The sequence below is a fragment of the Mauremys reevesii genome, linkage group 6 (genome assembly GCF_016161935.1).
Source record: "Mauremys reevesii isolate NIE-2019 linkage group 6, ASM1616193v1, whole genome shotgun sequence".
NCBI classification, from domain to species: domain Eukaryota; kingdom Metazoa; phylum Chordata; order Testudines; family Geoemydidae; genus Mauremys; species Mauremys reevesii.
This window is the reverse complement of record NC_052628.1, coordinates 90087873-90643916: the sequence shown is the minus strand read 5'-3', so window position 1 is coordinate 90643916 and position 556044 is coordinate 90087873. Positions and strand designations below refer to the sequence as shown.

Sequence of the window (556044 nt, the reverse complement as noted above, 5' to 3'; positions counted from 1 at the left end):
TCCGACACAGGTGACAGACATTCCAATACCTTGCAACAATCTAGGTGAGCCTGAGGTACCACTGTACCTGATCTAGGACGGAAGGGAGCCTGCTGGTTATATCCTATAACAAAAACCTGTAGTTTTATAATTCACATATGCGAGGGGGGAAACATTTACTTTTCTTTTGTGTGACAATTGGAACAAGAGTAATCTCCCACCATTAAAAGGAGGATGGGTGTGACAAAAGAGCAGAGCTAAGATTAAGCTTCATGGCATACTTCCAGGCTATATTTAGTCAAATTACAACTTTCGAATGAGATTCCCTATTTTAAAAACGTTGATATTTACAACCTTAAATCCATCATAATAAAGGTTTTTTTTGGTTTGTGATTATACATATTTTGTCACTGGAAATGAAGGAACATTTCCTTTAAGTTGTAAAATTGAAAGCTCACAGTGTTCTTTAATCTTCCTAAACCTCATTAACTTGCTGCTATGATATCTCATGAGTTTTGCATGAGTTGCGAAGGGTCAGTTTACACTGGTAGGAATACATTTCGCTTTTATACCTTACACAAGTAGGAGTGCAGGATGCTCGACTTGTTTGTGGATAGGCATCCTCTGCAGATAGTACTCATTCCTGTTGAGATACTGCAAGGGCTGTAGAATACAGACTTCATCGATTTCAGGCGAGACCAGTGACTTTATTAGGTCATCCATTTATGTGCAACTGAGAGCCATTCATGTGAGGGATCCAAGGAATTTTTGTTATCTGCAGAGTGGGCTACTGATAAGATTGTTCTATAGCAAATGGGATTAAGTATAAAGAGGTTATCCATGAAGCTGTCTGCTGACTCTTCTGGAGAAAGACAGTACTTCCTAAGAAACCAATCAATCTGACAACCAGCGTTTCTGGTAAGGGTATTTATATCTCATGGACTGAAGGACAGATTGAAATGATCTCATTTCACATAGTTATCCTACTTCAATAAGGTTTTTGTTATTCTGAAGCCAAGAGCCATCTACTAGAGCCATTGCATTCAAGCCTCCTTACAGTGTCCAGCATTTATAACCGTCAGTGCTGCTCTGAAACTCATCAGGTGAGTTGTCGCCATGCTTTGGAACTTCTGTAGCTTTCTCTAATCTTCTTTTCATTAATTTTCTGATGGAAGAACTTGGATCTTGCACCTTTTACATCCTTTGCAGGCACCTTTGTGTTGTTACTGTTATAGCTCCATGCCATCCAAATCCCATTTCCACTAGCAACAATCCCATATAAAAAAATATTTTATTCAAAAGCAAAAATTGTAAAACTGGATTGAGGTTGAGAGAATATATCAGTAATTTAGGGCAAAATACATTCCCTACCTGCTGTCGTTATCCCGGACAGAAGTGTTATAAACCCAGAAATTCAGAGCTAAAGTTAAACTTAAAAGAAACCTAAACATGTAAGGTATAGAAATGCACAGTTAGGCACCCAAAGACCCTGGACTCCATTGTAGTGACACAATTGCAATAACTGTATGATTAGTGTTCATAGTCCCAGAGTACGTTATGTTGATTTTTAAAGACCCTTTCGAATTTTTCTTGTTCCACATAAAATCTCTTATTTCAGAGAAACTCAGAAAGAACTGCCCTCTTTCAAAATGGCCATGATTTCTTATTTGTTCTCAATTGAACTGAAGCCACGGACTGTCCTTAGGGAAGATGGCAATGCCCTAGGCCAGAGGTTCTCAAACTGTGGTCCGCGGATCACCAGTGGTCCAAGAGCTCCATTCAGGTGGTCTGCGGATAGTTCCCTCTAAGGTGCATGCCTGGGCGGCTGCACACAAGAAAGTGAAGGGCCACCCACCTAATTAGTGGAGGCGTGGCTCCGCTATTTAAGTGCCCGGACCCTGGAGAAGACGCACATGTAAGGTGAGATGGTGGCCTTGGGGAGAAGAGGGGGTACGTTGGAAGGGGCAATGGGGTGAGAAGAGGAGGTGGGGGGAATTTTGGGATGTGCAGAGCTGCGGTGGCCAGAGAAAGAGGCGTCTTTCCCCAGCTGCTGGAGAAAGACAGCCCTCCTTCCCAGTCTCAGCTCTGTGGCTGCTGTGGCGGTGGGGGAAAGAGGGAGAACCGCCCCCCAGCCGCCACCTTCCCAGCCCCAGCTTGGGCTGCCCCAGAGGGGGAGAGAAGGAGAGACACCCCTCCTTCCCAGCCCCAGCTGGGAGTTGTGTGCTTTTATTTGTAGAACAAAAAAATTTTAATTATTGGGTTTTTTATATATAGCGCTTTTATCCAAAGCGCTTTACAATAGTTAGCTAACGGTACAAACAACATTTGGAAAGATCATTAAGCGGTCCGCTGAGAACCTCAGCAATTTTCAAGTGGTCCGCGAAAAAAAAAGTTTTAGAACCACTGCCATGGCTGATATGAGATAAAAGGGCCCATTTTAACTCATTAACAGCTATACTTGTAAATTCTTAGAAAATTCACTCAATGCACGGACCGTAAGTGCTGTATACCTGGGGAAGATGCATTGTTATGTATGAAAGATATAAACTGTTTCAATGGTGCTCTAAGTGTAAAACTCAATTCAACCTTAACTCTTGTGCCTCCAGAATATACTTTACTCTGCAAATGGAAAAAAATCAGTTCCTCTGTCTTTTGTGGACACCCCTGTCTCAATCAGCTGTGTTGATAACCTAATACAACTCCTTTTCTGGGAACCACCCATATCTCCTGAATTCCTCGTTTGGAATAGTGAAACCCAATGGCTATAAAAATGCTGCTTCTTAGACTCTGCCAAACTATGCATGAACGATTTGTACTAATATTTCTGTTCTGTCTCTGCAATAACCTTTATGCTGCACTCATATCTGAGCACCTTGTTGCAGATGAGGAAATTGCAGTAGAGAGAGGTGAAGCAAGTTCCCCAAGGTCACACACAGGGTTAGTAGTAGAACTGGGAACTCTCTGACACCCAGTCCTATGCACTACCTCCTGCAGCACACCGCCTCCCTTGCTGAGCTGCAACACAGATATGTGAAAGATCTTTTGTCATAACAAGAATATTTTGGGTGGGTTTTTTCTATTTACTGTATATACTCGTTCATAAGCTGAATATTGTTGGTAAAAAAGTGACGCATCAAAGAGCGAGGGTTGGCTTATAAATGGGTCTATGCCAAAATCTGATGATTTTAAACTCTATGGAATCATTGAATTGAATATCTAATACATTGTTGTTTTGTTTACCTGGAGCGTCTGCAAGCATGGAGCCCCTCAGTTCCTTGTGGCCGCTGTTCCCAGCCAATGGGAGCTGTGGGAAGTGCCACTTCCTGCAGCTCCCATTGGCTGGGAATGGCAAACTGCAGCCACTGGGAGCTGAGGGGCTCCGTGCCTGTGAATGCTCCAGGTAAAGAAAACATCCAGGCCTGCTAGTGGCTTACCCTAATGGGCCAGGAGCCAAGGTTTGCCAACCACTGAAATACAGGGTCGGCTTATGAAAAGGTCATACAGTTTTTGCTATTTTTACCTAACCATCTTGTGGGGGTCAGCTTATAAACGAACGGGCTAATAAACAAGTATATACTTCTTCAGCACAAAAACTCTCAGATGTTCTCCTCCTGTCTTACCTGCGCTGGGATGTTTTAAAGCTATTAAACATGTTTTATTACCCTGGTCTCTCTGAATTTAACTTCAGTTCTCTCTCTTTCTAGTGCTAATCACATTAGTCATTACCACGTACAGCTGAATTGTGCTAGGATGCTGTTATGCACATAGGGAATGAGCCATATGTCATCTGGCTATTGTAGCACCAAGGACTCTCCAAAGTGCTATGGCAAGGTTGGTCTTGTGCAGCAGAGGCTGTAATAGATGGCCTAGCCTGCAGCTTTCACCTTTTGGCCACTAGCTGCTGCATTGCTGAACTGGCTGTTCAGGTAGCAGCAACCCAAGCTAGGGAGTGGCAGGGCGTAAAATATAAATGGAAGTTGTACTGACATTTTGCATTATCCTCACAGGACAGGGGCTGTCTCTTTGTGTCTTGTACCGGGGCTAAGTAGATTGTCAGCGTTCACTCAGTAAAGTGAAGTAGTCTGTTATGCTTAGTCAGAGGCAACCCTGAAGATTTAAGAGCCCTGCCCCCCCCCCCCCCGAACTCCTGAGGGGCATCTGGCATGACATAAGGGCCTGCTCTTACTGGACTCAATAGGACAAACTCTGACTTCAGTGGGGCGGGAGCAGACCCTAACTGAAGCCCAAATGGGGTCCATCAAAACAGCAGGATTACCCCAACATGCTGGTACAATTCCCATCGGTGATGCATCTTGCAGTCACGATGCTGCAGGAGTGTGTGGGCTAAAGAGAACAATTCTTTGTGGTCTGTTTTTAATATTTGTGTAGCTACAGTTAGCTCCTTAGTGGCTGTTCACTCCGTTAGTCCTTTTTTCCTTACTGCCTAGGGTAACTGGGGGAAACTTTCTTACTGTATTCAACACCCTTTGTTTCCCTTGGTTCCAATGCTTTTCTGTAGTGTACAGTTGCATTAGGCTACAGTTCTTTCTGACCATGACATGCATGCCTGGTGCACAGAAGGTTGCAGGGCTGCTACTAGCGGGTCAGAGTTCTCCATCATACAAGAGCTGTGTTCTCTTTAAGATACCTTAACGCACAGCCAGGTACGGCTGTTACTACCTTGGGTGAGGTATGTTACACATGGCGCCGGAGGTGTGTGCGGTTTTTCCCCAGTTCCCATCTTCTTTCTCATCCCAATACTCCCTGCTCCCTCCGTAGCTGTACCCTCCTTGGCCTTTCTCCACATTCACTCTCTTTCCTTCTCTGCTCTGTTGCTCCCCATCCCTTTTATTGCTGCTCTTTTCCTTCTCTCTCCATGTATTCCCTCCACTTCAGTCCTTGGGGGAAGGGCATTTTTTTACTCCCTCTTCACATCTAAGGAACTGAGGCAAATGCCTTTGCCTCCCCAGCTAAGGGGAGAAGCCAAGGAGAAAATGGCCTCCTTTGCATTTATTCTCACTGTGTGTGGAGTGCAGGGGTGGGCCTGTGCTGACTGGGCTTTCTGCTCCTCCCTATGGGAGTGGGAAAATCTGGGGAGAGGGGGCAATCTAGATCTCTCTGACCCACCCCCCTCAGGTGGAAGGAGGAGGAGGGGAGGCCATATCAACTTGAATAGCTGAAATGTTTCTCTGTGTAAATATAGCATCCAGTTACACCTTCACCCAAACAAATGCCCATTGTTCCAACTGCAACTTTATTTTATTGGGAGTCAGGGAAGGGGGGGATAGTAGTTTTGTTCTTTTTTTTTTTTTCCCCCATTTTGATTTAACAAAAATGTTGAGAATAGCTCCGGTTCTGAAAAGGGAATTTATTTGACCACTTTAATAAATGCCCCCTTGTGGTCACAGAGAGGCCCATTTGTAGCTTCAACCAGACTGTAAGAAAAATGTGTGTATGAGATTAGCTGCTTTCTTAAACTCAAAAGAGCTATTAACTGTGGTTACAGAGGCCTGGTCTGAGAGAGTTTAAAGCAGGGCAGCGTTAGCAGATTCAGATCAGACTCATAAAATGACGTTTAGCATGTGCAAGTATAACCTTCTCCTGGAAAAAGTTAAAAAAACGAAACAACTGATCTCTTCCTGAAGTTTTTCTCTATGCCAACAGCTGCACTGTCTGTTTCCTCTTCTAAGCCCATATGCAGTAGTAAAGTTAGCATAAAAAATATCTAAGATGATAAACATTTCTCTCTTTTTACTTAGTATTTAGTCTGGCGTCTAACAATGGGTCAGAATTGTATGATTGCAGTTAGCTGTTGGACAGTGTGGAGCTCTTGAAATCCATGAGTATTTTAGAATTTCTGCAGAGGTAGTTAAATGAGTAACAGTCACATCCGACACCTGAAAAAGAGAACCAAGCAGCTGATCCAGCCTTATCTCAAGTGTCCCTTGACTCTTTATTCTCTCTAGCTGTAGCTCACCTCTTTTTCACCTTCTCTTAACATGCTACATCATCTGGCCGGTCCTCAATAAACCTATTCTTATAGTTTCATGACCTTCCATTTTAGGATTTATCTTTAAATGTTGGACAGAACAATGTGCTAGAGTGAGTTTGGAAAAGTGAGTCTCTTCTCCCTGATAGTTCTTAAATTGTATACACTGTTTTAGTAGGATTTCTGCTATCTGGTGGCTTTACTATGTACTGATTGTTCTGGGGAAGTGCAGTCTTTAGTTTTACCTTTTTTTTAAAAAAAATCTGTCTTTTCCAACCAAAATGGAGAAAAGGGGGATCTAGTGGAGAAATAGAAATTAAAGCCTAATCAATGTGGCTCTTGATTAAAAGCAGGCAAGGAGGTGTCTGGCTAAACAGAATTAGGAAATGAACTTTACTAAACTGCTGGCAAATGTAGTTGAAAAATTATGGCGATTTGGGATGTAGTCAAAGGATTTGAGGAAAAGACGTGGTACTGATTATTTAGGGGGAAAGTTCTGGCAATTCCTTACCATTAACTTCAGTGAACTTTGGCATAGCCTAGCTAAACTATTGTGATTGGCATCTTTCAGTGTTCTGCACATGGGATTGTGAAACAGGAACTTCTGGTATCCAATTCGAGCTCATATACTGACTCCCTCTCTAGATTTGGGTAAGACACTTAACTTCTGTGCTTATTTCCCCATTTGGAAAATGCGGATAATTCAGAACACCCCAGGACAAGGTTAGGTGAGTCACTTTTAGCTAATATTTGCAAAGGAAGTTGAAGGTAAATAGCATAGTGTAAGTGCTAAGAATGTTCACGGTTGGGTAGATGGAATACCTGCTGGCTTAGGTCTGCGTGAGACTCCATGTAAACAAATCTAGGAAAAAGGAAAGGATTGCAGGCTCCAATTTCTGTATTCATTCTAATGCCTTATGGGATGGAGGTGACACAGCATACCATAGATGCTGCTAGAGGGGAACATTAAACCAAAATCAACTTTGCGATGGAGTATCGAGTCTTCTGTTTGAAGTCTATAACTGAGAGACGATGAATTACCTTTTTTATGTCTGTACAGCACCTAGTGCAAAGGGGCCCCACCATTTAATGGAAATAACAATAAAGTAGGTTGCATATTATAGTATTACCAACCTCAAATGTTTAAATATCATGAGATTGGCCAAATTCTGCTCTCTGGGCAAAGTATGGCGCAGTGAGGTTCTGCAGTATTCAGGGGGACAGGTTCTTCCTCTCAGCTTGCAATGCACAATGGTCAAAACCACCTTGGACCTTCCATTCTATTTCCTCCCATCACTCCTATGCAGAGGGGGTTGGGTGATAGATTTGTAGATACTCCCTGGCTCCATTTCTGCGCTTCAGACAACTACTCCTACCCTCTCATTCAGCCAACTCTGCAGTGTTAAGGACTTCCCATTCTATCCCCCCGTCCCTAAAGGGATAAGAGAGCAGAACTGACCCTGGGCTGTGTATCAAGGAAGTCACAAAAAAGAAGCTATAAACCATGAGAGGTTAATTGCCACCACAACATTGTATTTTCTTTTGACTGAATAAAGCAGGCCACACTTCTGTCAAACTGCATTTGTGGTATTACCTCAATTCCTTTCTTGCTACCAATCCTTGTCACCCTGCAGTACTGAACCTAACAGAGCCTATTAAAAAATACTCCATTCAAAATGGGCCAAAGGTCTTACTCCTGGAAGGCACGCTTATGGTAATCAGAAATTGCCCTTGAAGCCCAGGTGCTCCAGTACATGCACATCTCTATAAAACACAGTGAGTGGTGCTAATCATTTACAAGTGAACAGCTTGGGGCAAAGTTAAGTGATTAATGACCTAACAATTATGACTTTGACACTAGACAATTGCTTTCAAGGTGTTCATAATTGATTGGTGCTACAGCTGTTGGAGGTATGGTGGGGATAATTTGTCCCATTGATGACTATATCTTCCCACAGCAAAATCGAGGGCACAGTTTTACTGCTTGATAATTATTATTAAAAAGGTAGGTGCTGATTCTGCTCTGAGTTTCAGATGGATGCAGGGACCTGCCTGAGTGCATCAGCTGCTTTCCCCAAGCAGAAGGTTCTAGCTAGAGATCAACATTAGCATGAACAAGCTGTGTAAAAAAAACACTGATTCCAGATATACAAATTAAACAGTTTATTTATTAACTATTTCTCTTCCTTCAAGCAAGGATCAACTCTTTCATCTTCTAATCAAGCTTAATTAGCACTTACAGTGTAAAGCTTTTAGTTTTTCCCAAGGAAAGTGATTTAATAGTTACCCTAAGTAAGGCTTTATCATTTCAATAACAGCAGAAATATTTAATCATCCGACTTAAAGGACAACATGTATCTTGCTGCAATACAGGAAGCTGTAGGCTGCTATAAATAGCCTTGATGCTACAAACAATAAGCCTTATCCAAAGCCTATTAAAGCCAATGGAAAGATTCCCAGTGGCTGTAGAGGGCTTTGGATCACGATCTGTATCCTTCCAAAATAGAGAAATGGGGCTAAATTCTGTTCTTAGTTGCCAACATAAATTCAATAGAATTTGCCAAACTATTAGTAGTCAGCAATTTTACAAATTTAGTGCCCTTTTCCACTCATGAATTATTTGCAAACAACAGACTGACTCATGAATTTGTACATTATTCAAAATGACAAATATTTGATGCCAGTGTATTTCAGCTCATGGATTGCTCATGAACTGTTCACTGTGCTTTGAGTATTTGCTGTTGCTGATTCACTATTTGTGCTCTGTGACTGAGGTCACCAAAAGCCCAGGATAGTGTTTCAATTCCCTGACTAAATGACTGAAACCCAAAGACTTTTCAAGATGGCAGCACAAAACACTTTCACCAAGGCTACTTGTGAAAGTACATACTGTTCTGCAGTGTTTGCACAGCTCTAGTATGGAGTAAAGCCATAGGGCGCATCACTGCGGGTATAAATTGGCATAGCTCAGCTGAACTCAACTGAGGAGCTGTTCCATTGACTTCAATGGTTTCATTTCAGATTTATACAGACATGAGAGAAGAATTTGGACCATACTCCCCAATAAGACAAAAATGAATGAATTTATGCATAACCATGCCTACCTCAAAAGTCAAAGTATAGTCATTCAACTTTAGCCACTCTATAACATGTGGTTTAGTAACAAGAATTAATCAATTCCAAGAACTGAAAAACTACAACAGTGCACCAAAACAATGATCCAGGAATATACTAATTGCACCTGGATATCCTTGTTTTAAAGCCAGCTGGGAACAAAGAGAAAAGTTTTCTAGAATTAACTTTCTCAAAGAGTCTCCAGTGGGGAGTTCCAAAAGCGTGAAAAAATGTATTTGTGATATTCCCATCAACCTGCTTGTCAGAGATGATTTTCCAGCCCTGTTCATAGAATCATAGAATCTCAGGGTTGGAAGGGACCTCAGGAGGTCATCTAGTCCAACCCCCTGCTCAAAGCAGGACCAAACCCAACTAAATATGTTGGTTTGTCTCACCCAGGAACTCAGATAAGCAACAAGACCAAGTCAGAGCACAGTTTCCCGTACAACTCCAATGAGACTATGGGGCCGTTCGTGCTCTAGTCTCTGGGTTCTCCTCTCTGCTACCTTGTTTTCTGATGTAGTGAAAGTACTCAGATCACCACAGCTCTCCAGGTGCAGCATCCCTGGGTGTCTTCTAAATGGGAGTGTATGTGTCCTTGATGTAGATGGCTGAGCTGGAGTCATAACCTTCAAAGAAATGGAAAAGAGTTAAAATTCATTTCTTTTGGTTTCTCAGTTGTTGCTTTTAAAAATATATTCTACTGAAGTCACCCCTGGCCCAACTTCCTGGGGGTAGGAAGCTGTAAGCTGTAGCTTTCTCTAATATTTCTCAGATAACCACATGTACTTTTCAAGTACATAAAAGGTTGTTACAAGGAGGATGGAGAAAAATTGTTCTTCTTAATCTCTGAGGATATGACAAGAAGCAATGGGCTTAAATTGCAGCAAGGGCGGTTTAGGTTGGACATTAGGAAAAATTTCCTAACTGTCAGAGTGGTTAAGCACTTGCCTAGGGAGGTTGTGGAATCTCCATCATTGGGGATTTTTAAGAGCAGGTTGGACAAACACCTTTCAGGGAGGGTCTAGATAATACCTGGTCCTGCCTTGAGTGCAGGAGACTGGACTAGATGACCTCTCGAGGTCCCTTCCCATTCTGATTTTATGCCAGACTTGCTGACAGTTCATTAATGTATATCATGATGTGGCAGGGACTACATTGAAAAGCGTACATAGGCCCCATCACTGATGGGGCTTGGGCCATGGGGATGGGAACATCTTCCGCCCCACTTCCCACAGCATGTGTGCAGGATTAGTGCATTTTCACTCCTGGTCTTCCCCCCCCCCCCCCCCCAAAAAATTTCAAAACATAGGTGTCCTGATATTAACTCACCCATAGTGCAAGATAATGTTCAGTAATGGTCCAAGAGTGATTATTTGCCACTTTTCTTTATTTCTAGCCTTCCCTTCTTACAAAAGCTATCACTTCTACCACCAGCTAGCTTTCAGACCAGCTCTGAGAAGGAGATCTCGTCTGAAAGACCCATTCTTACGTAAAGATTAAAGCTGCAAGAAACCTTTGTAAAGAAAACTTCCTAGTTTCACAATTTTGGCTACTTCTGCCGAGTTTCTCAAACCTTTCCTTGAATTTGAGCCAAGTTATGGCTCTGGGTGAAACCATCAGCCACGTATCAGCATCAAAGTGAAGCTAAGGAAATTTCTAAAACACAAAGTGAAATGCTTAGGGCAAGAACCCAGGAAAACCAAAGAGCTGCATAAACCCCATGTGAACTATAACCATTGACTTGCCCACCATTTTAATAAAGAATCACTTGTGCTGTAGATCCATCAACCTTAACACTCTGTGTCTCCACGGTACCCAAGGCATTTCATGAGAAAGTCTCTGGTCTGTATGTGGATTGTATCAAATTATACTAAAAATTTCTGGGTGCTCATCCTGTTACTATAAAGATGTGTTCCGCACTGTCTGCTTTTCCTCTAGGTTACTTTGTATTTAGTTCAAGATTCCCTGAATAAATAACAGAGAGAGGTCACTTCTGGTAGGGTTTTATATCATGTATTTCTTGAGTAATTCTCTACCTGATTGCTAGAAGTTACAATACACAGCTGCTCCCCTGAGAATAAAGGATAGAGGGAAAGAAAGATAGTCTTGAGGCAGAAGCCAGGGAGTCAGGAGATTGTTTTATGCCTTTCTTGGCCCTAGATATTTTGTTATGACTCCATGTGCCTTGTCAGCATGTCTTTTGAAACTGAAGCGTGCTGATTGTTGATGTTGGACTAGTACAGATTTATGTGCACAATTTCAGGGGGGAGGGGAGGAGGAGGGGGGTGATTTGATAGCTACCCCATTAGTTTTCTCACAGGCTCTGTTTCACAGACCTGCAGCAGCCCTCTTCTCTCACTGACTGGGAGGAGTTAGCCTTCTATGCTGTCGATCAGTGAGGCTGCAGTATATGCTCAGCAGCAGTCTTTGCCATTTCTGACAGCCCTGGAACTCAGAAAGGAGTGCCACATATACCTGGCCTTGGAAGGGCTGTGACTGGTAGGGAGGAACCAGGCCAAACCACCTTGGGGTGCTCACCAGAGGGGCAGACTACTACCCTATATTATCTAAAACTGGGACAGCAGGGCCGTGACTGCTTTGGAAAGTAAGGGGGTTTGCTTACAAGTCTCCCTCTCTAGGTGTCTGTTTTGGTTCTGTGATAAAGGCTGAGTAATAGAGGCCACACCCTCCTTAAAACTCTGCTTTTCTGTGATGCTTATAAAAAAAACTTGACAGTGGTAAAGCTGTTGTGCAGAAAGCACTGCTTACCATACTGCCCAATATTGGCTCATTGTTCCTTGTACTCCCGCCTCTGTCAGTATCCACCTGTTGTCTCTTGCCTTACACTTAGATTAGAAGCTCTTTGGGGCAGGGACTGTCTTTTTGTTCTGCGTTTGTACGGCACTTAGCACAGTGGGGTCCTGGACCATGACTCGGACTCCTAGGGGCTATGGTAATACAGATAAATACAAATCATTTTGGAAAGCTGCTGACAGTTCCAGCCCTGTTTGAGGACTTGGGGAAATAAGGATGAGTCTGGGCCTCTTTTTATAATGCAGACGTATTTTTGCATAATGTGATTTGCAGCCGAGTTGTAAAATACAAATAAAGTCAATGTGAATTAGCCCACTGGCTTTAAAAATGGCACTGGAGTTCCAGGAAGGTGTAGCAGAAAGCTCGCACTAGAAACAACTAGATTATAGAGAAACCAAGAGGCTTAACTATTTTACAGTAACTTGTAAAACGTGAAGGTAACAGATATTTTAGTTATGTTCTTAGATGGTGGCAGTAATTAACATTTTTATGTCTTCACTACATTCAATTAGCTCTGGACACATAGCACACTGGATTTTATTTTATTTTTTTGCAATGCGGTAATAAATTATAATTGCAATTTACTCTGTTTTATAATCTTCTACAACCTTTTTTCTATGTGAAGTATATTATTTCTCATGTCTCTTTGTAGTCCATGTTTCTGCCACAAGGGATTTTGCCCTGTTTTTGGGGGTGGGGAGGAGGCTAATATTCATCTGCCTCTTAATTTTATGTATGCATGGTGTTCACACTATTTTGAGAAATGTTTTCTTGTTCCACTTCCCCTCCCCTGAATCTTGGTTAGCTCTGTGTTTTGCAAATGTACTTTAGATACATCACTGCTTGGCGTCTCATTCTTTCCCAGAACCAACGTGACATACCAGCAAACCCTGCTAGAGGCCAAACTCTGACTCTTGCTGCTATCCAGAGAATGCAGCTGTAAACTGTACCAGTGTTTTGTGTGCTAGAGAAGCCAATTAACAAAGTGAGGAAATATTTAGGTCTCCAGTTCATCCCAACTACAATAATAAGCTACCTGCTCCAGGAAGCTGGCGCTGGTGATGGCTTCCTCCATGTGTTCTTCGTCTGACTTTAGAACAGATTTGATATTTTCCACCAGTTCGTGTATGTCAGGGGTCATACTGCAGGAGGACTGCTCTAGGAACCTTGCCACGAGCAGCTTAGTGTCTATATATGACTTGTAGTCTACCAAAGACCGGGGTCTTGCTCTCAAAGCTCTTGCTCTCAAACCTTTTCGCAAAATGACAGTGGCCAGTTTTGGTTTTAATTCAGTCTGAGTTGCAGCTTCACAGCTTAGTACCGGACCTGAAGGCAAAAACAAAATAATCAAAGCCCATTTACTTTACCTGGGCAGTTGAAAAAACAATGTCAAAATGAGATGTCAGCACTGACAGTAATTCAGCACTGATACATTGCACAATGTGACATCATGGTAACTACAGAAATTTAATTATTGCCATGCTAGCACCAGTGGTAACATGCATCAATTCCCCCCTCCACCCCAGATACATATTTGTGCTTTGTGTCAAATTTACTCCAGGTAGAGAATGCACATTAGAGTGAGAGAAAAATGCATAGGGAAGAAAAAGAAATATCTTGGGGCCTGCAACCAGGTGACAGGGATCAGGGCCACATTGTAGCTGCTCCAAGCCCATACTCCAGCCTGTGGGTCGTGTCCTTCTGTCATCTTCTTAGGGCTGCAGACCCCTCTTTTCTCTCCTAGTTATTGCTCTGGCAGCTATAGTTCCCAGCATGCCCTGAGAGGAGAGGGTGGCGCGCAGGAAACTCTATGCAACCTGGGACTGATCATCAGGCTGTTTCTCCCTCTGGATCCTTGGGCTCTGGAGAGTGGAGGCAGACAGGTGGCTGGCAAGGGGGGGCTCTGCAGCTGGGCTCTGGGGGGGAACAGGGTGTGGGTATCTGGGCTGGGGGGCCCCCATGGTTGGACTCTGGGAAGGAGCGGGGTTTGGGTGTATTTGCTGGGGAGGCCCTGCAGGCGGGCTCTGGGGGAAGGAGGTGTGGGGGTCTGGCCTCAGAGGTGGTCTCTGGGGGTGGGGGGAAGGGAGCAGAGAAATAGGAACTGGGTTGTCACAGGGGTTTCTTTAACTCTCTACTCCTGGGAGAAATTTTGTGTGTGTCTGTATTGTTACAGACATACTTGCTGACAGGTATTTTGAAATAAATTAATTGAAACTGGGTGATTATGTATTGTTATTTTGACAAATAAAATTTGCAGAATTTTTGAGAATTTTAAAATATTCTGAGCAGAATTTTTAATTTTGGGGGGCAGAATGCCCCCAAGAGTAGCATGTTAATGGGCTGTGCCTGTCAACATGAAACAAGCTCTGACTGTTTTTAAAGAAAGAGGGCTTCTATAAGCCTTATAACATTAATTCTACTCTGTACGACATAGGAATCATGGGACAAGGCTTGTTTGCACAGTGAGTAGATGCATAGCAAGCCAAGGTGTGAATCTACAGTGCACTAGTTTGCCACACAGTAACTCACCAGGGTGGACCCTGCTACAGCGGCGTGAAAGTTGTAGTATACTAAGCCGCAGTCTGGCACTTACACTGTGCTGTAGCAGGGGCCACATGGTGGGTTACTGCACAGCAAGCTGGTGCATTTGCCGTGCAGTAATTTACCAGGTAGACACATCCACAGATTAACTAAGCTGTTGCAGTCTCTACGCCAAAGGTCCTTCATGGGATCTAAGTACTGTTCAGGGCCTGTATGATCTCTTCTAAACTACAGTGATTTTCACAATTTGTGAATAGTAGTTCCCCTTTCTAACATAAGTACCACTGATTTTTCCCCCACTCCCACTGTATTCTGATACCACTAAGACATTGCAGCTGTTCATTTTGACAAATGTATGGAAAAGAAAGCAACCTGAGGCCAGGCATAAGCAGACAGACAACTAATGCCAATACATTCATAGCTCCTTTGTTTATTTTAGGTACTCCTGCAAGCTACATTGTACCTTTCATGTTCTAATGCATTCTGTGGTTTCTTCTGTGGGTAATAATAATCATTGATCAGGAAGATTGCTTATGACCCATCCAGATTTTTTGTTAAAAAACAACCATACATCCTGTTGTTTTTTTAATTTACTGAAGATTCCATTCCCACTGACTTGGGGAGAACTTAACAGGGAAAAAAAAATCTATTCCAAGGCATGTTGTGTAAATAAACATTGTTACTACTGTGTTTTGATGATGAGAAAAGCACCCCCGGGTTAATAAAGCAGCTCTGTAATGTGAGCATTATGCCAGGGATAACAATAATTCCAGGAGGAACTCCGGTACCTCTCATCAAGGGAGCTTAAACTAAATGGAAGTGACTTCCCTAGTTAGTGCGGCAGCTGACCTCCATCTCTGCAGCAGCTGAGTACTTCACTTTCAGGTGGTTCAAGGCCACACTGTATAGAAACAATTACAAACTGGGTTCCTGATGGCGTGGTTTTAAGTGCCTAAAAGCGGCTTTTATGTGCAGCACAGAGCATCCCCTGCTTCCACCATATCTAATCTGCTATTAATAGATGACTGTTTCATGCCATTTAACCATTGCTTCAGGAGCACTGTGAAAGAAGGGGAGGAGGAAAAAGGATGGAATGGAAAAAATGCATGCAGGAGAAAAACATGAACCTGGGGGGAAAAGATGATCAGATGAGAATATGCTGAATGCTATATAGACTGGTAAGTACAACACAGTGACAGGTTCCTTAAATGCTAAAGACAGACAGAAATTGCAGTTATTTTATTATCCTAAGCAAGCATCAGTTATTAAAACCCACACATAATTTATTTGTGAGAATTTAATATGCATCAGCAGCTCCTGGTAGAATTCCAGCAACCCAGACTGAAAGTTGGGAGGCTGTAGTTAGTGGGGATTTTTAGACCTGCAAAGGGGAATGAGCTGTAGCAGCACATCCCAGAGCACCCAATCCTGCAGCAGATGTTCATGGAAACAGTAGTGTCTCCTTAGGTTTGGGCAGGGCTGGATTCACACCTTACGCGCCCCTAGGCACAGCATCTTCAGCACGTGCCTACTGCGCCTAAGTGGAAATCTGGACCTGGGCTTGAGACCAGTGAGAATGTAGATGCTGTTAATGAAAGGGTACTGAGGTTATAAGGTGGGGAAGAGTGAGTGGGCAGGAGTGAGTGGCTCAAAAATTGCTGACATCTCTGTGAAACAAAGTGCGTAAGATAGAACATGCTCATTAGCTGCAATTATCACTTAAGTGAAAAATAAATACACTGAAAGGGGAAAAACACCCAGTATTTTTCCCTTTTTTACTAGTAGCTACAAATACCAAAAAAAACAGATGTAGAAGCTAAAAGTGCTAATACACGTCTTTGGAAGGGTGTGTACATGTTTGCTCTTAACTCATATACTTGTTTTCTTGTGGGCTCCCCAAAGCCTCTCTATGATACATTCAACATCTGGCAGATTGCTATATCAAATTCAAGGCATTGGCATAGTCTGACAAATACAGCCTTAAGAAAATGAGTGCAATGCATGATAGTGTTGATATAGCAAATTAATCACCTCTAGGTGGCAAGCCGTGTAGCACAGGGTCGCTTTTTGATCTCTTCCTCAGAGGGTTGAAGACTTGCTTGCATGCAGGCTTTTGTTCTGCAGGCACTGAGCTTGGATTTGAAGTTGAAAGGCTCTCTCTACTGGAAGAGTCAGGAATATCCCCACCTACTGCATAACAGGTAAAGATGAAGGAAAAGAAACCAGAATAAACCAGTTATGAAATATCCTCCAGCAAATAACAGATTAAACTTGCACTTAAGGGACACATTAATGATTGCCATTGATCTCAATGGAAGTTGCAAGGCTTGAAGAAAGCACAGGCTTTGGATTTTTCAACTCTAAAAATATTCCTCATAGGCCTTGTCAAAAAATGACCCACTTCTTAGAAGCAGTGTCAAACTCACCAATGGGCACAGTTGAACTGCTGCCAAATTGTTTAGCTGACAGTTAAGACCAGAACAAACTGGTCAGCACCCCTGGAAGATACCAAGATTCAAACCTTCTTAGAGAAAGAAAAAAAATACTTAGCTGAAGTCCTGCATTTCAGTGGCTATATCTGAGTATGATGGCATTTGACGTATTGTGGGAAACCAGAGAACCCAATACTTGTGTTTACAGATCTGTATTAACAAGGCAGCCATTTGCACACCAGTTTGCTATGTTTTAAAATCCAGTTGCATATTCTCCTTAGTTAAGATACAGAGAGCCCAGGAAAATATTTCTGTTCATTCATTTTCTTTCCTTCTAATCAAACATCAGGTCCCCTGCTCCATGGACTCATATGCCACTATAATACAGACCATATGATTGTGACAGCAAGTGGTGCAATATATTATGTTGCAGAGAATTTGAAAGGGGATGCAGATGGATATTTTTCCTGGATGCTCATTTTGTAACCATCTCTGACAGCAATTGGTACCTTGCAAGGAAACAAAATATTCTTGTCTGTGTTGGGGAAGAGAGTAAATCTCTTTTTCAGAACGTGAGAAACGGTGGTTCATCACTTTGTCTGGATAATAGAAAAGCCACAGTGATTGAAATCACTGAAAAAGCAGGGGGGTGTTTTTATTTGTTGACTGTAGTGTCTGGTCCAGTACGTGATTGCAGCCTAGGAAATCCAGATATCAGCAGGAAGCAATGAGGTGAAGCATAAAGGCAGTTATCAACCTGGAAAGCTGGAGTGGGGACAGCTCAAAAGCGAGAGACAACACAGTAACAAACTAGAGCAGACAAGGAATCAGGAAATGGGTAGAATAGAATCAAAGAGCCAAGCCCCTCCCTGGTGTAACTGAGCTGAAGCCAGTGGAGTTACACTAACCTTTGAGTATTACAGTACACTAATGATCCTACAATTTGCAAGAGTGTTACTGCGGTGAAATGTGTTTTAAATAAAGGCAGCGCTTAATTTGGTCTGGTGACTCTCTGATGTCTAGTTATCTGTAATCTTAGTTTCAACCTTCTAAATCCCCAAGGTAAAAAGATTACAGTAGCTAGAAGTTGGGATGACAGCAGAAGTATACTTGCTTCTAGGATTACATGGTGATGAAGGGTAACTGCCACATGTCATCAGCTGTCAATAAAGGGCTTGAGCCTGCTCTCGCAGCTATCAGTTGGAAAACTCCCATTTACGTCAGGAGGAGAAATCTCAGGCCCCATGGGCCAAATACACACTAGCTGGCCTATGGATCTCCGCTGCACCATCTGGCAGTGCTTCACTGCTGCCTCCCTCAGAGGCTCTGCTGGGGGTGGGTAACTATTTCCACCAGGGACTCCATAGCTGAAAGGGGAAGGGACAAATCAGTCTCGCTGGTGACGGCTGCCAAAGGAATGAACTGAATCAGCACATGTCCCAGCTGCCTTAACCATGCCCTCTTCCCTGCCAGTAACACCCACTTTTCTGACTGTGCTGAGTTTATATTGGAAGCAGCTACAGTATGGCAGGCATAAATGCAGCATTATGTCTATTTGTTCTCCTCCGACAACTGAGAGCTCATACAAAATCATTCCACTCAGATTCTTTCATGAAACTAGCAAACCTCATTAGATTACATCTTCCTCTGTCTGCACAACAATAAAGAGAAGGAAGGTTACCCTAAAGCACAGGCCCCCACCCATGGAATTGACACCTTTCTTTATCAAGACAGGCAGGCACAGAGCCTCGGTGGTATTTAGGCAGAGTTATGGAAGTTACGTGCCTAAATACCGTTGATCTGGGCCTCAGTTTCCTGTAGTATCAGAACTTACAGACATTCTGAGGTTTAAATGGCCAAGACACACTAATAATCACAGAACCATGCAGATTAGAACATGTGCATGTGACTACAGATGTACTGGGTCTTACAAAGTGGATTTGAAATATTAGCAAGAAGTTGATTACAGCTTCTTTTCCGGAGACACTGCAGGCAACACACAGAATGATCTTTCATGTAATGTATGCCAATTGCCTATACTTAAGGGTACGATTTTGTCATGAGTATTTTTAGTAAAAGTCATGGCTGGGTCACGGGCAATAAACAAACAAAAAAAAATCTTGGAAACTGTGACCTTTCCCTGACTTTTACTAAAAACATCCCTGACAAAATGGGGAGGGAGGAGGGTCCAGCATCCTGTCCCCGCCCCCCTGCAGCAGCTGGGAGCGGCAGGGACCCTGTTGCCCAGTGGCTGGGAGGGGTCCCCCACTGCCTGCGGTGACAGAGGAGCTGGAGGGGGGGCCCCCTGCCCTGGCCACTGAGCAGCTCCAGGGTCACTCTGCTGCAGCTGCTGGTAGCTGGGAACTGCAGGGAGTTTGGGGGGCACTGCCAGCGGCAGTAGCAGCTGGGGAGATGCGGGGGGGACCCCTACAGCCGCTGAAAAGCTCTGGGGTTCCCTCTGTTGCTGCCACAGGCTGGGAGCCATGGGGAGGGGCTGGCTGCTCGCGGACGCTAAGCAGCTGTAGGGGGGGCCCCCTGCCAGTGGTGGCGGCACCTGGGGAGCTGGGGGAGGCCACTGCGGCTACTGAGCAGTTCTGGGGTCCCTCTGCTGCTGCTGGCTGGGAGCTGCGGGGGCGGGGGAGGGGGGTCCTGGCTGCCTGCGGCGGCTGAGCCACTGCAGGGGGGACCCCTGCCAGCAGCAGCAGCTGGGTAGCTCAGGGGTCGACAGTGGAGACGGCAGCCAATCAGTTGTGGGGGGGTCCTGCCACCTGCAACTGCAGGAGAGTCCCCCGCTGCTCACGGATGCTGGGCTGCTGTGGGGTCCCCCACTGCCGGCAGCAGGTGGTCAGCTGTGGGGCCCCCCAGTGTCACTAAGTCGCTGGAAGTCACGGATTCCATGACGTCCATGACCTCCATGACATAATCTTGGCCTTACCTATACTATAGTCTTCTTGTGCTCTGTTCTCAGAGCTTGGTTGCTCATTATGCAATGAAGTTCCAAGATCCTCACTCAGTTCATACTCAGGCAACATGCCATTGGAAAGCAATAGGAGTTTGCCTATGTAAATACCTCAGGATTTAGCCTCATGCGTCCACTACCAGTCTTTTGTATTTCTCTCTGTTTGTCTCACTGCTACACAGCATGTCTTAGAAGAACAGAACAGCTTGTTTTCAGAGGTTCCAGACTGACTGGTACGTTTATGTCTAGATAATACTTAGTCCTGCCTTGAGTGCAGGGGACTGGACTAGAAGACCTCTCGAGGTCCCTTCCAGTCCTCTGATTCCCACTGCTGATTGGATGTCAGCAAGGGGTGTAGATGAACTGGTACTGAATGTGGTTTAACTGCAAGTTAGACCAAGACAAACCACAGCCAGAGTTGATTTAGTAAAACGAGGTTAAAACCTACTTAGAACAACCCTCAACCCTGGTTTTCTAAAACATTGTTAAATAGAGCTTGTCCTGGCCTATACTGTTGGTCCAGCCATGTTCAACTGCACCCCTTGCTCATGCTCATTGTCAGCAATGGGCAATTTTTCCAGTGCAGACCAAGCCAAAGAGGAAGTCCCAGTTTAGAGACATTGCACTGTAATGAGCCACAATGGGCTATACATACCACAGCAGTATCCGGACACCACCCATGCCATGGCACAGACAGGGGAACACTGAGGCTAGATATTTATAAAAAAGGAAAATGCTTTTCCACCACATTGCTCTCTAATTCAATTGCTAATCCTGGCTCACTCTCTAGTGTGTGGATAACAGCTAACTTGCCTGCATTTTAAAGAACATTACTTTTTTATGTGCCATTCTGTATCTGTAGGCTTGTAAATCTGTGCCTATCCTCAAAGCAATAAGCACATAGCAAGATACTGCTGCAGCTCTGTTCAGTTACTTTTGGTGTGAAACTCTGGGCTAGATAGAACCTTTTTAAGCAATCCAAACTATCAGTCTAAGTTACCTTGAGAGACTTGTGTATCGTTTGGTTCTGGTGGCCCAACGACAGCTTCTGCCACATCTGGAATTTGGAATGCACCTCCCTGGCATACACAATTAGCAATAGTAAAAACTGTTAATCTCTTTCCTTTGAAAAGTTCTCTTTGCACTTTACAAACATTTACCATGTAGAGACAGCAGCATCTACCACAGTGAAACCACAACAGCTTAACAGTGCACAGCAATGCTTTATAAAAATAATCACATACTGTACGTATGTATTCCTCTGCAACAACCAGACTGATACATTTCTACAAATGACATCCATTGTCCAGTTCAGACAATATTATTATACAGTTGTTTTAGGACTAGATTATACCTTGCAGAGCTTCCTTGAAACATTTTCATGTGAGAAGAATTTAGGGCAGCAGTGAGGCTGTGGGTGAGGACTCCCAGCCCCACGGATCTCCAGGGAAAAGACTACCCATTCCCACTGAGGAGCTGTCCCACCATGCTACCCTTTAGGCCCCTTCCCTCTGGGTACACTGCCTTGCTTGTACATACAATTCCTTAGTGAGAAGGTTGCTGGTGTGGAACCTGAGTTACTACTGTTTCAAGCAGTGGCAACCATTGGTATCCCTAATTAGTGAGCGGGAATGTTGTGGAGAGCAGCTCCTCCCCATTCCACCCCCCAGAAACCCCATGGTGCTACAATGCTGTGGAAGGGCCTTCAAAGGCTCTGGGGGAAGTGGGATCACGCAGCAGAGCTCGAACTCCCACCTCCACGTCTGCCCCTCTCCAGCCATGATTTCACCATTTCTGCTGTACTCTGCATGTACGAGCAGAGGATCGTTCTGTTCTGTTTGCCGATCACTATTTGCACGAGTAGTGGTACAGGTGTCAGGAACAATCACATTCAATTACTAGTGCTTAACACTCCAAGATCAGTTTAATTCACTCCTCCACAAGGCAAATCCTTTCCTTAGCCTGGTGCTTGCATTACAGAAGACTGCCACGAATGACTGCAGAGTTATATTGACCTAAAAAGGAGCTACAGGAAGATGTGGACTTTGTTTCATTATAAGATGAGGAGGGCTGTGAGCAGCATACCCTGCTTTACATGAAAACAGCTGCTGTCACTAGCAAATATGCTAACAGCAATGAGGAGAAATATGTGAAAGGCTAATGGATTTATGTTTAGGAATGATCCATTTGAAAGTTGTATCCAGTTTTACTTGCTCTTAAAAAATGCCCCCCACAAATGCTTAAGAATCCAAATGAGGGAAATGTCTGCTGGATTTCCCACTATCTGCAAAAGTGAGTCTGGTAGACTTTAAAGGTAATAATTAGAGATATACCAATCTCCTAGAACTAGAAGGGACCTTGAAAGGTCATTGAGTCCAGCCCCCTGCCTTCCCTAGCAGGACCAATTTTTGCCCCAGATCCTTAAATGGCCCCCTCAAAGATTGAACTCACAACTCCGGGTTTAGCAGGCCAATGCTCAAACCACTGAGCTATCCCTTCCCCCATATGTGGTGATACAAAATTATGTAACCCAAAGGTACTATCCTGCTGTTCTCAGCTAGAAAACTACTAGATGTACAAATTCAGTTCTTCTAGCTCTCAGTTCAATCTTATTTCTGTCGTAAAGAAAGGTTGCTAGAATCCCATGGACTGTACCTGCTCACAACTGATCTGTCTCACCACAGCTTCATATGGAGGAGGGGGATCCAAAGGACAGAACACTTCAACTCCTTTCATTCTAGCTCCATAAATATGTGGTAATGGAATAACATCCGATCCAAGCATCCTAGGGAAAATAATTTTGTATTATTCTCCTCCTTCATGCAGCTTTCTACCTGCAAAAAGATATGATTAGCTAGAGAATTTCATTGGTTCTGCTGTGCAGGCTCACAGTAAAAGTTAATGAACTCAGAGACCAGCAAGAGATTTTTCCAGAATGCCATGGGAAACTAATGTCTGGGACTCACCCCTCCAGAATCTTCACAAGGACTTTGAAACAGCCAAAGAAGAGACTGCCCCCAAGAGAATCCCTCTCAGTTTAATACTGAATCCATTTCATGCAGATATGAGAGTTTTGGGTCCAAACATTCAAAAATAATCCTCTCGGGTTGAGCATCCAAAAATGGGGGCAGCCAAACTTAGATATCTGTGATCTGAATTTAATTCTAACTGAAGTCAATGGGAGTTCAGCAACTCTTAAAGGCGCTCATGATGACAAGCCTTAGATGTTTAAATACAGGCACACAAAAACTGGCACCAAGCTTAGGGTCTACTTTTGAAAAGTTAGGCCCTGAAACTAGTCAGTAAGTAAACACAGATATGATTGATGAATCCTATTAGCTCATTGTTGTCTTTGATGCACGGAGATCCCAGTAACCCAAAAGTACAATAGAAATCTCGATCAGCCCTTCCCTCCTACATTTCCCTTAGAGATAGCTAAGCCAAAATAAGAGAGTGGAGCTCTGTTGTCTATGTCTGCTGAGTTTGTTGTTGTAAATGTTACTTTTTATTGCATGTTGTTATCCTGACATATTTAACATCTGAATAAACAAACACTAGTGACTGACATCTCAAGGGCTGGTTTCCTCACAAAGCACTGACTTTGAGAGTCACTGGGTTTTGAAATCTCCACTAAAACCCATATTTTCACTGACCTCCAACTGCTGTTCACATTTTCTATTTCTAGATTGTGGGACCATAATTTTATATCACATGCAATAGCTCACCCAAAAAAAAAAAAAAAAAAAAGGAATTCAACAAGCATCCCCTATATGGTGCATGTACAATAGAGTTTGTGCCTAAAACAAAACCAGAGTCTCCAGATCCAGTCCAAACTTTGTGGCTTGAGCTGTTCTAGCTGACTATGGCAGAGAAATATGCTGTATATGTGACACATCTCGCCCTACATTTTGGGAGCCTGGTTGGCGGGGGGGGGCGGCAGTGGGTTGTGTGGGACAGGTAGGGGATGAGAAATGTCTGTGAAAGTGTTATTGAGGAACTCCAGATGAACTGGAGCAGGAATGGCAATGCCTAAAAATAATTGCAGAGGGGAAAAGAGGAACATAGTCAGCTGCTTGCAACATGGGAGGAAAAAGAAACTTAGGCATCAGTTGGTGAAGGTTCATGGTCAAGGAGATGAGAAGGAGGGAAAGAAAAGCAAGGTGGCTCCTTTGCCAAACCTTTATAAAACTAAAAAAGTTTGGGATCAGTTCACTTTGGGGAAAAGCATGAAGTTCAAGCTGGTTCTCATTTTAACCAAACTACTGCAGCCATCCCTAAAAATAATGAGTTGTCATTATGTTGAACAATGGAAGGGAACATTAAGAGGCTAATTTTACATGATCTCTGGGCAATTCTCAGGTATTCTATATGTACAATGAATCTGGGTATGTTTGTTTTAATATCACCCGTGATAATGGAACGTGTGTCCCCTGTACATTTATTTCGTGTAAGGAAAGGCCTTACTGAACCTTTCAGTTTTATTCTTAAACTAATCTAATCTTATCTAGTGAAGGTGTTCCTATTGTGTTTGTTAATATAGCGTCTTGGATTCAACATTATGTAAAATTTTACTTGGGGGACATAGGATTAAAAAAGCATTAAAAAAAGAGTTCCTCTGTTTAAGCAGTTCCCATGAATGCTGGGGGGCAGGTTCTGTGTGTTTGTTTTTTAGTTTGTTCATGATTTATTTATTTATTTTATGGTGGTGAGAGGAATTCAAATAGTAGTGACTCATGGAATTTGTTTCAGTTTAAGTGAGGAACTAGGATCACTATTCATCTTTCTATTCTAGGCAATATTTCCCTGTCCATCAAGAGAGATTCCTTCTATTCTCCTTTACCAGCTTTTGCATGACAGTACAAATGCCTGTCGTCACAGGACTTGCCCCAAGATTTTAGTGAGGTGGAGAAGCCATCAGACTATCTCAGTGAGGGCATCAAAGGTGGAAGACATTTACAGGTTAAGATGTTCATTTTCAGTAAAATCTTACGCTAAAAATCACAAGGCAGGGGTTGGGGTAGCTTTCTGAGTAGGGCCTACATGAGGGTAGAAAAATAATAGTGTACTGGGCCCAGCACTTTTTTGGTATGGGAACCCCATGCTCATTAGGGCTGGTACACTGCTCCCAGACTATGACATAGTTCTCTACTGGTTGTGGCTTTAGAGCAAAAAGGTTTGGAACCTTTGTCATCTCCTTCCTCTAAAACAGTGGCTCTCAGTCAGGGGTACGTGTATTCAGAGGTCTTCCAGGAGGTACTCAACTCATCTAGATCAGTGCTTCTCAACCTGGGGGTTGCAGTCCCCAGTGAGGAATCACGGGCTAGGTTTATGGGGGTTGCAAGTGCAGTGCTGACAATAGCAGGTGACACGCAGAGCAATTGCTCAGGGCCCCATGCCACAGGAGGCCATGCAAAGCTAAATTACATGCGGGCAAAGGCATTTAATTTGAACAGGAAGTGTCCTCAGTCTTTGCTGTTGGAGCTGTTCCACTTTATTTAACGACAATTTGGGGCAGCACAAATGTCAGGATAACACCTAAGTCCCTTAGTGCTAAGACAGAGGGGAGTTGAGACAGGGTCAACTTGTTCCATATTACAGGCAAACATCACTGTGACTGTAAGGGGGCTGAGAATGAGCATGACTCAGGCAAACAAGACTGAGACCAAAGAGGGTCTGTTCAGTTCAGTTACCACAGACACATTGGTAAGTCCTTGAGCATGGCCATGCTTTGTGAATGCCACAAGCACTGAGATCAGGGTGGGGAATGCAGAATAGTCACCATTCATGCATGCCAGAGCCTGACACCCAAAACCAGGGTGGGGAATTGAGACCAAGCAGTCTCAATTCATGCCCTAGACACAGAGCCCTGAGACTGAGGGTTGGGGTGTCCAAATAGGTGTGTGAGGGGCATTCTGGAGCTCCCCTTTCCCCTGTGCTGCTGCGGGGAGGGGGCAGAGTGAGAAGAGCTCTAAACAAGCTCTAGCAAATAATGACAGAGTGACTGGGTGCTGCCAGACCATTCTGTGCTTCCATTCACTTTTCTGTGTGCCTTCTCCACATCTTCAAATGCTTTACTGAATGTTTGAGCTTTCTCCAAGATGAGTCTCATCTCATCTTCTGGGAGAACATCATTGTTCATGCAGTGGCCAAGTACCATTCATTTCAAGCAATTCTTTGCCTCATTTATAAGTTTGTGGATTCTACTGCCATGGTTATATGCCTTCCTCTTAGAGCATGGCTGATGACTAAAGCACCATAGATCAGTGGGTCTCAACCAGGGAGTACCAGGGCCGCCCGGGGGGGGGAGGGGGGGCAAGTGGGGCAATTTGCCCCGGGCCCCACAGGGGCCCCCATGAGAGTTTTTCGGGGCCCCTGGAGCAGGGTCCTTCACTCACTCCAGGGGCCCTGGAAAACTCTCGCGGGGCCCAGGCCCCCGGAGCTTCTTCCGCTCCGGGTCTTCGACGGCAATTCGGCGGCAGGGGGTCCTTCCGCTCCGGGACCCGTCACTGAAGTGCCCCAAAGACCCGCGGAGGGGGGGTCCTTCCACCCCAGAGTGCCCCGAAGACCCCCCCGCCGCCAAAGACCCCAGGCCCCCTGAATCCTCTGGGCGGCCCTGGGGAGTACTCGGCTTATCTAGATCAGTGTTGCTTAATCTGGGGATTGCAGCTCTCAGGAGGGGTCATGGGATGGGTTTAGGAGGGAGTCACAAGTGCAGGGCTGTCATTAGGGAGTGGCAAGCAGGACAACTGCCTGGGGCCCCACAGCACAGGAGGCCACGCGAAGCTAAGTGACGTGCTTTAGCCCCAGGTGGCAGGGCTTAGGCTTCAGACAAGGCTCACAAGTGAAAAACAGGCTCAAGTATCACACTGAAATGTAAGTACAATATTTATATTCCCATCAATGTATTTTATAATTATATAATACAAATTAGAAAGTCAGCAATTTTTCAGTAATAATGTGCTGTGTCACTTTTGTATTTTTATGTCTGATTTTGTAAGCAAGTAGTTTTTAAGTGAGGTAAAACTTGGGGTGTGCAAGACAAATCAGACTCCTAAAAGGAATACAGTAATCTGGAAAGGTTGAGAACCACTGCTCTAAAAAGCCAGGGACTGTTATCTCTTTAACTCATGCTGGCTGGAGGTTCAAGAGCTGCAAAACTAAATTTGAGGATGGCGTTGTCATACTCTCAGTTCAACCATGTCACTGGGACATTGACTTCCCAGAATGTCTTTAGATTTGATGATCAGGGGCGGCTCCAGGCACGAGCACGCCAAGCGCATGCCTGGGGCGGTAAGCCACGGGGGGCGCTCTGCCGGTCACGGTGAGGGCGGCAGGCAGGTTGCCTTCGGTGGCATGCCTGCGGATGGTCTGCTGGTCCCACGGCTTTGGCGGGCCTCCTGCAGGCGTGCCGCTGAATCCGCGGGACCAGGGACCTCTCGCAGGCAAACAGCCGAAGGCAGCCTGCCTGCCGTGCTTGGGGTGGCAAAATACCTAGAGCCGCCCCTGTTGATGATGGTGGCAAGTCCAGTGACCATAAAAACAACATCAGTCATCAGGATGTGGACTGAGGTTTGAAAATGCATGATGGGTTTTTAATATCATGAGGGGGTTTTGTTTTTTTTAAATAACTTGATCTTCATTGTGAGGAATCCCTCCAACCCCCAAATAAAATTTAAAGCCAAACAGCAATGGAGTTAATGGCCTCATGAGCAAGAACTCCCTCCAGCCCCTAAGTGCGCACCCAGAAAAATATCATCTGGGTGTTTCCTTTCTACCATATTCTTCCTGTGAAAGGTTCCATCTAATCTAGAACAATTACTGCTATTATGCTAATCTTGAAAAATTACTTAATTACTATGTCTGCTTCCTTGTAAAACAACAAGATTACAGGTAGGAGTAAAATATACTGCATCTGTAAAGCTAGTTTGTTGTCTGTGTCTGGCACTAAATAAGAAATTTAAAAGGTTTCAGGGAGAGCACGTCACATGGATGTACAAACAAAAATCCACTGGCTTCAAAAACAATGGATTTGGCTCTGCATTTTGAAGGGTGGAGGAGGATGTGTGCTCATTCCAAATGTGTTCTTGGCATGCATTTTGGTCTCTGCAATGCTTCCTTTATACTAGAGGTATCTCTGTTTTGGAAGTTCCCCAAATGTGCTTCACTGATGGCATTTCCATCGCCTGGAGGTAGCTCCTGATCTGTTCACTTCTGAACAAGGCTGATCTGATTTTGGAAGCTGAACCACTGTAGTTCCGGGATAGAAAAGCAGGTCACTGAGCCTGCTTGGCATTCAATACACAAACAGGGGGAGGGACAGGGTAATGGAGGAGAAAAGGTCAGGTCAAATCTAAATCACACATTGCTGGACACAGTGGATCTGATCTAGGGTGAGTCATGTTTCCCAGTCTCCCAAGACAGGAAATTAAATCTGTCTGTTGCTTTCTACTTCTGAGCTCATTACACCATAAAAAATGCAGCAGAACTTAACACAGCCCTCGTAACACCACAGACCCTTTTCATCAGCAAGTCATGAAATTATATTTCCATTTTCTGCTAGCCTGAAGCCCATCTCTAGAACAGATTAATAGCAATAAGAATATTTTATTTACCTAATGAAAGTCTTTACTGTAGAATGACAAAAAAATAAAACCTCACAATTCTGAGACTAAAGGATCTGAAGCTCTGCCTGGAAGTGTTCAACTGAATACAGGTGCCAGAAACTGCTATTTTAGGGCCTGCCCTAATTTCCGCTCAGAATATAATTAACCTAGTTTGCTTTTGCCTAAGACACAAAAGTTATTATACACACACTTGTGAAAAGTACACGGGATCATCCCATAGGATCTTTAATAGCTACAAAGGTCACAGCCTTGGTTATATCTAACATCTCCAGCAGTTCTCTACCCTTTAGTGCCATACTGTGACCTACCTTAAACTGGTGTAATTTGGTGAGGAATTTCTTCCATACTCTAAATCTGTGACTATTACAAATATTCACGGGTGGGTTTTTTTGAAACATCTGTGATATCTATTACAGTAACTCCTCACTTAAAGTTGTCCTGGTTAATATTTTGTTGTTATGTTGCTGATCAATTAGGGAACATGCTCATTTAAAGTTGTGCAATACTCCCTTCTAACATCATTTGGCAGCTGCCTGCTTTGTCCACTGCTTGCAGGAAGAGCAGCCCATTGCCACTAGCTGGTGGGGGCTTGGATCCAGGATGGACCAGCAGCCCCCCTATCAGCTCCCCGCTCCCCTAAGTTCCCTGTGCTGCAGTCACCCAGCAGGCTATCAAATGCGGAGCAGGTCAGCTGTCCCTCCCCCACTGCCATGTGTTGGTCCTGCCCTCTGCCTTGGAGCTGCTCCCAGAGACTCCTGCTTGCTGTGCAGGAGGGGAAAGGGGGGGCTAATGTAAGGGTGTCCCTCTCCCCCCTGCTCCTGCACCCCACTTACCCCGTCTCCATATAGAGCAGGGAGGGGATACGGACGGAGAGAGACAGAGAGAGCGTGGGGCAGCAGCTGCTGTCTCAACTTTCTGATCCACTTAAAAAGACAATGCACTTAAGAGTGGGTCAGCTTACTTAAAAGGGCAGTGTGCATCTCTCTCTCCCTCTCTCTCCCACACACACAAGGTGTGTGTCTGTCTCTGTCTCTGTCTGCTATGCTGTCTCCCCTCCCTCATGTTTGTTCAGCCTTGTGTGAGAGGCTACATTATCAACAATGTGTTAACCCTTGAGGGCTCAGCCGAGTGCTAGTTCATCATTTAGCAGCAAGGCATTCCCTGGGAAATATCCCTCCCTCTTCCACCCTCTAACTTCAACCAAGTTATCTCAACCAAGCTTCACAATCATCATAGCTGTGAACAGTATTAAATTGTTTGTTTAAAACGTATACTGTGTTTATATCTATATAATATATAGCTTTTTGTCTGGTGAAAACAATTTCCCTGGAACCTAATCCCCAATATTTACATTAATTCTTATGGGGAAATTGGATTCGCTTAACATTGTTTCGCTTAAAGTTGCATTTTTCAGGAACATAACTACGTTAAGTGAGGAGTTACTGTATTTGTATTACAGTAATGGCTACAGGCCTCAAATAACATTGTGCCCCAGGTGCTGTATGTACAGAGAGACAGCTCTTGCCCTGAAGAGCTTACTATCTAAGATGACAAAGGGTGGGAGAATGGAAGTAGTATTGTCCCCATTTTACAGAAAGGGAACTGAGGCATGGTGAGATTATGACCCTAATCCTACAACAAGAAGCATAAACTGGCTTCTGGGGTGGAAACCTACAAACAAAACTGAAACTTGCTGGATTTACTATATGATTTTTAACACACTTTTTTAAAAAAGGCAACTTATATTATTATGGGTCTGAAGCTAACTTACTAAAGAACACCTTCCTATTTTCTCTTTCCAACCTTTACGCATTGGAAAACTCCCTGGTAAAAGCCACACAGCTATTACTTTATCCTCCTTAAGACTCACTTCTGCTGTAATGCCTTCTAAACCCTGCCTAATGAACATGGGTAGGCAGTGATGAGATATGACTGTTCCTCTCCCCTTTCCTTCCTTCTCCGACTCCCTGGTACTAACTCCTCCATGTCTGCCATTTTCCCTCACCCTACCGCTACTCCCCTCAAAAAAATTAAACCAATAAAATATGTATCTAACAGAAGGTTGTGCCTGTTCCACATCATGTTCTTTTGACTGTATGTTAGATCTCTGTCCCCTTTGTCTGGTTGGGTCTTTTATATTATAAACCCTTCAGGGCAGAGATTGTATCTTTATCTAAGTTTGACAGCCCTGGAAACTGAAATCCTCTCTTTGTGCTTGGGAAAGGTGCTTTGCAGGCAATAAAATGCAAAGCTCTCCACTGACCTGAAATGACTAATCTCTAGCTCTATGGCCTACAGTAGGCCTCAGGACATGCTGTCCTCACAGATCCTCAGGATTGTCCATTTGGTGCCCGGCACATCTTGGGAAAGGGACAACACTGGTACCTTTGCAACTTTCTGATCCTCACGCTGCCAGGCTCTGGTCCAGTCAATTTAGGGTAAGTCTTCATAGCTCTTATTCAGGATTTGCCCCTAATCCCGTCCTGTCCACACAAAAAACCCTTTCTCCCAAGTTTGGTGGTGCTTTATTCTGGGCTAGCTGGCTCATCTGAAGCTATAGGCTAAAGCCCAAATGCTGCTTTCGCTGGGGCTGGTAACCTGCCCACCGTGCAGTGAGGATGCAGGCTAAACCACTCTTGCGCTGACAGCCCTCCTAAGCCGTCACACAATTCCATCCATGGGCCCAGAAGGACAGACAAGTTCTCCCACAATTCATTAGTGAGCATGGAGTGATTCATCTTACTGCAGCACTGAAAGCTATGAGCTATCACCCCAGAAGTCCTAGAGACAAACAAGTGAATGCAGGACCAGTGTGGGCCCAGTAATGTAAGTAGGGCTTTGCAGTGCAGCTCACACCCAGGCTAGGCTAACCCAGGTACTCAGGCCTGGGTGCCGATCATGCTAGTTAATTCTGCAGTGAAGCAATCTTAGGGCTACTTTAGGATATACCAGCTGCAGTGGCCCCCCAAAGGGGACAGTTCTGGCAGCCAGAGATCTCCAGAACACAACGGCACTTTTCCCTAGTCACATTCTCTGCATGAGATGGAGCTGTGAAGGTGGAGATCAATGCTGACTAGCTGAGCTGTCTTTAAGGCTACTCTGTGCGTCAGGAGTGGTGCAAAGCAGTTGGGTCTAGCCCTCAGTCTGGCCTGGCTCAATTAAGAGTCCTTACATCATCACAGATGTTCTCGATAATGCCAAGTTACAGTATTTCTCTTACTTTGAGACAAGCTCCTGCAGGCGCTTAGGTGAAAACTGCACATTTATAGCCTCAGGCCAAGTTGGAATTACAATAGCTATATTGCCCTACATCATCCATCCTTTCAAAAGCATGGCAGTACTGTACAGTGAGTTACAGCAAGAAATGTCTTTGAGAGGATGCGTTTAAGCACTGTTCCATAAGATAGTGTTTCCCAACCAAGGGTCTGCAGCCCTCCCAGCCAGTTTGAGGGGGCTGCAGGACCCCATGGCTTAGCCCAGTGCCCCAGCGTCCTTGTGGGGCTGAAACCATGAGCGGACCCATGGGAAGCCCCGAGCCTCAGCGCTCCCCCTGGCCCTAGAGTCCTGAGCACGGCACCCCCAATGGGGCTGAAGCCAGAGCCACGGGGCTGAAACCCCAAGCACCGGCACTCCCCGTGGGGCTGAAGCTAGGAGAGGCGCCATAGGGCCAAAGCCCAGCACTCCGAGCCCCAGTGTGTCTAAAGCCCCAAACCCCGGTGCCCCCATGGGGCTGAAACTGGGAGCAGAGCCGCGGGAAGCCCCGCGCCTCAGCCATTCCCCGTGGGGCTAAAGCCCCGAGCCCTGGTGCCCCAGCAGAACTGAAGCCAGGAGAGGAGGCACGGTGCTGAAGCCCAGTGCCCCAAGCCCTGTTGCTCGTGTGGGGCTGAAACACGGAGTGGAGCTGTGGGGCTGAAGCCGAGAGCCCCTAACCCCAGTGCTCTCCATGGGACTGAAGCCAGAGCCATGGGGCTGAAGCCGGGAGCCATGGCGCTCCCTGCAGGGCTAAAGTTGGGAGTGGAGCCATGGGGCTGAAGCCCGGAGCCCAGAGCTGCCCCTCCCCCACAGCCTGCAGTCTGGCACCCCGAGCCGCCCACTCTGTGGCTGAAGCCCGAAGGCTCCCATACACCCGGTGGCTTAAGCCAGGAGCCCTGAGCCCCCCTCGCCCTCTGCTGGGCCCTGGAGTTTTTATAGCATGTTTGGGTAGGGGGGCTCAGAAAGAAAAAGACTGAGAACCCCTGCCGTAAAAGACACGTAGAAAAGACAATGGTTTCGTGCTTTTTACCTGCGGTTCATTCTGGGTGTGCAAGAGTAGAATGTAGCAAAATATGATGGAGGTGGCACAGGTGGTACAAAGTCCTCAGGATCAGAAATGCGGCCTTGTTCCTCAACTTCCTCTACAGACACCTGAGATTCATCCTAAACAAACACAATCTCTGTTAACCAACAAACTTCTCTATGTTGGTGTAATGTACAAATAAACAGGACTAAATTATACAGAAGCTCTGGCTACTGGTTCTGCAGCTCTATGATCATTACTGCTGTATTTTATTAGATAGTGCCTTGCACTCACTTACTATGCAGGATCTTCTTGTTGCAAATATCTGCAAGTAACGCAGGGCAGCTGCTACCAAGCATACTGTGGTTGTCAGAGCGTTGAGGGCACACAGAGCAAAGAGAACTTTCTGAAGAGCAAAAAGATTATGAAAGTTATACATCAAACACCAGCAAAAGTCGAGGGAGGAGGAGGAAGAGAACAGTAATAATCTTTACAATCTATACTTTGACTCACTTCCAGATGATCTGTGGGATCTGGCTAATTTCTAAGGGTTTATTAGATTCATGGAATATCAAGGTTGGAAGGGACCTCAGGAGGTCATCTAGTCCAACCCCCTGCTCAAAGCAGGACCAATCCCCAACTAAATCATCACAGCCAAGGCTTTGTCAAGCTTGACCTTAAAAACCTCTACGGAAGGAGATTCCACCACCTCCCTAGGTAACTCATTCCAGTGCTTCACCACCCTCCTAGTGAAATTTTTTTCCCTAATATCCAACCTAAACCTCCCCCACTGCAACTTGAGACCATTACGCCTTGTTCTGTCATCTGCTACCACTGAAAACAGTCTAGATCCATCCTCTTTGGAACCCCCTTTCAGGTAGTTGAAAGCAGCCCTAGGATCCACTAGGGGGCACAGAATGAAGGAGAGGGGGAAATCAGAGAAGTTTCAGGTTGCTGAAAAGAGGGTCAAATCTTCTCCAAGCAGGAGTTCTGGCCCACCTCACCAACTTGCTGTGGGAACCCTTCCCTCGTTCCTTGGGCCAGGAACTCACATGCTTTCCTAACTAGGCCAAGAATCAGGAGAGAGGAGGAGGTGCTTGTCAGCAGCATAGTCTGCAGATCAAGAACAAACTACACTGGAGCCGGAAGCAGTTTCTGGGCAAGGAAATGGGCTGGAAGTCAATGGGAATTGCTGTATGGCAAAGGGCAACACATTTTAATACTGTATTTTCTCCCTGTAATGTAAAGATTCTTGAAGCATTAGTTCTTTGGTGCTGCTTTCACAGTACCTTGAGTAGAAGGTGAACAGCGCTACATGACTGGACTGGGTATAGCTTCAATGCATTCTCTTTCTCTGTGCATTTGGCTGGGTGAAATTCTTCACAGCAGAAACAAATCTTGCTTTCACCCAGATCCACCTTTAACAGTAAAAAAAATAATGTGAATTATGATTTAATTTACAGAGCAATTTCACACAACACATCTTGATGTCAAATACACAGCTGGATATGCTCTACAATATATCTGACTGACCTAATCATATGCATACAAAATCAAATCTGCATAGTTCAGTATGCCAGTGATTTATCTGTTCCATTACCATCACATTAGACATATTTGTTTCTCTCTTATCTAAACCAATCTTTGAATTTATCAATGAAGTCTTTTGAATTTACTTTATATTTAATCACAGTCTTATTCTTCACAATGACATCAATATCTAAATGATCTCCTTTGATTCTACGCTAGCAGGTTTACTTTTGGAGCAGCTAGCCTTTTTTTAACTAACACATAATCCATATTTTGTATCTGTAGTATATGCTCCCATTGGGCAGTCAATAGCACAATACTACACCAATAATAAATGTTTCTGACACCCGGAACAATATTTCTTTCCTTGACAACCCGGTAAGACTATATCTATGCTCCATAATTGTGTTTGGAACTTTCAGGTTCATTTTGTCATCTCAATTTCCAAGTAGAAAGGCAGGTCTCTTCAGTGCTTTTAATTAACTGCCTAACTCGCCCCAGTCACAACTTTGGAGGTATTTCCCCATGTGTACCAGATCATATGTCCAGGACTTTTCTGAGCTGCAGCCTATGGTTTCTTGAAGAGATGAGCACTGAGATTCTCAATAAAGCATTTAAAATGTCTTGTCTGAATTATTATTCTCCTCCGCAACATATCTCTCAGTGGGTTGGGGATTGTGCAGACTTTGACCACCAAACTGCTTGTAAGCACCAGAATCTGATGCCATTACTCCAACTCATATGTTCTGGAAGCTGCACTGGCTTCCTGTGAAGCAAAGGATTATATGTTAACAATAAAATCTAGGGGGTGGGGAATCAAAGTTTTTATAAGCCCCAACATATCAACACCTATCAAATCTGTGGGATCTCCACTATCCCATACACTTCGGTTTAGTTTAGATCATTTTGCTGTTTCTTTACATTAATGAGAGCTCTTTTGCCTTCTCCCGCTCTTTCTACAGAATGCTTTCCCCCCCCCACACTTTTATAGTCATTGTTCTGAGTATCTGGTAAAACAAGTCAATTATTAATATGTAGTTTATTTGGTCGCACCTTTTCATATTTTATTTTCATGAGTTCTACTAAGTGTAATGGACTGAAAAAAGAACGCTGTCTTGTACGTCACCTTAATTAAATATGATTTTCCTAATTTATAAGAATTAGGCCTGATTGCTCTTTCATGCTTCTCAGACTGCTTATCCTCTCCAGATAATAAAACAAACCCTTTATCGCAATCATGCTGTTATCCACTATAAGAAATCAGTATACCAGCCTGTCAGGATTCTGTTCACCAACATTTCGGAGGCAGAGGTATCTCTGGGATTCCGTCCCACGTTCTTTTCTAAATGTGACTGACCAGCTCCATGTTGAATCAACTTGTACTTCAGGCTGTGAAAGGCAGGACATGGCTCCTACTGTGTCCAAGAAAGCCACTTCTGGGCCAGCCACAGAGGTTTGCTAAAGAGCAAGGGGCATCCTGTTGCCTAAGGACTGAGCACAGTGCCTCCTCAGCACGACCAGCCCATGGACCAACAGCCTGAACTTGGATCATATGCATGCATGGCAGCTCCTGATGTGGCCAATGCAATGACTGTTTCAATAACACACTTTTAAATAATATTTCCCCATGTCCTATAGTTATTAAGATTTGTGTCCGACACTTTTCAATAGCCAATTTTATTTATTTTAAACTAGTTTTAAAGAGCTCTACCCAGTGATATTGTGACACTGGTAAACCAAGTGCCAGCTCTGGCCGAGGCCATAGGTGCTGGCTAAGAACTGACAAACTCACAGCTGGAAACCAAACCAGCTCACCTGTATGTTAGTTTTGGTCAAAATAGGTATGTTTTATAAGAATGTATTTAGTGTTTAGACTCTGTGAAATGCTTGTAAGTTGCTGCATGCATTAATCTCGCTTGTAATGGCTTTATTCCATGCTATAAGAAAATATGTCACACGCTTAAAGTTAAGCACATGCTTAAGTGTTTTGCTGAATCAAAGCCTAAATTAATATGTAATATTTTTATTTTTGCTATTCTGTGGTTGCACTTCACAACATCTTGATTTGCTGCATAGATTAATCTATCAGCACACTTAGGAAGCCAGCAATGCCAGCTGCAGTACTTGACATGTAGTCAAGAAGAACACAGAGTTACCAAGTCTGCTCACCAGGTCACATCTTGGTACACTGGACACAAACTGAGCACCTTGACATCCTAGGATAAATCCAGCCAGGTTCAAGAGAACACAGACGACAGACAGCAAAACAAACAGGTTAACCTGAAACAGAAAAACATAGTTAACAGCAATGGAAAAAAGATAATGAACTATAGTGAACTAATAAGTGAATTAATTCTGGCTATATTGAAGTCAAGGGCAAAACTCCCATTGACTTCAGTGGGGCTAGGATTTCATCCCTTCATCCCTGGTATCTCATCCAGGGCCGGTGCAACCATTTAGGCAACTTAGAATCTCATCCAGGGCCGGTGCAACCATTTAGGCGACCTAGGGCGCTGGCATTTGGCGGGGGGGCGGCATTTTCTTCAGCAGCGACCGCATCTTCGGCCACCCAGGTTGCCACCAGCATTTAGGTGGAGGGAGCTGGGGCAGGGGGGTGCGAGGAGGGCCGCCTGCAGCAAGTAAGGGGGGGGGGCGGCACGCAGGGGAACTCCCCGCCCCAGCTCACCCCTGCCCCGCCTCCTCCCCAGCACGCTGTGGTCGCTTCACTTCTCCCGCCTCCCAGGCTTGCGGCGCCTAAGCTGCCGCAAGGGGGGCACTTCAGGGCGGAGGGGGGGGAGCTGCCCCGGGGGCTCAGGGTGGAGGAAGCTGCTGCGGGGAGTGGGGCGCCTCAGGGCGGGGGCGCGGGGTGGGGGAGGGCACAAGGTGGACGTTTCGCCTAGGGCGCGAAACATCCTTGCACCGGCCCTGATCGCATCAAAAAGGACTGAGCTTGTCAATTATTTTGGACATGAACTTTCTGCAAAACTTGTTGTCTACCCCTTTTTCCTCAGAGTCTGTACAGCAGCAGACTATATGCCCTGCAGGTCAAGTACAGAGACCTATAGGTACAGTATTATTCTCTTATTAGCACTGCAAGAAATAGTTGGTACCTTTGGTGTACAGTACAGTTTAAAAGAGCTGAAGAAGCTTTTGAACCAGCTTTTAAAAGGTTATTTTTCTACTGGTGGGAGAGAGAGATTTTCAGTTGAGTCCTGCAAATTGTCTAAAAGCCCTAAAAGGCCAGCATCCTGACTAGTTGAAAGATGTTCCTGCAGGTGCAAAGAGTGATTTGTAGAGTTCCCGACTTCCATTTTAGATTAGCCTCTCAACACAACTGGATCATTAGGAAATTTGAGGCGGAAACATCTTGCAGCACCATTTATTCAACACGGGCAATTTTCAAAACTGTTTTGCAGGGCAAATACTTCAAAGTATCTGACGTAATGCAACTAGGAAACAGACATATTAAAAGAATTTCAGTTCTAATATTTTATTTCCTTTCTACTACCAAAAATAAAATCTCTCCAGTCACGTAACAGACAATGCTTCTGATCTGCAAAACCATCATAAGAACATAAGAAAAAATCATCTATTTGTTTTCCACCCCAATACTGAATTGATTTAAACATTTCTTGTAACTAACTAGTGACCGACCTGGCTCCAGAGAAACCCAGAGAGAGAGGCAGAACAGCCTCCTGCAGTGGGCGGGTGGCGCCGGCGGAGCCCGCCCGGCCCGCAAGGGGGGGCCCGGGGCAAAGGGGCGGGACAGGCCCCCTCAAGCCCCCTCAACCGCCCCCAGCGGAGCAGCGCTCCTGCTCCTGCTGCTCGGGCCACCCGCGGCCGGCCGGCAGAGCCCAGTACCCCGGACAGGTACGCCAGAGCCCGGACGGACCACCCCTCAGCCAGGTACGGACTCGAGCGGACTACCCCCTCCACAGACTGCCGTGGCCGCGAGCTGGCGCAGCCCCCCTGCCCGAGCCCGGAGCTGTGACCGCCCCCCGAAGGACGAGTCCAGAGAGCCGGGCAGCAGCCGGCAGCGAGCTTTCGAGGAGCCGATATGGGACCCCTGCGAGCCAGAGCAGGAGCAGGAGGAGAGGGAGGGAGGGGGAATGCCGGGGGTAGCAGAACCCCCCTGGCTGAGGGCACTGACGGTGCATGATGTGTGTGTGTTGTGCCAGGATCCCCACTGACTGGCCAGGGCGCCACGCGCCGTTAGGGGGCTGGGCTGGGAGACAGAGGGTGTGGGCCTGTGTCCCCCCCCACCCCCCACACGGGGGTGGCAGCCCCCTCCTACCAGCGTTCATGCACTGGCTCCTTGAACTGCTGCCTGCTCCAGCTCAGTTCCCCCGAGCCTGCCCTGAGCCTTTTGCTTTTTGTTTGCTGCCCTGCCCTGCCTGGCCCTGGCCCTCTGAACTGATGCCGCTGCTTGGCTCCTGCTCCTGAGCCTGGCCCTTGAACTATATTTATTGCCCCCCCTTGGGGGGCTGGCTTCTGTGTGGCTCAGCCTGAGACAAAGACCTGAGCCCCTGGGACTATTATTTGTTGCCCCACCCTGACCTAAGGCTGGGGATTACCTGAGAACTACTTTTGTTTTGCCCCGCCCCTGATTAAGGGCCTGGGCTTCCTAAGACCCTATTACTGTATGCTCAGCCCTGCTGTGCTGAGCTGAGCTGCTGCTGCTGAACTGCTGCCTGCTGCTGCTGACTGCCCCGCGGCTGGCTGAGGCTTGGTTGTGTCTGTGTTGCTGTGTGGAGCTGCAGCTGAGCTGCTGCTGCTGCTGCCCTGCCTGCCTGCCTGTTGCTGGGGGCTTGAACTGGCTGTTGTGTGTTTTGTGTGTGAGCTGTGCTGAGCTGAGCTGTGTGCTGACTGTTGCTGCCTGCCTGAGCTGAGGACTGAGGGCTTGTGGCTACTTTGTGTGACAGTGTGTTACCAGAGCCCCCTGCTGCTGAGCTGCTGCTGCCCTGCCTGCCCTGGGCTGGGGCTTGCTGGGGCGGCTGCTGCTGCCTGCTCTGCCTGTAGTGGGATCTGAGATCCCTGGCCTCTGCTGTGCTGCTGTGCTGCCCTGGGGCCTGGGGGCTTACTGGGACTAACTGCTCAGCTCTGCTGCTGGACCGGAGCCTACCTAGGACCTAGTGTGTGTGTGCTGTCCTCTGGGCTGCTGGGCTGGGACTGAACTGTGAACTGTGTCTCTTCTCTTCTGCTGCTTGAGGGGCAGAACCCCAAAAACCCTTCAGAACCCGGAGACTGATAGGGCCGTGTAGTGAGGCGGCCTGGCTCCCGACGGCCCCTGAGACGGCACGGCCCCTACCGCGGACTATTACACTAACTCATTGCTAAGGGCTGCGTTGAATCAATGCCCACTTCCTATACATTCATCTAGGTTACCTGAATTACCTCAACTCAAAACTGAATCAGAGAATATAAAAGAACACATAGACATCTTATACAAAATATACTTTTAAACTCCAATTGCTGCAGGAACACTGGAAACCTAGCCAATTTAATAAATGAGTTAAAAAGTAGTTCCATGTAATATACCTGCCCTTGAGACCTCCTGCCAGTTTTTATAGTATTATATTTGAATTTTCCTATTTTCACTCCACTGTTGCCATGTGAAACATACACACAGACACCAAGCAAAACTGACTCACTACACTGAGAAAACAAAGTGACTCTACAAAAAAAGCCTTGTTCAAAAAAAGAATTTAGGTACCTAATGCCATTTTAGGTGCCTAAATCCAATATTTAGACCCTCAAAATCCCTGCTCTGCTGCCACCTAACCCTGTAAGCTCCTAAAGTCCCTAAGCTCTTAAGTTTCCAGGAATAAAGTCCCTTAAGCACCTAAAAATCTACCCTGGGACATAAGCACAGCCACCTCAGTTCAGGTACCTCGCTCACACCTAAGCCCCTATGGGATCCTCAAACTAGGCATTGCCTCACCTACCTTACCTGCAAGGCCTGATACAGTAGACATGCTCAGAGGCTGCCTAACAAATCAGGCCCCAAACAAAACAGCCAGAGGAGGTGGTGGTGCTGCTGCTGCCACTCCACTTATAACCTTTAACCCAGTGGCTAGAGGATTTACCCAGGATGTGGGAGATGTATTTGGTTTCCCCCTCTGCCTGATGTGGAATAGGGATTTAAACACAGGTCTCCCACTTCTCAGGTGAATGCCCTAACCACAGGGATATAGGGTGTTCCGGGGCAGGTCTGTCTGGGTCTTGCACATCGTGGGTCAGAACCCTGACCATTGGGCTAAAAGTTACAAGGGGGTGGGCACCACCCCCATTGTTTTTAGCAAGAAAGCATTTAGGCACCTTACTCCAGGAGAGGCTTCCTGGCTGTGAATCTCAAGCAGAGAGAGGTTTCAGAGTAGCAGCCGTGTTAGACTGTATCCACAAAAAGAACAGGAGTACTTGTGGCACCTTAGAGACTAACAAATTTATTTCAGCATAAGCTTTCGTGGGCTACAGCTCACTTCGGATGCATAGAATGGAACACACAGAAAGAAGATATTTATACGTACAGAGAACATGAAAAGGTGGAAGTAGCCATGCCAACTGTAAGAGGCCAATCAATTGAGATGAGCTATCATCAGCAAGAGAAAAAAAACACACAACCTTTGAAGTGATAATCGAGATGACCCATAGAAGGTGTGAGGAGAACTTAACATGGGGAAATAGATTCAATTAGTGTAATGACCCAACCATTCCCAGTCTCTGTTTAAACCTAAGTTAATTGTATCTAATTTGCATGCTATTTCGAGTTCAGCAGTCTCTCTTTGGAGTCTGTTTTTGAAGTTTTTTTGTTGCAAAATTGCCACCTTCAAGTCTGTCACTGAGTGGTTAGAGAGGTTGAAGTGTTCTCCCAGTGGTTTTTGAATGTTATGATTCCTGATGTCAGATTTTTGTCCATTTATTCTTTTGCGTAGAGACTGTCTGGTTTGGCCAATGTACATGGCAGAGGGGCATTGCTGGCACATGATGGCATATATCATGTTGGTAGATGTGCAGGTGAATGAGCCCCTGATGGCGTGGCTGATGTGGTTAGGTCCTATCATGGTGTCACTTGAATAGATATGTGGACAGAGCTGGCATCGGACTTTGTTGCAAGGATAGGTTCCTGGGTTATTGTTTATGTTGTATGGTGTGCAGATGCTGGTGAGTATTTTCTTCAGGTAGGAGATAGTTGTCTCACTCCAGCCTGGATTTAGGTACCTCAGGAGCTTTGAGATGTGGGGCTTAAGGAACACTCCTCTCTTCAGCATTTCCTATTGGCTAGCTTAGGCAAACCCACGCCTAGCTCATCGGCTTCTTTGAATCCCATTCTTAGGCAGCTAACTCTCCCCATGCATTCTCTAGGCAGCCTGGGCACCTCACTCAGGACTGCAGATTCCACTAGGCAGCAGGGCACCTAAAAGATAAGCATTACAACACTGCGTCTAAGTCACCTTTGTGCATCTAACCCAGCATGCTGTCAAATATATATACACACACAAAGAAGGGGGGGGGAGATGCCAAATAAAACTATCCCTTAAAATGGGGTTAGCTATAGCAAGTTAAAAAAAAGTAGAAGTCTTTTTTTTTTAAGCTGTGTCACTTAAGACCCTTTTTGTGAAATGTGTCCATCTAAAGTGAGGTCATTCAGATTCTATTGCCTTTATTAAAATAAAAAGAAACAAATGACATATGCTTCAAGGAAAAGTCTAAAAAAATCAAGAATTAAGGTTTCTTAAATAAATACTAATAGTTAGCGCTTAAGTAGCACTTTTCAGTCATAAATCTCAAGACACGTTACAAAGGGAGGCAAGTATCATTATGCCCTTTTAATAGATGGGGAAACTGAGGCACTGAGAGGTGATGTTACTTGCCCATGGTGACAAACCATGAAAGACCTCAGAACGAGGTCAAAAGGAGAAAAGAGAAGGTGAAATAGTATTCATTTTCCCCTTCAAGCTCAGACACAGAAGATATTCCACCCCACAAACAAAAACAATCCCAGTGATCTACAGGCCTCAGATGAACGCCATGCCAATTTCCTAGAGCAACTAATGGACCGGCTGTTCAGCATGGTACTGGAATCTGCCAGGATTCATTGTCTTCAGTGACCTTAACTTCGACACAGACAATGCCAAGGATACATTAGTACTCAATTGCTTATTCGGCATGGAATCCAACTGAGCCATCATATCTTAGTCAGTAAAAGCTTAACCCTTTCCTCATAGTTTCAAATGCAGGTTTCCAGTTTCAAAAGGAGTAATGAAATTCAGAAGTTAAAAATAATAATTAAGGATCAGTCAAAGAGAAAAATCTTACTCTCTCACATGTACAAAAAAAGTATACCAGCATGTACTTTGGAAAGTCTTCTCAATAAATCCTAGTTTACATGGAGACAGCTCTCATCTAGGTTTGGTACATGTATATAATCTTCTTATGTCTACAGAACCTAGCTACTATATCCAATCTGCGACAGTGAGATGTTCTGTTTACAATGGCTGGAAGTTCAACTTCACTAACAGTCACCTGCATGTAGAAATAAGAGTTTATCAAAGCTGGTCCTGAGAGGAAGCAAATCCATTCACTTCCTCCTGCTCCCTGCACAGCTTGGTGTATTTTACCCACTGTAATGCTCCATCCCTTTTGCAAGCATTAAAACACCACAACAAAAAGTGTGCACTCCAAAAACCAGTGTCCAAGATTTATTTATTTTTTTGGAGATGAATGAGCATCTCTTGGTTAGAAGGAGCATCAGGAAGCAGTTTAATCTTGAAGATAGTGAAGTTTGATTGATAAGTTCCAGAAAGACATTTGAAATACCCTCACTTCTTAGTATTTCTTGGCTTAGTACAGGACCATAACTTGACTTGGGTTAAAGGTGGGTTGGAGCAAATTTTTGAAAGTGCCAAGACACTTAGCTAATTGATTACGACTTTCAAGCAAATTATTCTATGACTGTTTACTGCTAAATTTAACTTGGACTATGCAGCTACCCAAGGAAAAAAGAAGCCCTTTATATGGGCTAATTGGACCCTGGATCTCAGTACACAAGGGTAAGTAGGGCTATGCGTCAAAACAAGCACCACTTTCTCAGCAGTCAGAGAAGGCAAATTTATTTGAATAAAGGAGAGTTAACATATGGAAGACACTAGCGAAGATAAACAAGCTATTTTAAAAGTCAAAATACATGGGACCAAGTTTGAACTGCAGTGATAAAAATAGAAACAGGCCAAATTCTGGCATCAGCTGCATGCCCAGTTTGGCCTACTGCCCTTAATCCTTTTAGTACTAGATATGCATGGATTGTACAAAGCTGTGAAAAGTGTTGTGGTACTTTTGTATGCATTAGACTATATGAAAATAAAATGCATTATATGAAGGCCTTGGTTGAATGATTTTTCTAGCAAAAAAGAACTTATATACACAGGATGGATCTACATGCTCTCAGTCAATGAGGCCGGTCCTGCTCTCACTGAAGTCAACGAGAGTTTGGCCACTGACTTCAACAAGAGCAGGAACAGGCCAAGTGACAGAAATATCTTACAAGATAAGGCCATAACCTGGCAATTCACCATGCACAGGTAGCCTGCTGTACCGGCATAGAGCCGCACTGACTTTCACACACACAACATATTGCTGGATCAGGGCCTAAACAAGCACTTTGATAGTAAATGAAATAAAAATGCTTCTTCCATAATCATTAAGTATTATACCAGTGTAAACAATAAACATCCTTCCAAGGAAAACAAGTCAATGTATTCATTTTCTTTCAGATACACAGCTGCAATAGCAAGCACTAATTTTATAATCTTGCTAATTTTCCCATTAGCCATGGGAACTATGAGCGATTATACAGAGATTTGTGATAAAGCTCAAGACAAAAAATACTAATTTAGAAGTATAAAATAATTTCTTTTAAAAGCAATATTATGCCATATTTTAGATGCAGTAGCTAGACTCCTAAAATCCTTTGGTAAAGAGTATTTTTTTTTAATGTGGAATAATTTGAGTAAATAAAAATGAGTTCAAACTACATGTAAAATACTTGAGTGTCATACATCTAAATTATATTTATTATTGCATATAGGAATCAGTCCTGCAGCTTTTATATGAACCTAACTCCCTTTGATATCAATAGGCGTTCTGGATGGCAGAGGAGGAAGGAGTCAGATTTATACTTAACTAATTTAGTAATATTTGCAGTTATTTACTTTCTAAATCTAGATGAGCACAGAGCACAAAAACACTTCACCCTGTCCCCCAATACTACAAATATTTACACATATGCTTAAGTCTGAGCTCCTACTCATGTGCTTAAAAGTTAAGGGCTTGTATAGGCATTTGCAGGATTGGGGCCTATGTCCATAGCTTCCATTTTCACTGCTTCTCCCTCCAGTTAGTAAAGTGCCTACATAGCTAAGGGTAAGAAAGGTGGCATCTATATCAAATAAACAGAATTGTTTATTTAGTTCCACTCTGTTCCTCTGGTTCAAATCTCTTCAAGGCAATGAAGATGCACAGATGTCACAAAGAGCATTTTTTGCCCTGCAAAATCTTTATTATTAAAGCTAGTCAGGAAATAATGTTTGTTCCTGTGAAATATTTCAAACACATTTCAGCAAAGCTTTTCTTCAAAAATTTTCAGGTTTTCATAAAAAAACCCAAACCCCAAAGTGTTTCAGTTCTGTTTTTTTTCAAACACAAACTTGAAAAAATGTAATCAAAAGCAAAAGCGTCTTGCGGAGATTTCTATTTTGATGAAAAAAACAAACCATTTTTAATTGAAAATGTTTTGAACAAAAAAATTCAAACTGCTCCAAATTATTAGTTACACTGCAAAAGTTGGAAAGAACTCAGGTTGACTTTCAGAACTTAGACTGAGTTTGCAGGGTAAATAGTTAGAAAAACGTCTTTTTTTACTTGTATGCTGACTAGAGTTAGCCAAAACTTGAGATTTCCAGTTTGAAATGTTGTTGCATTCCAAATTGGACTGAGACCAAATGTTTCTAAAACTGTAATTCCCCCCCAAAAGTGCTCCAAAAACACTGAGATGCTGTTTCCAAAATGAAATATGTTAACTGGGACAGACAGCTGTTGATAGAAACTGACATTGACAAGAAAATGTCAAATTCAGTCAGAAGCTGCCAAGGTCTGCAGCTCTGACATATATACGATCTCAGGGCTTCCAGACTCCCAGGCCAGCTGGCTCCCAAGGCTACCCAACTCCCAACTCTCTGGAATCCAAGGTTCCCAGCCCCACGACAGTCCACATGGCAGGGCTGTTCCAGAGTCGTGAACCAGGACAGTCCCCAGGGAGGGAGTGCCCTACAGCCCCAGACCGTGGGAACCCTAGGCCTCCAGCAGCCCCTGCCCCAGTAGGTGAGTGAATAGGGAATCAAGGACCTCTAAAGCTGAGCACATTTGAAATGGAAATCACTGACTGGCACTGCATACAGAAGCACGCAATGCCATTTTTTACAGTCACTTCTTAGAAGAACCATAATGTGTTTGGTGGAGTTGCCTGGAGCAGTTACAGCCACCCATTTTGCATCTATACTGTTAATTTCTTCTCCCTGGGCATAGGACTTTTTATTTATTTTTACTGAATCTCACTCCATTGCCTTCAGCTTTAATCTTTCCAGGTCACTTAGCAGTTTGGTTCTGTCCTCTCATGTGTCTGCAATTCCGCCAATTGCAGCATCGTCCATTTATTTGAAGACAGGCTTGTTTTTATCTTGAGAGAAAATTCAAACAATAAGAGTTACAAAGCAGCCACTGAGTATGCAGAGATGTGTGTGATTTTAGCAGTTTATTGTAGTTGCTCGACAAGCCAAGGAAAAGTCTTAGAAAGCATCCTGGACAGGACTGCAACTAACACTATGCATCACAGCTTGAAAATGGATAGATGCTTTCACCAATAGGACACAGACAGCTACAGGGATCATTTGAAAATGCTGCATGAAGCCCCAGTGGCCTATGAGCCATAGATGAAAAACCACTGGCTAAACACAAGCAGGAAAGAGAGAGAGAGAGAGAGAGCGCACACCTAAGGACTGAGGATCTTGTTGCTGCGACCAACATGACGCGTTAGAGATAGGTGTTGACCACACTGCTTGTCTGTTACCAACCAGCTGAGCCACTGATGTGATTTTAGAAAGGAACACTTCAGTTAAAGGTCAAATGTAAGAGTTTATGGCAGGAAGGAGCTCATGACAGGAAGGAATAGTTTCCATAAAGAGGTGAGTGATGCCTAACTCATTACTGTGGAAGCCAACATCTCCAGCCAACTTTGGGGGAAATAACACCCCCCCCCTCAAAAAAAAATCAGGAAAACTACTCATCAAATGCTAAAAACTGAATTGCAAAGATGTTTGGTGACTGAGCCTAAGAACTGAAAGACTCGAAGCTAAAATCACAGTATGTTTCAGACTGCCAAAGCATCCATACTGATACACCACTTAAGGCCTTGCCTACTCTACAAATAGGCCCATCTCCAGGAATGCAGTTACAACATAGGTGTAGTGTGTATAGGAGCTACCTTTTTATTTATTTTTTTACTACATTCCCCATCTGTGCTAAAGCCTGGGTTGCATCGTGATCTCCATGATTCAGGATCACAAGCAGCTCCCATCTAAACAGAGGAATGTGGGAGGGGGTCAGGACAACTGGGCTGCAGATTTGTAACTGAGTGTAAATCAATTCACTCAGCACTAGGCATTCCCTCATGGCCAGGCCTGACATAGCAGCTCTCTCCCTGGTCAGCAGCCCCTGCCAATGGTCACTCCAGCACGGTGGCAGTTTCTCTGTCAGTAACTCAGCCCTCCAGCCAGGTTACCATCTTAAGTCTACCCATTCTGGGGTCACCATTGTCCAAACTTAAAAGTCTAAAAATGTCTTTAACAGAAACAAAATCCTTCCACCCAATCTGAGCAATTCCTCAGCCTGTCTTTGGCTTAGCCTTTAGTTCCCTTGATGGGCTCAATATCCTTTGCAGTGGGCTTGTGCACCCCCTTCTTTGGAGCTGGTAGGGAAACATAGTACCACTGTCTATGTTGGATTCTAGCCCAGGGCTGCTCCTTTACCTGTGCTGCAGTTTTAACTAGGCTACTTCCTACCCAGCCTCTTAAGATCTCTTCCAAGTATCCCAGTCACTTCTCTGGTTAGTCAGGATCTCTTCCCAGGCCTGCCTTCCTGCTCCAAGTTTCCTACCTGGCTCTCACTCCAGCTCTTTATCATCACTTAAGCCTGGCTCTCCTTCCCATTATTGTATTCACCTTCTGCTCTTTGTGGCAAGTTGCCTGATTTCCCTCAGGTGAGGCTCATTCTGTGATCAAGTTGGCTTAGCACCAGGTTTTCCAGCTCCTAGGACAAGCCACCCTGTCACACTGGGTCCCCCTCACAGTTCTGTTTATAGTATAGATGGGGCCTAAGAAACCTGTGTCAAATTTATCCTCATTTGGTCACATACAAATAAAATACTGAGGCAGTGACATTTACCTAAACGTGTTTATAGAAAGGGGAGTTAAGAAAAATATGTGCTCCTTTATAAAATTACCTAAATATTGCTAGGTGATAACTAGCTTCAGAAGCAGAATAATACAAACAGTCATTAGGAAATAAAGATTTATTTTATTAATATGAAAAGAATAAGCCCAAATAGCTCTTTGGACAATTTTTAATTACTATATTTGAGAGCGTCTAATCTACATCAAATTAAACAATTTCATCACCTTTAACATTTGGTTTGGAAGCATCAAGACAACTGCAGCACTTGTTTTTCAAGAACCAAAGAGAATTTTAAAAGCACTTAAAATGGTGTAGTATTATCTGAAGAAACAGCAGCTCAAAGCGTAGTTATGCATAAAAAGAAAGATGATAATAAGCTTTTAGCTTATGAGCATGAGAGAGGGTTTTAATGTTCTCACAACTATAGAAGAAAGAATAATGATCGTCATTAACCCAACAACAACTAATGTTATAACTATTCCACACTGTCCCAAATCTCTTCACATAGATGGTGCAAATGCTAACATAAACTGTGATGCAATACAACCACTAGCAATTCAAAGCATATACCTGAGACTGTCCTGATTTCTCAGATTTCTGGAATGGCACTAGTGTCCAATTCAAAAAATAGCTATATTCTACAGAAGTCTTAAAAACGAACAATGTATGAAATCAATCCATCTGCACTAAAGAACCCATGTGGTATGAATGTTGACGCTTTTTGAACCATTAACTTTCTGTCCTGGATCTTGGGGAGGGTGGGGGAATCACACCTCAATAAAACATACACATACAAAAATGAAAAATACTGAAAAGCCATACTTGTTATGAATGTAAATAAAAGGGTAACTGTGCTGATTCAGTGCTCAGGTACAACAAGAAATGATCCATGTAAGCTACAGAAAGGAGGATATGAAAGAAGGATTAGACAGTAGAAGAGGAGATAATAAGGAGTTGTAGTAGACAGCAATTGCTGTAATCATTTTTTTCAGATACAGAAACACCAAGCTCCTTACAGGGTTGAAATTCTTAAAGACAGATGGCATTTATATTTATTTTTGAAGAAATTTAGTGCTTGTATAAACTGCCAGATTGAGAGCCCTGGATACTGAACTTCTCTATTTATTCACAGAACTGGTAAGACATAGACAGCAGCAGAGCAAGTTATACGCTGTCCCACCAATGTGAGAAAGTAACTCGCTCTACATACCTATTTAGTCCTTGGCCTGTCTTCCTAGACAACCAATGGAGCTGGATTGAGACCACCCCACTTTACCCAGCCCGCCAAAAAAGTATCATGTCGCACTTTTGGTTACTCTTGTCCTGGAACAGAGCTGAAACAGCAATCTAGTGATCAGGGGCGGCTCTACCTTTTTGGCCGCCCCAAGCAGTCATGCGCGGGAGGCGCCCCGGAGCCACGGGAGCAGCGGACCTCCCGCGGGCATGACTGCAGAGGTTCTGCCGGTCGCGCGGCTCGGCTGGACCTCCCGCAGCTGCGGACGGTTTGCAGGTCCGGCGGCTCCGCTTGAGCTGCCGCAGTCATGCCTGCGGGAGGTCCAGCCGAGCCGCGGGACCAGCGAACCGTCCGCAGTCATGCCTGCGGGAGGTCCACTGGAGCCGCCGGACGAGCGCCCCCTCCGCAGTCTTGCCTGCGGCAGGTCCGGTCCTCTCGGGGCTCCGGTGGACCTCCCGCAGGCATGACTGTGGCAGGTCCACCGACCCAATCTGCCGCCCCCCCGGGAAAGGGCCGCCCCACGCGCGTGCTTGCCGCGTTGGGGTCTGGAGCCGGCCCTGCTAGTGATGAAAGGCTTCATATTCTATTTCCAGTCCCCTGAGATGTCAAGACCCATAGACACAAAGAGCTCTTGAGTTAGTTTATATCTAGATACAGCTTACCACCCTGTACATTTATTTACTTCTGTCTAAAGAGTGTGATATCTTAATTTCTTAAATATCTGTGGCAGAACAAAGTCAAATTATAGAAGACAGTCGTATTTAGGGTGACCTCTCCACTGTAGTAGTAGGTTTCAGAGTAGCAGCCGTGTTAGTCTGTATCCGCAAAAAGAACAGGAGTACTTGTGGCACCTTAGAGACTAACAAATTTATTTGAGCATAAGCTTTTGTGGGCTACAGCCCACTTCATCAGATGCATGCAGTGGAAAATACAGTAGGAAGATATATATATACACAGAGAACATGAAACAATGGGTGTTACCATATACACTCTAATGAGAGTGATCAGTTAAAGTGAGCTATTACCAGCAGGAGAGAAAAAAACTTTTTGTAGCGGTAATCAAAATGGTCCATTTGCAGCAGTTAACAAGAAGTTGTGAGGAATGGGGGCAGGGGCGGCTCTAGGAATTTCGCCGCCCCAAGCACGGCGGCACGCTGTGGGGGGCGCTCTGGCGGTTGCCGGTCCCGCGGCTCCGGTGGACCTCCTGCAGATGTGCCTGCGGAGGGTCCGCTGGTCCCGCGGCTCCGGTAGAGCATCCGCAGACACGCCTGTGGGAGGTCCACCGGAGCCGCGGGACCAGCGGACCCTCCGCAGGCACACCTGCGGGAGGTCCACTGGAGCCGCCTGCCGCCCTCCCGGCGACAGGCAGAGCGCCCCCCGCGGCATGCCGCCCCAAGCACACGCTTGGCGCACTGGGGTCTGGAGCCGGCCCTGAATGGGGGGGGGGGGGATTGTCACGGAGTGTGGGGGAGCCCGGCCCTGCACCCCTTTTCCTGGGACTCCCAGTGACTCTCAGCCAGCCAGTAAAACAGAAGGTTTATTGGACAACTGGAACACAGGATACAGCAGAGCTCGTGTTCAGAGCCAGGACGCCTCAATCTGGCCCTCCTGGGGGTTCAGGGTGTCTGGATTCCAGCATAGGTTCTCCTGCAAACCCACCACCCAGGTCCCAAACCGAAAACTGAACCAACCCCCTCCACTCAGCTCCTTTCCTTTGTCTAGCTTCCTGGGCAGAGGTGTCGACCTCCCCTCCCCCCTGCCTAGCTCATGTTACAGGCTGAATACCTGTCTCTTACCTATCTCGACAGCAGGGATAAACATGGGGAAATAGTTTTACTTTGTGTAATGACCCGTCCACTCCCAGTCTTTATTCAAACCTAATTTAACGGTGTCCATTTTGCAAATTAATTCCAATTCAGCAGTCTCTCATTGGAGTCGGTCTTTGAAGATTTTTTGTTGTAATACTGTGACTTTTAGATCTGTAATCGAGTGACCAGGGAGATTGAAGTGTTCTCCGACTGGTTTTTTAATTTTATAATTCTTGACGTCTGATTTGTATCCATTATTCTTTTACGTAGAGACTGTCCGGTTTGGCCAATGTACATGGCAGAGGGACATTGCTGGCACATGATGGCATATATCACATTGGTAGATGTGCAGGTGAATGAGCCTCTGATAGTGTGGCTGATGTGATTAGGTCCTATGATGGTGTCCCCTGAATAGATATGTGGACAGAGTTGGTAACGGGCTTTGTTGCAAGGATAGGTTCCTGGGTAAGTGTTTTTGTTGTGTGATCTGTGGTTGCTGGTAAGTATTTGCTTCAGGTTGGGGAGCTGTCTGTAAACAAGGACTGGCCTGTCTCCCAAGATCTGTGAGAGTGATGGATTGTCCTTCAGGATAGGTTGTAGATCCTTGATGATGCACTGGAGAGGTTTTATTCGGGGGCTGAAGGTGACGGCTAGTGGCGTTCTGTTACTTTCTTTGTTGAGTCTGTCCTGTAGTAGGTGACTTCTGGGTACTCTTCTGGCTCTGTCAATCTGTTTCTTCACTTCAGCAGATGGGTATTGTAGTTGTAAGAATGCTTGATAGAGATCTTGTAGGTGTTTGTCTCTGAGGGGTTGGAGCAAATGCGATTGTATCATAGAGCTTGGCTGTAGACAATGGATCATGTGGTATGGTCTGGATGAAAGCTGGAGGCATGTAGGTAAGTATAGCGGTCAGTAGGTTTCCGGTATAGGGTGGTGTTTATGTGACCATCGCTTATTAGCACTGTAGTGTCCAGGAAGTGGATCTCTTGTGTGGACTGGTCCAGGCTGAGGTTGATGGTGGGGTGGAAATTGTTGAAATCATGGTGGAATTCCTCAAGAGCTTCTTTTCCATGGGTCCAGAGGGTGAAGATATCATCAATGTAGCGCAAGTAGAGCAGGGGCATTAGGGGACGAGAGTTGAGGAAGCGTTGTTCTAAGTCAGCCATAAAAATGTTGGCATACTGTGCAGTCATGCGGGTACCCATAGCAGTGCCGCTGATTTGAAGGTACATGTTGTCCCCAAATGTGAAATAGTTATGGGTGAGAACAAAGTCACAAAGTTCTGACACCAAGTTTGCCATGACATTATAGGGGATACTGTTCCTGATGGCTTGTAGCACCGGTATATTGCAGCTGCGTGATCAGTCCTGAAACCACTCCCTTTATGGAAACTTCAATAGCATTATCTCCAAATGACAAATTATATACTCTGCTGGAGTGTTGACAAAGCAGAATGGAAAAAATGTAGGGCCAGGAAACAACACGAGATACAAAGATTTGAATGGTTATTCTAAACCTATAATTTCTTATTAGGAAATACCTACATGAATGTGAAAAGCTCTGTGAAAATTGCAATGGTATTGCTTCCTCTCAGTATAGTCTTGCAACTCCTATTACTGCTAACAAGAGCTGTGTGCCTAGAGAGAAGAATATACCCCTTTGTGTAAGTTGATAGTGCATTCAATAATTACAGCATTTTTTAAAGGGGAAGGAAATTAACCTTTTTACAAGTATCTCTGTTATATCAAGAGCATCTTGGGACATTTCCCTTTCAACACATTTTAGCAGATACATACCAAAAGTACCACTGGTCTCTTCCACGTAGTTAATCCTATGATTCCGGACAAGATCACCTGAAAGAACAAGAAAACAATTATGCAGGACTGAAGAGCCATGTTGGCAGAGCCCCATTACAGCCCTCATCACCCAACATTAATACATTGAAAGAAGCTGTTAACTTTAGAGTTCTAGAAGGAACTCCTTGTTTAAGAGAGTATGTCTGACTCCCCTCTCACATAGGAGTAACTCCACTGACTTCAGGAGAAATATACCAGTGTAACCCTGCCATAAATGGGTGGAGAATCAGAACCAATGTTGATAAGACACTTCACTTATATAATGTCTTACCTAATAACATAATTAGGTTTCTTCTCATTGTCCTTCTTTTTACTTTTTAGTCCACATACACAACTTTCCAGAAATGTACACAACATTTTTTCCTAATTTTTCAGTAAACTCAACCGCCTCAGCTGATTACAAAACAACATTTCTACTAACTTAGACCCCTATCCAGAAAACCTCTTACACACATGTATAATTTTAAATATGTGGGTAATCCCATTAATTTCAAAGTTATGGTCACATTCAATCATTTCGCTGGAGGGGAGCCAAAAGACAAAGAAATGTTTGTATTATGTTGCCTTATTTTACCACTTAATTCAGTATTTCAATCAAGAGAACAACTCTGAAGGAACTATGGCTAAAATTTATAGACACATACATACACAGCTTGTGCCATTCAGTCAGATCAGGAATAAATCCTGCTGTAGAATTGAAAGGACAACACATTTTAATGACATATTACTGGGGGCGTGGGCATGTGTGTGTGGGGGAAAGCTAGGCAAGACAGAACAGAACAGATTTTCAGCTGTGCCCTGTAGACAACAGAAACTCACTGCGATTTACAGTTAATGGCCCATATCTTCAAAGTAATTTAGGCTCCTAACTCCTATTTAAATCAATGGAAGCTAGAAGCCTAAATTCCTTTGAGGATCTGGGCCAATGTGACTAGGTTAATGAACATAGGACTTCAAGATTATATCCTGCACCAGAAAAGGGTAGGCTAGAGCAAATGGATCTGCACCCTTTAGCACTTTTAAATAAGTAAATACCTTTTATAACTTCAGTGACTTCTGGACTGGTGATGAATCTGGCCTAGTACATGTGCATACATGATTTGGCCAAAACACCCATTGACATTACCATTCCTCTTTCAAAACTACATACATAACTTTGCAGTTTCGTAACAAAATAGTTTGTGAATTATCTAAGTGCAAAATAATCATGTGATGTTATAATTAAAGTGCATCACTGATGTCTGTCACAGTTCAGGGCAACTGAACCATCCGTGGTCCAGCAAGATTAAATTTAGATTTAGTTGGGGATTGGTCCTGCTTTGAGCAGGGGGCTGGACTAGATGACCTCCTGAGGTCCCTTCCAACCCTGATATTATATGATTCTATAAGAGCATCTACTGTTAGGGTCCTGGTTCCCCAGCCATCATCTCTCTCAGGCGGAGACACACATCTCACTCCCTTCTGACTGGAATATTTCAAGGCTGCACGGTTCCCCACCTACACTGTGAATTTCCCAGCAAACCAGACTGCCTAAATATGCCTGCTTTACTTTTCTCTTTAGATGCTACGAACAGCATAATTGCCCACGGTTACTAGGCATCACACGGCTTTTCCTAAGCAAGCACATTTATTCTCAAGGTGAAAGCATAGTAGAGAAAGTCCTTTCTCTAGAGAATCCAGTTTGAATCCCTATATGCAAACCTTTCCAGGTGGTTGTACCTCTCGGGAGATGTTACAACCTGAGTGAATTTGCTGCCACTATTTTTAGTTCCTGGAGGGTTCTGGTCCACTTTCCCCATGAAAATAAATACAATGATTTTGGTAAATTTCATAGTTGAATGTAATGTTATTTTGGAGCTATAGGAACAGGAGGGAAAAGGCATTTTTCCACTGAGCAACGGATTGCATATTTATTCTGCACTCGAGCAATTAAAAAACTAATTTGTTACATAAGTGCAAGCTTGGTTTGTATGCAGTCCTAAATGGGACACTGTTTTAGCCATATCTGAAGCAATCTGGTTTTGAACTATATTAATAAAGTTACAGGTATTTAAAAGGAGGTATAGTGAGCATGGACAGTGCATTTGTTTCCTTACTTCAAGGTCTAAGGCTGTGAATACCTGCAGTGGTAAACACATACATCTATTTGGGAAGGTTAGAGTTGAAGGGATCTTCATCAGGTTTCCACAGTAAATGTGTGTCTCTGTTCCTTTACACATAAGACTTATAATATGGGCTTTCATGCCCTAGTACAAATTGCTATGAAAAATCACTTGCACAGAAAAAGTGAAGTTTAAATAGAAATCAGCAGCAGTAATAACTTGCCTTACTGTCCATAATAAAATCCTAATTCCCTCCCCCTTACAGTTTTTCTAGGAATAGCACTATTTATTTATCCAGTCTTATCAGAGTAGCAGTATTAAAATGCAGGAAAATGCTGCATGCAATATGTGCATATACTATTACAGGTGGGAAGTGTTGTTTCTTATTGTATACAAGGTTTGATAGACTGATTAAGATTTTATAAGGAAAAACATTTAAAATAATCAGCTATAAAATGTCAATTTGGCCTCCTCTTTATATTTGTTTATTCTTCTGTAATAATCTCTTTGTTAAGGTTTGTGCTGCTATTGAAGTAAGACCTATAGACAGTCTAAAATATTATTTATATTACTATTTATTATTTCTGCAAGACAAAATAGTGTTCTAGCTTCTTTACTGAACAGATAAAAATATATAGCTTCTGATAACTGAATTGTAAATTGGCAATGAAGGGTTTAATTTGTTATACAAGTAATTTTATACTTAACATATATATAGCATCTTTTACCTGAAGATTTCAATCTGCTTTAAAACATTAATTAACACTCTTGATGACACACCTCTAAGGTAAGGAATTATTAATCTTCCTATTTTACAGACAGGGAAACTGACATACAGCGAGGTTAAGTAGCTTGCTGAACGTCACACTGCAAATCAGAAGCAGAACTAGAATAGAACCCAAGCATCCTGACTACCATTCCCCTTAGGGTGAGCAGATGTCCCGATTTTATAGGGACAGTCCTGATTTTTGGGCCTTTTTCTTATAGAGGCTCTTATTACCCCCCACCTCCATCCCAATTTTTCACATTTGCTGTCTGGTAACCCTAATTCCCCTGCTCTAATCACCTAGGCCCCAATCTTTCAAGGAGCTCTGCGTAGGAAGATCCCTGCACCCATTTGGAACGTCAATGGCATTGCAAGGGTCTGGCTGTGTAAAACTCCTTGTAGGATTAGGACCTGAGATCACACTTTGCAAGTCTTATTAAATTCAGTAAATCTTCTACAATAAAAGAGAGGAGCTAATCCCTTAAATGCAAAATTTATGCTGAAAAGCCTTACTCCCTATGAATGTTAGCAGCAACAGACAATTAATTATTATTATGTATGCAGTGCCTGAAATGTCTGAGGCACTTTACAAACAACTAGAAGACACCGTCTCTGCCATAGAGAGCTACATAGATACATTAGACAGATATACAGAGTCATAGATTCCAAAGCCGGAAGGGGCCATTGTGATCATCTAGTCTGACCTCCCGTATAACACAGGCCATAGAATTTCCCCAAAAATATATTAGCTAATAGATTAGCTAGCTAGAGAATAGATTGCGTAGATGGTTCTGACATGTAATAGCTAAGAGATTAGCTAGACTGATCAAATGTGGTAGCTAATAGATGGCTAGATGGATCTGATACATAACAGATTAGACATGTGACAGCTAATAGATTGGCTAGATAGAGCATAGATTAAAGCGATCAGATATGTGATAGCTGACAGAGTGGCTAGATAGAGACCAGATTAGACTGAACAGCCGTGTGATAGCTAATCGATTGGCTAGGTGGCACAGGTAGCTCTGGACAGAGCAGGCATCAGACACTATATGAGATGACAGGCTAGTCGGCCTAAGGACGATCCAGGCTTCGCTGTCCCGTCCCATGGCTGTGTCAGCAGCAGCTGTTGCTGCCCGGCCGCCCCCAGCTCCCGGGGCCACTTACCGAGGAGCCCGCCCAGAAGGGACAGGAGTTCTTCACCTGCGGGGAGCCGCTGAGGGACAGCGCCCCAAAGCTCAGCGCCACCATGCAGCAGCCCAGGATGAGCTGCAGCAGCCCCAGGGACAGCAGCGGTCTGGCCGGCAGCAGCCCCTGGGCCCCGGCGGCGGTGGCGGCGGCCCGGCGGGCGGACAGAGGGGAGAGCGCCGCCGGGGGAGGCCGATAGTGCTGGAAGCGCCGGAGAGGCGGCAGCGGCGGGGCCGGAGAGGCGGCGGGGCCGGGAGCCGCTGCCTGAAGCGCGGCGGAGAGCCCGGCCATGGGGCAGCAGGAGCCCGGCAGCACCACAGGCAGCGACATGGGGGGCGGCGGCCGCGCCGCTCCGAGGGCAGGAGCCGAGTGTGGGCGCTCCGCCGGCACCGCAGGCTGCCGCCCTGCTGCTGCCAAGCCCGTCCCCACAGCGCGCTGCTGCTGCTGCCGCCGCCGCCGCCAGTGCCCAGGCTCCTCCGGCCAATCCCTTCACCGCCCCGGGCTGCCCCCAACCCCCCCTTACTACCCCCCCCGTCCCCAGGCTTAACCGCCCCGGGCTGCCCCCAAACCTCCCTTAATACCCCCCCCCCCCGTCTCCAGGCTGGCCCCCAACCCCCCGTCCCCAGGCTTAACCGCCCCGGGTGGCCCCAAACGCCCCTTAATACCCCTGACCCTTAACCACCCCAGGCTGGCCCCCAAACTGCCCCTTAATACCCCTACCCCCAAACGTCCCTTAGCTGCCCTGGGCTAGCCCCCAAACACCCACTTAATACCCTCCACCCTTAACCGCCCCAGGCTGGCTCTCAAACACCCCTCAATACTCCCTCTGCTCCTTAACCACCCCATGCTAGCCCCCAAACATCCCCTTAACCCCGCGCCACCACCCCCTTAACCCCCCTGGGCTAGCCCCCAAACATCCCCTTAACCCCTCTCCACCACTGCCGTAACTCCCCGGGCTAGCCCCCCCACGCCACCTTAACCCTCCCACGCGCCTCCCTTAACCCTCCCAGGCTAGTCCCCAAATACCACCTTAACCCTCCACCACCCCCTTAACCCTCCCAGGCTAGCCCCCAAACGCCCCCTCCGCCACCCCCTTAACCACACTGAGCTAGTCCCCCAAAAAACCCTTATCCCCCACACCATCCCCTTATCTGCCCTGGACTAGCCCCCAAATGCCCCGTTAATCTCCCACCACTCCCTTAACTACCCAGGGCTAGTCCCCCATGCCACTCCCTGAGCCACCCTCAAACACCTCCTTAATCCCCATGCTAACCCCCCTTAATCCTTCTGTGGTACACATTTTGTGCCACCCACCTTAAACTTTCCATGCTAGCCCCCCCAAAAAACCCTCAAACCCCTTAGGCTAGTCCCCTGTGCCAGGCCACCTCCTTAATCTCCCTTAAATCCCTGTCCCAGCCCCTCCACCAAATGCCTATGCCAACCCACTCCTCAGGCTTAACCACTCTCTTGCTAGTGTCAAATCTCTCCCTAGCCCCCACCCCCCAACCTATTCGCTGCTGCCAGTGCTTAACCTGTCCCTGTCCACTCTGCCATGCCAAACACTCTCTACCAAAGAAAGCATTCCGCTGCCACTGCCAAACCCCGCCTGACCACCAAACTCCTCTTTAATGGTGTACCAAACCACGTTCAGCTGCTGGTGCCAAATCCTTCCTTACCCTCTTCTCCAATCACTCCGCTGCCATTGCAGCCAACTCCATCTCTAGCCTGCCCCTTACCTTCTACTACAGGTTGAACCTCTCTAGTCCACCTTCAGGACCTGATGGATGCCAAACCACGGGAGGTCAAAGCAGAGTGCGAGCGGGTCTTCATAGGTGCAGGTCTCCATAGGCGCAGCATCTCCAGGCTTTGCGCCCAGCATGGTCCCTCGCCCAGGGGCCCCACTGCCACCCAGGATCCTGGCCACTGGCCCCCCACCCGGGGGCTCCAATGCTAGCCCCATGTCCTAGCTGGTGGCCACAGGTCCTCTCTTTCCCTTCCAGAGACTGAACACCATGTATCAGCTGTTCGCGGCACTCCAGAAGCACTGGGAGGGAGGGAGGAGGAGTTGGTAAGTGTGGGGCTGCTGGCGCACAAGAGGCATGGGGGGGAGGAAGGCAGGTGGGGGAAGCTTGGCACTGGAGGATGCTCTGCACCCACTAATTTTTCCCCATGGGGTCTTCAGCCCCAGAGCATCCATGGAGTAGGTACCTATGCCTGACCACAGATGTTGCCGAACCAGGGAGTGCCGGATTAGAGAGATTCAACCTGTACTGTCTGCTTCCTCTCAAACTAACCCATTTACTGCTACTGCTTGCAACCCCTTCCCTAACCAGTCCCCCTCCCACTAAACCACTCTGCTTCTGTGCAGTGAGACTGATCACTAGTTAGCATTAGCCTTTCCCTTTTATTGTCCACAATTATTTCTTCTCCTCTATTTTTTTCCTCCTTGTTTCTCTGTGTTGAACCCCCCAGGTCCTTGCTCTTTTTTCCCCTATGGTCAGTGTTGTTACACAGTGAGCTTGAAGTTTTAAAATAACTCCCCTTGGGAGGAGGGATGGGGGAAGCAAGTGGATTGCATTTCACATTGTTGGCTTTCTTCCCAGGAGGAGGAGGTTTGGCAGAGGGTGTGTGTGTACACACACACACAAAATGTAATTCTGCCTGATCACGGCAGGGAAATTTATCTTTCAGGTGAAGTACCTTCAGTATCTCATTTGTGTGTCGGAGCTTCAGTGTGCCATTGCACAGGCTATGTTTGTTCTTCTGTTCAACTTGTTGAAATGTTGGATGAGAGTAGGCTTAGGGCCTGTGTGCTGTTGTTCCAGTTGAGTCACAACAGTTTGAACATGTTGAGCATGTCTGAACGTGACTTAGAAAAATAGATAATCTCAGTCATGAAAAATATAGCTGTTAGCTAGATAGGAAAACATACACTATAAAAGTGTCATTGGTTCTTTTGGCAGCACTTACCCCTTTGTAGAAGAAGATTGTAGGTTCAACACTCAACTAGGACTTTGGTGCAGACCTGATGCTGACACTGCAATGTAGTAGCAAAGAGGGGAGGAGCTGCAGCATTAGAGGCAGTGCCCTTTGGATGAGAGCCTTTTCTGCTTCTTTCTGTAGGTTGTCCAGCTGGAAATTAAAGATCTCCTAGCACTTCTTGAAAAGAGTACATTATAACCTTACTGCAGTGGGGTCTAGATACGTTAATCTTAGTGCCCACATAATTCATGGCGTAATCACACATAAAACCATACCAAAGATAACAGGATCATAGTGGCATAATTACAACAGGCTATATAATCAAAATATAGGTTAAAACAGAAAATTACTTTTTGGTCTAACCCAAAGTTTACTTCTCCATACACACAGAAAACATCAACCACTGCAGCTCATCCAAACCCAAACACACCAATTCCACCTCAGTTTCTAGGCCCAAAGCTATTACACACCCATCTCTCTGAGAATCCTCTGAGCAGCCTTTCTTTCTGTCTCACCACCAACTTTGGGAGGGGAAGTTGGCTGCCTAAGTTTATCTTTACAGCCACATTCTCCTTTTTAGTTCAACAATATGGCACCTTGTGGAAGAGCAGATGAACAGATAACTAACACAATCAAAGTGATTTTGGTTGGGGTTACATTTGCAATCCAAACTCTTCAGCATTATGCTGTCTAATCTCTCTAGATATACCACAAAAACAAAAAGGAGTCCGGTGGCACCTTAAAGACAACCAGATTTATTTGGGCATAAGCTTTCGTGGGTAAAAAACCCACTTCTTCAGATGCACCTGAAGAAGAAGTGGGTTTTTTGTTTTTGTGGATACAGATTAACACAGCTATCCCCTGAAACTAGATAACCACAGTCATCCTTGTGACATCTAAGTGCCTTTACAAATATACAAAAAGTAAACAAGACCTTTGATTCATCATTTTCTTGTCTTGAGTAAGATTTTTTAAAAATGGGTGCCTAATATTACTCTCCTTAGTCCATATTTACACACCTAAATAAGTGGCCTAGTTTTCAAAAGTGTTGAGCAAAATTAACAATTGGAAACCACTGGGTATTCAGCACTTTTGAAAGTCAAGCATCTTATTTAGATTCCTAAATACAGAATTAAGAGACTACATTTAGGCGCCCATTTTTAAAATCCTGGCCCTTAAATCAGGCAGTTCAACCCTACCGCTGTCGCTTCTGTTACATCCTAGTGCTTGAATTGTCTCTTAGGCAAGACAGACCTTGTCTGCAAGCTTCAGGGTTTAAGCCAACCTCTAACTAGTAGAACGGATTATCCCACATCTACCTATTGTGAGGTTTCTTGCACCTTCCTCTGAAGCCTCTAGTGCAGGTCACTTGAAGACATGTTACTGGACTAGACGGACCATGAGTCTGATCTAGCACAGCAGTTTCTTTGTTCTTGTTATCAGTGATAGATGTTAAATTCTGGTAACACTTTCTAATGACTAGCAGCAGGCACTAGAAGAGCTAAGGTTAGAAGAGCCGTGCTAATCTTGCTGCTTTTATTTCTAATGGGACAGGCTGTCATGCTGTTCTGTGGTTATTTTTCAGGATACTTAAGAGATTTAAAATTACTGCCTACCTGTCTGGGGGTTTGTTTTTATGGTACATTAAATATTTCATATTTTACTGCTGTAATGCACTGACTGAGATCCAGGTTATTTTACTGTTGAGGCAGTGTGGTGATGAGGTACAAGCAGAGGAGTGGGAATCAGCAGATTCAAAGTTCCAATTCCAGCTCTGTTACTGACTTCTTGTATGAACAGCTTCACCTTTCTTTGTTTCCCCATCTGTAGAATGATAACAATCACTTACTGCTCTTACAGGGTGTCAGGTGGATTGATTAGTTAAGAAGCTAGATCCTCAGTAGAACCTCATGGAGCTGTGCTGATTCACACTCATTGGGGATCTAACCCAGTGTTTGTACAATACTTTGAAAGTGTTATCTACTGTGTAAGTGCTAACATCAACAGAAAACATCACCTAGTAACAAATCCTTAATTACCAAGTAGATCTGAGCAACAATTTAAAAACCAAGTGCAGAATATATGTGTGTGTGTGAGAGTACTTATAGGTGTGGAGGGGAAAAGGAGGGGGGGATTTACATTGGTGGACAATCTAAAGAAAATGGAAAGTAAAATAACTAAAAGATTGTACCCAGGGTGAAAAATACATTGTTGCCCATTAAAGAATTGCTGCTAGTGAACAGATGAAATTTTTTAAGTTTGCAAAAGCAGCACCATTTCTTTCATCTCTGTTTTTATTCCGCGTCGCTTAGGTTCACACTGAACTTTTCTGCTGTAACATTCATTGATCAACTGCTGCATTGTTGGAGGCTGTCTCACAATAGACACATGCTGACTCATGACAGAAGTGTGTTTATTTAATATCTTATTCATTCTGCTTCTTTCCTCCTCTTCAGGTGTCAATTTTGGAAGGACTGAACACTGACTCTAATTGAAGGAGCTAGAGAAACTCATTGCTACTAATTCACTGCAATCATAATTATCACCCTAACAGATGCGGGCAGGCTGGAAGCTGCACCAGCCCTCCCATACAGTAGAACTCTGGATTAGCTTCTCTGCTGTCAATGGTGAGTCAGTGGCAGGATCACTGGTTGATTTTTTCCCCACTAATCTTTACTGGATATATTGAAATTTTGAGTCATAAATATTCAGTATTCTCCACAATTTATTAATAAAATTAAACACAAAACCTATGGAAGAGAAAATCGTAAGAATTGTGGAAGACCCTGAAAGTTTCCTTTCCGGATGGAATCACCTATATCTTCCTCACATCGTCTTTGGTAGGAATTGCTTCCCCATCCTCACAAAGTTATGTAACATGTTTGTGGTCAAACAATTTGATAAAATTGTTTTTTCTGTCTACACGGGTTATAACACCCCCCCCAACCATGTTTAAACCCTGATGTCAATGAATAAGTCATGCTAGAACACACTTGCCATAACTTATTTTGTAGGGTAGGCAGGGTCTTAAAATCAACACCCTTCTAAACAGCTTTTTAAAAATAGTTTATGAGGAAGTCACATTCCCTGCTGCTGCCCCATCCATGCTCTCCACATACAGTTGTAGGCCTCTGTGCTGCCCAAGTCATTATGGTATGACAATACTGACCCAGCCACCAGTCTTTTTTCCTCTCTTGAAATGTTGTTGCCATCATCAACTATCAGCTCTTGCTTTTGACCCACAAGCCTGGGCCAAATTCTGTTCTCTGATCAGTGTAAATCTGGAGACACTCCCGTGAAGTCAACTGAGTTACTCCAGATTTTCATCGATACAAGAGAAAGGAGAAAATGTCTCAAGGACTCTCACTAAAGTTTGAATAGCTTAATCTCTTTCCCCTCCTCACTCCTGGGTTGTTTTATTTTTTGTTTGTTTTGTTTTTTAAAAGGAGAGACTGAATGGTTGCACAGGAATAGAGCAGGGAACAAAAGTTGTTGGCAGCATTGCAAAAATATTGTGTTTCTACTTGGCATTTTATCAAGGGACAGAGCAGGAAAACCAGGTATAGAGCAAAGAGTAACAAAGCAAAAAACCAGCAATTATATCCTGATGCAAACCTTGTAAGTGATAGGGACTCTGTTCCCAAGGTCGAAAGAGTGGTTCTGCTTGGCCATTGTGTTTTTATCTCCATTTCTAAATATATCCAGCACCTAGGAGCCCTGGAGAGGTCAGGTGACTATTTAACTGGGATTCATTTCAAGAGGTAGCGTAACTGCAGTTGAAACTGGGTTCATCTGAAAGTAGGTAGGCAACATAAACTTGTAAATGTTGCAACAAAGCCAATTAACAGCAGCATGTAAAGATCATAATGTACTGGATTTAAAATGGCTTTACCTGCCCACTCTGCGACCAGTGTTTGATACCACAGTGATGAAAACTGGATGGATGGATGGCAGTAGTTCTTGCTTCTGTGTTAGACATATCTAAAGTTTTTAAACTAGGAATTCAAAGTGCCTATGCTGTGAGGTGGGATAGGGAAGAAGTAACAGGAAACACATAGCTACTGCCCTTCTGGCCTAGCTGGGCTGGATGCTACTCCAGATGGAGGGCAGAGGACCAGTAATTCTGGGTAAAGGCACCCTGATTTCTGAAACATGCCAACACTAGATTTTGTAACAAAAACAGAAAATTTGGTGACAATAGAAAATGCCAAAAGGGCAGTGGGGAGGTTAATAATTAAACTACTGATACAGTCAAAACCTCTGGCTTTTGAACGTTTTAACATTTATTTTATGTGGCCACAACCATTTGGTGGAGATAAGAGAGAGTTGCAATTTAGGTGGTCAGGTGGGGTTTGGCAGATAGGAGAGGGTGTCAGTCCATTGGCTGAGTTTTCGAGTCCTTACACTCAACTTGATGGTGTTTCTCTGTTTGGATGTAATGTAATAATGTTTGTACATCACAGCAAATCAATTAAAAAAATTAAGGGAATATTTTAGGCATCAGTGGCCAGAACACTACTGATTTGGGGGGAAATTGGGGAAAAATGAAAGGTGGCAATAGAGGACACACAGAACCCATGGCATGTACTTAGCAGAGCTACCAGTTTCAATGACATTTGTAACTGTTATTTGGTGACAGTTGTTAACACCTTTCAGCATAATATCACTCATTTTAGAAGGGAACAGGGAGGGTGGCACACAAAGAGCTTGGAGTATGTGAAAGAATGCAAGGAGCCCTTGGTGTGTGCAATGAACTTGACCTAGAGAAGGTACAAAGTTTATGATTCTTCACCCTCTCCTCCCGGCAGTTTTGGGGTAATTATTGGCAACTCGGTATCTTTGGTCTCATGAGTAAGGGTAGGTCTATACTTACCTGCTGGGTCGACGCGTAGCGTTCGACTTCTCGGAGTTCGAACTATCGCGTCTAATCTAGACATGATAGTTCGAACTCCGAACGCGCTCCCGTCAACTCCGGAACTCCACCACCACGAACGGCGGTGGCGGAGTCAACGGGGGAGCCACGGACTTTGATCCCGCGGCGTCTGGACAGGTAAGAAGTTCGAACTAAGGTAGTTCGACTTCAGCTACGCTATTCACGTAGCTGAAGTTGCGTACCTTAGTTCGACCCCCCACCCTAGTGTAGACCAGGCCTTAGACAGGAGCTTTAGTCAGCCTGAAATGAAGATCTTTCTGTCTTATTCCCCCTTTATGGCTTTTGAAGTCTTCTCTATCCCGGCCTTCTGTTACTCAGGATAGTGGTAGTGATGTGCTAACAGGCTTGTTTGTAGTTTTGGGGAGAGGTTGCAGGGTGATCATACTCCCAGCACTACCTGCGTCTCGGAGGAGTGAATAGAATAGCAGAATGCCAGCCACCACACCGCCTCTAGTCCCACCACCCCAGTAGGGCTTTCAAGGTCTAGGAGAGCAGTATTCTGCAGGGTCCCCAACTAGCAAATTCCAGTCCAAACCCTCTCTAAGCACCCCCACTGTTTTCAGTCTCTTTATTGTATGAAAATCATTCTGTCCCTTTAATCATTTTTGTCACCCATTTCTAGTTCAGTTTTATTTTTGCTACGTATTTTTGGAAATGGGACCAGAACTGAAGACAGTATTCTAGATACAGACAGACATAATGGCATAATATTTTCAGGATTACTTTGTCTCATTTTTATACATCATAATAGTGGGTAGTGGGAGGAGTTTGTGCAAAGCTTTGATCGGGCTGCACTAAATTGTGCATCATTAGTACTTTACATTTAAAAACTCCTACACTAAATGAGGAAATAATTGCTACAGTTTCTTATCATGGAAGCAAATTATCTATTACCCCAAACACTAAACCCTAGAAATGTCAGTGTGTTGTCTCCCTACTTGGAATATAAGCAAGAGTTGTTCTTCGAGTGACTGTTCACGTCCATTACATATTAGGTGTGCGCGTGCCATGTGCACAGGCCGGCAGGGGAGCCCCACCAGAGTAGTGCCTCATGCTGCCGACCCGACCCCCCCCTTCGGTTCCTTCTTACCGTCCCTGGTCGTTGGAACAGCTCTCTATCTCTCGCTTGCATGTACCTTAGCATAGTTAGCAGCAGTTAACAGTCATCAGTGGTTGGTAGTTATCAGTAGCTAGCACTTCATAATAATAGATAGTTAAGCTTTCTTTGTTTAGGTGTTGGAAGTTGTCTCCAGCACCAGCCTATGCCAGTTAGTGACCCCCATGACTGGTGTTTCCGTTGCCTGGGGAAATCACATCAGACAGAACACTGCAAGATCTGTAAGGCTTTTAAGCCAAGGACTAAGAAAGAGAGACTTTCACCTCAAGCAGCAACTCATGGAGGCTGCACTGCAAGCTTCTGCCTCGGGCCATCCAGCCTCGGTGCCAGTGTCCTCGGTGCGGAGTGCCCCGGCATGTTTGCGATCTGGCTCCGGTGGGGCACTGCAAACATGCTGCTCCGAGGCAACAAGAAACCCCCCAGCACCGTTCGACCTCACCAGTATGGTTGAAGGGCCAGCCTACAAACCGAGGGTGCTCCCCGCATAAGAAGCCGGCACCACCCAAGCAAATGAGCGCTCAAAAGGGAAGCACTGCCCCAGGACATGCTCCGGCGCCGAAGAGACCCGGGTTAAGCGCCTTGAGTGCAGAGCTCTTAGAACAGCCCTCCACACCAGACACCTTTGAGGCGGCAAAGGACCTCATTCAGTTGTCGGTGACAAGCCCCCTCCCTGCCAAAGAGAAGCCTCTAGCACCGTCTCCTAGAGTGCCATCAAGAGGCAAGCCGGCAATGGTGCGCCAATCGAGGTCACCATCCTGGCACCGCTCCCAGCCTCGGTCCCGGTCAAGCTCGGCCTCTGCGGATTCCCAGTTGCCCCGACCCAGCGGGACTGGAGGGCACTGGATCCCAGCCACCATATGGCACCGGCCCTGCCAGGGCACCGCTCCCCGGCGCCATCACCAGGCTGGCTCCTAGGTGACACAAGATCAAAGTCCTCGGTCCAGAGCAGAAGCCAACGATCCTGGTCCCGGGAGTATTGGTACCGGTCGGCAAGGAGCCGTTCTCCAGCCCCCGGCAGCACCGTTCTACGGCACCGCCTTGGCCTTCCAGGTCGGTGTCCTCGGAATCTGAGATAGACTCAGGCTGCTCCAGCTATTCCCACAGGGCACGAGCGAGCAGGGATCCCCAAGACCTGTGGCATCCCCAATGGGGCCCGCCAGGGCAGTGGCACTTTTGGACACCATGGGCCTGTCACCAACAGCAGGGGCCCTCCTCCAGAGCCTCAAGATCCAGCTATTCGGTGTGTTGGTCCCAGTCCCCGCACAGGCACCCCTCTGCGCCCAAGGAGGCCACGGTATCCAGGCCATCAGACGCTTCTCCGGAACACAGGAGAGCAGAAGCGGCACCGAGCCCGGTGCCGTCCCGGAGGCAATCAGTCTGGTAGGACCCGGATAAGCCCCCAGCATTCGAGGAGGGACAAGAAGGGCTGGAAGACGAGATGCAGAAGGCCCTCTCCTCTTCGTCATCCCCAGATGAAGCTGTGGCAGGCACCGCGGTGTCAGAGCCTCCGCCTAGCCAAGGCCTCCGCCTAGCCAAGGCCAGGGCCAGGGCAAGCTGCAACCTGGCAACAAGCAAGGGTTTTGAAGGTGCGCTTGAGGACAGCGTACCAAGCCAATTACCGGATCTTTCCCTATGTTTCCTGAACCGCTTGTCCCGCTTCTACCATGCGTGGTCCCATATAGCATCAGACTGTTGGGTCTTATGCACGGTACAAGTGGGATACACGCTTCACTTCTCCGCCTTCCCCGTCCCTCTTCAGGGACCCCTTTCACGAGCAACTCCTTATACAGGAGGTACTGACACTCCTCGAGGCGGGGGCAGTGGAAGAGGTCCCTTGGGATCTGAGGGGGAAAGGGTTTACTCCCCTTATTTTCTTATTCCCAAAGCAAAGGGGGGTCTTTGACCCATTTTAGACCTGCGCGGACTCAACAAATTCTTAGTCAAGGTCCGCTTCCGCATAGTCTCCCTAGGCACTATTATTCCGTCCCTGGATCCAGGGGATTGGTACACTGCCCTCGATATGAAAAAATGCGTACTTTCATGTCACTATTCATCCTGCTCACTGGCGGTTCCTGCGGTTCATCATAAGCCATCATTATTACTAGTTTACAGTCCTACCATTCAGCCTGGCGGCAGCCCCCCACATGTTCACAAAATGCATGTCTGTAGTGGCAGCCTTTCTACAAAAAAGAATTTGCAAAGGGATCCCCTTCACCGCACCATAACCCACGCTGATGCTGGTAACAGACGTGTCAGGCCTAGGCTGGGGAGCACACTTGGGGGACCTATGGACGCAAGGCTTGTGGTTTAAGGACGAAATGTTGCTCCACATCAATGTGAAGGAGTTCAGGGCAGTTTGCCTAGCCTGCCGAACCTTGCACGCTGCTTTAGAAGGTCACAGCATGATAGTTCTGACAGACAACACTACCGCCATGTTCTACATAAACAAGCAGAGTGGAGCCCAATCCTCTCCCCTCTGCTGAGAGGCCCTTCTCCTATGGGACTTTTGTATAGCCCGCTCAGTACACCTCATAGCGTCATACCTCCCGGGGGAGCGGAACGAGCTGGCGGACCGCATCAGGAGGTCATACCGCATGCATGAATGTCTGATGAGACCGGATGTCTTGCAATCAATCTTCCAGAAGTGGGGATTTCCCCAAAATGTACCTCTTTGCCACCAAGGACAACAGTCAATGCCCGCAGTTTTGCTCTTTCCAGAACCACAGTCCGGGCTCGGTTGCAGATACCTTTGTGATCCCTTGGAGCGGGAGCCTGAAGTATGCCTTCCCACCGCTCCCGCTCATCCACAGAGTTCTCCTCAAAGTTCGCAGAGACAAGACAATAATGATTCTCATCACCCCAGCTTGGCCCTGCCAACATTGGTTTACGACTTTGCTGGAGCTGTCAGTAGCCCACCCAATTGCCCTGCCCCTACACCAAGATCTCATCACGCAGGACTGCGGGCGCCTGCTCCACCCGAACCTGCAGTCTCTGCATCTCATGGCGTGGAAACTCTGTGGTTGAATGCGATGGAGAGCCAGTGTTCTCTTCAGGTGCGACAAATTCTTCTCGGCAGTAGGAAACCTTCCACTAGGGCCACATACCTCGCTAAGTGGAAGAGGTTCTCCTGCTGGTGTGAACCAAAGCATATACAGCCGCTTCATTCCTCCGTTCCAGTTATCCTGGAATACCTGCTGCACCTTAAACATTAGGGTCTTGCCCCCTCCTCAATTAGAGTGCATCTGGCTGCGATTTCGGTGTTTTCTGTGTGTTTCCCAACCCCATGGTAGCCCGGTTTTTCAAGGGGCTGGAGAGGGTGTTTCCCTACTCACGCCCTCCGGTCCCTCCCTGGAACCTTAACCGGGTCCTGACCAAGCTCATGGGACCCCCTTTTGAGCCCCTAGCCTCTTGCTCTTTCACTCACCTGTCTCAGAAGGTGGCGTTTTTGGTGGCCATTACGTCCGCAAGGAGGGTGTCTGAGTTGAGGGCCTTCACCTTGGAGCCCCCTTATACAGTTTTAGGCCACACCCTAAATTCCTCCCTAAAGCAGTCTTGCAATTTCATATGGGACAGGACATTTGTTTGCCAGTGTTCTTTCCCAAACCACACATGGACCCGAGTCACCATAGCCTACATACTCTGGATGTCCGTAGGGCCGTGGCGTTCCATCTGGAGTGAACTAGACCTTTCCGCAGGTCGACACAGTTGTTTGTCACCATTGCAGAGAGAATGAAAGGACTCCCTGTCTCGGCGCAGTGGATATCATAATGGATTGTGGATTGCATCTGCACTTGCTATCAGTTCACCAAAGTGCCAGCCCCGGCGATCACGGCTCAAGTGTCCTCAGCAGCTTTCCTGGCACAGGTTCCACTCCAGGAGATCTGTAAAGCAGCCACCTGGTCGTCGGTGCACACATTCACAGCCCACTACACAGTCCATCAACAGGCCAGAGAGGACGTGGCGGTCGGCAGGGCTGTGCTTCAGTCAATTGTTCCATGACTCCTACCCTCCTTCTATGGTAAGCTTGTGAGTCACCTAATGTGTAATGGACATGAACAATCACTTGAAGAAGAAAAACGGTTACCTACCTTTTCATAACTGTTGTTCTTCGAGATGTGTTGTTCACGTCCATTATACTTCCCACCCTCCTTCCCCTCTGTCGGAGTCTCTGGCAAGAAGGAACTGAAGGGGGGTCGGGTCGGCAAGGGTGTATATGCACCAGCATGAGGTGCCACTCTGGCGGGGCTCCCTTGCTGGCCCGACGGGAGCCACTAAGGGAAAAAGTTTCCGACATCCATGCATGTGGCTCGTGCACACCTAATGTGAAATGGACGTGAACACCACATCTCGAAGAACAAGTTACGAAAAGGTAGGTAAATGTTTTATTCAGTTGCAGGTGGGATAGATGTTGCACTGTTTAATCTCTGTTCTAACATTTATCAAATAATTACCTCCAGAGAACAAGCATTATACTGCTGTGTTCTTCAGATGACCAGAATACATTATTACCAAAAGAGAAATGACTTTGTTTAGGATTGAGGCTATATCTAGACAATGATGAATATGACTGTGCATTTTTTGCAGTGGAAAATAGAAGAGATGGTAGTGGTTTCTTTACAGTGGAAACCTCACTATGCCCATATTCCAGCATAATGTGTTGATGGGTAATGAAGGAAGACGTTTATATGCTGCTTTGCTTTGTTGTGAGACTATTGTGTGAGTGTTAACTAAGCAAAAAATGTGTACAATTGGAATGACTATATGAGTCAGAAGGTTAAGTTGCCTTGCTGACACAGAGTTGATCATCAAACTTTATGGTGTCAAGTATCAGAGGGGTAGCCGTGTTAGTCTGGTTCTGTAAAAGCAGCAAAGAATCCTGTGGCACCTTATAGACTAACAGACGTTTTGCAGCATGAGCTTTCGTGGGTGAATACTTTATGGTGTCATTAGCTATTTATCTATACAGCATTACAAATGAGTTTGTCACATTGAAGAACAATAAAGATAGGGCCCTAGCTTGACATACTTGTGTAATTTAGAAAACACCCCCACCAACCCATTACCACACTCAATTTATTATCGGATGATGGGGCAGTTGCATTACTTACAGCTGCCATAATCAGCAAGGTATGTATATTCCAAATGAGCTTCAGCACATCTGGTAGGCTAAATTCACACAGGTCTGTACCAGTTTCTGCTTGGCAGAAGTGCCCTGATGGGCAGAAGGCCTTTCTGAGAAAGGAGTTATAGGGGTATAAGGATCTATAACTTCCTCCTTTATTACAAAGACCACATTAGCGTTGCTTCCAAAACAAACAGTATGGGTGGGGAGGCAAGAGTGGCTAGGATGTGCTGATTTAGCACACCCCCTCAGCAACCTCCACTAACAGGACTTCAAGGAAGGGCCCATGCAAACTTACACTCTCTCATTGGCAAGTCTTATGGTCTGGTTTCAATAATTTCTTCAGTTAGTGAAGATAGCCCTAGCAAAACACCTGCTTAAATGTTTTGCTGAATTGGAGCAATAATGCTAATGCAAAAGGATTAATACATTTATTGGCAAAGGAAATGTATGACTTGCAACCTCTAAGGTTTTACCTTTAAAACTCTTATTTAGTCCATTAATTTCAATTCTACACTCATTTGAGCAAGCAATGAGCAATTTTGAATAAATATAAAAAGAAAACAAGGATGACCCAATGGTTAGAGTTCTAGCCTGGATTAAACTTCCAGCTTCACCACAGATTTCCTGTGACCTTGGGTGGGTTCCTTAGCATATATCTGCACGTCAAAGAAAAATCCACAGTACCGAGTCTCAGAGCCCAGGTGAATTGACTGGGGCTTGCGGGGCTTGGGCTGCAGGGCTAAAAATAGCAGTGCAGGCATTCCCACCCATGCTCCAAGACCCTCCCCCTTTACTTTACCAGTTTTCAGAGGCTGGGTTCCAAACCATGCAGGAATGTCTACATTGCTATTTTTATCCCCACAGCCTGAGTCCAAGCCAATTGACCTGGGATCTGAGACTTAGTGCCATGGATTTTTCTTTGCAGCATACACATACTTTGAGTCTTTCAGTGCATCAGTTCCCCATCTGTAAAATGGGGATAACAGTATTTCCCTATCACAGAGAATGTTGAGAGGATAAGTATATTAAAGATTGGGAGGTACTCAGATACTACAGTAATGGGGCTATGCAAGTGCCATAGATAGATGGTATAAGCATACTATCCTTTGGATCTTTAGATATAGTATAGTACTTTAGAAGCTTATTTTACTAATATAGTCTCTCAAAAAGGGTAGGCTTCTCTTTTAAACTATTCTTCAGGATACATCTTGCATCTTTCTAGGTCTTGTGGAGTAAGATGTATAAGTATGCCCCCTCCCCCCAATTCCCTACTTAAAGGTATATACAGTTTCTCGATTATCAAATGAAGAAAATATTAGTTATTATAACATCTTTAGTTCTAGGTTTCTAGCCAATGTAGTTGCTGAAATAACACCAACTAATTGAAGAAGGTTTACAGTGAGAAGTGAAATATTTGCAGTTAAAAAAATAAGCAATTTACAAAGCATAAAGGAAAAAATACACAAGTTTGTGCTAATTATTAACGATAAGAACAAGAAGTTTTCACCTCTAAATAAAGGCATTAGTTGACAGTAAACACTAATACATTTTACAAATATTTCCTCATTTTTAATACTCTGCTTAAAAATATTTCTTCTATAAAAACTCTAAGAGTTAAGAAGTAATCATTGTTTAATCTCAACTTTTTCCTAGACTTTTAAAGTCACACTGAAGTTGGGGAAAACATCTGTTTTCCAGAGAAATTAGGGGAGGATTTGTTGAGAAGACCAATATTATAGCCAAATGTAAGTCCTAGAACAAACTAAGAGTTTGTTCAATTTAAACCAGTATATCTTCTTCTTTTAAAAAGAACTGAGTTAGGTCAATCTGCCATGATACTTGTTATGTTTTCTTGAGACAAAAGAGTTACATGCTGATATAATCTCTCTCTCTTGAGCAGATTTATTTCACCATGACCAGATTCTGGCACCATTACTATGCAATTAAAGAAAGCATAACATTTTACATAAAGCATCATGCTCATAATAAGTAAACTATTAAATATATACCTTCATAATACCACATTAGAACATACACATATTAAACATTTCTAAAGCAAGAACAACTTTGGGTCTGTATACAAAAATTAAGATATAAAACTTAATTAACAGGATCTAACATTGCTTCGTTACCATTCCTGACGTAAATCAAATATACCTCTACCCCGATATAATGCTGCCCTCAGGAGCCAAAAAATTTTACGTGTTATAGGTGAAACCAAGTTATATCGAACTTGCTTTGATCCACCGGAGTGCACAGCCCCACCCCCCTCAGAGCACTGCTTTACCATGTTATATCTGAATTCATGTTATATCAGGTTGCATTATATCGGGGTAGCGGTGTACAAGCATGGAACAGTTTCAGAGAGACCCTGCCCGGATTTGAGGCTTTTCTAAAAGCAGATGACATTTTTCCCCTTTTTTAAAAAATTGAAAACAAAATGACAACTGACATAATATATAGGAAATAAGCAGCATCTAGGGATTTGAAAATCAAGACATCTGCTGTGTGAGTTTGGATAAATCATCTGACTTGTGCCTGGGAGATCTTGTGAGCTCAGGGGCATGCCCTGGTGAGAAAAGAATTAATTTTCATACTAGGTATGATTATTAAGGATGATCATTTTAAGTGATTGTAAGTCCTTTGAAGATGAAAAATGCTGCATCACTGCTGTGACAGTGTTGGATACAATCCAGACCAGTGAGGCATTGTGTTACCACTTTCCCTGCAAGCCTGGGTGCCTAGCAATACTTTGCTGCTGTAGCTCACAGCCAGTCAACAAGCATACAAGTCACACAGTACCTGTGTACTAGACAGCCCTGGTTCAGCAGTTCTGACCCCAGCTGCCTGTCTACACCCCCACTCATGCTTCTACTAGCCTTGGTTATAACCAGCAAGGTGACCCCAACATACTCCCAGTCTTGAATTTCCCTGAAACTGTGCTCTGTAATGTCCTGCCTCGTCCTGGGCAGTTCGGAGAAGTGATATGGCCTGTTTGTTCCTCAAGACACAAAAGCACATCACAGCTTATTGACTTAACTGGGGTAAATACACCCTTTCATTTAAGGGAATAAAGAAAAGGGAATAAAGTTAGAAATGGTTACACGCAAATAAAAGTGAAAACATGCATATAAAACTTAATTTAGTAAGGTACAGGCATTGTTTAAAATGGTTTCTCACTTGCCTTCAGTTGTCAGAGACTTTGACCTGTCCTTTGTTGAAGGACCCATCTTTCTCAGCTTACAAGAGCGGTTCCCTTGTGTTTGTCTAGTGATGGGTGCCAAAGATGGCTTCTGTCTTTGCTTATATTTTGCAAATTTCATTGACTTTGTTTCAAGAGGCAGGATGACCTCATGCTGGTCTTCCCATCCCCTTGTATTTAAATAGGGCTTCCATTGTTTTGATTGCACCATGCTTAATTTCCAGAGCAGACGGATCAATAGCTAGCTTCCCTCCTCTCTGGAAGGAAAGCTATTCCTCCCTGTGTGGCCACAGACTTTAAAACACAATATAATTAAGTATCCATGTTACCTCATATAATGTTTATATATACATTTCACAATTATACCAATCACCAGTGGGTCATTAGCTTTCAGAAAAGACCTGATTCTGTGCACTCTTATAATACAGTAATATTGTATACGATCAGTTGATTCATTGCTTATCACTTGAGGTTCAGAGGAGTAGACCAGCAAATCTTTGAAATGGATTCTTCTAAGGGTACCCCTCAAAGTAAAGTTTATTCAAGCTGTCAGGAAGGTGGCATGGAGTCTGGTGGTGAAGGAAGCTCCATGCGCTCTCTCCTTGTGTTTGCTGAAATGCAAACTTTTCAGTTTCCTGCCATCTCCTCTCCTTGCTGTCTTGATGGTCCTGTTTATTGCTAATATGTAAATTGAGGTAAACACACATTCCTTTGTGTAGGACAGACCTGTTTAACAATTACCCAAACATACCCGCTTTACACACACTTTAGTCATAATTCCAGCATATATTCATAACTCTTAATACCCACCACATACATACATCATGGAAGAAAATTAATTATTAGTGAGTTATTAGTTTTCCAATGATACCTAACCAGGCATATTTTGCACAAAGAGTATTACAACAGCATGCAGGGTGCGAATACAGGATTGCTTAGTGTCACAACCATCTAGTATAGCTAGGAGAAAAACAGGCTCTTGTCAAGGGTAACCCTTCAAGGCCACACAACTCCCATTGATTTCAAAATCCTATAAACAGTTATTTTTGAGTAGTGCTTGACTTCAGTGAGATTTGGGAATGCTCTGGATCAGATCCTTAATATTTATTATAGATGTATCAAGATTTATCTATACCATTTATCATCTTAGCATCTGACACTACAAAGACAACCAGGCACAGCGCTTACTAAAGCGGATCATCCCACTGATTTCAATGGGTTACTCACAGCAGTAAGTGCTAGGCCCAGTAGTAAGGGTTTGCAGATTGGGCCTTGAATACCATATCCATTCTGATTATTACAGAATAGCACTTCCAGTTAGTGTGTCTGTGAGTTGGACTGAGTTTTATTTATTTTTTTAAATAATTATGTGATTCCATTCTGCCAAACAAATAAATATAATTAAATAAGGCTCACTAGTATTATGCAAGTATCAGAGGGGTAGCCATGTTAGTCTGGATCTGTAAAAGCAGCAAAAAGTCCTGTGGCACCTTATAGACTAACAGATGTATTGGAGCATGAGTTTTCGTGGGTGAATACCCACTTCTTCAGATGCATGTTGACAAAGTGGGTATTCACCCACGAAAGCTCATGCTCCAATACGTCTGCTAGTCTATAAGGTGCCACAGGACTTTTTGCTGCTTTTAGTATTATGCAGCTGTTCTGGTGCATCTAGTTTTAGTTTTTCCACTATTAATCTGATAAATCATTTCACAGTCTCAGATGCTTACTTTTATCTTCATTGGCACAACCAATGTTTTTCAGGCTAATTAATTCACTTTCCATACTTGGATTGATATATGTCATCCAAAAAAAAAAAGGGGGAGGGAGGGAAAAGAAGTGGGACACCTTTGGTCTGTCTGCAGAAAGTGTGGTTAATTATTAAAACATAACCCAACTTTTATTTTTTCGAGATGTTTTAATACTTTTGAGACAGCAGAGGCCTCCAAAGTCCATTGTTATACTGAGCAAAATATACAGTAATCCAAATAGTCTCAGAGACAATCTTCTCCTTAGTAAATTAGCAGATTTTGAATACATTCTTCCCACTCCTTCCTCCCCTTCCCAAAAGACCTTTGCTGTGCAAGGCCCTGCATCTAGTAATAGACTGAACCACTTCTGTTACATTCAGGGCCTTCTTCAGCCTTTACTTGGTCTGCAGGATTCAACTTTATGATTACAGCCCTATTCAGTTCATAAAACTTGTAACTGACTACAATGGGAATTTCACCTGAGAAAAGAGTGCTTAACTTGTCCCTTAACCCTGCTGTTTTTAGCAAATGGAGCAAACAACATCCAATTATATCTGTACTATGTGGGCTAAATTTGGAACACTGGTGTCCAAGTTTGACTTGCAAAATATTTATGTGCAAACAGATAATCCTGTGCACAAAACATACAAGTGTACTGTCTGTCATAACATGCAGTGGTGTCATAGGTGCACATGTAAGGCCTGGTGAGGAAGTCTGAAGTCTCCAGTTTCCAGCCACTTTATACTCTTATTTAATTCTTTCTGCTACCACTGCTCCTGAATGAAGCCGTGAGCCAAGTGTGCTTCTCTACCCAAACAGGATATTGATTATCTCTTGGAGGAAATGATCAACAAAGACATCCCTTGAAATGGCTTAGCCTTAAATCCTGAGCCATTAATCATTTTATGGAAGTCTGCAATGTCACTAGATCTGCATACAATGATGCAACTGAAAGCCTGGAAAAATACATACATTTATGTATGATTTTAATGCAAATTTAAAGGGCCAAACTGGACATCCCACTAACCAAATCCATCAATTAACCCCAGATAAATTTATAACTCTTCCTGCCATTCTGTCATTTCTCCCCTTTCATCTCTTTGAGTCAGTGTTTCCTTTCTCATCAATTCTTTCCTTCCCTGGTGTGTTAGGGCTTGCGTACGCTACCGGCCGGATTGATGGGCAGCGATCAACCCAGTGGGGGTTGATAAATTGACCGCAGATCACTCTAGCATCGACTCTGGTACTCCACCTCAATGAGAAGCACAAGGGGAATCAATGAGAGCGTCTCCTGTTGACACACCGCGGTAAGTAGATCTAAGTACGTCGACTTCAACTAGGTGAATAAGGTAGCTAAAGTTGCATAACTTAGATCGATTCCCCCCCCCCCCCGCCCATAATGTAGACTAGCCCTTAGTTTCCCTAAATCTCCCCCTAAATCTCCCCCTAAATCTCTAAATCTGTTGGCCAAACAGAAGGTGGGAACATACCTGCTGGCCAAAAAATGTGGATGCAGCAGAGAAAACCAGGGAATCAAAAGGGCGATTGCAAAGTTTGAGCGCCCAGATAGGTTTTATAAGGAAACCTGGGACATCCTTGCTTACTGGGACCCCATGGCTTCTGCTCATGAAGCTGGGTGCTGAGGCAGGACACAGACTTGCTTGGCTGCCTATTCGAAGCAGCCATAATCCAATGGAGTGCTCCTCTGAGCACAGTTGCCTCATTATAAAAACTGTGTTAAATTGTTAAATGTTCCCCTCCTCCCCTTTTTAAATAATGGATGTTTATCAGGCATGTGAAACTACCTCTAAAGGGTAATTTCTGAGTAACTCAGAAATAAATTAAAATTTGTGGTTTAGAATTAAAGCACCATCTTCAAACTGAACTATAGTGCAATTATATACATTCCATGTTAATAGTAAGAGAATTACTACTTAACCTACCTGCATACTGCCAAGGATATCTCAGTTTGTGATAAGGATTATCTGGCTGGAGTAGTGTCCTGCAGACAATACGGGAACTCTCTTCTTGACTATGCTAAAGGAAAATTGACACCGTTTTTTCCCCACCTCACAAAAATATCAAGGCATAGTTAAGATGATGCCCTCAATCATTCTGTTGTTGCAAGACGTACAAAAAAGTCTAGTTATACATTCAGGGCAACTATCTGAGCCATAACAATAGCAATTCTTGTTTGAAGAAAGGAATACCTGTTTCCATGTATTCTGCCTATTTCTGCTTCAGACTCCTCTTAATGCATTCTCTGTTAATTATTCCCACAAAGTTAGCACATAGTCTTTACCTATTCAGGCCAAAATGTGTTGATTATTAGAAGTTTCAGGTAAACAATTAAAAAAATTAAAATCTGTTAAAAGCCTTTGTACAGATCAGGTGGAATCAGAAAATATTTAATAATTTTTACTAATCTAGCAATCCAATAGCCTAACTGGAGAGGGAAGTGAAAAAAAAAAGTGTAAAATGGAATGTGGAGGAAAAATTTCTAACCCTTTTTTTTTTTGGGAAGGCATTGCAGCATTTTTCAAGGTCATCATTTGACACTTCTCTCCCCCTTAATTTCGCTAACCTTCTTAGAGTCTACAGCAGCTGCTGAGATAAGCAGGACCCTGAAAACAATAATAGAGATAAGTGGTGCATAGTTTGCAACAGCTAGGATTTTCCAGTTTAAATGTTGGCTAGAGGAAAAGAAAAGCAAATTAAATAGCAATTATGTATTAACAAAAGATGATCCAATATACTCAGGCTCACAATAATATCGATCATAATTCTTGCAGAAGCTCTCCATCTATATAGTAGTTGAGCCCCATTGTGCCAACAAACAGTTGAGCTCTTACATTAATATTCTCTCACTGAACCCCACACCTGGAACTAAACAGCTTTTAACTGAAAAGAGTCAGATTCTGACCTCAGTTACACCCACTCCACCTCCGTTGAAACTAGTGGACCAAATTCAATGCTGCTTAACCCTACTGAATAACTCTGCTCCTGAACTGAAATGGTTATTAAAAAAATTAAGTCTCTATCCCTCATTACAGAAAAAAACGTTCAGAACATGAACCAACCAGAAACTGATAGATCAAAGTAGAAACTGAATCTGCACAGTGTCTGAAACAATGCTCCGAGAGGTCTGAACTGCTCTATTTGTCTCAATGGATTGTTAATACTAAAGTCTGATGACAATTTAAAGTCAATAGTAAATGTTTTACTGCTGATCATTTTAGCCAAAACATTAAGCTCATCTGATTACCATTGTTTCTGGATGTAATGGCAGATCTTGAGGTGGGGTGTGCAGTGGGGCAACCAATTGCTGGGGTGGAGAATAACTAATTCAAATCCCATTGTCATCCATACCTCAAGTTTTCTGCCATTTCTGTCCCTTCCATAAGAACAGCCACATTGAGGCAGACCCGTGGTGCATCTAGCCCAGTATCCTGTCTTCTGACAGTGGCCAATGCCAGGTGCTTCAGAGGGAATCAACAGAGCAGGCAACTGAGTGATCCATTCCTGTGATCTACTCCCAGTAGGCTAGGGACAACATCCTTGGCCATCCTGGCTAATAGCCACCGATGGACCCATCCTCCATGAACTTATCTAGTTCTTTTTTGAACTCTGTTATAGTTTTGGCCTTCACAACATTCCCTGGCAAAGGGTTCCACAGGTTGACTGCATGTTGTGTGAAGTAGTACTTCCTTTTGTTTGTTTTAAATCTGCTGCCTATTAATTTCATTGGGTGACCCCTAGTTCTCCTGTTATGAGGAGTAAACAACACTTCCTTATTTACTTTTTCCATACCAGTCATGAATGTATAGACATCTATCAATTCCCCCTCATCCTCAGTCATCTCTTTTCCAAGCTGAAAAGAAAGGAGGGAGGGGAAATGGAAATGTATTTCCTGCTTGGTACCTAACCCTCAAGTGTCTCCTTAGTACCAAAACACCAAATTACCTCATCTTTCTGGGCACCAAAAGACTTAATGGACCCTTACTCAGCTATGAAGGCCTTCTGTGCTCCTCAGTCAACTTCTACAACTCAGTTACTGGTCATCCATACAAGATTTCACAGCACACTGAATCTGAGGCAATCAAAAGTAAATTGAATCCAATATTCAAGTAAATAAATGGTAGGGTCATACAAGGCCTGGAGCTACACACTGAATGATTAGGATAAAAATAAATATTGAATGACTACTCATTCAGTGAGCACTATACACCATGTGCACTGACTAAGGCAGGAGTCCTGTGGAAAAAATAGTATGTAATCATGTAATTAATGCATACATACAAGGGGAAGGTGAATTAAGGTTGCATAGGCAACCGCAAATGACATATCCTAACTTCTGAGTGCTTGACTTTGAAGCCTTAACATTCTTTTAATGTAATTTTTTTTTGTAATATACAATAAATAATACAAAGAATACTGTACTAACTGGGCTGGACTGGTACTGTGTGGGGAGGTACATGGTGCCACATATTTTTGGGGTCTCCCAGAGACTGTATAAAACAAAGGGCCAAGGCCTTTTGACTTCAGACTCAGAATGACTACACTAATATTTATGGGATTCCTCTGCCTATAAAAAGAGGACTAAACTACATTAGAACACATAAGGGACTATAACAAATGAACGGATAGTTATGCAAGGTGCTCAGATACAATGAATGTTATAAAAGCCTAGACCAGTTCAAATCTTTAAATGGAAGAATTAATTATGTAGAAGAGTTTACTAACTCACCATTGGCGATGGTTTTTTTTTTGGGGGTCAAGTTTTGAGCTACACAGTAAACCCTCCCCCCCCCAGCCCACCTAAAATTGTTTTAGTCTATTCCCTTAGTAAAGCAGTGAAATTCTACTGTGTGAAATGTCATGCCTAACAAAACACTATGGTAGTTATATTTTGGTGCGTTTTAAATTAGACCATTTTCTATGGGTAACTGAAAATTTTATAAAAGAAGAAACTTCTCTTTTTATCCCTCTAAGCATTTTTTTCCCCTCAGTGGAGCGGAGAGAGAAATAAAATGCCCTAAGGTTCAAATGCTACATGTTTAAAGTCTCACTGTAGCACAATCTTTTTTCCAGATTCAGCATGTTGAAGATTAGGAGCTTCAGAACACTAAGGCCTGGTCTACACTAGGGGTTGGGGTCCATGTAAGATATGCAACTTCAGCTACAGGCATAGCGTAGCTGAAGTCGAAGTATCTTATTTTGACTTACCTCTCGTCCTCACGGCATGGGATCGATGGCCGCGGCTCCCCCTGTCGACTCCGCTACCGTCACATGCTCTGGTGGAGTTCCAGAGTCGACAGGAGCGCGTTCGGGGATCGATATATCGCATCTAGATGAGACGCGATATCTTGATCCCCGATAAATCGATCGCTACCCGCTGATCCGGCAGGTAGTGTAGACATACCCTAAGCAAAACCAATAGGGGCTAAATCTGCTTTCAATGACATCAACAGCAAACCTCCTGATTTCAATAGTGCAAGACTAGGCCCTAAAACAAACAAGCACCCTAAATGCAATAGTTAATAAAAAAAAGTACAAGGCGTTACCAAAATATTTATTTCTTGAAATAAAAAAAGATAGGTGTGAGATGTCTGTCTAGAATATATCCATTTATTATTTTGTGGTCCATATCAATTTAAAGACATAATTAATTGAATTTCTACATCATTTTCTCAATTTCAACCCTTCCTGGCCTCATACCAGCTACTCTACAAAGGTACACACCTTTCCCCTGTACAGTCAATATTTATGAAAAGCAGTATACTGCTCTATTAGCTTAGAAAAATAACATGCCGGGGAAATTATAGCCATGAAATGGATACAAAAGTTAGGCAACAGAGTAAAACACCCTTTAGTAAATTATGGCTTTGCACAAGTATCAGATATCAATATGAACAATTTAAGACACTTCTTGTTAAAGGCACTTATAGTTCTTTTTTTAATTTAGTTCTCTTGCATTAAAAAGTGTTATGTCTGATCACATTTTCATAACAGCGGAACAGTCTAAAAAGGCAGTTTTAAGTGAGAGAAAAAAGTTTAATTTTTTTTAAACAAACGTTAAACTATGAAAATACCAAGAATTAATACAAGCTTTCAAATGGGTATTGGTCCTTATAAAACAGGCAACAACATTCAGGCAAAAAAGTGATTTCTTTTCTTAGATACTCAAAACAAATAGTCTCAAAAAGTAAGTCCTCCAGTTCCAGTGTGTGGATATGTCCAAGTTCACATAGACCACCCTATGACCCCCAACAAAAATATAACTTTATAACTAAACCAGAACTTCATGTTGGCTGTTGAAGGAAAAGAGTCTCAAAAGAGCATTATAGATGCATGTGCTAGTGAGTCTATAATTCTGTGTCCCTATATCTGGATGGCTGTCCATAATATCCGCGCTTGGAGTTGTCTGATAGCTGCCGACGGTAGTCTTCCTCCTCTGCGTCACTGCCATAACTTCCTCGATTTTCTAGGTAAGGCCTGGCAGGGGGTTTCTGAGGCTCTGGAGGTCTGGAACTAGCACAGCAAAAAACAAGAGTAAAGATGTCAGCAATTTCTGGTCTGAAAAGTGGAGGAACACAAACCTGTAATCAACTGCAAACTGTTCACTAAGATATGAAGACATGCCAATTATATGCTAGCAAGGCTAACCATGACCCTGTCCTTCAGCACTCTGCACACCACTACTCCCTTCTCCCCTCCCCCACCGCTCTCTCTGTTACTCCACTCCGTTACTTTCCATACTGACTACTTGGTGTCCTTCCTCTCTTGCCTTCATGCTGGTTCATATCTTCGAACAGCCTCCTGCTCCCAATATGCCAAGCACCCTCCTACTCCTTGCCTGAAGACTTCCTATATTGATCTCCCCACCAAAGAGGTCTCCACTCCTCCACAGACCTCACAAACATTTCTAAGAGTTAGATGGTAAGCCCTTTTATACAGGGGACTAGTGTTAAGTGGTCTGAAAAAAGTTGTATAGGTTATAAAGCTAATTATTTATATAGAATATAAACAGCGCTGCACAGCACATGTAATAATTCTCTACATAGGAAAGGAGGGGGATTTCACTGATTTTCAGCAGCTATCATTCTAGACTCCATACTGAGCACTGGCAAGAGGAAGCATTTTCCCCCACATTCTTTTAAGATCCTGAATGACTTAGAATAAAGCAACGATGCTGTTTAATAGTGTTGATTTAGCCAATTTAATTACACTTCCTACAAACACTCATTCTAAATTATCAGTTGCTTGTTTCTTTTATCTTCATATTTGGCTAAACTAAATATTTTATTCCTCCCTAAAAACACCACTACAGATGCCATAAGCATACAATTCCTATAGCTTTGCAATAATAAATTCATCAGGGAAATGCTGCAGTGACTGTTTTGGGGCCTTCCCAATTTGATTATACTTTAATCCACCAAAGGAGCTGACTGTAAAAAAAGAAAAAAAAAAAGAAAAGAAAAACCTCAACTCATTAGGGCTTCCCTATCCCCAAAAGAGTTACAAATGAGAAGGGTGAGAGAACTAGAACATTTCCAAATGAAAATCAAAACAGATCCTTCAAATTGTTTGTTGCAAGGTTTTGCTTAGGCGACTGTCCAAATCATACTAGTGAATAAGCATAGTAGAGTGGGTAAGGCACCAAGAGTGGATATCTGGGAACTAATCCATAACTCACCGGACTCAATGGAAACACTCCCATTAACATCAATGAACTTTGGATCAGGCCCATGGTTCTTCTCCTGACTCTGTAGTGACTCACTGTCTCCCGTTGGGCAAGTAACTTAACACCATTTTCCTCACCCATAAAATGCATACAATAATGGACTGTGTAAAATCAGACTTTACCACTCTTACTGATGTTGAGTACTACCTTATACCCCTGTAAGCCGTGAAACTTGTCAAATCACTTTCAAATACTGATTAGTATAACACAACAACAATCCAATCTCTGACACATAAGGGACAGCCTTGAAGGGTTGACGTACAAGTGATCTTGTGTGTACATCTAATTATGAGACATAAAATGAACTGGCACCGTGAATCTCTTAGTAATATATGCTATCTGTGAAATTCTCTCTAAGGAATTCAAGTGCAGTAGTATGGACCAGTCTGAAAAAGAGATATAAAGGAAAGATTCTGAAAGAAAGGCATTGCAGAAGTGACTACTGTCAAGGCAGGTCAGCCCTAGAGCTTCTCATCTTTGACACCGTGTAAATTTCAGGAATCATTGGTAGTGTCAGGGCTTGATGGCACTACTTGCATGAGTAAGAGCTGCATAATTAAGTTGCTCTTGCTGGTGTAGTAAATATAAACCAGAGGAATATTTTCAAGTGGATCTGTCTTACCTCATGGGCTGGGGCCAGTTCTGGTCTGGCTTCTGTGTTTTGATTGGGACAGCATAGATATCAGGGTGTTTCTGGGCTATTTCCAACTTTAAAAAGAGCAGAAGAAAAAAAAATGCCTTTCAGTTTATACAGTCAGGAGATCAGAGACTGAGCAATGTAGCTCAGTTTATCTGTAAAGGAATTAAAATACAAATGGATGACTGGTCTTATTTCCTGCTCCCACACTGAGATAGTTTTTAATTTAAAGTAAAACACTGTACTGCCAAAATAACAGAAATAAAAAAAGAAAAAAGCCATTAACCTATAGTAGCTACTATAGGAAACCTCTTCATAGAACATATTTTATATCCCTTATCTCCCCACCTACTCCTCCCCAACATGTAACTATATATTTTATATAGGAATAATGTGATATCGAGGGCAATTTTGATTCCTAATGTGTATGCTGACTGCTGGTTGGTATAATGGTAGGTTGGAAGGAGAGGGAGAAATGTGCTACTGTTTTTGTTTTTAATGATTTTTTTAAATTCAATATTGAGGGTGCTTATAGCACAGAATGTGTTTGTGTATTATATCTAAACAAATATACAGGACAGACTGAAAAAGTAGGTTACTACCTACCCTGGCATTCTGTGCCTCTTGTAGCTCCTGTATTCTTTGCAACCTTGCCTTGTGATCCATCTTCTCAAATATTTTAACTTTCCCCAGTACAGATTTTGGAGCACTCTCTTGTCTATCTACATCTTCCTCCTCCTCTGCGGCTGGAACTGCTGGCTGAGATGTCTTCAGTATAGGACGCCCAAAGGCAGGTTTCACAGAAACAGGAGGTGCTGCTGCCTTGGATAATACGGCTGAAGTCTCATTGCTGACAGTGCTAGAGCTATTTGGTTTGGATTCATAGTTCTTGGGAAAGTCATATACATCCTCTTTGTTTTGTAGTTTACCCTACAGTATTAAGAACACACTGAAGTTTACACATAGCAGCAACTTCAGCATCTTTTGATGAATCTTTTCATTTGAAATTGGTTATATTGCTTGTGCATTTTTGTATTGCCCATCTTTGCTCATAAGGGATCAGAGCACTGAGTATTTAAGTATATAGGAGCTTGGTCACTGACTTGAATAGGAACAGAATTAGTCACAAAGTCTTACATTGTATGCAGTGTTATAATGAGCAGTAAAATCTGACCAGTCTAATTTAACTCTTTAAAGATTTCTGGAAGGAAAAGAGAAAGAACAGGAAGAATCAGAGCAAGAGGTTTTTCTGGATTATATGGAGGAGAATAGTCTTCCGAGCTGAAACTATTACACAGGACACACGCCTATTCTCCCTGCAATCATCATTTCACTTACATATACTGCTACCCAGCCCAAACTCTATTGCCAAGGCATATTTGAAAGGATGGTTGTTTAACTGTCTAGTAAGTGTATTTTGCGCAACACAGACCAATGTTGGTGTCCACCTCCATGAAGAAAGTCAGAGGGTTGAACACAGGATTTCATTAATAGCTGCAACACCTTTCTTGAAGGGACACTGGAGCACAGTTTGGCACTACTACTTAAAAGGTAAAAATAAAAAAGCCAAGAGGATTTCCTGCCATTCTGCTGCATTAAAATCAAGAAGGAGTGTGTCTGAACTCCTCCCCAGCTGAGACATTCAGGAAGATCTTTGTTTTGGGCTTGGAAAGGGAGCAAGAATGCTGGAATTCTCCTGGGGAAGAGATCAGGAGAGAAATGGGCAGTTTTCCAGCTAGTCACCAAACCCTCTAATGAAACACATGGTACCACTTCTAAATCTCAAGAATTCCCTTCCCAACCAGCTGCCAAGCTCTTTTGACAGCTCACAATCCTCTTCTTTGTCAATTCCCTTTCCTTCCTCTTCCCAAATTGCATTTTAGCTTCCAACAGCAGGTTACCCTAATAGAAGAAACATAGCCCACGATGTACAGCACCAGGTGGGTTCTTTAGAAAGATGAACTCTATCTTCAAATTGATTTCCACAAATTACCTTAGGTGGCTCGGGCTTGAATGCTGGAGGTGGGCTGGGATCTCTAAGTATCTCTCTGCTACCAGCCCTTCTCATTTGAGCTTTTGGTTCTGGGCTGGGTTTTCTTATACTCTACGAAAATATAAGAAGTTAATCACAAGAATATTCAAGTAATTCTTGACTTGTTTTAACCCTAGCCTTGTGGGCCAATTACCAGTAGTCACATGACTGGCAATGACATGACTATCATCACTGTAAAAGTTAACATCTGCACTCCAGGTGACACTATCAATGAAACTAGAGAGTTAGGCAAGCATCTTAACTTTTATGCTAGAATTAATATGACTATCATTCTGTACTGGAGCTAGCATAATGCTGCAGCTGGAATTATACTTTTCTCAGGCACCAATTACAAGGAACATTTTCTATTACCATTTTACAACACACATGACTTTCAGGAAGTCACTGTCTTGCCAACAGTCCAAATATCTTACCTCCTCATGCTGCACAGGCTCAGAAGATCGGCTAATAGAGGAAACACTTGGTTCATCTGACGGCTCATCAAGCTCATTGTCCGTGTATGCACCTCCTTCTCCATCTGTGTCTTCCAAGTCACTGATCAAGCGGCTGTCACAGCTCAGGTAGTCAGCACCCATAGCTGTTAGGTATGACATGCGATCTTCCATGTCGTCATCCATTCCTTCCATCTATAAAAGTGGAAGGATTAGATTTGACTTCACCCCCCATTTTAGTTTGCAGTAACATTTATGGTACACAATACCTAAAAAACAGAAGCACATGAAACTGCAAGAATTCTGGGTCTCCCAGGAACATGAAAATAGCTCCAATAAAAAATTAATATGTATGCCCTAGCAGCAGCTATATGCCTTGGTTTTAATAACAGGAGCAACATGATAAAGTTATAAAAAAAAGAAACTTGTCCTGTACTATTTTTCACTCAGTTACCCACTGCAAAGATTTCAGATTAGTATAACTTTTCAATATATACACGTGTTCAGTATTTAGGGTGATGAGTTTGCCATCTGACCACTTTAAAGGGGAATTATTCCCAGAACAGAACAACAATTTAGCATGTACAGTATGAGCTGTTTGACCACATACCTTTCCTTCCGATACCCATACTGCTTCAACTTGCTGTTGCTGAATTGTATCTTTGAGGCTGCCGTACCAGCTATCATTGGCTGAATTCAAGTTGATGGTAGCTGTAGACATTTAAAAAAAATATATGCATTATTGTTTTCATATATTTCTTCTATTAATTCTAAAACCTCAGTGCACCTACTTTATCCAATATTTTCCATGTGACAAGGTTTTGAGTAATGCAAGAAAATGATATGGTCATTTTTACTAGATCACTTTCTAAAGGACAATGTTTGCACTTTTGTTGGCTTATGGGGGGAAAAAAGGCTGACTAAATGCCAGCCCTTTCATTATTCACTTTTTTCCAGAAAGAGTTTTATTACAGTAGTAAAGTTCAATATGAACATTTCTTTATAATGAAATACATCAAGACAGTGAACTCCTGTCTAGGAAGGGTTTTCACATGACCACAGGTTACTGTACAAGATGATCTCTTACTCTGAACAGTATTAATTTAGTTTCTCAAACATACATATTATTTCTCCTACATCCACCACTCTTTTGGAAGAGGAATTAGATACAGATTCTTGCTTACCTGTAAAAAGATAGGAGCAAGTCTTCTTCAGCTTATTTGCTTGATCGTAAAGCTTCCGGGAACTCTTGTTAGATGTAGGACTTAGCCTTTGTCTCATAGTTTTCACACCCTGTTTACTGTCTGGGTTGAAGAAGACTACAATTGGGAACCACTGGGTATAGTTCAACAGATCCACCGCTTTAGGAGTCACATCCAACAAAGCATGTTTATTCTGTTAACAAGAAGAGGATATGAAGATAATGGAAAATCTCCTGCTGGGGAGATGGTGCAGATGGTCTGACATTATTAGAATTACTAAAGCTGTAGAGCCTACGGATTTGAATGCACAACCAGAGTGTTGTCTGGTAAAGAGCCTTTATTAGCAGCAAGGCCCAAGTCAGTGCTGTAGCTGGAAAATAAAAGAGCTGGGAAAACAAAAAGTGGTCAGTTATGGTCCTCCCAACCAGGGCCATAACTGGCCCAAATCTCCCCCAAATCCCACCACATGCTGGGACAACAACAGGCACCTCCCCCTCTCCTTTCACCTACATTTTTTGGACATTCAAATAGAACAGTATATGAATATAGTATTTAATATTGGGCAATTAAATGTAGCAGAGAAAGGTATAACACGATCCAATGGCTGAAAGTTAAAGTTACATTCAGACTGCATAGAAGATATACATTTTTAACAATGAGAGTAATTAACCATTGGAACAATTTACCACGGGTCATGGTGGATTCTCCATCACTGACCATTTTAAAATCAAAATTAGAAACATCCAAAAGATCTGATATTTTGTGGAAGTTCTATGGCCTGCATAAGACAGGAGGTCAGTCTAGATAATCACAGTGGTCCCTTCAGTCCTTGGAATCTATGACTCAGATACAAATATACTAACTCTGACACTGTGTGCACCTTTCGCACTCTGTTTCCCATTTCTTTATTCCCTTTACTCGTTTTCATTATCTTCCTTTTATTTGCATAGAGATTTTCTTTTCTTTCCCCACCCTCCCTATCTCTTTATTGTGCCCCCGCCCGCTCATCTTCCCTCACCAGAATTATTTTTCCAGTCTTTGGGCTGATATTCATGTTGAGTGAGTAGCCAGGACACAGCTCACATTTTCTCCTGATTATAGCCTCCTACCTATACTGCCAAAACTTAAAGCAAATATCCTCCGTAGGCCTCATCCCATGCAAACTACACTCTGGGAAAGGCTTCTGGGGTGAAATCCTGGCCCACCTAAGTCAATGGGAGTTTTGCCATAGAGTTCGATGGGGTCATGTTTTCACCTCGGCACATATTTCTTTTGCCTACAGGGGTTCTCTCCCCCTCAGGCTTCCTGGTTGCCATCCCTGGACTCTTGAGCTCCAGTGGTAATCTTTAAAAAGTCAGCATTTGCTGACATTTCACACAGTTACTATCGCTATTTCCTATTTCAAATACATAGGTAGTAAGTGTTAAATATTGACTTTGTAATGGCCACGACTGCAGTTGGAGCTTAGGATGCAGGTAAAAGGTGGCCCTGGCAGTTGTAGGGTATGTCTCCACCACAAACAAAGATATAAGTGCATTGCATACCCACCTTTATCTTTAATTCAATTGGCATGGCTAACAGTTGCGAACACGTGGCGGCACAGACTTTATCCTGGACTATCAACTCATGTACATAACCAGAGTCCTCAGCAGGTTTGTACTGGGGCCATCACATCTTCACTACTCTTGTTACCTATTCTAGCTAGGTTAAAGCTAGCGTGAAAATGCCTACCTGTTCTACAATTACACTTCACTTGCAGTGAAGTGTACCTATAGATACAGTAGAGCCAGGAGGACATTTTGGAACATTCCAGCTCTGTTCAAGCACTGGATCCTGGTGTGGTTTAAACTTAGGCAAGTCCACAAATAACTTTTTAAAAAATCTGAACATTTTAATTGGATTAATATGGGGCCAAATTCATGGCTAACATAAGTGGGCTCATTTCTAATGTTGTCTCTGACGCACACATTCATAGGAAATTAATGAAATGAGAAAAAAACAAAAATCAAGTAAGACTGGAGATCCAGTTTCCCCACAGTTCCAGCTTCATTTCAAATGCACATTAACACATTTTCTTGCATATTAATATGTAAGAATTCTTTCTCCAAGTTTTTAGGAACAAAATAAACAAACAATCTGCTTTTGATAGCAAACGTTTTTCAAACAGAAATAGTTTACCTGCTCAATAATTTGCCTCACAGTGTTCAAACGCACCACACCAGTCGATTTCTCTGAACCTGCATCTTTGGGTTCTGTCTCTGCAATGACAACAGATGGTTTTTTTCAGTTGTGAAATGAGTGTTCAAATTACCCTTCCCCCAAAATTCAATGCTGAAGAGCCAAACTGCTGAAGAAAAAGTAATGAATGACTTACTGGCAGTTTGATACAGATCAGGCAAGTCATTTGACAGCTTTTCCATCGCTAGATCGGCAATGGGGCCAAATATCACCACAGGTCTCTTAAAACCAGCTGAAGAAAAAAATATTTAGACAGAAGGTCTTTACATATAAAATCACCATGGCAATACATATTGAAACAAACATGCAGAAAAGGCTCAATTTAATCTTTAAGACTAATATCCTGGAAGTATCTAAGCTCCGTATTATATATTTTATACACACACCCCTTCAATCTTTTGGTTCCCAGTGATTCATGCAGGACCCTTCCTAATGTGAAGGGACTTCATGTATGACTTGCCCATTGGGAAAAGTGAGAGTCATTCACACACACGCTCCCCCTCCAATTATAAAAAGTTGGAAGGGAGAAGAATGAAAAAAAAAGAAAAGCGTAGATAGTCCTTCACATTATTTAGAATCAAGAACAGCTGAGAGGATTCTGCCATTTCAGCATGTATAGTACAATTTCACTAGTCTGCCCTGCAGACTGCCCTCGAAGCCACACTAAATGCCATGAGACATGCTTTTGTAGGATCAGAGCACTTTACAGTGGCAAAGAGCTGAGAGAGTGTTATTATTCTGAGGCCAATGCAAATAACATAATGGTCCTCGTAAGCCAGTGGGAGAGGGCCATATTGTGCTCAGTGACCCCTGAAAGTGTTTTTACTACTTTTTGTTCCTGTTAGCACAGTAGAACCAACACAGCACAGGAGAATGGAAACTATTCTGACTCATGCAACATCAGGAGAATTATTACAGGGACAAAAATTCTTCCCTCCGTTACATCCAGGCAACTCTATTAATAAAGGCAATGGGATTACACCAGTGTAACTGAGGGTTGAATTTGCCCTAAAGAATCATTATTATTATTTATTATTATTGAATGAGCCAGAAAGAACACAGCTAAACTTTCATATCCCAGGTTATGTTTGCAAGGCTGGTAACACTTGGGCAATAACAGCAAGCTGTGAAAAGGTGCTCAGTTATGTAAAGTTTCACTCACCCTCTCGCAGCAGAACTCGCTCGTAGGCTGGGAACTTTGTGCTAACAGATGCAATCGCTGTCAGATCTTCACGACTCTTTTTCAGATTCTTTTTCATTCCAGATCGTTGGCCACGCATTCTCCAGAAATCTGCCCTGTCACTCGAGCCATCTCTTTGGGCATTCTGAACACTGGCCATCTGCTCGGCTCTGAAAGGAACAGCATGGAATCCATTTGAAAAATGCAATCAAAGGGAAAACATGCCACACTAAAGGAAGAACCTCAGCAAGATCCAGGATATGACTTTGTAACTACAGTGGACAACTTGGCAGGTAGGGAAGCAGCAAGGTTTATTGTGCATGAATCAATCCTCTGGCTGCTAAGGCAAATGACAAACGTAATATATGCCAAATAGCTGCTCAAGGAATAGGTGGTGTATGTGGAGATGGAAAGAGAGGAAGCAACCCATCATGAAATGATGGGCAAATTGCCTAATGACCACCTCCTGTTCTCCATCATCTCTTCCTCAGATATCTTAAATTGAATCCAAAAGGTAAAGCCCCCTTGGTCAGATCAGTATAACAAGGAATAGACTAAGGTGCACCACACAGGAAAGGAAAACCAAGCAGGACAGCATACTGTATATATACACACTGAAGTATACTGTAAAGTCACTTTAGAAGCAACTTTAGGAACTTTTGTAGAGGAGAATTGAAGATTTTTTTCTTAAAATAAAACTGTGACTATATTGAAAGTTATTTCACTTAGATACGACTTTGCTGCACTCTGAAATTCTTCATTAAAAGCACACCAGATAACCAATCACTTGTTAAAATATGTCTGAATTAACTGGGGTTTGGTAAAAACAAATTTAGCAAAAAAAATTCCCACAACAGTACAGTCAACCTTAGTACTACAAAGAATACAATTAAAATTGTCAAGTCACGAAAACACACTTTCCCTAAGAACATGCAGCATACAGAAAAGTATTAGAGGCTTTTTCCACAGCACTTATCGCTGTAATACCGGAGTGCCTCACATATTCTATTTAATTTATCTTACCCTCTCCTCTCTCATTTGAGGTAGGAAAGTATTATTCCCATATTTCAGATGGAGAACTAAGGCATGGAAAAAGTACACAGCTAGTCCAAGATCTCACAGGAAGTCTACAGCAGAGCTAGGATTAGAACCCAAATCTCACAAGTCTGAGTGCAGTATCTTCGCTACAAGGCCATCTTTGCTCAGCTGTTACCGACTAATTCCATAGTTTTAAAAGTTGATTTTACAATCACTATTGTTATGAAGGGATGGATGGTGTCCATGTTCTTTTCCCCTCCTTCTTCTCCCAAATGTGTTATACAAATGGTGAATAGGGTGGGAATAAAAAGTAGATGGTGGTGGGGAATCTCTTATTTTAAACATTGGGTGGGCAGGCGGGAAATCAATGTACCTGCTTTTATTTGGAATGATGCCCTTTTCCAGTTCATTTCCAATTCTCACAGCCAGCCAGTTACCCAGTTTGCCATCGTACAGTGTATCAACTACTCGGAAGATCTCCCCTCTGGTGAATGCTAAACTCTGTGGAGATTCCTTCTCACATTCAAAGTGACTCCTTATGAAAAACGAATCCCCTCTGCCACAGGCCATGATGTCTCTATACACTGAAAGACAAGACATGACATCATTTAGTTTAACTTTGCTAAAATAGATGTCCTATACCTTGCTGTGACAGTCTTCTGTGGGTGGTGTTTTACTCACCTGCACTTCAAGCCTACAACCTTAAATACTGTAAGTTAGTGAAGGAGAGATTAAGCTGTTATTCTAGTCTAAAAACTTCGAAATTTCTCCTCTTCACCCCCAGGGTGGGAAAGAAAAGGTGAACTGGCAGGTTCCCTATGCCTGCCCACCCTTTTATTCCCTAAAATCTCCCCCACCTCCCACCCTTCATTCCATCTGATTCGCTCTGGAAGTTGTCAACATCATTGCTTTAGTCAGCCAATGGAAGTGAGAGGTGCGCTGCAGAGCAACACAAAACTGTTTTCCCTCCCTCAGGGTTTGCATCCATAGCATTCCCAACCACTGCCAGCACAGATAACTGGATATTTGAACTGATTCCTCATGCAGCCCTGTCAGCTTTCCCAGCTCTCTCCCTATATTTCCAATTTTAAAATAATTTGCATATTACTAAGTGTTCTAGCATACACATGCGCACGCACAGAGTTATATCTAAAACCAAGCAAGCAAACATTTGTATTTGCTTATTGCCTCATGGAGAAAAGCCCTGCATTGCTGACATCTGACAACAATCCCCCTACAGATACCATGGCTGAAGGGGAAGGCAGCAAGAAGTAGCATCTTGGCTGCTGAAGGTAGAAGCTACTGGGCATAGGGGACAAGAACTAAATGGCGGAGGTTCAGAGCTAGCAAGAGGTGCTTATTACAGGCTGGGTGAATGAGTAGAGGAGCAGGGCTCATCTTTGACCAGCTGAGTGGTGAAGTGGCCAACCCACCTCTCCCCCTCCACATGACCAGGATGGGAGTCAGCTGGACACAAAAGCAATAATTTTCTACAATACTTAAAATGAGGGCAATTAAAAAGTGTTTTGAAATGTGAGAAATGAGAAAGAGCATTTGTGAAATCCCCAGCAAAACACAGCTGAGTTGAAAGGCCTACTGTTCTTTTCAATGCCTGTCATACTGAATCATAACAAACATTGTCACACCTTTGGTGCCAGGTGCTTACCTTCATATTTGCTCTGAGCCAAAATGGTCACAGTTTCACCTTTGGGAATTTCTAACAGGTAGAGAACAGCATCCTCCCGCACAATGCCTCTAAAATCCTGCGTGTTTACCTGATGCAAAAGAAATGTTTTAGGAAAAAATTAGTCTAATAAAGCCCTAAAAGAGGAAAGGAAAAGGCTGTTTTCTTATGGTTAAAAAAATATATATATCATTGATACAGAGGTTCATTGGTTTATGCCAATGGACATAGTTATGCAGAAGATGGATTACCTATAACTACGAATGACATCCTGAAAGTGCCCTGCTGTTAAGGGAACTCTGTGAAGGGCTACAAAATGCCTGAATATGGGCATAGAGGCCAGGGTACATAAGAAAAGGTCCATTTCCAGGTAAGGATATATCTGTTTCCACATATTATGCTGTTCTGTAGTTAAAACCCCACATATTCCAAGTATAACTGTTGTGCTAAGTAATCAAGGAACTTCAAGTAATCTGATGCACTGGTGTGCTCCAGATGGTTACAATTCATCACAGGATTGTACCCTAGTTTCAATATCATCCAGACGCATTCTGGTCACCTAGAGTTGTGAGTACATTCCTGTGGTTGCATACATCCTACCCCCTTTTCCATGTGTGTCTCAGCTGTTTATTTGGACACAGAAGTGATGTCCACTCCCTTGGACCAACTATGAGGTGCTAGGGGAAGAGCGGTACTGGAGTGCAGTGACTCCCAGTGCAAGGTCTTTGGGCCAGTCAGGGTCTATTTGCAGGAGGAAAGCTGAGAGAGAAAAAATGAGACAGTGAAGGAGAATCAACACTTCAGAAAAGGAGTTACTATTTCAAAACCTGTTCAGGCCAGCAACCAATTAGAGAAATGAAAACATGAGAAGCAGGAGACTATGGGACTGAGACAGACCCCACTGAAATCAAGTTAGAATCTTTATTGACTTCAGAGTGCTTTCGGATCAGGCCCAATGGATTTAGACGGGAGAGAAAACTCAGGAGGAGGACATGATAGACAAAAAAAAGGAGAGCCACAGTCTTAGAGATTTTTGGGGTAGAAAAACAACAACAAGAGGGAAGCCTATGGAGTTTTGGTAAAATAACAACATCTATCACCTTTTATTCACTGAACTGTGAGCAAAGGAAGGGAGAAAATCATCAGGTCATAGAGGGACAACAGCTAAATGATGTGTGGGAGAGAGGGGAAGATACTCTGGTCTCATGCTCTGTGGTCTGTTTTCTCAGCTGGAGATGGGAAGAGTCACTAGTGAGTGTATCTACTTCCATCTTTGGGCATTTGCGTTGTGTAACATTTCTACCAAGTGCTTCTCCTATTGAATCTTAATAAATTTCAACAGCAGAAGTCAAAATTTAAGAATTCAGATAAAAAAAATCATGGTCTAGAAACAGTGACCTTGTCCCTAGCAATAAAGTAATATGGATGTATGGGTTTTTTCATATTGATAAAAGTAAAGAAAGCAAATCCTTTCACATGGTATCAAGAAACAAGCAGTTTTAGTTGCAGGGCTGAACATTTACACTGATACCTTAAGAATCTGATCTCCTTCCTGTAGCCCCTCCTGGTCAGCTGAGGTGCCTTCTTGAATTCCAGCGACAAATATCCCTACATCATTCCCACCTGCCAGCCGTAGACCCACACTGTCTCCTTTCTTGAATTTTACCATCTTCGTATTAGGACTAGAGTATTCAAATGAAGAAAGAAAAAAAGGCAGGCCAAATATTATACATATGACACCCATCATTTGTAGGAAGTAAACTTAGACATGCTTGCTGTCAATCTCCCTATGGTATTTATATGGCCCCATCACTGTACTATGTGAGCATCTCTCAGTCTTTCATGTATGTCTCCTCACAATACCCCTGTGAGGTAGGGTCATGCTATTATCCCTGTTGCACAGATGGGGAATTGAGGTACAGAGAGGCTAAGTGACTTGCTCAAGGCCACAGAGAAAGTCTGTGACATAACTGGGAATTGAATCCAGGTCTCCCCAGTCCTTAGCTAGGACCCTAACCACTGGCCCATCTGCCTCACATAGAAAGCTGTTTTTAAAATATACCAGTTTAAATGAATTATGAGCAATCACACACAGATTTTTTTCTCCTCTCTACATTATGCAGAATGCAGTGTAATACTCCACCAGGTAATCAATAGGAGAGTCAGATAACATGGAAGTCTTCAGACTTTCTTTTGTTGGCAGAGTGTCAAGAATGCCCAATTGGTCAGTTGAATCAATCCTCTCGTGTTCCAAGGAGACAGCAAGTACTGGAGTAAGTTCAGCTTTTTCTCTGCCAGAAATGCTGTATGCCTGGATGACCTTCACATACTTGGAGGACACTGCCTTTCTGTTATCATTCACTCAACATACCAGTTAGAGCCTGTACCATAAATTCTCTTCAATTGAACCATAACTAAACACTGCTATATAAAATACATTTGTACCCATTATCCATACCTACAATACACAGGACTTGACCCTGAGACAGCCTTTCAGAAGTTTATCAGTTCTCAGATCTTTAAACCCAACTCTCTACTGGAACTATGGAATAAACAGATCTTCAATTCCCCTTCTTTAGGGATCACCCCTTCCATCCAAATCTCCAACTCTCTCCCCAACACCAGTCCATTTCCCCATTTAATAATTTATATTAAAAAAGTTTCCAGGTTGTATTCCTATAAAGCACCTTAGTGATTTCAAATATCAGACTCTAGACAGTCAAAGCTCTACAGGTCAACATTATCACATTTAACTTGAGGGTAGATTAAAAAAAAATAGGTCCTAGGTCCACAGACATTTTGTTCCTGCTTTTCGGTGTGCAGATTCCACAGCTGCATACCGTACACAAACTAGGGATTGAGAAGATACACATTTAGCTGCAAAAATCTCCAGCTTGTATATACACAACTGTGGAATGGGTGTGCACAAAACCAGGCAGGCACACACACACACACACACACACACAACCCCCACTCCCAGACCTTAGGCCTTACTTTATGATAATCCAGCCTCTAAAGTTTTATCTTTTTCAAAGTTATCAATGCCCTTTTTATAATTACATTTCTCTCTGCATATTAGATTAAAATAGAGGAGGTCGTCCATGGACCATGCATAAAGATACACAGCTACAATTGCAATTGCAATTGTGTTTTGTATTTAACTAGCAATCTGCATTTACAATCAGTCTATGAAATCGGGGACTGAACATACAAGTGTAGGGGCATGCATTCTTGTGCATATACATTAGGCCTCCTTTTTTAAAACTAAGTTCATCCTAAATGTTGTCATGTATTTAATACAGAACCCAGGTTATCTTTTCTTGACATAGGACTGTTTAGGGGAAAACCACTACGAATGCATGAAGAAAGCAGCCAAAGAAAACAAAAGCAATATGGATAGATGGTGAGAAAAAACAGGTGTTGAAAGAAGCATACCCGTATATTGCTTCATCTTCAGGACTAGGTCGAAGAAAGGTTCTTGGGGCTACTTTTGGTTGAGATACTGTGTGTAAAAACCACAAAGTTATCTAACTGGACAAACCAGACAGAAAAGAAAGAAAGTTTTTCAGTTACAGGCAGCAGTTACAACAATATCATGTATTCCAGCAAAGAGTGCAGATCTGCAGCCTAAAGCACACGGCACTCTGACTGCAGTGTCCAAAAGTAAAAAGTAACTAAAGAAAATGTCAAGGCAGTAAATTAACTTATGGTTTCAGGCTCATCTCCCAATTATGTAATCCTTGTCAAATGATTTTTTTCCCCCTCCAATTTTCTTTTTGTCAGGAATCTGTTATTCAATCTCTTGCTCCAATTGTCCTCTTTTAAAGGTCTCCCCACAGGCCAGTCAGCCTATTCCAGCCAAGAAGGCTGGATGTGAATTCCCTCTGAGCCAATTTGTGCCAACTGTCAATCAGCTGGGGAAGATATGGATAAGAGATGCCTTCAGACCTTACCTTCCTGGGAGATAACAGAACCAGGATTTTGTCAGTACAATTGCATAGATTCACTTCTGAGGATAAGAGCACTCAACCTACATTTAACCTTTGTGCTTTATCCTGTCCTCTCTTTTCAATGGAATGAAGACTTGGTTATTTAGTTCTTTATTATAGATAAGAACAATTGCAGGCTACTCTGCACAGGAACTGCCATACCAGATCAGACCTGTGGTCCATCTAGTCTAGCATCCCATCTCTGACAGTGGCTAGTACCAGGTGAGGAAGGTGCAAGAAACCCTGTAGTAGACAATTATGGAATAATCTAGAAAGCCATAGGAAAAGTTTCTTCCTAACTCCCTCCAATTTGCGTTTGGCTTAATTCCTGAAGCATGACAGTTTATACCCTTTGGAATTCCCTTCCCCCACCCCCACTTCCCTTCCTGCTAGCTAATGGGTTTTGTTTGGAGGGAAAAAACATCTCAAATGAGACATTTGTAGCTCTGACCTGGCGGGTCATCTTTGTACTTTGGTTCTTTGTTTGTGTCGGTGACGATGACAGCAGCAGCTATATCACTAGTTGATTTAAAAGGCGTGGGCATCGCTCCCATCCTGGACAACCTGTTGGGTGGATCCTCTTTTGTACTTAACAAAAAGAACAGCAAATTGAGAACATTAAAACAAAATTTGGTACACATTAAAAATATCTTCTTTAATAAGAAAAAGAAGAGTAATACTTCCTACTTTGGCTTTTCCTTTAGTTTTTCATTGGAGGAATGAGAGTCGAAATCAGAGTGATGTAATTTTTGGTCATCTTGAGGGGAGCTTGATCGGTTTGACTCAATTTCAGAAATATCTATTGAGAAAATAGTATCTTAAACAGACTTACTGTATTGGTCTTCAATTTCATTGCACATTTATCCGCATCTACTTACTTGCAATAATCTCAAGATACAAAATATGAAATATTTATAAACTATCCCCTCTGGAAAAAAGATTTGTGTGCGCCTGGGGCTAGAAAGAGAAGTGACCTGCACCTCTCAGAGCTTTTGTCTCTCACAAAATATTTCAGGAAGGTTTTGTAACATCCAGAAAGAAATTCCAAGGAGCATCAAAAGCAAGTGTTAACTTTTCCCAACTATTATTAACATCCTACAGGTTTGAGCTCTCGCTAGAAAAACACACCACATAGAGGCCTATCTTTATTGTTATAGAAATAAGAGAATTATAAAATGAAGACGAGATAGTGGTTGCGAAGAACTGAAACCGAATCTTGCATAGTAAAAGATTAAATAAAAAGAAAATGGCTTGTCTGTCATTGCCCTCCACAATTTCTTCTTTGTAAGTCCAGAGGGTTCACTGTTAAACAACATGAAACTGAGCTGTTAAATGTTCTTCAGAGAGAAAAACAATTTTCCCTGTAGCTCACAAATTCAAGCCACAACCCATTCTCAGCAGGAAAAGCTCCAACAAGCTGCACTGAATATTCTCACACCAGAAACACACTTCCTGAATCAATTAACAGCATCATGTTTCCAGTGAGGCACCAGCACCCTTCCCAAAGCAAGAATGTTGGAAGGAGTGGAAGTGTCCTTAGAATGAAATAAAACTGAGCTCATCCCACCATTGTCATGAATTGGGCCTTGCATTAAAATGACTTTCCTTCTAGCCATGGTGAGTTGGGCTTTGCTTTGTTTAGTCAACATTACTCATGAATCAGCTAGAAAGGTCACTGAATGACACAAGGCCTGCTGAGTGACTGAAGGTTCTTCCTACACCAAAGGAAAAGGGTTTGCTGCTTCTTTGTCTTTCTACAAAATAGTTGCAATATAGGTACCAATCAAATATGGTACTTGCATTACCACTATCCTATGAGAAACACTTTATATAAACAGCTTCACTTTCTGTTTATACAGAGAGTAGAACTGACATTACCTTTTGGCCCTAAGACACCTCACCTTCTATTTCTGAGTCACTATCATGCATCGAAGGGATGTTGAGCAGTGTCTGCTTTTTGTCTCTGAGGACTACCAACTGGAGTTTTCCTCGTGATTTCTCAATCAATTTTCGGGCATCAGCTAGTGACATATTCTCTGTCACTGTACCATTAATCTGTACATATAAGGCAGAAGTACTATTATAAGCAAACAGTTAAGAACACAAATGGCAATAAGAAGTCATATCAAAGCTCAAATCTGCACATCCCCTTTCCAGTGAGCAGATGTTCTAATTAGGTTTTCAAATTAAAAAAAAACAAACAAAAACACCTCAGCACAGAAAGAAGCATTGTAATGCATGCTGAAGCTGCATATATGTCTTTGTTCACAACACACCTTGAGTATTATGTCACCTTCATACAGATTACCATCTTTAGTTGCCAGGCCAGTATTGGTCATTTCTTTTATGAAAATCTGACTTCCGAGTCGGAGACCATACTCTAGAAAAGGAAGGGAAAAAAATCCACAGCCTGTAGTTTGGCAGAATGAGTAAGTGTTTACATCTAATAACTACACAGTGTACACATCAACCACAATCACATGCAACACAGCACATTATAGTAAAAGGGAATCAGGCCCCTTAAGAAGCAGAGGTAACATGGTGAGACAAGGATGGGACATCAGTCCTACAATGCCAACAGTCTCACATTTCACTTTTTTAATGACAGGTTTTTGTACCTAATGGGTCAGATTCTCTCCTGTGCCATATTCTGCTAGCGCAGGAGTCTGGGGAGGGCAGTGGGGGTATCTAGGGTGGCATTTATGGTTCCCCGACTCTCAAATGGCAGTGGCTCGTCATGGCACCAACTTAGGATAACTTAGCATAGCCCCTAAGAGACTACAGTATTTGAGGAGTGGAGCCATGGTCCCTCCCCTCCCCAGATAAACCCCCTATGTTGGGGGATAGGGAGGGAGTTGGCTCTCTGGCTTTATGCCAGGACAGTCCCATTGCCAGTGGAGTTCTCAGCAGGACAGCTGTGGCTAGATTCCAGCGCAGCTCCCACAGCATAGAGAGGCCCAAACCACTGTCTTCTATTTTAAAAAGTAAAATATCTGTTTTGAAAGAAGCCTGTTCTAGAATTGTCAAATTAAGCTATTTTCCCATTTTCAACACCATCACATACAAAACAGGCTGCTACAGCTCTGAATGGTCATTGTGTTTTTCTACCACCTGGTAGCTACATACAAACTTCTTAAGCAAAGTCGTTAAATAGATTTTCTCTACTATCTCTGTGTGCATTATCTTTACATATGGGAGCATAATTTTTTTTTTGGTAAACTCATAATGAAAGTGATCCTGTAATGTGCAAAATTCCTCCCCCCTCCACCAATGCTATTAAGATAGATGCAGTGGTGTGTTCCAGATTTAGAAGAACAGGTTTGCTCCTATGGAGAGACGATTTACAATATGCCAAGTGCCCCCATGCAGTGGATTTCTATAAATCCCAGGAAGACAGGATTTATAAAGTGAAATCCTGACATAACCCAGTCTAAAGTGTAGTTTTGTTCCACAGCATATGTATTTTTGTGACACTATTAAAATCACCCCCCCACACACCCACCCAGGCACCCTCCAACGTTTTGCTAAAAGTTTACTTTTTAATTACTCTAATGATGAATGAACTAGTTCTAGTTTGAACCAGAACCTGAGGTGCACCTATCAACCCATTTCACCCAAACTATTCTTTTGGAAACCTCGCCTACCTTCCACTAAAGCAAATAACCTAAACTAAACCAAACACTAAAAGACAGGATGCAGCACGTTCTCTTTAATCTATAAGTGCCAGGTATAAATTTAACTTTGGTGTAAATTTAACCATGTTCAAAGTCGTGGATTCCATCAGAACTGGAAGGGTAGTGAGCTCATAGGAGAAAAGAACGAGAGTGCACAGTGACCCAGAGAGACTAGAGCAGTGGATGGTACAGGCAAGGAGGAAGTCCCATGTCCAAGGACAAAGAGTAGATGGCACCCATACACAATGGTAAGGCAGTGGAGGAGGAATGTAGGTAAACAGTTGTATGTAGACTATTAAAGCCACCCACCCAATAGCCAACAGAAAGAACACCATTTTCCCCTTAAATCTATCCCTTCACCAGAAGCATTTCCCACCTCCCCCCCACAGCTACCTTCATTCGGTTTGATTTTTGTTAGGAGAACACTGATAGGTCTATCCTGGTACTGTTGTCCTGGGTAGTCATGTTGGCGTCGTGGTTCAAGCGAGGGGCTGTGGGAATTCAGTCTGTCTCGACTATGACTCCTTGCTTCCTTGTCGTATCTAGGGTCAGGCTGATGTCTGTAACTGTAATCCCTGGGTGGGCTGTAGTCACCAGCGCCACGTTCATAGCCATCATCCCTGTCGATGCTCCTGCCCCTGCTCCGGTCTCTTCTGCGTTCTCGGTCCAAGCTTCTCTCCCTGTCGATGCTCCTGCCTCTGCTCCGGTCTCTTCTGCGTTCTCGGTCCAAGCTTCTCTCCCTGTCGATGCTCCTGCCACGACTTCCATCCCGGCTGTAGCTGCGTTCCCTGCTGTGGTCTCTGCTGTAGTTGCGCCCTCTATCTTGATCTCTTCGGTAGCTCCTATCAGGGCTGTTTCCCCAGCTTTGGCTGCGACCTCCATGGCCACTATGCCAGCTCCGATCACTATAGCCACTTCGAGCACTCCTGCCATCAAACTCTGCTGGGTCATCCAGTACATCGAAAGCTCTATCATCATGGTCAAGAGACGGGCTTCTCCTTAGAGCGGTGAGCTGCACTTTCCGTGGTCTTTTCACTACCTGTTTGTATTAAACACAAAACAAAGAAGAGAACCAGCACTTCTCTCAACATCCATTTTAAATCATATTCCAAATACTGAAAATCTCAAATGCTACGTCATAAAAGCAAGAGCCTCTAAGCAGCTTATTGTTCAAGAAGCTTTGTTTTCAAAACACTGAAGTGATATGGTTAAAATTCTATGTTGGTTGTTAGAAACATCCCCTTAGTTTCATCCATCTAAACAGAGCAAGAATGTTTTGGTTTTTTAAATTGCTTTAACGGCATAAGTTGATAAACAAAGTAATTTTTTTAAAAAGCTTCTAAAACCTGTGCTGTGCCCAAGCAAACAATATTCTCTAGTTAAGGGAGGTAAGAAACACGTGCTAAGCCTATTTAGATGTAAGCTCTTTGGAAAGGGACTGTACATTGTGTGTCTTGTACAGGGCACAGCATGTTGTCTCCATCTAAATAAATAAATAAATAAATAAATAAATAAATAAAAAGGCAACAACAGAGACATTAACTGTGGTTGGTCATATGGTTAAGACACTGCACTAAGATTCAGGAGATCTGAACTCATTTTCCTGCTCTGCCACAGACAGGCTCCTTGTGTTACACTGGACACGTCACCTAATCCCTTCCCGCTTACTTCAGTTCTCCATTTGTAAAACAGGGATAATACTCTCCTCTCCCCACACACAGTTTGGCTTTTTTATTTAAATTGCAAGCTCTTTAAGGCATGGAAGGTTTTACTGTGTGTGTATGAACTAGTGTATACACCTAGCACAGCAGGTACTGATCTTGGTTGGGGTTATAGGTACAACTATAATGGAAAGAATTAGTAATTGTTAACTTACAATGGCAGCCACTTTCCCACTTTTTCTTAACTGCTGCACTGCAAAAGAATGGGGAACGTTTTCCATTGGGGTCCCATTAACCATGACCACCCGGTCATTTTCTCTACAAAAGAAGTAAATGATGGATTAGAAGGGACATCCTCTAATTTTCAAATTGAATTCCACTTTTGTTCTAAACGTTCTGTGCATTCACTAATAAAAAACAGAACACAAGCTATTCTTAAACATTCATATTAGTTTATATAAACTGGGAGAGCTTAAATAAGGCCACATGCTGAAGGCTTCTTCCAGTTTTAACAATTCATTGATTGTTGGTGGTTTTTGGTTTAAATGTCTCTATGTGTGATTGATTGATGTGCTGACTCCAGGATCAACAATAACTTACAAGACAAGGTGGGTGAGGTGATATCTTTTATTGGACCAACTTCTGTTGGTGAGAGAGACAAGCTTTTGAGCTACACAGAGCTCTTCTTCAGGTCTAGGATGGGTACTCAGACTGTCACAGCTAAATATAAGGTGGAACAGATTGTTTAGCATAAGCATATATTCCAAGGGACCATTCAAGGTCAAATGGCCCATTAACACCCCTCCAGTTAAAGGGGAGAAAGGTGTGTGTGTGTGTGTGTGTGTGTGTGTGTGTGTGTGTGTGTGTGTGTGTGTGTGTGTGTGTGTGTGTGTGTGTGTGTGTAAAATAAGCCATAAATCCAGTGCGTCTATTCAGTCCATGAATACATGGCTACAAGACTGTAAACAATAACTTACAAAATCTGTTAAGGGTCAATGGGTGCATTCTTTTAAACCATGACACACATTTTAAGAATTTTACCTCCAGCAGAGGTTTCCACAGCCACGTTAGAACTACAGCCTTTATTCCACCTGATGCTATGGCTTGAATTGTTATAGCCACAACATTCCACAAATGTTGTCAAGAACTGTTTGCTTACAGTTCTTGGCAAGGTTATTGTACAGTTCTCCTGCCCACTCTGAAAGAAGATTTTTCTGTTGTAAATCAACCGTGCTAGCCAAAAAAAAAAAAAAAAAAAAAATCACACTCTGGACATTAACCACTAGCTAATCTAGGTGAATATGAGCAACTAGCTAAATTTTACAGGGAAAAAAGATTAATCTCTAGGGGGATGTGAACAACCTTTTTTCTGTAAAATTTCTCACTACCACAACTCCACAAGTAGGTCGCCCTAGCATAGATAATGCCATTGGCATTTTAACTTCTGTGTTGTCTGACCCTGGTCACAGCAGTTCTAGATGATACAGTCACTAAAACAGATGGAGTCACTGTTGGCTGGTCTACATTAGCATCCTCACATTCCTACGGCTGGTGGAGCTACACAAGCAGCATAAATAATGGAAAGTTCCAGGAAAACAGATCTAGTGCAGACAATGCCTAAATGAAGACATCATGCAAACATATTAAATGTGGAGGCAAATTGCTTAAGATATTATTGTGTTAAGGGCCACCATTATAATGTTGAAAGCTGTCAACAAGAACACTGTGTATGTGAAGAAGGCTGCCATGAGAAGTAATGTCCTGTTAAAGTTTTTTTTTTCTTAAAAAACACACAAAGACATGCTTATGTATAGAACAATACACTATACCACCATTAAAGTAGATTAACTTGTTTAGGAGATAAAGAAAAAAAGAGGTATGATTTCATTTAAAATATGGACCGTTGACACACAAGTCTACAGAAAGAAACAGCCTGGATCAAGTCGCTGGGGCAGGCTCTCAAATCAAACCTGCACCTTTATCTGCAAAACATTCCAGTCATGGAGGATATAAGGAAGCACACTTACTGAAGTAATCCATCTGCTGGGCCACCTGGGAGGACATCTGAGATAACTATGGACGTTTCGCCATTTTCAAAATGAGGGTTGTCTCTGCCACCGGAAACTGCAATCCCAAACCCTCTTTTTGAATCCTAAAAAATCCCAAACCCACACATACATAAAACAGAACTGAACACGATTACATTTCAACATGGAGACAGAGATTATGATTAAGCCAACAGACTGTCATCCCAGCAACACTCACTTTAGATAGAAAAATGCGGTTCAGATGAAGCGTTGCACAAACTAGAATGAAAAAACAACCCACAAAGTAACCAATTCGAAGTTTCCATTGTGAAAGTCAAAAACCAAGCAGGCATGTCATCCTGTGACCAATAAAAATTATAAGAGGACTCACTGTTTCCTGTGTGATCTCTTGTTTTTCCCCCACCAATGCTAACAATTCACACTTAATTAACTGCGGAGTAGAAAGCTGCAGTTGATTAGAATGCTCGAGACCCTGGAGCAGTTTTTCTAACAATTAACAACTGAACATGCAACGCTAGCTAAATTCTAATTACTACTTCATGAAAGGGACTATGCAAAATTGTTGCTAATAAAATAAAGCTACAAATGTGTACTAAGTGTCTGGTGTCACCATCCACCACCCCCAAGCAGTGCATTAATAGATCATGAGGTATCTATGCCAAACCTGCCTCTGAAGAAAGGGTAGGCTGTCATAACATGAGGCTTTTGGAATGCTTGAATGTGAACCAGAAAAGCATATACTGGGGCAATGAAAGGGGAAGCAAGACTTGTATCTAAACCAGACCACCAGTAAATCCTGAATGCAGAGAAGTACAACAAAGTGTGCAGTGTATATATATACACACACATGCGTGCGCACACACACACACTACACTCAGAGTGTGTGTGTGTACACATACTGATTATTTAGTACAGCTGGAAAGCCAGTAGCATCTGCTATACTTAAAGGAACAATTTAAGTCACATTTCTGTCTGGTTTGTTTAAAGAAAAAATACCTAAAGTTACTTGTTACATCAAAGTTCACTATATAACTGAAACATTAAAGAAAACATTTTTTTCCTCTCTCCATTTTTTCAGTTTAATGTATGTATTTCACAGCCCTTTCTGTGCTAGCCATACTCCCACTGACAGCAGTGGCAAAACTCAGTTATCTCAGTAGGAGCAGGTGAAGGCCAATAAATAGTTTTATGAAGTTGATTGGACTCACTGAGCCTTGGTTGACACTGGCCAGGTTCAGGAGGCCTCCAGCTAAAAACAGCACAGAATTAAGACTTGATCCACTGACAGAGCTAATGGCGCTTGTTATTTCAACAAGCTCTAGATCATTTGGGCAGCAGCCTTAGATGGTATAAAATGACACAACTTGGCCCAATGGGAACAATGTTAACTAAACCATGTTGTGTGTTACAGTATTTTCTATTCCTGTTTTTCCAGTTAAATGTGTACTTTGGTGTGGATATAACAAAGTGTAAATGTACCATGTACCATCAAAGGCACATTGGCTGCACTGCCCATCCCAGTAAACATTACTGTCCAATCCTCAACTATTGCATTTCTTGACTGAATTTAACCATTGTATTTAAGAGTGGGTTTTTGAAGTGGTTTTGCATTTGTAATAATTAGCACAAAATTATTAGACTCTTGCTTTATTCAGGGTACAAGAGGGATGATGCTCTGTGAATGAATTAGGGGTTGTGTTGTGAAGGAGGCTGTTGTCTGTAGGACCTCTGCCTCATTTGAGCAGAGCAGGCACTAAATTGTAGGGTAAGTAAGCTGCAACCTTTAGCTGATCCCTGGCCATCCAAATGGCCTGTGGGGGCCAGAGTCAGGCAGGACAGAGAGAGAACATCATCGGAACTGCTCTATTCTGCTCCGGGGCCTGGAATGTCCAGGCAATGCAGAAGTGTGTGGAACTATCCTTGCAATCCCCAAAATGTACAGAAATAAAATTTGTTTTCAAAAGATAGAAATATCTGACATTGCCTTTAACAGAGGAAAAATGAGAGTTGTACATGTTGTATTAGTCCCACATGTAATAGCAGCATATGCATTTGATAATTATGATTAAGACTAAGGGCAGGTCTACACTAAGGGCGGCGGTCGAACTAGGGTACGCAAGTTCAGCTACGTGAATAGCGTAGCTGAATTCGAAGTACCCTAGTTCGAACTACTCACCCGTCCAGACGCTGCGGAATCGAAGTCCACGGCTCCAAGGTCGACTCCGCCACCGCCGTTTGCAGTGGAGGAGTACCGGAGTCGACCGCGGCGCTTCCGGAGTTCGAACTATCGCGTCCAGATTAGACGCGATAGTTCGAACTCTGAGAAGTCGAACTCACCGCGTCGACCCGGCTGGTAAGTGTAGACTAGCCCTAAGATTTAGTTATTGGTATTTTTAGTAAAGGTCATGGACAGGTCACAGGCAATAAACACAAATTCACAGTCATGACCTGTCTGTGACTTTTACTATAAATACCCATGACTAAATCTGTGCTCCTAGGCCCCACTGCTCCAGAGGTGAGGGCTGACTGCCTCTGGAGGCCTGCTGCTCTGAGGCCCCTGGGGACTGCTCTCCTGGTGGCCTTTGGGGTCGCCGCCCCAGCCACCCCTGGGGCCACTGCTGTTTGGGAAATCCCCAGGGCCTCCCCTGGGACTGATGCTCGGGCGATCCCCAGGGCTGCTGCTCCGGCTGCCCCAAGGACTGCTGGTGCTTGAGTGCTTCCCAGGGTCAGCTGCATCGGCCACTGCAGCTGCAGAAGTCATGGAGGTCACGGAAAGTCATGGAATCCGTGACTTCCACAACCTCCGTGACAGAATCGCAGCCTTAATCATGATTACAATATTTTTTACATCAGATTCTACTCTTCAGTATAATGGAATAAATTTCCATTGATTTCTCAATGTATTTGCAATGCAGCTCCACATCTGAGATTATGAAGTACTCCTGGTAACCGTATCTGCTAACAGAGTTATCTTGTTTTTGTATTATGTTAGTCAATTACATATTTATCTATATTGCATTTAGACCATCACTGCTCAAAACTGAACAGTAATAAAGATGGAATTTTAATGGAGTCTTTTAACCAAGTTTCAGCTCCAAATAGGTTAATAAAAATTGTAGTAGCACATGCTTAAAATAAAAGCAGCAATAGAGAATTTGAAAACTAAAAATATAAACACAAGCTCTCACCTTTTGTAAGGTCACAGTGTACTGTTCCCATATCAGCTCTTCCATGCCTGCGGCCTGTTACACAAAAACCAAAAAGCAATTAACCAACAAGCAACATAAACAAATAACTACCCCAAAATAAAATCTGGAAGATCCCATTTCAGAAACTGTTGAAACAACTATTTTAAGTATTCGATGGAGTCGGCTACAGAACACATTTGTTTTTATGTCAAATGACAATGAGACTAACCAAAAAAAATTGGAGAGGGAATGTATATTAGAATTTAGCAGGTTTATATATTTATATATATTAGAATTTAGCAGGTTTTTATATATATTATAGATTCATAAATTGTAGGGCTAGAAGGGACCTTGAGAGGTCATTGAGTCCAGTCCCCTGCCCTCACGGCAGGACCAAATACTGTCTAGACCATCCCGGATAGACATTTATCTAACCTACTCTTAAATATCTCCAGAGATGGAGATTCCACAACCTCCCTAGGTAGTTTATTCCAGTGTTTAACCACCTTGACAGTTAGGAACTTTTTCCTAATGTCCAACCTAAACCTCCCTTGCTGCAGTTTAAGCCCATTGCTTCTTGTTCTATCCTTAGAGGCAAAGATGAATAAGTTTTCTCCCTCCTCCTTATGACACCCTTTTAGATACCTGAAAACTGCTATCATGTCCCCTCTCAGTCTTCTCTTTTCCACACTAAACAAACCCAGTTCTTTTAGCCTTCCTTCATAGGTTATGTTCTCTAGACCTTTAATCATTCTTGTTGCGCTTCTCTGGACCCTCTCCAATTTCTCCACATCTTTCTTGAAATGCGGTGCCCAGAACTGGACACAATATTCCAGCTGAGGCCTAACCAGCGCACAGTAGGGCGGAAGAATGACTTCTCATGTTTTGCTCACAACACACCTGTTAATGCTTCCCAGAATCATGTTTGCTTTTTTTTGCAACAGCATCACACTGTTGACTCATAATTAGCTTGTGGTCCACTATAACCCTTAGATCCCTTTCTGCCATACTCCTTCCTAGACAGTCTCTTCCCATTCTGTATGTGTGAAATTGATTGTTCCTCCTTAAGTGGAGCACTTTGCATTTGTCTTTACTAAACTTCATCCTGTTTACCTCAGACCATTTCTCCAATTCGTCCAGATCATTTTGAATTATGACCCTATCCTCCAAAGCAGTTGCAATCCCTCCCAGTTTGGCATCACCTGCAAACTTAATAAGCGTACTTTCTATGCCAATATCTAAGTCATTGATGAAGATATTGAACAGAGCTGGTCTCAAAACAGACCCCTGCAGAACCCCACTTGTTATACCTTTCCAGCAGGATTGGGAACCATTAATAACTACTCTCTGAGTGCGGTTATCCAGCCAGTTATGCACCCACCTTATATTGTATTTGCCTAGTTTATTGATAAGAATATCATGGGAGACCGTATCAAATGCCTTACTAAAGTCTAGGTATACCACATCCACCGCTTCTCCCTTATCCACAAGACTCGTTATCCTATCAAAGAAAGCTATCAGATTGGTTTGACATGATTTGTTCTTTACAAATACATGCTGGCTATTCCCTATCACCACCTTCCACGTGTTTGCAGATGATTTCCTTAATTACTTGCTCCATTATCTTCCCTGGCACAGAAGTGAAACTAACTGGTCTGTAGTTTCCTGGGTTTTTATTTCCCTTTTTTATAGATGGGCACCATATTTGCCCTTTTCCAGTCATCTGGAATCTCTCCTGTCTCCCATGTGCACCCACATATGTATGTACATACACTCTGGTAACACCTTGTTCAGTGAATATTCCCTGGGCCAATACAAAATAAATCATAACATATTGCCATTAACTGTCTGGATTCTGAAAATGGACAAAATATTGCAAATTCAAGACCAAGGGCAATTCAGAATACATTCCTAATCAATGACAGGAAATCTGACCTTTGAATTCTACATCATAGTTAATAAGATTCCAGTGTTAAAAAGGAGTATTTACAAGTGGAAACCCCCTCCCCGAGACGCTAATTTAGCAGCAATACATTTTAGGAAGGAAAAAAAAGCATCTAAACCTAAGAAAATAAGAAAAACTCAGCACTGATGTTAGGGAGCCAGGGTAACAGATTTGGCTGGATTACATCTCCCACAATGCACCACGGTCTCCCTTCTTGCTGAGACGCTGTGGTTCATCACAGGAATCACATGGCTGCTGCGCAAAGAGGAGATGTAATCTCTGGCCCATAGAGAAAAATGAGAGCATGAGGTACCCGAACTACCAATCCCATGGGGCACCAAAGTTGCATTTCTGAATGGAAATTTTCTGTTTATGAACAAAAAAGATGTTCACTTCAGTTTTTCAACTGAAAGTAGACACGTTTCATGGAAAGCAAAAATTCCGTTACACAAAAACCCAGTTTTCCATAGAAAAATAGTTTAAATAGAACTTTGACCAGCTTTAACAACTAATCGAGAAAGGGGTAGAAATGAAGGAAGGAAGTACGTAAGTGTAGTGTTTTTAGAAGTACAGTTAACTACAATAAGTCCACCTCTATTAGACTATCCCCATCTTAACTAACTATTTTGAAGTGTACCCAATGTTTCCAGTACAGTTGTTTTATTGCAGCAGCAGACCATTAAGCACACAGTTGTTTCTGTTCTCTTGGATGGTCAAAGACCCCATGAAGTGTCACAGGAAAAGAATCCACACAGCCAATTCTGGGTACATCTGAAGGGTACTAGGTGGTCATGTTTTGCTATGAGGTCACTGGATGAAAAAAAGCTTATAGTCCCTGCTCCAAGCATTATTTAAGGAACACCCAAAATATTCTCCACACGTATCAGTTTATAACACAGAAATACATCTTAACATACACCAATACAAGCATATTTATATTAATAATGCACCAATACTGTCTCTCTAAAAATGGATAGATAATCTAAGTTTTCTAATTCAGAAGTTAGCAGATCCTACAAATCAAGATCTAGAGCTACAACTAGCAAAAATACACTATAAAAGTCAAAGCAGAGGTTTTATAGAGAGGAGCTAGTGTTAAAACCTATAGAACTATTTTTAAACATCTGTCTTCTCATCTAGCCTAGTGACAGAGAGACAGTGACAGAGACAGACAGAGAAAGAGTTACGGAGTTAAAATCATTACTATTAAAGCATTCTTGCCCTGGGTTGAGTAGATTAACCTACTTTCTGAAACACATGGTCAGTGAAATCATCATCTGTCAAATAATGGTGCTTCCAGCTATTCCCGTGTCACCAGCAGGCCAGTATCACTAGACAGTTAAATTGCTGCTGCTAGTTGCTACTTTGTTGTCTCTCTCTACCTTATTCCAACATGTGGGAGAATCCTGTACAGAAAAAATACCCTTGGGAACTGATACATCTTCTGCTCTGCTTTTCTAGTTGGTTTGTTTTTTAAATTATATGCAGTACTGGCTTGGGGGCAGGGGATCTCAGCTGTCATTTCCATCTAGCAGTTTCCCTTGAAAAGAGCCTTAAAAATGTGAGCAGATATCAAGTGATCTCTAAATTTGGAAGGACAAGCAGCTGGGCTCAATTTCTGCAGCAACAGGCTGTGGGCTAGCAGTGGTAAAATTTGAAAGGACTCCTCCCACCAAAGAGCCAAAACATTTTTAGTGTAAAATGAGTCAGTCAGTTAAATTTGGTGTATATTTCAAATAGTCTTACTGCCCCGTCCCTTAAGATTCTGAGGCCGGCCCTGGGCATATGAAGGTGTCCGGTGATGGAGAGGAAAGGAATAGACTGGCCAAGGTCAGAGGAAGCAAGCTGACCTAGGGAGAAGGCTCCATGTTTCAGAACACAAGCCATGCGTTACAACACAAGGACGCTGAACGTACCCTGAGCCGAGCCCAAAGAATATTCCAGAGTGATGAGGAAACGGAGGCAGGGAAATGCATGTAGGGTTTATGACTATTATTATTATTTTTTACAGATCTGTACATGTCTCGTGATTAAATAAAGAGCAATTCTGTGGTAGATTTCTGGGCAAAGTGTCTGTTGTGTTATATGCTATACCCACCATGTGGCCCCTTGAAGATGTAAACTTTGGGAAGAGTTCTGGGAGAAGGTGTGTAAAGATACAGCAGTATTCGGAGGGGCTAGCACTGGTTCCGGGGTCTGGGCTGGAGACCACATGGTCATAGCTGTCAGGACAGGGTGCTAGACAGGATCTACACCTTGAGACTGTGCCTGGACTTTGTTCAGACTCTGGAGGCTGAACACCCAGCAGCAAGGTCTCTTCACAGCTATCTGGTAGACTGCCAGCAGTGGAGCCTGAGCAGATCAGTGTCAATGGACGAGGACAGTCATGCTTAGAAATGTGTTAGCTGGTCGTGAAAACAAATCAGGGAAAGAAAAATCTATTACCAAGACAGGAGAACTAGTTCTGGACATACTGATAAAATTACACAAGCTATATAATGCACAGTATTGAATGGTCACCTTGGTCGTCTATCAGACCCTGAAAACATCTGCATTGCCCTAAATCTCCAACTAATAATCTCTTGAACATTATAAAATGTACTGCTGCTTGCCAGTGCTGAGATGCTAACCAATACTGACAGATTAATGGAAAGAAGGAGAATGAGAGGGATGGAAAGACTACGAATGTTATAAATCACCAGCTGAGGAGCTCTGACTGTATCAGAACTAGGATTTAACCCTCTATCACAGGAACAAAATTCCTGCTTTGTTATAAATCATTATCCTAAGGCAGAAGATGGGTCTCTACTCTAAATGCACCAAGAGAAAAGCACCTTTTATCCTTGAGACTTTTTCATGTCATTGGCTAGCTGGAAAGAAATGCAAAGGGAGACTATGGTATTTGTTTCTTTTAAAAAGTCTCACAGGAACACAATGGTTACTGCATTACCCACACACAGTGAAAGAACTGCTGACAAGAGGCACAAGCAAAAGAAATGAATCCTATTTATCTATCAAATTACTAAAGTTTTCCTTCAACTAGAACTGTAGTGTTTTCTATATAAATGAAACTTACTGTAATTAGCCAGTATGAGTTCAGTAGTGACTTCAGCCAATACAATACTTCTAATTAAAATATCACTATCAGGATTTGTTTAAATATTCCTGGTGCTCAGATACCAAGGTGACAGATGCCTTATTAATAGCTAGAATAGATGGATCAGTAGCCCCTTGATTACAAAACTATTCAGGGGTGGAAATTTTGAATGACAGTTTGCTAGAATAAAAATTACACTGTGTACAGAACATACAACCCTCGTGGATAATTATCACAAATTTATACAATTTCTTATTACTGAGTTACCAAACACACACTTAAACAAACAAACAAAACCCAATACCTGGTGTGAAAGTGTAGGGAGGGCTTATAACAAGATATAATGTAAAAACAACTCACGTGCCCTTTTAAAATCCTCAACTTTTTCACTGCACGTGCCCACATTCTCTGTAGAGCTTGAGCTGTCTTCATTGTTGCAGGGTATATAATCTGTTAGGGGACTCTGTGCATCCCAGTCTTTTCATCAGTTTCCACCACTCAACAATGTTATGTAATTCTAATACAATAGTGGCCTACATACTCAACAAATCCTGCTGTCATTTCACACAGTAACACATCAAACCACAAAGAAGAAAAATCTAATACCTAAACAAACTCCACTTATGAGACACAAAAACCAATCTTAATTAAAGACAATTTTTAATGTCTCAACACAGATTAATATGCAGGAGGTTTTTTAGTTCTAAATAGTTAATACTTATATTTTTCCTATAAGTATACCTGAAACTTTAAGACAAGATGTGGATTTGTGGTTATTTAAAAAGTCAGACTATGCTAGTAATATTTTATATTAATAACCTGTGACTAGAATAAATCTTAAAGCTGAACCCTAGGCCCCAATCCTTCAAATTCTTATGGACCTGACTAACTTTATACAAATGAGTAATATGAGTAATCCCACTAAACTCAAGTGATTACTCATGTATGTACAATTATTCATATGCATAAATACTTGCAGGATTAGGACCTTATTTAGCTCCAGCAAACAAGAAGTGAGTAAAATATTGAAGAGGATCATCATGCCAATCTCTCAGTGACTGCAAATACTGTTTAGTTTTTTCCTGAATACTAAATCAATAAAAACAGGACAAAAAGTTAGCCATACACCCTAATGAGATCACTTTACTGTAAAAATAAACTATCAGTCCATTATCAGTGAACGCTGTAAACTTTGTAGGTATAAATCTGCAAATCTTTCCTCCTAGGCTTTATATGAGAAAGCTTCAGAGAGAGTTAACTTAAACGTCAAACACAGAGAAACAGGCATTTGTGGCAAGTTTAGCACATTCTCTCTCTCACACACACACACGCAAGCTTGTAGATTTCATCTTTCAGTGTTGGAACACATCTGTAAACTGTTGAAGATTCATGCAACATTGGAAAACATCAGGCCATTTTTCCACAGGACAGGTTTAATGCAGAGCCCTGCTTTGCAAGCTTGCCTGTGTAATCTCCTATATTTCTCTGCACTCACCAGGAGGTCTAGAATGGAAACAACATTGAGCTTCCAAGACAACTGCCAACAAGGCATTCTACTACATCAAGGACCGTTCCTTCAGCACCAACAAGGAGAAAGTTGTTTTGTAGGAACCTGGGACTAACAAGCTGGGCTTTACATTCCAAAGGAGTGTGGGGTTACTCAAAAATAACTTCATACTTTAAACAAAAGTTAGTTCACAAAATAGTTTTGAAATTTCATAGTTTTTCCTCCACCAAAACAACTAGTGGCATAGCAAATATAAAGCTGGCCTGATTTTTAAGAAATGCTGTTCACCCATAATGTGCAGCAAAATGGGGGCTCCACCCTGCAGGTGCTGTGCTCTCTGGCCTGACTTGGCAAACCTCTTAATATTAAGCATGCAAGGAGTCCCATTGCAACCATGTGCTTTGCTAGATCAGGGACAGAGTATTCAGTAGCTGGTAGTATTGAGACCGAAGAGTTGTACATGCTCAACAAGTCGGGGGGGGGGGGGGGGGGGAGGGAAAACCAGGCCAAAAGCAAGTAAAATACACATATTCCACCGCACCCCCAGATATTATATTTTAAAAAATCACCAACAAAAATGGTCAGTTGCAAGAAATCCAAAGAGAGGGCACAGGTCTGGGATGGGTAAAAAGACCGACGTCACTAATACAGAATGATCAGAGACCCAAATTCAGAGCATGGATAGACCCACCAAAGTAGAAGAATGGGTTAAATAAAAGTAAAGTGGGAAGTACAAATGATCTGGCAGGGCTTGTGGGAACAGAATTTAAAACAAATAAATAAATAAACCACCCATAAAAACTTTTACCTGTAAATATTGTTTCTGTATCTCTGATGTCGTCTTGTTGCTTATTTTATTTAAACAATAGTCAGCAGGAACAATTACATGGAAGCAGAGATTTTGGCACTCACTGGTAGCCCTGTCTTGGCTCTCCTCTTTGCCCCAGATTGAGTGTCCATAGCATTCCAAACACAAAGTAAATACTAAATAGGAAAAATGTAACAAAAAATGAAATAGGTTGACAGCGCCTAGCCGTGAGAAGTTAAAAACTTGCAGGAGGACCCAGGATCCATCCAACAATAGTAGAACCAGACCTACAAGCCACACCTGCTTGGACCAGGGGGAGCAATTACAGTACAGGGGTCCTTGTTTGCTTGGGTCTTGCCAAACCTTTTGTACAGAAGAGCAACTGAGGGAATGAGAGAGGAAAGACTGATTCTGCCAGAGCAAAAAAGCTTCAATACAAAATGCCTGACTTTTCATGCTTCTGCTGCAAAACAGAGGGATGCTCTTCCCACATATATCAGGAAATAGGCACCCAAAGTCATATGTTGAGTAGGACAGAACAGATTTTTGGACTTGTTCGCCTCCAGAATGAGATATTTTAATATATTCACAATTGGAACTCCCCAAGCCACTGGTAAGAAGGCGCCCTGAAGCAAACAACTTTCCAAGTGATTTATCAACAGCTCCCCACCACCTGTTCTCAGGTGGGCTGTGAAGACAGTCTTCATCTTGCCAGAGAGACCTGGGACCAAGGCAAAGGTGAAAGAAGGAGTCCATTACTGCAGGCGAGAATTCCCCAGGCAAAATTGCCACAGTTAGGTAGTGGATGGCAAGTGGAGATAAGAATCTTGGTGATCCACACTTTATGTAGATTCTAGTTTGGAGCTCGTTTTGGAGACAAACTGATTTACCCATTTCAGGATGTGAAGGTTGCTCCCTGATTCCTTGTGGACTTCTAAATAAACAAATTAGATGCTTGTGAACCTCTTCTCTGAGTGAAATGGAATGAGGATGTGAATGTTTTGCAGGTGATGCACAGTGAGCAGGACTATGTTGCTTTTCACCAGGACTTGGGGCAGCGAGGAGAGGAAAATATAAAGGAGAGGTGGAAGTTCTTGACCTCAGAAAATAAAGGAGAGGAGCCTGCTGTTGGAAAGAAACTGTCTCCATTGATTCAGACAAACCAAAAGCTTCCTCCTTGTTGCCACCCTCTGTTGAGGGGAAAGAGAGTCAGAATTCTTGGTGAGGCTGGTATTTGTTGGTCCTACCTCTTCCCCTGTAGCCAGAGAAGTGGACGGACTGGTTTACCGGATACCTGTATCTATACCTGCCAGGTCTATATGAGGAGAGAGGATACCTGACACCCCTGTTAGGCCTGTTGGAGGCATGGGAGGAGTTAGAGGCCTGAGGTTTTTCTTGATCTCCTGGCGTAACTGTACTCTTTGAAAGATCCTTTAAGGCCTGGTCTAAGGTTTCCCCGAAGAGATGACTCCCATCATAAGGAAGGCCAACAAGTTTGAGTTTGGCTGAAAGTTCCCCACCTGTTAAGGGACGGAGCCAGAGGGCTCTCCTAGCCACTGTGAGAGTTGCTATGTTATGGGCAGCCAGGTGGAGGGAATCCTGGGCTGCATCATGAAGATAGCGGGATGCCAGATCACAAAGGGTGCACACCTTGCGAGATGACCTAGAAACAGGCCTCTTAGAGTGGGGCAATAATTTCCTTAGCCATTCCACCAGTGACCTGGCTGCATACAGGGAGTAAATGGAGACTGAAAGCTGGATGGTAGCAAATTCATAGGCACTCTTAAGAGCCTCATCTACCTTATGTTCTAAAGGGTCCATGAGAACAGTTTCTCCCTCATCAGGACGTGAAGATTTGGTGAAGAGAGATGCTATTGTAGAATCAACTCTTGGTGCAGAGGCCCACAGGTTACTTTTCCCAGCTGGAAGTTTGTAAAGCTTAGCCAGATGAGTAGGTAATATAAACTGAGCATCTGGAGCCTGCCAGATGTTTTTAATTAAGGCACTGATGGATGGGTGAAGGGGAATGGTATCATCTGGCTTCTCCTCCACAAGATGGGGCAATTTCCTTGAGCCACTTCGTGAGGTATAATGTTTTAGCCTGAGTTGCTTCATAAAATATTTGCACAGATAGGGTAGATCCTCAATCAGGAATCTTCGAGATGAGTCTGTTTCACCAGGTGTTTCTTCAGGCTCGGAGGACACCACTTCCCCTTCCTCAGTGAAGTCAGAGGAGACTTGGGTAACCTTGGTAGAGGATCTCCCCTTTACTTCTATCAGGGATTTGCTGGATGAATGTGGTTCATATGGCCCTTCCTCAGGCTCAGAGGACATCACTTCCCCTTCCTCAAAGGAGTCACTTATGAAAGGAATCAGGGACATTGCTTGCACTGAATTCCCTTTGGCTGATAATCTTTTATACTCTCTGAAATCCATCTTCGCTTCCTTTGGAGCTCTAGGAGCTGAAGTAAAAGGAACTGCTTTTGTGCAGGATGGAGTTGTGAAAGCTCTGTGTAAAGTCACTGGTCTGCTAATCTTGACAGGGAGTGCTTGGGAAGCAGAAGGAGCCCTTGCCTTCACAAATGCCTTAGTGATAAGACAGGCACGGTCTGGCAAAAAAGTGGGAGGCAAGGTCACATCTTCCACAGATAATCTTGGAGCAGAGGGAGGAATAGGAGCAGAATTTCCTACCTCCCATGCAGACTTCTGTGCTGCTGAAATAACTCCTTCAAAAGAGCAGCTGACCGGCATTGAGAAGCAGAGTCCCGGATTGCTGAATGGTTCAGAGTTTCCTGGACAACAGAGACAAACTGGACCCATAAAAGTAGCTTGCGAAGGATGATCACAATGGGAACACTTCTTGCCTTTCTTCTCTTGCAGGTCCATTCTGGTTAACATCACAGATGTTGAGAAGAAGCAGCACAAGTAGCAGCATGCAACTGCTTCCCATTGAAGCAGAGAAAACTGGGAAGACGACAAGGCAGGACTGCAAGAAATGACGGCACAGTGCTATATGCAACATGATTGGTGCTGCTACCTGCCACTCAAGCAAAGCAAGAAACTACCTCTCTCTCCAGATGGATGTATTACAAGGGTACACAAGCTTGCAGTGTAAAGTCAATGTCATATCACCCCAAATCAAATAATACATATTAGTTATTATACAAGTATTAATAGACACCCACTATATGGCACTCATTTAGCAACTGAATGCCAGTCCTTGAGAAACAAGACATGCTTTTCACATGGAAAGTAATTTGGTGCACAGAGTTTTGTTCACGTGCACAATCTTTCTAAAGACTTGGCCCTTGGAAAAGCACTTTATAAAGAAAAGTATTATAAATCCCATTTTACCAATGGAGACACTGAGGCATAGGGAGGTAGAGTGATTTAGCCATGATGGACTTGTCTTCACAGGGAGACAAACAAGGTGTGTCCTTAACTCTTTGAAATAGCTTGCTCAAGTTAACTAACACAAGGTAAAAACCTTAGTGCCTCCAAGGTAATCTATAGTTTTCACAACAAGTTAGCAGGTCAAGGTAAATCCTAGGCTCCACCATAGTCTAACTCAACTTGCTAACATGGGTGAAGACTAAAAACTGCGTTGACTTCACTAGGATTTTACCTTGTGTTAGTTAACTTGACATAAAGAGCTAAGGACACACATTTTTGCTTAGTGAAGAGACACCCAATTTCATTGGCAGACCTAGGAACAGAACACAGGCCTCTTTATTCCCAATCCAGTGCTCTAGCCACTGGATCATGCTGCCTCCCAGCTTTCTTCTCTCCCTGCTAGCAGCAAATGTCATCCTGTTTTGCAAAGAAAGGCTGTATCTACAACAGGAAAATTAGGAAGAAACATGAACTCAGGATGGAAGCTGGAGTTAGAGCCACAAAATTTGCTGCTGTTTCTACCCCTTGCTGCAGAATTGTACCACAGAATCCAGGGACTGTGAGGCAGAATTTAGGACCAGACTGCTACAGAATACATAGGGCACAGGCTGTAGTGGACATGGGCATGGGCATCACGCTACTGAGAGCGGAGTTAGATGATACTGAAGTAAAAACATCCAAGTCTTGTTTCCACTACAGCTCCACTGTTGCAAACACTGGTGGAGAATTAAGAAGCCCAACTTTCCTAGGGTGGACAAGGATCAAAGGGTAAAGCATTTCCTATTGAATTATAATCAAGTTTAGGCCTTTAGTGCACTAAGGAGATTTTGCAAAAGTTTTCTAGAGTTGCTAAAACTATTTTATGATTTAGAAAAAAACAAAAAACAAACAAACAATCTAATCCTGTTCATATTAACGAACTCTGCTCTGATCTTTTACACACTGGCAAAGCCAGCTACCTGACTATACTTGCACATCCAGAGTCGTTAACACAACAACATGGGGGGGGAAGCGGGTGCCCAGCATGCAGCATCCCCCCAGCAGCAGCTGGGGCTCCCCTGTTAAGCAGGCCCATCAAACCCTCACTCTGACCAGCCCTACCCCCCTACACCTGGACCTCTCCGACGAGCCCCCAACACCCCGACTCCCATCCCACTGAACTCCAACCAGCTGCACCTGGACCCCGACCGCATCAAGCCCCACTCCCCCAGCACCTGGACCCTCCCACTACACTCCCCAAACCCAGACTCTCCCCTGAGCCCCAACCACCTTCACCTGGATCCCCTGGAGAGTCCCACTGACCCTGCACATGGAACCCCCCAATGAGCCTCGGTGCATCCAGATCTCCCACTGAGCCACCTGCACCCAGACTGCTCCACACAGAAACCTCTCACCCCATACCTGGATCCCCTCACACTGAGCCCCTCCACACTTGGATCATGCTGGGCTGAGCCTGCCCACCCTCACCTAATGCACCTGGCACAGAGGGGCAGGGCCCCGGGGTGTTTCTGGGGCAGGCCCAGCCCTTGCACCGTGTCAGGGTCTGGTGCAGCCTCATTGCCGAGTCTCTGTACCAGGGGAGGTGGAGGCTTCAGAGTGATTTTCCACCTCAGTGCAGCCAGTGCCCTGTGCTCCCCACTGCCATGCTGGAGCCACATTTATTGACAAATAAAATGTGCAGAATTTTAAAATAATGTGCGCATCATTTTTTAGTGCAGAATTCCCTCAGGAATATCCCTGGCATAGTTTTTTTTTTTTTTTGCTGCCACTCAAGACACCTTAAATAAAACACATTAGTGACCAGGCATATAATTATCTGGGGAGAGATAAAATTAGGGCAATTTGGAAAAATATAAGTAAATAAAAGATATTATGGAAATGTTGCTGATCTTGGCTTGACTTGTGTAAAAAATAAAAAAATAAAAAAACTTCCAATAAGAAGATACTCCCGTTCAAAACATTTCAGTCTTACCCACTTTCTTCTAAAAATGTGAAGGCCGAGAGACTCTAAAAGAGTGATATGGAGCAGTCAGCTTGAGACATCAATAGAGTTCTCATTTTCAAAGCCTGGGGGCTGAAAAGCAGATCCATGTAAAAATGTCTCAAGTTTGGTACCCAAAAATCACTAAGAGCCATTGAAAAACTCAGAAAAAATTATTTGCGGTGTTCTTGTTCCACCGTTTCTTATATTACTTAACAGTTACCCTCTCTACCCATCCCCTTTTACCTTTCCATTCTCCACCCACCCACCCCGCCTGGATTAACCTTCCAAAGATGTTTACTTAAACTTTTCCATCTCTGGGGATGTGTATTACTGAGGGGGGAAATAAAATTAAGTCTATAATATTAGATGGAAGAGAAAAATCATTTCCTTCCCTCGTTCTTCACACTATATGTCAAAATTAAGTGAAGAATTTAACAACAGGAGTTGAAATTTTCTCTCACATGGAAACCTAAATGCATTGACAGAAGTGTACTCAGACTCTAAGGTGCCACAAGTAGTCCTGTTCTTTTTTCAGAGACCCAAGGAACTATAGAGTTAAACACTAAAATCCAAAAATAGAATAAGAAACCCCAAATCCCTCCAACAGTCCATTAGCTATCTAGACAACACTTCTGTATACTGTGGGCCTGATCTTCAGCAGGTATAAATCAGCGCAGCTTCTTGTCCCGATCCAAGGCATGTACATTATACACTCCATATTCCACTAGATGGTGCAATGATGCAGCTACACAAGTCAGGACACTGACTCTCTCATATGCAGAGTTATGTTGGAAACTATAAGTGTGTGTATGCGTGTGTGTGTGGGGGGGTAAGTGTGTGTATGCGTGTGTGTGTGTGGGGGTAAAACGTTGAAGGTAACGACAAAGCAGATTTGGCGTAGAATAACGCACACTTTGGTCGGATTTTTCTGCATATTATTTTTGGCCAGAAAACCTCAATATGGTGCTAGTGCAATGATAACTTTCCTTAATTATCTCTGCAAGAGAGTGGACTCGAAATGTAGCTGAGTGAATAGCGTATTATAAAATTATTCAAGCTATAGTCCAGAAAAGAGGCCAATCTATGAACTTTTCTTCTTATTTCTCTACCTAATATTCCTCCAGATTGATAAAAGAGCACTCAGAATGGATAGTAAAATATTAGAGAGTGACTACATTTAATCTGAATAGATCAAATAAATAGAAAGTCATCTTTTTTGGACTAATCTGCAGATTTTGCCACATATTTTTGGGCCAAAAATACAGTGGCTATAATTTAATGGTGAGGTTTTCACAAGCTTCTAAGGATTTAGGAGCACTAGTTCCACTGGTAGACAAATGGGACTTGTGCCTCTAAATCGTTTTGGTACTTTTGAAAATCCCACTCTATATTTTTGAAGTGCCTTTCATCCAGCAAGTGCTCAAGTCCCATATTTATCTCTCCTCTGTCATACTATGTATGGCTGGAGACCAGACGCTAAACCATACATATGTAAGTCGTACAGATTACACCTACACTGCAAAAAAGACCCATGGCAGGGAGTCTCAGATCCTGGGGACTAAAAATAGCAGCGTAGATGTTCAGGCTTGGGCTGGAGCACGGGCTCCAAGACAGGGATACCCACTTTCTAATCACACAAAACCAAACACCCTTGCCCCACCCGTTCTCCAAGGCCCTGCCCCCATCCACTCCATCCCTCATTCTCCCCAACCCTTACTCACTTTCACCAGGCTGGGACAGGGATAGGGGTGGGGGTGGTTGAGCACTCCTGCTGGAGATGTGAGCTCCAGGGTGGGGTGAGACATGAGGGGTTCAGGGTACAGGATGGGGCTCCAGGCTGAGGCAAGGGTGCGGGAAGGGGTGAGGGCTCTGGGATGGGGCCAGGGATGAGTGGTTTGGAGTGTACAAGGGGGCTCCCGTCTGAAGAGTTCGGAGTATGGGAAGGGGCTCAGGGCTGGGTCAGAGGGTTCAGGCTCTGGGGCTTACCTCAGCTCCCAGTTGGTGGAGCAGTAGGGCTAAGGCAGCTGCCCCCGCAGCTCCCATTGGCTGCAGTTCCCAGCCAATGGGAGCTGCAGAGCTGGCACTTGGAGCGGGGCAGCACGCAGAGCCTCTGTGGCCAACCCTGTGCCTAGGAGCCGGACATGCCTGTCGCTTCCGGGAGCCGTGCAGAGCCAGGGCAGGCAGGGAGCCTGCTTTAGCCCCCACTTCACTGCCGACTGGACTTTGAATGGCCCAGTCAGCTGTGTTGACCAGATCCACCAGGGTCCCTTTTCACCCGGGCGTTCTGGTCGAAAACTGGATGCCTGACAACCCTACTCCAAGACTCAACCTCCCCTTACTGGGTTCAGAGCCCAGGCTCTAGCCCAAGCCCAAATATCTACACTGTTATTTTTAGCCTCATAGCACCAGGCTGAGTCAGTTGACCTGTGCTCTGAGGGTATGTCTGCACAGGGATAAAAAACCTGAGGCTGGCCTGGGTCAGCTGACTCAGGGAGTGGGGCCTCAGGCTGCAGCCTGAGCTCTGGGATTCTGGATTACATTTAAATTCAATACTCAAATTCAATACTTTAAACAAAGAAAAAACACAAAAACCTTACCCCACAGCGAAACCATGACCTGAAAGGGTTCCTACTTCTAACTGTAAGCTTGTAAAGCAACTTTTACTTTTTGAAAGAGACCTTGTTCCTTCCAGCACTTACATACAAGGAATAACATTACCTATGGGATTCAAGTACCTACAGGGTATGGGCTTTGGTCTTCATTCTTACCATGAAAATGTGAGTTTGTACCTGGGGGTGTGAGCAGAAAAAAGTAGCAATGAAAACAGAACTCTGGGCATTTAAAATCTGAGCCTATACCTGGGCAGTACTACTTCAAGTTAAGAAATTCACATACAATCTTGTACCCAATTTGGAGGAGAAGAGGAAAAAAAAGACTGAGTCAGATTTTTATTTCTAAAAGAATTGGAAAATGGACATTACTTCAGAAACAGCGGAATTCTACTGTGTGCATATGTGCATCACATACCAGCACAACAAATACCCCATGTCAATATAAATAAAAAACTATTTTACACTGGAAAAATGGATCAGGTTGTATCCAAATATATCTGTGGTGGACACAGATCACACCTACCAGAAAACTTTAAAAAGCCATGACAAAAATGTGGCTTAGTTTGTTGCAGTGGCAGGTCAACCCTCAGTATCCCATGCATTGTATTTCTTTGAGACTCTAACCAAGAACCATTACAGAATCATGCTGTAATTGTTCCTCTATTTCCCCCAACAGGAAATAACCAATCTAGATGTGGAACAACTTCAACTGAAAAAAGCAGCAGCCATTTCAGCCAATAAAAAATTATATCCTGTTTTAAAAAATAGAGCCAAAATATTTTACATTAGTTATCTTTTATAGAGGCTCATTTCTTCCTCTTGAGAAATAAGCCTCTGAGAACTAAAACATTCCCTTTTCAAAATTTTGTTCCTTTGTGTATGGTGGCTTATCATCAGAGAGAAAGGGAGGAACTGATTGTCATAAGTGTCCTGAGAGGTACAGGCTCACTCCTGTGAAGGAAGTAGTATTTTTACAATCTTGGCCATGTTTATTTATGTCCCCATCATGCTGTTGCAGTTGTACAGAAAATAAAGAGCCTGCTTCTTGAGATTTGGGCATGCCAGGTAATACAATATTCAAATGGCTAAAGATCTGACAAAATTAATAGCTTGGCTTCCTTTCTCCCTCTCCCCACCCCCCATGAATATAGTGATGTGTTGGCAAAACTTCAAGATATCTGGAAAGATTTCCTGGAAATTAAATACACTATAATGTGTGTTGGAAAATAAATTCAACCTCTTAAGTAAAAAAGGGGAAAGATCTAAGATTTTTTTTTCTTTGTTTCCTCTTTCTTGATATTCATCCTTATATTTATCTCATCTCGCACCATTATATTATACAGAATAGTATAATATAAATCTCATTTTAAAATGTACTGCAACAAGGTTGCATGATTGAAAGGACACCATAAAACTGAAGTCTAGTTAAATTAAAACGAATGTTAAAAGCAGTTTCAGTTACTGCCTGTGTCTCCCGGTCAATTCTTGTGGTTTCACAAGTATGTTTTCTAATTTTTAAATATTGTTTTACTCTCCCTGTTGCTGCATAAGAGACCCACACATAAAAAATGGGAAAACAATTTAAGGCCCCAGTCCTGCAAACACTTTCACACAAGCTTAACTTCAAGCAGGAGTGTAGTCCCATTTAAGTCGGGATGTAAAGTTAAGTACCCGGTACGTGTTTGCAGGACTAGGGCCTAATTGATCAGGGAAAACAGCAAAACCGACTGCACAGAGTACTGACAAGTGCACAAAGTACACGAACTAAGATAGAAATAAGGACTTTTCCACCTCTCAACTATTTTATTCATAGACATCGTATATGTTACTTGTTACAAGGGCAGGTAAACATGTTCAAACAGGAGCATGGTTTTTAAACAGATGCTATCCTTGAATATAAATGAAAACAAACATGCCTCAGTTAATATAATAGCTCATGGGTGTACATGACCCTCAACAGTAGTTTAGAGTCGTCTCGCTCAATTGGTATGATATCGACTCCAAAAGTAGATTTTCTTGCACAATACGAGTACCATTATATTATGCCTTAAATAATAAACAAAATAATCAACGTTCCCTCTCCCCAAGCAAATCAATATCCAATACTTTAAGCACTAAAACTATAGCCAGCACTAGCACAGATCAGCTACTGGCCAGAAGTTGCATCTATGCAGTTCCTATGACCCTGCATTGCATAAAATATTATCCAATAAATAAAACCACTAGCTCTAAAACAGGGGTAGGCAACCTATGGCACACATGCCAAAAGCAGAGCGTGAGCTGATTTTCAGTGGCACTCACATTGCCTGGGTCCTGGCCACTGATCCGGGGGGCTCTGCATCTTAATTTAATTTTAAATGAAGCTTCTTAAACATTTTTAAAACCTTATTTACTTTACATACAACAATAGTTTAGTTATATATTATAAACTTATAGAAAGAGAGCTTCTAAAAAGGTTAAAATGTATGACTGGCACGCGACACCTTAAGTTAGAGTGAATAAATGAAGACTCTGCACAGCACTTCTGAAATGTTGCCGACTCCTGCTCTAAAAGAACAAGTTGGGTATTGGTGGAGTACTGTAAGTAACTTACTTTTTTTTTTAAGCACAATTCATTGCTAGGATAAAAACCAGGCAGGTCAGCATTTATACCTAATCATCCAGTCATAACGGAAGACAATTCAAAACAATTGTCAGTTTTTCAGCTTGGTCCCAGCCAAATTAGATTTTCTTTTCCCATTAATATTTCTCCTATCCTTTGTTCTAGCTTTATTAACAGAAGAATGATAGGCCATACTCTTCCAGGCATTACTGTTGCTATAAAAAAAAGTGTTCCCCTGTAGCAATAAGAAACAGATTATAAGCAGTCAGTTTAGCTCTCGTTTCTTGGAGGATAAAAGCCTACAGAACAATCTCAAATTCTATATGGTTTGGAGTGTCTTTATTTGAGAGAGTGTTCAAAGACCAACACCCCCCACCCCAATACTACATACTCACCCCAGAACTTAGGGTCACAACATGGTTCTCTCCAAAATATACATACCACATGTGAGGCAGTACCCCAATCACATAGCAGATAAAGACAAAATTTTAGTCAACTTTGTCAACCTTGAAGGTTCTCTCTTTTGCTCAAATAATTCAGAACTTTGGAAGAAAATAATTCTGGCATTTTTGACTGACACTATCAAATTAATTTGTTAATGTCTTTATATGTACTTCGACATGGCCAATTAAAATAATTATGAACAATGGAAGTACACTAAGTCACCTTGCAGAGAGGTGAATTAGAGCAATAGCCACAAAAAACTTCTGCCATTTGAGAATTCAGACACTGACCTCTTTGTCTATTGTATCAACCACTGTAAACTGTTTGTGCTGCAATTGTTACATCTTGGCAACAGCAGGCGCAGTCTAAGCAAAGGAAGAAGATAAAATTGTGAATGTGTCAGTGTGCGAGTTTGATATATTAGCAAACTCTTTACCAAACTGCTAGTTTCCATTGGTCAGCACATTCTGCAAGTATAATCAGCTCTGCCACTCTTTAAACTGCTTCCTGAATTTTCATCTCTTCCTTGGCCTCATCTCACATGGATTTTGTGGTCTGTCGCCTATCAAGTCAGTAGTTCAGACCTCCCTCACCCTCCAAAAATAAAATAAAATAAAATCTCTCAGTTAGCTCTACTTTTCCTCTAAAGGTGTCTCAGGGGCTTGCTCTACACATGCTTCACTGGGATTGCATACGGGGAGTCAGCAATGAACCTGACTCAGGGTACGTCTACTCTACCAGCCAGATCAGTGGGTACTGATCAATTTATCAGGGATTGATTTGATCGTGTCTACACTACATGCGATAAAAATCGATCCCTAATCGCTCGGCCGTTGATTCCGGAACTCCACCGTGGTGAGAGGCGGAAGCGGAGTTGACGGGGGAGTGGCAGCATTCGGCTCGCCACCATCCTCACGGCCAGGTAAATTGACCTAAGATACGCTGACTTCAGCTACGCTATTCGCGTAACTGAAGTTGCATAACTTAGGTCAACACCCCCCCCCAATGTAGACCTAGCCTTAATCATTCATCAATTTAAACATCCACCTGGCTTCTGATGAACCAGTCCATGTTTACAAATTGAGAATTCCCAAAGTGGTGAAAGTTGAGCCTTGTTTTACACACATCCACCAGCTAACTAGGTTTAGATTACACTGATTTAAAAGCTAGATTGGGACCAAGCCCACCCCATACTTGATCATATTATCCCTCATCAAGGCTATAGGTGTGGGGGCTTGGGAAAACAGGGTCTGCATGCCAGGTACTCGCACTCCTCCCAAGCAGGTGAGCAGAGAAAGGATGAAGGGTGTGGAGCTTTGATTTTGCCCAACCTCCTATTCAACATGCCAGCTACCATGAAGCAGGGGGATTAAGTGAACCACACCCTATAAAGAGCTGCAGTATGTTAACTTTCTCCCCCATGAGCAAAAGGGAGCAGAAAAGGAACCACGACTAAATTTCCTCCCCAGGGTCCCTCCTGGAGCAGTGAACCTGCATTTCTATCCTACATTGAGTCTTTAGGCTAGGTAAGAACTAAATCTTCTGAGACAGCATCATAGGAGCATCCCGTTTACTAATTTAAAATTATGTTGATCCTTAAAACTTACACACATTAAATGTTAGGATTCTTAAAAAAAAAATTACTTCAAGGGTTGCCTCCATTTGGCTGATCTTACAACAATATTCCGTGAGAGGCTGTGAGGGCAACTCACCTACATGCTCACTCTGCCAACAGCCTCCTTAGTGCTTTTGGATCAGAGAGAGCGAGATAAGAGTAATGTAACAAAATGGAAAATTCTTGGATTTTCCACCCCTCTTCTCAAGGGACTAGAGAGAAGGGCAAGGGAGGGTAAAGTTCCCTACCAATGGCAAGAATTTTATCCTGCCCATCTCTGAACTGGAATGTTACATTATTTTCTGTTTGTTCATCTTCTCTGGGCTGTCTTTTCAATCAATGTTAGCTAAGCCTTACTTACACTGGGTAGAAGCTATTCACATCAGTAGTATGGGACTACTGGCATGAATAACTACTGCTCACCAGGAATTAGGGTTCCAAAATCACGCCCTGAGAAATGCAAATTAGTGGCATATTAAAATGACATGACTATGGGAAAAGTGGAAATCACAGTGCCTTTCATTTTACAAACCAAAAAAGTACAGCATTTATACACAATTTTGAAGAATGCAATCCTCTGGCCTCAACCCCACCCCTGGAACGATCAGTGAGGAGAATCTCTGATGCAACAGTCCTTGATAAGAAAGGCTGATTATAAAAATAAAAATATATCCTGTTTGAGCTAATGCGCACACAAAAATCTGATAACTCAGTAAGTGGCTCAACAGAAGTATAGCCAAACAAATCAAACATTGGGCCAAGAACATACATAATTACATGCTAAGTAATATTTTTGGAACATTAGAAGTGTTTGAAAACAGAAGTTTAGAATAAAAATGTCTTCTCAACTATGAAGGTAGCATCACTATAACAACATTACGATAAACGGAACAATAAACATAGTTCACATGCGTGTGTTAAGCTAGAAATAGAGCTTATAGAAATGTAAGGTTTCAGTTGTATCTGAATGCAAGACCGTACTTGTTACATACACTATTGATTTGCTTAGCAATCATCATGGTAATAAGGTAAATAATTATTTTTAAACAAACTGATATTGCAAAACATCTAAAAGCGTCCCTATTTTTACCTCTAGAATAACTCAACTAGATTATGGCATGTGAAATTGAGGTTATCCATAAAACCATTTAATTGTGGAACCAAAATATTTCACGTCTCCTGAGATAGGTCCATCTCAAATAAATATTCTGAATTACGCAGAAGAACCCTGGCCATTAGATGCAACGAATAATTTCACAATAGCAGACAGATTTTGCAGTGTCAGCTTTGGAACAGAGAACAAGGTGTAATTTGAGCCAACTGCTGAGCCTGGAAGCAAGCAGCACAGTTTAAAAAAAAAAAAGCCAACAATTTACTTCTCACAGATCTCTTTGTGAAGCCTGGTATGACAGCATAACTGGATGACCCATGTTCCCCTGACAAGCACATGAGACTCAAAATTTCTCAAGCTTCATAAATTACATTTTACCAGATAAAAGCCTTTGAAATGCCTTGTCAACACAGACTGGAGAAGAGAGAGTAAAGGGAAGACTAACATCATAACTCAGTGGTTTGAGCATTGGCCTACTAAACCCAGGGTTGTGAGCTCAATCCCTGAGGGGGCCACTTAGGGATCTGGGGCAAAAATCAGTACTTGGTCCTGCTAGTGAAGGCAGGGGGCTGGACTTGATGACCTTTCAGGGTCCCTTCTAGCTCTATGAGATGGGTATAGCTCCAAATATTACATATCATATATTTTTAAATAATGTACATATGCAGTATAACTGAATAATATACACGCATCTCGCAGCTATATCAAGAAACCATTACGTTAAGACTATCTTGCCATTAATCTCTTTTGTTGCTGTTGACTGTATATCAACGGGACCTCTTGCAAGGCACATACATATATTGTGGATGGCTGCTGAGGAAGCAAATATTGATAGTGGTATGTTTTTGGAAGATGAAGAAATTGGCTCATTTTTGTGCTGCCTGGTTATTTGGTATTACCTCTCTATTTTATTTTTAAAGTCTTTACAGAACAATGTAATCAATGCTGGTAGGAAAAACACAGAACTCTGAGTTTATGTCTAGCGGGTGAAAAGTATTTTCAAAATACTGTTTTAAAATGAATGTATTTGTATTGTAAGTCCACCTATTAATTCTGTCAGGGATTTAGGATTTTGAACAACTTTTTCAAAGACATAGTTCAGTTAATCTGAAAGCAAATTTTAAAAAAATACTACAATATCATTTACATAATACCCCAATGAAGTTGCCTTACCACTGATGTACAAAGACCTTAATATGTTTGAAAAGTGCTCTGGTGCCTCCATTGTTTTCTCTTTTCTCATGACTCATTGTTAGAAATACCTAGAACTGTGGCCACCTTTTCTCTTTTATAAATAAAGATCTTCAAAGGACAAGATATACGCATGAAACTATGAGAAGAAAATTTCAGATACATTCTTTTTAGATAATTTTAAAGAACACAAAATGGAAAGATGATGCCTAAGATGCCTTTTTTTCAAGAGAAAAGTTATTCTGCCCATTAATAACCAGCATATGAGGAATATAATTAACAATGAGTTTTTAAAATATCATAAGTTAATATGCTCATGATAGGTGTCAGATTGATTGCACTGGAGACTTAAGTTTTATTCTCTGTCCACAGAATGGGACAACAGAAACACATGCCTACGAACAAATTTTAAAAGAATCACCTTAATGGGCAAGACGGTAGCTCAATCCTTCCATTCTTTCTGCCAATTATGATGATAGTTTGGGGACATGGGAACCTGCAGTTGGACTGAGACCAACCACCATTACTTAGTGTCTGCCATAAGTCATTACGGTGCTGTGCTGGATTGGAACGATGAGAAGCTTTGTATCCTTGAGCCATCTAGTCCCTTCCTGCTATATATAAAACAAAGAGAGTGCAGTGTATTCAAAGAGTGACTGGCTTTTTAATCATAACTATTTTCCTCTGATGTTGACTCCACATCAGATACTGAAGGCAAAGAAAGTTTGTGGCACAGTGCAAATAAAGATAAAGGGTGAAATCCTGGTGCCACTGAAGTCAATGGAAGTTTTGCCACAGAATTCAAAAGCTCCAGAATTCTACTCACAGCAATGAAAGCAGTACTAAAATTTGTATCCATTTTATTAAACTCTTTTAATCTTTCTCTCCCATCAAACCCTAATTTGCAGTAAATCTCACAATTACACTTAAAATCACTAGTCTAGCTTCGTACATGTTGAGCTCTGAAAATATGAGGACAACAGAAGTGGATGTGGTCCTCCCTGAACTCTGGTCAGTTACAGCTAATCAGTGTTGACGAATTTCACTAGAAGTTAAATATGCGTCAGCAATATACATGTAGTCTTGCTACAAATATAGGCACAGTTTCCTCCTTGTGCTGAAATCCTCTTTTGTGTTGAGTGTGGGATGGGCATAAGGGAGCAAGTTTCACATCCTTGATTCTCATGATGCATTTGCTCAAGCCACAGCCCATCCATGTAAATTAGAACAGTTTTGGGGCTGCTCTGACTTACCCCAGTTGGCGATGATCTCTAAGGGACCATGCCAGTTATGAAAGATGTAGCACAGATGTGGTCTGCCCCTCCCCTAACTTGTGTTCTACACCACAGCTTGGGGGAAGTTGGTGTAGTCATTGGGTATTTGGGGTGTATGCCAGCTGAGAACTCTTCTGCAATCTGCTCTAGAGAAATTCTCGGTTGGCCAGTTAGGGCCACATTCTGCCATCTAAACAGTTTGAAGTGGCTGGAAAAGAGAGAAACTGTTCCATGATTCCCTAAATTAATGCAGAACCCCACAGGCCCCCATAACACCTTGAACATGTGGTATTATTAGGTAAAATAATTCATGTAGCAAAATGGTTTCCTTACATGGAAAAAAAAATCTGAATTCTCACAGGCTGAATCATAATTGTGCTTTCAGAACTGCTCTACAGCAGTTAATCAAAGTTTTCCATCACAGAACTTTTTTCTGAGATTTAAGGGTGGGCTATTGAGCTGAATCTCATCATAGAATGTCTTATTCCAGGAATAACTTCATTTTTGACATTGAATATATGCACAATTGTTTTATTTATTTTAAATGAGAAAGCAATCATTGTGCACAATGCCAATCTCTAGATTTCAGATCCCAGGGCTGCCAGAACAGACACTATGGCTGTGCAAGGTCAAGCTTCAACACTCACCTTGATCTGTGTAGCTCAAATTGAGCCTAGACGGACCACTCCTAGGGATAAGATAATCAGTCGGTTTTCACAAGGGTTTATAGGTCTATATTCAGTCTAGCAGCACAAGTAACTCTAGTTATTTCTATTACAGTGGCCCTCAGAGACTCCACATCGAGATTGTGCTAGGTGCTGTACAGACATATTGTGAAAGATCATCTCTTCTCCCAAAACTACAAACTTGATTTAGAAAGATGAAACAGGTGGGTGCAGCAGACAACAAAGTGAGTAGGATGGGGAGAATAGGATAACAGTAATGGGAGCATAGCATTACACAGATTACTTATGTATATAATTTGAATATTTCAAGGGTGGTTTTTATTTTATTTTTTTAAAACAGGAAAGAAAACTGAATTATAGTTTATGTGACACCTGATGTGTGTCCACATTACTATACTGACATATTATATACTTATTAAAAAAAATCCTACCACAAAAAACATACAGAAAATGGTCTGAGACTACCAACTGATTCCACAAATCACTAAACAAGTTACTTTTTATTTACTGTGGCCATTGGTCATAGTTTAACTGGGAAACTAGAGATAAGAAACTGTATTTCACTAATAATCACCCGAGCCCCCAAGTCCCACAGTCCATATATACTAAAAACAAAAAAGAAAGTTAATTGTATGACACTTAAGTCAGTTATTTTAGTTTGAGAGAGTGCAAAAAAGCAAATACTTTTGCATGAAATGTGCAAATTATTTTCTTTAAAAAAAATAAATTTAATGGCTTACATGTATAGTAGTTCTCTGCTCCCAGTAAGAACTATTTTTGTCCAGAGCACAAATAATGTGTTTAAAAATATAGAATGCATAAAGTCAAGCAATTGAAATTGAGTCTCAGACCAAAAAAACCCAAACCATAACATATTTTAGAGCATTCCAGGAAGGATGTTAATTACAACAGAGCTCATTAGGGTTTGATTTAAACTGAAAATCCAGGAGTTTCATAATCCTTCAATCCATGCTGAGGCTAAAGAGTTAGAAAATAGATCTACGATTGCTGGAGCAGAACAAATCAGCCTAACTCAGGCCCACAATAACTGCAAACTTTTTTTCTCATATCCACAATTCCTCTCTGTTTGTATAGTTTAAAGCACCATGCAAACCTATAGTGCTATGAAATTAACAAAGCAAATGCATCCTAAAGGGAGTTTCACCACCAGTGGGGGAGGAAAACAGGGCCAGGGCAGCATTTATGTCAACAAACGCAGGATATTGTTGCTACAAAAATTACCATTGTCAACAGTCAAGTAACTTCATAGGCAGCTTTTTATTCTTTGAAAGAAGTATTGCTATAGATGTAACTGTGCCTGCCAACTGAGAAAGTTCCAGCTACAGCAGGGCTGAGCAGATCAGCATCTCTGCTGTAGTCCCCTGAACTCCTTCCAGCTTCACAGAACCCCCTTAAAAGAGAGGGGGGGAGAGAGAAATTATGCCAAAACAGAGCACACTTACCCCGAGCCATGCTGAGAGCTCCCGCCCAGGGTACAGCAAGTGATCTCCTCCTCTGGCCAGCATCTCTGAGGTATCGCACTTGGGAGGGGAGATGCAGACACACCCCACCCCCACCCCGCCTCCCTTTTGGAGTGGCTCGTCTCTTAGCTGCACTTTGCTACTCTAAACAAACTCAGGCTCTTTGGGCCATAATTTCCCCGAGATCCCCCCCGGTGCTCTTAATCCCAGAGCCACGATGCAACTGTAACTAACCCTTCCACAGCCAAGTGCGACCACTCTGGGGCAACTCACTACCATTTTCCGTGCAGGGGTGTCGCTTAACCACATACAGCTCCTGGTTTACAGCAGCAGCTTTACCCTCCGGGGAAGTGGACAAAAGGAGCCCCCCTGAGCTGAATGGAAATCAGGCAGGAAGGGAAGTAGGGATGGGAGAGGATATTTGTTACAGACCTGTTCCCTCCCCCCTGCAGGTCCAATTGGTTTGCTCCTGGTGGAACCCTGTGCAGCTCCCATTGTAACATTTCTTCTTCCCCCTTGGAAGTTGAGAGCGAGCCGCCTGCGGGGAATTAATTGTTCGCTTTACGCCTCACACGATGGGAGGGGGGAATCGAATTAGCCATTCAATGCACCAGCTCCAGAAATGCTGCCCCCTTTCAGATCAGGTGACCCCATTTCTAAGGAAGTTTGCAAAGTAATTAGACTGCTGCGCACAGAGACACGCTGTCCGTCAAGCCCTGGCCCCTGTCACACTGAAGCAAGAAGAATAGCTGAGTCAGAGACAGAGAAGCTACTCATGAAATCCCATGCCAATAATAGGACTTAGTACTATTAGAGCCACCCCAAAAGATGACCTGAGAGCATTTCACAAACATTAACCAATTAAGCCTTACAACGATGCTGGGAGGTAAGAAAGTATTTTCATTCCCACTGGGTAGGGAAGTATTGTCATGCCTACTTCACAGAGGTGGAAACAGGTACAGAGAGGTAAAAGGACTTGCCAAAGGTCAAAAGGGAAGATTGTGGCCCTGTTTTTAGCAGAACATTTACACTCACCATATTAAAAGCCTAATCTAAATTTGATTGGTTATTTATGGGTGTTTCTTTTTAAATGACTAAGTCACTCAAAGTTTTGGCACATCTCTAGTCTATAAAAACATTTCCCCATCTCTGCCTCCCTGAAAAATTCATTGTTTCCAGGACTTCCTTCCCATTGCCGAAAGCTCACTTTGAGTAGCCATAATAGCATCCACTGACTATAATTAAATTTATTCCTCTCCCCTTCCACATCAGGGTATTCTGGCAAGTTCTGTTTTCCTGATTTGGATCATTATACCTCCCTATCTGGTAAAACTTCATTTTTGAGCAACCCATTCATATTCCCAGTGGCTAGCATCTGTGATATTTTTTATTAAGAGGGGAAAAAGCTAATTAATCTTTTACTAGAAAAGGATATGTTTTCAAGATCTAAACAGCCCCTGTGAACAATCTATTTACAGCACTAACTGTGCTTTTTGTCCTCTCCCCAGGACCTGAGGGGAACAGCGGTCTCTCTCTCCTCCCCTGAGGCCTCCATGTTGCTGAGCTCAACTAGCCCTGATCCCCTCTTTGGCACATCCTTCCTGTCTCTTTATCAGCCTTGGTCTGATGGGGTAATTGGCTCCTTCTCCCATTCAGCTGGCCAGCCAATTGTCTGATTACCCCCATCGGCTTTCTCAAGGGGAACTAATTAACATCTGAGTGATTAAAGTGCAGGCTCACCAGTTCACCCCCTGCACTATGTCACAGGACAAATAAGGAGTTTAAAGAATCCCCAGGACTAGATTGGTCCATTAGTAGATGGGAATGGTAGAATTCTCAATAATAATGCAGGAAAAAACCCCAAATATTTATTGAACACTTCTCTGTTCTGCATTGGGTGGGGGAACAGATAATATAGTCTCATCACATGCTGATGATACCACTCTTAATTCCACTACTATCTCTATAGGATGTTAAACAAAAGCTACTAATGTTAGACATTTTAAAATCAGCAGATAACTTGCATCCAAGATTTTAAAAGAGCTGGCTGAGGATCTCAATGTGGATTTTCAGTAAGTCTTGAAGTACTTTTTTTTTTTTTTTTTTTAAAGGGCAAATGGGATGACCTAGGTAATGATAGGCCTGTCAACCTGACATTAATCCTGGGCAAGATTATGGAGAGGCTGACACAGGACTCAATTAATTAAGAATTAAAAGAGGGTAATGTAATTAATGCAAATCAACCTAGGTTTATGGAAAATAAATCCTGTCAAAGTAACTTTTTTTTTTGTTTTTTTTTTTTTTGAGATTACAATTTTGGTCGATAAAGGTAATAGTGTTGACATAATATACTTAGAAGTCTTTAAGCCATTTGACTTGGTATCACATGATCTTGTGACTAAAAAACTCAGACAACATAAAATTAACATGGCACACATGAAATGGATTAAAAACTAGGTAGCTGATAAGTTTCAAATTGTAATGGTAAATGAGGAACCATTATTGAGCAGGTGTATTTCCAGTGCGGTCCCACAAGGATCTGTTCTTGGTCCCTTATACTATTTAACATTTTTAATCAATGTTCTGAAAGGGAACATAAAATTGTCACTGATAAAGTTTGCAGATGACACAAAAACTGGGAGAGTGGTAAATAATGAATAGGACAAGTCACAGATACAGAGCAATCTAGATCACTTGGTAAACTGGACACAAGCAAGCATGGGTTTTAATACAGCTAACTGTAAATGTATACATCTAGGAACAAAGAATGTAGGCCATACTTACAGGATGGGCGGGACTCTATCTTAGAAAGCACTGACTCTGAAAAAGGCTTGGAGGTTGTGATGGATAATCATCTGAATACAAGCTCTTAGTGTGATGTTATGGCCAAAAGAGCTAATGCAATCCTTAGATGCACAAACAAGGGAATCTGGAGTAGGAGTAGAAAGATTATTTTACCTCTATTATAGAGCTGGCGCTAGGCATAAGCAGACTAAACTGATTAGAGCACTGAGAAATTCAAGGGGGCCACCTATTAATTATTACTATGTGGGGTTGGGGCAAAATATTCCTGCTTTGGGTCCCCAGTTGGCTAGCACCGGCACTGCCTCTGTATTTGCCACTGGTGCAGCCATTGCTGGAATAATGTGTCCAGTTCTGGTGCCCACAGTTCTAGAAGGATGTTGATAAATTGGAGAGGGTTCAGAGAAGAGTGAGAAGAATGATTAAAAGGATTAGAAAACCTACCTTATAGCGATAAACTCAAAGAGCTCCATCTATTTAGCTTAACAAAAAGAAGGTTAAGGGATGACTTGATTACAGTTTATAAATATCTATGTGGGGAACAAATATTTAATAATGGGCTCTTCAATGGAGCAGATAAAGATATAACATGATAAAATGGCTGGAAGTTGAAACTAGACAAATTTAGACTGGAAACAAGGCAAACTTTTAACAGTGAAGGTAAATTAGCCACTGAACCTATTTACCAAGGATTGTGGTAGATTCTCCATCACCAACAATTTTTAACTCAAGATTGTATTTCTTCTAAAAGGTTAGCGTTAGAAATAATTATGGGGAAGCTCTATGGCCTATGTTACACAGGAAGTCACAGGTTTCTCAACCCATGTGTTGGGACCCAAAATTGGGTTGCCAGAATATTTCAAAGGGTCATGTGGCAGCAGGGCCGTAACCAGGGCAGGGTGAGCTGGCCAGCCACTCTCTGGCCACCCAGCTCTGAAGGCAGCACTGCCACCAGCAGCAGCGCAGATGTAAGGGTGGCAGTACCATACCATGCCTAGTTATAGCACTGCATGGCAGCTCCCGTCCCATGTGGTTGTCTGGGCTCGCCTCTCTGCTCCAGGGACTGCAACTTCTGGGGTCCCAGTACCACTCAGGTTTGGCCCAGCCATCATGATGAAAGCTGTCTGAGTAGGATCCTGAGCCCAAAAAGATTGAGAACCATTGGCCTAGATGATCACAATGGTCCCTTATGGCCTTCAAATCTATGAGAAGGATGTAGATCCATCAGTGTTTATAGAACACAAAGCTAAAGCTGGTATGGTATGCAGTGAAAGAGCATATTTTCTCAATAGTATATTCAGAAACTTGCTGAAACTAGAAAGGAATGTACAGAAGCTTTGAAAAGGGGGAGTCTGATAGAAATCACACTGCTTGATTCAGAAAAAGGGACTGTAATTTTCTCTCTCCAGCTCTATCATTCAACCACCAGAGCAATACAACTCCAGGAGGATGGGGCAAGAGTTGGTTGCAAAGAACTATAGCTTAAAAAAAAGTTGCTTCCCCCCCCAGGCCTACCCCAGACAGAGAGGCCTGCCTGTTCATATAAGTTGCAAAGATAAGAGAAGACAACAGCTGAGTAATACAGGGAGCGTACAGATGTAATAACACTTTAGAAAAGTGCAAACAGCGGATTACTTTGTTTGATATATGCACATGCTTACAGAGAAAACAATGGAGGATTTCCTGTACACCAGGGGTTCTCAACCTTTTTCTTTCTGAATGTCCCTCCTCCCCCCGCAACATACTGTAAAAACGCCACGGCCCTGCAAGGGGCAGGGGCGGCTCCAGGCTTCAGCTGCGGGTGGTGGTGGTGGAAGGGCTCTGAGTTTCAGCTGCAGGTGGGAGCTTCTGTCCCACAGGGCTGAGGGGGGTCTCAAGGACTTGGGACTTCTGCCCCGTAGGGTGGAGGGTGGCTTGGGGCTTTAGCCCCATGGGGCAGCTTCTGCTGGAGCTCTGGGGTTCTGCCCCATGGGGAGCTGGGACTCAGGCCTTCTGTCCGGGGGTGGGGGGGAGGGATGTGCGGGGGCTCAGGGCTTTAGCCCCATAGGGTGGGGCTCAGGACTCCAAGCTTCAGCTGCCGGGTACTGGGGCTCAGTGTGGCCCTGCTTGGTAGACGCCCTGAAAAGTCTCACAGACCCCCCTATAAGCCGTGGACCCCAGCTGAGAACTGCTACTGTACACCAAGCCTTGTAACCCAATTCTTCTCTAGTTCAGTCTCCAGACCCTTCTTTCTAAACGACTGTTCACAGAGAACACTGCTATGCAGCAGCACCCTGAAAAGGCAAGATTTGTAATGAGGACTTAAATTCAGAACACACACTTATCTTCAGCTCGTTCCACTGCAGAATAAAGCAGAATTGCAGCCAAATGTTTTCTAGAAGCAATGTCCAATCTTTTCATCCTGAGGGCCAAACTTATTTCAGGAAGCCCATCATCCCAATCTCTCATTTTCTGTACTGTAAAAAAGAAGAGAAATCATCTGCACGTCCCCTGCCAGGAATTTATGTGGTGGGGGTGAGGGTGCTAAGGGGAGGGTAAAGAATCCCCAACAGGCATAGAGCATGGGGCTTGTTAAGGGCAGGGATGCAGCATGCTCCAGCTATCCCTAGCCAGCAGGTGGTCCCTTGGGGACCATAGCAGCTGGCACAAGTTAAGAGAAGACCCCATGCTGCTCTCAGCTTCTCTTCCTTTTTTCCCCCCACTCTTGGACTACCCTGGGTGGAGGGTAGCGGATGGGAGGGGAGCCATCCCTTGCTAGGCCCTCTCCTAAGCTCAGGCACAGCTAGTCAAGCTCCTATCTTGCTCTCCCTAGAGCTCCCTTAGCCTGGCAGGTAAGCAGACAATGGAGTAGCCACAGCTACCATTCTCTTCCCTCTTCTGCAGTGCCAGGGATTTGCTGACCCAGAATGTCAGGGAAGGGACAGCAACCCTCAGATCACTCCTGGCTCACACCAAAGTTACTCTGGAGGCAGCAGGGAAAGCAGGGGAGCATTGCTTGCTCCACATCTTCTCCCCCTAGTGATAAATCAAAGCTGAAGCAAAGCCACAGGATCTGAGGGCACGTCTCAGGGAGCACATTTTTAATGCACAGGAAGAAAATGTGTATATTACTCACAGTTGCCCTTGAAGGCCCCAATTTAGTGCCTGGAGGACCATAAGTGACTCTCTGGCCACAATGGGATCCATTCTGTATCATAACTATCACACCTACCCACCCCTAAACCAAAACATAAGGCACTGTCAGCTGCACAAGTAGGGCTTCTCCTGCTCACTTCCTAACACCACGGTTAATTCTCCCTCTCACAGGTCTCAGTGCCCTGGGGACCTGCGAGAGAATATTCTGAGGCAGAGCAGCATGCCCAGCTGGAATGTTACCTAACTCTCCGAAAATCATTAAGTGGGAACACTTGCCTGTCACACCTTACATGGAATACTGCAGTGGGAACGGTTATGCAAGAGCAGAACTACCATTTCAAAACAATAGTAAAGCATTCTCGTTGTCTGTTCTAGAGGGGACAGAAGTGATATCTGTGATCCACAACTTACACAATCCAGTCATTATTTTACATGCCAAACAAGACAAAGAGGCCACCTCTGCAACTCCATATGCACAGGGGCATTGCAAGGAGTGATATTTTAACATCAATCCCATTCCTGGGAGAATTAATCATCACCAAACTATATGACAAGTGCGCAAACAACTCTTTCCATAACCACACCTCCCATTGTGCTCGCTAGTTTAAATACACAAAGCAGACATTGAATTTGACCATGGGCAAACAATCTACATTCTATGCAGCAGCAATTTAGAGAGATGACTTGCTGGAGCACATGAGCATGAGAAACCCATTATTACTTCTGCAAATTATCAAATATTACTGTGAATGAAGGAATTGTGCAACCATCAGCTTCAGCAAAAACACTCCAGACAGTAGTAGGGAGGGATAGCTCAGTGGTTTGAGCATCAGCCTGCTAATCCCAGGCTTGTGAGTTCAATCTTTGAGGGGGGCCATTTGGGGATTTAGTTGGGGATTGGTCCTGCTTTGAGCAGGGGTTTGGACTAGATGACTTCCTGAGGTCCCTAATAATCTATGATTTTAACATTAGTTTTAATTTGTATCTTATAGTCATCAGCATGCACACACAAATATCCCCCATTGACCGGCGACTGGTTATACTAATCAAAACCAAGTGGTTATTTGTTGTGTTATGAATTATACTGTATTTTATTATTTCTCAACTGCCCCTTTCCCCTGGATTTTCTGACAAACATATTTATGTATTTTTACATGCAATATTTATTGTCAATGTCATGACTACTAGGCAGTGATATATAATGATAAAATCAGGGGACTAGGAACACACTTCAGTGAGAGATGCCAGTGTGACATACCAGGGTACAATCTAGACTAATGAGTAGCTGTGTGACCCTTACTCTCTAACCTGAGGTGCCCTTTAAATGCCTTGCTGCTCACAAACAGCCTTCAGCATGTAAGTCGCTCCCAGCTATGTTTCTGTGTGTGCGCTGCACCCAGACAGCTACACTTTAGCTCTTACCAGCCTTAAAAAAATCACCACAGGGTGACCCCAAAACACTTCTAGTCTCGGATTTTCCCCAGAAACATACATGTCCTATACTGCCCAACCCTCTCCTGGACAGTACAAATACATGGAGTCCATTATTCCTTTAAGGGAATAATATGCACACAACTTGTTACCCCAAATGAGGTTACCCAGACACTTCAGTTTGAACACACTGGATTAGATAAAACAACAAAACACGTTTATTAACTACAAAGAGATTTTAAGGGAGTCCAATTACTTCTCCCTGTTTGTCTCTTTAGGTGCAGTGAATGTGATGGGCAGAGAGTGAGAAGGATGCCTAGGGGTGTTTGTCCCTCCTCTTTATAGTTTCAGTCCCTCTCCTAAAAACATTTCCAGCTGAGAACCAGGAGCCAAAGAGTCTATGTGGAAGGATATTCCCTGCTTGTTTTTTCACCTGCTTCAACTTCCTTTGTATTCCCTTCCTGCTTGATGACTCTGTTTACTGCTTAAATGCAAATTAACCAGAGCACACATTCCTTAGTTAAAAATCTTAGCCCAGAAAATCTGGGTTCTATTCCCAGCTTTTCCACAGATCCTATACAATCTTGGGCATGTCAATTGTGTCTCTCAGTTTCCCCTATCCATAAAATGGTGTTAACACATACCACAGTAAAATTATTTAAGATCCTTTGATGAAAGGTGCTATCAATTCTTTTTTAATTCCACCATGCTGTTAAGCTCCCCTCCCCCACATCATAGCTTTTACAGGTTGATGGCAAACAGCATTCCAAATTACACATAAAACAGTTTGTCTAGCCTTAATGATTGAAAGTGACGGATTTATTAATATCTTGGGGGGTGGAGGACATACAGTAGAATGAGCCCTCAGCACTGCTTAGGGAATTAGCTAGTGCAGGAACGCCAAACAGGTACAACATACAAACTACAAGACATAGCATACTGAAGCTGCACTCAGCTTTAACGCTGAGATAGCAGCCACTGTGGAACTACATAGGACACTTGTGGCTACCCCTAGTTTGGCTTCTATGACTACAAAAGAACCACCACCAAACAGCTATACATTTGCAACTCTGCTGGGAAAAGCAGGTTATTCTCTTTCAGTGTAGAGATGCAACACAAATGGAACTGAAAATTTTAAAGTAGTTTAGATTAATATAAGCTTAGAGTGAGAAAGTGTGCTAAACTTTAATATGAATTGTTATGACTGGAACTTGATTACAGTTCACAAAGTGAAAAATTATTTCAGCCACTGTGACATACTAGATTAAAAACCCACTGCAGAGAAATCACTACATTAAGAACAGCATTAAACTTTAAAGAGTAAGATACCAAACCGATCAATTTATTTATAGTGCTAATTTAGAAATCTTTGGCCACTTTGTTTGCATAAGATTTTTAGCAGTGGACCCAGAATTTTCTTATGCTAAAATACAATGCAAAAACATCTTGTTTTGTGTGCTCATGAAGAACTGTATCTCTGCAAAAATAGAGATGAAATGCACAGAGAAGTACAGTGCCAAGCAACTGTTTACTCTGAATAGATTTTCACCTATTGTATAATGTTGAAAAACATGCAACAGCATCCTGAACTATAGCAAATGGGAGAGGCAGTACAGTCTACCATACAAAAGGCAGACCGTGGGCCAAACCCCGACCGCCAGATGCTTTTGAACAGACTCCGAAATCTTTTTATTTACTTATTATCATTATTATTATTTTTTAGTTATTTTCTCTGGAGTCTGGACCTTGACAAAAAAAAATAATAATTGACTACCCCTGGTCTACTGGATAGAGCACTGAACTGGTACTGAGACTTGGAATCTATTCCTGACTCTGCCACTGGCCTTCTAAATGGCCATTCTGTGCCTCAGTTTCCCCATCTTAAAATGGGATTAATGATACTGACCTCTTTTGTAGAATGCTTTGATATCTAGTGATTAAGCTAAGAGCCCGGTATTATTATTATTATATTATTATTAATATTAATATTAAATGCACTGTACTACTAAAAATTCTGAAGAAAAAGAGGAGCAATTTTAAATCCACAATTAATATATGCGCTTCTCTCTGCAGAACCTCATTAAAAAGAGGACCTATTCAGCACTCATTTCACAGGCAAAACTCCCCTGGACTATTTTAGAATATATGACATGAAAACGTTCTGTTTAAAAACGATTTTGTTTCCATTGTGCATCTCCTGTACTCTTCATTTCTCTTCCACAGTTCTTGATTATTAATCACATCTGTGTGACATTAGGATCTTTGTCTCTTAATAGTTCAAGTGAGAGAAATGGCAATGGGGAGTTGATGAAGTCAAGTTCCACTAATATAAAAAATCTTTTCCACAATAATCAATGCTTAAGTCACAAACAGAACAAGCAGACACCATGGGGAAAGAAAGATCCTGCTTTCATGGAGATTACCATATTTATCAAGGGCAAGTGAGAGAAATACAGAAAGTATATGACATACAATAAAAAAAAAAAGCGTTGCTTGTAAAAAAACATCAGTTAAGGAAAAAAACAAGTTCCAACAGGCTTTAGCAGCTCTTTAACCAAGTCCTTCCCTGACAGCATAAATCCATCTTCACAACTCTCTCTCTCTCCCCCCCCCTTATCTGCTGTGTCTCATCACATCATCCCTGCTGATTCAGCACATCCCTGTTGCTATCCTCTCCAAAGCGCAGTGTGAAAATTATAGTTGCACCTAACCCTGCAGAACCCCCAAAACAGCGTGGTGAGGAAATATTACCTGTCCTCCTCTTGGAGATAATATCCCCCCCACCGCATAAAACTGTCTTCTCTGCAGTAGTGGGGGTGTTGTTTCAGCCTGTTCATCCCCAGACTGCTGACTTTGTCTACATCCTCACTAGGGAATTAAACATAAACCACCCTTCCCTTACAATCACCAGTTCATCTGAACTGCTGGGAGCCCAAACGTACATCAGGCTTTGGTAGCTGGATGCATTTTCATGAGTGTGCCAGCAGAAAAAATGGGTCTGGTCACTGAAGCCTTTTCTACAATGGACTCCAACCAGTTCAGCTGAACTGATGGCAGCAGTAGGGGATTTTCGATAGGCTAAACTCCATAATGTAGACAGAACTTTACAGCAGAAAGCAGTCTGCTTTTTTGCCTGCCTGGGTGGGTGCAGGTTAAAACAGAACAGGGTCTTGTTCCTGATGTGCAGAGCACAATGCCTTTCCTTCCCACAGGTGTTTTCAGGATTATGCTCTCAACACATCGCTGGAAAGTGCAAGGATGACATTCCTGCCCATTACCTCTCCACTGTCAGCGTGCTTCTTTCTTTGATGCCATAAGCCATTTTAACAAAACTTAGGTTCTAAATTCATATGGCTAAATGCCCAAGAGATCAGAGGTTTTTGTTCCTAACTCCACCCTCTTTGGCAAAAAACAGAGAGCAGGAGGAGGCAGAGATAGCTCAACACAACTGGATCAAAGTCCTTTACTTGTTCAGGTAAAACTCAAGATTTGAAGGCAGCACAAGTTTCCAGGTTCTCAATAGCCACGTCCATACTGGGCACACTGACAAAACAGAAGTCCCACCAGTTCTAATAGCAGTTCAGCTGAACCATTCTTAGAACTGGTGGAAATCCTTATGTCAGTTTCCCCAGTGTAGGCAAAGCAAATATGTTTTTTGTAAGAAAAGTCCTGCTAGAAAGGGATCTCAAACCCCATTTTCCTATTTGTAGTGCTCAGGCAGAGACTCTCATTTAGCACTATCTATTCTTGCTTCTAGATTATTAAACTAGATTAATCAAAGCTGCTAGTGTGTCAGATAAACAGGCTGGAAGAACTTGTTGGATAGTGTATCACAAGTAACAGACACCCATCACCACAGAACCTGAGCAACATCTTAGGAGTCTCAAGGCCAAAATTAATTTGTATCATGCTCATGTAGTAGGGTATGATGATCCTTATGCTCCTTTAAAGTTACCTTCTGTTTATTCCACATGAAACCAAGCTGAGCATATATTTGATGTTCTCATCAAAAGCACCTGAGACAGGGTTTCAAATGCAATATTTTCTAAGATGCCTAAAAGATACATTTACCTTAATGATGTACTGTGAGAAAATATATGCAGCACAACACTGTGGTCTCTCTGGGTATTCTATGCTATCCATGACTCAGTAACTGAGTAATTCACAATCATTTTGCCCTGTGTGCTTAGTTTAAAGTAATTGATTTTCTCCACACACACCCATACCAAATATTTATGTTGGTGGAAGACATTAACACAAATGAAACTAAACAAGTACTTATCTAATGTTTTGCTGCCAAAATATCATCTAACCGATGAACTAATCCAACCCAGTGCATCGTTATTTACTTGTCACCAACATACTTGATGTTTTGCAGACAAGGTCTCTACTTCAAAGAGCCTGTGTTATGCACTACCAAAGTTTACAATATGCACATATATATTGCTCCTAAGTTATAAGGGAATTCCAACAGAATTACATCCAATCACTGCATGACCACCTGAAGAGTACAGCCTGATAAATCAATTTAAAACCACAGCTGAAGGAAATAATGATAATTTGTCAGCCATCATAAAGCATTAGCTATAACATTTTACAGATTTCAGGCTGATGACTTTTTCCTAACTGACCTTATGAATCTGTTAACTAGTACCTGGTGAGGAATGCTGCTTTTCGACACACTCTGTCTATTCCTGGTCAAGTGTTTTGGGCTTGAGGTATAGCTGTGCACCCAGTCCCACTCGCAAGGGGATGGCAGGGTAGTATTCTGTTTCCTGAAAAATAAGATTGCATTTAAGTCAAGCATAATCACAATGAATGTGTCAAGCTGTCCTGCACTGGCTCAAGGCACGAGCACCAACAGCAGGGCAGACTGTTAAGAAGCCCAAACGGTTGTGAGCCCTATACTTAGATTTCACCAACCAATTATCAAGTGTAAACTCCTCAGGCATTATAACAGCCTTAACATGGAGTCACAGACAGTCCCCTGGGGTACACCGACCCATCTTGCCACTCAGATGAGCCTACGTTTGTGATAGATGGTCCCTTACACCAAGTATCACAGCAATATTCTGGTTACTTCAGTCCCAAATTACTACACCTCTACCTCGACATAACACTGTCCTTGGGAGCCAAGAAATCTTACCGCGTTATAGGTGAAACCACATTATAGCGAACTTGCTTTGATCCACTGGAGTGTGCAGCCCCACCCCCCTGGAGCACTGCTTTACCGTGTTATATCCGAATTCATGTTATATCGGGGTAGAGGTGTAGTAATTTACCCCATGCCAACTGCACTTTAGATCTCACACCAAAGACAACACTTGTAGCCAATCCTGTAATAAACTATCTAAAGATTTATTATATACGAAAAGGAAATGACAGTTATTTACACGGTTAAAGCAGGTAAACAGATAACTACAGTTTCTTAAGATTCAAAAAGTCATAGAAATTTCAATAATAAGCAAGTGCTATAGGTCCCTTAGGGCTAACACTGTCTAAGCATTGGAGAGCTTTTGCTTACGCCCCCAGGGTCCAAACCACATAAAGATATGGTTCCTTATTAGGAGTTTTTATTCCCTTTCCCCCTTCTGCTCTGAGCTGCAGACTCAGCGGATGGGAGCAGGGCTGCCCAGAGGATTCAAGGGGCCTGGGGCAAAGCGAGGGAGCTGCGGCGCTTGTACTCATCCGGCAGCGGTACGGGTCTTCGGCGGATTTTGGTGGCGGGGGGACCTTCAGTCGCTCCACATCTTGGGCAGCACTGAAGGGCCCCTCGCCGCCGAAATGCTGCCGAAGACCTGGATCGCCACTGGGCCAGGGCTCATGGGGACCCTGTGGGGCCCGGGGCAAATTGCCCCACTTGCCCCCTCCCCCCCGGCGGCCCTGGATAGGAGGAAATCTCTTGAATCATTCATCTTAATGGAGGGGTTGGGGGAAAAGAGTAACCAACAAAGTCTTTAGTCCTCTAACATTCCACACTAGTCCATCTAGTATCGGGGGGCCTTCCTTGATGGGCAGGACATAAAACCTTCTGTTGGAGACCAGCGTTTCACACTAGTCTGGCGATTTACACAGGTACAGAGGCTTACAATAGAAACGCTCAAATGTTACCTTACAATATGAATACCGATATTATAAGTGAGATTAGTGCAGGCAGCAACTCACAAGCATTCCATAACGTCTAAACCCTAAGCACACCCCTATCATTCTAATGCCTATTTTAACAATATTAACATATAGGTGAGCCAGACTGGTTCCAGCTATGCATTTGTCAGTGTTCAGTGGAGACAAAGGGACCTTGGAATGAGCTGGCACCTGGCCTGTCAGCATCACAGAAGGGTGATTATGAAGCCTGGAATAGAGACATCCATAAGAAAATGGAATTAAAGCAATTTCTTCTAAGTTAACTTGGCTGCTTGAACTGTCCCTGGCAGTAAAGCGGAAATGTTGCCTGCCTAAGGGGATCTTCAGCATTACTATTATTTGCTATGGTAGTGTCTAATCAAGTTCGCAGCCCCGTTGTGCTAAGTGCTGTATGAACACGAGAGACAGTCTCTGGTCTAAACAGCTTACAATCTAAGCAAGCAAGATAGACAGACTGGTAAAAAGGAAGCATTATCATCCCCATCCTGAGGCAGCATGTATTGATGATGTGACTTGCCAAGGTCACATAGGAAGCCTGTAGCGGAACTGAAAACGCAACCCAGGTTCTCCAAGTCCTGTCCTTTCCCTTGACAATAAGGCCAGCCTTCCTTTCCAAAACATCTTATGCAAGTGATATGCTCAATCTCAGCCGAAAGATATGGTCCTACAGTCATTTGGTGGAGGTGGACCCACCTGTACATGGACTCATCCTTTATCTCTCTTTCTGCTTGATTATCCACAGCCACTGCTGGTTAACAAGATAGCAGCAAGAAACAGATGGTGAAATAATCAACAGAAGAAATTCTTCAATTATTTATTACCTAAAGAATTTCTAAACCATATTTTATTTATCTTTTTAGTTTTTCACCCCACTCTGTTTGAGCAGAGCTATGTCAAGATAGCAGATTTTTAAAAAAGTTAAATAGTCTATGACAGGGGTAGGCAACCTTTCAGAAGTGGTGTGCCAAGTTCACTGTAATTTAAGGTTTCACGTGCCGGTAATACATTTTAACATTTTTAGAAGGTCTCTCTCTATAAATCTATATTATATAAATAAACTATTGTTGTATTTAAAGTAAATAAGGTTTTTTAAATATTTAAGAAGCTTCATTTAAACAGAATTAAAATGCAGATCTTATCAGTTTAGTGTGATCTTTGCCCTCGCTTTTCCTTGCTGAGTTTTCCAATGTGGGCTACAGCAGGGGGCGACTGAAGAGCGCTGGGTCGAGGCCAGGAGCAGAGCCCTGGGCTGGCTGCCGGTACCCCAGGCTGGCAGTGGGCTGAGCGGGGCCGGCGGCCGGAACCCCAGATCAGCAGCGGGATGAGCCGCTCAGCCCACCGCTGGCTCCACTCAGTCCGCTGCTGGTCTGGGGTTCCAGCAGAGGTGAAAGTAACTTAAATTTCTTACAGGTACTGTCATATTGCAACCCCCTCGGGGGGAGGAGCTCAGGGGCTGGGGATGTGTGGCTGTGGGGTGGGAGCACTCAGGGCAGGGGGTGGGGATGTGGATGATGCAGGAGTCAGGGCTGGGAGCCTGGGGGGTGCGGGAATCAGGGTTGAGTGGCATGAGGGGCTCAAGGCAGGGGGTTGAAGTGTGTGTGTAGGGGAAATCCTGGAGGGGCAGGGGCTTGGGGCTGCCCTTAGACAGTCCCAGTTGCAGCCGGGTTACCTGGATGATGGATGGGTCCCTGCCCCACCCTGTTCCTGTTCCTGCCAAGGGAACTGTGGGCCAGCTGTGTGGGGGCACTGCATCAGCAGGCAAATGGGGAGCAGCGGCAGAAGACCCCCTGGCCTGCCGCTCCCTTCCGCTTCCCCCCGAGGGGCCGCAGCTGTGCACGCCGCAGGGATGGCACTTGCCTGTAGCGCCCTGGTATCCAGCCACAGTGGCGAGAGAGGGGAAGCAGCACAGGCTGGGACGCGGACACCTCCAGCGCACCTCCCGCCGGCCCCTTTCACTTGCCTGCCTGCTGTTTAGTCTGGTGCACGGGGCTGCCAGCGCCAGCCTGCTGGAGAGTTCTGGCAGCCAGCAGGACTTCAGCTGGGAGCACGCCACGCACCGTGCCTCCAGTCACAGCGGAGCACTCCAGCATCGGCCAGCTCCGAGCATGCACACTCCACCTTACTTTCACTTCTAGGGGCCGGCAGCCGGAACCCCAAAGCAGCGGCAGGCTGAGCGGGGCCGGCAGGCTGAGTGGGGCCGGCAGGCTGAGCGGGGCCGGCTCCAGACCCCAGTGCGCCAAGCGCGCGCTTGGGGCGGCATCCCGCGGGAGGGCTGCAGGCGGCTCCGGTGGAGCATCCGCAGGCATGCCTGCAGGAGGACCACCGGAGCCGCGGGACCAGCAGACCCTCCGCAGGCACGTCTGCGGGAGGTCCACCGTCGCCGCGGGATCGGCGACCGCCAGAGCGCCTCCTGGGGCGGCGCAAATCCTAGAGCCGCCCCTGGTGGCTGGGACCCCAGAGCGGCAGCGGGCTGAGCAGCTCAGCCCGCTGCTGGCCTGGAGCTCCATCCACCAGCTCCTGCCAGCTGGGGTTCCAACTGCTGGCCCCGCTCAGCTGGCTGCCGGCCCAGGGTTCCATCCATCCAGGCCAGCAGCGGGCTGAGCGGGGCCAGCAGCCAGGACCTCGGCGTGCCATTAAAAATCAGCTGGCGTGCCACCATTGGCATGCGTGCCGTAGGTTGCCAACCCCTGGTTTACGACAACAACAATCTATTTGGACTTGTTTCTACTTCTTAAAACAAGCACTTTCAAAACCCAAATTCAAGATGTAAAAACTGATTGATGGTGTGTGGTTTTTCCCCTGCTGTCTCTTCCAGCTCAAGAACATTCCCAGGGCGTGGGATAAGATTGTTTTAGTCATGGCATGATTTTGCAGCTGCAGGACAAAAGGACACTGCGGCATGTCTTTTGAGCAGTGAAAGACACATTATGAACATTAGTGTCAATTTTATTGTTACAGGCTGCACACATAATATTGATTTTCCAGGAAGCAGCAGGAAAGTTATATATTGGGCTAAAAATTAAAACACCATCACAGCCATAATTTTGGCTCCTTATAGAGAGATCAACAGTTATAAATACTCAGCTGCCATGTAAATCTCATCATTGGTCTACAAAGACAAAGATAAATGGTAAAGAAAATAAATTCGATGGTGCCTTTGATCTTTAAATAAAAATAATTCCGTGATCAAAATAGCATGGGTTATTCTCCTTTAAAATTAAGCTTTATTCTTCCATTTTGTTTATTCTCAGTAACTCTCCATCTACCATGTGGTAGTGCTGCACTTGAGAGTACATCCCACTGTTGATTTTTACTATAGAAGTCATTAAGAGAAATATCGGGTGGGAAAAATTAGAAAACTCAACTAGATAAATGTTCACCAGAGCTGGTGCATGGAGAGATAACCTTGCATTGAACCTTAGCCCCTGGAAAATGATGTACAAAAGGGGAACTGAAAACAATGCGTTTGATTTTAAATTGTGGTTTGAGTTAGTTACCCATGTACCTCAGTCATATCATTAGAAGTTTACTGATCAACCAGTTAATATTTCAAGAGTTTATACACAGGTATTAACCTGTAACTGGAGCAAACTTTTATCAATGTTGATAAATACAAAGTAATGCACATTGGAAAACATAATCCCAACTATACATATAAAATGATGGGGTCTAAATTAGTTGTTACCACTCAAGAAAGAGACCTTGAAGTCATTGTGGATAGTTCTCCTAAAACAGCCACTCAATGTGCAGCAGCAGTCAAAAAAGCAAACAGAACGTTGGGAATCATTAAGAAAGGGATAGATAATAATACATACTGCCTCTATATAAATCCATGGTACGCCCACATCTTGAATACTGAGTGCTGATGTGGTCGCCCCATCTCAAAAAAGATATATTGGAATTGGGAAAGGTTCAGAAAAGGGCAACAAAAATTATTAGGGGTATGGAATGGCTTCCGTATGAGGAGAGATTAATAAGACTGGGACTTCTCAGCCTGGAAAAGAGATGACTAAGGGGGAATAAATCATGACCGGTGTGAAGAAAGTAAATAAGGAAGTGTTATTTACTCCTCTCATAACACAAGAACTAGGGGTCACCAAATTAAATTAATAGGCAGCAGGTTTAAAACAAACAAAAAGGAAGTATTTTTTCACACAATGCACAGTCAACCCGTGGAACTCCTTGCCAAAGGATGTTATGAAGGCCAAGACTATAACAGGGATCAAAAAAAAAAACTAGATAAATTCATGGAGGATAGGCCCATCAATGGCTATTAGCCAGCATGGGCAGGGATGGTGTCCCTAGACTCTGTTTGCCAGAAGCTGGGAACGGGCGACAGGGGATGGATCACTTGATGGTTACTTGTTCTGTTCATTCCCTCTTGGGCACCTGGCATTGGCCACTGTTGGAAGACAGGATACTGGGCTAGATGGACCTTTGGTTTGTCCCAATATGGCCATTCAGATGTTCTTAAGCACAAGACTTATGCCACTGGAAACAGAACAACCCACCTGCCTCTAGCACAAGTTATTTTTGACCTTTTACTCTAAGGTACATTATAACCTCATTAAGATCTTCTTTGCTTTTTATTAAAAAGACCAATGACAGTGTTGTAAACTCACTTCTGTTATCTGAACATGCACTTTAAATTCTAAACTCCTTAAAATATAATACATGCATCATCCTCAACATCTCAGCAGAAGAGCCAAGATGTATGATCAATGCTGTTGGAAAGAAAAGCAAATAAGTAGATTGATGAGGCATTGTCATCTGTAGTTTGATACTAGCTGAAGTTTAATAATAGAGACAAATTTCAAAGATGCAAAAATTATCAGTTGTACAAGTGTTTTTTTAAATTAGCCTACTTTTCTATTAACGAACATTTGTGTAAAACCAAGTTTGTTCCACTGGGCAACACACACATTCAAAGGACAGAGAAATGCAGAAAGAATTTGCCATTGCTTTCCAACACAGCTCCACAAGGTATTCAGAGAAACCACACAATCTGTTTATCAGCAAGTAAGGAGTGGCTGCAAAACTCAAACAGATTAGCATATAGGTGCAGCCATGAAACAGAGGAAAAGTTATAGTTTGTACAATACTAATAATGGGGTGGAACTGTTCCTAAATAGAGTGAAATTTGCATTTGGGAACTCTTCCAATAAGTAACTTGTATCTAAGTGTCCATTTTAAGGCCTTGTCCACAGTTAACTGTTTCATAAGAATTTCCCATTGTTGCAATACCACCACTGCAGCTCCAACGTGGGGACCTCTAGTATAGATGAGGTGCTGAAATCAGTGTAGACACAGCCAAAAGAGACTGTCTTGTCAATTCTGATTTCAGGTTTAGGTTTTGTATCAGCAAACTTCAAAAATATCTAAGACCCACAGGAATGTTTCCATAAGTTGGTCTTTAACAGAAGCTTTTTCTTTTCTTCTTCTTCTTTTTTAAATGTATAAATTAAGTTAACATTCCCCTACAGTGTGTCCAATAAAAAAATTGCAGCACCCGGGTGTAGGAGAACATGAAAATAACTGACTAGAAACAGACTACAAAACTAAACTGAAACTATCTGGTTCATTTACATCCTTGAAATGGAGTAAAATGCAAAAAGCAAACAAATACCAAGAACAGGGAGACCTTAGATTTTTAAAAGCTTTCAGCTTAACCCTCTAACAAGTGTTATTTGCAATACACATCTCTTTTAAAATGTAGTATTTAATTGGTCAGTGCCAAATCGATGTATCCAGGGTTTTCAGTCGAAGATCTCAAGACTTTACATAGGCAACCATTTTTAATCATATTTTTTCATAGCAACTTAAAGGATTTTACTTTACTGTTCATTTAACAAAAATAAGTTAAATGCTGGAAATTGATTTACCTTAAATGTAAGAGACCTTTGATATTCAGTAGACAAAGCAATACTGAATGAAGTTCCCTAAAGAAATTAATGCTTTTCTTTTCCATCTTCAGGAGCTGTGAGATTTCCAACACAGATCTTAAGAAATGTGTTTTAAATATTTCAGGAGAAAAGTAATTAAGGAATAATCAGGCTGCAAAATATTGATTTAATTTGCTATTGTAGAGAGTATGCTCCATCTTATCTATTTAGTTCTTAAATCAGAAGTTTGCACAGAGTATTAAGTGTTACTACTGAGGACACTTCCAAATTACCTGAAAATGGCCATACCAGTCAAGGAAGGCATACACATTTCCCTAGGGAAACAACATTCTGCATCTTTTACTTCAAAACACTATGTATTTTTAAAAGAGATTATTTTTGTATGAATGATTCCTCCTCACTGCAGATAACACAACTTTCTAGGTCTGTGTGCAGCTTTAAGGTAAATGTTTGTCTTTCGCAATTCCTCATTGACCAACTATTCATCACTTACCCTGGATGTTGCCAAAGGTTTGCATGTCTGCCCTCAGGAAGCAGTTCTCTCTTATTAAGGGGGGTAATGCCAATTGCAGCTTCTAGAATGGTTATATATTTCTTGTACCTCATTCTGCCACCAAGCTAAGTTACAATCAGTGTTCAGATGCAACATCTGAAGTCATCTCTCCTCAGAGATCCAAGCTTCTGCCTTTCTAAACGTGCTGCGCATTATAAACTGGAGTAATAAAAATAACTTTTTTGTGGGGGGGGGGAGGGGAGAAGAGACTAAAATAAACTCCTGCCAGATTCCCCTGAAACGTCACTGTTACATAATTCAAACGATCTTTGAATAAAGCACTAATGAAAACGATTCAGAGACAATCATGGTTCTAAGCCTTGCCTGATAACGTACACTCTCCAATTTACTAATCCTGAGCTAAATCTCTGAGGTTTATAATCTTCCAAGTACTAATAGAGTATTGGTGATTTCTCTCTCAGATCAACTCAAGGGCTAGTAAAGATGTATTCACAAAAGTTGATAGCGTTTCAGATACTTCAGAATATAAGCACCTACCCTTTCTCTCTCTCTCTCTCTCACACACACACAAACCCCACAATATATGAGCTTATGTATGGTCTATTCAGCACAAAGTTGGAAGGCAAAGGAAATATGTTCCCTTAAGTGGTGGTTACTTGTACAGAATTAAGCAAGCTAGAGACTCCACTATAATGCCATCTTTTATACCCTACACAGTATAAATGCCACCTCACACAACTATGGAAACCATTTTCCATTTGTTGAAATTATTCCAACCAAGGTAAATTACTGCAGATACCAATACCTTCAGGTATGTTATAAGGGTGGAGAGAGCGGAGGGGGCATGATGGCGCTGTTTCATGTTAGACCGGGGTAGTGCCAAAGCCTGGAGGTAAAATTATCCAGGGGAAATCAAAGAATCATGTTTGACTCCAAAAAGACTTAAGGCTCTAACATTCTGTCTAATCTGTGTGGAGACACACACACACACACAAACACGCACACAGCGTTTGAGTGTAAGTGTATGCATGAGAGTGATTAGATCTTTATTTAAAAAAGGGGATAGGAGGAGGGGAAGTGTTTGCCCTGAAGTCCTGGGCCAAAATCTTCCTTCCTCTCACTGTTATGCAGTGTGCCGTGCCTAATAGTACCCTCTGTCCTTAAGATGCTTCCATTTCAATGGTGTTGGATTTATATGGTCTGCACGGCACTTTGGGATATTTCAGGACGGCGAGCATCTCTTACATTTATACATCATATTATTTATTGTACGGCCACTCCTACCTTCAATCTTAAATAATAAATCCTTGAATAGTCACTGCAGATCTTTACTACTTATTATAGTAATTTCCAGCATTATTGGCATGTCTACAGAGCAGGGTTATGTGCACTACAAGAGTGTGCTTTAGAAATCACACCAACTGGTCCATGAAGACCCTGCGGGTGTGTATTAGAAGTTCCTTAGTGTGCATTTATGTAGTGCATTGTGTTAACATGCACTTGGGATCTTCTAGTGCACACTAGCAGCAACTACATGGACCCATTAGTGCACTTAGAAATCACACCTCCATAATGTGCATTACACCCCCATGAAGACTAGTCATGCTAAGTTGATTTTATCAGGTAGCCTTATTCATAGCACCACAAGATACACAAATAAACTGAATACTGACTACAAGTTTTAAGGTAGCACACAGTCTCAAGTGCATTATTAGATAGCAATTCATTGGATCAGTCTCACACAAACAAGACAAAATTCAACATCCATGGGTTTAGTAAGAGGCTACTAAAAGGTAATGGGGAGGTGGAAGCAATATAATTTTTTTCTTAACTAGCTATATAAATGCATAACCACACTATAATTGCATCTGAATATATTCACATGTGGAGAATATGAAGTGTGAAAATTTGTAATATTTTAGACAAGTTTCTTGTAACATTAAAATAGCAACATGGAAATGAAATTGACACTGCAACAATGTTTTTTCTATATAAAGACCCTCTGCTGCTATGTTTGGTTTTAAAAATCAAAATCTTCAAAAAATTTAAGGCTCTAGATAGGTATATTTGTCTAGAATCAAACAGATTCTGTGACAATTGAATTACATGCCCAACAGACAAAAAAAAGCACTTAACTACAACTTTAAACATCTGTATACAAAATATTAATAAGATCAGGAAAGTGAACTATTCCTAGAGTCTGTGAGAACAGCTAATGCCATGCTGTTTGCATGCATCCTGGACTTCTAATAGCTTTGGCAGCTCTAGTGCCTTTGGCAGGATTGAGCTAAGACAGAATCAGAAAGTGAAATTGACTAGAAATTGACTAGTCTATTTTCACTGCCCCACCTAATGACTGAAATACAAGTAGTAAACAGCATAAATGTTGAAAAGTAAACAAAACTGTAGAACTTCTCTCTGTTTGTATAGTCTACAGTAATATTAAAATGTACTCAAGTGAGGAAACTGATTTTCAAGTAGTATATAGGGTGAAATCCTGGCCCCATTTGAAGTCCATGGGAGTTTTGACATTGGGACTTGGACTTCATTTATGGACTTTTAATTGGAAAGTGTCCTTTTACTTAAGGAATGCTCTGGATAACAAGTTTCATTACAAACAGTTCCCAGGAAGCAATCTTCAAAAACCAAAGTCCTAAGCAAAGTGTAAAAAAATTTTGAAGTCTAAACTCCATCTCGGTCCAGAAGAGTTAGCCTTCAGCCTCCTGATTTACTATCAGCTCATCTTAGTCTGTATTGTGGATATTTTATGCCATTCCACTGGCACAAAATGGCCCTATGCTGGATATATTTGGCCATCATGTTTTTTTTCCCACCTACAAGGGGAAATTCTGGTGGTAAAGGAGTGCTATGGAGATTTGGTCCCATCCCTTCTAGCTGCCAAGATAGGCATATGGCCATGAGCACCACTTCTAAGGGGCTGTGATCCAGCCAGGGTGGAGACATTCGCAGCTGGCACAAGTTAGAATGAAAGCCAAAGGACAGGACTGGTGTACAGCCAGGATCAAGGCAGTATGGTCACAAGCTACTCCAACTGCTTCTTACTCATAGTTAAGTATCTGGTCCTATGAGTACGCAACACTCATTTCAAATAAAGAAGACAGACTCAGATGTTACTAAATATTCTTCAGCTATAGGCAAAAATGGCAAAGGACATAGGCATCTAAAACAATTATTACATTCCTTATTTGCTCTGCAGAAACAACCCCTTCTGTAAAATAGTTTGAGATACAGCCATAGATAGGGATAAACCATATTCAACACCTGTTACAGAAAATGTGCTAGATCCCTCACACTACGAGTCAAACACACTTATAATAAATGGTGATGAGCAATTTGACCCTGTCTTCACTAACCATAGTCACAGCTTAACCATTTTAGTACCAGTTGAACTGCATGGCAGGGAGATAACTAACTGATAATATTAGCCACAGGTTATTTTCCCCAGTGCAGAAAGTGTCTTGGATACAAGACAAGATTCACTTCCTCACATACCCAAAATTAACAGCTTTTACTCTGAGCATGTATGGATTATAGAACCTAATCATGGAAGTGACAAAGAAACAAGCCACCTGGCCCACCTGCACCCTTGTTTCAGTATTAGACAAATAACGATTAAAAAAGAATGTTAAGGAATCTTTTTAAAACTCTGTTTTTTAATAGTTACAAGTCAACATGGGTGCTCTCCTGTAACAATATGCACAGTGCTGATCATATTTAGCTAGACCTGTTGAAATAATGTGGGGGGAAAAGGGCATATCAAAAATCAGGGAAGGCACTGAAACAGAAGATGAGGGCCAGAAACTTCTTTGAATTATTTCATTTATTGGAAATGCTTTTGACCTCTTCTTAGAGAATGTCCCTAGCCTGAACAGCCCATATGGTCCCAGAGATTCTCAGAATCAGCTTATACAAAGTTGCACTAAGGAGGCTAGACACACCATGGCACAGCAAGTCAAATCTGCTGGCTATTAAGCAGAGCTAGCTGATGAAGCAGATGCTAGAAGGAAGAGAGAGAAAACAGCCACTCTTTGTGTACAGCATCACTGCTAATGGCTACATGGAAGGGAGGTTTCTTGGCTGATTTCTCCAATCAGACCTCAAGGAGTAGCAAGTACCTTTCTTTTCAACATGACTACAGGAAACAGGCAGAGCAAATGTAAGCTATGTAGCATAAGCATGTGGAACCTTTGTTAGAGGAATGCACACATTACTGGAGTTCAGACTTAGTTTTTAAGACAACGTGGTCTAAATACTTTTTGGAATTAGTTTGTTTAGTGTGGTGGGTGAAGAATATAGATGAGTAACTCTCATTAAGAGAAGTATGAGCAGGAATGTGTGAATTAGTATGGGAAAAAATCCAAACCAGCCCTGAAAAGTCTGCACTCCTCTGTAGCTGAATGAAACCTATACTGTGTTAAAAATCTGGTTAAAAAAATACTGGTTTGTCCATTTTTCTGCATAGCTCCAATTAAGAAGTATGAGGACATATGACTCAAGACCAAACTGCGCCTTCTTGCCACAGTTAACCTAAATCTAAGCATCTTACGATTTATCATGCTTCCTAAAAGAAAAATATGCAGCTATAATGTGCACAGTTGTGAAGGAACCTTACAAGATCTCAGCTCACACTAAAGGTGCTCATCAACATGACAGCCAGAATTGTGTCAGGAGCTCCCCAGACCTCCTGCCCCATTATAATACAGTTCTATTTTAGAATGTTTTAAGAACAAGCCATGTTCAGATTTGAACTGAACCCTCCAAAGCTATCTGGAAAGGTTTGGAGTAACCACAAGATTTGGATTCTTAGATAAAATTTATCTGAACCACCCACTCTGATGCCTTTCCAAAAACAAAGTGTCAAATACATTTATTTTAAGTAAATAGGGAAAGATGTGTGGAATAGCTGTCACTGATATGTAAAGATGTTGGGTGAGGGCTGCAGAGGCCAAAGGTCAAGACTCATCCTCCATTTTGGTAAGCCAGGTCCTGGGCTGCAGTCAACACTAAGCTCTGGTTGCTGTTGTGTTAGCTAGGTACGGTTTAAATAAAAATAATGTACATGCAAGATACAAGCTCTCCAGGCCTTAATAAGAAGACAGCACACAATCCAAGGCCCCAGCATATTGATACTGTTACAGACTTATCTACATTCCAAAGCAGAACACCATTATAATAGGTAGAGCCCTGAGTGGAAACAAAATTTGTATCCACAAACACGGCCCGGAGATGTAAATATCTGCAGATTTGCACGGCTCTAATAATCAGGTCACCTGACATGAATGAAGTTGTATGGTAGATTTGACCTTAAAAGGGTAGTAAGAAGCTCTAAAGACATCAGGGTTAACAAGTAAGGATATTGTAGAGTTGGCTGGACTCAAGGGATCTGTCCTGGAGCTGTTCTTTTTGAGGAAGAGGCTAGGTTAGTTGAGGGAGAGGGAGTGGCCTGGGGCTGGACAGTTCTGTTTTGGGAAGGGCAGTTCAGATATTTTTTGGATAAAACTCTGAACCTGATGGATTCTCAAACACTTTTTAATATTTGTCCATCACTAGTTGTGAGTCTAAGGACTTGTCAACATTAAGAAAACATGCACAGATGTCCCTACATTGATATAATTACACCAATGCAAACCTAATGTTATTGTGGTGCTGCCATGCGAAACAGCAGTTATATTGGAATAGATTAATTTAGTAGTTACATGGATGCTAATTCTGTTAATATAGACAAGGCCTAATTCACCACATCCCATGTTAAAACATGCCCTTGTATGCCTGTTGTTGTGTGCATTTGTTTTATTGGCGGCTTGGTTGGACTGTCTTGGAAGAGCCATCAAAGGCTCATTGAAGTCCAGTGCATGTTGGGATTAAGATTCACAGACTTTATGCAGTTATCTGATATGAAAAATAGCCATGTCAGAATGACTAAATTTACTTTGTCTCAACTAAACTTGATACTTTCATATCTGTTTAAAACAACATGAATGTGTCAGGAAAAAATATATATTCCAAGCCCAATACACTGTAGCTCTTTCTCCATAATTGTGCTTTTTCTTTTTTAATTGGAATGACTGATAATACTCACAGATGGTGCTTAGAATCGAAATGCTGAGTTCTGCTGCTGAAGTGATCAAAAAGAGACTTACAAATACTGTATTAGAGATCATCTCTCTTCTATTCAGTCCAGAACAAAACACAAGACAACTCCACACAAATGGGAAAATTTCACATTTGTAACAGAATATTCTGTTTTATATGAATGGTTCAAAAGTGACTCCCTCACTCCCAAAGAATAATCTCTTCCTATATTTGGATAGAAATATTTCTGTCATGCGCTTTTAGCTGTCTGGCTGTTAATGAAAGCTGCTGGTGCCAAACATTTTGCCAATTTTGTATTTAAAATAGAACTAAATGAAGATTTGGATATTATTCAATTTCTCATAATTCAGGATGGCTATTGTCCAATTTTTTTTTCTGATGCTGTTGACACGTACTCTTTAAAACAAACAAACAAACCAAAAAACAGTCCAACTCTGTGAACAGTGTCAGCAGCTACATGATATTTTAATATCAAAGAAATCTCTCCTGCTTCTCCTTATGAGACACTGAACTAGGGAAGGGGGAGATTAAGCAAAGATATGGGAGACTCAATTACTGTGATGGTTTATTTTAAACTTAAAGCCTTTGTGAAGGAGTGCTGTAGAGACTGCATTTTGTGCACAATATTATGGTCAGTTTTCACCCATGCTAGGCTCTCAAGATATATTACCCACACAGCCCTCTAATTTTGTACCTATGCTAAGCACAAATTCTAGATTTAACAGTTTTTGGATTAGCAGGGCTATCCGGGGTGTCAAACAGACAGAATATGGCCCACTGTGTTGTATATACTATACAGTGACATCATGTTATAACAGGCAGTTTGGCAACCCCCACTTAGATCATTATATCGAAATCACTCAGGCAGTGAGTTTTCTAAAATCAGATACATTCACAGAAGAAAAACTTCCTTACAAGGATGTGACTAGTTTTAGACAGGTGGGTCAGGTTTATAATTAGCTCTGACCAGCAACCAGGCTGTAGCATTCTTTATCACACAAATACCAAAAAGTATGAAATTCCTTCCCATTTTTGAAAATAACTACTTCCCTTCTCATCCTTATGACTGCAGGCCCCATTCGAGCAAATTTGTTAAACTTAAACAAAACAGTAAAGGCTATTAAATCATCCCCACCTCTGCAACAGTGCATTTTGGCTTTGTCTCTTGTCACCCCAATATTGCAAGCTGCTGCAGATTGGGGCTTCGGAGTGTAAACTCTTCAGAAAAGGAACTAAAGTGCATTGATGAAAATCACTAAATAAGAGCTAGGCATGGTTATTATTTTTCTGTCACGGCCAACACTAAATAACCATAAGCACCAATTAGCAACACATCAACACCAATTAGAAATGGCTTTTGAATAGTTATTTTCAATCCATAGCCAAATGGCAATATAAGTGACCTGAAGAGGAGCTCTGTGTAACCTGGTCTACACTACAGAGTTAGGGCACTGTAGGGCAGCTTATGTCAACCTATCCGTGTAAGTGTCTACACTAAAATGTAGCTCCCACCAACATAACTCACCCACTACATGGAGTAAGGCTTGATCTATGCTACAGAGCCCATCTGCACCCTTGGGCTAGGGCTCTACTCCCACCCTCCAATCCCTCACCAGGAGGCACCCGTGGAGCTCCCAGTCCTGGCAGCAGGGCTAACAGCGGGAGCCCCCACCAGCACCGCTTTGGGGCTGATAGCAGGGTTGAGTTTCACAGCAGGGAGCCTTGGCTGTCAGCCCCATAGCTGGGGGGCTCCATCTGTAAGCCCCACACTGGGCTGACAGCTTGGGCTGTCTGGCCCCTAGCTGTGAGCCAGCACCCACCTGACAGCTGGGGGGGCAGGTTTGAGCCCCCTGCCTACAGCTCAGGGCTGCCGGGCTCCAGCTTCAGTGTCCTACAATGCCCCACTTCAGTTGGTGGAAGTGCTGCTGGTAAGGATAAGCGCCCCACTGACAAAGAGCTAGTGTGAACACGAACCACTACTTTACTGTGGTAGCTGCACATTGAATTAACTTAAGTTGACTTAATTTTTTAGTCTAGACAAGCCCTTAAATACTCCACCTCCATGAGAGGCATTACGCTTAAGTCAACGCAGTGTCAGTGTAGACACTGTGTTGCTTATATCAACTTGCTGCCTTTCAGAAAACATCCCACAATGTCTCACACTGGCAACTAAATTGGTGCAAGGACTCCTGGGGAAGATGCACACCACCAATGCAAGGAGCATAGTGTGGATGTGTAAAAAACTATTCAGTTACTGCCATGGCGTAGTCAACATAATTTAAGTTGACTTAATTTTGTAGTCAAGTATCAGAGGGGTAGCCGTGTTAGTCTGGTTCTGTAGAAGCAGCAAAGAATCCTGTGGCACCTTATAGACTAACAGACGTTTTGCAGCATGAGCTTTCGTGGGTGAATACCCACTTCTTCGGATGCAAGCAGTGGAAATTTCCACTGCTTGCATCCGAAGAAGTGGGTATTCACCCACGAAAGCTCATTCTGCAAAACGTCTGTTAGTCTATAAGGTGCCACAGGATTCTTTGCTGCTTAATTTTGTAGTGTGGACTTGCCCTGAGCTTGTCTCTCTCACCAACAGAAATTGGTTCAATAAAAGATATTACCTCACCCACCTTGTCTCTCAAACCATAAGTGATGGTCATTAAAATGAAATCCCACTGTACAAGGCATTGCACCAATACATTCTAATTAATCTCAATGGGCTCCTTGTACCCATGCTCAGTCACATCCAGAGTTTAATCAAAGTAGATGTGCGGTGGCTTCTATGGGGGCCCAACTTTGGGGTTTAGAAGTTTAAAATACTACCTCAGCCCCTGTCACAATCTCATTTTTTAAATCTTGTCTGAAACTTCATCTAATACTATTATTAGCAATATTGGTACTGTGTAATATTATGTTTGTGTTTAAGATTAGCAAATATTTTAAACCTAGTAAGAAATATAAAGGGGAAATGAGAACTTAATAGGTCTGACTGAAGAAACAGAAAAGTTGTAAAAGTATTTCGGAACCCCTGAATTGCCACACCTTGTTTTAAGATACTTTGACACCCGGAAATGTCCCTGATCCAGAAGTTTGAAGTATGGCTAGAATTCAGTGAGGATGTGCCAACATAAAGATATTGGGAATTCTTTGTATTGCAAAGACATTCTAAATCCCTATTATTTTGCTGTGTGCTTCTCTCCCACCCTCCGAGAAAGAAAACTAACAAAGCCTATCTGATTCCTCAGTGACAGCTCTTCCCACCTAGTATCATAGTCTCCCTGGAAGTACTTAATGTGAGAACAGAAACATATAGGCCCATAATCCTGTTAAAGAAAAGATCATCTGTAAATCAGATTCTCGCTATTCACACTCCCTAGAGGAGTGGTTGGTAGTATGAGCCAGGAAGAAGAGCCTCTCCCTCCTGACGCCAGGGGCGGGCAGCCTGCCGAGGCTTGCCTCCAATTTCACATGAGGCTAAACAGAGTACAATGTGCAGCCAGCCACACACACCCAATCCAGGCTTCTCTCAACCAAAAGGCACACAGGCACGTACACAATAGGGCAGGAAAGCAGAGACGGGAGTGAGCTACAACTTCCCGATCCACATCCGAGATATGCCGGGCTCCGGAGCAGACCTTCCCCACTGGCTGGGGAACGGGAGTTTTGTTCAGCGGCAGGAGCCGGGTGGTCAGTTTCAAGCCTCCCCAAAGTCAGGGGGCTGCTTTGCGCACCTCTGCGCAAGGAACTAGTTCAAAACAGGGGTCTTGACAGAACAAAACAGAAACAAACGGGAACAATCCCTTCCCGGTCCTGCTCCCAGCGGCACCTACGCTGGAAGAGTCCCGGCTAAAGGACAAGCGAAGTGCCTAGCGTACACGCGGGCAGGTGGGAATTACACCCTTGGGCCCCAGGTCCCCCGTTGTTTCTCCTAAGGGCTAAGATCAGGCGGGTGGGTTGGAACCAGAAGCTCCGCAGAGAAGCCGCTTCAAAGGGGGGCCCGAAGGCTCGGCCCCGGCCCCGCTCCCGCTCCCCAGGTGAGTGACATACCTGGCGCTGGCGCCGAGCCGGGGAAACGCGTCCGGAGCCTGATGGAGCGGGGCGCTCGGCGGCCCCCTGCCCGCGCTCGCTCCGGGGACCGGGGTGCGGCTGCGGTGTGTCTCGGAATCAGGCTGTTTCCTGTTGGCGGCAGAGGGAAAGGCGCGAGGGGGGCGGTGTTTAATCCCAGGCCGCGGCGCTAGCAGGCTCCCGCAGGGCAGGTGAGCGCGCCGCTCGGGCTCCGGGATGGGAACGGGAACGGGCCCAGCCCCGTGCAGCGAGCCCCGGGAAGCCCAGCAGGCACCTGCCGCTCGAGTCTCGCCACGCGCGCCCGGCCCAGCCCTCGCTGGCTGCCCAGCAAGCGGGAAGGAAGGTGGAGCCGGGAGCACGGAAGCGCTGCCTGCCCGAGGTCTGTGCCCGGGTCCTGCGCACGCCACCGCGCTGGGCGTTACCGCTCCGCCTGCGTTGGGTTAGCCCAGCTCCTGTCCTGGCCTTCCCCCGCCTGGGCAAATCGCCCCCGAAGTGCAGGGAGCCTGCCTGGAAACTCTCACAAACTTTCCAGCCCGAGCTCGGCTTTCAGCTGATCTTACACCAAACCACAGAGCCGCAGCCGGAGCTGATCTGCTCACTTACCCCAGACTCGGTGCCTTCTCTTCCAGACATTTACTGGCAGCTTCACCCTCTGGCCACCCCCGCGCCTGGCTCTGGCTGGAGAGAGGGGAACAGGAAATACCGGTTCAAAGCCCTGGTACAATAGGTGCGATGAGGAAAGCAACTCCACTCGGAGCTTAGTCACTGTATGGTATCTAATGAGCCACTAATCCAGTCATTGCTTTGACCTGAAACTCACCCTCTTGCTGACAGTTTTGCCTCATAAATTAGGGGAAACGTTTGTGAGGAGTCCCCCCTCCCCTAAAATCTACGTTAAATTCCAAATCATAAATATATTAATTTCAAAAGAAAATATCAGAAAAACAGCCCTGTTTTCCCTGATCTGTGACTATTTGGCTTTACAGCGTAAAAGTTTGATAACTTTTTCGTTAGGAAATGTTTGAGATGCAGTGTGATCCATAGAATGGGGAGGAGAGCCTGGGATTCAGGAGAGGTGAGTTCTAATCCAGTCTCTGCTACTGTCCTACTGTTTCAGAGTAGCAGCCGTGTTAGTCTGTATCTGCAAAAAGAACAGGAGTACTTGTGGCACCTTAGAGACTAACACATTTATTTCAGCATGAGCTTTCCTGAGCTACAGCTCACTTCTTAGGATGCATAGAATGGAACACACAGACAGGAGCTATTTATACATACAGAGAACATGAAAAGGTGGAAGTATGCATACCAACAGGAAGAGTCTAATCAATTGAGATGAGCTATCATCAGCAGGAGAAAAAAAACTTTTGAAGTGATAATTAAGATGACCCATAGAAGGTGTGAGGAGAACTTAACATAGGGAAATAGATTCAATTAGTGTAATGACCCAACCATTCCCAGTCTCTGTTTAAGCCTGAGTTAATTGTATCTAATTTGCATATTAATTCGAGTTCAGCAGTCTCTCTTTGGAGTCTGTTTTTGAAGTTTTTTTGTTGCAAAATTGGCACCTTTAAGTCTGTCACTGAGTGGTTAGAGAGGTTGAAGTGTTCTCCCAGTGGTTTTTGAATGTTATGATTCCTGATGTCAGATTTGTGTCCATTTATTCTTTTGCGTAGAGACTGTCTGGTTTGGCCAATGTACATTGCAGAGCGGCATTGCTGGCACATGATGGCATATATCACGTTGGTAGATGTGCAGGTGAATGAGCCCCTGATGGCATGGCTGATGTGATTAGGTCCTATGATGGTGTCACTTGAATAGATATGTGGACGGAGCTGGCATCGGGCTTTGTTGCAAGGATAGGTTCCTGGGTTAGTGTTTATGTTGTATGGTGTGCGGTTGCTGGTGAGTATTTGCTTCAGGTTGGGAAGCTGTCTATAAGCGAGGACTGGCCTGTCTCCCAAGATCTGTGAGAATGAGGGATCATCTTTAAGGATAGGTTGTAAATCTTTGATGATGTGCTGGAGAGGTTTTAGTTGGGGGCTGAAGGTTACAGCTAGTGGCGTTCTGTTATTTTCTTTGTTGGGCCTGTCCTGTAGTAGGTGGCTTCTGGGTACTCTTCTGGCTCTGTCAATCTGTTTTTTCACTTCAGCAGGTGGGTATTGTAGTTTTAAGAATGCTTGATAGAGATCTTGTAGATGTTTATCTGTGTCTGAGGGATTGGAGCAAATACGGTTGTATCTTAGAGCTTGGCTGTAGACAATGGATCGTGTGGTGTGTCCTGGATGGAAGCTGGAGGCATGTGTGACCTTTGGCAAGTCACATCACCTCTATGTGCCTGTTTCCCCTCCCACCCTTTGTCTATGTAGATTGCAATCTCCTTGCGTTGGGGACTGATCTCAATTGCAGCCTCTACAAATCATACTACTCTTAAAAAGCACTGCTGATTTAACAGCCGTTCACTCTGTTTAGTCACAGAAAAAGTACATTACATAAGAATGGCCATACTGGGTCAGACCAATTGTCCATCTAGCCCAGTAATCCTTTCTTCCAACAGTGGCCAATGCCAGGTGCTTCAGAAGGAATTAACAGATCAGGCACCCATGGAGTGATACATCCCGTCATCCACTCCTAGTTTCTGACAATGGGGTTGCATCCCTGCCCATCCTGGCTAATCGCCATTGATGGGCCTATCCTCCAGGAATTTATCTAGTTCTTTTTTGATCCCTATTATAGTTTTGGCCTTCACAACATCCTCTGGCAAAGAGTTTCACAGGTTGACTGTGTTGTGCGAAGAAGTACTTCCTTTTGTTTGTCTTAAACCTGCTGTCTATTAATTTCATTGGGTGACCCCTGGTCCTTGTTATGTGAAGGAGTAAATAGCACTTCCTTAGTCACTTTCTCCATGCCATTCATGATTTCAAAGATATCTATCATATCTCCTCTTATCATCTCTTTTCCATGCTGAAATGTCCCCGTCTTTTTAATCTCTCCTGATATGGAAGCCGTACCATACCCCTAATCGTGTTATCCTTCTCTGTACCTTTTCCAATTCTAATGTATCTTTTTGAGATGGGGTGACCAGAACTGCACACAATATTCAAGGTGTGGGCATACCATGGATTATATATGGATTTATATATTTTTCCTAATGGTTCCTAACATTTTGTTAGCTTATTTGGCTGCGGCTGCACAGTGAGCAGATGTTTTCAGAGAACAATCCACAATGACTGCAAGATCTCTTTCTTGAGTGGTAACAGCTAATTTAGACCCCATCATTTTGTATTTATAGTTGGGATTATGTTTTCCAGTGCATTACTTTGCATTTATCAACATTGAATTTAATCTGCCATTTTATTGCCCAGTCACCCAGTTTTGTGAAATCTATGTCACCCAGTTTTGTGAGGTCTATGACAGATTAAAACTGATGGAGTGTCTCTAGCCCACATCCCAGTACCAATACCTGATGCCATTCTATCCCTTGTATGTGCATATTTTTAAAGCTCTTGCTATGTGCTCTTATGAATTTGGGATCAGAAGTTATTAAAAACCTCTTAATTTAGAACAGTTTTACTGTTGTTTTTAAAAAGGGCTTTGTTCCTTTGCTTTTCTTTCAGGGTATATAATATTGGCCTCAGATGTTTGTATTTTATTCCCTGCCTTTATTACAGAAGAATTATAAAGGACTTTACTCTGTTTTGCTGGTGGACATGAGCAATCTTTGGGTGGTGACATCATAGCTCTAGGCTGAAACTTCTGGTATCAGTCTTAGGTGAAGCAGCTCAAGTTGCAGGCTAAAAAGCATAATTGAACCCTCCAGCTCTTCCAGACATGATCCTGAAACCTAAACTTCCCAAATCAGCCTATGCCTCAAGCTGTAATTCCAGATATTTCAGCTTTCCGGGTCTTTGCTTAAGTTCTCCAGCTGAAAAGGAAGAGTCAAGACGTGATAGTCCTAATGTGAAGAATGAATTTTTTAAAAATAAGTAGTAATATTTACACATCATAAAGGACCAATAAACATCACCATTTGTTGGCTAGTTTGCTTCACCATTCCCATCTAAGCAAACTTCTCCCAAATCAAAGAGTTTAATCCCCACCAACAGTTTTATAAGAATGTATTGTAGCTGTTGGACTTTACCCTGTACAGGGCTTAATGAACACTTCTAATAATTTGCAGTACAGTTGCTAGTCAGGTCGCTTTGCAGCAGTTGCCAAAAGTTAGAAATTCTCAGAATTCCCAAGAGCATGGGTTCACAGAACTGCTTTTTGATTAAATGTGGTGCAATATGCCATGCAGTGAACAGAAAGAATAAGAAACAGTGTTTTTAATGAAACCACTTGACTTGGAAACTAAGCACAGCAGACAGAAGGAGCCTGCTTCTATTAAGATAACATATCACTGCATTAAAAAATTGTAAAGGTCTTGCTTCTAAGTATAGTCAATCATTAACCCAAATTTAAGTGACATTAATGGACTAACATCCCCCCTCCAAACAAACAAGAGTTAATATAGGTATTGACACTCAGGCTTCAACGCTCTGAGATCGATCCACCAGTGATCGATGTAGTGGGTCTAGTGAAGACCTGCCAAATTGACAGCAGATTGCTCTCCAGTCGACCCCTATACTCTACAAGAGGAGTAAGGTAAATTGATGGGAGAGTTTCTCCTGTCAACCCCCAGCAGTGTAGATCCTGCAGTAACTCGACCCAAGGTATGTCAATTCCAGCTACCTTATTCATGTAGCTGGAGTTGACTTACTGCAGTAGTGTAGACATAGCCTCAGGGTTAATTAACTCATTGTTTTCCTTCAGCTACTTTAGGACTCTAAGATGAGGTTGGATAACCAACTGCAACGCTCAGGCAAAATGGGACCAGATAGGGAGAGTGGAGTCTCTGATTGTCCTTGCTTTCCTGAGTTTGTCCAACCCTTCGCATTACTTGCTTCACATGGTTTTTGGTATCTGATTCTTTTATCCTTAATAAAAGTTAACTCTATATATAATTTTCTGTCTGCAAAGTGGGGACAATATTTCTCTCTCATAGGAATGTTATTAGGATTAGTTAATGGTTTTTAAGTGCTTTGAAGATGAAGAATGCTACAAAGTGTTTTATATAGAATAAGACAAACAGAACAGAAAATATTAATTGGTAACGGGAGCAGAGTCAAGATCAGTGAACTAACATCTACAAAATCATTAATTGTACCATTTTGATTTCTTAGTGTTACACAATTACCCAAACAGATCAAATAATTCAGCAACTTGGAGAGGTTAGCTATCTTGCTGAGGAGCTTGTTTTAAACATTTTCTTTCTCTAGATATTATGCCCATCAATCTTCCAGACAAAGCCCTGGAAAGGAGTGCAAATAACATCTTTCTTTTTTGTGCCCAGCTCAATGTATATTATTTTTCCATCATCTCTGGTATCTATCATCTTCTGTAGGGGATGGGGACCCTTCCAATTTCCGCTCGTGAGTACTTTATCTTGTAACTGCCAGTAATTCAACATTATGTAACATATGCATAGTCTGGGACATGACAACATAGATATGAACAATTTTTCCTTGTTTTAAAAAATCTCAATAGCAGTGTGCAAATCATTTCTATTCTTTATGGACCATCCACATGATAGATCCATTTGTGCGCAGCAAATTTAGAACTTCTTGTCCTCACTTGCAAAGCTCATATCATGCAACTCGCACCTGTCACCGACCTATTTTTTCATGTCCCCTTTTGCCTTGCCCACCTCCAACTGCCTTTGACTTCTTTTTCGCACAGCCTTCTCTGCTCTTCCTATGCTGACCCTTATACTTTGAATAGTCTTCCAAAAAATTGTTTTGTTAAACATCTACATCATTCCCAAGAACTCACTTCTGCAACACCCTACAAACTTGAGTGGTTTATGCTCAAACACTAAAAACTGAGCCATTAACCCAAACACATGCCTAACCCAAACTAACAATCCAATTTTATCTCTCTATCCCATTTCATTACGCTCCCTGCCCTATTTCTGCTTATAAAAGTGAGACCAAATTTTTCAGCTGAAATTTTTTGTAAACATATTCAGGTTTACCAAAACAATTTGTGACTTCATGTCAAATGTGCTGTATGGTTTTGGAAAAAAACAAACCCACAAACATACACACAGGAAAAAAATTCTGAAGTAAAGCTGTTTAATTTCACCATTTTCTGAATGAAATGTTTAGATTTAAAACAACTTTTCATTTTGATTTTTATTTCAATATTTTTTAAAAGGTTAAAAAAAACCTTTGAAACTAAATGTTTTGTTCACCTAAAAAATCCCAAACGCCTCCATAATCCTCCTCCCAACTTTTTTGTTTAACCAAAACCTTGACATTTTTGTTGTGGGTCAACACAAACTGGTCTTTATAATTTTTTTGTTTCAGCCAGAAAATGAAAAAAAATCAGTTATTCACACAGCTTTACTGTGTATATCCTCACTTGTCAGTTTTATACATTATTTAGACTATAAACCCCTCCGGGGTGAGATTTTTTTCATTCTGTGAAACTAGTGGACCTAAAGAAATGATGAACTAATAAATTGGGGCTTTTCTTAACCTTTTATTTTCAGCCTTTTTGAATTCAGAACATTTGTCTGAGAGCATGATGCCACAACCGAAGCAAAGTGAGCAAGAGATAAGAGGAGCTTTAGCACCTGTCCTCATGGTAATGGTACCCATCAACTGTGTAAACACATTGCGGCCTTAGTGAAGAGGGACAGATCAGAGGGTGCAGCAATCTTCTACTTCTTGTTTGGTCTTTCCCAATTATTAGTTGGGCCTGGGAAGCTCTCAGATTAGCACTTGCACAGTTGCTCATACTAACATCCATTAGTAAGATTTTCTACAACTGTAGTCCCATCCCCTGTCCCTCCCTCCAGTCCATATTCACTGTTCTAGTTTTATCTCTGCTCTTCGTAGTGGTGTGTTTTGGTCTCACCAACTCATACTGGTAGCCCTCACTGTATTTCCTTGATTTCTGAAGTAATTTATCAGAGAAGGTTTCAGGTGACTGACTCCCTTTTTCCTTTGGCTGAAACATACACAGCACAGAATCTAATCCAGAACTGGCTCCAATGAGATGTTATTTCATATTTTAATTAATAGTGGCCAAGCGTTGGTATCAAGAATTCAATTTTAATCCTAAATAATAGACAATACCACCTAAGAATACTGTATATTTATTAGATATATTTCAATAACACATCACATCAGTAACAGTATTAGCCAACCAGGCAGCCATGTCATTCTAAACACAAGGAAGTTGTCTGGGGAACTCAGAACCCAAGAAAACGTTGCATTTCAAAATCAGTACCAGGCCTCTTTTAATGTAATGCTAAAAGCTTACATAAATGTGGCTCAGTCTTTCAAACCTGACAGCAAATTTGGGCTCCCTTTTTATGTACAATTTTTTAAAAGAAATAATGGTAATGTTACAGTAAGGCAAATTTTATAGCGGCACACATTTGCATGTCACTTATTAAATTATTTTTTACAAGTTATTTGGTGTAATACGTAGAGTGAATCACCTATTTTTGTCCTCATTTCTTTTTATTTCTCAGCTGGTCAGAAGACTCCAGCTTCTCAGTCCTAAGAATGTAGCAATAACACAACAAGGTTTGCATCAGTGTGAGCCTTGCATTGTCACTTCGCCTTTGGCCTTGTGCCTCACTTCAGCTACATGAGAAGTGCAGCATGAGCTATGCCAATGCAAGAATTGGCATGGGTTATTGCTGTTGGAACAGAACATCCTCGCTTTGCTTAATAATATTAAAGAGTTATATATTTATGCAATGTATGCTTACTCTATGAAGACACTCATAGCAAAAGGAAATGTAGAGAAAGGGATTTATAACCTTTTCTCTACAACTGTGAATGTATCGTTAGACATTTAAACTAAATCAAACACTTTTTCCAGCTCCATATAATTATTTGGACCCCTGCTGATAGCAGGGCTGGTAGCTGGAAGCTTAGCTTAAAAGGATAAGTGTGAAGGAGCAAAGGCAGAAATATGAATTTCAGATTAAATCCTGTGATATTTTAAGAAGAAAATTCCTATTACACTTGTTATAGAAAAGATATTTTTTTCCCCTTGCCTCATTTTCTTTTAAACACAATAGGCTCTTACGTAGAATATTATCTTACTCCCCCCAGTTCATCTAATTGATTTCAGTGGAACCTGGGTATGGGTTCCACAATATGGCCCAAGGTATGTAGCAGAGTTTTCTTTGGTCATGAGATCCCATCTGTGCACTACTGATGAATCACCAACCAACCAGTCAGAACATAGTTGGGGCAACCAGTGTCCAATACCATATTCTTAGCTATGAATTTTGGAGGCAGACACACAAAAAAATCCATATAACAAACACAAATCCACACACGAACACACAAACCCAAACACGCAGAGCTAAGAAAAATATATTAGGTTCACATTATTGTTACACAACATAGTGAAGTTGAAACAAAAAATGAAGACAAAGGTAGAACAAGGTGTTAACCTTAGGAACTATACACCAAAGAGGGGCAACAGGACAAAGTCTTTTGATTTCTTTGAGGTAGACAATGATCAAGTATCACCTTTTCCAGAGTATACTAAGGGAGATAAGTCTATTTTAGTTTTCAATGCCGCTGAGAGTTCCACTGCTAGTAGTTCATGAAGGGACACTCCATCATGAGAATACACCCAGTTTCTTCCAGTCCAGTCGTAACGTTTGGGCCCACTAGAAAACAGAACATGTATACTGTGTGAGCATAGGTCAAACATTTCTGAAATTTCAGCCATCTCCAAACAAACACCAGGAGGACGTGAATTACTAAGTTAAAGAAAGCAGCCAGAAGTAAAACAATATTTAGCAAGAAAGAGGTGTGTGGCTCATGGTCTCAGCATGGACTAGAAGCCAATCATCACCAAATTCTAATTCCAGCTCTAACACTGGTTCCAACATGTGGCCTTGAAGAAATCATTAAGGCCTAAATCCAGCGAAGCACTTAAGCATGTGTGTAAATTAAAACACGCGAGTAGTCCTATGGACTTCAATGGGAGTACTTTTGCTTATACACTTCACTGGATCAAGGTCCTTCTCTCCTTCACTTGTTTTACCTTCTCCACAATCTGTAACAGTGGTAATAATACCTAACTCCTAAGAGTGTTATAAGAGTTGTTTTTAAAGTGCTGTATTAATATAAAGTATTAATTCTAACACAATAATGTAATCTGCAAATGTCCAAAATGAGAGTAAGGAGACCTGGATTCTATCTTCCAGACTCAGCAACCAAGCTTAGGCAGGCTCATCCGCCTTTGCCTCAGTTATGCACCTGGAAAATGGGAAGAATGATTGCAAGGATCTTTAATAAGTATTTATTATTAATGAAGGCAGTTTTGACTTGTCAACACAGAAATCTATGTCTGCCATGGAGGGCATTTGGTGAAGTAGTAAGAAGGGAAGGAGACGATAGAATAAAAATGTCTGCAGAGAATGAAATACAAGGAAGTCTTGAAACCTCTTATCTCTGAAATCATATTTTAGGTCAAATTGCCTTGGGATTAGAGGTGATTCCAGGACAAACTCTGCTAGAAGACAGGCTGTCCTGTACACACATGCCAAACTGCAGTGTCTAAAAACTAACAAAAAAAAATCTGACACCTCAATATTTAAATTATTCACAGTATCACAATGAATAAGCTTCAGGGCATGAACTAAAAATATTAAGAACACACAAAGGTAAGTCAAAATGATTGGGATCTTATAGGGACATCTCTTCTGCTGCATGTGAGCTGATGGCTGTTTTGAGTCAGGATTATGTGCTCCAATTATTTCATTATGTGTTTCTCACTGGTGTGGCCTTTGCAAAAAGCAGCAACTTTTTACTGTTACACTGTAACGTGCAATTCTGGAAGTGGAGACAGCCTATAAAAAGTTAGAATGGGATATGGTTAAGGGCAACTGGACTAAAACAAAATATTTTGATGAATGATGTGAACTGTTTTGAAATGTTACCTAGTAAATATCAAATCATTGTGCTATTATTTAACAAATATAAAATAATAAACATGTATAGTGCTTTACACCTTCAAAATGCTGCACATTTACTACCTTTTAATTATAAGGATCTTTTGAATTCTAACAAAATGCTAAGAGTCTATACAGTAAGTGTATTTCTCACACAAGAATATGAATACATTTTATAAAGCAGTAAAAGATCACGACAACCAAAATAATTAGGCCTTCTTTGTTAAAGACATTTTGCAATGTTTAAAAGCTTTAATTAATGGAGCTGCACAAAAGAGACACTTTGTGCAGGTGGCACACCTTCTTTTGAATGTGCCAATTGTATATTGCCATATAAATGCAGGCTTAGTTCACCTGCATGTGTGTAACAAAGCACAACAGCCTGGAGCTAGAGAAATTCTATAGTGGTTTCCTTTTCTTCCCTCTCTGTCTGTGTTGTTGGCAAAGTGGTCATTAACACTCAACAATTTTACATTTATTGGTAGCAAACACCACAATATTCAAAACTGTTTATCATTAGCAGCATTGCTTGATTCTCCCACTCCATAGCACATCACATCCAGGACACAGATGTTATGAGCATTAGTTACAGTATATGCAGTACACGTTTGCATATAAAAGTTACAAGATCTCTTAGCAGGAGTTGGAAAACTAAGTAAACATGTACCGTTTTCTTGCAGGAAACACACAAATGTTTGCCATACACAGATGAACATAAAGCCAAACCTTTACAAGGGAAAGATTTCTTAGACAAATAAACATATGAAAAATTCTCTCAGGGTCAGGAGCTTTTAGCAGAGGCTATTTTTATTTATTTATTTTTTTGGGTGTTCCTTTCTTCATCCCTTGAACATACTGAAGATGAAAACTACTACTTATATTTTCCACAAATCTGTTATTCAGGAACATGTACTACTTCATTCAGCTAGCATTGGCTCATAAAAGTTAAATAGATCCAACTACAATATAAACTCTCTGACTTCTTAATCTCCAGATACGGATGTAATAGAACCTGAACTTGTGTTTTATTCTTGAGGTTAAAAAAAAAACCTTATGCATAACTTGGATTCTGAGACACTGTCTGCAAGTGTCTAGACATAAATAAAAAGGATTGTTTGATTCTTGCCTATTGCCTCACCAAGATAAAACCCTTTGAAATACAGTATCTTGTTTATTTAAACAAACAAGATTCTGGGAGGAGAGAGGGGTTAACAATAGGCTACAATGGCTTACCTAATATAATGTACACCATTGGTCTTCCAGGGGGTACATCAACTCATCTAGATATTTGCCTAATTTTATAATAGGCTACATAAAAAGAACTAGCGAAGTCAGTACAAACTAAAATTTCATACGGACAATTACTTGTTTATACTGCTCTATATACTATATACTGAAATGTAAGTATAATATTTATGTTTCAATTGATGTATTTTATAATGTATGTGGAAAAAAAAGAAAGTACGCAATTTTTCAACAATAGTTTGCGGTGACACCTTTGTATTTTTATGTCTGATTTTGTAAGCATGTAGTTTTTATGTGAGGTGAACCTTAGGGGGTACGCAAGGCAAATCAGACTCCCCCAAGGGATACAGTAAGTCTGGAAAGGTTGGGAGTCACTGCTATACACCGAAAACAGTTACAACAGGTTGGAAGGCAAATCACTAAGGAGTATTTTAATTACTTAGGTGGACTATTTAAAATAAGATGATTCTCTAAAAATTTCACTTTCAAAAATGTTAATCCTATTGCACAATAGCTTGATCCATTCTTGATTTTATAGTTAGTATGTTCTATTTGAATGACCTCTAAGAAAGCTACCTGCATATGTACAGTGAATCTTTATGCTTTGTCTTTCCTTTTTAGCTAAACCATTCATCAGTAATGCCAGAGAGATGAAAGACTCCCTCAGTCTGCTGCTGGGAGAGTGACAGATTTCATTGTAAACTTTTGGTGAGGCCATTCATGGCATTCTTTCAACATATTCTGTACATCTCACTCCCAATCAGAACCAACTGCAAAACCTGAAATGGATCAAACTGCTGTAGAAGACAAGGGAGAGGACACAGCAATCAAGAGCTCCACATTAAGAACTGCCCAAGATCAATAAAAACATCTCTCGGTTAAACTGTAGAAAACATGCTGTCATAAACAGATAGTTAAGGGTTAATGTCTCTTTTACCTGTAAAGGGTTAAGAAGCTCAGTAAACCTGGCTGACACCTGACCAGAGGACCAATAAGGGGACAAGATACTTTCAAATCTTGGTGGAGGGAAGTCTTTTGTTTGTGCTCTTTGTTTGGGGGTTGTTCGCTCTTGGGACTGAGAGGGATCAGACATCAATCCACGCTCTCCAAATCTTTCTGAATCAGTCTCTTATGTCTCAAACTTGTAAGTAAAAGCCAGGCAAGGCGTGTTAGTCTTATTTTTGTTTTCTCAACTTGTAAATGTTCCTCTTTGCTGAGAGGATTTTACCTCTGTTTGCTGTAACTTTGAACCTAAGGCTAGAGGGGGTTCCTCTGGGCTATATGAATCTGATTACCCTGTAAAGTATTTTCCATCCTGATTTTACAGAGATAATTTTTTACCTTTCTTTCTTTAATTAAAAGCTTTCTTTTTAAGAACCTGATTGATTTTTTCCTTGTGTTAAGATCCAAGGGGATTGGATCTGGACTCACCAGGAACTGGTGGGGGAAGGGGGATGGTTAAATTCTCCTTGTGTTAAGATCCAAGGGGTTGGATCAGTGTTCACCAGGAACTTAGTGAAAAAGCCTCTCAAGGCTGCCCAGGGAGGGGAAGGTTTTGGGGGGACAGAAAGTGATCCAGACACTGAAATTTCTGGATGGTGGCAGTGTTACCAGATCTAAGCTAGTAATTAAGCTTAGAAGTGTCCATGCAGGTCCCCACATCTGTACCCTAAAGTTCAGAGTGGGGGAGGAACCTTGACACATGCACACGAACAAAACAAGAAACTCGTACACAGGCTTACAGGGTCCATAAAGAACAGTGTTAGACCATAACTCAAGCTCATTTCTCTTCCAGACAGTTCTTTTGTCACAGCTGTTTAGTCTTCTATGAATAGGCTACAGTCGCGTTTATAGTGCTTGTGAAAACTGGACATCTAAAAAATGGAACACATTTTATTACATTATATATTTTACTGCACTAGTTTGTAGGTCAGCCTGTCCATTTCTGTTGGTCACCACCTGAAGTATAAACAGCAACTAGTTGTTATACCTCTAGGGAAAATCCTATTGGGTGTATGTGTTGAGAAAATGCATAAAATATATGATCAGGGCATTAAATAGTCCCCACGAGGTTAGCAGGCAGGCTTTTAATTTACCTCTGAATTTTCAGACATTTCCTAGCATGCAGATAATTACTTACCTAGTAGGAGAGGACAGCCAAATCTGCTTGTTCGGTGTCTGCCTGTTGATTACATAGGTTCCCATGTCTCCACCTAGTTTAGCTGTTAAAACTCCATTCTAAAGCATAAAGGGGGGAGGAGGGGAGAGGGAGGAATATTGATGTACTGTTACTTAATAAGAATTATGATTTTTCTTCTATAATAAGGCACTGTAGATATGAAGATCAAAACAGCAACTTGTGAGATATCTGCATAAGCATCATCAGTGGAAATTCAAATCCTCCACAATCCGCTATGCCATTCTGCCTCGCTGATGACCAGTGGGACCACCGTTAGATATGAAAACTTGTCAGTCTCCATGGTGACATATATATCATTTGTGTCTGATCTAGACTCTAAGCTCTCTTGATCCGGACTTGTGTGTTGGTAATGCACCATCCACATTGTTAGGACTCAAATAAATAATACTCCTGTGAGCTTTGACCTCTCTTCTGAGACTGCCAGCATGTGCACTAATTAGTGCTCAATTGTGAAGTGGGGATTCTGTCCACTAGAAACTGGATTGAGACCATCAATTAATTTCAGAGAACATTCAACAGCTAGCAGAAAGCAACTATTTTTGTTCACTAACAACCTAAAACCAATTAAAACAGGTGGCCAGAGGCAAGAGACTCCATGTCACATTACTGAATCTCCAAGCTATCCAGGTTTACTGTACTTTTCTGTAACTGTATATGGTCTCCAAATGAGTGGGACAAGTATATTCCCACATAATTTGTGATGAAGTGCCCAGATCCTGGATTATACCTCAGGAATGTTCCACTTCTAACTATATGAGGTTTGTTTTGATTCACTTATGTCAATTATAGAACATTTTCCAAGAAACTGTTTCTTTCCTTTGTACTTCCTTCCATCCATATCTGAATTACAGATTTACATTGGCCTGACATTTTCAGAAGGTAATTTTGGAGGGCAACTATAACTCTTTTGGAGAGTCCTAACTTTAAGGATATAAGACAGATACCACTTGGACTGAGTAAACATGAGAGTGACCTCAATTACACTTAATAGCAGTATCGTAGATTATGTACTGTGGGGCTACTTCAGGTATCAGGATAGCCGCACATTTCTTTTTCCTGACAGCCTCCCCAAATGCACTGAAGCCCACACTGTCTCACAGCACCTTTTGCGATCCCGCAATACCTTTTTCTGATCCAGAAGACAATTGCTAGATCTATTTTAATTTTCTGTAAGTAACAATTTGTTTTGAAATTTCAACAGCATTTTACCTTGTGACCGAGTAGCTACTGAAAGTTCAACATCATTTCATAGCCAAAGCAGCACTTCCTCTGCAACATCAGCCAACCCTTTTGATTACTGTACTGACATCTCACAAGTGATGTGTTAATCTAAAGCCCAGCCCTGCTACTGTCCAAGTTCAGTAAAGAAATAAAGGTTGTTTGATTATTCTATATGGTATAGGGGGAAAAGAAGTGCAAATGAATAAAATACACCTCTGATGGTGCTAATTAATACTGAGTCATTCGATTTCCCTGCCAGTTATTTTATTTTAACGAGCTACTGCTTTAGCCTAATGTGTCATGAGGATTAAAACTAACCTCTTCCCAGTCTCATTGTGAGCTCACTCCTTACTATTTCCCGGTGTTCTAAGAACAGAATGAAATGAAACAGGTAAAACAAGACTACTTTGGAGAGCTCTGAATGCTACAAATTACAGTATTCCAGTTAAATCATTTGCACAAATGTGTTAGTATATTCTATTAGCTAATGTTCAGAGCTATACACAAGTGTTCAGCATTATCCCATAATGCATGCTGTATGTTAAAGTATACTAGTACCAAATAGGGTTCAACTGATCTAATAAGAACACTACAGCAACACTTACATTATTATGGGGCTTCTGTTTTTTTGGGGTTTATTCATTTCATTTTTTCGGTTTTATTTTTTAGCATTTTTTTAATTTTATTGAGATGTCCAAAAATTGGGGGCTTTGAGGGCTCTCTTTCTATATACTGTAAATTAATAACATATACAATGACGTTACTCATTACAGTAGTATATATGGTAATCAGTAATCTCTTTGTAATGGTCCCCCCAGTGAACTTTAATGTAGTACTATTGCAAACAGCACTATGTTATAATGCAGTAGGAAGCCTTCTGTGCGCACCAGCAGGGGCTACATGGACCAATTAATGCACAACACATTAGTGTGCCTTAGAAATCACACTCCTGCAGTCTGCTTTACTGCTCTCTGGAGACAAGCTCTGAGATACAAGTAATCATTTCTGGTGTTTTTTCCAATGTTTAATGGATAAACACCTTTTTTTTGGGGGGGGGGGGGTAATCAGGGGTTAAAAGCTAAAAATCAGAAGCCTTAATGATGTATCAGACATAACAGAGATGATCTTTGCTTTCACATTGTAAATTAAAGAACGATTATCTTCAAACCCTGGTATTCACACATTCATTCTGTACTATTCATGAAACTTTGGAAAATACATTTTAAAACCTTTTTTAAAAGGTTAATTTAATATAAAACACTTGAAAATTAATTTTTCATTTTTGTGCACAGCTAGTATGAAACTACTGCATGCTGTTATGGACATTAATAATTTCTGCTAACAGGATTACTCTCCAGGGAGACTTTTTCCAGCATACCACATATTAACTGAATGGAGAAATTTAAAAGGTCGAATATTACAACTCTGCCAGTTCTTTTCCAAGTGTGCCACCCTGTGGCTTGTCATGTTACTAGTATTTTCATAATTTGAAGCCAGTCATAATGTATATATTAAAACTGATGTAAATAAAAATCCTCCAAACCTTTCAGTAAGTACATGCCAAAAACACTACATTGAAAAGTTACTGGAGAGAAAGGCCATTCAAGTCAGGAAGCATATCAAAAATATTTACTCTAAAGAAAAAACACAAACCCAAACTTTTTGGTGTTATTTTTTCTATTTAGTTTTCAAAATATTCTTTATATTGAATAGATATTGAAAGGCTAATAATCACAGCTTTTCAATATCTATTCAAAACACTAGGAGCTGAATAATACATTGCTATTATTTATTGGAAAAGTTACAGGTAAAATATTAATTGAATATTTGATCAGATCAATTACTTATCAGTTTTGCCAATGCAAAAAGAGGCTAAGGTGTTATTTTCCCATTGTGTATGTACTTCTGTGAGATAAAGAGTGAATGTAGTGCTCAGAAAAGCTGACATTTGGACAGATCTGAAGACTAAAGGCCTCTATACACTGAACACAAGCTCCAGCTGCCCATTTATATGCACCTAAATCCTGATCTGGTGGAGCCAATAGTTGGGAATCTCCACATGGGGATATAAACAGGAAGCAGCTATTATTTCAGTCCAAAGACCAGAATAGTGCAGAAGCTATGTTGTAGCCAGTGGCCTGGGTTAGATTTTATTCTCCTCAAATCAAGCAGTGCACAACAGCATACAATTTGATTGATTCCACGAACTGTAAATAAACTGATAGGTATTTGAAAATAATTTTAGCTACAGTTGTCACTTTTGAATTATCTTGGTGAAAGTGACATGTGTAACACCAGTATCAGAGACCAGTATAAAAGAGACCGGAAACCAATTTCCAGTCTCATGTAATAACGGTTTAACTCTCATAAAAAGAAATTCATCATTTAAATACTATTACAATTCTTTAAATCTTAAAAGTGTATTATATATTTTTTCATCAAAAAAGCTGCCACTCCCTCAGTGAGTAAAATCAAATTTTAAAACTTGATTTTCAGATATATTTAACTTATTTATTCAGTGTGAACGGTTTCTTAAATCTTAAACTTTTGCACTAAAGATTAGTTGAATGATGATATTTCCCCCAAGGAAAAACCCTAGAATCATTACAGCAAGAACAGAAACTGTAAAATATACCCCAAAGGAGACATCGTAATCTTCAGGTGTAAAAGGCTTGTCTGCTAGATCCTCAAAGAAGTCTGCTAATGAGTCCAGTGTTTCTTCAGCAAGTTTTTCGTAAGTAGGCTCATCTAAAGAACTGTAGTGGCACGTAAACAAATCTGAGATTACTAGGAGAAAATACATATTACTTTAGCATGAAACTCTTTCCTACAACAAATACAAAACACGAACAGTATTATCTTGGGAACATGTTAACCATGAGATAATCACATGCGATTGGAGGAGGTGATTTCTCACAAATTGCCGTATGCCACAAACCACCTTATAAATTGAGGTAGAATTTTAAAACCTGAGATTACAGATAGCTAATTGGACTAAGTATGTTTCTTTCCCCAGTTACTTCTGTGCCCAGAACGTTACTGAAGGTAGATCTCTAGATTTTAAAATACAACATTGTTGCATAAGTACTCTGTACATGCAAGTACTGCTTAATCTTTAAGGTAAATCTAAATTTATATTTATAAACATACAGTATGTTGTTTATAGACACATATTACTCAGGAAATAGCAACTGTATGTATAAACAAAGTTGTAAAGATGTCAACATTTAGACACATCCTGTCTACATACAAGTGACTTCCTCTTGTGGATGTCCCCATTCATTCCAATAAAATAATAATTGTGCACTTCTACTGCAGTTTTCTTCCAAGAATCTCAAAGTTTGTTACAAATATTAGGTAAACCTCTCAACACCTCTACTTTACCAACAGAGAAATGGAGGCAGCTGCAGACCTGGAAACCTGGGTCTCTTCACAGAAAAAAAAATTAATTTTGAATCCATCTCAGTGGTGCAATTTAACCTTGTTTGCGCATCTGGGTATTGTGTATGTATATTTATAAGAATACATAATTCAGTGAAATGTTTTCAGTATCAAACAAATGTGGCAACACAAAATAACTAGTTACCATAAAATACTGCAAAGTTACTGAATACTTTGAATTTCTATAGCATCTTTCATTCAAGAATGCATCAGGCCACTTATCTGAGGTACAGTGGGGAATCATTTATTCTGCCTTACAGATGGGAAAACTATGGCATGAGAGGTTAAGTGATTTCCCAAGTTAACACAGGAAATCTGTGGCAAACCTAGAAATAGAATTGAGAAGTGATCATTCCAAGTCCTTTCCTTACCCACAAGACTAGCCTTTTCCCTTACTCATATCAACAATCACACTATATTAATTTTGAGGGCTGCCTCATCTACAGATGGTTTCTCTGGAATCTGTAAGCACTGTCAGAATTCTCATATAAATAATTCAGAATAAAACTTACCTTTTGTCATTCAAAGTTCCTGCATTTCTTAAATTAATAAACTGAACACTTCTGTTTTTAACCTTTAGAACATGGTCTAATTGTTGCAGATGAGAATCCTAAAAATAAATTAAATTAAATGTTAACAAAAGTAATGGTACAAAATGTCAATTTTTGTCATATTTAAGAAACAGAATCCCAAAGCCACTTTTTTCCCCCTAGTTAAAGGTTCATTTGTTATCTTACAGGACCAACAAAGAAGCAAAAACTATCACAGAAATTCCAGTCCATGTATCTATCGGTATTCTTGAGGCACAAATGCATGTTTAGGACACTCTTGCCTTTTACTATGATTTAGTAGGAAAAATGATGTTGTGTTTAAGGCATTAGACTAGAAAACAGATCTGAGTTCTATTCCTTTGTTTGTCACAGACTTCCTAAACAACCTTAGACTCGTCACTTAGGCGAACACTTTCAAAAGTGTCCACTAATTTGGTGCGCCTGAGTTGATGCACCTGGAGTCAGATTACGGCCAGTGCTGAGCACCCATAACCCTAGTTGAAATCAATGAGAGCCATGGGTGTTCATCACTCTTGAAAATTAAGTCCTAAATGTCTAAAGGTGAGTACCCCGAATTAACTGTCACTTTTGAAAATGTTGGTCTTAATCACGGTTTCCACACCTGTAAAATGGGGTGTTGCAGGTATATATTAATAGTTTCTAAAGTACTCAGATACTACAATAAAAAGCCTATAAATAAGCTATGTAAAAGAAAGCTAGAAACTCGCCTAAAGTGGCAGCACACTAACAGAAATATTCTAATTCCCCAAACTAATCTTCACAATTTCACATGTTGGGGATTAATCACCATGCTGCTTGTCTTCAGACAAGCTGAGACCACCACCAAGTATGTTGAATACTGAGCATCCACTCCCTATTGTCTCTACAAAGATGCGCTTATCAGACCTTGTCTAAACTGGGGAAAATTTAGCAAAAAATTCAAACCAGTTAAAACTTTTTGGACCCACAGCACAGACAAGGTTCTAAGGGCTAGAATAGTTGTTAATTGGAGCTTTCTGAAAGCTGTTAATTAGTTTGAAAATTGGTTTAAATTGCTGGGGAAATGTCCTCCCTACAGATAAAGTATTCAGTTTTGGAGGTGATATCTGTGGACTTCACTCTGCTAGAAAATAGCCTGAACACTAAATTCATCTCACACAGAACACTGTAATTACTGTAGTTTTCGGAGTGTCACTGAAGGAGTAATTTGTGAACTGAGGACTGCTGGGTGTGGCTGATCATTTCTTGTCTCAGACCAACACGAGGACATAACAACACTGGAATGTATTTCATAAAGCTCCTCAACTATAGCAGGTCATAGAATAAGACAAAGAGTTTAAAAGCCTCCCTCCCACGATGCAATGGACGGGGGGAAGGGGGCTCAGCAGCATTTCAACCTCCTGCTAACACTTTTTTCTGCTGCGTCTACATGCTGTTACCTCCGACCCTGACTCCCGAGCACTCATGCAGCAGGCAGGGAGCCAGCTTCAAGACAATGACAAAGCATTTCAGGCCGCATAGTCTGACACTCCCCCACCTCTCAACAGTCCCCTATGCAGCGCTTTGCATTCACGGGAGCTAGGAGCGCCACAGCTCCAGCTCCGTCCTGCGGTGCTGCATGATCACAACCCTGCTGGGAGGACGGGGAGAGGGGCTCGGCGACAATGGGAACGAGCGGATTTGAAACAGCTCATGGAGACTCGCCCGGCAAATCCTTCAGCGGTGCCAGAGGCGAGTCTCCGGGGGCGGGGGCGAGGAGCGGCTCCCTGCCCCCAACCCGCACGCCGGGGCCGGGCAGGGCACCGCTCCGTGGGCGCCGCGCGGCTCGCTACTCACAGGCCGGCGGCAGGAGGCGGCGGGTCCCCCGAGCGGCCCCCGGAGCCCCGCGGCCTCGCGCAGGCCCCGGACCGCAGCGCGCGCCGGCCCCGGCCTCCACATGGTGCCGCCGCCGGAGGAGGAGTCGGCCCAGCCCGCCCCCAGCGGCCGCTTCTGCGCGCCTCAGCCCAACTCCCCGGGACTGGCCCGGCGCCGCAGCTACCGCCCTCCAGCGGCGCGGGGGCCTGTCCGCTGCCGCCCGACCCCCGCGGCCCCTTGTTGTAGGGCCACCGCCCGGAGCCCGTGGGGTTATTCCGAGAGCCCCACCCACTCAGTGCCATGGGCCAGCAGCGGCTGCAGCGCCGCTGGGGCTGTGTGTGTCCCCTCACCCCTTCGCCTGCCCTTCGTCACTCCCCCCAGCCGGGCAGCTCTCAGCCTCTCACATTGCCAGTCCAAGCCCCTGGCTTTACTAGTTGTGGCTCTGACTAGTCAGTGCTAGCAGCAGCCTCCCCTCCTGCCAGCTTTGAAGCCAGGTAGGTCTCCCTGAATTAGAAAAGTCTGGTTATGGGGACAGAGGGCAGCATGGGACTCAAGGCTGGTTGTACCGCCCCGTGCACACTCACTCCAAGAGAGCAAAACCTGGGCTAACTACTTAGACATGCTACATTTCCATCTAAACCCAGAAGAGTGGAGATTGAATTTAATATACTCAATTTCATTCCTTTCTGACAGAGTATATGCATATTTTTAGAAGTATGAAATAATGAGAGAGACAGTCCAGGAAAGCTTTAATGCTAGAGAAACTATACATGATTACAATAAGTAGAACTAAAAACAGAAGAATTGGCAATGGCTGGACCACCTATCTGTATTCTCAGAGCTGATCCTGCAGCTCGTGGTTTTTCCCTTGCCCTGCTTCCAGCGCTCATCAAACTACTGGGCACCTCATTACAAGGACCAAAAGTCTCCAAAGGTTTCCATCACTTCTGTCCCCTTCCAACAGCCATAACCACACTCAGCCACACTTCCAGCTTTCATGGACATGGTAAAGGGAGCACCCCAACCTGGACCATACCATGTCTCTGAAGGACACCAGAATCTGGTAGATTGTACTTTTGAAAATCCCAAACACAAAGTGACTTAGGAGCACAACTCCCAGTGACTTTCAAAAACCTTGCCCTATGTAAACATTTCTGGTGAAATGTTCTTAAGAACAAATGCTTCCATCCAGTTGAAGACAAACTGTGGTTGACCCAACTGTGTAAATGAGATGAACTTTCACAAATGTTATCACACAAGACTATACACATTCCTGAAGGAAAAAAAAATCTGAATGTCATTTTTTCCAGATCCTATTGAGTTCAGTCACAATATCAGAACACAGCAAGTAAGATTAAAACCACTGAAGTTCCTCTGTGGAGCAAAAAAAATCTATTGCTGTTACATCAGACTTCAACATGAACACTGCTGCTCACCAGAAATCTGTTTTCCCATCCCAAGAGCAGCTTTTTCACTAATGGTCCAGTAGATGGAGAGCTTGCACTTCCCTCTACTGCAGGGGTCGGCAACCTTTCGGAACTGGTGTGCCAAGTCTTCATTTATTCACTCTCTAATTTAAGGTTTTGTGTGCCAGTAATACATTTTAACATTTTTTTAGAAGGTCTCTTTCTCTAAGTCTATAATATATAACTAAACTATTGTTGTATGTAAAGTAAATAAGGTTTTGAAAATGTTTAAGAAGCTTCATTTAAAATTAAATTAAAATGCAGAGCCCCCGAACCGGTGGCCAGGACCCAGGCAATGTGAGTGCCACTGAAAATCAGCTCATGTGCCATAGGTTGCCTACCCCTGCTCTACTGGATGCGGCAGGGTGTGTATACTAGAATACATATCCTGCTACGGGATTTTAATTGGGTAGGTAGGGGGAAAAAGTGTGCAGTTTGTAAATACTGTTTAAATCAAGGCCTCATCTACACAGGAAAATGAACCGGTATAGCTACTGAGTCTCCCCCTGTAGACACTATTCCAAAATAAAAGTGACATTATTCCAGCATAATTACTGCTCTCACAAAATGGAATAATTATTCCAGGAAAAAAAAAAAGACTCATTCTGGAATAATATCCAGGAAGGGAGTTATTCTGCAATAGATATTCTGGGCAATTTCCCTGTATAAAAAAGACCTTACACTGATCTAGTAAAGGGAAGATGATGTCCCATCTACTAAAATAGAAAGTGTAATGGAAATAAGTATCCCCTCTACAAAAAGACCTTCCCCGTTAAAACAGAGAAATGTGTAATTTCCATTTCTTCCAAAGAGGGACTTTTAAAAAATGTAATACAGTCCCAGCTAACATCTGAATTCTGTGAGGTTGCAGCAGTAAATTGTTATTATTTTGATTTCTGTGTACTGCACCTTTAGATTTCTAGGAGTCTGCTGTCTAGAGACGGCAGCTGCAATTTTATGAAGCAGAATAATTTTGCATGTTACAGAGAAGACATACACAGTGCTTTTTCATAAAGACTTTACTTTTGTTCTTTTGTTGTTTACCTTAACCTGATGTAACAGTTTTCTCAGAAAAATACAATTTACTCATTAGATCTAGAGAAACATAAGCTCCATCTAGATATACAAACACACAGTAAATTTTCAAATGAGACCATAAAAAGCAATGTTTGCTGGAGCCATCAAAGATCTCATCACACTTTTCATAACCATAGCAAATCACCTCACCCTGTTAGCAGCCAGAGTTCCCTACACTGACTGATTACCAACCTCTCATCCTAGAGGTGCTTGCATTTCTGTGCTATTGTGTTTCTGTTGCCTTTTGATTCCAAAGCGTAAATATGACACTCATTTTGGTTCAAGATGGCCCAACCCTCCTTCTTTATATTCTTGTCTCTCCTCTCTTTGCTAAGGGTAATGAGGGACACAGTATAAAGGATTAGCGACATTTAGATGTAGTTTTCATTCTCTGTTTCATCCTCTAACGCTGGTTTTTTTTGTGGTAGTTTCTGTCTGCCCACCCAGGGGCGGATTAGGGTTTTGTGGGGCCTCTGGGCTAGAGCAAGTGGGGGCCTCTCCCCACCCCTTCAGCTTGCAGTTCACCCTCTTCCCTCCCCTCCCCCCACTCCTGCCATGGAAATGGGCTTGCCCTGCTCCACCCGCCCATTGGTCACTGTGCCCACCTTAGGCTTGGTCTACACGATTTACTTCAGTATAACTATGTTACTCAAGGTTTGAAAAATCCACTGCCTTCAGCGACGTAGTTATACTGACCTTAATCCCTCTTGTAGACAGTGCTATGTTGGTGGGAGAGCTTCTCCTGCTGAGATAGCTACAGCCTCTCGGGAAGGTGGATTTATTAAGCCGACGGGAGAGCTGCACTGACGTACATTTGTAGTGTAGCGCTTCCCTGATATCTTCAGTAAATTCCAATCCGTGACTGAGAAATGTTGGTTTCTCTCTGCTTGAGATGGATCAATGAATTCCTGTAGATGAAGTGTCCTTTCCTCATTGTTAGCACTTGCACTAGTCAAGCAGAATGTGTAAATAATGAGCTTGTCAACAACGTTAAAGTTAATGAACTGGCACTTTACAAGACACAGCTGAAGTTAAATGCATCAGATTAGTAGTAATGGAGAATGATTTCAGCAGTCCTGAGTTGATGGTTTCTGCAGCTTCTGGAAGGGTGGTTTTCTTACTCCCTAGTGCTAGACAGACCTCACAATGATTTAAGTAGTTAGAAATTTCTAAACATTTTCAAATTGCTTTCATGTTACCCTTGAATGTAAATTGAACAGTGACTGTACTACAGCTGTTAGTATTAACACCTCTTTGGTTTTGCCTTTAACAAACAAATCCAGTAATAACCCCTACAAAATGGCTGTGTTTCATAAAAGTAAGGCCCAGATTTGTAAAGGTATGTAGGCCTTTCTGTATGCAGTGTTGCACTGCTTAAGGGATTTTGTAACCTACATATTTTCAAAAGGGATCTAGGCACTGAGGAGTCTAAATCACTTCAGATTTAGACTCCTTAGTGCCTAGATCCCTTTTGAAATATTTAGGTTTCTAAATCAGTTATGTATTATACCGAGTGCAATGCCTAAATACCTTTAAAAATCTGTGCTTAAATATGATTTAAAAAATAGCAATTAAAATCATTTTCTTCTTTTTAAACTATTTTTTCAGGAGATTAAACCTGAGTTTTGTTCATCAGTGGACTTACATGGTACGAGTTGCCATAGTTTTGACATTTCACTAGCAGAGTCATAGAAAGATCTATATTAAGGTTTGTTTGTTTGTACTAACCAGGTTAAAAATTTGGCCTATCCATATAATGTTACATAGTTTTCTTCATTTGGATTAACTCCCATACCATACATATAGCACATCAGGCACAATATGTTTCTTTTAAATTGTATGGACCGAAGCATTGTGATATATTTGTACCTGTTTGAACTGCTGTCAAATACTTTAAAGTCTGCTTATATGGCTTTTTCCTTCTGGTACTCAGCTGAAAAGAGATGGTTTGGATAAAAAAACACTAATATATGCATGCCTTCACCCAAAATTTATAATGAATCTTTTGTAAGGTTTAAACAAGTTTTAAAATGAGAAGGGAGGTGAGGAGAATGGTTTCAGTTGTTCCCTTCCTCTGCACTTTCTGGTTCTAACTCGCTATGAAAGTATCTATATGCTGAAAGGTTTCAGAGGGGCAGCCGTGTTAGTCTGTATCAGCAAAAACAACTAGGAGTACTTGTGGCACCTTAGGGACTAACACATCTATTTGGGCATAAGCTTTCGTGGGCTAAAACCCACTTCATCAGATGCATGGAGTGGAAAATATAGTAGGAAGATATATATACCCACTACATGAAAAGATGGGAGTTGCCTTACCAAGTGGGGGGTCAGTTCTAAGAAGACAATTCAATTAAAGTGGGCATCATAGGACACCATCATAGGACCTAACCACATCAGCCGCACCATCAGGGGCTTATTTACCTGCACATCTACCAATGTGATAAATGCCATCATGTTCCAGCAATGTCGCTCTGCCATGTACATTGGCTAAACCGGACAGTCTCTATGCAAAAGAATAAATGGACACAAATCAGACGTCAAGAATTATAACATTCAAAAACCAGTTGGAGAACATGTCAACCTCCCTGGTCACTCAAACAACAGACTTAAAAGGGGCAATTCTTCCACAAAAAAAAATTAAAAAACAGACTCCAACAAGAAACTGCAGAACTGGAATTAATTTGCAAACTGGATACAATCAAATTAGGCCTGAATAAAGACTGGGCGTGGATGGGTCACCACAAACACTAATTTCCCCATGCTAATTTCCATTAGTGTTACTCACACTTTCTTGTCAACTGTTTGAAATGGCCACCCTGATTCCCACTATAAAAGTGATTTTTCCTCCTGTTGATAATAGCCCACTTTAATTGAATTGTTTCATTAGAACTGACCCTCCACTTGGTAAGGCAACCCCCATCTTTTCATGTACTCTGTATATATATCTTCCTACTATATTTTCCACTCCATGCATCTGATGAAGTGGGTTTTAGCCCACAAAAGCTTATGCCCAAATAAATTTGTTGGTCTCTAAGGTGCCACAAGTACTCCTCATTGTAAATGCTGAAAGGCTGTTATTGAATTCCCAGACCAATCTTGCTAGAAAGCTTAAATCTCATGAGGTCTGACCATAAAGTAGAGTAGAGGCAATTAGAGGTGAGGATTATCAAATTAAGAAATCTAAGAATTGCCAGACTGGATCAGGCCTGTAGTCTGATTAGTGCAGTATTCTGTCTCTGACAGTGCCCAGCATCAGAGGATTCAGAGAAAGGTACAAGAAATCTCATATTAGGCAGATGTGGGATAATCTACTCTCCCATTAAAAGTTTGTCTATGCAGGGAAATTACTGGAATAGATATTCTGGAACAGCAACAGCAGAATAGTTTATTAATTTCCCCAGGTACACTAGCCCTACTCTCTTTCTATTCCTTGATGGAGATTAAACTCTGAAACATGAGGTTTAACCTCTCTTCCAAAAATTGGTTAGTGTTTATAACAACTCTGGGTATTCATAGATTATAAAACTACAGGATCATGTAAACCATTTGATCATCTAGTTTGACCTCCTGTGTAACAAAGCCTGAATTAAATCCTGTTTGAACTACAGCATCTCTTTTAGAAAAAACATCCAATTTTTATTTAAAAATTCCCAGTGATGGAGAATCCACCACAAGCCTCGGTAAATTGTTCCAACAGTTAATTACCCTCACTGTTGTTAATTTGCACCTTAGTTCCAGTCTGAATTTGTCTAGTTTCAACTTCTAGTTGTTGGATCCTGTTATACTTTTGCCTACTAGATTGATAGGAGAGGACTGTTCAAATTTTGTTTCTGTAATGGGGTTCACACTGTGCCCCTGAGTATTCAGCCCCTGGGCCTCCCTCTTCAATGACTCAGGGACACTTCAGTCTAATGCAACACCCATGATCTTTATTCTCAAAAGGTTTCCCACCACCAGTTCCCAACTATATACAGGCTTCACAGCTACTTTGCCTACAACTGGGCTGGCCAGCAACAGACTACAAGGAGCCTGCTCCCACTTCCTTCTGTGCCTGACCTTTCTCTTTCCCTCCCCTGTCTCTGGCTTCCTCCCTGCCTTTATAGCGCTGGGCTAATAAGACTGGCAGGTGCAGCCAGGCAGGCACTGGGCTATTTGCCCAGCCCCAATCCATTCCCCTTGATTAGGGCTGGAGTGGCAAGAGATGATTAAGGGTTTCTCAACCAGCACCCTGCCACAGTTTTTCATGTAGGTACTTAAGGACTGAGCAAGTTATTCTTGTTATCCAGATGTGTCTCATTCCTTTGTAAATCTTGTGAAGCTTTTGGCCTCAGTAACATCCCACAATAATGAATTCCACATTAACGCTTGAGAAGCTTGTTACAGTCCTGGGTGATTCTTCGTGCCCCCCCTCCACCTTCCCCACTGCACAGGTCACAGGCAATAAACAAAAATTCACGGCGCATGATCTGTCCATGAGTTGTACTATATACCCCTAACTAAAACTTGGGCAGGGGGCTGTGGATGCTCTGGGGGGCAATCTGAGGGGGTGGCCCAGGACCCTCCACGTGCCTGGAGTGCGGGGGGGCTAAGAACAACCCCCAGCCCATGTCCCTACCCCCAAGGCTCCCCACACACCCAGGGCAGGTGGGGGTTCTGCAACTTCATACCGACTCCCCACAGCTGCCTGCGCAGCTCTTCCCGACCTGATTCCGACTGGGGTGGGGAGTCGCAGCCTGGCCATGGTAAGAGCTGCGTGGGCAGTTGTGAGGTGCCATGGAGTTGCAGACCCTGCATCTGCCCCAGGGTGGGGAAAGGAGGGGCAGGACCCCTGGCAGAATGGGTGAGCTAGCCAGGGGCTAGCCTACGCAAGCCTGTTGGTCACCCACCGCCCATGGACAAACTGGAGAAGAGCCCAGGGGCTGTTGGGCCCTGCCCCCTACCATCACAAGTAATCCCATTATACAGTGCACTCAGATTTGTCCAACTCTCTTTTGCAACTGATTAAGTTGTTTGTCCCCACAGATGCTGTTCCAGAACCTCACCACTTTGATGGTTAGAAACATTCTTCTAATTTCCAACCTGAATTTGTTCATGGCCAGTTTATATTCATTTGTTCTTAAATAGCTCTTCATCCTCCCTGGGATTTACCCCGCTACTATCTACAGAGAGCAATCATGTCTCCTCTTGGCCTTCTTTTTGCTAGACTAAACTAGCCAAGCTCCTCCTGTCATTTCTCATCAAATAGACACTATAGTCTCCTGATCATCCTAGTATCTCTTCTCCACACCTGTTCCAGTTTAAATTAATTTTTCTTAAACACCCTTAGATCTTTGTCCATCCCGTGCTTTGCTGCACATTGGGCTACCCACATTTGCCATCCTTGCCTGTCAACTGCCCTTCTCTCCAAATCTTCCCATTTAAAGTTGAGGTGCTTGATGTCATTCAGAACTGTTTGTTTCCATGTTAATTGTGGTCTTCCTCTCTTTCTTCTTGCGTTTTCTGGCTTCTATTCAAGGGCAGTATTTGGTAAGTGTTCTTTTTCCATTCCCAGCACATATCCCAGCCACTGAGGTCTTCTTTTCTAGATTATTTGTGAGAGGGTGCCTTATCCAGTCATTTTTCTGACTTCATTTGTCTTCCTGTCTCTATATATTATTCCCAATATTCTTCTCAGACATTTGTGATGAAATGCATCCAGCTTTTGCATCTCTTTCTTGGTAAGTTGCCATGTCTCACTGCTATATGTTGTGATGGCGATAACAATTGCTTTGTACACACATTCAGTTTTGTCTTGAGGGAGATGTTTTTGAGTTGCCAGATGTTTTTGAGTCTTCCAAATGCAGCTTTTGCCTTCCCGATCCTTATTTCCTCGGAACAAGTACCACCTTAGCCCATGGTACTTTCAAGATACATAAAATTGTCCACCTTCTCCAGTTTCCATTTTGATTTTTGTCTCTATAATCCCCATTAACATAACTTTGTATTTCTTTGCATTGTATCTCAAACCTATCTTCTCCATTACTGCTTGGTTTGTGCTTTTTTGTAGTCTGTGGGCTTCTTCATTGATAAGAGTGATGTTGTCAGCAAAATCTAGATCAAATAGCCTTGAATTGTTCCATTTTAGGCCATTTGTATCACTGTCTCATTGTTTTAATCCATAGTCGATTACTAGCATAAACAAAAAGGGAGACAGGACACACCCTTTCCTTACAGCTGTCTTGATACTGCATGGCTTACTCAATCCATTTTCCATTTTAATGCAGCATTTTGAGTTGGTATAGAATGTTTATTAAACATAGGTGACCGGAATTGTACACCGTATGCCAAATGAGGTCTTATCAGTGCTTTGTACAACAGCATTTATGCTTCTCTATCTCTATTGGAAATGCCTCACCTAATATATCCTAGGATCGCATATGCCTTTTTCACAGGTGGCTCAGTCATCCTGTGCTCAGCTCACATGCCCAGTATCTCTCTCCTCCTCTATCATTTCCAACTGATGAGCCTCCAATTTGCAGTAAAAAATTTTTTACTATTAGATCCTAAGTTCATGGTGTTGTACTTTGTACTATTGAATTTCATCCCATTTGTCACTCGTTTTCAGGGTCATCCAGATCTTCCTGTGTAATACTCCAATCTTCCTCTGTATTGACAATTTCTTCCAACTTTGTATCAGCAGCAGATTTCATTAGTACACTCCTACTTTTTGTGCCAAGGTAACTAAAAAATATTAAACAAGTTTTTTCCCAAGATTGATCCTTGAAGAACTCCACTAAGTAACCTCCTTCCAGTCCAATAATTCACCTTTCAGCATAACTGAGTGCCTTCTCCTTTAGCCTGTTCCTTATCCATCTTACAATGCTTGTACTGATCTGCCTCTTCCCTAATTTCACTAAATAATTTCCTCTGTGGTACTGTGACAAATGCTTTGCTGAAGTCCAAGAACATTAGATCTACTGCACTTCCCTTACCTGAAAAAAATCAGTTATTTTCTCAAAGAAAGAAATCAGGTTAGTCTGGCGTGATCAGCCTACCTTTTTAAAACGTGTGTTGCATTACATTCCCTTTACCATTTATCTCTGTGAATTATTTTCTCCTTCACAATTTGTTCTAAAAGAGAAGATATTCACCCTGTGCAGTAACTGAGGTTCTTCAATTATCTTTGTTCACACTAAGGGCAAAATCATTAACTAACAAAGTTAAACAAATTGTTTTTTCCCCATATAGAAAACAAATTTCATCAGCGAAATTGTCTAAATTTATCACAAGAAAGGGAGAAGAAGAGTCTTATTTAGCTACCCTCTCTGCAATTCTTTGAAATTATACTGTGGTGAGTATGTTTGGGAATGAAATTGATGTTCTATACTTCAGACCAGATTTTCAGAAGTATCCACCTGCAGTGTTACAAACTACAGCTGCTTTGTGCATGCAAATATAAGAGTTACATTCTATCAATTAGTGTGTGCAAGTATAGTTCATATGCACAAAACTAAGTTTTGAATGTGCTGTCACTCACTGAAGCCTGAGTGCACAAAATTCCAAAGTAATCGTAGAGACTGGGTTGTGTTCTAATGAAGGATAAACTAATTTATTGAGTGGATAAGTGACTAAAAGCAAGAATGAGTGAATGAATGAAGAGGCAACCAATTGTATATGCCAGTTGTCTGTATTGAGACAGTCTTGTTTAGCTAGTATCTGAAAGCTAAAATAATGTTTTGGGTGTGTGTGTGTGTGTGTGTGTGTGTGAATTTATAATTTAAGATTTTTGGAATGAGTTTCCCTCATTAAACATTGCAATTATTGTTACTTAGATTTCTCATCATTTCTTTTACCCCCTTCAGAACAAAGAACCAAGTCAGTCTTTTCATTTATAATTTATAATACCATTTGCCTTTTATATGCTGAACACAAAGTGTTCACAAAAATAGCTTCAGATCAGCAAATTAAGTATGAAAATTAAGACTACTTACCAAAAGCCAGCCAAATAATGTCTGGCTCTAATATCACATGCATCTTTAGCTAATTAATTCCAAATAGATTAGTACAGCTAAAAAGGCATAATCCTGTAGTCAGAGTTCAGGAAATTTAGCCAGTCATTATTGCACATGCTTATTAATTCTTCAGCAGAGAGATTTTTTTTTCTCTTGAGGTTGTGCACAGTATCTTTGAATTTGTCCTGATTAAGCTAAGGGTAAAATTCAACACCCCAACGCAGTGGCATTAAATTCTTAGGGTGATATTTGCTTTAGCACAGAGAATAGCATAAGGCCTATTCACTACTTAAGTCTTCAAAATAGAGCTTAAGTGATGCACAGGTTGCATGTTGGCTCTCTGCATAGGAATGAATTTTACCCTCCATGTCTAATGCTCTGTACCACTGAACCCTTCTGCGTCTTAATCTCCCCACCTGAAAAATGAGAGCAACAATACCCATCTCTTAAAAGCATGTTGAGCCCATGGGGGATGTTCCTATATAGAGTTCAAAGCTTTAATATTTTTTAAATCATGCAAGTCCCACAAGGGACTTAAATCATGTAAGGTAATTATAGAAAGTTGAAAAAAAATCTGTAAAAACCATACTACACTTCATTTCTCTAAACCCTCTGCATGCAGATTTCCATGGTTTTCTACAAGAGTTTCACATGAAAAGGAGTTGTGTGCAGGGTCAGGCCTTTTATTTATAATCTGGAAAAAGCTGATAGAATATTGAAAGCAAATGTGCACATCATCGTGAAATGACTCAACAAATGGCTTATGTGCTGAATAGACAGAGTGCTGCTGATTTGCTCTTTATCACTGTCTGCTGTTCACTGGCTTGAGGCACGTAATGGTAAAAGATATCCTGTGGTATAGTGAAGCCAACACCACCTAAATAATATATCAAAGTAGGAGTTTGGTGGTTTTCTCAGTACTGAAATTTTAGAAGAGGTGCAGAAGTATCCAGTTTTTCAGTCAAGGGAGTATGCCACAAAATCTTGTTAAATGCAAATGATACCTTGATTTACTTTTCTCCCCCAGAATTCCACAGGATTACAGAACAGTATCAGTTACAAGGTCACATATAACAAGCCTAAATTATTCCCCATACATTCCCTAGTAGACGTCAACTATCTGCCTTTTCTTCTGGGAGGTTCATATTTAAATTAAAGAATTTAAATATCTGCGTATACACATTTCTGTGTCCTACTTCTTCACATTTTGTTCCCTATAGGGTGTTCTATCTGCCCAGACCTGAAGAAATAAGCTAAGATGACCCTCTTCTAGACCAGAAAACCTAATATTTGGTGACCAGGTCTTCTTGCACATATTTTATTTTTTTCTGGCAGGTGTCCCCTTTTCAACTCTTATTGATGTGCATAAAATGATCCTTCAAGCTTACTTAAAAGCCATCTGTGCAAACTAAATAGCATCCAGTTACTTATGGGTGAGACATGCAGATTCCTTCCAAACCTATTTTGTAGTAAGATTTTCTCATATGGTTTCAGGCTTTAGAGTGCATTAGAACTTCTCTGGGTCAGGCTTGAACCATTGGCCATCAGGAGTGCTCCACTGGATTTCCTTTCACAAAGTCCATTGGCTACACTGATTGGAAAATCATATCAACAGGAACACAATAATGTACACTTCAGAATGAGAGCCTTAGAAAGAAAAGAATCTTTCCACTAATACTTGTAATCAAACCTGGATTTTCTTTTGTCTGCATTGGATGGCTGTTTCTATTCAAGGGGGAAAGCAGGCATGCTGGGGTGACCGTATATAAAACACACTGAACATGATATGTAATCTTTTTATGTGGAGCAAATTCTCACTGAAGATTACAGCATTTTCATTTATAAAGCCTTTTAAGCGGCTACACAGAAGAAAGCATGTTATTTGAGAATTACACAATATAAAAATGCATCCTTGCATAGACAGGTCACTTTTCAATACATTTCTTTTTTCTGGGGTCTTGCTAAGGATAAGTGATTTGGGCATTCTGTAGTCCTAGAGGTAACTGGAAAACTGACACGAATCTACCAAGAAAAATTAAACATCTATCTGTTTTGAAAAAAGTCTCTCTGATGCCAAAAAACTAGGAATTTTGTTTTGTTATGAAAAAACATTTCAGTGAAATTTATTCTATATTTATTATAGATTATGCAGTAAGCAGGAGGCAGTTATCCCACATATACACATTATATGCAGCAGTTTTGGTCACAGGGCATAGATCTCTCTGTTGCTTAAGATCCAGGGTGCCACTGGGAACTGTTGTCTTCCTGAGAGTGGATAAAGCACAGAGCTAGGAATTAGGAGATGAGGTTCTAGTCCTGGCCCTACCACTGATTTTCTATGTACTTGAACAAATTGTATGACCTGGGTTTGTCCATCCCATCTGTAAAATGGGGATAATACTCACCTACTTCACAAAGGTACAGAGGTTTAATTTGTTAATGTTGGGAAACATCCTCACATGGCAGGTTCTACAGAAGTCCCAGCTCCAGTGTCCTATGCTTTATCCATTCTGCAAGGAATGTGATTTTTGGGAGAGATATAATAATCACCAATAGTTTCCATACACCTTAAAGAGGCATTTGTGAAGTCCCTAAATATGCTCCCACACCAAGGTCTGTATTCTTAGAATGATACTTAGCAGACCTTACCCTGCTATGACTAATCTCTGCTCCTATGTGGAACCAGAATGCTTCTACCTTTTTTTGCCTGGCAATTGTTGCACATGGTGAGAGATCTGCAACATTTATCAAACTATACATGTTGCATCTGTTCCTTTGCCTTTCTCCTTCTAGTAAAATGTTTTCCACCCTCTTTTCTATGTGAGGCGATACGGGACAGATTACCTGTTATATACTGTTTGGCACAGTGTATAAATAATGATTCTCTTAGAAAGGGTCAGAAGGACAAGAACAGGCGGTGTATAGACCAGAAATAGCTTGAGATGATGCACCATAGGTTTTGAGAACAAAATATTTTATTTCTGTCAATAAAACTATAGTTTACAGTAGTATTTACTAAATAAATTATATAATTTCTCTTTTACAAGCAATAAACTAAATCACACATTTCAAAGACAATGTATGTACACAACATAAGGCCTTATTATAAATAGCTTTTTTTCTCATTTCACTAACAAACAGTGAAAATATCTTTAGAGGCTATTGTCCATAAAGTAAGTGCAGACATTTACATTAATCCTTGTTTGAAATCAATTTGGACTTCCAACAATATGGACCTAAGTAATTATGATTCCAGGGGAGAAAAAAGTGGAATTAATTTTATTTACCACTGTATTGATGATGGATCTTTAAATAGGTAAAGCAGATTACATATTTTGCTTGTACACAATCACTGAATACATGCAAATGAAATCATGAGAGTCAATAGGAAAATATCACTTTCAAGTCCAAAAAAGGTAATTGGCACTAGTATAGAAAGCATCTTAAATACAGTTTATGCAGTTCTTCACAGTTTAGCAAGCAACAGCACATGATAGCAAAGTGTGGAATGTTTCATGTCACATCTGTCGAGTCTAGCTATCATTTCCACGATTCAAGGTTCCCATGACATTTCTCAGAGATAAGTTCCATTGATTATTACTCTTTGTCTATTAGGCTCAGCAAATTCTTCTCTTTAAATCAGGAGTGCAGAAAGTGCTCTTTATCAACCATGGTCACTTCTTATCCACTTTTACTTTGATTTTCTTTTATTCCCTATTACTGGAAATAGAAAATAATTTAAGAGGTCAGGAGGTTTTGTTTCTTTATTCTGCACTTTATAAAATAGTAATTGGATAAAATCTCTCTCTGTGACCAAAAGCACCCCTGTAGTCACACCCTACACATTATTGTAATAATCTTTGTGCAAAATATGCCTTGCAAGGTATCATTCATAAACTAGTAACACACTGATCATGAATATTCTTGTGTAATGTATATACAAAATGTATACGAAGAATTATGAATAGTAAATGAAATAACAACCGTGTTTACCAGTCTATCTGGGGAAGGAGTAAACTTGTTTCTCAGAGACAAAGGACAAGCTGACACCTCTAGCCAGGTGTCAAAGTTGGTTGGTAATCACCTGTCAAGAGGGCATTCTCTGGCAACAAAGGGGGACAGAAACAAATCTATATGCATCGGCACAGTTGCAGGGAACATGTGGTAAGGATTTACCTTGAGCCAAGTCTAGCTTGTTAAATTTTAGCTACTAGGAAGTATTTTATCTTGATTTTTCTTGTAACCATTTCTGACTTTGATACCTTTATATTTGTACTCACTTAAAACAACCTATTTCTGTAATTAAATACACTTGTTTTAATTTTAATCTAAACTAATCCGGTGTTGTGTTTAAACTGAACTGTTTGGTAACACCACTTAAAGTAGCAAACTGTTGAAAATTGACCCTTTACAAGACAACAGACCTTTAATATCCAGACTGTCCAGGACAGGGGCTGGAAAGTGCAACACACATTTTTTGGGAAAATTTGGGACAGAGTGTGTCGGCCCTGCAAGTAGTAACCAAGTCTGTTGGAAGCTAGAGTTTGACTGGTGTGTTGCTGACAGGCTGTTGGGATCAGAGTGGCTGGACCAGGGCTGCAGCTATATACAGACACTACACAATGTTAGGCTGTTTGTGAGTGGCCCTGGTTGGGAGCTACAACAACAAAGCATTGTGAGGCACTCAAGGTTGCCGATTGCAGCCTGGAATGAGAGAGACACCCTCCATCTCCACGCTTCAGTAACTTGCAGTATAGTTCTGCAGTGATCCTCTTTTTTTTTTTTTAAATTCACATGCATAGTATTATCTTCTCCCCTGTAAAATAGTATCCCTCTTACATTTATGCCTGTGAATATTGATATACTTAATACATAAAACCAATATTTGCTCTTGCAAGATGTTGGGCAACCTGGATATCACTGAAGTCAGTGAAAGTGAAGGGCATCAGCCAATCACACGAGGCATTTATAACCTTGTAGGATTGATCAGGTCCTTAGAATGCACCGGGGGCAAAATCCTGGTCTCACTGAAGTCAGCTACAAAACTTCCATTAACTTCAAAAGGACCAAGATTTGGCCCTTAGAAAATAACTAAATATACATTCCTCCAGGTGTAGGTTTTCTTATGGAGCTGTAAAGCCTCATGAATAATTAACGCATATGTAAATAATAAAGCTACAAAAGTCACTCATAATATGACCAATGAACATGACATTTAAAATTATATAACAGTTACTCTATTCTATAATATTACTGGAGAAACTCATTTCTATAGCACAAATTTTATTTTTAATATTTCTGTAGGATCAGGTGTGTCTATATTGGGCACTTAAATCAAGGTCAATTGGATCCCCAACAAACTTCTAGAAAAAACCAGGGAAGACCATAATTGACATCACTAGAATTTCTAAAGTGAAAAAAACCCAAACCAATCCAGACTCCACTTTAAGAACTTCTTTGTCCATCCAAATAAAGCACAGAGGGCACAAAAGCCCCATTTTTATTAAACTCTTTTCTAGGTCACTGTTAACTTTAGTTCCAGATAAAGGTATTTAATTAACCTTCAAACAACTCAAGAAAAGAATCTAACCTTGGCAGTGGAGGAAAATGAAAGCTCCTCAGGCATTCTGAATGGCTTCTTATTTAGGAAAAGGCAACCAACAGATAGAAATCATACATTTATTTTAATTAGCATTTTTGGTATCTGGCATCAGGCATATGATCCACGTTACACTACTGCAAACTTTCAGAACTGTGATTCAGTTGTACACTGGAAAATGGTGCAAGCAGAATTTTGTAATCAGTTGCTTACTGAATAGACAAGCATATATATCCTCATCCTCAGTGTTTGGACATGACGTCCTGGCCATGGCAGGCTATGCTGCTATATGTGGGACGTGGGTTCAGTATGCAAAGTAATTTACTATGTAAAGTGAAACTGCTGAATAGGTGACTAGAATGAATTTGAGTGGATGGATGAAGCGGAACTGATGACTGAATAGAAGGAATATATTTTGATGACTGAGTGAAGTGAACCTGACAAATGGATTTTTTTTTAAATCATCAATTTTGCAAGAAGACAGAACTACATAAATCACTTTGTTAGCATGTTTTCATGAGACCAGGATACATGAAGCACAGTTTTCCCATTGATAACTGAGCTAGTGTGTGGCTGAGGGGCAGGGTCTGAGTGGCTATTGTTACATCTTTGGAAAGGGTACAGTACGCATTCTCTCACCACACCAGTTGAACTCGGGCTCCGCCCTCACTTCTCTTAGCCCTCAGAGACCAATAGCACTGCTGGCACTTGCTTTAAGCGGTTCCTGTACTGTACTCTCTGCAACTGTGACTAGCTTCTCCTTGCTCGTTCTCACATCCCCGACCTGAACAGGCTAGTCACAACTGAGCCCTAAACATTTAGGAAAGAAGCTGCACACAGTTTACAATGTGGAAGGAGGAGGATTGACAGGACTGTAGCTGGACATGACTACAGACTGACAGAATTAGTGCTGTGTCACAAAAATGATGCTCATGGTAGTGAGAAGAAAGGCAATTGGGCTGTAGGGAATTGCTGTCTGGAATGCCCCACTCTGGGACCAACCCTATGCACCTCATTTCAGGCAAAACTCCCATCTTCAATGTTCAGGAACTGTTTCTCTTTGAGCAATACCTACGGTGCAGTTGTTGGAGTGACACTGAGGGCAACCAGAGAAGCACCGTTTCCTGCCCATATTGATAATGAATGAATATGGTCATGGCGATCAGAGCTGAGATCTTTGATGGGAAACGCATAACAAGACAAAAGTGACCGACAGCTACAATGGGCGAAACACTGAATCAAATAATGAGTTTGTACTAGCCAGGGTTTGTTATGTAATGGATTTAGAACGTGCTCCATCATTTGAGCATATTTTTGTGCTATTAATTTTTTGTGCTATTAATTTTTTGCATGCATTCATTCCTCAGTAAATTGATTTCCTCATGCAGCACATTAAAAAGCCTCAGGGCACTAATAATTTATGGTTTATTGAAATTTACACAGGCTTTCTAGCACTTGAATCACTTTGCTAATGTATTAATTGTAACCTGAAGTACATTCACATTTAGTAAAGCACATTTTTCTTGTATCTGACTTTGATACAAAGAGAGATGGATGTGGTTATATTCTTTCTTAACTTAAAATATGTCCCGTGGTCCAAACTCTGCTCTCAGATGCCCGGGTATAACTTCAGTGAAAGTCAATGGCAGCCATGCACTCATATTCAAAGGACAAAATTAGGACCTGTGTATTTCAAAATGAACATTTTCCTTTTTAAAAAGTGGCAGTAATAAATGGATAAAATACTTTTAATCATATTAGGGTATGTTTACACTTACCGGGACGGTCGACGCGGCGAGTTCGACTGCTCGGAGTTCGAACTATCGCGTCTGATCTAGACGCGATAGTTCGAACCCCGGAAGCGCTAGTTCGAACTCCGGTACTCCACCGCGGCAGGAGGAGTTGCTGGAGTCGACCTTGGAGCCGCGGAGTTCGCTTCCGCGGCGTCTGGACGGTAAGTAAGTCGAACTAGGGTAGTTCGAATTCAGCTACGTTATTCACGTAGCTGAATTCGCGTACCCTAGTTCGACCCCCGAGCTTAGTGTAGACCAGGGCTTAGACTACAAATGTGTACTCCATTTTAGATGCCATTGCAACAATAGATGGCAGTATTGTGGGGTTTTGGGGTCATCCCCCCTCAAAGGAAGATAATTTTGAGGTCCTCCATTTTTGGGTTCAGAGCCTTCGACACCTTGGGCCTGATCTTCAGGAGGTACTAAGCATCCACAGCATCAGTTGATTTGTCAGGACTGGGTCCACTCCATACTACCCAACCTCCCCAATACACACCTTAGGATTCAAAGTCATTTGTTGAGATTTAAAGGAGGGCTCCAGATGCTTTTGTGTTCAGTTCAAAAAAGCTTCTGCACAACACTGACAATGTCACTTAATAAACAGGGGAGCTTTGGACAATATTGTCCATAGACATATACACTATCCCTGGAATGACTGGATGTGGAGAAAACTACTAGAGGGGAGGCTGTTCTAGATTTGATTTTGACAAATAGGGAAGAACTGGTTGAGAATTTGAAAGTGGAAGGCAACTTGGTTGGAAGTGATCATGAAATGGTAGAGTTCACTATTCTAAGGAACGGTAGAAGGGAGAACAGCACATTAGAGACAATGGATTTCAAGAAGGCAGAATTTAGCAAACTCAGGGAGTTGGTAGGTAAAATCCCATGGGAAGCAAGTCTAAGGGGAAAAACAATTGAAGACAGTTGGCAGTTTTTCAAAGAGAGACTTTTTAAGGGCACAAGAGCAAACTATCCCACTGCGTAGGAAAGATAGGAAGTATGCCAAGAGACCACCCTGGCTTAATTATCTAAAATTAAAAAAAGAGTCCTATAAAAAGTAGAAACTTGGTCAAACTACAAAGGATGAATATAAACAAATAACACAAGTATGTAGGGACAAAATTAGAAAAGCCAAGGCACGAAACAAGATCACACTAGGTAGGGACATAAAAGGAAACAAGAAAACATTCTACAAATACATTGGAAGCAAGAGGAAGACCAAGGACAGAGCAGGCCTTGGTTACTCATTGAAGGCGGAAGACAATAACAGAAAATGTGGAAATGGCAGAGGTGCTTAATGACTTCTTTGTTTCGGTTTTCACGTGAATCGGACATCTAAAATAGTGAATGCCAGGTAGGATCAGAGTCTAAAATAGAGAAAAAACAAGTCAAAAATTACTTCGACAAGTTAGATGTCTTCAAATCACTAAGGCCTGATGAAATGCATCCTAGAATACTCAAGGAGCTGACTGAGGAGATATCTGAGCCTTTAGCGATTATCTTTGAAAAGTCATGGAAGATGGGAGACATTCCAGAAGACTGGAAAAGGGAAAATATAGTGCCCGTCTATAAAAGGGAAATAAGGACAACCCGGGGAATTACAGACCCATCAGCTTAACTTCTGTACCCGGAAAGATAATTGAGCAAATAATTAAGCAATCAGTTTGCAAACACCTAGAAGATAATAACGTGATAAGCAACACTAAGCATGGATTTGCCAAGAACAAATTGTGTCAAACCAGCCCATAGCTTTCTTTGACAGGATAACAAGCCTTGTGGATGGGGGGGGGGGGAAGTGGCAGATGTGGTATATCTTGACTTTAATAAGGATTTTGATACTGTCTCGCATGACCTTCTCATAAACAAACTAGGGAAATACAACCTAGATGGACTACTAAGAAGGTGGGTGCATAACTGGTTGGAAAATTGTTCCCAGAGAGTAGTTATCAGTGGTTCACAGTCATGCTGGAAGGGCATGGGGATCAGTTCTGGGTCCACAGGGATCAGTTCTGGGTCCGGTTCTGTTCAATATCTTCATCAGTGATTAGATAGTGGCAGAGAGAGTACACTTATAAAGTTTGCAGACAATACCAAGCTGGGAGGGGTTGCAAGTGCTTTGGAAGATAGGATTAAAATTCAAAATAATCTGGACAAACTGAAGAAATGGTCTGAAATAAATAGGATGAAATTCAATAAGGACAAATGCAAAATACTCCACTTAGGAAGGAACAATCAGTTGTACACATACAAACTGGAAAATGATTGCCTAGGAAAGAGTACAGCGGAAAGGGATCTGGGGGTCAGTGGACCACAAGCTAAATATGAGTCAAACAATGTAACGCTGTCGCAAAAAAAAAGCAAACATCATTCTGGGATGTATTAGCAGGAGTATTGTAAGCAAGACATGAGAAGTAATTCTTCCGCTCTACTCTGCGCTGATTAGGCTCAACTAGACTATTGTGTCCAGTTCTGGGCGCCGCATTTCAGGAAGGCTGTGGCACTCTTGCAAAAAAGTGATTCTGGGATGCATTAACAGGTCTGTTGTGACCAAGACACGAGAAGTCATTCTTCCGCTCTACTCTGTGCTGGTTAGGCCTCAACTGGAGTAGTGTGTCCAGTTCTGGGCACCGCATTTCAAGAAAGATGTGGAGAAATTGGAGAGGGTCCAGAGAAGAGCAACAAGAATGATTAAAGGTCTTGAGAACATGACCTACGAAGGAAGGCTGAAAGAATTGGGTTTGTTTAGTTTGGAAAAGAGAACACTGAGAGGGAACATGATAGCAGTTTTCAGGTATCAAAAAGGTGTCATCAGGAGGAGGGAGAAAACTTGTTCACCTTAGCCTCTAATGATAGAACAAGAAGCAATGGGCTTAAACTGCAGCAAGGGAGATTTAGGTTGGACATTAGGAAAAAGTTCCTAACTGTCAGGGTAGTTAAACACTGGAATAAATTGCCTAGGGAGGTTGTGGAATCTCCATCTCTGGAGATATTTAAGAGTAGGTTAGATAAATGTCTATCCGGGATGGTCTAGACAGTATTTGGTCCTGCCATGAGGGCAGAGGACTGGACTCGATGACCTCTCGAGGTCCCTTCCAGTCCTAGAGTCTATGAATCTATGTAATTGGAGAAAGTCCAGAGAAGAGCAACAAAAATGATTAAAGGTCTAGAAAACATCACCTGAGGGAAGCTTGAAAAAAATTGGGTTTGTTTAGTCTGGAGAAGAGAGAACTGAGAGGGGACATGATAAGAGTTTTCAAGTACATAAAAGGTTGTTACAAGAAGGAGGGAGAAAAATTGTTCTTAACCTGTGAGGATAGGACAAGCAGCAATAGGCTTAAATTGCAGCAAGGGCAGTTAAGTTTGGACATTAGGAAAAACTTCTTAACTGTCAGGATGGTTAAACACTAAAATAAATTGTACAAACACTTGTCAGGAATGGTCTAGATAATACTTAGTCCTGCCTTCAGTGTAGGGTCTGGTCTAGATGACCTCTCAAAGTCTGTTCCAGTTCCATGATTCTATGTGCACATAGTATCTGACTCCATACATCATTTAAGGCATAATGCTACACAGTGTATATTCAAATTTTAATCAAGTTTTGAGTATACAATACAAGCATTGAAAATAAAGGATTAGTTAGAAAAACAAACAAGCCAGAGGTTTTATTACAAAGCTCATGTGCTAAAGGATTTACCCTTATTTTCAAAATATACAATAAAGCACAGTATTTATAAAATCAAGTAAATTCCACAACATTTATATGACACTGTTGTATTGCTGGAAGAAATTATTATACTACTCAGAATGGGTTCTGTGCGAAGATAAAAGATAATGGAGACTGTTATTTGGACTATGCAGAATGTTTGGCAAATAGAAACTCCCAGCATCACTGGCCCCATCAGATGAGGAAAGAAGGAACAAGGATATTTTAAGGAGGGATTAAACTATTTTGTTGTGCTTGTTCTCTATATTTTTAGTTATATAAGAATGTTTTGATTATCTCTTATTTTGTTGCTTTGTTCATGGTTAATCAAATATATGTTTATACTTAACATTTAGCAAGAAATTTACCTTCGTTATATTATTTTATTTACTAATTAACTGCATCTTCCATAAGAAAAAAGCACACTGATATTTTAAATATGTATAAATTAGCTATTAAAAATTCATGGATTTCATACAAATGCCTCTATTTTTCTGGAGTCTTTAATTAAAAAAAAGTATTTATTTATTTAAAACTAATTAATTGAAAACATTCTTTAGCCATCTGACATCAACCCACCATTCTTACACTACTTGAATATTTGGCAACCACTGAGATTGCCTTGAACTTATTCTGCATGAAGCATGCTTAGTCATGTATTATTAATAAATTCTAAGTTTGATTAATTTCGTATCTGGACTAAAAAGGTTCAACAGGAAAATAAAATAACCAGCAGTATTTTACAGTCAAGTCTTACAAAAGTATTTTAATGTGAAGTAGGACACCAATTAAAGTGATCATATGTCCCAATTTTTCATGTAATGTCCTAGAGTCTCAGGATCTTCTTTTATGACACCTGAAATGTATGTTTTCCCCCCACTTCAAACAACATATTTGGCTTTTTTATAGTCACAGCATATTTGTTCATAAAATATTGTTATACAATGTGGAATTTGTTCTATTTACCAGGAACATTTCAGTGGAACGAGGGTTCAGAGTAATGACTAGTGTTTGGAGTGAAAAGAAAAACTGAATGTCAAAGTTGTTCTTTTGCTCAGAGAAATAATGTTAAATGACACTTGTTCAATGTTTCATGATAATTAACTCATAATGATAAGCTAGTGGAAAAAATCCTCTACTCCAAGTCAGAAGCTGGCAGTAACAACATCAACACTTTTTTTTTAAAATGTCCTTTTCTGTGTCTCTTTCACAACTTGAAAATGTGTCATCACAATTTTCCTGGTTTTCAGTTTTGAAAACATGGTCACCTTAACATTTTGTCATTAATGTGCTTTCAAGGTTGTCTTCTTCCTCCTCCCTCCCCATATGTTCAGAACAGCAGCTGCAAGAGAGCATTGTTGCTATTTCTACCCAGATTTAAGAGTTTAAGAAGCAACAGCCTCTAATGCTGAGTGACTAACCAGGACTTTGGTCGGCAATGGACTTCCAGGAAAAGTGACTGCAGGAGTATGGCACTACACTTCCTTAGCAATCCCCAATATTGGTAGTTTGTCACAGGCATTCGCAGTGCAACATGTAATATATATTAGACATAGCAGACCCAATTCTGATCTCACACTAGCATGGACATGAACCGAGTAACTCCACACCAGTTTAAAATTAGATGAGAATCAGGTCCAGTAGCTATGAACGAATTTCTGGTGGCTGATGCTCATATACAAAGGCCAGAAAACAAATGGCCAAAAAAACCAATATAAAATGGAAGTTCTCTGTCCTGATTTTGGCTTCCCCACAAAATCCATGAAATACTCTGGAGGCTTTTCACAATAGAAGCCATATAGGGGGTTTCCATGTGGGTGTGGTCTATACATTTGTCTGTGTAAACCCCTTTACCTTTCTATGGCATGTAAGCAGCACCCCAAACCTGCAGATTGGATTACTCCTATTCTGGACTGAAATCTCCTTTGCAGGGCTTGGCAACTGCTTGGAGATACAGATGGCAAAAACAGTCAAGACGACATTTGCGGGATTATGTGCACCTGTTTCTATGATGAAATAGTGCAGTTCCAGAAGCTGTCCATTAATACAACACCCAATAAACAAGAGCTCTTGTCTGGAACAAACTCTTTAATTTCTACCAACCCCCGCCAAGTTTACCCAACCATCTAAATTCTGTGTTATACATGATATTGTTCAGAGCTAGATACTCTGCCCTCTCTGTAGGTGGCAAGTCCATTTTATTTTACAGTTTTCCTCATTTATAGGATAAAGACATGACTGATCTTATTTTATTGAAGTCCTAATATTCCTTAAGAAGCTTAGCACTTCAAAGCAAGAGGAGTAAGGCAATGGAGTTATTGAAATGAAGTTAGATATTATAATGTGTAATACTTTAACAGACAAGGTTTTAGAAACTTGTCTTGCAACAAAACCATTGATAAGGATTATTAACCAGCCTGCTAACAAGATAACCTTCAAATGACATTTAAACCGGTTTTCCATTAATGATTGACTTGTGTCAATTTTTCTATGACGATGTTCAACAGATGGTTAAATCCATCTGAAAGTAGTCATCTTTGATTTGTCTAGTTTTCCTAGGAAATGCATGATTAGAATGACCAGCTTTGGTGCTTTGTTCATGAAAACCATTTAATCATGATCCTAAACACAGAAAATGGAAGTGCACTCCGATCTATCAGCTGTGAATTAAGCTGAAAACATATCACTGTTACTTCAGTTCTGAGCCTTATTTTAATCACAGATTTACCATAGCTTCAAACTATATATGATGATCTAATGAGGTCTTCAGAAGTAAAAGGCTTGTGCACACAGACTGCGTCACTGACCCTTCCTTCCTCCAGCATACAACGTCACAAGACACCTGCTGGTCTGGGACATCCATTTGATTCTTTTGAAGTAGTTGGCAGATGCAGAATTAGGCTGTCTACACTATAGCCTATGTCAGCATAATTTATGTCGCTCCGGGGGATGAATAAACCACCCCCCCGAGCGACACAGGTACACCAACTTGTGTGCCCAGCGCCGTTGGCGGGAGAGAAACTTCTGCCACTTGCGGAGGTGGTTATTTTATGCTGGCATAGTGTGTCTTCACCATAGACATGACCTCAGACCCTTATCAGTTGGGTGACATAACCTTGTCTCCATAACTCTTTTATAGTAGAACAAAAGCTTGACGACCATCAGGGCATAGTTTCTTCCTACTTGTCCAGGCTTTTGCCTGAGGGGCAGAGTGCTGTGTACACAATCTTCTCTAAGGAGTAGGATTTTATTTACATTGCTATTCACACTGATCAATACATTTAGTGTTTTAATCAGTTTTGTATATTCACCCAGAGGCAAAGTGATAAGAAGTGTTACCTTCACCTTGAATGGTCACTTACAACACTAACTCTTTATGCAAAACAATCTATTCCACCGTGTATTTAGCTGTGACACTGAGTACCTTTCGCAACCTGAAGAAGAGTTCTGTGTAAGCTCGAAAGCTTGTCTTTCACCAACAGAAGTTGTTCCAATACAATATGTTACCTCACCCACTCTGTCTCTCAAATCTAAAAATACATGCCTCAGAGAGTCATAATGAGAAAGTTTAGCACTTCAATTAAATCCACACTAAGTTATTCCCACCACTGGATTTCCCAGCACATTCTGTCTTTTGTGCATCTTTCTTTTAGACTGTAATCTTTATTTTGGGGTTTATTGTATTTACGTGTCCATTAGCATTTGTGCTAAGGAAATAATTAAAAATAAGCATATTATAGTTTTCTAAGCAAAATAAAATGTTTAATCTAGGCTGGATTTTTAGGGAGGGAATGAAGGGAAGAGGAGATCCCTGTAACTACTGTTTATACCTCTATTTCCCCTGATTTCCAACCTTAGCGAGTGCTCCATTGGTGGTGAATATTAATGTCAACAACAAACCAGCAACAAGGCTGATTTATACAAATAGTAGAGTCGAGTGTAATGGGTTGCTTGATGGACACAAAATTGTCAGTTAAACCAGTTCTATATATACGTGAGCACTGGCTGTTTGCAACTGGTACTGAAGTGGGGAGCAATGACTGTTACATGGGTTGGATTATTAAATTAATTTGGATTATTAAAGGTGTTCAACACATTCAGTTTTGCATCGCTTGAAAACTACTCAGGAGATAGAACATGTGTGTGATAGCACATGTAAAGTGCAAGGACAGCATGGGGATCTGAAACACAAACCACTGTAACAGGCCTACTGGATCCCGTGGGACAAGAAAGCCAGGAACCATGAGACATCAGGAAATACAGAATCCTAGGATAATCCTTTTCTAAGTGCTAAATGATTGTCACCTTTGGGGATTTTTCATTCTAATCACAGACATATTTTCCTTTTTTCTCCACTGTAATTCATGCCAAAGTTTCACATAAAAAACTCTTGCCTTCATCCTATTAATCTTTTGCCTGCTCCATTTTTGAGGAAATTTCTATTTTCCATTTTAAAAACACAAAACCCCTAGAAAAATAGTCCCAACACAGTATCGTCACATGAAATTGAATGTATTTGGGTGGCAGGGGGAGAGACAGCAAGTATTGATTTTATTACAAAATGCTGTCATCATGCTGGGATTTCCAAACGGACCTGAAAGAGAGATCTGTCCAAATCCCCATTAAAATCTAATTGGATTTCGGTGTCTTTGGGCCTTGAAAATCCTAAACATAGTGATCAGAGTTATTTAAAAGCAGGACTGCACAGACATACATGTAGATAATCCAAACCGTAGGCTTATAAAGGAGTTTCTCACTTCAAATAATGAAATTTGCTATACAGCAACACACAGACTACTCACTGGGAACCACAGCAAAAGAGGAAAGCTGTAACTTCAACATACTTCTGCAGCCAGAGCTGTGTCATTAAGAGTGAAAAAGGAACCACTGTTTATTTTAAGTCCAGCTGTGCAAAACCACTTGTTTTCATCTTCACAAGTATTTGCATGCAGAAATGATAGTTTTCAGTCTCAGAAAACTAAGCTGCAACACTAGGAAAAGTTCAACGTGAGAAGTAAAAAGAGAAGTGCTTTTCCACAAGATTGTAAAAAAATTATTGTTGCTAGGGTATGTTGAGAAATGTTTTGGCATATTTCTTGAAGAATACAACAGTGACTAATCACTTAGTGAACATTTGAATTCTTTAAGATCCTGATTCAGCAGGGTACTTAAGCATGTGCTTAAGTTTAAATACTTGGAATATTTCAGTGGGACTACTGTGATCTTAAATAAATAAAACTAGAAGAAATCATAAATTAAGAAATGAAAGCAATACAGTCTGACAACTTACTAAATAGACATCCAAAACTGAAGCATTATCATTATCCATTTCCAGTGTGCTCTGTTCTGAAGTCAAGTAGATGGCACTGTCTTCTAGGGTGAACGTTGAACTCGAAGGTAACCCTTTACTGGAAATACAGGGGGGATATAATGAACACAAAAGCAAATTACATAGGGGAAAAAAACGTCCTATATACTTCAGCTCTTATGTTTTTGTATTATTTTACAACTCGTTTCCCCCCCTCCCCACTTCTTCGGAGCTATACTTTTTAAGCCGACAAATGCAAATATGGCCAATTCCTTGTTAGCAAAAAGTGCTCACATACAACTAATGTGCCTTCTTCACACATTTCTATAGGTTGGGTTGCATTAAATAAAGTGCTATCAGGAAGAAATGATGCTCTTTCTGAACACCGTAGGCCAAATCCTGCTCAAAGTTACATCAGGATAAATCTGGAGTAACTTCACTGTTGTCAGAAGAGATATTCCAGTTTTCACCTGATGTAACTGGGAGAAGAATTTCCTGCTGTGCCCTTAATTTTTAAATTAAACCCAATGACGAGTGTAATAGCACCCCCACATAACATAAAAGGCTAAACTGTCCAAACAATACTCATTATATCCCCTACTTCAATTTAGTACAAAAGAAAAGAAAAAACTGACATTTTAGCCTCCCACCAATGTGATCAGGTTATACTATGATCAATATATTGTCAAGTTTTTCCTGTTTCACTCATCCTGAATTACAAACAAACAGAGTCCTTACTTTGACTATGTAGCCTATTATTTATTATGCTGAAGTACCATTGCTTTCTTCATTTGGGTTAAGTTAACTGTTATGTGTGAGGGAACACCCATAACAAGATTGCACCCGCACACAATTCAGAGTAACTTAAGTTCAGAAATCGAGGACTGACCATATTGTATTCTGATGTGCAAATATGGGATGCATTTTCAAAAGTATGTCCCCATGCAAAAAAAAAAAAAAAAGACATGAAAACGTGCTAGTGTGTGCAATTAATGCAGTTGTGCATAAGTAAGGCTAATTCTTTATCTGCTGGGTGTAATTAGCTGATTTTAATGAATAATTGTAGGGAGGAAGTGTGAAACTGCAAGTAGATTTTTGCACTTTTTTTGCACGAAGAGCTTGGGTCTTCATTTTTTAAAATTGTCCTTAAGGCTAGGATTTTCAAAAGGAGTCTAAGAGAGTGACATGCCCATCCCTCGCTGAAAGTCAATGGCACTATGGTGCCAAAATGCCAGCCTAGATTTTTGTCCCAGACTTTCAAAGATGGTCATCCTTGCTTCATCCACAAGCATCCCAGGCAACCAGCTACAGTGCTGCCACTCCGGGACCTAGGAAAGGAGGATTCATTTCTTCCTCCCCTGAAGAACTTCCCAGTTTACAGTTTGACTACTTGGGTTGTGCTCTGGGGACAGGTCTTGCTCCTATGTGTATGCCTAAGAAAATGCACATCACATACTACAAGAGTATTAGTCATTGCACTAGTCAGTATTAACGTCTCCTTTTCAGAATCAGTAAAATTAACACTCAAAATATAAAACAAATACAAACAAAATACAAAACAGAACGGATAAAAATGCCCAATACACCTGATGCCATACTAGTATTAGATGCATTCTATTACATTAAGATAGTATTGTTACTTTTGTTATCTAGTGTATTGGGTGTCTTTTCAATAATAAGGCCTTACTCTCTTTCCTTCTGGGCTTATCCAATTCCCACTAATTTCAGGGGAAGTTGGATAAGACCCTCTATTTATATGCCATCTAGTAACATTTCAGTCACACTACTTCCATTTAACTAAAGACAACAAACAAGAAATGAAGGCAGTCTGCCAGGGTAGCACTGGGAGTGCTTCTTGAATGTTGACTATGTTTTATCATCTCACACAAATAAAGCACTGGCTTGAAAGATGTTGTCCCTGGCAAAAAAATGAGAATTAAAGAGAAACAAGAGTTGCTTTAGCTTTTAAAATTCAATAAACTCATGGGGCCTAATTCAAACCTCAGAATGTACAAAGGCGCGCACACACATGGCCATGAAAGGAGGGGAATCACACAGAAGGTGTGGGGTAGCTGTTATTTATGTAAGGATGGGGGCAGGTGTGACTGCAGAGACCAAAGGTCACCTTCCCCTTTGGCAGATAGTGCTCCAGGCAGCTGGGTGTAGAGCAGACTGGCAGGCTGCAGTTCACAGCAGGTTCTCAGTGCTGTTTTGTAATGTTTAAATAGAAATAATTTAAATGATTAAACACAAGCTCTTCATGCCCTAATAAGACTGCGCCACTACACACAGTAGCTTTTCTATCCTGCCCCAAAAAGCTGCAGAGCTCACATTCTGCAAGTCCTCTATGTCGGGAGCTGGAGAGTCAGGGTGTGAGTTGGGTCGGGACATTTTAGCTGTTTCCCCTGGTTAAATCGGCAAAAGATGGTTCTGTGACTACTTGGAACAAAATCTACTTCTACTCAAGTTAGTTTATTGTTTCATTCAAAGCTCCAGAAAGAACCTGGTACTATACTTTCTTTTCTAGAACACACTGCTCTCCTTTCCTTACCAATACATTATTTTCTGCTACAGCCGATGTTGCTATAGCCTCCTGTGGCTAGAGAGTGTTAACACCAGTGCCATGATGCTAAGTGCTATGATTTTCATTCTGGCACTTAGTGAAATTTAACCAGTCGTTTTAGTTACTGTACAGATAGAATCCATTTTAGTAGTTAGCAGCAGTAATGATTTCATCTTTAAAAAAATGTAGAGGCGCTGTTTTCACCTTACAAGGTGCCCATCACCTACACATAGCAAGGAAGGACAATAGTTTCCATGTTATAGTCCCACCATGCAACAGGAGGTGGGTATAAGGCAGCAGTTGAGGGGAAAAGAAAAACAGAGGGTGGAAGGAGAAGACAAAGAGAAGCTACTCTTAATGGTCACAATCCAGTCACCCAGCCATGAACTTTCTATGAGTAGGTCCCTACCAAATTCACAGCCATGAAACAAACACCACGGACCATGAAATTTGCTCTTTTGTGTGCGTTTACCTATACTATACAGATTTCATGGGAGAGACCAGCATTTCTCAAACTGCGGGACCTGACCCAAAAGGGATTTGCAGGGGGTTCCAAGGTTATTTTAGGGGGTTGCAGTATTGCCACCCTTACTTCTGCGCTGCCTTCAGAGCTGGGTGGACGGAGAGCGGCAGCTGTTGGCCAGGCGCCCAGCTCTGAAGGAGGTGCCCTACCAGAAGCAGCACAGAAGTAAGGGTGGCAACACCATACCATTCCACCCTTACTTCTGTGCTGCTGCTGGCAGCAGCTCTGCCTTCAGAGCTGGACAGCCGGCCTGCAGCCACCGCTCTTCAGCTGCCCAGCACCGCTGCCATCATCAGCAGCGCAGAAGTAAGGGTAGCAGTACCGCAACCCCCTCCCCCTTCAATAACCTTGCAACCCCCCCTGCAACTCCTTTTGGGGTCAGGACCCTTACAGTTACAACACTGTGAAATTTCAGATTTAAATTGCTGAAATCATGAAATTTACAAATTTTTAAAATCCAATGACCATGAAATTGACCAAAATGGACCGTGAATTTGGTAGGGCCCTAACTATGAGGCAACAGTAGAGAGAGAGTAGGGGAGAGAAAGAAAGACATGTGTATAAGGGAAAAGATATATGGAAGAGGGCAGAGTAGAGGTCCCAATGATAAGATAAATCATCTGTTTGGGAGTTAAGACCCCAAGGGAAAGAAGGCACCACAGGAGAAAAAGGAAGAGGAATGAGGCAACAGGAATTCCATGAGCCAGCACATTTCTTCCTGTAATTGAACTCCCCAAATGTATCTATGTGGACAGCAAGCTGCCTCTTGCTTCTGTGACTATCATTTCAAATGGTCAAAGGTCATCCCTTTAGCAGCCATTCATAAAAAGGTGACAGCCTCCAGCACAGAGCTGTTTTTTAGATGGGCCTTCCCCCGGCGGTCATAAGATTTCAGTTGATCGGGTCCCATGCTACAGGGGAACCTCACTGTTGTGTGGAGGGATAGCAACAAGGAAATCACCACCCTTCCTTTTTCCTTTTCTTTCTTTCTACAGAAGGTGGGGTAGAAAGTAAAAGCTCGACTACAAATCCTTGAAAAAGGCATGCTCAGAGCTACCTGGTGAACCAGACAATGCACAACCCAAGATAAAGGCTGTCTCAAATACAGTGAAAAAGCTGCAGTGTGTCAATGAGCTGGCCATGTTACAAGAACTAGAGAAACTGGATTCTGTGTGTGATAAAATGGAGTGCAATGGACTTCAATGGTAGGGACAATAGTAACCAACACCAGAAAAGTTGTTGTCAGAAGTCTTTGCAGCACTGATAAAATGTCACCTTTGTCCCTGGATAGGGATGGTCAGGTGCACTCACATTTCACAGGCAGCTCTTCATTTTGCAGTGAATAGAAAAAGGTTATGATGATGCCAAAAAGAGTAACACAGGAACCTGCAGTATCCTTGTAGCAGAACAGAGCTTCTTTTTAATCTACCTTGAAGTTCAGTAACTGGAAAATTATAGAAAATGTAACATACTATACGAAAATTTTAGCTTCTACAGATTAAAAAAATCAGTACTTTGCAAACTTGGAACAGCAGGTAGAAGCTCCCCTTTATTTATATACCTGAGATGTTTGTGTCTTATTTTTAGGTGAAGCATCTGGTTTGGAAATATTGCTGGAAAGGGCATGTGAACAAGGACTGTCAGTACTGGGAAGCTAATCTGTAAAGTGAGTAAAGGAGAAAGTGGAAATTCTGAGTCACCGGCACATTAGTTTGCATTTGGAACCCATGCTGGTGCCAGAATGCAGGCTGCAGCCTTTGCCAAGAGCTAAGTTCTGCCACACATTAAGCTGCAGTTTAATGTTTATTGATAATACTGTAATGTCACTTCAGTAATACACTGTCTGCAGCAAACTAACACAGAACCTCCAAATGGAAATACAAAAGAACATACTGCCTGCACCAATAAGGCTCCTCAGTTGGAAATCAATCTGACGACAGAAACCAGTCATTTAGGTTTACTAAAACTGTTTTCTTCATTGTGTTATGACAATTTCTAGAACAGTAGGAGAGACCATGCAATAGGCTGAAGCTATGTTTAAAGCTAGGCCTACTCTGGTTGTCTTTTCCCTTTAGAGGTATATGATGAGAATCAAACAGGCCTTCCCTTATTGTTTGCTGAGCAACTGGATCCAACTTTGAGAGGTACTGTAATCTGCCATTGTGTTATAGCATGGAGAACAGCTAAACGCCCTCCCTCCTCCTCAGCACAATCTGGTAAGTGAACAGACTCCATTTTTATCTCCTTCTCAGCTAGAACAGATATTGCTTGAGAAAGTAAAACCTTTACCTACTTAGATGAATTGTGAAAACCCTGCCTTGGACATGAGATGCAACAAGTACGTTGATTTTTGTCGTGGTTAAGGATTACTCACATAAATCAGGGTTGTGGGATTGGGCACAAAATGACTGATAGAATACTCAAAACTAAGCTAAACCTATGGTAGGTAAGTAACAGCACAACTCTTACATGCTTACATACTGCTCCTAGCTTTCTAACAAGTGAAGGTAACAATGTCAGACTAGGTCAAAAAACTGATTGCACAAAAATCTGGCAAACCTATTTGAGGGGGAGGGTGGAAATCAACAGATTGGAAATCTGGTAGGAAACCCTCAAACCTTCCAAAATTTGAACACAGACATTTTTATTCTTCAACAAAATCTCCTGTTTTATTTACTTATTTTTATTGAATTGTACTCATCATTTAAAAGGTCCCAAAATTGAAAATTCTGGAAAACGCTAGCCACAGAAAAGATATGGCATTGAAATTCAAGCTTCCCTATGCTGCTGTCAATAAGCTTTGACTCTGGTTTACCTCTAAGGCCTGGTCCACACTAGGACTTTAATTCGAATTTAGCAGCGTTAATTCGAATTAACCGTGCACCCGTCCACACCAGGAAGCCATTTAATTCGACCTAGAGGGCTCTTTAGTTCGAATTTGGTACTCCACCCCGACGAGGGGAGTAGCGCTAAATTCGACATGGCTATGTCGAATTAGGCTAGGTGTGGCTGCAAATCGAACTTACTAGCTCCGGGAGCTATCCCACAGTGCACCATTCTGTTGACGCTCTGGACAGCAGTCCGAGCTCAGATGTTCTGATCAGCCATACAGGAAAAGCACCAGGAAAATTTGAATTCCTTTTCCAGTCTGGCCAGTTTGAATCTCATTTCCTGTGTGGACGTCGTGGAGAGCTCAGCAGCACTGGCAGTGATGCAGAGCTCTCCAGCAGAGGAGTCCATGCAATCTCAGAGTAGAAAGAGGGCCCCAGCATGGACTGACCGGGAAGTCTTGGATCTGATCGCTGTGTGGGGCGATGAGTCTGTGCTTTCGGAGCTGCGCTCCAAAAAATGGAATGCAAAGACCTACGAGAAGGTCTCCAAAGCCATGGCACTCAGAGGATACAGCCGGGATGCAACGCAGTGCCGCGTGAAAATCCAGGACCTGAGACAAGGCTACCAAAAAATCAAAGCGGCAAACGGACGCTCCGGAGCCCAGCCCCAGACATGCTGCTTCTACGAGGCACTGCATTCCATTCTCGGTGGGTCTGCCACCACTGCCCCACCAGTGACCGTGGACTCTGAGGATGGGATAGTGTCGACGGGCAGTTTCTCGCCGATGTTCGCCGATGGGGAAGATGAGGAAGGGTTTGTGGAGGACGAGGCAGGCGACAGCGCTTACAATACCGCTTTCCCCGACAGCCAGGATCTCTTCATCACCCTCACAGAGATCCCCTACCAACCCTCCCCGGCCGTTAACCCGGACTCTGAATCAGGGGAAGGATCAGTCGGTAAGTGCTATAAACATGTAAACATTTATTTTTTAACAAAACAGGAATAAAAACTATATAAAAAGGTCTATGCATATAGGGATCGAACAGTAATCCTCCTGGGACAGTTCTACGAAGCTCTCTGACAGGTACTCGAAAAGCCTCCGGAGGAGGTTCCTGGGGAGAGGTGCCTTGTTGGGTGCTCCATGGAAGCACACTCTTCCGCGCCAGGCCATCAGGAGGTATAATGGGCACATCGCCTCGACCAGCATGGCAGCATAAGGCCCTGGTCTGTGCAGGGATTCACGCAGCATTCGCTCTCTGTTTCTCCTGGAGACCCGCCTCAGGGTGATCTTGCTCGGTGACTGCTGCATCTAATTAGGGGAATTACTTTAATGTTACTATTGTGAATGCTTGACTTTTCCTTTGCATAACAATGACCGTCGTTTAACAGCCACATGGTGGAGGCTGCAGGGGGAAAGCATACAGGGATCTTTCCCGGGGACAGCCGCGAGGGGCTGGAACAGGGTCAGACTTTATGCTTTCCAGATTGCCTGCAGCAGGAGGGCCCTGCTATCCATTAACTGTTAAGCAGCCTAAAGTTTACGGCTTACCAGGCCTGGCTGCTACACGGATTCTGCTGTCCTGCCCCGCTTGTCCGATCTCCAGTGCAAGACCCCAGGCAATGAAAGCGAATGCCGAAAATTCGAACTTGTCCTGAGAGCACATGAGATTAGGTGCCCTGTATGGTCTTGTTCACAGAAACTGAGTAGACTGTGTTCAGTGTTCGCAAACATGTATCTTTGGAAGGAAATCACTTCCTTTTTCCCATCACACAGCTGCGGCTCTTTCCCGAACTGCCCCGGCATCCCCCTCACAGAGGCTGGCGCAGATTAGGCGGCAAAAGAAAAAGACTCGGGACGAGATGTTCGCTGAACTGATGGCCTGCTCCAGAGCCGAGGCGGCCTAGCAGAGCCAGTGGAGGGAGACCCTCTCTCAGCAGCAGCGCTCACACAGCGAACGGGAGGACAGGTGGCGGAAGGAAGACCAGCAGGCGACTCAAACGCTGCTTGGACTAATGAGGGAGCAAACGGACACGCTCCGGCGCCTTGTGGATGTTCTGCAGGACCGCAGGCAGGAGCACAGAGCCCCCCTGAACTGTATCTGCAACCGCCCTCCCCCGCCACAAAGTCCTGTCCCCCCCCCCACCCAAAATCACGAGAAGGAGGGGCGCTAGGGGCCATGAAAACTGTCACTCCACCCCAGCAGAGCGCTCATGTACCAAAGAGCTCTCATTCCCTAAAGTATGAGAATTGCTTCCCTTCCTGGCTCACCCGATCCCAAATCCCAGTTTCATCCCCGAACTGTGTAGTTGAGTATTAAAAACAGTTTGCTGTTCATTACTGTTTCCGTCATGTTTCTTTGCAGAAGACTTTGTGTGAAGGGGGGGGAGGGGTTTCTTAATTGCATAGGACAGCCACCATTAACAGGGTACAGACATGGGGGCAGGATCAACAGCAGGTCACACACAGAGTGCAGTCACTAGGCACCCGGGTCACTCTGCGAGGTGTCTGCTTCCCCAGGTCAGTCTGGGAGGTGTATGTTGCCCCAGGGTCCGAGCGCCTGGCATCCACAAATGGCAAGGCAGGCTGCCCTTACCATGCCCTTCCACCCTAGCCATGAACCTCTCCGATGCCCTGAGCCCCAGCCAGAGCCATCATCCCCCCACACCTACTCACCCTTCCCACACACCCCTCACCCCTTCCTGCAAACCCACCCCTTCCTGCACACCCTCCGCTAACCGTCCTCCCCCCAGAGACCGCTGTAGGAGCAGGAGCCTGTCAGTCCTCGAGTGTAGAAGCGGTCTGTACATCACTGCACACCGTACCCACCACAGTCTGCGTCCCTGTTGTAACCATTGAACGAGAATTCGTTAGTAAAGAAAACTTTGTTAATTAAAAATGTTCCAATAACTATTTTTAAACGTCTGTTGGAAGGGGGGAAACCTGGTGAACGGGGTATGTAACCGCTGAAAAAAGACAATAGTAACTGAAACAGGGGCAGGTTCAGCTTCTCTGTAAAGAGACTGGACAGTCATAGGTTACCCTGCTCTCTGAGGAACCTAGCTTTCAAAGCCTCCCGGATGCACAGCGCTTCCCGCTGGGCTCTTCTAATCGCACGGGTGTCTGGCTGAGCGTAATCAGCAGCCAGGCGATTTGCCTCAACCTCCCATTCCGCCATAAAGGTCTCCCCCTTGCTCTCACAGAGATTGTGGAGCACACAGCAAGCTGCAATAACAATGGGGATATTGGTTTCGCTGAGATCCGAGCGAGTAAGCTCCTCCATCTCCCCTTGAGACGTCCGAAAGCACACTCCACCACCATTCTGCACTTGCTCAGCCGGTAGTTGAAGAGCTCCTTGTCACTGTCCAGGGCGCCTGTATAGGGCTTCATGAGCCAGGGCATTAGCGGGTAGGCTGGGTCCCCGAGGATCACTGTAGGCATCTCCACATCCCCAACACTTACTTTGTGGTCCGGGAAGAAACTACCTTCCTGCAGGCGTCTAAACAGACCAGAGTTCCTGAACACACGCGCGTCATGAACCTTGCCCGGCCACCCGACGTAGATGTTGGTAAAACGTCCCCTATGGTCCACCAGTGCTTGCAGCACCATTGAAAAGTAGCCCTTTCGGTTAATATACTGGCTGGCCTGGTGGGCCGGTCCCAGGATAGGGATGTGAGTTCCATCTATAGCCCCACCGCAGTTTGGGAATCCCATCGCGGCGAAGCCATCTATGACGACCTGGACGTTTCCCAGGGTCACCACCTTTGAGAGCAGTAGGTCAACGATTGCGTGGGCTACTTGCATCACAGCAACCCCCATGGTAGATTTGCCCACGCCAAAGTGGTTCGCTACTGACCGGTAGCTGTCTGGCGTTGCAAGTTTCCAGAGGGCTATGGCCACTCACTTCTGCACAGTCAGGGCTGCTCGCATCCGGGTGTCCTGGCGCTTCAGGGCAGGGGCCAGCAAGTCACACAGTTCAAGGAAAGTGCCCTTACACATCCTGAAGTTTTGCAGCCACTGTGATTCATCCCAGACCTGCAGCACTATGCGGTCCCACCAGTCCGTGCTTGTTTCCCGGGCCAGAATCGCCGTCCCATAGCATGAACGTGACCCATTGCCACCATAATCTCCACGGCGCGGCGTACCGTGCTTTGAGAGAGGTCTGTGCCACTCTCACACTTCACGTCCTCACCGCGCTGCCGGAGCCTCCTCGCCCGATTTCTCAGCAGCTGACTGTGGAAGAGGTGGACGATAAGGTGCGAGGAGTTGACAACGGCCATAAGTGCAGCGATGATCGCAGCAGGCTCCATGCTCGCAGTGCTGTGGCGCCCGCGCTGTCACTGACCAGAAAAGTGCGCGAACAGAGTTCCCGCCGGCGCTTTCAAGGAGAGAGGGCGGGAGTGACGGTTGAATGATGACAGTTACCCAAAACCACCCTCGACACATTTTTCCCCCAGAAGGCACTGGGGGCTCTACCCAGCATTCCAATGGGCAGCGGGGACTGCGGGAACTGTGGGATAGCTGCCCAGAATGCACCGCTTCCAATGTCGACGCTTGCCCCATTAGTGTGGACTCACAAAGTCAAATTAGTGTCCTTAGTGTGGATACACAAATTCGAATTCATCAGGTCGAATCCACAAATTCGACCTAAGTTAAATCGAACTACTCCTGTAGTGTAGACATACCCTAAGATTAATGGGATCATTTAGTCTCCACACCAATTCGATACATGCCTCCGCAGAACTGCAGCAAGTGTGCCAATTAGCGGGACGGGCATAAATAGATTTTTTTGGGGGTGATATGGACATATCTTGTAGGAACTGAATTGAAACCATCAACTTCTTTCATATAGGCCAAATTAATGTCACAGTTTCATCAGTATAAGGGTGACTGGGTGGCTTTGGTGCATTGTAGTGTTACTATCATCTAATACAGATGAACATTATACATGAGATGGACACCAAAATACTCATTACTTGAGTATCTCACAATATTTACCCCTATGCATCAGCACCTAGAATAGCTGCACACGGACAACTTTCCCATAAACATGAGGGTTCTCATGATAGAATATTGAGCTTCCCTGAGGCAGCCTACAGCACATCAACCCTGGATATAAAGTTTTCAAATGCAGGGCTTAAAGAAGGAGGGCAGAAAACAGCCTTGTTTCACAATGGCTAAGTAAAGTAGCAGCTACATGGGCAGTAAAACAGATGTCCTAACAAATGAGCTTTTAAAAGCTGTGGAAAATGCATCCAAATACATGTACATATTTGCACAGAGTCAACTCACTCTTTACGGACCTATTAGGTGTGACTGAATAATAAGTCTAATACTGGGGTGGGCAACCTGAGCCTGAGAAGGAGCCAGAATTTACCAATGTACATTGCCAAAGAGCTACAGTAATATGTCAGCAGCCCCCCGTCAGCTCTGCCCCGGCTCCCAGCACCTCCCGCCCACTGGCAGTCCCACCAATCAGCGCCTTCCCCTCCTTCCCCACACCTCCCGATCAGCTGTTTTGTGGCATGCAGGAGGCTTGGAGGGGGAGAAGCGAGGGCATGGCAGGCTCGGGGGCAAGGCTGGCTTTATAAACTGCGGCGCCCCATTTGAATACCCGGTGGCAGTCCGGGGCTTTGGTGGTACTTCAGCGGCGGCGGGTTTGCTCCGGGTCTTCGGTGGCACCGAAGGACCCCCCACCGCCGAAATGCTGAAGACCCGGACTCCCCTCCGTGGGTGCCGGGTGAGTAAAAATATTTTAAAAAATTAAAAAGGCGCCTAAGGTGCGGGGCCCTCTTAGGCACGGGGCCCAATTCCTGGGAATCAGGGGAATTGGCCTAAAGCCGGCCCTGCTCGTGGGAGGGAAGGCGTGGAGTGGGGGCAGGGCCTGTTGCAGAGCCAGGGGTGGAGCAGTGAGCACCCCCCAGCACACTGGAAAGTTGGCACTTGCCCCAGAGTCGGTGCCTATACAAGGAGACGCATATTAACTTCTGAAGGTCCGCATGTGGCTCCGGAGCCACAGGTTGGCCACCCCTGGTCTAATATACGTCAGCAGTGGCATCATTGCTGAAGCCCAACACTGCTTTTCAGTCTATAAAAAAGGATCAAATTGTATTATAAAGAAACTATCAATGATATTTTATTTACACTCCAATCACTATTAAGTACCAAAGATACAGCTACAGAAAAACAATAAGCAGGACTAACTTTTTTAATGCTGGCTTTGCAGTGAAGTAGATTGACAGGAAGGTTCTTTTGTGCTCCCAGATCTAAGATAATTGCAAACCATAACTTATGAATCAGTAAACATCACGGAAGCAGGAGATCAATTCCATGAAGATGACTGAGTCAATACTTTGATGCAACTTCCATTGTAAATCATAACATCAGCTGGCATACATTTTCAGCACAATAGGGCTGGCACAAGAGACCAGCATTTAAAAACCCACTCAGTGTCTTATTCCCAGCTACAGAAGTGGGCAGCATGTATAGCCTCTGGGAGGCTGGATCTTGATTCAGTTACACATCTGACCAAAAAAACCTCCAGCTCGGTGGTAATGACTGGTCCAGCTGGAGAGAATGTAATCCTTTCTACGGAAGCCAATCAGAGTGAGTTCTTAAGTCACTTGCTCATTGAGTTTAGATGGAGGAACCAGTCTATCACATGACAGAAGCCCTCTTCTTCACTAGTTTATACTCTGCTTTAAGAGGCCATTAGATATGGACTAGCCTTTTAAACCTCAACATTATTGTCTGTCTCTTGCCCCTGGCTTTGTCTTACCCACTGGTCACATCTTTCATTGCGTTAAAAGACCTTCCAAAGCTACTGAACTATAATTTTTACATAAAAACTTTTGTTGGTAGTTTTTGCAGCCTTGGTGGCTTATTACTTGTTACTGAGGATCTCTAATTAAAATAGATGACTTATGACAAAGCATAAACTGTCAGTTTTTGCCACAGATGTTGGATCCTTATTTGATATCTTTAGCTGTTGTTGATTCATCTATTTGCCTTCTAGTATCTACATGGGCAGATAGTATATCAAATATTTCTTTTAAATTTCTTTTAAAAATTCTTCTTACTCAATTAGGGATTTTTTTTTGGGGGCTGTTCATTCACTGAGAGGTTTAACAGTTCAAAGTATGCAGAAGTTATAACAAAACCTAAATATTTGCCTCTAGTTTCTAACATCACCATCAAAGATAATATTTTAATTTGTCAACACAAAGAATAGTTTCATAAGATGAAATATAGAATCACAGAAATGTAGGACTGGAACAGACTACAAGAGGTCATCTAGTCCACATCCCACCTACCCGAGGCAGGATCAAGGATACCTAGACTACTCTGACAGGTGTTTGTATAACCTGTTCTTAAAAACCTCCAGTGACAGGGATTCCACAACCTCCCTTGGTAACCTAGTCCAGCACTTAACTATTGTTATATTTAGAAAGTTTTTCCTGATTTCTAAACTAACTCTCCTTTGATGCAGATTAAGCTGGTTACTTCTTGTCCTACTTTCTGTGGACATGGAGAACAATTGATCATCATCCTTTTTGTAACAGCCCTTCACGTATTTGAAGACTTGTCAGGTTCAACCTCAATCTTCTTTTCTCAAGAATAAACATGACCTCATAGGCCAGGTTTTCAAAACTTTTTATCATTTTTGTTGCTCTCCTCTGGGCTTTCTCCAATTTGTCCATATCCTTTTAAAAAGTGTGGTGCCCAAATCAGCACACAATACTCCAGGGGAGGCCTCACCAGTGCTAAGTAAAGTGGAACAATTACCTCTCATGTTTTACATACGATACTCCTGTTAATACACCCCAGAATGATATTAGCCTTCTTTGCAAGTACATTGCATTGTTAATTCATATTCAATTTGCGATCCACTATAACCCCCAGATAGTTTCTGCAGTACTACTGCATAGCCAGTTATTCTCCATTTTGTACATGTGCATTTGATTTTTCCTCCTTAAGTGTAGTACTTTGCTGCAATATCGTAATATCAATTTCTGGCTCCACAACACCTGCCCAGGCTATGCTAAGAGGAACAGTTCAGACTAGCTTTTTCATGTAAATTTCCTTGGTTAGAGTACATTCAGAATTCTTCACATTCTCTAGGCCTCTCAAAATTGAAAATGATTAATCTTATTTTAAAAACATGAAATCCCTAATCAAGTTGAGATTAGAGGATATTAATAAGCAATTAGACATGGCAGTTATTTCCATTACAAATGTGTCTCCTTGGTTCCCCCTTGTTAAAAAGAGGCCTGTGTATGCAAGTTATTTAGACAGTTTGTCCAATAACAAGTTAAGGAGCTCTCAGTTTTCAATTTATGCAGCCAGATTACTTATGTCTACACTTAAAAAAACCACACACAAAAAAACCCTGTAGCAGCAAATTTCAGAGCCCAGATCAACTGACTTGGGTTCATGGGGCTTATGTTCTGAGGCTTAAAATAGGAGGGTAGACCTTCCCACTCGGGGTGGAACCCAGGCTCTGAAAACTGGCGAGGGGGGTGGGTCTCAGAGCCTGGGCTTCAGCCCGAGCAGCAACACCTACACTGCTATTTTTAGCCCCATACCCCAACCCCTGCTAAAGCCCTGAATCAGTTCATCGGGGCCCTGAGACTTGCCAACCATGGTTCCATCTCCCCTTCCCCCAGTGGAGACATACCCTTAGAAGGCTGATGTATTGACATCAAGAAACATAACCACCTCTGTCCATGCGGCTCTGAGCAGGTAGAAGACTTACCCAATTATTTATTTTGTTGTAATCTGTATTGTCACTTGAGGTCAAAATGACTTTCCATGTTTGTGTCCTTTTTCTATGACCTCTCAGAAAACAGAGTATTTATTAGGAAATGACATATTTGATCAAAGCGATTGCCCTATTTGCATGGTCAGCCAATAAAATAAGGAAAAGGCAAGTGGCATGGTGCATATATATGGCTTAATGGTCTTTCGACATTTGTATTTATATTAATATTCTAAAATTTTGGATTTAGTTTTAAGTTTTACAGTAATATTTTGTTTTTGGTGCACTGTCTCTGGCTAAGTCACTGATAATAAATTTGACCTGCTTGTAGTACTTTGCACTTGCCTATATTGAGTTTCATCTGGTTGATTTCAAACCAATTCTTCAATTTGTCAAGGTTGTGTTGAATTCTAATTCTGTCCTCCAAAGTGCTAGCAACCCCTTCCAGTTTGGTGTCACCCACACATTTTATGAACACTCTCCAATTCATTAATGAAAACACTGAACAGTATTGGATCCAGGACAACCCCCCGCAGAACCCCCCTAGGTTGGTCTTCCAAGTTTGACAGCAAACTATTGATAACTATTTTTTTGAGTACAGGCAAGTCGCATCTTAGGCGCATTTAACATGTGCGAATTCAGCTTTGCGCGGTCGGCAAAAAACTGGAAAAAAAAGAAAAACGATATAAAAACTGCATCTGTAGTGCGGGCGATTCCACCCGCCATTCAACTCAATGAGTGTTTCACTATACGCGGTTTTCGCTTTACGTGCTAACCGCAGAACGGAACCCCCGCGTAAGATGAGACTTGCCTGTAGCTCAGTAGAGCAGTACCATAAACTCACAAGCCAACTAATGCAAGATTTATTGCAAAGATGCATACATTATTAAACATCCTCTAATGTCTCACTGGGTAAAAAAGAGTAAGTTTAAATGGTACAGAACACTCTAAGTGAAGAAAAAAATGGATTTCTTTTCTGAAAGCCCAAATCAATCCTTTGGTATCAGCAGTAAACAGTAATTTCAACTCTTGTATCTGAATTCATGAGTGAGTCAATATTCCTTCTGCTGCCAAAGTACCTCATGAAACAACCTAGACTTCAAGAAAGAAAATTTCAAATTAAATTCTTCCTAGATTGTAAACTCTTCAGGGAAGTGACCATCTTTTGCTATGCATATGTGTAGTGCCTAATTCAAGGAGATATTTGGGCTACTGTAATAAATGTAATACAAATCGAACGGAGGGATTATTAGTTAAGATTACTTGGAAGGCATATTTAAAAAAAGTCTTATCTACTTAGTATTCAGAGACAAACATAACCTTTCAGATAACTGGTCTAGGACCAGTACATTACTGAGACAGATTTCTGTCCATGTTCCCTGCCCCCGGCCCTAAAGTTTAGCCACTAATATTACATTAAAACTATGCTAAGGTTAATGATTATATCATTGGACAGAAGGAATTCTATGCTTTCCAATGGCATAAATAATATTATTGTAGTGCATGTGACTCAGAAAATATTGGACTTTAAAACTATGTCAAAAATTTACATTGGCCTTTTGGTCTAGCAGTACTTTTGTGATACTGATCCAACTCTGTATACATCAAATCCTGGCTTACAACAGTATAATTTTCAATCCTGCTATCACATTTTCCTCTTTTGTATATTAGTTTAGTACAAGGTTTCCTACTACTGAACCCTGTCACCAATCCCTAGTTTCAGTAAAATATTTATCCTCAAGAGGAACAGGTAATTGATATATTCTGGTGACATCATTTGTTTCATACTATAGGCATAAAAAAACCTTTATACATGGGTGCATCAAAATTGAGAAATGTGTTAATTACTGCAGCTGGAAACCTTTTCTAAAAAACAAAGAAAGACAGCGCAGCCTTTCAAATGTGCAAAGCTTTGCAGACAAGATGAAATACTGCCTCAACCAACTTTCCAACCATTCAAACAAATTACTGCCTACTCTTTCAAATCTTCAATTGGTAATTGAACTGAAACCAGCATGTGTATCAGGACTGCTCCAAAAAAACCTATATACAGTAAATGCACAAAAATCTCTTAATGCAACACTTAAAAATCATCAAAAGCCTTGACATGCAAAAGTTCAGGTTTCCATAGTGATGGCTACATAACTGCACACCATATAGGTTAAGGTACACATTCTATTATGCAGTAACAGATTAAGCCATGTATTTAACCAGAAAAATGCTACTACTAAACATACGCGTGAGCAACAGATTTTACATTGCATTAGAATTTTTTGCATTTAATTTTCCCAAGAGTTTCTTAAATTGAATGTTTCCTATGATTAATACTAGCAATTAAATGGTCCCAATTAAGTTGAGCAGGTCACACAGAAGTGAATGGGGTTAAAGTGGAATGAGGTCCCATCTCTGCTGTTGGTCTCATTTTGCTCAATACAAGGCAATGTATTCCCCCTCCCTCTCCCCCCCCCTTTTTTTTTTAAAAACGTGTAGTTAGAAATTTCTTACAATGGAAAGCTATTTTAACTCTCTCCTAGCTTGGAGGAGGGGAGAGGGAGGGAACAAAACAGTTGAGTAGATTTTGCATCTGCCCTCAAATATATTCATTTTCAAAAGAAGTCCAGGCATAAGATGTTTCAGACCAAAACGTGAATGTTTCAGCAAGTTTTAACAGTATAAAAACATGGAGGAGGATACAATATAAAGTGTTTTGCAACCTGAATTATAGTAATTATCATCAGTGATATCTATGTTCTATAGAAACACAATATTAGTGTTTCTCTCTGGTTACCTTACTTTCTTCAAGCTATAGTATAAAAAGTAGAGAGAACATAACAGTCAAAGAAACCATACATAGATGAAATCTTATCTGATAGAAGTGGAGTAAGTTTTACTGTTTAACCTAACACCCATACAGAACTCACAAGGCCAGATTATGCAACTGAATGAATTCATTACATGTGACACAAGTCACAGAAGGAGATGTTGCTTTTTTATTTAGAAAGTGGCTTTTTGATGAAAGGTATGTGTTTCATTATAAAGTTCTTATGAGATGTATTGATTAGTTACTTTTAAATTAAACCTCACAAACAAGTCCTGAAGATATTTCCTTTGTGTTCTCGTTTTAAAAAGATCCTTTGCCTCTGGATCTTGCAATTTTTGTGTAATTTTATGAACTGCTTAGTACACAGGCATGACAGAAGGACAGGCTGAAAGCAAAGACAGTAGGCAGAAGGGGAAGAGAGAACCACTGGGAAACAGAGGAAAAGAGTAATAGAGAAAGGTAGGACAGAACAAAAGAGAGTTGGAACAAAGGAGCAGACAGAAACAATAGGGAGAAGAAAAGAAGCAAGCTAAGAGAGAGCAAACAAGAGAGAAACGAAGAAAGATGGAGAAACCCATCCTACAGACACGCCAGCTTGCCTCCTTCAGAAGGAAGGGTTAGCCTAGGAAAGTACAGCAAGAAATAGGAATTTTCTATGAACAGAAAAACTAGAGACAAAGCATGCAACATTCCTTCCAGTATTAACATACTTCCATATTACACGAAGTTCTCAGCACATTCTGGTTATAGAAATCCAGTCCTTCTTTACCCCTTTACAATAATAAAATATCCTGCTATATTTTATTTCTGTGCCCCCAAGCTACCATTTAAAATATTTCAGTAGGTGGCACTGGACTTCCATAAAGATCATGACCTGACTGAGCTCTATGCAGGTTTAAAAGCAGAGAACGAGTTCAGGTCCTTTTACACAATCATGGCAACGGATACTGCACTTGACCATTTTGGATATAATTATTATGTGTTTTTAAATTTTTGCTGTGTGAAGAAGTTTTAGCACTCTGCTTTAGCAAACAGACAAACAAATATTGCAGTCTCTTCTGTTACACAAACAATGCACAGGATTACATACTAGCATATACATTTTCTAAGGTAAGGTTGAACTCTCTCAAATAACAGGACTCAAACTGAGCACACATGTATGTTATTGACTGTAGTCATAAGAACGGCCATACTAGGTCAGACCAAAGGTCCATCAAGCCAAGTATCCTGTCCTCAGACAGTGACCAATGGCAGGTGCCCCAAAGGGAATGAACACTCAGGTTATCATCAAGTGATCCATGCCCTGTCACCCAATCCCAGCTTCTGGTAAACAGAGGCTAGGGACACTATTTCTGCCCATCCTGGCTAATATCTTCCATGAATCTATCTAGCTCCCTTTTGTACACCGTTATAGTACTGGTCTTCACAACACCCTCTGGCAAGGAGTTCCAGAGGTTGACAGTGCGTTGCGTGAAAAAAATACTTTCTTGTGTTTGTTTTAAACTTGCTACCTATTAGTTTAATTTGGTGGCCCCTTGTTCTTGTATTATAAGAAGGCGTAAATAACACTTCCTTATTTACTTTCTCTATACCACTCATGATTTTATAGACCTCTACCATATCCCCCCTTAGTTGCCTCTTTTCCAAGCTGAAAAGTCCCAGTCTTATTAATCTCTCCTCATACAGAAGCCATTCTATACCCCTAATCATTTTTGTTGCCTTTTTTCTGAACCTTTTCCAATTCCAATATATCTTTTTTGAGATGTGGCAACCACATCTGCACACAGTATTCAAGGTTTGGGCATACCATGGATTTATATAGAGGCAATATGATATTTTCTGTCTTATTATCTATCTCTTTCTTGATGATCCCCAACATTCTGTTTGCTTTTTTGACTGCCGCTGCACATTGAGTGGATGATTTCAGAGAACTATCCACAATGACTCCAAGATCTCTTTCTTGAGTGGTAACAGCTAATTTAGCTGTTACCACTCAAATATACCCCATCATTGGAAAACATAATCCTAACTATACATATACAATGTGCATTACTTTGCATTTATCAACATTAAATTTCATCTGCCATTTTGTTGCCCAGTCAAGCATTAAAACAACCACAGCATCAAAAGAAGACGTATTTGAGAAGGAGAAGAAAGTCTTTGAAGACTTCATAATGGGAGAAATTTTATTTCCTTATAAAATTAATATTTGGCACTGCTTATCTGGCAAAACCACTTAACTGAGACCCCTCTTTTGCCCCTACCCCTACCCCAAAACCATGACAACTGTCAATTCACAAATAGAAGAAAGCCAAAGGTCATTGACTAAAGTATTTATTATACATTATTTGCCCTGCATTAGTCATAATTTTTTCCCTCTTGTTTCTGTTTTGTTGGTGAGGCCCTGCTATAACGCAGGGAGTCCAGTCTACATACAAGCAGTTTCCTCATTCTGTACTTTATGCCAAGTTGCTTCCTAAAATACAGATAAGGAACATGACAGATTGGAATGATATTAAATAATTTAGCAAAGTAATAGTCTGTTACATATTTAAGGGCTGAAAATGGGTCATGTTTGTAAACAAATCTTTCAGTTTTATGTCAAAGCCTGCTTTGGGCTTCCTTTTTATCAAAGAAAGCTCATGGAGTAATGGCTTTGCAATCAAAGTTTCTCAAATTTAAAACAAATCTAATCACCAAAAATATCGAAGTACACCTAAAGTATCAATTTCATTTAATCTTTTTCCCCACAAGGATTGAGGATTTCCCAATGTACCATAAAATGTAGGCAAAATGTAAAACACATGCTTTAGGAGAAAAGAGAAAAGGAGAGCTGCAATGGAGAGGAGGGATTGGCATATTTGCATTATCTGTCAGTAGGAAGTGCCTCGAATCATCCAAAAGGGCATAGTATAGAATTGCCACCTTTGAGGTGCAAAAAACCAGGACATCCAGTGTGATCCAGAGCCCATAAAACTAGACAGCTGTTAGTGTGTTCTGAGCATCCTTACAGTTTTCCAGGGGCAGCTCCCCTAAGAAATGGATGATCCTGGGAAAACTTGGACACGTAGCAACCCCGTGCATTAGCCATTATCGAGCATGATCATTAGGTTTCTTTAAACCTAACAGAAACCATCATGGGCAAGAGGTTGTCTGTCTGTCCTACATACTCTGCTTGGGGGCTGAGCCAGAGCTTAGGGGGGGAATATAATAGTAATTAAAAGCCCTAGGGGACTTTGGCTGAAGAAAATCATGTAAGGCTGGGAGGTGTGCTGGGTATTAGGCCTGGGTCATCAGCACCTGTGGCATTGTGGCTACGGAGCAAGATCTTCCATTTTGAAGCACAAGCTGAGGAGAGGCAGTCATCTAGTAACAGTGGAGGAAGAACTGCTAGCTCGAAGGATCCACTGACTAGACTTCTATACTGCTGACAAGCCAGAAGTATTTGATTCTGGAGAGACTCTTGCAGTCCTATTCCAATTCTATAGGATCCTGGTGGTATGCACTACATTATAGGCTACACTAAAGACTGAGACAATAATTGCTGAAGATGAACCAGGGGGAAAAAAAACGAACAAGTTCATAGGAGTGCACTAAAATACAGCATAGGAGTTATTAAAAATGTAGGATTTTAGCATAGCAGCGAAAAGTTTGTGAATGTCTATATAGGAAGAACATGATGATAGATTCATTATCTAATAGCCTTTATTTAAAAGTTATTTCAGAGTATTTAAAGTATTTTCTTTATTTTCATTAAATATAAATGGTTGTTTACTAAGCAAATCGTGTGGTACCACTGGATTGAAAACAAAGGCACTATTTGCTTCCATAAGAGAAGGTTGATCTTGTTAGGGTGAGTTAAATAATCCTCAGCCATGCCACAGACTTCCTGGGCAAAACCAGGAGGGCTGAAGTTTCTAAACCCCACTAGCCATTGATTTCCCTGCATGGCTGAATTCCCATAATGCGTATGCAAAAGGAGAATGAATTAAAGAAGCCTGTGCCCAAAGTCACAAGGAGGAAAGGAGCTGAAGGCCTTCAGGCCTCTCTCAAGTCAAAAGATACTCAAAGGTGGAGTAGTATATATGGTCGGGATCCTGGGACCAGCACATGGCTGGTGTTTCTCTCACAACAACACAAGCCTCAGTGCTTTTGCTTTCATAACAAACTTCCAAAACTACGCATTTCACTACAAAAGGTTTGGACAAGCATAGTCCAGAAATGACTCAGTCCTACCAGTCTCCACATACATGCAGAAGCGGGCAGACAAGTATACTTCTAGAAGTGAAAAATGTTACCTTGGCCAGAAAAAAATACACACTTGGTAATGTATTTTTACATCATGTGCAAAGATGATACCAAGGCAAACATAAGCATATAGTTACAATGCTTAGTTGTGCATTTCTGCACAATCTGTAGCTGTGTGCATGTACTCAAAATTAGGGCTGTCAAGCGATTAAAAAAATTAATCGTGAACAATCACACTGTTAAACAATAATAAAATACAATTTAAATAGTTTTAGATGTTTTCTACATTTTCAAATAGATTGATTTCAATTACAACAGTGAGCACTGTGCACTTTGTATTTTTTTATTACATATATTTGCACTGTAAAAAATAAAAACAGTATTTTTCAATTCACCTAATACAAGTACAGTAGTGCAATCTCTATCATAAAAGTTGAACTTACAAATGTAGGCTCTAAAGTTTTACATTGTTTTATTTTTGAATGCACTTATTTTTTGTACATAATTCCACAAGTTCACTCAGTCCTACTTGTTCAGCCAATCACTCAGACAAACAAGTTTGTTTAAATTTGCAGGAGATAATGCTGCCCGCTTCTTGTTTACAGTGTCACCTGAAAGTTTAAACAGGTGTTCTCATGGCACTGTTGTAGCTGGCGTTGCAAGATATTTACATGGCAGATGTACTAAAGATTCATATGTCCCTTCATGCTTCAACCACTGTTCCAGAAGACATGCGTGCATGCTGACGACGGGTGCTGCTCGATAACAATCCAAAGCAGTGTGGACTGATGCATGTTCATTTTCATCATCTGAGTCAGATGCTACCAGCAGAAGGTTGATTTCCTTTTTTTGGTGGTTTGGGTTCTGTAGTTTCCACATCCAAGTGTTGCTCTTTTAAGATTTCTGAAAGCACACTCCGAACCTCGTCCCTCTCAAAATTTTGGAAGGGATGTCAGATTCTAAAACTTTGGGTCGAGTGCTGTAGCTATCTTTAGAAATCTCACATTGGTACCTTCTTTGTGTTTTGTCAAATCTGCAGTGAAAGTGTTCTTAAAATGAGTAACGTGCTGGGTCATCATCAGAGACTGCTATAACATGAAATATATGGCAGAATGTGGGTAAAACAGAGTAGGAGATATAATTCTCCCCCAAGGAGTTCAGTCACAAATTTAATTAATGCATTTTTTTTTAAAATAAGCATTATCGGCATGGAAGCATGTCCTCTGGAATGATGATCAAAGTATAAAGGGACATATGACTGTTTAGCATATCTGGCACATAAATATCTTGCAATGCCAGCTACAAAAGAGTGCCATGCGAACACCTGTTCTCACTTTCAGGTGACATTGTAAAGAAGAAGTGGGCGGAATATCGCCTGCAAATTTAAACAAACTTGTTTGTCTGAGCGATGGGCTGAATAAGTAGTAGGACTGAGTGGACTTGTAGGCTCTAAAGTTTCACATTTTTTTACACATAACTGCACTCAAAAACAAAATCTACATTTGTAAGTTGCACTTTCATGATAAAGAGATTGCACTGCAGTACTTGTATGAGGTGAATTGAAAAATATTTATTTTGTTTGCCATTTTTACAGTGCAAATATTTGTAATAAAAATAATATAAAGTGAGCATTGTCAACTTTGTATTCTGTGTTGTAATTAAAATCAATACATTTTAAAATGTAGAAAAACATCCAAAATATTTAATACACTATTAAACAATAGAATACCAATTTAAATGCAAGTAAAACTGCGATTAATCACGATTAATTTTTTTGAGTTAATCGTGTGAGTTAACTGCAATTAATTGACAGCCTTAACTCAAATCCCTTAATTATTCATTACTGTATTTAACATCTCCCCAACCTTATTGCAGGCTGTTCCAAGTTGTGGGGAGGGCAGACTAATGGAGACTACACTTTTGTGGGGAATTTTCAGCTGCAAGAGATACTAAAAGTGCAGGTAGTGGCTTTGGCTGTTAAAGATAAACTCAGAACACAAGCAATCTTCCATATGGCCTTTTGAGCATTTACAAAATACATTGCAGGGAAATTACTTAAGTGTTGTGTCCAAAAATGGTCTTGGAATGAAAACATTTAAGTCTCATTCTCTTTGTAAGTTTTAGCAAAGTTTTGAAATAACGAACAAATCCAATTGGTTCTCTGAGTAGGTGAGCATGGTAATGTTTTGTCTGCACACATCAACCTAAAGCTAACTGCTAGTGAAGGTCTCGTAGATGCAAACCTATTTATTCTTTATTCATGTTCAAGAAAAAGCTAGCAACTGAAAATTCCAAAATATTTCAACCAAAATAGTTGAACAAAAATTTTGCTTTGGTCAAATGGAATGTTTTGTTCAACCTGGGCTAGATTCACAAAACAGCAAAAGGAAGAGGAGGAGGCAGCTCCCTTATAGCGTTCAGCCCAGCGGTTATGGCGCTCACCTGGAATGTGACACACCCCAGTTCCATTTCCCCCTCTGCCTGATGCGTAGAAGGGATTTGAACATGGGTCCCTCACCTCTCAGGGGAATGCTGTAACTACTGGCCATTGGGGTAGTCGGGGATGGGTGTCTCTCATTCTCTCCTGTTGAAGCTTTTAAAATCTGTATAAATAATTAGCCACTGGGGCAGGAGGGCTGGAACCTGGGTCTGCCACCTCCCATGTGACCAAAAGCATCCCTGTATTCACACCCTAGATATTATTGTAATGGTCTTTGTGCAAAATATACCTTGTGAGGTATCATTTAAAAAATTACCACCACAATGGTCATCAATATCCTTCTGTAACATATGAACAAAACGCAAATGAACCGTTATGAATAAAGTGAAATTATGACTACACTGTGTTTACCAGACAAGTCTGGGGGTGGGAGTAAACCCACATCTGAAAGACAAACAACAAGCTGACATCTCTAGCCAGGTGTTATCAAAGTTGATTGGCAATCACCGGTCAAGTGGCCATTCTTTGGCAGCAAAGGGGAGCAGGAACCAATCAATCTGCATTTTAGCAGACAACAATGCGGAACCTCTTTCATTCACCATGAGTCTCCAGATCTCCTTCTTCACAGCTGGAATGAACTTTATCTAGAGATAATCTCCAGGAAAATGCATTTCAAAGGGTGACTGGACTATAAAAATGAGGGGCAAACACACTGCAGTCTCTCTCTCTATTACCCAAGACAAAGGAATTAGCCCTTTGACTTTGAGGGAAGAGTCTGACCTGAGAATTTGGTCAGTCCTGTTGCTGGAACCATGTGTTAAGGATTTTACCTTTAATCAAATATAGCTTGTTAAGTTTTTGCTACTGGGAAGCGTTTCATCTTTATTGTTCTGATAACTATTTCTGATTTTAATATCTTATACTTGTACTCATTTAAAACCTCCCTCTTTATACTTAAATAAATTTGTTTTATTTTTAATCTAAACTAATCCGCTGTTGTGTTTAAACTGAACTGCTTGGTACCTCCAGTTAAAATAGTCAACTGTTGAATATTGACCCATTACAGGAGTAATGGACCGTTAATACCCAGACTGTCCAGCGCAGAACACATGTTTTTGGGAAAATCTGTTTTTGGGAGTTTGTTGGGGTCACCCTGCAGGTAGTAAACAAAGCTGCTGGAAGCCAGCGTGTGACTGGTGTGTTGCTGACAGGTTGCTGGGGTCAGAGTTGGTGGACCAGGGCTGCAGCTATACACACACACACACACACTCAGGGTGTGACCTGCATGCTGTTAGACTGTTTGTGAGTGGCCCTGGTTGGGAGCTGCACAGAGGTGAAAGTAAGCAGGTACGGGCAGGTACGGAGGACCGGTAAGAAAAGGTGCAGTAACTACCAGCAAGAAAATGGAGCATTCTCTCCCTCTCTGACTCCGCCTCCTGGCTCCAGCAATATTGAGGGTCCGAGCCCAGCTCCACAAATGTTCGGGGCCGGGTCTCCCCCCTGGCCCCACCTGCTGCCCCCCCCACGCCTCCCCTGAGTGTGCCCCGACCCCCCTTTGCTGCCCCCATGCACCTCTCTGGGTCCCGGAGCAGAGTGTTGGTCTCTCCCTGTCCCCTGCAGCTCCATGCTGCCTGCCTGCATTAACTGTTGCCACAGGGTCCTAGTGCCCCCCTCTACTACCGCCAGGGCAGTCTGCCCTTCCCCCTTGGAGCCTTTCATTTTCCAGTGGGACTCTCCACCGGTACAGCTGCCCCCCGTTCCCACAGTCACTGCTCTTGCCCCACGCTGGGCAAGGGGCAGCCCCAGTGAGGCTACGGTGAGGGGCAGCAGCAGGGAAGGAGGCACACATGTGATAGGAGCCCCCCCACCCGGCATGGCACCCACCACAGGGGAGGCGAGGGGGATTCCTGGACCTGAGAGGGGCCCTAGGAGCACGTGCAGTGTTTGGGGGGGGTGGAGGGGGAGAAGGAGGTCCCTACCCCAAAGCTCACTGCTGCCAGCAGGGAGAGGGCTGGGGGGAGTCTCTCTCTCTGGCTCCAGTCCCAGGGCAGCCTGCCTGCACCCCAAACTCATCCCCAGCCTTGCCCCACCCCACAGCCCACACCCCCAGCCAGAGCCCTCATCCCCCACACCCCAACCCTCTGTCCTAGCCCTGAACCTCTCCAACACCCCAAACCCCTCATCTCCAGCCCCAACCAGAGCCCTCATTCCCCTGCACCCTAACCCTCTGCCTCAACCCTGAGTCCCCTCCCACACCCAAAACCCCTCATCCCCAGCCACATCCCAAATCCACCCCCAGCCTCATCCCACAGCCCTCACCCCTGCACCTCCTCCCTCCATACCCCCTCTTATCCCCAAACTCCCTCCCAGTACCTGCACCCCCTCCCTCCAGACTTCCTCCCATCCCCAAACTCCCTCCCAGAGCCTGCACCCTAGTCCCCTACCCCAGCCCAGGACCTGCACCCCAGACCTCCTTCCTCACCCAAACTCCCTCCCAGAGTCTTGGGCAGGTGGGGGATGAAGTTTGGGGGGGGGCAGGGGCAGGTTCTGGGCACCATCAAAATTTCTACAAACCTACCACCCTGCCGGCAAGAGCTGGTGCACCATACCAGGGTGGACTGGCTTCCTGAGGCAGCAATTTAAAGGGCTGGAGCCCAGGGCCCTTTAAATTGCTGCCAGAGCCCTGGGGTAGCGGCTGCGGGGCTCGGGTGGCGATTTAAAGGGCCCAGGGCTCCTGCCGCCACTACCACCCCAGGCCTTTTAAATCACTGCTGGAGCCCCACTGCCACTACCCCAGCGTTCCGGGAACAATTTAAAGGGCCCCCGGAGCCTGCCGGAGCCCTGGGGTAGTGGCAGCAGGCCTCTGGTGGCTATTGAAAGGGTTCGAGGCTCCGGCTGCCTCTACCACCCCAGGCTCTTTAAATAGCCACCGGAGCCCTGCCGCCGCTGCCCCAGGACTCCGGAGACTATTTAAAGGTCCCCGGAAGGCAGCGGCAGCCGGAGCCCCGGGTCCTGCTGCTAGCACCCTGGGGCTCCGTCGGCAATTTAAAGGGCCAGGGCTCTGCTGCGGTAGCAGCAGCTAGAGCCCCGGGCCCTTTAAATCGCCCCATTTAAATTGCTCCCGAACCCCAGGGCTCCCAGCCACCTCTGCAGCTGGGAGCTCAGGGGGTGATTTAAAGGCTTTGGGGCTTCCAGCTGCTGCTACCACAGCCCTAGCCCCAGGCCCTTTAAATCCTGATTTAAAGGGCCTGGGGATTTAAAGGCTCCGCATCTTCCGGTGGAGGCCTCGCCCCTCCTCAGGATTCTGGAGTACCGGCAAGTCCTTTAAGTTACTTTCACCCCTGGAGCTACAACAACAAAGCATTGAGAGGCACCCAAGATTGCAGGGCAGCCGCAACTTCTCACTGGTCTGGATTGCCTGGGTCTTCCACCTCCCATGCCAACGGCCTGACCACTAGTCGACAGAGCCATTCTAATTCTCTTACTGGCCCAATGAATAATTATTTATACAAGTGAAACAAGAGATTGAGAGAGGCCTGCCCAGGATATCCCATAGCCCAGGGCTAGGGCACTCTCCTGACAGTGGGTGACCCAAGTTCAAGTCCCTCCTCCACATCAGGCAGAGAGGAGAACTGAATGAGGGTCCTCCCACATCCTTATGGGTGCCCTAACCTCTGGGCTAAAGGTTGAAGGGGAGATGGAGGCAGCACATGTTCCCCACCCTCATTTTGTGAAAGGTGCTGAAGTCGTCTCTGCCCCTGCCCCAATATTGTTCCAAACCATGTGGCAAATTCACATCTAATTCACTAATAGTTTTGGGTCAACCAAAACTGCATTTTTTTGGCAAATAAACTATTTGCCAGACAGACAATTTCTCCCCTACTCTACATAGGACTATGCTGCCCCCCTTCCCACAGTCACTGCTCTTGCCCCACGCTGGGCAAGGGGCAGCCCCAGTGAGGCTACAGTGAGGGGAAGCGGCAGGGAAGGAGGCGCACATGTGATAGGAGCCGCCCCCCCCCCCCCGGCATGGCACCCACCACAGGGGAGGAGAGGGGGAATCCTGGACCCGAGAGGGGCCCTAGGAGCACGTTCATTGATGGCAGGGGCGGCTCTAGACCCCAGCGCGCCAAGCAGGCGCTTGGGGCGGCCGTTTCCCGGGGGGGCGGCATTTGGCTCCGGTTGAGCTCCCGCCGGCATGCCAGCGGCAGGTCCACGGGCCGGGCGAGCGGACCTGCCGCAGGCATGACTGCGGCGGGTCCCGTCTTCCGCGGCTCGGTTGAGCTCCCGCAGGCATGACTGCGGCAGGTCCGCTTGTTCCGGGCTCCGGTGGACCTGCCGCAGGCATGCCGGCGGGAGCTCAACCGGAGCCGCGGGAAGAGGGGACCCGCCGTGGGACCGGGGAAGGGCGGCGCAGCGCTCCGCGCTGCTTGGGGCAGCCTACTTTCTAGAGCCGCCCCTGATTGATGGGGGGGGGGAGGAGGACTATACAGTTATAAGACTGCACAAAAAACCTTGTACGAATGTACATATGGACAATTGATGCACTCAATTCTGAATGCCTTATGCAATATTTACTCCTGCAGAGCATTTATTTATGGTAGTAAATATAATTTATGTGGTAAGTTAATGTATGGGATTGATGAAGCAAAAATGTGGTAAAAAGTGATTAAAATGCTTCCCTCCCCCATTACAGATTTACAAAAGAAACTTGCAAACATTTCATATATGTGAGGAAGGAAAGAAAGCAGAGCACCAAATACTAGCAAAATGAAGAGCTAATTCCTTTTCATTCTACGTAAGCATGTATGACATTCAGAGAATCACAAACAAGCCTATGCTGACCACAATAATGTAACAAGGAAATTATATGAAAAACAGATATTACTTTCAAAACTTATTTGTAAAGAGTCATTGTATATTATAAGAAATATTCATAAAAAGGTGCCTTAGTTCTCTTCCTGTAACGTTTAAATACGGAATACCACATCCCATGAATAAAGGCTTTAAAATAATGATTAAATGTGACATAGCAAATGTGTCCTCAGCTGAAAATTGGAATTGCTCTCCCACTAGTTTTCTACACCCTTTCTACCTATTTTTAGGCACAAGCAATTTCTGAGCATGCAAATAATTTATGCACACAAATTTGTGTTTCCTGAGAATGTACTGCAAATGCAAATTGTTTGCTTAACTTTATATACTAAATTAGGTCTGCAAGACCAGTCTGTGTTGATATGACTCACTGAAAAAAAAATTATATATATAAATGCAACCTCCATGCAAATTAGCAGACACAAATCTGACCAAACAGCCTAGAACAGTTGAATTACCAAAGAATGTATCAGCTTCTTAATTTCCTACAGCAACCATTTCTACTAAACACAATAAAAACTTAAAAACCTAAAATTAAATGGTGTTAAATTAAAAAAAAATCTATTTTTTTCTGCTCTCAGCCACATAAAATATTAATATGTGGAATGTTAATTGAAAACATTTTCACTATTAACAACCTTAAAAATGTTCTCAACATTTTTGTTTGTATCATCTTACTATTAAGTTTGTGAATATGTTCATTTGGCATATGTGTACAAAAGCTTAAAGAGACTGTTGGGTTCGTTTAGGATTCAATATTAAAATAATCATTACAAAATCCAAGAATAGATATGTTTACAGTGAATATTTAGATATAAATAGAAATGAAAATAGTTTTTAGTTTGGAATGTTACATTCACTTGTAATATCACAACCCTAACATTGTAATAGTTGTGCTAGTGCATTGGACCCAGAAAGCAAAATAGATTAGCACCTCACTGAAGTAACAAAAGTGAAGCTATTTATTTTCACTGCCAAGCCGAGTGAAATACAAGTAGTCAAGAAAGAGCATGAATGGATAAATATGTATTAAATCTGAATAGATTTTTAAAATCTAACAACCTAAAAGGTATTATTAGTAGAAAAAGGCAGGCACTCTTAAAATATATATTTTAACCTAATAAAACATCATACTGTTATAAACACTAACCTCTTTATATGCAGAGCATAGATATATTATGTTTACATTTGATAAGATTTATTATGGTCATTTGTCATATACCAATGTGAATCTTTTCATGATGATGACGACTTCAAATCTTCATCATGAAAATTTCATGATGGTATATGGCAAAGATGAGTTAAAAACAAAAACAAAAAAAAACCCCCCAAATCTCCACCATAGCTAGTTCGAAGCCCAGTTGAAACAGGAGGAGGGTTGGTGTCAGGCTGGTGGCTGACCATGAAAACTCACCATAAACTGACACTACGAGTCCTCAGATGAATTAAGAGAATGAGGGGGTATTCTAGAAATGATGCACAGTGCCCCGAGTGCTGAGGATAGAGAAGCCAATGCAAGGAGAAGTGGTGGGATGTCATAGGAAGACACGTTAGCATGTGATGTGACAGAGACTGTGGCACTGAACAGAGCACCTTTTAGGGAGAGGACTTAGAGCAACCCCCCCTTTTGATGGGGTTAACACAAGGAAGAAGATGGAAACTTCAAATGAAAGGCCAAATTCTCTCCACTATATCATAAAAACACAAAGGCTAAAGACAGAAGTTTTCTGCTCCATTTCTCACTCCTGTACAAACTCCCCCAGAGGTGCTGCTCCATGTGTTTTCTACAAGCAGGGGAAGGAACTGAGACGTTTTCCAGCTCAGGTCTTTGGGTCTATGTGTCTGTGTGCACAAACCCAGTAATCCAGCAAAATAGACGTGCTATTCCAACATGCAGATACCTGCATGTATCACAGTAATGAACTCAGCAGAGGACCACTGCAGTTAAAATATGGGCACACATTAATACTGCTTTGTCACATGTATGCCTGTCTGGAGGACATTTTTACAAGGAGGCAGAATTTGGCCCAAACTGGTCCCATCAAAAAATAGACTAATGATCCTAGCATGTTTCCATCATAAATCATGCAAATAGATTATTTTCCAAGCAAGAACGTGTAAAATCTCCCCCAGGGTTAAGATATTTTTTCTACATATGATATCTGTGACATATTTTCAGTAACTTAAATTAAACAAACCATTACCTGCTGGAATAAAGCAGAGTTCCATCATGTTGATATTGTTCATCTACATACAAAGAAGAAGAAGAAATAGTGGTTGCTAAGGAAGCTGCTTCAAATAGAGATGGAGTGCTTGGCACTAAATCTGGACGGTGCCGTGAGCCTAATACTGCATAGGAGAAAATACATATGGTTTTACTGTATATTCATTTTTAAAACTCATTTCTAATACAACTACCAGGGAAGTTATTGTTACTCCTGGGGAAATTCTGCACCCAAATAATTTAAAATTATGTGCACGATATTTTATTTGTCAAAATAACAATCACAACAGTTTCAATTATTTTGGTAATTTATTTCAAAATACCTGTCAGCAAGTATGTCTAACAGTACTGACAACAAAAAAGATTCAGGAAATGTTTTTTGATAAATAGTTTCCTTACTAGGCATATTAATACACAACTTTAAGTAATAATTCATTTAAACTCCAATACAGAAATATATTTCCTGCACCCCTCAGAAGCAGTGCAAAGGCTTGGGGGAGTCAGGGGTAATGGAGGAGCTGAGGGAGAGCGAAGTAATTGCTGGGAAGGAGCCTGGGAGTAAACCTGGAAGGTTGTTGGGTGCGGGAAGTATGGAGCAGATTTTTTTGGTGGGGTGCTGGGGGAGGGATTGTTAGTGAGTTGAGAGCCTCCCCCATGCAGACCCTGGCTGACCCCCAGCCTCTCCCATTCAGTCAGACACATCTGCCCCTGACCCCATGTGTCCCTGCACCCCCACTCCCATTCAGTCCTGGCTCAGTGCTCTCCCTCCACTAGCTCCTGTGCCCACACCCCAGTCTGTCCCCCCCCCCCACTAGCCCTTCTGAACCCCAGTCTATGTACCCCTTTCTGTCCATCCCCCCCGCCCCCCCATATCCCATGCCTCCTCAACTGGCCCTGCAGGCAAGGCACTATGAGGAAAGCAGTCACTGCCCCTCCTTCGCCCCCTCCCCAGCTGGCTGCCCTCTCTTCTGGTGCCTCAACAGCCCTTGGTGGGCAAAAGGTGTATTTGCAGCATCTCCTCAGCAGAATCTATTTTCTGCAAGGGGGTGAGGTCTGCAGGGGACATGAATTCTGCATGTGCACAGCAGCATAGAATTCCCCCAGGCATATTATGTTATATTCTATCAGTATCTAAACAAACACACATGCACACACTAACAATACTAATTTTCCAGAAGCAATCTAACTCATTTAACTGACGACAGTAATAGTTAATGAGGTCTAGTTAGTGATGCAGGCACACTTCCACACCCCTGTAAGCCGCTTTAAAGCCAAAGAACATGCCTACGCAGCTAGCCAAGACATTTAGCATAATCTAGGTTCTCTATTTTGAACAACTGTGGCACAGATACCCAGGTTAACTATTCCAAAATATTACCTTCTTCATCAAGGCTGGAAAAGCTTTGTCCTTCAGTAAGCATGTCATGCTTTTCATCCTTCCATTCTTGGCTAACAGCAGATACAATTTCTTGTGATGTTGCCTTTAGGGCTGCAATGGAACTGCATCGTCTCTTGGAAGGAGAGGACTTTAGAGCTGCATTAAGAAAAGAGTGCAACGAACAAAGCTGGTGAATTATAATGTTTTACTCATCTTTCACAGAGTGCATATAGTTTTACTAACTACAAACCGCTTTCTAAATGCAGATCAAGAATAAATCTAGATAAGAACATTTTAACATATACCAGTTTTATTCTACAGAGTCCACATTAGACATTGTCTCTCAAAGTCTCAATTGAGTTTTTATGGTCTTAGGGCAAAAAAGGCTACAAATGGGATCTGCCTGTTAATTGTTTTGACATTTCCTACACTGCAAGTCATAACTTGAGTATCTGCCTGTAAAAGTCAGAGGAAAAAGAACAGAATGCAGGATAACGAAAAGAAGGAAGAAGAGTAAGTAAAGTTTCTGTGTTTCTGTGTTCTGCGATTGAGTAAGCAAAAAATAATCAAGGCTTTGGGCATTATCTGAGGATTAGGGACAACCTAAGATTGTTTATAGTCTGTGGACATTACTGCTATACTGTGAAAATATTTATCCTGCCTTATGATTGCCACTGTAGTTATGCACATCAATATATGTTTTGGATAAAACAAACGTTTCCAAAATATTACTGACTGACATGTTCACTAATGATGTTATGTAGCTGATCCATGAACATTCCTGATAGTTTATAATGCCGAGCAGGACTTGCCTTGAATACACTGGCATACTAGACAAACACAGGATCAGATCCTCTCCACTATTACTCTCCCAAATTTGGTCCTTTGTCAATGCAATTTCCTCTCCTAAAAGGAGGTCAACCATTTCTGTTTGTGTGTTTAGTTCCCAAATGCATTAGAGCTCCTACATGCTGCCTGCAGCAACTCGCACAGAAAGAGTTCTGGAACAAGATAGATACCAGAAGAACCAACTGCATACAGCTAAAAAGCTGTGACCCTCTTGGAATGAGGAATCAGATACACAGAAACTCAGCACCAAAGACCCAGAGCTACTCCAGAACCCCTAGAGAGGATGTCATAGGCAATGGCTATGCTAACGCTGAACTGGCCTATGCCTAACACAGTCCCTGATGGTCACTAGTTTTTGTCTGTTTAAAAGGCCAGGTAAACTCTTGTTCTGTGCATTAAACACTGGCGTGTGACACTGTAAAAGCATATTGACAGATTTGTGGTTAAGGCGCTGGAGTAAGACTGCTTTCCTACTATGCAAACAAGATTTTCTTCCTACCGTGATCTCCCTGCATTGCAAAATGAACTATGGGATTCAAACCTCCATGGACCCACAATGGTGAGCAACAGAATTCAGCCCGTCCCATCTCAAGATGGGCAACACATTTCCTTCCAAGGACCCTGACTGAAAAGGCCCCCTAATCTCCCATCCATTTTCCAAGCCATCCTCCCAAAATGAGCTACTGACATTGCTAGAGCTCCAAAGCACTATGTTCATACAAATTAATAATAATCACTGAAGTCTTCTAGGAGTCCTACAAGCTTACTTCTTCACACAGGATGCCACAAGACCAAGTGCCAGAAAGAAGCTTCCTACAGATGGTGAGGTTGCTGCCTTTACAGTGCTTACAGCCTCCGCTACCCTGAAAAGCTCAAAGTCGAAACTTTGCTCCTCATCCATAGGGAACTTTGCACTGCCATTAGGATTGCTGGGATGGCCAGCTGACAGCATCCCCAATGCACAATTATTTTAGAAAAGCTACCTGTCCTAATGGAAGCATACTAATAGCTTCTCAGGATTAGCTGGAAGCGAAAGGATAGCAGAGTAATATCATCAGAGACCGTTACCATAGAACACAGCAGAACCTCTGATGAACAAGGGATCCAGCAGAGGGACCAGAGGATTGAAAGTTTTTAGAGACATTCTCAGAGGAAGCTAGCAGCCTTACATAATTTGGCTAAATAGGACATTCTGAATTCTTTATTTTGCAAAAAAATGAAAATGTCCTTAAAACCTTTAATCCATATACAAGTAGATACACAGTCTTGTGTCAAGAACAAACCATGAAAAGAACCATCAGATACACCACACGTTAGAACTTTAGATCTGATTAGTTCTGAAAAGAAAGAAGATGGAAAAATATGATAACTAAGAAGAATGAGCCCAAAAAGGGATAGAAGGCAAATACTCAGAGTCTTTCAACTTAGTCACCAACAATATATGGTCTTCCTGGAAATAAGACAGGAACAGACTGAGAACAGACCAAGGTCTGAGAATAGCCCAACTAGTAACCAACAAAAATGAATATTCCAAGCATAGTCACACTGTAGTCATAGGGAAAGGAAACAATACTGTTCCATGACAATGCCTTATCAGAATGGGCTAAAAGATTTACCATTAATTTGATCACTGTCACCCTTAACCATTACTACCCAGAGATTCTCTTTCCTATTACCTCTCTGAATTTCAGGTTACACTACCTCAGATATATTAACTTACATTTCCCACATGCTGAATAACATTTTATTATTCTCATTGTCTAGATCCCTTTGTCAGGAGAAGGGCTTTTAATTGTGCATTTTCCCAGCACCTTGCAAAACAGAGCCCTGATTTGGGCTGTTAGGTACTCCCATTAATGTATGATAAAGGTCACTGAATTTCATGAGTTCAATCAGATCATCATCCACATTTGGATCTTTCCAAGCATAATTTTTGAATTCTGGTCTGCTGGAGAGTAATACTATTGTCCTTAGATCAAATGTAGATGAATAAAGGCCAGTACAATGTCAAAAATATTGACTTCCAGTGCTTGAATTTTTAATAAAAATAAAACCTGAATTGAACTTTTGATGGAAAGAGCCAGTAAGAACATGGCTTGCTGGAATCAGATTTTACCAGATAATCTCTTCATCTCATAATGAGCTAGTGACTGACCAATTTTCATCTGTAATTGTATACAACCAAAATGGCTTTAATATTATGTAAGCCTAAATCTTCCTGAGGATACAATTACAAGTGAAAAGCGTATTTAACTCAAAGAATTTTAAAAGGTATCTGACATTTTCAGCTCTATCATACCTAAGGTTAATGTGAAAAACTTCAAGGGCCAAATCTTCAAAAGTGACCTTTAATTTTGCTCTGTTTTTTTTTCCAATACTCAAAAGATAATGAATTAAAATTGCATTCAAAAGTAGAGGCACGGTGTGGCCCCTTTGACAACATGGCCCATGCTGGCTCCTTGAACCTCTCAGACCACACTATGAGTAAAGATTTAGACAAGAATACCGCTAGAAGAAAGGAAGACTGATGCTAATTCCATTTGCTGTCCAACCTGCCCCCTTATGAAGCATAGGCCCCAGGTAAATAATAGTATATGATCATGTAATTAAAGATTATAATATAAATGTATATGCACAAGAATGCAGAGATAAGACTGCACCCACAACCTTAACTTAAGCATTTTCTGACTTTTGAGGGCTTCAATTTGCTGCCTTAGCATTCTTTTAAACATATTATGCCATGAAAACAAACTACTACTCTGCATTTCTGCAGCTCATTCTAATTACTACAAAGAACTTTATAAACAAGAATCAACAAAACAGCCCAAGACCCCTGTGTGCTGAGGAAGTACTTTCCCCCCCAGTGTAAGGAGGTGTTAAAAGGCTAAGTGACTTGCTTGTGGTCATACAGCAAGTCTGTGACTGAGTAAAGTATAGCACTTCTGATTCTTATTCCTATGCTTCAACCATATAACTACTTCTTCCCTTTTATGTATTACTAATGGTTACTTACGTTATAGTAGCAACCACCTGCCCTGATCAAAATTGGGCCCTATTGTGCTAGGCATTGTGTAAGCAGAAGGTAGACATGATCCCATCCCCAACCAGCAAGACCAGTCTTCTTCATGTATACTTTGTCACTCTTCTATAAAGATGCTTTTCAACTTTCTTATTAGCATGGGTTAGACTTGGATATTAGTAAATATCATTAGAGTTGCATGACAGCAAAGAGAAAAATCAACTATTTATTTATAAAATCTAACTGAGGGGCCTGGTTGCTTTCTTTTGCATATAGCACATTCTTGATGTGAATAATTTTAAAGAAAAATTCAAATACTATTTTGTAGCTCTGCTCCAAAATTTAGATGCTGATCACATGTACACACACGAGTATCAAAAAACATAAGAGAAATGTTTTCATGAAATTACATTTTGAAAATATTTCATTTTTTTTTTTTTTAACAAAAGCCCTTCAGTACTTAAAAACAAAAACATGAAAAGAACCAGCTTAATTTCACAGTCTAAGCTAAATGAAGCAAACAAGCAGTACATGTAGAGCTTAAGGATTTAATAGAATCTATATTAATTTAACCAATTTTGAATACATGGAGGTCAGACAGCAAAATTTTTCTGGAACAATCATGTTCCAAATTTTGATGAACCAGCAACCCAGACTGGGTACACATAATCCAAGGGCCAGACTGTCCCTCCCAAGCAGTGCTTAATTTGTAATGAAAGAGGTGAGGACTCGAGCAATTTTTTTTACTTTCATAAGTGACATAGCAAGCCTAGAGGTGCTGGGGCTATGAACGGCCAAGCCCAGAGGTGCCAGGTCTCAGCCCTGGTACAAATTAACCACTGCCTCCAGGGTTAAAAGCTGTGGGAGGGCACTTTTTGCTTGTAAATCTCCATAAGGAATTCCTCCAAGATTCTCCTGCATCATCCTGTTCACTCAACCCTTTCCCCCTATGTGGAAAGCCCTTTGTAGGGCCCGGGTGGTGGTGTCCGAGAGGCGTCCTCCATGTGGGGATCTAATTAGGGAGAATCTAGGTCTAAGATCTTAGTAGCAACATATGCCTTAGGAACTTAATTATAACATATGCCTTTTTAGCTTGTGTAACAGGGAGATCTGTCCTTTTTAAGGAGTAGTGGGGATTGGAGCCATCCAATCTGTTTCATGACATTGCCTCTTTAAGGAATAGGTGTTTAAGGGAGCAGCAGACAAGCTTGCAGACAAGCTTGGAGAACCAGAGCCAGATGGTAATCAGGGAGCTACCTCCTGAACAGGATAAAAACCCAGCCAGTAGCTGACTACAGGGGATAGAAGAGGTTCTGTGTAGCGGGGCTGGAACCCAAACACCAGTAGGCCTGGGAAATCTGCTTGAGTCGGTACCCAGCCCCATGCAGGAGGGCTAAGGAATCCCTTAAACAGGGGTTCAGATTTAAGACTCCAGGGACGAGGGTTGGATGAGGCCTGTGGAAAAGACTGTCCAGAGAAGCCATGGTTTGCAGTGTGACTGACTGAGCTCCCTGCCTCACAGGTAACTGGAGGGGAAAACTTGGAACCTGAAGCCCTGGAAGAAGGATGAAATTGGAAACCTCAAGAGGGAAGGGTTTGGACCTGATGGGCCAATGGAGACTGCACTTCATAAAGACTCAATAAACTGAACCCCAGGAAGGAGATGGTTACATTGAATACTCTGGGCTGTGAACAGTTACTGGGAGAACTAGGAGGGAACTGAGGGTGAGGAGCGTACGGGGTCAGGCAGTGCCACAAGGGGGCATGCTCTGGGATTGGACCCTGTCACAGCTTGACAGTTTCATTTTGAGCAATGGTAAGGAAGAAATTGAGTACAGCAGACTTGGAAACAAATCACTTTCTTCCTCTGGGACATTTGCAAATTCTTTTGTTTCTCTTGATAAGTGTGCCCAGACTATGATAAAAGACCTGCTGTACTCTGTTTGGCAGGGCTGTGGGACTATGGCAATATTAATTTGTTCTTCTCTTTATGCAGCACGATTTGGAATCAAGAAACAAAATATCTGATAGTTATTTCTCAAAACCTTTGCTGAAATCCAGCTTCCCACACCCAAATGGAAGGTAATTGCTGGAATGTTATTTGTTCTACTCTAACTTTCTAGGTCTTCCTAGTTTCACTTCTTGTCTGGTTAGAGAGGAATGGGCTCTCACATCTTGTACTTTTGAATGTTATAGATACTCCTGCTATTTTAAATCAGAGAAACCAGTGCCATTTCAGTGGGTAGGGATGAGGGTGATAAATGTGGTTAATAAACTTCCAGCAACATTTTAAATTTAATTCAGCAGAGAGTTTCATTGCTGCCTGCAGTACTGGTGGCCCTCTCTGATTACACAGATCTTTGTATCCTTAGTGAACTATTTTTGTAATTTTTTGGTGGTGCTTTCTCATTTCTTCCCAACTATCTTCTAGTGACATGCCCATTAATCTTGAAATGAGTTAGATGATTAAAGAAAGGCAAAATGAAGGAAAAAAAGAGTTGAAATGGGATTTTAATCAAAGAGGAGAGAATTTAATAATTTAGACACCTCCATCTTTCCAGATTCTCAAACCCCATTTTTGTTCTGCTAAAGCACAATAGAAAAGGAATCAGAGAAGGTCCATCCTTACCAAACTTGTCAGAGTTAGGGCCCAATCCTTCAATCTTCATTTATGTGACCAAGACACATTCAAGTCAATGAGACTACTCACATGAGCCAGGGCTGCAGGATAGGGTGTTACCTATTAGCTCTAAATGCCCTTGACCATCATTTAAAAATAAATCAAAAATGTCCTAATTCCAGAGATACTGGGAAAGCTCCTAGTGGCTTCAATGATTGGAAGGTTTGGGCTCTTAGTGTTTGTAAAGTGCTGAGAGATCCCTAAATAAAAGGTGCTATTCTACAGGAGTGTAACACACTATAAAAGAACAGAGTATGAAGTTGTCCAGAGGGCTTACAATGACAAACCCTTACCTTGAACTTTTTTGAAAACCCTCGAACTCATGAACTTTAAAAACCTGTCTGCATAAAAACTTGGTCTGTGGACTGAAACAGTGTCCTAAAAAGACAGAAAAGGCCTTAAAGTTACACTCTTCATATACAATTCAAAATGAAATGCACAAGAGAAAAACCTGGAATGTTTTGGGTAAGTTATATCATGCTCCGTTTGGGAATTCGTGCAAGGAGATCTAGGATTTTGCCTCCTCAGAGGTTACTGTATAATTACTACACTCCTCTGCCACCCACTTTATTTCACTGTAGTCTTGATAAAAACACCAGTCTAATTATTTTAAGCATTCAAGATAATTTAGAAATACCCCTTTATAATTTATTCGATTCATATTTTACAAAGTCTTGCTCATTTACAAATGTATCATTTCCCTTTTCGGGTAAAAATCTCAACAACTGAAGGCTCAATATTCAAACATGGGTGCCCTAAAACGACCAAATTCCTTATCTGAATGCTTTAATCAAGCACTGATGGGCACTTAAAATGGCAGTGCGTCTAAGCACCCATTTAAGCACTGAATACTGTGGGGCCAAATTCTGCCCTGCATTACATCCTTTGCAACTGGACTGATGTTGATTCAGGGCACAATTTGAATAGTTAATTAACTTTGAATTAGCATTTGGGATGGATTACTCCATCCCCGTTTTAGTTGTATTGTGAGCATAGTTTTGTGTAACCTGGTACAGTGTAGTTATAAGGATGATCTGGTCACCTTTGCATATGTCTCTGTTTTTCTTTTTATCTTTTATTTAAAAAAAATTAAACAATCAGTAAAATAAGATGGACATATACGTCAGAAATCACATAACTAAAATCACTAAGGAAAACGTACAGAAAAAAAAATCACATCTAATTGCCTCGATACCACAGTGATGGGTGGATTATAAACGTAATAGCTCGCTGTCTTAAACAAGAATCAGAACTCTATTATGAAAAATGCTGATAATTTAAAAAGCAACTTACCCCATCATAAACAAGTGCTTTCCAGGAATGTTCTAGCTTCTTCATTAACCTAAGCAATTAAATCAAAAAAACTTTGTGGAATTCCCTCATCTTGCAATCTCAGAATACTCTATTAAGATAATGGCTTTAAATATAGCAAAATATTTTCATTCTAAACTGCTACTTACCTGTAAGACTGTAGGATATCAATAATACCCATAAATAGAAGCAGCTTCTCTCCTTTATGGCTTTTAGCTGGAATGCCTCCCATTCTAATGGCAACAAAATAATTTTATTAGATATTGTATTTTACAGACTTTTTTAATATCACTATTTAGAAGGTGAACTGCATTTACTACAAAAAAAGAAAAGCAACATTAAGGCTAGTTGTTGAATGCAAGCTGCCCAGGGGCTTCTTGCCACCTCACCGGGAGCAGGGGGCGGGGGTGAGGTGAAGGGGGGAAGCAGCCCAGGGCCTCTTGTCCCTGGGAAACAGGGTCCAGGTGCCCTTGCATCTCACCTCCTCTCCCAAGCCATTAAAATCATGAGACAGCCAACATTCCCAGCCGGGAGTGGGGTCCAGCTGCCCCAGCTCTGGGGGCAGCTGGGCTCTAGGTGCCTGGCTTTCTTGTCAATTTCATGGCAGACAAGAGCCAACAGCCAGTGTAAGGAATGCAGTGTCTACACAAAAACTGCATTGTCCTAACCATAGGTGCCAACTCCGTGCTTAATGTGTGCTTAGCACCCACTGGCAGCCAGCTCACACCTGCAGTGCCTGCCTCCCACCCACCAACAGCCCTGCTGATCAACTCCTCCCACCCGCTGCAATCTGCTGTACTGCGGCATGCAGGAGGCCCTGGGGGGGTGGGGGGATGGAGGAGCAGGAATGGGGCATGCTCAGGGGAGTGGGAGGAACTGGGCAGGAAGAGGCAAGGTTGGGTGAAGATTTGGGGGAAGGGGTGGAGTGAGAGCTGGCCTGGGACCGAGCAGCGGTTCCCATGGAAAGGAAGAAGCCAGCGCCAATAGCCCTAACTACACAGACATAAGCCCTATGCCTCTCGTTGAGGTGGTTTTATTATGTCAGTATAGCAGACAAGTTACATGAACGGGTTGAGCATTTCAGTGTGTACACCTCCACTGTTTTGTGGACAAAGCTGTGTAGTGTAGACAAGGCCTTAGAAGCCTACATTCTATTGACTTTCAATGGGGCTTAGGTTTCTAAGTCTCCTGGGCACTTAAAATTTTACCCAACATCCCTACTCGTGTAAATAATGGCAGAGGATTTTTGATGATCCAAAGTGGTCAGAACCTTAGCTTTAAGACTCATTGAAAGCAGGCCACTTCCAATAACAAAGTCCCCACCATCATGCTTGAGCATTGGTTCAGTATAACTCAGGTCATCTTGTATGCAAATTAGAGTGTAATATTGTACACACTGGGCACAACTCAGCTCTGTCTCAACTTATATTCTAGTGCTTCAAACATTTAAAGCTATATATAAATAATAATAATGCCCAGCCCTTATATAGCACTTTTTGTCAGCAGATCTCAATGTGCTTTACAAAAGGAGGTCAGTATTATTATCCCCACTTTCATATGGGGAAACTAAGGCACTGGAAGGTTAAAGTGACTTCTCCTAGGTCACCCAGCAGCCCAGTGGCAAAGCTGGGAACAGAACAGCATTATCCTCCCATTAATATGTTGTAAGTTTAAACCCAGGCTTCATTAGCTTTAATGGTATTTATCTGCATAACTCCCTGGTTAACAGACAGTAAACCCTTTTCAATGTGAAATTAAGTCTCTATTATATTAAGGATTGATTATACAGAATAAGAATGCTGACTAACTCTCTTATTAGCACTGAACATGCATCAAAGATAGAATAATTTGAGGAGCCCTTGATTCTTGGAACAACAATAGTTGAATTTACAGAAAGGGATGATACATATCATCTGTCACAACCTTAAAATTCTCTGTATGTCACAGCCTGTTGTCAGACATTAAGGGGATAGAAGTATTGTCTTTTGGATGTGATATAACCATGGTGATCAGCACCTCTGCTTTATTAAAAATTCCATGGCACTATTTGTAAGTGTAGGATTCTTAACATCAGTGTCCTGGCTGAATTCCAGCCTGGATAATTACAATCTGCCTATCTAAAATTCCTCTGCAGTTTCAGTTAGATATGAAGAGGAGAGTAATATGTTCTAAACTGTAGTGTAGCATTTCTGTAAGCTGTTAAAATATCTGTCTTGTTCCACCTCAGCGGTGGCTGCATTTCAACAGTTGGTGAAACAATTCTTGTGTATTAAGTGAGTACATTTCTTTGGGATGACAGGCCCTACACAAATATCAATATAATCAATAATAGCTTTTGCTCACAGCGCATGACACTGTTTACAGTTAAACAGAGATTATGTGTGGAGGTCTTGTAATGACTTTCATTATATATAAAAGCAGCAAAGAATCCTGTGGCACCTTATAGACTAACAGACGTTTTGCAGCATGAGCTTTCGTGGGTGAATACCCACTTCTTCGTTGCATCCGAAGAAGTGGGTATTCACCCACAAAAGCTCATGCTGCAAAACGTCTGTTAATCTATAAGGTGCCACAGGATTCTTTGCTGCTTTTACAGAACCAGACTAACACGGCTACCCCTCTGATATTATATATAAGTGAGTTCACTATGTGCCGATAAATTGTTCTGAATTATAACTGCAATTGCCATCATGTATTTAAAGATGACGAATAAACTAATCAAAATTTTAATTTTCTGGTCTCCAGTGAACCTTGGTATGCAAGTTTTGAACACTTTTTAGCAAGTATTTAGCTTAATCCTTCAAATCACTCCTATGTAATGCCTTCAAGGATGGGAAGCTACCCAGAGTTAGATTTAATACAACGTAGAACAGTTTGCAGAAATAAAATTTAGAAATTCCCAGTCAATTTTTAACAAGAGATTTTGGGGACTTACGTATTTGTAGCTTCTGTGATGACAGATTCCCCAGACTTTCCAGGACCCTGTATGGATTCCATGGCTGTAGAATAGAGAACTTTCTGTCCCCCATGACGTTTGGCATCAGATGCATTCTGGGAACTTTCCCCATCCTTCTCTTTTGTGATACTGTCCAATACATGGATCCCCAGCAGCAGACTATAATCCATGATTTTAAAGCTTTCCAGCACCTATTAATGAAGAAGGACTGCATGTACTGTAACACACACAAATGACTACACAATTTAATTTCTGCTGTGTAATTCAACCACTTGAGAAAATCCAAATAAAAGGAAAAAAAACCCCATATAGGTATGTCAATATAATGGGTTTGACTAGGACAGTTTGCAAAAAGATTAACAAAAGTAATATTTTTGTACTAGCCTCCCACCTTCTGTCTGAGATTCCCAAATCAACTTACAAATGTTAATAAGCTAACCATCCTAGCATCCTCATTAAAAATGGGAAGCCTAAAGTACATAGAAATGTAAGGCCTAATGTAAGACTATTTTCAGTTGGAGAGTTTGCCTCACAAGCAACTCCATTTCATTTATAGTGAGAAAGTTAATTAGTTGTCTTTTACTCTGAAGCACTATATACATTATTTTTATCCTATCTGATGTACTTATGGATGATCTGCTGTATATATACAAACCCAATGCTGAAAAAAATCCTTGAAGGGCAGATTTTCAAAAAGGAAAATGGGCAGTCAAGATGCCCCACTACCATGAAAAGTCAATTGGATTTGGCACCTAACTCCCATTTGTGCCTTTGACAGGCTCTCTGCAACAGGCCAAAACTGGCCAATATAAACTTTATACTTGATTTTTAACCAGTCTCCTCCTCTGGTCCTACCAATCACTTTGGTTCCCGGACCTTGACAGTTTCCACTTCCCCATTCTTGCAAGTATGTATAAGATTCTAATCTCAGTTACACCAGTATGAATCCAGACGGACTCCATTAAAAGGAAAAACCTCTCTCTCTCTCTCTCTCTCTGAGTCAATTAACTGTGCATAAGATCTCCTTCAGTCCCCCTTTTCACATTTTAATACTATATCAGAATCACCAGCAGACAGGTATGAAAGCCCTGTTTGGCACAGGGATAGCAACCTATTTAACTACCTGTAATCTCAAAAAGAAATATGGAGCAACATGTGTCCTTTTCTTCATGCAGCTCAAGAATGATTTAACACAGCTTTTAATACAAAGATGTCTTACTGTTAACGTTGTAATTTTTGGCACTGAACTGCAAAATTTTATGTCATTTTACCAGGAACAAGAACAATTTGATTTTACAGAGACAACAAATGAAGCACAGTAGCTCCAGGTGTGCCAATTCAGCCAGGCTTATCAGAGCCTGACTTAACTCAGTGTTTTGTGTAAAATACCGTTCATTTATGAAACCCTGTGCACATATCTGCATTTTCAAAATGAGATCAGAAAAGATTTCAACATAGCTGGGAGTTATGTAACAGGGAAGGGGAGCTCCACCGCCTATGAATACATTTTATCTTACCAACCATTGACTGTAGACATGGATGTGGGGAAGCTGTTTTATTAATATGCACATTTCTGAAGTGCCCAACACTGTAATAACTAGAAGGCATACACACATACACACGATATTAGCATCCGTTCTATCCCCATTTTGAAACTCTCTTGCATCTCATGTTACTTTCCTGAATTAAATCACTTTTCTTGGCTGTCTTCAATGAGAAACATCAAGGCCTCCTTCTACCACTGTTGTTAATGGGGGAAGGCTTGCACAAAAAGTCTTACATTGTACCCTAACTGCAGAAACGTCAGGTCTCACTCTGATCTCTGGGGGTAACGCATGTAAAATGACTGAGCAAGTGGTGTGAATATAAAAGGTAACTGAGCAAAGTCAAACACATACATCTTGCAGAATTCTTCTATAAAGGAGGAACAAGTTGGCTTCAAAGTGCAAGAAAAGTGCGTCCACACACTCAAATGCATGAGATGAAGCTATCAGCACCCCAGCATATCCTCTGATCCTGCCAATATAGTCTTTTTGGGCAACAATAAAATAAAGAATCTAGAATATCACATGACAAGATCAGAAAAATCTATTTCATTACACAGAATGTGGGACTGATGGGTCACTAAACACTTCTTTTATGGCACTGGGAATCTTGAACTGCAAAAACAGCATAGTTAAGGAATACAAGATCCTGTATTGTATGAATACATTAGAATACTAGAGTCAGAGGAACTCACACAAGTACAGTTTTCTTTGCCCCTGCCATAGTAAATAAAAGTTCATTTTAAAAACATTTATTGAAGATTTTCATAGGTTGCCTATTTTTATAAAAATAGATGGTACAAGACAACTTGTATGTGTTCCATTTAAAATGGAAAGAAAGCTGAAGCCTAGCATATTGCAAAAAAATAAATAAAAGGTAAATTAACATTTGCCCTCCTGAAAATACTACTCTGGTATTACAGCCAGTATCAGTGTCTACGTAAATTCTGATTTCATCAGCTAAACATGCTTGCGAAGATGGTGCCATTTTCATTTGTGCACTTCACTTTAAATAAAAAAATAAATCAGCTCACATTCTTTTGCTTTAATGAAATCTGTTCTTGCCCCATTCTCTACTCCCTTGGGATTAGATAGTTCATGGTTCCGCTGAATTAAAATCAAGGGTAACACCAAGTTAATATCTGATAGTCTCTTGAAAGACTATGGTGTATATCCAGCTTGCCATTGCAGAGGGATATATTGTGCAATACAGAAGAACTTTTCTAACTCTGACTGAAGCGATCCACCCCCATCTCCTTTTGCCCCTGCTCCTTGAGCTAAACATTGACTAAGTTTCATTGCTGTCTGCGTTTTTGTTCCAGGATCACTAAAACTAACCATGTACTACTTCCTAGCTGCTCTAAATCTCTTGGAAACTGAAGTGAGCAAAGTGACATTTTTTCTTAGACAGACCCTCAGCTCATATTTCATTTTTACATGCAGCAACCTATCTGAACCCTACTGTAGCCGTTTGAATCCTATTCTTGCTCTCTAGACATTTAACTGCATACACCAGCTGAACAGATCCCAAATAAACTGAAATAATAATACTCAAATCTTTTCAGGGTACATTAAAATAGTGACTGCCATATAAATTATCTAGGCTCCAACATATCTGCATGCCTGTTGGTATATGAAACGTGTACATTATGACAACCTCTGTACCTATATATTTGCTAATCAAAGCAGGTAGCTAAGCCCTGATGCAAACTGATCTTAACCATGGTTCCATTTCCTTGTCAAAATGACAATGTTAATATGAAAAGACCATTAAACTAACCAGAATGGGCAGGAAATTAAAAACTTCAGGGCCAATAAGTCATTGTCACCAAATCCTGCAGTCCTTACCTCAGGCAGAACTCCAATTAACTTCAATGTGATTTCTGCCTGAATATGAATTGAGTAAGGACTCCTAGATTTGGCCCACTGTTAAGACTTGAAGGGGAAGGAAAAAAAACAATAAATTAAACTCTGCTTCATTTAGAAAACAACATTTTTCATGCATTAATGTTAATGCAAATTAATAACTTTGGTTACACTCATAAAACTTACATGATCCAGTAAATCCTGATATTTCTATACCTCCAATATCCCAAGAAGTGACAAAGGGCCCACTTCTACAACCTTTACTCATGTTGAATTAGGTCCTAATGTAACGAGAGAGAAACCTCTCAAAGCAGAGATCATGATACTACATCTACAAAAACAGTAAAGCATTGACAAAAGCCTCATGCTTGGTCACGAGGGATCTAGAGATGCAAATGATATCCCCTCTTCCCTAAGAGCACGTTCCCTCTAGGGTTATAAATAGAGAGAGAAAATCTGTCATTTTCAGTTTCAGTCTTCCTGGATTGAAGGGGTCAAATGCATAGCACCAACATAACGAAGCTTGCATTTTGCAAGAACTTCTGGATTTACTGACATTTAGACACACAAGGTTTGCCAAATATTGTGGCAAATTAGTACGAGTTTGGAGAGCGTTAGTGAACAGAAATTACAACATTCATCTAGTCTGCTCATTAGTAAGCTGTCACATTCTCAGGGCACAATCCCAACTAATGAGTAGGTATGTCATCCCCTTCCCTCTAACCTGGGATGCTCTTTACAAGGCTTTGCTGCTGTAACCTCCAGTCTGGAGTGCTCACAAACAGCCTCCAACATGCAAGAGTGAGTGAGTGAGTGAGAGAGAGAGAGAGAGAGTGTGTTTCAGCCAGCCAGCCACCTGGGCCCTTACCAACCTTGGTTATATTGCAGGGTGTCCCCAATACATCCCCAGTCCTAGATTTCCCTCAGAAGTGTATGTCCTATACTGCTCAGCCCTCTCCTGGACAGTTACAAGCCTATATAAAGTCTGTCATTTCATTAATAAAAATGATAACCACACATCTTATTACCCCAAATGGCGTTTCCCAGACATTATAATTTAAACACATTGGATCAGAGAAGACAAAACAAGTTTATTAACTATATAGAGATAGATTTTAAGTGAGTACAAATAATGAGGCATAAAAGTCAGAAACAGGTACCAAAAAAAGTTAAAATGCTACAGATGCCTAACAAACAATATCAGTTTCAAGCAAAGTTTTTCTCATCACATGCTCTCAGCAGTCTTACTGACCAAACTTCGTAGGCCAGGACCCCTACCCCAATTCAGTGGCTGCTTCCTTTGTTCCTTCTGGTGCAGCAAATTGATGGAGAGAGAGAGGGTGTCTGATGCTTTTTATAGCCCTGTCCCTCCTTTGGGGAGCATTTCTAGCTGGGAGCAAGGCAACAGGCAGTCTGTACGGAAGGGAACTCCATGCTATTTCTTTGCCAAGATGCAGATATACTTGCCCTGTCCCTTTTCCCCGTCAAAAATGGCCATTGAGAAGATAATGGTCTATCAACCTTGTTTACACTTGGCTGAGGCGTCAGCTTGCCCTTTGTCTCTGAAGAACTGGTTTGGCACACCCCAGACTTATCTAGAAAACATGCTTTTAGTCATGACTTCAGTATGTGTTTATAACTTCACATAGAATGCTGCTACGTGCATTTTGCCATGATATCACTAATCAGCAAATTATGAGTGTTCAGATGATACCTCACAAGGCATATTTTGTACAAAGATGATTACAATAGTGCGTAGGGTGTGTACATAGGGTGCACAGACCTCTGTCACCTAAGCTTCCCCTTGTGGGGGTTAATACATAAAGGGCTGGCTTCCAGCATAATAGTATCATCTGGTAACGATGCTAATGGTTATGGGTCTGGCTAGAGATGTTGTGAGAACTTCTAGGTCATGGGCCCCAATTGCCCCGTCTATTCTTAACTTGTACTGTACAAAGATTTAACAGGATTGTCAAAAATAGTGTCCAAGCTGGATTTATTATGTGCTAAGAGGCAATATATTGTCAAAAAATATGCCATAAGGAAATTATGAAAAATTCTTCTCCTCCCTCTCACACACACACACACACACACACACACACACACACACACACACACACACATTGCCATTTGAATGATTAGGTTCTCCCTCTGCTGAGCCTTTGAGTTTAGTCAGGGGCCCTGTGAATAACCCTAGCGAGAGCCAACCACTTAAGCTACCACTGTTGCACTAAGCCCATGATAAACCAACTAGCTCTGCCTCTGAACATCACTGTGTTCCTGATGCAGCATGTGCTGTATAGAGACTAATGATGGGGTCTGCATGTATAATATGTGGTTACGGGCTATCACAGCACATTCAAAACTATTACAGTGTAGTAAGACATACTCATAATAGAGCTGCTAAACAAGTTGTTCACAAAAACTAATACCATGACCACATGGAATACAGAATCAACCTTTTCAGATTTTGCTAACAGATCATTTCTTTTCTAGATGTATTTTCTTGACCTTGAATTTAGCAATACCACCAGAGTCCATCTGGTGGTACATCTAGAGACTTGAACTGCTGATTTCAATAGACTTTGGATAGTGACAATAATATAATTGCTAATACTACTGATGAAAAAAATACTTGATCATTACACTAGGAGAAATGGAGGGTTATTTTAGATTTCAGCTGATGTGAATGAGATCAGAATCTGGCCCACAAACAATAGCTGACTACCATGGAAATACACGTTAGGCAAAGGAGAAAGATACAAAGAACTATGGGCTTTACATAAGCCCACAAAATAAAGCAAAATTTGGCTCTACAGACCTCTATCCCTGGTACTCCATAACACTGCAATGGGTACTCAGATGCCGTATGAGCTGTAGCATTTGGGCACAACAGATTGAATTAAGGCTGGAAGAAAATAATGCCTAGATCTTAAGTTCTTCTGAGAAAGGAGTTTTTTGTCCTTAACTCTGAATTTCCTTATTTTAGTAGGTTTAAGTCAGGCCATTAATGTAGCTCTTTTAAAATTTAATTTCCTCAGTCAAGTTCACAATGTTCTTTGCTAATGCAATAAAAGAAAAATACAGACTGTGACAAGCAATACAACTCTTACTGGTAAAAAACAGTATGAAATATCTGCCCTGTTCTTAAAAATTCATGATCACAACTAGATTAACTATTGTTGCTTCTGTAATAGCTATTTTAAATTTCTGGTATCGGTGGGTTAACTACTCTAATACTATGAATTATGAAATTTATGAACAGAGACTACACAACTGTTTGAAGTGTTTAAAGACCGCGCTTTATTTATATATAATTTTGTAAGTATAGAGAATGTTGCCTAACAAACTTGTCTCTTCTTTGTTTTGTCTTCCTAATTCAGTGGCTCCAGAGACAGAATGAGTTCTTAATACTAAATGTTGCAAGTGTACTCAGAAAAGGAAGAAAAATGAATTCAATTATATCTTAAATTCTTTGGGACAAATTTAGCCTTAGAATAGGTGGGCACAACTTCCATTGAGGTGGACAGGACAGATACCTAGTTACTCAAAATCTAAATTTGGCCCTTTAGTTTTGTTTGCATTCCAATTAAAAATAGCAGACAGACACTTAGGCTGGTCAGATAGTATATATCAAGATGAATTTCCAACTAGAAACAAACAGGAGAATGACACAAATTTCCCACTCCCTCCCACTATTTTCTGTCCAGCTCTATTCAGCATTGAAATATTGATTTTCCTTCTTCAGGATGCTTTAAAACCAGTAACTCAATCCTCAACACTCCTGTGAGGCATCTAAGTATTATCCTAATTTTAAATTGGAAAAAATGAGGCAGAAAGGTTAATTAACTTGCCATGATATAAAAGAGAGTAAGAGCAGTCTTCAGAACTCAGACATTTTTAGCTCCCTTACTTATAGTCACATCATCTCTCTTACTCAGCAAAATGGGGGTTGAGGCTATTTGACTCAGAATTTCCCCCAACAGCGCTACATAAAATGTCCCCCTTCTCTCTTTTTTCTGGAAAAGCTAGCACTTGTGAGAAAATAATAAAAAAAACTGTAATGCATCTTCTAGTATGTGTCCCTTTTTAGGTCATTAGCATTTTGATTGTCAAGTTTTCCTCATTTGTACAACAGCTCCTGTTGAAACAGTACATCTAATTACTTAGCATTAGATAATGGCTGTCTTGTTTCCACACTGCCCAACAGACTATTCATGCATAATGACATAATTCTCCCAAATGTGTAAAGATACATGCCATGGCTAAAACTAAACTACTGCATAACCAACAGATACACCACATCAGGGTAAACACCTGCAAATACAAGCCATCTAAAACTTTGATTTCAGCACTGCAGGTAAGTGTGCTTGCCTTGTTTTTCCTTGAGGCCAAAATTTCATCAGAAAGTTCCACAATAAGACCTTTTTGTCTAAACCAAAAGTCACCAGTTGGTCATCCTCAAAAACGCCTTCACATGTCTCTTTTCTACAATGCATGTAAAGCTGATCATCAGAATTTTTCAGGGGATATTTAAAATGCTTAGTACAAAACATTTGTTTCTATACAAGGTGGGGTACACACAAATTCTGGATAAACTGGGTTCAGACAACAAGGTTTTTTTGTAATCCCACAACCATTTAGTAAATCTTTCAGTTACATGATTACAAGTTTTTATACACAAGCATGTTGACAATTACTGGAATCTTTTGCTCACTTTTGACTCAAGTAGGATGAGAAAAACCCCAAAACATAAAATGAGGACATTGTGTGGTTTTACAATCCCCTGTAGGGAATTTTGGTCTATAAACTCACACACTAAATAGATGCTGCTCATCTGGATAAGTTTTGTGCTCTGTGAGTTATAATGTGAACAACAGTAGGAGATACAAGGAGACAGCTTAGAGGGCTAAAGCAGTAGTTCTCAAACTGTGGGTTGCGACCCAATTTTAATGGCGTCGCCGGGGCTGGCATTAAACTTGCTGTGGCCCAGGGCCAAACCCAGAGCCCCACAGCCTGGGGCCAAAGCCCAAGGGCTTCAGCCCTGAGTGGCAGGGCACACGTTACAGGCCCCCACACCTGGGACTACAGCCCTGGGGCTTTGGCTTCCCTGTCTGGGATGGTGGGGCTCAGGCAGGGCTGGGGCTTTAAGCATTGGCTTCGTCCCCCTCTTATGGGATCGTGTAGTAATTTTTGTTGTCAGGGGTTGGGGGGGGGAAGGAAAGAAGGTGTTACTGTGCAATGAAGTTTGAGAACCCCAGTTTAGAGCATGGTGGATGGAAAGGGGCTGGCTGGGGAACAAGACTACGGCTGTGGTGGGTGTGGGAAGTGAGGATGGTTAAGGAATATTGTGGTCAGGTAAAAACTAGTCAGCAGAGGTTTAGGTGGGTGGCAAGTGGATGTCAGGTGTCAAGGAAAGGGCAATAGGAAAGATGGCTGGAAGGGTGCAGGTCCATCCTCTCAACAGACTACCAAAACCCATTGTCCATGCACACCCATTTCCTGCCAGCCTTCTTCCACTGGACAGGTGCTGTTTTTCTGATCTGGTCTTGCTTGATTCAGCAGTGAGTGGAAAAAGTTACCAGGTTCACTGTTTCACTCATCTTCAATCAGAAAATTCCAAAGCTGCTTACAGATGACTCTGTCACGCACACAAAGCATGCTCTTGTATGCCACAGGATGTAAAGATTTCCAGGAAAATCAAGGTCTTGTCATTGACTCTATTCCCTTAGAATACAAGTTTCTCTGTTTCTGTTATCCACCAAAGCATGTTAAACTGGATTAGAAACAACAATCTGGAAGGGCCAAAAGGTCTGCACTACTTCGTAATAAACATTGAGATCACCAAGATATTATTAGATTACATATCAGCTTTCTTTGATGAATTGCTTCACCTGCCTTGCACTCTGTGGGACTGAAAGGAGACAGAGAGGATGGTGTTGTAGTTAAGACACTGGACTGGGACTCCCAAGATAGGATTTAATTCCCAGCTCTACCATATTCTGACCATGTGACCTTTAGCAAGTCATCTACTCTATCTGTGGCTCAGACATCCACTGTAAAATGGAGATGATAATCCTTCCTTTCTCCCATCCTTTGTCTGCGTTGTATATTTGGATTATAAACTCTTTGGGGCAGAGGGTATTCCAGGCGTACATCTTTTACAGTGTATCAGTATAGTGCAGGGGTCGGCAACCTTTCAGAAGTGCTGTGCCGAGTCTTCATTTATTCACTCTAATTTAAAGTTCCACGTGCCAGTAATACATTAACATTTTTAGGTCTCTTTCTCTAAGTCTATAATATATAACTAAACTATTGTTGTATGTAAAGTAAAAAATGTTTTAAAAATGTTTAAGAAACTTCATTTAAAATTAAATTAAAATGCAGAGCCCCTCAGACTGGTGGCCAGGACCTGGGCAGTGTGAGTGCCACTGAAAATCAGCTCGCATGCCTCCTTTGGCACCCATGCCATAGATTGCCTACCCCTGGTATAGTGCCTAGTCAATGATATTCTGAACTCAGTTGGAGCATCTTGGCACTACTAACAATGAAATTTTGCCTAACTTTACTTGGCTTCTGTGTCATCTGAGAACTAGTTCAGGGAAAAACAAACCACTACCACTACTGATTTCTCAAAGGGATCTACTGCTTTAAATTTAATTATTGCTAATATACATACATGGCCAGAATCAGGCCAGAATCATTCCTCAGATATGCACCTACACTCCCCCGACCCACCCAATTTAATCAATCGTTTAAATATTTGTCATTTCATTAAAATGAATCTGATTTTCAGTTCAAATCCATCTTCACCTTTAGCACAAAACTTCAACTTCTCCATCTTTAGCACAAAATTCTCTAAAGACTGCACAATTCAGCTCTCTCCAATGTCTTTGTTATATCATTTCAATGTCTTTCATATCTTAGTGTGTAACATACACAACAAAGCTTCCGCATATTTGGACAGGTCACATTTAAAACAGTTTCTATTAATATTTATGAAAATGTAATTATGTCTATTGGAAATTGAGAATCTGCACTATGCTTTAATAATTTATTACTTGAAGAAAAGAACAACATTGTAATTAATAGCATGATGATTAAGAATAAAACCAAGAAATTTAGGTCACACAGTTATCAAACTAACTGAGCCATTTTCTATTTAACAATAAGAAATAAAGCAATGTTGATTTACTGACCATCATGAAGTAAAGCAGGTTTCAAAGGAAAACCACAAGAGAAATACTAAAATATAGGAAAATACTAATGGCCAATAAGAACAAATTGATTCAGTCTGGTAGAATGCTTTATACTGGTACTGTATACTTGTCTTTTTTAAGCTTGACTATTACACATTGGAAATGCGTATTTTCATTATAGTCTTTATCTATATAATTAACACTGACATTTTTAAAATAAGTTTAGTACACAAAACTGAAAGCTATTCTATAATCTGAAGAAAACAGTTTTTACACTGAACCAGTATCTATTATTCTCCTTCTCAGAGTCCAGCAGTTTGTATAATATATTAAATGGCAAAAAGCTATGTTAAAGGAATACTGAGACTGTAATTTTAAACAAGATCATACAAAGGCAAGAAACACAAAAGTTAAAGATATTTGTCAACTTGAAATCTAGTCATTGAAATAAAAAATTGTTAGAAGCAGTTTGTTGCCCCCAAATCCTCCTTGCTAGTTTTTGTGACTTTACAATCACATTTTTCCCCGCCTTCTAAGAAAACGTTCTTCTCTCCCGCTGTTGCTGTATAAAAACACCCACACAAACCAACAAGAGAAAAACAGAGTATGGATCTATTCCTGAAACCTGATGTGTTGGTGGCCCCCTTGGGTTCAGGGTCTAAAAGACTGCACAGAAGTCCTGTGAAACACACAAACAAAATTAACTGAAAATAAGATGGAGAAATCCGCCCCCCCAACACACACACACTTAATTGAAAGAAATTACAGTAAAATTAGTGTTACTTGTTAAAATCGTAGGTAAAAAAAATTTAAAATAGAACATTTGTCCTGATAAGTTCATGATATCTCTAGAGTACCAATAACAATGTTGCCCCTGGGTATTTTATGGTTTATCTTGTCACAAATTTCCATTTGAAAAAAAAAATTTAAGTGAAAAATGGCCTTTTAATAAAAATTCTTAGTTTTTCCCAAACGCAATTCCCCTTCCCCGCAAAACTAGGGTGAAAAAAAATCACTCCCCTCCCACCGTTTTTCCCTCCTTTCTTTCCTATCCTCTTTCCCCTTTTCAGTGGCAAAGTGGGAAAAGGGGGAGAAAAAGGGGGAAGGAAGAGGAAAAAAACTTTAGGATTTTGATGAAAAATGGACACACAAGAAAACTTTTCAAAATCTGTGAGAAACATATTTACGGTTTTTCTACTAGCTGTACTAAAAATATAAATATGTTTAACTAGAGAAACAACAACAGGAAATGCTACATATACACAATGCAGACAATTTAACATAGCCATTGAAACAATAATAGGACGTCTAGTTTAACATTACACTTCTACCTGAAATGTGTTTATCTACTGTCTCACACAACAGCTAAGACTAAAAGAGCTGAAAGATAGGATAATAAAAACCATAGGTATAGTTCTTGAAATTATATTTTTAACTTATTTTTTAAAAATGGACTAGATTTCAAGTGGGTGTTTAACTTTCGTATTTCCTAATTTATTGTTGAACCTTAAATGTGCATTAAAGTTGATGGAATAGTGTTTGCCATAAGATATATAGACTGTACATTAGGATACCACAAAGGAAGCACATTAGTCTCTGCTAAATTCCTAGCGGATGCCTAAGGCACATGCTTCAGAGTACTTAACTATTATATATATTTTTAAACGAACCTTTCCCCCAAATTACATAAGGGAGAATATCCTCCTTGTGGGTGGGCCCATGAGGCCATGTAGAGCCCCACTACAGCCAAATGGACTCCATGTGGACAGAAGGGTCCAGCCACACCCAGATAGTTGCAGGATTTGGGCCTTAATCTTTAAAATCTTTGTCTGGTCTATTTAGCAGCAGGGCCGAGATCATCATCTGAAATCTGGCACACCTCGTTATTTTTTACTTGCCAAAGTTTTAACTCTGGGGTTTCTGTGCGGTTTCAGAATTTCTGTCAAGTATAATATTTGTTTTAGGACATTGGCTGATCTCTCCTGAAACACAACTTTCAACATTCCCCCCCCGCCCTGTTTGTTTGGGAATAAGCTCATGAATTGTGCCTGGAATGGAATCAGTGTCTACACAATTTGAGAGAGTGCCCTGCTGGGTACGTACATTGCTTCAGGGTTTACACTGCTGAGGACTCTCAGCTCTCTCTTTTCTTCCTGAATGTTTACACTCTAATGAAAAAGAAGTGGTTCAGGAAACATTTATAAATGTGGGCAATTGACATTAGTTTAGTAATGACTTGAAAAAAAAACATTACCCAGTACAATAACTGGCAGAAGGACAAAAGAAAATGCCTAGTATCAGAGGGGTAGCCGTGTTAGTCTGGTTCTGTAGAAGAATGGATGTCCGAAGAAGTGGGTATTCACCCACGAAAGTTCATGCTGCAAAACGTCTGTTAGTCTATAAGGTGCCACAGGATTCTTTGCTGCTTCAAAAGAAAATGCCTGCATACATCCATGTTCTGTTGTGGGGAGCTGTTTCAGTATTGCCAACTCTTGCAATTTTATTGGGAATCTCATGATATTTGGTATTTAGCTCATGGGATACTGGGATTACATGAGAATCTCAACTTTCATTTAAAAATAAAATCAAAAGTTTCTAGACTTCATGATTGCAAACAAAGTTTGAAAACGTGACCCAGGTGAACTCCAAAAGGTTCAAAAGCCAGATAGCAAATACAGTAAAAGCTGTTTTATCCGACACTTCAACCGGAAAGCTCTATAAACCAACATTTATGATCTTCACTGAAATGCCCGTTTATAGTCTGGTTGGCGTGGGGCAGGAATGGGGTTGGGGGGTGGGGGAAGGGGGGGTGCCAGATCCATAGACTGCTCACCTTGGCCGGCTCCCTGCAAGCGGCCACCTGTCCCGGCTGCTCCTAGGCAGGAGGTGCAGCAGGCAGCTGTGTGTGCTGCCCCGGCCTCAAGCACTTGCAATGCAGCTCCCCTTGGCTATGAACCCCAGCCAAGGGGAGCTGCCGGGGTGATGCCTGCAGGTGGAGGCAGTGCGCAGAACCTCCTGCCACTCCTCCACCTAGGAGCAGCCGGGACAGGTGGCCGCTTGCAGGGAGCCGGCCAAGGTGAGCAGCCCATGAATCTGGCACCCCATCCCCGTGCCCCAACCTGCTGCTCTGAGCCTTTTCCCGCACCCAAACTCTCCCCTAGAACCCACGCTCCACACCCCAACACCCTTCCTCTTAGTTAACTGGCATTTTTCCTCACTTACTGGCACCCGCTATTCCCCCCCACATGCCAGATAAAAGAGCTTTTACTGTAAAAAGAATATAGAAATTATTATTTCATAAAACCCTCATGGTTATTAAGCTGATCTCATGATTTCTGAACACTTGTGGTTGGCAATACTATCATTTCCTAAAAATCACGGCTATAAAGTGCAGAGTTTTTCCTTCCTCAAAATAAAGCTGTCTCAGTTCCCATTCAAGAACAAACATATGAGTAGTTGAGTAAATGGTTACTAGACAGCAGTATGCATCCTACCAGGTAACAACAGGGTACTTCAGGGTCTTGTGATTAGTATTTTAGTCCCCCTCACCAACTCAGTTAGGTCTGTCATCAGGATCCCATTGAATCATAGAATATCAGGATTGGAAGGGACCTCAGAAGATCATCTAGTCCAACCCCCTGCTCAAAGCAGGATCAATCCCCAGGCAGATTTTTGCCCCAGATCTCTAAATGGCCCCCTCAAGGATTGAACTCACAACCCTGGGTTTAGTAGGCCAATGCTCAAACCACTGAGCTATCTCCCCCTGCCCCTTTGAAGTTAATGGGAATTTTGATGAAATCCTGGATTAGAGACTTTTCTTTTCTTTTACCTGCAAATTTCAGATTCTAATCTGAATTCAACCCAGATTCAAATTTAAAGTAACGATCACCTGAAATAGCTGAGTTTCACTTCACTCCATGCAAACACAAAGTGATCCATTAATTGTAGAAAAACAGATGCAGATAGCTACTCTTCCTCCCCCTTCTCTCCCACCCCTCTCCCAGTGACATACATCAGGCAAGAATTTGGTTCTAGATACAACTTAATATTAATACATCTTAACAAAAGCTTAAAGTCTGATGTTGCATCATTTGCTACTGTAAATCTTGCATTGTATATTCCCTCACCTTTGTATATAATATGCTGTACACATTATTTAATGGAAAAACAGGTATTGTAATAAGCAATTGCAATAAACGAGAGCAGTGTTTTCTGAAGCAAGGGGTGTGTCTACCTGAGGAGGAGCATCGCAAAAACAAACAATAAAAACCAGAAAATCCTAGCTGGGGTGAGATGGTGAAAGTGGGAGCAGACACACCTCTCAGTAGTTTTCTAGAGTCTCAGATTTGGTTTTTAAAAATGTAACTCCTTACCTCCTATGATTGCAAAAGCAAACCTTGAAAATGTGAGTCACGTGCAACTGACACATGAATGTCTGCCTGAGTTTGCAGAGAGCCTGAAACAATCATTCTGACATGTGAGTAGCCACAACTCTTCAATGAGTCCTAACCCAGATGTCAATGATAATACATGAAAATGCAAACAATGTTAACTATTTCACTGTTAATCAAACCATGCAGAAAGGGAGATGAAGTATCATTCTGAAAGTTTATGTAATCTATTCTAAATGATTGTTCTAACACCACATGGGCAGGACTGACGTGGTAGCAGTTGGCTTTAGGGTGACCAGATGTCCTGATTTTATAGGGACAGTCCCAATATTTGGGGCTTTTTGTTTGTTTTTTTAAATATGGGCTCCTATTACCTCCCACTCCCTGTCCCAATTTTTCACATTTGCTATCTGGTCACCCTAGTTGGTTTAATTTTTCTGAAGGGCAGGTTCATCTTTAAAAAGTTTGAGAACCACTGAACTAGTGTAAGAGAGCATCACAATCTGCATTTTGGTCCTCCTTTTTGTCAACCTTCATGGGTAGGAATAAATGTTATTTTTGGTATGGGGTAGAGGGGTAAAAATCAACAGACGTGGACTGATAAGATGTACATACAAAATATAAAATCTATAATCTTAGGGCTTATCTTCACCACCATGCTAAATCAGCACCACTGTATTGATGTAGTGGCCTCGGGTGAAGGCGCATTATGTCGATGGGAGAGTGCTCTCCTGCCGACAAAGCGGTGTCTACGCTGCGCTAAGTTGATGCAAGTTACGCAGCTCAGGGCCTGTGTTCCCTCTAATTTTTCCCACCCATGTGTGGAATGAATTTTGTTATGGGCACCAACATGGAGGTGATGTGTGACATCACCTCCACATCACCTGACACATCACCTCCATACTGGTGCACATAAAATTCATGTGGCGGGGGTGGGGCCAAGAGATTCGGAGCATGGGAGGGGGCTCAGGGCTGGGGCAGAGAGTTAGGGTATGGGGAGATGAGGGCTCCAGCTGGGGGTGTGGGCTCTAGGGCTGGGGATGAGGGTTGGGGTGTGCAGGCTCTGGGGTGGGGCTGAGGGGTTGGGGTACAGGCTGCCCTGTGGGGGTGGGAAGAGAGAATGAATTCCACCCAGCTCTCTCCCCGCTCCCTCCCGCAGCAGCACCTGGGCTGAGGGAGAGGGAAGTTCCTTTCCTCGCCATGGCAGCTCCAGGGTTAGGTTGGGGCTCTGGGAGGGGCATCTCCCCCTGCCATGGCAGATCTGTGCCGGGGCACGTCCCCCGGCCACAGCAGGTCGGTGCTGGGACTGGTTTGGGGCCAGGGAGGGGCGTGGCTCCCCCGGCCACAGCAGATCCATCCATGCCTGGATTGGGGCCAGGGAGGGATGCGTCTCCCCCCACCGCGGCAGGTCCATGACTGGGCTAGGTCAGGGCCGGGGGAGAGGACTCTCCCCTGCCGCAGCCAGAGTGCCTGCGCAGCGCTTAATAGGCTGCTATGCGGCTGCGCAGCTTAAAGGGAACTTAGCTCACCCCATAGCAACATAACTTACATTGACTTAAGTGGTGGTGTAGACAACCCCTTCGTATTCAAAGACCTGCTTCGCCACCCTTCGTGACAACAATAAATCCTAACTCTGCCTTTAAAAACCTCAGGCTATTTTTTTTTTTTTACAGTTAAATTAAGGTGATGCTGTGAAAACCGATGTTTAGTCCTTACCTCAACATAGACTACATGCTGAGACTGCATCATGATTTGAACTACAGTTCCAACAAGAAACCCCTTCACATATTATAATCAAATTACCGATTCTTGTTTTTAAATCTAATTTTCAGTCTATTTCTGTCTCTTTTAAACAATCTGTTTACCATTTTCTGTACACCAGATTTTTCTTCTCAAAGCTTTGATTGTGTAATTAACCTTTCTGACAATTGGGGGCAGAAAAGAGCATCTGGATTTCCAGATGCGACCCGCTGGTGCACTCTGCATTATCGCTAATGGCAGAAACTCGGGACATGCTCACCGAGGAACGCTAAAGGAACAGTGCCCTTTGTTAGAAAAGTGTCTGACAGTGAGCATGCAGCTGACTGTTAGATCACCCTGTTTTACTTACAAAGCACAAGTCATTTCGGACACTCATTTATTAAACAAAAGGTAGCATTCATGTTCAACAACAAGACTTGACGTACAGCAGCACAGGTGGCAGCAAACAACACAGTGCTGTGAGGGATGCCCTTTCTAGGCCACGAGCTCATTCCACCCATGCTGCTGTTTTCTCATCGAACTGTTAGGACTCCTATAGAATCCAGTTTTCTTCTTCAGTGGACCTCTCAGAACCCTGGGAATCTCTCCCATTTTCTCCTTTGTGCTCACTCCCCCTTTCACAGCAACTACCCTTATGGCAGGAGATCCCTCCACTGTCACCAATGCCATCCTCCCAGTTGGACAGAGGGGCTTCCTAAGAGCAAGGCCAGACATTATTACCCTCCTCTTGAAAAGAACTGCAGTATGTTCTCCTCCCTACCCTTCCAGCCTTGGACCAGAAGAGACCTCCTGACTCATCAAGTCCAGTCCTTGCTCAAACAGGCACTCTGTCATATAATGCTTATGGGATTATGCCCTAGAACTAAACCAGAATCTGCTGCAACTGGGGTTTTATTCACTTTGTCAACTTCTGTTAGCTAATGCACAGATTCATTTAACAAAGCAACATACAGCACGGACAAGCCTGCAGATACTTTTGCACATTTGAGAACAGTACAACAATTATACTTGCTATACCTCAGAGAACAATTAAAAAAATCCTGAAGTACAAAATCTGAGTTCTAATCCTCTTTTTTTTATGGTCTTCTAATAGGAATTCATCACAGAAAGCAGTTTACTGTTACATAGCAACCCATGTCAAATCTCAGCAGCTGGAGATAGAACACTTATGCCATTTTAAAAAAATAACTGGAGTTAGAATCTGTCTATAATTAAATTGCATCAGAAAGCGTCACTGGTTTGAATGATTTACAGAACCAGATTCTGTTCTCAGTGTTCTCTGGTATAAATCTGGATTAAACAAGTCTGAATGTCACTTTAAATATCAATAAGTTTTACTTACTCGGCAATCCCTCTGTAGTGTTTTCATCAGTGCGCTGTACGTTTCTGAGTCAAAATACAGTCCTTCATGCATCTCTTGCAAGAAATCCAAGTCTTTAAATGTGGGGTTGGACTTCTCTCTTTCTTTTCTTGATGCTCTCCGTTTATAGGTAGAGCCTTTCAAGTCATATGTGAAATGCATTTTCATTGCCCGAGGCAAAACATTGTTCATCACAACGATTCTGATATTAATGCCCCCCGACTGAACACAGTATAGTCCATAAAATTTTGGTAAGAGAGTCCTTGGATTCTGGTTCAAATTCTTAAAAAAAAAAAAGTTAGAATAGATTTTTATAAACATCCACATTTTAGAAGGATTTTCACACTTAAGCATATTAACATTGAAAAGGGGGTGTGTGTTACTTTATATTCTAAACAATTCATTTGACCAGTCAGTCATTCTCTCCATACCACTGGCCCCAAACTTGAAAAAGCTAGCACAACCCAGGAGAAAAGAGACCATGTTTAAATGAAATTGAGGGATCTGTGTGACAGAAGTGTCAGGGCCAAAAATCAAAGAAAGGCCCAGGACATGTCTCCCTACACCTGTGCACTGAGGAGGCGAGAGCAGTGGTGTAGAGGGAAGAGACATGGCCTGCTGATTCCATTTTATGTCACTTTTGGCCACGTAGTTCACTCTGTACATTTTAAGCTTCCGACATGACCACATTTCCTCTCTGTACTGCCTTGAAGAGAACCACAGAGTCTTTCATCACTGCACACCATAGGGTTTCTTTGTCCTCTTGCATGGGATCTATTTAAATTAAGTCAATAGCATAGCAGAAACTCAGCATTTTTGCTGTATTTGGCCTTAATGTGCCCTCATGAGAAGGCTCTTGATTGAGTCTAGAGATAGTCTGAAGACTTAGCAGAACAACCCTCTCACCCAAAGATTTTTTTAAGGAGTTTGGATCCCATTTTATTCAAGTCATCTCTGGTTTCGGTTTTGTGAAACAAAAGCCCAACCCAGTGAGGTTTTGCAAAACCGGAGTTACTGTCAATTTTGGCCATGTTTATTATAGCCCAGATTACTTTTTTGCATTCTGAAGTAGACAACAATGATCCTTTTATGACATCACAGTCTGCCAAAATGGAAACTGTATTGTATCCCAAATTCAACAGCAGGCCAAGCATCTAGCAGGAGAGAATAAGAGCTGGGAAGGCAAGAACCGTATTTTAGACACTCATATCTTCAATCACTATCAACATGAGAAACAGGTGAAGAAATAATTTTTATTTTAAGTCTGTTATGGTTAAAAGTTCCCCTGTACAACTAAAGAAAGAAAGTTCCTCCTTAAGAAGCCTCGATACAGGAATTGCAAGAATTAAACCTTTTTATTTTGGTAAATGCTTGTGTGTATAATGTTAACTTTGTGATTGGTTAGTTCACAAAAACAAAGCAGAAAAACCTTTATAATGTGTATTTGTATGATGGCCAACTCAGACATAAATCAAACAGATTATAATGATTAACAACGAAGACTACCAGCTATGATATATTTTCTGAATCTTTGAATGAGTGAAGTCTCTTTACACAAACATTCAAACTCAGTTACTTTATATTAGCTTAATACCACCATCATCAGATAATTACTGTACATTTCAAATAAATGGGGTGGAAAGTGTCCAAGAGTGATTTTTAAATTTTTATTTTTTTTTAAAGAAAGGGGATTGGGAGGATGGGGACACATCTGTTCACTACAGGCCCAATCCTGCAAGGTGCTGACCATCACCTGAGCGGTGTTGGAGGCTTGCCTCTTCATGGGAGCTCAGTAGCTATCAGGAAAAATGCAGCCTCTTGCAGAATTTAGTCCTATTTGTTTCTGATGGTCAGTTTATTCACTTTGCTGACAACTGGCCCATATTAAAGAGACCGTCAACTTAGCTGAAGCCCAAAAATATATCTGGTTAAAATAAATATTTTTTAAAGAAGTTATATGAATAGAAATCTTTTTCAACAAAATGTTGTTGTGCTAATATAGGAAAACCCAACATTAAAGCAGTTTAGAAACTGAAGGGAAATTGACCAGTCTAGTTTCTTTGGCCCCCTTGAATGAAATGCAAAGGGCAAACAAACATAAATGAAGAAAAATAAATTAGGCTTTTAAAAGTTCTTTCCATTTTAATACTAAATTAACCATCTTGATATTGTCCCTTTAGCATTTAGGGTAACAGTGACCTCCACTTTTAGGTTAAATTACTTTTTGCTGGAGAGTGTATGCCCACAATGAAGTTGTTTTTAAAGTGTAAGATTTATAAAAATATTAAGATAAACATTAAATAAAAATCAACAAAAATACTGGAAGACAATCAATGAAATTATTCATAAATAAAAGGACATGTGAAACATGAAGGATATGGAAAAAAATGTATGGAAGTAGAAAAATTAATGATCTGCAGTTACTCACCATGTAGTAACCTGGTAACAGCTTCTGAAGAAACTCAGCCTCTTTGTGTTGAACTGTTTTGATGATGAACTCATCATCACTGGTTACAAAAAATAAAGACCCGCTGGCACCAGGGTTGGATAATTCTATTAAAGGCTCACTGCAGATTGAATACTGAAACAAAGACAAAACGGAATTTGCAGCCAATACAGGTGGTTTTCAATATAAAAATCTTTAAAAAGAATGGCTGGTACAAAGGGGAGGGTGGGGGGACAACAGTAAGGAGATGGTTAAAGTTCCTCGATTCTCAAGCTGCCTCAGCCCCTGCATAAGTCAGAACAGATAGGTGATCATACAACAGTTGAGAACTGGAAGAGCATGGATATCTTCCATGACCCCCAAATTATGGTGAGGAGATAGCCCTCTGCCTCAAGAATACATACTGCAATTTGCCTTTACATTAGATAAAATGTAGAGGATAGAATACTTTTAGCTGATGGGAATCAGATGTCCTATACAGAAAAATAGAAAATCTCTATATTTATAAATATTTTACTGCATCAATGTTAATTCACATTTCATGCCCCCCACTCAACCCTTTTAGTATCCGTCTCCTCTCTAAACCCAGTAATCGAGGGATTTTCATTTGTAATAAACTGAAGGTGGGATTAATATGCTAATAAAAAAAATCTTGGTTAAGAATCTCTTTTCCTCTATTTAAAAAAGCAGGTATATAGTTAAGATCAATAACTTCATACACACTGAAATTGTAGCACAGTAACATTAATAAGGGACTGTCCCTCAAACAAATAAACTACACTTAAAACAAGATGTATTTTAAACTATTTACGTACCAGGGGAATCATTCTTAAAATAGCAGCATGTTTACTGGTCTTTTTACAACTGCAAGAGTGGCTGTTCCTTAACTAGTTGCCCTTTCCACCAGGACTATCAAGAAAAGTGCCTGAAAAGGGCTGAGTTTCATTACAAGAAATCATTTTTTATTAACCAAATCCTGGTATTATTGAATTCAAAAGGAGCTCTGCCACTATTTCAGTGGGATGAGGATTTGGTCCTATAGACATCAATAGATGATGCTGTGGACCAGAGATGTTCAAGAACAAGGGGGTTGAGGTAGGAAGAGGAATGGAACAACAACAACAACAACAACAACTATGATTAGGGGAAAATATAGTTTAAAAAATAAATGCTTGCTCTGAGTTCAAGTGTTTTACCATGTAGTACATATTTTTAAAAAGATAACGCATCAAATTTTCACTTTCATTTTAGTAAATGTTACACTATACACCTTTGAATCAAGAGGGTCTTTACATTATGTTACTATCCACATTTCTAGCCCACCCTGCCAACATATGCAGCCTCAATAGTGAAAAATATTATTGCTATGAGGTTTTGAAGCCAATTATTTGGAAAATTAAAATATAATAAATTACATTATTACATGACATGCATCCAACGAAGTGGGTATTCACCACGAAAGCTCATGCTCCAATACGTCTGTTAGTCTATAAGGTGCCACAGGACACTTTGCTGCTTTTAATAAATTACATTATTACAATAAAATAGGGATGGCCTATAAGGAAAATCACAAATCCAGGATTACATGTTATGAGACAAGGATCTGATTTTATCCTTGGATTTGTTTTTTGCAAAATAAAAGCCTAACTCTCAAAGTTTTGCTCAACCAAACCCTGAGCCTTTTGCTCAAGACTGAGAAGAGAAAAATAGTTTGCGATCAACACACTGACATGCTGAATACCCATGTTTTGTATACTTTCCAGTCACCATTTATTTGTACAAGCTGTTCAAATTTATTTTTTCCCTTCATCCTGCTTCCTGCAGCGCTTCCATACTGTATCATTTGGAAGAAGGCAAAGCTACAACAGCTGTGCCCCGCCAATGCAAATTAACAGTGTAAACCTACTTAGTGTTGCTGAGATACTTTTCCTTCCATTTCTCTCCTCCCCCTCTCTCTTTAACAGGAACCAGTATAAAAGAGCAATCCCACTATTTTCAGTGCTTTATTGCAGCCTGAAAGGAAACTGATTAAGACAACAGAATTTTGAATTATATCTTGTTTAGTAGACAGGGGGTTGAGGTAAGAGGTTGTGAATGGGGAGACTGATTTTATTGTCAACTGATTTTAATTAATAAATCCAACTCCTTCAGAAGCAAATAAAGTAGTAGCAGCGCTAAAACCACTGTAGCCCTTTCTAGAAATACAGAAAATGGTTCAGGTACTTTCTTTCGGCCTAACACTGTGCATGTTATAACTAGAGAGAAGATGGTCAAATCTGGATTGGTTTTAAACAAATTCAAGGCTGAGTATATAACAGCAGCAAAAACTCAAGAAATATTCTCATGAGATTTCTGCCTTTTTTTTTGTCAAGGATTTCAGTCATATCCAAACTGGAAAAAACTGGTTCCAGCCAGTTGTTTCTGACCTCATTATTACAATCCAATCTCCCCTGGAATTCAGGGTTCCACTTGTGATCTCTCTCATTATAATATGTGGCCCAAGAGACTCTTTAATTGAATCCACAGAGAGATGAATAAATCAAAAGGCTATAAAAATGACGTACTGTCTACAGCAGTGATTTGCCCCCATTATAAGTATCAGTGGCTAGCCAGAGGGGAAGCTGAACTGGTGCAAACCTATAAGCCACAAATTCCACCGGTGTAGTTTACTCCTGCTTCAAACTGGGTTCAGTTGCACTGGTACAAATTGGTTGTGACAGCTTTCCCATCTGCACTGGGGTAGCTTCCCTGGTGGCCAGCCACTGATGGCTGAAATCCACAGTGTAGACAAGGCCTAAGACTATAGTGCCTCCAGATCCATCTTTTAAAAAGGACAGGGCAAGGCAGATTTGCCCTTAGACTTTAAGGTCAGAAGGGACAATCATGATCATTGAAGCTGACCTCCTGCACATTGCAGGTCACAGAACCTCACCCACCCAACTCCTGAAATAGACCCTTAATCTCTAGCTGAGTTTCTGAAGTCCTCAAATCATGGTTTAAAGAATGAAAGTTGCAGAGAATTCACCATTCACACCAGTTTAAACCTGCAAGTGACCCATGCTGCAGGGGAAGGTGAAAACACCCCCAAGGTTTCTGCCAATCTGACCCATTGGAAAATTCCTTCCCAATCCCAAATATGGCAATCAGTTTAAGTATTGTATAAACAAGCCTTTGTGAAACCTAAAGCCCAACAAATATTTCCATGTAACTAGTACAAATATCCCAATGGAAAGTTTTACTTTAATTTGAAGTTGGGATCAGTATAAGGCATCCAAGCACTAGCATAATGCTCCTGTATTTGGGTTGCCAACTTTGCAGGACAATATTTTTATTTTAAAAAACTAACTAGGCTAGTTTCACAGTCCAAGATGCGAGAAATATATTAAACTGGATAGAGATGGTCTAGAAATATTCTGATTCTTTTATTAAACCAATTTTGTTGTGTGTGTTTCACTTAAGATAATTGACAAATAGCTTATTAAATTTCTTTCAACTGTAAAGAATCTCAGTTGTTAACACAAGTAAAAATATTTGTAAAAAAATGCAGGTTTTTTAAATTCTACATTGAACCTTTAAGCACAAGGAATGCAAAAAGCTGCTGGGCCTCCATATTGGGGGATACATAGCTCTGAAGTGAACTGGCAACGTGAAAAATGACCTGATCTTGCCCTCTTAACAAATGAGGAAGACACCTTACACAGACCCCTCACAACCTTGCCAGCAGCAGATCTGTAGGGGGAGGAAGATCTTGGACCATCCTTTTTTTTTTTTTTTTTTTTTTGGGACAGTGTTGGTCCCCACGAGGAAGGTCAGACCTGTCTACCTAACAGCAAGGTTGTTATATTTTCACATTCGAGCACGTGCATGAGACACATAGTATGAGTAGGGCCCTACCAAATTCCCAGCCATGAAAAACATGTCACGGACTGTGAAATCTGGTCTCCTGTGAAATCTGGTCTTGTGTGCTTTTACCTTAGATTATACAGATTTCACACTGGGAGTCCAGCGTTTCTCAAACTGGGGGTCCTGACCCAAAAGGAGTTTCAGGGGAGGTTCGCAAGGTTATTTTAGGGGGGGCTGTGGTATTGCCACCCTTATTTCTGCGCTGCTGCCTTCAGAGCTGGGCAGCCAGAGAATGTCAGCTGCTGACTGAGGGCCCAGCTCTGTAGGCAGCAATGCAGAAGTAAGGGTAGCAATACCATGCCACCCCTACTTCTGCAGCGGCTCTGCTTTCAGAGCTGGGCTCCCAGCCAGCAGCCACTGCTCTCCAGCTGTTCAGCTCTGAAGGCAGAGCCACCACCAGCAGTGCAGAAGCGTTGCCATACCACAACCCCCGCTATGATATCCTTGCAACCACCCCACAACTCCTTTTTGGGTCAGGATCCCTACAATTACAACACCATGAAATTTCAGATTTAAATAGCTGAAATCATGACATTTACTATTTTAAAAATCCTATGACTGTGAAATTGACCAAAATGGACCATGAATTTGGTAGGGTCCTAAGTATGATTATTAAAGGCTTCTCTACACTAGAAATGATACAGTGGCACAGTTTCAGCTGCATGGCTGTAGCATTTCAATGTAGATCCTATCTATGCTGAAGGGTGTGGTGGTTCTGTCACTACAGGTATCCTCCTCTCTGAGAGGCAGTAACTAGGTCAATGGAAGACTACTGAGTTACTAAGCTGGGCTGACTTAACTTTTTTATTGTAGACCAGGCCTAAGACTGAAAATCAAAAGGAACAGAACAGAAAGTAGCCTTTACAAGGGTATCAGTGTCTTTTTCAGGTCATCTCTTTTTCCATGTCAAGGTTAGAACAGATGTATGTAAACACTATTTTCTTGTGAAGTACATAAATAAGGCAGTTAGCATATGAGAGCACTCAATTAGAATTCAATTAGCAAAATTCACATGAGGTTTTAAATCTAATTATAATATTCGTGTAGAGATAATTACCTGAACTAGCAGCAATACTCTAGGTATTAAACTATCAATTAACATGGCAGGTTTTATAGCAATCACTTAAAAGCTGGAGAATTAAAAAAAGTTTTGCCAAAAGCTAAATTTATACACCAGTTACAAATTCTAAAAACTTCTACTCCTCTTTAGAGCATTGTTAGCCAGCCCCCTCCTCTGCTATAAACTAGAATAGTGTTCACATCACTTTTATTATTAATTATTATTATTATTATTATTATTAAAGTTCAGGGGAAAATTATAAAATTCTTACCAAGTAATCATCAGGCTTGATACCAAAAAGTTCTCTGAAGTAACGGAAAGCTAGAGGAGCATAGGTCTTAAATCTGAAGTCGGGGTAATGATGAGCAGGGGTCAAATTGCTGCCTTCACTACATTGAAAAGACAAATAAAGAAAACAGCAAATATTACAATACATTTTTTAAAACCACTTCTTTTTGCAGCTAGTTTTCCTTCAATACTTCCCACCATGATCACTGGCATCCTGAGACAAAAGTCACTCGAAAGAGTTTGAAATAATGTAGAATCAAATGTTAATGTAAAAGTGATGCCAGGAAAACAGCAGTCTTGTGTCCTCTCCTCACCCTGAGGGACGTAACCATCATCATCATCATCATCATCAGTCACACCATCAGTGGGTTAAGGTATTATTTATACCAGCATCTCAGCCTTCTATGTCCCCTCAGGCTTTGGCTACACTTACATGTCAAAGCGCTGCCGCGGCAGCGCTTTGAAGCGCTAAATGTAGTCAAAGCGCCAGCGCTGGGAGAAAGCTCTCCCAGCGCTGTCCGTACTCCACCTCCCTGTGGGAAATAACGGACAGCGCTGGGAGCCGCGCTCCCAGCGCTGAGGCTTTGACCACACTGGCGCTTTGCAGCGCCGCAATTTGCAGCGCTGGAGAGGGTGTGTTTTCACACCCTGCTGCAGCGCTGCAAATTTGTAAGTGTAGCCCAGCCCTCAGTGTTACTCTCTCTTGCAAACTAGATCATGGCACTACCGTAGGCTCCCTCAACCCTAAAACTTTGTAGTCTGCAACCAGTTACTTACATAGCTGGCTCTACACCTGGTTTTGGGTCTGCAGGACACATGGTAAAAAACCTCCATTAATTACTGTGCTCAGGTAAAAGTGTTTTTCCCCTACCACAGGTGCAGGCTGGCACAACTGTGGGCTGAACTGGTTAAAGGAAAACAATTTATTTCAGTGTGAACAGAGTACCCTAATCATGACCATGTTACTGGATTGGCTATTCCACAACCCCCGCCTCCCTCCTCCGCTCCCCCAGACACACAAAACAAAGAAAACCCCACCTTTCTTGGGCAGGACATCCCAGAGTGCATTGCCTCATGTACTATGATTCAACTCTGGATGCATATCCTGTGGGAATTCTATCCCATGCTAAGTGACTATGGAATAACTGCCCAGATACATTGATACAAGACGTGTTTCAGCAGCATAGTAGGATGTGTACCCAGACAGTTATGGTGGATAGCTGCTGTGTTAACACAAACTGAACGGTGTAACTTGTAACCAGATACAAAATAGCAGATAAAAGTTGTAATGCAGACAGGGTCTAGGACATAATGCCCTAATTTGATCATTTCAGCCATGCATTGTGTATCCAAAAGTTCATTTACCTCTGCATAAATTTGTTTACAGTAGAAATATCTAACATAAAAGTATAAATAACTAGTAATAAATGTAAATATTTGAACATCCTGGTTTTTTATACTCTAAATTGTTTTACTACCAGAATTGAAACAGATGACCTGAAATATATTCTGAATATATGCACTGAAATTATATTATAATAGTAACATATTGTGATGGAAGAAGTTCATTCAGCTCATCTACATCTATCTTTTATTATCAGGCAAAAATAGAAAAAACTGAGGTTAACTCAATTGTGTGAACTGGAAAAAAAAGTTATTGAGCCTCCACAAAACTGACCCCCAAAACTCTCGAGCGGGAGATCAAAGATAAGGGGATAAAAGGGATAAAAGAACCGATGAAACTACAGGCTAAAAGTACTGTATCAAAGAAAAAACTCTGACTGGCTAGCTAGTCCCTCCCCTGGTTGCTAGCTGCTAATAAAAGCAGCTTTTTCAAAATGAACTATTTTGCAGATTTTATAGGATGTGCAGCACAAACTGTCTTAGATACAAAATCAGTTCCATTCATCTGTTTGTTGCTCCTAAAATGTCATGGCAAAGGGAAAACAGTTATGACTGCCTAACACCACCAATTATATGTCCCTATTTTCCATTGGTTTTAACTTGGCCAAACTTCAACTGTTTGGACTGAACCCGTCCAAGTTCGGTGTATGCCTCAGGCTAATCTTTTGGGGGAAATGTTTAATCAAAAAATGGTTCCCAATTATAAGATTAGGGAAAAACTAAACTGTTTTGTCCATGTTAAACTCTTACCACAATTTCATAAGGAAGCTCCAGTGCCTCCATGCTTTAATTTGAAATATGGGAGGGAATTGTCCTGATATTGGGATGTGCCTTTTGCTGTTCTTATGTAAGAACTCCCAAACTTGGCCAAGTATAAGCCTCTGAAAAAGTCACACATTGTCAGCAAAGACATATCAGAATCTAGCAGCTACATTTTCCAAAGATTCCATCTGCACTGAGCACGGTCCAGCCCTGGTGCTGTCAAAAAAAAAAAAAGCTCAGGATAACTTGCATTAACTGGTAAAATATCTATATCTATCTATACATATATATCATGACCAAGTGTCATATCATAATAAAGTTGTGTGAACTAGAGTTACTCCGCAACATGTCTTTAACACCAAGACACCTGCAAGTCATAACATCACATTGGATCCAAGAGGACCAGTGGCACGGAGCATGCAGCATTTCCCCAAGATTCCAAGGTAGAGTAGAAAATCCTTTAAAGTTGGGTTACAAAAGGGAAAAGAATGATTAGGCTGCATAAAATATCTGTCAGCTTGGCTGTTACTGCCAGTATTGCTACAGTAACTGCATTGGCCCTAGTAGTGGGAAGAGAGGCTATGGATTTGCATAGCGGTGTTTATGAGGACAGGAGAGACTATTTGCATGAGTTCCCAGAGTAGCTTCACACTACCCAAATGCAGAGCAGCCATAGGTTCCCTCGTCATATGCTGGGTGGGCCAACTGCCCTCAGGATCAACTGGCTCAGCCAATTTGTGTTCTGTAAAATGAGCACTCATGCTCACTGCCCTTTAAACTACATCCAGAATCTGGTCCTAAAAATGAATTACTGTACTGTAACCCTCCGTGATACATCACAGTTGGCTCCTAAAAGCAACATGCTGTAAACTTCCTTCTGGATAGCCCAATATGAACAACAAGAGCTTTGCCCGTCACATCCTGTCCCAAAAATAAGTGTGGAGAGGAGTGGAGGCTGGGAAGGTATCTTCTCATCCTTGCACATGTGCTATAATGGTTAGTGAAAGAAAACATTTTAAGCGGTTTAAAGGCACAGTGCAAAGACAAGGTAACTTACTGAAACTGACTGAGTCAAACATGCAATACACACAAGCTTGGGCCAAATTCTGCTTAGATACATCAATGTAAATATTAAGTAATTGCACTGAAATCAGTGGAGTTATTCCTGCTTTACAGCAGTATAACCCAGCCGAACTTGGTCCATTAAGTTGAGTTCTAAACTAACCAACTTTTCTCTCTTGGTGTTTTTACCACATGAATCTCTTACTGTTGGTATCCTGAAATAATACTATGTTTTGCTATGGTTACTAAACTATCAAACAGATGGTGCAGTTTACTTGAGGGGTGGAGAACTACACAGAGGTTATTTCCTTTCTGTTATTGATTAATCATAAAACAATTGTTGGCTATCTTTCCACATTTTTCTTTTACACAATACTGTAACTGTCATATGATTTTGCTTGCTGGAATGCAAGAAGAAGTGTTGTTTCATTGCACTTCAAGTAGTCTGGATCTACAGCATCACACTCCCCATCAGTACCCGGCCTGGGCCAGGGAAACTAATGATCCAACCAGCAGACCAAATTTGGTGATGAATCCTGGTCACGTGGTGCCTCAGGCACATTGCACATATGCTAAAAACACCACCACTGTAACAATGCTCCCACTACTATGATAATGTGGCATCAGGAGTGAACAGAACTCTATGAAATAAGTGACATGTTACTTCATTGCCTGTATCACTCCCATCAGGCCTGGGTGCAGACAAGGGACCAGTCAAAGGGGAGATGAAATGACCAGGACACCCCGTAAAGACAAAGTGCTGCTGCAAGTGGACACGTACATTATATAGCAACATGGGAGTTAAATTAATATTCTTGATGCGGCTACAGCTAAATCACATTGGAAACCTGAAGCTAGTGCAAAATGTGGCTGCTTGCTTGTTAAGCCTATTTTCTCATCATGATCACATACACCTCTTACATAGCTCAAATTTGCCAATGATGCCCTAATCACAGAGAGGGAATAATTCAAATTATCATCAAACTCACCTTAGCCTAAGGTTTCTCCCTAGATTAGCTGTTCCTAGGGTTTTGCCTCCTTTGCCTCAGTCACTACTCCCTTTGCCTTGAGAAAGAGAAACTCCTACTACTTTGATATCCTAGTTGACTAACAATCTGCTGGTGACACTCAGGAATAATCTGCATTGTACTTTCCAATGGGACTCAACAGTGGAGCTCCCTACGTTACTATGAAGGGTCCTGCTCTTGCAATTCATATTAACTAGTACCTTTTTATTCCTACTCAACATCATTTTAGACAGGCAGATAAATATGCAATTTACAAAGAGACAAGACTCAGATTTTCCATCTCCTTATACACCCTAATGCACAGAAATTGTAGATTCAACAATTTGTCTTAAAAGACAAATGGATTGCTACTCCTGAATCTAATGGAGGAAGATCATCATCAATAAATACCCTTTCTATAAAGATCCTTTGTTTCAGTCAAGGTGACTAGCTATATCAAATTCTCTCTTGCTTACTGACTAGTAAAACCAGACAGCAAGTCAAATTACTTGATGCATCTGGCTATACCTTTAATTGATATCTTTCTGTGTGTTGTCTTTGGATGACTGGACAAGAAGATGCTAGTAATTTTTTTTTTTGAGAACACAATAAACTCTGTTAATACAAGCAAGCCAATTTGCTCCTCATACCCCCGTTCCGTTTTTAAAAACAAAAGAAATTTGTCTTATCGCTACCATTAACACAAGAACCACACAGGCATTTGGAAATTGCATTTGTAAGCATGTATGCAGGAGTGTTTTCATTTCAGGTAACTAACCTGTTATGGCTTTCACTTTTTTTTTTATAAATGTCAAACAAACCAAACTGAGGGGGGAAAAAAGGGGAGGGAATGGAATAGATTCTTCCACTTCTGTGCTATTAATTCAAAAACAAGTGCTTATAGTAGTTTTTGTGAAGGCAACTTTCACTTGATATTTAAAAGAATAACTTGGGCTCTGAAGTCTTTACAGATAGCCATGCAGACTCCTACTGGGTACATGCACCGTCTTTGTAATGGCAACATCCTCATCCAAGCAGGGCTATTATTTTGGTTTTTGAAACAGTGAAGGGTTTGGTTACATGACAATATAGAAGTGTTAATTTACTTCTTGTAATCTGAAAAATTCTTGGTGAAGTATTAAACATATTTATCTGGTTAGCATCTACATATTTTCCCCAGAATATATCACACAGAAAAAGCATATACAAAACTCATCAATTATAGACACTCACAAACCACGAGCATGGAACATGAATAATTCCCACTGGCACAACTACAGCATGTGGGGTAAAGACTGGATTTCATCCAGGCAATATGTTACGAAGTTTGAGATTTTCTTTAAGAAAATCATACACTATCAGGATTGGAAGGGACCTCAGGAGGTCATCTAGTCCAACCCCCTGCTCAAAGCAGGACCAATCCCCACACAAATTTTTGCCCCAGATCCCTAAGTGGCCCCCTCAAGGATTTAGCAGGCCAATGCTCAAACCTCCTTGCTCTAGATTAGTTTAGCCCCAAGTTGTCTTCCACATAAACAATGGCTTTACATTATCAGACCAGATCAATTTTTTAAAAAATATGGCTGTCATAGAACCATAGAAATGTAGGGTTGGAAAGGACCTCAGGTAGTTATCAAGTCTGGCCCCCCCTGCGATGAGACAGGACCAAGTCAACCTAGACTATCCTTGACAGGTGTTTGTCTAACCTGTTCTTAAAAAATTTCCAATGATTATTCCAAAGCTTAATTACCCCTTAGGTTAGATTTTAGAAAAAACTTCCAAATTATAATCTCCCTTGCTGCAGATTAAGCCCATTACTTCTTGTCCTACTCTCATCTGACATGGAAAACAATTGATCTTCTTTATAACAGGTCTTAACATATTTGAAGACTTATCAGGTCTCCTCTCAGTCATCTTTTCTCAAGATTAAACACTGCCTATTAACAAATACATACCTTGTTTTAGTGATGTCATTTCTAATGTTTCTGAGGACTGTATTTTATGTTAGAGACAATTTGTGGTCTTATGTTCAGATTACATCTTAGCCCACATGCAAACTGTCCACATGAACACTTAGTTTGCAGCAAGCTGGAGTGTAAATCTACCTAGACTTGCCTGCTGCACATTGTGTGTCCATGTGGACCCTGCTACCATGCACTAGAAGCTCCCTAATGCACTTGAAACAGGAGATCAAAGTGCACTAGTGCAGTGCTTCTCAAAGTTGGGCTGCCACTTTTTCAGGGAAAGCTCCTGGTGCTCCGGGCTGGTTTGTTTACCTGCCGTGTCTGCAGGTTCGGCCGATCGTGGCTCCCACTGGCCGCTGTTCGCTGTCCCACACCAATGGGGGCTGTGGGAAGGACAGCCAGCACATCTCTCGGCCTGCGCCACTTCCCGCAGCTCCCATTGGCCTGGGACGGCAAACTGCAGCCAGTGGGAGCCACGATCGGCCGAACCTGCGGATGCAGCAGGTAAAAAAAGGGCCCAGACCACCAGGGGCTTTCCCTGAACAAGCGGCAGCTCGACTTTTGAGAAGCACTGCATTAGGGAACTTTTAGTGTGTGGTAGCAGGGTCCTCGTGGACACTTAATGTGCAGCAGGCTAGCGTGGGGTAGATTTACACCCCAGCTTGCTGCAAACAAAGTGTTCGTGTAGACAAGCTTTAAGTAGGTGGCTTGAAATGCCCGGCACCCGCAGCTCCCAGTGACTACAATGGGAGCTGTTGAGGACTCAGCATTTCTGAGAATCAGGCAGGTACCTAAAAGTGGATTTAGGAACTCTTATTTTTGAAAATCTTGGTCTATATGTTCTTTATACTTTGTCACATGTGACAGTTTGGAAAAATATATAAGCCATTATGTAACAAGTTTTTTTTTTTTTTTTAAATTGTCGATATCAATGTCGGAAATCCAGATCACAGCTAACAGGAGTATGTTATTTCAAATATTATCCCTTAAATAAGGCCATAGCAATATCTGAAACTGCTCTCCGCACAATAACTATGGTGTCCAGTCTGTGTACAAATGCTTAACGTTGGCACCAGTTATGGAGTTAGAGGTTGGTTGAAAGTTTCTACCTATGTTGCCCCCATCACCACAGGACCTGACTAGCTCACATATTAGTCCTCACATGTTGAGTTGAGGCACAAAGATATTAAGTGACTTGCCCAAGGTCACACAGGCAGTCTGGGGCAGTCTCAGAAATTTAACCCAGATCCTGAATTTCAGTCTAATATCTCAAACACAGGACCATCTGTTCTCACTAATCAGTGTGCACATGGTAATCCCTCTCACCATCCTTACACCACCATATCTGGAATTATGGATCTGGAAACATGGATGTTTCTGAATGAACTGAATGTCGGAGACAGTTGGCAGACTTGACTGTGTGCAAGGATTTGCTTCAGTTGTGGCTATGGCACAGGAAAAAGGTAGAGTCTAGTCTACTACATTAGTTTTCAAAGTATTTTGAACGCCAAACTTCCAGTTGAAATAGTTCATATTCATTTCTTTTTTTTTATTATTATTAAAATATCCTCTCATAAAACCACTGAACTTCTCTTACATTAATAACTTACTATGATCCCATTTGTTTCAGGATAATTCTCTTTTCAAAATAATCCTTATAGTTAGTACATCTAGTAAATGAAGATATGCTCTTAATTTTTTGTTTGAAAAGTCTTACATTAGATGGGATTGTCCTTACCTGGGTAGAAATACACTTTCCACTACATAGAAGTCTTGCATAAGTACATCTCTGTCTGGCTTAGAGGTGAGGTTACCTACTGTGTATCCTATTCCCAGCTGAATAGTTCCTTTAATAGCAGAAGATGCGGTCTGCAAAAGAAAAGCAGCATTAGAATGTCAGTTTACTATATCTGGATTCCTGCTCTTTATCATGAGCACTCTTTGAACAAAACATTTTATTTTAATTAAATCTTTCTTTGGGGTTGGTACCTAGTCAGCTTTATTTTTTCAGGTTGGAAAGCAGATGAGATTCACCTCTAACTGGAGTTAACTGCTACTCGGAAAAAAAAAGATGTAAAGAGATATTGTGATGTAGCTGAGGCCTCAGATCTAAACACATCTTATAAAATGTGCATAAACTGCGATTTTCAAAAGTGTCTCAGGGATTTGGACATGGGAACTGTCCTAATTCCTATAGGAACTGGGCATCCAAATCCCTTCAAGAGTTTTGAAATACCACCTATAATCTTACAGGAAATACCCTCCCAAATTCTGAGGGCCAAACTCTTATGCAGAGCTACTACTGACACTGATATCTGAGCTTCAAAATATAGATTCTAGCTTAACTATAATTATTTTTTTATATATTGGTGAGATTAACAGCATCAGCAAAAGTGTCAACAGTTTAACACTGGTGATCAAGAGCAGTATTCAGTTCCAATTCTGTAGTACAGACTATCATAACTGCTAGCAAAAGAATATCAGAATCAACACCATTTTGATAGTTTTAACTATCCAGGTAAGAAAGCCTTACACTTAACACTTCGTAAGATGCTTAGCCTTTCTATAATGGTAATCACCACCAGAAGCCCCAATCAGGACTGGGCCCTTTAGTGCTAGGTACAGTACATACACACAACACACAGGGCTCAACTTTGCCCTCCTTACATTGAATAACCTGCAGGTTTTGCCATTTACTTACATGGGAGCAGGTAATGGCCTTTACACAGTAATGGCAGTCCTGATTGTGGAGTAAGGGTGGTAGAATTGGGGTCAGAGTGAGAGTTCCTGCCCTGCATAGCTTCTCAAAAACAGGACAAAAGATGGGGACAGGAACACAAGGTTACATAGACCCCAGCTATGTGCATGACTTTCAGGTTTCATTTTTTTTTTTTAAACAAACAAGAAGATAATGACAGTGAAAGACAGCTGAGCAAAATGTCAAATTCTCACTGCAGATGAAAGCATCTGAACCAGCACAATTTAATTGAACTAACTGGGAATTACAGTAGGAAGGGCTCCAGTATCAGATACTAGATGAGTGTTTCTCAAACTGGAGCCGCCCCTTGTGTAGCCGCTGCAGGCCAATGCGGGCTGCTAGAAGCGCATGGGCCGAGGGATGTACTGGCCACCACTTCCAGTGGCTCCCATTGGCCTGGAGCAGCGAACCGCAGCCAGTGGGAGCTGCGATCGGCCGGACCTGCGGACGGGGCAGGTAGACAAACTGGCCCGGCCCGCCAGGGGCTTTCCCTACCAAGCAGCAGCCCCAGATTGAGAAACATTGTACTAGATCTTTAGTTCTCAGGAGTGCATGTGCTATGGTGAATGTTTATTTTTAAATGTGAAATGATGTAGAGATGTGTACTTATTTTAAATAATTAACACTACACACCAGGCAGACCTTGCACTTGCATAACAATTCATAACAGGTCATTTGGTGGAACAAAACAACAGAGTCCTTCTTAAAGTGCTACTTCTACTATAAAAAGTTTTAGCTTGTGGGTTGTTAAGAAGATTCCCATTTCTCTTTCCCTGAAATGCCTTGATTCATGAATGATTAATGCCCTGCATAAGCACTAATTATGTCGCTTCATTTAAGATGGTATTCATGCAGACAGATTCTTGGTACAAAACTGGACATCCATTTAGTACACAGCTGGAAAGAGGGATGGAGACTGAAAATATGGCAAATAATGAGGAACTGCAACTTATTGACAGAGGATTACAGACAAGTCAGGTGGAAAAGCAACAGGGAACCTAAGAGGACATTAACCTTGCCATCACAGTTGGGCAGGAACATGAGCTGTTCCTGAAGGTTTCTCCAAGTGGGCACAAGTTACCATGTATAGCCTTGTAGTGCAGAAGTTCTTAAGCTTTTTTCATACCGTGGACTACATCTTAAAGAAAGATTATTTTCTAGATCACCTCCACTTCCATTCATGATTGCCATCGGGAGCAGAGTTGGTCAGTACAATCAATCCCCATCCCCAGAACAATCACAGCAATTGTTGACATACAGAAGTAATGCCGGGAAAGTATTTATTGGGTTTTTGGTTTATTTTAATACAATTTATAGCAGCAGGAAGCAAAGAGGAGAGCCAGCACCATGTTCCCAGCCAGCATTCCCTGGGCCACTGGTGGCTCACAGACAGTAGAGCCACTGGCATACTCTTTAGTCCAAATTCCTAAAGCAGGGTGGCCCAAGCATGCCCTTAATGGAGAGTCAATACAGTATTTAGAGTTGCATCAGATGACAAAATAACGTGTATTTAAAAAAAAATGTTGGAGTCTTTCAGTACAGGAAAACATTTGTTCCAGTTTAAAATATTTTATTTTGTTCCAGGGTGGATAAAAATCAATGATAAAAAAATTATTTAAATTGGATTTTTTTGATAAAATGATTTTTGAGGAAAAACCTATCTAAAGATAGTTTTAATTAAGATACATTATAGCTCAAAGATATTTCATCATGGCATAGGGATTATAAATTCTAATTCTATAATACAAGATAATATATTCATGTAAAGTTTAAGAAAAGTTTTGTAAATGAGTTCCAATAGTTCATGGATTAGGGACCCAATTTTATGGGCTTCTGTATAGATTATGTAGGTTAAATCTTTCTATAAACCCAATGGGACTCAGTGTTCAGTCTAGAAGATACCATCAAAGATGCTTAGTTTTGCAGTTCTCAACTGTAAATTTATGTCTCCAGAGATAATATGCTTGGTATCAGCAAAAACGTAAATAAATAAATAAATAAATAAAGGTGAGCAATAACAGACCTCAACCCTATTGTCCCTTTGCAAATTTGTGTACACAGAGTCAATCCCTTAGCTCTCTCTAAAAGTGCAAAGTTTCAAAACATTCAATGAATAGAAGATTGTTGGGAGTGGAATAGATCTGACAAGGAGAAGAAGTCTGGAGATAAATGTGAGAAGGGAGGGACGGCAGTAGAAACAAAAGTGAAACTGTTTGAGCAGCATATTCCAGAAATGTTGAGGTCTTTCTGAGCATAGCTTTCATTGATTTGAGATCTACCATACCATTCTCTCACTAGAAGGGAAAACCTATAATGGCAGCAGGCCATAAGAGACCCAGTTTGGGAATATTTTAATGAAGTTCCTCTATGTGTGGGTAAGACAGGCATGCATGGACAATGCAAACAGTGCAACAAAGCAATGCAGGGCCTGGTTGCCAGAATGAAACAACATCATGAGAAGTGTCCTTCTCAGGAGGAAGCAGTGCTGAAGATGATGAAAGGAACATGTCTGAACATGCAGGATCTTCAGGTTGGTAAACTTTTTTATTACATACTTCTTTCTTACGGACTGCCTGTCTTCCTTCTGGACTAGTCTTGAATTCTCATGTTTGAGCAAAACATATAGTTGTTACTCTATGGTACTATCATTTTAGATGCAGTTGTGATAAAAAATAAATAGCTGAAATAGGCATATCTTCCTCTTACAATTTCACCTTTAAAGTAGTACTGAATGTCAGTGAATGCAATGAGTAATACTAAATGAGCAATATGGTAATAATATTTAAGTAACTGCATTGCCTTATTTTGTTTAGGAGAATCCACCCTCAACATAAAGGATTCTGAAGACTATCCACCTCAAGATCACCATCAATTTTCTATAGTTTCAGAGTTATCTGCCAATCATAGTGTTTCAGTCATATCATGTATGTTACATACAGTATATCACCTGTAGCAAAAAGAAAAAAAATCTCCATAATCCAGAAACAACTGTAGATAAATTTGTGATAAGAACCAGCAGAATACAAAAAGAGGTAATTGACGAAAAAAATATCCGGTTTGTTTATGCAACAAACTCTCCTTTCCATACGATTGAGAACCCACACTTTATTAACATGATTCAGTCATTAAGACCAGGACACAGTCCATCCAACCAAGCAGATGTCACAGGCAAATTTCTGGATAAAGCGTACGAACGAGAAATTGAGCAGCGAGCAAAAGGTTTAGAGGGTAAAATTGTTAACCTGAGTCTTGATGGATGGAGCAATATCCACAATGATCCTGTTGTATGTGCTTGTGACACAAGAGAAGGGAATGTCTTCCTTACAGAAACAATAGATGGCACTGTCACAGCCAAAGTTCTCAACATTGGGCTTAAGAGAAATGTTGAACACATCTGATTACCCTGAAGCCTATTTCAGTAGCCTTGAACAAAATGCAGGGAAATAGCTGTTTTATTGCTGATGCTGTTTAAATTTGGAAGGAACTAAGTGGGATCTTAAAGAGAAATATGCAATGACAGAATTAAATTACAAGCATTAAAAAAACAAACGGGACAAGCACCATCTCCAGCTCATTTTCTTGCAAATATTCTCAATACTTGGTATCAGGGTCCAACCTTAACTGCTGAAGAAGAGGAGTTGGCTATGACATGTACATCCAGCAATCATCCCTTCATAATGCCAAATATAATAAACTTCAGAGCTAAGGGTGAACCATTCAAGAAATATATGTTTGCTGATTATGTTTTAAAGAAAGTCACACCAGTGAACTGGTGGAAGTCACTTAAGCACTTGGATTCAGAGACTGTTGAAGTGGTAATCTCACTTTTAACAGCAGTAGCTTCTTCTGCCAGTGTAGAAAGAATACTTTCTTCCTTTGGACTAATTCATTCCAAACTGAGAAATCGTTTGGGACCTGAAAAAGCAGGAAAGCTGGTTTTTCTTTTCCAGATTATGAACAAACAGGAAAATGAAGGTGAAGATGACTGAGTTAGCTGCAGAAGCCAATATTTTAAGTTTCTCATGTTGACCTGGCTGACATGGTCGATTAAATTTTTTTTTAAATATTTAATTTAACTATTTTAGTTAAACAATTTTAACAAAAATAAACCTGATTTTAAAAAACCTGAATGTTTGTTTAAATTCAAAAATTCATATGCTTGTTTTGTTAAAATATTATGTTTGCTGTTGAAGAAAAAAATCCAGAATACATAATATTGTTGTTTTAGTTAAATAAAACAATTTAAATGCCTGTCTGGTGATGTTCTCCTCCTAATACAGGATGGGCAAGAAAATCCTCCAAATATTAATGAGTAACCTGTTGAACTGGAGATATTTATGAAGTCATTGGGAGGTGAACTATCTGCTTTGAATACCTTTGGTAAATGAAATAACCAAACAATTATTAATTTTCTGATATAGCTGCAAAACTAATCTGAAAAGTTTTCGAAATAAGTCGCTTTAAAAATGTATAGTGTGTGCCTTCTAAAAATGAAACCTACATCTATTTCTGAGTTGTGAAGAATATGTATTAAGGTTATAACAACCAACAAGAATGCACTTTTATGTAGAAATCCATGATTAAATCGAGTATTCCTGACTAGTGATTTAAATCAAATCCACCCTGTTTTGTTCTTAAGAGTGCATCGGGGTGGGGGAAGCACAAGGGAAGATGACAAACTTAGGCCACGCCTACACTACGGACCTTACAGCAGCACAGCTGCAGTGGTACAAGGTCTCCTGTGTAGCTGGTCTATGCCAGTGGAAGAGTTCTCTCCGGCTAGCATAATTAAGACACCACCAATGAGCAGCAATAGCTGTGTGTTTTTTCCCCACACCCCGGACCGACAAAAGTTTTGTCAACAAAAGTGCTAGTGTAGAAAAAGCCTTAGCTCCCCTATCTTACTACTGCAACAGTATATTTATTGGACATTAAAATTCCTTACAGTCTGTGGGAAAATTCCACTCCTCACTTGCATTTTCTCTACACTCATGGTTCCCTTTTATAGTATTCCAGGGCAGTAATACAGTACAAGATCAAGTTTCAAACCATGTCTGGTATATTTTTAAATGCCCTTTCAACACTCCAGTGCAGTAGAGTTAGCAATAAAGTTCAGGGACCTTCAGTATGAAGAGTTCTCTCCTTTTAGAGACTGAAACTGATTTTTCTTCATTTTAGCCTCATGTGAAGGTTCATAAGATATCCCTTAGCCCCTCCATCAAGCATAACTGCACAATGATTCAAGATCACATAACTGGGAATCAGAATATTTTAGAGTACTAGTAACAGCAGTATGAGAACAATCAGCAGGATCAACACGGATATGTATGTTTCATTAACCTTATGCTATGAAACCAATTGGCTTCTTGTCTCATGTTCGAAACTAAGACATACGTTTTGTGTCTGCTATTGAAAATGGTTGTAGAGCCCACCATAATACTCAACTCATTTTCCTCTGCACATATCTGAATCACATTTACATGACCTGTTGGCCACTCCTACTGAGACTCATGCATGCTAATATTTCTGAACATTGTGTTGCTACATACTGTCCAACCCATACTTCTGCCCAGTTGCATAATTAAAATGTTGTTAAATAGCACCATCTGGGCCAAAATCTGCTCTCAGCTATGCATATACAACTCCTGTGACTTTAGTTGGATTGCATATCATGCCACTGCACAAAAAGCAGATTTTTGGCCCCCAATGTTTAATGCTTGATCAACCACTCATCTGGCCTTTTAGAAACAAAGTGATCTGATCAACAGAAATTTAAAATATTTTTTTTTTTTGGCAAGGAAAAAGACTGCTCTGAACCTCGCGGAAGGCAATGTACTTTAGAAAAAAATAATATAATATGATATATATTTGTGTCTCCATGTTTACAAGTAAAAATATATTACAGATAGAACTTCTACGGAGATTTGTAGCTTTTCTAGATGAAATATAAAATGTACAAATGTACTTAAAATATAGGTGCTTTTTCTACATTCAATTTAATTGAAGATAGTTACCACATACAAGGCCTTTCCAGAGCCGGCGCAACCCATAAGGCGACCTAGGCAGTTGCCCAGGGCGCTAACATTTGCGGGGCAGTGACCGCGGCAGCCGGATCTTCGGCCGCCCCGGTCGTCGGCAGTATTTCGGGGGCCTTCCTCAGCCTCTGTCGGGGGTGGTATTTTGGGGGTGGGACTTTCTGCCGCCTAGGGTGACAAAAAAGCTGGCGGCGCTCCTGGGCCTTTCTATACTTATATAGAGTGGCACAGTTAAAAAGAGTTCTCATCTTTTTTTACTGGTAGTTAAGATATTACTAGATCTGGTAGTATCGTACTGGTAAAAAGGTGTGAGAATCTTTTTTTAAATGGCACCTACTGTATTGTACAGGAGGAAAACCACAATGCCAACAGCCACTCCTCTTTCAGGCTCTAGTACAGTCTCTGCAAATGAGAAGACCAACTCTGGAATTTTTGAAGTTGTTTCAGTTTGAGGCTTTTGCAAAGAAAATAAATAAATGGGACAGATGTTCCCCTTCCCTGCTGCAGTACGAAGAGGAGAAAGGGATCAGAAAAAAGCCTAGAAGCCAGCAGAAGGAGCAGAACAGAAGTGGCATGCCTCTTTCCCCAGTATTCAGAGGCAGAGCAGGTGTTTGTGTAAAGCCAGGAAACATTCTCATAGCATGTTTTTGTTTTTTTGTTTTTTTTAAACTGGGGGAAGGGGAAGATAGCATCCAACTATTCAGAAAACTGACTCCCTCACTAGGGCCCTGAGTAAACATTTCCTTAAGTGCTTGCTGAAATTAAGCACATGCACAATTCCCAATGACTTCAATGGGACTTAAAACACATACTCAACTTCACACACATGCTTAAAAATGCTTTGTTGATCAGGGCCTAAGATTTTAACTGTATGTGAAAGAGGTATAAACATGCAGCAGTAGTGAGGATGCAAATGCCAGCAGAGCTCAGGAGCCAGCATGCTATCAGGATAAAAGGGAGACCTTTAGCCCAGCTGGAGGGAATTCTGCTTCACTGTTTGGTTGGAGATTTATGTGGTTGGATCCCCATTCTACATTGGCACTGGAGATCCTGACAACTTCATCTATGAAACCTCCACCCTCACACAGTTAAGGTGCTATGAAAATGTTGTGGTGCTCTACATGCAAGTTTTCCCCTACTACTGGTTATTTTGTGAAAGGTGCTGATCTGGGCCTAAATAATTGGAGAAAAGAATCTTATCACCTCCCCACTCTCCAAAAGGTTTATTCTAAGATGCAAGTTGATTTTAAATATTTGTCTTATTAACGTATTTTGAGAGAGAGAGACAGAATGGGACCAGTTCAGTGTGGGGACAAAGTTGCATTCTATGGAGGCCTGCAGCATTCCACGGTCACGCTGAGGGGATTCCAGGAGGAATTGTGTCTTTTGAGGTAAAAATTCCTCCCAGAGAGAGAATCCAGAGTTTATGTGGCTCCACAGTGCCCCCACTATGGCACCAGACTTCTGCACTGAGCATAGGACTGTGCCCAACTAAGCCCTTTAGAAGATCAATGTGTTCAGTTTGTAGATTAGCAAATTGTGAAAATAGTAATATTAGAGGATGCTACTGTGAAGTCATTTTTCTCAAGTTTTAAGTTTTATCATTGCAAACTGTGATCCAGCCAGATATCTTTGACTGGAATCAACAAGTTATGAAGTTTAAGGTCACCCTTCCCTGGCGTCCCCACGCACAAATTTGAAACCTAACTCCCCTTCCTTCACCTCCCACCACTAGCACCCTCCTGTAAATAAGCAGGGCTTCCATTTTTCAGGGTTTACTATAATTTCATTTTGGAGGCGTTATTTTTAGCAATATGAGTTTTATGTAGATGTCCAAAAAAAACAACCCACCAATGTTTTTCTCTTTGTATATAATGTATATTATAATCTGTTCCTAAAGTCCTCTACTGTACTTGAACATAATAGTGTTTCACTATGTTAAAGCGCTCTAAGGAACCTTTGTGCACACCAAAAGGACCAATTCATGCACAACACATTAATGTACTTTAGAAATCACACCCCTATAATCCTCATAATTGCTCCATGTAGACAAGCCTTTTATACATGTATCCATTACACTTGTTTTTCCAGGGTTTTGTGGATAAACACACACACACGCACAGTATGTATAGGGGTTGGTTGGTTTGTTTACTGGCTAACATTTGAAATCAGAAGCCCTCAAATAACTTGGTTTTCATCCTAGGATGTACTTGTATCCCTCTTTTTTTTGGGTACATATATTGATTTTAAATTTAAAAAAAAAAGTATGCAGTTTTCTTTATAAATGCCTACATTGAAAGTGTGTGTAGGAGAAACCTGTTACTTGGATGCTAAAAAGAGCAACAAGCCCTGACAAAAGGCTATAGAATAAAGCCACAATATCATACAGGTACTCAGTCAGCTTTGTACCTATAGTTACTTTCTCCCTAGTGAAAATATTCTCAGACTTGATATATTGCTAGGTGTATTACGACCTCAACACATAGTAAATAGACTTCTGTCTACCCCACCATGAGCTGAAATCCTGTAACTAGCTGACATGCAAGCAGTTTCTGAATAATACAATAAACAAGACCTTAAATCCTTTCAAATGGGGTATTAAGTCACCACATGATCCTGTGAATGTAATAACTAAGATTTTAATGATATTATGCTGGCTACAGACACAGAGTTTTCTATTTTAAGCTGGATCCGTGGAACTCACCACTATATATTTATGCTGCCTAACATTTTATATAGAGGAAATTATTAAATGGCTTCATTTCAACAAGTTTTGTTAGTGACCTTGTGAGCTGGCTGCAAGGTTACAGAAAAGACGGCCTTCATAAAAAAAGAAAAAATTATGGTTGACATAAATTTAGATTCTATAGTTATCGGAGAAGGCATTGCTTGTTGCTAAATTATTTCCATAAGAATTTGAAGGCTGTTACCTGCTGCCATGTAAGTTAATGGCAAAAACTCCCATTGATATAATGGTGAAAGATTGGCCCTGAGCACAAGACACTATAGAATAAAATATTTCAGATAACTATGAAGATAAATCATTTAAAATAGTAATAGACCCAGATCTGGACTGCAGGCACATCAAAAGGCCACATGCTCCCCTTACTATGTGAAGGGGACATTGACATAGCAGATGTTCTGCACAAAGACTGAAGGGGGAACTGAAGGAGAAGAGATGAGTAGGGCATTGGGAATAGACTCAATTTCATTTTATTTAGATTGCCTATAGACAATCTGTTTTATTTAACAGAGTTATACATGTTAATAGGATATCACCATAAGCAAATAAGTGATAAATAGGATAGAAGCATCATAGAAGATGCTGAATTCAATCTTTTTTCCCCTCCTTTTTTAAAAAGTAAAGAGTTCAATAGCTGAAATAAGCCCCAAGATCCGAACTAATCTCTTAGCGAGTTGCTCCCCTCCTTCTACACTCTGCCAGTGCTGTAAATGATCACAATTGAACGAAATTCCCTCTCTTCCCTGGTCCACTATGGGTATGTCTACACTGCAAAGAAAAACCCGCAGCACCAAGCTTCAGAGCCCAGGTCAACTGACTGGGATTCTTCTATCTTGGGCTGCAGGGCTAAAAATAGCAGTGTAGACATTCAGGCTCAGGCTGTAGTCCAAGCACGGAGACCCTCCCCGGGTTTCAAAGGTCAGCTCCAGCCCAAGCCAGAACATCTATACTGTTATTTTTAAGCCTCGCAGCCCAAGTCCTGCAAGCCTGAATCAATTGATCTGGGCTCTGTGACTGTGCCACAGGATTTTCTTTGCAGTGTACACTATTCTTTCTTCATTTAATTTGTATCCACAGGTCATTTTCTGCAATGACCCAAATAAGCAAGTCATGGTACCAATTATATATATATTAAATAAAGATTGGGGACCATAATTGAACCACATGCCTGAACAGAGTAACTGCACAACCACATTGATATAATTATCACCCTTATTCACCCAATCCCCTTCCTTTTGTGTCGCTCAGTTTTAGATATGACAAAATGAGTGAGATTATAAACTCTCTGGGTAAAGGACATGTCTTCTGGTTCACCTGTGTAGCACCTAGCATGCTAGTGTGTGATACAAAATAACTATTCTCTCTGTGCCTCTGTTTCTCATTATATATATATATATATATATATATATATACACACACATATACACACACACACACACACGAGAATACTTGCTTTTTTCCAACCCTTGTCCGCTTTGTCTATTTAGACAATGAACTCTTCAGGATAGGGACTTACTATGTCGATACACAGCACCTAACACAGTGGAGCCAAGATCTTGTTTAGGACCTTTAAGTGCTGTAATACTATTATTATTAAATACTAATAACCACCTTGCTCTTTATTAGTGCAGTAAGGAATGGTAGGGATAGTTAAGAGCCCAAAGCTGGGCCTTTCCACCACTCACTGTTTCTTGCCCAAGGGCAAGAATATTTATAGGAAAACTTTCAGTGACTTGTTCTGTCCTGCAGCATGACTCCGGTAAGGAGACTTCCAGTGGCCCACTCCCTTCTACCACTGCTGTTGCCCCACTCCCCTATGTTGCTGCTTGTGGGGATTTAGTCAAATGGGCTGATTCTGTATCCCATAACACCCCTATCCTGTATGCCACAAGCAACCCATCCTTCTCTCCTGCTCCCTGCCTGCTTGGTGTTAGTAGCCTGCTTCCCCTGGCTGTTGTATTGCTGTTTTGTTTACATTTGCTACTCTTATCTCCACAATTCAAGTCCCAGAGTTCCAGCAGGTTTATAATAATTCTTAACACTATTCAACTATATTCAGTACATCTTCCTTTAGAAACCCTGGTGCAGTGGTCCCCAACCTTTTTTCGTCTGGAGGGTGCCGCACGACAAGCCACCGAGGACCATGGCTGGCGGATGAGCATCCACTGATATGCCACCAAGAAGCGGCAATGTCAATAAGTGTCGCTGCCGAGAAGCAATGTCATCCAGGGGTGTTGCCGCCGAAATGCCGCCGAAAATCAGCAGCATTTCGGCAGCGATGCCTCTGGATGACGCTGCCTCTCGGTGGCATTTTGGCATATGCTCATCCACTGGACAGTACGCGGGCGCACATAGATGCCCCGGCGGACGCCATGGTGCCCGTGGGCACTGCATTGGGGACCACTGCCCTAGTGTCTATTAAATTACACTCCCCACTGCAGTTTCTGTTAAATTACTTCCCTCTCTGGGGCTCGCATGACATAGGTACAACTCCTAAATGACAGAAGTCCCTAAATGAAGGATGATTTTCATGAAGGTACTTGGTATATAATTTTTAATTGTCAGTGTAATTAATTTAAATTATATCACCACTGCACAATGATAAATCTGAAAAAGGGACTAAAGGTAAAAGAGTCATTTTGCAGGCAGGACTCCCACTAATTTTAATGAAATACTAGAAATTTCCTTTTTAAAAAAAAAACCTCAAAATGATTCGAGTCAGCTCTGAGTCACGTTCATGCTCTAGGAATTTTTGACTACAAGGAAGCATTTGTTCTTCAGTCATACTTACTTACAAGTAACAACAATCTACACACAGGACCTTTTCCAATCCCATGCAAACACCTTTCCCATTCTCATGAAATAAAAACAGCCTTGAAACTTAAGTCAAACCACCTAAGGTCACAGCATGTCGCATAGCGATATTTCCTCTTCTCGTCACCTTTTAAAAGATGTTAGAGCAGTGATAATTTTATTTTTATTATTGTGTTAGGTAGTTGTTGTGTCCAGTTAACTTTACATTCACTGCTGCTACTAAGAGGACATCCAGCTCTGGGTGGGTGCTGTGCCATTGATACAGCACCCATTTTAATTGTTCTTTGCTGGGGGGTGGGTGTTGGGATAAATTCCTTGACTTTGCTGGTCATTTTTGAGGCAGTCACACTTTAGACATTTTTCATCTCATCTCACTGTTGTAACATAACTACTCAAAAATAAATCTCTCCATTATTTTTAAAGGGCCTAAGCTGCATAAGCCTACTGTTTCACCACCATTTGTAACTATGAGTGGCTGCATTCTAGTATCCCTGATTTCAGACTGCACTCGGACTACCAGCAAGGATACCCACCTGTTGTTTGTGGTACTCTTAGATCTGAGACTGCAGTCCCTCATAAACTCCTTTCTCTGACCTTGGTACTGCTGGGTAGGTGGACACTAATACCTGACTTTTCCTCTCTGGAGAACAAGATCACCTTTGTTATTACTGTGGCACATCTGCTGTGTTGGCAGCAAATGTGACTTCCAGACCTACAGGCCAAACCTAATTCTAATTGCAATAAAACAATCTATTGCTTAAGAGTGGGAAGGAAGAAAACATTTACTCTTATCTAATAGATGCAGTTATGGGAAGCTGCAGGGAGTGGTGGGTCAGGAAAGGTACAAAAGTTTAGTGGCAAAGATATAGGGGCTGCTACAAAGGTTAAAGGTCAGCAGTAGCAAGAGGCTATATCTGCCCTCTCCTCATCTCAGAAAGCTAACGTGTTAACACAGTTCTATTCCCTGTCCTTGATCCATCCCTCTTTCCTGCCCCTTAGAATCACATCAACAGAACTCAATGAAACGATGGTGGCTACTCTTTACAATGAGTAATATTTTTATATTGAACATGTAATTGCACTGCAACTTTCTTTCGTTGTAATTCCTACGTCAAAACAATTGCAACATTGTTCTCCTTTTCATATCAATTTCACTTTCTGATATGCTGCGCTGTTCAAAAGAGGGTTGCAAATAGATTTCTTTTAACTGTTTTATGAATGGTGGTGATCACTGCTGGGCAGCTCGGCAGAAAATTAAAAGTTACTAAAATTATTTTCTTGCCCAGTTTTAATCAGAGCATCCTGAACACTGCTAAGCTGGGTAAGAGGGCATCTGAGATATTTGTTCATTTTCGCCATTCTTTGAAAATGTCTACATTTACATTTTTAAGTGTGTTTGTTGATTCTGGGTGCCCAATTTGAGAAAACGTGGGCCTCGCTTTTGGAAGTGCTGAGCACCCATAACTGCAAGTGATGTCATTGGGAGCTGAGAGTGGTCAACACCCTTAAAGAAAACAAGCACTCAAAGCTAGAGGTCACTTGTGAAAATGTTCACCTTAATTTTAATATTCTGGGCTAGATTTATTTACCTAACCCATTCAGTGTTACACAAACAGAGAGGGCCAGGTTCACTTTGGCTTCTATACCAGCTTCCATCAGTGTATCCCCTCTCTGCCCTGTTGGGGCCTGCAGCTATCTAGCACAGCCCAAGAAGTGGTGGGTGATAGCAAGGGATAGGGGACATAGCTATGGCAACTAAAGGATGTGGTAATTTAGTGCATTCACTCTGCAGGCTCCCTCAGCAGGGTTTGTATAGTATCCATGGTGGAAGTTAAAGCCCTCACTCATCACCTTCCTTCACTTGGGTGCTTTCCCACCACGCGTGCAGTGACCCATGCTGGGAAAGGGAGACAAATTACAGCCACAATAAACCTGACCCATTCTGTTTAAGTGCAACATTGAATTGGTTATGTAAAGCATTTGTTATAAAATGCAAAGCAGAAGGAACTGAAGATAAAGCTGAGGTGCAAAGTCTGATTTTAATGTAAAGGTTGTCAGTAAATACATAATCTAGGTATTAGTAAACTCACTGCAACTGCCAGAACACAGACAATAAATGCTTTCCACAGTTGCTTTGACTTCAGCCTTGCCTTTATTATTATACATACCCCACCGTGGGCCAGTGGATTCCCCATCATAGTGGCAAGTGACAGGAGACTCCTGAAATCCGATTTACCCTTCCCTGGGGAGCAGATCTGAGTGTTGCTCTGTGGCTGGGAACATGCAGAAGTTCCATGCCCTAATCAGGGCCTGAGGCCTCCTCTATTGCCTGTTGTACCTCGCACAAGAACCACAGCAGAGGCCACAGAATCCTCTGGCCAATCAGCAGAGATTGTAAACCCCAATGGCTATTTCATGCAAGTGACAACCTCCTCAGCCACCCAGAAGATTGTGTGAGATACCCAGCAAAAGTTCTAATCTAAGGGACTCTGCTGTGGAGGGGTAGGATCATGCCTCCCAACTTGGGCAGACAGACATACGCTAGTTCTGCTCAAGCTAGTGCACAAAAAACAGCACTGTGGATGTTGTGGCATGGGCAGCAGCACAGGTTAGCTGCCCGAGTAGAAGTCCACCAGTACTCGGATGGCTAGCCTGTGCCACTGCCCATGCTGCAACATCCACACTGCGATTTTTGGCACACTAGCTTGAGAAGAGCTTGCGTGTGTCTATTGACTCAGGCTGGGAGACATCTTCCTACCTACAGAGTAGACATATCCTAAGATCTTTTGATAAATGTTTCATAGCTATTTGGCTCACAGAGCTTTCAGGCCCCAAGTGGTGTGTCTGAAGCTTTTAGTTTCCTTAAAATCATACCATCTGGTTTACAGAGCGTACAGAATCCATTGGCCATATCTGCATAGCTTGGGATCTTGAACTGAAGTTATTCAATTTCTTCAGTTTAAAAATTGTGTATTTGTGAAGTTTCTGTATTTCTTTAGCCAAATTATTTGATTAGAGAGATTGCAAATCCCTCAGGTTATATCTAGAATATTTATAAACCCAGCAAAACCAATCAAGAAGTTTATAAATTCAGCCAAAAAACTTAAAATAGGTCCCAGAGATTCAAATGTGTGTGGTGAATAACTCCAAAACGAACAAGCTGTCTAAAAACTAGGGCCATCAAACAAACAAAAATATTGTGATTAATCAGGAGAGTAAAAAATAGTCACGATTAATCAGTTTTAAGTCACACTGTTGAACAGAATACCAATTTAAATGTATTATAAATATTTTTGAACGTTCTTCTACATTTTCAAATGTATTGATTTAAAAACACAACACAATACAAAGTGTACAGTGCTGACTTTATTATAAATATTTTCACTAGCTGTGGGAAAGAATCACAAAATAAACATAGAAACTAAAGTACATAGTAACTAATCACAAAACACTGTAGTTTTATTTTAAGAAGTGGGCAGCATTATCTCCTGTAAATGTAAACAAACTTGTTTGTCGTAGCAATTGGCTGAACATGAAGTAAGACTGAGTGCAGTTATGTTAAAATAAATAAAATAAATAAAAATCTATATTTGCAAGCTGCACTTTCCCGATGGAGACTGCACTACAGAACTTGTATGAGGTGAACTGAAAAGTACTATTTCTTTTTATAGTGAAAATATTTGTAATAAATAATAAAGGGAGCACTGTACACTTATGGGTCACTGGATTTTACATCACAAGTAGAAATTTTCCATGCATCATATTCCTTTTTTGTATGTATTTTATAAATATGACTAACCCTCTGCAAACATTATAATCACTGCCTATTACTCAGAGATGAATAAACACAGGAAATAAACTATTAAGAAGCAAAATACAATATCTAAGGGACAAGCCTCATTTGTGTGTCTTATAAATAATTTTGCTTTTTAAATATTACGTGCTAAATTCAGCCCTTGTGTAAAGCAGGTGCAACTCCATTTACTTCAATAGAGTTGCACCAGAACTGAATGTGGCCGTAATGGTTTGGTTTTATTTTTGTCATCTGAACATTACCATAACATTTAAAAGATTTAGTATGTGTCTGCAAGGAGTCTGTCTGCTGGGTTAGCCTCCTACAAAGCCATTTCAGGTCCAGATTCAGCAAAGCACTTAAGCACATGCTTATGTACTTTACTTAATCAGCGCTTTAGTAAAGTACTATAAATTGTTAGTACCGGGGCCGAGGCACCCCAGTTAGAGAGACAGTTGTGTTGTGCGGGAATGGGGCTGTCACTTTGGGAGAGAACAGCTTTAAAATCCTGCTGAGGCGCTAAAGGAGCCCAGCCAAACATGGCTGGCTGGGAGAGTTGAACTAGTACATCTCTGGGCCAGGACTGCCCACTTTTGAAGTTGTGCCACCAGTTCTGGGCCTGCAATGGTGCAGGGGTTGCAAGTAGCTTGCACCGCTGCACTCTAGCTCTAGGCAGACTTACTCCTGTGAACTGTCATCACCCTGGAGCAAATCTGGCCTGTTGACAATATTAAGGGGAAAAAGCATGAAATCTTACCAGTCCAAACACAGAAGATTCTGACCTCCAAATCCCAGGAATTTATGAACTACAATCTCAAGCACCCTTTGACAATGCATTCCTTAAATTAATATGAAGAATTCACTGCAGAATAACTAGTGTATTAGGTAGTGCGTGTAAAGATTCTAAATCACAAAAATACTTGGTCATCTCTGTACTTTTCCTAGCTAAGAACATATTGACAGCAACAACTTAAAAGTCAGCTCTCAATTCTTCCATAAATAAACAAAAATAAAATCTGCTGATGTCCCAATGCCGCCTTTTATTTCTACTACTCCACTGGAGATTTTCCAGTCATGACTGGTGTCATTTTGCACTAGGACAACATATATGAGTTGCCAACAAAACTGGATCAATCTGATATTGTATGTATACTTCTTTCAAAAAATTAGTTCTAGAATATACACCTGTCAATCTCTGGGAACATATCCTATCATTAAAAGTTAGCTGCAAAGAACTGCAAGAGGCAGCCACAAAACATTGTCGTGGCAAGAAACTGTGGCTAGTTTTGGGATTGGGGGGACAGGGAAAGATTGGGAACCTCTGAGGTAAGGGCACGAGTCCAGACAGAATAGGTACAGCAAAAGAAACACAGGTGAGTTGTGGCCACTAGAGGTTACACTCTTCATGGAAGAGGTACTGATTTCATAAACTAAAGTATTCTCTCTCTACTTACAGTACCTCTCTATGGGAAATACTATATTCTCCTCGTTTAACGGAGCCGTGAACCCAGCCTTTTTCTGTACCCCAGCTTCAAACACCCATCAGTATTTAATCCTTGAGGGATGCTAACAAACAACAAAAAAGTCACATCTATAAAGCCAGCTCAAAAACATAACTGCCTGTTGCTTCTAAGGAAAGAAAAGGGTCTGGAATTTTAAAGCCACCCACATACTGAGAGTGTGGCTGCCAAGGAAAGGAAGAATTAAAATGGAGTGTTTAAAAATCCTCCCCGACTTTCCAACAGTGTTACAGCAAAACTGCAAATGTAGAAAAATTATCATTTGTTATTGGTATTGCAGGAACTCTTATAGGCCAGAGCTCAGTTGTACTATGCGCTGTACAAACACAAAGTGAGGGACCGTCCCTGCTGTATAGAACATGTTGGCAACCAAAAGGAGAGAACTGAATCCAGTAGCCAAGGATTTGTTCACTTTAAAGATATTGATTTTTTCTAAATTAAATTTATATTTTTGTTTTAATTTAAAAAAGCGTATTGTGGGTACCATCATTGCTAATAAGACTTTCGCTTAATGTCACCCACACAGAAAATCAAGGAGAGGAAGCAGCAGCAAGGAAGGTACCATATGTTGATGTAGCACCTAAACAGTCTCTGTTACACTGTGCTACAAATACTGTGTTAATCTCTGTGGTTGTTATTGTAAGAAAGAATTAAAGGCATTAAGTTATCTACTAAACAAAATTACCTAAAAACCCATACAAACCAAAACCCACACCTTTGGCAAAATATTAAGGAGGGTTAATTTGTAGTCAAGAGACACAGTACAAACATTTGAAGCATTTGAGAACTTACTGTACTAGATTCTCGGACAATAGTGTTTTTAGCAACAGAGATCTCTGTTGCTAGGAGCCAAGAATTTCCCATGCTATAGCAAGGTGTGTATTTAAGAAGAGACGTTAATACTGAGTAGTCACACTTCCTGGGTATAGGAACTTGGTATATCTTTTACAAAAGAGAAAGGACTCAGAAGTGAACAATGGCATTTATTTTGTTTTGCTTCTTTGGCCTATTTGGATGAATGTTTGACTTACAACAAGTACAAAGGGGGGAGGGATAGCTCAGTGGTTTGAGCCTCAGCCTGCTAAACCCAGGGTTGTGAGTTCAATCCTTGAGGAGGCCACTTAGGGATCTGGGGCAAAAATCAGTACTTGGCCCTGCTAGTGAAGGCAGGGGACTGGACTTAATGACCTTTCAAGGTTCCTTCCAGTTCTATGAGATAAATATCTCTCTGTATATATATATATATTGAAAGAGAGAGACCTGTTTTCTTCTACTTTGAAGGCTCCACATTAGGAATGCTCAAGTATTAAACTTTCATGCACTACAGACTAAAAAAGACATAGTTGTAGAATCGATATACTGTACTAAACAATCTTACAAAAGGAAGGTTACTGGTCACATTTACCTTTTTATATGTTTTCTCCTCATTTTGTTTTCCAGCAGGGGCATCTCCATTTTCAGTAACAGATGACATCTAAGAGATAGAAAACAAATATTTTTCAAACCATAAATATTAATTTGTTATCCCCACTTGCTAAATTCTGATTTTGAGAGAGGACAGTAGTAAGTTGTTAAATTGTGTAAAGACTCTCCTCAAAAAATTGTTAGTTTAGAGTTTCTTTTAGCCTCTCACTTAAATCAATGATCAAAAGAGCTCAAGATTGCACTGACCTTTCCTGCAGACATCCCGCACTACTAACTCATGCCTAATTTGCCATCCACTCTCACCCATATATATATATATATATATATATATATACACATACATACACACACACACTATATATATATAATGTTTTTTGTAACACTTTCATCCATGTTTCTAACCTCTCTAGGTCCTTCTGTATTATTTCTTTCCTTACTAATATCTGTAACTCTTTCCTAGTTAGTATCCTCAGTGGATATTCAGTAACATTCTTTTTACCCCCTCTTCCAGAGTATTAAAGAAATGTTAAATGAACCCAGACCGAGCAGCATGACCAAGTGTAGTATTGCACTAGATATTTGATAAGTGATCACTTGTCACCACCCTTTGGTTATGGACATTCAGCAACTTTCAAACCCACCTGTCAGTTTTTATATTCAAGCCAACTTGAATAAATTTTTCTTAGTGTCGAAGTTTAGTTAGATTGTAAGCTCTTTGGGGCAGGGACTTTCTTTTTGTTCTGGTTTTGTACAGCACCTAGCACAACGAGGGCTCCCAGGCAGGACCATAATACAGATAATAAATAGTAAATAAGATCTGGAGAACAAGACTGTCTGGACATACTATCAGACTTTTTTTACTGGAATCCAATTAAATGACATCTTCTGCATTCCCCTTTCCCCCTCCTTTAGTCCCTCAACACAATTATCTGAAAGACAGATTCTTGTTTGTACGAGACTACAGATGTAGAAGTCAAAGTTTGACTTCACAACAGATTCTGTAAGACAAGCTTGATGTATGCAATAACTGGTATAAACCATGAGGATTGTGCTTGGGATCTAGATTTGTGACGGCACATCCTGCATGCCCAAGAGACCCAAGACCTGTGGCTAAGTTGACACACTGTCCCCAAAGTTTCAAGGTGATATTTGACATTGTACCTGCTAATTGCAGTAAAGCAACACCAGTTCAAGAATAAATCATATTCCCCCACCCTAGATCACCTGCAAGTATAGATGCCAAGGAAAGGAAGAATTAAAATGGCAAGTTTTAAATCCTGCTACACTTTCCTAGTGTTACATATTAGTGTTATAATAAGAGATATACATACCTTTCTGAACTAAATTGCAAGTCATCTGGAGCCGAGAGTGACTGTCAACCCATTCATTGATGCTGTCAATTTTTCCAGGTCCCTGTTAAAACAAAAATCATTCAGCATTATGTAATCTGAGTTTAACATCTGTTAGATATTGTTTAATGTTTCATATAGAAAGGAATTTTTACTTTCTGAGTAGGTTAGAGCTTTGCAAGAAGCAGGGCAATACAAGATCTTTCTCAAGTGGTTTGATTATTAATGTATATTTAATAGAACTAGCTTTTGCTACACTGAATAAAATCAATATGGTCATCCTTTCTGAGTTCTAACTTGCCTTTGCCCTAGATACAATGTTACTGTGTCATGGACGTCCTTATTGTAAAACATTTATGTAGGGCCATAAATTTTCATGGCATTGTACAGAACATAATTAAGACATGTTCTGTGCCCTGAAGAGTTTGTAAAGCGAACACCCAACCCTGCAACCTTTACTCACTTGAGTAATCCATACTGAAGTCAGCAGGACTATTTGCATGAGTGAGGGTTTGCAGGACGGGGCACTGAATAGTAAATAAATAATAAACTTTACTTCAGAAGGAACTCAATCAGCACTTACTATACAAAGCTTTCTAACTTGTATATAATTAAACTATCATAATTACGTAATTAATATATTATTGGTAGTCTTGGAAAGACTAGCTTTTTATTGGTAAATGTCAATTTCACCCTACACACAGAAACCTGTGGAAATATTTCCACTGATAATTACTGAAATTTACAGATAGGCAAAGACAGATAAATGCTTCCTGAAAACGGAGTTTGATTTAAGGATATTTACTTTTTATATTTGGACATGTGATGTTGACAATTTGTGTTCTAATAATTTTAAAGCTTTAGCTTTTTGAATCTCAGTGTCAGTCATTAAATAATTGTCTGACCTCATCCATAATTTCCCACAACTGTGAACATTTAAATAGAACTTTTTTTAAAAAGCTTAAAATAAAAACCATTATCTATCAAAATTATATTTCAAAAGATAAAAATTGAGGTCTGCCAAGCTTAATTATAGAATAAATTCTGCTTGCTTTCCTCACAAGCAGTACCATTGACTTCAAGCAGAATTACCTTCTTGAATACATAAGGTACATGGGTGCCATTTGGTCCCTCTTTGGTCTCTCTCTCTCTCTGCTGGTAAAATTATACCCTTAAGATGGTAGTTCAGTTTTGTCCCCCCCCCATGAACACATTTGACTTTGCTCTTGCAATCAGTGTAAACATCTCCTTATACATAGCTACACACTTAGAAGTATATCATTTAATTTATCTAAAGTGAAAGTAATTTTTCCTGGAAGGAAAGCCTATCCTTAACTTTTTAAGAAGTTTTCATAAAACAGCAAACTTTTCCTCTTGGAATGGCTAAAGAATTGTAGCACCCACAGATAAAATATGGCTTGTGTCAAATCTACATCTTTGGAAAACTAGTTTCTCCATTAAGAGCTAAAAAAAATTTATTACTCAAATCCTCTGAGAAGGATAAACCTTTCTAAAATCACCCACCAGCATTTTATCATGCATCACAAGTTTTATTTTGCCCTTTAAGTCTTCACAAGCAACTAATATCTTCATTATTAATGTTATTACTTGGCCATATCCTCCCACCACCCTACACGCAGAACTCCCACTGAAGTCAGACAGAGCCATTTAAAGTAGGTTTTGTTTATTCAGGAATGTACATACATGTGCCAACTATTTTATAACAATATTATTAGGCTTCATCTACACTTACATTTCTAACCACAGTGGTACTAGAACCTAGACCTGTTTTTCTAGAAAAATGCTACCATGGTTTCAAATTCCACCAGAAAGACAGCCTAACTGCTACTGGTCACTAAGATAAAAGTGCCTCAGAACACAAACAAACAAGAGCAAGATCCTATGCAACTCCCAGCATTAACCTGAGATAGGATCAGACCAACTCAAAGAAAGTCAAACATCAATATAGCATAGGAATTTCCTCCCAATAAATGTTAGTTGAAGAAAACATTCATGCCGGATGTGGAAGAAAAGCCTGTTTGTGCCCAATATAGCCAGATAAATTATTCAAGAACATTTCATCCATGTGAAAATTATGCCCCTGTAATGTTGCCAAGGTTAGGGAGACAGATGGTGATCTCCTGACTATAGTAACAATTGAACATGCAACTTAAATTTCTATGAAGAAAGTAGAACTTGGCTATTTTTGCTAGTTTCTTCCATTTTCTAAAGCTGGTTGGCCCAGGTAGAACCATTACTGTTCTTGGTCCCAGGCTTGTGGGGGAGCCAAACACCCTTAATTCCTTTGAATTTAATGGGAATTTATAGTGCTCAGCAACTTCAAGAATCAGGCCCCTATTAGCTGTAAAGAATATGATTAGGTTAATTCACTGAACTAATTTGTTATGAAAAACATCCTTATCTCTTTATTCTTTAGAGACCTGTGGTGCCGTTTTGGTACTGAGGTGCTTTGCATAATATGTATTTTGCTGTAATTGTTTCATTTCTACAAAAATACATAGTACATTTATAGTGCAGGGACATTATATCCCCGAAGTGTTTGGAATGTATTCACAGGCTACACTACACCTCTTATTCTTAAAATCCTCTACTACCTTCCCATTTGAAAGAGAAGGAAGTTCCTGGAGAACTACAGTATTTGATCTTAGCATGGGCCAGGCAGTTCTAGGTACATGCAGCTCACTGAGATTAAAGGAGTTTAGGAAACTTTTAAGACCCAGAATTACTTCATGACTCAGTATTAGACCAGGTTATTTATAAAGGTCTTCATTGTGGCTCCTCAGGCACAGTCCCACTTGAAGGCATGGGGGAGGCATGTTATTCCCCAACAGTAATTTTAGGAAGCATTTTTCCAGACCTCTGCAGAGTACCGTCTCTGGCTTCGGGGTCCCCCACCCACAAATCCAAAACTGAAGGAAGAAGTTCAGCTCCCAGAATTTAAATCCTTCATTACTGAAGGCCCTTGGGTTCAAGGTTTCAGTTCAGGCACATCTATTATTAATACGTGTTTAAAATTTGTTTTTTTTAAAAATCTGTGATTTTTTTAAACAGAAGTTATTCTTTTAAGTTAAAAAAATCATTTTTATTGCAACCATTTGTGTTTTATGATTTACTTCACATCACTGGAAAACTTAGACTCCTACACCTTCTAATGTTACAAAACTCTAGTTGCAATTCCAGCGACCTCTGAGATAATAGCACTCTGCACTTTCCCCCTGAAAATACACTGGATGATTTCTGTCAGATTCCTCCACTGACTCAAAGAAGAAAAAAAAAATCCAGTCATGTTGTAACAGTCCCTTTTAAGGGTACGTCTGCACACAAACAGCTGCCCAAGGCAGTGAGTCTCAGAGACAGGGTCTACAGACTCAAGTTTGTGCTATGGCACTAAAAATAACTAACTGTGTTGACATTTGGGCTTTGACTAGAGCACAGGCTCTGAAGTTCAGGGCCCAAGATCCCAAGCTCAAATGTCTACACAGCTACTTTTCGCACCGCAGTGCAAGCTTGGGTCCGTATACCCGAGTTCTGCTGTGTAGATGTTCCCTAGGCAGCTGGAGGGTTGAGGACAACACTGGCTATGGCTACACTTAGCGCTGCCCAGCGCTGCCGCGGGAGCGCTCCTGCAGCAGCGCTTTGAAGCACGAGTGTGGTCGGAGCGCCAGCTGTCCGTACTCCACCTCCCTATGGGGATTAATGTACAGCGCTGGGAGCCGTGCTCCCAGCGCTGGGGCTCTGATCACATTGGCGCTTTGCAGTGCCACAACTTGCAGCGCTGGAGGGGGTGTTTTTTCACACCCTGCTGCAGCGCTGCAAATCTGCAAGTGTAGCCATGGCCACTGATACAATAATCACCTCATGTGTATTAGAAATGGGAGTTGAATAGTAAGGGAAGAGAGGGAATGTGGGCTTCCCAGAGTTTACAAGCAATGGGTATGCAAGTATGTGTTCAGGAAGAGCTCCAGTGCTGTTAAATTTTAATCTACCATAAAGTTGAAGCAGAAATTTGTGTTTTTAATTGAGTGAACACGATGAATGGGGAGAAAGTCACACATAATATTAAAGAATAGACAGTTTCCCTGTTCAGTTTTGTACTACTGCCTGCCTGAATGCATAGAGTATAAAAGTTGTTAAAGAACCAAACAGGAAAAGTAAGAGCCTCTCAGGTACACAGCTTCACAAGAGTTAACACAACAAGAGCTTGGCAATCAATTGGGTAGAGAACTTGCTTAGCTGACTCCAACCAGGCTACGAGGTTTTACTTTTCTCAAGGCTCAGGCCTTGTCTACACAACAAGCATCCAGCATAGACACAGCTTATGACGACTGAAGGAGCTTCTCTGCCAGCACAGTAACATCACGTCCCTGAAAGAGATGAGCTCAACCAACTTTTGTCAGCATAGCTGTGTCTACACTGGGGGTTGTGTCAGCCCAGCTATGCTGGCTAGCCTAGGGGGTTTCTTCCACACACCTGACTGACAGCAATGCTGCCAAAACTTTGTAGCGTAGACTTGGCCTAAGCCTGGGATCAAAAGGAGATCTAAAACCTCAAAAGAGGATAGAAAAGGGAGTGTGTGGGGGTGTCAGATGAGCTGAAAGAGGCTGGCCAGAATGTGTCAGTGAAACAGCTGACAGTCTGAGACAGACCCGGGAGCATGCTGCTGCATTATACGCTGTTTCTTCCTGCCAGGGATGGAGTTAGCTGGGCTGAGGGGAGTTATGTGAAAGACAGACCCACACGACTATGCTTTTTGTTTTACCGTGTTCTACTTGTTTTATACCTTTGAGTAATGAATAAATGGTACTTGGTTTTGAAGAAGCTGTTTCTGTATCACAGCAAATGTGTGCTGTCACAGGCCCTTAGAGCAGTGGTGGCCAACCTGTGGCTCTGGAGCCACATGCGGCTCTTCAGAAGTTAATATGTGGCTCCTTGTATAGGCACCAACTCTCGGGCTGGAGCTACAGGCACCAACTTTCCAATGTGCCAGAGGTGCTCACTGCTCAACCCCTGGCTCTGCCACAGGCCCTGCACCCACTCCACCCCTTCCCACCCCCTCCCTTGAGCCTGCCATGCCCTTGCTCTCCCACCCCACCTCAAGCCTCCTGCACACCATGAAACAATTGATCAGGAGGTGTGGGGAGGGAGGGGAAAGAGCTGATCAGCGGGGCTGCCGGTGGGTGGGAGGTGCTGAGAGCAGGGGTGAGGGCTGCTGACGCATTACTGTGGCTCTTTGGCAAGGTACATTGGTAAATTCTGGCTCCTTCTAAGGCTCTGGTTGGCCACCCCGCTCTAGAGTATAAAGCTTGCAGTTGCCAAACACCATTGGACATGCTAAAGTAGTCATGGTTGATAGACCAAGACCTGGGCTACAGCCTGTAGGGTAAGAGTGGGCAAATTGCAGAACCCCACTCTAGGAGAGGTGGACTTGAGGCCTGCCACTGGGGGGCAGGGCACTAGGTAAGACTCAAAAAGGGACATCAGTGGAGCTAACCTAGTAACCGTGAGAGTACATACACCCAAATATATAAACAATGCTTTGGCTGTATGTATGTACTTAAGTTTCTTGGTCTGGCTAATGAAAACAAGCACTATTACTTTAGTCCATTTCAGCTCAGATTTAAGTCAACAGCAAAACTCCCACTAATTTCAATGAGGGACCCTATTACCAAAAAAAAAAAAATTGGTTCTTGCTGGTTGCCTCCGTTAGTACACTCAGCTAATAATTAGTTCTGTTTTCTTACCATTTCAGAACGTGGAAAAAAAAATTAGTTTTAAGAATCTTCAGTTCATTCACTTTCTATGAGAAAAGAGAGAAGAACCAGATTTCTATCTAATTTATAAACAAAAAGCATGCTATTTAATTGGATTATTTCCACATATAAGCAATGTTGCCTTTCGCAGCTATTGCTAGCATGGACTGGTACTAACCAACCTTTTTTGGGGGGGGGGGGGGTCAGTTGTTTGCACATGTACACCACCAGACTTGCACTTTTTCCCTGATGAATACCAAATCTAGGAAAAACACATTAAAATGAAAGAGTACCACTATTTTTCATCTATTATAATAATTGTAGGTAAGTGAAGTGAGAGCAGTATCCACTTTAAAAAAAAAATCTAACTTTGAAAATTAAAAAATATATCTATATCTAACACTAGATGTCAATGTCCATATAGTATGGTCATTGGTTTCATATAAATGCCATAGACAACTACATACATACAGAAGTATCATCTCTGAGACAGAATTTGGAACAGATAATTTTTGAAATCTCATGAAACACTGGAGGGGACTGTTTTTTTAACAATTTTGCCATCATCATATAATATATCAGAATTAATCTAGAAATCCTGTTCTCATACTTTTGTGCACTTATTTACTTTTGTAAAAACTTATTTACTAGCGGTGGCTACTTTCTAATTACTTCTAATCCTTTCATAAATACTTTCCCCCAGAGGCATTCAGGATCCTGAAACTGGCCTGTTGCCTGTCTGGAATAAAAACACAAGAATTCACACAAAAGAATTCAATACTAGTCACAAGACAAACTTAGATTATCATATTAATCAGCTAGCACTAATAACAAAAGGGTTTCAACATGCAAGATTTGTGCTTCTCATTTCTTAAGTGTGGCCATTTACCAAACCAGCCTGCAAAGATTCTACCAGCAACATTTCAAAGTGAAAACTTCAGCCTTCCTGCTTACTGTTATATACTGTATTTACTGGCTCTATTAGAAGGAATTATTGTCATGGTAAGTCTGCATGTTAAGTGCTTTTAGGTCAGTCACAGTAATTTCAAAGTCACAAAAATGTCAGCTTTATAACTCTATGAAATTTCACTTATTGAACGTTGGCAAGAAACATTTTCACTGCAATATTTTCTGCTCAGTCATACTTTTACATATGCTGCCAGTCATCGTGTAGCTTTGTCGAGACAGTTACTGGATTGTCCAGATCTACAATACACCTCAATTTATTTGACAGCAAGATGCAGCCCTAGACTTCCAGGTTTCATGTCCAAGTGTCACTATCTCAAATCAGAAATCTTTGTGCGTGGGTGTATAGGGTAATAAAAAAGTGGTTTATGAATAAATTGAAAGTATCTATATTTATCCACTCATTAGGCAAAAGGACATCTATGTACCCCTTTGCAAACACTTCAGCTCAGTGGAATTCTGCTTCCTTACCTGATAACATTGATGGGATTATATATCTCACAGCTTTGAGTTAAGAACAGCTATCACATTGGGCTACTATTCTCTTATGACACGTTTTTCCTTCACATTTTTATACCCTCACTTTTACTTTTGAATACAAACCCTTCTGACTCATGTTAATTGTATATTCGCAGAATTTTGGCATGGGTTAACTGTACATACGGTATGACTACCCACAGATTTTTCGTTTCTTTGCATCTCTGTTCATGGGTTCTCAGGCTGCCTATTAGAAATGTTGTCAAAACCTGGGAGGACTAAAATGTAACTAATTCTTGAACTATAAAGGTTATGCTTTCCTCAAAAATAAGTAACTAGATCTCCACACTATAAGCCATCACACAGTAGAAAACAAATCAGTGTACTTCTAAATGTCACTGGGAAAGGGAACAGGAACTGACAGAGACCTTGGTGTTTTTTAATTTACAGTCTACACATTACACTAATTTCTGAACTTCCCAAAAGTAGCTTAATTTCTAATATTACATGTGGCACCTGCCCTAAATTTTCAGTGCTTTTTAAAATTAACAGTATTCCCAGAGAGAAATTAAATGTTAACTGCCTTATATAGTTCTTTTTTCTCTCTTTTTTTTATGCTTACGATACTATGTAAAGCTTAACTGTCCATGTTCTGATTTAGTGGGCCAAACTCACTAGTGATGTGTAAGCAGGTAGAAGTTATACGAGTTATATGTCAGTCAGCAGATGTAATTTAAATTTGTTTAACTCACACACCTGGGGCCCAAAGAGGGCAGAAGGGGTAGCAAGAAAACCAACTAACAGAAGGAGGTAAGATGGTTTATGTTAGAGTAGACCACAAACACCAATTCTAGCACCTCAGCATATAACTCCTTTAGGCCCTGATCCTGCAGTGAGTTCTGCATAAGAGAGGGGCCCACTAGGGTCAAAGAGGCTGTACCTGGACCCAATGGTGTATCCACACAGAGCTCACTGTAGGATCAGAGCCCTAGTGTCCCTCAGACCTACATACAATCCCTTACCAGAACATAATGCCCCACCTCAGGACTTGGCCCTGTGCATAATGTATTTATAAGTCTTCAATTTCAGTATTTCTCTTTCACTAAAACCAACATGGATAAACAGGGATATGCTCACAGAATCCCCTTGTTCGAGTTCTGCCACAGAATTGAAGCGGTTCACAGTAACTTCTCTGCCTCTGAAGGAACTGTCCCAACCTTTGGACACTGCTGAATCCTCTCTGCCAGGAATACCTTATCCTTTGGGTGCACAAACATAAGTCTGAAGAGCCAATTATTTGTCTTTGGAATGGAACTGCTTCAGGACAAAGCATAAATAAATAGTTCCAGCAAGTGCACTCAATACAGTATCACTGGCTGGCATGTGGTATTGCTACCCTCCTGGGCAGTGGTTATTAGAAACAGATTTGTTTCAATGGAAAAAACCAATAGGCTTCCCCCAACCCCTCTCTCCTCTTCTTTGCACCACCTCTGCTCCCTCAACTTGGGTTAGACCCCAACCACTTAATTGGGGATATTTATGGGGAATCTCTTATTGAAATATTGGCAGCACATCACTTGTGGAAGGCAAAGTGTAGCAGGACCACACGAGACAAAGTTGTATAAAGCACTTGAGCCCTTTACACAACATTGCCCAATGGAACCTGCTTTCACTCTGGTATGCAGCAGGCAGTCTGGGTCTCTGTCTTCAGCAGCAGGCAGGGGGCGGTGACACTGCACCCCACATTCTTCAGTGATATTAGTATGATATAATTATGATGTATTTTATGCAAGATAAGGCATGCAAGGTGTCATTGGAAAGGTTATGGTTTGCTGAATACGATTCTCCTATTTCTATGCATCTATCATTTTAGTATCTGAAGTTATGAATATTGACTAAGTATCTATTTCACATGTAGCTATTCCTGGGCAATGCCCACTGGGCAAAATGCTCTCAGTGTAGCTTACTGGCTGGGAAGGGTCCATTGAAGTTATTGAGCCATTAGGAAAAAACAATAGGCCTTAGGAAAAGCTTATCTCCCACCTGGTGAGCCTTCCTGTGAATGCTCCAAACAGCCCGTGGGGGATGGCTGCTCAGACTCTACAGGGACATGTGACCAGGTCACCTGGTGCTAGACTCCATCTTGGGATGTCAGTGTTTTTCCCCACTGACTGGCATGGGAAACAAGCTTTGAAACAAAGGGTTCCCAAAATATGCAAAAGCTAACTTCAAATCTTCTGTAGTTAATAAATTTGTTTTTGCTCTAGCTAAACCAGTGTGGGGGAATCATAACTCAGAGGCAGAAAGCTGTTGCATATTCCTCTCCACATTCAGGGATGGGGCACATTTTATGAGCATACTTTGTACAGTTCCCTGTGCAGCGCAAAATGTTGTAATTTTGAGTTTACACTCCAGAGGGGGTGCATGCCTAAGGAACTGGAAGGTGCCCTAGTTCGGAGGTTCTCACAAGGTCCACAAGCCCTTTGAGGGGGGTCGCGGACACCCCACAGCTGAAATCAGAGCCTGAGATCCAGCACCTCCTGCAGTGCTGAAGCCCTGATCCCTGGCACTCCCCGTGGGACAGAAGCCCTGAGCCCATGGGCAGAGTTGGGGGGGCATGATGGGCACTGCCCTGCCCCAAACTGCGGTACAAGAGCAGGGCAGTCCCAGGGCAGCTCCACACCCCCTTCTCTCCCTGCATAGGCAGACAGGTAGCTAACTACATGTTGGCAAAGGATTCAAAACCTACAAGCCCATTTGGCAAAATCCATTTAGACCTGAGAGATCAGATCTTATGAGACTAGGTGATCTTTGAAGTCTCTCCCACATTAGGAAGTAGTTACACAAATCAAGACAGGAATGGGCATTGTTTAAAAGGAAGCAGGGAACAGCAGGAAGATTTTAATCCTTGTATCTGGGAGTGGGCCATTAGTTGTCATGCCTCCTGAATTCCACTTTTAATGTCTTGAGTTCACGAATGCATGCTGTTACACTTGAAAACTAGCACTAAAAGTGAAGGAAGTCCTGTAACCCAAATCACTTCTAAGGAATGAAGTTACAGCAGACGGAAAAGGAAAGTTATGGAAACATTTCTACACCAGGACCCAGAGGAAACAATGGAGTAAAAGGAGAGATTTAGTGTAATCCCTAATGCATTTAATCTATGCTTTTATGAAACTTTTTAAAAAAAATTAGTTTTTCCATTCATCTGAATTTTCTCACCTGTAATAGACACAGGCCATTTAATTTTCCTTCAACATATTTATGGGAAGCTTCCCCTTTCTATGACACCTATGAAAGGGTTATGTTTGCCTAATCATGTGCACAGAAAATTGTGCAATGCCCAGCTTCCCCAAACCAACAATATTCTGAGAAATTCAGCCCTCAGAGTTCTGTTAATTGACCAAAAAGGGTTGTGATGGATAGAGACTAAGGAATCTCTCTTATTCATAATGTTAAGAGAGGCTAGATGTTTATGTTTGATAGGGCTGCATTTCTAACTTCAAGAAGCATCCATCACACCATCAGTTCCTTCAGAAATTATGATTTCACAGAAAACAGTACAGGGAGGGACTCTGAAACTAAGAACTAAAGTAAAACTAAAACCACACCCAAAACAATGCGCTAGTATCAACTAAAACAAGATGCAGAGTACATTGCAATGTTATGTTTTGGGGGCTTAATGGTTTTTCCAGTGCATGAAATGTGGGTGGGACCCTCTCCTCCCGTCCAGCACCGGCCTGAGGAAAGGGTCTGGAAGGGAGGAATATGTGCTGAAACAGTAGTTGTCGTCTCAGTTCGGCACACGCAAGTGTGTGTGCGCGCACGCACACACACACACAGAGTAGAAATTCTGGCTGAGTCAATAAGAAATCTTTCTGCAGCTCCTGCTGCAAAGCAAACCCCTTCACATTCTTTCTCCCAAAGCCACACAGGTCTATACCTTGATAACCCAGCCAAGACTTGATGTAATATTTATATATTTGACATGAAAGTATAGTGCACTTATTGCAAGGTTTGCAGTAGTGGTAATAGAGCTGACAACACGCTGGGCTGTTTCCCTTAAAGATGCTTGCACCAATAATGACAAACTGGGACATTTCACACCCTTTCAAACTAATTTCCCCTCAAATCACTGTCTTTTTTTTTCTTAAACCACATACTCATTCCTGGGGCAGTCCCAACCCAAAGGAAGGAGGCTGCAGTTTAATTTCAACAAGCTATAAAGTCGGTCCCCCCCAGAGTTATGATATTTAACCTACAGACTGTAGGTGGAAGATAATTATGTTTTGAGTTTCCCTGGCTGATTTTTGTTTCTTTGTTTTTAAAAGAACATGATAATGTAAAAGCTTGCCTTTCAGGCAGGGGAAATAAAGATTTTAGATCTATCCAGGAAGCCATTTTAAACTTTAAACCATTCATATTAAAACAAAGATTCCAGGAAAATAAACAACAATTGACTTTCTTTACAGACTTTGCATGCCAGAAACTCAAAGAAGGGCACACCTTACACAAGCCAGGGATTCTTGGTAAACTGTAAATCTCTACCAAGTTTTCCTCATTAAGCACTTCACATGTATTTCAGAAACATGCTGTTCTGGCTAGTTCTCAAATAACTGCTTAATTAGGACTGTTGACCGTGGCCCTATTGCTACAATGTAAAGATTCCAGTTTTTTGCTTCGGTTTACATTGTGTTATTATGCTATAACACTACACGGGGTAAGGCAAGGGGGGAGGCATGAATACTGGTAATTGCCAAGGTCAAAAAAATTGTAATACTATATATATATATATATATATAGTATAGTACTATATATATATATATATAGTATACTAAATATTGCTGTTAAAGAAAGCTGATAAAACTTTAAATACAGAAACTATAACAAAACTTTCACCCAGGACCCAAACCTTCCCTCAGTCCGCACAATAATCCCACCCCCTTTAACGTCAATGAATATTCCAAATGCAGAACAGTGGCAGGATGCACCCCCCTCAGAGTTAAGAGTTGGATTCTTACATCCCCAGACTAGAAGTCATTCTTTTGGTGACCAACGTTTTACTGATCAGATAGTTTAACTGTATTATAGGTCTTCTTTGATCCTAACATTTACTCTTGATGCTCAAAATAGTGTGTAGAATGGACTCGTCTGTCCACACACCTGAACTATTCAAAGGGGTGAAAATATTTACATTTTTCTACTGATAGATCTCAAGGATAAAATCCTCTCATGACTTTATTCTATCTCAAAACATAAAATGGAAAAACACTCATGATTTTTTCGTTAGCACCAGACTGTAAAATCTTCAGACAAGTATTTATAGCTTATCCATACACCTCTGTTAGTGTCTTGTTAAATCTGGTTTAAAGAGGTGGCAGACTTTTGACTGCAAATTCAGATCCCATTGCTTTTTCTTGTTAAAAATAGTGTAAAAAGAGAAGGGAACAGCAACAGGTGACACAGGAATTCTTTGGTGAATTGCCAAAACAAAGAAATACATGTCTACTTTTGTTAAATTAGCAAGAGGACCAAAAAACATTGGTTGTAACGGTTGAAAAACTTGTTGAAAGGCAAATTTTCAAGTCAGTTCTGAAAATGCCAGAAACTATTTGAACTCTCAGCTGTTCTCTTATCAAGCCCAACTCTTATCCTAACATTTCATTGATGAATAATGAGAAAAATTTTCAGAGTTAGCAGCCACTCCGGGTAAAAAGAGTAGAAAAGTAACTTTGGACTGCTGGGTCATGCAGAAAGTTAACCATTCTTAAGACATCCACACAACCAGCCCAATTCACCAGTTTAAAGTGCTGTTTATCCTATAGATATTTCTTACTTGTGGCATACACAACTCTCTATTGCTCTTGAGGAACAAGAGAGAGACATGTATGCCACAATTAGTATGTCTAAGTTGATGGAATTCATGTTCTGAGGAAACAGAGAGAGAGAATTTACATTACCTCTTAAAAGTCTTTTCTTGGTCATACTGATAAGAAGGTATTAAGACTGAGAAGTTTTGAACCACACAGCTGCAAAGCAACTCCAAGCTGCCATTCAAATTGTTTACTCAGTCTTGCCCAAATCTAACAGATAATATCACTTTCACTTGTTCAGTTTCAATAACTTCCATTAATTTTTATGCCTTGTCAGATCTTTCAGACCCTAAAATAAGTTATACAAAAACAATCTGAAGATTCCTATTCTGTTTGATGTTTTCTGCCATGTTATTCTAGTCTCAGGAATACAGCTCGGCATTTTAGTGGCAATAAAATAGCAACCCTGGGGACCAGAGTTTCTCCCATCAATTCCCAGATTCTTCTTAACAACAACACTGAACTTCAGCCTGCAAAATATACTTTTGAATATCAGATAAGTCAGTCTGTTCTTTGCATGTGTGTTCAAGCCTATGTTTCTATGCTTTAATTTTAAAAACTGCCAAATCTGTCATCCTTTTTCCTCAATGTAGGGTCAAGTCACAAAGAAGTGATGAGCACCTGTAAATACCCACCCACCTCACTGAGAGGTGCAGATGCTCTACACCTCTCAGGAATGGGCCAAATATTAATTAGCAACTGCACGGCAAATAGTGGTGACCTACTATTGTATCTGTGACTCAGATCCTGGCATTTTGTCGATTATGAACATCCCAACAGTCTATTCAGCTATACCATACGCCATTATTGTAGTTGTATTATTCTGCAAAGCATGTAATGTACTTTATTTTAGAATAATCTGCCATAGGTTTTTTGTTTTTGTTTTTTTAAATGGAGATATACCCAGTATGGTAGGAATAAAGCTTCCTTTAGTGTTTGGTTTTTTAAAATAGTAAATAGTATAAAAAGGTACAAAAGTGCTGCATTGTATACACATTGACATATACATTATATGCACACTCCTGAAATCATAGTGTAGAGTGCATTACGAAACACAAGACAAACCATTCTTCTTTGTAATTTCCTCTAATCTTGAGATTTTCTACATTTTAAACAAATATGTACAGTACAAATGCTTTCCGGACCAGAAAAACCTTCTCCCAGCAACAGTCCTGGAGCAGTGATCAAATAGAAAAAAAAATGTGATCCCTCAGAAGATTTATATCATTGGGAAAGGTATGTATTAACACTATGAGGAATTATAGATACTGAATTATATGCTTCCAGTCAGTGATCAAACAAAAGGGAGAAACAAGTTCCCCCCATTCACCCAACCAGACAGGAGGGAAGACAGCTACCTACATGTCTCCAGTTAAATTGAACAAAGTGTAATCAGAAAGAATGGGAGCTCCATTTACATAGGAATCAGCAGGGGGATGGGAAGACCACAGGAAGGGGAAAAAAGGCCATTGAACTTTGGAAGACATAGGTTTAAGTGATACCAAGTATGAGGAATAAAAACAAAGGGTTACAAACAAAAATAAAACTACACTTCTAAGACTAAAACTTACATTCAGTAAATTACAATCTTTGACTAAGCAGGTTTCTAACCTACATTCAGTTCCCAGAGACTTCAGGCCCTGGCCTGAAGGGCCCAACATTCTGTGATTTCAAGAGCTCTGAATATCCTGTCCTACTGTGACAGAGGCCCAGTGGTAGTTCAACACTCTGGCCTCTTGAATCCCCCAAGTGATGGACAACTCAAACATCTTTTGCCCCATCACATCACCCCAAAGTTCATTTTTTCTGTTATTAAAAATGAGGAGTCCAGTGGCACCTTAAAGACTAACCAATTTATTTGGGCATAAGCTTTTGTGGGTAAAAAACCCACTTCTTCAGATGCTTCCTGTTGACTTCCCACCCCCATGCTGGTTTATATGAAAATGGGGTGTCTATTGTTTTGATTTCATAATGCTTAATTTACCTTGGAGCCAAGTAGACAGGTACATTCCCTCCTGTCTGAGGGCAAACCTGTTTCTCCCTGGTTTTGGTCTCAGACTTTGAAGCATATTATCAATAATTCCTCATGTAGTGTTCATGCATACATTTCAAAATGCTACCACCACCGATGTGTTACAGGCTTTAATCTTACTCTACCATAAAAGTATATTGTACACAATCAGTTGATTCAATTGTTTATCATTTGACATTCAGAGTCCCTGTAGACCGGTCAACCTTTGAAATATATCCAGATAAAATTTCTCTCTCCTGCTTGGGCGTAAACGCCATGCTATCTTCTCCTGCTTATTAGATCAATGTCTTTGCCTAATATGTAAATGTACCTTCATCTTCTCTGCTTGATGACCAGGCTGGTCAGACACACAAACACATTCCTTTGTCTAAGGATATCTTCACTTTTGCCTTGGTTGCAAAACAAATTTTAAGACCATAATTTTAGCACACATTTATAACTTACATACACCATACATATATCATGCAAGATTAATACTACTCAGTTAGTTACTACTTTTCCACTGACAAAAGGTAGCATGTAATATATCATGACAATAGTGTATTAACGTGGTTAGTATGTGAGACCTGACAGGAGTTGCTGACAGAGTGTTGAACTACCACTGGGCCTCTGTCACAGTAGGGCAGGAGTAATTTGCTTTTGGGGTAAATTCCTCCTCTTTTCATCCTTAGTCTCCATCTCTTATGATATGAAAATGAAAGAGAATAAAAAAAATGTCAAATCAAATTTGATTATTGTTCTAGGATATCAAGGGTTGAAGTGAGAAGCTCATTTGTATACATTCCTCACACACAAAACACACACTCACACACAAAACACACAAAACAAAAAACAAAATAAACCAAACAAAAAAAACCCTAAACCTAATGGGACCAGGGGGGACACACACACAGAGACTCAATTATTAGGGGCTGCAAACAACAACACAGACACAGATTCCAAACACAGCCCAAAAATAAGATATTATTATCCAAAGATAAAACAAACAGTGACAACACCCTACAATACCTACTCAAACACAAAACACAAAAACAAGGGGCCCTTAATCAGACCCAGACCAGACCCCCAAGATAGACCCAGGAAAGAGATTATTCTTATTATTTAAAAAACAAAGTTCTCCCAAAACCAATCCCAAAGGACATTACAGATTACAGATTAATGAATGTTTCAGATCTTACCCACCCACATATATACAGCCAATTCTTATTAAACTAACTAAAATAAATTTTTAAAAAAAAAAAAAAAAGAGTAAGTAAAAAAAAAAGAGTATACACATACAGACACGAGTACAGTTCTGAGAACAGATCCATGGTAAAGATGGCGAGCTTAAACTAAAACTCCCCTGTATAAAGCATATCAGATAAAGGATCAGACCAGGCCTTTGAGAGAGCACAGAGTCCTTAGGTGAACAATAGGCAATCATCGAGACTTTGAAGTAGACCTATTTCCTAAGCATCACCAGTAATTAGCTACATGGATTAACATAAGACAATTGCCTGTTTTCCACAATTCGCAAGTGACTTGCTATATACTTTAAAGAGAAATCAATACAGTGATATCACTATGTTTACAGTTAGCATTTAAATTTTAAGATCTCTTTTTGATCTCTGAATTAGCAGAATACAGCATAGACAGGAACTGTTTGATTACATTGTTAACCTCTAACAATATATATGTACAGGTTTCAGAGTAGCAGCCATATTAGTCTGTATCCCCAAAAAGAACAGAAGTACTTGTGGCACCTTAGAGACTAACAAATTTTAGGGTATGGCTACATTTGCGAGTTGCAGCGCTGGTGGAGGCTTTCCAGTGCTGCAATTAGTAAGTGTCCATACCTGCAGGGCACATCCAGTGCTGGCCATACACCTGGCTCAGCATGGGGAATAAAGATTGCAGCGCTGGTGCTGCAGCGCTGGTCATCAAGTGTGGCCACACACCAGCGCTGTGATTGGCCTCCAGGGTATTAGCAGATATCCCAGAATGCTTTTATAAATTACTCTCTTTGTTTTGTTATGCAGCCTCCTTTGTTTTGTTGTGAACTCGGAGCGTAGCTCATCCCGGAGCTGCTTATCTACAAACACAGCTCCTGTTTGCTGTGATCAATCTGTGAACAATCAAATGAGATAATGAGGCAGGCAGGGAGTGAGTGTTCGCTTGACAGAAACGGGGCAGAGGGGAGAGAGGGAGTCCATTGGCTGCAGGCTGTTTGCAGTTAAGAGTTAAGGGTAAGGGATCGGGAACATGTTCTGATTTTTCAAGGCAGGAAGGTAACAGTGTTGGCTCCAAAAATCCACTCTCTCTCTCTCGCCCGCTCCCTGTCACACTACGCCCCACCCCACCCCCCCTTTTGAAAAGCACGTTGCTGCCACTTAAACGCTGGGATAGCTGCCCATAATGCATCACTCCCAACAGCGCTGCAAATGCTGCAAATGTGGCCACACACCAGCGCTGGTAGCTGTGAGCGTGGCCACACACCAGCGCTGGCCCTGCACAGCTGGACGACCAGCGCTGTAACTACCAGCGCTGCAGATTTGTAAGTGTAGCCATACCCTTATTTCAGCATAAGCTTTCGTGGGCTACAGCCCACTTCTTCGGATGCATAGAATGGAACACACTGAAAGAAGGTATTTATACATACAGAGAACATGAAAAGGTGAAAGTAGCCAGGCCAACTGTAAGAGGCCAATCAACTGAGATGAGCTATCATCAGCAGGAGAAAAAACCACCTTTGAAGTGATAATCGAGATGACCCATAGGAGGTAGGGTGTGTGTGTGTGTAAGTAAAAACACACAAATTATCTACCAATATGTCCATAAAAGTTGAATTTGGGTCATTTATCGCAGGATGCTTAACCCTTTCTGGCCATATCTCACAACTGGGCAAGAACACTGAAAGGAAAATAAAAATTAGGCTAAGATATTAAAAAATGAGTGCCTAAGGTTAGGCTCCTAACTTCATATTTAGGCACCTATGACCATAACCTGTTTTTCAGACGTGCCAAACACTCAGAATCTACCACTGATTTTAATGGGTGCTCAGCATGTCAGGTCACTTACTCGAGTAAGTAAGCATGGATTTAGAAGTCTGACTTTAGGCACCCAAGTTTAAAAATTATGGTCTTAATGTCTAATTTCAGGTGAGAGAACAGATTTCATTGTCCAATACACTAATCACAGAAGCTCCTTTTCCTGAAGGAAGACAAGACAGCAGTTAGCAGAAGTTCTCCAAGAATCCCATCAGTCTATTTTTTAACAGTCTTGACAAACTAGTTTTAGGAAAATGGTAACAAGCTCTTCTGCCACCATCAGAGTGGAACAGTGCACCATTAAAATGCCTTACCTCAGGACAGTGGTTTTCAGATTCTCTGGTCTGTGGAACAAAGAAGGGTTCACAGACCTTTCTGGTACATGAACAAGTCAATGGGAGGAGAAGAAGAGTGCCCTTTATCAAGTGGCCTACAAACTAATGAAGTTGGAGAACCATTATTTTAGATGATCCCTCTACATTTCTCTCTCTCTCTCTTTTTTTTAAATATAGACAGAAAAAAGTCCAAAGTGAATAAAACCTCACAAGTTAAAGAAAATTAAATTTTAAACAATTTTTATTGTCTAAAACAAAGTCTACAAAATAAATGGTTAAATTAAATCAGTTAAGGAAAGATGTACACACACATTTTCAACAAATAGAGAAAAGGCCTCTGCACTTGGGATGTTTTTTGAGGCTGCTTTCTCTGGTCACTATCAAACAGACATCAGTTTTTCCAACAACTGAGGTAAGCCTGCTTCAGTAACCAATCTTTAAATGTAAATAGGATTCTCTCCAAGGGCAGTCACTTTAATCATTAAGGCTATGATACTCTCTCATGGAACCACATTGATGGTTCTGGTAGATCAGACTACAGGATTGAGGCCTAGCTCCATCACTATCTTTTTCTTGAGGTGAAACAATAGGTTGATATGTGAGCCAAATTCAGCGTATGACTTACAAAAGAATACATTGCTAAACACCGCCCCCCACCCCCAAAAACAAACAAAAAAACCTATAAACCAAACCAAACGCTCTTGCAAATGCACATGTACGGTAATTCTCATGGACTTTTATGGAAGTGAGATATACAGAGAAAGACATACTCCACCTGCTTTTTTAAAATATAGAACTCCAGTCACAGACTTTACCATGTTTTTTCCCCCATGGTGATAAAAATAGATAATGGGTTGTTTTCTATAAGACACTCAAAGACATTACTTGCAGAGTCCCACTGACTAGCAAGAAACCATCCCTGAACATTTTTGGCAGCAAGCATGGTAAAATGAGGTCATTGCTACTAATTGTTGCCAGTGCCTGATCAGTCCATTAATTTCTAAATGGCAGTTCATGGATAACACAATGCACCAATTTTCAAAATAAAAAAGTCCTTTGAGTCAGTAAATGATTTGCATTCACAAATACACCCTATGCTTGATCTGCCATCTATTCCCTTAACATTCAGTATTCGCAAAACTTCAGCAAGTGGCAGTAACCATTAGACAAGAACATCTCACCTTGCCAGCTTGTGCCATTGTACCAATGGCCAGTAATAGTTGCAGGAAATTCTGCAAAAACCCTATATTGTCACTGTTACTAGGCAGTACATCTGCACATTACTGTATTTCTATCAATTAGTCTACGAGTAAATTTTTTTAAAAGTGGCTTAAAATAAAAGAAGGCAGCTCTCTAACAGCTCCAAGTACAAGAGGTGAATGAAGATTTTCTAGTAAAACTGTAGGCAGCCTGACACTTTCAGATTTTGAAAAGAACAGATCAGTTATCCAAAGGAAACTGAGCCTGAGTTTCCCCCAAATGAAAGTGGTTTCTAATTAGCTTCAGAGCGAGGTCTGAATAAGAATCTGTCTAATCTACATAGAAGCCCTCTGAGATTGGTTGCATCTCTCTCTTTATGAAGGGAGTACAACACACACACACTGAATTATCTATAGAAACAGCAAAGAATCCTGTGGCACCTTATAGACTAACAGACGTTTTGCAGCATGAGCTTTCGTGGGTGAATACCCACTTCTTCGGACGCATCCCACGAAAGCTCATGCTGCAAAACGTCTGTTAGTCTATAAGGTGCCACAGGATTCTTTGCTGCTTCTACAGAACCAGACTAACATGGCTACCCCTCTGATACTTGAATTATCTATATAAATACTGTCAGTTAATGCATCCTATTACGCTTTTAAAAGTTAAAAATTCAACTTTCAGCATCTGATGGATTTTTTCCTCTTAATCATGCTGTAAGAATAGTTAAATCCTTTTTTTACTCCACGTGTACGCTTGTGAATCATTAGCTGAAAAAAATAGGTAAAGTATCATCTTAGTCATTGCCTATGAATTTACTCATTTATATTTTCCATAAACCTAACTAAAGAAAAAAGATTAACTGAATAGGACCTTCTCCTTTAATAAGACCAGGATATTCTGACTATTTAAGGCACATCATGTGAAACTGTTGTTGCTGATAGAATTCACCACATGATGATCAGCATCAGGAATGTCAAAGGCTTAAGAGTTATAATAAAACTTTTTCAGCCTTGATTTTGCAGGTAATTTGATTTTTATTAAATTCATGTGGATGCATTGAATACTATGAAAAGCATGTGTGTGTGTTTGTTGTGGGACAAATTTAATACAAATAAATAAAACTGATTAGCTCTTTGTTGTACACTGAAAAAGAGGATATTTACAAAATAGGAAGAGAATCTTTGGAAAGCTACTGAGGGCTAAATAAAAACTGAAAAAGATATTTGTTATTGTCTGGGAGGGAAGCTTAACTAGACAGGGTCTCTCTGCTGAAGAATGAAATAATGATTTTGTTAATTAATAATAATATTATAGCCATAGGTATCAGAGCTGTAGCATTAGCCTCTAGCAAATAAATAGAAAACACAACAGGAAGAAAAACAGCACACAATGCTCCAGATTCTGCCCCATGTTGCATGCCTTTTTCCGCCACACTGGCAGAGACTACAAAGGAGGCAACAGCAGCCCTGGCAGACTCCCCCATGAGAGGGGGGAGAAGTTAGTTTTCCTGAATGGATCTATACTGTAAACCCCCCACCCCCTCTTCCAAACACACACCTTTACAGCCCCTGCCATGTGGGGGAGGCCAATATCTCAGAGTGGGCCAGGAGCATAGCTGCAGCACATTGCACTCTGGCTATTTGGTAATGGCATAAAGGCCCATAGACGGGGGTTACAAATTCAGAGAAGCTGAAGGATACTTTAAGTTGCTCCAAGAGCAAGCCTTCCACTAGCTACAACCAACCTGGTCCTACACTCAGCACAGAACTGGAGAAAAAATAAAGAAATTAAAAAAAAATAAAAACAGAAAATCTGGCACAGTCTCTTCAATGCCTGGGACTTTCAGCACAAAGCACTTCTGCTCTGGCCAGCTTACAGAAAGATGGTTCCAAAACAAAAGGCTCACATCAGCCATGGGGTATTACAATAAAGGGAAAGATACACAGTCTTAACTTAGGAGTGGCTAAAGCAGTCAATTCCTCAAGTTCTTCATGTATTTTTGTTTGGGGTTTGGTCTGGGAGCCTTACAGTGCTGCCAACTCTCCTGTTTGTTTTGTTTGTTTGTTTGTTTGTTTTTTAACTTCCAGCCCCCTTTGAGAATTTCAAGCCAGGGGGGTAACATCCCCAATTGGCTGCCTTCCCCACTGCCCACCTCCTGGAAAAGAGCAGGTAATGAGCGCTGCTGGAGGAAGCGGACAGAGCTCTCTCTCACCACCTGACACCATTCTTACAGGAGGGGAAGGGGGACTAGAGAGAGCCCAGCAGCTCAGGGTTGCCTTGCTCCCTCCTCCCCTCCTGTGAGCAATGTGTCCGTTACTCTCTGCTTCTTCTTCTTCTTCCTCCCTGCAATAGCTGGCCTGGGAACGGGGAGAGGAAGGTGAAGGATCCCTGGAACTACAGGAGAATCAGGGGGCAAAACTGGGAAGGGTCAGAAATGATAGGAGGAGACAGAATTGATAAAACGGGGGGAGGCAGATGTGGGGGCAAGAATTCCTGCAGCATGGGCCAAAATAAAGTTATTCTGTACACTGAGAAAAGTTGGCAACACATTGCCTTTCACACTATGGGGTGGGCTGTGCCAGGAGGAGCTCAAAAATTAAATCAGACCAATATAGCCTTGTTAATATATAGATATATTTTCAGATCTGTTTTATGATTTTTGAACCTCTGGGGTTAGAAATACTGCTTCTAGAATTAGGAGAAGGAGAATACCCGCTTCCTCAAGAGCCCTCAGCTACTTGCCTTCCCTGCTAATATATCTGCCTCAATAAACACAGGTGGGAACCTGCCTTTTTCAGCCAGCAGAGTGAGCAGCTTCTCTGGGTGGGGCAGGCCATTTAGCTAGTACCCTTTCGAAGGAAGCCAACTCTTTACTGCCTGACTGAGCATTGGGTATACATATCCCCATCGGCAATACATTTATGGCTCTTGCAGCTTCCATCATGTATCAGGAGCGTACTATGGGAAAAATCTGCTAGTCACTAGGGTTAGCAAACTTATGGTCCATGGGCAAAAGGTGGCCCTATTCTCAGCACTCTTCTGTGCTCACTGAGCAATGGAAGTGAAAATCTATCATCTCTGGTAACTTTCACTTTAATCTACTCTGCTCATTTCCTTTGTTGTCTGAGTACATGTACAGGCATGCACAGCAGGATACAAAGTAAAACTAGCTAAAAAATCCTAGTTTCACTTTGAAGTCCTCCCAGCTGTATACCAGACAGGAAAGGTGTCAGAGAACAGACAGTGCAACATGGGGTGGGGAACAAAAAGGAAAAGTGGAAACAGGAATCAGGGTAGGAAGAGGGGGGTGGACAAGACTGGCTAGAGACCCTGGAGTGTGGAATCAAAGGAGAGGAGGAAAAATTAGACCAGAGAGTAAATGGATGCGGAAAGGAGAACAAACAGGTCAGGAAGAGGATAAAAAGAAAAAAGACTCTCACCTGATAAAAAGAAAAAGACTATTAATTTTGAACATACATGAAGGACATGACAAATCAGTAAATGTTTATGAGGAAAATAATGTTTTGTTGTGGTAAAGGCGGCAGTGGAACCTATTGAAAATGTAATTTGATCCTTATCCCAAAATGATTTAGATACTCCTGCACTAGCAGAACTGATTCCTGTAAGCTATGGTGAATTAGCGGAAAGAAAGAGCCTGGCATGTACCATGAATCTTGCCTACTCCTCTGTATTCAGGAGGGCCCTGCCTCTGGAACTGGTGGTAGCTCTGCTATATGGAGACAGGAGGCAGGATACCAGCACAGGAATACATATCCCTGTGACGATGTGCCATAGGTAGGGTGACCAGATGAGCTGAAGAAAATATCGGGACACACTGGAGGGAGGGGTGATCCCGTGGCGGAGGGAACAAAAACACCAAAAAAACAAACCAGGTTCTGTTCCTTGGTAAATCCCACCAGACAAATTTACATTCAGATTAGCCATCACTGGTTGATGGGCCATCCATGTGGTGATGGGCCATTGAGGGCAATCAGCTCTTCAGGGAGCCCTCCCTCAGCCAGCATGGAGCCAATGCCTACCCCCAATGATTCAGCAAAACATGTAAGGACATGCGATCTAAAACTCCATCTTTTGCCAATAAATGTCCATGCACATGAACTGAAGTATAAAAGTGGAAGCTGTGTCATCACTTGTCTTCATGCCCGCTTCTCATTTCTGGACTGTGATTTTCTAAGGAACCTTTGGGGGAGGAGGGTGTCATTCAGTCCTTTGTTCAATCTGCTTGGGTGAACCAGAGAGACTTATTACAAGCTAGCAGATTTAACATCACTGCTATTATCCTGACCTGCAAGCTCTGAAATCAATTGTAATGTAGAAGATTTTTTTTTTATTATTAAACCTTTAGTTTAATTCTACTAAAGGAATTGGCTACAGTGTGCTATTTGGTAAGATCTAAGTACGCATACTAACCTGGGATCCTTTGGGATCAGAAGAACCCGATAACCTCTCATCATTAAGACCAAATGTCTGGGTGGTGATAGGGGCTGGATTGCATAAGGAGGAAACTGTTTTGGGCTTTTTGTTAACCAGTGGGTGGGGGGGGAGAAACAGGAGCTCATTTTTATTACTGGCTTGATGAACTCTAATGTTAGAATAACCACCAGTTTTGGGATACGACTGCCCTGTTTTTTGGTCAGTTTGCCCTGAGTCTGGCATTCTCAGCTGTGACCCACACCAGACATGGTCCACAGGCCCAACTATCTGATCTGTGCAAAAACTCTCTATTTGCCTACACAAGATGTTGTGTTTATACCTGCAGGTTTATATGTGCACTAATTGAAGGCATGCTGAAAATTCAGGCTCAAAGCTCACCATCAAAGTTGGGAAACCCAAACTTGCCCTGCCCACTCCCCTCTATATTTGTTTTGCAAAGTCCTTATGTGTTATTCTGTATGCTTTTCAAAACAAATGCAAGCTTTTCAGTACTTCCCTCGCCTCTACCACCATGAACCCCAAACCTCTCTGCAACCAGTCCCCTATGGATGAGCAACCCTACCCCAACAAAACCCATAGGTGTGGACTCCGTGGGTGCACCCATGGAAAAAAATTAGCGGGTGCTTAGCACTTACCAGCAGCCAAGCTTCCTCTTCCCCCCCCCCCCGCCCAGCTCCAGTGCTTCCTGCCCATCAGCGTCTCCATTGATCAACTCTTCCCCATCCCTCCCAGCGCCTCCCACATGCCGTGATCAGCTGTTCCGCAATGTGCAGTAGGTGCTGGGATGGGAAGGAGTGGGGATAGGACACTTGGAGGAGGGGGCAGAAAGAGGTGGGGCGGGGATGGGTCTGGGGGTTAAGCACCACCTGGGTCAATTGGAAGCCAAAACTAATGTGTGCATAAAGATAAAGGAAGAGACAGAAGCCACTTCTGTAACATGTTTTGATAAAGGCTTTATCATGAACATCTCAATGTTTCACACCCTTTCCTTCTCCCCACCTGTGAGATCATAAACAAAATAGTTAACAAGAAAGAGAAAAGATGAAAGTTTGTCTACATTCTTCTTTCTCCTAGCACTTCTGCAAATTTATCCTTCCACTTTAATAATGGAATTATGCCTTACTTTGCAGAGTTAACTTCTCACTCACCAGGCCATCAGCACTTGCAACTACAGATGAGGACACAGACCTATTACTTGTGGGAGAAGACTGGCTGTCTTGGGTAGGATAGCCATGAATAACACCTATGTGAGCATATCTGAGCACAGACCAGGAGTCTGGAATGTTTTACGATCAGCACTGACACTTACTTCTTTTGCAAGTCGCAACTTTTCTGCCTGAATTTCCTCATCTGTAAAACAGAAATTATTCCAACAGAGGTGCTGCAAGGAACAGCTAGTTAATGTTTGGAAAATGTTTCAGAAGATATAGAAGTGCAATAAGCCATCATCATCACTGTCTGTTTGGAATATAAAAAATATATTTACATGAGACCTTTAGCTTCTCTAAAAACAAAGTTAAAACAATCTGAAAACATTAAATTCACTGACGGAGATTCTGGACTGCAACTTAGAACCTTAGAATTATGATTACATTTGCTGAATACTCTTGAAAATGTTCATGTATAATGAGCAAGGCTCAGAAGGAATCAGGTCAAGTGACTTGACTTTGACTTTGTGTGTGAGTGAGAGAGAGTTGTACACACACGTTTTAACCTGCCAGTTTTCCCCTTTGTAGATTTGCAAACATTTGTGCTCCCTACCCCTTGTATTTCTTATAATGCTTGAGCCAATTTGACTACTTTTATTTGCTTCTTGTGTGGTGCACAAACATCAACGAAGAGAGCAATAGTCAAGTAATGGAATGTATCTGTTATGCACCTCAAAGTAGCAGAAGAGTTTTTAATTGTTGTTCATCCAAGAAAAACTTGTGGCTATTATTTTATTACTTATTTTCTTAAAATATTATCAGTATTTATCATATACAGAACATTTTGTATCCAATTGTTATAATTTAAAGGAATGTCGTTTTGGGGTCCAAATTTATTTTACAGTATCCCGGGGACAGGAGGGAGGCTTGTAGGGGGAAGTAACCTACATTGTTTATAAGTAATTGCATTGTTTCTAGAGTCTACTTTATTTGACACAAATATCACTGGCAGAGATAAAACAGTTTCCTCCATCCTCCAAAAAGAGACCCACTTAAGTTTCAAAATATATTTCGCTAAAAACTAAGGACAAACTCTGACCTTATTCAAGCCTACTGATGTCATTGAAACAAAGGTTTGAATCAGGACAGTATTTAGTCTTTAATTAAAACCATATTTTAAGATATTTATGCACTATATTCTTAGCATTCAGATGCATAAATCCATCCTGTTTAAAATCACTTCCTCCCGTGCAGAAGAGTATAGCTAGCTATACATTTATAACATTAAAAGCTTATGTTTACAAAAAGATCAGTTTACTAAATAGTTTGGTAATTAGCAGCCTTCTCTGAGAATCAGGCCCTAAGTTCTAAATATACAGAAAATAATGATCAGTTAACAGTTGTTGCTGAAATCACGTTGGTTGCAAAAGTTCTGTAATAATGACTCTTTCAGCAGCTAATTACAGGCAGCCTGCAAAGGCAACACAATTTTGAGCATTTCGTCAAAAGGCTCATTTAAAAAAGAAATTTAGTGCACAGATTTAAAGGTGGTGAACTTTCCACATGCTTCTATTCATTTCCCTGTACACCAACTTTGCTGATGTATGCACATCTCCAGCTTTAGTGTGTTTATTTATAATGAATGTGATTAAATCAGATAAGAGTATTTTCAGTTTCACCAACAAAAATATTCTTTAGAAAAGAAAATCATGAATTTTTACCCTTATCTAAAAGTTAGTAGCATATCGAGTAACCTGGTTGAGAGAAATACATAAGCTATAATGTGCACACGGAGCCTATGGAAATGACAACAATCCCCGCATACTGTGAAAGCCTTTTTAGTGGTGGTTCTCTGGACTGAACTACGGGAAAGAGGCTGTGGGGGACAACTGTGTGAATCCACCATTCCAGAAGGCCACTTGGGAGGCAGGGTAGAGAGAGAAGTGAAAATGCCTGTACTGATACTCCAGCCAAGATCTAGGAATGGTGGTCATGAAGTACTGCACACAACCTGATATACTATCTCTGGTTTGGACTAAGATGAGGGAGAACATTTTCCCATCCCTGCTAGAGGTCCCCCATGCAAATATCATTTACTAGGATTTCTATGAAGGACCAAAATATCATCCTTAGTTGCAATACGTACTTGATCATGTACAAATTACCAAGTACTGCTATAAAGTAGAACTGTCATGGACGAAATATTTTGGAATTTGTTTTAAGAGGTTCCTCATGTTTAACTCTATCTGTGTTGTACAGATTTCATTGTTATTATTTGATAGTAAAGTGATTAATCTTCAGACGAACATCCAGTTTCAAAAGCTGTTTACAGCGTCTTCCCCACAACACCCAATAATCTACTAAATATAAAGAGGAAAATATATACATGTTCTAATAATGTTGTCTTGTGGTGAAGTAACAATCCATTGTTACTTTCGTTTGGCGAAACATTCAGCACTTCATGGTAACTTGTATAATATATTGTAGGTCCAGATAACATTATAATTTGTGTCACTTCTATCAAATTCAAAGAACTACAGTAGTAAATCTACAATAGGGAACCATCCCGCACTGGCAGGAAAATGGACTAAAGAAATTAGGGATGGAATATGCCTGTGATTCTATAAAGTAGTAATTTATTTGGACAACTTTAACAATGTTTATTCTAATGGTTTCTGAGGTTAGGCACCCATGCTGTAGACCTTAGCACTACAAAAGAACAAAGATCATTTACTTTTACCTTCCATTTATCAGTGCACACCCACAAAGTACTAGGCAAATAGTTTGGTTTGGAATTTCCACTAGGGCTTGGACAGGGAAAGAGCAGAAGACTGATATGAAGACTGGCTTCACTGAAAACAAACCATCTTGTCATTCTAGGTCACTGCTTTACTCCTTCTGTTTCAATTTGTTCCTGCAGGTTTCCATTAAATTGGTATATCATCCAACTTCAGCAGGGAGACAGGGCAAGGAGAAACTGACAGCTTTCTCCAACATGGCTGTCAACAATACTATTCTGCAGGTCAGCCAGCAGAGGACACTTTGGCGTACTGTAACAAGGGTGACTCAGAACAAGCACACCATATCTCTGATTCCAGTGACCCATGCAGTGGAGCAGTGCCCATGTTTTACTTCAGGAATTGAGTATACCACTTCAGGAAAGCTATAACTGCTGAGGGGAAAATGTGCTTTAACGCAGAGCGTGTAAAGTTTACCAGACACTTACTAGTCAAGGCTGAGACCAAAGAGGGGTCCTCCCCACAAATCAGAATTGCAGGACAACGCCATGGTGGGAAGCCCACCTTCCCCCTCTCCTGACTGCCAGGAGGAAGGGGAATTGCTGAGTTCCCATCAGGTTTCATTGACAGACCTCTCTGGTACTGACCTTCGCTAGTAGGTGTCTAGAGATGGCAGTCCCCTTCCTGGCTGCTGGGGGAGGTGGGGTGGAGGGAAGCTTTATTCTCCCCAATTTTGGGTGCTGGGATAGAGTGCGCTACTTTTTCTCCACACTTCACTTCTGGTTACTGGGAAGAGAAGGCACTCCTTTCAACACCAGTCCACGTCTTTCCCGGGCTTGAGTCCTGGTACCTCCTTCTCTACCCCCACAATAAGGAGAATTATTCAGAGTTGAGTGCTCCATTTTTTTCATTCTGGGTGAGCAGAGAGCGTAGTGCAGTGCCTATCACAGGAGCACTACCAGCTGTCTCCTGCAATTTATTCTCCGTCCCAGCCTATGTGCTTCTGGCAGAGAAATGGGAGGGAAGTGCCTATTAATGAACCCTAGCAGCACGAGAGCACAGCAGCTCTTGGCTACATTCAATAGTTCACTATCTGGATTTCACTTTTATAAGAAAGCAAATATATATTTTTCAAGACTGGCTCAAATGTTGGATTTCATCATCTCAGTTATCAGATCCACAGACAGCACGTAAAATTTAGAGTAGCACAGAGAGCTCCTCAGAAAATGAATTCCAATTCTTCTTGGGTTGTGGCTCCATTAAGATTCCACATAACATACAAAACATCTAAAAGTGCCACTGGACCCAACTGAGAAGTCTTGGAGTAGCTCTCAGATCAACTAGACATCTAGTTGTCTCCGTCTATGCTACCAAATGAGCTGCTTGTTTATTTTCATCTTTAAAACAACTCAACCAGGAAAGCAGTATCCACATTCTCAGAGGGTCAAAATAAGGTTGAACAAAAAGCCTGATCATCCTCACATTTCAGAAGAGGAGTGGTTCTGAGTGACTCATTTCATTTTCTAATGACCTCACTTGTCCTTCACAAGTATAAAATATAGTAAGATTTAACAGGCTGCATAATAAACATCTGTAGACTTATTTTTGTCACCTCAGCATCCTAAGGAGCACTCAACTGTCAATCCTTTCTGAATGTAACCCTGTATACAAAATGGACACTTTCCTCATACATTTTCAAGAGTCAGACTTATTACTTAGCAAAAATCCTGTGCAGGAGAGGAGAATGAATATTTAAGCTGAAAAATCAAGGCACATTGATTAAAGAGGAAATATGCAACACAACTTAGTTTGCTCAAAGGTACTTCATAGGGAAGATGGAAATTGTGATCTATGCAAGTCAAAGAACAAATGCTAATATGCAGATTTCAAAACATGATGAAAATGGGGAAATGGAAAAGATAATTTCTTCACATCCACTGCTTGCTTGCGCGCGCGTATAATTTTATACACACACACACACACCCCTCTACCTCAATATAACGCTGTCCTTGGGAGCCAAAATATCTTACCGTGTTATATTGAACTTGATTTGATCCACTGGGACACGCAGCCCCACCCTCCTGGAGCACTTCTTTACTGCGTTATATCCAAATTTCTGTTATATCAGGTGGCATTCTATTGGGGTATAGGTGTATATATAAGAAAAATAGATATTTACTGACAAAAACGGTTTTCTAAATCTTCACATTTGGTGTTCTTTGCATGTCAGGTAACTAGTATTGCTTTGTTGTACAACAAGTAAGAGAACAAACATTCCCTCAATAACTCATGAATAAATGGTTTTGTTCAAAGAAAATCTGGTTGACCATATTAAAAACAACATAAGAACATAAGAACATAAGAAAGGCCGTACCGGGTCAGACCAAAGGTCCATCTAGCCCAGTATCTGTCTACCGACAGTGGCCAATGCCAGGTGCCCCTAACAGGCAATGAAGGAACCTAACAGGCAATGATCAAGTGATCTCTCTCCTGCCATCCATCTCCATCCTCTGAACACACAGAGCTAGGGGACACATTCTTACCCATTCTGGGCTAAGCCCATTTATGGGACTTAGCCCCCATGAATTATCAGTCCCCTTTTAAACATTGTTATAGTCCTAGCCTTCACAACCTCCTCAGGTAAGGAGTTCCACAAGTTGACTGTGCGCTGCGTGAAGAAGAACTTCCTTTTATTTGTTTTAAACCTGCTGCCTATTAATTTCATTTGGTGACCCCTAGTTCTTGTATTAAGGAAAAGTTATTTACTTATTCCCATATCCACTTTCTCAACATCACTCATGATTTTATATACCTCTATCATGTCCCCCCTTAGTCTCCTCTTTTCCAAACTGAAGAGTCCTAGCCTCTTTAATCTTTCCTGGACCCTCTCTAAACCCCTAATCATTTTAGTTCTCTTTTTTCTGACCTTTTCTAGTGCTAGAATCTCTTTTTGAGGTGAGAGACCACATCTGTACACAGTATTCGAGATGTGGGCGTACCCATGGATTTATATAAGGGCAATAATATATTCTCAGTCTTATTCTCTATCCCTTTTAATTATTCCTAACATCCTGTTTGCTTTTTGACCGCCTCTGCACACTGCGTGGACATCTTCAGAGAACTATATCCACGATAACTCCAAGATTTTTCTGACTCGTTGTAGCTAAATTCGCCCCCATAATTTTGTACGTATTGTTGGGTTTAATTTTCCATTGTGCATTACTTTACATTTATCAACATTAAATTTCTTGTGCCTTTTTTTGGCCCAATCACTTTTTTTTGTGAGATATTTTTTAAGTTCTTCACAATCTGCTTTGGTCTTAATTATCTTGAGTAGTTTAGTGTCATCTGCAAACTTGCCCACCTCACTGTTTGTTTACCCTTTCTCCAGATCATTTAAAAAAAAATTGAATAGTGGTCCTACTGGACTGACCCTTGGAACACCACTAGTTTACCCCTCTCTTCTGAGAAATTTACCATTAATTCCTACCCTTGTTTCCTGTCCTTTAACCAGTTCTCAATCCATGAAAGGACCTTCCTTGACAGCTTAATTTACGTAGAAGAGCTTGTGAGGGGGGACCTTCAAAGGCTTCTGAAATCTAACACACTATGTCCTACGATCCCCCTTGTCCACATGTTTGTTGACCTCTTCAAAGAACTCTAATAGATTAGTAAGACACGATTTCCTTTACAGAAACCATGTTGACTATTGCTCAAGAGTTTATGTTTTTCTATGTGTCTGACAATTTTATTCTTTACTATTGTTTCAACTAATTTGCCCGGTACCGACGTTAGACTTACCGGTCTGTAATTGCCAGGATCACCCCTAGAGCCCTTTTTAAATATTGGCGTTACATTAACTAACTTCCAGTCATTGGGTACGAAGCCGATTTAAAGGACAGGTTACAAACCTTGGTTATAGTTCATAACTCACATTTGAGTTCTTTCAGAACTCTTGGGTGAATGCCATCTGGTCCCGGTGACTTGTTAATGTTGAGTTTATCAATTAATTCCAAAACCTCCTCTAGTGACACTTCAATCTGTGACAGTTCCTCAGATTTGTCACCTACAAAAGCCAGCTCAGGTTTGGGAATCTCCCTAACATCCTCAGCCGTGAAGACTGAAGCAAAGAATCCATTTAGTTTCTCCGCAATGACTTTATCATCTTTAAGCGCTCCTTTTGTATTTTCATCGTCAAGGGGCCCCACTGGTTGTGTGTAAACAAACAATACACACAACCACCATTGCATAATATGACTATGCTCTAGAAAACTAACCAGGTCATCTCTAATAACCTAACTTTGATACCCAATTCTGTAGCCTCTGCTCATGCCAGCATGAATAAGGGTTGAGGTATTAATTCAATCTTATAGCATATGCCTAGACTCTACTGTAATTCAGTGTGGGAGCTAGCTGAACCCTGGCTATTCAAGGCTCTGATTAAAAGATAAAATTATTAATATTAAACATTTTTGTCACCGCACTTAATGCAACATGAAAAATAAATTTGTTCTGTATTTGTACAGCACTCAGCACAACGGGCGTCAAGGTGCTACCTCTGCCTTTCTTCATCTGGGTGCGGAGGGTCCTATCTGCAGGGAAACCTGCATGGTTCTTTTTGCAGGGAGAAAAGGATCTATGAAGCTTGACTATTAGGAGATGCATGCTCAGCTGCACAAGCTTTTAGGTGGGGATTGTTTAGTGGCATTAGCGCCAACAGCCATTTCCCTGAACAGAGAGGGGACTCAGGAACCGCAGTGGCTATTGAAACTGTGCAGTGGTATTAGGCTAATCAGAAAGGCAGGAGCACATTTCCCTGTGGCACCCCATAGAGAACAGCCAGCTTAGTTGGGCAATGCTTTAGAGATGTAATTTCTAGAGCACCAGTATATGTATCACTTTCAAGCAAACTGTGTAAACAGAAAATGAGAGCTTCTTTAATCTAAAACACGAACGGAAATTTAAGCTAAACTTCAGAGTCTTATGGTTTTAAGTGTAAGTTTAGCTTGCATAAATTCTTATAAAAAAGAGTGGAAGGCTCAGACTTGTGTGAATTCCTGTGGGCAGAAACCAATGAGTTACAGAACACTCTAGATATTAACAGCACAAACAAACAATCTTTTTATGAAACTTAAGACCTCATGAATTTATAGTGTCCTCTGGCAATTCAAAACTCAGGACTGGATTTCAGCCTCCTGCCCACAGCCCCCAAATCACTCCACACACTACATCACCCCCAGGTTACTCTATCTTCTCTCTAATATTTTGGTGGGGGTGGGGGCTTTTTGTTCACCCTTTTCTCAATACCTTTGGGAAGAGGGTGGCTTGCTGACGTGTTTCCCACACCTGCCTTTTGAACCAGCAGGCCTCTCTCAATCCATGTGAGGTATCTTTAGTAGGAAGGCAAGCTACCAGCTCACCCCAGTGTCCTCCACAAGGACTGACAAAAACCTCCTCCCAGTCCTGCTGCAATTGAGCCATTAAAGCATTAGACCAGGGGTCAGCAACCTTTCAGAAGTGCTGTGCCGAGTCTTCATTTATTCACTCTAATTTAAGGTTTTGCGTGCCAGTAATACATTTTAACTTTTTTAGAAGGTCTCTTTCTCTAAGTCTATAATATATAACTAAACTATTGTTGTATATAAAGTAAATAATATTTTTAAAATGTTTAAGGAGATTCATTTAAAATTAAATTAAAATGCAGAGCCCCCAGACTGGTGGCCAGGACTCAGGCAGTGTGAGTGTCATAGGTTGCCCACCCCTGCATTAGACAGAGGCACATCATTAGTGCCCTGGCACGCATAAGTGGGTATGTCTACATTTCAAGCCGTGGGGGGGGGGAAGGTCTGATTCCCAGCCCGAGGAGAAATATTGACACTATTTCTCATTGCGCTAGTGCACTAAAGTTAGAATCTAGCCATAGCAACATGAGTTGTGGCATGGACTAGAGGCCCTGAGTGAGTGCTGGCCCTAGACACATACTCGGGGCAGTTAGCTTCTGCTGCTGCTCCTCATGCTGCCATGGTTACGCTATTTTTAGCGCACTAGCTCAAAAAAAGCTAGCATGGGTATGTCTCTTCAAGCTGGGAATTACACCTCCAGCTCGAAGTGCAGAAGTACCCACAGTGCTAAGGCATTGCAGCCAACTGAACAGTACCAGTCCCTCCTAGAAAATGGCTTATGGGAAGCAGGCACTTGTCCCCTAAAAAGACCCTTAATCTAGATCAGAAGTGGTGTGCCAAGTCTTCATTTATTCACTCTGATTTAAGGTTTTGCGTGCCAGTAATACATTTTAACATTTTTAGACGGTCTCTTTCTCTAAGTCTATAATATATAACTAAACTATTGTATGTAAAATAAATACGGTTTTTAAAATGTGTAAGAAGCTTCATTTAAAAATTAAATTAAAATGCAGAGCCTCACGGACCAGTGGCCAGGACCCAGGCAGTGTGAGTGCTACTGAAAATTAGCTCATGTGCTGCCTTCGGCACCCGTGCCATAGGTTGCCTATCCCTGATCTAGACGTTGAAGGAGAAATAGTACAGTGGACCTAACCTGGTCAGCCTCCCAAAGGAGCAGAAAGGGGAAGGGGCTGGCTAGTTACCCCTAAAGATCCCAAACAGGTGAAAATGCTGGTAAACCATCTCCTAAAGACATAAGGAACGTGGGTAAAAGGCTACTATATTTACAAGCAAATCACGGTAAGAGGACCGTAGTACAAGTCACACAGCAAGGTGGTGGGACATGTCCAAGTTCACACAGGAATAGTCTGATCTTGCATCCTTTTAAGTCAGGGACAACACTGCAGCCTTAATTAATGCAGGATCAAGTTGCCAAATACAGGTCTAGAACCACAGTCTCCTGATACCCAGTACTCCAGGCTTTGCTGCCTCCAACTGTAATAGTCCATTATCTCCAATGTACTATTCACACAAAATGTGAGGATTTGCAGACTAGCACCCCTGAAGAGCACAGCACTTGCCTGCAGATCTCAGACATGGTTTGCTGTTGCATCACAGGCTTCATCCTGCCAGTTACTAAACTGCCCTTGTAGATGTTTCCCTAACCATGTTACTAATACCACTTATGTTTTTAATAAACTGAAGAAATCTAGCTTATTTTGCTTCATTTGTGCTGTTTACTTTTGCCATTTCATTTAGTGAAAAGATCAACAGTTCACTTTTGTTTACAGTTTCTATTAAGTTTCAACTTTCTCGTTCTGATTCATTAGCATAATGCTACTATGTTTGAGTTGCAAACACTGGATGTAAATATTTCCTCTGCAAACAAGACACTGCTCAATTTTTTTATTTTAAGATTAAAAACAAGATTTAAAATTCAGTTTAGCTTCTGTTTTCACTTTAAAAATTAGCATTGTGTGAAAGCCAATAAAGAACTCAATAGGAAAGAACCACATTTACCTTAAACATCCTATTAACAAAACAATTAATATTTCTTTTATTTTATCTGCAATAGTGATATAAGATCAACTCTCCTACTAGAGGAACTTTATTTGATGTTCCTGTCATTAACCAAGAGACCTAGGTTACATTCCTTTTGTTATGATGTTTTATATGAGCAATCTTTTGATTCTCAGTCAGAATCCAACAAAAAATATCCAAAGGCATCTTTTGTTTGTGACTCAGTCTTTATGAGCTGCAGTCCCATGAGACCTTGGAAAGAAGTAAATATATCTTTCTTTTATCGTACCAGTATCTGGAAATATAATAAAAACAAAGCTAATCCTGTTCTGCAAAAGTCACTCCTGTTCTTTTTCCTGTAATAAAAGAGCAGTTTACATTATAAAGGCCTTCATGCTACAGTCCTTACACATACTTAACTTCCAGAGAAGTCAACTAACTTTTGTGATCATGAGGATTGCAGGATCAGGTAGTTAAAATGCTAGAGGCCAATCTACACCAGTGTTCCAACAATTGTGAACACCAGTAGCTCTGCACTAGTGGTAGCAATAATGGCACATTCAGGAAAACAGGCAAGTGCACAAAGGTCAGAGATTTGGGAGACAATTTCAGATGATATGTAGCAACTACTTGTTGCATAAGAGTTTAAGTTATTCATATATCACACACAACTAGTAAAAGCAAAGTGGGCTCACAACAAACCTAGGTCTGAAAACTCCAAGCTTCTCATAATTTAAGACCTGTACTGTGTCTCAGGTCCACCTCCAATAACAAACAAAAAAAACAAGGCCCTAATCCTTCAAAGTTTTATGCATGTATGCAACTTTACCTAGCTTGGGTAGTTCCATTGATTTCAAAGGAGCTACTCTCAGAGCCAGATTCCCTGTTGGCACAATTCCATTAGTGTTAGAGTTAAGTGAGCAGAGAATCGGACCCACAGTGCATACCGATACACATATGCTTAAGACTGGCGCCCCAACTATTACTTACCCAAAACAAAATAAAGAGCCTGCGTAATGGTTGCAGAATTTGGCCCCAAGTGACATAATCAAAAGTTTTAGAGTTGTTTCATGAGTTTTCCAGTAATTAGTCTTGAAAACATTTGCTATAATGCATTTCTCTTTCAAAGACATAAAAATAAGTACAATGCAAGAATATGGTACTGGAAATCTACTTTATTCACTAAAATAATGAAAAAAAGCAATCACTGACTTAGATTTATGTACACAATAACACCAGGGCTCAGCTTTAATTACAGTTTCCTCTAAATACCTTAAAAGAAAACACTATATCAATGTTCTTTAATCGCCATTGCTTCAGACAGAATATAATTCACACTATTAAACACAGTAGACAAACACACATAAAAGATTAAATCTGCAAGGTTGTGTGCGTACTGCAAGGCTTACTATACCAAACTAAGTAAGGGTATATCTACACTACCAGCCGGATCAGCAGGCAGTGATCGATCCAGAGGAGATCGATTTATCGTGTCTAATCTAGACACAATAAATTGACCACCAAGCCCTCTCCCATCCACTCCTGTACTCCAGTGCCATGAGAGGTGCAAGCAGAGTTGACGGGGGAGCAGAAGCAGTTGATTCACCACGATGAAGACACCACGGTAAGTCAATCTACTTTGACTTCGGCTATGTTATTCATGTAGCTGAAGTTGCTTAACTTAGATCGATTCCCCACCCCCCCAAGTGTAGACCAGGGCTAAATCGTGCTCTGACAGTAGAAAATTATATCTGAATAACAGCAATGACTGTAAAACATACATATGTATTCACTAGGTATATCAGGCTTCTCTTGTTAAGATCTTAACAAATTTTACAAAAGTGGGCTAGCATTATTATCCTCATTTAACATAGAAGCAACCAGTTCCGAAGCTAGGGCTCTGATCTCATGCCCATTGATTTCAGTGCAGGAAGATCAGGGCCTAAACAGCTTGCCTAAACTCATAAAAACATAGGAATATTTAAAAAAAATCCCAAACTTCTGCACCCCCAGCTTTTTCCCATTAGCATTTTTCTTCCTATTTTCCACCGCAGCATTTATCACTGGTGCAGCTCCACTAGTGGTACCTACAATAGAAGAAGTGCTACAGACAGGCTGCTAGCAGCCACCAGCATTTTAACTACTTGACACTGTAGTTGCAGAGCAGGGCTAGATAACATGCTGGTTAAAACACCAGCAGTAGGTCTTGGGTTTCCACCATCATCATCAGTAGTGGCCACACTGACAAAAGGCTCCCTAAGCCAGCCTTAGGTTCAGTGCAAGCCAAAGCAGTTTCACCTTCAGAGAGAATCCGGGCTTGAATAGAAAGATAAAATAATCACAAAGTGTGCAAGTTAAGGCGGTATTAATGTAAATCAATCTCTGGCTGTAATATATCTTCCTTTATTCTTAGAGATAAAAATCAATCCTGTCATTCCCACAAACACAGCCCACTACCTGCTCACCTAAGTAATTGAAGTGCTCCCTTCTCCCCTACCCCGCAACTCAGGGAATTTGACACACAAGATCGATGTAAGCATGGATCCAGAGTCAGCTCCTTCAGCTGGCCTTTTTGGGACTGACCCCACCTGCAATCCACAGGGATGAACACTGCGCCACTGCGGAATGCAGAATTTTGCAGAATTCCCTGTTTCCCCCACAGAATTTCTGGCTGCCACAAGGGGCCACTGGACTCTGCAAAACCCAGACTGCAGTGAGCAGAGAGCCCAGCTTGGTGGGGCTGGAGGCTCCATGCTCCTCACTCTCCCAGGGACGGGAGAGGGCCTGGGAGACCCAGCCAGCTCTGGCAAAGAGTGAGGAAGGGTTAGGCCACACCACTCCATGTCTCCCAGTGGGACAGTAAAAAAGTTGGGGGGGAGTAAAGGCTCTGGGACTGCTGGTGTCTGGGCTGGGGGCTGCTCCATGGCTGGGCTCTGTGAGGAGGGGGAATGCTGGTGTCTGTGCTCTGGGAGCCTCACACAGCCCCCTCCAATTGGAACTGGGTTGTTGTGGGGGTTTCTTTAACTCTCCAGTCCTGTAGAAATCCTTTTTGCTGTTGTCTGCATTGACGACATGCTTGTTGACAGGTATTTTGAAATAGATTACCAAAATAATTGAAACTGGTCTGATTACATTGTGTTATTTTGGCAAAAAAAATATGAAGAATTTTGCAGAATTTTTAATTTTTTGGTGCAGAATTCCCCCAGGAGTAACGGATGTATATAAACTTGTTGCTATCGCTTACCTAGTGGGATGCTGGTACCGTATACAACCACCTCCCTTCTCCATTAGCTCTTCCATACAGTACATTTTCCCTGAGCACTACAGAGAATAACTGATGTTTCCTTGAAAAGTGATGCCCATCTTTTGTCAACAGTAGCAATGACTGTCTGACCTTTTCCCCTCACAATTTGTATATGTAACTGAGAGGGGGAAAAAAGGGTACACTAGAAGAACTGAAAAGCAAGCAAAGGAAACCGCCCACTGATTGATGCGGCCCCCAAAAAAACCCTCAGTTTTAGGTTTCTGCATTCCTTTATCATGAGTTACCACCTGCTTTATAACTGTTTTTTTAGACCATGACTGAAGAGATACAGGATGTAAAAAGCAATGCTGAATTACATGAACTCTTTGGAACTAACTTGTAAGTTGGGAGGATCTGGGAAGGATTCCACAGACTTGTGCTAAAGATGACTACAGTTAACGATAATTATGCAGATGTTCATGTCTGTTTACTAGTAAATGATTGAGCGCTCAGAAAGGTGAGGCAGCTGTTAAAAAAAAATCTCAGTTCACAAATGCTAGCAACAAAAGATAAGGAGGTCAGATTCTCTGGCAAAGCATGGCTGCTTTGTTTCATTACAGCTACACTTTGGCCCTAAACCCATCTTAACAAGTCCATGGAAGATTACCATGCAGTCAGTATTACTCTTGTGATATAGAACTGATGTAGGGACTCTTACACCACTCCTCTACTCACCGCTGGGGAAGCGGGGGTATATAGCAGAGGTGGGCAAACTACGGCCTGCGGGACTGTCCTGCCCAGCCCCTGAGCTCCTGGCCCAGGAGGCTAGCCCCTGGCCCCTCCCCTGCTGTTCCCCTCCCCCACAGCCTCAGCTTGCTCCGCCAGCAGCGCAATGCTCTGGGTGGCAGGGCTGTGAGCTCCTGGGGCAGTGCAGCTGCAGAGCCCGGCCTGACCCGGTCTCTATGCTGCGTGGTGGTGGTGGCGGCAGCGTGGCCCGGCTCCAGCCGGGCGGCACGGCTGGAGTGCTGCCAGCCACCAGTGCTCCAGGCAGTATGGTAAGGGGGCAGGGAGCAGGGGGAGGTGGATAGAGGGCAGGGGAGTTTGGGGTGGTGGTCAAGGGGCAGGAGCGTGGATAGGGGTCGAGGCAGTTGGGGGGGGAACAGGGGGTTGAATGGGAGCAGCGGTTCCAGGGGGGGCAATCAGGAAGAAGGGGGGGTTGGATGGGGCAGCAGGGGGCAGGGATTCCTGGGGCGGTCAGGGAAAGGGGTGGTTGGATGGGGCAGGGGTACCGGGGGGGCAGTCAGGAATGAGAGGAGGGGTTGCATGGAGTGGCGAGGGTCCCGGGGCAGTCCAGGGACAGGGAGCGAGAGTGTGTGGATTGGGCAGGGGTCCTGGGGGATGGGGGGGGGCATCAGGGAACAGGGGGGGTTGGATGGGGCAGGAGTCCCGGGGGGGGGGAGGGCAGATAGGAGGTGGGGCCCAGGCCACGACTCCCTCCCCTAACCAGCCCTCCATACAATTTACGAAACCCGACACGGCCCTCAGGCCAAAAAGTTTGCCCACCCCTGGTATATAGGGGCTTGGTAGTGGACAGGAGCATGATTGGGACATCGATCCAAAGGTCTACATGGTGCATATGTTTTCAGCCCTGTGGAGCGGTTATAGCCTGGTGTCAGAAAGTATATGCAGCAGAAGAAAGCTTGGTACATAGAAAAGCCTGTGTAACATTTCAAAGTCAACTGAAAGCCTCAGGGAACGTGTAAGATGTGCTCAGTTGCAACCTTACTGTGACAGAATTCAGATTTCGAAGATGTCCAACATAATCTAGTACCCACAGATCTTTGTCAGGAGAGGCTAGGAATCATCTCTCTTTCTAGAGAAGATGTCATTCCCCAATCACATCTCTGATCATTGGTGTGGTTAAGAATGTCCATCAATGTACATTACCAAACCTGTAGCTAACATCAGGACTTCCCTTCTCAGAGCTAAAAGCTTAATTATTATCCACCATACATAAAAGGAAACGTACCAGTCTTCCCAGTGCGCATATATAAAATGCGCTCTATAATCAAAACTGTTAAACTAGGTGTCAGACTGTTTACTACAAGCTAGAGCTGCAAAAGCAATGGAAAAAATATAAATGTACTTTATTTGAAAAATACAGAGTTAGTCAAATTGATTATTCTATAAGTAGTTTGGATTGTTTTTGTAAATTGATTATTCTATAAATAGTATTTGACGAATTCAGCTGCTAACAGCTAATGAAGCTACTTGAATTCAAGTGGCAGTGACCTGTATTTCTGCAGCACAAGAGTCTGAGCTTTACCCTTACTTTCATCATGAAAGTAACTCATGGTAGGCTAAATGATAACCATGAAACCAACCCTCTGTGAACATGGATTTGTACAGTTTGTTTTATTAAAGAGAGAGACTTTATTCCCAGGTGCTTCACTGACCAAGAGAAGAGGAGGCCTTATAAACACTGAACACATGCACATCATCACAAAATCTTACCAAATATTAATCTAGCTAGGCACTTGTAGGATTCCCTTCATTGCAGCATGTGAGCACCTTAAAAGTACATCAGACACTAAACAGATTGGACAGTATTTCTCCATGGACAAGTCAAAACAATTACTATTTGTCTGTGCTTGTTTCCAAAACCCTATGAATTAACTACAGTGCACAACAAAAGACAACATACCAAAAGAATAACCAGTACTTCATTAAATCCTTTTTGGCTAACAATAGAAGAGCTCCTCACATTGCTCTGTTTAAGTAGAAAACTAAAGAATGTGAGTTCTGAACGCAAACAACCTTCACAAGGCATTTCAATTCTGTAAAAGTTACAAGAGCTATCTCAACCTAATTATTCATAGCTCTGAGCTATTGGTCTTTTGATTTCCAGCTTGGGAAAGCCAAATCTTAAGCAAAAAGAAAATGAAGGGAAATGTACATAAAATTTATTTATTTTTACACCTACATGAACAGCATGAATAAAATTTAACACTTGGATTCTGTTAAAAATATCCCTCTGAGTTATGTGGAACTACAATTGCTTTATTATATAGCCCTAAAAGCACTAAAATAATGTTGCCTTGTCTCTGAATATGCAATATAGATGAAGTTTCTGCTAAAAGTATGGCATCATCTAAAACTAATTATATTCAAGTCCAAAATCTACATTTTCTTTAAAACTATACAAAACTTCAGTCTTTCCAAAAAAAAACAAAAACAACAACAACTCGTAATATTTTTTCCTCTGTTTTTTATTCCACTATTTGCACTTCAATCCCAAAAGAGAAATGAAAGAGCATATTTCAAGGCACCAGTTCAACACAGTGATCTCCCTCTAGTTTTCTACTGTAGGTTTAGAAATTTATAAGCTATCGTAAGAATTGTCAAACTGGATCAGACCCATGGTTCATCTAGTCCAGTATCCCGTCTCTGACAGTGGCCAACACCAGATGCTTCAGTGAAAGCTGTAAGAACCTTGTAGTAAGATGATGTGGGATAATCCGCCCCCCTCATTAGGTCCCATCCTGGCCTCCAACAGTCAAACTAGCTTGAGCCCTGAAGCATGAAACAAAATCCAAGCCTAGTTTTCCATGGCTCCTGAGAAATACCCACTAATCTTTGTTATTTTTGTTTTCACCATTAAAGGGATTGTTAGATTGGTTTCCCAGTGCAATAAAACTAAAAATAGTCAATAATATCTGGCAACAGATAAAACACACCAATTATTTTATTGAATAAGGGTATGTGTTACATTATCATGCTTCTATTAAAAACAAAACCAAACCAGAAGCTGAGGTCTTCCACGAAAAGGTTTCCTGTTTCATAGCCAAAACATCTTCTGGAATAGTTCTTTTCTTTCTGTTTTGAATAAACTGATTAAATTTGGTTGGACTGATCTTTCCCCCTCCCCCGCCCCAGATCTTTTGTCAGGGGAAAAACAAAAAAAACAATTTCTGGGAATTTCTTTTTGTAAAATAGCGTGTGTGTATGTCAGAAAAAAAATCTGGATTAGTATGTACTTAATAAGCAATAAACTCACAAAACCCCAGTCCTGCAAAGAGATACATACTTATCTTTATGCACTGAGTAGCTGCGTTGACTTCTGTGGGACCATTCACAGTGCATAAAGTTAAGCACATGCATGCGTCTTTACAGAATTAGGGAATGAGGTCCAGATCCTGAAAAGATTTATGTACAAGAGTTTGACTGCAATGGGATTGCTTACATATGTAAAGCTAACCACATGAGTAAGTCTTTGCAGGATCAGAGCCTAAGTAACTTTCAACTACTTGAAAGCCAATTTACAACAGGTGAGTGTGAGAAAGACTCTTGGAAGCACAGAAATGCTGCTTTATTCTTACAGCACGGGGTGGGGTGGGGTGAGTGACTGCATAAAAGAGAACCTTCACTCCTGCCTGCAAATCACAGAGCAGACCCCATCCCACCCCTGAATAGGCTGACATAGAAGGGGCCATAGGCAGAAGCAGCAGAGATTCTAATCAGCATGCACCAAGGTGGATCCACTGACTATGAACTACCATATGGTGGGTGTAGAAGGGCAGCCATCTTTATTCTAACCCAGAGGCTGAGATCAGCTACAGAAGGACTGCATTGCAGCCTGTCCCTGGGGTGAGAAGTTGAATTCCTTCCTTCCATCCATCCACCCACCCAGCCCCCGGTTAGTCATCTGGCAAAAGCCAAAGCAATCAGCCACACAGTCAATTTTCAAAACTCTATGTAATAGGTGAACTGTGCAAAATTCCTATATTTACACAAATGAAACTGCATTTGTGCACACATACCAAATAACTGCTTATGCAAACAAACTTGTGCACACAAATACAAGAATTTGCACATGCAGGTAATGAACATTACATGAAAATGAAGAATTTTAAACTTACAAAATGAGTGCACCCACCTTTTGCACAATTCCTGTGTTCTGTCTCTTTTTCAAAGTACGACCAATGACGTGTACTTGCTGACAAAAAAGTTGCTTTACAGAAATGGAGATTTGTTTGTTCAGATTAATCCTTATCTTGGAGTTAGGGAATAAAATATTAAGATAGATGCTTTTAAAAAAGTACCCTCTAAGTTCCATGGGACTTAGAAACTTTTTGAAAATTTTACCCATGCCTTTGAATTTTTAGAGATTTGTTTATCAATATGGATTATTATTAAGACCTATACTGAACTGTTACTACTGAAATGTGCTTTTTAAAAATTTTATGTTATTTAAAACCTAACTAGGCAACTATAAAAAATAAAGCTCACTATTATTGGCTTATGTCCACTTAGGATGGTTTTGATGTTCTTTCAGGAGCTCTAATGCTATTAAACCATTTGTTTATATGGCTACTGTACTACTACATTGTTTTTATGCCAAATCTTTGACAGCACTTACACCAAAGGATATGCATATCACCATGTATGAGAGGAAACATCAACAAGCCTTACTTTAAGTGCTAACAAATTTTATTCCACACTGACGTTGGATAAACTCTCTTTTTATTCACTCTTGGACACGTAAAATCTTGACGAGAGAGAAAAAACTTTGGCTGGTTATACAAATTGAAAACAGAAGGTTTGACTATGCATGATTAAATTAATAGCTATAGCCCCTTTCACAGCTAGAAAGTTATTACCTTAAGGGCCTGATCCAAAGCACATTGATTTCAATGGAAAGTCTCTCATTGGCTTCAACGGGGTTTGGCTCAGACCCTAAAAAAAGCAACAAACAGAATGTTGAGACAAATTTTTAGCCTCCTTGCAACTTTGGCTAGGAAAACTGGTTTGGCATGAAAATGACCAGATTTACTCTGAAGGAAAATTATTTTTTTCCTGTTCTCTATAACATTACTTTTAAAAGTCACCTGAATTAAAACTGATGACTGTCCAAATTTTCTTTGGGTCCCTGATAAGTTAGTACTACCCCTTCAAACTTTCTAAAAGGAAACCTCTCTTTTTGAAAACTAGTGTTAGCTACATTTGGGGGGGGGGAGGGGGAAGCTTGTAGTTAAGCAAAGTTACTAACAACTCGTGTGTCTAATTATAATGGGAGGGTGTACACAAGTATAACAAAAATGTCAAATGTTCGGCGAGTGTGGCATTTTGTGGACTCATTCCAGTAGCCAGAGATTTCTCATTAAACCCAACTCAGCAAGAGAAAAAACTGAATGGCCTCTGGCATGAGAGGTATAGGGAGTGAAAGTACTGGGGCTAAACCAGCTTGAAGGGAAACTGGCATGAGGTTCTCAGTAGAATTGTGAACATGATCCTGCTCCAGAGATTTGTTACAAAATAAAAAGAAAACTGCAACATTCATTAAGAACCATCCATCTCATACAATGAGTAAGGGAGGTGTCCTGTAGAAAATATGGTCTATAATTCTGTAATACAACATATAGCAAACTGTATATACACAATATGGCAGAGTTAAGGGTGTGCTGATAAATGTCAGAGTAGGAGGTGAGTACTTAACTTTGCAAATTTAATGTTCTTGTGTTGCAGATTTGGTGGGGGGAGGGACTTGTATGAAAATCTCACACTGCACTTTTTTTTTTTAAATATCCCTGATGTTGGTGGGTGAGTAATGGGGGATAAAGAAGAATACTTACAATGACTCCAACTGTGCCATTTTTCCACACCATTTACTGCAAATTAAAACAATACTCTCAGCACATATGTTGGCTGCTCTCGCTCCTCTTTAGTATAAAATTAATAACACTAGTCTGACGATGAATAAATTACACTGCGGTCTGACCGTCTGTGGCATACATGTAAAGCGGATTGGGATTGGGAAATGTGCGACCTTTAGGAGGATGCAATGGTTCTTTGACTCACATTGGAAGGATGAATAGGGAAGGTAGAATGGAATTTCCAATTCATATAGGGAGGGCAGAGGGCTTCTGTTTCTGGATTGTAAAGAATGTGATGAAGAAGATGAGATGTATAGTCTCTTGACCATAGACAGAAGCGGGAATGGGGGAAAAGGGCCAAGTCTGTATAGGGAGGGTAAGAACTGAAGTGTTAGTACCCCAGTGCAAAATGAGCAGATATAAACAGAAGACAACCTGTGAGTGAGTCTATGGGCTACACAGTGGTGATTTGAGAAGCTATGCAGCTCATGTTCAAAATGTATATAACCCGGTGTGAGTAGGTATAAAAGACTTTCTCTGTTTCATAGGTTCATGCTGGGCAAGGATTGAAGGGCAGTTAAAGTTGGTTTTGGAACATACATCTGCACTTATGAAATATTGTATGTATTGTAAGTGATTGTTGGAACTGTGGTTATATTTGAATATACATCTACTTTCCCTTAACTACTTATTTCTATACTTCTAAATGCTGTTACTGAATATTTTTTAGTTAAATTTTAGCTTCTTTGGCCTACATATGTTTAAACTTTGGTGCCAACTAGCCACTAAGGATAACAAAGGTTTACACAGCTCCTTCTGTACTCAAAATATCTTAAAGCACTTTACAAAGTCATAAGTTAAACACTGGTAATACAGTGACTGCAGCAGGCAAATAAAACAGCTATTATGCACTCAGTAGCAGCTCCCAATCCTGCAACATGCTCAGCACTTTGTGGGAGCTGTGCAGCACTCCTATCTCCCACTGAAACAAAAAGAAGTTGAAGGACTCAGTGCCTCAAAGGAGCTGATCAAGCACTAAAAGAGGGAATGTTGCCAAACACACCAGGTTCTTCCCTGAATTCTTTGAGCAGTGCTAAGAGACTTAAGATCCATTGCTTTTTGTATGACTCGGAACCAGAGAGTGGATATTAGTGTAATGGAGCTGCATGAGATAATGGCCTATTAGTACTATATAAACAAACTCTAAACAAACCACCAAAAAGGTACTTTTAGAATTTCTGGTCAATTCTGCTGGTGTCAAAAAAAATCAGATGCGTTGGTTACTTTATTTGGGTATTAGATATGAGAAAAACATAATTCATACATTTCACACAATTTTAAGCACATGTTTAAGTCCCATTTACTTCAATGAGACTTAAGCGCAGGCTTAAATGCTTTGCTATAATAAAGTCACAGACATAATCCTGCATCAACAAGAAACCAATGGCAAAAATCCCATTGGCTTCAACAGATGAAGGATCATTTCCCAAACATATTGATTCTCCACTTACGTAACGAGGGGGCATGGGAGAAAAATGTGGGATGGGAATCAAAATTAGAGTAAAGAAAAATATTCCTAAATGCTTTATGCTTAGTAACTACTTGCCATGTATGAGCTTTGTCTGGGGATTTTAATTATGAAAGCAGGTTTGGAAAACAATGTTTCTCTATACAGACCTTTTTCATTAGCTGTAGAGAGTTCTTCCTGAATTATATTTTTCAGGTGCCTATGACACAAAGATATATGGACCAAAAAACCCCATGAAAGTTGAACGTATTGAGGAAAAATTTCTGTCTAGGTCACAAACTAAAGTTCTTAAAGAAATATATTTAGTCAGAATTCTTTTACCATTATGTTAAACTCAAATTCTCTCAAAAGCCAATGTTCTTTAAATTAAGCTTAAGAGAAAAAAACCTCAAATTCTGCTTTGAACTGAGTCCTTCCTGCATTATTAAAGATCAGCATAAAACATTTACAGAAACATGTAGTTTTTGTTTTGTGTTGTTTTGTTTCTGAAAAGGAGAACTCGGTTTCTTCACCTCAAGCAACATCCTTTTAAAAGTAACATGAGCCAACCGCTACTGACATTTTCTTTAGGAGACCTAATGCGACATATTTATAGATTTTTGAAGCAATAATAAGCAGAGCAAATACACGTAGGTTTGTTTTTCATATGGTGAAGAGGAAAAAACTCTCTAAGTACACTCCAGATTGATATTGACTACCTAAACAGTGCATCAGCTGGTTCCAGGAAGCACTGCTGTTTTAGGTAAACCACCCTGTGATACTCCAAGATAGGTCTGCTATATTTATGAAACTTGTTTCCTGTTTCAGGACATTATTCAGCAAGTTTGAAGTCTTAAATCCATCTATAACAATTGTCTTAGTCCTTCTCAACTCTTCCAAACACTGAAATAAATAATCAACACAGATTCACACCATAACCCCTATCCTATGAAGACTTATGCATATGCTTAATTTTAAGCATGTGAGTAGTCTCATCGAGTTTCAGTTTAAGTTAAGTCTGCAGGATCAGGACCTAATTCATGTAAAAGCCTTGACTTCTCCAACCCCTGAAATTTAACAAAAATTGTTATAGACTTATAGGAAGTTTGTAAAGTTCCGAGATATATGTAGATTAGACTGTATCTTGTGGCATTCTTTTCAAAGAAGACATAATATTTTAGGACCAGCCCTCCATGCATATATCAAATCTTACTGCAATTACCATCATGCTACCAGCCCTATAATCTATGCATGGATTCGTTAAGGTGTGGGTATATAATTAGTATACATTCCCTTGTTCACTAGAGTATTTTCCTCAGTGCACTTATTGAAATTATTTCAGATTTATATTAAACAAAATAAATCATTATTACCTCACTTGTGATTCCCCTACTTAGAAAATCTCTATTTAACAATCTATGTAAACCAATCTTCTATATAGTGTTACATTTTAATGAAGACATCTGTCCTTTTACCAGACTGGTACAGCAAAGGTTGAGATTAGGGAGGATAATTTTCTGCTGTGATTACAAAACTGTGAAGTAAAGAGTTAAATTTTTGCTCTCTCCATGTTAGTATGTTTCAGTTACCAAAAGGCAAAATTCTGGAAAACACAAATCCTTAAATACCTTGAGGATTACAATGACCTAGCAGCACTATAGTGCTTGCGGCACCTAGGGCCTCAATATGAAGGGGTTTGTGCTTGTTGCTGGAAGTAGCAGTACAAATTGTAACTTGTGTAAGAGTGTTAATGGAGTATTATTCTTGTTCCAGAGCATTGATTTTACTGTCTGACACGGAACAAGGTAGCTAACCATCTAAACAACTTCCTAGAACCAGGTTACAATCCACCCCGTCAACCACAAGGCAACAGCAGAGACGGATTAGCACCTGCAAGGATAGCAAATAAACAAACCTGCCTTTGTAACTGAAACAGGGGAACAATTTGTACATTTTCCATCTCCCTTCCCCCGGTTAACCAGCGCAGGGTTCAGTATCAGTATGAAAGGCGTGGGGTGGGGAAACTAAGGCTTTGCAGCATTTGATGTCGTTACACCACCACCCCACTTGTTCAATCCGGATCCACAGCTAGCAATGAAAGTAGGACGGAGCCTTCCCGGTGACATGCAGGGGCCCATGCAAGCCCGCTGTTGCACGCCACCACCCCCTTCCCCACCAGCAGCCACCCATCCCCCTTCTCCACCCCGGTGCCAGCCCCCTCCGGTACCCGGACAGCCCCTTACTGCCCAACCCTCGGGAGCTGCGGCGCCCGCATAGCTCTCCCGCTGCCACCCGCCCCTAGCCAGGCTGCTGCCTACGAGTCCCTCCCGGCTGGCAGCCGGCAGGACCCGGCCCTGGAGGGGGCGGAGGAGCCCGGGTCCCTGAAGGAGCAGCTGTCACAGCCCCGCACCGCCCCCGGAACGAGCAGCCAGGCTGGTCCGCAAGGGGCGAGCCGCGCGCACTTGCCTTTGGCCCGGGGGCTCCGCGCTCCAGCCCAGTTGCACCCCCGCGGTGAGTTCCGGGGCTGCCGGAGCGCCCAGCCGGGGCAGGCTGCAGCCTCCGGCTCGGCTCGGCTGCCCTCTCCCTCCGGGCTGGGCTTCCCCCGCCGGCCCGCCGTGGAGAGGCCGGTCCCGTCCCTGGGCAGCGGTAAGACCCCGCCGTCCTCCTGCTCCTGCTCCAGGCAGGCTGGGTGAAGTTACGCGCCGAGCCGGCCCGGCCTCCCTCCCCTCCAGCCCTGGTGTTCTGCGCGCCTCCCAGACACGGGGCTGCGCCGCTGGCTGAGGCCCCGCCCGGCAGCAGCCCAGGCTCTTCCCCTTCCTCCTCCCCCGCCAGGCTCGCACTGAGCGCCGGGCTCCATCGCCTCCCGCTTACCCGTCGCCAGCCCTCGGGGGGAGCGGGGCTGCCGGGCTGCGCGAGCAGGGGCAGGGGGGTCCCTGCCCAGGCGCCAGCCCGCAGGGCCACAGCTGCACCCAGCGGCAGGGAAGGTTCCGCAAGGTTCCCGCACGTGTGGCCTTGAAGGAAGGAATGTTGGGGGGAGAGGGGGGCACGTTGCTGGGAGGAGATACACGCAGCAGGTGCGTAACTTCACAGCGCCAGGATCAAGGCTCCCGTGGCAGGTGTTTAACACAAAACTCTCCTCCCGGCATCACGCAGCGATGTAGAATATGGCACCCCCTGCAGGCTCGTTGTTGTCTCCGCCTCCTCTCTTGCCTTATGCTTAGATTGTAAGCTCTTTGGGGGCAGGGAATTGGCTTTTCCTTCTGTGTTTGTACAGCTGCTAGCACAAATACAGGACTCTAGGTGTTCCCGTTGTATAAATATTCATAATAAATATAACTTAAAATGCAATAGGATATTTCATGTACTATATATTAGGCCCTTGTGGTCTGTTCATATTACAGTATGATCTAGTGTAGTGGTACAGAAACTTTTAGTCATGGCCCCACCCCCACCTCCGTTGTGCCCCGTTGCCACCCTTACAGCTGCGCTGCTGCCAGTGATAACACTACCTTCAGAACTGGGCGGCCAGAGAGCGGTGGCAGCTGGGTGGGCCGTTCATATTGCTTGTGGCACGGCAGGGCTATTTTTTTAATCCTGCTTTCCTCCTGTGCTGCAATACTCACTCTATTTTTATTCCACTCCTGGTATTATGGCAGCAGGTCCTGTGGGACTCACAGGATCCCAGTTTCTTTATGCCCCCCCGAGAGAAGCTCTTATGTCCCCTGGGTACGCGCCCCACAGTTTGCACACTACTGATTTAGTGGATTGACCATGGGATTAGAATCCAGGAACTCATGACTCCTGAGACAATGGCTCTGGGGAAGCCATTTAAAGTCTTTGTTCACCCATTAGCGCTAGTAATGCAAAGAATTGAGGATTGATTAACGTTTGTGCAGTGCTTTGTTGTGCAAACCATTATAGAAGTGCAACGTTATGAAAATGCTTACATACAGTAATACAAATAGTAAATAATTATGTTTATTTTCAGAAGGAAGAACTATACTTCTTCCCATGATTTCATGACCCCTGTCTGTAAAACCAGATTAAAACTCTATACTTGTGTGAATGTTTGCTGTATGGGTATGTTCCCAAACTCAGAGAAGTTCAGGAGCCATTTTAGATTTCTTTCATTCCCAAAGCAAGGGAATGTCCCTCAAAACTAAAAACATACGTATATTCTGAGGTGATACCTTCAAAGAAAGCTACTTTTTGTGGAGAAGGGTATTCAGCAAAGAGGTACACCCTGAAGCATAACTAGTTCAAGCAAAGCTGAGGCTCACAGCAAAGTCATTCAGGTGAGCCCTATCCACTCTTACAAGGCCCAAATTCTATCCATGAACTTCTCCACCACATCCTTCACCTATCTCAATGATTCTGCCATACCACATAGGAGTATCCATTTGAGGGAGAGAAAGGTACTGGAGAAAGCACAAAGGCAATGCCCAGAATGATGCATGTATGAAGGAAGTTAAAGAAACCAGATATGAAGATTTCCCGTTAAATAGGATGGGTGGGGTAGGAGGAGCTTGCACCAACCAGTGCTGTGATCAAGGAAACATCTTGATTCCTTAGGGGGCTCGGCTTATCACCACAAAATGAGCTATTGTGTCATGTCACTGGAGCATGAACAATTAATGCTATACTACCCTTTGAACGTAAGCAGCCATAATTCAAGAAGCTCTAGATGGAAGATCCCTCTCGGGAGGTTGGGCCCATTTTTATTCCTTGGTGAATGGACCCATACTCAGACAGCACAAACTAGATAATGTTATCTCAGTATTTACTAATGTAAATTAATGACATCAGATATGCTGACTCATGCATGTGGAATTACAGAAAGTGCAAAGGGAACTATACAAAGTGTGTTTGTGTTGAAGACTTTGTATCATTTCAAAGTCCTGCTTTCATTTCTGGTTGTTCCTTTCATTTGGGTCTTTATCTTCAGTAACGCTCACAGTGACAGGCAAGAGAGAGAAGTTGCAGCCTAGGTTTATCCAGTGGACTAGTTATCCAGTTCAAAGTCTCCTTAGGTCAGTCTAGGGAGATACTAGGCAGTAGCTTCGGGGCCTTTCATCTCCCCTTGTTTCCTGTAGAGGCAGGGAGGCCTACCCTGCTTCTGTTAGTAGTACCACTGTCCTCAAAATGCCATGGACCGGAAGAAGAACTGCCAGCTGCTTGCCCTGCACTCCTTCTTTTGCAGTCCCCTCAGAGTGGCAAATTTGTTTCATATTCCACCAGAAGTCTGCAGTATTGCCAACACCAAGCATTCAAAAATCAGGAGTCAAATCACCAAAACATCATCATGAGACTAGGTTAAAAAAATCATCTTACATAAGTTATTTTCTTTGTGAGCCACTAGGATGCACTCACTCCACATTTACAAGCTTTACTCCGCAACAGAAGGCTAGGAAGTTACTTTGTTTAAATAAAGCTGAGATTAATGCAATCTTTTTATTCCAATAACGTGCTGTAAAAAACAAAAACAAAAACAAAAAAACCCCACTCCTGATCAAAAGAACTCTTGATAATATTGTAGGAGACTGGGACGAGGGAAGCAGGGCAGACAACTCTTCCTGCTTGTGGCACTCCAGAGAAGCATCCTGTAGTAGGAGGAAGAAGCTGATGTGATCCTATTTGCCTCAGCAGGAGTGAGGGGGAGCTTAGGCATCTGGAGGATGCCTTTCACCCCCACATGGCTGCATTGTTTGCAGGAATCAATAGTGCTTAGGATCCCCTTTCCCAGAAAGCAGGGGATAGTAGGGATGAAGCCCCTTTCTTTCCACCCCATTAATGCAGAATTTGGGTAGGTGTCCTCCATTCAGGGAGCCCTGGAGTGAAATCCCCTTCCCCACAGGAACAGCCTTGATGTTGCTTTCTGCTGATACCAGTGAAAATCCTAGGGCACTCTGTTTTGGGGTTGGGGGGCATGCTATTCCTAGTTTGGCACAAGAGGCTCTAAACCCCTGAAATAATCTTAATTTTAAGAGGTTATTCTATAGTGCATTTCCATGCCAGATTTCACCCTTCAACACTCAGCTGTATGGCTCTTCCCAAAGCCTTTTTATTTTTAAATAATGGAAAATTATCTCACTCTCCTGATACTAAAAATATCTGAACCATTTCAAAAATATTAACCTGTATGTGTGCTATGTTAATTTTATGTCATTCTATTTTTTAATAAAAAGTGTCATGAGGTACTAAGTCAAATGCCTTAAAGAAATCTAAATATTTTACATCAATACTATTACCTTTATCAGCCAAACTTGTAATCTCATCAAAAACAGATATCTACTTTGATACAATCTATTTTCCATTAATTCATGTTGATTTGCATTAATTATATTACCCTGTGTGGTGGGATGAACCAGGCCCTCAGGCCCCCCTGCTGGAGGCCTTGCAACCTTGCCACCCCCAGTCCTAGAAAAGGGCAGTGGAGAGGTTTCTCCAATCTGCCTACAGTGGCTGTATGGGAAACAGCCAATTGGAAAGGGGCTGCAGAGAGCAGCCAATCAGGGCCCAGCAGACTAATATAAGAAGAGCTGCAGGGCCAGCATGACATCAGTTGCTGCTAGGAGCTGGAGGAGAGAGCAGTAGGACCATGGATAGCTCAGTAATGGCAAGGACTGGGGTGGGGGCGAGAAGTATCTCTTTTCTGACTGCTGGTCCTGAGTAAAGACTGAGTCCTGGGAGGGCTTCAGGAAGATAGAATCTCTAGGAAGGAAGCCCTGGGGATATGACCCCATACTAGGGCCAGAACTAGTTAAAGGGCCTGAGCCCAGGGAGGGCTATAGGGAAAGAAAGGCAAACCAAGGGGTACTGAGATAGGGCCCTCCTGTCAGACTGTTTCCCTGGAAGGGGTTTTTATTTCACATACAGCAGTAGTTCTCAAACTTTTGTACTGGTGACACCCCCCCCCCATAGATTAAAAACACTTTTTTATATATTTAACACCATTATAAGTGCTGGATGCAAAGCAGGGTGTGGCGTGGAGGTAAGAGCTTGCAACCCCCTAAGGGGTCCTGACCCCAGTTTGAGAACCCCTGACATACAGACTGTGTGTGACTAAGCTGGAGGATTGAGTCACTTGAAGAACCTCCACAAACCAAGTGTGTGTGCGGGCACATGCCCTTTGAAAGTCTGAGGTGTGTGTGATCCCATTACACCCGCCTTTACGCAATTTGAGTTACATGAATAGCGTAACTCAAATCAACGTAGCTTAGATCTACTTACCACAGGTCCGCACTATGCAATCCGTCGACTCCCCTTACTCTTCTCGATCAGGTGGAGTACAGAAGTTGACAGGAGAACGCTCAGTGGTCGATTTAGTGGGTTTTCACTAGACCTGCTAAATTGACCACTGATGCATTGATTGCTGCAGCATCGATCCTCCAGTAAGTGTAGACAAGCCCTCAGTTATTTCTCATCAGAGGAAACATACACTTGGTGGAATGGACTGAATTTGTTTCATTGGAACCAGTGGGGCCATGGTTTGTTGAGCCTAGACTCTCCCCTGACCTCACTGGCTGCTTTTAAGAACAGTGTCTGGTTTTATAAGGGATTTCCTTGCTTTATGCTGACTAGTTGCAGGCTTAGTTTTTCTTAACTAAGATGACGATACCTTGTTGAACATTTCCCTCCTGCTCTACTGTTTTTCAAGCACAACTCAGATCCATGTGAGCTCAGCCAAGAGAATCAGTTCTTGACTCCCTTCTGAGGAAAGGAACACACGTGTTTAAGCTGTTGATGTGATGCTTCCCAGTGTGACGAACTGGGAATGTTCTTAATGTTTTCTCTGAATACTGTGTTGGTGCCTCAGTGTCCCCTATGCAGTTCTTAAGTATTTAGGTGGTGGGATAAGGGTGTATGGTTGCTGCAGAGCAAAGGGCCAGTGTACAATAATGCCTGACACTCTGTCTCCTAGCAACTGATGGCCTTGGCCCTCCTCTGCAAAGGTGCCAACTGAAGGTGTTGGAGACAAAGAGATCAGGTGGCCTTCTGGCCCGGGAAAGAGACAAAGGCCAGAAAGGAAAGACTGGAGTGGTTTTCAGTCTGGAGCTGGCTGGGGACAAGGAATGAAGTGCAGACGTGGGTGTCTGGCTCACTGCCCCCCAAAATGGACCCGGCTGAAAGGTCCCATTCGCTGTACTTATACAAGCTCTGTTTTAGACCGTGTTCCTGCCATCAAATAAACCTCTGTTTTACTGGCTGGCTGAGAGTCACATCTGACTGCGAAGTTGGGGTGCAGGACCCGGTGGCTTCCCCAGGACCCAGCCTGGGTGGACTCGCTGTGGGAAGCGCACGGAGGGGCACAGGATGCTGAATGCTCCAAGGAAAGACCCAGGAGGTGAAGCCGTGTGAGCTTCTTGCCCTGGGGACAGTCTGCTCCAAGGGAGAGGAGACGCCCCAAAGTCCAGATTGGCTTGATGGGGGAGCAATTCCAAAGCATCACTCGGGGACTCTGTAACACCCAGGGGTACCCAGAGTTGTATGGCACCTCATTACCACCTGCCTTTAGCATGAGGCAGTCGTGTCTGTGCCAGCTGTGAATCAGCTCCCTGACTCTACCAGCCTCTGTCAACACAAGCACTCCCATCTGCGCCTCTGCAGGCCTTGCTTTCCCTGTATGGGTTAGTGACAGGCACATGCCAACTCCTGAGCATCCCTCTGGAGTGCTCAGCCCCCATTGCACTGATCACTCACAGAACTTTCAGATTTGCTACTCCCAAAGGAATAGTGTACAACAGCATGCAAGATTCAATGCAGGATCATCACTCTACTTAACAAACTGCATATATAATGAAAACTAGTATAAATTTATTATCAAAGAACAGATTCAAGAGATAGAAAGTAAGAATATTGGAAACAAATGGTTACATATAAAACAAGATCATAACATGCTTTCTAGAGCCTTAACTTAACAAACAAGATAGGTTACCTCAAGTCCTTTTCACAGCTTTTGGCTGAGATCCCTCCCCATAAGATCAAGCTGTCTGGCTGCTTGTCCTTACAGATTGACAGAATATCTGGGGAATCATCATCACTCCAGATATAGTTTCAAAAGTTAATTGTCTTACTCCCAAACAGGATAATCCCGACCCTGCTGGTTTTGTTTTTTCCTCCAGCCCTGGCAATTTGTTGATTAGCATTTTGCTCAAACTGTAAGTGGGCATCCATTCTGAAACATACAATATTTAATTTCCACATGACCACCCAGAGTGAGACAAGCATCTCTCTTCCCTCCGCCCGTCAAGAGTAGGTGAATTGCCTTTTGGTGACCTGTCTTCACTCTCAAACCCAGAGAACAAATTTTTAGTATATATACACACATAACTCTTCACATATTTGCTGTATAAACATTTCACAATAATTATAACCCATGTGACACTGGCTTTTATTAGAGACTTTAATGACATTCTTTGATGGACTAGTATGCAGATATCAGACCCTGGGATCCCTTATGCACCCCTTTCCCCTCTGCCTTTTGGCATCAAGAGGACCTTGCGTCACAATTGACCTGATTGTTCTCAAATGAACCAAGGCATTTTTATCCACTTCTGGGACTTAGGATATCTTCAGTTGAAAAAGAAGACTCCAAAGCCAATGATCCAGGCAATTAATCCAGTCACATTTATAGTGTGCTCAGTCTTTTGGATTCCTACCTCCAAGACCTCATCTTCCTAACCATCAGAGAATTCTTCAATTTGTTCTTTTCAATCAGCAATTCCAGTATAAGCTTTCTTTTTGGCTTAACTGTAGAGTAAGCGTATACATCTATTTGATGGTGCTGATGTCAGCCCTGGGACAGCAAGTTCTCAATATATAACTAGTCACTATTTCCTATATTTTGAAGACAATTGGCTAATCTAGGCCATGTCCATAGGGCTGGCTTGGATATGCACATAACCAAAGTAACTATTTTTCAAGGCCTACAGATGGGTAACTTGGTCTGCTGTCAGTCCATCACTTTGCAATTCTGGATGGCCTGTTTGAGCATCTGAATGGAAAATATGCTTACAACAGTGGACAATATTATCAAGGTGCAGATGCCAGTCTCTTCATGGCTGAGAGCAATGACACTGTATCCAGCAGTGTCTTCAGGTTCTGCAGAATGTTGAATTCTGTTTGCATCCAATCCTGCTTCAATTGAATTCAATTTTGAAATTCTCAATGATTCCAGTGGGAGCAATTTCAGGCTCTTTGTGCTGTACAGAAGACATATTCAAGGTAATAGAGTATCAAGAGCTACTATATCAAGGTGAACTATGGAAAGTCAGAAAAATCTATGTTTAAAGCAAGGAAACCTAAGTCCTTCAGGATCCATTCCACTAGTACAGTAACAGTTTCCTAAGGTAAAGGAACAGAATCTTCTGTAGCTGTATAGAGGAGAGATATTAAACAGCACTTCTCACCTTTGCCAAATATTATGCTGTGTAACTACTGTATAAGTAATGGAAACTTTTTTGTCCATTATCTTCTAGTGAAGTGGTTGTCAGATAGCTAGCGGCCATTAATTCCTTGCTAGCTTTTGTGCTATTACTTTGGAAAGGTTCCAAACACCAGTAAAGGGATAATACCAAGAGAAGAATATTTTCCTTTTTATTTCTCCAGGTTCTCACGTACTAGACAGGGATACCCTACTTGACTTATTTTACTGGTTGCTAAGACTTAATTTTGATTCTGTTATGATTAGTTTATTATGTTTATGGAGTTACTCTTTCTAGACATGATCAAATAATTCATAAAGAATAATTTAATCAATTAATTTCATCTCATAGATGTACTGCAGGAAAAAAGCACAGAGTGTAGTTCTTAAATATATCAAAACTTTTTCATGTGTACAGCTAGCTATGTGAAATCTGAGCTATGTTGCTTCAGGGCTGCCCAGAGTGGGGGGCAAGTGGGGCAATTTGCCCCAGGCCCTGTACGGGCCCCGCGAGCCCTGGCCCAGCAGCGATCCAGGTCTTCGGCAGCATTTTGGCGGTGAGGGGCCCTTCAGTGCTGCCGAAGATGCAGAGTGGCTGAAGGGCCCCCCGCTGCCGAAATGCCGCCAAAGACCCAGACCGCCGCCGGATGAGTACAAGCGCCGCAGCTCCCCTACTTTGCCCCAGGCCCCCTGAATCTTCTGGGCGGCCCCGTGTTGCTTACTCATGATTGGCCATATAAGTTAGATGGTATCGATTCTGTGCCTTAATTATATGAGTGTATATCCCATAACCACTTTCTGGGGATGATGTTCAAAGAAAGCAAGTTCAAAATATGCTTTCCATGAGCATTCCTGTTCAAAGAACTCAGATGAATCTTGGTAAAAAATTAACACAAAACTTGGCTGAAGTAAATGTGTTTAAAGACTTGAACAAATAATCATAGCACATCTTTATGCAGCATTCTCCTAGTTCTACTTTTTTTTTAGAAGAAATATAACTGAAATCCTTGAACTAATTAACTCATTATATAATAATAATTCCTTTTTCATATATCCTTAAGCTAGATTGTGGAATTTACACTGAAACTTGGCTTTATAAGAGTGTTACTTATTTACTAATAATGCCCATAACCTAGCATGCATAATAAACTATATTAATCTATCACAAGTGGACTTTAATATTATTGTTTGCACTGTTGTTGTCCCAGGATGTTAGAAAGACAAGGTGGGTGGAAGTAGTATCTTTTACTGGACCACCTTTTGTCCTTAATTGCACTTCTTCTATATAGTTTGAAATACAAAATTATACAAACAAAAAGTATAATGAGACAGGATAGCACCTATATATTTCCCATAACTCTCAGTACTGGCTTTCAGCCATACAACATAATCTTTGTTCTTCTTCCCTCTGAAAGCCACACCTTTTTTTCAAGGGTCAGAATCTGAACAATCTCAGCTGCAACAAACTAGCTCCATTATGATAGCATCTCTCTGAGTTGTCCGTGAATCCTGGCTTGGAATTAGCCCCTGTGAAACCCCCACACTATTGTCTGGCTCCTCTTAGAGGCACCACTGGGGCAGAGGGCATCCCCTCCATTGGCACTGAGGACCTTGTAAACCCTTTCACACTTACACAGGATAAGACATTTTACCCAGTGAGAAAAGAACCAATTTTGTTTTTAAACCCTTCTGTCTAGACATTTGTTTTCTCCCTCTTAAAAATATCATCTAAATTTACCTGAGTCAAGGATGTTTTACTCAGGGTATGTCTACACTACGGGATTATTCTGATTTTACATAAACCGGTTTTTTAAAACAGATTGTATAAAGTTGAGTGCACGTGGCCACACTAAGCACATTATTTCGGCGATGTGTGTCCATGTACCGAGGCTAGCATCGATTTCCGGAGCGCTGCACTGTGGGTAGCTATCCCATAGCTATCCCATAGTTCCCGCAGTCTCCCCCGCCCATTGGAATTCTGGGTTGAGATCCCAATGCAAAAACAGTGTCGCGGGTGATTCTGGGTAAATGTCGTCACTCAATCCTTCCTCCATGACAGCAACGGCAGACAATCATTTCGCACCCTTTTGCCCTGGATTGCCCTGGCAGATGCCATAGCATGGCAACCATGCAGCCCGTTTAGCCTTTTGTCACTGTCACCGTATGTGTACTGGATGCTGCTGACAGACGTGGTACTGCAGTGCTACACAGCAGCATTCATTTGCCTTTGCAAGGTAGCAGAGACGGTTACCAGCTATAGCACTGTCTGCAATTGGAAATTGGTGATGACGTTTATCAGTCATTTTGCACCGTTTGCAATTGGAAATTGGTGATAATGGTTATCAGTCCTTTTGTACCGTCTGCTGTCATGGGTGCTCCTGGCTGGCCTCGCTGAGGTCTGCCGGGAGCACATGGACAAAAATGGGAATGATTCCCCAGGTCATTCCCTTCTTTATGTTTTGTCTAAAAATAGAGTCAGTCCTGCCTAGAATATGGGGCAAGTGTACTAGAGAACCAGAGAGCACAGCCGCTCCGGGTCAGAGCCCCAGAGATCCCGCAGAAATGATGATGCCATTCTAGGGGGTGCCCCTGCAACAACCCCACCCGTTGCTTCCCTCCCTTCCCCAACCCTCCTGGGCTACCGTGGCAGTGTCCCCCCCATTTGTGTGATGAAGTAATAAAGAATGCAGGAATAAGAAACAGTGACTTTTTAGTGAGATAAAATGAGGGGGAGGCAGCCTCCTGCTGCTATGATAGTCCAGGCAGTACAGATTCTTCATTAGACATGAAAGGGGGGACTGATGGAGCTCAGCCCCCATTTTCTATGATGAGGACAGTTTTCAATCCTTTTGCACCATCTGCCGGGAATGACCAGGAGTCATTCTCACTGTTGCCCAGGCGCCCCCGGCCGACCTCACCGAGGCCAGCCAGGAGCACTCAGGGGATGATGAGGACAGTTTTCCACCATTTTGTACTGTCTGCCATCAGGAAAGGAAGGGGAGGGGATGCTGCTGTTCAGCGCCGCAGCACCGTGTCTACCAGCAGCATGCAGTAGATATACGGTGACATTGAAAAAAGGCGAGAAACGATTTTTTTCCTTTTTCTTTCATGGGGGAGGAGGGGGGTAAATTGACGAGATATACCCTGAACCACCCGGGACAATGTTTTTGAGCATTGAGAGCTCAGCCAAGAATGCAAATGCTTTTCGGAGATTGCGGGGACTGTGGGATAGCTAGAGTCCTCAGTCCCCCTCCCTCCCTCCATGATCGTCCATTTGATTCTTTGGCTTTCCGTTACGCTTGTCACGCAGCACAGTGTGGAGTCCCTGCCGTGGCCTCTGTCTGGAGATTTTTTCAAATGCTTTGGCATTTTGTCTTCTGGAATGGAGCTCTGATAGAACAGATTTGTCTCCCCATAAAGCGATCAGATCCAGTATCTCCCATATAGACCGTGCTGATCAGCGCTCCACGCTGGGCAAACAGGAAATGAAATTCAAAAGTTCGCAGGGCTTTTCCTGTCTACCTGGCCAGTGCATCCGAGTTCAGATTGCTTTCCAGAGCGGTCACAATGGTGCACTGTGGGATACCGCCCGGAGGCCAATACCGTCGAATTGTGGCCACACTAACCCTAATCCGACATGGCAATACCGATTTCAGCGCTACTCCCCTTGTTGGGGAGGAGTACAGAAATCGGTTTTAAGAGCCTTTTATATCAATATAAAGGGCTTCGTTGTGTGGATGGGTACAGGGTTAAATCGGTTTAACGCTGTTAAATTCGGTATAAACACGTAGTGTAGACCAGGCCTCAGTGACAGAGATCAGGAAATCTAATCATAGAAGCAGTGAGCATTCAGTGATTTCCTGCATTCTGGTTTACAAAGTAAATCCCTGATCTTACAATGTGATATATAGGGATGTGGAGCTTTGCCCATGTGCATCACAATGCAGGCTAAGGGCCGCTCGTTTTCGCACCCTTGATTTTGTGAGTTTCTAATGGTACTTAACATTACACTGCTATTGTAATTGTGTGATATCTTCCTGTTTTATGGAAATTTTTTTATCTGGCTTTTGCATATACAAATATTTATTTGTAAGTTTTATATGCACAAATTCCAGAGGCCCTGGGAAAAAGTGGTGTGACAGATATTTCCTGCAATAGCCTTGAAAAACATTATTGAATTAAGTTTAAGTATCTTTGGGGGTCTATTGTACTAAATATAAAGTTTATGTATTACTGTGGGCCGTGATTGTATGTAACCTCTCATGGGGGGAGATGTGATATAAGGCCTAGATGATAAAAAGACTATATTGAACAATGTGCCAGACAAGAATGAACTTTTGGGATAATACGTGTGCAGTGAATTTTCTGCGAAATATTCAGGTGCTGGTGAATGCAAATTCCACATCTCCATTTAGGCAAAAACTCAGCTTTTTGAAGCTACACCCTGAGGAGTGGCCATTTGTCTGCTGATCACCTGTTACATAAGGCCAAGATCAAAGGCCCAAGCTGTATAAAGGAGAGACTGAACTATTCATGGTTGTTCTGGTTCTGAATCTGAGACCGTTATGAACTTGTAGCACAGGGAAAACTCAGTTGTGGGTTTTGAAGGACTGACTCCTACCAGAGCCTGAGGCTGGAGTTGGGGGTGATCTCTGGTAAGCTTTTTAGCTTGCATGTAGGTTCTTTAATTGTTTTTAATGTTTTCTCTGTAATGCTTTCACCTTAAGCATAAATGTGCTTGCTTAGAAAGAGCGCCGTTGTAACTTATAACTGAGGGCAATTTCAGCTGTTCTTAGCCTTCTGCGGGAAAGCAAAGTGCAGACACTAGTCTGTTTAGGCAGACGGGCTTGATGGGGATATCACAGTGTAGGCCGAGAACTATGAAGTCTGGAAAAATCCTGGTCATGAGGGAGAGAGACATGGGTCTCCCCAATAGAGGTGAGCCAGGAGCCTTGAGTGGGTGCCCTGGGTCGACCAAGGAAGGGGAATACAGGCATGGTTGTCCTGAACTGTGACATGTGGGACATATGGTATAGTGGTGATTTTAAAAATGCTTTTTTAATCCACAGGAGGATATGAGCACTGAGAGGGTTTCTATAAGCCACAGGGCTCATGAACAGGCCCAAGGATGTTATATCAGTAAATGGAAGCTAATTTTGAGTCTTTCCTGGTTGGAAAATTTAGAAGAGATCAAAATTGTGATGTAAAATGTCCAAAAAATCTTGCAAAATTTTCAAAAGATTTTTCTCCCTTCCATTTTCAATAGCTGTAATAATACTCTGGAGAATTTTTGGAGAATCTAGCTATATCAATCTTCCTCAGGACACATCCAATAATAAACATACATCTGAAAAGCCTTTCATTGACCTGGACAAAGAGGCAAATGATTGACGGACTCGTGGAATGGGTTTAAACAGCAGAATGCAACTTCATTAATTATAACTTGGGAGGAGCACTACATTGCCTGCCCCAGCTCTCACATACCAGGCATTTAATTGGCTCAAATGCAGATAACAAGGTTTTGACCATGAACCGAACAACAACTCGAGGTAGACCCTTCCTGTCTATCCCATGGACTCAGTTCAGTTATGAAACCTCTACCACCCCACCCCCACATATGTGAGCAGGGAGTGACAGAGGGTACAAGGCTAGGTGAGGTGAACCATAGTCTGCAAAGACCAGAAGCTTCTCTACCTCATAAGTGCAAAGTTCAACTGCACGATCCTCGGTCTCATTTACTGCTGGGAGTTGGGCCTTTTAGCCTTTACCTAGACTAGACAATGACTGTAAGTCTCAGTGAGTCAGCAATCATAACAGCATTATATGAATCTCAAATCCTCTTGCTTCTAACCCAAGTGTGCTACTGGGAGGCTGTGAGGAAGGCCAAAAAACCTAACCAGGCTACATGCCAATATAGCCCAATGGAAAAATTCCTTCCTGACTCCCTAAAAACAGGTGATTGGTCAGATCTGCAGCATCATGAGCAGCACAGTTCCTAATCTACAGCCATGGGGAGTGAGGGCAAAGCAGTTTACTGGCAAGAAGCCTGAGATTAGTTCAAACTGACTGCTGCTTGTGCCCCATCTTCAGACCAATATAGATCATCTAGTCTGACCTCCTGCAAGATGCAGGCCATGAACCCGAGCGGGCAAAGACTCTTCAGCCAGACCTCTGGAAAAGGTTAAGAATAACATATCATTGACCCATTGTACTATTTACCAGTGTGCCTATCATACCATCTCTCTCCATAAACTTATCTAGCTTAGTCTTAAAGTCATGGATGATTAGTAAGAAAAGAAACCTTCCTTTTCTCTTCTCCTAACTGACAATTTATAATTTATTGTCCTCTGTGTCCATTACATTAGCACACTGAAAATAATTCCTCTCTTCCCTGTATTTATCCCTCCTGATATATTTAAAGAGTGTAATCATATCTCCTCTTATCCTTCTTTTGGTTAATTCATCCTGTTACTAATACTCCAGCTTACATCCCAGGTCAGCAATAATGACTTTGCATACTACAGATGTTAAACTAACAGGCCTGTAGTTACAATCTCCACCGTTTTTTGCCTTTTCTCCTGCTCCCTACCCCTCTCTGACCTCAATAAGGTAGGTTTCTTTGCTGATCCCTCCCATTTCTTGGGATACATGCTGACATCTCCTGCAACTTCAAAACCTGAAAACCCCCCCCATCTGCCATCTGCCCTTCCCTAAATAATTAGGGCAGTCAGTCTACTTTAACTAAACGCCCTAGTTTAGTTAAGTTAGCCCTTTTGAAATCATACCACCTAGTCTCTCTGATGCTATATTGATATCCTCTCATTTATTTTGAAACGAATTAGCTCATGATGCTATTTCCTCAACAAGGTGCTCACCAAAACCAGATCTAAAATGGCATCCCCCCCCTTGTCGGTTCAGCAATTTGATGAAGGAATTCATCTATCAGGTCTAGAAAAGAAAAGCTGAGCTATTATTATGTTACTAGCATTTTTTCAAATCTATATCCGGGAAGTAAAATCCCCATGATCAAAGCAGTTCTATTTAGTGTTTACCTCCTAAAAACATTAAAGAGCTCTCTATCCGTCCACTATCCCGGGTGCTCTAGTAGTTTTTTTCCCCAATGTGACCATACCCCAAACCACAGACTCTATTATCCATTGCATTGCTAGTTATTTTCATTACATTCACCTCATTATTGATATACAATGCTACTCCCCCTTTTTGCATCGGGTCTTTTCCTACACAGCATACCCCTTCATACCTGTACTCCAGTCATGGCTACCGTTCCACCATGTTGAGCCCAGTTCCTCCATTTTATTACCGCATGACCTGTAGATCTAGTATCCGTCCCCCCCCTTCTTCTAGCCTATCAGCTGTTCCCATCTCCTTTACCCAGGCACCGCTAAGCAGAGAATGAATGGAGTGAGGCTCCCCTCCTGCCACGCATGTGTCTGAACCACTCTCATCCCCTGCTGTCCAGTCAACATTCCTCCCCCACTAATGGTGGTAAGAGGGTATTGTTAAAGGAATTACACATCCATCTCATGCCCCCCCAAAAGCCCTTTCTTAGGCTCCAGTCCTGCAGCGAGCTCTACATAGTCAGACCTTTGTGTTTAAGCAGAGCCCCCAGTGAAGTTAATGGGAATCCATGCCGAGCTATGGCCAGCGGCATGGAAGTCATGGAAGGATCAAGGCCTAAATCAGGCAGAAAGAGGAGTTGTTAACCTGTATGTTTTGGCTACAGGCTCCTGAGTTTCAAAGTTTAATAGCTTCAAGAGGAGATAGCAACACTTCTGTTTTCTTCTATCATCATGTAACCAATTTCATTTGTAATGGGAATAGCTCCTGAAAACACCTCTTTATGTAGGATTATTGTTTTAAGAATACAATTTTTTCAGTAGGTGGTATTGATATAAAATAGCACACCTATGAAAGTGCTATCATTCAAACCACATTTTGAGTCCAGCTTACATTTATGAAATCAGTGAAGTTATCTGGAGCTAAGGATCAAATTTTCTTCATCACCCTTCACTCCATACTCTCCCGGCTGTATATAGCTAAGAAAAAACATTAGCCTTAACTCAGTTTCCCTGCTTTGATGTTTTTATATTCTGACTATTGACTGAACCTAATTTGCTTGTGGCTTAAAATCAAATATATTTATTTATGTTTATATAGGCTGGGATTTTAAAAAGGGGTTAAGGAAGTTAGGCACCCAACTCCCATTGGATTTCAGTGGGATTTGGGCACTTATGCCTTTTAGGTGGCTTTGGAAAAAAAGTATGGTAGGGATTTTCAAATACACTCCTTGTCATTTTCTTTGGAGGTGTGAGTGAGAGGGAAAAGGCAGCATGGTCAATGAATAATCAAAATCACTGATTATTCTTGCTTGTCCTCATGCTTTCAAATACCTCTGGGAAAATAAAAAGTTATGCTGTACAAGATAACCTTCCTTCACACTGAGCATGCTGCACCACCAAGAGGAAAGAACATGGAATAATGTCTGCAGTCAAAACTCTATAAAAGGAAGCACACTTCAAAACACAGGGTGACTAGTGAGAAAATACCTTCTCATATCCCCTCCTCTCCCTTTCTTATATGTGTGCATTTCTTCTTCTCCTCCTCCTCCTAGTGAGGAAACTATGAGGCTTTGATCCTGCCATTGACTTTGCCTGTGCCCACATGGAGCCCTATAGTCTTCAATAGGGTGAGGGAAGAGGAGTCTTCTTGCAACTGGTGTTTGCTGGATCAGGGCTGTTGATTTCAGAAACAGTGTGTAGTGGATGTTATAGATGAGAAGAGTATTCTGTTATAAATATCTTCTTTTGGTTACTCTTAAATATCTCACAAATGCCCTTTTGGGGTTGAAACTTCACATGCCCAGTCTAAGAATATTCTTTTTCTCATCGCTGTAAAATTTGAGCAAAATTCACAGTAAGTGCAGAGTTTTGTGAGCATGAGGGAAAACACACTGTTTTTCTGCTTTAATAATTTCTTGCAGTCAGTTTAAAAGCAGCTGAACCTTAAATGTAGGCTCTAACCTTCTAACTGGATCTATGCGGGTGGATCTCTGAAACTGTGTAGAGCCCCACTGACTTCCAGGAGTATGTCTAAACCGTAAATTAAAACCTGTGGCTGGCCTGTGCCTGCCAACTTGGGCTCATCACAGGGCTCGGGTTGTGTGGCTGTTTCATTGCAGTGTGACCTTCAGGGTCAGGCTGGAGCCCGAGCTCTGGGACCCTCCCACCCTGCAGGGTCCTAGGACCCAGGCTGCAGCCCAAGCCCAGAAGTCTACACAACAATGAAATACAGCGCAGCCCTGTTTCCTTTAATTTTCCCCACACGTGTGCATAATTCATTTTGTTATGTGCACCAATATGGAGGTGATATATCACACAACAAAATTCATGTGGTGGAGGTGGGGCCAAGGGGTTCAGAGTGTGGGAGGGGGCTCAGGGCTGGGACAGAGGGTTAGGGGTGCAGGGGGGGTGAAGACTCCAGCTGGGGGTGTGGACACTGGGTGAGGCTGGGAATGAGGGATTTGGGGTGCAGTGGGGCTCCCCAGGGCTATGGTAGGGAGAGAGGACTCCTGCCTCAGCTCTCTCTCCCCCTACAGCAGCATCTGGGTGCCTTTCCCCCCAGCCACAGCAGGTCTGGGCTGGGCTGGGGGAGGGATGCCTGTTCCCCAGCTGTGACAGGTCCAGACTGGGTCAAGGACATGGGATGGGTGCCTCTCCCCCAGCCCTGGCAGGTCCAGGCCAGGCCAGGGGAGGGATGCCTGTTCCCTGGCTGCAGCAGGTCCAGGGCTGGGCTGGGCCGGGGCACTACGGCAGGTGTGGGGCTTGGAGAAAGGCATCTCTCCCTGCCACAGTCGTGAGTGGCCCTTAATTGGCAGCTGCACAGCCATGCAACTTAGAGGGAACTTAGCCCCACAGCCCAAGCATTATGAGCTTGAGTTGGCTAGCATGGGGAAGGCACAGGTATCTAGGGTATTTCCGTGTAGAGAGAGCCAAAGAACTCCTCAAGCTGATAAGCCCCACTCATGTGCATCACTTTTCATGAATAGAACCTGAGCACATACATAGTCCTCAATAAGGTCTGTGACCCTTCTTCAGTTTAGATAAACCAAATTGATTAAATAATTATGGGCTTGATCCTGCACTAGTGAAGTTAAAGTGGGTTTTGCCATTGAATTGAATGAGACTGTAATGTCCCAATCTTGCAAAGACTTAGTGCACACCAGCTGGGATGTAAATTCCAGTGTGTGCCAGCATGCCACACACTGTCCATGTAGGCCCTCCTTGCATCAGGGCCGGCTCTAGTGTTTTTGCCGACACACACAGACACACACACGCTATTGCGATCGACGGCAGGTCCTTCGCTTGGAGAGGGAGTGACAGCCTTGCCGCCGAACATGCTGCCCCTGCCACCTGCTTGCTACGCTAGTACCTGGAGCCGGCCCTGGCCGCCGTGCACTAAAATGTTCATAGGACTATAGCAAGGCGTACTATTTCGAACAGGACTACATCAACACTCACTAAAGAATTTTTAGTGCATGTCAGTAAAGTCCACGTGGACACAGTTAGCACCTAACACACTGTCATGCACTAGAATTTACACCCAGCTGGTGCACACTAGTGTACTATGGAAACAAGCCTGTATACACACACTTAACACAGGTGAATAGTTCCATTGATGTCAAGCTCCCTAGGGAGTGGTTCAACAAGCCTCAGAACATGGGCCCCTGATTTATCTGCAGAAACAGTAATGAAAATACTGCATATGTGCAAAGGGGATAAACTAATGTTGTTGAAATAGGAAGTTCAAAGTTTAATGTCTCCCAGCCCTATAAATTCTTCACTTGTAAAATTTAACCATGATTTTCATGAAACAAAATAATGAGATGAATCCATCTTTGTTGTTACTGCAAATGGAAGACAAGTCTTTGCAACAAAATCATACACACACAAACTTGCACAGCAAGGGCTATTTAATTCACAGTAGGTATCAGTCTAAAGCCACTACAAACCCTTGAAAGTTCAGATGGGTTTTATTGTTTGTTTCCTCTGTGCGTCACTACTGTTTTACATCACTTCCATGTCTCAGTTATTTTTCTATTCTTTGCTTTCCTTGCCTTTTAGTTGACACAATTATATTCTTATCAATTTAGTTTGGTTTCCATTTTTAGCCAGGTAAATATTTGGAGAGTTCTATGACTTATTTTTATTTGATTTGTAGCAATAAACATCTCACAAAAGTTGGGGATTTTTCTTGTTTGTTTCCATTCATCTGTTGCTGAATCTTCTGACATCACATACACGCACAGTCTTCTTTGTTTAACATGTGTCAGAGTATTTGTTTGCCTTAGAACCTCAATAATCAAATATGCTTTATGGGTGGAGCCATATTCAACAACAAAAATAAATAATGACCAGGAGTTCTCTAGTGCTAGCTCCCTTGTTTGAACATCTTTGTCCTCAGCAGCATTTCCTCTTAATATTTTAATCTCTCCTCTTAAAGGGACGTTGTCAACCATAAGCCACATTAGTATTATTTCCTACTTTTACTAGAAACAGTATTGCCAACTCTTACAACATTTGATATTTTACTTAATATCACCAGCTCCTAGACACAAATGATTACACGAGAAGCTGAGTTTTCATTTAAAAAAAAACCACCCAAAAAAAAAAACCACACCCAAAGTTTCTAGCCCTTATGGCTGACAAAGTGATCCAAGTGCATCCTGAAGGTTCAAAAACCAGAAGGCAGATAAAAGAACCCAAAGTGTATTTTTTAAAAATCCCATGATTTAAGCCTTCCATCAAGTATGATTTCATAATAATCCTTTGGCACAGGAAGTTAATAAAAACTCCTACCAGTAATTGGGCTAAGGGAAAAACCCATTTTCCAGAGATAAGGAATTATCATGGGAATACTATAATTTTATTATGAATATTCTTTGTTTAAACAAGTGTTGCTTTTAAATAAGCCTGCCTTTGAGATTGTTGTTGTGTCTTTATCAAAGACTTCAGTTTCACAGTCACAGCCAAAATATTATTGGTAAAGTGTCCTTATCTGTGGTGTATTTTATGCACAGTTATTAAATATAACTGGGTTCAAAAAAGAATTAGATGAGTTCCTGGAGGAAACTGTTAGCAAAGATGGTCAGAGATGCAACCCCATGCTCCAGGTGTTCCTAAACCTCCAACGGGCAGAAACTGGGACTGGATGGATCACCAAAATAGCCCTGTTTTGTTCATTCCCTCTGAAACACCTGGCATTGGCCACTGTCAGAAGACGGTATATATTAGGCTAGATGGACCGTTGGTCTGACCTAGTACAGACATTATAATTAACATAAAACATAAAGGACAAATTCTCTTCTCATATGCACATTGAAATTCTGTGATATTTGGGGGACATTATTCATTAAAGGGATAGATGTAAGACTCTGCACCAAACCTGTATACTTCTGGCATCCTGCTTTCTCCTTGAAAGTGTGGATTTTCCCATCCACGTGTCTTCTGTGTTTCTGATGGCAAATCTGTAAAAGGAGGTGTGGTCTGAGTAATAATAGGCATTTGTTGCAAAACAGGTAAGTTACTCTCTTAGCTGGTAGCATGGAAATAAGATCTGGAAATGACAAAAAGTTCTTCTCTTGATGTACAATGTGTAACTCATTAAGGGGCTAGACCTTGCTCCCATTAAAGTCAGTGGCAGAATTGTCACTGATTTGAGTGGAAGTAGAATCAAGCCCAAAGTTAGTGGGGGGTTCTTTGCATATACCTAGAGGAAAATATAGGTTTTAGTGAGTATGAATTACAATTGAGTTTTCCTGGAACAATTTGTACTCGTGAGCCTCATCTGCTGTATAGTCAGCCAATAACCTGTCTGGGTACTTGAGATTTTACACATTTTTTCAGCTAAATCAGAGATCCAAATGCAAGATCCAGCAACAGATTTATGACACTGCTGGAAAGTCGTGGATCCAAAAATAAATGAGTTGATTACATTTATAGATTAGAATACTTCCCCTCCCCACCGCCATCTGTGATAGACATTATTTAGTCAGCAGTTAAATCTTTGCAGGCTTTGAAAACTCAGCTTTCATTTTAAGTGCTCAGGAAGCGTCAATTTCATCCATAAATAAATGGAAACAGCTTCACAGGAGCAATAGACCAAAGTTGTTACCATGTGATGGTTGTTTGGTCACCTCACCTGCATAAAATGAGCTGGTGTCCTCAGTCCTGGAGGCTGAAGTCTATTTATCCACAGAAAATAGAAAGCACAGGCATCAGCAAATGCTTAAACGCCACATTCTACACCAGTGTGCCTCAAACCTAGAGGGAATTTGTGGTAGTTCAACCTCCATGCCCCTTAATCTTGGCCTCTCTGCTATGAGCAACAGTCAGCACCAGCTGTGGTGATGGTTTTTATTATATGAACATTTCAGTTCCGATCTGGATTTTAGATTACCAGCATCCTTTTACATAGGTCCCAGATAGCCCTCAGACGATAACAGTTTGAACTGGTCTTTCCTCTTTAGGTCACTATATCCTACGACCAAGCCCATGATCTATTTTGTTCCTATACATTTCTAGTCAACAGAATTAAAACGGAGGAAGTCTAAGGGGAGAGAGAGAGCATGCGCGTGAACGTCAGGGGTAAACAAGGATTTATGCTGGGAAAGCTGTGAGAAAGAAGCCCGGTTTTGCAGGGGAGGGGGAAGTAATTTAAAGGAATGCTGGGAAAACCTGCTCCCAATCCTATTTTTTAAATTAAGTGATACATATTGAAGTTAGTCTACAGAGCTACCAGAGAGAAAACAATAGTGACAACACTTGCCAAACAAATTGATAAAGGCCAAAATTTAACTTTCCTTTGTGCTCCCAGATAACTGTATATACACAAAACCACATTAACAATTTCAGACAGAACACAAATGAGTGTTGCTCATGTATATTCCAGCAGCTGGATGCAGAAGTGACAGTGCTCAGATATCATACATGTGCAGAGGACCGGTCAAGGCCTCTGTTGCAGGCAGGGCCGGCTCCAGACCCCAGCGCGCCAAGCGCGCGCTTGGGGTGGCGTCCCACGGGAGGGCAGCAGGCGGCTCCGGGGGACCTACCACAGGTGTGCCTGCGGGAGGTCCCCCGGAGCCGCGGGACCAGCGATCGCCAGAGCGCCCCCCAACCCCCGGAGTGTCCCGCCCTGCTTGGGGCAGCGGAAATCCTAGAGCCGCCCCTGGTTGCAGGAGCTACCCTAGGTGGCTTGGGGTGCCTCCAGTGTCTCAGTCAGTTTCCTTTTTAATCAAGTTAATCAAGCTTCATACTGCAGGTGTTTTCACAATAACTCAACCCTTCTGGGAGTTTGATTTATTAACGAAGTTCAAAACACAGGTTCCATCCAGCTTCTTCCTGGGTCACAACCCTTGGTGCAGAGTCCTTAGACTTGTTCTTTCTGAGGCCTTCCTCCCAGCAGGCCTGTTCCCCTGCAGCCTTCCTAATCAGTTCCTGCTTCCCACAGACATGCACTTCTCACGTCCTGTGCTGGAAACTAAGGAGAGCCTCCAGCCCACTTTCTCTCTGCGTGGAGCAGCTAACTCTGGTCGCCTAATAATCAGTCTCTCCCTTGACTGACTTCAGGTTTTCCTTATATCCCCCAACCAGGCCCTGTTGCTAGTCCCTGCTTTCCCTCCCCCCACCTGCACTGAGAGGTAAACTAGTCTCAGGGGAGGTTGAACCCTGGACTCGCTCAAAGGGCCAGCTCACAGGCCTTTTGAAAATTTGTTCTTGTATGAATTTGCTGAAATTCTTCATACAACACCTTGTTTCTGAAACAATAAGTCGTCTTCATCTTCTCTTCCTTTTGTTTATTTCTTCAGGAAGAAAAAAGTTAAGTAGAAATGTTTTGCATGAAATTTTTATTTAAATATAGAATTAAAACCATCTTCCCCTGCACTGTTTGCAGCTAAACTGTTGCAGCACTGGACTAGTGCATGAGAACTGGATCAGACCATGACAAAACAAAACAGACTGACAGGGGAAGATGAGAGAATAAATAAGAAAACAAACAGCAGTTGCTAGAGTAAAAATGGGAGTAGAAGTAGAGGAAGAGAAGGAGAGAAATGTGATCAGAAAAAAAAATATATAGAAGAGCAAAGCATCCTGGTTAGTGAATTGCTCTTTAGTCCTGCTTCTATTTTTATTGCAATGGTCCCATAGCTCTGTTGGTAGAGAGGAACTGCGATAGCTATAGGGATTGGAATCTATGGCTTTGTATAGCTGGTGTTGTTCAGATGCTAAACAGGCCCAAAACTTTCTTCCTTAATGTCAGCCCTTTTCTGAGGACAGATAAAGCAGTTTCACATTAATGTAAATAATTCATAAAGAATTAAAAGGCTGGAGTGATTGGTGCCAGCAATCTGATTAAGGGCTTGATCCCTCAGTGCTTGTACATGCAACACTTCCATTGACTTCAATGGGATTTCCCTGCACTTGTGGGCTATAGGACCAGGTAGTTAGCCAAGGGATTAAGGGATATATAAGACTTGTGCTGGCCTTTTGCACAAGGTGAATTTCATCCTGTGGGTGCATTTTTTGGCAGTATAACCTAGAATCCTGAACTCAGGTCTTGACAGGTAAAAAGCCTTTCGTTACTTTAAATTTGTCCAGATGTGACGAGAAAATACAAGTGATAAAAATTTAAAAAAAATAAAAACTAGTCCTCAGATGAACAATCTGAACATGAGAGCATATTGCAAACAATCCTCAAAATTATACATTATTATTACTGACACACAGAAGTACATTAAGTAAGGTTAGACAGGTAATTAGATTACTAAAATCCTGTTTTGAATGCATATACATGCACACACACTATACACACACACACACACACAGAGTGTAAGTGACTTCACCTTCATATCTAATCTTCTAATTAAGTAGTTACTAGTTTATTTGATGCTAAGCAGCACTTGTTAATAATTGTAAAGCACTTGCAAGTCTAAGTGTGGTTTGCATACATGCAGTTCAAGGATTTTTAATGCAGTTTAGAATTTTTACCGTATGAAACAAATACAGATTAAAACAAAGTTTGAAACTGTCTTTTCTCCCTTATTTTGTAGTTAAACACTTCTAGTTTTTTTAATTTTAAGGGTGAATTCTGCCCTCTGATATGGGCATACAGCTCCCATTTACATCACTGGGAGCAGCATGTACTTATGAGATCAGAATTTGGACCCTTGTTACTATACTTTTTTTTGCAGGATCAGTATAATTCTTCCCCTGCCCACCCACCTACTTATCTAACCCAACAAAACAAGGCCTAAAACTCACCTAATAGCAATGCCCATAACTTGTAAACAAACGGTGTCGAGTCTTATGAAAAATAAAGAGTTCTTCATGTACTAACACCACGTACATTCTTTGGAGGAGCTTGTAGATATGATAGAGAGGTTAAAAATCAACATTATTTCAGTGATTCCAGTTGTCTTTATGAGCTGCAGTACTTTGGCATCAGAGGGGCCAACCAAAAGCATGAATTACAGGGACACAGCACTGAGTCCACAGGCACAACTTTTCTTTGGTGCAATCCTTTACACCTGTAAAAGGTGGATATGAAATGCAACCATACTGATGAGTAGTGTCGTACAGCTACTTTGCACAGGTTAAGAACAAGTTCGACAAACACTAGTCAGTGATGGTGTAGGTATACTTAATCCTGTCTTAGCACAGAGGCTGGACTAGATCCACTAGATGACCTCTTGAGGTCGCTTCCAGCCCTACATTTCTAGTATTCTATAAGTGCCACTGACTAAGTGGTGGTGGAGAATCAGGACCAATAAGAATTATAGATTTAGCTGCCAAGGAGGAGCAGTAATTATGAAAATAGGTGCAGATCTAGAGAGGTTCGCCAATTTGTAATCTAGGGTAAAATTTTCTAAAGCTGTTAGCAGTTGTCCTCCAGTAAATTTACCACTTGATGAAGTAGACAATGCACATGATGATTTTCCAGTGAGCCTTACTATTAAGCAGCAAGATGCTGAAAATGCACAAATTACAGTAGTGGCATCCCTGCTGGGACACCAGTTTTGTGGGAAAGAAGAGGAGTGTTTTCCTAAAGCAAGTAATTTGGGGGGGGGGCGGCACACAAGGGGGGGGGAAGAGGGACACAAACTAGATGGAAAAGTATCATTCTCTTGAACTCTTTCCTCAGTTCTACCGAACAGACACACTGAGCATAAAATGAACGCAGCTATGAATTGAGTGGGGAAAAAACAAACAAATAACTGACTCACCCCTTGCTGTAGTAATGTTACAGCCTTTCTAGACATCATTAAAAGTAAATAATGGAATAATGTTAAGGCACTGGAAATCTGAGACTGTAAATTAGACATTGTTTCCTGGTAATCTGAACATTAAGGAAAACATGCTGACAGAGTTGAGGTCACTAGTAATGTTAGCATAGTGTTGTAACTAAGGAAGTTTTGACATTTTTCATTTATCTGGAAGTGAACTTTTAAGATTATTACATACCATTCTGGTTACTTAAAAAAGAAGAGATATCGGATGAGAGCAGTATGTTGAAAGGGATGAATTTAAGCTGAACAAAAAAAAACAAACAAAAAAACACCCTAATGTACAGGTAGTTACTTTAAAAAGGTTACAAAGATGTGACATGCTCCTCTGTTAACAAAAATGTGATTTGGTTATCATGACCATATGTAACTTACTAGTTTCTCTCAATATATTTATTGTTATTGCTTTACTGAGTTGAAAGAGGCACACACAGGCCCTCTGCAATAGGGCTGGGAATCAGAACTTAAGAGTCCCAATCACAGAAGGCAAGAGTGCTGGTGCTGCTACATATGCCAATAGTTGGGAACCACTGATGAAGTGCATTTCATCCTACTTACTAGATGCTGGGGAGTACACAATAATTCATCCTTAAAGTACATATTACTTGTGGTAATCATTTACTGTACATATACCCAAACACATAGCTTTTATGGAGAGCTTTTCACCTGTAGATCTCAAAGCATTTTACAGGGGTGGGTAAGCATAATTATTTACAGGGGAAGAAATGATGGCCCAGAGAGTCTAAGTGAAATTACTTAGGTCATACCTAAGGTCACACAGCAAGTCAGTTGGAGAGCAAGGAATCTGACTAACGTCTCCTGACTCAAAGTCTGGTGCCTCATCCACTGGGCCATGCTGCCCACAAAACAGGCAACTGAACTACAAAGTGACAACTGCGTTGAGTGATTCTGGTGATACAGTGATCCTCCTAAGAGCAAAGCCCAAAGTCACCAGAAGCATGAAATAAAGTAAGCACCATGGAATTACAATTAGATTTTTAAAAAGATGTTACATAATAGATGGGTGCAAGTCTCTGAGCTTTGCACCGCAGAGACTCCAAGGGCTCTGTCCCTTTGCTATACCTATTGTTGTGTGTCCAACACAGGCACGGTTGCTTCTCCTCTGCAGGGTCCTGTTGCTGCCTGCCTTTTGTTCTCAACTCATTCATGGCTGCATACTCCTGATTACTGCTCTGGTGCACAGCTCTTCCAGTTTCCCTGGAGCAGTTCTCCCTGTGACAGGAGTGGATTTCCTATCAAAGCTGCAGGAGCCTCAGTTTAAAGATAGAAAGAGCAAGTGAACTTTGGTTTGTTTTGCCAAATAATTTATGGGTGTGCTGTGTGATTTATTTTCCAGGGATTAAAGCAATGTGTTTAACAATGAACCATGAAGTAAATTACAGAAGTTACAAAGGGGACTATATGCAGTGGGGGCTGAATCTAGAGGAGAATTACATTGATACACACATTCATTCTGGGGAAGTTTCACAGTGCATATCACCTGTGCAAACTCTCCATTCCACTTATGTCTCATGTAGGGCCATGCAAAAAGGCTGTGCTAGGAGGCCTTCATAGCCCTTCTAAAAAGAACAGTGCTGTGCCAAGCTCAAACAGGCTGGATGCAGGAGAAATTAAGGAAATGGACCTTGCTTGTATAGATCCAGTGTTCCTAGCACACCACATAGGGGGATGTGGAGTGCAGATGACAAGCAGGAACAGAAACTGCAAATGGTCTGCGCAGCCCCTTTTGCACTTGACGCAAAGGCAGATTACTTGGGATGTATGTGGTGGAGATGAATGTCACACCAGACATTGCATTGTTTATTGAAAGTGAACTTATTGGATCAAGTTCTAACCTTGTTTATACCTGTGCACACCCCAACGGCTAATTACATGTGGCAGTTAGAAAAGCGTGGGCATGAGATATGGCAAGGAAGATAAGACACACGATTGTTCTGCTCCCTCAAAGCGTGATATCCACTGTCTGAATCACATACTTCACATTCCAGAGGGTAAATAAATCAATTTGGGCCTTATACTGCCCTCAGCAGGTGCACAGAGTAAACAGTCCTGTCTATTTCTGTAGTATGGTATATTTCATAGTACATTTAGTTACCAGTAACATTCTAATCTATAATTTATCATAGAGATTACTGGGAGAGGTTCTTTGGCCTGTGTTATGAAGAAAATCAGACTAGATGATCATAATAGTCCCTTCTGGCTTTAAAAAAAATTATGAATTTTACTGGATTTCAAGTCACTCAAAACATGAAAAAAAAGGGTTCACATCAAAACAGTTGTTAAAGCTACAGTCATCAGAGCAGCGACTATTCAGGTAAACACTTCGGTCTTAGAACAAATTGTGTTTGTTATCTAGACTAAGATTTTACAGTTTGGCTGCTTAAAATTAGGCTCCTAAATCCTTGTTTAGGTACCTCTGTGAGTAGCTTGATTTTCAAAATGACACTAATTTTAATTGGAATAACAATGGTGATTGAGGCCTATGGAACTCTTCACAGGTTTTCCACAATCAGAGCTATGGAGATGGCATTCCAGGGAGGAGAAAGGGCTTATGGGCAGCAAGTTTTAGTGCCTACTCTACTCACTGCCCGTATCTTACTCTTGCCTTTGGAAATAATTATCTGAATGAAGGCACTGGACCACAGCTAGATTAGAATCTGAGCCTACACTAATGATGCTTATGTAGTGTTGGCGTATCTCCATGTCTGTCATAAAAATAAGTATGGCATGGCTGTGTCTCTGACTAGTCTTTTCACATAAGAAGCTGCATCTCTTATGGAAATTGTCCATTTTGGAAAGTCTCAGATTTCCAATGCCTTAACATTATTCCATAGCTATCATTGAACCTGAAATCCTTGAGATTCTTTTACTATGAAGTTTTTCCTAGCTCAATAATGTCATTTATGACAACTTCCATTGATATAGAAATAGGATGGGCTGGAGTTTAAATTTTGTTATGTCACAGCTGATATTTCTTAGTCTATTTAATGTACACAGTGTGAATTTTCACCTTAGAATATGCTGTCTTTCAGTTGACTATACCTGTGTTTAATTACATAGTATATATTTAAATACAGTATGTGCCTTATGCACTGCAGTATATAATGTGCATTTCTTTCAGTATAACATAGCAGACTGTTGCGCACTCACATGAAATGTTTCATTAAGTAGTTGAATCTAAATATGACTTTTGCCCTTAAAGATTACTGGTATCCTATATGCCTTTTGACACCTCCAGCTGGTTATTCCTTTCCTGTGTTTACTATAAGCAATGCAATTAAATGAGACAAAGTATCACTAAATAATAGACCATCTAAAACAAAGCAATTGAAAAATGTATCCAGATTATAAAAATAAAGCAAGCAATTTTTTAATAATTAAAATCAGTTATCAGAACTGTAGCAAAGTCTTGCTAGTTCATCCCCTCTTTTACTACTGCATGATTACTGAAAATTGTTCTCTGGTGCAACAAAAGCCTAAGGTATAAATGAAAAGCAGATAGTTAACAGTGTGTGAAACAAATTCAGGTCAAAGCAGTAAATGATGCACTGTGGGCTTAATCCTGCGCCATTAAAGTCACTAGTTTTTTTTTTTCCCCATTGAGTTGAGCAGGGGCAGGATCAAGCCCTGTGTGAGGAATTGATTTTTGCGATTTAAGACTATTTCCTCCTGTGTTGACAAAACAAAACGCAGGCACCCTGCCGCAGTGAGTTATGGGGACAGCTTGCAGAACTTGCTGCACTTGAAAGACTGCCAATTAACTGGCAGTGCTTACTGCTACAGAGGGAATTATTGGATACTGTAATCATTAGAATCACCTCGCCAGCCTTGAGTAAAACTTACCAACAGATTCAGTCTCATGATGCCCTTCCCCCCTCTCCCCCCCCCATCAATTTTGACTGGAGAAAAACTAGGAGATAGGAGTGGAGAGAGACATGACCGCTCGGAAATAAATAGAGCAGCTCAAGGGGATATTTGCCAACTTTGGGCATTTTACTGGCTTCAGTGTGAGAAAGAACAAGATATTACTAGCACCATAAGTGTGTACACAGCACTTTCCAAGAAAGCAAGTATGCCAAGCAGTTAACAAAACCCCTGCCCCAAAGAGCTTTCATTGTACAGATGAACAAGTAGACACAAACCAAAATGCAGCAAGGCGTCTGATCACAAGTGGAAGGGTTCCCAGAGCAGATGGGGGTTCAGAAAGAAAGAAATTAGTTTACCTAGGAGTAAAACTTAGGTCAAGTGCAGCTTTTTTTGTTGGCACTGCAGTGTTACCATGAAAGAGGGAATACTATGAGTGCGAATTTACCAACTCTCACTAAGCTCCAAGGGAAAAGCTTTGATTGATGTATTGATACAGAAGAGATTATTAAAGCAAACAAACCAAGGCCTGTAAGCAAGTTGCCAGGGTCCTGACAGATTCTCATGTGACTTAAATTTTAGCAGAGGATCTGGCTCCCACACTTGCAAATTTGTTTAACAGTTTCCTAGAATCCTCTCAAATTCCAAAACTGATGGTAGAAGCCACTAGTTCACTGACTTTGAAACCCAACAGACAAAAATCATTTGTCCCTCTTCTAGGCATGTTACCCTAATAACATTGATGCAAAGATATTGACCAAGATTAATAGGCAAATATCTCCATTGCCACTATTTATTGAGAGACCAGAGAAGGTTTTTTCAAGTCTGACAATGAATGAATAATTCCCAAAGCTGTGGGAATGATTCATGTGGCCCAGGCAAAAGATACACCGGTTATGTGACTGACCTGAGGGAGAGTGCGCCTAGGATCAGATGGAACGGAGCTGCTTAAGAAGAGTGCTGGATAGTGTGGGGGCAGGGTATTGTATAAGATGGATGGAATTTCTTTATAAAACCCACAAGGGTCAAAGTTTTGAACAGCTACTTGGAACCTATTAGCTGTCAGAGAAGCACCCAGCAGAGATGCAGTCAACGCTCTTTTTATTTGTAGTGGCCCTAGAGATGTTTGTACACACACAAAAAATAAATCCAGTATAAATACAAAAGGCTTAGAGAATAGTGCCCTTTATGTGGGCCATGTTTTAACTACTGCTGATCGCCTTACTTCAATGCTTCATGGTATTAAAATAGTTATGGGCATTCTGAGAACTCCCAGACTGGAGTCAATTAAACCAAATCCCAGTTATTAGCATTTAGAAACAAAATATCCACAGATCAATAAAGGAAAAAAAAAATCAATTTGACTCCATTAGTCAAAAAACTTGATAAACACTTAGGGGGTGTTTATTACCTGGCATCCAGAAAAAAGTCATAGTGCAAATTATGTATCTCTGTTGAACGAATTCAAGATTTATTAAAATGGCACAAGCTAATAATATCATGGATTGATAGAATCACAGTAGCAAACATCATCCTTCTCCTGAAGATTAAGTTATTTTAAACACTACGTGACCAGGTGTGCCTGGAGTAGCCCTCAGTGGAAATGCCAAGGTCAGGGCAGGCTGCAAAAAGGAGAGCAGATACCCACCAGTGTTGGGAGTAACACTGAAGTTAAACTCCCCACGCAGTCACAAACTGTGCTTCTGGTCCCCCACACTGGTTATCAAGAAGCAAAGAAATCACAAAGCCCCTTTATTGCATTCCAGTCTCTGGCTCTCAATCAGCACCTAGGTCCAGTACAGTGAGAAGTTATTTAAATAACTCTGCTCACAGCTACAAAATGTTTTTCTGACACCAAAGGGTCAGCCACATTACCAGGTCAGTATAGGTTTGAATCTTACCCCAAAATACACTGCCAGCCAATCTTTTAGTGTCTAAACCAAAGGTTTATTAAAAAGAAAAGAATGAATAAGAAGAGAGTTGTTAAATGGTAAAACAGTCATACAAAGACTATATATCAGGTTCCTAGCAGTATTGGTGCTTGAAAGTCCCTCTGGAACACATCCACAGCTTGGATAGGTCATTCAGTCCTTTGTTCAGAGCTTAATTTGTAAAAAAGTTACTCCAGAGGTAAGAAGCAGGACTGAAGACAAGCAGCAAGCAGGACTGAAGACCAAAATGGAGAAGATGGAGCTGCCTTTTATAGTCACATGGCTTGGGAGCCTTAGAGTTCTGTCCATAGGCATGTCCCTGCCTGCCTTGCTGAGTAATAAGGTGCATCTCTTGCCTTCTCTCAATGGGTCAATTGTAGTCCTTAATGGGCCATCAAAAAGGCTAGGCAGTGCTAATCCCAATCTGTGTGTGTAGGGAGGGGCAGTCTTGCTGCTCCAAATAGAATTGCAATCCTTTAACATTGACACCTTAGTAGGCATTTCTGTTGGCAGTGTGGAACACTGTATGGAATCTGGGGGACATTTCAGGATATCATCAACACCAATGCTGTGTATAAATAAATAAAAGACGACAAATACTGGGAGGGCGGGCTTAGTGCCACCTGAACCTTAGGGAATATTATTCATAGAATCTCAGGGTTGGAAGGGACCTCAGGAGGTCATCTAGTCCAACCCCCTGCTCAAAGCAGGACCAAACCCAACTAAATCATAAATCCCACAGCCAGCAAGCTTTGTCCCCAAAAAAAAAAACTAAAGGAAGAGATTCCCCCATCTCCCTAGGTACCCATTCAGTTCTTTCACACCCTACTAGTGAAAAAAGTTTTCCTATATATCACCTAAACCTCCCCCTCTGCAACTTGAGACCATTACTCCTTGTTCTGTCATCTCCCTCCTCTCTCTCCTCATATGTATTTCCAGCCCCTAATCTTTTTTTTGCCTCTGCTGGACTACTCTCTCCAATTTATCCACATCCTTCTTGTAGTGTGGGGCCCAAAACTGGACACAGTACTCCAGATGAGGCCTCACCAGTGCTGAATAGAGGGGAATGATCACTTCCCTCGATCTGCTGGAAATGCCCCTACTTGTACAACCCAAAATGCCATTAGCCTTCTTGGCAATAAGGGCACACTGTTGACTCATATTCAGCTTTTTGTCCACCGTAACCCCTAGGTTCATGCAGCAGAACTATGGGCTTAGATAATATAAAGGGGCACTCAGTGCTAGAGCACCTCCTTGTGGTTGGGCATGGCAGTTCTCCCTCCATCTGAAGGCCATTGCTGATGGTTGCTTGGGCATTGCAGTGGCCTGGTCTCTTGCCATAACTTGGTCCTTCAGGCATGTCACAATGTAGTCCACTCCTTCTGGTGTAATGAGTCTAACAAATCAGCATCCAAGATCTTGTCTCATGTCTTGTCAACTCTGGGTCCCTTGGTCCTTACTCCTAGTCCTCAGGGCTCTCCAATGGCTTTGTGACCTTCTCTGGCCTCATGCCACCATGTTAGTGGATAGGAGGGAAACCCAGGCCTTCCCACTACACTGGATTCCAGCCCAAGAACCCCATAAAGAGCTGCCAAGGACTGTTTCATTCAACTTTTTGCTACTGCTTCCCAGAGCTTCTTCCTGCTCAGCCTCTCTCAGGCCTTTTCCCCACAGACTAAGTTCCCCCTCATCTCAAGGCCCGTCCCTGGAATCCCCTTAACAAGCCCAAATCAAGTGTATAAACTCAAACCAATTCTCACCCTCCTCAGGCTTCGCCTTTCATACCTTTCAGCTACTCTGGTTCCCCTGCTTTGTTCCTTAACTGAACATCTCCCAGGTGTCTCTCCCCAGAAGTCTAGATCCTGCTCCCTTTTTTAATCAGGTCTTGCCTCTGGAGTCTGCTTTGTCTCTCAGTCTCATTTTCAGACTTTCTGCTTAGGAGAAGACCCTGCTCCCAACTCTCTGTCAGCCTGCTGGTCTCTCCATTCTCTAATTGCTCCCTCTCCCAACAGCCTCCTGCTTTGTCTTGGTTTGTTCTTTGGCACAGCAGGCTCATCATGCGAAGCTACGACCACCACTTCCTTCCTTCATTTTTAGGCAAGATTTTATTTTTGTATATTTATTCTTTCATTCAGTCTAGTATCCTGACAGAAACAAAACAAGGCTTTTTTCTATTCCATTCTCATTAGTTCCTTTAGGGAAAAAAAAGTCTTTTGTTCCACGCTCACAATTTTTATAAAGAATCTTACCTTCCATAGAATATTGCCCTAGAATGCCATAGAACATGATCAGTTTCTTTAGTTTTGCGCACACATTACACATCCCGTCTTTGTCTTAATAAATTTAACTTAACATTGTGCCTTAAATGATAACACTCTAAAAACGTCTACTTTACTTCCTCACCATGACAGAAAAGTGAAGTATCTTTGGTTTTTGAGCATCCATCCTAGAACCTTCACTCTTGTTTCTTTAGTCCATAGCTCTTGCTATTCCCTTGCAAGCTCCTTCATGACCTCACTTTTAAATTTTTGTCTGCTTACAGGTATCTTCATGTCCGCCTCCCCATTTTTAGAGCATGTTTTGCTGCTTTGTCAGCCATCTCATTTCCAGGTATTCTGATATGTGCCAAAATCCATGCTATTGTTATGCAGATACCTGCTTGCATTATTTCCATAGTTAGGAACATTATTTCAATTATGTCATTTCTCCTTTTCAGAGTCCCTGTTCTGATTGTCATAATGCTCGACAAGGAATCAGATAAAATTACAGCTGCAGCCAGTCACACATCTCTTATCCAGGTTAGTACCAACATTATCCCATTAGTTCAGCTGTCAGAATGGTCATATAATTTGATAGTATTTTTAATTTCTGGATTCCAAGATTAGGAACACACAAAGCTGCACCCAGTCTACCTGTGCTGTCATATTTTGATCCATCTGTATAGACTTGACAAAGGTGGCTCAATTTTGCCCAAATTCAGAAATGTCATAATGTTTTTTTTCCTTCCCTTGTTTTTCTCATACAATCCCAAATACACAAAAGGGGGAATAACTGTCCAGCTGTTGTTTGATTTCCCATGACTACAAGTTTTTAATTATCTCAATTTCTCTGTTTTACACACCTCCTTTACCCATTTTTGGAGCAAATCTATGGCAATCCATAACAGTTTGTTTACTAACCTCCCAGTAGTCCTCATAAATCTGTGGTGTACTTCTATTTTTGAGATTCCTTTTTTACTTTTGCCCAAAAGATTAGATCTAAACAGTTTCATCCTTACTTTTATAGGTGCTTCTCTGCTGGCTATTTGCAGCATGCACACTGGCATTATCATTGTGCCACATGCCAACTGCAGAGCTTGGACCTGGAGCAGGTCCAAGTTTCTAAGAGTTGTTTTTGAGGCTGAACCAAAAGCTTGGAAACCATAGTCTAAAATTGGGCTTATCACTGATGTATATATCATCACCACCACCACCTTCATACCGGCACCCTATTTGTTTCCAGCTACGCTTTTAAGTAAGTTCATCCTACTTTTACACTTTTGTATGATATTATCTGTGACCTTTCTACATTAATCTATCATCAAGGAACATCAACTTTTGAACTATCTGATTTCTTTATGGTGAAAAAATTATGTCCCATTCTTCCCTAATTTTCTTCCTGGTTAAAAGCATTCCCTTTGTTTTTGCAAATGAGAATTTAAATCCTCAGAATTTCCAAGTGGGGAAAATGCTTGGAGTGCCTCCTTTGTCTTTTCCACAGCTACTCTTTAGGTCTTTTATGCTTCGTCCATAAAGCACAGTCATCTGCAAAAAGGGGAAATACCTATTCCTGTCAGCACGCTTTCTGGGAGGTCATTGATCATAATGGAAAACAAAATAGGGCAGATAGTACTCCCTTGTGGAGTTCCATTTGTAAGCTAGTAGGTTTTTGATAAAGCTGTTCTCACTTTGATTTGTATTATTCCATCACTTAAAAAGTCCCTTATTCACCAAAATATTCTCCCTTTTATTTCAGTTTTGGCTAGTTTACATAGGAGGCCTTCCCTACATAGCATGTCATATGCTTTTTCAATGTCCAGGGAGAGCATCATAAAGTTCTTAATCTGTAAGCTTTTTTGGATTTCAGTTTCTAATCTCACTATATGGTCACTGTGCATCTTCCTTTTATGAAACCACTTTGTACCCCTGTTATAAGACTAGTGGAATACTTTAAGAATAATTTTATATTTATATTTTTCCCCCACACTTGATACAAGGACAATAAGCCTATAAGCATTAGGTCTTGTATGTATCTTGCCTGATCTCCTAATTGGTATCACCAATACATATTTCCATTCTGTTGGCATCAGTCCTTCCTCCCCACCCCCCAGTATAACCATAATAGATTCTTTAGACTCTCTTCTGAGAAGTGTTAAAGATAGTATAAGTAATAAAATGCTTCACCTGGAGCTGAATTTTTCCTTTTTCTAATGGCTGCAATAAACTCCTCCACAACATTTTTGTTTAACACATCATCAGTGTATGCTCTCCAGCCATTTAATAGTTCACAGTTATCATCCATAAGCCTCCATTTTCCCCCTCCCACAAAGCTCATTGTTTGAGTCTTATCACTACTGACCTTTCGGAATTTTTTTTTTTTTTTTTTTTGCTAAAGTGTCTGCCTTTCCTAAGTTGGAGACTTATCTCAATTTCATTGTTTACAATAAGACCAGGCATACATGTACTTCTACTTCAGATTCCATTCATTCTGTGAATTTACTTGCATGTTTCTGAATGCTTTGAATCTTTGTTCACTTTCTTTTTTTGGTCTTTCATAATCATTTATGCCACTACCTTACATATTCTATAATTCATTAAGTCTTAACTATTCATTGTGTGTTTTGCTTTCTTGTATGCCTTATTTCTTTTCTTGATTGCTAGCTTCCAATCCTCGTGCCACTCGAGAACTGGATTTCTAAACCGGGGGCAATATGATGTTTTGTAGATGGCCAGATCGGCTCCTATAGTTCCTATTATTACATTGTTAGAGAATTCTCCTAGGTTGTCACTTGTATAGTTACTACATATCTATCAGCTTTAACCTTGAAAATGTCCCAAATCAGCTTTTTGAAAATCCCAGTTAGGAACACTTTTGGGGTTTTTTGACATTATCTTGGTCTTAGTACTCAATAAGCATAGGACAATGATTACATCCCTTTCCATCTTCTTTATGACTTTTCCAGCTGCATTTACTAGCTATAGTAGTTGCAATCCCCAGATCCAAAATAGAAAAAAAAAATCCATCCACTGAATTAAATCTAGTAAATGCTCCTGTATTCAATATTACCAGGTTATGCACATCAATAAATTGTTCTAAGCATTTACCATTTAGGTCAGTTTTCTTACTTCCCCATAGCTCATTATGGCTATTCAAGTCTCCCCAAATTATGGCTGGGTTTTTGACATTATTAACTATTTTTCTAGTTCTAAAATAAACTATTTTACATGGATTATAAACATTGTAACTCCATATATGAATTTTTTCTGTATGAGAATCTCAATAACATTATATTCAAATGCTATAGTTGCATTTGCACATGCATTTTGAGTCCCTTTTTTATAAATATACAAATGCCCCTTGTTTACCAGATCCCTCTGGAATAGATCATATCCAGGTAGATTAAACACAGGTTTACTAGTTAGACATGTTTCTTGGACACACATTACATCTGGCTATTTTCCCATTTCAAAGGTGCAGTTAATTACTTCTATAATGAACTCTAAACTTCTCTTTACCTACAAGCAATACACTATCTCCCATATTCTCCTCCCTGATCAGAGATGTGTTATGCTGCCCTGTACATCTACTCTCTTACTTGTGTTTTTCTGTTTTCTGCACTGAGTAGCCTCTGCATAGGACTCTTTTGGAATAATTTTAATATTTGTATTTCTGTAGCCTGTTCTACTACTGCAGATTCTTTATGTGCTGTATTGTGCTTTCCTATTGCTGCATTTTGGTTCTGTTCCTGCTTTATGTTTACGGCACCTCGTTGTTCCCTTACAAATGGCTACCACCAGTAGCGTAGCTGGTGGGTGGGGGGGGGAGAGCAGAGCAGTGGCCGCTCCCCCACTGAGCATCTTGGTGCCTTTTTAATTTTTACTCACCTGGCGGGGCTCCAGGTCTTTGGTGACACTTCGGCAGTGGGCCCTCACTCATGAGCAAGAGTGAAGGTTCCACCGCCAAGGTGCCGCCGAAGACCCGGAGCACCGCCAGGTGAGTAAAAGCACCACAGTGGGTGGCACCTTTTTTTTTTTTTTAAATCACTCCCCCTCTTCCCTCCACCTGGCTATGCCACTGGCTACTATGTGTCTAAACCTTTGACAACTATAGCACTTTGTGGGGTGCGGATAGGGAGGGGAATATATGGTTTAACCCAGAAAGATTGATACCACATTTGGATCCTATCTGGAAGTGTCCCACCTTTAAGTGTTATGCGTCTAGCTGTAGACGGCCATTTTTTCCCTCTCTCTTCTACTAAGTAGCCATTTAACAAACATTATTTCACCTATACTCTTTTTAATATCATCCTCAGACAACCCTAGCAGCATTCCATATATAACCCCCCCACCCTGCCTTCATCAGGAATTTAGGCATTTGACAAGCAACTTTCATTTTCTCTAAGGTTACAGTTTAGAGAGGCTTTTCCAGCTTGCTCCTTATGTGTATGTTCTATCAAAAGATCTCCACCCCACATTCTTTTATCTCTTTGTATGTCACCAACACTGCTTCATCCATTCCACCATTTTCAGGGAAGCTAACAACATCTCTTATTTTCACATCTACTGTCACTGATTTGACAATTATAAAATGGTGACTTTTACCTTGTTCTTCCATGTCTAGGCATTCCTTCTTCAAATCCTGATATTTCTAGCACCTCCCCCCCCCCCTTTCCTGATCTGAGATCATGCCTCATCCCCTGCTTCTTCACCTTCATAGTCCAAGGCAACTTTCTCTCCCCCTCCCCTCTTTGCTAGTTTCAATGTTCATCTTCCTTTCAACTGGCCACCAGCTGCAGTCCTGGACCCAGCTGACTCCTACAGCCCAGACTCACCATCTTCAGCCAGACACCAGCTCCAGCCTACCAGCTGACTCACTTCTCCAGCCCTATCACAGCACCCTTCTGCTACCAGCTTCCTCTTTCTATACACTCTGCTCCTGCCCAGCTGGCCTGCATGATCAGTTAAGCCTCACTCTCCAGGTGCAGCTTGGTGCATTGATTGGCTTCCTGAGCCCACAGAAACCCATTCGCGTACTGTGTGGGGTATACACCCATCACACTGATATAAAATGGGACTCAAAATAAACATTAGCAGGAAGATTTCTTACCAAATCATCTAAAGTCCACTTAAAAAGATTCCATGCCAGCAGTTTTCCTTATCTTAAAAATCTAGAACAAGACAGAGCTATCTCTGCTCCTTATAACAATTAGATACAACCCAGACTTCCCTCCAGGAGACACTGAGCCCATTATATAAAAGTGGGCCTGCAAAGTATAGGGCAATTAATTAAAGGGGAAGAACTGACACATGCTCATACATTATCTATACACAAAGTTTTGTATAAGGTACCAAAAAAGTCTAAGAACAGCTGGTAAGGGGCAGGGGGTGATTTTTATGCCTGTAATAACTGAAATAAACACAGCTCCTCACATATGGACACACATGGAGCTTCATATATTTGCATATTGGAATGTATTTAGATTTATACACTTTAAAAAGGGTGCATATTTATATACTCTGTGCACCCTTGACACAATTTAAAAATACATGTTACAGAACTCCAACACTTAGTAGAATGTACATTTAGTAGAAAATGGTGTACAGGATGGGCTTTCAGATATTTATAACTTTGTTATTCCTAAACTAAAATTTATTCATATATGTCAAAAGCTTTAGTCCTTACTGAAGGCTAAATGTGTCGCAACTTCAAAGTTGTAACTCAGAATGAGTTTTTTTCTAAGCACAAAGCAAGTATGAAAATCGATTAGCCCATGAAAGATATTTTCCCCCATGTTAAAAAAAACTCAGAAATGGTCAGGGGAATTTAACCAATCTTGTAAAATAAAATCACTCTTGTACTGAAATTTTTTAAAGGTATAAGTGCCTGAAAATAGGAACTTAAAATAAGTTCCTTCATATCCTACCTATGTTTCTAGCATGATGCAATTTATAATTAGATAATTTTTGGTTTGAGCTTTATGTGAAAGTATACAAGTAACTGTTGCCAGATATGAGTGGTGTTTGCAGGCATAAAGAAAACACACTTCTTTTCAGTCTCACTAATTTTTTGATGCATGCATGGCATAGAAATAAATCAGTTTTAGGAATATGATTGTGCTATAGGATTTTATTCCATTCAATTACCATTTTAAATATGAAGCAAAAGTCTCAATTCTAATGGAGTGTCAGCTCTGCCTTGGTACTACCAGTCCCCCATTTCAGGGTGTAATGTTGTTATAGTGGAATGTTATCAGGAAATAAGAATATTGCAGTAAAGTATCAAGCTGGGTATTCAAGGGAATAGTGAGAGAATCCCAGATAGAACCTACCTATGATCATCACACAGGGATAGTGCTTACTAATATTGGCCCTGATTCTGCAAACATAGGCTTGTGTTTAACATTTTGTGTGTGAGTAGTTCAATAGGTGTGTTAGAGTTCAGCAAGTGTGTGTTTGCAGGACCGGGAACTAAAGCTGAGCTGCTGTGAAAGTTCAGGGCTCCTTTATTCTGCTCTTACCCTGGAAATAATTCATTAGCATTAGAGCACTTTTTTACCTGTGCTGAAACTCACAGGTGAATTCTAGACTGAAATATCTTACCTGAGTTAAATAGTTATTCCATCCCTACTGATTAATCAACATGTCTACTGTTTATTTTTCTATATTATGAAAGTGTTTTATTGTGGCCAGTATATACATAGAATCATAGGGTTGGAAAGGACATCTAGTCCAACCCCCTGCTCAAAACAGGACCAATCCCTGAGTTGCCCCTCAAAGATTGAACTAACAACCCTGGGTTTAGCAGACCAATGCTCAAACCACTGAGCTATCCCTCCTCCTAAAGCATGTAGAAATGATTTAACCTCATCAATCTACACATATATAGTCATTAGTGGTAAATAAGAGAAACCCTGAGGTGAAGAGGAAAGAAAAAAATAAATAGAATGGATTTCAAAAGAGAAGGAAGAGAGGGGCACAAAATGGCAGGGAAGGGAGCAGGAGGGAGGGGGAGGAACAAGACTGCTGCTGCTGCTAGGTTTTGGAGAAAGTTAATGAGAAATTAGGCGCTTGTGGACCACATTAAGTTTGGTAAACAGAGAGCACAAGCATTCCAAAGTGACCAGAAGGGGGTTGGTGGGATTAGAGGTGGAGGGGAAGGAATATAAAAGAAGGAAGGAAGAGTGGGGCTGGTTTAGGAGCGATGTCACCAGCAGTCTGGCCAGCAGCCCCCAAAAGAGGCAGGTTATCAGTGGCAGAACCTGGAGGATCACATTTCATTATCCCCCTGCTTCCCCAACACTGTCCCACTCCAGCACCCTTGGTCTTTTTTATTGGGGAAGAAGCAAGGGGGCAGAGAAAAAGTGGGTGTCTTAAACTGGGTGCCTCAAATTAGTGGAGACTTTAAAAATGTGGGCTTAAGTGACTTGTGGGAGGAGAGAACAGTTATTGTGGAGAAAGGCTGCATTGTTGCAGGACTTGCTCCAGAAACAGCAGAACAGATGCAAGAGCAGAAGTTGAAGAGCTTAGAGGAGAGCCATGGTTGGTTTTAGGGTGGTAGATGGGGCATCGGGAGCTATTGGCTAAGCTGCCTTTCCCTCACCAAAGAGACTAAGGCTGTTGCAGAGGGACAGTGAGCAGCAAGGAAGGAAGGGAGTGGGCAAAGTGATTGTGCTGGTTCTAACACCAGTAGCCTGCCTCTTTGAAGACCTCGTGGCTGGACTGACATCCCAGAAATGGAGGAGACCTTTCAAATGGTCCTTTCTGCTTTTGTAGTTCAGCCTGCCTGCAGCATTGGGAGCAACCTGTATGTGAGCAGCCACCCATTTGCTCTTCTTCTTTATTTCCTGGAGCAGCCAATGAGAGCCAGGCATGTGGGGACTCACAAGCTATGAAAACTGGGCCCCTAAGTGTCTCAAGTTGGGTACTCAAAATTAATGGACACTTATAAACATTTTGCAACTTAATGATTTCAGCACCTTCCTTGCCTGTAAGATGTGTGCAATGACACCCATCCACGTTCAGAAAGCACATTGAGATCTCTGGATGAAAAAAGCCAGGCAGGAGCTAGATGGTAGGATGATTATTAGGTGTTACTAACCTCAGGAGAAAAATGTTATATTGTGTAAGTGCAATGTGTCATTGATAAAATGCCACCCAGGAATAACCAGTACCTGCTTATTTCAAACCTAGCATTTTCCTACTGCATGACTCTTGTAGCTACACTACCTACCTTATGAGCAGGAAAGGTCCCAGTGGAAGTTTATAATTACTTGCTTAACATGATGTTGTTTCAACATTTAACTTGTAGCCTGAAGGCTCCCAGCTAGACATGCATCACTGCATGCTGAATGAGATTTTTTTCACTGTCAAAAAGATGTCTGATTCAATTTATGGAATCAAAGCAGGTTTTGTTAAGTGTATTACCTTCAGATCCAGCATGACTCAGGTAGAAACAGGAAGATAAATTGAATTGCTTCCCACTGGGTAGGCTGAAGGGTTTCTTTGGGGAGGGTGTGGAGGGAAATAAGGGAAGGGGGAATTATATGTGGGTTTGGTTTTGTTTCTTTGTGGGTTTTTTGCTATATTAATTATTTGAAAGCAGGGCTGCCCAGAGGATTCAGGGGGCCTGGGGCAAAGCAATTTCGGGGGGCCCTTCCATAAAAAAAATTGTAATACTATAGAATACTATATTCTCATGGGGGCCCCTGTGGGGCCCGGGGCCTGAAGCAAATTGCCCCACTTGCCCCCCACCCCAGGCGGCCCTGTTTGAAAGACAAATCTGATCAGAGATAGTCCAACCTTGGGTATGCCCACACAGCAAAACAAGACTCACAGCAGCGAGGCTCAGAGTTTGGGTCAGTTGAGGCTCACGCTGCGAGGCTAAAAATAGCAGTGTAGATGTGCAGGCTGGGGCTGGAGCCTGGGCTCTGACACCCAGTGAAGGGGAAGGGTCTTGGAGCCCAGGCTCCTGCCCAATCCCGAACTTCTACATGCCTGTTTTTAGTCCTGCAGTGCAAGCTCTGCGAGCCAGACTCAGTTGACCTGGGCTTTGAGACTTGCTGCCATAGGTCTTTTTGCACTGTGTAGACATACCTGTAGAGATGACATGTGAAGATTTTAGAGTGACTCCTTTATTTAATGCTAGCCCCTTCCTCAAAAGACAGGCTTCATAGATTCTAGGACTGGAAGGGACCTCGAGAGGTCATTGACCTCATGGCAGGACCAAATACTGTCTAGCCCATCCCGGATAGACATTTATCTAACCTACTCTTAAATATCTCCAGAGATGGAGGTTCCACAACCTCTCTAGGCAGTTTATTCCAGTGTTTAACCACCTTGACAGTTAGGAACTTTTTCCTAATGTCCAACCTAAACCTCCCTTGCTGCAGTTTAAGCCCATTGCTTCTTGTTCTATTCTTAGAGGCTAAGATGAACAAGTTTTCTCCCTCCTCCTTATGACACCCTTTTAGATACCTGAAAACTGCTATCATGTTCCCTCTGTGTTCTCTTTTCCAAACTAAACAAACCCAATCCTTTCAGCCTTCCTTCGTAGGTTATGTTCTCTAGACCTTTAATCATTCTTGTTGCTCTTCTCTGGACCCTCTCCGATTTCTCCACATCTTTCTTGAAATGCGGTGCCCAGAACTGGACACAATACTCCAGTTGAAGCCTAACCAGTGCAGAGTAGAGCGGAAGAATGACTTCTCATGTCTTGCTCACAACACACCCGTTAATGCATCCCAGAATCATGTTTGCTTTTTTTGCAACAGCATCACACTGTTGACTCATATTTAGCTTGTGGTCCACTATAACCCCTAGATCCCTTTCTGCCGTACTCCTTCCTAGACAGTCTCTTCCCATTCTGTATGTGTGAAACTGATTGTTCCTTCCTAAGTGGAGCACTTTGCATTTGTCTTTGTTAAACTTCATCCTGTTTACCTCAGACCATTTCTCCAATTTGTCCAGATCATTTTGAATTATGACCCTGTCCTCCAAAGCAGTTGCAATCCCTCCCAGTTTGGTATCATCTGCAAACTTAATAAGTGTACTTTCTATGCCAATATCTAAGTTGTTGATGAAGATATTGAACAGAGTCGGTCCCAAAACAGACCCCTGCAGAATCCCACTTGTTATACCTTTCCAGCAGGATTGGGAACCATTAATAACTACTCTCTGAGTACGGTTATCCAGCCAGTTATGCACCCACCTTATAGTAGGCCCATCTAAGTTGTATTTGCCTAGTTTATTGATAAGAATATATTGCGAGACCGTATCAAATGCCTTACTAAAGTCTAGGTATACCACATCCACCGCTTCTCCCTTATCCACAAGACTCGTTATCCTATCAAAGAAAGCGATCAGATTAGTTTGACATGATTTGTTCTTTACAAATCCATGCTGGCTATTCCCTCTCACCTTACCACCTTCCAAGTATTTGTAGCTGATTTCCTTAATTACTTGCTCCATTATCTTGCCTGACACAGAAGTTAAACTAACTGATCTGCAGTTTCCTGGGTTGTTTTTATTTCCCTTTTTATAGATGGGCACTATATTTGCCCTTTTCCAGTCTTCTGGAATCTCTCCTGTCTCCCATGATTTGCCAAAGATAATAGCTAGCGGCTCAGATACCTCCTCTGTTAGCTCCTTGAGTATTCTAGGATGCATTTCATCAGGCCCTGGTGACTTGCAGGCATCTAACTTTTCTAAGTGATTTTTAACTTGTTCTTTTTTTATTTTATCTTCTAAACCTACCCCCTTCCCATTAGCATTCACTATGTTAGGCATTCCTTCAGACTTCTTGGTGAAGCCCGAAACAAAGAAGTCATTAAGCATCTCTGCCATTTCCAAGTTTCCTGTTACTGTTTCTCCCTCCTCACTGAGCAGTGGGCCTACCCTGTCCTTGGTCTTCCTCTTGCTTCTAATGTATTGATAAAAAGTCTTCTTGTTTCCCTTTATTCCTGTAGCTAGTTTGAGCTCATTTTGTACCTTTGCCTTTCTAATCTTGCCCCTGCATTCCTGTGTTGTTTGCCTATATTCATCCTTTGTAATCTGTCCTAGTTTCCATTTTTTATATGACTCCTTTTTATTTTTTAGATCATGCAAGATCTCGTGGTTAAGCCAAGGTGTCTTTTGCCACATTTTCTATCTTTCCTACCCAGTGGAATAGCTTGCTTTTGGGACCTTAGTAGTGTTGCTTTGAAAAACTGCCAACTCTCCACAGTTGTTTTTCCCCTCAGTTTTGATTCTCATGGGACCTTACCTATCAGCTCTCTGAGCTTACCAAAATCCACCTTCCTGAAATTCATTGTCTCTATTTTGCTGTACTCCCTTCTACCCTTCCTTAGAATTGCAGAGTCTATGATTTCATGATCACTTTCATCCAAGCTGCCTTCTACTTTCAAATTCTCAACGAGTTCCTCCCTATTTGTTAAAATCAAGTCTAGAACAGCTTCCCCCCAGTAGCTTTTTCAACCTTCTGAAATAAAAAGTTGTCTGCAATGCAGTCCAAGAACTTACTGGATGGTCTGTGCCCCGGTGTGTTATTTTCCCAACATATATCTGGATAGTTGAAGTCCCTCATCACCACCAAATCTTGGGCTTTGGATGATTTTGTTAGTTGTTTTAAAAAAAGCCTCATCCACCTCTTCCACCTGGTTAGGTGGCCTGTAGTAGACTCCTAGCATGACATCACTCTTGTTTTTTACCCCTTTTAGCCTAACTCAGAGACTCTCAACACTTCTGTCTCCTATGTCCATCTCCACCTTGGTCCAAGTGTGTACATTTTTAATATATAAGGCAACACCTCCTCCCTTTTTCCCCTGTCTATCCTTCCTGAGCAAGCTGTACCCATCCACACCAACATTCCAATCATGTGTATTATCCCACCAAGTTTCGGTGATGCCAACAATGTCATAGTTGTATTTATTTATTAGCACTTCCAGTTCTTCCTGCTTATTACACATACTTCTCGCATTTGTATATAGGCATCTAAGATACTGATTTGATCTTGCCTCCCGGTTTTGCCCTGACCCTCTTTTCTCTCTGCCATATGGCCCACGCTCCCTCCTATTTCTGACCCATCTCCCAGGTCTCCATGTTCCCCACTTACCTGTGGGCTTTGTTCACCTGTCCGCGTCGAACCTAGTTTAAAGCCCTCCTCACTAGGTTAGCCAGTCTGTGAGCAAATAGGGTCTTTCCCCTCCTCGAAAGGTGAACACCATCTCTGCCTAGCAGTCCTTCCTGGAATAGCATCCTGTGGCCAAGGAAGCCAAAGCTCTCCTGGCAACACCATTCACCTCCACGATGCACCTGTCTCTGCCCGGGCCCCTACCTTTGACAGGAAGAATCGAAGAGAATACCACCTGCGCTCCAAACTCCTTCACCCATACTCCCAGAGCCCTGTAGTCATTCTTGATCTGCTCAGTGTCACACCTCACAGCATCATTTGTGCCCACATGGATGAGTAGCATGGGGGTAGTAGTCAGAGGGCTGGATAATCCTCGACAATGCCTCTGTAACATCTCGGATACGGGCCCCAAGCAGGCAGCATATCTCCCCAGATGAAATGTCAGGGCGACATCCAAGACTCTAATTTACAGAAAAACCAACAGGTGACCTGTTAACCAAGAAGTATCTTCCTGCATATGGAATTGTACAAAAAATAGTACAGTTGGCTAAGCAGATGCTCAGCTAAAGACTGATCCAAAGCCCACGGAAGTGAATGGGAGTCCTTCCAATTAATTTCATAGCATTTTGTTCAGCCTCCTAATCATCTAACTGCTCCAGCAACTTATATCCAACCCTAATGTTCTGGAACATATGTTCTGCCATTCATTGCATGGTATCCGTTGTATTGATTTTCATCTTTGAGACAAATCTTCCAGGCTGCCAGATAAAATTGCAATCTATATTTTTCTTATGATTCCATTTGCTCCAACTGGCATGCATTATATTTCTACTAATATGTGTTTGCTATTGCATGGGTACGACACTAAATATTTATCATTGACCTAATGGGGATAGAATTAGGTCAAAACTAAATGATTTTGAAAATCCCATCCCTAATTTTTAAAGGAATAACAAAATGTCTTGTGAGTTGGTATCTCCTTTTTTAAACTGAAAGATGAATTTGTAAAATCTGGTGGCATTACATATATAACAGTAAATTCAAAATTCCCTGGAGTATTTTTTTAATCTTAAATTCCATGATGGCTAGTGAATATCTTTCCATTCCATTTTTCTGTTCATCACTAGTATGGGGATTAAAAGGAAAAGCCATGACTCCAGACCAAACTTTATCGCCTGTGGGGTACTCCCCAGTTTGAAAATCTTGGTACTAACTGGAAGGCAGAAATCTGGGGGGTGGGATCACACATGACCCCATCTCCCCCCATACCTCTAAGGGGTGCAAATATACTTGCTCGCCCTGGGTGCTAAAATGCATAGTTATGGCTCAGAGCTCTGTGTTGTTCTGCAGGCCTGAGAGTAGTAATAGATTTTCACAAGCAAGCAGATATCACCTGTATTACATTGAGAGAGCAGAGCTGGTGAGAGCAGGTGCCATTTTCAGCGTCACTTTTTATAATAAAACTACACTTTCATGCACAGTAAACATGTAGTACTCTATATAAGATCAGCCAGAGTCCTCAGTGAACCACTAACTAGCAAAGTGGAATGAGTTAAGGATGGAACTCAAGTGCCTGCTTCTCCTCCACTCAGTTATACCAATTTTAGATTCGTGTAACTTACTACAATTCAATTACTTCTGATTTACCCCAGAAGATAAAAGTCCCGAGTCTTAATTCTGAATTTCTTGGTTATTACTGTATTCAGCAGAAGTTTTTTATTTTTTTAATTTAGGACCTGATCCTGAAGCTGCATCATACTAGCCAATTTAAAGTGAAGTTACATTGAAGTCACTTAATCCATTATATACCTGCCTAAAAGTCTTATTGATACAATATTGATACATCTAACATAGGAAGGAATTCCAGAAATTAAATATGTGCTCTCCGGATAGCTTTAATAAGCACATGCAATAGGTTAGGTCAAAAACTGCACATGAAAAAATATTGCAGGTACAAAAGGTGTACATGTGGGGTAAAGAAGGCTGTTTATGTTTTCTTCAGACAAATTTCTACAGCAAAAGTTGGGCATCTGTATTAACTGCTTTTTCTTTGAAAATCCTGCCTTCATATTCTAAAGCAATCAGTATTTCTGCTATAAAATGTTATTAAAGTTTACAACAGTTATCAACTTAGTGTATGCAATCCTACTATTATAGCAATCCTCGTTAGCTGAATGATATCACTTGCTATTTTGTTTTACTCTTCTATGGAATTAATAACAAGAAGCTGTCTGATGTTATGCAAACACATACTAGGTCTTCGGTTTTTGAAACACTGTATCACCCACAAAAAACTGCACTATTTCATCAGCCTCCTCTCTGCACAATACAAGAAACACATATGATCTTTAGAGGGTTCTGGACTAGGGAAGTATGAGTAAGATACAAACTGCTGAATATTTTCACTCGAAATGTGATTCAGATCTTTATTGATATAACAGTTTCATTCATTTGCATTTTTATTTTTAATATCAATGGTGTGGCTGTACTTTCCAGTTTTAGCTGGGAAGCGGAAGTACCAAAATAGCATGAGAAAAGGTCTTGCTGCCTTTCCAATGCTTGACAGGAAGTACTGGCAGTCTCATGAGAGAGCCTCATCTCATCTGGATTCCCTAGTCAAATCAATGTAGATAAGAAAAACATTAAAACTTCTGGATTTCAAACACTTCTGGCCATCCATCTTGACAGATGAAAGGAGACACAACAAAGTCAGTCCATCAGTGGTGCTTAGGTATGGGAAAGGAGCCTGATGTGTGAGTGACAGACCTTCCCACAGTGGCTACAGGTCCACTCACCAGATGGAGATTGGAGCATATTCTGCTTCCTGACTTGCCTGCGGGCCTCAGCCTGGGCTCTCTGATGGCTCTTCATGGTGACTACATCAGCCTTAATCTGGCTTCTCTAAACTGAGTGATTGTGGGCAGGATTTTCCCAGTTGTCAGTGGGAATGCTGAATTTCTTGAGGCCTTGCTTCACCTTGTTGCTGTATCGGAGGTTTGGCCTTCCTCTGAGTGATGGGCGGTACTTAAGATGGCCATAGAGCACAGCCTTCAGCAGACAATCTTGAGGCATGTGCTCCACATGTCCCAACCAATGAAGCCTGCAAACATCCAGCATAGTCTGCATAGATTGTAGGCTGATTCTCTCAAGGATCTCACTGTTGGTGATCTCTTGGTCCCAAGTAACTCCAGGAATTTTTCTAAGACAGCAGAGATGGAAATGGTTCAATCTCCAATCCTTCTTGGAGTACATAACCTAGCTTTCACAGCCATAAAGGAAGGTACTCAGTTCACAAGCCCTGATAGACGGACACCTTTGTGTTCAGGGTTAGCAAATTGTTGTTCCAGACACAGGAGGTAAGTTTTTGCCAAAAGTAACAGAAGCTTTGTCGATTCTAGCATCAAGTTCTTTATTAAATGAAGCTGGTAAGAATGAGGAGAGCAGTGATCCACATGATCCAGAGCTTCATTATTGACATCGATTTTAGGTGGAATGTTGGTACGTTGTGACATAACTGTTTTCTTGATACTGATTACCATACCAAACTTGTAAAAGAGGGGTAGCTGTGTTAGTCTGTATCCACAAAAACAATGAGTCCAGTGGCACCTTAAAGACTAATAGATTTATTTGGGCATAAGCTTTCGTGGGTAAAAAAAACCTCTTCAGATGCACAGAGTGAAAATTACAGATACAGGAATAAATATATATTGGCACATGAAGAGAAGGGAGTTACCGTACAAATGGAGAACCAGTGTTGACAAGGCCAATTCAGTCAGGGTGGATGTAGTCCACTCTCAATAATCGATGACGAGGTGTCAATACCAAGAGAGGGTAATTGTTTTTGTAGTGAGCCAGCCACTCCCAATCCCTATTCAAGCCCAAATTAATGGTGTTAAGCTTGCAAATGAATTGTAGCTCTGCAGTTTCTCTTTGAAGTCTGTTTTTGAAGTTTTTTTTTGTCGAAGGATGGCTATTATTAAATTAATAAATCTGTTATTGAATGTCCAGGGAGACTGAAGTGTTCTACTGGCTTTTGTATGTTACCATTCCTGATGTCTGATTTGTGTCCATTTATCATTTTATGTAGCGACTGTCCAGTTTAGCCAATGTACATGGCAGAGGGGCATTGCTGGCACATCAGGAATGGTAACATACAAAATAATATCTTTGCTCAGCCTGGTCAGCAATGTGCTTGCAAGAGTCCTGCTGAAAAGGCTCCAAGCCCTTGCTGAGTCTACCCTGAGACCTGGTGTGGGTTCAGAGCTGGACACTCTATGACTGACATGTCCTTCACACTGTGCTTGTTGCAAGAAAAAAGCCGTGAACAACCGGAGATGAGTATTAAAATGGACAATAGTAGAATAGACTCCCTGTAAAGGAGGATTTTTTCTTAATTCACTTCCGTTAGTGTCCCCGGAAGCATGGAGGTTTATATCTATTATATTTTTATCCACACATTATCCATGCAAATGTATAATGCTTTTGAAAATCCTGTTAAGCATTTGAAGTCTGTGGTATCTTGTGGCAATGAGCTTAACAGGTTAATTATGCATAGCGTTAAAAAAATTCCTTCTATTGGTTTGAAAGTTGTTGACTTTCAATTTCCTTGAAAGTCCCTAGGCTTTTTATTTATTATTATTATTATTATTATTATGAGATAGGGTAAAAAGGAGCAACCAATTTATCTGTTTTATTCCTATCAGTGTTTTGTGATATGTCAGTTGTGTGTTCTCTCTAAATAGTCCCAAACTTTTCCAGCTGTCCTTAAACTGAAGTCTCTCCAAGCCTCGGATAATTTCACATTCATCTCTGACCCCTTCTACTTTTGCGACATCCTTCTGGAGATGGAATGACCAAAACTGAGCACAATATTCCAGGGGAGGGCATGCTGCTGATTTTAATAATCACATTGGAACAGTTTCAGCATTATTTTTTATTCTATTCCTTATCCATCCTACTGTCTTCAATGGACTCTTTAGATCAGAGACTGTCTGGATGCGTACATCCAGTACAATGCCCAACCCTCTTGGTCCCCGTAAAATAAGTATTTTGAAAGAGAACCTGGAAATTTTGTTAAAGAACTTGACACACCCATTGCTTACAGCCTATCAAATTGCTATTGCATAAGGTAGAGCAATTCTGAGTCCCCAAACTCTTTCACTTATTGCAATGATGTATGTGAGACCCTGTTCTGCACAATATGTGCTACACTGCTCTCAGAGAACACACAGTAGTGTACACCTCAATCTTTCCAAAACAAAGGTAAATAAAGAGTTCTAATTAGAAACCTTGAGGCAGGGAAACATGCTCACGTCAATCACCCTCAAAACATCCATCCTTACCTCTGAGATCTGCAGTCTTGCTAACACTGGAAACTATAAAAAGGAACATTTTGGGGGGAACATTTCTATCCCAAAAAAGAAAAATACAAAACATTTCAATGTTGCATTTTAAGTCCACAAAAATACATCCGACTGGTGCTGGAGGAGATAGTCTATGGAAATACAAACTGCTTTTGGAGGGACTGAATAGGAAAATGCTAGGTACTTGGCTAAAAAATTGGGCTTGGCTATCAATTAGCATGCATCAGGAACACATTTTAGTTTTAGACCAAATAATCGTGACTCCGTCTCTGCATGTAAATATATACACATATGCTCAAAGGAATGTGAAGAACAGCGTTGGACTATGTTAGTAGAAATATTTCTGTGCATAAACGTTGTGTTAATGTAAAATGGCCTTTAGATGGTGCTATTGCTATACTTTTATTTATCATTGTATAAGTTGCCCGTTCAAGGTATGCAGGGCTCTTACTGCTCCAAACTGTGGTATCCGAAGAGGTACTCTAGCTATATTCACATCCTTGTGACTCCCCATTGTTTTTAACTTGCTTCTTAGAGAAGTACCATGACTCCTGTGGATGCAGCTGCTCATGTTTTAATGCACATGCCTCAACAGTTGCCAAGTTTTTCCAGAGACCCCCTTGATATTTCTTGTGTTTTATTCTTATTGTAATGGGTTTCCCCTCTCCAACTAGCTGGACTGCAGGTGGGTGTGGACTGAGAGAGGCAGTAAATGCTTCAGTCCACACTCACCAGCAATCCAGTTATTGGGAGAAAGGGACAGGAAGAAACCTGCCTCTTTCTCTCTCAGAATGTGGCACTGCCTGTAGCCTCTCTAGGAGAAGCTGGTAGTGCTGCTTGATTGTGGTTTTTCTGGGCAATGTGATCTCACCTCATTCATTCCAATACCCTTGATGTTACATTGTATATCAATAGTATTTCCCAGGAAAAAAATTCTGACATTCAAGAATAAAAATTTCCAAGCGTATCTAGTAAGACTCTTCCAATTATAATGTGTATATATTTAGGCAGTATTAACAGGCTTAGAAATCCTGGCCAGGTAAATATCAGAAACACAAAAACAATCATTACAGCAATCAGCTTTTGTTGACAGAGACCTGATACAGGAATATACTCATCAGATCTCTCTATTTCACTGTGTGAGACCATATTACAGAGTGAGCATCATTACAATACCTATGACACAATAAGACTCATTTTTGTCCTTTTTTTTCATGGTATGGAAAATCATAGGAAATTTAAGGGAAAATATAAAGGAAATAGCTCAAGAATAATGGTTTCTTGTGTTGTTTCCCGTGCTTCCTTATATTGTTATCCCACTGTAAAACGAGGAAGTGTTGTCAGATATGGACAACAGGTGTAATCATATAAATGGAGTTCTCTGAATCTTCCAAGGGCTTTGGGTTCAGTGCAGGGTCAGGGCACAAATGGATTCCTCATGATTTCTCAGGCAAATATTGAATGCACACAACACTTTCTTTCACTTTCTATTAAACACTCATCAAAAAATCCCTAAACTGAACTGTTCTCTAGCCAGCTGGGTAAGTATCCTCTCACTCTGGATACTGGCTGTCTATGGTCTGCAAAGGACAGGTATTAGCTTGATTGGTTTTTCTCTTGCTAACTTGTCAGGGAAGCCAGATAGGATTGGGCCCAAATGGAAACCCTGAATTTAAATTGTATACCTTGGTCTCACCTTTACAACCAAGCTGCCCACAGCTGTAGTTAAACCCAGCTGTAGTTAGAATAGTTCTAATCCCAGTGTGGGTAGGGCCTTACATGTGCTAACAAATATTAGGCTAATGAAACAGCAAGGATGCTGATTGGGTAGAAAGGCAAACATTAGGTGACTTGTGATGGCTCACTTTTTGAATGCCAAACTTGAGACACCTTCAAGGGGCCTGATTTTAGAAAGTGCCTAGCATCCTTTGAAAACCAGGCTTCTTTAAAATGTCCCTGCCACCGTTCTATAGTGATGCCATAGGAGTGCTTGCTATATTGCAGGCCTGCCCGGAACCCTGGGTAATTACTTGGGTAGCTAGCCTGCACTGAAGCCCATGCTGCCATGGCTTCACTGCTATCAGTACCTGAGCTAGCTAGGTTAAAGCTGCAATCACTCACACTCTTGTAAATAGACCCTAAGAGTGGATCTCTGTACAGCAGCCCTTTGGTTCACAACTCTGATAATTCAACAGGCCCAACCCTGGTCTGGCCCCTGTACACTGTCTCGCTCCAGGGACCTGTGACCAGCACTGGTTAAAGCAACTCAAAAACAAGGTCTTCACAATAGAGCATTATTTATTCATTCATCCAAATGTATGTAGCGTGCCTAGCAAAGGGTAGAAACACTAAAGGTCTACATGCATCTTTCCCTTTACCTAGTCCATAATCTTTATTTGCAAGCTTTTGTAGTTTCAGCTATTTCTGGCTTGTGAGAAGCTGACTGCCCCAGCTGCAATTTCTGCCTCTCTTCCTCCTTGCCAGCCTGTCAGCTTTCGCTGACACTCTGGGCTGCATCTCTTAGGTCACCTAAATCTAACTTTCCTTTTCTTGGCCTGGGCTCCTGTAACGACTGACTGATCTGTCTCTTGGCAAAACAGCTGCGTCGTTAGCACTGGCGTTGAGGTGTCACCTCTTTGTACCTATAAACCTGTCTATTGTTTGTTGGGATGTCCCTTATTTAGCCCATAGTTTTACCTTTCCTGCTTGGTTCCTCTAACAAACTCTCTGATCGTACCCCATAGCATAAACATAAACACACACTTTCATGCCTGTATTCATAAAAAATAATGCAGATATTTCCCAGTTTGCCATAGTCTCACGTTGGGTGCCCAAATCCAGTTACTTTTGCAAATTTAGGCCAACAAGTGTGGCTATAATTAGGAACTGTTATTCTTATCTGTGTAATGGCTTTGGGACAGAATAATCATTGACACAAAGGTAGGCTCGCTGCATTTTTTCCAGCACAGTGGACAATACTATTTAGCACCAAGAACAATCTCTGTGTAAACTGAAATCTAAGGTGATTAAACTCTGACAACCTTTTTTGGGTGTCCCACCTTTGCTTCACAGGAGTGACATCAAACCAGAAACATATCAGGAGGTCCAAGTTAACCAAACTATAATATTTAACTTTATTATTTCAAATCTAATGAGAAACAGTGTTTTAATATTAAACCTTCTCATGTAGCCAGAAAATTAGTTGAGAACCTTTTAGGTTATGTCAGCAGAAGATCTTCCAGCAGTTCTCAAAGGACACACTTGAATCCACTTCAGACAGCATCGGCCAAATCCTAGGGCCTGACCCTGCTGCCATTGAGGTCAATAGCAAAATTCTCACAATGGAAACAGGATCGGGCACTTTGTGTTCTGACTCAGCAAAAAAATCTCATTAAAGGCAGTGGGAGTTTTGCCACAGTGAAAACTGGATAAGAACATAGAGTGTGTGTCACCCACCCTAAGAACAGCAGCATGAAGCCTACGCATCACTTAAGTCCCATTTAAGCCCTATTTTGGAGGACTTAAGTAATACCTTGTGCTGACCCCCTGCAAATGGACAAATTTCACTCTAAAATCTTAGTTTAAAAGGAAAAGAAGCCTAATGTGTGAGGACAAAGATTTTCAATGGAAACTAAGTGATGGGATTTTGAAAAGACAGATTTTTTTTTTAAAGTTGACATACAAACTTCAAAACAAAAAAAGCTATTGTTTATACACAGCTGTTTCCTCCCCCAAGGTTTTTTATTATGTTGTTAGACAATGTAATCGCCTAATTGTACGTGATAACACATTCTAACGTTAGGTGATTACATATCATTACATGATTAGATGGAATTGCACAAAATGCTTTAGGTGCAGAATGATGGGCTACGAAGATATTTTCAAGATGAACATTTACAAGTTAGCAGACTATATATTTGAAAATCAGACTCAGAGAAAGTTTACAGATACCTCTCACACAGTGGATGCCATAAAAGTATTTACATATGCCAAACAATAGCACACAGTCGTTTCTTATTCACAGTACAGGGGGAAACAATTGTGTTCTTGACACCATTGTGTGGCAACTATTGGCAAAGGGATTTTTTAAAATGGTGGTGACCCCTGTACCCCAGTAGCCATTCACACTTAACTATCTCTTATCAACACTATTTTATCCATTATTAAAACCCTTATGCCTTGGCAAAACAGGGCAATGCTTCTGACACTACCCTTTTAGGTCCTACAGTCTGTAAGTAATGCAGATTTCCTTTCTTTCTGGGCAAGCCTGAATTGGGTGGGGTCTGAGGTACAAAAGATTTTGGCTCTTATTAAACAAACATTTTTTACTTTTTGTTCAGTGTTTTTCACCTTAATTCAAACCAGTGTCTTTCAAGGGAAATGTAGTTGGTGTATTTTTATAAGACACTTTCCCCAATATACTGGAAGCATGTGCAATACAAACCATCAAGATTCTTGGATTCTTGTTTGAAAGTATTTCTTGCCCTATTTCTAAGAATCCCCAGGATTTAAATATCATAATATTAAGAAACATCCAAACAGAGAAAGAACTATAGGGCCACAAACTATAGGGTCAAACTCCCCACCTTTACTCACATTGAGTAGTACCTTATTCTGCAACTAGTTCCATTGAGATCCATTGAACTACTCAGTGTAAGGCACTACGTAATCAGTGTGGATGGCAAAAATACTTTTATTTTTATTTTTAATGTGGCAACCTAGAACTTTTGTTCTGACAGAGAAAAATGGAAATCAGACCTCCCTATTGCTCCTGGAACTCCCTCATTTTCTTTCAAAGTCTTCTTTAATAACCTATTCTGCAAAGTGCATTAACAGCCTGCCAAAGAAAGAATGGTGCTATCTACGGTATTTAAAAAACTGCATTGTTTTGTGATAAAGCCACTCTCTGGATCCCCACCACACAATATATGAACCATATTGCTTGTCCTGTGTTGCCCATTCTTGTGATTTAATCACTACTCTTGTGATATTTGGTGTTTTTAAAGCCTCAGCTCCTGGAGACATGTAAGAATGTAAGAATCACAGCTTTCATTTATTTTTTTAAAAAAAGGAAGTTTCTGGCCTTCATGTTTGTGGAGAAAAGCTAGAAAGCATGAAGTTAAAGGCATAAAAATAAGAAGGCAAATAAAAAAGATCCAGAATGTATTATCTTTTAAAGTCTCATGAGGTTTGGAACCTGACTCCTGTTTTTTTTTTAATTTTCAGGTTGACAATTCTCCATGTCTGTATAAACCACAAACTTTGAGGGACAGGGACAAAATCTTTGTCATCTGTCTATTTTGTAAATTTCTCACTAAGTAACAACGTAAGTAAGGCATTATTTTCAAGTGAGTCCTTTCACCTACTGGCAGCACAACCTTAATACAGTTTGCTTTGTACAGTCCAGTGGTATGTTCCAAAACATCAGCTAGGCCCTGTAATGTCATCATATCTTACTGGATGTGAAATAGTCCACTTTCAGTTTACAGCACTTAGCTTACTGAACACCACACATTAAGTAGGTTTCACTAAATTCACTGAGTGGGACCCAACTTACTTGTCAAATATGTACCTGGCCTTAATATTGTTTGCATATACAAGAACCCAAATCCACTACAGCTGTGTACAAAAGGACCAGGCATTGATTGCTTCATGCTCTTACTTTGTTACTACTAAACTAAATCCATAGAGGAGGAGGAAGCAATATACACAATGGACTTTTAAATAAGCCACAAATTGCGCAATAATTGCAACTGTCAAATTATCCAGTAGAACATCCTGTTAAATGCTCCACTGCCAACTTCCTAAAGAAAAGTGCTTTTTGAGCTTTTGTCAGGCTGCCATTTGACCTTGGCCCTGGGCCAGTGCCACTCTGCAACACAGTATTAGCTTTTCTATTTCCCACCTGAGCCTCATTAGGACTAACTTTCTTCCTGTTTTGTAGCACAGAAAAGTAGCCTGACCATCCAGCATGTAACGTCAAGCTTCACTGTACAACTTGAGGCTTTGCCAGTGAGATGGTTAACTGAAAACAGGAGAGGGAAGGAGAGAAAGTGGAGGTTAGCATTAAAAACCGACAACCTCCCCTCAAACATCTGAAAGCCAGAAAAATCAGACCCTAATGAAAACAACTTTAAATCCCATGCCAGTCTCCCATCTTTTCTTCTTTGTTCTCTTCAGACCTACTTTGTAAGATGCACGCTTTTGAACCAAGGACTTTTTCCCAAGACCTCAAGTAAGTCTCTATCCATAGGCTGTGGCGACCTTAACCTGAGAGGAGACACAGCACTTCCACGGTTTACAGGAATATGAAGGTCTGCAAATCTGAACCAGTGGAAAAGGAAGTTCACAGGAGCAATGTGCCCTTCCTAAGGCCCTTAGGAGACTCCCGGGAATGGGGCTCCCAGCCTATTGGCTTCCTGCTGCACCACCATGTCATTTGCTAGTCACAGCTGCACTCCTGAGAGGCCATCTACTATTCTGCAGGAGGGGACCCCTGGCACTGTGCACCTCCTAAGGTGAACAGGAAGAGAAACCTGCTCAATTTCACAGGTGTGGGCTCTCCTCCTTAGGACAACTGGAGCATATGAAGAAACTGAGGGTGCCTTCTGCTTTTCCTTGCAGAGGAGACCCGGGAGCAGGTGAGAGTAGAAAGCAGGTGTAACATGCCTGGAATAGCTCACAACTGTGAGTGCCTACTTCAGGGCAGGCTGTCAAAAGCAGGGTAGATACCCCAAACTGGTGGTATGTTCTAGAATTAGATTTCACCAACCCAGTTCCAAATGTGAACTCCCAAAGTACTACGATAGTCTTAGAGGGTCCCCTTAGACACTCCAGTCTATCTTGCCATGCAGGCAAGCCGGACTGCGTGATAAATGGTCACTTATACCAAAAATCACAAAATATTTAGTCCCAAGAGACCAGTACTCACACAGGTCGATTTGCATCCTAGATCTCACACCAAAGACAACACCGATAGCCAATTCTATAATAAACTAACTAAAGGTTTGTAGCTAAGAAAAAGGAATAAAATTTATTGAGACATTCAAGCAGATAAAAATATATGCACAGGTGAGTCCCAGTCTATAATTTCAAAAGGTAGCAGAGATGTCGTTATCTGCCAGTTTCCCCAAAAGTCTTCTCGGGCTACCCAGAGTAACTCTGGAGAGTTCTGTCTTCTCGTTTGTTTATTGTGTCCTATTAGAATCCAAACAGTCTAGAGATAAGATTTTTTCCCCTTGTGATCATACTTATGGCTTCATCTCCCAGAAAAACAAGTTGACAGTTTGGCTACCACCTGGGCTCTGACTCTGATGAGAGAGGGGAATGCTTTTAGAGTCTTTGATCTCTGATCACCACACAAAATGTCCACTTGCTTTGAAATGTGCAGGAATTAGCACCTTCCTGTTACAGTCCTTCATTTGCATTACACGAGGCTTCTTTCTGTTTGACGAGTCACTTAGATAGAGGGTATCTATAATGTAAATGTTTGCTACTCTATTCTAACAGGATACAGGTAAATAACGACAATGCATGCAACCTCCCATTAGTTTTCATGAGGTTTAAACACCAAACATTCTAAAACATTTAACAGCCACTTTGATCTATACTAATACACAAATGAATTGGCCTGGCTTCCAGCTGTGAATTTGTCAGGTTTTAGCTGATGCTTATGGCCTGGGCCAGAGCTGGCACCAGTGTTACAAATGGCTCCTGCTTTGCATTGCACTAAGGAGTCCTAGGAGTGGTGCCTCATCTTTCCACTGTTGATACTCCCCTGTTACAAACCCATGTATGCTTCACCTTTCTGCTGAGCTTTTTAAAGCTCGAGAGCATCCCAGTATGTTCTGCATGACCCATGGGAACTTTCCAGTGTCTCCCTACCCATGCCGACTGACATTCCTATTGCAGCATCTAATAATTTTTTTAATTGGACCGTGAGCTTCCCAGATTTGGGTGTGTGCACTACTGCTCAACTAGATGAATCTAATCTGCCTCATTTTAGTTCTCTCAGTCAGCCCCTAGGATGTTCTAAACAAATAAATAAAAATTAGAAGAATTATCTTACCTTGATGGCTTACTTTTCAGAGGGGCTGAGCATTCAACCCCCCCTCCCCCTCCCGCTTTTGGACTTCAGAGAGAACTGTAAGTGATCAGCAATTCTGAAATAAGAAATCAGGCCATTATTTTAAATTTCATTTTTAAATGGTTGATGCAATTCACTGCCATTCTGGTGAAGCAATTCTCTTCTGTCCAGAGACCCCTTACTGAAAGCTGAAGTGGAAAGGACGCTTTTAGAGGATTTGGGGAGGATAAGGGGCAGGGTAAAATCATTAAGGTGGAAAGTGAAATTCCATTCATGCTGCCCTCCCTCACCGTACAGCATCAGTCTTCTTAAGCAACATTGGTTGCTTTCAACGCACAAAATATGACCAACCATTTTTACTGGTAGCATCAAAGAAACAACACCATAACAATTTTGTAATAATTAACTTATGATATATCCACAGAGGTATAATTTCTGTTTAATTTTATCACCTGCACATAAAACAAACAGGTCAATAAGTGCAAGGTGTTGTCACCATCAAAATTATTGCAGCAAATATTGTATGTGATCGGAAGGACAACCAGTTCTGTAGATGATCTGAATTACAGTCATTATCTTAGCGGTAGATAGAGGTCATAGACTATTCAATGGGTGTATTTACTTCCGTGTGTTATCTGAAAGATCTGCACACTTTAAACAGCCAGGAGAAGGAGGAATTATTTACCAATTTAGCAAAAAAGGACAGATAAATAAAAGGAATAGGATGCAAGTTAGAAAAGGAAAGTTTGGGCTGAATATCAGGAAAAGCTTCATATTAGTATCTATTAAATCCATTAGCTTGGGGGGGCGGGAAGCATCCCATGGGATATGGGGGAAGCACCAATACTGGAATATTTTAAACTGGACAAAACATTAGGTAAATGTACAATAAAGAACAATCCTGCACTAGCAGGGAACTGAACAAGTTGATTGAATAGATTATTAGATTGCATGTAACAATGTAGGTTAATAGGACAGTAGTAGCATTTTCCAGTTCTGAATGTCACATGGTTACTGTGCCAGGTACACCTACAGTTACACAGTTTAGGACAGCCCCATTATGGTTTTTTGAAGCTCCTAATTGTCTCACTGATCTCCACTCTTATCCTCGGGGTGTCAGCTAGTCAGTCTGCTGACTGTATCTGCAGCCATAATACAGCGTGGCATACCCCTTTGATGCCCAGATCACCACTTGCCCTGTGTCAGAGCTGGTCTAACTAGCCTAGGCATGCTCAACTTTTGCTATACCAAAGGCCAAGTTAGCAACCTTCCAGGAGCCCAGAAGCCACAACAAATATACATTTACATACAGGTTAAAATACAAAATAGATGTGTGCAAACCTCACCTTTGCTCTTCCTTGATGGAGCAATTGCTCCATGGTGAGGAAATTCTTGTTGCCTCCTCCACCTTGGTTTTTCACAAGAAAGGAGTGACCTGCATTAGACACCTGGCTCCAAGAGAGGATTCCTGGCTATGAATCCTGAATGGAGAATGATGTCTCCCTCCAGCCCAGAATTAGGCATCTAGCTGCCGGAGAGGGACGGAGCTTATGCCTCATCCCTCTTCTCAGCATTTCCTGCTGGCCAGTTAAGATGGTTCCCAGATCATTTTGCTGACTTCTTGGAATCCCATTTTCAGGTGCCTAGCTCTCCCTGTGCATTGTATAAGGAGCCTCATCACCTAACTCGGGGCTGCAAATTGCACTAAGCAGTAGCGCACCCAAAAGTTAGGTGTTGCAATGCAGAACAATGCAACATCTATGTTCCCCTTGTGAATCTAGCCCTCTATGTAGACATGTTCCTAGAACTATATTTGCCATAAACTAGCTTCTAGTCTGGGGCAGTGCTGTGTTTGGAGTCTTGTATAGCTATTGGTCTAGACACAACTGAGACAAACAGTGGTTTCTAAGCCTTTGAGGCCCTTCACAATTTAGCTCTGTCCTACTTAGCTGATCTACTATTTTACTGCAACACTAATCCCCACTTTCACTCTTCTGCTGTCGGCACCATTCACCCACCACCAGTCCTCAGCTCCCTGAAATCCCTCTGCAATGTTTCCAAACATCCCCTTATTAGTCTGGGAAAATGCCCTGGAAAATTCCGGTAAAGCCACTACCTTATCCACCTTATCACCTCTGCCATGATGCCAACGAAGCACTGCCAGGTGACAATGATGAGGTAGTAAATGAGTTGAGACTGCCTGCTTATTGTTTGAGAACTTGCTTGCTTTAACATTTCCTCATCTTCACCTCTTTGTCTCTTCCACCTGCTGTGTCTTGTGATAACATAGACTGTGAGCTGGGGTGCGGGGGGGAGGAGAAACTACACTTTTACTGGATATCTGTACAGTGCCAAGTACAAATGGGTTCTGTTCCTTGACTGGTGCTCCCAGGTGGCACTGCCATACAAATACATTCAAAATAGAGTCTCCTCTCTGTACCACCAACAGGATACTGAGCAACAAGGCAGAACATTCCACCACAGTGCTCTCATTGGTGTAGCATGGCCTGATGCCAGGACACAAAGGCCCAGATTTTGCAAGGTATTTAGGTGTTGCATTGCTCGGCCTTGTAAGGCCAAAGTGACGTAGACGGCAAAGGCCCATTTTCGAAAGTGACTTAGCCACGTAGGAGCCAAAGTCCCATTGAAAGTTAAAAAATCTGGGCCATAATACCAGGACACTACCCAAGGCTGATTGAAATCTGATGCCAGGACACTTAGTACCCAGAACTGATTAACACCACACCTAATCAGAGCAATGAATTCAATTTTACTGCATACGATAAGGGATGCAGGAGATGACATGTTATTTTTGTGATATTATTTATATTACCCCTTATAATACAGTGAAAACTTCTATTAGTGAGCTTGGCTTTGCCCCACCTCTTATAAACAGACTTTCACTCGGGCAGGAGAGGGCCCACCTAATAAGAGACCGCCCGTCCCCCTTCACCTACTAAGTGCAGTTGCAGGAGACACTCTCTGTGAGAGGCTAGATGGCCACATCTTCACTCCACTGGAATGTAGCAGTAGCAAGACTGTCTCCTTTTCACACTCGGATGGGTGCAATTGCAGGAAGACAAGGCTTCCGGGTTTCTTCTGCCATGGTATAGCGGCAACTTCTCTTCATCACCTCCTTTGATAGTCTCTTTGGAAGAATCTTTTAGCACCTTTCTGGTAGGCAATAATTGCTGCAATCCAAGGGTATTAACTGGAGTTGATTGGAACTAGCAAATGAATTTTCAAACAGACTGAACTGTCACGATAAGCCAATGTAAGGATATTGAAATACACATTCAGGAAATTCACTCCACTTCCTTATAGGCAGAATTCCACTGCAACTGAGTTAATTATGAGCAAGTTCCACTATGAACCTTTCAACTACACTAATGCAAATACCTAGCTGAACGCTATAAGAAATATGTAAGCAACATTCAGAAGATCAATGTATATTAGTTCATTCTTATCAAAAAAGTGGTAATTTATTTTTATTTCACAGGAAATAACTCAGATTCCAGTGCTAAGATCCTTATATCAACAATTAACAAGCAAGAACACTGCTTATGTATTTGTTGTATTCTATGTAGTAAATTTTGCTAAAATGTTTATTAAAATGTGTGAAAAACACAGTGTATCTTTACTGGAAAGTTAGCTTGAGTGATCTACACTTGAATTATTTCTCTGTTTGTCTAGCTTGAGTGAGAGCAGTCACATGGCAGAATAATACTTGAGTTGCTTTAATGCCCTGTATCCACACTGCCACTCTATTCACTTGTGCTGTCTGCTGTGGGCGCATCCCATCATTCTTAGCATTGCAGTAAACTGAGCCATGCTAGGAATTTTTTGCACTGTAACAACATGGAAGCACTTGTCTGTCCTGTCTGTGCACATGGGTGAAACTGGTGTTAGCCTGACACCGCAGCTGAATCAGTTCTAAGTTTGGCCTCAGTTCCACAAGTTTTTCCCACTGGTAGCAGGGTGAGCATCCAACTTGGAGGAACCTATACCAAACATGGGCTCCACTGCAACTCTCATTCTGACAACAGGAGGAAGCTACAGGGTGTGAGATGCAGTGGCAGGCATTTTGGCAGTGGCTTGACATCATGGGAAAAAGATGGTATGCTTTGTTAAGAAGAGCACATAAGCTGCATGCAGAACTGGAGAAGTGGTGACCATTGATGAAGTTTTTAGTGGGTGATGAAGCCCTCCTTATAATGACTGGCAGTTCTGGAGCAGGACCACAAGCTCAGAATAGTGGAACTACATTGTCATGCAGACCTGGGATCACTAGCAGTGGACGCAGAACTTCTGTGCAAGCAAGACTACATTCCTGGAGAAGTGTCAGGCTCTTCAGCACCAGGACACACAGGTGAGAGGAGGCCATAACAGTTCCAAAGCAGGTTGCTATTGCTATCTGGAATCTGGCTACCCCAGATTGTTACAGATCAGTTTGGTTTTGGCAAGTCAATTGTTGGTTCTGTGACGGAGGAGGTTTGCTGTACAATTATTACTTTGTTTCTTCTATGGGCAGTGAAGGTGATGTCCAGACTAGATGGACGGAATAGGAAGAGAGCAAGAAAATATGACTATGGGGAATTGTGGGAAGGCATTGGAGGACTGGCAGCACTCCAGTGACACTAGCCTGCATTCACGTTACTGAGTGGTCATGTTAGCTGGCCAATTGTGCCAACCAACAACCAACTTGAGTTAATAGCGCCACCGCACTTGAGTGTGGGGTTTTTGTGTGTGGATGGAGGTTGAGTTAACAGGAAGATTCGCATTATAACATGAGTTAACTTTGCAGTAAAAACTGGCCCCAACAGCTCTTTATGTGAATGCTTTGCTCTGTTAAGACAGGCTTTTGCCAACTTTTGCTGTGTGGTCCCTTTGGTATCACAGAAAATGAAAAGGTGACCAACATCAAAACACCTTCTCACAGTTGGTAGAAAAATCTGCCGCATTGACTTGTTTTGGGGCTGGTTCCATTGAATAGATGCACTGATACAGCAGAAGAGGGCTGAAAAGTAAATTTTTCACCAGAATGTATGGCAACTTTGTGACAAAATAAACAAATAAGCATATTATTTAGCAAGAACCCCTAGCAAAGTATTTGAGGTGGTGCCCACACAGGTAAAATACAATGCTAATAAGCAATCATAATTAAATCACTAAACAATACATGAATAGAGTCACAGGGTGAGATTGTGTGCTGTGCCTCCAGGAAGAGGTGAGACAAAGGTGACCTTTGTGCCTTTGGGGTCCTGGGCTGGTCAGATGGCAAAACAACCCAGAGTAATTTAGGAAGCCACAAGAGCTACTGTAATTTGTCACCCTACTTGGGCAGCCCATGGAGGTGTGCAGAATGGCCACATTGGCATGTACTATGACCCCTCCCCTATCCAATATGCCCCTTTCTCCCCACTGGGCATAGTCCCTGTGCCAGGACTTGTGAGGCTTTTATGACCCCTATATACAAGGGCAGCAGCATACAGGGGCTGTAGTGGAAGAAAGAATCACTCTCATAGACTTAAGTCCAGAAGGGATCCATATGATCATCTAGTGTGACAGGCCATCGAATTATACCCACTAATTCCTGCATTGAGCCCAGCGGTGGCTGAACTAAAGCCTATCTTTTAGAATGACGTCCAGTTTTGATTAAGGACGCTAAGCGGGAAAGAGTTGACTGCATTTTTTGGTATGGTATGGTTAATTCTCCTCCCCACTGAAAGACAAAGTGGCATTATTAAACAAATGGAGTTCTGATTATGGAGTTTGTTTTGCCATGTTAAATATTAGCCGGTATGCTCGTAGAGACAGGCACAATGAGCAACATTTTCAACAGTTTTGGTGGCCTAAATATGCAGATAGGTGCCCACTGCCATTTTCTAAAGCACCTGGATGATTTCAGTAGGTGTTAGGGGCCTAGAAGCTTTTGAAAATCCCACGAGGTGCCAATCTGCATCTTTACACACCTAAATACCTTTAAAAATAGGCTCCTAAGTCAAATAGTGCTGGGAGAAAGATGACAGAGTAAAGAAAAAATGATCAACATGGAGCTGAATTTGGGGAAGAGGAGAACCACCAAACTTACACCGCCCTTAGACTGTTTTGTTGAATTTGTGTAATTTTTATTGATCATCGATGTTCCTGGTGTGGAAACTAGAAAGTGAACTATAAGAAATGCCACAGTCATTTAACATTCAGTTGGAAAGAGTGAAAGAAAGAATTCATAATCAGTAGACACACATTTTTTTCTTCAAGCTTTTAACAGAGAATTAGGAACAATGGAGGTTTTTGTTTTGTTTTATTTTTTAAAGAAACCTTCAGTGCTAGAAAGCATTGCCCCAAAGCTGGCGAGGTTGGTGGTTTCTATTCAAACCCAAACCCTAATGTTTAACTCATTGAGAAGTACAGTATGCAACAATGGTTTTCAAAGCTTATACTGGCAAAGAAATGACACAGGAAGAATTTTTCCCTCCTCTTAAAGCAGCCTTATAATTATAAATTAATCCCTAAAGATATTATGGTGACTTCGATGAGTTAATGAGTATCGTATAACTGCCTGCTTCTCTTAATTGTCCAAAGGCCAGTTGATCCTGGAGTGCATAAAACCTTGACGAATGCAGATACGAAGCATAGCGGAGAGAGAAAGTGTGAGCGTGAGAGAGAAAGAACTAGATGCTGTGGTTAACCATGAAGATGCCAAAAAAGTTTTTCTCTCTCTTTCGTATCTTTGTGCTCTTAACTGGCTTCTCAATTATTTGCATGGGAGCCTTTTGCATTTCCACAGGCTCCTCTTTGTGCAGATGTGGGAATAATCTGCCCGTTGCTTATTCTCTGTTACCTTTGGGGTTCTTACTCCTTGTGACTGGGATTTTTTGGAGCATGTACCATGAAGTCAGAAAAAACAAAAACCTGTTCTATATTTTCCAGAGAAATCCCAGCCATAGAGAAACGCACATCAACACCATAGACAGGTACGTACTGCAATGTATGTGTGGGCAAACTGGGTGTTGCATTTTGTAAATGTATCCTCAAGGGAAATAAATGACATAGCATTATATCAAAGAAAAGTAACCTGCAGCTAGTCAAAGACTTTTCATTCTATTTGTATGGGCACAGAACAGGAGCCTGAACATTTCATATGCCGTGGATTGCAGTTAGGACAGTAACAGCAGCAGTTTAGGTGATACAATCAATGTACAGGATATATTCCTGAAAAACTATTCTTAGTGATTACACATACTGGGACAAATTCCTGGGGAAAACAGGCACAACTCCGTTGGCTTCAGTGGAATTACTCCAGGAGCACAGCTGGCCCAGTTGTATCACCGTCATAGACAACAGTGGCTGTGCCAGTGTTTTGGTATTGCTCCTCAGCACAGTCTTTCCAGGGAGGCCAAAACACTGGAATGATTCACAATTCCCTATATGGTCTATGCTTGAGGTTTCTGTGTAAATATCTGTGCTATTTCTGAGTGAAGTCTGATGCTTTTCAATAGACAGTTTCTTAAACTGGTTGGCCCTAGGCCTGGCAAAGTTTGTAATGGGGTCTTTGGATACAAATGACTCTTGCTGTCTGTTGTGGTAACACCAATATAAACACTGACAATAGGTTCTGTAACAGCTCTATAAATACATCGCATCACAAACCCTGGTTAGATAACCAGGACAATATGGATGACACTTAAAAATTTGTGGAGAGCGGAAAATAATCACCATGCAATCAACTTTGGCAGGAAATATACTCCCTTTTCAAATCCGAGTGCCCTTTAGGACAGCTGCTGCACTATAGACAATCGGTGGATGATATTTGCATGACAGTCAGGAAACCTTGTCAATTAAATTCACTTTTGAGGCTGAGGCTGATATTTAAAATTATTTTAATGGCACACTTTAGAGAAAGTCACAGGGTGCTAGATCAGTAAATCTGTTTCATATGTTTCCAGCTGATCTATTCCTTCTTAACCAGATTTCATGATTTCAGTTTATATTTTAAACCTCAGATAAACTGTGACAAGGTGACAAAAGCAAACATATCTAACCAGGCCCAGCTCATATAAATCTCTTCTAACTAGTGACTCTTTTTGGTATGATTATTTTTCAGGCCTGATTTCTACCCTCCGTGCTATGAAGATAGCACTGATCCGGGAAAGCAGACTTTCCCAATACCACTCTCCCTTTCAGCAGGAGACAAAGAGATCTACAACATCCCTCCTCCACTGTATACTGAAAGCAGCATGGAATTCATAGATGAAACCAGCCTTCAGGAGGAACAACCACCATCATACGAAATGTCTGTGCAGCAGCAGCAGCAGCCAACAGCCGAGCATGACTCAAATACAGAAGGAGTCTCAGGCTCTTGTCATGCACCCATGCCAGGAGTCAGTTGCTAATAATATGAACTCTGAAGGGACTTTAAAGGGACCAAAGCATGTCAGTTATTCCAAGACAAAGTCAATGATTAAGACACTGACTATGCAAAGTGGTGTTGGAAAAGACACGGGACAGTGCTATATAATACTACTGTAATATACTAATGGGTGCAACAGTTGCCTGGGGACAGCATTAACCACAATCCATTCACGTGGCATTAGAGAGGTTGTTTGAGGAGGTTCCCAGCATTTTAAAACAAGAACAGCATTCTCTGGCCTTTAAAGAGTTTGCTAATGATATTAAGTATAACCCATAATTGTTGGCTCAAGCCAACATAAGAGCAGCTTGTTTTCACGTTTCAATATTTCACTATAACCACACAAAAAAGTCAGTACCAAATACATTCATTCTACTCTGTTCAATATCTCTAGATGATCTGTTTATGAAAGATTTTTTCATACCAAATATCCAACTGGCTAATTTCATTTTCATAGCCAGTATTTCATTTTCTGCTCACGTCAGCGCATCAAGATCTTGAGCGAAAACGCCCTTGATATACAAATGACTGTACTGTACCTTGATACACTGGCTACCAATGTACAGAAGCCATTATTTTTTACACTAGAAGGAAAATGTTAGTGCTGCTGCTTAATGTACCTCTATTTATTAATTTTAATCTCTTTCTCGCATTTCATCTTTTGGTGCAAGTCCCCATCTGTTTTTCCATTAATATTTGCTGATCTGGAAGACCTGTTAATTCATTAGCTAATAGTTGGGGTTTTGTGTCTGTTGTTTTGTAACAGTTGAGTATTTTTCTACCATGAGTGTTTGGAGATAACTGCTTTACTTTGTGTTATTAGCTGATACTTTGACATTGCATTGAATTCATCTGTTTATTTCAATAAATTTTTTCAAACCACATCTGAACTAGAAATGAGGTTTCCGTACTTCTAGGTGGATACAACACCCAATCTGAGCTCAGTCATTGCTGCACACTGATGAGGCAACCCCAGTTTCATAGCACAGCTCCTGACAAAATAACTCAGATTGTTTGCAGACAAAAGCCTTCTGTGAACCATTTCTTTAGGCATGGTCTTCATAGCTATAAAGTTAGCTGCTTCCATTGCACTGTTCACAAACTCAGTGCCAAAGAAGCAAGGCTCTATTTGGCCCTGATCCTGCAATACTGAGTTCAACTGGAGTTTTGCCCTCTATGACGACAACATGGCCAGGATGAGATGCTTTATCAATCTTTCTTTATGCTCACGTATCAGAAGAGGCAAGAGTAGCCTGGATACAAATCATTGTAGAAACTTAAAACATGGGGGAAAATCAACTGCAAGATAAATCAGTTCTTCCTCCTCAAGGATTATATTCTGATTTGAAATATAGCCTTTCCCTTGGTGGGAGAAGAAGGGAAATGGAGGATGCGACTGAGGGGAATGACAAAGAAATGGGAGGTGAGACATGTTTTCCTTTGGGGTAGAAGTAGTAGGGAGGGGAAGACAGTGTGCCCAGAAAAAGAGGAGAGGGAAGAGAAGAACATAAGGTTAAAAATGGAAATAATTATACAGGAAATGACACATTAAAAGAGGTAGAGTTAAAGGACAGAAAAAAAGGAAAAACAATGGAGAGAAAGAATAAACACATTCAAAAGAAAAGAATGACAGGATAAAACCCCTATAATTGGAGAGATGGAGATAGACAAACTGGATCCATGTAAGAATATTTTTAAATGATTAAAAAGCTGCACATTCTAAAGAAAGAGGGAGAATAAAAACCAGGAGAAATGGGAACCCTTACATGTTATTTCAAAAGCAGTTAAAGGGAGGGTTTCCTCTGTGAAGTGACCATGGTAAATGACACCTTTTTACTCAAGACACCTGCTTCCTGAATGTAATCAGAATTGGAACAGCTGGCTTTAGTGACAAAGATATGTTTTTACTGCTTTTTAGTCATGTTCATACTGCAGGACACTGACAACAGTGGGGTTGGATATGTGTTGCTGAGGGAAGACATTCATTAAATGTGAGGCAAGATTCAAGTTTGATTCTCAACCCTAGGTTGAGCATGCAGGGCTGACAGTTAGAAAAACTGCCTGAGTAAAATCCTGGTTCCATTGAAGTCAACAGGAGTATTGTTATTGACTTCAGTGGGTCAGGATTTGACACTCGCCCCCTCCCTTTTTTTTTTTTTTACTTTTGAATTGAGCACATTTGACCTGGAAATCAGTGAAAAACACACATGGAAGCCCAGAATGCCATTTTCAGTGTCACTTTTCAGAATGGCACACTGTAATTCAATTATTGACTCACTTCTGCTGGAGCTCATGAAGAATTGCACCATTTTTATGTACACCCCCCCCACCTCCGCCCCCCCATTGGATCATAAAGTGGATGGTTAGAATACTGGAAAGTACATATTTATCGATATGTTCCTGGTTCAAAGTGCCCAGCTGAAACAGGCCCGACTTCTAAGTTCCCTTTTATCTGAATACAGGAATAATCCCTTTATCTAGGACAGTGGTTTTCAACCTTTTTTTTTTCATTTGCAAACCCATATAACATTTCAAATGGAGGTGCGGACCCCTTTGGAAATCTTAGACATAGTCTGTAGACCCCCAGGGGTCCATGGACTACAGGTTGAAAACCACTGATCTAGGTTTGATAGGCAGATGAAACTCCATGTGAACAAGGCTTCAGATAAATGGTGGCTTCTTTGAGAGAGCCAAACTAGGGGTCCACAGCCCCACGGGGTGGGGAGGACATGCCAGCTGGCCACCAGTTCTGACTGACCCACAGAGCAGACTAGTAATGAGGCAGAGGACATTTTCCTTGCATCTGCTTTATTGCCCTGTTTCTTATGCAGTTTTGGGCAAGAACTAAGAGTCTGAATTCTTCCCTAACATTTCAGGTGAAATCCAAAAAGGGCTTAAGCATTTTGGCAGCCTTTCTGTGGCCCCACCAACCTCAGTCCATTGCAAGTATTGCATGCAGGGGACTGGACTAGAGAAGAGCAACAAAAATGATTAAAGGTCTAGAAAACATGACCTATGAGAGAAGATTGAAAAAACTGGGGTTGTTTAGTCTGCAGAAGAAAAGATTGAGAGGGGACATGATAATTTTCAAGTACATAAAACCTCTGAGGATACGACAAGAAGCAATGGGCTTAAAGTTCAGTAAGGGAGGTTTAGGTTGCACATTAAGAAAAACTTCCTAACTGTCAGGGTGCTTAAACACTGGAATAAATTGCCTAGGGAGGTTGTGGAATCTCCATCATTGGGGATTTTTAAGAGCAGGTTGGACAAACACCTGTCAGGGATGGTCTAGATAATACTTAATCCTCCCATAAGTGCAGGGGACTGCACTAGATGACCCCTCGAGGTCCCTTCCAGACCTGTGATTCTATTGTAGGCTCTTAACGGCTCCAGAGCCTTTCAAGGACAAATGGACTGCTACTGCATCTTCAGACAGCAACAGGGGTTAAGGTGTGGAGGGAAGGAGGGCTCACCGGGATGTAAGACAAGTTCAGGTTAAGAGGGACTATTTTGCTTGACTCAATCTGTTTTTCATGTATATACTTTCACTGCTTAGGTAGGAGCTGAATGGAAATGATGTGGGTGACCACATGAGTGAATAAATGTCAACAATCTTTTTAAAAGCAGAAAGGTGTTAAATGGCTGAATTAATATTGCTCAAACTTTCCAAAACAAATTCACCTTTGGCATGACCAGCCATAAGAAGTTTTGGGTTAAAAGGGATTTTCTTTATTCATAAAGATATGAACAATTCAAAACAAGGGTTCAGAATGGAATAGGCCTTTTCTGCCCTAGCCTCTTGAACAATAATGCTATAACTATTCCCGTCCTATCACTATACTCAGTGGTGAGATGTGTAGTACCTAGGCGTGAGGCCAAGCATTTTTCTTTGATGGTAACTTACTCATGCTGAAAGAGAAATCTTTTGACATTTCATTGCAGTGATGTGCAATGCATGGGACATATGGGGCCAGTTCCTCAGCTATGTCTGAAGAATAAAAGTTGGGGGAATGGGTGTGGTATTCCTCACCTCTGCACTCTCAAGGCTAGGACTGCTCCATGCAGGGCTGGTCTGCCACCACCATGTTAGCACTGAGTATTCTTTAAAATGAAACATCTTTGCCAGCTTTTGTGCCTTATGTACATTGTTAAATATTTTATACCATAAGCCACTAGTTTATGAGTTAAAGAAAAAAAGGGTTAAGCCTGTTATTTATCTTCAGTAAGTGAAGGGAGGTTACTAATGTGTGATGTCAACAAATAGATGGCACTTAATATAATTATACACAGTTTGACATAATTGAACATAATGACAAGTATTTGCTAGTTGGCCTTTTCCCTGCTATTGCACACAAGTTAATAGTTCTTGTCCTCTCTGCCTTTCCATGTTTTGACTTCTTTCTGTCTTTCTTCTTCCATCTCCCACACTATTTTTGCATGGTCTACTTGCGAGCTGTTTTAGTTTCCACTTCTTTTTGTCTCTTCCCCATCTATCCTCCCTTCCTTGAACCTTTCCCTCTCTCTTTCCAGCTGGGTCCACAAACTCATTTCTTCCCCAAGTCTCCCCCATTCTTTTTCCTCTGGCCTCAGAGGTGAAAGTAAGCCAGTCCGGTCCGATATAGCATACCGGCAAGAGCCAGTACGCTGTGCCGGACTGGACCGGCTTCCACAGAGGTGATTTAAAGGGCCCAGGGCTCCAGACACTCTGGGGAGTCCCAGGCCCTTTAAATCTCCACTGGAGCTCCGGCAGCCGGGCTCGGGTGGGGTTTTAAAGGACCTGGGGCTCCTGCCGCTGCAGGGAGCCCCAGGCCCTTTAAATCTCCGCTGGAGGTCCAGCAGCCGGGCTCGGGCGGGGATTTAAAGGGCCAGAGCTCCGTGGCGGCCAGAGCCCCAGGCCCTTTAATTTGCCCCGGAGCACCCAGCTGCCTCTGCAGCTGGTAGCTCCGGCGTGATTCAAAGGCCCGGGTGCTCCCAGCCACAGCCGGAGCCCCAGGTCCTTTAAATCTTGAAAGGCCCCGCCTCTTCCGGTTGAGGCCCTGCCCCTGCTCAGGACTCCGGTGTACTGGTAAGTCCTTTAAGTTACTTTCACCCCTGTCTGGCCTCCATCTCTTTGTTTCTGGGACCCCATCCCTCTGTCTTGGTCATCCCTCTGCAAAGACCCCTTGATACCTTGCTGCCCACTCCCCCTTATTCTCTCAGAGTTTCTCTTCCACAATAGCTCTCTCTCCCCCTCACCTTTTCATCCTTGCAGGCTGGGAGTGTGTTCTTAAACTACATGCTGTTTGTATGACAAACCCAACTGTTCGGGAAACAGAAGGAGTGTCCAAATAGATACCAGTACAATTATTTCCAAACTGCCATTACCGTGTAGAGGCTGCAACCCATGATGAACCAGCCTAAGCACTTAATCCAACAGTGGGAGTAGAGGGGAGGACAGGCCTTTTTTTAGTCAAGCCACTCACTCTAGCAGCCTTGCAAATAGTAACACCATCCTTGTTAGAGGTGGTGGACATTTCCCCTGACATTAGCTTCTAACAATTTAGCTGTCAACTATTTGCAAGTAAAACATCTCTGTACATTAAGTGCATGATTAATGAGACTGTGATCACAATCTTTCCCTGAACAAATCAAATACAGAGATATACACATTGTGAGTCAGCCTGGCAAAGTTTTACTCGTCATCTTGCACATGACAATGTTTTGGGTGGACAATATCAATCGTATTAATAATCAGTTTTATCATTCTCATCAATCAGTATTACAAAGGACCAGGGAGTAGGTTTTGTGTTGAGGATGGTAACAGTTTTATAAGATAACTATTCAAAATCACACACAGAGATCATCCTATTCTCAAGTGCATTACCCCAGTTTTACATCAGTGCAACTCCATTACTAGTATAACACAATGCAAAATTAGACCCAGTATTTACCCTTTGAGAACTTTCCAATTCTGCTTCATTTTTTCCTAAATCCTGACTGCCACCTACTGTGGCTAATGCTGTCACGCCTGTCCTAGAATGGAGAAGTCTGGCTGGAGTATTTTCTGGATATGGTCAGTGGCAGTTTAGCATGAGGCTTTCCCCTGTCTCTTTCATAGTGGGTGGGTACAGTACATCATGTTATCAGCAATCCCAGTCTTCAGAGGCTAAGACAATGGGAAACCTAAATTAGTATTCAAACTCACCTCTGTCAGGTGATCAGGTCAAAGATTATTTAATCATCTGAGATCTTATAACAATAAGAACTTTTCAAATTCTTGGTTGGCCCATTTTCAGTAGGATTTGCCAAAATATGACGAGCTGAGTGGTTTAGCATTTTGAAAGGAAATTTCTCCCACAGTCTAGGCCAATTCTGCACATGTGCACAAGTCTGAATGATCTAAAACAACAGTGGACGAGTTTGCCCTATATGAAGCACTGTAGGTTAGGTCTATACGAACATGCCCTCTTTAAAGAAGAGTACATTTAAATTTGGACAACCAAACTGTGGTGAAGATGCAGGGACCTTCTGATGCCTTCTACAATCCTTTATAAAATGAATTCAAGCCACGGAATCTCTTTTGACTTATACAAATATTAAATAATACTGTACTAAGATATTGTGTGGAAACATCAGTGTCTTATTTATTTAGAATCAATTAAGTAGATAATGTAATTCTATTAAAGGCGGTTTTATTAGAATGGATGAAAGCCCAGTGTGTTTTGTCAACAATTAGGTATTAAGACAGAAATATAGCAATCCACTTTATTAGATACTAAATGTCATAGCAATTTTTGACAGAAGTGTCAAAAGAAACCAAAGCAATTTCCTTCACTGCAATATTATCTAAATTGCATTGAAATCTTGATGAGTTGCAATATGAATAGTACATGCTGCAAAGTGTCAAATTGCACAAAGCCAACTCGACAAATGATATGACAAGTGACCACACGCTGTTCCCAAGGAAGCAAAACATTCAAACAAGTCACATGCACAAAGTGTTTGTGTTCTTGTTCAGTACAAAGCAATGAACGATAGCTAGAGCTGCAGCAGCATTTCACAAGCAAAAAAACCCACAAGTGTACATATGCTTCTCTGATTCATGTCAAGTCCTTTCTACTCTCCGGCTCTTTATCCTATGATCTCTACTTTAAAGAATCTAATAGACTCTGAGCCCAACTAGTGAATCAGTCAAGTATTTCATTTAATTCATTCCCTCTTCTGTATTACATCCATTCCTGACAAGTGGAACATAGGCATGTATCTAAGAGAGAGATTTTAAAATCTTTCTATGATAACACATTTATGCTGAATTTGCAACAGTTGCCCTCCAAGCCCACTAAGCACCAGCAGGACATGCTTATGAACAGGAGGGATATTGCAAAAGACAACTGATGCCCCCGTGACTAAAACATTGATCATATTTTGGCTTCAATAAAAATAATAACCCTCCTTTAAAAAAAAGGAAGAGTCAAGTTCAGGGAAACCTAGAGAGAGACATGAGTCACACTGCTACACTTCTAAACCGAAAAAAAGGAAGCACTGGCATCTTTCATTGGGAGTGTGTGCAAGTATGTGTGCACAGTTCTACTGCTGCTGTGGACGTGCGTGCTGGCTAAGGGTGTAGATGGGAAAGGAACAAATGGAGTATGCAAATGCACCCTTTGCAAAAACTAATATACTGCCCCTGTACCTCAGACAGGCTGATGATTTCTTTCTAAACCAACAAGAAGCTGACAAGAACCACAAACTGTATTCACCAAAACACATGGTTGCATTGTAGTCCATTTCCGCCTTCTTCCCAAGTCCAAAATTCTTCTTACTTTATCATAACACTCGAAGGGTAAAGAAAATACAAAGGTCAGCCCTTTCTGTCACACTGGCATTTTGCAACGTTCAAGGGTTGAGGGCTTTTTCTTTGGTTTTTTTTTTTTTTTTTTTGGGACAAAAAGATATTGTCGCTATAACACAGAAGTCAGTACACTATTGTCTTTGGCGATTAATGCAACTGAATATGGTCAACATTATACTGAATTTTTCTTCCCACCCCCAAAAAACTTTTAAAGCCTTAGAAGGCACAAACAGCTAACATGTTTTAGCCAGGTCATCTCTCTTCCTTGCCCTCTCTCTTTTGGCCCTGGGTTAATGATCCTTTGTAGATTCAGGTGATGACAGTGGGTCCCTTCCGCCCTGTCCTCTCATGGATCTGAGATATTTTCAATGCAATGGCTATGAGAGGACTCAGCACAGCCTAGAAGAAAAGGAATACAGTGAGCTATGTTAAGAAGAAAAGTCAATGAACACATTTTTTAAATCTGTTATTTATTTTTCCCTTGTTGAACACAGTATTAACTAATAATATGAAACATTATACTGGGTCTAAATTAGCTAAGCTATGCAGAAAGAGCAAACCCCAGATGTTGTAATGATAACTCCACCACATACCAAGAGTAATGTAGAGATCTGTGTGAAATCTTCAATATAAAACCATATGGAAGTCTCAAACCTGGAATTATTTATGGAGCTGAGTTGAAACTATAAACAAATGGTATTTTCATACTCACTGCACTGTTAATCTGAAGAACTCAATGCCACAGATACTGAGGCAGGTATCTTAGTAGGAGTCATAAAATATTTATATGACTAAAACAGTATCACCTGCAGGTGTACTACACAGGTTAAAAAGGTATTCCCCATCCAGTTTCAGTTTATAGATATCTATTTATAACTTTAACAATCTTACAGTTTGTGGCTAAGTGGGGGTGCTTTTTTGTCCAGATGCCTAAACAAAATGAATAAAATGAAAATCTTATCAGGTAAGAGTGATGAAATAACAACATCTCTGTTTATGCTGCCACTGATTTCAACCGAGTTTATGGCCATGGTCATTTATTCAGAAACTTGGCCAGTGATCAGTGGGATATTACTATTCTTTTCCTATCTGGGGATCCACTTCTAATCGCACAATGATTAGACAACAACACGCAGGGAAAGAGTTCAGACATTTTATACAATACATTAATATGAAGAGCATGAACATTAACATTTGTTGGAAAATGCTGCAAAATGAAAAAACAAAACAAGCCAGCTCCTAAGCTCTGTAACTAGGGTCAGCTCATTCCTCTTAACAGCTATACCTGCATTGAAGAAGAATCACCACAAATGTACTTGGGCAGAGGGGCATTGTCCCATCATGGAAGACATAGAGATGCCCACAGACCCCCTGGCTCTTGGAGACCTACAGGGGGCACAGAAGCATCTATGCCCTCTTATTGGCTCGGGGCTCCCTCTGACTGTGCCCCAGTCCCTGGAAGTGGCTTTCTTAGGGCCTCCCTCTCCCAGATAAAAAGGGAGAATTTTTCAATCGGGAGAGGACTGGAAGATAAAAACAGATCACCCGACCCTACTCAGTTTTACCAGCCCATCACCTTCATGAACAATACAATGACAAATTTAAACAAGAAAGCAAACAAACAAAACAACCCACTCACTGCTTTGGTTGAAAGCCTTATTTTAGACAGGATTACCACATTTAAAATGGTTTTCGAAATTTATTTCTACTTTTAAAAAGTGTAAAGCTTTTTTGGTAAAAGTTGAACTCAAAATGACATTAAAAGTGTGCCTGGATACACCACAGACATAAACTACTTAATAAAAACTATTTGAAATGCATTGTTATCCATAAAACAGCATGGAACAGCAAAGCTGTACAGTCCATAAATCAAGCAACCCTTCTATTAATTTCAGTGAGAGTTTGGCTCAGTTAAGAACCACTGGAGAATATATCCCTAAATCCATCATTGCCAGGGGAAAAAATCACACCTCTCACAAACTAGACATACCAATAGATATCTCAAGCATGCACATATCTGACAAGTGACAATGCCCAGTGCCCTTTGCTTGTGGGTGATTTGTACTGGAGCCTTGAGAGATGTGTCATCCATTGCAGAGGCTGCCTGGCTCACTGCATTTTTATTCTGCCCTGTCTTGCAGAACTCACGTCCAACTGCCTTTCTCCATCTCCACGTTCTCAGTTACGTTTTCCCCGAAAACTGCAATCCATTTGCAAAGAATCAGGGCTTCACAGTATTTTAAACCGCACCTGAGGGCTCGTTAAAAGCTCAGCAGATTCAGAGGTTTGGCTTTATGCAAATATTTTCTTTGAACTCAGTCCAGATGGGTTGGTACTATTTTAACTTTGGGAAAAATCTCATCCTTGCAGCAAAATTTCACTTGGTTTGTCAAATGCTGGCAATGTCTGTCCCCCCTTAAAAAACAAATTGTGTGCAAGTCTAATGAAAAATCATAATTATCCCAGTTTAGCTTGAAAAGTTCATGAATCTTAGTAAACCTTTTGGCCAATCTGGTCTGAGTGTCATTTGTAAGGCAATCCAAACCAACATGAGTTTTGCCTTGTTTAGGAATGAACATTTTCCACAGCTCTAAAATTCCCTCTCTAATCTAATGTAAACCTTAGGAGACCATGCTGGCAAAGTAATTTCATCTCTGACAAAACACATACTTTATGTCTCCAGAAAAGTTCTGGAAAAGTTGAAGCCATGAGAGCCCAAAGGGATCTCACAACACTGGATGGCAGATGGAATTCAATGTTAATAAGTGCGAAGTAATGCACATTAAAAAACATAATCCCAACCATACATGCAAAATTATGGGGGTCTAAATTATCTGTTACCACTCAAGAAAGATCTTGGAGTCATTGTGGCTAGTTCTCTGAAAATATCTGCTCAATGTTCAGCAACAGTCTAAAAAGCTAACAGAATGTTAGGAAAGTGATTGATAACACAGTAAATATCATAATGCCATTATATATAAACATGGCACACCCACACCTTGACAACTGCATGCAGTTCTGGTTGCCCCGTCTCAAAAAAAGATATATTAGAATTGCAAGAGGTAGCAAAAAGGCCAACAAAAATGATTAGGGGTATTGAATTGCTTCCATATGAGGTGAGATTAAAAAGACTGGGACTGTTCAGCTTGGACAAGAGACAACTAAGTGGGGGTATGACAGAGGTCTATAAAATCATGACTGGTGCGGAGAAAGCGAATAAGGAAAAGTTATTTACTCCTTCTCATAACACAAGAACCAGAGGTCACCAAATGAAATTAATAGGCAACAGGTTTAAAACAAGCAAAAGGAAGTACTACTTCGCACAATGCACACCAGTGGAATTGGTTGATGGGATATTGTGAAGGCTAATACTATAACTGGGTTCAAAAAAGAATTAGACAAGTTCATGGAGAATAGGTCCATCAATGGCCATTAGCCAAGATAGTCAGGGACAGAACCCCATGCTCTAGATCAGGGGTTCTCACATTTCATTGTATCGCGACCCCTTTCTGACAACAAAAATTACTACATGATCCAAGAGGGAAGACTGAAGCCTGAGCCCCACCACCAACGGATTCAGCCCCAGGGAGGGGGCCTGTAACCTGAGCCCCACCGCCCAGGGCCGAAGCCCTCGGGCTTTGGCCCCGGGCAGTGGGTCTTGGGCTTGCGCCCCGGGTCCCAGCAAGATTAAGCCAACCCTGGTGACCCCATTAAAATAGAGTTGTGACCCACTTTGAGTCCTGACTCACAGTTTGAGAATCGCTGTGCTAGATTTCCCTAAGCCTCTGACAGACAGATGCTGGGACTGGATAATAGGGGATGGATCACTCAGTAATTGCCCTGTTCTGTTCATTCCCTATAACATTGGCCACATTAGGAAGACAGGATAGATGGGCTAGATGGACCACTGGTCTGACCCAGTGTGGCCATTCTTATATTCTTATGAGAGAATGCTCCCCCTTGGGATTCAAAGCAATTTTAAGAACACCAGATAATACAACTTCTTTTACATAAGTTCAAACATTTGCTTTTGTGTTTGTTAGGGTTTTTTTCTTGTGATGTTAGGATACATTTAGCAGGAAGAAAAACAAACAAACCCGTAAGATATTGTGCCAGGCTTTGTATTTATAGGGTCTTCTCATCTTAAAATGTACCCAAGTGAACATGGTAGAACAACTTTATGACATAGGACCAGTTGTGTTTACTCGGACTGCCATCTGCACCAGCCTTTTTATTTCATCTCCTATCAGCCCACAGAAAAACAACAAAAACCCATCCAAACTAGCCAGTTATTAAAAGAATGTTACAGTGGGGCAGAGATCCATTGCCAGTCAGCTATTCTTCATGTAGCTGTTGGAAAGGGTTTAGGGTATTTGACTTACTATTAGGCAAAATGACACTTTAGAGTTTTCCATAATGTTAAGACAGTTACACAAACCCAGCTGCCAACTTCTAACCAGAGCTACAGCAGCAAGAACCAACAGAACTCACTTTTCTGGAACAACTACTGATTTTTCTAAGGAGAGATAGGCAAGTGGTTCAAATACAAAAAGACTAGCCATCATAGGATGACTGAGGTTTGATATATGGAGCTACATGGAGATGGCCAATCTACCAGGTGCTTTTTCTCATGCCTAGCTCTGGAACTCCTCCAGAACTCTCTATTTCCTCAGCTGCCCCCTCCCCAGATTTCCCAACATCATAGATGGGGTATAGTATTTCCCTAATGCATAGGGATATTGTGAGGATTAATTATTGTTTGGATAGTGCTTTGAAAGTGTAAAGAACTGCAAGAACTAAGTATTATTTTTATACTACAGTCGGCCTAGAAGCCCCAGCCACAGAGCAGCACCTCATTTTTCTTCTTGTATTTTAAAACTATTCCCAGTCAAGCTCTTCTCTATCTGTTAGATATGCTCCTAACATGACATTAGTGCAGGAGCAAGTTCCCCTTGTGACGCACAGTACGCTAGAAGTCAGATCAACACACAAATGATATATTACTCAAATGACAGAAGAATTAAGGAATGGACTAAATAAACTAAATAAACAAGTACAAAATAAATGTAATACTAACATTACACTGTAATACTAACATTACACTATAATTAAATACACTGTAATACTAATATTACACTTACACAGCCTGCCTGGTGCTCTCTCTTGCAGTGTTTGTCTCATGATGCTAACTATGCATGAGTGTGCATCTACAAGCAGATTCTGACTTGATCTTGTGCCAAAAAAGCAGAAGTTGTTTGGCAGTTTAATTCACAGTGCACTAGAAGCTCTAAGCAACCTGGCTGACCTTGGTTACTCAGCAGCACTATGCTGTCTTAACCTACAAGAGTTCAGGCTCCTCAGGGCTGGTGAAGGCACTGAGTTGACTTCAGTGAGTTGATGCACTCAGTGACTGAGCAGAGGGAGTTGATATCACCACTGTCTGCACGTTCTGCCTGCTGACGCAAGGCCAGTGTTAATAATGGTGATCTCAAAGGTCAGAAGACTAACTGTTCTTCCCTTAGCTGGAAGTACGAGGATGTGTATGTGGAGTGGGAATGGGAAGGGCAGTGCTAGAATGTAAATTGAGTTCTACTTGGAACCATCTGACTTCATAACAAATGATTCCTCTTTCGTACTTCCAAAGAGCTAGGACTCAAGGTCTAGGATTAATGAGTTCATATCCATGATTCATGAGCTCTTCTATAATCATTGTCACCAGAGGTATTTTTAAAATGTGTCTGGAAAAGAAGGTAGTCTGGAAATGCTTTTTTTTATTTGTTTCAAACTATCCTCAGTGTGGCACACTGTAAGGTGACTTAGTGCGGCATCAGAAGCTAAATTATTTGAATAACATGGAAAATGCTGAGTTATATAAAAGCATGAGCAAACAGCTGAAAACGCCCTACCTCTCACTAATCCTTTTGAAAAGGCCCCTATTATTTAAAAGTAAGTGAAAAACTTTGTATAGACTTTTTCAACCATCCTATATGTTTCAATATTAAACTGTATACCTAATATATGACTTTATAGATTACTCAAAACACCAATAGAAAGGACATAATTCTCTATTAAATTCTACTATTTCTTAGAATTATTGCTATATCTTATTAAATACATAGAAACCCATTGTTTCACCTCTATTCTATTCTATGGAACTTTTCCCAGTAGGGTTTGAAAGAATTCTCTTTCACAAGAAAAACACATGCAAATTCTGTGGTTGCATGCTGCTACTGGATTCTTCTGTAGCTAGTTAGTGTAGCACAGCATTTAATTCAAGTATGTCCCTGGAAAATCCATTTATATTTATGATCCATGTTGTTCTATATTTGTACAGCATCTGTCACAATGTGCTCCAGGTCCACAACTGTGGCTCCTAGGTACAACTTCAATACACATAATAAATAAAAACTGGCAGATATTTGAAGCAATCCAACCCTTTTGCTGCACTGTTTCCTGTACATGCTCTGTACACTACCAGCATGACACTGGTGTTTGAAATAACATTTTCTTAACTGTGACAACAAATCAAAGAGATTCTGCATATGGACTGTAATTTTTTCCCTTTTAGATTTAAAAACCTTATCCAACTTCCATGATTGTACCCAGGTAGCTAGGTAAAGGATAGGTAAATATTAGCCTTCTGTCATGATTTATTAATAGGCAATAAATATGAGGTGAGTCAGAAACTAAAGCTACTTGTGAATATACGGGTCACCAAACCTTATTTTGAATACGTTACACCCACTCAATTGATCTATTATCCTTTTCACCTCGGTTAAATTTAGCATAACCAATTGCTTGGTAAACATAAGAAAAAGAATATGCCAATACATAAAAGTCCAAGGTTCTAGATAAAAGCAAGTATTCACTGCTTATGGCTATTGAATGATAAGGAATAATTTGGCAGAGGCTGCTTCTTGACTGGCTAATAAGAGCCAACGAATTGGTCTCCAGGGCCCAGATCCTCCAAGGTATTTAGGCACCTAACTCCCTTTTGACAGAAGTTAGGAGCCTAAATACCTTTGAGGGTCTGGGCCTTTGCCTTTAACATCTTCTTCCTAGTTAGCCAGAAGAGAAAGATAATATCTTTTACTGGACTAACTTCTGTTGGAGAGCGAAAGAGACAAGCTTTAGATCTCTTCTTCAGGTCTTTAGTGCTATGAATTAAAAATGCTTAACAGAAAGTAATTTTTCTCTAATTTATTTTGGTCACTCACTGAGAATTGTTTTTTTTTAATTAGTGCCTCTGATTCTAAATCTTATGCACCATTGCAAAGGTTACCTTCTGGCTAGCTAGTAGGAGAGAGTGAATGGTCATGGAAGATAGGGTCCCCTCCTTAGCTCCTCCTAGTAAGCCAAGAAGCAATCTTGGCCAATTTATTTCACAGGGACTGCATGCTCACTTTTATCTAGAACTTTGGACTTTTAGGTATCAGCATGTTTCATTATTCTTGTTTTATCCCTTGGACTTTTATGTGTATTGGCATGCTTCATTTTTCCTGTTTATCAAACATTTGGTTATGATAAATTTAACCTTGGTGAAAAGTATAACAGATTAATTGAGTGGGCACACTGTACTAAAAATAAGATTTTAATGACCCTTAAGTTCATTGATAGCTCTGCTTATCAGTTGCACCATTTTTATGGCCTATTTATTAACTGGAGCAAAAGAGACTTTTATTAACCGTTCTTTTGCCTAGCTACAAGGGTACAATCATTGAAGCTGTAACCTTTGAAAAGGAAGCTATAAATGTAAAAGGCTAAAAGGCTGGAAAGGCAACAGATCTTCCTGATGGAAAACAGCTGGCATATTAGGGGCATAGCCAGAGCCCTCCTGTTCTCTAGCTAGTCCGAGCTGAAGAAATGGCTCCTTGGGACTATATCCAGTTTGAATAATTTAGAGCAGCCTCAAGACTGGTTTAAACAATTCCAGGGTTGTGTAGAACAAGACGCCAAAGCAGAGAGCCATCAGGTCCTTCGCAGTTCACTCCTGCTAGCTGCACCTAGATAATACTGAGCACAGCTAAGAATTTTCTTTCAAATGTACCATTGCCAAAGTTTCATGCTATTGAAGTGGAAGAGCAGAACACTGATGACTTCTGATGATCTTGCAAGTGAAAGACTGCAGGTGTCATTGTCATAGTCAAACACAGCTATGCTGATATTATAAGTCCCAACTTTCTGGGAGCTCTTCAACATCAGCTTAATTTAGGAGCAGTATCTGTTTGTCTTCAACACTCCAAAGAGTGGAAAAGATCAATTGATAATTATGTCACAAAAACATCTGAAAGGCAAAGACTGGAACTTGATATGACAGTTGCAATCTTCTTTTATGCTGACATCATCATCTTCATTGTAGCACAAAATCAGAAATGTAAAGAAGTGATTGAAGCACTTCACCATGGATATATTATTCCAGACAGATTTAAACTCACAGCTCTTCTACTACATGCTGTAAATACAGAATCAGAAGAAACACTGGGGAAAAAACTAAAGAATCAAAAGACCACAAATTGGTTGTTCAGACATCAGAAATGACCCAGTAACAGCTAAAAGCATTTCTACATATTGCTACTGATTCTACATCTGGAAAGAAAATTGCAGAATACCATATTGCGTCCAAGTTGCCGAAATGCTATCTGAGAATCCAGAGAAATGTAGGACAGTTAGATATGGTCCTTTGTCATCTGCTCTGATGACAAAAATGAAATGGGAAGTATGAGAGCTTGCCAGGTGCAATCAAACTACATTTCTGACTTAGAGTTGCTCTGTTCCTTGTTGAGGCAATAACACCACCTAATGGTTCTAAAGCACACTGTAGAAGTTAAAAACTCCTGCAAATATCAGCCTTCTGGTTGGTGGATTTTAAAAAGATCCCAACTAGAGCTTGGAGTGGGGGGGAGGTAAAGTTTAAAAGTTCAAAAATATTCTTCCAGCTCAAGTCTCAATAACATAGTGCAACTCTCCAGATGATTGTCTCTCTGTAAGGATGCTGAAGTTTGCACTGAACTCAGGGAGGTTTTTGATCAAATCATAATACCCATTATACATAACAAGGGTGTCTACAAAGGGGCACTCAATTTAAAAAAAACAGTTGAAAAGATTTCAGAAGAACTGACAGATTATTCACTGAGGACAATATTATCTATGATTCAGGGAAAATCAGGATTGATCTATTACCAAAGAACTAGTTTTTGTCCTTGTTTGGTTCTAACAGATTATAAAATTGACAATTCAGAGAGGCTATGGAACCATTCCATTACTTAGCCAACATGACTGGTCCCAAATACAAAGGTCATAGGTGGAGCCCAGAATGGGGAGAAGAGGCTGAAATATGACCGAAGGAACATAATTTTAAATCCTTTACATAGAAATCTGGCTATCTGAAATCCATGTTTGTGAAGGAGATTGTGTGTCAGTTCCTTGAATCAAAATAGTGAAAAACTGTGGAATCATAGAAAAGAGAAAAGTTGAATTAAGAATGTTGTCAACTTTTAAATGAATTTTACTCATCCCCTACAATCAAGTGCATGAGTATGCATTTAGCATGTTTAGTCTGATCTGTTTGAAGCTTTGTAACATGCCAAGAAAATAAGTTGGCAGAAGTATATCTGTATTGAGGTTTACACTAGTTAGTAGAATGCAGACTCAGTTACTGTGTTCTTGTCTTACTTGAAAGCTTGCAATTCTGTGCATCTGCTTTTCTGTGTTTTTTTCCCAAGAATAAGCATGCTTGCAGAGTGAATCACATAGCTTGTTTTGTGTTTCATTTTAACAAACCTTCTGGGGCTTTTTAGTGAGTCCCCACGCCCCTTGAAAATACCAGTTGATTTTTGTGGTCTATGGGCTTAATTGCAACCACTCTAACGCTAGAGGTACAATTTTTCAGAAGTCTTGGCATAAAACTGTTAAGTTTCCTAGAGAATATGTTTTACTTCTGGAAAGGAACACTTGGCATTTGTAGCTGCCATATTAAGCTGGTCTACATCAGATGTTTGCTCATAACAGAGGCCAAGATTTTCAAAAACAGGAGCCTAAAGTTACGCTTCTATTTTTGAAAATCTTGACTATCATGTATGTGTTCTGATCTAACGGGATGATTAAGTGGTGTGGAGGGTTTTCTGCAGGCCACCTGCACTGGGGTGGATTTCATCCTGAGTGAGATTCAGGAATTATTGTTTCCTGTAGAAGTATAACAGATTACACTGAATCCTGAACAAGTAATTTTGCTTAATCTTAAGGGAATCATTATTCCACATCTTTTTGATAGAAATGAAGCCCTTCACACTGTCTTGGTGAATCTTGGTAATATGCATCTAGCAATGTGCTATAAAGAATATATGTGGTTTCTGGAATTGATAATAAGCACATTTTATCTTGGTTTGAATGCTGCTTATCGAAAGAAAAGTGCACTGTCTGGGATGAGAATGTAAAAGGAGAAGAGCAGCAAAACAGTGAAATTTCAGAAGATTTAGAGGATTAGCTTGGTTTGAATGGGAACGTAAAAGTTTGGATGCTTATATGAACCTTATTCAAACTAGCTGAACATCATGGATCTGTAAAACTTAGCTGAAAAAAAACCCCTTGAATATGGTCCTCTCACAAGATTGCAATACTTCCCCCAAGCCTCTTTCCCCCGAGTAACACGGCCGGGGCAAGGGAAGCAGAGTGAGCTGCTCCCGGCCCCCTGCTAATCTCCCGGGCCACTCTGGGACTGCGGGGGCCCCAAAAGTGCCCTCCCACAGCTCCTGTCCCCCAGGCCCTGGAGGGGAGCCCTGACTGGCCCCGAGACCCTCTGCCCCTATCAAACATTGTTAAACATTAAACATTCACCTTAGAACATTTTTTTTTAAAAGGACACAAACTTAAATCCAGCTCAGTGTCTCTCTCCCTTCTCCTCTTACTTGCCTTAAAACAGTTAATACTGAACAATTCATTGTTACAGAAGCTATTCCATTATAAGAAGCACTTTCCCCTTTTGTAATTAAGAGAGTAAGAAAGTTTAATTCAGCACTGAAGACTGGCAGAACATTCCTTATTGTTTTCTAGTGTACTTTATAAAGCATTAGAGAATAAATCATTTTGGTGGGGAGGGTGGAATCATTCTTTTTGTCAGGATGTGTTGGACAGGAAATATGGTCAGACACTTGTGCTTGTTTCATAGACTGCAAAGTTGCTAAATGTACATTGCAGACCTCTCAGATGTGTCCGGAGTGGAAATCAACACTTAGCTCTGTCCCCTCCACTGACATATTTTCACTTGATTTAGGCTCTGCCTACAAAGGGCAACCAACATTGTTTAATACCTATGCGTAAACACAGTTTAATTACAATTGTTACCAATCTGTGCTATAACCAAGTTTGGCTGGGCAGTGTGGAAGGGGTCAAAATGGTGTTTTACCCTAGGTCTTTCCCCCAGTTAAAACACATTTATTAACCCATATCCACTGGCTGGCTAAATCATCTCATAACCTGAGATGGCCACAAGCATACAGTGATGTATTTTCAGAAATAAAATTTGCAAAAAACTCTGTGGAGAGAGAAAACTGTTTATTCATTACTTTAAAATAAATGTTTTGCAGAAATGAAATGGCATTAAAAGAAGCTTTCATTTTATTGTTTAAACTGGAAACTTTTCTATATTAAAAACATGATGCACTTGTGTTTTTTTCTTGGGACTTTTGATCATGTGCATTCCCTGTAATGATTATGGAGGCATAGTAGCCATACTATAGTTAAGACTAAAGCTACTCCCTCATTATAAATCCATTTTTCAACCCCTTTTCATTTAACAAAATGAAAGATCTTCCAACAAATTCACATGCACCTCATCGTACGGTAGAGTTTTCTTGGACGGTTTGGTAAAAATCAGAGAACTATAAACAAAGTATAATATTGAGGGGTTTTTTGGTATCAGCTGGACTCCAATGAAACACTCTCATCCTTAATTCTTTTTTAGAAAACCTTTTTGATTATGATTAAGAGATGACTCTCTGACTACTACAAATTTCTCCCTTATAAGGAATCCAGAAGTTGCTTGGACTCTGTACTTTTCCCAACTGTACTTTTATTGTGAGGAATCACTGTGAAGCATTAGCTAAGTGATCCCCAGACAATCTGCTTGGCAAGGAATTATTTTTTTTTAAATGTTCACTTATAACTCAGATTAGAGTGCTAGCAAAAATTCAGCAGAAGCTCAAAGATACCTGGAGTTCACTTTAAAAACTAAAGCTCATTCCTGCCTCTCTCGCCTTTCCCTGCAGTGCAATAAATAATAAATAATAATAATAATAATAATTATTATTATTATTATTATTAAATATTGTATTTATGTTGCATTAGCACTTAGAGGCCTCAGCCAGGCTGGTGCCTCATTGTGTTAGACACTGCACAAACATATAGTAAGTGACAGTCCCTACCTCAAAGAGCTTATTATCATGTAAATTTAAGCTTCAAATGACTTATAAATAGGGCTCTGTGTCTGTCACGGAGGTCACGGAAGTCACAGATTCCATGACTTTCTGCGATTCCCGTGACTTCTGACCCCAGGGCTGACCCCAGGGCCACCCAAACAGATGACCCTGGGGGCCCGCTGCTCAGGTGGCCCCAGAGACAGCCACACCGGCCACTGCTGGAGTGACTCAGGCAGCCCCGCAGCCAGCCACACCAGCTTCTGCTCGGACAGCCCCGGGGAGCTGGCCCCAGGGACCGCCCGAGCGGCCGTCTGTGGGGCTGGCCCCAGGGACCGCCGGAGCGGCCGCCTGTGCGGCTGGCCCCAGGGACCGCCCGAGCGGCTGCCTGTGCGGCTGGCCCCAGGGACCGCCCGAGCGGCCGCCTGTGCGGCTGGCCCCAGGGACCGCCCGAGCGGCCGCCTGTGCGGCTGGCCCCAGGGACCGCCCGAGCGGCCGCCTGTGTGGCTGGCCCCAGGGACTGCCCGAGCAGCAGTCCCAGGGGTGGCCAGAGCAGCAGCAGGTGGGTGGCCCCGGGGATGGCTGGAGCAGTTGCTGCTTGGTGTCCCCCAGCAGCTGGTGCCGCTGACCCCTACCCCGCTGCAGCAGCGGTCTCCTGCCCCCCTTTGCCCCCCACAAGCTGCAGTCCCCCAACTCCCAGAGCAGCACTTCCAACCCCCAATCCCCAGCTAAGATTTCGTCAGGGGTATATGGACAAGTCATGGACAGTACAAGTCATGGACAGGTCATGGGCCGTGAATTTTTGTTTATTGCCAGTGACCTGTCCATGACTTTTACTAAAAATACCCATGACTAAACTGTAGCCTTATTTATAAACACAGCAAAAGGAGATTGCCTAGTGTCCAATTTTGGGGAGGAGGGGGAAAAAGGCAGAAGACCCCCAGTCTGAAATGTATCTGCTGCTGTCACAGGGGAAGTATGCTATCTAATGAGTTATTTTAAGTTTATTAAATAGAGGGAACCTTTCGCTGGTCTGCTATAAGAGAGTTTTAAGCCAGTACTTTCTTCCCCACCCCATGAGTAACAGGCAGTGTGAATTCCAGACTAGCTTTTCGATCACCCCTGGAATAAGCCACAGTAATGCTCCTGTTCAACAACTTGATTTATAGCACGACAGCCAGTCTCCTTTATAACCGAATTCACTCAGCAATGCAACTGATAGTAAAGTGCCACCTTCCTTACACCTCTCAGCAGAGGGCTCAAGGATCCAGTCTGCATGGAGACTGAACAGGGATGGTCTCTCCACACCAAAACTGAAGCACATTGGGGAGTAATGGGTATAGGGGAGCCCTCCCTATTGCTGCCCAGGCCTCTGTTCTGTGGATAAACAGGACTTCAGGCTCCAGTACTGCCAGTCCCTGTTTTCATATGCTTTACATTCATTTAAAAAAAAGAGAGGTCAAGAAGTCAGATACATTGAAGAAGAACAGAAGCTGCTCTCTCTCTCTCCCTGAGAACAGATATGGCTTGTTCAAAGTCAATCTAACCCCACTCAACCCTACATAAGATTGCAAAGACGCCTGCAGGGACAAGTAAGGACAAAATATTTCTTAGAAATTTTAGATAAAACCTCAACAGTAGCTTCTGGATATTATAGGTAGAGCTGGTAGCACAATCTATCATTAAGGGTGCCTGACGCTTTCCAGTATAAGACTCTGTTTTCAGTTGCTTAGAATTTTGCCAAACTGACATTTTCTGTGCAAGGTGTCTGTCTCAGGCTGATTTATTTTATTTTATTTTATTTTTGTTGGCAAGTTTCAGCTAAAACAGCAGTTTCTGAAAACAAGATTAGGGAACAATACATTTTTTGGTCATGTGAAAAAAATCACAGCTGCTTTGTTGAGAAGCTCTAAAGCCTTTGAAAAATATCAGTAGCAGGGCCGGCTCCAGGCCCCAGCATGCCAAGCGCGTGCTTGGGGCGGCATGCCGCGGGGGGCGCTCCGCCGGTTGGCGGGAGGGTGGCAGGCGGCTCCGGTGGACCTCCCGCAGGCGTGCCTGCGCATGCTCCACTGGAGCCGCGGGACCAGCAGACCCTCCGCAGGCACGTCTGCAGGAGGTCCACTGGAGCCGCGGGACCGGCGACCGCCAGAGCGCCCCCCGCGGAGTGCCGCCGTGCTTGGGGCGGCAAAATTGCTAGAGCCACCCCTGATCAGTAGAGATTTGTTAGAGTTCGGCAGCTAAATTCTTTGCCATGCCAGGCATGCTCCGGCCCATGGCTGCAGGGGCTGAGAGGACTTTCTCTGGAACTGCTGCTCCTTGTAGCCAGGGGCTTCTGTAGTGTCAGGGAACAGAACTGAGAGTAGGGAAAAGGTCTCTCTTGTGCTCTGCATGCCCCTAGTGCCCAGGCAGCATGGAGGAGAAGGAAGCAGCCAGACACAAATGCAGAGGGGAAAGAGGAAGAGCAGAGGCAATAGACTGGGTCATGGGTCCTGGATAAGAAGACTGGGAATGGCAGCTGGGAGCTGAGAGCACAGAGGCAGAGAAGGCACAAGAAGCGAGGAATGGGTGGAGGAGCTTGGGACTGGCTGGGCAAGGAGACTGGGACAAGAAGCTTGCAGAGGAAGAGTCGGATGGTAACTCAGGGGGCAGTGCAGAGACTGGGATTTACTCGAGAAGCCCTAAAGGAGAGACTGGGACTGGTTCGAAAAGGAGATTGGAACTGACATGAATGGCCTGGGGGGGATGAGACCTAGGACTGGGAAAGAGGAGCTGGGGTGGAGGCGGGGGGAGTGGGGGCAGGCGCTAGGACGAGCAGTTGTTGAGGGAGAGACAGCACTGACACAGGGTAATTAAAGACAGTGTCATAATGCATATGCACAAGGTGCCAAATGAAGGTTGCAAAGGCAGCCCTTAATTCTGGGATTTCCTAACTTGCGAGTGCTTGGACTCTGCAACCGTAATGTTCTTTTAATGTAGATTTTGGTGTGTAATTTTCAATAGGTTGCCTAATTTAAAAGATTAATAATTCACAGAAGTATCATACTACTACTACTACCTTCCCCTTTGCCCTCTCCACTTGGTTGGCCTGCACTGGTCTAGGGGCATCCGCCTGCCTTCCGTAGGTTGCAGAACGTTCTTCTTAGCTTACATAATCAATCTGTACCACTGTCACTGCTGTCACTCTGCTGCTCCTATTGTCACCTCTGGAACTGTTCTCTTAAAAGTTTAAGAACAAACTTTCCAAATCAAAACCCAACCTTCTTGACACGTCCTGGAACAGCACCAAGCTTATGTATCTGCTTGGACACAACACTCAGTATGCTTTGCTTTTAATTGGGAAAAACCCTAACATTTTACTCAACACCTTGGAGAGCACCTGCCAGTGGCCTATACAGGGGCCTTACCACAGCTAGAAATGACACTTGGTTGTTTTTCCAAAGCTTAAAGTGGTCCTCATTGGTTTACCTGTGTCTCCTTGTCATGTTTGCTGGGATCCTTTTCATAGCTTTCTGCATAGATCCTGAGGGTAGCTCGCACGCTGCTAGAAGCACTAAGTCTGAAGATGAGCCTCGAAGCATCTGAGAAAATAATTCGCAGTCCCTGCAAAAAGAAAGAGGAATATATGGGTGGCAGCAATGACTTTGCAAAATTATAATCCAAAATCAAGAGCGAGAGAGGAAGGATTATCTCGGTTCAGATCTTGGCTCCTCCTGTTTACTTCAGGCAATTCACTTAATCACTATGAGCCTCAGTGCCCCATCTGTAAAATGGGGATAATAATACTTCCTTTCTCCCACACTTCACACTGTCTGTTTAGACTGTAAGCTCTACAGGGCCACGGTTTTCTCACTAACGAATGTACTGTGCTGAGCACAATAGAAGCTCGATGTCTAGGGAAGCGTCCAGTTGCTACAGTAAGAACAGCAGCCGCAGTTGTAATAATAAAATGATACAGTTTAACTGCTGGTTTTCTGCTGCTGCTGCTTTGTTGAAGCTGTGTTTCTCTTATGTGCCTTCATTACAGGGATATCCCAATGGAACATCATGTAGCAACACTACAGGTGACTTGTCAGGCAGAAGCAAAGTGCATATGCGAAAGCTAGGGGACCATGGAACGTATTTTCATATCCCTCAGGGAATGTGCATGAAGATGTGGTTATGAGTGTCTCAGGGCATGTTTACAAGGGGACCCTCGGGACACTTAAGCCTCTTTAACTAAAGGTGTGAATGTAAAGTGCATTAGTTAAAGCTCATCAAACCTCTGTGTGGATGATCACATTCTGATTCACATGCATCCAACGAAGTGGGTATTCACCCACGAAAGCTTATGCTCCAATACTTCTGTTAGTCTATAAGGTGCCACAGGACTCTTTGTCACTTTTTACAGATCCAGACTAACACGGCTACCCCCTGATACTGGACACATTCTGATTAGTTCACTTTAGCTGCAAATGTTATCCCTCTCTGCTTTCTCCGTACTGTCGCTTACTTGTAGAACACGGATCTAATTCTGATTAAACAGGAATCTCAAATTCAAGGTCAAGGGTGTGATATACACTAAAAATGGCAACGTATCTCTCAATTTCATCCTGATACTTGGGTTTGGTGTGATAAATGGAAAAGATTGGGATTGCCTCATTCCATTAGTTCTCATGGAGATTTAAGTGACTCCCTTGTGCAACAAATCACTCTCGCTTTGAAGTAAAGACAGGAAGGGAATGTGGATGCTAGAGCTCTTACTGTGGAAAACTGTCAGAACACACATTGAAGGAGTAAAAGTTGATGCCTATGCAAAAATTACATGAGTGTAACAGAGTGTGCTGAGTCAGTCAGGAGCAAACTCAGCACCCTGTCACTCAAAGCCCCATTAATATAGGTTAATTGGGACCTAACTGGAAGATTAACTAGGTAGAGCCACAGCTGAGGGGCTAATTTGAGGGGGAGGCAACCCCAGCAGCTGGGAGCATTCAAATTGAGAGGAAGAAGTGCTGAACAGAGAGCTGAGAGCCTGAAGGAGGGCAGAGGTAGGCAGGCCTGGGTGCTGCTACTTCTGTTCTCTTCCCCAGAAGCAAGTGGGGGAACTACCTGGAGGACTGTAAATACATGTAAATAGCCCTACAGGCGGTGTCCGGTTGGAACAACACAATAAAAGACGCTGGTGGTGAAGGAGACCTGAAGTGGTGTAGTCTGTGATTAAGGCCTGAAAGGACTCGCCAGGGAGAGTATTTGAAACAGGTACATCTGTATGGTCAGAAAAGAATTGGGGAAAACAAAGCACAAGGCAAATGTGGCATTTTGACAAAGATATTAGAGCCAATGGTTGGCAAATAGGAGATCAAGTCATGCCTTTGTCATCTGCTGTTCCAGTCCAGAACTCATGTCACAAGTGGCTAACCTGGCAAAATGCTGTAAATAGTAAAATGCCGGCCAATAATGATAAAGGAGCTCTTGCATCATTTATAAGAAAATATGCTATTGACCATGGTGCATCAATTGCGCAGGACATAATCCTCAAACCCAGTCCATGGGATGATGTGTGTTCACTGTTTTTGTCAGGGTTGAAAAGAAAGTTGAGGATAAAAAAATCAAAAGAGCAAGGCCAGCAAACCACACTATAACACACTATGTAAAATACCACCTGACCACTCAGAAGACGTCGTGATACTGATGGAATTAGGGTCTGAGCGTTTGTCTACACTTACAGCGCTGTAGCTACATCGCTGTAGCACTTAGTGAACACACTACCTACGCTGACAGGAATACTTCTCCTGTCGGCATAGTTACTCCACCTCCCCAAGAGGTGGTAGCTATGTCAACAGGAGAAGCCCTTCTGTTGGTATAGCGCTGAGTACACCAGGAATTAGGTTGGTGTAACTGCGTCACTCAAGCGATTTTCCACACCCCTGAGCAATGCAGTTATACCAACGTAAGTCGGTGGTGTGGACCAAGCCTGAGCCAATTACTATTTTCACATCAAATGGAAATACGGGAAGTGTGCAAGTCCTCCTTCACAAGTGCTCTTCCCTCCAAAAGAAAATGCATCTCTCAATTCTGTGGCGGCCTGTTTTTAAACTATTTCCAGCTACCTCACCAACGTGTTTTAAGCAATGACCCCTTCTTTCAGCAATACCTGCCAAGACTTTGTGAAGTTAAACATGAAAGTGGCTGTATTCAAAAGCAAATCTTTAATTTAACTACTTGTGGCATTCAGTTCAGGGCACTGTATTCTAGTAAACAAACCCCTGAGGGTTTAATCACACATCATTCACATGATACTGAACGTTGTATCATTAGATTACAAGCTCCTGGGGCAGGGACTGTCTTTTTGTTCTGGTTTTGTACAGCAATGAGCACAATGAGGTCTTGGCCCGTGACTATGGTAATACAAATAAAAAGATGACGACAATACCAAAAATTTGACCAATCTACAGTGATTGCAAAGTTGCTGTCTTCGTCGTGTAGCTAACTCGATTTTTCATCAGCCCTCTGGGTCTATCACCTCTCCGTTAGTGGGAGTGATTGTTCAGATTAACCCAAGGAAAGGCAAGTCCAGGACGTGGATATGAACGAGGCACATTTTTTTTCCCCTCTGGAATAAACCGGGCCCATGTCAGACTCCAGGCAAGAAAAGTTTCAGATGGTTCCGATTTTTATTTTTGAGTCAGGATGGTTTTCTTTTCCTTTACTCACCCAGAAGTGTTTTTATTATTATTCCTGTTGTGCACCATCGTGCTCTTTGAGTGTGGTACTCACACAGAGACTCCCTCCCTTCTCACGGCCATTTTAACTGGTGTAATTCCATTGAACTATTCCAGATTTACAGTAGCATGAGGAGACTCAGGCTGAAAATCTGGTTGGGGGGGGAAACAGATTTCCCCCCATTTTCTTCTTCTCATTGTGCTGGCTCAAAGAAAGGCAGATGCAGATGTGGCCCCAAAAGATAACCTTGCAGAGGTAGGAATAAGAGTGCAGGAGACAGTGGTGTGCTTCAGCCCTGGCGGAAGCTGTCTGGCCAGCATGGGCTCCCTTAGGCCATATCTACACTACAAAGTTAAGTCGACTTTATGTAAGTCAACACTGAGCCTCCAATTTAAGCAAGTCGATCTCACATGTCCACACTACGCTCATTGTGTCGGCCATTTCACCGACATCAACATGGGATGGTCGGGAAAGGTGCATGACGTGCACATCTTTAGGAACACAGGTCTGTTCAGAAAGCTGCAAGCAAGGACTTTCTTTCCAGACTGCAAAATAACTGTTGGTGATGTTGAAATGCCAATCATGATCCTGGGAGACCCAGCCTACCCCTTGCTCCCATGGCTCATGAAACCATACACCGACAGCCTAGACAGCACTAAGGACCGGTTGAACCATAGGCTGAGCAAGTGCAGAATGGTGGTGGATTGTGCCTTTGAACGTTTAAAAGGTACTGGGGCTACAGAGGGGTAGCCAAGGGTAGGCAAAGGCAGCAGGTCTAAACCCTCCTTTGCCAGTGATGAATGGTGTGTACACTGCAGTCTGCCCCAGGGAGCGGGAGCTAGGTGGTGACTGGCAGTAGCCATATTCTGAGGTGAAGTGGGGACAGTGGGTGGGGGTTCCCCTGGGACGGGGAGACCCAGAATTGTGGGGGTACTGCTAGGGGGCAGCACCCCAGACAACAGGGCACCAGGGTCCAAGGAGGGACACGGGGCCAGAGGACAGGCGGATCACCAGCTTGCAGAGGGCGCTCCGGAGCTGGAACGAGCTAATTCCTGGAAGTCACCAGCAGGAGGTGCCGCAGGGCTGAGTCCGCACGCTTACATCTCTCAATACACTTCACTGCAAGCCACAATGTAATCACAACTGCTGGCTATTGCAAGAGTTGGTTTGCTACTCCAGCCATGATGAGTAAGGCCATGAGGCATGGGCAAGAGATCTTGTGCTGCTGCTTTTCTGAAGACATCCTTGGGATCAAGATTGGAACTTGAGAAAAGCCCCCTTTCCCCTAGCAACCTGGATGGTGCTTGAGGACAGGCACCAGTGTAAAGCCCCCCAAATAGTTTGTTTTTTACAAAAGTGACACCGGGTTGTGGGGGAAAGGAGACAAACAGGAAGCTGCCACCCCACCCCCTTTTTTTCAGTGCTGCTTGCAGTACACAGTGATCCCTTCCAACCACAACACGTCTGGAAAAGCATGGTTGTGTGACCCAGATTTCACCAAATGGGGGAGGATTACTTGTTGAATTGTTTGCAGCTTAACGGCTAGCACTGAAAATTTCCCCATTTTCCCTACAAAAAGGAACAAAAGTACTTGTGGCACCTTAGAGACTAACAAATTTATTTGAGCATAAGCTTTCATGGGCTACAACCCACTTCATCAGATGCATAGAATGGAACATATAGTAAGAAGATATATATATACACACACACACACACACACAGAGACCATGAAAAGGTGGAAGTTGCCATACCAACTCTCAGAGGCTAATTAATTAAGATGAGCTATTAGCAGCAGGAGAAAAAAAACTTTTGTAGTGATAATCAAGATGGCCCATTCCAGACAGTTGACAAGAAGGTGTGAGGATACTTAACATGGGGAAATAGATTCAATTTGTGTAATGACCCAGCCACTCCCAGTCTCTATTCAAGACCAAGTTAATGGTATCTAGTTTGCAAATTAATTCTAGTTCAGCAGTTTCTTGTTGGAGTCTGTTTCTGAAGCTTTTCTGTTGCAAAATTGCCACCTTTAAGTCTGTTACTGAGTGGCCACACAGGTTGAAGTGTTCTCCTACTGGTTTTTGAATGTTATGATTCCTGATGTCAGATTTATGTCCATTTATTCTTTTGCATAGACTGTCCGGTTTGGCCAATGTACATTTGCAGAGGGGCATTGCTGGTACATGATGGCATATATCACATTGGTAGATGTGCAGGTGAACAAGCCCTTGATGGCGTGGCTGATGTGATTAGGTCCTATGATGGTGTCACTTGAATAGATATATGGACAGAGTTGACATCGGGCTTTGTTGCAAGGATAGGTTCCTGAGTTAGTGTTTTTGTTGTGTGGTGTGTGGTTGCTGGCGAGTATTTGCTTCAGGTTGTGGGGGCTATCTGTGAGGAAGGACTGGCCTGTCTCCCAAGATCTGAGAGAGTGAGGGATCGTCTTTCAGGATAGGTTGTAGATCTTTGATGATGCGCTGGAGAGGTTTTAGTTGGGGGCTGAAGGTGACAGCTTGCGGTGTTCTGTTATTTTCTTTGTTGGGCCTGTCCTGTAGTAGGTGATTTCTGGGTACTCTTCTGGCTCTGTGAATCTGTTTTTTCACTTCAGCAGGTGGGTATTGTAGTTTTAAGAATGCTTGATAGAGATCTTGTAGGTGTTTGTCTGAGGGATTGGAGAAAACCTACCTACATACCTCCAGTTTCCATCCAGGACACACCACACGATCCATTGTCTACAGAGAAGCTCTAAAATACAACCGCATTTGCTCCAATCCCTCAGACAGAGACAAACACCAACTTACCAAAAGGTGCCTTCCCCAGCATCACGCTCTGCTGCCAACTGGTCCTGTGAAAGGATGGGCTCCAGGGTTAAAAACAGTTCTTGGCTGTTGGGGAGAATGGATCCTCCACTTGCCTGCCTCATGTTCTTCTCCTCCTCTTCCTCGTCAACAATGTCCTCCTTGTTGCTCAGGGTCACCTGAGAGGTATTCATGGAACATTTTGGGGTAGTGGTGGGGTTGCCGCCTAGAATTGTATGCTGCTCCTCATAAAAGCAACATGTCTGTGGGGCAGAACCAGAGCGACTGTTTGCTTCCCTTGTCTTCTGGTATGCTTGCCACAGCTTCTTTATTTTCACATGGACTGCTGTGTGTCCCTAGTGTAGCCCTTCTCCCCCATGCCCTGCGCAATCTTGGCATAGATGGAGCTCTGCCTGCACAGACTCTTCTCTCCAGACAGCAATAAGATCCACCACCTCCTGTGTACTCCATGCTGGAGCATGTTTGCGGCCTTGAGTCTCCATGATCAGCTGTGCTGACGAGCTCTCCACGCTGATCAAACAGGAAATTAAAATTCAAAAGTTCCCGGGGCTTTAACAGGGGAGCGGCTGTTTCCTGTGTACCTGGCTGAAGTGCAGTGGAGTTGAAAGTGCTCTCCAGAGCGGTCATAGCTGAGCACTGTGGGACACCTCCTGGAGCAAATTCATTCGAATTGTACAATGCAGTGTCTACACTATCACCATGTCGACCTGTGGATGTTGAATCAAGTGCTACGCCTCTCGTGGAGGTGGAGTACAGGAGTTGACTTGACAGGCCACTTAGGTCGGCGGAAGGGACTTGGTAGTTTAGACATATACATTATTAGATCCACTTAATGCAGCTTTATGTCGACCTAAGTCTGGAGTGTAGACCAGGCCTTAGTCAGAGCTTAGAGACCAGACCATTCAGAAGAGGCAGAGGAAAGAGAAAATACAAGAATAAAAGGCCCTAAAAACAGTACTGTTTACTCAGGGGAAAGGGATGGTTAGGTCCCCTTTCTGCCAAGTCACTGTATTTTCTTTCCCTCCCCTAATCCTGCTGCTCTCCATGGCATTGTGTGCAGGGGAAGCTCCTTTTTTCATCTGTCCGAGGGGAAGTAAGTCATTCAGATTTCAGAGAAGAGAAATGGTATTTGACTCTTCCTCTTCCACCAAGACTTGCTTGAGAAGCCAGTGATATTAACAAAGCAGAGCTCCAACAAGCTTAAATATTAATGGAACTTTTTTGTTTGTTCAGGTATGTGCTGAAACATTTCTAGCACCATATAAAGAATTGTTTGTTTGATACTAGTCATTAACTCTAGAAAATATATAATAGGAATAAATCTCACATCAGTAAAGGGTTGGATTAGATGGCCTAATAGGTATTTTCCATCTCTAACTTCTGTGATTCTATTAATAATCCTTTTAGTTACTAGTACAAACATTGATGTCTAGTTTTTCAAATTTCTGGGCAACGTTTATTCACCTAGTATTTTCAGTATGCACAACCTATGTGACAGAACATCACAAAGAGGTAATGTTAAGAAAAAAGGTTTCAAATGGGCTTTTCCAATAGCATGAGAACTTCAGGCAAACAGAGGAGAGAGTAGCATATTAGCCATTTGGTTTCTCTTTACAGAATTTGCTTAGCTAAGACAATTGTAGAGTTCTTGTTGTGTAACCATGGCCCCAATAAAGTCAATGGGAGTTTTGACCAGGATTTCACCCCAGGTGTCCACAAAAATTATTTATGTCCCATTTGTGTGAGCTGCTGAATGCTTTTTGGTGGGTGCTGATTGCCTTCAATTCTATTACCACGAGGAGGAGGAAGATAGATTAAAGAGATCCTTGTGTAACTGGACCTGTGTTTTGGAAGAATGTCAGATACAGAACGGGGTAGCTCAAGGTGTGTAACATTATTGTCATTTAAACTTTTCAGGTTCCAAAACCCCAAAAGTACTGTTACATATATTTGCAGAAAGTGAATAAACTGGGCCACGAGCAGCATCCAAGGTAACGTATAGGTTTAATTCCAAGGAATGTTTGCAAATTCCATTTTACAGTATTCAACCAACTCTACTGACCGCCAGAACCACAAGGCTAGTATGACTGCTTAAATACTCTCCCCGCACACTGTATCATGTGTAGCAGCAACAGCACTGAGGAATGACTGTTTCATTTGACACAGGAGGCTCTGAAAATGCATTTACTCATTAAATCATGGTCTTTGGAAGAAACAGTACTTATGCTTTCCATAACACTCTCTCAGAATCTAATACAAACTGCTCTCCCAACTACAGAGCCTCCTGGTAATGTAATACTACCAGCGTTTCTGGTGCTTGGAATTCTCTCTCACACTCACAGACACACATCTCCCTGTATTTACTTCCTATGCTATTTCCCAGCTATTTTCTTCCTCATTTTGCATTTCCTGGTGACAGATGCTTGAGCACACAGACTCTCACAAAACGGGGAATAACAGCTGATACATCTCTACAAGGCTAGAATTCCTGCAGCACAGCTGAGAATACTAGGAACAGGGGCACTATAAAGACACAGCCAGCGTCTACTCCTTAAACCAACAGGGTTACATGCCAGGGAGAAATCATTTAATAAAGTAACAGCTTTTAGATACTGACTTGCAACATCAAACCAGAAATGACCCCCCAAACTGTACAATTACCAGACAATATCTAAACACTTGAGAGTTTATGTGGTTTGCATCTAGGCTTTGGGCTCATTATTTATAGAGTGTCCAATTGTGAAATGTCGATTCCAACCCTGTCCCTGAAAAGTTCCGGGTGGTTCTAGAACCAACAAGGCTTTCACTCAGCAAGCTCACAGAAAAGAATAAAAGAGCCATTCAGTTTTGATACATACCCTTTATTTTCTAGAACCTCGCCCCTACTGCATCTGGCATGCCATGAATGAAAATATTTAATAACAAATAATCGTTACTAAGTGAAACGTGAACAAGCATGAATTTGAAAATGTTGAAGACTTCAGTGCCTCTCAAATTCTAAAGAAGACTGAAGTTTTGTTTTTTGATGGATCTGAACTTTAATTAGGAGAAATATTAGTTGGGGGCGGGGGAGAGCAAACTGATGAAATAACATACAATATAAGTACTGTGTGGCACAATATTATTCTCCTATCTTACATAAGTGCACTGGCAGATATGTTGTTCTAAATCCAATTGTCTATTATTATTATTGATTATATATTATTTACCTGATCCTGTACAAGACAAAATGAAAACATTCCCCTAGAATGTAGAATTTATAGTCTAAAAGAAGAAAAGGGCAAAAAGGATAAACTGGGAGACCCATAAGATGAAATAACTTTCAGTTATAATAAGAAAGGATTTATTATTGTCATCAATGAGAATAGTATCAACTTGTGAGAAATCAGATGGGTTGATAATTTCCCAGAGGAAGACTGGATGTAATTTTCACACTGAACGTCTGTGGACATTTATTTTAGGCATCCTAAATATGCTAGTGGATGTATATGAGCTGCATGGAAACTCTTCCACAAGAACAAGTTTCATGGCTAAAAAGCTAATAAAATACGAAAAAAATAAACTTTGTAGACAGTATAACATAGAATCATAGAATATCAGGGTTGGAAGGGACCTCAGGTCATCTAGTCCAGCCCCCTGCTCAAAGCAGGACCAATCCCCAACTAGATCATCCCAGCCAGGGTTTTGTCAAGCCTGACCGTAAAAACCTCTAAACAAGGAGACTCCACCACCTCCCTAGGTAACCCATTCCAGTGCTTCACCACCCTCCTAGTGAAAAAGTTTTTCCTAATATTCAACCTAAACCTCCCCCACTGCAACTTGATACTATTACTCCCTGTTCTGTCATCTGCTACCACTGAAAACAATCTAGATCCATCCTCTTTGGAATCCCCTTTCAGGTAGTTGAAAGTAGCTATCAAAGCTATCAAATGTTAATTTCAATGATCTAGCAGACGGGAATCCTTCCTAATGAAGGAGATATTTAAAAGCAGTGGGATTGACTTTCTAGCAGTATAAGGATAAGGAACAGTCAGCCTGTAATGCTCACAGAAGTAATGAAGGTGCAAGGGCAGCTTTGTGCTATACTGTGCTACAAGAGCTAGTTTTAAAAAACATAATCAGAAAATAATCCTGCCTCTGTCACATCAGCTCCAAAAGCCAGTGGGACCAACTGTTTGCTGGCCTACAGTGTAACCAACTGAATCGTCAACGTGACTTCCTGCAGTGCCTCTGAGTTCCTTGAAGGTATCCCATCCAATGCAATGCATTCACCAGCAGAGAATTTGATCCACTGGTTTTGGAGCTGATGTGACAGAGTTAGGCCTTGCTGTGTAAACAGAATTACAACTGACGTGACAGAGATGGTTACTCTTGTATTACATTCCAGTCAAATTAACCATTAATTTGTTAGTGTCTGTAAAGCACTCTGAAGGTTAAAACTGCTACATATGTGCTATTATTTGCTGTATTTCTTGTCATTCTTACAACTAAAGGATAACACAAGCAAGATTCAGGCATGCAAACCTATGGATACATTTCAGTTCAACATTTTGAAGCACTATTTACAGGTGCAATACGTATGGAGGCAAAGCATGTGGCCCAGTAACAATAAAGTACATACATAGCCACACACACGTCAGACCCATATAAAATGGCTGTGGTTTTACTTCCAAGTATTATACACTAATGTGGTTTTATTTGCTCTTCAGCTGACTACTTAAATGTCCCAAATGCACAGCAGACTTCACTGAATATTTTGACAGGAAAAGTCTTATCTCAGAGGCAGCATTGAAATCTCATTCTGAGCAAAGAAGAATTTGGCCTTATCTGTGGGCATGCGAAATAACTTTTTCCAACTTTTCCAGTGTCTGCTTCCTGACTACACACTCAAAAACAAAAAACTCAAACTACATGGATAACCTTTTCCATTCTGAAACAAAGACAGGGGTAGGAAAATATCCAGAGTCGGTTCACAGATCTCTAATTAAAAGGATGAGGAGTTTTCATCAACGGGTTCCGGTACATTGGACCCTCTCATCAATGTGGATAATTTGGATTTTGTCAAATGGTGCCTCTGTATTTCCCAGCAACAATTTAATACCAGAGCACAACTGGTAATGAGGTCTTATTCTAAGACTTCACTATCTGGGCCAGGTTGTGCAGCACCCAGCACAATGGAGCCCCAATAAGGATGGTGCCTTTAATCACTACCAGAATAGAAATGTTTACTGCTACCAACTATTTCTACAAAACATACTACAGTTAATTTACCAGTACATTCTACTGAATTATTATAAGATAACAATTCTCAAAATAAGAAATTAATTTTTGTGATGCATTATCCATGCTTTAATTGTGTTTGTTCACTGACTAGCCATTTTGCAAAACTTTGTAATCAGCTATGGGTTAGCTAGTTGTCCATGTGAATTAGTGAGATTCTATTGTATAATTTTTTTTCTCCTTTTACATCTGTAGAATAGCACTTCAAACAAGCCTCTGAAAACAGATCTGCAAAATTTGCAAGCAAACTCATTAACATAGATCAAAACAAAGCATTTGTGTGCACATGAAGAACAGAATGGCATGTATGCAATTATTTCATTTGCATATGGTAGCATGGTATTATTTACTTATTACAGAGGTGCCTAGAGGACCTCACAGAGATTGGGCTCCACTGTGGTAGGTACATGCACACACTAAGAGACCGACTCTGTCCAGACGAACTTACATTCTAAATAAATTAATGGTTTTTCCTCTGGAAAATTTTGGACACATTTTTAGAGTCTGACCTGTTTCTTTTCTTGTTTTACAGCAGGCCCTTTTTTAAAAGAAATTGATTAGCAATTTTATTTTTATTTCAATGGTAGTACAGAGCTTTTTGACAAAAAATAAGGGCGGAAAAAAGACTGAAAATTGCAAGTAAGTTTTTAAAATGGCAAAGTTGACCAGTTTACCATTTCTGTGATTTTCCAATGGGCTTGGATATGACAACAACAGGCATGTGTCATGTTTCACCAGCAATGCACAAAAAGAGAGTGGTTCAATGGCAGGTGGATTACTTGTATCATCTGGATTCAGTAATGAATGGAAACTATAAAGAATCTGAGCAGAATCTCATGACAATGGTTTCAACAGACTGTAGAGTAGGATTTGCAAGGGCCTGGTCAGGTCAAGATGATTCACAAACCACAATAATTACGACAATCTAGACTTGAGTTTAGCATGTACCTGGACTATATTTGCGATACCCCTTAAGGACATTTTCTGTAAGATTTGATGCAAAGTCCTTGGAGGTCGATTATTTTCCACAGAAGGGTTGTGGGGTCTGACTACACCTATTAAAAAAACCCTAACATGCTGTATCTGGAGATTGAAAGCACAAGGCTGGCACGAGTTGCAAAAGTTAATGTATTTTTTAAAAGATCTGATGAAAATGTTCCTTCATTTTAGTTCATCAAAATCCATGAAACCAGCGCTGAACACTTTGAAAAAAAAATCCCCTGAAAGATCTAGCAGTAAATGAAGAGTTTAGCGCCAATCACATGTGACTGTGAGAAAGGTCCAGAACCGAGAAACCAGTCAGCAGGGAAGAATGTTGGTTATAGGGTCAGTACCAGTGGCTAGATTGTTTCACAAGCAAGTCAAGTCAAGAAGAGTTGCTGAAGAGGATACATGCACTAGAAGATTATCAGCATTTTGTATGACACATACAAATATATGCTATGGTGTGGGATGATCTGATTATATATATTAAGAGACAGTATATTTTTAGGCATAAAAAATGGTTAACATTTGAAGAACAAAGAGAAAATGACAAGGAAGAGGAAAACCCAGAATAAGAGCTCTTGACAAAAATTAATCCCAACGTGGATTTATTTTAATCTAGGAAAGAGAAAATCATGAAAAAAAAGAATATATTTAAATGAGTCACACTTTATATTCACAGTGTCTCTTTATACACATTTCCACCAGGAAATAAAAATATTACTAGTATTGACCATGTCATGAATTTTGTAGCACAAAAGATTTAGTTTGGATTGTAGTTTAAGGCAGCAGATGTTTTCAGTTTGAATTGGAATGAGTGAAAACAGCAAAAGGAAGGATTTTAATTTCTTCTTGATACCATGCTTTGTTCTTGGTGTTCTTAGGCAACTTGCTATTACCTGAGCTCTATTGTGTTGGTAAAATTCTCCCTTGCTTACATCCTACGTGACCTCACTGATTTCAGTGGTGTGCATTGAGAGTAAGTTAACTGTTTTCTCCACTATCGGGTATTCTTAAATGGGGAAAAGTACTGCTATGTTACACTAACCACAGAAAATCATGATTCTACAAATAAAAGATTTTTTTTCTGTCCTTGAGTTAATAACTATAAAAGTATTGTGCATTGTTGTAAAACATTATGGTTCCCCTCTCCCCCATACACACCTCCCCATTATCTTGGAAAAGATTATTTTTGTGCTTTCATACCTGTCTTTTGGTCACAGTGCCATCTACAGGATCCACATATTCAAAGCTGTCTGTTTTTTCCACACGGTAGACATTGTTCCCAACAGCAAACTGCTGATTACTGAATGATTTGTCAATGATCAAAGCCTCCAGGTCTCTCATTATGAAATACGCTGTTCTGGGTTCCAATGCTTCATAATCAAATCTTTAACGTAATAAAAAAAAAGTAGTATGAAGAAATATGTAAGCTCCACCCAGCAGAAAGATTCTGGTTTCACAGAGCATGAGATGCTCACAATTAGTAATTTACAGCAGACATGGAAAATCAGGCATGCAACTGAAGCGCCTAGTGCAAATGAAAACAGCTCTTCCATTTACTTACACACTTTTGTGCTCCTAAGTCCTCCATTCCATGAAATGTGCAAATCTGTCAATTAAGTTTAAGAGAAAACTGTGTGCCCTACGTGGTTAATGCACTTACATGCTTAAAAAGACAGGTCCACCCTCAACCCCTCTCCCCCTTGACACATCTGTGCTCTCTTGTTGGGCCACTAACACAAAGTCTGCAGACCGTGTAGAGTCAAAAAGTCATCTCCTGCTGGGAGTCTGGCGTTAGCAGCAAAGGAATTAACACTAAGAGAACAAGGTTATCAGTTCTGGCCTTCTCCCCAGTCTTGGCTGCCCTTAGAGTTTCTATCTCAGGGCTGTTCAGACCACACACTGAATATTTTCCCTTCAGAAAGCCACTCCCACCTCCTTTATTTTCAGCTGGAATAACCAACCACCTGCCTCAGAGCATTAGCAGAACCCACTTAAAAAATACATGATATACTTTTACATTTGAGATATTATTAGCAACAACAGCAACAACTTGCTTTCAAACAACACCATTTACACAGAGAGAGCCGTTACACGCCATATAAATACCGCACCATTGATACGTAGCCAACTCTGGGCTGCAGGGCAGCAACCAACTACCACACTGCATGGTCAATAGTCAAGGGGTAGAGAAAGAACTTTGCTAAGGAACAAAACGTTTTATGGATTCCTTAATCTCCGTAGGGTAAAAATTCACCCTGGACAGAGGGCCAGCACAAGGCCTACGCACCACAAGTCCCACTTAAGCCCTATTTTGAGATCTTATGTAGGAGTTTAAAAGTGCATAGACCTTAGGCAGGACCATGAATTTCACCCCCTTATAGAGAGTAGGCAGGACATTGGTCCTGTCAAAAAGGCCCACATACAATAGAGTGCCTGGCACTCAATTTATCTCTTTGAATGATGAAGAGCTGAGTAAACCTCGCTGGTTTTTTAACTTATGCTTCAAGCCAGTCTGGTTCAAGTTATAGCTGAGACTTAGACCACTAACATCCCTAGGAACGATGTTCAATCTATGGCAGATTTTCATTCTGTGCACACACCTGAAGTGCTGCTAAACACATTTCACTATTAATAGCAACAAAGCTAATCAAGCCAAACTTGCCCCGGAATTATCCTAGGAACATGCTAACCTACTGTGTTTTGTAATAATTATCTGCACCTGCAATAGTAGTGGCGGCCAAATTTTGTCCAGTGATCTCTGACAATCTCTTCCACACTCTGCTTTCGAGCTGCTATGATTGAAAGCCAGACTAGCACAGCCCAGAGCCCATCCTTCTCTCGGATGTGGTCAGACCCTAAAAAGAAATAAGTAATGCACATTTATTAGCAGATACACCAATGAAAATGCCAACAATAGTTCCAGATGAGAAGCATAGAGCAGTTCATGTCAGTTTGTTTTTTTAGATACAGTAAAACAATAACACAGACATTTTCCAGACTCGTATCAGAGGGGTAGCCGTGTTAGTCTGGTTCTGTAAAAGCAGCAAAGAATCCTGTGGCACCTTATAGACTAACAGACGTTTTGCAGCATGAGCTTTCGTGGGTGAATACCCACTTCTTCGGATGCAAGACTGACAGCCAAAACAATTGTTTAAAAGATAGTAAGGAAGAAAGAAAGACAGACAGACAGATACATCAGAATCCACATTACTAAAATTCAACAAAAGAGGGGAAATTACTTGGCTCCCAAGAGTGTAAATGCTATTACATTCTTAACCATTATGATTCCTGCTAATCATTGTGCAGAATGATATACATCAGGGTCGGCAACCTTTCAGAAGTGGTGTGCAGAGTCTTCATTTATTCTCTCTAATTTAAGGTTTCGCGTGCCAGTAATACATTTTAACGTTTTTAGAAGGTCTCTCTCTATAAGTCTACATTATATAACTGAACTATTGTTGTTTGTAAAGTAAACAAGGTTTTTAAAATGTTTAAGAAGCTTCATTTAAAATTCAATTAAAATGCAGATCTTATCAGTTTAGTGCAGTGGTTCTTAACGTGGGGTGCAAGATACCCTTTCTGGTGGTGTGAGACATGCAAGATTTTTTTAGAAGGTAAATCATCAAAAATACAAATTAAGCACAGGCACATAAGTACAACTATTTTGTTTCATCAAGCCTATGTATTTATTAACATTATACATGTTTTAATGATTACTGTAATATACAAAGTTTTAAAGTTTTTAAGCTAATTGTAGTGTAATATTTTATAAGGGCTGCAGAGTGCTGGGACCAGGCCCTGAGCTGGCTGCCGGTACCCCAGGCTGGCAGGAGGGCTGAGCAGGGCTGGAGGCCCGGACCGCAGCTGGCAGGGCGGCTGGAACCCCAGACCAGCAGTGAGGTGAGCGGGGCCAGTGGCTGGTATCCCAGGCCAGCAGCAGGCTGAGTGGAACCGATGGCTGGGACCCCGGCTGGAACTCCCGACCGCTGCCGGTCTGGGGTTCCGGCTGTCGGCTCCTGCCAGCCGGGGTCCCGGCTGCTGGCCCCTCTCAGCCGCTGCCAGCCAGGGGTTCCGTTCACTCAGGCCGGCAGCGGGCTGAGTGGGGCCAGCGGCCGAGACATCGGCTGGCAAGGGGCCAGCAGCTGGAACTCCAGACCGGCAGTGGGCTGAGCGGGGCCGGCGGACAGAATGAACCCCAGACCGGCGGTGGGCTGAGTGACTCAGCCCGCTGCTGGTCTGGGGTTCCGTCCGCCGGCTCCTGACAGCTGGAGTCCTGGCTGCTGGCCCCGCTCAGCCTGCTGCCGGCTGGGGGTTCTGTTCACACAGGCCGACAGCGGTCTGAGCAGGGCCGGTGGCCAGGACCCTGGCTGGCAGCAGCATGCCAGTAAAAATCGGCATGCGTGCTGCAGGTTGCCAACCCCTGATATACATAACTGGGACTGTTTCCCAGAACTGGGCCAGATCAGATGAGCCAACTCCTAGTAATTAAGCAGAGTACTCCAAATTACAGAGTTCAGCTGCAACTGCATCCCCTTGTCTGCCCAGATGTTCATAATTGCCCTAACATCTGCCTTGGGCCAACCTGCAACATGCTTCTTCTGAGATACATACCCAAAGCAGAAAGGTTATGCAGAAATTGCAAGAGAGTAGATACTGGTGAGAATGAGAATGCAATGAGGTCTAAGAGGCATGCTGCTCAGTTTATACAGATGAGGGCTTCCAGAAAACTTGACTTTATGTTAATAGACGACAGAGACTTGAACGGAAAGACAAAGCCAAGCAGTGCCTGGGAAAGGTGGTGCTAGGACTAACCAGGGCTGCCCAGAGGATTCAGGGGACCTGGGGCAAAGCAATTTCAGGGGCCCCTTCCATAAAAAAAAGTTGCAATACTATAGAATAGTATATTGTCATGGGGGCCCATGCGGGGCCTGGGCAAATTACCCCACTTGCCCTCCCAGGCGGCCCTGGGAAAAATAAACATTTAAAAACCTTCCACATCTCGGCACAAACCCAGTTTTGAGAAAACTTCTTTTCAAGTCACCTTTACAAGGTATCACTGGTTCTCAGCATCAGCTAGTGCTAAAAGGCACTAAAGCTCATTAAAAGGATTGGACAAATATTTTCCGTCAAAACTTTTTTTGGATTGAAAACTAGGGGTTTTTAAAAAGCAGAAAAAATCACAGACAATGTCTGCTTTCCTTCAAAATTTGTTGTGGTTTTTTTAATTGAAAAGCTGAAATTAGTCTGCCAAAACCTGGACATGGTTTGGGGTTTCAGAAGTGTGTGGCCAAATATTTGCTGCTTGCTGTTTTCGATTGTTTAAAGAAACAATAAAAAAATTCTGCTTAAAAAAAATCCAAAACTTTTGAACTACCTCAGCTTGTGACCAAACGCCTGAGCCCATCCAGTCAGAGATTTTTCCAGGTTTCTGATACTCTGCTGGCTTCCTTGATTCATATCTGTGTCCATAACATTAGGTTCATTTAGGTTAGAACATAAGAATGGCCATACTGGGTCAGACCAAAGGTCCATCCAGCCCAGTATCCTGTCTACCAACAGTGGCCAATGCCCAGTGCCCCAGAGGGAGTGAACCTAACAGGTAATGATCAAGTGATCTCTCTCCTGCTATCCATCTCCACCCTCTGGAAAACAGAGGCTAGGGACACCACTCCTTACCCATCCTGGCTAATAGCCATTAATGGACTTAACCTCCATGAATTTATCTAATATCAGAGGGGTAGCCGTGCAGGTCTGGATCTATAAAAAGCAACAAAGAGTCCTGTGGCACCTTAGACACTAACAGATGTATTGGAGCATAAGCTTTCGTGGGTGAATACCCACTTCGTCACTCATGAAAGCTTATGCGCCAATATGTCTGTTAGTCTATAAGGTGCCACAGGACTCTTTGTTGCTTTTTACATGAATTTATCTGTTTCCTAGAGACTGGCTCCATGGCATCCCTCACAAACTGGAGGGATGAGCCTATGTTGTGAAAACTGAAATGCTCAAAATAGCACATGCATGTGAATGGACACAGGGTACTAAAATTAAATTAACCCAGGGGGTCTCAAACTGGTGGTCAGGACCCCTCAGGGGGTCACGAGGTTATTACTGGAGGTTGTGAGCTGTCAGCCTCCACCTCGAACCCTGCTTTGCCTCCAGCATTTATAATAGTGTTAAATATATAAAAAAGTGTTTTTAATTTATAAGAGGAGGGTGTCGCACTCAGAGGTTTGCTATGTGAAAGGGGTCACCAGTATAAAAGTTTGAGAACCACTGAATTAACCCCTCTGGAGCCTCGGGGAATGCAGGGGAGGGGGGTCTCCCTTGGTAGGATTGGGAAGGAGGTAGGTGGTGTTGGATATTGCTCTTCTCATGTGCTCTCTCCCCCATGGCTCTCTTGGCTCTGTCACTGTTAATCTAAAGTGGATAATTTTAAATGAAGCTACCCTCCCCTGACATGAATCTCTCTATGGCACTGAAATTAAATGTAGACTATAATTTGGCATTTGAGAAGTGAAAGAGATGGTAGCCCTAAGGGAAAAGATAACAGATTGGCTCTTTGTGTTAAATAGCTGTCCGCAAGCCTCAAACTGCTGAATGAGCTTTAGGGTAAGGAAGGCTGTGCCTCCCCAAACAGCCTGGCCCTGCTCCCTATCTGACCCCCACCCACTTCCTGCCCCCTGACTGCCCCCCTCAGAATCCCTGACCCATCCTGCTCCTTGTCCCCTGACCGCCCTCCTGAGACCCGCCCCCCGGGACCTCACACCCCCACAACCCCCCCTTCCCGCTCGCTGTCCCCTGACTGCCCCGACCCCATCCACACACACACACACCCCCGCCGAGTCCTGACAGACCCCCGGAACGCCCACAATCCAACCCCCCCTTCCCATCCAACCCCCCAGAACCTCTGCCCCAACTGTCCCCGGGACTCCCTGCCCTTTATCCAACCCCCCTCCCCCGGCCCCCTTACCATGCCGCTTACCCCCTCTCCCGGAGCCTCAGCGCACTGCATCCAGGTACAGCCCTGGACAGCGCTGCAGTGGTGTGGCTCCACGTGACCTGAGCTCCCGCTGCTCGGCCCGAGCCCTGCCCCCTTACCACGTGGCTCTGAGCGGGAGGAGCTCAGGCCCTGACTGAGCCACGCTGCTTTAGCTCTGGCCAGGGCTGTTCCTGGACGTGGCGCACTGAGGCGCCGGGGGATGGGGGAAGGCAGAGGCGTGGGGAGCCTCCAACATTCTCGTGGGGGCCCCTGCAAATTGCCCCACTTGCCCCCCCCCGGGCAGCCCTGGGACTAACTGCAGCATAGCAACTGTTATGTCACCACCTGCTGTCTACACTGGCACTGCACCAAGACATTTAATGGCACAGTGGCTAGGCTTGCTCAGAGCAGGCACCGTCCACAAGAAGCTCTGCCTCCTTTATGAAATCACTGCATAGTCTACCTGCCTACCCTGATTAGACGGCCATAAGGGCAGCTGACTGGACAATCTGCTTGAGGGACATTCCATGTCACTGAAAAACATTCAGCAAAAGCCTCTAGCCCAAAAGCCAAACAGAGAGGATAAAATTCCCTGCGTGAAAAAAACCAAACAGAACATAAATCCTGCAATATCAAGGTCAGTTTGCAATTTTGTTGCTTTCTGCTATATCCTGTAAAATTCTGTGCTTCCATTTAATAAGATTTCTGTCTTTTTGCTACGTTATGAAGGTATATAGTTGTCACAATATAAATTGATGCACTGCTGCTGCTGCTAAGGCCAGGTCTATACATACAGTGCTTCAGAGGGGCAGCTGTACCGATACATCTGCACTGCTGCACCGATACAGCTGCACTGCAGGAGCGCATCCGGTGAAGACGCTCTCCCATCGGAATAAGAAAAGCACCTCTCTGAGCGGCAGGAGCTACACTGGTGGGAGAAGTTCTCCGGCCAACATAGCACATGAAAACAATTACAAGAGGTGGCCACTCACACCTCTCCTGTCCCATTCAACTCAGTGAGGTGTGAATTTCAGATTCTAACTGCAGCCACTTAAATGCTAACATAGTTAAACAGAAACATGGAAATTAAATACAGATAACTACATTCATGTAATGTCTAGGTTGCATAAATGAAATCATGAAAAAAGCCAATAAAAGCAAAAGTTCATGTTTCTAGAAGATACAAAAAACAAACAAACACTCTCTTACAGATTATGGTCAAGTATGTGAAGCTCACTGACATAGGAGGCCAGAGAGTCAGATAACGGAACTGAGTTTAAAAGCTCTTTCAGGCAGGGAATGTGTTTGCACCATGTCCAGCACAATGATAATAATACTTCCTTTCTCCTCCCCCTTGACTGTGTTCTCTATGTAGTACGTGGACTTTTGGGGCTGGGAGTGTCTTTTACTAGAGCACTCCGCACAATGGGGGTCCAATCTTGGATGGGGCCTCGAGGTGCTGCTACTACAACACAATTGTGTCCCTTGGTTAGAGTCCCTCGGTGCTCCCATAATATTGTGTAGGTGTATGCGGTCCTGCTTCAGCGCAGGAGGGCTGGACTTGATGACTTCTCAAAGTCCCTTGCAGCCTTATCTTTCTATGATTGTATAATACAAATATTGAATAAGAAGAATAAATAGGGCAGGATAATTTTATGAGCACTTGTAGCCCTGTAATTTCACATTTCACATCAAATAAGTAGGGCCTTACCAAATTCGCGGTCCATTTTGGTCAATTTCACAGCCATAGGATCTTAAAAATAATCAATTTCATGATTTCAGCTCTTTAAATCTGAAATTTCACAGTGTTGTAATTGTAGGGGTCCGGAGAAAAAAGGAACTGTGTGTGGGGGCGGGAGGAGGGTTGTAGAATGGCAGCTGCAGGCCGGGAGCCCAGCTCCGAAGGCAGAGCTGCTGCCAGCAGCAGCGCAGAAGTAAGGATGACATGGTATGGTATTGCCACCCTTACTTCTGTGCTGCTGCCTTCAGAGCTGGCCCCTCATTCAGCAGCTGCCACTGTCTGGCTGCCCAGCTCTGAAGGAAGCCACACATAAGTAAGGGTGGCATGTAGGGTGACCAACTTTCTAATAGCATAAAACTGAACTCTCCTACCCCACCCCTTCTCCGAGGCCCTTCCCCTGCTCGTTCCATCCCTGCTCCCTCTGTCACTCGCTCTCCCCCGCCTTCACTCACTTTCACCGGGCTGGGGCAGGGGATGCGGGATCTGGGGTGGAGCCGGGGATGAGGGGCTTGGGGTATGGTAAAGGGCTCCGGACTGGGCAGGGGGTTGGGGAGTACAGGCTCCAGGCTGGGAGTACAGGCTCCGGGTGGGGCCAGAAATGAGCAGCTCAGGGTGTGGGAAAAGGCTCCGGGCTGGGGCAGGGGGTTGTGGGAGAAGTGAGGACTCTGGCTGGGGGGGCAGGCTCGGGGGTGGGGCCAGGGATGAGGGGTTTGGGGTGCAGGAGGGGCTCCAGGCTTGGCCCAAGGGTTTTGGGGTGCAGGAAGGGGGTGCAGGCTCCAGCTGGGGGTGTGGGCTCTGGGGTGGGGCCGGGACGAGGGGTTTGAGGTGCAGGAGTGGGCTCAGGGCTGGAGCGGGGTGTGTGGGGGCTCTGGGAGGGAGCTTGGTGCAGGAGGGGACTCCAGGCTGGGGCAGGGGTGCAGGAGGAGGCTCAGGACCAGGTGAGGGGGTTGGGGTGTGGGGGAGGGTGTGGGGTCCTGACGGCACTTACCACGGCTCCCAGGAAGCAGCCGCCAGGTCCCTGCAGCCTCTAGGCACCTGAGCAGCCGGGGAGGCTCCGCACACTGCCCTCATGCCCCCAGGCTATGCCCCTGCAGTTCCCATTGCTCGCGGTTCCCGGCCAATGGGAGCTGCGGAGCCGGCACTCGGGGCAGGGACAGTGCTCAGAGTCTCCCTGGCCACCTATGTGCCTAGGGGCCGCAAGGATCTGGCGGCTGCTTCCGGGATCTGCACTGAGCTAGGCAGTCAACAGGGAGCCTGCCTTAGCCCCGAGACCCCACAGCTCCTCCAACCAGACTTTTAATGGCCTGGTTGGCAGTGATGACCCGAGCCACCAAGGTCCCTTTTTGACCAGGCAGCTGACAGCTACCACTCTCCGGCTGCCCAGCTCTGAAGGCAGCACAGAAGTAAGGGTGGCAATACCACAAACCCCCTAAAATAACCTTGTGACCATCCCGAAATTCCCCTTTGGGTCAGGACCATAGGCACAGACTGTGTGGGTGCTCTGGAGCTGGAGCACCCATGGGGAAAGTATGATGGGTGCTGAGCACCCACTGGCAGACCCACCATCAACTCGCCTCTGCCCTTCAGTGTTTGACATCTACCGGCAGCTCCACTAATCAGCACCTCCCCTTCCCTCTCTGCGCCTCCCGCCCGCCACAATCAGCTGTTTCACAGCATGCAGGAGGCTCTGGGAAAGACAGGCAGGAGCGAGGGCACAGCATGCTGCGGGGAGGGGGTGGAATGGGGCAGGAAGAGGTGGGAGCGGAGCAGGGGTGGGAAGAGGCAGGGCGGGGGCAGGGCCTTGGAGGAAGGGGTGGAGTGGCGGTGAGGTCTGGGGCAGAGCCAGGGGATAGCTCTCCCTGGCACATTAGAAAGTCGGCACCTGTGGTCACGACCCCCAATCTGAAAAATGCTGGTCTCCCCCATGAGATCAGATTTCACTGGGGGAGGCCAGATTTCAAAGTCCGTAATGCATTTTTCATGGCCATGAATTTGGTAGGGCCCTAGGAATAAGCTATTCACCAAAAGATCAGAAAGGAGCCTCACCTTCCATTCCATGTATGTTATTATGGGCTAGACAGGACTGCTACATCAAGTATTAGGCTTTCAGATATTACAATTATGGGCGGGGGGGCTGTACAAACACTTATACAATATTAGCAACAAACAGAGGCAGAGTATACAACTAAATGCACCAATGATCTGATCTGATGTGACAAATCATACATTCCTTTGTTACATAACCTTCTACACAGCATGATTTGTAAGACACATATCATAAAATGTGTACTTATTCATTCAGCAAAATGCCTTGTACATCATCCTATCTGTATGAAAACTGAACTAGATACCAAAGATTAATTGCATTTTGATTTACCGAATACTTCATGTGCATTTTATTGAACCAAAATGGTCCAGTGAAACATGGGCAGAGGAATTTTTGGAATGGCCTCTGTATGTTCCAAGCCTTATGTTGGCATGGCCAGAGCTCATAAATTTCCATGAAGAGGGGTGAGCGTATACATGTATCATTCTTCTGATCCACGTAGCAGCTTTGGCATGTTCTGTGACCTTTGCATGTCCTTCAGGAGGACAAACAGTATGGTGCTTTGCGAACAGGGGCTGCTAACAGGGAGTTTCGCAAGGGAGTTCTCCAGGTGAAGGAGGAGCTAATACAGCATCTGTGGGGTAAGTGACTGTCTGTAGTGTGTGTTTGTTTGTGTTTGGGGGTTACTTGCTGTGTGCTGAGCTTGTGTTTGTCAGTCTGTTTGTTTGGTTGTTTGTTTGAGGGACCGTGTGCTCTGGCTGGCAGTTGGAGGCAGGTTTGAAAGCTCGAAGCCTCTGGTAATTGGCTGAGCCTTAATCAGTGGGCGGGGCATTCACTCAGGCCAGGGCTTTATAAAGCCGTGCACAAGCGACCAGGGAGCTTTGCGACCAGGGGCTGCTAACAGGGAGTTTCGCAAGGGAGTTTGGGAAGGGAGTGGGAACCCCTCGCCAGCCCTAACCCCTTCCCCGTGGCCCCCCCCTCAAACCTATAAACCGAACCACATTCCAAAACTACTTTCCGTAAACCACCCTTTCACTAACTAGGAGACAATGCAGGCAGAAGCCCAGCAGCAGAGTGGGGGCTACCCAGTTTATTGCACTGACTGTCGCATGTATGATTACCTGCCCTGTGGGCGGGTGGCGTATGTGTGCAGTCGGTGCAAGGAGCTCCTGACCCTCAGAGACCATGTACAGGCTTTGGAGGCCAGGGTGGTGGAACTGGAGGAGCTGAGAAAGGCAGAGAGGTATGTTGATGAGGCTTTCCAGGAAACTGTAGAATTGTCCCACCTCCGCTTAGACAGCTCCTGTGCTGTTGAGGAGGAAGAAGGGCCCAGGGAAGTAGAGCAGTCAATGGGAGCAGAGGGAAACCTTCCCGTAGTTGGGACCCTCCTTCCAGATGGTGCTGGGGTTGCCTCTCGCACTGAGGTTGCCTCTCCGGGGGAGGGAACTCCAGTTTCTAGGAAAAGGCAGGTGTTAGTAATGGGAGATTCGATTATTAGAAATGTAGATAGCTGGGTCTGTGATGACCGGGAGAACCGTATGGTGACTTGCCTGCCTGGTGCGAAGGTTGCGGATCTCTCGAGGCATCTAGATAGACTTATGTGTAGTGCTGGGGAGGAGCCGGTGGTCGTGGTACATGTAGGTACCAATGACATAGGGAAGGGTAAGAGAGATGTCCTGGAAGCCAAATTTAGGCTGCTAGGGAAGAGACTTAAATCCAGGACCTCTATGGTGGCATTTTCAGAAATGCTCCCAGTTCCACGCGCAGGGCCAGGTAGGCAGGCAGAGCTTCAGAGTCTCAATGCGTGGATGAGACGATGGTGTAGAGAGGAGGGGTTCACGTTCATTAGGAACTGGGGAAACTTCTGGGATGGGAGGAGCCTATACAGGAGAGATGGGCTCCACCTAAACCAAAGTGGAACCAGACTGCTGGCACTAAATATTAAAAAGGTTGTAGAGCAGTTTTTAAACTAGGAGATGGGGGAAAGCCGACTGCTGCAGAGGAGCGTGTGGATCGGACACAGACTTCTCTTAGGGGAGAGTCTGATGATAGAGAATCTCCAGGTTATAGTCAGGAGCAGAGGAATGAGAAGTATAATGTAAGGGCCGGATCAGATGATAAACAGTCACATAAAAAAGAATCTGGCACATCAGAAAAAGGCAGGCTAATAAACAGGGACAAGTTTTTAAAGTGCTTGTACACAAATGCCAGAAGTCTAAATAATAAGATGGGTGAACTAGAGTGCCTTGTGATAAAGGAGGATATAGATATAATAGGCATCACAGAAACGTGGTGGACTGAGACCAATCAATGGGACACAATCATTCCGGGGTACAAAATATATCGGAAGGACAGAACAGGCCGTGCAGGGGGAGGAGTGGCACTATATGTTAAAGAAAGTGTAGATTCAAATGAAGTAAAAATCTTAAGCGAATCCACAGGTTCCATAGAGTCTCTATGGATAGAAATTTCATGCTCTAGTAAAAATATAACATTAGGGATCTATTATCGACCACCTGACCAGGACAGTAATAGTGATGATGAAATGCTAAGGGAAATTAGAGAGGCTATCAAAATTAAGAACCCAATAATAGTGGGGGATTTCAATTATCCCCATATTGACTGGGAACATTTCACTTCAGGACGAAATGCAGAGATAAAATTTCTCAATACTTTAAATGACTGCTTCATGGAGCAGCTGGTACGGGAACCCACAAGGGGAGAGGCGACTCTAGATTTAATCCTGAGTGGAGCGCAGGAGCTGGTCCAAGAGGTAACTATAGCAGGACCGCTTGGAAATAGTGACCATAATACAATAGCATTCAACATCCCTGTGGTGGGAAGAACATCTCAACTGCCCAACACTGTGGCCTTTAATTTCAAAAGGGGGAACTATACAAAAATGAGGGGGTTAGTTAGACAAAAGTTAAAAGGTACAGTGACTAAAGTGAAATCCCTGCAAGTTGCGTGGGCCCTTTTTAAAGACACCATAATAGAGGCCCAACTTCAATGTATACCCCAAATTAAGAAAAACAGTAAAAGAACTAAAAAGAGCCACCGTGGCTTAACAACCATGTAAAAGAAGCAGTGAGAGATAAAAGACTTCCTTTAAAAGTGGAAGTCAAATCCTAGTGAGGCAAATAGAAAGGAGCACAAACACTGCCAACTTAAGTGCAAGAGTGTAATAAGAAAAGCCAAAGAGGAGTTTGAAGAACGGCTAGCCAAAAACTCCAAAGGTAATAACAAAATGTTTTTTAAGTACATCAGAAGCAGGAAGCCTGCTAAACAACCAGTGGGGCCCCTTGATGATGAAAATACAAAAGGAGCGCTTAAAGATGATAAAGTTATTGCGGAGAAACTAAATGGATTCTTTGCTTCAGTCTTCACGGCTGAGGATGTTAGGGAGATTCCCAAACCTGAGCTGGCTTTTGTAGGTGACAAATCTGAGGAACTGTCACAGATTGAAGTGTCACTAGAGGAGGTTTTGGAATTAATTGATAAACTCAACATTAAAAAGTCACCGGGACCAGATGGCATTCACCCAAGAGTTCTGAAAGAACTCAAATGTGAAGTTGCGGAACTATTAACCAAGGTTTGTAACCTGTCCTTTAAATCGGCTTCGGTACCCAATGACTGGAAGTTAGCTAATGTAACGCCAATATTTAAAAAGGGCTCTAGGGGTGATCCTGGCAATTACAGACAGGTAAGTCTAACGTCGGTACCGGGCAAATTAGTTGAAACAATAGTAAAGAATAAAATTGTCAGACACATAGAAAAACATAAACTCTTGAGCAATAGTCAACATGGTTTCTGTAAAGGGAAATCGTGTCTTACTAATCTATTAGAGTTCTTTGAAGGGGTCAACAAACATGTGGACAAGGGGGATCCGGTGGACATAGTGTACTTAGATTTCCAGAAAGCCTTTGACAAGGTCCCTCACCAAAGGCTCTTATGTAAATTAAGCTGTCATGGGATAAAAGGAAAGGTCCTTTCATGGATTGAGAACTGGTTAAAGGACAGGGAACAAAGGGTGGGAATTAATGGTAAATTCTCAGAATGGAGAGGGGTAACTAGTGGTGTTCCCCAAGGGTCAGTCCTAGGACCAATCCTATTCAATTTATTCATAAATGATCTGGAGAAAGGGGTAAACAGTGAGGTGGCAAAGTTTGCAGATGACACTAAACTACTCAAGATAGTTAAGACCAAAACAGATTGTGAAGAACTTCAAAAAGATCTCACAAAACTAAGTGATTGGGCAACAAAATGGCAAATGAAATTTAATGTGGATAAATGTAAAGTAATGCACATTGGAAAAAATAACCCCAACTATACATACAACATGATGGGGGCTAATTTAGCTACAACGAGTCAGGAAAAAGATCTTGGAGTTATCGTGGATAGTTCTCTGAAGATGTCCACGCAGTGTGCAGAGGTGGTCAAAAAAGCAAACAGGATGTTAGGAATCATTAAAAAGGGGATAGAGAATAAGACTGAGAATATATTATTGCCCTTATATAAATCCATGGTACGCCCACATCTCGAATACTGTGTACAGATGTGGTCTCCTCACCTAAAAAAGGTATTCTAGCACTAGAAAAGGTTCAGAAAAGAGCAACTAAAATGATTAGGGGTTTAGAGAGGGTCCCATATGAGGAAAGATTAAAGAGGCTAGGACTCTTCAGTTTGGAAAAGAGGAGACTAAGGGGGGACATGATAGAGGTATATAAAATCATGAGTGATGTTGAGAAAGTGGATAAGGAAAAGTTATTTACTTATTCCCATAATACAAGAACTAGGGGTCACCAAATGAAATTAATAGGCAGCAGGTTTAAAACAAATAAAAGGAAGTTCTTCTTCACGCAGCGCACAGTCAACTTGTGGAACTCCTTACCTGAGGAGGTTGTGAAGGCTAGGACTATAACAATGTTTAAAAGGGGACTGGATAAATTCATGGTGGCTAAGTCCATAAATGGCTATTAGCCAGGATGGGTAAGAATGGTGTCCCTAGCCTCTGTTCGTCAGAGGATGGAGATGGATGGCAGGAGAGAGATCACTTGATCATTGCCTGTTAGGTTCACTCCCTCAGGGGCACCTGGCATTGGCCACTGTCGGTAGACAGATACTGGGCTAGATGGACCTTTGGTCTGACCCGGTACGGCCTTTCTTATGTTATGTTCTTATGTTCTTATGTGCCACTACAGAAAAAGGGAACGGAGGAAAGAAAAGTGGTGGCAAAAGTGTGGATGGAAAAACTGAAAGCAATGCAGATTCTCCAGAATCCAAAGTTACCAGTAAAAATGCCAGCCTGTTCTGAGTACAACAATAATTCTGTGCGTACAGCAGGAGTCATTTTCTTTTATAATAAAAACAAACCCTACTAGATCATTGGCATCTCTCAAAGCCTGTTGGTCATTCTCTCTCATCTTTTAACACTGCTTTCCCTTCCTCAGCATTTCTATCAGCCACAGGTTGGCTTATTATTTCCATGCATGTTTGTTTTATCCATTGCCCTTATTCCTTTTAGCAGTCTTAAAACCATTACTTCTGCTAGGTGAATGTGTACTTAACTTACTATACCCTCTGATTTTCTTGGCCTTCTACCTCTTAATTATTCCTATTGATCTAGTTGAAAAACATGCAGTGTTTTGGATGAAGCCAATTGCCATTTCCCTCCTCAGTTTGACTAATGGTATCTTTACTTTTGTAACACCAATGTCCCTGGGTGGATTGTTGGCACCGATCAAAGCTGGGACCTCTAGATCTTAATACATGAGCCTGTACTGCCTGAGCTAATAGACCAATCCCTCTTATCCAGGGTTGTAGCACACTCCCCATCGCTAGGTGGCCCACCCACCACTGAGGGGACAGAGTGCCATACCGAGCGCACATGGCTTACACTTCAGTTCACACATTCTACATCATGCTAATCGGTTGTCCAGTAGCCATGGATCAGCATATGGGTAAGGAGGAATATGAGATCTGTACTACTTTTATAACCTAATCAAATTAAAGATGCACAACAACAGCATATATTTCAAGGGCTGTAACACCAGTACTGCTGCTTCCATCTTGCTGAGTTCAACGTACTATGCCTCTAGGTTTAATTCTGTATAATTCTTTCCTTGAAAAACCCTGAAACACTAGTGAATTCTGGCCTGTGCTTCAATGAAGAGATTGGCTGAAAGGCAGGAAGGGCAGCTTAATAGCAGAGATAACACATTTTTGTCTGTCTATTCTCTTTGACATACTTAATTAAAGCAATAACTACTATTCAATTTAAATAGTCCAAATACCATGCAGTTTTACACTGAAGTGTAATCCCACATACAGAATGAGCTTGCAAAGTGTGTCAATGGGTGCAAAAATTGTCCTGTTCTAATAGACCTGGTATTGCAAGCTGTCTGGGGCAGAGACTGTGTCTCTTACTATGCATTTGTACATTGCCTACCACAATAGAGCCTCAGTACTGAGTAAGAGTATGAAGCACTATTTTAATAAATAATAATAATATGCATGAAAATAAATATCTTCTTGTTTTGTCCCAAATTACGCTAGTCAATGCTATCAGGGACATTATTTCTCCAAATGCAATTTTTAAAACCAAAATCAAACTGAAAAAAAAATGTTTAGCCTTAATGGGAAATTATTTTGTTTGCACTTTCCTTGTATCTTACAAATTCTTCCTCTTCCAGTGGTCTGCAGCGTGCTGACATTTTAAGGAAACTAAGATTTTTGGGGCCACATTCTTATCTCTGTTACACCATTTAAGCTAATGAAATTACCGTGGTTTTACACTGAGATCTGCATACACGCTAGGTCTTTTTTATAGCAATAGAACATCTCCACCTCTTTTAGCTTTTCTTTCTGTTAAGCTTGTGGCAGAAAGCCTCTGGTGTTGCTGACATATGGAAGTTTAGAGCTGAAGTATGAAAACGTGTGAAAATGAGATGCAGCATTTGCCAAGGTGGATATAAGCAAGATAAATCAAGTACATAGATTTCCTAATTCTGATTAATAGTTTGCTGATGAAATTTAGATAAGAACTGCTGCTGCTGACGCCTTTCTCTGAACTGTGTCTTGGGTATTACTCATAATACCAGCAAATTACTAACCTCATCTGACAAACTCCCCACACTACTACAAAAATGGAAGAAGTTTTCAATGCATTGGTTCAACTCCAAGATTAGCTGCCAGAAAACAAGTCTGGGAAACACAGCTCTATGGGATGTTTTCAAAATCTTTTGTCCTTTTATAGCAGAAAATTTGCTTTTATTTACTGGCCACTGCGAAATCTCTTTTTGTTATAACACCAGGGGATTGCATTATTTGGGAACTACAGCTGGGTTGTATTACCTGGACATAGAACCATTCACTTTTAAGTGCTGTCAGGTTAGTATGACAATAAATGTGATAATTTAGATGCAGGCCTGTAAAATCCCTCTTGCTTTTACAGAGTAGCAAGGTCATTGTGTTGGCCAACTGGATGGTAAAGTCCTTTAAATATGAAATTCTGAAAACTAAAGAACTGCCAAGTTTCCTATCTCTACAGTGAGATCATTAAGGAGAAAGTCTTAACACGGACTCAAATTCCCAGTGCAAGCAGAAATTGGTGAAGGGCAATGTAGTCTAGGACACTACATAAAAGAGAAAAGGCTCATAGTAATAATACACATACTTATTAATAAAACACTTTGCATTTATAAAGCACTGTTCATTTGAAAATTTCAAAGTGTTTTACAAACAAGTTTCATGTCAGTTCAGATAGATAAGACTTATTAAAATCAATTGGCAGATGGAGAAACTGAAGCAGAGAGATGCAGACATAACATTTCATAACTTGGTTGATGCAAAGCGCCATTTGGGTGCAATCTAGCAGTTCAAGTGGAAACTGGGCACCCTTTCAAAGCTAGTATTTGACTGCACCCAGGTTGCCTGAGCACCCAATGGCTTGAGCACCATGAGGTGGTGGCTCAGGACTGGAGTACATTTTTGGCAGTGCTCAGGGACTGCTGCACAGTTAGTAGGCCAGGATGGAACTCAGGCAGCATCCATCCCACAGGCTGCTCAAGGCAGTTTGTGCACTCTTAACACAGATGGCACCCACAACTACACATGAGAAACAGAGAGGATTTATCAAGGGTTTACAGGATTAGTACCGGGAAGAGGGAGAGTCGGGATTAGGGAAGGATATGGAAAGAACTGGGGGCACACATACTGGTGTGAGGTAAAGGGGAGCCAGTAGGGGTTTGAGAAATCAGGGACAGACCTGGGGAAAGGCTGCAGTACAGCCTCTGACCACACTCAGGCTCTACATCAGAAGAGGGCAAACTACGGCCCACAGCCCCTGAGCTCCTGGCCCATGAGGCTCGCCCCTGGGACCTCCACTGCTGTTTCCCGTCCCCCGCAGCCTCAGCTCACCCCACCGCCGGCGCAATGCTCTGGCCAGTGGGGCTGTGAGCTCTTGTCGGGCAGCACAGCTGCAGAGCCTCGGCCTGACCCGGTCTCTGTGCTGCGCGGAGGCCTGGCTGGCTCCAGCTGGGCGGCGTGGCTGTAGTGCTGCCAGTCACCGGTGCTCCCGGCAGTGCGGTAAGGGGGCAGGGAGCGGGGGGGGAGGGGTTGGATAGAGGGCAGGGGAGTTCGGGGTGGTGGTCAGGGGGAGAGGGTGTGGATAGGGGTCGGGGCAGTCAGAAGGCGGGGAACAGGGGGTTGAATGGGGGCAGGAGTCCCGGGGGGGCAGTCAGGAAGGAGATGGGGGTTGGATGGGGCAGTGGGGGAGCAGTCAGGGGCAGGGGTTCTGGGGGCGGTCAGGGAGAAGGGGTGGTTGCATGGGGCAGAGGTCCCAGGGGGCAGTTAGGAATGAGAGGAAGGGTTGGATGGGGTGGCGGGGGGCAGTCAGGGGTGAGGGGTCAGGGGGCTGTCAGGAAACAGGGTGGGTTAGATGGGGCAGGAGTCCTGGGGTTGGGGGGTGTCAGGGGGCGAGAAGCACAGCCTCCCCAAACCAGCCCTCCATACAATTTCAGAAACCCAATGTGGCCCTCAGGCCAAAAAGTTTGCCCGCCCCGCTCTAAATAATGAAGCAAGTCCAGGAAAGGAGGCCAAAGACAAGGAAGGAAGACAGAGGTTCAGAGGAGAAGACAAGCTTTGTGTCTTTGATGGTGTGTGACCATCAAAGGAGCTTCCTTTCCCTCAGTGAGACACAGTCACACAGTGGGGCAGGATCATCCCTAGCACCCATGAGACTGGGTAAAAGGGAATTTGGAGGGCCCAATCCAGAGACATGATGCCCTCTATATTCCAATCAGAGTCAGCATAGCCCAGGGGTGGGCAAACTTTTTGGCCCGAGGGCCAGATCTGGGAATAAAAATAGTAAGGCGGGCCATGAATGCTCACAAAATTGGGATTGGGATGCGGGAGGGGGTGAGGGCTCTGGTTGGGGATAAGGGCTCTGAGGTGGGGCCAGAAATAAGGAGTTCAGGGTGTGAGAGGGGGCTTCGGGCTGGGGCAGGCAGGTGGGGTGTGGGCTCCGGCTGGGGATGCAGGCTCTAGGGTGGGACTGGGTATGAGGAGTTTGGGGTGTAGGAGGCTGCTTTGGGCTGGGACCGAGGGGTTCAGAGGGTGGGAGGGGGATCAGGGCTGAGGGAAGGGGTTGAGGTGTGGGAAGGGGTGCAGTCTCCGGTGGGGGTGCAGGCTCTGGGCTGGAGCTGAGGATGAGGGGTTTGGGGTGTAGAAGGGTGCTCTGGGCTGGGATTGAGAGGTTTGGAGGGCAGGAGGGGGATTGAAGCAGGGGGTTAGGAGCGCAGGGGGAGGCTCAGGGATTCAGGCTCTGGGTGGCGCTGACCTCAAGCGGCTCCCAGAAGCAGTGGCATGTCCTTTCTGTGGCTCCTATGTGGAGGCATGGCCAGGTGTCTCTGCACACTGCCCTGGCCACAGGCACTGCCCCTGCAGCTCCCACTGGAGCACTGGAAGGGGCCATTGGAGAGCATAGGAGCCGGAGTAGGGCCACACCATGGCTTCCGGGAGCCGTGTGGAGCGGCCCCCGACCCTGCTCCCGGGATGGAGCACCGGAGGCAGGCAAGCCCCAGACCCCGCTCCCCAGCGGGAGCTCAGGGGCCAGATTAAAATAGCCAGTGGGCCGAATCCAGCCCGCAGGACGTAGTGTGCCCACCCCTGGCATAGCCCTTGGAATACATGCACTTGGGTCCTTTGAAAGGGCTGACATTCCACACTATGTTGCTTCTGTGTCCCTCAGAACTTCCTAATGACCTGCAGGGTTACAGACCATCTGTGCTCAGGACACTCATTGGCCAGCACTGTCCTTAGCAAAACCCAGTCTCCAAGGGTAAGTCATGCATATTTACATGCTATGGAGTATGGAAATACTGTTGTTGGTTTTTATTTTTTTACAGCATAATCATGTATTTTTCCTGGCGCTGTTCCTTTAAATTGGCAAGTGACCAAAATCCTTCTCCTTTCTGTGTGCAATCGAAAGTAACAGTTTCTGCTGGCTGTAGTCCTTACCACTCATGAATGAGTCAGGAACCATACTGGCCTGGTTCATTGCCATGTGGGAGGGAGGCTGAACATAAGAACAGCCATACTGGGTCAGATCAAAAGTCCATCTAGCCCAGTAGCCTGTCTTCCAACAGTGGCCAACATCAGGTGCCCCAGAGGGAACAGAATAGGTAATCATCAAGTGATTCATCCCCTGTCGCCCATTCCCAGCTTCTGGCAAACAGAGGCTATGGACACCTGTGCATAATAGCCTATGGTGTCAAGTATCAGGAGGTAGCTGTGTTAGTTGGTATCCACAAAAACAACAAGGATTCCGGTGGCATCTTAAAGACTAACAGATTTATTTGGGCATAAGCTTTCATGGGTAAAAAACCTCACTTCTTCAGATGCTATTATGCCCAAATAGCCTATGGATGGACCTATCCTCCATGAACTTACCTAGTTCTTTGTTGCTATACTCTTGGCCTTCACAACATCCTTTGGCAAGGAGTTCCACAGGTTGACTGTGTGTTGTGTGAAATAATACTTCCGTTTGTTTGTTTTAAACCTGCTGCCTACTAATTTAACTTGGTGACCCCTAGTTCTTGTGTTATGAGAAGGAATAAATAACACTTCCTTATTTACTTTCTCTACACCAGTCACGATTTTATAGATCTCTATCATTTCCCCCCTTAGTAGTCTCTTTTCCAAGCTGAAAAGTCCCAGTCTTATTAATCTCTCCTCATACGGAAGCTGTTTCATATCCCTAATAATTTTTGTTGCCCTCTTCTCAACCTTTTCCAATTCCAATATATCTTTTTTGAGATGGGCCGACCACATCTGCATGCAGTATTCAAGACGTGGGTGTACCATAGATTTATAGAGAAGCAATATGATATTTTCTGTCTTATTATCTATCACTTTCTTAATTATTCCCAACATTCAGTTCACCTTTTTGACTGCTGCTGCACATTGAGTGGATGTTTTCAGAGAACTATCTACAATGACTCCAAGACCTCTTTCTTGAGTGGTAACGGCCATAGGCACTGACTTCCCCTCTGCCCGGTGGGTGCTCGACCCCTCCCCACCCCTGGCTCCGCCCCTGCACTGCCCTCACCCTGCCCCCATTCCACCCACTTCCCACAAGTCGCCGCCCCTGCCCCACCTCTTCTCCGCCTCCTTCCCTGAGTGTGCAGTGTCCCCGCTCCTCCCCCTCTCTCCTGGTAAGATTTAAGCGCTGCCAAACAGCTGTTACGCAGTGAGGAGGGGGAGGGGGAGGAGCAGGGATACAACGTGCTTGTGGGGGAGGAGGTGGGGGAGGTAGGGAACTTGGCTGCTGGTGGGTGTGGAGCACCCACAGAGCACCCCTGGAGTTGGCACCTATGGTAACAGCTAATTTAGACCCCATCATTTTATATGTATAATTGGGATTATTTTTCCCAATGTGCATTACTTTACATTTATCAACACTGAATTTCATCTGCCATTTTGTTGCCCAGTCACCCAGTTTTGAGAGATCCTTTTGTAGCTCTTTGCAGTCTGCCTGGGACTTAACTATCTTGAGTAGTTTTGTATCATCTGCAAATTTTGCCACCTGTTTACCTCTTTTCCCAGATCATTTTATGAATATGTTGAATAGGACTGGTCCCAGTACCGACCCCTGGGGGACAGCACTATTTACCTCTCTCCATTCTGAAAACTGATCATTTATTCCTACCCTTTGTTTCCTAGCTTTTAACCAGTTGATAATCCATGAGAGAACCTTCCCTCTTATCCCATGACAGTTTACTTTGCTTCAGAGCCTTTGGTCAGGGACCTTGTCAAAGGCTTTCTGAAAATCTAAGTACACTATATCCACTGGATCCCCCTTGTCCACATGCTTATTGACCCCCTCAAAGAATTCTAGTAGATTAGTGAGGCATGATTTCCCTTTACAGAAACCACACTCATTCTTCCCCCAACAAATTATGTTAACCTATGTATCTGACAATTTTGTTCTTTACTATAGTTTCAACCAGTCTGCCTGGTACTGAATCAGACTTACCAGCCTATAATTGCCGCGCTCACCTCTGGAGCCTTTTTAAAAAATTGGCGTAACATTAGCTATCCTCCAGTCATTTGGTACAGAAGCGGGTTTAAATGATGGTTAAAAACTACAGTTAGTTCTGCAATTTCACATTTGAGTTCCTTCCTCCCATCTGGTTTTGGTGACTTATTACTGTTTAGTTTATCAATTTGTTCCAAAACCTCCTCTAAAGGCTGAATGGGGGGTTTATCACTATAATTTGTTCAAATATCTTTCAAGTTAAGCAAGAGTATAAGCTATTGGAAGTCAGTAAGGGCTCAGACTTGTGTAGAGCCACCACTATACTAACTCCACAGATCGACTTGTATGTGGTAGGGAAAACTCTACGCCTGTTGGTCACATAGGCTGGTATTTTCAAAGAGGTCTAAGGCAGTTGGGTGCCCAAATCCATTGAAAGTCAATGGCAGTTGGGTGCCTGACTCTCTTAGGCTCCTTTGAAAATTCCAACCACAAGCAAGCCAACCCTCCACCACCTATGCATGGGGCTTTCCTATCAATTCAGGTGCTGCTGAGGTTATTTTGCTGGATCAGTGGCCAGGGGGCCACAAGAGTCCCCTGGGAAGGTTGCAGAAGTGTGACTGACCTTGGATGGAAGAGAGAACCTATGACATTTAGAAACAGGGGGAGGAGCACTAGATGAATGGTATAACATTAGATAGCCAGATGGTTTAAAAATCTCAGGGTCTGGCCACCCAGCTGAAGCCTCAGCATCCAGAGAACTTGGGCGGAGACAAATGAGAGCATATTCTGAAAGGAAATAAACTTCCCAGTCTCCTTTAAAATGCCCCCTCTTTTCCGAGTCCTCTAAGGTCCGAGGACTGTGTAGACTGCCCTTTGGAAAATAGCCACATGAATGCCTGGTGTTTGCTTTTCTATGAAAATCTATAACAGAGAAATCATTCCAAGCATCAAAGAACTTCCTAGAATTCTTACCAAAATACAAAATAATTACAAAAAAAAAATACAGTCCAACTATTCAGATGTACTTCTATGCTAAAACCATTATCCAGAGTCAAGATTATTTTTTTAAAGAAGAACTGCAGTGAGATGCACTCAACACATTTAGGAATAAGAAGGAGACAAACACACAGTGGAGTTTATTCAGTTATTTCTATACCACCACCACCACCCCCTGCCCCATACCTTTAAATGCAAAACTTACAGATTGCATAGATAGATGTTTCACATGTTTGCAGAATGTGCTGGAGCTAGCAATCCTATGTTTCTGATGGGCTATTCATATTTGCTTTGCATTCTGTATGCCACTGACTGGCTTCATTAACTAATGAGGCAGAGGAGGGACAATTTCTTTGGGCAAATATGGCTACTGACTGGATGACATTAAAGTAGTTTTATTACAGAGTTCTTTCTGTCGCTAGAACTACTGGAAAACCAGACAATATCCTAAACAGAGACACCTGCAACAGGTTCAGTTTAATGCACAGATACTCATAATTAATACACATGATGACCATATACACATGCACAAAATCCATCAAATTGCTGGCACAGCCAGTGAAGAAAAATTTGTTTTTGCAGTAGGACCAGGAGAAATTTTTCTGGGTCCTGTGTCGTTCTAGGATGGAATGGTAGGCAGCTTACCCATCCCCTCAGAACAAGTTTGGCCTACTGTTTTTGCTACTGAAACTCTGATATTTCATAACACAGGTTATGTGGCACCCAGATCTTAAAAGTCACCTATCCAAATTTGAACTTTTGAGAGTCCACTGGTCAATCATGCCAGGGAATTAATTTGCTGAGTCTTCCTACCACTGAATGAAAAAGTTTGTGCCCAATATCCACAAGAGAATAAGTGGAGTAAAGGCTCTATGGAAAACACTGTTGCTGGATTTCTTACCGGTGCCAAAGCTTTCTTCTCCACAAAGTGAGCATCGTCCAGAATCCATCAGATTTGAGAAAAACCTCCAGCCTGTTGGTGTTTCATACACAGGGACTTTCAGTGACTTTGCCACCCTAATAAAAAAAAAAAGACACAATAAAACACCATGATTAAGACTGTGCATTCATTTACAGGTGGATGTAAGATTTCACAACAATTGCTACAGGGGAGTGATGTTCTGGGTCTTACCATACCTCAAACACATTTAGAAATGGACTTTGATGTAAACAAAAGGAAATGACTGCAAGAGCATCATGCACAAAGGACCTTTGAGTGGAATTTATTTCACGCAGGGCTTGGTTGTGTTAACCCTCTGGACACAATGCAAAGCTTGTCTTTATTTGTGTATTTGTGGGAAACTCGGTCTGAGGAGCTTTATTAGTGCCCTGATTTTTTGCCAGGGAGCAATGGTTAGTCACAACAATAGGAATGGGCAGAGCAATTTGTTGTATGATCTTATGTGAACATTTTGTAGAGAAGCCTGGAGCATGGGATGGGCACTTGTTATTTTATGTCACACCAAATAAATAAATGCTCAAGCTGCCAGAAATTAAAAAAAAATAAAACTATTCCTTTATTAGCTTTCTCAAATAAAATACAATATACATTCTCCTCCTGGGACCCAACTGAGGACTTTTAAGAATTTAATGTTGCTTCTGTCTTTATTGCTAACTGTGTCTGCTTGTTTTCATTTTGGGTCTAGGATTTTCTCTACTATTTTTTTAAAGAGGAAGAATGGGCTTTGAGAGATAGTCAAGCAATGTGATTTGCTCTAATACATGGCATTATTTCTCTAGAAACACCCTCAACATACAAAGTTAGGTGCCAGTCTTTGAGACACTTAATCCTAGGAATACCTACTCACGTCAGTAAAGTTATGTGCATGTTGAGTGTTTGTAGGACTGGTGTCTTAAACTGTATATACCATTTAAAAAAAAACCTACATCCTTTTATTGCTCATTTTATTTAAAATAATAATCACGGTTACACTGTTTATCTTGTGCATTATCACCTGTTTTCAGGTCCCAATCCCACAGAAGAAAGCAATGTCCAAGATGAGACGATTCATCTTTTTTCAAATGTAGCCACATCTAGGTGAAGAAGATCATTAAGGACCTGAACTTGCAAATACCGACATGAGTGCTTCTTAGCTTGTAGTCAGGAGTGGTGAAATCAATGGGATTGCTCAGGATAGTCAAGTTAAGCATGTGTGTAAAGGCCTTGATGATCAGCTTCACCTAGGTTTAGCTGCATATACAAAAAGATGAGTCTCTTGTCTAGAACAATTCTTTTTTCATTACAAAGTTAGACATAAAATCCCTTTGTCAGGCTAATACCAAAGAAATAATCAACAAGGCATCTCTCTCTGATCAAAGTCCAATTATGTGCTATCGAATAAATACCCTCCAATTCCTGTCACAGAGTCAGCTTCCTGCAGTTCCTTGATGCCAGGGAAAGAAAAGAACTCCAGCCATTTCCAGTGCTTTGGGGTTCCAATCTTGAGCCCCAAACTAAGGCAATAGTCTGGCAGGTCTTCCATGCTCTCTGGCCACCCTGTCCCCTGAGCTCTCTTCAGCCCTCCAGACCACAATCTTCATTATTAAATATTTATATTACAGTAGCACTCGAAGATACCCATTGGGATGGGGACTCTACTGTGGTGGGTGCAGTACAAACATAGAAAGAGACAGTCCCTGTTCCCGAGGAAGGACCCTGGAGTTCAGCTAGTTTTCCACTGGCACAGTTCCTGGATCCTCTCCAGGAAGCAGAGACAAAGATCCCTTAGACAGGCGGAACCAAAAAAAAAGGAAATACAGTCTTTAAATCCCTTCTTGCTCCAAAGGAAGAGCTAGCTGAATCTGTGGATCTCTTTTACTCCAGGAGAAGGGCAAAGCACAGACTTAAAATCAGTTTTCAATGCCCATCTTGTAGCAGAAAAGCACAAAGAGCAGTCTTTCAATTCCTTCATTCCAAAAGGTGAACTAGAATACAGTTCAGCCAGCCAGTCCCTGCCCTCTGGCCAGCAGCCTGTCTATTGAGCCATCCCTAGCAGCTGTCTTTTCTCCCTTTATAACTGCTCCAGGTGCCTTTCTAGGAGGCTAAGAAGGCCCAGCTGATTCAGAGTTCTGTCCATTAACACTTGCCTCTCCACCTAGAACCCTATGGCTTTTTACCTCTGACACATCTCTGTTCCCTTGAAGGGCAGTAGATCCAACAGAAACTAGTGCTCCAATTGGAAGTACAGGTGGCTATATCATACCCCAGCTCTTACAACTCACATGTAAATCAAAGTGATGCATTACTTGTTAAACAACACCAATTAAATTTTAAGGAGTGGATAGCAGCAGATAAAAATAGATTCTTCACATCTGTAAATTGAGTATCAAAAGGTAGAATTTTCAAAAAGTGGTAAAAGTGCTATTGAAAGCAATTAGGACTGATATCCCAAAGGTCAGGTCTACACTTAAAAAGCTGCAGCGGTGCAGATGCACCAGAGCAGCTGCGTCACTGTAGCACTTCAATGAAGACGCTACTATACTGACGAGAGAACATCTCCCGTCGGCATAGTTAATCCACCTCTGCGAGAGGCAGTAGCTCTGTCAGCAGGAGTAGCCCTCCTGTTGACATAATACTGTCTACACCAGGGGTTAGGCTGATATAACTGTGTTGCTCAGGGGTGTTGATTTTTCACACCCCTGAGCAACGTAGTTATAACTGATGTAAGTTTATAGTGTAGACCTGGCCTGAGTCAAACCCACCCAAAATTTCCAAGCTGTTAATTGTCACCAGTTTGCTAGCAAAGAGATCCATTTACTTTTCCAAATTCCCAATTCAAAACTCATTTTTGTATTTATGAATTAAATCTCAAATAAGTGTTTTTTTTTCAGAAGATTCTTTGATCCGGCAATGCTTTAAAAAACTGTATATTAAAATTAAAGGGACACTTCCAATTTGAGATCTAGCCAAATTAAATACAGTTTAAAGTGTTTCTGTTATACATATGCCCCATAACCCCCCCTTGCCAGATTTTATGCTTAAATAATATTTCCTATTTAAAAAAATATTCTCCTCTGTTGTTTTGTGGAAGAGTCAGGAAACTGACTATAAAGAAGGAAATGGCAAAACTTGATATACATAGAATACTGCCAAACACACACAGTAAACAAACTACAGAGAAGTAGTTTGCTTCTCTCTCATCTAATTTAGTTACAGTCATTTTTGCATGTTACTTGCCACAACAGGGCTAACAAATTTCCCTTTAAATTCAATATAAACATTAAAAAAAGATTCCAATCTGCATTTCTCGTCTCGATCAGATAAACACATCAGACCTCTTCCCTTCTCTTCTTCCTTCTTTAAGAGTCAAGCAAACTAAAGATAACGAACAAAAAAAGAGAACAGAAGGGCAAACTCTCGGAGGTCCTGAATTACAGTAGGTTGATATATGTATATGATATATGTATGATATATGGAAAAAATTGTGAAAAATATAAAAACGTCCAAGTCATTTTCATTCTGTTTCAGAACTGAATGGATTTACTTTATTTGATATTTTCACAAAAGGTTTAATCAAATTTTTGCTTCAATCTTTTTTTTTTTAAATGTAAATTTTTTGGCTTTCCTGTCTAACCCTTTTGCATTTTTTCCCACCTCCCTTTTCCACTTGCCACTGAAGAAGGCAGAGAGGGAGGAGGGAAGCAGAAAACCAAACAGACAAAAACTGAAAGCATGGTTCCATTTTTCATTTTACAATTTTGTCAGGAAAAAAAAAGAAAAGTTTGAAAAATATTTTTTCACGAAAATTTTTGACTTTTAAAAAGGGCCTTTTTTATTAAATATTTTTCATCTGAAAAACTGCAAGCAGCTTTAGCTCTGATCTTGTAAGTTACTCCATATGGGCACCTACACAGAGACCTGCAGATATCAGTGGGGCTCCATGCAGGCACAGGGGTCTGTCCACATTGAGTCACTTGCAGAATCAGGGCCCAAGCTGCGCCTGGCATCCTAGCCCATGGCTCCTCCAAACAGGAAACAAGACAAGACAGCAAAAATGCACCAAGAAAGCCATTTCCCCTGAAAAAGCTCGGCCCTTCTTTCCAGAAGATAGAAACCATGCAGAGTACAGCATTCTAATCAACAAGCCTTCTCTTGACATGCTTTACATTTGATGATCACCCCAATCCTAAACTGTAATGGTGAACTGATTAGTGTGGGTGATTAAATAGGACATATTTCTTCCAGCAGTCACCACCAGATGTCTCGGGTGCCACTGGCAAAGACTGCATATGAAGGCCAAAAATCAATTCTTTTGGAGACATAACTTCTCCCACAAGTGACAGACTCACTAAACCTCATCACATTTAAGTAGCACACCTGTAGCAGACAAAAGGTAAATGAATGGCCATGCTCTAATGTTTCTCAGGCACAAAAGCAACTAAACCATTGCACCTCATTGGGAAAATACATTTTACCTGAAGTAAAAAACCCACTGGAGTTCAAGTAACAGTAAGAATTATTCACCAAGGAGAGGGGGACTTGAATGGAGAAGGTACAAGTAGGAGGCTGGATCCTCAACTTGTTTACCCTGTGTTTGATTTAGACTCTGAGTTTCTTGGAGCAGAACTATGTCTTCCTCTGTTTGTACAGCACGACCCACATTGATGGCCTTTAAAATATGCCATCATATGAAGCCGATTATATCATACAGAGTTGAACAGGTGGCCACTTAGGTGAGCAGAAGATCAGGAACAGAAAAATATTTAAACTCTGTTTACTGTGACAATAACTATGGGCTGGGAAGGGCAGATGTTCCTGATTTGCTAAGAGCAGAAAAATCTCTTGAGGCAGCCCTAACAACATCCCAAGGAACTACTGTGCTTGCAAAAGTTTCCAAGGTCTTGTTTCCCCACAGCTAACAGTGTTTTGGGGACAGGAAATTATTTCACTTATGCTATTCCAAATTCCCTGGCCCTGGGATGATCATGTTAGTCCTCCACAAAGGATGAACAGCTTCCAGGACCCCTCTCAACCACCACCCGCAAGTTTCCAGGCGTTGTTATGCTAGTTCAGACATTTCCGTTCACCAGGCCAGCTTTGCAAATAAAGATGCTGATTTTGTTGGCCTTACTTTTATTTTAAACCAAGCCTCTAAAACAAAAAAACGTAAGTATAAAAATTAGTTTATGGTCCGAAATGGTAGATTTGTTTCTTAAAGCTATTTTTCCCTCCTGGTCTTGACTGGCTTGAAAGGAGATAAAGAGGTATAAATAAAAATTTACATCAGGTTTTGTTTTTTCTGTTCCACTGTACTAAACAATAGAGAGAGTTAGACAATGTTAGGTTAAGGAGGCAACTAGGGTGACCAGATGTCCCAATTTTATAGGGACAGTCCTGATTTTTGGAGCTTTTTCTTACATAGGCACCTATTACCCTCCACCCCCTGTCCTGATTTTTCACACTTGCTGTCTGGTCACCCTAGAGGCAATATGGGCTAGTGGATAAGGAAGTAGCCTGGGAGCCAGCAGCCCTGAGTCGTAATCCAAGCCATTCTGCATGACCTGGGGCAAGTCACTCCACCTTTCTGTCTCTTTTTTCCCTCCCACCTGCTATCCATCTAATCTATGTAGACTGTAAACTCTTCAGAACAGAGACTGTCTCACTATGTTACTTAGCACAACAGGGCCTCAGTTCCAAATGGGCATTTAGGGGCTACTGTAATACAAATAATAATAATGTTCAAAATAAATCTCCCCTACTCTTAGCGCTACAAAAGGAGAATAAAGAGATGAGCTTCAATGTTAAGTATGGCTGCATTAGCTTTGGAAGACCACACTGCTAATAATGCATGGCTATAGTTTCATCAAAGGGTTGGGAATTTACATGTGTAGCTCTCAGCATCCATGGGACTTAGATCCCTGTGCATTGCGATGAGAATATGCCTTTTAGACAGCACAGGTTTGAGGAAATGTGGAACTCGTGAGTGTAATTTATTTCCATTGGTGGATCTCAACTTATTTAAAAAATTGAAGTTCTGATGATTCTGGAGGTCTTTCAAAAACATTTTTGAATACCACTTTTGCAGCGACCACAGATTTCTCCAGAAAAGTACAAAGCTCTTCAATGTAGTCTTATCTTTTGCTGTTCACCTCAGAAACAAAAACAAATCTCCGGCATCCAATATCTATTTTCAGAATTGCTGTGTAGCTTCAAATCTGCTGTAAAATGGTCCCATTTTCTACATCCTTGTGTGCTGTCCCCTAAGGGCTGAAGTTCAGAATTATGAAAGGCACAGTGAAACCTGAGCAGCCTCTCCTTTTTCCACTGTCACTTCATGGAGTTAAAGGGCAGTGAAGTGAGAGCCCATAAAATAAGAAACATCCCTTTATGCAACATATAGCCAGCTGATGGAAATAACTGCTCCAAAAGCCATATATTAAACTCCTAGAAGAAGCCAAACAAAAGTTTCTTAACTGCAGTAAAGAAAGCATCAAAATCCCCATCAAAAGAGGAATAACATGTTCAACAGAGTTAGCAAACAAGAATGCAAACAGGAAAATATTTAGAGAAGAAGGAAACACATTTTTTCTATCCAGGAAGTTATTCAACATTCAGAGCCAGAGAACACAATGATTAGAGGAGAAAATTTCCATTGCTTCCACCCCTGCAAATTAATCACTATGAGGAGGTGATCAAGACAAGAACTGCAGCTGGTTCTGGTACAGAGCAGAATTAGAACATTTATTTCGACATACCAAAAATGTTTTTTCCCCTGAGTTACAAGGTATACACATCTGCTAACCAATCAATCTGCATGCAACTACACAGGCAGAACTACATCCGTCAGTCACTGACAGGGGCAAGCATGGCTAGCTGTACTGAAAAGCCTGCCAGTTGAGACAGCTTAAAAGGATACTATCCCCTGTGGACTGAAACTTGCTAATAAGATTAGAAGCACTATAGCAATACACTGAATTCCTACAGCAGAGCATAACTTCATGAATCCTAAGAACATAAGAGTGGCCATACTGGGTCAGACGAGACCAAAGGTCCATCCAGCCTAGTATCCTGTCTACCGACAGTGGCCAATGCCAGGTGCCCCAGAGGGAGTGAACCTAACAGGTAAATGATCTCTCTCCTGACATCCATCTCCACCCTCTGACAAACAGAGGCTAGGGACACCATTCCTTACCCATCCTGGCTAATAGTCATTAATGGACTTAACCACCATGAATTTATCTAGTTCTCTTTTAAACCCTGTTATAGTCCTAGCCTTCCAATCAATCTGAAAGAACCAAACTGGACTTTTTATCTTACAGGCCAAAGAAATACTCCAAACAAGGGAGGTTCAGACCCCTGGACCTTTCAACTTAAGAGAACGGAAACTGTCACTAACTCAATGTAAGTGTTCCTATTCTCTTCCATCTACAAAGTCCACAGATCTGTTAACCAATGGGAATTATATAGCAGTGTGCTTTCAGGGAATCAAACAGAACTATATAGAGAGTTTTAAAATTCCTTTAGTACTGATGGGTCACCACACTGTGATGCATCCTCCACCAAAGGCAGCATTCATTGATGGCTGAATGTGCAGCTTGCAAAATTTTGAGATTGTGTGAGTGGATGACCAGGTGACTGTCCGACAGATATTATGCTATGGAGCACAAGAACTCTTTGCCCAGGAGGGTGTGACCACTCTCAATGAGGCAGCGTTGATGTTGGTTGCTAGAGAGACTCTCTGGCTTGTAGGCTTCATGCCTGGATGCACCGTTTCATCCATCTTGAAGCTCTTTTCTTAAGATACTGGATGGTAGAAAATGAATAAAGCGTTGGACTTACAAAAAAACCTGTATGTGGCAGATGTAGCTCTTGAGGGCGATATGAACATCCAATGTACACCCAAGTTTCTCTCTTGGGTGTGATGGCTCTGGACAAAAAGAGGGGAGCATGATTTGTCTATGCGAAAAACTGAGTTAATTTTGGGGATAAAGGCCGGACCTGTTCAAAGAACAGAGGAAATTATGCTATTTAGTGCAGCCGCTTGACATTTTAACGGTGAAACTATGTCACCCTTGATCTGGCCCTCCTGCAAGAGGGTCGCGATCTGCAATACAAATGGCAGAGGAGGAGAGAAAATACATTTCTCGTTCCAGGGCTTGAACTTCCACCAAGTGCCAGAGTAAGAAGGAATTGTGGAAGCTTTTCTAGATGCCAGAAGAGTGACTATTATGCCTTCCAAGTATCCCCTCTCATGCAAGACTACTCAAAAGTCAGATAGGTAGCCTCAGGTACTGTGGCTCTGGATGACAAACTGGTCCCTGGGAGAGCAGATACTGTCTTAAAGGGAGGACAGTGGGGTCAGAGTGACCCACGTTGAGGGGACTAAAAAACCAGAGCCTCCGTAGCCAGTACATAGCCACTAATACTACTAGCACCCTGTCCCTCTTGATCTTCTGGATAGTTCTGGGTAGAAGGGGGAGATGAGGAAAGGTGTAGAAGGCTTACTGGCCACCTCTGGGAGACAGCATCTGTGCCTATTACCCTTGGGTCCTTCTACAGGGAGAAAAGGGAGGGGACCTTGCAGTCATGTGTGATACAAATAGGTCAATCAGTGGGTCCCTGAATTTCCTCACTAGGAACCGAATCAGAGAAGGGAAATTCATGGTCAAAATCTTTCTGTTTTGAAAATATTTTTGCTGTGCAGCAGGAGCTCTACTAAACCTTCCTGCAGCTAGGGAGACAGAACAAAAAACTGTCAGGCCCTTTGGTTCAGTTGGCCACTCCCTCTCTTATCAGTTACTGAAAGGAAGGATAGCTCAGTGGTTAGAACACCACCTTAGAAGACTCTGTTACAATTGCCTTCTCCAGCACAGACTTCCTGTGGGACCCTGGGCAAGTCATTTAGTTTCTGTGTGCCTCAGTTCCCCAGCTGTATAATGGAGATAATAGCACTGCTCTACCTAACAGGGATGTTGTGAGGAGAAATACATTAAGGATTGTGAAGCCTCAGATACTACAGTGATTGGGGGAGGAGGGCTGGATAAGTCCCTTAGATAGGTAGGTAGGCAGGTCTGGATTTGCCTCTATAGCTGCATGTGGACTGACAGCCCATTGGTTAATGGATCTGTGGACCTTGTTGATGAAAGAGAAAAATTTATGACTATTAATAACACGTGTAGCCATGCAATCTAATGACACTGGTGGTAAAAGCATGGAGTAGTTCAGACAAGCTGTCAAACATGCAGACCCATATCAGGAGGGGACTACCCCATCCTAGGGAGGTTGCCTTGCTAGTGCAATGTTTACTTCTATATGCTACAGTGCTGGGTTTCATTCTGAGAGCTCTTCAGAGATAACAAGTTGAGTGTCCTGGAGAATCAGGCTGTCTCCCCCTTTACCACAGCCCCCCTTGATCATAGGGCATGTATGGCAAACTTCGTTTATTGGAAACCTTCATCCACTGCTTCCTCACCATCCTGACCAAAACACAGACCAACATACCAATTGTAGACACATTTTCTGTCACTCTTCCAAACTATGGAAGACCAATCTCCCACAATCCCCTCTCAAGCTAGCTGAGCACAGCAGTTTAAGGCAGAGGGGCATGGGGATAAATTTGCAAGCTGAATCTTGGGGCCTGCCTTTGGATGGTTTCAGTTGAATAGTTTCACAGGGGGGCCAAATTTGCCTGAAATGGCCCTAAAGCTGATGTTTCTGGGCATAAAATGACCACCTACCAGAGAGTCAGGAAGAAATTCCCCACATTTATACCCGGGTCCTTAAGTAGGGTGTATTGGAGACACTTTTCTGGATATGTTTAGTTGTAGGGTGTTGCTGTCTTCATGCCTCAAATGCTGTCCATTGTGTTATCCACACCACAGGTCTTGTTCTTTGCTCTACTCTAGTTCCTATCTGCTCATGTGCTACAAGTACAAGGGGGGAGGGATAGCTCAGTGGTTTGAGCATTGGCCTGCTAAACCCAGGATTGTGAGTTCAATCCCTGAGGAGGCAACTTAAGGATCTGGGGCAAAAATTGGTCCTGCTAGTGAAGGCAGGGGGCTAGACTCAATGACCTTTCAAGGTCCCTTCCAGTTCTAGGAGATTGGTATGTCTCCAATTATTATTTATGTATTAAGTAGAGAGCTGATGGGAGTGAAGTAAGCTGGTGGCAAGGCAGACCAAGGAAGAAATATGAATACAGAGATATGAGAGGGGAAGGGGGCAAGAAAGTAAGGGAAACAGGCAGCAAAAGAGGGAAGTTGAAAGGTACAGAACAAAGAGTGGAAGAAGAGAAGAGAAAGTTCAGACCAAAAAGTGGGAGAGGTAAAGGGACACACAGAAGAAAGAAGATAGAAACAGGAGGGGGGAAATATCTTGCATCACATTCATAACTTGAGGTGTCTGTGTGCCATACAGCAGCACTAGGAGCTTGAGAGATATGCCCTGAATCATAGTTTTGATCCTACTGTAGATGATTTTCACAAATGCAGATGGAGAGCCAAAGTGAAAGGCAATGTAATCTACACATCAGCATCTGTAACTTACATACCGAGTGGGTAGAAGGGTGGGGCATTACATCAGGAAAAGCAACTGATAAAACAGAATAAGAAGGTTACTTTCCTTGTTCCAACTCTACCTTTCTATCCCTGGGGTGTGTAAATTGCACCAACTTACTGATGTGTAACACACACCATCATTTATGCCACATGCTGCATATGGCCCTAAAAGCTTGAACTGTGGCAAAATGCTACAAACCAGCCCCTCTTCTGTCAGTCAAAGCGGAGATCATAAAGATCATCCATTTTGTTTTTATGGTGAAACTGCTCTTGTGCTGTGAGTATCTAGAGTGGCTTGAGTCCAAATATCCCATTTTAAACAAAAAGTATCAAATAATGATACATTACTCTGTAAAATAATCAGAAATAACATTCTGATAGGTCCCAATTCAGCACAGTTCTTTAGCATGAGATTAGTCTCACTGAAGTCAATGGGACTACTCACATGCTTAAAGTTAGGCATGCATTTCATTACTTTGCTGAAATGGGGCCATAACTGGGCCCATTCCAACCCCCTGTGTCCAAAAGTTAGCTCTGAATTTGGAGGTTCAAGCACATTTGTATTTAGATTTTTTTTTATACCCAAGGTTAATTTTCCTTGTCAGCTTGAACTGAAGCCACTCTATTCATGACTAGCAGAACCCTTGATTTACCTTGTGTATATGCTCTGTGGGTATGAACTGTTTAACAGGAATACAACAATCTTGGGAGCATTCTGGTTAATGTCTTCTCAGACACTTAATGGGATAAACTTCAAACAAGCATTCTCACTTGTCTTGTTTCTACCTAAATGTTCACTACATCAGTAAGACTCCACTATAAAGCTTTCCTTAGACATCTGCATGAAGTATTTGTTAGCTCTTGCTGAACTGGGGGAGATGGCCTTTACATACTGGATCTAAATTGTATGAAGACTATCACCCTAATTATAGTGTACATTTAAGAATCAAGGCTGTTTTACATTAACCTAAATCTGCACCCAATATGCTGCAATAATAATCACAGAAGACAAATATTCTGAAACAAAAGTGACATTTACATTTGACAATTACATATATATTTTTACAGCTCCATTTTTGCAACAAATGAAACCTAAACAAGCTGCTTTTTCATGTGGAAGATAATAAAAGCGGGTTAAAATATGAATAAAACCTATTGTAAAGCTGTACAGTAGAAGAGCTAGTATTGTCTCAGCCTAGCTTGATAAGTCGCCAAATGTTTTATTAAATTAAATACAAACAGAACCATATCAGGCAGATGGAGAAAGGGGGCCAAAGATATTTATTCATTAGAAGAAGGCATCCCTAGAGATTTGAGTGCCTACACAGAGCTGAAAGCCAGGATTCTGATTTCTGTTACACTGGGGTAACGCCACTGAAGCCAAATGAAGTTACCCAGGTATAATGAAGTTCAGAATCTAGTCTGGAAAATTTGATACTGGAGGATGATTTTTAATGGAAAATTCTGATTGCTACTAAAAAGGGAACAGGCTGATGTGGAAACATTGCTTGTCCTCCTTCATCAGCAATTAGCTGGACCCTTTATTTTACAACCAACCATCCACTTATGCCAAAAATTCTTCTTCTTTGGGTTTCATGGTCATACACAGGGCATGCAACTGGTATGATGCGGGGGGATGGAAGTGTGGAGGTGGGAAATATATATTCAACATTCTTTTGTTCTGGTGTAAGAAATACAAATACAGTCCTGCTTAAATTGAGAAACCAGATCAACGTCCATTGAACGTATTTCTCATTTTATTTACACGGGCTAATGAAAACTGACATCTTTCTCTCTCACTTTGCTGCCCATTGGAGACAACAGATCATATTTCATGGAAAGAACTACAAAAGGCCTATGCACAGACTGGGCCTGAGCAGGCTCTCATTTACACTGGGCTTGCACTGACATAATTTCGCAAACTTCAGACTCCCAGTTTTCATGGGTGAACATCCGAGGAGAATCTGGTCCAATGTATTCTTTATGCAGCCATAAAAGAAGTGTAGAGAACACACATAACTCACACATCACAAATGACAGGCACTAAACTAACATTCTTGGAGCCCCATTAAAATCTGACGACTTCTCAAAATAAACCACTGTCAATTCTTGTCAGTCAGCTGGGATCCCTGACAAAGTCTCTGTATCAGTTTACTCTAAAGATAAGAGTCAAAGCCTGGGGAGGACTTTACCTTGATAAAATTCTCTAAATCTGGTAAATCAGAAGACTGATTTTTTTCACTGTAGGTGAAGTACTGAATGGAGTCAAACAAACCCAATTTTGATCCTATTCAGAAATGATTACTTAACTTAGGGAAAGAAAGAAGGATTAATAAAATAATTATTTTAAAAGTATTTACTGCATGTCTCTATCTCTCTTGACTTTTTCAACCTGCAGGTGTCAGCTGCACATTAAAAATATCCTGACAGGCACATGGGAGAGAAGGCCTGAAAATGCTCCTGGCAAATGTACACACGCACCTCATCAACACATTTTTCAGTGCTGCTCAACTCCAGGGAGCCATGGGGTGGAGTGTACAATATGACTGGTTTTATGGTCTGGGTACAGCTTCGGGCCTGATGTTGTTGTACACCCTCAGCTCCCAGCAAAGTCAACAGTAGTTGAAGGTACTTAGCATTTTAGAGGGTAGCCTCTGTGTTAAATTTAATCTAAACTCCAGTTAATAAAACCCTCATTTAGTCAAAAAGGTTTATGAGGACAAATGCCTTCTCTACTATAAACTAAAGATTGATACAAATGCATTAGTTTTTCTTTTAACTTCTTCAGTCTTTCTCCTAACTAAAGATGCTCAAAACACACTTTTAGATTAGGAAAATGACTTCATTAGGAAAAAGGGTCTATATTATACATGTATTGGCAACCCCCTACCTCTTTTCCTCCTCTAGACAAATCCTAAAAGTTTGTAGGCTTCAAGGTAAAGTAAAGCATATCCAAAAATATTCCCAAAGCCAGACATTGTCATTTGCTTCCCAAAGAGTAATTAGCTTTTGGGTGGAATTCCAAAATAGGTGTGAAGTTAGACTTCTTAGTTTTCTATCCTCCCCAATTTGCCCCCAATGTTAAAATCTATGCTCCAGTCAGACAGCATTTTTCAAGAGTTAATATAACGCCTCACATGAGGATGGCAGTTCCTAGGACCCTGCATGGGGTTCCAGGGCTCCTTTATTGAGTCAGCCTGCTGTGCTGTCAAGATCTTAAACGCAGCATAGAGATGAAGGATTATTTTTGCTGACTCACTTTGAGGTCAGATCAGGCAGGTCCTTCCCAAGGTTTAAGGTTTAGAGGGTTTGTTACATGGGGAAACCCAAAAAAATTAATCCAAATTAACTGAAAGTGGGAATTTAAAGTGGATTAGTTAAATTGCATTAAACTCCTGTGTGGACACCCTCATTCAGAATTAAAGTGGGCTTATAAATTTATCTTAATTCACTTCGGAAGTAAATTAAACTAAACCAAATTAAGAATACTTTAAGTCTGAATGTGGGTGTTCACACAGAGGTTTAATGTGGTTTAACTAATCTGACTAACTCACACGTTTAGTTAATTTGGATTAATTTTTCTGAGTGTCCCCCTGTAGACAAGCTTTTAGTCTCTCTTTAACATGGAGGGAATGCAGGACAGGGACAGAAGATCCCAGCAGAATAATGCCCAAGGAACAACTAAGCTCAGGACAAAGATGTGGCTAAGGGATATATTTAGTTTTTACTGACATTAACAATAAAAGCAACATTCCAGGAAAGACGTAAATTTGGAACATATCCAGTGTGTGTATGCGTGTGCACATGCACAAACTGTTCAAAGTAGGATGGGAATTTATGAGTGCTTAATGGTGTACAAGGAAAAGATTGGTTTCTGCTCAGAGAATTCCCTGAGTCTATTGAGTTAAATGTATTTCTATTCAATCCCAACAGCAAATAAAATTACATCTATTTCAAGTATTCACTAATTTCCAATGAGAAGAAAAAATGGAAAGATTCAGTAACACGCTGGCTATGTTTGCAGTGTAATTACAGAATCACAGAAATGTAGGGCTGGACAGAACCTCGAGAGGCCATCTACTCCATCCCCCCGCACTGAGGCAGGATGAAGTATACCTGGCGCCCAAGCTATAGACGCCTACACAACACTTTTTTTTAAGAGTAAAACCTACTGGGCTCAGAAGTCTGACACAGTTTTAGTTTCTGGCTGCTTCACAACAAAAAACATGAAGAACGTTAGCACTAATACTTAAAATATAGATACAAACACTAGACTCCACACACCCCCTCCCAAAACAGCTGCAATTGACCCCCTTCTGAGCATCTGAGGAAGCTAACAGCTGTGGCTAGATTCAAACTCAGATACCCCACATAGCAATGCAATCCACTACTGCTAGTCACAATCAGGCTAGCCCTTCCTGACATGTTTGCTGAGCCTATGTGCAATATGACCACTTCAAATCCTCTCTCACTCTTTCATGAGTGCTTTACAGTCCCTAGAATACCTTGGGACGAGGATTGCAAAATTGAGCCCCATGATGAAGGGTATAGTACTGAGCATAAAAATGCAGACAGTAGATCCTTTGAAAATTCTGGGAAGTATGTTCCCTGAACTATGCAGCTAACTTCTTTCTTTTCTGTTGGTCTCATTTCAGAGTCTTGCCTTCTGACTCTTGTCTTTATTTTCATTTAACTATGTAACACTAATGGGTTGTAAGAAATTCACCGCAGTAGCAACACAGCAGCAGCAGAAGCAGTCATGAGAAATGGATGTTCTACTTCTGGATATTCTCATGCAGCATGTTCCCTTAAAAGGCCACAAGCGTATATACTGAAAGGAGTAGAACTAAACAAAGTCTGCCTTCCCATATATGGTCAAGTTTTACAGTTACACTTCCCCTCCCCCGCCTTTAATTTATTGAGCAAAAAGTGATGGAATGCTGAGTCCTAACACAGAGAACAGATAACCGGAACATTACACTGAGATAAGATGCAAACTACTATCACTGGCAGGACTTCCAGGAGCACTGGACAGAATGAAATATTTGGTAGACAGCGAGTTCTCTTTCCTCTTGTTTTCTGCCACGTTATATTTCATACAAAAATATCATAACAGTTGCATACAAGATAGAAATCTGTACTTTAAATAAAAAACAAGTGGTAGCAGACACTTTATTCCATTACAAAGAGTTTAGAAACATTTTGTCGCACCTTTTTCTTCAAAGTTTCAATTCTAAAACATTTTCTTCAAGTAGCACAAATATACAGAAACAAGTTATGGGGCTAGGATTTGTTACTGACTTGAGAATTAGTAGCTTTGTGGGTTTTTAAAAAAAGGTTTCTAGGATTTTCTTTAATAGCTATTAACAAAGCTTAAATTATGTCACTTTGTTACCATTTTAATTCATTTTCCTTCAGTGGGGTCTCAGAAGTCATGGAAAAATGAGTGCTGTGCCAAATTATCATTTGAACATTTTCTCCTGCCTATCACTTACAAGTTGGGCTTTTCCTGTGTGTAAAAGCTTTCAATAGCATAAACCAAAAATGAGTCCCAGGAGAAAAACAAAGCCATATAAGCATTACCCATCTGTCTCATAAGCAATGCATGCCCTTTTAATGCACAGAAACAACATACACAAGATACTTATTAGAGCTACAAGGAGCATATTCATTCCAAACGCAACCAGCACTAAGCAACATTTGTTGGTTTACACTTCAAGGATATGAGCTTTCATATGAAAGTTTGGCCCTTGGCTTTAAATTTCTAAAACAAAAAAATAAAATAAAAATCTCCCCCTTTCGGCCTTTCGAGTTTATTAAATTTCTCTTGTATTCTGTAATGACAGGTTTGAAAAACTTCTTGCCATCATAACGATCATTTAAAAACTTTGGTGAATGCACTCTCACTAATGTTACTTATATTCATTGCTGCTGTCTACAGCTTATTTTGTGACTATATAGTTCTATATCCAGCAGGGCCGGCTCCAGCTTTTTTGCCACCCCAAGCAGCGAAGAAAAAAAAAAAAGATAAAGCCACAATTGGCGGCACTTCTTCAACAGCTCTACCGCACCGCTTCATTCTTAGGCGGCAATTCAGCGGTCAGTCATTCCCTCCGAGACGGACTGAGGGACTCGCCGCTGAATTGCCGCCGAAGACCCAGACGTGCCACCCCTTTCCATTGGCTGCCCCAAGCATCTGCTTCCTGCGCTGGTGCCTGGAGCAGGCCCTGATATCCAGCACTGGCCGCCTCCAAATTTTCTTACATACAAATACTGTACACCCATATTCAGTCATATGTTACAAACATATCCCAGTACAACACATGTAAAACTGATCCAAATCCTGTACCTAGGCTTTACTGTACCATACACACTTTGTAAAGGGATGGAAAACTAGTTTCTATCCTGATCCCCAGGACCTGGTACCTCTCCATCTCAGTTGCTTAGGGCGGAAATCAATTCACCTGCATAAAGCCTAAGTAAGTTCAGCTCTACAGTCACGTAGTGCTGTCAGAGTGCTAGGGACTTGATTCCACCCAACCCAGGGCCAGCGCTACAGACACACCGGCATTCCTCTAGCCTACATGTATGCCTACACCTTGAGCTGGGGCATAATTCCCAGCTTGAGGAGGCATACTTACGTTAGCACTGATCAAGCTAGTCCACTAAAAACAGAGCGTAGCAACCATGGCGCAAGTGTGGGAGGGGCTAGCCACCCTGCATACGATCCCATCCAAGATGAAAGGCATGTACTTGGGGCAGCTAGCCCCTCTCATGCAACTAACTGCCTCAAGGAGCTAGCAGGGACATTTCCCCTCGAGCTGGAATTTACACCTTTGGCTCAAAGTGTAAATTATACCTTGTAAGGCTGGAGCCATGGGTGCAACCTCTTTGCACCATTTTCCTCATATCCCTGGAACAACAGATTCACGTAAAAGTGGACCCCCCAGCTCCTCCCTTAGCCTGCCACTACTGCCACCCTCGATGCAGGGCTGGTATGAAGGTCCTTTCCACAGTAAGCAGGAGGCGCAGAGGTATCTTGTGTGGGCACTGAACCCCAGTACAATTCCAATGAGTAGTTCCAAAATAGGACTTAAGGGTATGTCTACATTACAAGCATTACATCAGCATAGGTGTAGCGTAGACACTTGCTCCAGTGCTGAAGATTTTTCCATTGCTGTAGTAAAAAATCTGCTCATTTGGGAGCTGATAGCTAGGTCGATGGTAGAATTCTTCCATTGGTCTAGCTGCATCTACAGTGGGATTAGGTCAACCTACCTATTTCACACAGGGAATTAAATTTTTCACTGCCCTGAGTGATGTAGCTAGATCAACCTAGTTTTAGGTGTCAACCAGGCCTAGAGTGATGCAGAGGCCCTAAATGCACAGGGGCAGTAAATGTATTTTCACTAAGAACATTAACTAAGCAGATCAATGCAAGGAGCTGAGATCCTTGGATTCACATTCACAGACTCTGCAGAAGGCTTGGTTGCTACAGTACACGACCCGGATAAGGACGTGAACTTACTGTTATGGTGAAAGGTGATGATGTCCTGCATGTTATGAGACACTCATGTATAAACACTCAAGAAGAAACTGTGACCATATCTAGGGTGTCATTAAGAGGATTGTGTGGAGTCAAACACTCTTTGTCTGAGAAGTCAAACCTCTTCCAAGGTTCTTTTCTATTGCAAAGCAGCTGCATAAAAAGAGGCTTGATGACCAGGCTCACCTTTGAAGTGCAGTCTTGGTGAGCAGCTCTGGGCTACGGTTTCCCTAGGTAAAGCCCAGGGACTGAGGCAAGAAAAGGGAATAGTGCGTTTAAGCAATAAGATTCCAGGAAAGACAGAGACCTAAGACCCCAAAAGACTAAGCACCTAAGGGTATGTCTACATTGCAATTGGATACCCACGGCGGGCTCACGCCAGTTGACATGAGTTCCCACTAAAGGGATGTTTAATTGCAGTGTAAACGTTTGGGCTCGGAAGGAGCCTGGGCTCTAGGATTCTCTTGTCTACATTACCTGCTGGATTGACAGGCAGCAATTGATCCAGCGGGGGGTCTATTTATCGCGATAAATTGACTGCCGAGCGCTCTCCTGTCGACTCCAGTATTCACCAGGGTGAGAGGCGCAGGCTGAGTCAATGGGAGACCGTCAGCTGTCGACTTACCACAGTGAAGACACCATGTTAAGTATCGATTTCCCCTCCCCCTGTAGTAGACTAGGCCTCAGAGATGGGAGGGTCCCTAAGCTCAGGCTGCAGTACAAGTCTGAATGTCTACACCACAATTAAACAGCCCCTGAGCCTGAGCCTGAGACAGCTGGCACAGGCCAGCTGCAGGTTTTTAATTGAAGTGTAGACTTATCCTCAGTGGCCTCTTGGTACTTTAGTTTAGGTTTTGGGAAGACGGAGTTGTCTGCATGCAGTTTGTGACTACCTCTGTTCAAGGAAATAGGACTGTGTACACTTTGTAAATAAACACATTACACTAAGAAAACATGTGACTCTGTACCCTTAAACTTTGCTCTAAACAGGAAAGTGACCTACTAGGCTATAATGTCTGGCACTGACAAAGGGCAAACAACATGGATAAAGCTATCTGCTTGAAAGTGTTCTGGCCCATAATACAAATTAATAATAATTGGAGATATATCAATCTCCTAGAACTGGAAGGGACCCTGAAAGGTCATTGAGTCCAGCCCCCTGCCTTCACTAGCAGGACCAAGTACTGATTTTTGCCCCAGATCCCTAAGTGGCCCCCTCAAGGATTGAGCTCACAACCCCATATTTAGCAGGCCAATGCTCAAACCACTGAGCTATCCCTCCCCCCCTAGGATTCTTGCAAAGAAAACACAGAATCTCAGCTGTGGTCTTTAAAAAAATCTCTGAGCCTGAAATCTTTTGACGGGTTTTATCCTAGAGCAAATGCTCATAACTGAGTTGGGAATGGGCATAACTAACAGAGTTTAGGGGGTTTATAACCATAATAGAAATATAATTTTAAAAATGCTGATTTACTTGTGTTTAAGAATTTAAAAAAAAATGTTTTTGGAAATTACTTCTAGCATTTGAATGACCTCAGCGTAGTAATAAATATATTTATCATTCAACCAAAATGAATTAGTTCATTTTAACGTATAGTATTCTTTTAATTATAAATTATTTTAAATTACAGACAAATCCCTTTTCACTAATATTACGCATTGATCAGGAAAAGTCAGATTCTGCCACTCTTAGTCACACTGAGCAACCTTTGACACCCTGGGTACCCCCATCCATTTCAATGCAATTATTTGCTATGTATGCACTATTCAATATGAGCACAAGTGGGAGAATCAGACATGATAGAACAAGGAATAAGAAAAGAGACCGGGGATGAGATTCTATGTTGTGTCTAGGAGGCACAGCACAGAACTCCCAGTCCAGACTAGGTATGTATGGTCAGGCAGGGCTAAGGTGCCCCCAGCATAACTTAGGCATCCCTGGGGGGGCTCTCTAAATTATGGCAGCCTCCCTGGGTTGCGCTACGGGCTGCATCACTGTCCAGTATACCCACAGGTGCTGCACAGTGCATTCCTTCCTCTATGACTCTCCCACCCTATCCCATCCCAGCTAATTCCCTGTGCTGGGGTTTACGAACAGGTTCTCCTGTGGCAGCCTTACAGCTGGTTTCTGCAGTGCCTAACCCAGGGGAATCCTCCCCTGGCTCCACCTGAAATTTTTAGGACTTCTTTTCATCACTAGAGATCTTTTATGTAGGGCATAGGGGGTGGAGTGTACATGAGGATGCCACCTAATAAAACGGGAGAAGATAGAAGAAGAAAGGAAGGGGTGGAAGAGCTATTGCAATGCACCCACAACTTGTGTAAAATTTAATTTCTTCCTACCCCTTACAATTTAATTTCTTCCTACCCCTTACAATTTTCTAACTGAAAATAGGGCCAATGATAAAAGAAGCAGACAGGACCCAATTCAGCAAAGTATGTAAGCACGTTCAAATCAATGGGACTTCTCATATGCCTAAAGTTAGACATACACTTTAGTACCTTGCTGAAATCAAGGCCACAATGAATAGAAGTCAGCTATTTGATTAAACAGACAAAACAAATAAAAAAATCAAGAAAAATTATTATGTTGTGCTAAAGATATACCTCCAAGGAATTCATCACCTAATCTGGCATCTCATAGACAAACAATATTGCTTATTGAGAGAGAAAAAAAAATCTGATGCCAAGTCAGACAGATCTGTGTAAATAATGATAAGCTGAAAAGCTTTGCTTTTTTTAGAGGAGGGAAAACATTTTTGATGTGTAGAAATGGATTTGAGGGAAACTTGAACAATGTGCAAGTTTATATAGAAAAACAGGATGCTGTGAACACACCCAGAAAAGAACAGTTATTTATCTTATAAAAACTGTGGTTCCTCAAGATGTTTGTCCACGTGGATTCCACTCTAGGTGCACATGCACCTCATGAACATGAGATCAGAATATTTTGACCAATAGTGTCCATGCCCTGAATGGCCCTGTTCCTCCCTCACAGCTGAGAGCATGTAGGGAAGTGTGACCCAACTGCTTTTCAGTTCCTTCACTAACTCAGGATCTGAGCAGATATGGACTCTGAAGGAGCAGGGATGGAGGGCAGGTGGGTGATCTACGTAGACAAAGCATCTTGGAGAACCAGTTACTGTAAGGTAACTAGCTGTTCTCTCCTTCAAGTCTTTATCCTGTCTAAATAATAAAGACGGGTTCTGGAAACATCTGAAGTAAGGGGGTTGTTTTTTTCCACATTTGAGTGTAGTTTGGGGAAGAAAACGGGGAGGTTGATTGTTTGGTTTAAACAAAGGTCTGACACTATTTGGTGATGAACTTAGATTGATAAAGCACAACTTTATCCCTATGGAAAAGAATATAACAGGGTCTGCCATTAGTGCTTGAATCTTGTTAACTCTCCTGGCTGAAGTGATAGCTACTAGGAAGCCAGTTGAATGTGATGGTAGAAAGAATACTAAGGGATGCAGATCAACAGGGTTCCACAAGGCCCATCAGAACTACATTAAAATCTCAGGACAGTGAGAATCCCAAATGGGGGTGGGGGAGGAAATAGGCCTGAACCAGACCTTTTAGAGAGATTTGGAAATAGGGGGATGAGAGAAAACCATGTAAGTTTGGATGCAAGGGTGACATGCTGAACTGGTAGCTAAAAGGACCCTGGTAGAGCTGAGGGTGAGCCCTGAGAGCTTGACCTGGAAGATGTAATCCAGAATTTTGGTCACAGAAAAGTTTCCAATAGGTCTTTGTTGTGAACCCCAGATGGAAACTCTCTTCCACTCTGATCTGTAGACTGATCTTGTAGAAGGTTTCTCGCTTTGTCTCAGGTTTTCTTGGACTTTTATGAAACAATCCCTGTTTGTTGTGCTCAACCAGCCATCTTCCAAACAGTCAGATGTAGAGACATGAGGCCTGGGTGCAGAATTTGTCCCTGATTTTGGGAAAGTAAGTCTGACAGATTGAAGAGAGACACTGATAAACTATGTGGATAGGTGCAGTGGCCTGTGAGCCAATAAAGGGCTATAGGTACTGCTGTGGCTGCATCCTGCCTGATCTTCCTTACGATCGTGGGCATCGGGGGAGAGGAGGAAAGAAAACCTTGCATAAGGAAAGCATGTTGGTACCCTGGGCTGGTACTCAGCCTGGAGCAGAAGAGACAGCATTTTTTGTTCTTGTTGGCAAACAGGTCTATCACAGGGAAGCCCCATCTGTGGAATACAAGCTTGACAATGGAGTCCTTCAGCAACTACTCCTGACTGGCTGAGTGCCGTCTGCTGAGGTGATCTGCCAGCTCATTGTTTCCTATATCATTGCCAACTTGAAATCTAGGCAAGCCGCTACAGTTTCTAGAGCTGGGTCAGAGAGAGAGGGATGAAGTTCCTGTAATTCACTCTCAGTTCTAGAGAGTGAACCAGTTTTGAGGACTGTGCATGGGGTGCAAGACACTTTCTGTGAGGATTTCCCTCTGGAAAAACAATCATCCAAATATTGGTAGATGCATATGCCTTGCTATCTCAGATGGTCTGTCACTATTGCTGGAGCTGTAAGTAGGCCATAAGTAGTAGTACCCTATACTGATAGCTTTCAGTATCTCTGGCATGGTGAGTTCTGTGAGAAGAATCAGCATATGGAGTTATGGTCCAGAACATGGTTCTCACGCAAACAGAAAAGATACTGACTGGGTCTATCAGCTAAGGAATAAGTCTGTCACACAACAGGCATGGGTTGAAGCTGGAGGATTTAGGCTCAGCTATTAGGCAGGAAGGTGCCCCAGCACAGAGTAGCAGTCAGAAGAAAGGGAAAAAAATTTTGAAGAAAAGAAAAACAAAGAAGAGGCTGCCAACAGGGCAGAAAAAGTTCCTAAACAACTAAACTAAACTATGGTAATTAATTATATTTACAAACTGTTTTGATGAAAGAGCATGGTGGAGTAGCAGGTGGGCACTGCCGAGTTCTGTCTCACAGCCACAGGAAATAAGAGGGCACTGAAAGGTGGTTGGTCCACTCTGCCCCATAGGCTTTTTGGTAGAGAGGCACAAGCACATGCAGGGAACAGGCAACAGTCCCAGCAGATGCTGCAGGTCAAAAGATTCCAACCTTGACCACAAAAGGCACATGTACACTATTAGTAGGACCCTCATGGACAAAGATTCAAAGAAGAACAAATAATCCCTAAGGGAAATGCAAAGTCTAACTCCAAAGAACACTGCTTTTTCCTGCTATTCCAAGAACCTGGGAAATGAACCACCACTACTTGGCTTCTCATGAAAATAAGATAACTGGTTCCTTTCCCATTCCCACCTTTGTGCTTCTGAAAAGTGCTTTCCTGGGCAAACATTTGGTGAACCTCCAGTTTTGAATAAGGTCAATTGTTATGCCTGTGTGTACTATAGTCATATTAAGAGGGCTGGGTATAGTGTGTCTTATTTTCTCCAGGAGGGATATGCATAGGTCCCTAAAGCATTAATGGGAATCTTGCAGAGACATCAAGAGGTTGGCGCATAAAGACCAATTTCACAAACACCACCATGTATAATTTCTGCTGGCTAGACTGTGACTAGTCTTTATGCAGTTGTGCAGGGGAGTAGGAAGGAGCAAGGCTCCCCTGTGTGGTAATGCAGGCTTGTCACAATTGCAGCCCTCAGCATTCAAGGGAGCACAGGGGCTGCAGGCTAGATGCTGCCTTCTGAGGAGCAATTGGGTGGGGAGTAGGTAGAGCCACAGAGAGAGTTGGCTGGCCAGGCCAGGAGGGTGAGTGTGTACACTAAATCCCTAAATGAGTGTAGTAAATTACTCCCCATCCCTCCAATGCAATTAAGCCTCCCTGGGGCACAAAGTGCAAATAAATGAAAATACCATAGAGAGGTCCTCTCTACAATACTATATTTCCAGGGTTGCCATTTATCAGTTGGAAAACCCAGAACAAAAACGATTTTGTTAGCTAATAGCATTTTAATCTGTTTCTCTGTTATGAATTTATTGGAAAGTTTTGCACAAAGTGCAGCTTGTGCACGATTTAGCTTTTTCTCCTTGGAGGTTTGTTTTGTTAAGTGTGTGGGATCCCAAAAGGTGGAGTCATTGGGATGTGCCACACCAAACACTATTCTCATGTTGCCTTAACCACCGGTTCACAATTCAATCCCATAATGCATTGACTTTGTTCCCTCTTTCATAAATGTCGCTAGAAGCGACTCCCCAAGGGAGTATTTCCTTCAGGACAGATCCTGTGCCCCTCTGCCTTATGAAATCTTAATCATTCCCTACACAAAAGCTCTTACAGAATCACTGTAAGCAGCTGTTGACATATGCAGTAACAGGTACATGGCGGTTTCAAAAGCAAGGACACAGATGGAGACAAGGGACAGTATATGTTAATTTGGTAAAAACAAATAGAAAATGAAAACATTGATAGGAATACACAACAAGACAGAGAGAGGTGTTCTGGCAGAAATATCCTCTAATAGCATTTGTGGCTTTCAGACAATAAAACCACTTGGCTCAGAGCTCACAGTTCCTATTATGCAAAATTGCACACATATGTACCGTAGAGCAACAATGGTTCTGATGTTTGAGTGCACAGAGTTCATAGCACAAGTGAAGCAAAATCTGACCATTTGGCAGGGGTGCAACTGGGTACAATAGCTGTTCAGCTGTAATTCTTAAGGCTATTTTATATCATTCATGGACCATTCATTTGAATCACTTCTCAACAGCATTCACTTCTATTTCTGCCCTTAGTTGCAGTCTTTTAACCCCTTACTGGCAGGTAGGGAAAGGATTACAAGAAGAAGTGATGGCTGTGATTCATAAATTCCATCATTTCCAATGCATTTCACATTATCACATGATAATGTAAGTCCTTCAAGAGCTCTGGGCCCATTCCAACCTCTGCAGACCACCTAGGTTGCACAGCACAAAGGCTGCTAGAAGAGAGAAGTGCCCCCCCTTTTTAGCAGCTGTGACCAGCTAGATTAGGTATTCCATAACTGCGCCATTCCCAAGAGCAGTCTGTGACTCTGCCTCAGCTCTATGGCCAAAGACAGGCTCTTTCCCATCCATCTAAAAAATGGCTGTCTTTGCTAATCTACAGCACACCACTGGATTACCTTCCTGCAACCTTATCAGACTCCATTCTCCTATGGCGGACTCCTGTGTCAGGCACAATGTAGAAGTCGATCCAGTGCACGTAAGCAGAGAACAGCAAAGAAGTATGGTTTTGCTAAAGGCAAGCTGACAGGTGTCTTTAATTTCTATGTCAAGGCTTCTTGAAAGCACACAAGAGCCATCCATGCATAGAAGAAACTAAAGAACACCAATACACTAATTCAAGTGAAAGGGTTCCTCCTGCTGAGAACTTGGCAAATATTTGTTATTGTCTATACTGGGCTTTCCTGAAAGGTCACAAAGGCCACCTGGGCATCTGTACTGTAAGAAAACAAAACATTAGCTAGGAACAGTATGTGCATGAAGATTCCTCCCACCTCTCGTAAAATCAGACAGACAAATCATTTTATATTCTATGCCAGAGTCACTCACTGTAAACCCCTCAGATCCTCAGCAGCTAGGGGCACTATAAATACAAAGTGTTTTATTACTATCTTGACAGCACTTTACTCTTATACCTAACTGGCTAAGGTAGATTGAAAACTGGAGGGGAGCTCTCATTGTGCTGGCAAAGGAAAACAGGGAGATATGAGGTTATCTAAACCATGGAGAAGAGGGAGCGCTCCCCCTTCCTCTTATCAGAGGCGGGAGAGTTGTGTTCCCTCCTTTCCACCCCTCCCCCTCTTTACTTTAACCTCTGCTTTTAACTCCAGGAAATCAGTTTTTCAGATAAGGCCATTGGTGCTTTATTTGTAATTCTTAGCCAGAGGAAGTGATCAGAGGAAAAAGACCCCACACTGGGAATGGATGTATGACCAACAATTATTAGTTTGTATAGACATACCATGATGATGCCAGCTGGTTCTAAAAGGAACACGGCCAGGTGTATCCTGATAAAGATGCAGAATAAGTCTGCACAGATCCCACCAAATCCACAATATGTGACCAAAACACTATAGGAAGAGTGCTCTACGCTGAAGTATATTTTAGGGTAGAATACTTTACCAAAAAAAAAACAACCTATAGATTTAGATATACACTTAAAGGTTGGTTCCACAACATCTCTGCCCCACTACCTCTCAAATTATATGGAATCTTTGTTTGTCCATCCTGTGATTCAGAGAGAACAAGGGCTGCCCAGATAAAGAAGAGGAAAACACACTGCAGCTTCTCAAACCTGGGAGGTCTGTCAGACTTGGAAGCAAACACATCAGGAGGAGCAGGAGGAGGAGGAGGAGAGGAGAAGGTAGAAAAACGTGGACACCATTTGAACAAACAGCTTCATGCTTTTGTATAAATTAGCCTGTCATAAATCACAGTAACAACAAGAGCACTGGCAGGATCAGCAGTGTCAGCAAGACCATACTGTACTACTTCATGTTCCACCTGGACTATCTGCCTTTAAATCAAATTAGCCTGTTTATTCCTTTAAGAAAACGTCCTGAGGATTTTAGAGAGAGATGAAACAGACTGGTTTCTGTGGGAATTAAACAGAATCCTTGTGGTGGTTCTCTGTTTGGAAAGGAAAGGAGGAAAATGATTCATAGTCTGTTTAATGAAGTTTGAGATGATTTTAATTGTAACTTGTTAGAAATGAAGAAGTCAAAACTATAGAATGAATCAGCTTTTTTTTCAGGCTAGCATAAAAACAGTGTAATGGGCAGTTCATACCACAAATAAAAAAGGAGATACCCATTCTCCATTGTATGTGGCCTCTCACCAGCAACTTCTCAGTACAGAGCTTCTGCTAGAACTCCCTTGACTCCTTTCATAGCCCCAGCCCTACCAGGGTGGCTGTTGGGCCTCCACAGATTTAGCCCATAGGAGAGGCAGCAGACAACTTCTTGCTCCTAACAAGCATCAAATGTGCAGGGATAGAGCCTTCCTTCAGGGTAAACTGGCCATAAAGCAAAATTTGGCCTAGGGACAACTCTCAAAACCTCTTCAAATATTATTGCTTATCCGCAGTGGGAGACTCTCTAGGCTGCCATCTGTTCTGTTCGTTGGAGAAAACCCTAGTGCTTGTGACAGCAAGCTGTCCATAGTAAGAGTGAATAAGCCTTTGAAGGAGAAGGGCCCTTTGTTTTAACCCCTGTTTTATTCACAAACACACGGTGGGCTGGCATATCAATTTGCTTTTCTGTTACATTCCTTAATTTGTGTTTGTTTTTTGTTATTAAACCACTATTGGCCTTTTTGGCAGTAGATCCATAGGAACACCTGCGGTACATTCATGGTAGCACAAATCTATTGAGAGGTAATAAGACAGGTACAGCATTAGGAAGATTATAGATTAACTACCTATCTGTCCACTGCCATATGCAGTCTCATCGGAATACATAGTGAAATGCTGGTTTTCCCAGCCCATAACAGTCAATGAAAAATGTATGTGGGAAGGTCAAAGGGGAGCATTTCTTAATACAGGCACATTTAATAGTGCAACATGCTAAAGGTTGAGAAAATGCTTTTAGAGAAAAACCACGCTGCTTTTACAGTTAGTTTTAAAAGCAGCTTTTTTGTATTTCCTGTCCCAGCGAGGGCCCAGTCTTGCTCCCATGGGAATTTAACGTGTATAAGCAGACTCTGTCCAAATTCAAAACCTAACCTTGAGCCAGATCAAGTCCATGTTTTCTCGTACATTTACTCTGTCTCAGCCCTTTCCTTGCCTCCTAATTCACGAGAATTTTGAGTACATGCCATGATCTAATGTCCTGAAAGCTGGGAGTGCCCACCCATAGTACATCATCATTCTGGGCTGGAACAAGCTTTCAGGCTCAGCTCTGAGTAAGGGACAGATGGCTGCACCACACTGGTCGCAGCCCAGGAAGGAATTGTGCCTCAGAGTAGCAGTTCCTCCTCTGCTCCACTATTGGTTTGCAGCGTGGTAGAGACAGAGTAATTTACTGAAGTCCCTGGAAAGGCCCCTCACACCCAGCCAGCTATTCTGGCCAGCAAGTAGGGAGTAGAGCTAAGTCTCTGCCATCTCCTCCCCTCTCGCTTACAATGGAGTCTGTGTGTTTCACCAAACTCAGATCCAAGTAGGGAGGTTGGCGGGAGGGGAGGGACTTACTCTTCCTTATTCTACTGCTCAGCAATAAAATGAAAACGTAGCCCTAGTAACATACACAATCCAAAATTATACAATCCTGTCGTATGCTCTCTTTGATTCAGTCCCTTTCTTCCTAGGAGCTGCATCTGTGTAGTACAGCCATTGCAGAACCTAAGATGCACAGTTGATCACAATCCACTCCTTGTGGAAATTTCCAAGATGTTCAAAGACTCTCATTCTCACCTCTGACTAACAATACATTTGGTGGCATTCCCACAGCTGTCCCGGGACATGTTATGAATAAACCCTCATCCTCGGCACAGCTTAAATTGCACAAGCATAATGACAGCTCCCCCTCGCTCCATTGTGATGTTGGGGATAGCAGTGCTAGGATTATTCTGAATGGTTAGATGGTAACAACTAATATAAAGGGGGAAACTCACCCTATTTTTTCATACCATTCACTTCTGTGGAGTTGGCTCTCAAATTATTTTTTTCTTCATTTGTCAGAAAGTAATTAAACCCAAAGCTCACCCTAAAACAGACTAATTGTGACTTCAAGCTGTTCCCGCTCTTTTAATGTGTGATAGGTGACTACAGATTTTAAAAAAAATGATGATGAAATGCAAAAGAACTCGAACAAATTCTGCCTGCTCTGAGTTTTATGAGGCTTAGGCGAGCGTACAAGGGAATTGTCAATAGTTGCCCAGGGAATTCTTGGCCTATCACAGCTGCTTTGAATTAACATTCAAAACAACATTACAAAGAAATCAAAACACCTCTCTCTGAAGCAGGGCGGGAAGTCTTGTTTCCACGTGGAATCTCACACTACAGATATGTTTCTTCAGTTCTGACAGGCTATTAGTTTGCAGCTGAAACCTAAGGAGTGTTCTTGACTAAAAGGGCATGGTCATTAATATATCTGCCTGAAAACTAATCTCTTAAGGAAGGGGAAAAAACTCACATATATCCGAAATGTGCACTGCCATGACCATGGCATGAAGAAATGTGTTCATCAGTACAAGCTAGGATAATGAGGCTGTGCACAGACAGCCAAAAACACAGCATGCCTATCCAGGCAAAATCTAACTAGATGTAACACACTGCACCAAGTAATATCCTTCCTCCATCAAAGGCAACAAAGAGGAGTTGGATTTGCTCCCTTGGAGATATTTAGAATTTATAGATCATTACCACTCTATTTGCATATTTAAGAAACATCCACTGATGAAACAAATTGGATCTGTTGCCAGCATGTTATACAACATCCAATGGTAGATAGATACCACCAAGCAAAACCAACATGCGCTGCTAGAGAAGAAATTAGTTGAAATGAAATTCTCTCTCTCTTTAAATCCTCTTTGACAGGTTATTTTTGTGTAACCAAAAGAATTAGCTCCTTAATGTGAATGACAGCTGGTACAATGAAATTTTACATTTGTTTATAAAGGTATATAGGTGTATATAGGACCCACACTAGCAGCACCTAGTTTGCATCAGTAGTACATTTGCTAACATAAAAGTTTGTGATATCAAGTTTTACAAGGCCCAGTTTTTATACATTATTCCTTGAATGTGCTGAACTGTGTTTTTGAAGGCTTGGTGCAGTTGTCCTTCTGATTAACCAACTTTCTGACAGTAATATTCCATTAGTGCTTCTGCTCAGTCTAATTTAAAACCTGTATACAATTGACTTAGCTGGCATCTTTAAAAATGTACAGCAAGTCTACTGCAGATAAGAGAGAGAGTGTGAGACTGACTTATCTTTCTTTGGTAGTGTGTGCAGGAACAACGTCCTGACTTGCATATATACTCAAATCACACTCACATCTCTACTGAGATGTCATGCACATGGAAAGTGGGATTTTAACCTACTTGCAGTCTTAATTTGGGAAGGGCCCACTCATTATTCAACATAAAGGACATTTTAAAATCAAATGCCATTGAGGGAAGGGTGCTAGAGTTTAGGATTGTCAGTCTCAACAGTGTCCTTTATGCTGGGTAGCTTTTCATTTTAATTAAAGCTAGATAATACTTAAAATATACATGAAATAATACAGAAAAAAGGAATCATAAAAAAACTATAAGTTGTAGAAGTACAAAAAGACAGCAAAAATCCATAGGTAGGTATAATTAAGAACTCCTGGATAGATTTTTGTCAAAGCTATTAATCAATAGTGGGTAGCACATTGTGGGATTGTACTAGGAGGCTTTGCTGCACCATTGCAATGGCACATTGGCACTTGCTGTCTACAGTGGCACTACAACAGCTGCTGAAGCACGCAGTGCTTAGCTTTGCTCAGAGCAAGTGCAATCACAGTGGTAGTGTGAACCTCTGTGCATCATTGCAAACACTTGTGTGCAGACAGATGACATTTTACAGATGTGCTAGAGGGTTGCAATGGTGCTTTTAACACCATAATTCCCTGACCTTTGTTCTTCTGCTGTAACTACTAAACTATTCTGCCTTTCACATCTACCCAACTTTCTCTTTAATATAGAAACCACTTTCACTTCTCCGGAGGTACTCATTTCAGAGAGCATTAGCTAAATGTCAGTGTTCTATTTGCTTTGGATTTGCCAGGTGTGCAGAAATTAGACACTAGAATACACTTTGTTATGATAAAGATTTGGTAAACAGGGTGTACCTTCATTTTATACACAACACACACCAAACTCATGGCAAGTGTTGCCAGAGAAATGAAGCTCGATGTATGGAGTCTCAGGGGGTAGACACTGCCACAATCCTGTTGATGTTGGATCACACTAAAGCAGATGTTTCCTGTCAACTGCTACACTTTCCCCAAAGTACATATTAGTATATTCAAACAATCACTTCAACCAAACATATGTCAAGGACCTCTATTTAAACATCTTAACTGAATTCTCTTGTAATCCAGTGTTCCATTTGTTAGTACTGTATTCCTAAGCAACATTAAATCCTCTGGATTACCGCGTCCTTCTGTTTAAGTTTAATAATGCACAGCGAAAAACTATTAAACAACACAGCCCTGCATACAGAAGAGAACCCATTGACATGGCTGCATCTAACTTTCTAAATCCTTTGGAATGTTTCACATACCATACGGGGTCTTTATAAAATGAAAGGAATGATTCAAGGGTAATTATTTACACTAAATTGTGGCTGGTCTTCATGTAGCTGCACCATAAGGACAGCCGTGATTACAGAGAGGAACTATGGACTCCCCACCACCACCCGTTAGTACTGCCTCTAGTCAAGAATCACAGTCCCCATTTTCAAGATGTGCAGGGATACTACTGAGTTGATCCTCTCCCTGTCTGAGGAGACAGCACGATGGCTCCGCCCCTCCCATAAACTGGACAGTAGAGATGGTTGGCCTATTGAAGGAATATACTTACTCTCTCTCTCTCTCTCACACACACACACACACACACTCTCTCTCTCTCTCTCTCTCTCTCTCTCTCTCTCAGTGCAACTGGGTAGCCCTGCAAGGCCTCCTGGTGCTTTTCCTTGGCCAATGTAACAAGCATTTTGTTACTTCATTATTCAGCTGCATTTTATACCTAATCATTCTAGTTGATACCAGGAAGAGGAGATACTACTTATTACTATAGATAGGCAAACCATTTATGATGAAAAAAGAATTAGCCCAAATTGTCTTTCATCCCCTCAACAAAATCCACACTTTTTTTGTAGTATGGCTCAGTTTAGAAAGTCCCTTTCTTAGGATCTGATTCCACTGAAGTCACTGGGAGCTTTGCCACAAACTTCAGTGGATGTAGAATGAGGCCCTTATTCCTAGCTTCTCTTTCTTACCTTGACACTCTCCCCACTGCTGCTTTTCCTGCTCCCACAAGACCCAGCTACAAACTCTGGCTATCATCTTTTTGACTCCACATTCTCTCTTGACAGGCATATCCAGACCATGATCAAACCTTGCAACTTCTTCCTGCATAACATTTCCAAGATCTACACCTTTCTCTCTTCCCATCCTGTAAAAACTGGTGGAGAGACACTGTATCATTTTAAGAGGTGCTGCAGTTCTGTCTTTTGTTTATGATGGTAGGATAATGAATATGTAATTACAGTCACTGTGCATAACATAAGGGAATACATTTGTTATTCTCTGGTTTTACTCATTGTTTTGATTATAGGGATAAGAGATGGCAATGTTGGGTTATCAATCTAATAACATTTTCATGTAATAGAATATTTTACAAATATTAAAAAGTGTGCTCAACCCTGTTTCTCTATTCCATCAAGTTTCAACCCAGAGAAATTCTTCTCAGAACATTTCTAAATGCCTGAGTAAAGGAAACACTGAGGCAACCTTAACAACAGTGGTCCTTCCAGGCACTGCTGTAATGAAATAATAAAATATAGCACTAATAACCTGGCAAGCCAATTTAAATATGAAATGGCTAGTAGTATGGCTAGCAGCCCTTTGCCAAACCTCAACCGTCTTCTCCCAATGAAAGATGATGCTTCCAACTGAAGAGTGAACTGAGGGAGAAAAAACAATAAAACCCCCAGAGTATTATGATTATAGGTAGTAAGCATTTCATAAACAAGCTTTCCAAAGCCAAAATCTGATTTGGACTTCCAGGCTGGACTCTTGCTCTTCATTGCCATGCAGCCATGTGTTTAATGTGACTGGAAGCTTGAGTTTACTGCAGAATCACCAGTTAAAAGGATGTTATCCAGAAGTATATGCTTTTTGTTGACTGAGTTACAGGTTAAGATTTTTTTCAATTTTCCCTTGGAATTAGCTGAGTGAAATGTCAGGTGCAGTGCCAAAAAAGGTTGCAAAGAGATTTATTCCAGCCTAAATCCAAAAGATTTAGACCACAATATTTTACAAAGGTTTAAGTCAGAAGGTTTTACACTTATTAGGGCCTTCTTGAACAACAGCAAAACCCTTTTTTAAATGCTAATGTTTTCCAGCCAGTGTAACTATTATGTGGAAATATTTTTGTCACATAATTTCATTTATTGTGGAATCATGAATCTCTTTGTTATTAAATCCCAGCTGCATATGTCTGAACTTAATGTTACTAACTTGTTCAAGAACAGGTAGATCTGTTTGTTAGCCTATAACGTTCCTTCTCCTCTCCAAAGTGCTGTTTCTGCTCTCTTAATGGATGCAACAGATGCATTCAAGAAAGATTAGCAACCACTGTAAGTGCGTTACAAATGTGTCCATTTTCCTACCCATTTCTGAGTATGCTTTATTTCAAATTATTTCTGAGCTTCCAATGCTAAAGCTTCGAAGTACATAACACAAAAAAATAAAGACTATTGATTGATATAAGAGATTAGAAATTATTTGATTTCTTGTTTTTTAAAGTGTTCTTCCCTGTTGCTAACAATGTCTTATTGTAATTCTCCCTCTGACAACAAACTTGTTAACCTCAGGACATTTTCAGGCACTGGCAGTTGTCCATATTCAGAAAGAATATGGTTCTGAGTTAGCCTTGAGCATCCTTTCCTCTCAGTTATGTCTTTTATGTCCGCAATATATCATACTAATGACTAAAACTGCAAAACCATGAGGTATTACACACATGTTAAAGGATCAGATTCAAAACTCATTTATACCAAAGTAAATCTGGAATAAATCCACTGATTTTAATGGAGTCACATGAATTTACAATGGCTTACCACTTAGTGGCCATGAGAATGAATGTAACACATTGTAAACAAGAAGCAGGCAACATTATCGCCTGCAAATATAAACAAACTTGTTTGAGCGATTGGCTGAACAAGAAGTAGGACTGAGTGGACTTGCAGGATCTAAAATTTTACATTTTTTTTTATTTCTGAATGCAGTTTTTTGTAGATAATTCTACATTTGTAAGTTCAACTTTCATGATAAAGAGATTGCATTACAGTACTTGTAGATGAATTGAAAAATGATACTACTTTTGATTTTTTACAGTGCAAATACTTGTAATAAAAAAATAAATACAAAGTGAGGACTGTGCACTTTGTATTCTGTGTTGTAACCAAAATCAATATATTTGAAAATGTAGAAAACATCCAAAAATATTTAAATAAATGGTATTCTATTATTGTTTAATTGTGCGATTCGTTTTTTTAATTGCTTGACAGACCTAATTACAACTAGTGCAGGGTGAATAATTTATAGCAATTTCTTCAATAAAGTTTGCTATTTCTTCTGTTAAAAATCACTATCCAAAAATTATTCATGATTTATTTCAGCAAATAATAATAGTTTCCAGATGGTTCCAGTTTAAAATTTGCTTTCCATGAGTATTCTCACTAAGTTTGTTTTCTACATTATGTAAAAGTGAACATAAAAGGGGCATAAACAAAGATTACTTTAAAAAATCTGAATGACTATTCACAGAAAATGTATTATGCTCAGAGGTGAAAGTAAGCCAGTACAGTCCAATACGCTGTGCAGGACTGGACCAGCTTCCCCAGTGGTGATTTAAAAAGCCCAGGGCTCCAGCCGCTGCGGGGAGCCCCAGGCCCTTTAAATCACCGCCGGAGCTCTGGCAGCCAGGCTTGGGTGGGGATTTAAAGGTGCCGGAGCTCTGGCCACTGCGGGGAGTCCTGAGCCCTTTAAAGCGCTGCCGGAGCTCCAGCAATGGGGCTTGGGTGGCGCTTTAAAGGGTCCAGGGCTCCCTATGGCAGCCAGAGCCTCTGGCTCTCTAAATCACTGCTGGAGCCCAGCTGCCGGAGCCCCAGGGCTCTGGCAGCTGGGCTCGGGCGGGGACTTAAAGGTCCTGGGGCTCCTGCCACTGCAGGGAGCCCTGGGCTCTTCAAATCACTGCTGGAGTTCTGCCGCCGCTACCCTGGGGCAGCGGCGGCAGAGCTCCAGCAGTGATTTAAAGGGTCAGGGGCTCAGCTGCTGTGGGGAGCCCTGGGCCCTTTAAAGTGCCGCCAGAGCCCCAAGCTCCAGTGGTGCTTTAAAGGGCCCGGGGCTCCTCGCAGCGGCCGGAGCTCTGGGCCCTTTAAATGCCTGCCCGAGCCCTGCTGTTGCTACCCAAGCGGCAGCAGGGCTCCAGCGGCGCTTTAAAGGATCCAGGGCTCCCGGCAGTGGTAGAAGCACTTGGCCCATTAAATCCCTGTCCGAGCCTGGCTGCCGGAGCCCCCATGACAGCAGGGCTCCGACGGTACTTTAAAGGATCCAGGACTCCCCTCAGCGGCGGAGCCCCGGGCCCTTTAAATCACTGCCATAGCTCTGCTGCCCTGGAGTAGTGACAGCAGGGATCCTGCGGTGATTTAAAGGGCCCGGAGTGCCACAGCAGCCAGAGCCCTGGACCCTTTAATTCGCCCTCGAGCCCCAGGGCTCCCAGCTGCCTCTGCAGCTGGTAGCTCTGGAGTGATTTAAAGGCCCTGGGGCTCCCAGCCACAGCCCCAAGGCCTTTAAATATTGAAAGGCCTCATCTCTTCCTGTTGAGGCCCTGGCTCTTCTGGTTGAGGCCACGCCCCTGCTCAGGACTCCGGCGTACTGGTAAGTCCTTTAAGTTACTTTCATCCCTGATTATGGTATCACATTTTTAGCACAGCAGATTCTCTGTGGTCAACCTCTGATCTCAAACAATATAGATGAAAAGTGTACATTAACTACAAACGCAAGATTCACTTTGTGGACACTGAATTCTGATCTTGCTGGATCAAGGAGGTTTCAGGAGAGATGTGGAAGCTTATTTTAACCAAGACCTACAAGGCCATCGTGTAGCTTTTACTCTTAAGCCTTAACAATTCATATTTCTTATAGTAACTAACAGCATATGACACAGGAGTCGTCTTCTAAGGACAGGCATGAGATCATTTCCTTGTCTTCTGCCAGCACTAATGTTCATGGTATACACTTTAATTACCCCAGGTTTCCTTTCCAGTGCATGAACTCAAACAGTTTTATGAGTGAATACGCAACGTGGTTCCATCAGAGCTGTCCCCAGAGTATGGCAGGCCAGCCCACTAGAAAGGCATAAAAAGGACCAACAAAAGATAGACTGTGCAGAATGAACAAATATATCTCCCACAATAGACAAAAAGTTACGTCTTTTAAAATATTAATTTCTTAAGAATGTCAATTTTGTCTCTATTTACATAAATATACATTGAGATAATAAAGATTAATATTAAACACCGTATTTTTTTGCTACTCCCATGTAGAACTGCACAACTTTTATTTTTAGGTTCTCTCTTGTGACTGTACAGGGAATGCACTCTGCCTTCAAAAAGGCAATAGCTTTCCTAGTTCTATGATCATGCATAGGCTACACAATAGGTGAGTTTCTATAATTTTTTCTTTCAAGTTAGCTATTTAACCCACAGCAATGGAAGTACAGATGCTGTAACCATATAAATCTTGATTCTCTACTTTCTTCCACCCATTTTACATTGGTATAATTCCATTGACTTCAACAGAATTGTTCCTAACTTACACGGTTTTAAATGAAATCAGAATCTGGACCACAGTGAAATCTACATCATAAACCACTTCCTTAAGCATCCCCACTCTTAAAAACCATTTCAGACTATGCACAAAGATTTCAGATACAAGTTTTCTAAAATGCTGTAAAGATTGCCTCTTCTATACAACCAATTTTTGCTGTAACTTGGGTGGTCATTTAAGGCAAATTTCACTGTAAAACTTGGAATCAGTGATGGCTTGGCCATTCATTCAGGAAACTCTTCTTTGGAAAAGGCATTTGTGATACTGCTTGCAGTGTTCCAATGCACGTACTTAGCACGCACATGGAAAAAGTGATTTGCAGTAGATAAAGTACTAACCATTTATTATTAAACCTCAGTTCAACTTTAAAGTCTAGCTTGGAGTCCTAAAGAAAAGGGTTTCACCATGTGCACTCACTAAAGTAGCCCTTTAAAAAAAATCACACATATTAGTCAGGACTTGGGTATCAAGGCAATTGAACCACTGGATCTCAGGGCTCTAGCAAGTCAGTAAGAAAAATCAAGCAATTCAGGCTGTCTTAAGCCACAATGGAAAGTGGCAAACTAGAGGACTCCAGCTTCTAGCACTTGTAGTCTTTCAATCTTCAAGGAAAAACAAAAACAACCCTGAAGCAAAAGCAAACAAACAAACAAAAATTACATGCACCATGTATGCAGTCACTAGACCTAATGTTAATAAACATTTGTAGGAATGGCTGGGAAAATTTGTATATCCTTAACTAAAATCCATCATTATCAACCACTCTGTTTTATTTTATAAATAAGCCTTAGCCCCATAAAAATAACACTGGTAATGTTGAAACAAATTAAGCAGTAACTCACTTGAGACCATCTGGAAACCAATAGATCAAGTAAACATGGTCAAGAATCTATGTCAACTGTTGAGAGTGTTGCTGAGGTGGACTTCAGTACATGCATAGCCTCTAATACATTTAGCTACAACTGGGGTGGGGAAGGGGGGGAGAAGGCAAATGTGTTTAAAATGTCCTAGATATCCTGAACTATAGGTCCAACATGTCTCTTCTCTATTTCCTTTACTGAAACCATAGTATCTCATGATAAAGATAGATTCCATTTTCAGAGACCTACATGAAGTGTGTGTTTGAGGCGGGAGAGGGGGAAAACCTGAATATACTGCATAATTTCCTTAAAGCCTCAACATTTACATACAGCAGGGAAAACTTCTCTGAAAAATCCATCAACCACCAAGGGCATGTGAATTGTCAACTTTAAAAGCCGTTGTCAGTTTCAGAAGTCCCATGAGTAGGGACCACACTGTATTACTATCCTTGGTTTTTGGATAGGCATTAATCTTTTCATGCTATTAATATTTCATTTTTTAAACAACTGTTTCCTGACTAGACACCATTTGGTACAGACAACCACTTATTTGTTTATCAGTCCTAGGATAATATACGTTTGGACACCACCTGTTCAGATTTCAGCTGGTCGGAATAATAAATGCTATATCTCAACTGATTATATATAATCTTTTAAAACGTTCACTTAGTGCTGCATTAGGCCTTCATCTTTCTCTCTCTCTAACCTTCATAAATATTATCAGCAGGGCTGTCAGGTTTAGTCTTAAACCAATATTTATTAGGAAATGGACTAAAGTAATTATGGTCAGGAATTACTGGTAAATGGTTATTTCCTGTTTCCTGCCAGTCTGTTTTGCCTCAGGTTTTGTGCTGTTTCCATCCTAATGAAGGACGGGCAAATTAGACTATTATTTTATCCAAACTACTTGAAAGTTGAAGCAAAATTTTGAGATATGTGAAGGTTTTATAACTTTTAAAATAAGTTATAAAAACAAACAAACAAAATAAGTTATAAAAACTTATTTTTTGCATACTTTTTATTTTCTTAAGTTTTTTGGAAATGGAACCACCAAAATACCACATAAAGTTGCTGGGTATCACTGTATTTCCAGTCCAACCAGAAGCAGGAGGTATCAGGAATATCCGGAGATAGTCTGTTCTTGGATAATTCCCAATCCAGTTTTGCAGAGGCAAGAGACTGTGTAATGCAGTTCTGATTGGGATTACAAATCTGAATTTTTAGTTGTTTATTCAAACTGAAACTTTTAAAGATCCTCAGTTCACTGATACTGACCAAAAGCAGGGATGACTGGCCACAGGGAACATACATAATGCAAAATAAAGGTGCCATAAAATTGGTTTCTCCAGTTAAGCAATTATTTATCAATAAGTTCACCCTAAAAACTTCAATCAAAAGTTGTCAAAAATTTTAGAAGGCCTGATCACAAGATTTCACAGTTTTGTAGGCTGCCATATAAGCTTGGTGAAATTTGTTATGGGTTGTGTTAAATCCTCATTCAAAGATGCTCTTAATTTAAGATAGTTATAAGAGATAGTTAAGGGGCCACTCCTAAAACAAAGTCTAATGGAGTTTGCCCAGAAAGTAGCACCTTGTGGGCATCGGGTTCCACTTGGTATTGTGAGCAGGTGTGTGGGTAGGTCGGGGAGAGAACACACAGAAACTGAGAGCAGACAAGAACAGATAGAGAGGTAGAGGCTAAAAAGCACAAAAGACAAGCAGTAACCTATGAGCACAGCTTTTCCCAGGGTCACTCTAAAGAGAGAGTTTTTGGCCAAGGTGTGTTGGCTAAAGAGACTTGGGGCTATATACTAAAATAATGCTCCTTTTGGTATTAGTTCCTCTCATGTTCAGAGAAGCAGAATTTTGTACATCCTTTGTAAATAAACAAGATGGCATCAGAGAGAATACCACACTCCATCAATTTCTACTTCTAACTGGAAAATCCCCAGGGCTCCAAAATTTGACTAGCTGCTTGCCTTGAAAAGGGGAAAGAATATCAAAGATGGAAGAAGTCACAACTAATGTCAAAACCATGATGATAAAAAGAAAACTTGCTCCCTTACCTGTCCAGTGCTGTGCTGGTAGGCATGCTTCTACCGAACCCTCGAACACCCATCTGACGGAAATATGGAATGCAAGAAAGATTGGCAGCAATAACTGCCAGTGAATCAGAAGGGTTCACAAAGAAACCATTTTGACCTAGGATCATATAGCGGTCCTGAAGAGACAAGAAAGACAAAAAGTGTCAGAGAGAAATCAGGTTGAGTAGCTCATCCCCATGATCACTGCAAGCTTATCATCTCCCTATCAAACCACATCTCTTTCCAGACCAATGAATCAAAATTCCAAGGTGCTCCCTGGTTCCCGTCTCCTACATGGCATTTTGATGGGCTTGTGGCTACTCTAGTGTAAGATAATCTTCTTGCTGATGATATGTACTAGCTAGAGACAGGCAGTTAATTTGTATCAACTGAATACTGACAACAGTAAATGGCTTTTGTACCTCAATAGCCTCTTTGTCCTTTTCTTCCCCCCATTCTCTCACCACAAATACATCCATCTTAAGAGGATACCAAGTTACTGCTGTAATACTTTGCTGTTTACATTGCTGGTAGCAAGAATGCAAGATTTAAAACACACACAGAGCTTGTGATTCAATGCCTGTCTTAAGTGCAGAAAATTCACTTAGCTGAAGCACAAAAGGAATGTTAGAATCTCAGCCAAAATTAACTTCATTTAGTTGCTGGTTACTAAGACAGTCTCCCTCATTTACATATGCTGCATTTTTCCTATCTGAGAAATTATGCAAACACTAAGACAAATTTGGCCAAATATTTAGAGAGTCCTCAGCCTGCCCTACAAATTTGCAGGTGCAATCAACTGAAGGCACAAATTATATCATTTGGGCTTGATTTGTGGGTACAACTGCTATCATCTGTGCATGCAAATAACCGCGTTCTCAAAATTAGGGCCTATTATGCTCTTCAGTGTCTAACAGATGCACTAGCAAAGATGACATCCTTGACCCAAAACCCAGATTGGCTGAAATACTTACTCCATCAGCATCAAAAGCAGCTCCAAATCCGTATTCTCCTCCTTTCATAGCCTCCAGCAGGGTAGTTGCGTATGTTAAGTTTGGGTCAGGAAGTTGCCCACCAAAATCTTCCAGAGGAATACAGTTTATTGCAGAATTTGCAGGAGCTCCTAATTCATCACACAGGACTCTCCTTACATAGGGTCCCATAACTGCAAAAGGAATTTGCCAACCATTTTCAGGAGCATACACACTTCAAATTCCAATATTCACAACAGCATGGAAACTTAATAGAAGACTTAACTAGTGCATTTGCATTGCACACATATCTCTGTCATACCAACTGAAAGAAAAACAAATATTTCACTGAACACTGTGTAATTCCCCCTGCTCCCTTCAGGGTTATCAGTGGGACCTCTGTTAGCTCAAATGGTAGACATCCATGCTTTTGCTACTGAGTAACGCTGTTAGCTAGTAATAGTAGTAGGCTCTTATCCCCTATGTGGGTTGACCACACACAGTTATCATACATACTTAGGCCTTGTCTTCACTAGGAAAAAATAGTGTTATCTAATACATAGTAACCAACTCATGGTAAAATCCTGGACAAAGCAGTTGTAGTTTTAACATGTGTTATCAGGTCAGGGTAAATATTAAGGGAATAAACACATTGGGAGCATTTACATTGACCTGATAAAAAATTAAAATTACAATTGCCTTATCCACACTATCTTACCACGTTAGTTACCACATGCTAGCTAACGTGATAAAAAGCCACTTTTTCCTAGTGTGAATGCATTTTTATTATGCATAGTTTGGCCATCTATACCAGTAACTAAAATTCTGTGCGTGTCATAAGTGACAGCCATATAATCCTCCATTCCTCAGCCACGGAATTTGTATTCAAAAAATCTCTTGAGTATTACCAATGCCAAATCCCCTACCATTAAACCCTAGAAAAAAATCTTAAATTAAAATGGAGCTGTTAAAAATACAAACTGCATTTATTAGCTAGTGATCATGATGCACAGCCACTTGTGAAACTGCTCCTCCCCACCATTCTCTTCTAAATAAAAACAAAATCTTTTAAGCTTAATGCTCATTAAAGGAGTCATATTGAAAACCTTGGAATTTATTTATCCACTGAACAACATCAGTGCAAACTTTCCTGCACCTCGACCTGAAGAAGGTCGTCCAGTCACCATATCCAGCCTTCTGCCTCTGTTGAGACGACCAATGAGTACAAATTAATGTAAATTGTAATTGTATGTTTATTACATCTGTACATAAAAAACCCTGAGACCAGTAACTTGTTTTACATAAATCACCTATTATCAGATGGCAATGAATTCACTAAAATCCTGTAACAGAATTGAGTTAGTCACCTGAAGATGAAAAAGTCATTCTCTCTCTCTCTCTCGCTCTCTCTCTCACACATACACACACACACACACACACACACACACACACACACAGAGTATATCTTCCTTATTCAGAGCCTTCAATTACAGAAAAGGTCTGTATCTTGTAATTTTAAACACAATATGCAATGATTTATAAACCACATTACATTTTAGATGTATCATATTTGTTCAGAAAATATAATTAACTGTTATTATCAAGAGAGCACATTCCTTTAATAAGTTCTCTCTTTTTTAACACGCACTATGATAATTTATTCCACAAGCTGTTTTTGCTACAATGATCAACCAAATCCTGCACTCCTTACTCAGGGAAAACCCCCATCAAAACCAACAGAGCAAATTCCAAACAGGAATATACACTGTCAGTGAATATTAGCACTACATCATAATAAAATACCTTGAAATAGTTTACAGTATTGGGTATGTTTTAACTTTTCTTACCAACAACAGAAACTCAGAGTCCTACCTCCATTCATGGCATCGATTCTTATCTTAAGCTGATTGGGTCCAGTCAGCAAGCTTCTGATCATGTTAAAGTCAAAGATAGTTCGAAGAAGATTGAGGTAGATATCCACTGAATCCACTATTTCAACTGGGGAAATAAAGCGAAAGAAATTACTAGAGTTGACCACATAGACAGATGGATAAACTGATCACTAACCTCTCTCCAAAGACACCTAAACAATCCATTACACACTAAACAAGACCAGATCATGCAACACTTAGGAATCAAAAGCTTGATTCAAAGTCCACTTAAGTCAACTGAAAGACTCCCACTAATTTCACTGGGGTTTGGATCAGGCCTCAAGTCCTGTGTAAATCAGTGGAGCTTTGCCTGCTTAAGAATTGCAGGACCATAATGTATTAAGGGTCTGTATTACTGTGAATGTATTTCAATAAAATACATTACACTGAAAGAAAAACTTCATTTTACATTCAAAATATCTTGACAACTTTTTCAGTTGGCATCAACATATAAAAATGGATCAAACTACACAAGACTGGTCTTAAAGCTGTGAAGGTATTGATTCCTAGAGAAGAACTACACCAAGAAAAAGGCAAGCCATCAACTGCAATTTGTCTTTTCATGTGACTTCCCAAGTCCAAATTTGGAGGGGGGTGGGGGAGGAGGAATTATAGGCCAGCATCCTGCTCTTTCTCCTCTGCTGCCGCCTCCTCCTCACAAACCTAATCCCAGCCCAGTGCAGAGGATGGGCGCATTTGAAATCAAGCCTGCCCTGCATTCACTCTGCAGTGGAAAGTGATGGAGGGGTGGGGAAGGTAGGGAGCTGCAGCATGGGGCTGGGCGGGGGAAGACAGAGCCTGTGCTGGCACCACTGGGGCAAAGATGCCCTGTCCATACACTCCTGCCCGTTACAATAGCAACTCCCTCCCAGAGATGAGAGGGAAGAGAGTGGGAGGGGGAGCAGGACTGGCTGTGCGGCAGAAGGGGGGTTGTCCTACTTTTGTGCTGTTTCCTTTGCTCAAAATAAACAAGTTGAAAATAAGAAACCATAACCTTTTTCTTTATTTGTCTGCAATCTTTGCATGAGTGAATCTCTCAGTATCTGTATTATCTGGTATATAAAGTGCCTGGAGCATCATCCTTAACTAACCAGCAAACAGGGTGTAGATCCTGCCAACTATGCCACTATGATGCTTCCTTGGGGGTACCCAGGGTTGTGAGGCACCTCCCCTTAGGGTGAGGAAGCCTTGTCTGTGCCTGTTGTGGGTCGATTCCCAACAGCACTAGCCTCTGGTAACACAAGCACTGCCTTCCAGGACTGTGCAGGTTAGCAATAGGCACACACCAATCCACCAGACCACTCATAACATTCCCAGATCAGCTCACAAGGGAACAATACACCCCAGTTTACCAGTCACCTTAGATTATGCCTCCACAGCACTCAGATATGTTTATCGTAAAAACAAGAAGTTTATTTACCAAAGAACAGAGATTTAAGACAAAGCAAGTAGAATTAACAGAAACAAATGGTTACATATAAAATCATACACACTTTTGAGAGCTAAACTTAACTAGTAAGACATTCCCCTATCTCATAAAGGGTAGCTCACTCAAAATCTCTCTCCCGGCATCAAACAGCCAGACCAGCTGTGAGTCTCCATTCATAAGACAAGCCCTGCCTGTCTTCTCAGTGAAGGATGCAGAGTGAGTCGTGGTACCTCCAGTTATAGTCCAAAGATCTATAGTTTTCACTATGACTCCCTCCTGCTGATTTCTTTCTTTCTGTAAATTCCCTCTCTGGAAGATTTCACAATCCCCTCATTAGCATTTAGCTCAGACTGCATATGGGCATCCATTGTGAACAATACAATACACAGTTTACATATAGCCAGACAGACATCTCTTTCCTGAAAGAAAACTTGCCTAATCACCTTTTGGTTACCATCCCCAAGTCACCGATCTTAAGAACATAACTTTCAGTATATATCCATAACTCCTTACACATTATCCCTACATACATATTTTCCAATTATGATGATGATCAGTGTGACACAGGCTTTCAGTAGAGACTTCATGACACTCTTTGGTGAATTAGTATGTAGATACCCAGACCCCAGGGATCCCAGTAACCCTTATGCACCACTGTGCCCTCTACCCATTAGTACCAAGAGGTCTCTGGATCACAGGGGAGGAGGCCTGTCTATGGGGCAGAGAGGGGAAGACCCTAAAATTCCTGCCCTCAAGAAAGCCTGAAGCCAGCTGGGAGGAGGGTAAGGGAGTCGGTGCTCTGGGGAGGGTATAGTAAAGGGGCTCCCAGAAAGGGGTGAGCATAGTGGCTTTTGGGTGGAACAGCAGGCGCGCCTCTGTGGTTTCTAACACTCTGTGGTTTTTAACTGTAAAACTCTAGAAAGCTAACTGGTTTGAAGTTCTATGCAAAATTGTCCTCAAGTTGTTTTTTATTGTATATTTAAATTCCAATCTGAAAATTTGCTCCCCTTTCCCCCAAGAAATATCTGAATTGGCACTACTGGCACTGTGACCCTATGTGCCAAGCAGCAATGTCCAGACTGCAGAGCCAGCCCCAGCCCCAGGGGACAAGACCTGCCGTTGCAGTGTGGGTGCCAGCAGGCTTGCCCTGAAACACACCCACACAGGAAGCCTTCCCAGTGCACTAGGCCTGCACCCACCTAAAACCTTCCCATGCCCACTGGGAAATGCTGCTGTATGTGACACACCAAGACCCATCTAGGGAATGGGACTTATTTAACACATCAGGCTGAGCTGTACAGGTATCCCATATACAAGCCAAATTTCTCATTCCTTCATAACTTACAGAACAGTTTAACAACAGGACATCCTACCCAACTTGGCCATTGGATCTACTCTCATGCTTAAAGTTAAGCATGTGCTGAATCAATGCCTTAGATATTAACTAGTACACTTAGACCTGATCCCATGTGGTGCTGAACCGCCTCCATATTTGGAGTCTGAGAGTGGAGAGCATGCCACAGCTTTCAGGCATGGACCTTTTCAGAGGGGGAAGTGTAGTCAAACAACACTCTAGCCGGGGTTATAAAAGTATCCTTCCGGCACTTAAGAATTGTTGAATTGGGGCCTATCTAGCAAATTGCTTTATGCAAGTGTTTGACTGTAATAGAATGGATGCTCACACTTGAAGTTAAGCATGTGCTTCAGTCTTTTCCTGGATTGGGGCTTTAATACACAAACTCTTAGCTTCAGTTTCCCCATCTGTAAAATAGAGATAAGATTTACTTACCTATTCTGCAGGGTGCTGTGAGGATTAATGTTTTAAGGCATTGTGAAGAATAATCTAAGCACTGTTTAAATACTTACATTATTGTCATTCTGCGGCAACTCTTTTTATAAACAGAATCTATGGATTTAGCATACAGCTTGGATAAAAACACAGGTTGGTACCTCGGAAAGGTTTGAATTTGTTCTCCAGATCAAATTCTTGTCTTCCCAGACGAGATAAGTCAACTCTGAGATCGGGACAAATGGCATATTCCTCAAGGGTTTTGCTGATCTGATAGATTTTGTCTGAAACAGCATCTGGGGCAGGTCCTAGAAGACAAACATTAAGAAGCTTTTTTCTGACAATGGCTCACTTTCCAAATACAGAAAGAATCTGTTCTCTATTGTAATTGACTGCAAACAGCTCTGATGTGCTCAAAATAAACAAGCCCAGAAAAAACAGCTGGAGTAAAATACAGATTTTTTTCTACTTAAAGCAAAACACAGAGTTAATACATTTCTGGAAGAAATATAACACTGAAACCAGAATATATTTTTCTGATTTTTTTTTTTACTAATAAAAAACAGCATACAAATAAATCATTTTCAGGGGGGAGGTGGGAGCCACGATCATTTGGATGTACTGCTAAAGAAATCTGCCATTCATTGACACTCTTCAGTAAATCTCAATATGCATGTTGAAATAAAACTGGTATTTCCTGAGTTGCTTATCCATTTTTACAAATGCTGCAAAGATGTGTTTAAAAAGTCAAAAGTAAATTCAGGTCCAGGATAGCAGAGTGCAATGTACTTCTGCTGTCCAACCCAGTTCAGTTTTGACACATGTACGAAGCTCAAATAACTAAGAGTTTTAAATAAATTCCTTAATTTGCTAACATACAGATTGATCTGTAGTAAACATGTTAATCAAATAATATAATTCACATCTCAATTGTATATTAACTGATTTGCTAGTTTTGAAAATTGGGTGTATTTTAAAAGATGTTATAGCTCAAACAGAAGTCATGGGCTTAATGCAGAAATTGCTAGGTGAGGTTCTGTCATTTTCTTATGCAGGAGGTCAGATTTATTATCACAATGGTCACTTATGGTCTTACAATCTACGAATTTATAATATTAAAGCACAGTTCTGAAAAATGATTCTTTCTGCTCCCTTACAGACATTCCTTCAGTACCTTCATACACCTCTTTTACTTCTAATTGCACACCATTCCCAGTAATATTGTTGAATTCAGTGCAGCTTTGCCATATAAATTAGAGTATCAATCATGCCACATTAGTTAGGTGTAATGCATAATATTGTACAAGGGATCGTGGTAGCAGTACACACAATGATTGCTTAACTTCTTGTTATAATACGATCATTTAGCTAGGAAGAGACCTCTGCTCATTTCATTCCAACCCTTCCAGAGAGTCAGGACAGATTTCATTAGTCCTAAATCACTCTTGATAGATGGGTGTCTAGTCTAGTGATAATATTTCCAGCTAAAGTGATCCCACAGCCTCCGCTGGCAGCTTGCTCTCCTGCCTAACTGTTCTCATAGTTAGAAAGTTTTTCTTAATACTTAACCTATATTTTCCCAGCTGCAGCTTAAGCCTATTACTTTTTATTATGCCCTTGTTGACTAATGAGAATAATTGGTCTGTCTCATCTGTTCTTGAGGAGAGTTTTATTTTTAAAGATTAATAAGCTATATGGATTTTGCTTAAAATACCAAAGCATGCAAAAGAAAAAAACTTCAACTGTTACACATCTGTCAGGCAGATTCTGGGGGGAGAGGATTTAAGTTTGCTGAGACAGTCTTCCCAGTGGTTAAGCCATGAGACTTTTGTGCTTTAGTCCTGACTCTCCGACTGACTTGACGTCTGATGTTAGGCAAGCTATTTAACCTCTCTGGGATTCAGACATGGGCTACGCACAAAGTTGCACTGCTTTAGCATCACACCTTTAGTGTGATGCAATTGATACAACTACTGTGCATAGAACAGCCCTAACTTTCTCTATTTCCAACATGAAGATAATACATAGAGCTGGGTAAACATCTGATATTTTGGCTTGCTGGCAGTTAAATAAATAAATAAAAATGTGTTTCAGGTCAAATTAAATGTTTCATTCAAACTGACACAAACATTTCATTTTGATCTTGAGCATTTTTACAAGTTGTGGGGGTTTTATAATAAAATTGACTAAACAAGAAGTTGTTTCAAATTGAAAAGTCAAAATGCTAACGTTTGCAAATGTTGAAACAAAATATTTTGACTTTTTCAGAATTCTTCTCTTTTTTTGGCTACAAACAGAAATTCATGAATCATTTCGGTGTCACCGAATCCGCATTTCTTGCCAACAAATTTCAGTTGAAAATTTTGCCCAGTTCTAATAACGACATTCACTTTTGTAAAGGACATGAGATTTTCAGATGAAAAAGCACTGTAAGTGCAAAGTATTATTAATCATTATTGTGATGTATTATGGAAGTATAAAACAAAGTAATAATATGATCTTTACAGGTGAATTTCCATGCTTAAGAAAATGAGGGACTAGACTGACTGTACTAGCTAAAGTTTCATCTCTTGTCTACACACAAATTATGTCACTTTAACTGTACCAGTGTATTTAAAGCAGTACAACCCTGTGCTTCTACCAAAATAATTTGTTCCCATACAGGAAGACAAGGGCACAGTCCCTTAGGTGCTTTTGAAACTCCCAACCTTAAAGCAAATGCCAAGATATGTACGATGGAAATGTGAGTAGAATAGGACTTTATAATGTTAAGTTCCATAAAGTGGGTGATAGCTCGCCTGGAGCAAGGTGTCTCAGGCTGCAAGTTTTCACTAGTCTTCTAATAAGAAATTAAAGTTAAACTCAAAGAACTGGCCACCTGGCCCTTTACATTTCAAAACAAAACACCCAGTCTGTTGCACCACTTAAATGAAGATGCAGTCTGATGGTTAGGCCCTGGCCCAGACCCAGGCCTGGGGCTTTGGTTTAGGACTGAGATTTTCATCTCCTGCCACAGATTCACCCACCACTTCCCCTTTGATAATGCAAGTGTTCTTAATTTGAACTGGTGGTTCCTGATTGGCTGTGTCCTTCTCCCAGCCCTTCTAGCTATTTAAATCTGAAATTTCACAGTGTTGTAATTGTAGGGATCCTGACCCAAAAAGAAGCTGTGGGGTGGGGTTGCAAGGTTACTGTAGGAGGGTTGCAATACTGTTACCCTTACTTCTGTGCTGCTGTTGGCGGCAGCGCTGCCTTCAGAGCTGGGCAGCTGGAGAGCGACGGGTGCTGGCCAGGAGCCCAACTCTGAAGACAGAGCCACTGCCAGCAGCAGCACAGAAGTAAGGATGGCATGGTATAGTATTGCCACCCTTACTTCTGCACTGCTGCCTGCAGAGCTGGGCCCTCGGTCAACAGCTGCCACTCTCTGGCTGCCCAGAAAGCAGCAGCACAGAAGTAAGGGTGGCATGGTATGGTATTGCCACCCTTACTTCTGCGGTATTGCTGGTGGGACACTGCCTTCAGAGCAGGGTGCCCGACCAACAGCAGCTTCTCTCCAGCTGCCCAGCTCTGAAGACAGCGCAGAAGTAATGGTAGCAATATTGCAACCCCCTAAAATAACCTAGTGACCCCCTGCAACTCCCTTTTGGGTCAGGACCCCCAATTTGAGAAACACTGGTCTCCCCTGTGAAATCTGTATAATATATGGTAAAAGCACACAAAAGACCAGATTTCACAGGGGGATACCAGATTTCACGGTCCGTGATGTGTTTTTCATGGCCATGAATTTGGTAGGGCCCTACCTATCATACATCCACTGACACAGACTAAATACAGTCTAAAAAACAGGAGGACAAATCCAGCAGCCCTTCTGTATATAGAACACCTATTGACTTCAGAGGGAGCTGAACTAACTGAGAGGTGTAGGTTCAGGGCATATTAGATTCTTTTTCATATAAAAATATATATAAACAAAACCTCTCCTAATATTGAAAACTATTTAGCATTCTACTAACACTGAAAAATCCATATAACAGGAAAACATAAATAGTTATAACCATCTGGCTATCCTTATCAACCTATTTCTACCTTTCTGAGATACAGTGATGTAATGTGTTATAAAAACACCTACCTCCATTGGAAACATTAAACTTGACTCCAAATTCTCCTCCAGGTCCTCCAGGACTGTGACTAGCTGTTAGAATAATTCCGCCAGCTGCTTTGATCTTTCGGATAATACATGAAACAGCAGGTGTGGATAAGATGCCATTCTGGCCAATAACCAGTCTTCCAATCTAAATGCACCAGAAAAATAAGTCTAATTACATTTGAGTGATGCTTGCATCTCATCTCTGAATGTTACCAACTTGCTAAATAATTATACCTATATATAATATATAGAAACATGACTCAATTCCCAATGTGGCTGGAAGCCCAGACCTATAATGCCAGTATTTAAGCTATCTCTGGAACAACTACTGTATAACTAAGAATTCTGGGAGTTAATCTGTTAGACCTCTGTTGGAGACAGACAATGTTTTGAATTTAATAGTGTGAAGTAGCCATATGTGGTCAAACTGGCTACTCCTCGTAAACAAATATTTCTTACAAAGATACAAATTATATTAATATATGGTAGGACTGAATTTGACCTTAACTTTAAAAAATAAAAAATGTAATCCTCAGTAAAAATTCATTAACTTCACCTGTGCAATTTGCTGAAATACTTAATTAACTTACACAAATTGTAAAGCATTTTGGCACCAACTATTTTATTATTTAGATAGCATACTTATACCTAAATATACACAAATTAGACTTTTTAGACACTATTGGCCAAATTCTGCTTTCACTTACACAGCTGGGAAGCAGGAGGAACTCCACTGAAGTCAATGAGCAGGATTTGGTCTACAGTAGACAGTAAAGCAGGGGCACCCAAACTTTGGAGGGTCACACAGGCCATTTGCCAAGAACGATATTTAGGCCCCAGGCCTGCTATTGGATACACATAGGCAGAACTATGCACCTACACAGAGCCCCATGGAAATCTATGGGGCCTCACACAAGTGCAAAGGTCAACTTTGTGGATCTGATTGCAGGGTTGGGGCTTTAATTAGCATAATGGAGAGCAGATAGCAACTGCCTTTCACAGAGTGGCCTTTCAGCTGGATCAAGGAGATCACTGTATGCTAGCGCCTACAGTCTCTGTGAGTCATACCTCTATATCTAAGACAAGGACACCAATGCCCTGGCTGTAGAACACTGTGACCTTCATTTGGCCTGCAGGGTCACTCTTTGGCTAGTCCTGTTGAAAAAAGTGTGAACCCCAAGCTACATTTGAACACAAGAAGTTTCTGTCCATTCTTAAAATACAGCAACTTTTTAGGGGGCAGTTATTAAACATGGACTCAACGCAGTCAGTATTAAGTGAAAATCCACCCCAAGGTTACAATTTCAAAAACCTTATTCTCATCCCTAGATGGACACTACAGTTTCAGCTCAATATAAATATAATCCAGGAATCAATCATAAATATACGTACAGGCATTTTATAAAAGAGTTCTAGTCAACGGGAAACAGGCAGATGATAAAACCAGTGGGAGACGTTAATGCCATAGACGAATAATGAGGCATTTGTATGCAGAACATTAAAGGGACGTTGCCGGCTTGATTTTTTTTTTTTAAACAGACTAATTTTAAAAATGTCAGTCAGTGTCTCTTTAAAAGAAAAGGTAGTACAGGAGTACAGCTCCCCCTCCCCTGCTAAAAGCAGGAGACCTCTGTCTCCTGTCCCCTTCTCTGGCTTGGGGAAAGTATAGATAACCCATCCTCATCGGCTGCTGAAATGGGGATTCACCAGGCAGGAAACTGAAGTGGGAGCAATTGAAATTCCCATCTTTCCTACCAACATGGGAAGCAGCAGCAGCATACAGTGAAGTAGAGATGTCCCTTATCTTGTCTCCTCTATATTAAGATCTGTTCCCTGCCCTTCCCTTCCCTCCCATTCTAAAGGCAGAGAAGGACAGAAGAGGAGACATGCTTCCCTTAACTTGCCCACCACTCCATGCGGAAAGAACTGTCATGGCCCTCGTCAGCTCCCTCTCCCCGCATGACGGTCCTCAGTGTGTGCATGCAAGACTGAATTGTGGAGAGACAAAGGGGAGAATGTGAGGTATAGTAGGATTGAGTGCTTGAGGAAGGAAGGAGAGTACAGATGTAGAGCTGGGCGGGAAACAGTTCTCCCATCTCATGAAACATTTTCAGAATTTGGGAAATGTTTCCCATTCTGAATTAGGATGAAAAGTCAATATTTCAAAAATGTTCATGAACTAAAAATCTGGGGGGCAAAATTGGTTCAGGTCAATTGAAAAGTTTCATTTCAATAATTTCAAAATCTTTTTATGTTTGAACTGGAAAACCAAACATTTTGATTTAAAAAATGTTAAAATGGTACGTTTCAACACTTCTGAACCTTTTTTTTAAAAATTGTGTCAAGAAATTTGTCAAAACTGACCTTTCCTACAAAAAAGTTGCAGTTTTGCTGAATCTGCATTTTTTTCAGTTTTCCAACCAGATCTATATAGAAGTGCCTAGAAGTGAAAAATTGAGAGTGCTACCTATGGAGAGGAATGGAGAAAGGGAGAACAGAGGGCAGGTGTGATCGGGTGTATGAGCCTCACACTGGTTAACCATGGGTTAACAGGAGTCATTTACGCACAGTATTAGGCATAATAGGTGATCAAACCAGCTATGGAGGAGCTGGGCTTTCAATAAAGGGAGCACTGAGCAGCAGAGGGAAGGCCAGGGACAGATCCAGGAAAGAGGTAACTGGGCGTTTCCTCTCTTGGGCTAAAGGCAGAGAGGAGCCTGGGAAGCCTGAAGCCGGAACCACAGGGTCCCGAGCCAGGAGGAAGCCTGGTAGGCCAGGACAGTGAATCCTGGGCCCAAGTGACATGGGTTAGGGGTTTGTTACAGGAGTGGGTGGGTGAGATTCTGTGGCCTGCGTTGTGCAGGAAGTCAGATTAGATGATCCTAATGGTCCCTTCTGACCTTAAAGTCTATGAGTCTATGATGGAAGAAGTGGTGGAAAACTTACTGATAGAGAGAGATGAAAAATTAAAGAAGAGAGGCAGACAGACAGGATGGGCAAAAGACTAGGGTTGAAATCCTGGAACCAGATTCACCCCCAAAACATTTGAGAGACATAGTCCAGAACACTGTAAAGGTTGCTAGTACTAGTGAGACTTTTCCTTCTGAACAAACCCTGGTTTTAGGTAATGAATCTCAGAAGGTTGTGAGAAAAGTATACAAAGCAATGTTGCTTCTTTTCTATTTTGCTTCTTAAAGGAAAGTTCATGATTAAATAGGAAATGAAGCTGTCACATCTTTTCAAATCAAAGTTGTGGGCACCATCAAGTCTTTATTCTTCAATAGTATTAGTTACAGCTGCAATAGGGAACTGTAACTCATGGTATGGTATCAGACACCAGGAAAGTGAGCAGGATGGCAAGTCACTTCTATTACAGATGTTGGATACACTGCATTCCATAGGGAACCCTGCTTCCTGTACTCTGGTCCTCCCTGAAATTCTTTCAACAGAGATCCTTGGTTATATATCACATTGGAAAAAAAAAGTTCCCCAGCTTTTCAGTGCCAAGCACTTTGGAATTTTGTATCTTGAAGTATTTGAACTCTCTGAGGAATGTGACAGAGATAATTGGATGCTAATTCAACTTTTGCTACTGGCTGTTGGGTCAGTTATTTGTAGAAGGTGGAAAAACCCTGACTCTCCATTCATTTTGGACACAGTTCAACAGCTGGGACCTTTCAGCTCTGTAAAACCTGTGCAGCTGTACTTTGATAAGGCTTAGAAATTCACTCACCTAATGTGTGCGTCTGTAGATTATTTTAGCAAAAAACAGATTATGTAAATTGGAATGAATGTTTGACAGCTAAACTAAGCACAAGATACTTTTTTTCAACTCTTACAAGTGGTTTTCCACTGTCCATCACAGCTTTGTGCTTTTAAACTGTTCAGAACATTACATTTGATTAACTGATCTTTCTATTTTGAGATTTGGGATATTAACCTCACATTCCCCCCACAATTTTATGCTGCTGACATTCATGGCGACTGTACATGTTTTTGTTGGGGGAGGGGGAGGCAGGCAAAGAAAAAAGATTTCAAAGTGGTGTTTATTAACTACATAAAGTCTTCAAAGAGTGTTTTATTCCTTAACAAAATACATATCTACCCTACTAGAACTGGTTGGGGGGAAAAATCCTGCAGAAAATATTGATGAAAACAAACAAAAGCTTTTGTCCCCAAGCAAACAAAATAAAAATCCCAAAATGTGTGGGTTTTTTTTATTTTTTTTCAATGTAAAATCAAAAGTTTCCATGGAAAGCAAACACTATCTGTGAAAATGTTCATTTAGTTAAAATCCCAATTTTCTGTTGAAAACCAGTTTTTCACAGAAACTTGTTTTTAATCAGACATACTGGAGGCAGTATATGTGCCTTTAATATGAATATTTGATACTGAATTTTGCATCTGCTTAATAGATGTTTTGAACAATGTGCTTTCTATTCCAGCTTCATGAGATCAGCCCTTCCATACATGGCCCTAAAACTGAATAATTAAAATCAGCCTCCACAAATGTGGAACTTAGTGCAAGTACTACATATATACACAGCTGGTCATTTGTGCTATCAGCAAGAGAGTGGGAGAACACAACTTTATTTATTCCTAAACCTTACAGTGAGTGTCATTTGTGCATGTTGTTGGAGTTGCATGAATCGATTTGTTTTTGTGGGATTCTCTCAGATGCTATCAGCCTTTGAATTAACTGTATCACTGCTGGACTCCCCTGCAACCTCTTCCAGATGGCAGAATAAAGCAGTCTTCTTCCAAGTGTCAACATTTGAAATGCTGTCACTTCACTGCTGATTAACAAACCATAGGGGGAAGTACTAAAAGTACATTTTTTCCAGGCTGGACATTTTAGTTCATTCAATGTGAAATGAAACGGATGTTTTACTAACTGACAGTTGGGGATTTCAAACTGCTTCACAAACACTTTCCACTTTCCCTATGCATAACTGCTGAAATACAATCCCTCTGAGACAGAACAAGGAAGCTATTTTGCAGGGCAAAATTGCTTCCATTTATTGTGGCCTGATTTTTGACAGATGCTTTTTTTTCCCCTTAGAAAATGGACAGGTTAAAAAACTTCATCCACCAGGAGACGAGCTGAAACCATCAGAATCTAAATAAACATTTCAGACCAGTTTTAGACCCAGGTTTGTGAGAGGAAAGGCCAGCATTTTTACTACTACACCTCCTACTGCTTTATTCCACCCAGTACTGTGCAACTAATTATAAGCGGAAATAAAGAAATAGAATTCTGAGTTGTTTTGAATTAGATTCTGTCCTTTTATGGCTTCTTTTCTGTCTGTGAGGCTGCTTATAGAAAGCATGCCACTTCTCTCAAGATCTTTATATTGGTGTTGTCACTTAACCACAACTGCCAAATAACCCTGAGGGGTTTGAGAAAATACACAGAATTGCTTGACAGAGTGCAACAAACTTTCTGCTAGCCTCCACAACTCTTTATGTATGAATATTTCTTTAAGGAACACAGAAGCATGTGGAAAACATATTTAAAATGTCTGTTTTGCATCTCAGCCCCCCCACACACTTTATTTTAAAAAATAATGAAGCATGTAGAACGGCTGCCATCTATGGCAATGACTCAATCTTCCAACTACAGCTGTCAGAGATGTGTGCCAGCTTTTAAACAGAGTTGCATATATACAAGCCAAAGGGAGTTGACGGGAATTATACTTCACAAAATGCATGAGAACAAGGCTGAATCTATGGAAGTGTTCAACTATGAATGCATATCTATTGCAGATCAGGGTAGATTACATCAACATATATGTCCAGTTCTATATTCCTGAAGAAGTTTTCTGTTTTGATGTTTTTGTACACAAAACCAAGTTATTTTAATATTAAACAAAGGAAATCTATTCAACATGACTCAGAATGCACAATTAATGTATTATACAGTGTGATCTTTTAACTGCTTTGTAATTTATATGTATTTCTGTTTACCTGACACTGCAGATTCTATTCTCCCATTGAAGTGGATGCTTTAATTCCTATTATTAACATTAATCTGAGTAAATTCCTTGCTCTCAGGAAGTAATACAGGCATGGGTCCTGGAACTATGGGTGCTGCACCCCCTGGCTTGAAGTGGTTTCCATCATATATGGGGTTTACAGTTTGGTTCAATGGCTCTCAGCACCCCCACTATACAAATTGTTCCAGCACCCTTGAATACAGGGATCTCATTTCTACACTAATGATGTTGAAGTGACTATACAAGTTCAGATAGCTAAGTATTTGTGCTGTGTATCAATAACGATCCCCACTGCAAAGAACTCGTCTCTTGAATCCTTGTGTGAAGCTCTGAAGTGCCCCCGTGAAAAGGCCTGAAGGCTGCGAAGAACTAAGCAGCACTTGCATATTAGTCATTCCCATGGAGCCTCTTCACTCAGGTATTTCTCTCTCTCACACACACTCTTGTCTCAGATGCTGCATGTTTTGTGTCAGAAGCAAACATTAAACTGACACTTAATTTTTAATCTTTAAATAATCAATTCTCAGATTTATTGACCTGACATTTAATAATCTGGTTTGGAAAAGTCAAACTGGTGCTCATTTACCCATTTCTAATTAAAGCACAGATAATACGCCCCTCACATTATTTGATACTGCTATGGCATGAAAAGCGTACCTCTGGCACGCAAAGATTTCAACTGCTGCAAGACTACAATCATTTAAAGTTCTTTATAATACTACACTCTGTATTGTATTCCATATTAGTTTCTGTCATTTTGTATATAGCATCTGCAGCAAGACCAGACTTTTAGCAAACTTAAGGCTGAAAGAATGGCTACCCTAACAAATACTTTGCCAGATTACTTTTAAGCATTGCTGCCACATGCAGCTGTGCATTTTCAGACGATACAGTAGATTAACATGGAGTCACTTTTTTTTTTATTCTCCCAGTAATCTCTCACATGCTTCAGTCAATTAAGCTTGAAAACACATGAAGCAAGTAGATTATGTCCTGAACACTGTGGATCTCTGCTTTCATATCTTTTACTATGGCCTCCCCTGTTTTTGTGTGGCCGAGCAGCATGCTAGAGGGGCAGAGATAGTATTAGTTATTTATACAGTACCAGCAGGGTTTACATGGAAGATAATGGAAAATACAAACAATGTTGTATTAAAAAGACAACTGGAAACTACCCAAGGCAGCGGGCAGGCAAGTTAAACTGCTAAACTCAAGCATTACTAAGTGTGGCAGTACATCCCTCTCTGTGGAACACTGCTATGCAATACGGGGGGCTGACGGGGGAAAAACCATGAACTGCATTGCAGGGTTCCTATCTGCCCAGTGATCCCATTTGTAAACTTAAACCTATCATATACTCTGAATCAGGAATTGGCCAATCATCAGCTGTTCACATCACAATAGATGGGGGTGGAGGGCTTTCACCCTGGTTCCTTCTGACTTTAGGACACCAGCACAAAATCATTGCAGTGCTGAGCAGGAAAGCAAGATCATGCCTATGGTGGTTCTCCTACCTCATAGCACTGTAAAGACTGCTTCTTTCACATGGCTATTGAGGCAGTAAGCAGGTGCAGAAAGCGGGACATGATTCTCTCTGCTCCTGCAATTGCTTTTACGGCCAAATCACAGCATCCTGGTTCTGTTGGGCTGGATTTTGGGAAAAGAGACCCATCAGCCAGGTATCTCTGCAGGATGTGATTACTAGCCGGTCCCATATGGGCCTTCCACATGCAGCTCAAGAGCACAACCAGCAGCTAGCCACTGCAGGCTAACCCATCCCTACTCTGGTCGCACATAATTAAGAATCAAACGAAGTATACATTGGCTACCATGCTGAGTGGGCCAGATTATGGCTGCCCTGTAGTGGGGCCCACAGACAGAATGCTGGGTGACTCACAAAACAAGAACAAGGGGGCATCCAGGCCACTGAATGACAACACATTTAAAGCTGATAAAAGAAAATATTTTATTATTTTTACATACTGGAGGCATGATTTACCATAGGACTGGCTGTGCCTCCTCCATGGTAGAGATGCAAGCTGAGTTTGACAGCACAATTTGGCCAACACCCTCCTGGAACTCTGGCCTGGGTAAAGGCTCTGAATACAATTTCATCAAGGCATCCCTAGGTTTCCTTTGATCCTTCTCAGGGGCAGCTCACGTCTCTCCCTGCAACACCAGTGCCTCTCCTTTGAGTGAATTCCTTCTCTCCCAAGGAGGGGGCTCTTCTGCCTTCAGGAGTGATCCCTTTCTCTCCCCTGCTTTCATGGCTAATAACACAAGGAGTTATCCAAGCTGATATGATGATAAATTAGCTATGTCCCCAGAAAGGTTAAGATACTTTACCAGCAGACATATTTTCACTGTAAAAGTATACAGTATATTGTTAGTATTAGCTCAAAAATCTAAAGTAATTAAGCTTTCTGTGATATTAGAGGAAGTGGAGGTGTAAGTTTGCTGTGGAGGTGAAGAGTCATTGTGTGTGGAGGCAGGAAGGTATTTGAATGTCAGTGTAGCCTTACCTGTTGGTCTCCTGGAGTTGTAATGACTTCATTGTCAGGGAATGTACCAGAGTAACCTTATATCTAAGGGTTTGTGTGGGAATTGTGAGGAGAAATTTGCCCCCTGACAAACGCAACTTGGAGTGACATTAACAGAGCAAACTCTGTGTCTGGCAAAACTTCCCATAATTCAGCAGGGGAGCTCTGCTCCAACAAAGCACAGTAAGTTTGTCAAACTGACCTGGTAAGAATGGCCAGTGAAGACCCAAAAGGAGTGCTGGAGTGCAAAAGGGAGGGCAAAATGGGGGATGTGACAGGGAGATTGAAGGGATGGGAGAGAAATAGGCAGGGATACAGGCATAGGCACGGACTTCCCCTCTGCCCAGTGAGTGCTCGATCCTCCCTCACCCTTGGCCCTGCCCTGCCTCTTCTACATCTCCTCCCCTGAGCGCGCTGCGTCCCCACTCCTTCCCCTCCCTCCCGGAAAGTCCTAAGTGCCGCCAAACAGCTCTTAGGCAGTGAGGGGCAGGGGGAAGCACTGGGTGGGAGGGAGAGGGAGGAGCGGGGATGCGGTGTGATCGAGTGGGGGGGCTTGGCTGCCGGTGGGTGCGGCGCACCTGCTAATTTTCCCCATGGGTGCTCCAGCCTCAAGCACCCACAGAGTCGGCACCTATGGACACAGGCATCTGGCTAACAGGAAGTCTTACCTCTGGTGCTACCTGGACCATTGGTTCACCAATCCCTGATCCTCCAGCTCCTCTGATTCCTGGTGCCCACCCTCCTGGTTCCTCAGCCCCTTAGGCCTCATGGCCACCACCTCCTCTGTACTCCTGGTTCTCCCAAAGGGAAGGTGCTAGCTGGCTCACACTAGTGTTTGCGGAGCTAGACCCGGATCCACAAAGATGTTTAGGCTCCTAATGTCCATTGACTTCAATGAAAAGGTAGGTGACCTTTGTGGATCTGGGCCGTAGCGGCCAGCTAGGTTACACGAGAGGAGAGCTCCTGCTGCAGCATCCTGCTCCTGGCTCAGAACACCAGGACTCCCTTGTTTGGTGAGCCCAAACAGGTCTTCTGTGCAGTGATGGTAGAGAGAGCTACTTTCTGCTGCCTTTTCCTCCAACAGTCATCCTAAATGCCTACCCACAGCCTCCTTCAGCCTGCCTCCACAGCCTGCACACTCCTCCATGGCTAGCCACCACAGATGCTTTCATCCTCATGCCTCCCCAGAGTTCTGCTCATGCCCTATACTTCCTGTGCCACTTCACAAAGTCCCTCACTGCCCAGAGCCCTGTGCCCTCCTCCAGTAAGCTCTTTACACATAATACTTGTCTGTTTCAAAATCTCTCTCGTCTATCAGCTCCTGATTGCTAAACTCATTTCTAAAATATGTTTTCACCAAAATAACTTTTAAATGTTAACGTCACATCAGAGATATTGTAAAGATGAATTACTGGGTACAATTTGAAATGTGTACAACTTTTACTTTCAAAGTTAAAAGAACCCAAAGAAAGGACTGAAAAACAGGTTTAAAATTTTCATAATGTTTTTTCTGCAAAAATTAGTAAATTACTACTAAAGATTACATAAAAAATTAAACTCTCTCGAAGAGTTATTGTGACAAATTTGGAGAGTTAATAAATCATTATAATATAAAATAGAAGGATTTTGGTCCCGCTTTAAGTGGAAATTTCAAGGCTACATAACCAATATCTCCAGAATAAATATATGTACCCATTTGTACATGTGAAAGAATTCATCAGAAGAATTGATCATCTTATGCTTCTCTGAGATTTTTGACAGCGGAGCAGAATGTACTGCAAGCAACTGCAGCACTAGTCATTATAAATAATTTGTTTGACACTCTTGTCTTTTTCCCATACATTTAGGTCTAAAAACAATAGAGAAGAAATTATTTTCATGGTGATATACACACAGCACAAGGTCAAAACATGTAAGTGCTCTGACTGTGAAAAATAAAAAACTTACTTCACTTTCGCATTCTTGAAAAATATCCATCCTGCAATAAGTATAAACTTGATATACACCTACTGAATCTTCAGTCATTCCACAGGGTTCAATTTTCTCATGCAGAGTCAAAAAGCATTTCTCAGCTTCCCTACCAATCTCAGTCTAAAATAAGGAGTCAAAGAGCATGATAAGACTGCTTCTGTGGATTTTCAGGATCACCCTCGTTATACATAAAAAAAATCTCTACCCTGCTGAAGTCTCACGGCACATCCTAAAGGGCATATCAAACGGCATTAGGCATACAGCTCAGGCATTAGATACGCATATGAAAGGTCAGATTACAAGTAACAATCCTTTACATTTTTAGTATCTATTCAATACCACCCACATCTAAAAGCATTTTCCCCCTTCTTACACGATGTCTCTAATTCTGGCTGCTCCTTTTTCTCATTACCACTTGCCTGTGATATTAGATTAAAAGTTCTTTGAGGCACGGACCACCTTTTCATCATACATATTACAGTATCTAGCACAATGGGGCCTTGATCTCTGAGTGGCACAACTGAGTGCTACCACAATACAATTAAAATACTAATAAATACAAATTCCTTCTGGATTGAGATGAAGAGCCAAATACAACTGAAACATTTTCCTCCCAGTTTTAAATAATCTGTTTTATCGCCAGCACATAAAATATTAAAATCCACAACAAAATAAAATATAACATTTAGAGACAAAGAAAGCAATACATGCTCATCAGACCATCTGTGGTAAATCAGAGGAAATTACTGCCTTTGATAAGTGGGTTTATGGGCATGTCTCTGCGTCTTTGTTACTCAAGTAGTAAATTACGGTTAAAATTAAAGCTAACCCCATAAAGTCATGACACTACATTTTGTCATTTGGAGATAAAAATCTAAGGGAAATAATGAGGAGACGTGCAGAAAGGAGGGTTTTAAACATGGAAAAGGAGGATGAGAAATATGGCTCAGATCTTTGACAAGAAGGAAACGTGGGTGTAATATGTGAAGGATGTGGGAGAAGGGTGACCACGGATGGGCAAAGGATGGTGTAGGGAGAAATAAGTGTTGATGCAATCGGTGCAGTAGTGGGGAGAAGAGTGTAGTGGGTGGAGGGGTGCTAAAGAGGGAAGAGTGGTTTCAGAAAAGGAAGAACGTGGGTGCAATGGGTGGCAGGACAGACAAGGGAGAGAATGGGCAGATGCAGCATGTGAAGAAGAGGGAAAGAATGGAGGGTTAGAGTAGGGAGGTGAGGATGAAAAGTGAGAGGAGGAAATCATGGATGAGTGCAGACAGGGAGGGGAAAAGGAGAGTGAGACTGCAAGAGGCTGATGGATGACGGTGAGGAATAAGGGGGTTGTAATGTGTGAAGGAGCAAAAGAAGATATAGAGATGCATTATGTGGATGGGCATAGGGATGACAGTGGAAAGGGTGCGGGAATGCTTTTGGTGGATGGGCACAGAGAAAATGGGGGTTCAGTAAGTAGGGTTGCCAATTTTGGTTGGATGTATTCCTGGAGATTTAATCACATGACATAATCTTTAAAGATAAATCTTTAATTCCTGGAGACTCCAGGCCAATTCTGGAGGGTTGGCAACGCTAGCAGTAAGTGGAGGGATTAGATAGATTGGTGGCAGTGTGTGCGTGATACAGAACACTGCCACCATAGGTGCCGGAATTAGGGGTGCTGGAGATGCTGCTGCACCCCCTAGCTTGAAGTGGTTTCCATTATATACACAGTTTACAGATTGGTTTAATGGCTCTCAGCACCCCCACTGCACAAGTTGTTCCAGGACCCCTGACTGCCACAAAGATGGGTGGGTGCAGTGAATAGACAAGGGGAGCAGTGGGCACAAGAGTAGCCCTAGAGCTGCAGTGGGCAGGTGGGGGAGCAGACAGCACAGGATTGTGGATGGTGGGGAAGTGGAGTACCCCGGGCTGCACAGGATGGCTGGGGGAAGCAAAGGACATGGGGATGCAAAAGGTGCAGTGGGTACATGAGGGACAGAGGTCATGGGGCTGCAAAGAGGGCAAGAGACTGCAGAGTGGAGGTGACATGGGGAAATGGAGGGCATAGGGGTGCAGTGGGTTGATGTGGGAGCAAAGGACATGGGTTTGCTGTTGGTGGATGAGTGCAGGAGGAGCCACCGAAGGGAATGGAGGGATGCAGGGGATGCAGAGGGCATGGACCTGCAATGGCAGAATCAGGGCACAGAGGGCATGAGGACTTGATGGATAGGTGGATAGTGGGGAGCAGAGGGTACAGGGCTGCAGTGGGTGAGTGCCTAGTGGAGAGCAGAAGGCATAAGGGTGCAGTGGGTGGATCGGGGCATGGTGGTGCAAATGGCACAAGGGTGGACTGGGACAGGGAGAGGCAGAGGCCACAGGGCTGTAGCAAGTAGGTGGATAGTGGGAAGCAGAGGACCCAAGGACTCAGTGGGAGAATGGGGAAGAACTGGGTGGGTAGGGGGGTTCAGAGAACAAGGGGGGTGAGTGGGTACAGGAGAACAGTGGGTGGATGTGGGGGATGCAGAGGGTACAGGGCATGGGGCAATGGGGTCCTGAGGGCAGAGTGCACCAAGGGCACAGGGGGCAATGAGGGCATGCAGGAGGGGGGTGTTGAGGCCCCAGGGGAGCAGAGGGCACAGGGGCAATGGGTGGGGGGGGGTACAGAGAGCACAGGGGGAAGAGATGAGGGGATGCAGAGATGGGGTGCTGAGGCCCCAGGGGAGCAGAGGGCACAAGGGCAATGGGTAGGTGGTGCTTACGGCCCAGGGAGCAGTGAGGGAATGCAAAGAGGGTGCTGAGGGCCCAGGGGAGCAGAGGGGGAATGGGTGGGGATGCAGAGTGCATGAGGGGGCAATGAAGGGATGCAGGGGTGCTGAGGCCCCAGGTGGATCAGAGGGGCAGTAGGTGGGGATGCAGAGCGCAAGGAGCCAGTGAGGGGATGTTCCCGGGGTGCTGAGGCCCCCGGTGGATCAGAGGGGCAGTGGGTGGGGGGTTCCGAGCGCAATTGGGGCCAGTGAGGGGATGTTCCCCGGGGGGGGGGTGCTGAGGCCCCAGGTGGATCAGAGGGGCAGTGGGTGGGGGGTGCCGAGCGCAATGGGGGCCAGTGAGGGGATGTTCCCCGGGGGGTGGGGGTGCTGAGGCCCCAGGTGGATCGGAGGGGCAGTGGGTGGGGGGTTCCGAGCGCAATGGGGGCCAGTGAGGGGATGTTCCCCGGGGGGGGTGCTGAGGCCCCAGGTGGATCGGAGGGGCAGTGGGTGGGGGGTGCCGAGGGCTGGGAGCCGCAGCTCGGCTGGCTCACCCCGTTGGCCGCGGCCATCTGCACGACGATCTCGGTGGCGGTCCGGCTGAAGTACCTGCCGTCGCTCCCCACCACCATGGTGCAGCCCTGGCGGTCGCGCAGGTCGATGGAGGAGAGCAGGCTCTGCACGAAGTTGGGCAGGTAGTTGCGCTGGCTCTCGAAGAGCCCCGTGGGCCGCCGCAGCCCCCCGCCGCCCGTCGGCTTCTGGTCCTGGTAGGGGGCGGTCTGCACCGTGAGCACCGGGATGGGGCTCCCCTCCATCGCTGCCGCGGCCGCCCCCCCAGCGGCTCCCAGTCCCCTCGCGTCCGCACGGAACCGGCCGCCGAGAGTTAATCCAGCCCCGCGGCCGCCTGCCTCCGGAGCGGGGCTCGCCTCGCCTCAGCTCCTCGGCAGCGAGCGCCGCCCCCGCCGCCTTGGGCTCGCCCTGCCCCGGCCCGAGCTCGGCGGACTCTCGCCTCAAACACTGCTCGGGAAACTTAGCCGGGAGCAGAGGAGACCCCGGGGCTCCTCCCTCCACTGCGCGCTGGGCGGCGAACTGGCTCCTCCTTTTGAACAAGGACACCAGGGGCTTGCCAGAGCTTTGCCCCAGCCCAAAATAACCCTGGAAAGAGAAGCTGAGAATTGTTTTCCCCTGCCAGAGATGTAACTGGAGGCGTGGGGGGCTGAGCGTCACGCATTTGTTCCAGGGGATCACGTACTGTCAGCCCTGGAGCTTTTCCTTCTTCTTGCACACAGCAACCCCAACCCCTGGTGGCTCAGAAATCGCAGCAGCTGAACAGCTGGGGATTTCAAGCACCGAGTGCTGCAGCGCTGTGTCAGATCAGTAATAATGTCATGGGAATTTTCACTTCTGCGGCACCTCCCATCTGAGAAGCTCACCGGGCTTCACAAATATTAAGGAGGGACCCAGGAGAGCTCGGGAAAAGACAGATAGGGAAACTGGGGAATAGAGGGCCTCCAAGGCAGCCTACGGGAGATTCAAGAACGTAAGAGTAGCACGAAATCAAATCCTGTGTCCCCTGCTTAATTTGTGATGAAATAGGTGCTGGGGCTCAAACAATTTTTTTTCCCATGCATCAAGCCCTGAGAGTTGATGCAGCAGAGGTGCCAGGGGTATGAACTGCCAAGCCTAAAGGAGACAGGGCACAAATTAAGCACTGCCTGTGACTTTACTACAATGCCATCCTTGCACACCGACTCTCCCAAAAGGGGACATTTCATAGAGGTCTGCTGCACTGACCCTCAACGACCCATGATACTAAACCCAGGGAAATTTAATGGATTTCTATTCTAATAATTCCATTACTGAGGAATAGTTTGGTACAGAGACAAACAATTGATCTACCTGCCTGAGGTTTCCCATTTAGAAAATTGAGGTCACTTTCTCACAAGGATGTTGTGAGGACTGGTGAATTCATAGGTATAGAGTACTTTGAAGAGTAATCAATGAGAATAAAAACACACAAGAGTTTTAAAGGCTAGGCAAAGCTGGCAACCTACAGTTAAGATTGACTTAAACCAGGTGTAGACAAACTACTGCCCTGGGGGGCCACATCCGATCCTCCAGGCATTTTAATCTGGCCCTCAAGTTCCTGCCGGGAAGTGGGGTCCGGGGCTTACCCCGCTCTAGTGCTCCAGCCGGGGAGTGGAGTCAGGATCTTGCCCCACTCCGCACAGCTCCCGGAAGCAGTGGTACGTTCCCCCTCCGGCTCCTATGTGGGGCAGCCAGGGGGCTCCGCCAGGGCCGGTGCAAGGATGTTTCGCACCCTAGACGAAACTTCCACCTTGCGCCCTCCCCCCCGCCCTGAGGCACCCTCCTCCCACGGCAGCTCCCCATCCCCCACCCTCCGCCCTGAGGCACACCCCCCAGCCCCAGCTCCCTCTACCTAAATGCCGGCAGCGACCGGGGCGGCCGAAGATACGGCCGCCCCAGTCGCTGCCGAAGAAAATGGTGTCCCCCAAATCCTAGCAGCCTAGGCGACCGCCTAGGTCGCCTAAATGGTTGCACCGGCCCTGGGAGCTGCCCACTGTGCTGCAGTGCCAGGGGACTAGCAGAATGGAGAAATGGCCAAATCATTAGTGGTCTCAATAAGGAGAGGGGCAGAATCACTGGAATTATGGGTGTGAGGAGAGGTGAAGAAGAGGCAATGAGGAATTGGGGTAAGGAGAAAAGGAGGGTAGAGGGGAGAGCCACCAAGAAGTAGGTTGGGGGCGGGGTGAGAAGAGGTGCAGAGCCAGGAACAAGAAATTGAGGAGTGGGTAGTTAGAAGGGACATTGTGTGTGTGTGGAGCGGGGGGGTAGTGTATAAAGATCTAGACAAAAAGCAGCATACATTTAAAACAAACCATGCCAGATACTAAAGAGGCTAGTCTCAAGTGTTTGTATAACTCAGGGATATACTGGCCGTTTGCTTGGAGTCCAATCTCAGTTTTATGGTTGGCATGGCACTTATATAGCATTTTAATCCATAGATATCATCTCAAACTGTTTTGCCAGGGACAGTAAATATCATTATCAGCATTTTTACAGGTGGGGAAAATGAGGCACAAAGAGGCACTATGACTTGCTCAAGGCCACCCAGCAGATTGGTGGTAGAGCTGGGGCTAGATCCTAGGTTTCCCAAGTTCCACTCTTCTGCCCTACCTGCAGCACCAAGCTGCTTCCTGTGGTGTCCGTGGTTGGAATGACCTGGAGGTCATTAATCCTGGTGCAGGGAGTGGAGGGTTACAAACCTCAATGGGAGGAGGGTTCTAGTATGGAAAAAACTGAGACTCCCTGGACTAGACATCTAACCATGGATATTTGCCTTATTCTCTAATATGTGTTAATTTCAAGAGGCTGGCGTTTCTATCTGCACATTTTAAAACTTAATATTTCCTTTGATTTCATCAGAAATACAGAGCCTACTATTGGACATATGGTAGTTGTGTACTACAGTCTCAGCCTCTGCCTTACGCAGTCACCGGTTATAATATCTAGAAATATAGCACTCTCTTTGGTGGCCATAACTAACAAGCTTCCCTGGAGCTGGCAACTAAAAGAAACAACCAGGCATTTATGTTCCACTACTGTGTTACCAATGTACAGCCCAAAGTCTCCAATTATCAAGCTACAGCTGAGGATATTTTTTCCAGTTTTATTTGATATGGGATAAAAAAATGCAGTTTAAAAGGATTAAGCTATACAGTGAATTGTTAATTTAATGCCAGCTAGAAAGAGTGAAATTTAGACCATGAAATAATATATCTGCCAAGCTTCTGAAGTATACCAGTAGGAGACCATTTGGAGAAGGCCATTCAGTTGGCACCATCTGTAAGGCATAGTTTGTCATAGTTACAGAGCGTGATATCATCTGAGCACAATAGCCTTGAGGGCCTGATTTTCAGAGGTGCTGAGCATCTGCTTCTCCCCCTGACTTCAGCTGGCGCTGTGCTTTTTCTTGCACCTCACAAAATCAAACCTTTATTCTCTGGCTGCTTCAGCATACGATTTTTTTTTCAAAAAAATATATCCTGTCAGAATTTCAGTCAAATGAATCAAGCTTTCCAATATTCCTTTAATCCATGAGACAGAGTAACCATAACTGGAAGTGTATAACTTCTAGATTACCGTATATGGGGAAATCTCTTGCTAAATCACCGTTTGGCAACATGTTGATTCTTGGCAGCATGAATAGATTCTCTCACAGAATGTGTCTCTGCTGCACAGGGGAGAGGGAGCGCGGAGAGTACACATGCAATTTCACGCAGGATAGTATTGGATATGTTCTAAATTTGCAATTAGAAACTGTGTGTAAACTGCTTGAGTTCAGTGGGAGAGGTGGGTGTTCTGCCTCTCAGGATCATGTCTTGCCACACAAGGAGAAAACACAAGTTCTGACAAAAAATACCTATAAGGAAGACCTAGAGTGTGCTCAGACTACCTGTCATGGCTCAGCCATGGAATTTAATTCATTAGTTTGAACAGATAAATATAGTTATAATGCCCCCTTCTTCCTGGTGAACAACTTGTCCAAAGTGGATCTCAGACATCTCTGGGGGGGTTTTTTTGTTTTTTTTTTTTTGTTTTTTTGTTTTAAATTTTATCTGCACCTCATCCACTTTAAGCCTTAGCCACATGAGTCTATTCTAACATCTTCCCACCAGTCCACATTCCCTCTTACTTACCAGTTGCACCAGGTATAATTAATGAAGAATCTATTTCGTATCCTGCACTTTCCAGAAGTGTTTGTAATAACTTCCATGTACAGGAAAAATCTTGCATAGAGAAGTAAATACCAACCTGGACTTGTTTAATAAAACAAACAAAACAAACAAAAAAACTTTATAGCTGTGGAAGGCTTTTCTAGTGGCAGAGGAGAGCATGCTTCCCTTGCAGGTAGTGCATTTTATAGCTCTGAGACTGGTAGCTTGCACATGCCTAAGATTTTGTATACAGTTTACAGGTTATTTTAACTATTACCTGCAATCTTTTTTCCTAACATCTAGTAAAAAAGATTTACCAAACTGCAGAAAGAAAACCTGTATCATATAAGAG

General features: G+C 42.1%; 7 protein-coding genes and 2 long non-coding RNA genes across 33 annotated transcripts; 3 read left to right on the top strand and 6 right to left on the bottom strand.

Moving 5' to 3' along the window:
* Nucleotides 1-8179: 8179 nt before the first annotated feature.
* Nucleotides 8180-57070, bottom strand: FAM189A2 (family with sequence similarity 189 member A2). 2 transcript variants are annotated; one of them, XM_039542911.1, is made up of 11 exons: nt 56698-57070; nt 52603-52659; nt 36431-36541; nt 34021-34149; nt 33030-33137; nt 32738-32871; nt 22487-22616; nt 20832-20910; nt 16472-16630; nt 12936-13225; nt 8180-9711 (listed from the first exon to the last, which is right to left on the bottom strand). In XM_039542911.1, the coding sequence occupies exons 1-11, from the start codon at nt 57046-57048 to the stop codon at nt 9508-9510; spliced, it is 1752 nt and encodes a 583-aa protein (XP_039398845.1). In that variant the 5' UTR covers nt 57049-57070; the 3' UTR covers nt 8180-9507. The 2 variants fall into 2 exon arrangements, with proteins under 2 accessions (XP_039398845.1, XP_039398846.1); XM_039542912.1 differs by having other exon boundaries at nt 16472-16627.
* A 24364-nt stretch (nt 57071-81434) lies between these two features.
* On the bottom strand, nt 81435-165228 carry TJP2 (tight junction protein 2). 14 transcript variants are annotated; one of them, XM_039543293.1, is made up of 26 exons: nt 165051-165195; nt 164430-164558; nt 146368-146488; nt 108596-108649; nt 105625-105665; nt 105387-105511; nt 103575-103677; nt 102092-102737; nt 100301-100404; nt 99926-100079; nt 98712-98823; nt 98476-98612; nt 97471-97537; nt 95567-95717; nt 94018-94126; nt 92725-92935; nt 91296-91483; nt 90270-90365; nt 90074-90153; nt 87878-88088; nt 87304-87404; nt 86676-86888; nt 86203-86313; nt 84816-85139; nt 84195-84280; nt 81435-82359 (listed from the first exon to the last, which is right to left on the bottom strand). In XM_039543293.1, exons 4-26 carry the CDS (start codon nt 108624-108626, stop codon nt 82194-82196), a joined length of 3567 nt encoding a protein of 1188 aa, XP_039399227.1. In that variant the 5' UTR covers nt 108627-108649; nt 146368-146488; nt 164430-164558; nt 165051-165195; the 3' UTR covers nt 81435-82193. The 14 variants fall into 14 exon arrangements, with proteins under 14 accessions (XP_039399227.1, XP_039399229.1, XP_039399230.1 ...); XM_039543295.1 differs by lacking the exon at nt 165051-165195 and adding an exon at nt 164870-165025; XM_039543296.1 differs by lacking the exon at nt 146368-146488 and having other exon boundaries at nt 165051-165228.
* Nucleotides 101830-176944, top strand: LOC120407592. 2 transcript variants are annotated; one of them, XR_005600127.1, is made up of 3 exons: nt 101830-101946; nt 132959-133067; nt 176347-176944. It is a non-coding gene; the product is annotated as an uncharacterized LOC120407592 (long non-coding RNA). The 2 variants fall into 2 exon arrangements; XR_005600126.1 differs by lacking the exon at nt 176347-176944 and adding an exon at nt 140454-140709.
* Nucleotides 117162-121396, bottom strand: LOC120407590. The gene is made up of 2 exons (XM_039543304.1): nt 121318-121396; nt 117162-118916 (listed from the first exon to the last, which is right to left on the bottom strand). The coding sequence occupies exon 2, from the start codon at nt 118848-118850 to the stop codon at nt 117162-117164; it is 1689 nt and encodes a 562-aa protein (XP_039399238.1). The 5' UTR covers nt 118851-118916; nt 121318-121396.
* FXN (frataxin) lies at nt 171633-185163 on the bottom strand. 3 transcript variants are annotated; one of them, XM_039543305.1, is made up of 5 exons: nt 184975-185163; nt 183100-183197; nt 181782-181902; nt 177866-177963; nt 171633-173190 (listed from the first exon to the last, which is right to left on the bottom strand). In XM_039543305.1, the coding sequence occupies exons 1-5, from the start codon at nt 185074-185076 to the stop codon at nt 173037-173039; spliced, it is 573 nt and encodes a 190-aa protein (XP_039399239.1). In that variant the 5' UTR covers nt 185077-185163; the 3' UTR covers nt 171633-173036. The 3 variants fall into 3 exon arrangements, with proteins under 3 accessions (XP_039399239.1, XP_039399241.1, XP_039399240.1); XM_039543307.1 differs by lacking the exon at nt 184975-185163 and adding an exon at nt 184578-184619; XM_039543306.1 differs by lacking the exon at nt 184975-185163 and adding an exon at nt 183325-183384.
* Nucleotides 185164-198479: 13316 nt separating this feature from the next.
* On the bottom strand, nt 198480-359872 carry PIP5K1B (phosphatidylinositol-4-phosphate 5-kinase type 1 beta). Of its 5 annotated transcripts, none has more exons than XM_039545289.1 (15): nt 359579-359869; nt 309841-309922; nt 308490-308558; nt 289160-289290; nt 281206-281323; nt 275954-276106; nt 273508-273807; nt 255384-255595; nt 252598-252681; nt 252431-252479; nt 251431-251515; nt 244590-244745; nt 243192-243234; nt 211912-212029; nt 198480-199246 (listed from the first exon to the last, which is right to left on the bottom strand). In XM_039545289.1, the coding sequence occupies exons 3-15, from the start codon at nt 308556-308558 to the stop codon at nt 199244-199246; spliced, it is 1521 nt and encodes a 506-aa protein (XP_039401223.1). In that variant the 5' UTR covers nt 309841-309922; nt 359579-359869; the 3' UTR covers nt 198480-199243. The 5 variants fall into 5 exon arrangements, with proteins under 5 accessions (XP_039401223.1, XP_039401220.1, XP_039401221.1 ...); XM_039545286.1 differs by having other exon boundaries at nt 243192-243336; nt 359579-359864; XM_039545287.1 differs by lacking the exon at nt 359579-359869 and adding an exon at nt 359174-359473 and having other exon boundaries at nt 243192-243336.
* Nucleotides 359873-393043: 33171 nt separating this feature from the next.
* On the top strand, nt 393044-427286 carry TMEM252 (transmembrane protein 252). Its single transcript, XM_039542790.1, has 3 exons — nt 393044-393103; nt 425073-425116; nt 426247-427286. Exons 1-3 carry the CDS (start codon nt 393044-393046, stop codon nt 426533-426535), a joined length of 393 nt encoding a protein of 130 aa, XP_039398724.1. The 3' UTR covers nt 426536-427286.
* A 5873-nt stretch (nt 427287-433159) lies between these two features.
* Nucleotides 433160-552250, bottom strand: PGM5 (phosphoglucomutase 5). Of its 4 annotated transcripts, XM_039545548.1 has the most exons (13): nt 551508-551644; nt 548198-548341; nt 545710-545980; nt 537697-537859; nt 533729-533875; nt 530291-530416; nt 528422-528612; nt 527430-527584; nt 487787-487902; nt 465301-465436; nt 463782-463965; nt 450259-450393; nt 433160-434782 (listed from the first exon to the last, which is right to left on the bottom strand). In XM_039545548.1, the coding sequence occupies exons 3-13, from the start codon at nt 545710-545712 to the stop codon at nt 434693-434695; spliced, it is 1446 nt and encodes a 481-aa protein (XP_039401482.1). In that variant the 5' UTR covers nt 545713-545980; nt 548198-548341; nt 551508-551644; the 3' UTR covers nt 433160-434692. The 4 variants fall into 4 exon arrangements, with proteins under 4 accessions (XP_039401482.1, XP_039401483.1, XP_039401484.1 ...); XM_039545549.1 differs by lacking the exon at nt 548198-548341 and having other exon boundaries at nt 551508-551646; XM_039545550.1 differs by lacking the exons at nt 548198-548341; nt 551508-551644 and adding an exon at nt 547943-547960.
* LOC120408504 lies at nt 481907-491262 on the top strand. The gene is made up of 3 exons (XR_005600737.1): nt 481907-481937; nt 483601-483690; nt 491190-491262. It is a non-coding gene; the product is annotated as an uncharacterized LOC120408504 (long non-coding RNA).
* Nucleotides 552251-556044: the final 3794 nt, after the last annotated feature.

Excerpts from the sequence above, each read along its gene's own strand:
- FAM189A2 (XM_039542911.1), bottom strand. The coding sequence starts at position 57,048 with ATGTCGCTGCCTGTGGTGCTGCCGGGCTCCTGCTGCCCCATGGCCGGG. Across the intron at positions 52,660-56,697 it reads CCTTCTGGGCGGGCTCCTCG|GTGATCTTGTCCGGAATCAT; the intron begins GTAAGTGGCCCC and ends TTGTTCTTTCAG. Across the intron at positions 34,150-36,430 it reads GTGTACCAAGATGTGACCTG|GTGGATCTGGGTGAAAGCAA; the intron begins GTGAGCAGACTT and ends TTACTGTTAAAG.
- TJP2 (XM_039543288.1), bottom strand. The coding sequence starts at position 117,101 with ATGGAGACAGTTTCTTTCCAACAGCAGGCTCCTCTCCTTTATTTTCTG. Across the intron at positions 108,650-115,952 it reads TACAGAAACAATATTTACAG|GCCGCAGGCATGGAAGAGCT; the intron begins GTAAAAGTTTTT and ends TTTGTGTAACAG. Across the intron at positions 82,360-84,194 it reads AACTGGCCCCAGCCCATGAG|TTCCAGACCTCCAGAGCCTC; the intron begins GTAAGACAGATC and ends TTGCTGTGCTAG.
- LOC120407590 (XM_039543304.1), bottom strand. The coding sequence starts at position 118,850 with ATGTTAACCAGAATGGACCTGCAAGAGAAGAAAGGCAAGAAGTGTTCC.
- FXN (XM_039543305.1), bottom strand. The coding sequence starts at position 185,076 with ATGTGGAGGCCGGGGCCGGCGCGCGCTGCGGTCCGGGGCCTGCGCGAG. Across the intron at positions 183,198-184,974 it reads CCGCCTCCTGCCGCCGGCCT|GATTCTCATCTGCAACAATT; the intron begins GTGAGTAGCGAG and ends ATTTATTTTTAG. Across the intron at positions 177,964-181,781 it reads ATTACGATGTCTCCTTTGGG|AATGGAGTTTTAACAGCTAA; the intron begins GTATATTTTACA and ends TTTATGCTTTAG.
- PIP5K1B (XM_039545286.1), bottom strand. The coding sequence starts at position 308,558 with ATGTCATCTGTTACTGAAAATGGAGATGCCCCTGCTGGAAAACAAAAT. Across the intron at positions 289,291-308,489 it reads AGGAGAAAACATATAAAAAG|ACCGCATCTTCTGCTATTAA; the intron begins GTAAATGTGACC and ends TTTCTTTTGCAG. Across the intron at positions 273,808-275,953 it reads TGTTACCAGGTTACTACATG|AATTTGAACCAGAATCCAAG; the intron begins GTGAGTAACTGC and ends TTTTTTTTTAAG.
- TMEM252 (XM_039542790.1), top strand. The coding sequence starts at position 393,044 with ATGCTCGACAAGGAATCAGATAAAATTACAGCTGCAGCCAGTCACACA. Across the intron at positions 393,104-425,072 it reads GTCACACATCTCTTATCCAG|AGAAATCCCAGCCATAGAGA; the intron begins GTTAGTACCAAC and ends TATATTTTCCAG. Across the intron at positions 425,117-426,246 it reads CACATCAACACCATAGACAG|GCCTGATTTCTACCCTCCGT; the intron begins GTACGTACTGCA and ends ATTATTTTTCAG.
- PGM5 (XM_039545547.1), bottom strand. The coding sequence starts at position 551,768 with ATGGAGGGGAGCCCCATCCCGGTGCTCACGGTGCAGACCGCCCCCTAC. Across the intron at positions 530,417-533,728 it reads CAAATTCAAACCTTTCCGAG|TTGAAATAGTGGATTCAGTG; the intron begins GTACCAACCTGT and ends TTATTTCCCCAG. Across the intron at positions 487,903-527,429 it reads ACCAGCACAGCACTGGACAG|GGTGGCAAAGTCACTGAAAG; the intron begins GTAAGGGAGCAA and ends TTTTTTTATTAG.